This window comes from Delphinapterus leucas, chromosome 13, assembly GCF_059928025.1.
Source record: "Delphinapterus leucas isolate spDelLeu-1000000601 "Yukka" chromosome 13, BTC_Dleu_Yukka2, whole genome shotgun sequence".
Classification (NCBI taxonomy): domain Eukaryota; kingdom Metazoa; phylum Chordata; class Mammalia; order Artiodactyla; family Monodontidae; genus Delphinapterus; species Delphinapterus leucas.
In genome coordinates, this window is record NC_143141.1 from 62776376 (window position 1) to 63353091 (window position 576716).

General features: G+C 38.2%; 4 protein-coding genes, 1 long non-coding RNA gene, 1 other non-coding gene and 3 pseudogenes across 12 annotated transcripts; 6 read left to right on the forward strand and 3 right to left on the reverse strand.

Annotated features, from left to right (window-relative positions):
- Positions 1 to 913: 913 nt before the first annotated feature.
- LOC111174850 (uncharacterized) lies at positions 914 to 73606 on the reverse strand. The gene is made up of 3 exons (XR_002644577.3): positions 73318 to 73606; positions 64545 to 64708; positions 914 to 2122 (listed from the first exon to the last, which is right to left on the reverse strand). It is a non-coding gene; the product is annotated as an uncharacterized LOC111174850 (long non-coding RNA).
- A 92-nt stretch (positions 73607 to 73698) lies between these two features.
- Positions 73699 to 264316, forward strand: MAP4K3 (mitogen-activated protein kinase kinase kinase kinase 3). 3 transcript variants are annotated; one of them, XM_022574007.3, is made up of 34 exons: positions 73699 to 74046; positions 135636 to 135693; positions 165592 to 165682; positions 176452 to 176516; positions 186273 to 186328; positions 186919 to 186966; positions 189894 to 189936; positions 191457 to 191529; positions 202699 to 202830; positions 203028 to 203090; positions 203176 to 203257; positions 203359 to 203469; positions 208027 to 208105; positions 212692 to 212750; positions 214010 to 214072; positions 222234 to 222292; positions 227953 to 227991; positions 228241 to 228294; positions 230772 to 230814; positions 232021 to 232180; positions 233043 to 233155; positions 236177 to 236218; positions 238517 to 238601; positions 239791 to 239870; positions 245200 to 245260; positions 245342 to 245459; positions 247214 to 247272; positions 248271 to 248374; positions 252375 to 252546; positions 254376 to 254444; positions 254523 to 254615; positions 257515 to 257585; positions 260086 to 260141; positions 260811 to 264313. In XM_022574007.3, the coding sequence occupies exons 1-34, from the start codon at positions 73951 to 73953 to the stop codon at positions 260896 to 260898; spliced, it is 2685 nt and encodes an 894-aa protein (XP_022429715.1). In that variant the 5' UTR covers positions 73699 to 73950; the 3' UTR covers positions 260899 to 264313. The 3 variants fall into 3 exon arrangements, with proteins under 3 accessions (XP_022429715.1, XP_022429716.1, XP_089779382.1); XM_022574008.3 differs by lacking the exon at positions 214010 to 214072 and having other exon boundaries at positions 73701 to 74046; positions 260811 to 264312; XM_089923256.1 differs by lacking the exons at positions 73699 to 74046; positions 135636 to 135693; positions 165592 to 165682; ... (2 more) ...; positions 186919 to 186966; positions 189894 to 189936 and adding an exon at positions 199014 to 199162 and having other exon boundaries at positions 260811 to 264316.
- Positions 234959 to 235096, forward strand: LOC115803455 (small nucleolar RNA SNORA67). The gene has a single exon (XR_004024205.1). It is a non-coding gene; the product is annotated as a small nucleolar RNA SNORA67 (small nucleolar RNA).
- A 22270-nt stretch (positions 264317 to 286586) lies between the features above and the next one.
- LOC111174853 (rho-related GTP-binding protein RhoQ pseudogene) lies at positions 286587 to 288045 on the forward strand (annotated as a pseudogene).
- A 9-nt stretch (positions 288046 to 288054) lies between these two features.
- On the forward strand, positions 288055 to 319486 carry CDKL4 (cyclin dependent kinase like 4). Its single transcript, XM_089923257.1, is given in 10 exon segments — positions 288055 to 288663; positions 292073 to 292194; positions 302538 to 302610; positions 308527 to 308617; positions 309727 to 309774; positions 311220 to 311369; positions 312802 to 312884; positions 314591 to 314647; positions 316913 to 317047; positions 319240 to 319486. Coding segments are annotated over 10 exon segments (1029 nt in total). The 5' UTR covers positions 288055 to 288495; the 3' UTR covers positions 319342 to 319486.
- Positions 319487 to 336046: 16560 nt separating this feature from the next.
- Positions 336047 to 337001, forward strand: LOC111174755 (large ribosomal subunit protein eL31 pseudogene; annotated as a pseudogene).
- Positions 337002 to 375154: 38153 nt separating this feature from the next.
- SOS1 (SOS Ras/Rac guanine nucleotide exchange factor 1) lies at positions 375155 to 522220 on the forward strand. Of its 5 annotated transcripts, none has more exons than XM_022574017.3 (23): positions 375155 to 375350; positions 440663 to 440788; positions 450555 to 450686; positions 452714 to 452878; positions 455725 to 455934; positions 458428 to 458571; positions 466619 to 466729; positions 466804 to 466902; positions 483344 to 483471; positions 484256 to 484911; positions 493415 to 493496; positions 494270 to 494392; positions 494906 to 495009; positions 496151 to 496373; positions 497481 to 497600; positions 501720 to 501882; positions 502379 to 502496; positions 511093 to 511265; positions 511474 to 511590; positions 512635 to 512899; positions 518243 to 518287; positions 520009 to 520127; positions 521057 to 522220. In XM_022574017.3, the coding sequence occupies exons 1-23, from the start codon at positions 375264 to 375266 to the stop codon at positions 521546 to 521548; spliced, it is 4002 nt and encodes a 1333-aa protein (XP_022429725.1). In that variant the 5' UTR covers positions 375155 to 375263; the 3' UTR covers positions 521549 to 522220. The 5 variants fall into 5 exon arrangements, with proteins under 5 accessions (XP_022429725.1, XP_089779384.1, XP_022429727.1 ...); XM_089923258.1 differs by having other exon boundaries at positions 455725 to 455826; XM_022574019.3 differs by lacking the exon at positions 518243 to 518287.
- Positions 394295 to 400153, reverse strand: LOC149747772 (ubiquitin-ribosomal protein eS31 fusion protein pseudogene; annotated as a pseudogene).
- A 7719-nt stretch (positions 522221 to 529939) lies between the features above and the next one.
- On the reverse strand, positions 529940 to 569983 carry ARHGEF33 (Rho guanine nucleotide exchange factor 33). The gene is made up of 14 exons (XM_089923261.1): positions 569822 to 569983; positions 569393 to 569514; positions 568363 to 568505; positions 565828 to 565887; positions 564775 to 564999; positions 559657 to 559786; positions 553976 to 554108; positions 552391 to 552474; positions 551200 to 551283; positions 549483 to 549631; positions 548298 to 548462; positions 545024 to 545813; positions 541183 to 541322; positions 529940 to 533720 (listed from the first exon to the last, which is right to left on the reverse strand). Exons 1-14 carry the CDS (start codon positions 569939 to 569941, stop codon positions 533591 to 533593), a joined length of 2475 nt encoding a protein of 824 aa, XP_089779387.1. The 5' UTR covers positions 569942 to 569983; the 3' UTR covers positions 529940 to 533590.
- Positions 569984 to 576716: the final 6733 nt, after the last annotated feature.

A 576716-nucleotide genomic window follows, 5' to 3' on the forward strand; every position in this document is an offset into this window, starting at 1 on the left:
TAAGTAGAATTTGGTACCTTTCTCCTAATTTTTAACCATTCTTAATCACATTTTAATCTAATCCTGATTTTTCTATCCAATTATATTTATTTCACTCACCCTAAATTCCTGTCCCTTGGGTCATGTAAATGGCTCTAACAGGAGTACTTTGGGACTTAAGCATGGCTTGAAATCAAAGCCTTTGTTTTTTTCATCTGGGTCTATATGTTCTCTTCATCATTATAGTTGTCGTCATCATCATAATATGAACAATTTATCCTATTTGGCTGGTACCAACACTTGGAGAGATGGCCTCCCTCTGTCTCCCGTTTCTAGCTTTTCCTGGCTCCTTTTCCATAGGCAGAGGCAAGGGGAGAAAGAGAGAGACTCATATATCTTACACTCCCTGCAAGATTGTCTCTTCCTGGCCACAACAAAAAAGACTTTCTCTTTCTCTGCCTCTCTCTCTCCCCACTCCTTTTCATAAAGATCCCCTAGGTTCTTTTATCTACTGTCTAGTACCACCTTCATATAGTTGATACCACCTACCTCTGATATTAAGCTACTGTCTTGTAATGGAAACTACATTCCATCGCCAAGGATAAATCCAAGCTTATCAGAATATACTTTTTAAAGCATGTTTCATAGTAAACAGCACACAATTGCAGATAGCGGCACAGAGCCACTGGGACTCCAGAACAGGTGTCTGATGCCGGAATGCAGGAGAGCAGTGCCCTTCACTGCTGCTCCCATTTCACCCAGCCTGATGTTGAACTCCCCCCTTCCTTCTTGCTGGAGATTTTCTATAAACCAGATGTCAACAAATATATTGGATTCTTTATACTTTAATCTGTTTAACATTTCGAAAGTGTTGAAAGAGTTGGGCACATTATTCATTTCAACTATAGCTACTTTCTGATTACCTGGGGAAGGGATTAGCAGGATACCTGTTTGAAGCAAGGTATCCCAGAAGCCACCTCACTGGGTTTAAAATCTAACTGGTACACAGCCTTCAGTGGGAAGACTGATGGAGGGCGTTCAGTAAAAATTAAGGGCCTAGGAAACACACAGGCCCCCAGGCCAGAACAAAGCAACTGAATGATGGTTCCACCTGGGAGTCGAGGTGGGAGTTTTTCCTTGCCATGCTCCTGGGGACAAAAGTGAAGTCAAAACTTCCTCGCAGCGGTGACGAATTCCTCATCAGAGGGCCTCCCGCTTTTGCCAAGCTGATTTCGTGAGTGGTAAATGAAGTGGTCCTCAAAGAGAGAGCTCATAGAGGAGGAAACAGGAAAAGCACAACCGAATCCCCAAACATGCCCCGCATAGTGAAACAGGAGGAACTTTCAGAAGTGATGAGAGAGACCAGCCTAACCCCAGCTCTGTCTCAGACACGTTTTCTTTCTTCCTGACTCATCAGGTTTCTTTAGGAAAGCCTGGTGAGAAGGGATTAGGAAGCAGGCGAGGGAGCCAACCTTTTCTGGCAACACAGGGCTTTGTGATTTCAGATTCTGCAAGTCTTCAAGAACAGACTCGGTGTGCTAGCATTCTAGGCTGGAGGCCAGCAACAGTTCAGCTACAATGAAGCACATGAGATGGCTGGTGCTGTCAGCCAGAGACCCAAGGACTTTCCTGGGGCTGCACCTCTCTGGAAGTTTGAAGCTATCGGGACAGGTTTGCCTTCTTGAAAGGTGCAAATGTCACCAGCCAGGAGTGGCAACCTTCTTGAAATGCGCAAACGTCACCAGCCAGGAGTGGCAGATGCCGAGAGGCATCTGAAAACAGATCTCCATCTGGTAATGGGTTAGGCTTCCTGGGACGCAGATTAGAATAGTTTGAAATAAAGCGACGGAAGCACCGGTTTGGCTTTTCACATATTGTTATGGTCTGTGGGTCATTTCCTGCCTTTGGAATTTATTTCCTTTCCAGGTTCAGCAGAACCCAATGAATACAAGAAAGAGATTGGGAGTTTTCTTTGCCTCAGGCCCAGCAGAGGGGTAGCTCTGTATCTGTGAACTTGTACCTCTGAGGTGGGTGCCTCTTCCCATCTGCTCTCACTGAGCCCGGTAGGAGGGAAGCTTTAGGAATGGAACAATAAATGGGGAAGGGAGCCATCTCCAGTTAAGTCAGATGAATCCTCTTGTTCCTAGAAAACAAAAAGGGAAAGAATCGATTGGGAGGGTGCAAAGGATGCTTTATGTGGGGGAGCTCTTTACTATCAGTATCCCGTTCAGGGAGGGACACAGCCCCTCTCGGAAAGAGGCCGACACCAGCTCCATGTAGTTAGGTACTGAGGACAGGTTGCTTCACAACCATGACCTGTTTTGTTTTATTTTACTAACCTTCGTTTCCCACTTTGTCCCCCCAGAGATTTAACGTAGCAACAACTGTCTTCCTGGCAGCATTTTAATGCTCATTCTGGGCACTTTGAAGCTGATGTGAATCCTTACTGCAAAATTTCTCCACAGCTCCCAGTATGCCCTGAACAGCCGCTGTAGTTCTGCAGTGCAGGGACGCCCCAGAGGTCGGGGTGAACCGCGTAACCCAGAGGCCTGTGAGAGCTGGTCAAAACTTAATGCAGAGGCTGCTGCTACTGCCGTCTCTCTTAAGTCTGAAAAGGTTTGTCTCTCTGGAGAGTGATCCACAGTCACAAGTTCCTTCTGAAAAGCCAGCTCATGCAGGCCTTGCTGTCAGGAGGAAGCTCGTGGAGCCTGTTCACATGTCCGCAGCCCACCTCTCTCTAGACTGAGATCAGAGTTCACAGCTTTAGAGGAAGGGCTAATTTTTGCCCCAGTCCTCAGCCTAAGCACTGCTAAATTGGCAGCAAGTGCTCTGTCAATGCAAAGGAAGGGGCAGCTGGTGACCAACATTTATCCTGGTGGCCCCCTCCCCCATTCCCAGAAACAAGAACCAGAACACTCTCCCCTCCCCCACTGCCTTGACAGGAAGCCAGGTTATCACGGTGGCTCAGGAGAGAATCAAAGTGACCTTTCTGAATCACACCTTTCTGTGATCGGGTGTCCACAGAAATGGTCTGTGACCTTCACAGTGATGTTTCCAACACTGAGGAAGTTCCAGGGGAAGTAAGTAAGTGGCTAGGGACAGAGTTGGCTCTATAAATAAGCAGCGTCAGAAACACCTGTACGGTATGATTTGCAAAGCAATGAGAAGTCTGCTGAAGAGCCCCATTCTTCCTCTACAAAAGAGCACTCTGGAGGATTAAGGCATTGTGTTTCCACGTAAAAGTGTAACCTGGGACTGGTTAACTTTCTACGCCTTTGCTTTTAAACTTTAGAGAGTCTTGGTTGCACAGGTCTGGCAGGAGGCCAGGGATCTGCATTTTTTATCAAGCCCACCTGCTGATGCTGGTACAGGTGGTCTGTGGCCCATACTTTGTAAAACTGTGCTGAGAGAATTCTGAATGATTGTCATATTAACATGGACTAACTGGTGATACCTGGATTCCAGGCCAGGCTTTGGCGCTCTGTGTAGGCAAGATAGTTTAATTCTCGGAGACTGAAGGCCTCAGGACCAGACGGTGACCGCTATAAATTTAGTTGGAGGTTGGTTTCTAAATTATGGCTCAAAAGCCTGCAAAGTATGAGGATTGGTCCACAGGGTCAAAGAGGGCAGGACTTCTGCAGCATGTCCTGAACACTCACTGAAGTTCTGTGGTGCACAAAACCCCAGAGGCCCGAGAGGACCCTCTGACCTCAGGGCTGCAGTCCTGATATCCTACATCTTGGGGTACAAGAACTGAAGGAATAGATATATCTCCTTTCCTTGCCCTCAGCCATTTCCAAATGGGAAAAAGGAAAAGGGAGAAAATAGATTTATTCAGTGCTTTATATGCCTTTATATCTTTTAAAGTCTCAAGTAGCCCTAGTATCATTAGTCCCATTTTGAAGATGAGAAAATTGAGGATTAAAGATGTTGCACAACATTGTACTTCAGCTATACTTCAATAAAAAATATATTTAAAAGTAAGATATTGGATAACTTTCGAAAATTCCCAAGGTCACATGACTATTGAATGCTTGAGCTGAAATTTGAACTCCTGTCTATCAAAGTCCAAGTTCCATTTTCTTTTCACAAAACCATTCATAACTAAAAGTTATGCTGTGACTGTTCTGAGGGCCTAGATGTTTTGAGACCCTCAAAATACCCTCGCCCCTCCCTGACCTTCATCCATACCGGTTACCCACTCTATTTCAGAATCTCACCTCATCTTTGATCTTTATTCCGTCCCTGGTCTGCAACCAATCTCTCAGTCCTGCTCATTTCTTATTACCATAAATTCTTTAGCCCCAGGGGTGAAATATCATCACCTCTCCTGGGCCCAGGAGGACTTTTCTGATCCATAATTACTCCAGCCAATGACTTTAAGACCAGTGGGTCCTAGAGAACCCAGGATATCGCCAGAGGTTTCCACGGATTGAGAATCCTCAAATGCTTGAGAGGCATCAGTGTATTTACTGATCTGAGACCCCTCCCCTCAGTCCCAATCCCTGTATTCCCTATGCCCCACCCCCAGATCACTTCTCAAATCAGGGCAGAGATGCAGGAAACCTGGATCAGCTGTTGCCCTTCTATTAGGAGGAAATGCCGCCTCAAACCTCAACTTCCTAGTAACAGTGATTATTCTGGAATGCTGGGCACCCCCTAGTGGGAGTAACAGAGAGAAAAGACAGACTTTTGATGCTGTTCTCAATAACCCATCCACCCCCAGCTTCCTGCCCCTCAGCTGTCTTTGCCTTTGCGCCCATCTCACTGTTCTTGAAATGATTCATTCTTCCCATGATGACTGGGCCTTTTGCCCCATAAAACCCTCCCTGTCTTTACAGACATAATGAACTAAAATTAAGCAGAAGGCAACTCAGGCAGAACAGCAGGAAAAACTTCTTATAGTGAGAGCTCTTAAAACTCTAAAATTCCTTATAAGGCAAACTACGACCTAACTGCACTGGGAAAACAATAGAGAATATCTCGGAAAGATAATTTTGGAAGTGGGGAGGATGAGGGAAAGACTGCTTTCCTGATTTCGAAATATATGTTAGTACACACATTTGACCCCCTCAGCCTGAACTGAAGACTTACATTAATGCCCTGTACTATGTTTAATGCCCTGTGTTATGTCTTACCTCTTCTAAGGCCAAGGGAACACTCAACATTTACCCATTTTGGAATAAACTGATAAAACCCTGTCCTAGCAGAGGGGCAGCCCATCTGTGGACTGGGCGCTATAGACCGCTGTGGGACATTCTGAACATTTGTCACTATCACTCACTCTTTAAAGACCCTGGCCATAGCCCCCCTCCGCCCCATGACAGGGGATGAGCCCTATTACATTATAATCAATAAACCATTTTCTGAGTACCTACAATACACAAGGCTCAGGTAGACCCGATCTTATGCATTTTAAAGATCTGCCCACATCTAGTTTAGTCCTTTGTCCAAAAAAGGGCTTTAACAAAAAAGAGAGAGAGAGAGGGCTTCCCTGGTGGCGCAGTGGTTGAGAGTCTGCCTGCCGATGCAGGGGACACGGGTTCGTGCCCCGGTCCGGGAAGATCCCACATGCCGCGGAGCGGCTGGGCCCGTGAGCCATGGTCGCTGAGCCTGCGCATCTGGAGCCTGTGCTCCGCAGCGGGAGAGGCCACAACAGTGAGAGGCCCACGTACCGCGAAAAAAAAAAAAGAGAGAGAGAGCTAAAGTTTTCAAGTGCATGCATTAAGAATTCTTCTGGGCATATTCACAGTCCACATTTTAGTTAAATACCTCATCATTTGCTCACTGGGCAGGGGTCAGCCAATCTCATCCTGCAGCCCAATGCCTGTCCCTAGGGGATGTTATAATTGCATAGCATCTCACCTCTATGCTTTTGGTTGTTATGGTCTTACTTGTTCCTGGATTTGAGTCATCAACTCATTAGTGCCCATTCAAGTTAACCTTTCCTGATAAGTTCCCTGAAACCTTGCTCATAATGCTAGCAATTCCAGTGCAGAATTATCTCTGCTCTGGCTTCTGCCTCATCTTGAACCAAGTCGATTGGACAGTCTAATCTCCCAACGGCTTACGATGTTGATCTCTTTCAGCTTTTCTTTCAGAGCCATTTGATGATGTTCATCTCTCTGACAACCAAGAACTTTGGAAAAATCTCTCCCCTCGGGCATTTCCATTTTTGTGTCCTTGCAAACTCAGCAGAGGCCTTTCACGAGGAACCTCCGTGGGGGGTTAGAGGACACACTGGACCCCAGTTCACGGGACCTCTGGGAGGCAGAGAAAGGTCAAGGATGCTCCATGGTCAGCCTCTCGGGCCTAAGAGCAGAAGCTGGGACTCCTTCCTGCATAACTTGGGCTTCAGTTAAAGGCATTTTTTAGTCTGGAGACCTTTGACCTCCACTCTGAATGGAACACTCAAAGGATGAAGTAAGGTTCTCTGTTGGCAGGAAAGACACACTGATCTCTGGCCCTGGTGTGTCCACCAACCTGGAAAGACACCCAAACTGTGGTGAGTTAGCTGAGCCACCTAGAGTGCTACTTACTGTCAGAGTCAACCATTCCCCTTCATGTAAGCTGGCCTTGACTTTGGAAGAAAGGGTAGTGATGTGTTTATGTGCTCAGAGGAGAAAACACTATGGAGAGAGAATGAGAATTAAAAGGGATAAACCCAACTAGAGGCTGCTTTGGGTGACTGGCAAAGAAATCATAGAGAAGCTCTGACAGAGATATAGGAACTTCCACTACTTCTGTCTCTATTTTAGAAGAAATAAAAATTAAATCATAAATCTAAAGATGAAGGTGCATTCATCTGGGGAGAGGAACAAACAAGCTGTTACATTTCAAATAGATATTAGGGCTGCAAAAAATGAATACTTTTAACCTGCTAGTAGAAGGGCTTCTTTCCTGAAATTTATCATCGATTAGACACCAACACCAAAGAGAAGGTTACAAAAAATTCTCTTTCATGCAGGTTAAGAAGCATTAATTTGGGCTGTCTGTAGTTAGCTGGATTCCTAGTACTGGATGCTTTCCAAGAAGAAGAGAAAGGTAGGCAACCAGAGCAGTTATGCGAAATTCAGGTGTGCACTTTGTGTGTAAAGGTAAGGAGAGTGTGCTTCAGCTGGCCCAGAGCTGCACCAAACAGAAAGCAATGGTTATGGAGTTTGGGGGGTGCCCAGCGGTGATGGGGTCCCTGGATCAGGCCTTGAGAGACCCAACATTGAGCCCCCATGGCAGTGCTTGTGGGCAGGGGGAGAGGTCTAAGCTGCCTGCCAGTACCTACAGCAAGTTTGATAGATATACATTATCTGCTAATATCCCCAAGGGAAGGGAGTTACGTGCCAGCTGTAAACCTCCCAGGAAAGACAGGTGTGCAGCGCTTAGATGGCATTCAAGGAAACCAGGTGAGGGCTTGAACTCCGGCCAGAGAAGCAGGGTGTGTGACACCTGAGGGAGCTGAGTGGGAGTCATTAGGACTACACTCAGGCAGGGAAGAATGGGGTGTGGTGTGCCCATGAAAGGTGGGTGTGAGCATTCCAGAGCCTCGATAATGTTTATGAAAGAAGCTTTGGTAAATATAGACTGTAAGTCATTCTGACTGTCCTCAAACGTTTTCTCCAGCTGAGCTTCTGGTTCTTTTAAAGCTACAACATAAGGACGTTCTCAATAAAGTTGAAGTTAAGAAACAGCCTCAGGGACTTCCCTGGCGGTCCAGTGGTTAAGACTCCGCTTCCACTGCAGGGGGTGAGGGTTCAATCTCTGGTCAGGCTGCATGGCCAAAAAAAATTAAAAACAAAATGAAAAAAATAGCCACAGATTGGACGAGATGATAGCTATGTTTTGGAATCATAGTAGCTGAAGTTAAAGCAAGCGCTCCAGGTCTTCATCAACTTGACTTTCTTCCCCTCACTTCTAGGAAGGCTGTAAACCACTCTACTTTGTCCTTTTGACCCTTTATTTCCTGGGGTGCGCTGGAGCCAGTGTGTGCCACCTCCCAACCCCGTGTTCAGTTAACCTCATGGCAGCTCACAATCAGCCATGGTGGGAGTATTTATACTATGGAAATTGGCCAACACTACAAATCAGACCTTTATGTTTGTTTCTGGAGAGCCAGTACACCATGTACTGTTGCTAAAAGTCCTTACATGGGAGAAGGGACAGTAAACTGAGGGGGAAGGATGTCCAGGGGTGGGGGGAGGGATGGTGAAGCCCAGAGTGTCCAGAGGGAAGCGGTAGATTGCCAGGATTGGGTCTGCCTGCCTCACAAATACCGCCCCCTGCAACACAAGCCTTGCATCCAATATTTCACCTGCTGTGTGTCTACGACACATGGAGATATTGCTTTCTGTTCACTGGGGCGGAGCAGGGTGAACTTGTTTTGAGGTTTCTGGTGCAGGTATAATAACGTAGGTACAGAATGTTTTTTTCTATTATGGATTTTAAAGTGTTTTCACGGAGATTCAATCCCACTTTTCCTCTTCCAACCTGCCCTGCCTCCTGGCTTCCCCGCCACCCCCTTCCAACAATACGTGCTCTCTCTCCTTCCCCTATATGTGCTTCCCACTGACCTTTGGATGCAACATCTTATCTATTATAAAAATATCCCTGAGCCAGATAATTATTACTCCCTCTAGAAGAGAGTTTTTTATTGTACATGTAAATCACCTGGAGAATCTTGTTAAAAAGCAGATTCGGGGCTTCCCTGGTGGTGCAGTGGTTGAGAGTCCGCCTGCCGATGCAGGGGACACGGGTTCGTGCCCCAGTCCGGGAAGATCCCACGTGCCACGGAGCGGCTGGGCCCGTGAGCCATGGCCACTGAGCCTGCGCGTCCGGAGCCTGTGCTCCGCAACTGGAGAGGCCACAACAGTGAGAGGCCCGTGTACCGCAAAAAAAAAAAAAAAAAAAGCAGATTTGCATTCAGTAGGTCCAGCTTGGCCCTGAGATTCCTCATTTCTAACAAGCTCCCAGGTGATACTGACGCTGCTGGTCAGCAAATCTTTCTCTCAGTAGCAGAGCTGTCAGCTGGACATGTTAATCAACGTGTCTCCAACAGTTGTCTCGCCCTTCTACTGTTTCTACTTTAAGAAGTTCCACCTCCATTTCTGAAAGAGGCAGCGCCTCCCAGGCTATTGGACCAGGAGGAGGATCATAACCCAGCAACCAAATCTATATGCCAGGCGGGTTGGATTCTCATTCAAGAATCTGAGCTAGAATGCTGTCCTAGCCTGGGTTCCCCCACAAAGCAAAGCCTGAGACAGAAGTTGGCACATAGCAATTTATGTGAGAATCCCATAGAATAAGAGGGCAGGATATGGGGAGCAAAAGAAGGAAGGAATAAAAAGCAGTACTAGGATGTATTTGTTCTTGAACTGATCCTGGCAAGGCGCAACAGGCACTCGGTCCCATGGGACGTGCCAGTGGGCCTTCTGCTATGCATCTCATTACTATCTCAAGCATTTATATGGCCTTTCCTTTATGAAATTACTGATTAAATGCTTGGTAACCCTTTACTTTCCAGTTTTCAAATAATTACTTGGCTCCCTAGAATGGTTAGTCACCAATAAATTCTATTTTATATGATTATGAACTCATGGATTGAAATATATTTAATGCACTTCAACCCACTGCAGTTATTATTCTAATGGGTGCTCAAATTATCCCATCTTTGGTCAGTGGAAGCTTATTCCTGTTGGTTCCTGAGTTTTTTGATACAACCCCAGAAGTCTTTTATGGCTTCCTTCTCTTCTGGTATGATAAGATATCCAATAGAACCTTGTGTGATGATGGTAATGCTCTGTATCTGAACTCTATGATGCTTTAGCCACTAGCCACATGTAGCTATTAACTACTTGAAATGTAGTTAATGCAACTGAGGAACTGAATTTTCAACTTCATTTAACCATTGATTGATTTTATTTTAAATAGCCGCATGTGGCCAATTGCCACCATATTGGCCAACACTATTCTATTTTGTAACAAATGAAGAAACTTAGGTACAGAGAAGCAGTGGGATTTGTCTGTGATGTAATTCAATCCCTATCATTAGAATAGTGCAGGGAATGACTGCCTCTAAATAATCTGGGAAACGTTTAAAACACTGATTTCTGAGCCTCACCCTCAGATATTCTGATTCATTATGTATGAGGTGGTGCTCAAGAATCCGTTGTTTTAAAAGTTGTTATTTTAATATTACCATGCGGGGACTTTCCTGGTGGCGCAGTGGTTAAGAATCCGCCTGCCAATGCAGGGGACACGGGTTCGAGCCCTGGAAGATCCCACAAGCCACGGAGCAACTGAGCCTGTGTGCCACAACTACTGAGCCTATGTGCCACAACTACTGAAGCCCTCATGCCTAGAGCCCGTGCTCTGCAACAAGAGAAGCCACGGCAATGAGAAGCCCGCACACCACAACGGAGACCCAACACAGCCAAAAATAAATAAATAATAAATAAATAATTAAAATGTTACCATGTGATTCTGATGAGCAGCTAGGTTCCAGAATGATTATATTAGATTACTGGAATGTAGTATTTATGTTACAGCTATGGTTCATTGAAGATCATTCCAGTGAATCAACTGTACATCTTTAACTCCTTGTGGTAAGTTTCTGAAGTCAGAGGATCCATAACATTCTGCTAGTTATGGGATTAAGAGCTACAGGTGCTTACAGAGGCTTTCCTCTCTCTGGCTTCAGTACAGGTCTCTGGCCTTAGTCTGTTTTCCCTGCTATAACAAACATACCATGGACTGAGTAGCTTATAAACAGTAGAAATTTATTTCTCACAATTCTGGAGGCTGAGAAGTCCAAGATCAAGGCACCGGCTGATTCAGTGTCTGGTGAGAGTCTGCTTCTTATACACCATCTTTTCACTGAGGCCTCTTTTATAAGGGCACTAATCTCATTCGTGAGGGTTCTGCCCTCATGACCTAATCACCTCTCAAAGACCCCCACCTTCTAATACCATCACCTTGTGGGGTAAGAGTTCAACATATGAACTGGGGGAACAGAAACATTCAGATCATAGCATGGCCCACATTCATCCATAATTTTAAAAGACACAAAGCCAAGCCAAGGGTGGACAGCCTTCACCCTCAGACCAGCCTTCCTAACCCACTGCACCTTCTGTGTATGTCGAGAATTGTGAAAGATCTAAGATTTTACCCTGTTTACGCAATAACCAGTTAGCTGCCACAGATTCATGGATGCTGGTAGAAGACCCGAGACTCCTGGGCCAAAGACAAAGGACTTCATTACATTCTACACACAGAGCAACATGAGATTCATGTTCATGTCATTTCCCCTTGCCCTCCTCCAATTCCAAGGGGGTGACAGGGTAGCCCATGTGGATACCACACACACAGTGGGTTTCCAACACAGCTGAAGAACCCCAGTCTTTTATAATGGGCTGCCCAACTTTGAACTTGCCCAACTTTGCCCCAGAGGGAGACACTGTCTTTATTATAAAGTACAGAAAACAAAGCTTCCTTCTGCTCCAGAGGGAAGATATCTTTATCTGCCAAGGCTGTTCAATATAAAAATACCCCTGAAAAGACAGTCTCAACAAAAGGCTGCCAATGCCTTTGCTTGAAGACATGCAGAAACATGAAAGACCCATGGAGAATCGTCTCCCCACAGTGTACACCCCAGGGCTCTATTCTTGGTCCATCTTCAGCACAGTGAACCTGAACCAAGACTAAAGTACCTAGACAGAGACCCTCTATGTTCTCCCAGCTAGGATGATTTTGCATATGGCTCTGTCCCCTAGCAGGAGGTCGTAATGCATAGAAGAGCAGCCTCTAAAGTCACACCATCTGGGTTCGCATCTCAGCTATGCCACTTATTAGCTGTATGTCATTGAGAACTTTATTTAACCTCTCCATGCCTCAATCTCCTCATCTATAAAATGGGAATATAATAACACCTACCTTGAGGTTATTATAACAATTACATGAGATTACCAAATTATTATAAAGATTACATGACATTGTAAAGATTACATGTAAAGTATTTAATACAAGTTTCAGAGCAAGTCCTCTGTAAATATTAGCCATTGCTACTATCACTCTTTTATTATTCATGCATTCTCATGACTTTTCCTACCATGGTAGACCTACTTGCTCATACAGAGCTCCAACACTCACTGGCTTTTTTGGGTTTAGCTAAAATGTCCAATTCTGACCTGTGTCCTCCCACTGCAACCTGAGAGCCAGTGTGACACCCTGTTGGGTTTGCTCTTTTCTAGCATGGGCACACTATGGCCTAATTAGCCAAATACAACCTGCCACCTGTTTTTTTTAATAGTATTTTTGGAACCCAGTCACATCTGGTCATTTACATATTGTCTATGGCTGCTTTAGAGCAACAACAGAGTTGAATAGTAAAGACTAAAATATTTACTATTTGGTCCTTTAAAGAAAAAGTTTGCCAATCCTTGCCCTCTTCTATTCACAGCCTGTAAACCAACCCCACGTAACAATCTTGGGGTTATTGATCACCAAGGGGACCAGGTAAGGGTGGAGAAGAATCACTACCAGCTCTCTTCATTTGAAAAACAACTCCAAAGTACTGTTAGTAGAGAAGGCATCAATTTAACCTTTTAAGAGCAGTGTTTTATATTATCTTTCTCTGAATTGGACTATTTACATACTTCATCATTTGGCTAATATCCATCCAGCAAGCAAAACGTTAATAAACTTTCTTTGTGTAAAGTTATTGGCTTAAAAACAGAAGACTATTTCTAAAGGAAACTTCCTTTGATTAAAGGATTTTATCAAAGAGGACTCTAAAAATAAATTAGCCTTTCAAATAAGAGTAAATATAGAAAGAATTTATCACTTTCATTTTCTCCACAAATACCTTTGACATGTTAATAACCGCCTAATGAAGACAGACATTAGATGAATATTTATGATGGCCATGGTTGATGAATATGATCCATGAACTATGCTTTGAATACTGGATTTCAGAACAAAGTCATAAGATACAGTTAGTCATCATAATTGAATATGCATTGAATGACCACTTTATATTAGGCCCTCAACCCACATAGAACTTTCAACTTCCTTTGTGCAATGCTTTTTCAGGGCAGAGAGACAGAAAGTTACTTGAGAAGTCCAACTCTGACCAAATAACAACATAGATGCTTTTATCATGTTCAGAGGGCAGGCTTCAACAGCCTTCTGAAAGCAGCCCCAAACCCAAAAGTGCAAAAAGCATGAGTGGGGAGGGAGCGTTTGGTAATTAGTGTTTTTTTGTAATGAAAACACTATAATATTTTAGAAATTTTAGAGAAAAACTCCCTTTCTCCCTGTACCCTAGTACATTTGCTTTTTTGTGTGTACATTTTTGTGTACTCCCATTTAGACTTCATCCAAATGCATCCACATGTTCACATACTCTGAGAGTTTATCCCGATAAAAACAATTTTTAAAATGTGTACAGAGGTTTATCCACAACATGTTCATCACAGAGGAATCAATAGCATCATGTATTAGAGCTGCAAGTGGCTCTCAAAACTTGCTATACATTGGCACCACTTGGGAAGTTTGTTTTTTTTTAAATACTAACATTCTGGGCCCCCCTGCCAAACATCCTGATTTAATTAGGCTGAGGTGGGATCAAGGGTTGGGTATTATTTTAAAGCTCCCCCAGGTAATTCTATAATGCACCCAGGCTGAGAGCCATTGACTGAGCCCAGTACCTTAATTTTACAGGTCAAATACTGAGTTCTGGGGGTGTACTTCAAACATGCTGCCTTTCCCCCGGCCTGGATCCCTGGAAACTACAGCAAATAAACAGCCTCTATGAAAAGGAATATACTCAAAGCGTTCCTTGGGTGGGCAGGTTGGATGTACTCCAGGGTTCTGTGAATAAGGATTTAGCCCTTGCAAAGCATAGAACAAAACTTTCTTGAAATATTCAAGATCTATAAATAGAGGGTCTGGTATCATCCCTTAATTAGAGCTGCACCTTTGACCTAGTTAGAATATATTGTCCAAATGTTTGGGATTGTGTTCTCTCAGCCATCCACTCCTCAGCTGAACATTCAACAGAATGATGACCAATATTTAGAATTCTCCTGAGAGCGTAGGCTCCAAAACTGAAGCTTCCGCTCTTCTCTTTTCCATGTGGTTGAAATTTAAAGTGCTTCTGTGTCGTCTCTCCCTTTGGGAATATCCTCTGGAACTGGAGATTAATCATTATGCAAATATTAAATACTTTGAAAGTTCAAGAAAGGAAGGGAATTTGTTTAAGCAATCCTGTTATTGTAGTTTAAATGAGAGATAAACAAACAGCAGTTGTGATTTGACCTGCATTCAAATTCTGTACAGTTTATGTGATTTCAAATTATATTTAATTCTTCTTTGAGATTTATATGTACCCTTGCCAAAACTTCTGGATTCCCATAAATCTCCAGATACATTGTCCCTCACCCAGCCTGTTTGCACTTCCTCCCAGACCTAAAGGCTGTTCTGGGAAAAGACAGATTAAAACATTTCTCTCTTGGAATGTTAGTTTGACTGAGATGTTATTTAGATTTTTAAAATAGCCTAAATGCCTGGGATGATCTGAAAGGAAATGCTGCCGAGTGTAATGTTGCCTAATAAATAGGGCAAGTCATGCTCACTCAGGCACAGCCCAGAGGGAAAAACAGTCTTCACTCTTATCCTGAAGGTCAAAACTCCTTGGGTTCGCTTGTCATATTTTCTCCGTGTCCTCACGGGTTTCTAAACAACAGACTGCTAGTTAATAATTCTTTATATTAAACTTCCCCTGTTCAAATCACTGGGTGGTTTCTCTCTCTTGATCTGACCCATACTGATACCAGGCCCTTGCTAGACACTGAGTTCCCCAAGAGCAAATGAAGTGCTGCAGGGCTGGGACTGGGGTGAGGTAAGCAAGGCACATAGGTTCATGGCCTTGCAGGGTTGTTCAAGTGCAGGGTGGGCACCTGAGGGTGGGCACCTCCTATAATGCTGGGCCCTAGGTCACTTGTTTGCCTCTCCCTAGTCCAGGCCCTGCTTTTTTTCCTTTCCTTTCCTTTTCTATTCTTTTTTTTTTTTTTCCAGAGCTTAGTCTAACATATTCCAGAGGATTCTAGTTAGTACTTGTTATCGACTGAATGTTTGTGTGTCCCCTCCCCAGTACACATATTGAAGCCCTAACCTCCAATGTGATGGTATTTGGAGATGGAGTCTTTGGGAAGTAATTAGGTTTAGATGAGGTCATGAGAGTGGGGCCCTCATTTGGGGATTAATGACCTTATAAGAAGAGGAAGACAGAGAGAGAGCTCTCTCTCCACATGCATTCGCCAAGGAAAGGCCATGTGAGCACAGAGAGAGGCCAGGAAGTGGGTCCTCACCAGGAACTGAATCTATTAGCAACTTGATCTTAGACTTCCCAGTCTCCAAGACTATGAGAAATAAACGTCTATTGTTTCAGCCATCCAGTGATGGTATTTTGCTATGGCAGCCTGAGCTAAGACAGTGCTCAATTAGCATTTAGTGAAAGGCTGAATTACTTTTCCCTTTCAGAATCATTTCTCTAATTCAGCTTAAGAAAACAGTTGAATCTAGAAGCAGTACAGGGTGATGTTCAAAACTTAGACTCCGAAGTCTTGTAGACCCAGGGTAAAACCTACCACAGCCCTGATCCAGTTATTTTCTGTGCCTCAGTTTCTTTAGCTGTAAAGTAGACATAATAATACCTACCTGATGGAGTTGTGGAAAGGATTAAATAAGATTATGCATGTAAAAGACTTAGCTCAATGCCCTCAAATATCAGCTTGCAGTGTTGATAGTAAGCTAAAGTTACTCCCCATCAAATTAACCAAAACTCCCCCTACTCTGAGTCACAAAATGATGAAATTAAAAACCAAAATTCAGTATGTCAGTAAGTAGTCTTTCAGAGAGGGTCTAAAATCACAAAAGTTGAACATTGCCTCTCTGTGCTCCAAGAGCCAAACAAAAGCCAAAGTAAACAAAGTTTAGGAAGGAACGTAAAAAACAGAGCAATGGCATCTGTCGCTTTTCCCATAAGAGGAGAGACTGGTTTAGAGTAAATATTCAGTCAGTTCTTTTTTTTTGTTTCCCTTTCAAAAAGTTGAAACTTTATTCAAATTCAATTCAATGAGGATATTTAGTGCTTCTTCCATGTTCCAGGAATTATGCTAGTTAGTAAAGATTCAAAAATAAGATATCCTTGCTCTCCAGCAGCTGAAGGTCTTGAGGTACAGAGATAAGTGTGTAAACAAAGCAAAGGTTATTTTGAGTGACGGTTACTCTGAGGTGAAGGTCACGGGTTCTGCAGGAGAGAAAGAGGGACCTGGCAAGGTCAGAAAATCGCTCCCAGAGAAGAAAAAGGTAGTATTTGTATTGCTATTGCCCTGCAGAAGTGGAAAGGGAAAAATGGAAGGCATGACTCGCATTTTTCAAGTGACTAGAGGAAGATGGTGTTTTGTCTGCGATGTGACCGACAAGGCTGTAATTTCCAAAATATACATACAGCTCAATAACAAGAAAAAACAAACAACTCAATCAAAAACATGGGCAGAAGACCTAAACAGGCATTTCTCCAAAGAAGACATACAGATGGCCTATAGGCACGTGAAAAGAAGCTCAGCTTCACTAATTATTGGAGAAATGCAAACCAAAACTACCATGAGGTATCACCTCACACCGGTCAGAATGGCCATCATTAAAAAGTCTACAGGGCTTCCCTGGTGGCGCAGTGGTTGAGAGTCCGCCTGCCGATGCCGGGGACACGGGTTCGTGCCCCGGTCTGGGAAGATCCCACATGCCGTGGAGCGGCTGGACCCGTGAGCCATGGCTGCTGAGCCTGCAGAGCCTGTGCTCCGCAACGGGAGAGGCCACAACAGTGAGAAGCCTGCGTACCGCAAAAAAAAAAAAAAGTCTACAAATAATAAATGCTGGAAAGGGTATGGAGAAAAGGGAACCCTCCTACACTGTTGGTGGGAATGTAAATTGGTGCAGCCGCTATGGAAAACAGTATGGATGTTCCTTAAAAAACTAAAAAATAGAGTTACCATATGATCCAGCAATCCCACTTCTGGGCATATCCAGAGAAAGCTCTAATTTGAAAAGATACATGCACCTCAATGTTCATACCAGCAGTAGTAACACTAGCCAAGACAGAGAAGCAACCTAAGTGTCCATCAACGGATGAATGGATAAACAAGATGTGGTATACACATACATAAATATATATATATATGTATATATACACAATGGAATATTACTCAGCCATAAAAAAGAATGAAATAATGCCATTTGCCTCAACATGGATGGATCTAGAGATTATCATACTAAGTGAAGTAGGTCAGGAAGAGAAAAACAAATATCATATGATATCACTTATATGTGGAATCTTAAAAAATGATACAAATGAACTTATTTATAAAACAGAAACAGACTCACAGACATAGAAAACAAGCTTATGGTTACCAAAGCAGAAAGGGGGTGGGGGAGGGATAAATTAGGAGTTTGGGATTAGCAAATACAAACTACTATACAAAACAGACAAACAACAAAGTCCTACTGTATAGTACAGGGAAATATATTCAATATTCTGTAATAAAACATAGTGGAAAAGATATGAAAAAGAATATATATACATACATAACCAAATCACTTTGCTGTATACCAGAAACTAACACAACATTGTAAATCAACTTTACTTCAATTAAAAAGCAATTATCTGAAACCTGTTGTTAGAGTATTTGTTCATTCTGAACTAATGATATTGACAATGATAGCTGCCACTTATTAAGTACTTACAATATACTAGGCATTTTGTATGCCTTAATTCATTTCAATCCTTTCCCAAACCCTGGAAGGTCAGAATTATTATTACCATTTTACAGCTACAGGAACTGAGGCTCTGTGAGATTAGGTAACTCTCAGCCAGAGTAATAGAGCAAAGACCACCACCTTCCCCAGCTCTGCTCTTGGCCTCCTGCTGTTGCCTTTGTCCAATTTCTAATAATCTCTGCTTGTATACAAAATCACACAGGGCCCATAGAGCATTTCTAAACCTAAGCAAACATGGCCTAAATGTCTTCATGAAACACTGGCTATTACATAGGCCAGATTCAACCAGCTTTTATTTACAACTGAAAATTATATTTTAACAGAAAAATAGATGTGCTACCCAAACCCAATCAACTTATTATATCACATCTCTAAAACAGGTCTACCAGGTTATTAATTGCAGCCACAAAGAACAACACAAGAAAATGTTCTTGGATTTATACCATCCTCAGCCCAATAAGTAAGGCTTCCAGCACATAGCCTAACACACTGTTCTGTCTCCTTCCCTTCCTCTGGTACAAGTTGTAGAAATGAAACGGTGAGCTGTGCAGGCAGATCAGGAGAGAACAGCTGGAAAGCAAGGCATCCAAAAACAACAGGATAGAGAATTACAGGCTTATCACCCACAGGCGTGGCTCACAGTCCTCTCCAAACCACCTCTTGAGAGACACAATTGCCAGTTATGGTTTCACCCAGGAACTGGCCTTGGCCCAGAGCCTTTCATTCACTTGGCCAGGGACACTACACACCTAAGAGGTCATTCCCAGCCAATAGATATGCTCTCCATGGTCCGTTTAATCAAGTCCTGTATTGATGTTGGAGATAAGCTCATTAAAAGTAACCAAAGGACAGAATTGGGAACCATGGAAGTAGGATAGGAAGAGTAAGCTACATAAAATGGAAGCCCTTGGAACAATTATATGAAGAGCCCCAGGGAATGATTTTGAGGTGGAGGTTAGAGGGAAACAGGACATGTATATTGTGACATGTCTACTTAGATTCTGGCACTCCAGAAAGAGAATTTATGACATTTGAACACACATTTCCTAGTTTGGGAAGGAATAATAGTGAGATGAGATTACTATATGCTGAGCACTTTGCCCAGTACATAGGAAGCACTCAATAAAAAAGAGGTGCCACCACTATTATCATTAAAAATTTGCTCCTGGGCTTCCCTGGTGGCGCAGTGGTTGAGAGTCCGCCTGCCGATGCAGGGGACACGGGCTCGTGCCCCGGTCCGGGAAGATCCCACATGCCGCGGAGTGGCTGGGCCCGTGGGCCATGGCCGCTGAGCCTGCGCGTCCGGAGCCTGAGCTCCGCAACGGGAGAGGCCACAACAGTGAGAGGCCCGCGTACCGCAAAAAAAAAAAAAATTTGTTCCTTATCATTAAGACCAGTTAAGGATGTTATACAAGATATAGTGCATCTGTGTATATAAGGGGCTGCCAAGGTGGGTATTGTGGTAGGCTTAAAATGGCCCTCCTGAAAGTACCAGGTCCTAATCCCTGGAAACTATAAATGTTACATTATTTGAAAAAATCAGTCTTTGCAGATGAGATTAAGTTAAAGATCTTGAGATGGAAGAGTTTATTTTGGATTACCTGTGTGGGCCCTAAATGCAATCACAAGTGTCCTTATAAGAGAGAGGAAGTTTACACACACACACACACACACACACACACACACACACACACACATGCTGGCAATGTGAAGATAGAGCAGAGAGAAATTTAAAGATGCTGGCCTTGAACTGGCCTTGAATATTGGAGTGATGAAGCCACAAACCAAGGAGTGCTAGCAGCCACAAGAAGCTGGAAAATGCAGGGAATAGGTTCTGTCCTGGAGCCTCTGGAGGGCACACAGTCCTGCCAATACTGTACTTGGCCCAGTGATACCGAGATTGGACTTCTGACCTCCAGAACTGTGAGATAATAAATTTTGATTGTTTTAAGCCACGAGGTTTGTGGTACAGCAGCCACAGAAAACTAATACAGGTATTAACTGGCTTTTCAACGTAGCAAAACTTATCAGTAAACTGTTGTCCAGCATGAGGCCTAGCTAATAGGTATTAATTGGATTATGCAGTTTCAAAGGTATAGACAGTGATGTGCTGATAAACCAGTATTCTGGAGAAAAAAACAAAACAAAACAAAACCCTGATTTTTAGCAGATGCCAACTCCTTTACTATAAATACTCCCACCATGGCCCAATTCCAAAGATTTAACATCTGGCTCACACAATTCTTTAGTACTGAACAATCAGCTCCCACAAACTGGTAGGAGCTGACTTCAGAACCTCCCTGTAGAGGTGCTCCAAACCACTAGCAAAATTGCTCTCAAACTGTACTGAGCATAATTTAATTTCTCCTTGATAATCCTGAAGGGTACTTCATGGTATTGTAGTTCCTGAGAGTCAACATGGGGAACATTAATTACCATCGCACTGTGTACGTGCAGAGTTGCTAATGAACAGATTTGTGGTGGATAGATTAAACATCGAAGGGCTGAGAAGGAAAAGGCAGAACAGAATGTCCCATCGGTTGTTAGCTGTATGGTTTTATTCCTTGGGGAGCTCTGGAAGGAATCCAGCAGAGGCTATCCCCTTCCTTAGGTAAATTTATTGTAGTGTAAATAGTAATAACTGTGACAGAAATCAAAATCATTTTCTTTCAATGGAATAAGGCTTTACAATTTTCAAAGTGAATTGGACTTTCACCTTGAGGAAAATAGAATAGAGGCTTTATCTCCAGAAACAAATGAAGTGTGTAAAATTCAGTCTCTCTCTTCAGCCTCATTCTACTGACTTCTCAGTAGCATTCCAGTTGTACATATCTGGGGCTTGGGAAATTTTCCTAGCTCTTGGGAAGGAAATTAACTAAAACATACAACATCTCTGGCAAGAGGCACAATTTCACACAAAAACTTTCTTGCAATAACTTCACATATTGCTTCCCCCGGTGGAATCACTGTCTCTAGGGAAAGCTTGGGTCTAAAACAACAACTCTGTTTTTAATGAAAGTGAGAGCTGAATGCTAAAACCAGAAGCCTTTATTTCTCAAGGAGAAGTCTCCATCTTAAAAATCACTTTTTACGGATGCCGACACAACAGAGATAAGTTCTTCCAGATTTTTTTCTTTATGTTTTCAGAGCATAAAAACATTTTAAAACTTCTTGAGTGAAAAAATAAGCAAATATGGTTACTACTTCTGCAACTCAACGGTGTTTCTTGTAGATGAAATATTCCAGAGTATTTGCTATTTATTGATACATGAAATTGGAGGTGGCGGGTGGTCACTGGAGAAAGATTGGTGGTTATGTGATTTATTCCTCAGTTAGGTTATGGGAATCAATGCTTTCAAATTTCAAAATTGCTTTATATGGCATATATGTATGCCATATATGATATATATTATATATGTAAATATATTAATATTTATTGTACATATTATATAAATAAATTATATATATTTATGGAAATAAAAGCAATATAGTTATTAGCCATCGTTGCTAGTAAAGGACAATAAAACCATTTCAATATTAAAGGATGAGGTTACCACTTGTGTTTCAATATGGATGTAGTGCATGCCCTTTATGTTCCCATGTGTACAAGGACCAGGATCTGAACCACAGGCTGTACTTCATGGTGTACCCTATTTATAAAAGATTTTCAGAATGCCTTTGTTGATCATCACAGTGATGAGATGGTATTAAGATGTTTGACAAACGCCTACTGCAGGCAACATGTTCATTCCTTATAGGAAGGGGAGGGTCAGAGCTAGGAGGGTGAAGGACCAGATTTATGAAGCTTCAGTCCCTTCACCAAAGAGTGACAGGGAGCCAGTTCAAGCTCTCTGACTGTCCCATAGGCATTGTGGTATAAAAGTAGATAATTTGCTGTGAGCTTAAAATACAAAACCAGTAACCACTCTTAACTTTGCTACTGGATTGACTTATTGTTTTGCTTGTGAAATTATGTATACCTTGCAGAAAATTTTAAGAAAATCTTTGCAGTGTACATCAATTGAGCCCCCAAAATGACTTCCCTCTATTATAACACAAATGTCTGTCTGTAACAATTTTAACTAGCACTTTCCCACATGTGAGTGTGTTCAAAAACCTCTAAAAAGGTTCTAATAATCAGATGTCAAATACAATGAGGTAGGAGGAGGAAGAAGGAGAGTATTGAGAAGTCACAATTCACAGATAATCCAGTAATGCAACCTCTTAAATTAAAATATATAATCTCAACAGCTACTCCAAGAATTCCAAAGCATGTTCTTGCTCTTGGATAAAATCAGTAACAAAAAATGAGATGGTCAAAAGATAACAGCAAAAAGCGATCAGGAGAAATCATGATTTTGTAATATCCCCAAGCCAAAGGAACAATCCCCACAGAGTGAGAGGAGCGGCTTCCCTGGTGGCGCAGTGGTTGAGAGTCCGCCTGCCGATGCAGGGGACACGGGTTCATGCCCCGGTCCGGGAAGATCCCACATGCCACGGAGCGGCTGGGCCCATGAGCCATGGCCGCTGAGCCTGCGCGTCCGGAGCCTGTGCTCCGCAACGGGAGAGACCACAACAGTGAGAGGCCCGCGTACAGCAAAAAAAAAAAAAAAAAGAGTGAGAGGAATGTGGGTTTGTGGATTAAGATATAGACCAAGGTTTGAATCCTGGGTGTCCATTTACAAGCTGTGGAATAACCTTGGGCAATTCATCTAATTCCTCTGAATCTTAATTTCCTCACTTTTTTTTTAACAAAAAAATTTTTTTAATTAATTAATTAATTTTTATTTTTGGCTACCTTGGGTCTTTGTTGCTGTGTGTGGGCTTTTCTCTAGTTGCAGCGAGCAGGGGCTACTCTTCGCTGTGGTTCGTGGGCTTCTCATTGGGTGGCTTCTCTTGTCGCAGAGCACAGGCTCTAGGCGCACGGGTGTCAGTAGTTGTGGCACGTGGGCTCAGTAGTTGTGGCTCAAGGGCTCTAGAGCGCAGGCTCAGTAGCTGTGGTGCACTGGCTTAGTTGCCCTGCAGCATGTGGGATCTTCCCGGACCAGGGCTCGAACCCGTGTCCCCTGCACTGGCAGGTGGATTCTTAACTACTGCACCACCAGGGAAGTCCCCCTCACTTCTTTTTTTTTTTTTTTAACATCTTTATTGGAGTATAATTGCTTTACAGTGGTGTGTTAGTTTCTGCTGTATAACAAAGTGAATCATCTATACATATACATATATCCCCATACCATCTCCTTTTTGCGTCTCCCTCCCACCCTCCCTGTCCCACCCCTCTAGGTGGTCACAAAGCACCAAGCTGATCTCCCTGTGCTATGCAGCTGCTTCCCACTAGCTATCTATTTATTCCCTCACTTCCTAAGTAAGATAATTACACCTACTTCATAAGGTTTTTGAGAAGATGCATAGTAGAAGCTCAGTAATTCTAACTATCACCCAACTGATAGGAAAGTCTGCTGTGTGGTTCTCTCTGAGGCTATGGGTGAGTGGATAAGGATGCCTCTAGCTGATGTGTGTCAGGGGATATAGCTGTTCTGAGAGGCAGGAAGGGTTGGGAGTGTGTGAAGGCTCCCCTGCTCCTATACTTCATTTGTATACTTTTGTCACCACCACAGGAGTCACCTGGCTGTGGTTAAGCCTTCACTGAGATGGTATGCATCATTCCAATTCCCATCTGAACGGAGGAAGGCCCAGAATTATTGACCTGCCTCTCAGCAAAGATTCACCAACTGGCCCCCTCCAGGAATTCATCTGAGGGGCGGGTGTCCCGCGGTGGCAAGAGGCCTTGCAGCTGACAGCATGCATTCTTTGCCCATTCTATGTGTCTTGTACTGAGAGGCAGAACAGCACAGTGATAAGGAGGACAGGTTTTGCTGTCAAACAGACCTATTTTCAAAGCCTACCTCTGCCATGTGCCACCTCTAAGCCACAATCTTCTAAACAGTAAATGATGATCATAATAGCATTTACCTCACAGGGTCATTAGGAAAATTAATGGCCAGCATATATTGAGTGCTGTCTCCATGCAAGTACTATTCTAAGGGCTTTGTTTAATTTAACTCATTTTTCACTTCAACTCTGTGAAGTATTTAGCATCCCCATTTTACAGATGGAGAAACTGAAACACAGTTTCCACTGCTTGCCCAAAGAACCAGAGCCATATTAGTTTGGCTCTGTGACCGTGTTGTTAACTACTCTGCAAGCTGGCCTAAGGAGAGTAAATGCAATACGCACATACAGCACTTAGCAGTGTCTGGCACTTAGAAACCAATCCACATGTGGTGGTAGTGCAGTAAATTTAGCTAACGTGCATCTGATACTTCTTCATGAATTCCTGTTGGGTTGCTACCTGAACCGCTGTTGGTATGTGTTCACAGCATTTGTAGTCTGGCTCATCAGTAGATAAAGCCATGATGCAGATTTTGGGGGGCCATGCTGGCTGCATTTTCCCAAGTCATTGGAACTGTCAGTGAACGGCTGGGCAGACGGATCAATGGGACCTGCAGTAACTGTTATTCATCCCCTGGGTAATTTGGCACTTGATCTCACCAAACCATTGAGAAATTGGTTTTATGGGCAACTAACTTCAGAAATGATGAATCTTGGCAAAAACTATATGGCCATCATTTAGGCTAATAAATTTTTCTATGTGATAATTCCCTATGTGAGTTACAAACTTAGTAACATAATTTGAAAGGAAATTATTTTGTGTTCATGGTTGTGGGAACAGGAGGAGAGTAAGAAGAGAGGGAAAGTTAGAGGTTAGCAGTATAATTCTGCAAATATCCCAAGTGGGGAAAAAAAACCAAATGACAGAAAAAGGAAGATGCAATTGCATTCTTATTGGATATATTTTTATCACCATTTACTCCATGTCTTGTAGCTTTTCTGAAAATCAAGACTATCAAAGGGATCATAAAATGATTCCACTCCGCATCAACTGTGTTTTGTAGAGGAAAGAACGAAGGTTCTCAAGCACTACCACCAGATGGGCTGGCATTTTAATACCAGCCTTCATACTTACCAGCTGCGCAAATCTGGCTGCATTACTTAACCAATGTGAGCAGAAATTCCCTGATAGCTAAAATTCAAATAGTATCCCTCATCCAACAAATTTGCGGCAAGGATTAAAGTGTGTTACAGTTTTGTCACATAGGAAATGCTCAGTAAATGGTAGTTAATGTTGTTATTACTATCTTAGATTGGTTTCTCTTTAAATAAATTTCTGTGACTTAAATGAGGAAGCTCATTCAAGGCATATATCCAGATATTTCTTAAAGGGATTTTTTTTTCATCCAAATTATATGCATCAATATTGTTTACTTGAGTGGAAGAAATTCTAGAGTGGAGAACTGACTTTCTAATGACTAGACAAAATTAGTCAGGTAAATTATCCAATCAGTACAGGAGAAAAAAAAACAGGGTTCAAAGGTTTCTTTCCCCCCTCTGCCTATGGGTTCAGTTTACTGCTGCAACCCTCTAATTTGCTTTAGCTGTGGAGACATGGCCATTCCATTGCCAGTTTTACCCAGAAACTGGAACTATATTTCAAAATAGGACAATTGGATTTAGAAAATTACTTTTATACGAATAGAATTCATTTATAACTAGTTATTCAAATATCCAGTGACGGCATAATAAAAATTTAGGGCCTTCATTTAATTAAATGCTCCGGTTTACTATTCCCTGAAAGTAGTTACACACATTTGGGAACAGCTCTCTTTCACGTATTTAAAATAGCATCTAACATTAAGACAGTAATTTATTAAGAAATAACCTGCTGGGCTTCCCCGATGGCGCAGTGGTTAAGAATCCACCTGCCAATGCTGGGGACATGAGTTCGAGCCCTGGTCCGGGAGGATCCCACATGCCGCGGAGCAACAAAGCCCGTGCGCCACAACTACTGAGCCTGCGCTCTAGAGCCCACGAGCCACAACTACTGAAGCCCGTGCGCCTAGAGCCCGTGCTCCACAACAAGAGAAGCCACCGCAATGAGAAGCCCGCGCACCGCAACGAAGAGTAGCCCCCGCTTGCCGCAACTAGAGAAAGCCCGCGTGCAGCAACAAAGACCCAACGCAGCCAAAAATTAAAAAAAAGTAACCTGCTGATCTGAAAGTGCTGATGTGATTTCAAAATGTATTTAGGATGAATCAAACTCAATGAGGCTTACAGGCATAGATTTGAGGAATAAGAAGCTTATAGGATTTTCATGGCTACCTCAAAATGGCAAATGAAGAAAAATTGCAGAAATCAGGACTACATGTTGTAATCTAAAAGGAACCTTCCTACAGACTGAAACAAATTTGGAAAACAAATGAATGGAAGGTTAAACAATGAAGTCTGAGTAATATTACTTGTTTCCCTGTGATTGAAGCCTAACAGGAACCGTGAGTCAGAATGTAAACACATGCTAGTTATAGTGGACCTCACTAGTTTATACTTTGGTAAACCACAGCTGCCTCAAACTTACCATTGAAAAGGTGTTTTGGGGAAATGAAACTAGCCAGCACTTTTTTTTCATGCATGTGATATATTATTCATAATAAGTACTTCTTATGATAGGAGCAAGCATACTTATAATATTCTAATGATTCTGCAAGATATATTTATAATATATGATCCCCTTCACCTGAAACTAATATAACATTGAGTCAACTATACTTCAATTTAAATATATATATAGAATTCTCTTATATTTCTCATACCTAATTCACAAAATATTCAAGAATTTCCCATTATGTGCTTAATTTTACAGTCTAAATTTTTAGATGCCTTCCTTTTTCTGAGCTGGCAGCTTTACTAATGCACTACTACAAACATACATTGCCAGTGTCTACAGCCAAATGCTAAGTGATTTCTCTGCTTTGTTAGTAATTTTTATCAGCTTTTATATGAAACTTCCTTTCTGTAGGTCTAACTGAAGACGAAAAGATAAAACCTCCTTTTCTATACTTTAAGCTAATTTTCACTAAAGTATCCTGTCATCAGAAACCAACTACTAAGTCTAAAAGACCTTCCATGATTTGGGCTTTTCATTCACTCCTCAGACTGTGTTAACTACCTCCTGTGCACCATGCCCTGGGGATAGAGTAAGACATGAACTCTGCTCTCAAACAACATTCAGCTTATTAACAGAGACATGTAAACAAACCATAGCAAACACAATGTGCAATATATCACATACTAGAGGTAGGTAGAATGGAGGCCCAAAGGAGGAAGTAGTCAATTTTCACAGAAAAAAAAAAGTAAAGAAAATTCTAGAAGGCTTCATGGAGGCATTGACACAAAAGGTAGTCTCTTAAATGTAGATGAAAATCTGTGGCTCTCAGTGGTTGTTCAATTTACTTGCATGTTCAATCTACTTTTTTTAATCAAAAAATGAATTGTTTAAAAAAAAAGCATAGGATTCTACATCTATGTCACCTACTCTCTTATACTGTTTTACTTCCTATTCCTGACATTCTGTTTCTTCCAGCACCTATCTTGACTTCATTTTTTCCTTTTAAGTAACTAATCAGTTTTGCTATCAACATGAAAATTCTTTTAAAAATAGTTATGATACAACCCAGTGATGCCTCACCTAGGTATATAACTCTCACAAGGACATATGTACAAGAATGTTTATTCCTGCATGATTTGTAAGAGGAAGATAACAGAAACAATTCAAAGATAAAATGTGGTCTTTTTATACAATGGAATACCATAAAGCAGTTTAAATGAATAGAAGATGTATATTAATCCATGTGGAGTGAGAACTTGAGAAGAAAGTATAGAATATATTATTTAATAAAATGGAAAACAGGCAAATCAACACTATTTATTGTTTATGGATGCATATATAAAAATTTAAAAAACACACAAAAATTAAAACTGGAGATTCAGGATAGGTGTTACCTCTACAGATGTTAGGAGAGGAATGGGACAGATTAGTTACAGGGGCTTTAACTACATGTGTAAGATTTTATTTTGGAAAGAAGGAAGAGAGAGAAAAAAAAGAAAGGAAGAAAGGGAGGGAGGGAAGAGATGGGGAGGAAGAAAGAGATCTGGAGCAAATATGGCAAAATTTTATTATACGACTGAGTTGGATGGTTGATACATGACGTTCTGTTATATCATTCTCTATAGTTTTCTGTATGTTTGAAATAATCTACAGTAAAATTAAAGATGTGCTAATCTTTATAACATCAATCTTCAGTGTTATTAACCAAATCTAATAGTCAAACAAACATTTTAAAGTAAAAAATTAGCAAACTGAACATACAATTTTCTAGTTCTACTAGTAAAGAAACATACTTGCTTCTAGGGAAGATACTATGTACAGTGTAACTTTCCCACTCCCCTTCTAGAGCATCCTTAAGGAAGACGAAGTGGGTGTCTTGGACATGCTGGTGCTTATCAGCTACTCTGCTGTGAACCAATTTGTGAAAGAGCTCCTGAAAGACCAGTGAAGGATTGACCATTTGCTCAACCCTTATTTACACCTTTTTTTTTCCAAGTCCCCTCAGAATTTTTAAGAAGAGTTTCACAGTTCAGCAGGCCTCCAAATGAAAAAGCTTAATGTTAATTCATTTGCTAATAATCAAATTATTAGTTCGAGAGGCCAAATTAAAGCCTCAATATGGCAAATCAAGGAACCAAGGTCAAATCCATATTGGGTCTCTGACATCAAAATAGGATGAAGATCTGAAGAGTGGCCATTTGTAGGGAAAAGGGCCCATGACTGAGAGGATGGAGATCTAGCTCCTGGGGCTAACTGCCACCCACTAGTAGGGTGGTTTTAGAGTATTTGCTTAACCTCTCTCTGAACCTTCATGTCCTTGTCCCATAAAGTAAACTATTGAATCTGATCATTCTGAAGTTCTTTCTAGGTCTAAAAATCTGTAATGTGGTATCCTAAATCACAGCAAGATATGAGCACTTAGATTAAACCATGGGTAGTAAGAAATTCTCATTAGAGATTTTCACAAGTCTAATAAATGAGGTAGAAATATGTCTCTAGACCTAAGCTTAAGCAAATCTTTTCCCCTTATTCCCCAAAAGAGGAGGTAGAGATGGAGAATATATATGATGTAGAAATTAATATAGTCTCTTTGTAATCTGCAAGAAATCATGGAAAACTAAAGCCAGAAAATGGAAAATGCAAATGCAGCCGTTCCATTAACCTTTCTGAAGCTATTATGTACAAGGGCACTGTTAAGCGCTAAAGGATACAGTCCTAGCCCACAAAAGCTTAAGATTTTGTAGAAGAGGATTTGGATGCTAACTACATTTTTATATGTAATAGAGGCATATAAAAATGTGTTACAGGATCAAATAAGAGCACTTAATCCTGACTAGGGAAATCATGGAAGGCTTCCTGGAGGAAATAAGGTTTAAACTAAATTCTAAAGGATAAATAGGAACTAGCTGAGGGAAGAAGCAAGTAGGAACCCCACATGAAAATGCAGAGAAGGGCAATTCCTTGGAGGTCCAGTGGTTAGGACTCTGCACTCTCAGCGCCGAGGGCCTGAGTTCAATCCCTGGTCAGGGAACTAAAATCCCACAAGCTGCATGACACGGCCAAAAAAAAGAAAATGCAGAGAAGTAATATGAGAGCATTGTAATTTCAGTAAAGAGCAACTAACGTGGTATGGCTATAATTCAGAGCAGGGGAATATGGCAGGAGATGAGCGTGGCAATTTAGGCAAAGGTCAGATCATGAAAGGTACTGATTGCCCAAAAAAAGGACTTTAGGTTTTATCAACAGTAATGAAGAACCACTTAAAACCAAGGATAGGGATCAGATACAAGGTGAATTTTAGCTAAATTTCTCTGAAAGCTCTGTGGGTGATAGATTGGAGGTGTGAGAGACTACAATCAGGGAGACCAGGTGTAAGACACCAATACACTAATCCAGATAACAACTGACAAGAGCCTTGGCTAAGACAAGTGTTCTGATTCTCAAAAGTGTTCTTTAGAAAAGGATAGATTGTGGAAACTATAGATTGGTCAACTACATTTTCCTCTCTAGACAACTGCAAAAAATCACCTGAAGGGTCATTGGGGAGCATTAGAAAATGTGTTGAATGGTTGATCACTAGGAACAACTAACGAATGGTTCACCTAAACCAACCTCCTCTCCTTTTTGATGGGGCTGCCAGATTGAGAGACCAGAGAAGGAGGTATGGACCATGTGCCTTGACTTCTCTGTTTTGATGGCTCGTGTTCATCTTGGACTGTGGACACTAGCCCCATCCGATGCTTTGTTTTCGGCCTTGCCCTTCGTCACAGTAACCTAGATGAAGATTTCTTCGTAAGAATTATTACGACCTTGGTGAGACCCTCGCAACTCAGAGATGGGCATTTAAATCCAAAAAAAGGTCAAACAAAAGGTACTGAGCCTTGCCTAAAAATATTGTCCAATTTCAGAGGCTATGGCAGCCAAATCACCCATGGGCCTTGACACTGTGATTTGTCAAGAATTCAACATAATACTCCAGATGAGAATTGACCAACCTGTCAAAGCCAATTGATTTTGTTTCATATCAGTTATTCTCAGCTTTAATCCTTATGTCAACTTGTACGATTCCCAATGGACAACTGTGGATTCCCCAGATCCTGCCAGGCTCTCTCTTCCATACCAAGTTCTTTCCCACCCTTGGGCTTTTGCACAGCTGTTTCTTGCCTAGAGTGCCCTTTCCAATTGCTTAACTTCTCTGATTTTAGGTCTCAGCTGAAGGCTTTCCTTGACCACCCTACCTAAAGTAGGGTGCCCCTTGGTTTCACCATCTCTCACCCTTGCTTTCCTTCAGGACATTCATGACATCCTGCACTGATTTATTTGTCTGTTAGGTTTGGTTTGGTTTGGTCTTGTCCGTCTCCCAACAAGAATGAGGACAGGGACCAGTTCTGTCTTATTCATCACCGTATCAACAGCATGTAGCATGGTGCCTGGAACATAATAGGTCATCGATTAATATTTATAGAATGAATGCATGAGTGAATCTCTGGCTTCCTTGATTCAGAGTGGGCTCATCTATATAAGACTCCACTTTGCCTCAGCCTCTCCAGTCTGCTTTCTGCCCTGACCAGCCACCAACCTTCTCACCCACAGAGAATCCTATATCGCCCATCACCCCTGCCTGGCTCAGCCCTTCTAGACTTGCTCTCTCCCCTCGGGCTACACAATGAACAGTGTGTTTGTCTTGGAGCTGTTTCTCTTGCTGCCTCGGTGATCAGCTAGAGCCGTTAACCTCAGCTGCTCTTTGCTGCCTCTACTTGTCAAAAAACAAAAACAGCCAAAACCACAGCTGCCTTGGGATCCTACAGCTAACCCTTGAGAACTGCCTCTAATTATCAAATTTACATAAGGCACAAAGTTGACAGTGTGGCTAATACAATGGTGAATCAATATCACAGTGATCTTCACCGGCTGGTTAGTGACATCTCTGGAACATTGTTTTCAAGCTGGGGTCCATCCTTTAAGGGGTAAAGATTGAAAACTTATGTCCAGAAGAGGGTAAGTTTGTAAGCTATTGGAATAAAAATGGAGCTAAACACACAGACTCTGGAGCCAGGCTGAGTTTGAATCCTGGCTCTAGTACTTACTATGTGATATTTGGTAAATTAAATAACCTTATGCCTTGGTTTCAACTGTGAAGTGGGGCTAATAGTAGTGCCCATCTCATAGAATTACGAGGATTAAATGAGTTGATACATGCAAAGCACTTAAAACAGTGTCAGGCACATAGTAAGTACTATTTGAGTGTCAGACATTATTATATGAAGAATGGTTAAGGAACTGGTACAGCATTTGATTCATTATTCCTCAAGACCCTTGCTACTCACAGAGTGTGATCTGAGGACCAACTGCATTGGCTTCACCTGGGAGCTTGTTAGGAATACAGAATCTCAGTCCCTGCCCTTGACCTACTAAATCAGAGAGGACACAACAGAAGCCAAGCTGGGAGCGGGGAGAGACATAGTAGGATGTTGAGTCCATGTAAGAATAAAATTAGTTTTTTCATTCTTCTTACTGCCTCTTCTTCCCCCTCCCCCATCTCTATTTCGGTCTTTTCTTCTTTCTTTTTTCTTTCATTCTCCTTTTTTCTTTTCTTGTATAATATATTTTTAAAAGGGAAAGACACACTCCTCAGATAAAAACAGCAACAAGCTTGGAGGGTGTGTCCCCTACCAAGTGTAGCACCATTGGGCTGCTGCCCCACATCGTCCTAGGCTAAAGGAACCCCGGACTAAAGCAGCCAACAGAGTTATCTTTCTTCACCCACCAGAGAGCAAAGTCAGAGTCAAAAGTGGGCCAAGGGGGGCTGGGGTGGGGGGAGTGGGCCAGGTCTCCTGCTGGGCAGGAGTAATACTGACTCCTCTTACCTCCCTATAGCTCCTGACAGGAAGAACGTCCCCAAAGGCAGAATCCCAGCTTGACCAGCTAACTGTGCTCTGCACCACAGTCTAATGGAATGTCCTCACTCTGGACCCGCCCCATCCACCTGGGAGGAGTAAGAGGAAGCAGCCACAGGCAGAGAAAAAAACCTGGAGGCCCTCACACTGAAGTGGCCAGAGAAAGGGTGTGTTTGAGTCCCCACCATGAGACTCACCCATGGGAACTGGGCCAACCATATAGTCAGGTCTGGCTCAAAATGGCCCATGATGTCTACTAATGAAACCCTACTTTCCTCCTCATGAAGAACTGTGACATGTAAGGGAAACACAAAGAACCTGGTAAACTGACTGCAAAGACATGCCAAGGAAATACGGGAGGAATGGGTTCTTGTTTGGTTCCACTTTGAAAGCAAAATATAGCTTATTTTGAGGTGTCATATTAAGAGAAACTTTGGTTGGAATGGGAATGCCTTGAAAAAGGCAAGACCATTAAAAAGGAAAACAGTTTCACCTCACTGAAGAGATAAAGGAAATATGGTATAACATACAGCTTTTTAATGTCATTTTCTGTGCATTTGGCTTCCTAACTAGTATAAGATACTAGATGTCAGGGGCTGCATCTTTTTCTTTCAGTTTCCCCAAACAGAACCTAATACACTGCATTACATACGGGAGGTGCTCACTAAATGCATTGCCTTTCAGGAGATGCTGATCTCACCAGAACTTAAATCAACTTGACAGTAATGAGATGCTTAATAGCATTAACATGAAGAAAGTACATGGCACTAAAAGACCAGAATCTGTTAAAATCTTCTTCCTGTGTTAACCAGGTATCTACATAGGAAGGCGGCAGGTGGGAATTGTTAGGGAAAAGTGTAAACAGATAAGAACTGAAAATCCTTGTTGCTCCTCTAATTTATTATATGAGTCCTGCTCTTAGTCACTTAACATGTATTATGACTTCAATTTCCTTATGTGAAATAAAGGTGGGAGACAGTAGTTATCAAAGCAAATAAGATTGATGGAGATGGGCATCAAACACATATCGGGGCAAAGAGTCATTTCTGTTGAAATTCCTGGCAGAGAGATGCCTGGTCTCACTCTGGCAGTGTAACAGCTTCGCAGGTTGTCCCACATAAGGCATTTATCCTCAATTACCTGCTGCATTTGAAAAATGAAGAAAATGAAGGTGGTCAGGGAAGCCTGATTGAATGTTTGAAAAAGACTCTAAATACATCCAGGTTCACAGTCAAATCACCCTTCATTACAACTCCTAAGCAGCATTTTAATATAGACGGTCTAACACAGAACTTGGGAGAGTGGGGGAGAAGGGGCTAAGTACTGGCTTTTGGGGGATGGAGCAAGATGTGGAATCAGTTGGTGCCCATTTGGGTTTTTTTAACAACTTTATTGGAGTATAATCGCTTTACAATGTTGTGTAAGTTTCTGCTGTATAACAAAGTCAATCAGCTATATATCCCCATATCCCCTCCCTCTTGTGATTCCCTCCCACCCTCCCTATCCCACCCCTCTAGGTGGTCACAAAGCACCTAGCTGATCTCCCTGTGCTATGTGGCTGCTTCCCACTAGCTATCCATTTTACATTTGGTAGTGTATATATGTCAATGCTACTCTCTCACTTCGTCCCAGCTTACCCCTCTCCCTCCCTGTGTCCTCAAGTCTATTGTCTATGCCTGCATCTTTATTCCTGTCCTGCTCCTAGGTTCTACAGAACCTTTTGTTTTTTTAGATTCCATACATATGTGTTAGCATACGGTATTTATTTTTCTCTTTCCGGCTTACTTCACTCTGTATGACAGACTCTACGTCCAACCACCTCACTACAAATAGTTCAATTTCGTTTCTTTTTATGGCTGAGTAATATTCCATTGCATATATGTGCCACATCTTTATCCATTCATCTGTCAATGGACACTTAGGTTGCTTCCATGTTCTGGCTATTGTAAATAGAGCTGCAGTGAACATTGTAGTACATGACTCTTTTTGAATTATAGTTTCCTCTGGGTATATGCCCAGGAGTGGGATTGCTGGGTCGTATGGTAGTTCTATTTTTAGTTTTTAAGGAGCCTCCATATTGTTCTCCATAGTGGCTGTATCGATTTACATTCCCACCAACAGTGCAAGAGGGTTCCCTTTTCTCCACACCCTCTCCAGCATTTATTGTTTGTAGATTTTTTGATGATGGCCATTCTGACCGGTGTGAGGTGATATATCATTGTAGTTTTGATTTCCATTTCTCTAATGATTAGTGATGTTGAGCATCCTTTCATGTGTTTATTGGCAATCTGTATATCTTCCTTGGAGAAATGTCTATGTAGGTCTTCTGCCCATTTTTGGATCGGGTTGGGTTTTTTTTTGATATTGAGCTGCATGAGCTGTTTGTATATTTTGGAGATTAATCCTTTGTCAGTTGCTTCAGTTACAAATATTTTCTCCCATTCTGAGGGTTGTCTTTTCATCTTGTTTATGTTTTCCTTTGCTGTGCAAAAGCTTTTAAGTTTCATTAGGTTCCATTTGCTTATTTTTGTTTTTATTTCCATTTCTCTAGGAGGTAGGTCAAAAAAGATCTTGCTGTGATTTATGTCAAAGAGTGTTCTTCCTATGTTTTCTTCTAAGAGTTTTATAGTGTCTGGCCTTACATTTAGGTCTCTAATCCGTTTTGAGTTTATTTTTGGGTATGGTGTTACGGAGTGTTCTAATTTCATTCTTTTACATGTGGTTGTCCAGTTTTTGCAGCATCACTTACTGAAGAGACTGTCTTTTCTCCATTGTATACTCTTGCCTCCTGTGTCATAGATTAGTTGACCATAGGTGCATAGTTTTATCTCTGGGCTTTCTATCCTGTTCCATTGATCTATATTTCTGTTTCTGTGCCAGTACCACACAGTCTTGATTGCTGTAACTTTGTAGTATAGTCTGAAGTCAGGGAGCCTGATTCCTCCAGCTCCATTTTTCTTTCTCAGGATTGCTTTGCTATTTGAGGTCTTTAGTGTTTCCATACAAATTGTGAAATTTTCTGTTCTAGTTCTGTGAAAAATGCCATTGGTAGTTTTACAGGTATTGCATTGAATCTGTAGATTGCTTTAGGTAGTAGAGTCATTTTCACAATGTCGATTCTTACAATCCAAGAACATGGTATATTTCTCCATCTATTTGTATCATCTTTAATTTCTTTCATCAGTGTCTTATAGTTTTCTGCATACAGGTCTTTTGTCTCCCTAGGTAGGTTTATTCCTAGGTATTTTATTCTTTTTGTTGCAATGGCAAATGGGAGTGATTCCTTAATTTCTCTTTCAGATTTTTCATCATTAGTGTATAGGAATGTAAGAGACTTCTGTGCATTAATTTTGTATCCTGCTACTTTACCAAATTCATTGATTAGCTCTAGTAGTTTTCTGGTAGCATCTTTAGGATTCCCTATGTATAGTATCATGTCATCTGCAAACAGTGACAGTTTTACTTCTTTTTTTCCGATTTGGATTCCTTTTATTTCTTTTTCTTCTCTGATTGCTGTGGCTAAAACTTCCAAAACTATGTTGAATAATAGTGGTGAGAGTGGGCAACCTTGTCTTTTTCCTGATCTTAGAGGAAATGGTGTCAGTTTTTCGCCATTGAGAACAATGTTGGCCGGGGGTTTGTCATATATGGCCTTTATTATGTTGATGTAGGTTCCCTCTATGCCTATTTTCTGGAAAGTTTTTATCATAAATGGGTGTTGAATTTTGTCAAAAGCTTTTTCTGCATCTATTGAGAGTATTATCCTTCAAATTGTTAATATGGTGTAACACATTGATTGCTTTTGCGTATATTGAAGAATCCTTGCATTCATGGGATAAACCCCACTTGATCATGGTGTATGATCCTTTAATGTGCTGCTGGATTCTGTTTGCTAGTATTTTGTTGAGGATTTTTGCATCTATGTTCATCAGTGGTATTGACCTGTAATTTTCTTTTTTTGTGTGGCAACTTTGTCTGGTTTTGGTATGAAGGTGATGGTGGCCTCATAGAATGAGTTTGGGAGTGTTCCTCCCTCTGCTATATTTTGGAAGAGTTTGAGAAGGATAGGTGTTAGATCTTCTCTAAATGTTTGATAGAATTTGCCTGTGAAGCCATCTGGTCCTGGGTTTTTGTTTGTTGGAAGATTTTTCATCACAGTTTCAATTACAGTGCTTGTGATTGGTCTGTTTATATTTTCTATTTCTTCCTAGTTCATTCTCGGAAGGTTGTGCATTTCTAAGAATTTGTCCATTACTTCCAGGTTGTCCATTTTATTGGCATAGAGTTGCTTGTAGTAATCTCTCATGATCCTTTGTATTTCTGCAGTGTCAGTTGTTACTTCTCCTTTTTCTTTTGTAATTCTACTTATTTGAGTCTTCTCCCTTTTTTTTTGATGAGTCTGGCTAATGGTTTATCAATTTTGTTTATCTTCTCAAAGAACCAGCTTTTAGTTTTATTGATCTTTGCTACTGTTTTCTTTGTTTCTATTTCATTTATTTCTGATCTGATCTTTATGATTTCTTTCCTTCTGCAAACTTTGGGGTTTTTTTGTTCTTCTTTCTCTAATTGCTTTAGGTGTAAGGTTAGGTTGTTTATTTGAGAAGTTTCTTGTTTCTTGAGGTAGGGCTGTATTGCTATAATCTTCCCTCTTAGAACTGCTTTGCTGCATCCCATAGGTTTTGGGTCATCATGTTTTCATTGTCATTTGTTTCTAGGTATTTTTTAATTTCCTCTTTGATTTCTTCGTTATGTAGTAGTATTGTTTAGCCTCCACCTGTTTGTATTTTTTACAGATTTTTTCCTGTAATTGATACCTAGTCTCATAGCATTGTGGTCGAAGAAGATACTTGATAAAATTTCAATTTTCTTAAATTTACCAAGGCTTGATTTGTGACCCAAGATATGACCTACCATGCAGAATGTTCCATGAGCACTTGAGAAGAAAGTGTAATCTGCTGTTTTTGGATGGAATGTCCTATAAATATCAGTTAAATCCATCTTGTTTAATGTGTCATGTAAAGCTTGTGTTGCCTTATTTATTTTCATGTTGTATGATCTGTCCATTGGTGAAAGTGGAGTGTTAAAGTTCCCTACTATTACTGTGTTACTGTTGATTTCCCCTTTTATGGCTGTTAGCATTTGCCTTATGTATTGAGGTGCTCCTATGTTGGGTGCATAAATATTTACAATTGTTATATCTTCTTCTTGGATTGATCCCTTGATCATTATGTGGTGTCCTTCTTTGTCTCTTCTAATAGTCTTTATTTTAAAGTCTATTTTGTGTGATATGAGAATTGCTACTCCAGCTTTCTTTTGATTTCCATTTGCATGGAATATCTTTTTCCATCCCCTCACTTTCAGTCTGTATGTGTCCCTAGGTCTGAAGTGAGTCTCTTGTAGACAGTATATGTATGGGTCTTGTTTTTGTATCCATTCAGCCAGTCTATGTCTTTTGGTTGGAGCATTTAATCCCTTTATAGTTAAGGTAGTTATCGATATGTATGTTCCTATTACCATTTTCCTAATTGTTTTGGGTTTTTTTGGTAGGTCTTTTTCTTCTTTTGTGTTTCCTGCTTAGAGAAGTTCCTTTAGCATTTGTTGTAAAGCTGGTTTGGTGGTGCTGAATTCTCTTAACTTTTGCTTGTCTGTAAAGATTTTAATTTCTCCATCAAATCTGAATGAGATCCTTGCTGGGTAATCTTGGTTGTAGGTTTTTCCCTTTCATCACTTTAAATATGTCCTGCCGCTCCTTTTTGGCTTGCAGAGTTTCTGCTGAAAGACCAGCTGTTAACCTTATGGGGATTCCCTTGTATGTTGTTTGTTGCTTTTCCCTTGCTGCTTTTAATACTTTTTCTCTGTATTTAATTTTTGACAGTTTGATTAATATGTGTCTTGGCATGCTTCTCCTTGGATTTATCCTGTATGGGACTCTCTGTGCTTCCTGGACTTGACTATTTCTTTTCTCATGTTAGGGAAGTTTTCAACTATAATGTCTTCAAATATTGTCTCAGACCCTTTTTTTTTTTGTCTTCTTCTTCTCGGACCCCTAAAATTCATATGTTGGTGCATTTAATGTTGTCCCAGAGGTCTCTGAGGCTGTCCTCAATTCTTTTCACTCTTCTTTCTTTATTCTGCTCTGTGGTAGTTATTTCCACTATTTTATCTTCCACACCACTTATCTGTTCTTCTGCCTCAGTTATTCTGCCATTGATTCCTTCTAGAGAATTTTTAATTTCATTTATTGTGTTGTTCATCATTGTTTGTTTGCTCTTTAGTTCTTCCAGGTCCGTGTTAAACGTTTCTTGTATTTTCTCCATTCTATTTCCAAGATTTTGGATCATCTTTACTGTCATTACTCTGAATTCTTTTTCAGGTAGACTGCCTCTTTCTTCTTCATTTGTTTGGTCTGGTGTGTTTCTTACCTTGCTCCTTCATCTGCTGTGTATTTCTCTGTCTTCTCATTTTGCTTAACTTACTGTGTTTGGGGTCTCCTTTTTGCAGGCTGAAGGTTCATAGTTTTTCTTAGTTTTGGTGTCTGCCCCCAGTGGGTGAGGTTGGTTCAGTGGGTTGTGTAGTCTTCCTGGTGGAGGGGATTGATGCCTGTGTTCTGGTGGGTGGGGCTGGATCTTGTTTTTCTGGTGGTAAGGGTTGCATCTGGCGGTGTGTTTTGGGGTGTCTGTATGATTTTAGGTAGCCTCTCTGCTAATGGGTGGCATTGTGTTCCTGTCTTGCTAGTTGTTTGGCATGGGGCGTCCAGCACTGGAGCTTGCTGGCCATTGGGTGGAGCTGGGTCTTAGTGTTTAGACGGAGATCTCTCGCCAATTGACAATACGTGGGGCCAGGAGGTCTCTGGTGGTACAGTGTCCTGAACTCGGCTCTCCCACCTTGGAGGCTCAGGCCTGACACCAGGGCAGAGCACCAAGACCCTGCCAGCCACACGGCCAGGTATGTGGGGATTTTCTTGCCTTTTTGGAAGTCTGAGGTCCTCTGCTAGCGTTCAGTAGGTGTTCTGTAGGAGTTGTTCCACATGTAGATGTATTTTTGATGTATTTGTGGGGAGGAAGGTGATCTTTATGTCTTACTCCTCCGCCATCTTGCATCCCCCTACAATAGGAGACCACTGACGACGCCAACCTCTGCAAGAGCTAGAGGTGCAGAGGCATTTTTTTCAGAGGGTTCACAGCTTGCTTTTTTTCTTTTCTTTTCCTTTGTGCTTCGTCTAGTTTCACTTGTTCACAGGGTGCTTCATGCAGAGGCCTCACACACCGCACTTTAGATCAGAGTGTCTAGGGAGAAGTGGCTGCACTGTCACCTCAGCTCGGCAGGCCGGGCCATGTTCAGAAGTGCTGCCCCTGACACTGCAACTCAAGATGGCGGTGGAAAGCCATGCGCAGCCTGCCCATTTGTATATGGCATTCAAGGAGCAAATATCCCTCCCTGCCAGGTGAGGGAATGGGATGGGTAGTGGGGAAAAGAAGGGAATCCAAATTGTTCTGATTCACTACACCCTAGAGATACCCAGACAAGGTTGCTATATGTCTTAGTCCATTCAACTTGCTATAACAGAATACCATAGACTGGGTGGATTATAAACAACAGAAATTTATTTCTCACCGTTCTGAAGGTTGGGAAGTCCAAGACAAGGTGCCAGTACATTTCAGTGTCTGGCGAGAGCCCACTTCCTGGTTCACAGATGTTAGTCTTCTCACTGTGTCCTCACTTGGGGTAAGGGGCAAGAGAGCTCTCTGGGGTCTCTTTTATAAGGGCACTAATTCCACCTTCATGACCTAATCACCTCCCAAAGTCTCACCCCCCCAAATACCATCACATTGGGGATTAGGTTCCAACATAAGAATTTTGGGGGGACACAAACACTGAGTCTACTGCAACATACTTGAAAGCGTAAAAGAGGCTTACTTTCTTCCTAGGCTCCTCATTACTAAACCAAACGTCAAAACCAGTAAGTACATTATTTATTGTGTTAAGACTGCATTGTAGTTTAATCTTTGTTCAAAGAGAATGGAACAGACTGATGTTTTAACGTCAGAATGGTAGCAAGAAAATCTGGTGCCAAATATGAGAGTTTATTATAATCAGAAGTGGGATGGGAAGCAAAGAATTAACAGGAACATAAGTAACACATACGCCCCTAAATTTTCAGCTATCTCATGATGAGTATATTTGTTGAAAGCAGTATTTCAGGAGGGCTACACCATATTTCAGGGCTATGTTAAGTAACAGAGTGAAGAGGAAGAGAAAGGAAATAGAATCTTATCAAGAAGGAAATGAGTCAAACAAAAGCAAAAAAAAATCTCTAGAGTACTTTTGAAGTAAATCTATTTAGAAACTTCAGAGTCCCTTAAGCCTTTGGGGAGGAGAACCATGAGTCTAGGAAAACCATTAATCTAGGTCCCTTAAACCTCCGGGGAGGAGAACCATAATCTGGTTTATCATTTACAGTTCGGAAACTTGGCCAAGTTCAGTGAGAACCACAGGATTGTGTGTGTGTGTGTGTGTGTGTGTGTGTGTGTGTGTATACACATATATGTAGTATTACTGGAATATCAACTTGTCATTGAAAACAGCAACAAATTTCAATGGAACAAGAAAAAGATGATGTAAAATCAAATATTACAACATACAGAAATCAACTGATTTCTGAATCAAAATGTTTCTAGCTCCAACTGGAGATTATTACCTGTCCCAAGAATATTATTTAGACAATGAAAGTTGAGCCCAAAGATATAACTCACATTATTGGTAGGGGTTTGTGAAGTGGCTTACAGAAATAAAATTAAATATTCTACCTATAGCGAGAGTAAGTTACACATACTGGATTCTGTTTACCAGGCAATTGTTATTGTCCTAATTTACTGCTTGATTCTTAACTCTTCATTTCAAAAACAATAGCAGCTTATCTAACAAAATTCTATTCATTCCCTCATGCTATAATTGTAGAAATTTTTCACTCTTAAATTCCACTAAATTCCATTAATTATCATTAAATTAGTAGATTAAACTTTGTTGAGACCTTCTTTATTGAAATGTTTTTTCATCCAGTTCTGCCACTTGTTAACTCAAAATTCCATTATCCTTATCTCCACCTCCCCTAATTCTAGTAGTATCTATAGACCCCTAACACTAGGCAAGTGCTACCTCAAGCTAACACATCCCGTATAAAATTCATATAAAGGAAGGGACCTCCCGACCCTCTCTCCCTGTCTTACATTATTTCAAAAATACCACTCAAGGCTCAATGGTACACATTTATTAAGGCCACTAGCAATTTTTTTTTATTATTTTTAAAGAGATCATCGAACATTCGAGTTGATTATACTTGAACTGCAGAATCATGGAGTTATAGGCAACAGCCCTCTCTTTTTACCTCAGAGGTTAAACGACTTGCATCACACAGGTCAGTAAATACAAGGCTTGCACCAGAACTCAGGTCTCGCTCCCAGGTGAGTAATCCTGAGTGTGTGTACTATAAGATAAACACAAGTAACAGCGTCGGGTTCTTTACTGAAGGGAAAATGAGAGTCAGCACTCTAAAATACCATTCAGCTCCATAGGTTTCCAGGCTATTCCAGTTCTGTTCTAAATGAGTAGGAATTTGTAGAGTTTATAAAGAGAGCCAAATTTTCAAATAAGGGAATAAGACAACTGCAGCCACATAGGAGGTATGTGTGAATAAGACAACTGCAGCCACATAGGAGGTATGTGTGCTAAAAAAAGAATATGCCTCTCCTTATCTCAGAAACACTTCATATACATTTTCTTAACTTGAGCAAGTCAAGCTAAATTTGATTAAGCACATTTCTGCATATCACACGAGCCTACCACTAGTACAGAAGACAGTGCAAACCAAAAGAAATGCCACATATTTCATGGTGTGATTCAGCTTCTTTCCAAATGACATGTCCTTTGAAAAGGCATAGATTTGAAATCTGCCTTTTGGAAAATGCTTCTTTTCAATTTTCAAATATAATTGTGATGTAATTGACCTAATCTGCATTTCCAAGCGTCTAGAGCTGAGCTTACCACCAAAACTAAGCATGAGATCTCCTTTTATGGACCAAAATAAAGAACAGTGTATTGAATTATTAGATAAGCTTTTGTTCTTTTCTTCAAATATTTGCATTAATTATTCAGGCCTTGTATGGATGGAGCTTTGAAATATTCAAATTCCTTGAAATATTTCATTATTTAAGGTTCATACTTATTAAATCCTGTAGGATGTACTTTTCCTGCGAAAGTGCACATTCAGTTCAGTTATTATTTCTTCAGTAGAGAGTGTATATGGAGCAGAATCTCAGGTGATAGAGGAGATACAAAGATAAGCAAGACAATCTTTGGAGATTTTACCCACAGGGGGAATGCAAAGCTATAAAATACTTGTAAACCACAAGTTATAGAGTTTATAAAGAGAAAGAGATACCTTCCAGCTAGGGGCTAAAGGACAAACTTCAGAGAGCATCTGGCATGTCAAATGGGCCCTGAAAGACCGACAGGAATTTCACAAGTAGGAGAGCCATTAAATGATGGGGCTGAGATCTCCATTTGACTCATGCCCTCAGTTTCATCTATGAAACCCCTTTTAGATATGATAACCCATGCAGTCATCTTCCCAGCCATGATGCTAGCTCCTCTGGTCTAAACCTTGATTTGGTCCCCCACCAGGCAAACACATTCTGACGAGCCCAGGAGCCCCTTTTTTCTGAGGGCTGCTCCTGCATTCCTTCTCCACAGATACTCCCCCATTCAGCAATTCTGGTCACAAGCAGCCCTAAAGAAGCGGTGCAGAGCAGCAATCACAATCTCATCAGAACCCTTAATACATACTCATTCCTTCTCTCCCTTAAATCCTGCTTAGCGAAAGATGCAATCCAAATAGCTACAAATGCGGCCATGTTACCCCACACCCACTTCCAATGCATCCATGATACCCCAAACAGTAGTCCTTAATTTGGTGTGGAAAGCTTTTCTGTCCAGCTTCATTTATCTCCATTCCCCCTGGCTCACAGTGACTCTTTGTAGACCCCAATACACACACACACACACACACACACACACACACACTCACTAACTCACTCACAGGCACCATGTTATATTTTGGTTTGCTTATGCTTCCTGTTCTATCTGGAATACAAGCCTCTCTTCCCCGGGTTTTCAAAATAGGTTGTCCTACTCATCCTTTAAGTCTCAGCTCAAATGAATTTTTTCTGTTGATAGTGTCTTGCTCTTTCTAATAGAAAAATTTAGCCTTTCTGGACTGAACCCACAGTGTGTGTGATCAATACAACAGTCTTGATGTTTTGTCCATACAATAAAGGATTCTTCCTCCTCATTAGGGGTAAGGTGGCAGGGAAGAAAGGTATGAATATTTATAAGTTAAGTCTTTTCTGGAAGGGAGTTTCCAGAATCATAAACTTTGACACAAACTCATCAAAATTCTGCCACTTTCAACTACCCTGCTTTGTTAGGAAAACACTGAAATGGTCTAAAAGAGGAATGATAGGGGATCACAGCACATGTGCGAACAGTGCAATGGCAAGAAAGAGGAAATTTAAGGCAAGAGGATCAATAGAATGTGTAATTAACTGGCTCTAGAGAAAATAGGAGGAATCAAGGATGGGTATGACTTTGACCCTTAGAAAATAGGAGAAAGATAGTATCTGTGATGGAATTGGGAAGATTCAAAAAGGGAGGAAATTTGATGGAACAGCAAGACATCAAGTGGAACTACAACAGGCAGATGGATAGCTATAGAACTCAGGCAGAAAAAGTCCTGGGGTAAAGATAGGGACTCCATTTTAGAGATTACTGAAGACGTGAGAATGTGTAAGGGTAAAAGAGAGAGTGAAACAAGAGGTCAAAGGCCTTGGGGACATCTACAGTTACAAAATATGGGGAGGAAGTGAAAGCAGTTTAAAAAAAGGAGGAGTCAGGGCTTCCCTGGTGGCGCAGTGGTTAAGAATCCGCCTGCCAATGCAGGGGACATGTGTTCCAGCCCTGGTCCAGGAAGATCCCACGGTCTTTCCTGGTCCAGGAAGATGCCGCGGAGCAACTAAGCCCGTGTGCCACAACTACTGAGCCTGCGTGCCGCAACTACTGAAGCCTGTGCACCTAGAGGCCGAGCTCTGCAACAAGAGAAGCCACTGCAATGAGAGGCCCACGCACCACAACGAGGAGTGGCCCCCACTCGCCGCAACTAGAGAAAGCCTGCGTGTAGCAACGAAGACCCAACAACGAAGACCCAATGCAGCCAAAAATAAAATAAACAAATAAACTTAAAAAAAAAAAAAAAGGAGGAGTCAGAAGAGGTAGTGAACCAGGACAGTGGAGCACTGTATTAGCCAAAGACAGAGACGGGTAAAAGGAAGAGCGATTAACATTGTTGGATGCTGCAGAGGAGTGAAGAAAAATGAGGACTGAAGGAAAAAGCCATTTAATTTGGTGACTGAGTAATCACAGTGGTGACCTCAGAAAGAGCAGTTTCTCAGAGAAAGGTGGGATGGGAGGAAGCTAGATCCCGAACAGTAGAGAGAGCAAATGGGAGTGGACTTACAGTGCTCTGAGGACCACTCTAATACAAAATGATAGTGATAACAGATGAAATATAAAATGGGAGAGATGTCAGACATGTTTACACTCAAAAACACCTCTGCTGCCCAGAAATGGAATGGAAATAATACAGTAAGTGGCCTAGAGCTGTAGACCTGCAGGATTCGGCCAAAAGCCAACAGAGGCATTCAGGAACTGGACTCATGCAGGGTATTAAGGGCTAAACATCTCCCGTGTGAGGCACCTGAAATCAAGGGCCGGACAGGGCTGCCCCCTTGAAAGCAGCTGCCTAGGACTACGGGCTTGAACAAACTGACATACCTAGGGAGGGTGGAAGTGTAAGGCACAGTGTCACAGCCAGAATTTGCCTCTGGAGAAGGGATTGGATCTACAATGCTATAGGATAAGATCAAGGTCTGGCCTGGGAGTCCCAGGAACTAGATGGAGGAACCACAAAACTACTAAACAGGGAAGGTTGAGTTTGGAGGGACACAGGAAGGAAGGGAGGCAGGAAGGAAGGGAGGGAGGGAGGAAACTAATGCTAAGAAAGCAAGCCAAAAGTAGAAGCAACAACATGGAGAAGAATTCACACCAGACAAAAAATGGAGGGGAAGGTTATAAGACCAAAGAAAAGAAATCAGAGATTTAAATATTGAAAATATTGAAAGAGGTTTAAATATGGTAGTGGACAGCTTCTGTTTTCACTCTACCCAGCATCTATTTCCCCTTCTTTTGATAATGGCATTCTAATTTTCCTTAGAGAACCAGTCTTACTTTCTGTCTATACATATATTCTAACACACTGACTGAAATGATTGGTTCAGAGTTGAGCATGTGACCAAATCAAAGAATCAAAACCATCCTAGAATTTCGGCAGGTAGCAACAGGTAAACACTAAAAAGGAAGCTCTGGCTTTTACTGAGAGAATATATGATGTAAGCCATCTTGGCACTACAGGGATATACTGACTAGAAAATGGAGACAAGACAGAGGGAAGTACACTAGAGGGACAGAGAAAGCAAGACCAAGATCTAATGATATTATTTGATAACCTGGATCCAGACACATTGGCTTCTTATTAGTTAAGTGAGCCCAGAGTTTCCCTTTTTTGGTTAAGTTAATTTGAATTAGGTTTCTGTTATTCTAACCTAAAAGAATCCTGACAAAACACATGAAGAGACGTAGTGGTTTCTATTTCCAGATAACATGATCAGTTACCTAGAAACCCAAGAAAATTAGCTGAAAACCTATTAGAACCAATGATGCAACATCAATAAGCAAAAAAAAAAAAAAAGTCAGTATAGGGCTTCCCTGGTGGCGCAGTGGTTGAGAGTCCGCCTGCCGATGCAGGGGACACGGGTTCGTGCCCCGGTCCGGGAGGATCCCACATGCCGTGGAGCGGCTGGGCCCGTGAGCCATGGCTGCTGAGCCTGCGCGTCCAGAGCCTGTGCTCCGCAACGGGAGAGGCCACAACAGTGAGAGGCCCGCATACTGCAAAAAAAAAAAAAAAAAGTCTGTAGACCAATTATTTTAAAAATAGAAAGTGTGATAAGGAGAAAAAAATAGGTTCCATTCACAACAGCGACAAAAACTAGAAAATAGCCATCAAAAAAACTCATAAGATATGTGCCAGAACTACAAGAAAAAGCTATGAAACCTAGATAAAGACCTGAATAGAACTTAATGTTGTCAAGATAATAGTTGTCCCCAAATTATCCATAAATTCAATAGATTTCCAACAGAACAAAAATTGATCAATAGCTCAATGGAAAAAAAGAGAAAGCCCAGAAATGGGCCCATGTTTATAGGAATTTAGTAGGTTATAAAGGTAGTATTTCAAAACAATAAGGGAAGGAATGGACTCTTCAATAAGTGATGTTAAAACAATTGGCTATTATTAGGAAAAAAATTAAGTGACTTTCTTTTTACCTCACATTATTAAAATAAACTCTAGATAGATTTGGGTGAAAAAACAAAGATATCATCAAACTCTTAAAAGAAAATGTATAGAAGACCATGTTTCTGATCTTGGGGGTAGGAAAGATCTCCTGAAACAATATACAAAATGCAAAAGCCATAAAGAAAAGTATTGAAAACGTTAAGAAGCTTCACTTTATCAAAACTTTAAATCTGTTCAACAAAAGAAACCATAAATGAGATTAAAATTCTAGTGATAGACTGGGTGAGATCATGGTAACATACATAGCAAAGGACTTACTCTTACAGATCCTTAAAAAAAAGACCAAAAAAATAGAAAATGGATAAAAAATATGAACAGGCAATTCACAAAAGAGGAAACGTGAATGGCAAACATTTGAAAAGATGCTCAGTCTCACCATTTTAGGGGGAAATGCAAATGAAAGCATGGAGATACCATTTCCCACATTTAACTGGCAATAAGTAAGAAGACTGATATCAAACACTGACAAGCATATTGGAATTGAGGTACTCTCTTAAACCACTGCTGGGAATATAAACTGGGCAAGCCTATTTGGAGAACAAATTGGGCAGTAGCCCTTCCAACTGTAGAGGCATCAATCCTTTCACTCTGCAGTCTCACAACCTTGGTATCTACTCTACAGAAATACTTGCATGGGTGCAAGAAGGAAAGTGGTAAGAGGTTGTTCACTGAAGTACTATCCGTAGTAGTGAAAACCTAGAGCAACCTAAATAATCATCAAAAGAGGAACAGTTAGATAAATAGCGATGCATCTGGCTTATGTAAGAGTATGCAGCAGTCAAAAAGAATTAAAACACACTGACACAGAAAAATCTCCAAGAGGCGTGGTTAAAGCATGGCTAAATTAAAGAAAAAAAAGCAAGTTGGGGAACAACCCACACTGTATGATACCATTCAGGTCAAAGCAAAATTCTCTCTCTTTCTAATTGTGTGTGTGTGTGTGTGTGTGTGTGTGTGTGTATACACACATATGTATATAAATATATAATATACAGATAAATAATACATATATCTAAATATCTGAAAAGATGAAACGATACAGTCCAAAGTGAAATCTGTGTTGGCAGAAAGTAGAAACCTGAAATGGAGGTGAGAGGAGGGGTAGAAAGAAAAATTCTTTATTTACCTGTAGTGTGTGATTTTTTTTTTTTTTTTTCAAGATCCCTTGTAGCTCTGTGAATGTAGGTATTCACTCTGTTTAGGAAAAGACCCTCCCCTTTCTAAAGGCCTGCTCCAGATCAGGCATCTGCGCCTCTGTGCTGCATTCCTGGTGAAGCTGTGACTCAGCCCAGTGTGCCGCAAGCCAGGCCGGGGTGCAGAGATTCTGTGCTTCAGTCCTGGGTCAACATTCACTCAGACCGGCCATGGGCAAATCAGTTTCAGTTCCCTTCTCACCACTAGCTCAATTTGGAAGCAGGTACCTCACAATGTGGTGAGAACAAGGGTGCAAGCAAATCGCCACTCTACAAGCTTCCTCTCCCCATTCTCTCAGTGCCTCTGGCCTTGCCAGTGGCGAGGTGGAGATTTCAGGGAAAATGTCTGGGGACTTTGTGCACTGCTCACAGCAAAAGGGCAAGCTGAGAATACCATGGCTGGAAATTCTTTAGTGCAGCCAAGTGTTCCTCGCCCATTTGGTTGACTACATGCAATTTTTCTTGCACTTTTTTGGTAGTTGTAGGGCAGACAAAATAGCCCTTCACCACGAATAAAGCCCTTGGAGAGATGATTTACAGACCACAAAGACAGACTGAACTGGGAAGGGGGACCCAAATGCTGTGAACAATCTCCTTAGGAGAATGCCATAAATAAAAACCCTACTTAACAGTCGGGGGTGTCCTAAAAGGAGAGGAAGTCAGCATGTATGATAAAACAGCTGTGTAAATTACACAGCTTCCAGGGTACTACCCACCACATCATGCTACTTCCTAAACACTGGATTCCTTTCTCCCTCTCCTCCTCTGCCCCAAAATAATCTAAAGCAATCTTACAATTACTAAACTAGAGGAAAGGCAAACCACTCTGGGAAGGAAAAAATAGCAGCTGCTCTACATATCTTTTTCAGAGTTTGGCTACGATTGTTGAAGTTATCTGTCATTTTCCTTTCTTCGTGGCTGCCTTGACAGCCCTTCAGGATTTCAGCTGGTTCCAAGCACCTCTCAATAAAGATCATTCCAGAGAAGTTTCATATTCCTAAGATTCCTTACATCTCTCTTTCTTTAATTTAGGAAATGAGGCTGAAAAAGATGAAAAACAGCCCAGATTTCACCATTTTCTATGCAAGGTTCTTGCAAAGCAAGCTGTGCCTCCCTTTCCAACAAGGACGGAGAGAGGCAGTTCTGATTGGGAAGTAGGCGGTAAGGCCTTTGGAGCAGCAGTCAGATTATGTGTCTTTGGAAAAGGCCCCAGCAGGCCCAAAGGCTGTTTGAAAACTTTTTGTAAAGGAGGGGAAGAAAAAACAAAACAGCAGACTTTGGTGCACTCAGCCATTCAAAAAGCCTGTGTCTGCACCATGGACTTCATTCATTCACCAAATGTTTATCTTGCACCTATGCGGTGCCAGGCTCTGTTCTAGATGCTGAGAGTAGAGCAGTGAAGACAACCAAGTGTCTGATCACTGTAGGGAGTTTCTGTGTGAGTGGGGATGGGGCTGATCTATGAAGAGAGCTCCAGGAAGCCCTCTCCCCTGTTTCCTCCCAGCTGGGTGCATGCTGGCCCTTCCCTTCTTTGGGTTCTGTAGTCGCTTCCTTCTGCTGAGTCCTTGGTTTATTATTCCCTTCACCTTTCCCCTTGATAATCACTTGTCCCTTTGTAAACATCAAAGCAGGACCAGGGAGCTGATGAAAGTGAGGCCTGTGACTCATAGGAGGATGTTTTTCTCTTTCTCATTTATGCGACTCTCTTCTCAGGAGAACCTTTTTGTTATGAAACTAGCTTGCCTCCTCTTTTTGAGAGGTTCCTCATTTCAGCTCTGATTGTCAAAATCTACTCTCAACTTTCCACTGGTATTACAACTCACCTACCACTCACCGGGGCCCTCGGAGTACCCTGGCAATCATTTCTTATTTCCCTATGCAGCTTTTTTGGTTGTTGTTTTCATCCTTCATTTAGACTATTTCCCCCAAATCTCCATACTTCTCAAGAGTTCCCTACACATAGCCCACCCCAACCTCCCTGCTCACCCAGTAAGCTTCAACAGATGACAGTGCCCATACTTCACAGAGAACATAGAAACCAACAGAAAAGAACTCCCTCCATTTCCAGTCACCTGCTATAGACTGAATGTTTGTGTTCCCCCAAAACTCATATGCTGAAATCTAATCACCAGTGTGATGGTATCTGGAGGTGGAGTCTTCGGGAGGTGATTAGGTCATGAGGATGGAGCTGTCATAACTGGGATTAGCCTCCTAAAAGAGGTCCCAGAGAGCTCTCCTGCCCTTTTCCCCATGTAAGGACACAGTGAGGACCAAGAAGGGGGCTTTCACCAGTCACTGAACGTGCTTGGCACCTTGATCTTGGACTTTCCAACTTCTAGAAAGGTAAGAAATAAAATTCTGTTGTTTGTAATCCACCCAGTCCATGGTATTCTGTTACAGCAGCCTGAAAGGACTAAGACACTGACTATGAAGTCATCTGCACCTGCACACACTTTTTCCACCCCTGCACAAAGAAACGGTATCCTGCCATTTAAGGTGAGCCCCTGCACCAGAGCTTAGGACCACCCCATTTAACTTTCTCAGGGAGAGCACCCCATGAGTTATCCCTTCTTCACCTCGCCCTCCATTCCTTCCCCTCTGCCAGATCTTTTCCTCCAGCCTAACACAAAGCCCCTAGCCTTTGCTTCTATGAACTAAAAGCAGATCCAGAAACCAAGGATGAATATAAATAATAAAAAGAACCAGGACAGGGACTTCCCTGGTGGCGCAGTGGTTAAGAATCCATCTGCCAATGCAGGGGACATGGGTTCGATCCCTGGTCCGGGAAGATCCCACATACTGCAGAGCAACTAAGCCCGTGCACCACAACTACTGAGCCTGTGCTCTAGAGCCCGCGAGCCACAATTACTGAGCCCACGTGCCACAGTTACTGGAGCCCGCTCCACAACAAGAGAAGTCACTGAAATGACAAGTCCACGCACCATAGTGAAGAGTAGCCCCTGCTCACCGCAACTAGAGAAAGCCACACACAGCAATGAAGACCCAATGCAGCCAAAAATTAATTAATTAATTAAAAAAAAAAGAACCAGGACAGGATCTACATAAAGATACTGTTAACTGACTGTTGGATCTTTTGAAATCATCCTTTACTTCTCTCATCTTTTCTCTCGTATTCTACTTTTTGGGATATTTATGAGATCTACCTTCTAACCCTTCCAGTGAAACTTTTATTTTGCCAATCATATTTTCATTCCCAAAACTTCCTCATATTTCTGATCATTCTTTTTATCACATCCTTGCTCTTGTTTTAGGTAGGTAATATCTTCTCAAGTTTCTGAAAGCACTAGAGATTGTTGGTTTTCTGGGGTTTTTTTCGGAACGTGGGCCTCTCACTGCTGTGGTCTCTCCCGTTGCGGAGCACAGGCTCTGGACGCGCAGGCTCACTGGCCATGGCTCACGGGCCCAGCCGCTCCGTGGCATGTGGGATCTTCCCGGACCGGGGCACGAACCCGTGTCCCCTGCAGCAGCAGGCGGACTCTCAACCACTGTGCCACCAGGGAAGCCCTGTTGGGTTTTTAAAAAATAAATTGACTTCTGTTCCCTAAATTATTTCTGTCGGCCTTGTGGGATCCTCATCATTACTAGGCATATACTGATGAGCATACACATCATATTGCTACTCCAGGCCACGCTCCTGAACTCCATTTATCTTTAATTGCCTAATGAAAAACTCTACCTTGACATCCTAAAGGCACCTCAGACTGAACTCATATTTTCCTCCAAATAAATGTTTTTTCTTTCATCTCACTACATGGCACTACCATCCACCGTTACCTGAATGAGAAACCTAGGAGTAATTCTTGACTGGCCCTATTTTTCCTCACCTATATCCAATACATTAATTCCTGGTGATTCTATCTCTTTAATATCACTCAATGGTATCCTAATGTTTTCTGCTTTGTTGAACACACATAGGTGGTGTTAACTCCTGGCATCTCTCCATGCCATTTAAGCACTCTGTCTCAGGGAAGGTGGACTGACCCCTGATTTATCTGGGTGTGTTAGGTCTGAGCCACTCTTCATCCTCTTGGCCGCTAGTTACAGGGGACAGACATTCTAATCTTCCAGGTATAGCATTCTCCAGAGGTGTCACGGGTTGGGTTCACTGGGAAGCAGGTTCTGAGATAGATATTAGTGTGCAGGAGGTAGTGCTTCTGGAATCAATACTTGGGGAAGGAAAGGGAAGGGAAGAAAAAAACAGGAAGGTGAAAAACAGGATAGGATGGGAAGAACAGGAACAGGAAGGGAAGAGAAAGGAGCAAGATTGGGCAAAGGGAGAAGTTTAGCTGAGATTCAGGCTCAATAGAGGCCTCAGCTGACCTTGGGGGAGCTCCAAAGCTCGGATGACCTTCCAAAGTTGTCTCAAATTGGGGGTGGGGGACCAAAGCTTTGTATTGCTCCCTGATCAGTCATTGGATGCCGGCCACCCCAAGGAGACATAACTGGGCTAGTGGGTTTGTTTAGCCAAGTCCCTCCCTAAAAACAGCTGCTGAGGGCAGAAGCAGCACTGCAGGCAGCCAGAGGAATACATCCTGTATTTCTGAAGAGGGATCCAGGTGGCACACCTCAACATTCACCTCAGAGAAGGCTGCCCTCATCTGGGGGTTTACTTAGCATCTCATCTGGCTCTCACACTAAAACCTCTATGGTAGTTTTTTTCAGCAATAAATGGCAGGTTTTGGAGCCCATCTGCCTATATATATATATTTTTAAATAAATTTATTTTTGGCTGCGTTGGGTCTTTGTTGCTGCGTGTGGGCTTTCTCTAGTTGCGACGAGTGGGAGCTACGCTTCGTGGCGGTGCCCGGGCTTCTCATTACAGTTGCTTCTCTTGTTGCGGAGCACGGTCTCTAGGTGTGTGGGCTTCAGCAGTTGTGGAGTGCAGGCTCAGTAGTTGTGGCTCACAGGCTCTAGAGCACAGGCTCAGTAGCTGTGGTGCACAGGCTTAGTTGCTCTGCAGTATGTGGGATCTTCCTGGACCAGGGATCAAACCCGTGTCGCCTGCATTGGCAGGTAGATTCTTAACCACTGAGCCACCAGGGGAGTCTCTACCTGCCTATCTTTTGTTTTATTGCTTCATTTTCTCAGAGACCTAGGCTGAAACAAGGGATGCTATTTAAACCTCAGTATTCTTCCTGCTACTCACTGGGATAAGGCCAGTCTCAACGCCTTCCTAGACTACAGCTGTTTGCCATCTAGCCATCCTATCTCGATTGTTACCCCTCTCCAATTCTTTCTCCACACTTTAGCCAAAGGGAAATTCCAAAAGCACAAATCTGATCAGCTCACCCCTGCTTTCCCTTTGCCTTCAGAGATAAAGTCTAACCTTTTTAATGAGGCTGAGAAGGCCAACAAGATTTAATTTGAGCTCCCTTGTCTGGTTTGATTCTCTTAACACTCCCTTATCCCTCAGCTCTGTATTTGATGCACCAGCAAGAGAAAAGTACTTGCAGTCTCCACCAGCAACCCAATGGTTTCTTGACTCTGTGCCTTTTAAATATTTCCTCAGATTAAAATGTATTGAACTGCTTCCTTGTCCATCTCTCTCATTTGAATATGAGCATCTTAGGAACAGAGACATTTCCTTGTTCTTACACTAGGCACTCAATAAATATTAAATGAAAGCGTGAATATGAAAGCGTGGAAAGGATTTATGGCCTGTTACATGCTTATTTATCAGCAAGGGCCACTGCACATGGGAAAATGTTCAACCTCGCTATTAAAAAGGTGCTCTGAAACAAGGAGATAATTGTATCTTTTTTACTTAGAAATTGGCAGAGCTACTAACAATAATATTTGAGGCTAGCAAGGGGATGGTGAAATGAGCACCCTGATACACTGCGAATATCCGTAAGGCATTCTGGCAATATATGACAAGTCTTAAGATGCTTAAGCCATGTACCCTAATAATTGCACATCTAGAAATCTATCCTGTATAACCAGAGAGAGAAGTAAAATTTATGTGCAGAGGTATTCATCACTGTATGTTTTTCTATTATACTTGCACTCTTAAATTGTCCATATATTCTAAATTGGGTCTGTTACAATTTAAAGATCAGCAAAACGTTAGTAAAATGCTGACAAGGTTAGAGTTGGGAGCCAGCCTACAGGATAGCCTAATGATTCTTGCCTCCTGGTATTCACACGCTGTGTGGTTCCCTCTCACGTTGTTCCAGAAGTAATGTCATCACTTCTGCCGTGCAACTTTCATGATAAGGTTATAAAAGACTCTACAGCATCCAAGTTAGCCTTTCTCTCAGATCACAGGCTCTTGGGGAAGGCCAGCTGCCATGTCTCTCTCTATGGGGAGACACATGTGGCAAGACGTTGAGGCCTCTTTTTTTTTTTTGGCTACACTGTGTAGTTTGTGGGATCTTAGTTCCCTGACCAGGGATTGAACCCGGGCCCCCTGCAGTGGAGTCCTAACCACTGGACCACCAGGGAAGTCCCCATTGTGGCCTCTTGATAAAAACACATAAGTAAACTTGGAAGCAGACCCTCCAGCCTAAGTCAAGCCTTCAGGTGACTGCAGCCCCAGCTGCCACTTGACTGCAAGCTTATGAGAGACCCTGAGCCAGAACCACATGGTTAAGCTCCGCCTGGATTCTTGGTCTAGAGAAGCTATGAGATAACAAATGTGTATGGTTTTAAGCTGCTGAATTTTTTTTTTTTTTTTTTGCGGTATGCAGGCCTCTCACTGTTGTGGCCTCTCCTGTTGCGGAGCACAGGCTCCGGACGCGCAGGCCCAGCGGCCATGGCTCACGGGCCCAGCCGCTCCGCGGCATGTGGTATCTTCCCGGACCGGGGCACGAACCCATGTCCCCTGCATCTGCAGGCGGATTCTTAACCACTGCGCCACCAGGGAAGCCCTAAGCTGCTGAATTTTGAGTAGGATGATCAACTGTCCAGGTTTCACCAGGACTGAGGGGTTTCCTGGGATATGGGACTTTCAGGGCTAAAACCAGGGAGGTCCTGCGCAAACTGGGACAGTTGGTTACACTAGTATTTTTAAATACAACTTTATTCAGATATAATTAACATACCATAAGTCACCTGTTGAAAGTTCAATGGTTTTAGTATATTTGGAGATGTGCAACCATCACCGTAATCCAATTTTAGAACCTTATAAAGAAATCCTGAAAAAAAAAAAGAAATCCTGTACTCTTTAGCTATTATCCCCCAGTCTCCCAACTCCCCCCAGACCTAGGCAAACCAGTAATCTACTTTCTGTTTGTAGACATCCTAGTTTTGAATAATTTATTATACAGCAGTAGATAATTACTATAGGGTTATGGATAATGGGATAAAGGATGCTTGCTTTTGCATTAGTCCCTTACCTTACACTTTACTGAATTTTGCAAATTTTTTACAATAAGCATATTTTCACTTAACATAAGAGAAAAAGTAGTAGTATTCTGATTTACCGAAAATATGATGTATGATTTCATGGAACTGCTGTTTGGGCCCACCCAGTATCCTTCTACTCCCTGTTCTTCTAGTAACAACACTACCCCTCTTCCTTAAAGAAGAGCCTTTCTCCAATTCCAGGTTGTTCTGATTTGGTTGCCAAAGGACAAGGTGGATACTTGACTCAGGCCAGAATAATCAGATTTTCTCTCCCAATAATTTGAATCTTGAGTAGAGGCACAGGGGGAAAGAAGGTATTTAAAACTAGTCATCAGGAGGCAGAATCCTAGAGAATTTGTTGGGGAACTTCTGTTTCTGAAATCTCTGTAACCTTTCTGGTTCCTCTTCTTTCCTCTTGGGTATTCAGTAATTCCTTTGATTCTGTAAGTTACTCCTGTATGACTCTGTAAGTCTCTTTTTTATTTAAGCTAGTTTCTGTTGCTTGCAACAAAAGAACTCTAACTGATCCAAATAATAGAGAAAATATTTCTGTTGCGCTGGGGCGGGGGGGGGGGAGGGTGGCGGTTATCCCCTCACCCCCCAAAAAATATCCATAAATCTATCACTCCAACAGAAAAGTTTTTAATTTTTTCATATTACCCATTGGTTCATTTTCACATAGTTAGAATCATGGTGTACCTATCATCTTATATTTTTCTACCTAACGCTGTACCTGCAAAAACTTATAGTGTTTCTACGAAGTCTATTCATCATTTTAAATGTATGTTATCATCTTGTACTGGTATATAATAATTTATTAAATCTTGATCCACTGGTTGGATATTTGGGTTGATTTTAGCTAGCAGACATATATTTAAAATGAACATTTTCACAGCAAGCTTTGTGCTTCTGTTGAATCATTCCTTTCCTTAGGATAAATTTACAAAATTGAAAAATGGATCTGCTATGGTGTTATCCTTGTTCCTTTCGTGCATTTGATGTGTTGTTTTGTAAAGTGAAAGGTGCTTTTGTACTACAAGTAATTTTCTATTTTGAATGTTTACATTTCCATTTATAAGATATTCTTAGATTGGGCAAATTCAGATAAATAGAATTTACTTAGTTCAAAATCTACATTATGACAGTTATACAAGTATTCATGTGATTGTAACTATTTAAATACACCTTTTATTGAATATAAAATACATAAATAAAAATGGCACAGATCATAAGGGTAGAATCTCAATGAATTTTCACAAAGTGAACACACCCATATATAACCAGTACGAATATCAAAAAGCGCTACTGGCACTCTAGAAGCCCCTTTATGCTCCCACCCAATTATAACCTTCTGTCAGATAACCACAATCCTGATGTCTATTACCATAATTTAATCTCTTCTGTTTTTGAACTTTAAATAAATGCAGCCTTTTGTGTATGGTTTCCTTCACTCAACATTATGTTTATAAGCTTCATCCATGTGTAGCAGTAGTTCATTCATTCTCATTCTGTGTAGTATTGCATTGTGCAGATACACATCATTTATCTACTGTTGAATGGATATCTGGGTTGTTTGCAAATTTTGATTCCTACAAATAGGACTAATATTGTTGGGTCATGGGTTATGCACATATTCAGCTTTCTTAGAAACTGCCAAATAGTTTCCCAAAGTGGTACCAATTTATATTCTCACCAGCTGTGTAGGAGAGTTCCAGCTGCTTCACATCTTCTGGTTCTGTGCTTTTTCACATGTTTGTTGGGCACTTGGATATTCTCTTTTTGAAGTACCTGTTCAAATCTTTGACCAATTTTGGGGGGGGGATCAACTTTATTGAGATATGATTTTCATACAATGAAATTCACCAATTTTAAGAGTACAAGCCTATGAATTTTACAATGTATTCTATAATGTCATCATCATCATGCTCATGATATAGTTCCCTTCTGTCCTTTGAAGTCAGTTTCCTTCCCCACCCCATGACTAGCAACACTGACATGTGTCCTGTCACTATACCTTTGTCTTTACTATAATTTCATATAAATGGAATCATACAGAAAGGAATCTTTTGTGTCTGGCTTCTTTCAATGAGAATAATGTTTTTGAAATTCTATCCATGACATTTTATGTATCAGTAGTTCATCAGGGGTTTTTTTTAAGTGCTAAATAGTATTCCAGTGTATAGATATGCCACAGTTTGTTTATCCATTCACCTGTTGATGGGACGTTTTGTTGTTTCCAGATTTGGGCCATTATGAATAAAGTTGTGATGAACATTCAAGTACATATGTTTGTGAATACACGTTTTCATTTCTCTTAGGTAGATATATCAGAATGCGATTGCTGGGTCCTACGGTAAATATGTGTTTAACTTTATAAAAAAATTATCCAATTTTTCCAAAATGTCCATATCATTTACATTCCTACCAGAAGTATATCAGTGTTACAGTTGCTCCACGTCTTTGCCAACACTTGGTACTGTCAGTGTTGTTAATGTTAACCCTTCTAGTGGGTGTGTACTGGTATCTCATTGTGGTCTTAATTCCATTTCCTCGATGACTGATGATGTTGAGCATCTTTTCACATGCTTATTGCCGTTCATAAAATATTTATTCAAATCTTTTGCCCATGTCATAAACTGAGTTCTTCTACTTTAATTATGAGTTCTTACTGAACTGTAAGCATTCTTTTGTATTCTTGATACAAGTCCTTTATCAGGTATATTTAATAAATATTGTCTTCCAGTATGTGGTTTGAATTTTCATTTTCATAACAGTGACTGTACTTTTCTATAAGTTTGAACTTATTTCAAAATAAAAGACTACCAAAAAGAGAAGAAATTACTAGTTTGCTAAGAGTTTTAAATCATGAATGGATATTGAATTTTATGAAATTCCTTTTCCGTATCTATAACGATGATCATATACATTTTATTTTATTTATTTTTATTTATTATTTTAGATTTTATTTATTTATTTATTTATTTTTGGCTGCGTTGGGTCTTTGTTGCTGTGTGGGCTTTCTCTAGTTGCAGTGAGCAGGGGCTACTCTTTGTTGAGGTGTGCGGGCTTCTCACTGCAGTGGCTTCTCTAGTTGTGGGGCGTGGGCTCTAGGCGTGCAGGCCTCAATAGTTGCAGCACACGGGCTCAGTGGTTGTGGTTTGTAAGCTCTAGAACGCAGGCTCAGTAGTTGTGGTGCATGGGCTTAGTTGCTCCGCAGCACGTGGGATCTTCCCTGACCAAGGATCGAACCCGTGTATCCTGCACTGGCAGACAGATTCTTAACCACTGCACCACCAGTGGAGTCCCTACATTTTATTTTATTAATTTGGTAAATAATAAGACTATCAATGTTAAACCAACCTAGAATGCTTGAAAGAAACACACATTTTATATATTATATATTACTGGATTTGTTTTGCTGATATTTAATTTAGAATTTTTTTCATCTCTGATAAGAGAGAGACTGGTCTATAGTTTTCTTTTCTTATAATGGCCTTAGGTTTGGGGATCAACATTTTATTGGCCTCATAAAATGAACTGGTATTTTTGTATTCTCTGAAAGAGTCTGTGCACTATTGTTGTCCTTTCTTCCTTAAATATTTGGAAGAATTTAATGGTGAAGTCATAAGAATCTGGAGATTTAGTGTGTGAAGATTTTTAATCACTATTCAGTTTCTTTAGTAGATATAGAACTATTCAGGCGTTCTTTCTTTCTTGTTTCTTATTTTTTTGGTGTCACTTTTTATATGTTGGGTTGTCTAGAAATTTCCCATTTCATCTAAATTTTAAAACTTACTGACTTTAAGTTGTCTAAAATAGTTTTACTTCAGGTTTGTGGTATCTGTAGGATCCACAGTGATGTCCCCCTTTTCAAGCCTGATAGAGAATATGTATCCTATTTGGGGTTTTTTGTTTCTGCTTTGTATGTGTGACCAGTCTTGCTAGGGATTGGTCAGTTTTACTATTTCTTTTCATTGACTCTTCTCTACTGTACATTTATTTTCATTAATTTTTTTCTCTTCACTTTACTGTTCCTTTCTTTATACTTTTACTATTCCTTTCTTTATACTTTCTTCAGGTTTAACTGTTCTTTTCTAGGTTTTTGAGATGGATACTTAGGTAATTCTTGTTTAACACTATAAATTTCAGCCTTTAAAATTATAAATTTCTCACTAAAGGCAGTTTTAGCTACACCTTAAAATTTTTGATGTCATATTTTCATAATGATTTGGTTCAAAATATTTTCTAATTTCTACTGTGTTTTTTTTCTTTGACTGATGAATTACTTAGAAATACATTGCTTAGGTTGTATGTGTTGGGGAATTTTGCAGTTGTTGGGTGCAATATTCCATATATATCCATCATGTCAATTTTGTAAGTCATGTTGTTTAAATGTTTTGTCTCCTGTTCTATCAGTTCCTGAGAGACGAGTTAAAAGCTCCTACTGTGATTGTAGATTTGTCTATTTCTCCTTGAAATTTTGACAATTTTTTTTTTTGCTTTATGTATTTTGTACTATATTGCTAGTTGTGTGCAAAATTAGAGTTGTTTTATCTTCTAGATGGGTTAATATTTTTATTATTGTTAAATATCACACTTTGTTTCTAATAATGCTTCTATCTTTAAAGTCTACTTTATATGTTATTTATAGCTATACAAGCTTTCTTTGGGCTAGTGTTTGCATAAAATGTCTTTCTATCCTTTTACTTTTAACTATTCTGTGTCATAATTTTAGATTATTACTCTTGTATCTTTTGTACAAAGCACATATATTTTTAAAACCAGTATGAAAATCTTTGTTCTTTTTTTTTTTTTTTTTGCGGTACACGGGCCTCTCACTGTTGTGGCCTCTCCCGTTGTGCAGCACAGGCTCCGGACGCACAGGCTCAGTGGCCATGGCTCACGGGCCCAGCTGCTCCACGGCATGTGGGATCTTCCCGGACCGGGGCACGAACCCATATCCCCAGCATCAGCAGGCGGACTCTCAACCACTGCGCCACCAGGGAAGCCCAATCTTTGTTCCTTAATAGAATATTGTGCCATTTATATTTATGGTAATTAATGACATATTGGGGTTAATAGTTAACATCTTACTATTTTGGTTTCTATTTATTCCACTTGTTACTTGCTCCTTCTTATCATTTTTCTTGCCTTCCTTTGGCTTAATTGAGTGTTTTCTTTATTATTATTCTGTATTCTCTCTTTTACTATTTATATAATATATTGTTTATACATACTTTTACTATTCTTAATAGTAACCCTAGAGTTTACAACATGTACCCTTGACTTGTTTAAGCTTAGTATAAGTTAATACTTTTACTACTGTTTTTTTTTTGTTTTTTGCGGTACATGGGCCTCTCACTGTTGTGGCCTCTCCCATTGCGGAGCACAGGCTCCGGACGCAGAGGCTCCGCGGCCATGGCTCACGAGCCCAGCTGCTCCGTGGCATGTGGGATCTTCCTGGACCGGGGCACGAACCTGTGTCCCCTGCATCGGCAGGCGGACTCGCAACCACTGCGCCACCAGGGAAGCCCTACTACTGTTTTAAAAATAAATTTATTTATTTATTTTTGGCTGTGTTGGGTCTTCGTTGCTGCATGCGGGCTTTCTATAGTTGCGGCAAGCAGGGGCTACTCTCTGTTGTGGTGTGCGGGCTTCTCATTGTGGTGGCTTCTCTTGTTGAGGAGCATGGGCTCTAGGCACATGGGCTTCAGTAGTTGTGGCTCATGGGCTCTAGAGCGCAGACTCAGTAGTTGTGGCGCAGGGGCTTAGTTGCTCTGCGGCATGTGGGATCTTCCTGGACCAGAGCTCAAACCTGTGTCCCATGCAGTGGCAGGCAGATTCTTAACCACTGCGCTACCGGGGAAGTCCATACTTTTACTACTTCTGAGACAACATATCCTTGCTGGCATCCCCGTGGAGGTCTAAACCATTCTGATATGTTATTTGGAAGTGGACATGGGTCTTCACCATTTATGGAAACTGACTCTTGTCTGGTTCTCTCCTCCTTCTGGGCTCAGGAGATCCAAATTCTCCTGAAGTCAAGCCATTCCCATTTTCTTAGAACCCTTCTCCTTCCAGATAACTGAGTCTTCTGTCGCCCAAATCACCACATTTAGAAAATCACCACATTTTAACCTTCCCTCTAGAGAAGAGAAGGGAAAAGTACTTCTTGTCTTTCCATGGCAAGCCCAGAGACAAGAAAACAAGATGTGATTTCTTTTTTTTTTTTTTTGCGGTACACGGGCCTCTCACTGTTGTGGCCTCTCCCGTTGCGGAGCACAGGCTCTGGACGCGCAGGCTCAGCGGCCGTGGCTCACGGGCCCAGCCGCTCCGCGGCATGTGGGATCTTCCCAGACCGGGGCACGAACCCGTGTCCCCTGCATCGGCAGGCGGACTCTCAACCACTGCGCCACCAGGGAAGCCCAAGATGTGATTTCTTAATCAACTGCCACACCTATTAATATTATTTCGATTTTGTGGCCTTGACTTAGAATGTAACCATAATTAATCACACGATTTCCATGGGAAATCAATTCCAAGTTATAAACACTTTTCTTTTAGGGAACTTTGAGAACCCAATATATTCATTGGATATATTCTCTTTATAACAGCATTTTTCTTGCTTCTCTTTAAGGAAAGGAAAAATTGCAGAGAGCAGTGATAAGATACATCATTAATATAAAAATACTCTGGTCACTGCTTTAAGGCTTTGCTTCAACATTAATGCCCACAAATGAGGTGAACATGAGGGAATATATTATCTCTTACCAAACGGCAAGATATTTTCTTCGCCAGGACACAAATGACATAGAGAGAGAGGTGGTAATAATTTTAAAGATATAACCTCCCTGAGGTACACTGTAGAGTTAAGAATACCATCATAAATACAGATGTAGGTAAGGTTTAATTTAAGGAACTGTATTTTGGGTATTGTAGCACTTAGGCCAAAGAACCATGAGACAGTGGCCTGGTTTAATAAAACATCACAAAGGTCCATTAGGAAAACTCACCAGGGACAAAATGGGGGTAGTTTTGAAATAGACCATAGGAGCTGCTGCTTCTGCTAAAAGTAACCACACTGATTCCTAAATTTATCTCATTCTGTGATAACCGACTTTTCATTCTGAGGAGAGACAATGCAGTCCAGACCTCTTACCATTTCCTATGCTCATCAGCTTTCCTCCTGGGCCTAGTACAGACTCACCTTTCACTCTGAGGTGTTAGGTGAGGTGGTTGCCTCAAATACAAGCACTTTTTACAAGATAGACTAAGGGTAAATTGAACTCAAAGTAAATTTTTTTTTCTCCAAAATCCTTCCCTGATTCCATAGGTGGAAAACCTTTTGTTTTTTAGTTTCATCGGAACACCATTCCCATGTCTGGTCTAATAAATACTGGAATGAAGGCAGAATGATAACAAGGTACATTTGTGTGTGATTATGCAACATATCATGAGAGGAAATATTTTTCAAAATAATTTGTAGGGGCTTCCCTGGTGGTGCAGTGGTTAGGAGCCTGCCTGCCAATGCAGGGGACACAGGTTCGAGCCCTGGTCCAGGAAGATCCCACATGTCGCGGAGCAACTAAGCCCGTGAGCCACAACTACTGAGCCTGCACTCTAGAGTCTGCGAGCCACAACTACTGAGCCTGCAAGCCACAACTACTGAAGCCCATGCACCTAGAGCCCGTGCTCTGCAACAAAAGAAGCCACCGCAGTGAGAAGCCCACACACCACAATGAAGAGTAGTCCCCACTCACTGCAACTAGAGAAAACCCGCGTAGCAACGAAGACCCAGTGCAGCCAAAAATAAATAAATTTACATAAAAAAAATAAATCATTTGTACGTTTGGCCTAGGAGTGTCTGAAAACTGGAAATAACTATAAAACAATTCAATAGTCATAAAATGAATTTTTAAAACCTGCTTTTCCCCATAAGAGATTATCCACATTTAATCATTCAAGAGCTGATTATCCAGAATGTGTAATATACAAATCCATTATTTCTTCTTTTCCCTTCTGCTGCCTGATTTTTGGTCATTTCACAGCTCATTAGTATTCTCTCTCTTGGAAAATAAAGGCAAATGTAGCACAAACTAGTATTTTCAACTTTCTATGTAAAGGTTTTGTAGGAAGGGTTATGGTTTATATATCACTTTTCTTTAATAAGTATCTGGTTAGGCTCTACTGGGCACTGGTGAAGAATTAAAGACATTTAAGACATTGTCTCTTACAATTGGAGAAACAAGGTTTACGTGCAAAGTCAAATATTAATGTAAGACAATATATATTTAAACAACAGTATGAAAGAATCTGGTCATAAATACATAGTGTACAAGAGAGCTTTATAGATCTATCATGGTTTTGAAAAGGGAGAGCAATAGTTTGAACTGACAAGATGGTCACAGAAATTCTCAGTAAGGTAGTGAGACTTGAGCTAGGTATCAAAGAATGGACGGAATTTTAGCATGGGCAAAAGAAAAAAAAAGAAAATTCTGCACAAAGTAAAAAACACAAGAAAATCCCAGAATTCCAGGGTTCAAGGACCACAGATACTTTTAAATGGAATAGTCTAAGCATACAGAGTATAGAAAATAATATAACAACTTCTTTTGTCTTTCCCACCCAGCTTTGTCACATATTTACTTTTTGCCATATTTGCTTTAGACCCACGTCTTTGTTTTTAAATACAGATTTGGCTAAAGGCTTCTACATACTCTATCATTATCCTGCTTTCTCAGCAGAGGTAACAACTATCCTGAATTTGGTAATTTATCATAACCATGAATATTTTAAAATGTTATTACAAACGGAAATATGCAGTATTGTTTGATGTGTTTAAAGTTATGTAAACAGTAGCATACTTTATGTATCTTCTGCCACTTGGTTTTATTCACTCAATATTCTATTAGTTGAGATTTATGCATATTCTAATTCTAGTTCTAGTTCATTTATTTTAACTATAATATTGTATTCCACTGTGTGATCATACACCAATTTACTTATCCATTCTCAGGTTGATGAACATTTAGGTTGTTTCCAATTATTTTCCTGTTATAGACAATGCTTCAATGAACAGTCATTTACATGTCTCTTTATGCACTTGAGGGAGAGTTTCATTTATACATGTAGAAATGGAATTGTTAGATTGTAAGGGCATCTTTAGCTTTGAGAATGAAAAATTGCCTTCCAACGTGGTTGTACCAGTTTATTCTCCTCCCCACAGTATAAGAGATTTCCCATTTCTTCCTTACCTTTGCAACTCTGATGACTACATCATAGGCATGGAACTGGAGAGTACCCCGGAGTCAGTTCTTGCTATAAACTAGCACTCTGTGTCGGTGACGCTCAGCTTTGGATCACACCATGAACCTGCCCAGCCCCAGCTAAGACGGGATATCAAACCTCTGGGAGAGAACTGGAGAAGAGCAAAGAAAGGACTGGTTGAGTGGCTGAGGATTGGGAGCACATTTTATCCATTTTTGCAACCCCAATATCTAATATAACCTGAAACTCAGTAATCAAAGCTCAGTAGATGTTCAACTGACTGAAACTAATTATAAACCCTGATCTGTTTCTGATTTTCACTCCTCTAAGCTTCAATTTCCCCATCTGTAAACTAAGGACGATAATAAATGAAGGAGTCTTTCCAAAGATAAAATGAGACATAAATATGAAAATATTTATAAATGCTAAAAAGTAATGCAAATTAAGTTATAAAAGATTTGAAAGCTGCTTCTGTGTCGTGACTCCTTACATATAACCAGATAATATTTTAGCAGTTCGAAAGTATTGGCAAATTTCTCATTGGCATTCTTCTTTTAACCTTAATTAATCCTGGGATCCCACCTACCTCAGACTCTGCTCAGGATCACATATAAAGATACATTGCAATCTTAAAAAGGTATTCCAATCCTTACTTGCAGCTGTCAAAGAGCACCTATGAGGAACCCATTCATGGTTACAGAGCCACGCTTGAGTTCCATTCTATTCTCTCTAGTCCTAAAACACAAACTCTTTCTCTAGGACCCAGTTTATTGGGCTCTTGGTTATTTTCTCCCTTCTCTCTTTCTTCCAACACCTGAAAGGTTGATTTAGCTCCTTTCTGGCTAAATTATTCCCTTTGTCTTCCTCCTTCCCCACCATCACGTCTCCACTGTCCTTTCCTTAAATTCCACGTCACAAATATATCAAGCAAAGACAGGCTGGAAAACACTGCCTGGGGAAGAATGGATACATATTCATATCTTAATAAATTATCCCACAGCATAAATTCTTGTTATGAAAGGTACATTATTTTCACTTTAAATGTTTAAAAAACAAGGCCCAGAAACATTTTCTATTCCTTTTAAGTGGCCTTCATTAAAAAAAAAAATTGCTCACCATTGCTCTACACTCTCAGACTCTCACTTAGAGATCTCATTATTCTACCGTCTTTATTTGTATGACTTAAATTTACACGTGATGATCTAATTTCCTCTTGCACTTTCTAAATCTGTCACTATCTTTGCAATGGCTTCTCCTTAATGCCCTTTCATCTTCTCAAACATAATATGCCTAAAAGTGAGCTCACATTCATTCCAAATTTAGCCTCCCCCCGAGACTTCCATATTTCCATCATTGGCATTTTAAGAAGCATGTTTCTTGGCCAAGTGTGGTATATCAGAAGAAGAGAATGGGGCCAGAGAGACAAATTAAGAGGCTTGTACCTCGTAGCAAAAACCAGACTGCACTCAGATTTGCAGACATGGTGTTTTGGATTTATTTGGAAGGACCAAAGAGGGCTCTCTTTAGATCAGAGGTAAGCCCTAAATATTGGCATCAGCAGTGTAAGAGTGTTATACTTTCAGGTATTGAAAGTTCATACAAACATTTTCAGATATTGATGCCCACTTAATGGTATTGATGTTGAGACAGAGAGAGAATGCCTGTACAGCTCCACACTTATGCTTGAAAAGGACTATTCACAAATTTCATATAAGAGCTTAGCCATTTGTAAATGAAATACAAAGCAGCAGGGAAATTTTCATGAGTTTCCTTCCTTTTACTCCTTTTACAATGAGAACAATTATTCCATCAACACCTTTAAACTATTTCTGATGGCATCGGGTACTCAGCTGGGAAAGTTTATACTACCAGATGAGTCCTAATTTAAACATAATTTTTAAAAGAAGTATCTTAAGTAACCCAGATGATCAGATTCCAGACTGAAGCTTTGGCTCTAATGCTGAGAAGAGGCCCTGATCCAGTTGGGCTTTGCCATGAGCTCAGACCCAGGATGACCTATTTCCTGGGGCAGAGATCTGGGTCAGTTTAAGAAATGAGTCACCTTCACATCTGCCTTGAGCTATGAGCAGAGGGTAAGGAATAACAAAAAACTCCTGGTACATGTTATTTCAATTACTTAACTGGGGTTTTATTTCTGTTGTTATTTTTGTTTTTGTTTTGTCTGTTTTGATCAAGAAAAACTCCAGTCCAGGTTTAAACCAAATTCACGGATTTTTTTCTCCAAAGAGATGAACTTTTTAGATCTATGAGCAGATTGCTTTCCTAGAGGTTTTGTTGAGGGCAGGGGCTGGACTCCTCCTAAGGGAGTAATAGCAACCAGAATAAAGCTTCTAAAGAACAGGCCAGTAGGATAGCACTCTGGGCAGTAATCTACCCTGGAAACACAGTGTATGTAACTGCATTTGTTCTGGGTCAACTCGATCCAATTTGGCCCAACCGTGGCCTCACTCTGTATTTGGGAACTAGAGGATAGGGCAATACCCTTTAACTGAGGGCACCTAAGGGGACTTTTAGGCTAGATGTTATATGAAAGGGAACCAGGGAAACACTGTGCTCTGACTTATCAGGGGATAAAAGGTGAATATAACTAGGATTTTTATTGGTAGATTATCTCAGCATCTCTTGATCTCTCACCCAGACTGTATTCAGCCTGCCCTTCTTTACAATCCTTTAGTATTTTGCCTATGTTTCACAGAGCCTACACCCATCAAGGATTAGTTGGGTCTAAAAAGATATCAATTCCCTACAGTGCAGGCCCAAGAGCACCCCCTTGAAATTCTGGCTTCTCAAGAAGATAGGAGGTTCTTGTCTATAGAGACAAGGTTCTTGTCTAACTTGTTTGTCTTTGCAAGATCTCACCTGATAGCAACACGGGGTAGGTATACTCTATGCCCTGTTTTGTTGGTGTGTTTTATCTGCTTGGTGATGAGAAGACGCTATTTGATCTGATAAACTGTTAGCAGGAATTTTACAGTAGGATCTATGAGATCAAGTTCTTGTCCCTGGCACTTTATGGCAATGGGTGTTCAAGAACACCTCTGATGATCTGATTCAGAGGGGAGCAAATACATTTTTTGGAGATGTTACTTGATGGAGACTCAGGGGCCAGTTGTAGTTGAGGATTATATAATTATAGATTATAATCTGATCCCCTGGAGTTGGGCAGCACAGTGGCCCTGAGTTTGTTGCCAACTATAAAAAGCTGAATCTAAGTTTGGGCTACGATATAGTGTTGAGATAATAGGTAGTTATAGTTTTCCTGTAGTCAATACTGACAAGACTACACGTGGAATACTGAGCTCAATGCTTAGTGCCAGAGTTTAGAAAGATATTAATACATTACATGTGTCCATATGAGGGGGGTCCAGATGAAATGTATGAATATCATGATGTATGAGAAAGGCTGAAGGGGATCTGGGAGGATATAACTAAGAGGACACACACTAGCAGGAGAGGAACTATGAACATCAATAGTTAGGTCAGCACTGACCTCCGTGATGACAAAGCTAATGATACTTTTTTTTTTTTTTCGGTATGTGGGCCTCTCACTGCTTTGGCCTCTCCCGTTGTGGAGCACAGGCTCCGGACGTGCAGGCCCAGCGGCCATGGCTCACGGGCCCAGCCGCTCCGCGGCATGTGGGATCCTCCTGGACCGGGGCATGAACCTGTGTCCCCCGCATCGGCAGGCGGACTCTCAACCACTGGGCCACCAGGGAAGCCCTAATGATACTTTTATATCTCCCTCCTCAGTCTCTCTTTGGCATTTAACACACTTGCTCATTCTCTTCTTAAAATTCCCTCCTTCTTTGCTTCACTGATATTAATTGTACTAATTCTGTAGATGGTAAAATTGAATTAGAAGTGCAAGAGACTTATCTGTGGAAATACCTGGAAGGATGAAGAAGAATGGCGGAATAAGCGGGACGAGTCTCAGACTGCAGAGCAGCTCTGAGAAAGGCTCAGTGAGGCCACTGAGGAGCTCAGAGCAAAGACTGCTCATTAGACGATACTGCATTACATATTCTCCCATCTTGTCTCCAGTCTTGCCATCTGCCTTCAATTCATTCTCCACCTGCAGCTAGCAGAACGTTTCTAAGGCACAAGTAAGATCATGCCACTCCTGTGCTGATAACCCATCAATAGCCCCCTTGTGTTCTCAAAAATCCAAATTATTTAACACAATTTACATGCCCCTTAATGTACTGGTCCCCATTTACCACTCTAGCCTCATCTGTTATTCACCCCAAACAGAACTACTTTCACTTCTTTGAATGTAAACTTTCTACCCTCAGTATGGAATATACCTTCTTGCCTGGCTAATTCTCTAACTTGTCTTTTAAGTCTCAGCTTAGAGTTTCCTTCCTCTGCGAAGACTTCCATAACCTGCAAAGACTAGATTCGTTGCCCTCTTATGTGATCCCGGAAACTACATAATAAAGGGCAGGTGGAATCTTGGTTGTGCATCTACAGAGGGCAGTGAAATATCACTTGGGTACTAAATATTGGAAATGTAATGAAAGGGACAATGTTTATATATCAGGACTTCTCTCAGGGAATATACTATATTAAATAGAAAGGAATTCTATGATAAATAGTTTGGTGTGGGTGATAGTTTTCCAATGGGACATGATAGGCAAACATTTTCAATCTAGTCACTACCTTCACCCCCCAGCCCAACTCTAGGCATATGGAAATGTTGATGTCAGTATGGCTGGGAGCAGTACTGATGGCGGGGCAGGGATGTTATAATGCTTGGGGACAGTCCCATGCAAGCAAGGACTACCCAAAATGCTAATGAAACCTCCACTGAGAAACACTGTGCTAGGACGTATGCAAGTCTGGAAGCAGAGCTGAATTGCTCAGAATAACAGAGAGGAAGCTGAGAGCTGACACCTGAGGACTTCCATCTCCACCCACTCCCCATGCAGGGTTCCACCTCATCTGTAAATAAATGTCGAGTACATGCTTTCAAAAATATCCATTTACTATCTTAAAAAAATTAAGAAATTCATTTAAAGAAATTAAAAATATATATATAGGTTGAAAAAGAACCAAATTATTAGCCCAAGTGGCATCTAGTATCTTCTTCTTGCTTTGCTTCTCTGCACCTCCGTACTTATCTCACTGTCAAGAAATTATATGAGAACTTGTCTGTAGCCCCAACTTGAGTTCAGGGACCTACTGCATTGCCAGAACCTAATATATGTTTGGCACCTAACAGATGCTCAACAAACATTTCTGAACTATGGCTCTCCAAATTTAAAAATTAGCCCCAAAATTTCAACCCTAATTTTTATTAGTGATAAATGTAAAATTTATCACTTATTTCACATTTCTATTTGAGCACCTCTAATTTAACAGATACAAAACAGAATCATCTATTTTGATCCAGTGTTATAACCCTCCCCCAAATAACCCCAGTTCCTCTTATTATGGCAAATGCTATTACCTTTTAGGGATCTTCCCAATTGTCTGAGCCAGAAACCTGCTTGTCATCCATGTCACTGTCCGCTTCCTCACCATCCAATTATTTCCTAGTTTCCTTCCCTTTTTTCCATCCTAGGCCTCCCTTGCCTTAATTCAAGGTCTCTTATGTTATTGCATTTGCTTCCTAAATCATATCTCCATCCCCATCCTCATAACTGTCAGCCTTTAAAACATTCTAAAATGTACTCAAAATAACAGTAATTAATACTTTGTGGGATTACTGTGGTGCCAGGTACCGCTGACTTTTACAGGTATTTTCTTTTCGACTCTTCATAATAGCCCCAGTTTGAAATAACTTCCCAAGGTTGTTCAGTAAGGAGACAGAGACAAGATCTGAACCCAGGTAGCCAGGCTCAGAACTGTGTTAGGCTAGGTTATATAACCTCCTGGAACTTTCTGCCATATTGTTTCACAGACATGTCTGAGTCTGATTCTCCTTCCCTGGCAGATGTAATGAGTCTTTTCTGAGTGAAGTCTGGCTCAGTATTCCTTTCCCAGAGCTGGTGGTATACTGAAAATGTGAATGGTGGCTATATGGTCAATAAACCAAAGAAGTGGATCCAGTGGGTTATTAGACAAGAGGTCCTGAAGATGAAACTGAAAGCTGGGGTGAAGACCAAGGAATTTTAAAGCCACAGATGCACGAGGGATGGGCTAACAGAAAGGTGGTCTGGATATGGTGGCAACTGCTACTGTCCATCTTAGCCTTACGTGCTCCCTACTGTGTGATGCTTATGTGGCTGGATGCTTTAAGGACCTGGGGCTAAGTGGTCAGCCTGGAGTATACCACCTCCCCCGTTTGTCTGGCAAATTCTGACATAGTTTTCAAAATTTACTTTAGCATCATTCCTACATCTTCCTGTCTACATTTAGGTCCCTCCTTTGTTTTTCTCACACTGTTTTATGAGACTGCAAATTCCTTGAGGTCAGGCACCCTGGTTTTTCTTCTTTGTACTCTACACCACTAGAATCTAATAATCACTGACTCCAATTGAGTAACAGGGAGGCAGATTTTGGCTTAGCATAAGAGAAATTTTTTAAAGTATACTTTAACTACAGACTAGTGGCTAAGAGCTTGGCCTTTGTGTCTTACTACCTCTATTCAAATTTCAGCTTTCTGTATTACCTTGAGTAGCTTAATCTGTCTGTGCCTCAAAAAATGGAGATAATAATATCTATGTCATCAAGTTGTTGTGAGAATTAAATGAGATAATACATGGAAAGTACTTGGCTCAGTTCCTGGCACCCTGTAGGCACTTGGTAATTTTAGATATTTTTTTTATTATTGTTATGATTATTCACTAGCATTATCTTATACTGAACCAGGGTACTTCGGAAGCAGTGAGTTCCCTTTTACTGAAGGTATTCAAGCAGCAGTAAATCCAGGAGAGATGCTGTAGAAGCAGTTTAGGACTTCTAAGGATGCTTCTAATCATAGAAGAGGGAAGTTATTTCTCTGATTCAAAGAAAGTGTGATCATTAGTGTTACTTCTAGTGAAGCTGAGGAGTGTTAGAATAGAAAAACAGACATCAGATTTGGCTGTATGTATGTATTACCCACAGCAAAATATTTTATTCTTTGTTGATTGCAAAAGCCCTTTTATTTATGTTGTAACCCATACGGCAAATCAGGCCCTTACATGCAAATCCATGTCTTTTCAAAAGGACTAGCTTGGCCTTGCCAAAATGGAACAAACAAAACTTTAAAGACTGTTTCAGCCCTACTGAAATGTCTTTTCCCTTTGAAAGAAGTCTATTAGTGATGCAAATGCAAAGTTATCTGCACAGAAGATAATCCTCGCAAACAAAACAGTGAAACCATTAGAACGTTCTTGTGCAGCATTCAATCCTGAGAATTTGGCTTTCCAGCATTAAAAAGGCAGAAAAAGAGAGCAGAACTGGTTCCTATTTGAGATCGTTTATTAGGTCTGCTTATCTGAACCCTGGGCTAATTATCCTCATGTTTGGCTTAAGGAGGCCAAACAATTCTCCAAAAGTGGACAGGCTGAAGGAAGGCTTGCCTCTGGGCAAGTGCCTTAAACAGGCAAAAAACAGGGTCCTTATCCATGGAATAATATTTATAGTCAGGAGTTTAATTCTCAAGATACCAGAGTCTTTTAAGGTCGATCCATCTAGAAGGAACCCAATGATAAGCATTCATAGGGCAGCAGTAATATGCTCCTAGTACTGATGCTTTAAAATAATTAAAAACTAGATAATTGAAAGTCTACTTGTATAGGTGAAGAGATGGTCATTTTCCAACATCTTTTAGTCAACAGATAGGGCAAATAACTTCTTTGAGAATTTAGTAAACATGCAATCTTACTGTAGGCAAAGAGATGGAAAAGATAAAAATGTACGAGGCAGTTAACTGTAAATAGTTCGCTTGACTATTATTTGATTATACTTATTTTATATTTAACAAGTTTGATAAGACCTAGTTTTTCGGGGAGCCACGAGGCCTTAGGGAATATTAACGGTCAGAAGGTGTGGTGCCTAAGGGTACTAGGAAACAGCTTCTGAAGCAAAACTCCAAAGCGGTATTGCCGAAGTGGTCATCACCTACCTACTTGATTAAAGCTTTTGGCAATGCCTACTGGGCAGTTTATTGAAAACAGAAAATTAGGCCTCCATACCCACAGGCTTTCCTGGACAGATAATAAGAGTTGAAGCTGGTGTCCACAAGGTTTGCAATCTGGGTCTGAAGCAGGGTGGGGCTTTGGGTAGTTAAGCTGTAGAGCGTGCGGACCATCACAGGTTGACATTTCAGGTATGGGAATGGATCTCGTCCACGCTCCACTCTTCACCCCCACCCCACCTCTCCTTTGCGAGGTTGCTAGACAGCTTGCTGGTCCCCTCCCCCGTCTTTGATAATCCAGACGCCTCTGGTGAAGGTCAAGCACTGCTTTAGTTCTGGCCTCTGGCTGCCTCCCACGCCCTCCACGCGGAAGGGCTGGCGGCCGTTTGGCGTGTTTTTCCTCCAGAGCTTCCCACGGCCTACCCACTCCACACGCCTCCCTGGCCGCCCTCCTGACCCGTCCTTTTTTGCACCCTGTCAGGTCAACTCAAAGGGCCCGAGTGTCAGGGGTCGCAGCAAGCACAGCTCACTTTTTTCAGGGGATTTCCTCAGGACAACAACCCCTTCCCCGCAATCCCAGAAAGTCTGTGGGACTCGACTGTGTCCTATGTATAGTTGCTTCTAAAAAAAAAAGTTCGGGACACGGGCCGTCTTGCAAATTAAAACTATACTACCTGCTTAGGATGGGGACCTGATGCGGCGACGTCAGACTTTGTCCCTGGGTAACTGAGAAGCGAATAGGAGCTCCTTTCTGCCTGCCCCCCCTCCGCGGTCCCGGGGTGCAGGCGAGCCTTTTCTGGCACGGCACAGCGGCGGTCACGCGCGGGGAAGCCGCGGCCGTTTTGGCCGAATAGGGCCCGGGGACCGGGCCTCGTCAGGCAAGCGCGGGGAGCCGGAGCGCGCAAGGGGAGGGCCGCGCGCGGGGCCAGGGAGCGCTCCCTCCGGGCTCGCAGCTGCGCAGTCGGGCGGGAGCCGGGAAAGGGGAGGAGGGTGGAGGAGCCGGAGTAAGGGGAGGGGGAGGAGCAGCGAAGGCGGAAGCCATGTTGGAGTTTCACCCCGAGCGAGGGGCTGCGAGCGTCCTCGGCTCCGTGTGGGTGTGACCCGGGTTCGGCGCCGCGGCGGGCTGCGGGGGGCGGGGACGGTTAGGCCGGTCGTCGTCGTCCGCGGCGGCGGCCGCAGCGTGGAGCCGGGCGATTGTGACCGCCGGGGGAGCAGGGGGCCCGCCGCGGCTCCCACTCTCCGTGTGGCCCCCTGAGCGCCCCCCCTCCCCTGCCCGGGAGGGAGGCTGGGGGCACCCGGGGCCCGCCATGAACCCCTGCTTCGATCTGTCCCGCCGGAACCCTCAGGAGGACTTCGAGCTGATTCAGCGCATCGGCAGCGGCACCTACGGCGACGTCTACAAGGTGAGGGCGAGGGGCCGCGCGCCGCTGAGGCCGTGGGGCGCTGACCCGCCGCGGGGAGGGCGAGGGGCCCCAGCGAGTCGGGGCGCCCGAGTCCGCGCTGCCTGTCGGCGAAGGACGCTGGCGCCCGGGAGCGGTGGGCGAGGAGGAGCGGCGGGTGCCCAGGGCTCCGCGACCGTGCAGAGAACAAAGGGCCAAACGTTTAATCCCGAGACCCCCGGGTCCTTACCTGAGCCTCCCCCGGACGCGCATTTCCCGGGAAGCGCTGAATGGCGGCGGCAACTCCGCTCCTCACCGCGCGGAGAGGGTCTGCGCGTTTGTTGCATTGGCAGGGTCAGTGCGACGAGCCGGACAGCAGGGGTTTGGCTTATGTCAAACCTGCATGCTCTCACGGACCTGGGATTGTTCGCGGTGGGTTGGCAACTGCTGCCCACCAGGCCCGGCGATAGTCATTTCACTGGGCAGCGTCCATCGACAGCCCCTCAACCTTAAGCCTCCTAGCATCCGCATACCAGTTTCTTTTAATTTTCCAAGTAATGACTTTCTTTTGTAAAAGAGATCTGGTTAGCATGACTTCTTTCTTCCTTCTTCCCCTCCTCCCTTTCTCCCTTTCTTTCTTTTCTTTCTTTCTTTCCCTCCCTTCTTTCCTTCTTTTTTTCTTTCGAAAGAGCAACTTTTTCTCCAACTCGAATTGGACCGTGATGCCTTATTAAACTTGTTTTTGTCAGTGACACATAGGATTCAGCTTTTTAATATATATATACATATAAGTGAATTGAATACTTAGGAAAGGTACTGGTTTGGCAAGGTTAGAATTCAAAGCCCATTAGTAGCATAGCATTCCTGTTGTAGAGGGACCACTTCTAAATGTGGCAGATAAATCATGCTCCTCTGGCCAGCTCAACTCTTGGCCTCACAGAGACTGCCAAGAAGAGCAGGCCTGTGCCAAATGTGGCAGCAGTCTTGATTTGGTTGTGTATCTTCTTACTGGTAACTGAAGTGGAACTCCGCCTGTTTCACATAACACCTGAGGATGCACAAAGAAACTTAACTTTACTTTGGAAAGTTGAGTCTTAACTTTATTTTGCCCACCTTTAAGCAGTAGGTTTTTACTTTTACTTCACTTGTAATGCATATGGTAACTTAGATATTTAATACAGTGCAGCCAGTATTCTGCATTAGTCTTGTTTTGTGGATGATTTGCTTTCCATCATCAGTTATATCACCACTTTTCTCCATAGACAACACAGGTGTCTATGTTGTCACCTATGTGACACACCTACTGTGTATAAGGTACTGTGCATCTATCTAAGCACTTGGGTTGTAGCGCTAAAAGAGAGACATGTTCCCAAGTCTTACTTGTTTATATTTTTTGGACAAGAACAACATTAAACAACCGTTTAAATAATTATTTTATTGAGTTTTCTTTCGTGCTGCCGAGAGGAGAGGAGAGGATTAGGATTAGGGTTAGGAGAGCGTATAACAGGAGGACTTCATCTCCGCTGGGGAGTCAGAGGCAATGGGGAGAGGGAATTATGCCAGATAGAGGAAGCATGATCTGTGCAGGTTTGGAGGCACCAAAGAACAGGGTGAGGATTTGAAAGAAGGCCTATGTGGCCTCAGTAGCCGGAGAGGGAGGATGACCCTAGATCATGCAGGCCTCTTTGGTCTTGTAAGGAGGTGGGACTTCTCTTTAGGACAATAAGGAACCATTGCAGGGTTTTAAGTAGGAGAGTGAAATTAGACTTGGATTTTTACAAGCTTTCAAGCTTTACCTACTGCAGTGTGGGGAGTGGAGATGGGGGGGCAGAGGTAAAGAGCAGTTAGGAGGCCACTGTAAGCATAACCATTACGGTATTGTGCTTGGAATTTGTAGTGATTGTGAAAGTTGAAGTGAGTGAATCCAGGTAGCTTAGAGTTGGTTAAGGGAGTCTGGTTAGGGCTTCCCTGATGGCACAATGGTTAAGAATCCACCTGCCAATGCAGGGGACACAGGTTCAAGCCCTGGTCTGGGAAGATCCCACATGCTGGGGAGCAACTAAGCCCATGTGCCACAACTACTAAGCCTGCGCTCTAGAACCCGTGAGCCACAACTGCTGAGCCCGCGAGCCACAACTCCTGAAGCCCGTGCACCACAACTACTGAAGCCCGCGTGCCTAGAGCCCATGCTCCTCAACAAGAGAAGCCACCGCAATGCAAAGCCTGCGCACCACAACAAAGAGTAGCCCCCGCTCACCACAACTAGAGAAAGCCTGTGCACAGCAACGAAGACCCAACAGAGCCGCAAAATAATAATAATAATAAATAAATAAATTTTTTAAAAAGGGAGTCTGGTTATATTGAGATGAAAAGTTAACTGAAACTTTGCTAATGTGTCAGGCTTAGGTGGCAGTGTAGACAGTAAGTTCTTTTTCAGTTCTTTACAAGAATAATTGGCCATGTATTTACTATATTTAGAAAAAACAGCTGGTAGTTAAGCCACATGATTAAAACGTAAAAAAGTTAAGGCCTGTAATTTCCTAAGGACATCTAAGTGCAGTGCAGGTATAAGTTGATTAATCTTGTCATCTGTTTAAAATAATGATAATGGAAACTAACATTTATAGAGTGCTTATTACTTGCCAGGCACTGCTCGAAGACTTCTCCATGTATTACCTCAATCCTTACAATAGCCCAATGAAAGAGATGCTGTTATTAACTCCATTTTGCATCAGAAGAAAATAAGGCACAGGGAAGTTACAGTAACTTGCCAAAGTTCGTAGGTGGCAAAGCCAAAATGTGAACCAGTTTGCTCTAGCTACTGTGTCCTTAACCAGCATATGGGCAGATAATGTATTATCGAATTTCCAGTGGAGAAACGGAGGCACACACTTAGTTTAGCATGTTAGTTGCAGCCACACTCCGAGTTAGAGTGGATCTTTAGGTAGTAGTTAGAATACCTAACTCCTGCTGTGCAGCCAGGCCTCACTGTTTTTTAGAGTCTTCCAAGTGGACATCAGATAATAGATACTTGATCCCTGCCTGCCAGACTCTTCTAATATCAGGGGCCCAAAGCAGAGAAACTCTGTGTGGTTTTTGGCGTCATATCCCGTTTGCTGAATGACCCAAAGCTTAAACTATTTGTATTTTTGTCTGTATATAGTCATGTTCATGCTATAAAGATAACAGATTTTTTTGTATTTTGCTGTTTTCGATTTTCATTATTTTTACAAATGGTGTTGATTAGAGAGTAGTGCCTTAAAGAATTTTTTTCAAAAGCCGGTATATATAATTTGCTCCTTAATTTGTCAGTATTTAGGTGCTAAAAATGGAATGATCCAATTAAGTAAGTAAGTTAGAGGCCTAATTATTTATAGTCATTCTTAGAAGGTTGGTGTTATAAGGGATTTTTATTTTGAAAACTATATCCTATGCAGTGTAATAATATGCTTATTATATTTAAGGTGGCATGGTTTAGTTAAAAAGTACTGAGCTAGGATGTGGAAGATCTAGAATTTATTAGCTCTTTGGCCTTATAAAATCACTTAGCCTCTCAGAGCTGTTTTGTCGTGAAGATATTATTACCATCATATGCCCTTCTGTTTATGGTGTTGACTTGTTTCACTCAACAAATACGTTTTAATTTTTTTGAGGCCAAAAAAATGCAAATATACATTTCCTCTGCACTGTCTTAAAGTACATGAAAATATAGTTTAAAAAGAAAAGGCTTACATACTTTTAAATGTGCTGTAACTCTGGGCTTTGTCAGATGAAGTATCTGTAGCAGGAGTTACTCAGGGACTTGGGAGTTGACAGCTAGAAAGGGCTCTGGTTGAGCCGCAGGGGGCCCACGAAACCCTTGGAAATTTATAGGCTTAGTGTTGTATGTGTGTGTGTTTTTCTGGAGAGATGGCTTTTGGTATTCATTACATTCTCAAAGAGTTCCATGATCCCAAAAAAGAAGAGAATGAATGATCTATAGGTTTGTCACTTGAAAGCGATTACTTGGAGAAGCTTGGAGAAGTTAGGTCTTTGTATACCGTATCACATTATCAACATTTATCAACATTAGTATGATTTTCACATGCATTATGCTATTTTTTTTCTCAGGCAGTTTTCCAGTTTAATTTGTATTATTCCTACCCTTAGAGTCTTCATTTACGGATGTTTTTCTAGATTTATTGCTAGAGAGACGATACTAAAGCTAGAGGTAGGGTAAGGCAGGGTTGTTTTGAAGTACTGGTCTTCATGTGTTTCTCAGGGAGTATCTCATCTGGTCTTGTGGTGTTAGCTTTGCCCCTGTGAATGACTCCCAGATGCCTCCAGCTTGTGCCTTCTGAGTTCTAGCCCATTATCTCCAGCTGAGAAATGGAGACAAGGTCAAAAGCCCCAGTAGTGTCAGTTTGTTAAGGCTTGAAGCCTTGGAATCATCTTTTACTTCCAGACTGGACTTCATAAGCATATTCCAAACTGTGACCAGGGGGCTTCCTCGGCAGTCCAGTGGTTAGAACTCTGCACTTCCACTGCCGGGGGCACGGGTTCGATCCCTGGTCGGGGAACTAAGAAGATCCTGCATGCTGTGGGATGCAGCCAAACAAGCAAACGAAAAACTGTGACCAGGATGCTCCAGGGAAAGCAGCACTATGAGTGTATCAGAGACCGAGAAGTCCTATGGTAAAGAAACCTGGTAAACTTTGCTTAACCCAGCAAACTCCAAAGTTACTTGATGATGGGATTCTTCTCTGTAATACCGATTGCTTGTGCTTAGAACTGGTGTCTTGCAGAACATGCTTTGGAAATGTTGATATTGATTTTATCTATGCGTGTTTGGAAGCCATTCCCTCTGAAGCAGAGGCTGTAATGTGGCTAAGCTCCAAGGTAGCACTCACATGGTGATCTATGTAGAGAGACTCTGAAAGCTGACAGGAGAAAAATTGAAGGTTGGACAGTGAAATCAGGAAATTAATTTGTATGTTCAAGTATTTAGTGAATTATGTGTTGACTTGTTTGTAACTCTGTGTCTCTCATGGTATTCCGATTAATATCATCAAACACTAATTCTTTCATTATAGTCAGGATTTATAAGAACTTTTCTGGAAAGCTCAGTTCTGAAACCTCACCTCCTATGAGGGACATGAAGACCTTAAGCATTTAGAAAAGAACAGCTGAAGGAAAATAAAACATGTGTATCCGGATTATGCCCATTTTTACTTTCATGGAGGACAAAGTCTAGAGGGACCAGAGGAAGTGGTCCTAACTTCAGAATGATTGAGTATTTAAGGTAAATTAAGGTAGAGTTTTCTTGTATCAGTAGTTATTTTAGGTGGAAAATGACAGTGGAACAGATTGTGGGATAATTTCTGTAGATACAAACAGCTTACCTGACTTTGATATGGATCTGATTCCCTAAAGGAGGTACTTACCTCCAAGATTTGATTTGTATGTATATTTACTTGTGAAACAACATCTAATTATTTTGTATTGAGAGTGAGTAGTTAGTCATTCTCTCATGAGAGTCCATTTAACATTCATCCTACACTGAATAGCTGTAATATGAAAGGAAAGGTCCTAGGGACTGTGTGTGGAGTAGGAAAAATGACAAGACTTTGTACTTTATTTACAGGGACATAAGTTGTAAACCTACTTTTAGCTATCATAGTTTGAGATCAAAACTGTGTTGATTTCCTCTTTTCTAGCACATTAAATCTCTTCCTGGCTGAGAGATTGTCTTGACACTCCATAATCTAGACAACCGACTTCTCTGTAGTACAGCACAGTGATTTTTTTTTAACATCTTTATTGCAGTATAATTGCTTTACAGTGGTGTGTTAGTTTCTGCTTTATAACAAAGTGAATCACGTATACATATACATATATCCCCATATCTCCTCCCTCATGAGTCTCCCTCCCACCCTCCCTATCCCACCGCTCTAAGGTGGTCACAGAGCACGGAGCTGATCTCCCTGTGCTATGCGGCTGCTTCCCAGTAGCTATCTATTTTACATTTGGTAGTATATATTCAGCAGTGTGATTTAAGAGCAGGTTCTGGAGGCAGACTGCCTAGTTTCACCACCCACTAGCCAATTACCTAATCCTTCTCTCTGTGCCTCACTTTCCTCAGTTGTAAAATGGAGATGCTTAGAAAAGTACTTGGGGGACGTCCAGTGGGTAAGACTCTGCACTCCCAATGCAGCGGGCTTGGGTTTGATCCCTGGTCAGAGAACTACATCCTGCACGCGTGCTGCAACTAAGAGTCTGCATGCTGCAACTAAGAAGCCCGCGTGCCACAACTAAGACCTGGCACAGCCAAAATAAATAAATAAATATTTTTTAAAAAGTACTTGGGACAGTGCCTGTCACATAGTACTCAGTAATTGTTAATTGTCGGTAATACTGTTTATTATTATGTATTTCTCCTGCTCCTGTCTTCCTAACCTACTCTGCTCCTCGTGCTGCTGCCTCAGTGGTTTTACACTTGCTGTCTGTGCTCATAACCCCGCCCCCCCAATATCTGTATGGTTTGTTTCTTCATTTCCCTCAGGTCTCAGCTCAAATGTCACCTTTTAATGTGCCTGTTCCTTATCATCCTATAAAAAACAGCTCCTCCCCACTTCTGTCTTTACCAGGGATGGATCCAGATTTTGTAGGCCCTGAACTTTATACAGTAATTTGGGTACCCTCATTGAGAAAACAAATAAATTAGAAAAAAAAGTTTGGTGTGAAAGTAAATAATTATTTGGAGTTAGAAAAGATGTCCCAACAAAATGCTGTAACCTTAGAGTCAGGTCCCTTTCTTCTGAGGCCTCTTTAGGCATTTGATCAAAAATGCTATCATGTAGTGCTTCCACTGGACTTCTCTTCCCCACCAGAAACATTCTACGTGTCCCAGTAACTTTCAGCACTCATAGAGGCCCCGGGGAAGTGAGGAGGCCTGAACTGTAAGTTTTATTAGCTTTATAGAAAATTCAGCTTTGCCTCTTACTCTCCCTAATTTTCACTGTGGCATGTATCACCTTATATTTATTTGTTAATTGCCTTTCTTTTCCCACTAGAGTGTAAGTCCGGGAAGCTGGTGGTTTTGTTTTGTTCATGGCTGTATCCCCAGAACATAGAAAAGTGCCTAACACATATTTAGACTCTCAGTAAATATTTGTGGAATAAATGAATGAACTGGCATGAGAGGAACAAACCATGTGCTGAAGGAGATCATTATTTCTGGTTGGGAGAAATCATAGCAGGTTTTAAAGTGGAGATGACATTGGGCTTGACCTAGATCTCTGGCCATAGTGGGTATAGAATGAATTAAACATTGTGGTTTATTATTAGGCCTAAACTAAATCCGTAGGTTTAATGTATCTTTTGCATAATAAGCAATGTTCATAACTTACACGCATATGAGAATACTCTGTCATTTTAAAGTAAAGACATTTAGTGACTAGTGAATATATATAGCTATTACATACTGGTTTTTGTTTTTTGAAAATATGATTAAATTGGACTTCTAATCAGGAAGAGGACTTTGTTCACCAATACCAAAAGGCCTTAGATTTGAGAGATGAAATCATGTTTGTTTTCCACTTTTGTTTTTTACAGTTTTTTTGGTTCTGGAAGATGCCATGTTTCAGAGTTCCAGTTGCCTTGACCTGAGATTTTAGGTTTGGATTCCTAATGTGACAGTGTATCACCTCCCTTAGTCCTTAAAGTCTATTGGAAAAATCTTAGATTTGACCGTAAATTTAGGTATGTCCAAAGAAGACATTTATTTAGTTTGTTTAAACTCTTCTTAGAAACTTGAGATGGTAAGAACATTCTTTCTGTATAAATCATCCACCTTCTGCTCAAAGAATCTTCTCTTCATTGCCTATAAACTAAAGTACACACCTTTTTTTTTTAAAATTGAAGTATAGTTTCTGTACAATATTATGTAAGTTACAGGTATACAATATAGTGATTCAAAATTTTTAAAGCTTATACTCCATTGGTAGTTTAAGCCTGACATTCAAGGCATTGTCCTTTTTGCTCTCTGGGCCCTTACGATGAGAAAGTTTAGATTGGAGGAGGCAGAGAGAGAGGAGGAAAGCAGAGGAGGGAATAGGGGCTGGGGGTGCTTTCCAGGTGAGCATTTAACCACAGGAGTAAAGGGTTAGAGACTGAAAGGGAGGATTAAGTAACATGGAGACTTGTGTTGGGGAGCATGGAGAAGTAAAATTTGCTAGATAAGGCAGGGCCAATTTATAAAGTTCTTGAAAGCCAGGTAAAATTGTGTAGATAGGAAGTGACAGGATGTTGCGAACACTAAGGCTTTTGTGCAAGAAGTAATAATGTTGAAAGTGCCCAGGATTATTCTGGCAATCGTAATGAGAGTGGATCAGAGAGGAAGGACAGAAATATCTGTAAAATAGAGTCTGTTTCAGAATCCTTTTGTACTCTTAAAAATTATTGAGAACACCAAAGTTGTTTATGTTAATTATATCTATTGCTATTGACTATATTAGCAATTATACCTGAGAAATTTTTTAAAATATTAATTTATTAAAAAGAAAAATAAACCTATTACATGTTAACATAAATGACATTTTCATGAAAAATAACTATTTTCCAAACAAAAATTGAGTGAAGGGAGTGGGATTGTTGTACATTTTGCAAATGTCTTTAATATTTGGTTAAATAGAAGACAGCTGTTTCTCAGATGTGTTTCTTCATTCATCCTATTGGGATATTTTGTTTCGGTTGACATGTGAAGAAAATCTGGTCTCTCACGTGTATTTATTTGGAAAAGGAGAATATTTTAATAGCCTTTTCAGGTAATTGTGGGTATCTTCCTCTTCTACATCTCCACAACTTGACAATTAAAAGTTAGTTGCAGGGCTTCCCTGGTGGCACAGTGGTTGAGAGTCCGCCTGCCGATGCAGGGGACACGGGTTCGTGCCTCGGTCCGGGAAGGTCCCACATGCCACGGAGTGGCTAGGCCCGTGAGCCATGGCTGCTGAGCCTGCACATCCGGAGCCTGTGCTCTGCAATGGGAGAGGCCACAACAGTGAGAGACCCGTGTACTACAAAAAAAAAAAAAAAAAAGTTAGTTGCAGAGAGAAGATGGCGGAAGAGTAAGAGAGAGAAGATGGCCAAAGAGTAAGATGCGAAGATCACCTTCCTCCCCACAGATACATCAGAAATACATCTACACGTGGAACTGCTCCTATAGAACATCCATTGAACGCTGGCAGAAGACCTCAGACCTACCGAAAAGCAAGAAACTCCCCACGTACCTGGGTAGGGCAAAAGAAAAAAGGAAAAACAGAGACAAAAGAATAGGGACGGGACCTGCACCAGTGGGAGGGAGCTGTGAAGGAGGAAAGGTTTCCACACACTAGGAAGCCCCTTCACTGGGGGAGAGATGGGGTGGCGGGGGAGAAGCTTCGGAGCCACGGAGGAGAGCACAGCAACAGGTGTGCGGAGGGCAAAGTGGAGAGATTCCCGCACAGAGGATCAGTGCCGACCAGCACTCACCAGCCCGAGAGTCTTGTCTGCTCACCCGCTGGGGCGGGTGGGAGCGGGGAGTTGAGGCTCAGGCTTTGGTCGGAGCACAGGGAGAGGACTGGGGTTGGCGGCGTGAACACAGCCTGAAGGGGGCTAGTGTGCCACGGCTACCCGGGAGGGAGTCTGGGAAAAAGTCTGGAGCTGCCGAACAGGCAAGAGACTTTTTCTTGCCTCTTTTGTTTCCTGGGGCACGAGGAGAGGGGATTAAGAGTACTGCTTAAAGGAGCTCCAGAGACGGGCGCGAGCCGCAGCTATCAGCGCGGACCCCAGAGACGGGCATGAGACGCTAAGGCTGCTGCTGCCGCCACCAAGAAGCCTCTGTGTAAGCACAGGTCACTGTCCACACCTCCCCTCCCGGGAGCCTGTGCAGCCTGCCATTGCCAGGGTCCCGTGATCCAGGGACAACTTCCCCGGGAGAATGCACGGCGTGCATTCAGGCTGGTGCAACGTCACGACGGCCTCTGAAGCTGCAGGCTCGCCCCGCATCTGTACCCCTCCCTCCCCCCGGCCTGAGTGAGCCAGAGCCGCCAAATCAGCTGCTCCTTTAACCCCGTCCTGTCTGAGCGAAGAACAGACGCCCTCTGGTGACCTACACGCAGAGGCGGGGCCAAATCCAAAGCTGAACCCTGGAAACTGTGTGAACAAAGAAGAGGAAGGGAAATCTCTCCCAGCAGCCTCAGAAGCAGCAGATTAAAGCTCCACAATCAACTTGATGTACCCTGCATCTGTGGAATACCTGAATAGACAACGAATCATCCCAAATTGAGGAGGGGAACCCTGGGAGAAAGGTATATTATTTTTTCCCCTTTTCCTCTCTTTGTGAGTATGTGTATGCTTCTGTGTGAGATTTTGTCTGTATAGCTTTGCTTTCACCATTTGTCTTAGGGTTCTGTCCGTCCGTTTTTTTCTTTCAAAAGTTTTTTTTTAATAATTATTTTTTATTTTAATAACTTTATTTTATCTTACTTTATTTTATTTTATCCTCTATCTTTCTTTCTTTCTTTCTTTCTTTCTTTCTTTCTTTCTTTTTCTTTCTTGCTTTCTTGCTTTCTTTTTTTTTCCTCCCTTTTATTCTGAGCCGTGTGAATGAAAGGCTCTTGGTGCTCCATCCAGGCGTCAGGGCTGTGCCTCTGAGGTGGGAGAGCCAACTTCAGGACACTGGTCCACAAGAGACTTCCCAGCTCCATGTAATATCAAACAGCAAATATCTCCCAGAGCTCTCCATCTCAACAACAAGACCAAGCTCCACTCAGCGACCAGCAGGCTACAGTGCTGGACACCCTATGCCAAATAACTAGCAAGACAGGAACACAGCCCCGTCCATTAGCAGAGAGGCTGCCTAAAATCATAGTAAGTCCACAGACACCCCAAAAAACACCACCAGACGTGGACCTGCCCACCAGAAAGACAAGATCCAGCCTCATCCACCAGAACACAGGCACTAGTCCCCTCCACCAGGAAGCCTACACAACCCACTGAACCAACCTTAGCCACTGGGGACAGACACCAAAAACAACGGGAACTACGAACGTGCTGCCTGCGAAAAGGAGACCCCAAACACAGTAAGATAAGCAAAACGAGAAGACAGAAAAACACACAGCAGACGAAGGAGCAAGATAAAAACCCACCAGACCTAACAAATGAAGAGGAAATAGGCAGTCTACCTGAAAAAGAATTCAGAGTAATGATAGTAAAGATGATCCAAAATCTTGGAAATAGAATAGAGAAAATGCAAGAAACATTTAAAAAGGACCTAGAAGAACTAAAGAGGAAACAAGCAATGATGAACAACACAATAAATGAAATTAAAAATACTCTTGAGCTTCCCTGGTGGCGCAGTGGTTGAGAGTCCGCCTGCTGATGCAGGGGACGGGGGTTCGTGTCCTGGTCCGGGAAGATCCCACATGCCGCAGAGTGGCTGGGCCCGTGAGGCATGGCCGCTGAGCCTGCGTGTCTGGAGCCTGTGCTCCGCGACGGGAGAGGCCACAGCAGTGAGAGGCCTGCACAAAAACAAACAAACAAACAAACAAAAAAACCCCCAAAATACTCTAGAAGGGATCAATAGCAGAATAACTGAGGCAGAAGAACGGATAAGTGACCTGGAAGATAAAATAGTGGAAATACCTACTGCAGAGCAGAATAAAGAAAAAGGAATGAAAAGAACTGAGGACAGTCTCGGAGACCTCTGGGACAACATTAAACGCACTAACATTCGAATTTTAGGGGTCCCAGAAGAAGAAGAGGAAAAGAAAGGGACTGAGAAAATATTTGAAGAGATTATAGTTGAAAACTTCCCTAATATGGGAAAGGAATTAATCAAGTCCAGGGAGCACAGAGAGCCCCATACAGGATAAATCCAAGGAGAAACATGCCAAGACACATATTAAACTATCAAAAATTAAATACAAAGGAAACATATTAAAAGCAGCAAGGGAGGGCTCCCCTGGTGGCGCAGTGGTTGAGAGTCGGCCTGCCGATGCAGAGGATGCAGGTTCATGCCCTGGTCCGGGAAGATCCCACATGCCGTGGAGCGGCTGGGCCCGTGAGCCATGGCCGCTGAGCCTGTGCGTCTGGAGCCTGTGCTCCACAATGGGAGAGGCCACAACAGTGAGAGGCCCGCGTACTGCAAAAAAGAAAAAACAGCAAGGGAAAAACAACAAATAACATACAAGGGAATCCCCATAAGGTTAACAGCTGATATTTCAGCAGAAACTCTGCAAGCCAGAAGGGAGTGGCAGGACATATTTAAAGTGATGAAGGAGAACAACCTACAACCAAGATTACTCTACCCAGCAAGGATCTCATTCAGATTTGATGGAGAAATTAAAACCTTTACCGACACGCAAAGGCTGAGAGAGTTCAGCACCACCAAACCAGCTTTACAACAAATGCTAAAGGAACTTCTCTAGGCAAGAAACACAAGAGAAGGAAAAGACCTACAATAACAAACCCAAAACAATTAAGAAAATGGGAATAGGAACATACATATCAATAATTACCTTAAATGTAAATGGATTAAATGCACCCACCAAAGACACAGACCGGGTGAATGGACACAGAAACAAGACCCATATATATGCTATCTACAAGAGACCCACTTCAGACCTAGGGAAACATACAGACTGAAAGTGAGGGGATGGAAAAAGATATTCCATGGAAATGGAAATCAAAAGAAAGCTGGAATAGCAATTCTCATATCAGACAAAATAGAGTTTAAAATAAAGACTATTAGAAGAGACAAAGAAGGACACTACATAATGATCAAGGGATCAATCTAAGAAGGAGATATAACAACTGTAAATATTTATGCACCCAACATAGGAGCACCTCAATACATAAGGCAAATAGTAACAGCCATAAAAGGGGAAATCAACAGTAACACAATCATAGTAGGGGACTTTAACACCCCACTTTCACCAATGGACAGGTCATCCAAAATGAAAATAAGGAAACACAAGCTTTAAATGATACATTAAACAAGATGGACTTAATTGATATTTATAGGACATTCCATCCAAAAACAACAGAATACACATTTTTCTCCAGTGCGCGTGGAACATTCTCCAGGATAGATTATATCTTGGGTCACAAATCAAGCCTTGGTAAATTTAAGAAAATTGAAATTGTATCAAGTATCTTTTCTGACCACAACGCTATGAGACTAGATATCAATTACAGGAAAAGATCTGTAAAAAATACAAACACATGGAGGCTAAACAATACACTACTTAATAATGAAGTGATCACTGAAGAAATCAAAGAGGAAATAAAAAAATACCTGGAAACAAATGACAATGGAGACACGACGACCCAAAACCTATGGGATGCAGCAAAAGCAGTTCTAAGAGGGAAGTTTATAGCAATACAATCCTACCTTAAGAAACGGGAAACATCTCGAATAAACAACCTAGCCTTGCACCTAAAGCAATTAGAGAAAGAAGAACAAAAAAACCCCAAAGTTAGCAGAAGGAAAGAAATCGTAAAGATCAGATCAGAAATAAATGAGAAAGAAATGAAGGAAACAATAACAAAGATCAATAAAACTAAAAGCTGGTTCTTTGAGAAGATAAACAAAATAGATAAACCATTAGCCAGACTCACCAAGAAAAAAAGGGAGAAGAATCAAATCAATCAAATTAGAAATGAAAAAGGAGAAGTAACAACTGACACTGCAGAAATACAAAAGATCATGAGACATTACTACAGGCAACTCTATGCCAATAAAATGGACAACCTGGAAGAAATGGACAAATTCTTAGAAATGCACAACCTGCCAAGACTGAATCAGGAAGAAATAGAAAATATGAACAGACCGATCACAAGCACTGAAATTGAAACTGTGATTAAAAATCTTCCAACAAACAAAAGCCCAGGACCAGATGGCTTCACAGGCGAATTCTATCAAACATTTAGAGAAGAGCTAACACCTATCCTTCTCAAACTCTTCCAAAATATAGCAGAGGGAGGAACACTCCCAAACTCATTCTACGAGGCCACCATCACCCTGATACCAAAACCAGACAAGGATGTCACAAAGAAAGAAAACGACAGGCCAATATCATTGATGAACATAGATGCAAAAATCCTCAACAAAATACTAGCAAACAGAATCCAAGCGCACATTAAAAGGATCATACACCATGATCAAATGAGGTTTATTCCAGGAATACAAGGATTCTTCAATATATACAAATCAATCAACGTGATACACCATATTAAGAAATTGAAGGAGAAAAACCATATGATCATCTCAGTAGATGCACAGAAAGCTTTCGACAAAATTCAACACCCATTTATGATAAAAAGCCTGCAGAAAATAGGCGTAGAGGGAACTTTCCTCAACATCATAAAGACCATATATGACAAACCCACAGCCAACATTGTCCTCAGTGGTGAAAAACTGAAACTATTTCCACTAAGATCAAGAACAAGACAAGGTTGCCCACTGTTATTCAACATAGTTTTGGAAGTTTTAGGCACAGCAATCAGAGAAGAAAAAGCAATAAAAGGAATCCAAATAGGAAATGAAGAAGTAAAGCTGTCACTGTTTGCAGATGACATGATACTATACATAGAGAATCCTAAAGATGCTACCAGAAAACTACTAGAGCTAATCAATGAATTTGGTAAAGTAGCAGGATGCAAAATTAATGCACAGAAATCTCTGGCATTCCTATACACTAATGATGAAAAATCTGAAAGTGAAATTAAGAAAACACTCCCATTTACCATTGCAACAAAAGGAATAAAATATCTAGGAATAAAGCTACCTAAGGAGACAAAAGACCTGTATGCAGAAAACTATAAGATACTGATGAAAGAAATTAAAGATGATACCAACAGATGGAGAGATATACCATGTTCTTGGATTGGAAGAATCAACACTGTGAAAATGACTCTACTACCCAAAGCAATCTACAGATTCAATACAATCCCTATCAAACTACCACTGGCACTTTTCACAGAACTAGAACAAAAAATTTCACAATTGTATGGAAACACAAAAGACCCCGAATAGCGAAAGCAATCTTGAGAACGAAAAACGGAGCTGGAGGAATCAGGCTCCCTGACTTCAGACTCTACTACAAAGCTACAGTAATCAAGACAGTATGGTACTGGCACAAAAACAGAAATATAGATCAATGGAACAGGATAGAAACCCCAGAGATAATCCCATGCACATATGGTCACCTTATCTTTGATAAAGGAGGCAAGAATATACAGTGGAGAAAAGACAGCCTCTTTAATAAGTGGTGCTGGGAAAACTGGACAGGTACATGTAAAAGTATGAAGTTGGAACACTCCTAACACCATACACAAAAATAAACTCAAAAGGGTTTAAAGACCTAAATGTAAGGCCAGAAACTATCAAACTCTTAGAGGAAAACATAGGAAGAACACTCTTTGATATAAATCAGAGCAAGATCCTCTTTGACCCACCTCCTAGAGAATTGGAAATTAAAACAAAAATAAACAAATGGGACCTAATGAAACTTAAAAGCTTTTGCACAGCAAGGGAAACCATAAACAAGACGAAAAGGCAGCCCTCAGAATGGGAGAAAATATTTGCAAATGAAGCAACTGACAAAGGATTAATCTCCAAAATTTACAAGCAGCTCATGCAGCTCAATAACAAAAAAACAAACAACCCAATCCAAAAATGGGCAGAACACCTAAATAGACATTTCTCCAAGGAAGATATACAGATTGCCAACAAACACATGTAAGAATGCTCAACATCATTAATTATTAGAGAAATGCAAATCAAAACTACAATGAGATATCATCTCACACCGGTCAGAATGGCCATCATCAAAAAATGTAGAAACAATAAATGCTGGAGAGGGTGTGGAGAAAAGGGAACACTCTTGCACTGTTGCTGGGAATGGAAATTGATACAGCCACTATGGAGAACAGTATGGAGGTTCCTTAAAAAACTACAGATAGAACTACCATATGACCCAGCAATGCCACTACTGGGCATATACCCTGAGAAAACCATAATTCAAGAAGAGTCATGTACCAGAATGTTCATTGCAGCTCTATTTACAATAGCCAGGACATGGAAGCAACCTAAGCGTCCATCAACAGATGAATGGATAAAGAAGATATGGCACATATATACAATGGAATATTACTCGGCCATAAAAAGAAATTGAGTTATTTGTAGTGAGGTGGATAGACCTAGAGACTGTCATATAGAGTGAAATAAGTCAGAAAGAGGAAAACAAATACAGTATGCTAACACATATATATTGACTCTTAAAAAAAATGGTTCTGAAGAACTTTGGGGCTGGATAAGAATAAAGATGCAGATGTAGAGAATAGACTTGAGGACACGGGGAGGGGGAAGGTTAAGCTGGGATGAAGTGAGAGAGTGGCATGGACATATATACACTACCAAATGTAAAATAGATAGCTAGTGGGAAGAGCCCGCATAGCACAGGGAGATCAGCTGGGTGGTTTGTGACCACCTAGAGGGGTGGGATACGGAGGGTGGGAGGGAGGGAGACGCAAGAGGGAAGAGATATGGGAACATATGTATATGTATAACTGATTCACTTTGTTATAAAGCAGAAACTAACACACCATTGTAAAGCAATTATACTCCAATAAAGATGTTAAAAAAAAAAGTTAGTTGCAATGTAGAATCCAAGACCTACCATTATGGTAAAACACTTATTATTGGTCTCTGACTTAAAATGGATCATTTTTACCCACGTATGATTTTTTTAACATCATACACTGGTCATTTGGAAAATATGGATTCATGATGTTATCGAGATCTTCCCAACGTTGCCATGTTTCATTACACAATATCATAAATCATCACTCATCTCATCAGAAAAGTCTTAAAGTATTGATGGTAGATACAAGTTTTCCAAGATTCAAATTTCTCTTTGAAAGTGCTAAATGCATCACATGCAGCAAATACTGTTTTTCATTGAACTGACAGGTTCATTTAGTTTATTTTCAAGAGAATGTCAGATACCTAAACATGAATAATCATGGTTTGTCAGCTGTTCTCTCAAGTAACAACAGTGTTCTGTGGAAAAAGTGGCTTGTTCGGTTTGCAACTCAATCACCGGTGCTGTTCTCTGAGATAAACCAGTGTACTTGGTATGCAGAAGTGTTTATGCATTTCATCAAATAGAATATTAAAATGATAAGTATTTAAGGGTCAAGATTTAATAAAATTAACAATGTTTATGCTTCAATAAGGGCATTCTTAAGTGAAACTGGCTTTTTTTTTTTTTCCCAGCGAGTGCATCGCAGTGAAGAATACACTTGACTGCTGTACATTGTGGGTCCGCTGCCTTGATTTGTGCTAAGGCACCAGCAGTTTTACCACCATTGCTTTTGTATTATTAGTACAGATGTCAACATGGTGAAAGGGGGCCAATAGCATTTCAGTATTATTATGAAAATAGTTTTGACTTTTGAGACCCTCAGAAAGGAATCCCAGGGACCTCCACAGTTCTTCTCCACAGAACTGTGCTAGCAGATTATGTGGAGTAAGCTAAGGGTAAGGTAAGTGGTGATGGATCAGACCAGGCAAGCAGTAGTGAAGAACAGAAAGGAAGAACAGATAGGTGAGAAGCATCTTGGAGAGAAATTCGACAAGGCTTTGTGGAGAAATACAGGGAGGGAGAGAGATGATTCAGAGAGGACTTAACAATTTTAAGCCTGATGGAGGAGCACGTAGTTGGTGCTTTGTAAATACTTGTTTAAATCAATTAATAGTGGGAGAATGGCATCAGTTACAAAGACAGTAAAGTTGAGAAGGGGGAGCTCTGTTGGAGATTGGATTTTCTTTTAGAAAATAGGTATCTTTGAGGTTTTTGGGTTTTTTTTTCATTATTTTCTTACTGTGGTTACTCTGAAGAAACAGTAGTAATAATTACTTCCCTTCATTTTTCTGTGGAGAATAACAATTCTTTAACAGTGTCTTTAGGACTAATAGAGGCTGATAAGAGCCAGAACCTTTCTCCCAGGTCTTACTGAGGGATTACCAGGAGGATGTGCAAAACATGTCCTCCTATTGAAGAAAAATGCTACAGATTGGGAGGGTAATTGGTATAGGGGATTAGTGAACGGAACAGTAAAGTATGAGCTAGCTCTTTCTATTCTGGCATAAATTTGAAGAGTGTGTTGTATTCTGATTATAACATGTACATTTTTAAAAGAAAAAATAGACAATCAGAAAACTATAAGAAAACAAAATGATGAGTAGTCTTACTCCCAAGAGGTGGATACTCTTAGTATTTTGATGTTTCTTTGTAGACAGATATTTTAGAACACTTGTATGTTGTTGCATATTTTAAAAATTAAATTATGGCTTACTTAGAGTGAATGCACAGATCTTAAATCTTTCAGTTTGACAAATAACACAGCTGTGCAACCCATGCCTTTATTAAGGTAGAACATTTCCTTAACCTCAGAAAGTTCTTTTATATCCCTTCCCAGTCATGCTGTCCACCCTCTTCCCTCCAGCCATTGCAATCACTGTTCTGATTTCTATCACTATAAAAGCTCTTCTAGGATGTGATATAAATGAATCACAAATGGATTACCTTGGCACCTTTGACAAAAATCAGTTGACAGTACATGTGTAGGTATATTGCACTCTGTCTTGTCCTGTTGAGCTGTTTGGCTATATTTTCAGCAATACCTCAGTCTTGCTTACTGTAGCTTCATAAAAAGAAAGCCTTGAAATCGGGTAGTGAGTCCTACAACTTTATTCTGCTTTTTCAAAATTGTTTTATCTATTCTAGGTCCTTTATTTTTACCATACACATTTTAGAATCAGCATTTCAGTTACATGAAAAAGCCTTCCAAGATTTTACTTTTTATTTTAAAGTAATTCAAAATTCATAGGAAGTTGCAAAAAAAGTACAAAGAGGTCACATGGACCCAACACCCAGCTTCCCCCAGTGGTGATATTTTTGCCGAAATATAGTGCATTATCAAAACCAGGAGATTGATTGACACAATGCAGTTAACTAGACCTTAGTCAGATTTCATCACTTTTTGCATGCACTCATTTTTTTCATGCCTGTGTGCATAATTTTGTGACATTTTATCATGTATATAACCTACTGGGATTTTATTGGGATTATGTGGGATCTGTAGCTCAATTTGTGGAAAATTGAGATCTTAACAGTATTGAGTCCTTTGATCTGTGAATATAGTATCTCTCTCCATTTATTTAGCTCTCCTTTAACTTACTAATGTTTTGCCTTTTTTTCTTTTTAATTTATAAATTTCATCCTTCACCTTTTCTACTAATATTGTAGTAAAAGATAACTATTATGTAATACTTCTTCAAAGTGGTACAGTAATTGTAATGTGAGGCACATTTTCAGTTTTTTTTAAAATCTTCACTGTACTAGTGGTGTCTGACTTCCTTTGATTTAACCTTGAACATTTTTAGCCCTGAGCATATGGACTCTTTTTAAAGTTGGCAAAATGAAAACAGGGGAAATGACTTTAAAAAGCTATCCACTTCACCTATATTATCTAAAGATTAAAACAAAGTCCTTAGAACCTGATTTGTTTTTATGTATGAGATGTATCTGTTTATTGGTGCATATTTTGCAAAATTAATATCTTTTGTGCTTATTAAAGGAAAATAACTTAAAGTTTTCTTCATCCTTAAGTGAAAAATAAACAACATTGTGCTTGATTGTTTAGGAGATCCTAAAGAATTTCGTTCTGATCTTGACGAGCTTATGATCTGATTTGAGGAAACAAAATATGCCTAAATGGAACATCTAAAGAACATTTATAAGGCAGTATTTTAAAAGAGCAATCACGGGCTTCCCTGGTGGCGCAGTGGTTGAGAGTCAGCCTGCCGATGCAGGGGACACGCGTTTGTGCCCCGGTCCGGGAAGATCCCACATGCCGTGGAGTGGCTGGGCCTGTGAGCCGTGGCTGCTGAGCTTGCGTGTCCGGAGTCTGTGCTCTGCAACGGGAGAGGCCACAGCAGTGAGAGGCCTGCGTACTGCAAAAAAAAAAAAAAAAAAAAAAAAGAGCAATCACATGTTTTAAATACTACAGAAATTCAATTCAATTTAAGGGAAAGGTGAGTTGGTGTTAATTTGATAAAGATTTTCTGGAAGAGTGAATCTGATTTGGGATCAAAGAAATAATTGGGTTTTCATTTGTAGAGAACATTTCATTTATAGAGGACCTTTCATTTGTGAGGGAAACCATTCCAAAAGAGTAGATATGGATAAAAATACACCTGTGGGACAGAAGTGGGCAAAGAGATACTAGATATTCTGACTAAAGCAAGGGTCCACATTTTTGAGATGTGATAGATAATGTTTCACATATCCAAGATACAGACAAACAAATGCTTGGAGAACGTGCAACTCATTTGATTTACAGTATAATATTTTCCAGATTCATTAGGGCCACTCTTGTCTTTCTGATCTTCTTGTGTCACTATTTGGATGGTATCAGTAAGTTTTATTTCCCCCCTTTCCCCTCTGTTGGGTTAAAAGTTATACATTTTATTTTTATACTTTTGGTGTCAAATTTCAATATGCATAATAAACTAATACATCTCTCTCTGTCCCCTTTCTGGTCAGTACATGGACTTGGGAATGATTCACTTCAATTACCACCTTCCTATTTTTTGTTGTTGTCTGTTATTTTGGTTCTATATTGCTTTCTTGTCTCCCAGATGAGTGTTTATTATCATTGTTTTATACATACAGTGCTGTTTTACGGTTACCCATATGTGTTTTCAATTTCTTTGCTCACCATTGTTTCTTGGCATCTTGCTCCGTCATTCTGGCTTCAGTTTTCTTCTTCCTAGTGAGCATTATTTGGTAGGGTTCTTCCTCCCTCCCTCCCTCCTTTTGACTGTGTAAAGGTAAACTCAGTCTCTTTTTTTCAAAAATGTCTCTTTTGTCTTAACCTTTAAATCATAATTTAGTGTAGTGTAACTAAGTTGACAGTTATTTTCTATCAGAACTTTGAAGATATTCTGTTGTTGATGCTAAGAAGTCCGTGGTCAATTTAATTGTTCCTTGTAGCTAGCTAATCAGTGTTTTCTTTCTAATTGTCTTTTAAGATTTTTTTTCTTTGACTCTGGTGTCCTTCAGTTTTACATTGATGTTTCTAGATATGGATTTAAATTAAAATATTTGTTGTTTTTCTTTAAAGAGTAACTTGTTTCATCAGTCCTGGAAAATTCTAAGCTGGTGTGTCTTTGCCTATTATTTCTTTCCTATCCCTCTGTTGTTCTTTCTTTAGAACTCCTATTGTATACTTTTCCTTCTATTTCTTCATGTCTCATAATGTCATGATTTTTTCAGCTCTGTATTCTGTCTTGTATTATGGTTCATATCTTCAGTATCTTCAATTGTATCTATGTCTCATCTGCTATTCAAAATATCTGTTGCTTTAAAAAAAATAATTTGAACTCACAGGAAAAATAGAAGAATAATATAAAGAACTCCTATATATCTTTTTCCAAATTCACCAGTGGTTAACACTTTGCCACATTTGCTTTATCATTTTTCTCTTCTCTCTCTCTCTCTCTCTCTATATATATATATATATACACATATACACACACACACACATATTGTTTTTCTCTGAACCATTTGAGAGTAAATTACAGACATCATGCTCCTTTACCCATACACAACTCAATGTATATTTCTCAAAATAAGTATTTTCACTTAAATAAAACCACAGTACAGTTATCAAAGTCAGAGACTTTTCATATTAATATAATAATATTATCTGATCTATAGACCTTATTCAGATTTCTGTCAATGGTCTTAATAATGTCCATAAGAGCATTTTTTTCCTCCTAGTTCAGAAACTAATCCAGGATCATAGATTGCTTTTAGTTTTCAATCTCTTTTCGTCTAGAATAGTTTTTTTAGCCTTTCTTTGTTTTTCTAGACACTGATATTTCTGAAGAGTATGTGTCATTTATTTTGTAGAATGTCCTTCATTTTCAGAGTGTCTGGTGTTTCCTTTTGGTTAAATTCAGGTGACACATTTTGGGCAGAAAAGTATGTAAGTGATGATGTGTTCTCAGTGAATCATATCAGGAGGCACATGATGTTGATTTGTCCCATTATTAATGTTAGTTTTGATCACTTGGTTAACTTGGATCTGCCAAATTTCTTCACTATAAAGTTGCTATTTTTTTCCTTTTTTTTTTTTTTTTTTTTTTTGCGGTACGCTGGCCTCTCACTGCTGCGGCCTCTCCCGTTGCGGAGCACAGGCTCCGGACACACAGGCCCAGCAGCCAAGGCTCACGGGCCCAGCCGCTCCACGGCATGTGGGATCCTCCCAGACCGGGGCACGAACCCACGTCCCCCGCATTGGCAGGCGGACTCTCAACCACTGCGCCACCAGGGAAGCCCTATTTTTTTCCTTTTGTAATTATTATAATAAGTAATTTGTGGGGAGATACTCTGAGACTATATAATATCTCCTTCCTCACCTAACTTACACCCATTAGTTTTAGCATCCATTAATTAGTTTTACTTGAATTATTAACTATGATGGTTGCAAAATAGTGGTTTTCTAACTCCATTAATTTCTTCTATATTTATTGGTTGGCATTCTGTTGTGATGAAGAGCTTTTACTTCTTGATTTATTTATTTTTGGACTTACGGATTCTTATTTTATTCATTGGGTTCCAATTAATCACTGTCACTTGTTTTGATGGTCAAACTATTTAAGCTTTAGTTAGCTGGATTCTATCTTAGCTCAGGCTGCCAAAACAAAATTCTATAGACTGGGTGGCTTAAACAACAGAAATTTACTTTCTCACAGTTCTGGAGACTAGAAGTCTAGGATCAAGGTGTGCCAACACGATTGGTTTCTGATGAGAGCTCTCTTCCTGGTTTATAGCTGGCCCTCATCTGCTTTCTTACTGTGTGCTCATATGGCAGAGAGGGAATGAAGCTCTCTTGTGTCTCTTCTCTTAGGGCACTAATGCCATGTGAGGGTCCCTACCCTCATGACCTCATCTAAACCTAATTATCTCCCCCAGGCCCTGTCTCCAAACACCATCACCTTGGGATTAGGGTTTCAACACATGAATTGGGGAGAGGGGGGACACAGTTCAGTCCATAGCAGATTCAGTTGCTTTTTAAATTTTAATAATTATATTTCAAGAAATTATATTTCTTTTTCAAGTCTGTATTCTTTTTACATAGCTTCTTGTTTTTAGAGTTTTGACCCTTTTTTATAACTTTGATTATTTTAACATACTTATTAACATTCTCTTTCAAATTACGATTCTGTCTTTTCAAATTGGGGGGGGATGTTAATCTTTCTGTGTGTTGGTTTGTTGTGTTTGCTGACTCTCACTTGTGGATTTTTATTTTAATTTTGAATTCATCTGAAATTTCTCTAAGAATCTTTTGTGGCTTAAATTATGGGAGTGTCCTTCCAAAACAGTTTTGCTTTCACTCCTATCAGGAACCTCATGAGTCTCATTGGTCTGGGACTAATCTTTATGTTAAGTGCTTAGTTTGGAATTTCCCACACCTCATGGGTAATGCAGATTTGAACCCCAGACCCAAATGAGTAGCAGGCTCTTGGTTTTGAATTCTTTAAGGGGCTTTGTTTTTTCCTCCCTGCTTTAAGCATCTGTGTACAGAGGTTTTTGTGTGGACATAACTTTTCAGCTCTTGGGTAAATACCAAGGAGTGCAGTTGCTGGATTGTGTGGTGAGACTGTGTTTAGCTTTGTAAAAAACTGCCAAACTTTCTTCCAGAGTGGCTGTACTGTTTTGCATTCCCACCAGCAGTGAATCCTGTTCCTCTTGCTCCACAGCCTTGCCAGCATTTGTGTTGTCTGTCTTTTGGATTTTGGCTATTTTTAATAGGTATGTAGTGATTATCTTGTTGTTTAATTTGCAGTTCCCTAGTGACGTTGATCATCTTTCCGTGTGCTTATTTGTCATCTGTTTATGTCATTTGGTGAGTTGTCTGTTCAGATCTTTTATCCTTTTTAAAATTGGATTGCTTGTCTTCTTATAGTTGAGTTTTAAGGGTTCTTTGTATATTTTAGATACAAGTCCTGTATCAGATACGTGTTTTGCAGTTATTTTCTCCCATCTGTGGCTTGTCTTTTCATTCTCTTAACAGTGTCTTTAGCAGAGCAGAAGTTTTTAATTTAGTGAAGTCCAGCTTATTGATTATTTTCTTCATTGATCGTGCCTTTGGTGTTATCTAAAAACCCATTGCCAAACCCAAACCAAGGTCACCTAGGTATTCTCTTCTAGAACTTTTTTAGTTTTCCATTTGACATTTAGATCTATGATCTATTTGAGTTGATTTTTGTGAGAGGTGTTAAGATATGTGTCTAGATTTTTTTTTTTTTTTTTTTGCATGTGGATATCCAGTTGTTCCAGTACCATTTGTTGAAAAGATCATCCCTTTTCCATCTAATTGCCATTGTTCCTTTGTCAAAGATCACTTGACTGTATTTGTATGGGTCTGTTTCTGGGTTCTTGTGTTAGTTTGCTGGGCTGGCAAAACAAAGTATCACAGACTGGATGGCTTAAACAACAGAAACTTATTTTCTCGTAGTTCCTAGTTCTGGAGGCTAGAAGTCTGAGATCAAGGTGTCAGCAGGGTTAGTTTCTTCTGAGGTCTTTCTCCTTGTATCATAAATGGCTGTCTTCTCCTGGTGTCTTTACATGGTCTTCCCCCTGGAACTGTCTGTGTTCAAACAAGGGTAGTTTGAGAGTATTGAAGAGTGGTAATTTGGAGTCAGGTATAGCATAGAACTAAGGGAAGTAAGGACTGGGTGTCCATTGAGTCTAGTTAGGAGGACTTACTTGCTGTCTTTAGAGTTGTTTTCTGGAGTGGTTAGAATGGTTGGCAAAGTATCCTGTTTACGAGTGATTCAGAAGGTAAGAGGAGGTGGTGACATCTTCTGTAGTCTCTTGTTGAGGAGGTTGATCCTGTTACTTCCTCCTAGTATCATATCATTTATATCTTTCTCTTAGTGTGTTCCCCAGGAGTACTTATTGAGCATCTCTGCTGAGCTCTGTACCATGGCTGATGCAGATGGTGTGAGCCCTCTTCTCAAGGAGGTGGCAGACTAGGTATATGGGCATAGTACTAAGTAATTTAATTACAGCATTAACTTGAAGCATTCTTTGATTTATGTATTGAGTTATGTGATTCTTGATAGACGTTCAGAAGATCAGAAAATGATTACAGTCCATGGCCAAATAGAAAAGGCTTTTTAGAAGAAACAGAATGAAAGCTAGTCTTTAAAATGTGATTTAGATTTAAATTGGTGAAGTGGAACGACGTTGTAGTTGAGGTGAATATTGGAAAATGAAGACCTGCTGGGGGGAGGAATAAGTAAGAAGGGATCATGCAGGAAACAGGTCAGACTGCATCAAATGATTTGTATTGGAGAATAATGGAGAATATTGGATATTAATAACAACAATAATTATAATAATAGCAAATAGTGTTTATGGAGTACTTACTATGTACCAGGCATGCCCCTGTGTAAACAATGCCTAAACAATCCAAGGGTGAATGGTAATGATGTGAATTAGATTAATGACAGGGCAAGTTTTGGGCATAGGTGGCCTGGAGAGATGGGAAACTTGAGTAGAGTAGAGTTAGATTTTGGACAGATCGATTGAGAGAATATATTTAAGTAGAAAGGTGTTGTCCCATTACCCTCCCCATCCCTACCCCCACCCCCTGCAGTGGTAGACTAGCAGATTGGAAGGGACCAGTGGGGACATGTGGTAAAGAAGGAAAGAGTGCACATGAGAACAAGAATTCTTCAGTGATGGGAGCCAAGAGAAGGGACATCTTTTGCCTGGAGTTTTCAAATGAAGAAGAGCTCTCATCTGACTTCCTCCTCACCTTTAATGTCTAAGGAATTCAAAGAATTCAAGATTCGTGGTTTCAGTCTTTCTTTTGAGGTGTCATATTTGAGTGAGTGAGTGAAATATGCCATGAAAGACCTATGCTGTAAGTACACATGTATGTGAAAGTCATGGTCTTTTAGGAAAAGGTTTGGTATTACAAGTTACTGAATATGTTCTAGTTGAAACAGTTAAGAATAATGGAGAGATAGTAAGAGCTTACCCACCATTGTTATCAGAGTTTTCTTTCAACACCTGTGCCTCCTTAAAATCCTTTTTTGGGTTCCGTATTCCTTTCAGTGCCTCAGGAATTGGTGACTTATGATCTCCCACTGTCCTACACAGGAAGACTCACACTTCTCTCCCTCCATGTCATCCTTAGGAGGTGACAGAGTTGATGGAAAGAAGAGAACATTGAAGGTACCAAGTGATAGGAAACCCAGATGGACATGGTCATTATTAAAACTTGCTCATCTTTCCCTTCTCTGCTTCTTGCTGCATCTATCCCCACCCCCTGCTCCTTCACCCTTTCTCCCTTTAATGAAAACTCAAACCCCAAACCTTTAAAGAGGGTTGAGTAGAGACTATAAAGCTTTTTGCAGAAACAGGCCACACACACAGTTATGTTTACTTTTTGTATGTCATTCAGTTTGAACAGTAATAGGCCAGTCAGTCACTGTCATTTCTATTTCATAATCATTATGTTGACATTTTTCTTTGGGGTCTCATGTTACTAGTTAGTGCTGTGATGTTCATTCGCTAACACTACTGGAGTCTGCTAATCGTATAAGATGTTTTGATTTGGAACGTAGACTTTTTTTCTTCAGTAAGCTGTGGTTGCTTGAGGCTTGACAAACTTTTTTCTTTTAAAAACCAAAATTGAAGGTTACTGTTAATTACTGGGCAGAGTTGCTATTTTTACAAAAGGTTTGTATTGTTTGTGTTGAGATTTCCTTAGCTGCTTCTATCACATTATAATATAGTATTTGAATTAAAACTTAAAGAACATTTCTATAACATAACCTATATTGTTTTATAATAAGTGATCATATAAAAGGTGTGAAATTTAAATCTGTTTTATAAGATTTCAGACAAAGTGCTTTAAAAGTATAATTTAACTTATTTTGGTGGGTTTTAGAAAAGTCTGGAAACCAACCTTACTTTATACATCAGTAAAGGGATCTGGGTTTTCTAGCAACATTGTTTGCAGAATATGATCAGCTGTTTTAGGAGACAAATACCTTTTTGTTTATCTGGCCAAGGTTTAAACTTACCTTTTTAAACTCATACCATTTTAAAAATTTAGTTTATTTTTTAATTCTTTGATAATTGAGATTAAAAATACTTATTTTAGAATATTTTTAGATTTATAAAAAGTCACAAAAATAGTAGAGAGTTTCTGTAAACTCCTCACCCAGTCTCCCCATTTGTTACCATTTCACATGACCATGGTATATTTGTCACAACTAAGGAACCAACTTTGGTATGTCACTATTAACTGAACACCACCTTTTATTTGGATTTCACTGTTTTTTCCCTAACTTCTCTTCTCTGTGCCAGGATCCCATTCAGAATAGCACGTTAGATTTTCTCATCATGTTTCACAGACTTTGTTTGTGATGACCTTAACAGTTTCGAGGAGTGCTGTTCAGGTATTCTGTAGTGTGTTTCTCCATTTAGGTTTGTCTAATGTTTTTCTCATGGTTAGACTGGGGTATGAATTTTGGGGAGGATGAAGTATCCACACTATTAATTTGACTTATCCCTGTTGATGTTAACCTTGATCACCTGGCCGTGGTGATGTTTTCTAGGTTTCTCCACTATAAAATTACTTTTTCCCACCTTTCCATGTTGTGCTGTCTGAAAGCAAATCACTAAACACAGCCCCACACTTAGTGGGTGTCGAGTTAAGCTTCATCTTTTTGAGAAAGGGAGTAGCTACATAAATTACTTGGAGCTTTTTTGTATGGAGATCTGTATCTTTGCCCCTCAGTTATTTTATATCAGTATGGATTTATCAATACTTATTTTATATCCTGGGTTATAATCCAATACTCAGATTGCTCAAATTGTTCCAGCTTGGCCATTGAGAGCTCTTTCACATTACCTCCTATATCCCTTTGATATGTCCCCATCATTTTGTTTTGAACACTTCCTTACTCTCTGGCAATATAAGACATCTCAGGCTCATCATGTATATTCCCTGCCCCCAGCCTTATGATCAGCCATTTCTCCAAGGACCCCAGGTTCCTTTTATTGGAGAGTAGTGTAAGAAACCAAGATTTGGGCTCTGGGTGTGCTTGTTCTTGCTGGTGTGTCATTTCTTCTAGGACCTCTCAGTAGATGGATCTAGGAAATATATATATTTATATATAATGTATAGTTAATATATAAAATATGTATTATATAATATATATTTATAACATGTTGTATATATGTATTACTGGTTCGTGTATACATACATATCTATAGTTTTTTCTGTATTTATATAACTGTATCCATTTTAAGCTAAAGGTGAATTTGTACTGATGTCTTTGAATCTAATCCAGTCCCACATGGTTCATTCTAGCCTTCCCCAATGCTATCTGTAGCCTTCTTCTCTAATAGTAAGAAATCTGGCTCCCACCATCCACCATCCACTTATGTTTTTGTTCAATTTTAGTATATCTGTACAGCTTTTGAGGAATTGTCACAACTCTGTTTTACAAGTTTTCAAACCAAACTGTTCTCATACTTTAAGTTGCTCATTTACTCTTTGAAATAATAATTATTATATATCATGTGCTAAGCAGTTTTCTGTGAACTTTTACCGATAATAACCAGTTTTAATCTTAATCTATACTATGATGTGGGATCTTTAATTATCCCTATTTTACAGATGAGAGTAGAGGGACACAGAGAGCTTTAGTGATTTGCCCTAGAGTTCCCAGCTGGTAAGTGGCAGAGCAGCAGTTGAACCCACAGTCTGCCTGTGGAGTCCGTACACTCAGCTACACTGCCAAAATTAGGTGTGTGAAAACACAGAGCTATACATCTGTTGTGTTGGTTTCTACTTTTTAAAAAATAATATTTTTTTTGCCAAGGAAGGAGGATTGGAAGTGATTCAGTGATATCAGGAAAACCCCAAAGTATCTCACTGGACATGAGAGGGGACAGTGGTTAGAAAAGAGTACATTTCCTTAAAAAGGCAACCATGCAGTGGGACTGTATATTTATTAAAGGAGAAGGTTTGTTATCTTCTGGTTAGTTGAAATTGAGTTTCTGAGGAAAGTAGTTTACGCTTTTGAAAATGTTCTGGTGTGAAACATGGACAGCTCCCCCTTCTCCGCCCCAAACCTTCCTCCATTGTTGCCAGAGTATTATTTTTTCCTTCTAGTAGAAGCTTGTGGTTCTCACCCTCTTCAAATATGTCCCTTGCACAGAGGGGAAAGGAGTGGGTCAGAACTGCAGTTACCAAAGGTGTTCAGCTGGCCACTGATCAGGTCAAGAACCCAATCAATTGAAGGGATTTCTTTATTAAAAGATCAGAAGCATTGGGCTTCCCTGGTGGCGCAGTGGTTGAGAGTCTGCCTGCTGATGCAGGGGACACGGGTTCGTGCCCCGGTCCGGGAAGATCCCACACGCCGCGGAGCGGCTGGGCCCGTGAGCCATGGCCGCTGAGCCTGCAGGTCCAGAGCCTGTGCTCCGCAACGGGAGAGGCCACAACAGTGAGTAGGCCCGCGTACCGCAAAAAAAAAAAAAAAAAAAAAAAGACCAGAAGCATCAAATCTGTTCTGTTTCACCAGAGCCTTTCGGTTTCATTGGTCAGCTTATATAGAAAAGCGTAGTTATTCTGGAGCTTTATTTTCAGACACTACCGTCCATCCCCCTCGCCCCCTTCTCCCAACCCCAACTTTTGACTTAAATTTTTTTTAATGGCTTTATTGAGATTAAATTCACATACCATACAACTCACCCCTTTAAAGTGTACAATTCAGTGAGTTGTACAATGATCTGACTTAAATTTGAGTTTTAAAATCAGAGACAAGATAGAGATAGAATTTATTCTTCCGAATTTATATAATATTTTATATAATTCATAATTCTGTTTTTATATTAAGTACTGTTAAGACACACCAAAGGTGACTATTATTGCCTAACTTTGTTAACTTTTAAGGATTGGAGAGACATTAAAAGCCATTAGAAACGATCAGAATGTGGCTTTTTTTAGTCCTCTTTGAAATAATGTACATAATTGCCTTGTTTTCATCATAATTCCATTTTCCTTTCTTTACTGGCTGTCTCCTTTTCTCCCACTCAGTTTTAAAGGGCATTCAATCCTGTAAACGTGTTTCAGCTAAGTCATAATTAAGCTGAAGCTAGATTCTGTTTATTACTTGTCTACCAGTAGGTGCAAAGGGAAGAGATCTGAAAATTTCCATTTCTTTAGGGTGGAACATGCTAAATTTCTCCTGTTGCTTAAGAAGAGTCAGATCAGTTAGCATAGCAAATCTGAAGGAAACTTGAATCATTAATTCTGATGCTTGTTTAGGTGGGCAACATGCTTTTAAAATGACGACCATACATTTGGAACTGTTTGAGAACCGTATCTTTTCATAAAGCACCTTACTTCCTAGAAGGAGTTTGGACTTTACAAGTACCAGCTGTCATTGCACAGAAAAGAGAACCTGATTGTGAACCACACCCAAGTTGTGGGCCATTGCCCCTGGCTCGTAGAATTGCTTATAGACTCTTGAAATTCATAGTTGTTCCCAAAATTGTTGGTGACATTAGTTAGGATTCTCTATGAATTTGGTGGTTTCATTTCAAATAAATGAATTACCATTTATGTAATGAATTACCATTTACATGATATTTGGTTTTCATACAACATTCAAAGTATTAGATTGGTACATACTCCTAAAAGAATTGAGGCACAGTAGGCAGGGTAGGAAGTAGAGATCTGCAAGCAGGTGGCAGTGAAGGTGGGGCATGGGGGCAATTTCTCAAAAACATTACTGACAGATTTTCTTAAGAAAACGTATTCTTCTGAAAAGTTTGCCTAATATTATTGTAAGTAGTGATTTTGAATTACTGCTTGCCTCTCATTTCCCCCAGAATGATATGTAAAAACTATTTAATAGAAGATTTTAATGTAAAATTCTAAAATTCCCATACACTGGGATTTGACAGTAAGATATTAATGTTAAGAGCAGGATTTTCTTTTTCTATTTCTCTTTCTCTTTTTCTTTTTATTTTCTGCATCTGGGCACCACTGATGTTTAGAGAAGATTGATGCCTCTCTTTGCTTCTTGTTTTTGGCTTCTGATGCAGAGGTTGGGGGTTATGTTTCTGGTTTCCAGACTTGTCTGTTTCTATAAAGATTAGCAACACTGCTTGTTGTAAATGTATCAAGACAGAAAGGAACAAAATCATATTTAACTGTGACAGAAAGTTTTAATGCTGACCATGATAGTCGCGTTGTTCGGCTTGCAGATACTCCTCGAGCTTCTCTTCTTTTGGGGTCACCTTGGGAAAGTATAATGGGAAAGTGTGAATAACTGTGTGTGCTGTCAATTTAAAGATGCAGAAACTGATATGAGGGGGAAAGGAATGATGTGCTTTGGGAATGTATCAAGAGTCTTGTACGTGCTCTGTAAGAAGCAGGAGATTAAAGCCCCCGTAAGTGGCAAAGTGATCCAAAGCTGGGCTTTCCCAGGAACTTCTTAGTCAGCATGTATGTGGTGCAGCCTGGACATCTTAATCCAAGAACTCTCCAGGTAGCTCTGGGAAAGACAGTTGCGAGCAGACTCCTTTGTCTGGCGGCACAGTGTGCCTGCCTCTACCTGGTCTTGCCTTTCTTATGAATTTTTCTGATTGTGTTCTCTTCTGTTTAGTCCCTGTTCCTGACACCTGCACATCTACCATGTTTGCTGTTCCATGTGCAGCAAATGGATTCTCACGGTTAATCTCAGCCTTTGTAGTTACTGGCTATGACCCACTTTTGGCTGTTAGTCTTTGGTTTCATGTATTTTGTGGTTGCGCTTGTTTTTATTACCAATACCAGTATCTGACCGCTGACTATCCCCAGTGCGTCCTCCAGGCTGCTCTGGAGTTATCAGATTTCTGCCCTGATCTGGGCCCCATCCTCCAGGTGTGAGGATAATGGTGGAGAGACATTGAAGAGAATCTTGGTTCCGCTCCTAGCTCCCGCAACACTTAGATAAATGATTGTGGTTCAGTTACTTAACTACTCAGGACTATCGTCTTCTCATCTCTTGCTAAGTCCTCTTTAGTGTGTGTTGGAACTTGGTCGTTCCTGTCATTCATTATCTCCTGGTCCGAGGATGTTAGCTTGGCTCTTTCACTGCCACTGTGTGCTCTTTGATGAATTCCTTTATATCCCGGGTAAAACTGAACATCGGGATACAGTTTCTCCTTTTGCTAAGAAAAAAACCATATAATCCTTTGTTGGGTCTCCGTACTGGTAAATTCAGGGAGGTAGACAGGAGTTAGTTATGTGTGATAGACAATGAGAAGATGCAGGAATCTTTGGCCGCGCGGCACCACTTGCGGGATCTTAAGTTCCCTGACCGGGGATCGAACCTGGGCCATGGCACTGACTGCGGTGAATCCTAACCACTAGGCCACCAGGGAACTCCCAAGAAATCTTAAAAATTGTTGAAATAGCAGTTTAGTATCAGACAAGTAGATACCGCTTGGTTAGATGGCCACATAGTTAGGAAGTTAGCCTCTTGAACTGGTGAGTTGGATTTGATTTTAAGCTCTGCTAGTTTTTTAGCTTTGTGACCTTGGACACTTAATTTATCGTCGCTATACCTGGTATCATTTGTTAGATGAAAATGATGAAATAGTACTTACCTCAAAAGGTTATTGTGAGGTTTAAATAAAGCATTTAAATCTTAGTATTTGTTCCTATTACTAATTATGTAAATTTGAGCCTGTATTCATGGGTCTGTTTAGCAAAGCCCTTCTTAGTGTTTCCAGGGGGTTTTTTGGTTTATTTTAGTGTCAGCCTGTCTCAGTCATACTTTCTCTGTATCATCATCCAGGTTTTGTTTGTTTGCTTTTCCTCCTACATAGGACTAATCAGTCTGATTTTTTTTTTGCTTGTTTGTTTATTTCCCACAACTGGAATGTAAGCTTTGTGGGATCAGGGACCTTCTGTGTCCTCTTCATTGTTATGTCTCCAACTTCTGGTGTAGTCCCAGGAACAGTAGAAGCTCAGAGGAAGACATTAATTGCAACAGTTACCTGTTCAGTGTATCGCTGCGGGGAGATGGCAGTGACTGCAGCTAGGAATTGTGGGTATTTCGCCTCCTCTAGAGCTATTTTGTCATCTTCTTTCCAAGTCCCTGACCTTCTGGCCATCAGGTGACTTTGCCTCTGGAAGTATGTTCTCTGACACAATTCTTACCTCATTTGGTACATTAGTGTACCAAGTTTCCCCAAATTTCTTTTCTGGAACATTAGATTCTTAAAGTGATCCTTAATTAAAGGATTAAAGATTCTGTGATCAAATGAATTTGGGAAACGCTGCTATTCCCTTCCTCCACATGGAGATTCACATTATATATTGGCGTATTAAAGACTCTGAAAAGTCCTATGATAGATGTACTTTCAAACTTTGATCAGTTATTTTCCTAAATTAATTGATCCTAAATGTAAACACATTAATTTCTTAATTTTTTAATTTAATGACTATAATATCCCAATTCCACAGAACACACTGGGAAATGCAGGGCTAGCCTACTTCTAAAGGCCTGCTTTACCCTCTCTCAGTTCCTTCCTATGTAAAATTATAAGGCCAGGAAAATTAAAATGAAGTGCCTTAAGGCATTCATTGTTGTCAAGCATTTAAACCTCCTTCTTTAGCCACCATGTGAACATGGTATCCAGTATCGTTAGAATCTGAAGGTGTTATGTCTCATGACTCCCTATCTGCAGACCTCCAGATTTTTTCAGTGCTAGTAGTCCCAGTTGTTCTTTCCCTTAGATTTGTTTTTTCAACTTGAGAAAACTTCTGTGCCCATGTGTAGAACAGACATACCTGACATACCTAGAACAAAGTGAATGATGAGCCCTTGACAGATAAAAGTTCATTGGTTCCATCCACTTTCTCACCAATCTCACATGGTCATCCAGGGGAATGGACTTTCAGAATTTTAACATTATAGTTTTACCATTTAAGAAAGACACTAAGCATATGCTAACAGTAGCTTTGTGTCCCAACACCTAGCACCATACCTGGCATGTATTTGGCTCCCAATAAATATTTAGTAACTGAACTAGACACTGAAATCATACACCACTCTTTCCTCGTTCTCATGTAGTGAAATGGAGACACTGGTTAGAGAGGGAATATGAATTGGTGCACTCAATCTGGAATATGCATCACAAGTTTAAAGTATAATTTAAGAAGGAAAAATGTAAGCAAAACACCTGCATTTATACCAGAAGTAAGGGAGTCAAACTTACTCTCTGTACTGTGCTTTCAAGTTGGATCTCAAATAACAGCCTTTGCTAAAAATAGAGGTCAAGAAGATTTTCTTCTCAGATGTAGATGTCCATTTATTTCCCAGTCCTCTTAGGAAATCCACTCTCAATTTAAGGCATAAAATTATATGGAGTATATCTTGCTTTAAAAAATTACTGTTTAGGGGCTTCCCTGGTGGTGCAGTGGTTAAGAATCTGCCTGCCAATGCAGGGGACATGGGTTAGACCTCTGGTCCGGGAAGATCCCACGTGCTGCGGAGCAACTTAGCCCGTGTGCCACAACTCTCTAGAGCCCGTGAGCCACGACTACTGAGCCCCCGTGCTACAACTACTGAAGCCTGCACGCGTAGAGCCCGTGCTCTGCAATAAGAGAAGCCACTGCAATGAGAAGCCCGTGCACCACAACAAAGAGTAGCCCCTGCTCACCGCAACTAGAGAAAGCCTGCGCACAGCAATGAAGACCCAACGCAGCCAAAAATACATAAATAAAATAAAAATCTTTTAAAAATTACTGTTTAATTACTGTCATATTTAAGAGAATGTTGGCTTCTGTCCATTTTTGTATAACTTTAAGTAAAACAGTATAATGACATAAAAATCTGCTGTTCTTTTAAACACATTTTATTATTTCTAAAAGGTGAATGCCTATGTGAATGATATGACGTGGTCATATTTCATTTGAATGAAAAAATAATATATAAAAGCATTGCCAGAACATCAGTGTCATATATGATATATATATATATATATATATCTTTAATGTCATTATTTCATATAGCCTTTTATATATTTCAAATGGCTATTCTACACTTTGGTTTAATTGCTAGAATAAGAAAGTTTCATTTTTGAGAAGCTAGAAAGAGTTTCAAAAGTTAGAAAAATGTTATTATATTTTATATTATTAAAAGTACTAGTTTATGATATTTACCCAGTCAAAAGTCTTAAAAAAATAATCCTTTAAATATTATTTTCATTACTAAGTAATGAAATTAACGTTTACCTCTTGAAGACAAATTCTGGTTTTCTTCACACATTGTGTGTTTGTTCCAAAATCAAATAATAAGATTTTTGGCTATTATAATTAAATGGCTATAATGGTTTTCAGTAGAGTTTGTTATTACAATATGTGGGCATAGAATCATAGATACGAAGTTTTACAAACACTTCTAAGATTTTTTAATAATACCACATGGCTTTATGATTATATTACTCTTAATTTTCTAGAACTGTGAAATTCTGTTATTAAAATGTGTGCAACTTGTTGCATGAATACAGGGCACTCAGAATTCTTGATTCCAGCTCTTTGTGGTATGTCCTGCCAATCCAGCGAGGGTTCTTCTGCTTCTCTTACCTTAAAGCAGTGGCATGTCCCGGAACTGCAAATGAGCCTTGTTGTTAAGACAGATCAGCAGCCTCTCCTCCAGCTAAAAGAAGCCCCCAGCTTCTTTTACTTACCTTCATTATTGTGAAATTTATCCATGTTGTTGAGTGTGTCAGTATTCCTTTTTATTGCTGAGTATTGTTTCACTGTAGGGATAGAAGACAATTTGTTGGGGCTGCCCTGATGGCGCAGTGGTTAAGAATCCGCCTGCCAATGCAGGGTTCGAGCCCTGGTCCAGGAAGATCCCACATGCCACGGAGCACCTAAGCCTGTGAGCCACAACTACTGAGCCCACATGCCGCAACTACTGAAGCCTGTGCGCCTAGAGCCCATGTTCTGCAACAAGAGAAGCCACCGCAATGGGAAGCCCGTGCACCACAATGAAAAGTAGCCCCCACTCTCCTCAACTAGAGAAAGCCCACGCACAGCAGCGAAGACCCAAACACAGCCCAAAATAAATAAATTAAATAAATAAATTTGAAAAAAAATAGATATTTAAAAAAAATAAGACAGTTTGTTCATTCATGGTTCTTATTCATGCTCTTTTTATTTTATTTTAGAAATATTTGCCAAACTCAAGTTCACTAAGCATATCTCTTATGATTTCTTCCAAAGAATTTTTTGAAATCGTTTTTCAGCTTTGTTGATGTATAGCTTACAAACCATAAAAATTACCCAGGACTGTATGCAGTTGTGCAGCTATCTCTACAGTCTAATTTCGAAGGCTTCCCTCACCCCTGAAGGTTTCTTTATGTGCCTTTGATCTCAGTTCAGTTTGATTATGATGTGCTTTAATGTTTTTCTGCATGTTTCTTGTGCTGGGAGTTAATTAAGGTTTCTTGGATCTGTGGATTTATAGTTTTCATCAAATTTGGGGAAAATTTGACCATTATTAAAAAATTTTTTCTGATGACCTAGGCTGCTTGAAGTTGTACCACAGCTAACTGATACTCTGATCATTTTATTCCAGTCTTTTTTCTCTCTGTATTTCATTTTGCATAGTTTATATTTGCTATTTTTTCGAGTTCATTAATCTTTTTGTCCATGGTGCCTAATCTGCTGTTATTTCTATCCAGTATATGTTTTACCTCAATTATGTTAGTTTTTATCTTTTAGCATGATTTGTATCTCTTTTATATTCCATGTTTGTAGTTAATTTGCTCAATCTTTGCTTTCTTTAACATATGGAATTTAGTTATACTGTTTTATTTCTTTTTGTCCTTTACTATCCTAATAAATTATTATTTATTATCTTATTATTATTATATCATCTTATTATTCTTTATTATCTTATTATTTTCTTGACTCTGTTTTTTTAATCAATTTTCCTTCTCATTTTACGGGCTGTATTTTCCTACTTCTTTATGTGCTTAGTAATTTTTACTGGATTCTAGACATTGTGAATTTTGCCTCAAGTGTGTAAGATGTTTTTGTGTTCTTATTAGTGTTCTTGAGCTTTGTTGTGTATTGCAGTGAAGTTACTTTGGAAGAAGATCCTTTTGAGGTTTGTTTCCAAGCTGAGTTAGGTGGGAACAGCAGCAGCCTGTAGCTTAGGACTAATTTTTCCCAATACTGGAGTAATATCTGAGTACTTTTACCCACTGCCTCTTAAATTATGAGGTTTTCTGCTAGTGGGAACATGAGCTATTCTGCCCCTTAATGAGCTTTGGGAGTTGTTCTTTTTCCTCCTTTCTGGTGGTTCTGTTTTAGGCCTTATGCACTGGGGATCAGTACTGAGCTGAAAACTTAAGATGCAGATGGACTCTCTACAGATCTCTGAAGCGGTCTCTCTGTGTAGTTCTCGGGTACTTGTCCTATGAATTCTAGCTGCCTTGGTTTTCCCATGTTCCCAGCTCCATCTCCTCAACTCAGGGAGACCATCAGACTCCATCTGGATTCCCCCTCCCTGCACTGAGACATGAAAATTATCTCTAGGCTACAAGCTGGGACAGTTGTAGAGCTCTGTAGGGTTTTGTTTTTCTATTTTCAGGAAACACTGTAGTTTACTGTCTGATGTTCATTGTCTAAAAACCATTGTTTAAGATTTTACTTTTTTAGTTTTTTCAGAGGGAAGGGTAAAACTGGTCCTGGCTACTCTGTCTTGGCCAGGTACCATATTTTTGGAAGCTAAAAAACCACTTCATTACTCATTCGTTAAAGGAAGAATTACAATAAAAATTAATAGTAATCTTGTCAGTGAAAAATTGTCAAAACTATGGATAGATAAAGCAGGATAGATAGATAATTTGCAGTTGCTAATTTATTTATTAAAAAACAAGAAAGAACAAAAAAAATAAGCATTCACCCCAGGAATTAGAAAAAGAGCAAAGTCATAGACACTGGAAGACATGTAAACAAAAAGGAGGGACGGAAATTAAATAGAAAAAAAATAAAAAAGAGAGAGAGGGACAACTGATCAGTAAAACCTGAAGCTGGATATTTGAAAAGACATGCAAAAATGACAAGTCTCTGACAAGATCACCTAAGAAATGAAAGAGAAGCATTCACCCCAGGAATTAGGAAAAGAGCAAAGTCATAGACACTGGAAGATATGTAAGCAAAAAGGAGGGACAGAAATTAAATAGAAAAAAAAAAAAAGAGAGGGACAACTGATCAGTAAAACCTAAAGCTGGATATTTGAAAAGACATGTAAAAATGACAAGTTTCTGACAAGATCACCTTGTGAGAAAGAGAAGGCATACATAGTATTTATTGATTGATTATTATTAAGGAAAAAAAGAGGGCATACCTACTAATCTAGCAGATGCTTTAAAACTCATAAGGAAATACTGTGAGCAATTTATGCTGATAAAAGTGAAGGCCTGCTAGATGCATAGATTGTAAAAGTCAAGACAGAGTCCAGGCTGGAGATAATCACAGTATTCCAGAGAAGAGATGATGGTGGCCAGAAGCCTAGGGCACTAGGAGTGGAAATGGAGCAGTATAAAGATTCAGCAGACATTTATAATCCTGTGAGTGGAGAGGTGGAGAGTGTCAGAGAAGAGTTAAGGTGTTGGGTTACAGGATCCTGTCTTGGATATCATCACACCTGAGCAATAGCAGAAGTTGTGGGGGTGTTGAATTTGAGGTATATGGGGGACAAGTGGCATTGTCTAGTTGGTTTATATGGGTCTTGAACTTTGAAGAGGGGTCTGGGTAAATTGTCTGCTTATGTTGCCACCGGATTGGGTTCTTGTTTCTAAACTCACCAGCTTGTTTTTGTTTTTGTGAACATGCCTTTAAAAGTTCCCAGAAATATAAAATACCTTTTTTATCAGATTAAACCCTCCTCCATATAAGTATTATTTACCCAGTTAGATCTTAGATACAAGAACAAAGATCCTACTTAGAGCAGTCTCTTCTAATAAACACTGAAACGTATGCCTGTAACAGGAGCCCTTACATTTTTGGCACAGTTCTATGTATGTACTCAGATTACTCTAAGTGATGTGGCTGTGACTTAGATTCTGATTCTCTGGAAGTCATTGCCAGGCTTATCTGACCCTGATCCTAGGCAGCTGGGGCAGCCTTTACTAGACTATAGTCCTTTCATTTTACCTTTCATTTCACTAATTGGTCCCAAAAATACTTTTTAAATGAGCCACTTTTACTTATGCTAGTGAAGTGCTAAATGTAGACTTTTCTTTCCTCTCTTTCTGGTCCTAAACAAAACTCCCAACCACCCCAAAGATGGAAGCAAGATGGTTTCCATCTTCTTTTTTGTTCTCTTTGGTAGAAGAGACTGACAGATATTGGAAGTAGCCTTTCCTCATGCTTTCATTCCTTCACTGGATTGAAGGCTACAGTTTACCGCCTCCACCCTGCCAGTTGTAGCATCATCCCAGCCTGAACTACACTGAGCTGGTTGTTATTAAAACCTTTATCTACACTGTCACAAGTATTTACTGCCTGTCCCAAGCGTTTGCTCTTACTGCTGACTTCTTGTTGACATGTAAAGAGCAACTGTGTCTCCGACCAGGCGAACAGTGTGCTTTTGGCCACAGAGTGCAACGTGAATTTTCAAAGTGCAAGACGTCCTCTGAATTTAATAGATTGCTTTGAAATTTGCTATGAGCATACAGACAAGTGTGAGCGTGTTTGTGATGCTGATGTTTCACACGGTGATTAGCATTGCTGTCATTTTAGTTATTCCTTTAAATATCACTCAGAAGAAGGGCTTACACAATGGTCCAATAAATTTTTTTGACCAAACATTAACCAAGTTACCAGTTTCTTTTTATCTCTTTATTTCAAATGTAATTGTTAACTTGTAATATTTTGAATAGGGAATATATTTATTTACAGGGTTCAAAATCAAAATGCTATTTAAAAAAATGTATAGGGGCTTCCCTGGTGGCGCAGTGGTTAAGAATCCGCCTGCCAATGCAGGGGACACGGGTTCAAGCCCTGGTCCAGGAAGATCCCAGTGCCACGGAGCAACTAAGCCCGTGTGCCACAACTACTGAGCCCGCGCTCCTAGAGCCCGTGCTCTGCAACAAGAGAAGCCACCGCAATGAGAAGCCCGCGCACTGCAACGAAGAGTAGCCCCCGCTCGCCGCAACTAGATAAAGCCCGCGCGCAGCAACAAAGACCCAACGCAGCCAAAAATAAATAAAATAATTTTAAAAAGACTAAAATATAATAAAAACAAAGCAGTGTTATTAAATTCCAGCCTGTGAAAGCAGAGGCCAAAATCACCTCTTTAAAAAAAAAAAAAGGATATACCCTGAGAAGTCTTGCTCCTATCCCTCCCTATCTACCACTTCTCCCTAGCCCATTACATGTAACTGTTTTTACAAATTTCTATTTATTCTTTCCGACTTCCTTTATGCAAACAGCTAATTCAAATATATATTCTTGTTTTACTCCTCCTTTTACTCAAAAGGTAACATACTGATATTTTTCACTTTGTTGTTTTGTTTTTCATTTTTATACCTTGGAGCTTTCTCCATATTAATACAATAAAATCTTCCTTTTTTTTTTTTTGACTGCATAGTATTCAGTTGTGTATATGCCATAGTTTATTCAACTAGTCCTCTGTTGCTGAGCCCTTGAATGTGTTCGATCTTTTGCTATTACAAACAATTTTGTAGTGAATAACCTTGTTCATGTGTTATTTCATATGTGTGTAGGTGTCTTGTTTAGATTCCTAGAAATGTGTTTGCTAGGTGAAAGGGTAAATGTATCGGTGATTTTGGTAAGTATTATTATAGTCCCTTCATGTAAGGGTTGTACGTTTTGCATTTACACCAGCAGTGCCTGAAGATCCTTGGAGCACCTGATTCTCCACAGCTTGATGAGAGAGTGGTTGGACTTAGATCATATTTTGCCTCTGATAAGAAATGCTGTCTCATTTCTGTTTTCATGAGTTAGGTTAAGGATTTCATGTTTATGTTACCTTATTTGTATTTCTTTTTTAATATAATCTGTCCATTTTTCTATCAGATTGTTTCTCTGTTTCTGAAAACTATATTGGTCTATTTCTGGACTTTCTATTTTGTCCCATTGGTCTGTCCATTCATTTGCCACTTCTACACTGTTTTAACTCTTGAGGCTTTAAAAAATATGCTTTAATATCTATTAGAGTCATTTGCTCATCTTTTTCAGAGTTTTTTTGGTAATTATTGCTTATTCGTTTTTCAGTAATTAGTGCAGTATAATTAGTGAAAACCCGATGGTTGACTGTATGTAATGATTGACAAAGTAAACCAAAGCCAGTATCATCAGTAATGGAAAAAGCTACTTACTACGGCCTGGTTAAAACAATTATGAGTTTAAAATGTGTGTGGAAGAGCGAGGACAGTTGTGTGGTAAAATCTACTTTTTATGTACTTGTTTTAGATTTGTCAACGGCAAGTTATTAGTTTCCACTCTTAATTTCTGCAATATTTTTCACACGTTGAGAGCCCGGTGCAGATGAGTTTATTGCACATTATGATATTAGTACTTTATTATGAGTTGGTGTTATTTCTTGAATGGAAACAATGGCATCAGCTTTTTTTTTTTTTAATGAGTGTCAGAATGCTAGAAAGTTGATTAATTTCAACAGTGTATGGCTGAACTACTAGTATTTTGTCTGCTCTTAATACTAACTCAATTGGACTTCCCTGGTGGTCCAGTGGTTAAGACTCTGTGCTTCCAATGCAGGGGATGCGGGTTCTATCCCTGCTCGGGGAACTAAAATCCCACATGCCATGTGGCGTGGCCAAAAATTTAAAACAAAACAAAACAACAACAAAAAATCCACTGACTCAAATGATAGATTCTGGTTGCTGTCACAGTGGAATCAATGCTTTGTTTTTTGCTTCAGATTATTAAGAATTAGGAAATAAAAATGTTTTTTATTTTTGTGTGTTTGTACTTTAAAGATACAAAATTTCGGTCAAAAAACATGTTTTACACATAATATCAGATCACAGTTGTATCATTAGGGAATCCCTCCCCGACTTCCTTAGTATCTAAATAAGATTCTCTCCCATTTATTCTCACAGCACACATCATGATTTCCAGTCCTGTATATGTTTTTCTTCCATGTTAGACTATCTTCCCCTAAGAGCTCATTGTAAAGAACATCTTGCACAGAGCTTGACACTCTGTTAAGTGAAGCAGTTGATGCATTTTTAAGCTTTCGCTAATGTTTTCCTCAAAAATGAAATCTAGGCACAAGTGACATTCACAAATGAATCTTTAATTTTTATGTCAGGCAATTGAAAGTGTATATGGTGTCTGCATAATGAATATTCATTTTCAAAGAATCTTTTCTGAGTAACATTCTTGGTTATGGGTAGCTTGGTGATTAAAAGCATAGCTTTTTGGAATCAAGACAGCCTGGGTTTAAATTTGTTAACTTATCTGAGTGCTAGTTATGTCATTTATAAAATAGATTTAATAATGGTGACTACCCCATAGGGTCATTGTGGAATAAGTGAGCTTTACACATAAAGCTCTGACACAATGCCTGGCACATAAGTGCTTGGTAAGTGCTTGGTAAGATGCCGTTCTTTAGTGTTTACTGCTGGTATGGTATCATCATGCTCATGATGTTCTGAGCAGTACTACCATAATTCATATGTTGAATCAGGGGCAAAACATTCCCAGGTAGGAAAAGTGTAAAATTACATAAAACGAATATCCTGCTGAGTTAGGATGCTAAAAATATACCATTGGTATGAGTTAATATTTTATTAAAGATATCCCCTCCGCCAAAAAAAAAAAAAACCCTTTTGGGAACAAAAAACCCACCTTGTTCAAGCATCATTAGCTTGTTCTAAGCAGATGTACTTTTTGAAGGTTGTAGGATATTTTATAATCATCAAAGATTGATTATCCTTTTTGAGCTCCTCTGATATTACTAACACACATAAAAGAGGTTACTGGTTTTCATCTGCTTCACACTAGGAATTGTTACTAGAGTGGAAGTTGGCAAAAATCGCTTTAAGAGCCTGGTATCTGCATTGCAAAACTGTTGAAGAGATAGACCATGATCTGAAATGAGTATGTTGACAAACTAACATAATCCTGTCAGTCTCATGAGTTGTTTTTTGCCTTATAATAGTTAATCTTTAAATATGCTTACTTTGCAATGCCAAGATTACTAACTGGAAAATACACGTATATTACTAACTGGAAAATACACGTGGTTTAGCAAAGTTGCATTTCTTCATATAAATCTTTGCCTTTTCAGTTAGAAGCCTTAGGGACATTCTCTCATGTTTTCATGGAAAACCATAAAACTAAAATCTTTGTGCTTTTATTTGGCTCTATGCGTGATATGGTACCACTTAAAGCCTTCAGAGACTGAGAATCTGCCAGTACTCTGAATAATTTCGCTTAAATTGTAGCTGAATTGCATCCTCAGTTTCTTGTGTGCAATTCTTTATGTTGTATGTAGATTGTTGTGGTGCTTTTAAAAGTTATTAGCACAACTTTTTTACACTTCTGCTTTTCTCTTTTTATTCTTAATCACATTTTTAAAAAAAATTTTAAAAATAAAAAATACTGAGAGTCCCTTCCTTTCACCTCCTCCTTCCTGTTACCTATATGTAACCATGGGTTACTGGTATGCATACATTTGTAGAGCTTTTCTATATGTATGTGAACTGTCTGTGTATGTGTATGCTGCATTCTCGTACATGTAGTTTTATTTTTAATACTGTATTATCATGCAACTTGCTCTTCTAATTCAACACCATGTTATGGAAATCTCATTATGTCAGTACATAAGGCTTTACTTCTGTGGTGTTTCATAGTATGAATTTACTATAATTTTATTTGATCATTTTCCTAATAAAGGACATTTAGGTTTTTAGTTTGATTATAAATATTGCTGCAGCAAACATTTATATACATATATCTTTGTACATTTTTTAGAATATTTGTGGAACGATTGTTAGAAGTGAAATTGTCAGGTCAAGGGGTTTGTGTTTTTAAATGGTGATATTAAAAATTGTTCCTTTAAAAATTATTTTTCCAATATATACCCCCATCCTGATTATGTGGGAATGTCCATTTTCCTCATTTTTTCCATCCTTTCATGTCCTTCATTCATGTCCTTCATTCATTTGAATTTTGCCAAACTGATGTACCCAAATAACGTGTTAAAAGTGTTAATTTACATTCTTTGATTTTTACTGAGGTTGATAATTTCTTAATAATATTTATTGTTTAGATTTCATCTATAAATTGCTATTTAGTATCTTCTTTTGTCCATTTTCTACTTAATTATTTTACCATGTAGAATTCTTAATTTGTATGTGGTCAAGTATATTGCTATTTTTCTCTGTGACTTCTGGGTTCATGTTACGTTTGAGAGGCCCTCACTCCCTGATTATCAAAATGCACTCTTTTTCTCTAGTATTTCAGTAATTTTTTTAAAAATTCGTTGGTTCTTCGCTGCTGCGCACGGGCTTTCTCCAGTTGCGGCAAGTGGGGGCTACTCTTTGTTGTGGTGCGTGGGCTTCTCATTGCGGTGGCTTCTCTTTGTTGCAGAGCATGGGCCCCAGGCACGTGGGCTTCAGTAGTTGTGGCGCACGGGCTTAGTAGTTGTGGTGCACGGGCTTAGTTGCTCTGTGGCATGTGGGATCTTCCCGGACCAGGGCTCGAACCCATGTGCCCTGCATTGAGAGGTGGTTTCTTAACCACTGTGGTACCAAGGAAGCCCCTATTTCAATACTTTTGCTTTTTACGGTTAAGTCTTAAAACATCCGAATTTATTTTTGAGTATAACATGAAATAGGAGTTTAACTTTTTTTTTCCCAACTGAATAGACAGTTGTTCTAAAAATGTTTTTCATCAGTGATTTAAATTGCTATCTTTATCATATTGTAAGTTTGTTCCATTGATCTGTTTGCTTATTCCTGTGCCAGAAATACACTTTTCTAAATACTGTATATTTTTAGTATATGTTTTAATACTTGGTAAAGCATTTTATCCTCTTCACTAATCTTTGAAAAATTTTCCTTGGTTAATCACACATTTTCACTTCCAGATGTGTTCAGAGTTTGTGTAATGGGATGTCACGCCCTTAGGCTATTTGTGAATGTAAGACTTTTAGGCTCAGGTACTCTGCACTTATACAGCAAGGCTTTGATCATATTTATTCTCTGACTTGTTTCCCATGTCTGTTATCACTGGCTGTTATTGCCTCTTACCTTTTCTGTTTACCATTCCATTCTCTTTTAGCTGCTTACCAGTACATCCACTCGACTGGGTTCTTTGCTTCTGCTTTTCAGCTTTTGTGTGGAGCATCTAAGCTTCTCTGCATCTCACTGGCCAATCAGCAAACAAACCATCATAGTACATCTAGTTATGATCTTAGGTTTCTTAATTCTCAGCCCTTTCATTATTGTTGACTACTTAGAGCACAGTTCACAAATGCCAAACAAACCTTCTTTAAAAAAAAATCATGCTTTTGGAGCTATTTCATTGCTCAGATTTGCAGGAGGTCTGTTCTAATAACTGAGATATTATTGGATAGTCATTATGGTAGCATGTTTCTGTCATGCACAATTTGAGATAACATACTTGTTTTGCTACCCTTGCCCTAACTTTTCAGCTAAGTCCTTAAATGTTGTAGTAGGAGATAATAGGCCAATGAAATCAGATCAAGTTTGGAATTAACTGGTACGATTAACTACACAGTCTCTACTGTTGGATAACAGCTTCATATAAATTTGTCTTTCCAAACCAGATAATTTTAAAAGATTTAAAAAATTTTATCTAATGATTATTTGGTTTGCACAAATGTTATCTAACTAGACACCTATGAAGCTCCTACTTGATTTTAAGTGCTTTCTTAAAGAAATTGGAATTAACTGTTTTTCCTAAATTCACCTAGTATAGTCCATTTAAAGCATATAGATTTTTCAGTATTTTCCCAGTTTATCCAAATTTTATCCACTGAGTTGAGACAGTGGAAGACAAAACTACTGACTAATCCTCACAACTACAATGAGGTCATTTACCTCACTTATTATCTTCATTTTGCAGATGAGGAAACTGTAAAAGGTTAAAGAACTTGCTCGATGTCATATAGGCTGCTAAATGTGTTATGTATGTATTCATAATAAATGATGGAGCTGGATCCAGCCTCGTAGAACATACCAAGAACCACAATGCTGTATTGCCTTTGTATATATTTGTTTGCAGTTTAATGGATTCAAATTCCATCTGACTCGGGAACGTCCCTTTCCGGACTTTGGGAGGAGGATATATAACTGGCCAAGGGTGTCAGAAACTCATCGTCCAGTTTCCTTACTTTAGCCCTTGCAGACCTGTGTGAGATTATCATGGGAGACCACAAGCTGTCCCGCCAGAATGTGGTACCTGAAAATAATATTCATCAGTACTGGCGAGATCAGTTTCAGTTATTGTCAACAATCTGCGTTTCTAGCCACTGCCATGCCTGTCTCTGTTTGGTCTTGTCTTTGGCCTCATAACTACATTCTCCCTGTCTTAGTCTCTGAACTGGTCTTCTTTTTTCCGTAATCTGCTCTTACATTTCTTTTTCCTGTCCATCTGGCCAAGCTCTTTTTGAGGATATGCTGTCTTCATACTTGGCAGCCTGCGTGAGCTCAGGTCCAGCTTTGTTGGAGAGGAACGGCCCTGCTCCATTATGGTCCTTTCTTGGAGGACTGTCTTAAACACCCTTGGACTGACAGTGCAGCAGAAAACATAGCTATTTATTCCTGAAAATAACTGCTTAAGCAAATAAAATGTGGGTCTTGTTAATTTTGGCTCTGGACAACCACAAACTGGAAAACATGGAATAAAGTAGAATTTTAACCATTTCTGTCCACTCCCATTAAATTACTTTAGTTCAGGCAGTCATTGTTTCAGGCCTGCTCTAACACTGTGTCCTTAGAGATTGTCCTGCCTTCTCTTGGCCCCTCTTTTCAGTTTATCCCCTGAGATCACCAAAGTATAATTGAAGTAAAAGCCTAGCAAGAACAGAAGCAAATAAGATGAGGTTGAAGGGTTCGGGGAACAGAGGAGAAATGCAAAAAAAGTGGTGTATTCATATTGGTCATTCTCCTGTAATAATAGATGGATTTTTAGTGAAAGGAATAATAGTAGAAAAAATTTTATATAATATGATAACAGAAAAAAATGTTTCTAATATCATTGCTAAGAGTGCTTTGTGAAAGTAACATTCATAGATTTCATGAAGCTAAGTTAGTCTATTTGTCTTATAAATATATTTAGGTTTGAAATTTTGTGTCAGGCAAAAAGCATATGTATGTTCTACTAATAGCACTGTTTTTAGTGAAAGATATAAATCTAGCCCTCATATAAAGGCACATTTTCCAGTAATTTGTTCACTCATCCCAGATCTAAACAGAATTTTAAATTTAAATTTAAAAGATGAAGTTGGCTTTTCCATTTTTTTTTTCATGGATAGATTCTGATTATTACAGGCAAAAATGGGGTTCTCAAATGGATAAGTGCTAGGTTTCATGACTGATGTATTTGAAGGATATATTCTTTTGTAAGATAGAAATTATCTTAACATATTTAAAAATAAACAGAAGGCTGCTAGTGAGACAAAGATTTTATTGGGTAGAATATTTTGTGTCTTTTTATAATTAATCTGTACCACCAATTATCTGAATAAATAAATATTCAGTTTATTTGATATAATATTTGCCACCAGTCAGTTTTCATGGTTTTATTTTCTTATTCACTATATTTGTAGGTGAATTCCTCAGTGATTTAATGAAAACACATTTTCTAACAAGCTCACTTATTTTAGCCCAAAGCAAATTAGGAGGTAGGCATGCCCTAAGCAGCACACTGACAGTAAGAAGTAACCGTCGACAACCTGATGACACAGGAGGAAACCAAAACCCTTCAGATTCAACAAGTAGAGCAGTCAGATTTATTTGGAGAAACACATCATAAACCTTGGGTTATGTACACCTTTGAGATACCTGATGGACGCTGTGGACTTTCTTCCCAGAAAGATGCATAAACATGTATCCGGTTACATTCAGTGTCAGGGGATTCTTGGGTTCCCTGAAGCCCATCCTTGGGCCCCACGGTAAGAATCCATGATTTAGTAAATGAGCAAATAGCTTTACATATCTCTGTAGCCTTTAAGAGCATCACTATATGACGGTTTATGGATAATTGACAATACTAAGTTTACAGAAAATGTTAACATTTGTGCCACACTCTTAATAAATATACAATATTTCTTCTTTGAATTAAAAAATATACATTCTCCACTTAACGTTTATCCCATTATCTGGAAAACTCAGTCTTCATTCCTTAGGGGTACTGGTTAGTGAGGTGGTATTCTGTATTTGCATAAAATAAGCTACATTTTAGCATTTTAGTAATTGATGTCCCAGAGCCTTTTGGTGTTAGTGAGATTATGAGCATCTCTTCCCAAGCCAGTGTTCAGAGCTGTCCAGTTGGTACCTTGTGATCGCCATGGTGGGAATGTTTACAGTGCTGAAATATGTACTGCCAGTCAAGGTTTGCTCTGCCTCTATCCCCCACTCTGTTTTTAAACATTTACTACATTCAGTTGATTTCAGTTACTCATTCAGCAAACATTTTTTGAGGGCCTTTTGTGTTCCAAATACTGTTCTAGGTACCAAGGATACGGCAGGGAATAAAAAGCATTTACTTAAGTGAATATAGTTTTCTAAATCTTAGATTCCCAAATAAAGACAGGGAAGTATTGGGAGTTCCTTAATCAGATCATGGAGGGAAATGTGGAGTCAAACAAAAGTAAATGGATGTCCTTGCTGTAGATCTTCAGAATCTTTTAATGTGCTGTTGTTCATTGTTATGCTCTAGGAAGAAAATATAGTATGTACTATTTTCAATACTTACTTAACCAAGGAACTCTTTTTTTTTTTCTTTTCCCAGAACATATCTAACATCTTTTAGAAATATGTTCTGCTGCTCCATGGCAGACACATCCCAGATGTTAGGAATTGATGTATGAAGGGCCTTTTACCCAAGGGGTGTAGATCAGAGTGTGGCCAGGATTTCTGAAGACAGACCTTCTCACCATCTGGTTTATGGGTGGTCCATTTGTAGGTTGTAGACTGAATTATTTTACTGATGGTGTCCTGAACCATTCTATTGTATTTTCATTTCCAGTATTTAAATGAAAAAGCATCTTATATAATGAGAAAGCACTGTTCCACTTATATTGTTATTAATTTTAGAGAAATGCTTTCTCTTCTACTCTGCAGTTTCTGATTTGGGGACACCTAACGGTATGTGTATGTGAACTTCTGCCCCCACCTACTCCCTGCTGCTAGATTTCTCCTCAGCACTGGGTATCGCTTGCTCCAGATCCTCTTCCTTTATGGGGGTCTCTGAAACCCCATTCATCTACCACTTCACCCTCACTAGGCTGCAGTGTTTCTCAGAAGTGTGGTTGATGGACAGTTGCATCACAGTCACCTGTGTGGTTATTAAAATCATAGGTTCCTGGGTCTCACCTCAGAACCTGTTGATTCAGAATCTGTTATATATGGAGCTCAGGAATCTGTGATTTCAAGTACATCTGCAAGTGCTTGTTATTGAATTAATTTCCATGTTGAATTGGAAATCCATTTTTGGCCAGTGTATACAGTATTTCTCAGTTGTAGGTGCTCTTGGCATTTTGGCCAGGACTGCGTCACTGTGTGGCACATTGCAGGCACAGCAGGACATTTAAGGTGCCTACCTATCAAATGCCATTGTCATCCCCAGGTACTGGTACCACCCAGAATGCCTTCACACATTTCCAAAGACTTCTTTTTCTACCATATGGAGGTAGTATCCTCCTTAATTGAGAATCACTGCTATATACTACTTTTACTACTCTAGAAGTTACTCTTAATAATTTTATACATATATCTAACCTAAGACCCCAAATTACTAACTCTGCACTTCCCAAGCAATACGAGGCCCTTAGAACATTTTAACGTCAATCACACCTCATTTACATGCTGTTTTGTTCAATATTTGAATTCCAGCTTTTTAAAAATTACATAAATTAGACATTATTATTATTATTGCCCTGTATAGTCATCAATATTTGTTTATATTGAGCCAAGATTGCCATTTTATTTGATTTTTACTCCTTGCATTTTAGACTTTCCTTCTGAGTTTTTTTTTTTTTAATCTTGAAATATACTTTAGAAGAATGTATTGCATGCTTTTTGGTGGTAAGCTTGGTTTTTGTTTGGCAAATAATATCTTTTTGGGAATGATGTTTTTACCTGGGAATATAATTCTAGATTGACTTAATTTCTCTTAGCACAGTATTGTGATTTTTATTGTTTCTCCGAGAAGTCTAATTTATTGTTCCTTTGTAGATAATCTGACTTCTTTTCTCTGACTGGTTTTAAACATCACCTCTTTATCTTTGGTGTTTTGCAGCTTCATATGATGTGTCTGGATGTAGATTTCTTTTTTATTTATCCTCCTTATGACTTGTGTCTCCTGAATCTGAGGTCTTATGTCTTCTCTCTATTCTGGAAAATTTTCAGCCGCTGTCTCTTGAAATATTGCTTCTCTCCATTTTTTTCTGTTCTTTTCTTCTGAAACTTTAATTAGATGTATGTTCATCTCTCTTTCACGACATGTCTTTATGAGATAAGATGATTTTAAAATGTCTCTTAATCTCTCACATCTTCTGTCTTTGTCTCTTTTTGCTGTTTCAGATCTGTCATTTGGTTTACTAATTCTGTCTTTGTGTCTGCTCCAATTAGGTTTTTTTTTTTTTTTTTTTTTTTTTTGCGGTACGCGGGCCTCTCACTGTTGGGGCCTCTCCCATTGCGGAGCAACAGGCTCCGGACGCGCAGGCTCTGTCAGAGGCCATGGCTCACGGGCCCAGCCGCTCCGCGGCATGTGGGATCCTCCTGGACCGGGGCACGAACCCGCGTCCCCTGCATCGGCAGGCGGACCCTCAACCACTGCGCTACCAGGGAAGCCCCCAATTAGGTTTTTAATCTCAAGAATTATATTTTTTATTTCCAGAAATTCTGTTAGGTTCTTTTTTTCCTATCTTTCAAGTCATTTTTGTTAGCCTCTTGTTTCTGGTCCATGTATTTAATACTTTCCTTTAGTCCTGTAAACTTCTAAAGCATACTTAACTGTAATTTTATATTATGTATCTGTTAATTCCAGAATTTGAACTTCCTGCAAATTTAATTTGTTGTTTATAACTTTTGCTGCTCTTGTAGTTTGTTTCCTTGTGGTTTGATAATTTTGTTTTAATTTCATATTTGGCTAAAGTAATTTAGGAATCTCCTGGGGCATGGATTAAAGGTGCATTTCTCTACAGAAAATTTGCTTCTCTTTCTGTCAGGTGCCTTTCATTACCACCAACCCAGAAACAGCTTAAATTCATTTCTTGGCTTGATGTTCCTGATCCTTGCAAGAAGTGTAAATTTATACTCAACTGAGAATAGGCTGTAATTATGAATTTGAATTTTCAGGGAACTCCCCCCCTCATTCTAGTGATTCAAGCAGTTGTTTTTTTATTCAATCATTTTGTCAATGGACAGACACCCCCTTCCTCCCCTCCGATCACTGAGAGGTGTGGCTTTTCAGGGGCATTGTTGGTTTTATGCAGTGGTCTCAATTCCAGCTTTCACTACATCCAATAAAAATCAAAATTTAAGTCTCTCGATTCTAAGTTTAAGCTAAGGTCATGGCTTTAGCTCTTGCTTACCACTCTGATTTCCTTCATTAAATGCATTCAACAGATACTTTTCGAGCGAATGACTGTTTTCTCTTTGTTTTCTCTTCCTGTGGATTTCTTTACTTGTGTGTCCAGCAGTGCATTTAAAAGAGTACTTGTTCTATCTTATCTGCCATATCTAGGTATTTGTAATGGGAAGGGTTTTCATATCTAGTCTTACGTATTTCCAAAAGCAAAACTTCAGGTGATTTTTATACATACCGGAGTTTAAGCACCTTTGGGTTAGAGATGCTGCTTCTGTCACTTCTGTAGTGGGAAGTGGGAATGTGGTTACATGGTCCCTTATGTTTTCCCAAACTTAATACCACTATTAAGTTTTATCCACATTATTAGTTCATTTGACATTTGTGGTCTGCCAATTATCATTTAAAAGTGTTTTTTTGTTTTTTGTTTTTTGTTTTTTTGCGGTATGTGGGCCTCTCACTGTTGTGGCCTCTCCGGTTGCGGAGCACAGGCTCCGGACGCGCAGGCTCAGCGGCCATGGCTCACGAGCCCAGCCGCTCCGTGGCATGTGGGATCTTCCCGGACCGGGGCACGAACCCGTGTCCCCTGCATCTGCAGGCGGACTCTCAACCACTGCGCCACCAGGGAAGCCCAAGTGCATCTTTTTAAAGTTAATATGGTAGTCTCAATCTGTTTTTTTCTTTTTTGAAATTAGCATCATACAGTCCTAGAAATTTAGATCTCTAATCATCTGCTTTTAAGAAACAAAGAGCCATTCAAGTTAATCCAAGTAAAGAGAGGCTGTTGTGAGGATTCCTGTGATAGGGAACTGGAAAGCTGTCAGGAACTCAAGGCAGCTTTGGAGATATGTTTCTTTCTCATGGTCTCTTATTTTTTTCTGTGCATTTGCTCTGTTCTCTGCTCTTTATTGTCTGTCTCCTCACTGTATCTTTCCTGTTTCTTCAAATCTTTATTTGCCCAAGGTCCTACTTGCTAAGACAGTGGCACAACTTTATGGCATCATTTACACACTGGGTTATATTGCATGGTGGTTCAAACTTCTTAGAGCTGTGATGTCTAATACAGCTGTCACTGGCCACACACTGCTTTTAAAATCAAAATGTGTAGGATCTATGTGCTGAAAATATATAATGTGTAGGATCTATATGCTGATACTGTTTTTATAAAACATTCATGAAAGATATCAGAGAAAACCTAAATAGAGAGTAGTGTTCATGGATTGAAAGATTCTGAATAGTAAAGGTGTCAGCTCTCCACAAATTGATCTATAATTACAATCAGAATCTCAGCAGGGTTTTTAAAAAGTAAATATAGACAAGGCAATTCTAAAATTTCTGTGAAAAGGCAGAGGACCTAGAATAGCTAAAGGAACTTCGAAAAAGAAAAATAAAGTTGGAGGAATCACAATATCTCATTTTTAAGACTTAACTGTAAAGCTCTAGTAATCAGGATTGTGTGTGGTATGGGTAGAGAATAGACACAAGATCAATGGATCAATATAGAATCCAGAAATAGACCCACACAAATATGGCCAATTGATTTTAACAAAGATGAAAGGCAATTCAATGGAAGAAAGATAGTCTTTTCAACAAATAGTATTGGAAGAGTTGGACGTATACATGCAAAAAACAAAAAAAGGAAGGAACATTGACCTAAACTTCACAAAACAAAATTAACTTAAACAAAAATTAACTCAAAATATATCATAAATCTAAATGTAAAACTTCTTCTTTTAGAAGAAAGCATAGGAAAAAATCTTTATGACTTGAGGTTAAGTAAGGTCTTGGACATGATACCAAAAGCATAATTCATAAAAGAAAACAGTTGATAAATTGGACTTCATCAAAGGTAAAAACTTCTGCTCAGTCTGTTAGTTTGCTAGGTCTGCCATAGCAAAATACCACAGACTGGGTGGCGTAAACAATTGAAATTTTATTTTCTCACAGTTCTGGAGACTGGAAGTCCAAGATGAAGGTGTTGTTAGGGTTGGTGTCTCTTGAGGCCTCTCCTTGGGTTGTAGGTGGCTGCCTTCTTGCTGTGTTCTCACATGGCCTTTTCTCTGTGCACACACAACTCTGGTCCCTTCCTCTTACAAGAACACTGGTCCTGTTGGATTAGAGCCCATCCGTATGGCTTCATTTAACCTTAATTACCTCTTTTAAAGGCCATGTCTCCAAATACAGTTACATTCTAAGGTACTGGGGCTTAGGACTTCAACGTCCGGATTTGGGGGGCACACAATTCAGTCCATAATGCTCTGCAAAAGACACTGTTAAGAGAATGAAAAGACAAGATATAGACTGGGAAAAAATATTTGCAAATCATATGCCTGAAAAAGAACTTGTATCTAGAATATATAAAGAACTCTCAAAACTCAAGAATAAGAAAATAAACATCCCAATTAAAACATGGACAAAAGATAGAAGACACTTCACCAAAGGATGGCAAATAAGCACATGAATAGATGTTCAATGTCATTAGCCATTAGGGAAATGCAGACTAACCACCATGAGATACCATCACCTACCTGTTAGAAATGGCTAAAAAGTACAATCCCAACTTCTAGCAAGGAAGTTCTGGAAGAACTGGAGCTCTCATACATTGCTGCTGGAAATGAACAATGGTACAGCCACTCTAGAAAGAACTTGACAGTTTCTTTAAAGATTATACATATACCCACTATATGGCCCAGTCCCTCTCCAAGGTCTTTTTATAATCTGTACACAGATGTTTATAGCAGCTCAATTCACATTTACCTAAAACTGAAAACAGCCAATATGTCCTTCCAATGGTAGTGAATAAACTGTGGTATATCCATACAATGGAATACTGCTTAACAATAAAAAGGAATAAATTAATGATACATGCAGCAACTTGGTGAAAGAAAATAGTCTCAAAAAGTTATATGATGATTTAATTTACATGAAATTCTTGAAAAGACAAAACTGTAGTGGCAAAGAACAAATCAGTAGTTGCCAGAGGTTGGACTGAAGGGAGAATGTAACTTTCAAGGGAGGTTTTGCAGTGCTGGAACTTTTCTGTTTCCAGATGGTTGTTAACTCATTTTATGCAAATCTATGCATGTGTTAAAACTACTAGAACTATATTTTTAAGAGTTGATTGTTTTCCAGTTAAAGCTAAACGAGTCTTGGGGATGTAATGTACAGCATGGTGACTATAGTTAACAATACTGTATTATATATTTGAAAGATGCTAAGAGAATAGATCTTAAAAGTTCTCACCACAAGGAAAAGTTTGTAGCTATGTGTGGTGATGAATGTTAACTAAATTTATTGTGGTAATCATTTAGTAATATACACATATATCAAATCATTATGTTGTACACCTAAAACTAATACAATGTTATATGTCAATTATATCTCAAATTTTTAAATATTTAAATATCTCAAAAAAATTTAAAGCCTTTCCAATTTAAATATTGCGTACACAAATAATTAAATACAGCTCAGTTCTTCAGTTGTATTAGCCACATTTCAGTTGATCAGTAGCTCCACGTGGCACGGGACTACAGTAGTGGACAGCGCAGGTATAGAACATTTCCATTAATGCAGAAGGTTCTACTGGATAGTGCTGTTTTAGAGTGGGGGTCAGCCAGTTTTCTCTGTAAAGGGCCAGATAGTAAATACTTCAGGTTTTGTGGGCCACATGGTCTCTATCTCAGCTGCTCAACTCTACTGTTGTATTGTGAAAGCAGCCATAGACAATACTTAACCAGATGAACATGGATGTGTTTTGGTAAAGCTTCATTTACAAAAACAGGCATGTTTGCTGACCTCTATTTTCGAGAATCTGATTGGCCTATTTCCTTTTTCATGTCAGCTCACGGTTTATTGGTAGAGTGACCTTATAATTTACCATCCAAGTTAAATAAAATTTTAATTATAAATTTGAGAGTGAAAGTGGGCATTGTTAGTAATTCTGCTAGGACAGTTGGCATAACCTGCAATTGTCCTGGGCAAACCAGGAATGTATATCACCCTGGCTATCAGTCTTCCTATGAAGTGGTTGCCTTTGTAGTAGGCTCATACCTAGTCCAAGAAACTGTGGAAAAGCAAACAAAACTATTCCTTCAGCAGGGGCTGTGGGTTAGCCATTTTTCTCTGAAATGAGTATTTATATGGGAGGCACCCTGAGGTTTGGCCCGCCCAGTACACTCAAAATAGCCTGTTTTCTGTCCCTGTGCCTTTGTTCATGCTTTTTTTTCTATGCCCTCTTTCCCATCCCTCTTCTGTGTTTGTTGTAATCCAGCCCATCTCTCAAACCTCTGCTTAGGTGGTATCTCCTTCATAAAGCCATCCCTGTAAACACCCCTTGCAGACTTAAAAGTCGGTACTTATATTTTATAAAATTCACATGGCACAGTGCCTTAGACCAGGTGCCCAGGCCTGGCTGAGCACCAGAAGCAGCACTTCAGTAGCTTTAAATACAGATTCCTGTGTCTCATCCTAAATCTGTTGATTCAGAAATCAGTGGCAGTGTTTTTATTGTTTTGTTTTTAAACTCCTCATTTGATTCTTGTATAACCAGCCAGCTGGTTCAGTATTTGGAATCTGTTAATTTAGAGTTAAATTATTTGATGTAAACATTGACTTTCAGAATTAGAAGGAACCTTCTTAGAAGTAGTCTTTTTTCACTTTCTTATTTTTAAATTGGGGGGAGAAGACACAAGGAAATTACTTGCTCAGATCCCGTCGCTTGTTACTGGCAGAGCCAGCGCTAAACTTTGCAGTTTTTCACTCCCATTTCAGAACCTTTCTTCATATTCACGTTGGACAGCCCCTTCTGAATAGTAAGCTTTGAATACCAGAAGGTGCTTGGTATATCGTAGATGATCAGATTTGTTATTGATAGTTATTTAACTCACTTTATATAACACATAGCACTTTTTTTTTTTTTTGCTGCTTAATGATCCATTCTTGATTATGTTGTTTACTCCCATTCCCACACTCAAGGAATACTTTTCTGATAATTGGAGATAACAGCAGTTTGCATGAAATCATCTCAGAAAAACCTTTTACCAAATTAATGCTAATATGAATGGCTTCTAAAAGGCTGACTGAATCAAACTGAATTTTGGGACAGCTTTGAAATGTAATAGTTTCCAAGAGCTCCTCTAAAACTGAGATCAGCTCTAGATCTGCAGGATTTTTCTCACCAGGTCTAACCTTTCCCATTTGAGAAAGGTTACTGAGGATCTGTGGGAGTGTGTGTGTGTGTGTGGGGGGGTGCCTAAACTTGAATGGGGATCAGGAAAATTCTTGTGGGAAGTGATAATAACCAAAGTTGAGCTTTAAAAGACGTCTAGAAGTTAGGCCAGGGGAGGGAGTTAGGGAGAGCGTTTGTCTAGGCATTAAGTGCCAAAGGGCAAAAAGTGTGGATAGCATTGGAGATGGCCAGTTGTTTAGTTTGGTTAGAGCATAAAGTGCAAATTAAGGAATGACTGGAAATATAGACAGGAGCCAGGTAGTGAATGGTTTTACAGTTAAAATGTTGTATTTCACAATTGGCTATCCACATGCAAAGGAGTGAAATTTGAGCCCTGCCTGACACCATATAAAAAGTCACTCAAAATGGATCAGAGACCTAAATGGAAGACCTAAACTATAAAACTCTTAGAAAAAAACATAGGAAAAAATATCTTTGTGACCTTGGGTTCCAGGCAGTGGTTTTTCAGCTATAATACTCAAAGCACAAGTAACTAAAAATAGGTAAGTCGGGCTTCATCAAAATTTTAAAGTTTTGTGCTTCAAAGAACACCATCAAGAAAACAAAGACAACTCAGAGTGGGATTAAATATTTACAAGTCATGTAATCAATAAGAGGCATATCAAGATTTATAAAGAACTCTTACAAGTCAACAATAAAATTGACAGTTAAAAATGAGCAAAGAATTGGATACACATTTTTCCAAAGAAATTCAAATGACTAACCAGCATATGAAAAGATGCTCAAGATTGTTAGCCGTTAGTGAGTTTTAAGTCAAACCACAGAGAGATAGTACTTCACATACCCTAAGAAAACAAAAGTTAAAAAGCCAGGTAATAATAAATATTGGCATGGATGTAGAGAAATTGGAATCCTCATACATTGCTGGCGATAATATAAAATGGTGCAGCCACTTTGGAAGAAAGTTTGAGAGTTCTTCAAAAAGCTAATCATACAGTTACCGTGTGATTCAGCAATTCCACTATTAGGTCTGTATCCAACAGAATTGAAAACATAGGTCCACACAGTGTTCATAAAAGCGTTGTTCATAATAGCCCCAAATGGAAATAACCCAAATATCCTTCAACTGACAAAAGGATAAACAAATGTGGAATTGCCATGCAATGAAATATTGTTCAGCAACAAAAGGAATAAAGTACTGATATGTGCCGCAACATGGATGAACATGAAAACCTTATGCTCAGTGAAAGAAGCTAGTCACAAGGGACCACATTTTGTATGATCCTATTTATGTGAAATATGCAGAACAGTCAAATCAATAGAGACAGGAAGTAGACCAGTACTAGTTGTCAGGGTCTGGGAGGGGGAGGAGTAGGGGAGCGACTGCTCATGGGTCTGGGGGTTTCCTTCTGGAGCGATGAAAATGTTTCAAATTTAGAGAGGAATAATGGTTACATAATTAGGTGAATATACTAGAAACCGCTGCATTGTACACATTAAAAGGGTGAACTTTATGGTATGTGAATTATATCCCAATAAAGCTGTTATAAAAAGTGCTGTATTTAGTAAGTAATTTAAATTCTCTGATAGGGAATTTGAATTTGTGTCTTTAAAGCAATGGTGTGTACTCCTGAAGAGTTTTAAACTCAAGAACAACGTGATCTGAACATCACTTTCAGAGCATGTGAGAATGGTGGCCAAATCAATGATGTGGCAGAAGGCTGGGTCTAGAAGCTGAGAAATACGTATCCTCAGTTTTCTGCCCTGGACAGATCTGTAAATTTTATGTTACTGATACTGATTTAGAAATTTTTAACTTTATACGTGGTAATATGTTATAATATTTACCTTGCTCTCATTTTTTTTCCTAATCAGTTTCTCTAGGTGATTGGAAAAAGAATAGCAGGTACAGAGTATTAGAGTTAATATTAATTTTTAAATTTTCCTGTGTGTAACTTTGGCTGCTGTGAGTTTAGAGACAGCAAAATATGACTTATTTTAGCCAGAGGACCAAGATTCTTGATGAACCATAATGCTTTAGACATCTTCATTAATAAACGTAAGGATTTTGATGGGGAAAAAGCTCAGAAATTCAGGTTTACTGAGGGTTTTTTGTTATTCTTCTTCCCTTTTTGTGATTTATCTTGTCTGTCAAATAAGTTACATATTGGAGAATTCCAATATTTTAAAACTTTTTATCCTTTAGAAAATTCTAGACTGATTTAAATTTTGAAAAATTGTATTCATAAGTCAAGCCTATAGTAAATAATTGACTTTAGTAAACTAGTTATCACTAGTTTACTGTCATAGTTTTTCTGTTAAATATGTCCTGGTGTAACCATTAATAAATCTATTTTTAGAAGAGTACATTGTGTACTGCAGCCATTTTGGACACTTTGTGTAACTTGTGTTGTCAGTAGAGATCGTGCCCTCTTGTGGTAAGCTGGGAACAGAATTTCAGCTGTAAAAGTAATCACCCTTTTGAGTTCATATTTTTTGCTAGTGAATACTCTGAGTTTATTTTCAATAAACAGAAAACAAAACTATAGCAAGATTTTTAAATGGAGAATTGAGAATTGGAGAGAGTAGTATGTTTTGTCTTATTTTATTTGGAGAAGTGCTAAAAAAAGATGTGGGTTAACGGACAGAGTATCAAGGAGGAGCCTAACAGGGAAAAGATTTCTCAGTGTGGAAAGGCAACGCATTCTGAGAGTGTTTGAGAAGGTTTATGACTAACGTTGATGTGATATCCTGAATATTTTACAGGTACACTCTGCCCCATCCTCCTTAGAAAATGCTCCCAGAATGTCTATTCTGTGTGTGTGTGTGTGTGTGTGTGTGTGTGTGTTTGTGTATGTGTATACCTTCTCATCATAGGGAAGGGAATAAATATGTGGCACTATTTGAATTGTCTGTCTCATATAATGGAAATTAAGTTTAGTTTGAAATAAATGTTGAAATCTGTTTTGAACTGCCTGTAATAAGTTGGCATCCTAAGTGTTTATTAGTCATGGGGATTTTTTTTCAAAAGGAATGAATTTTCCCTGAAAATTTTAATGTTTTCTTAATTTGTATTTTTAATACCTTTGTTCTTCTTTGAGTTTAAAGGTTAAATTTTATATTTCAGCAGTGACTGTGTCCCATATATATCTTCTTAGAAACTGATTTTTTTTGTTTTTTAATGTCCCAGTATTCTTAGAAGGATTCTGATGTTAATGCTGTTATCATCCCTTGTGGGTGATTCACTGATCTTTACCAATCCATTAATAAGAAGTGTTACAACTAAGTATTATTCTCATCACATGAATGAATTTTTCTGTGATCAGGGAATTGCATATATTGGTCTTCATTGGTTGATATGAAAATCAGTTTATTAAGTTTCAGTTCATAGTTTAAAATATTATTTTGAAAATTCTGATTCAGTTATAAAACATTTTAAATTGACAAAAATAACTGCCATTTTTATACAAATTCAAAAGACAATTTCTGCTTATTTATACATAATTACAGCTGTAAACATCAGCAATCTAATATTATGGATTGATTTTTTTAAATATTTTTATTTTTAATATGTGGCTTGTAAAGATATATTTGGTTTGTATTAACTGCACTTATTTCATTGTACTATCAGGTGTGTTTAAACAGATGCAGGGAGGTTGTTTTTACAGTTTAAAAATGGTGCTTGCTTTTCATATTATGAAGTTTTTAAATTTACAAGTTTAAAGCTAGTTAATTCAAGATTTTAACGAACCTTTGAATGAATGGCAGTAGAATGTAATGCTTAAAAAAGCTCAGACTAGCGTTAGACTGCCTGGGTTAGAATCCCAGCACCGTCACTTACTAGGTAGATGGCCTTGGCAAGTTCTTTAACTTCTTGGTGCTTCAGATTCCTCATCTGCAACATGGGAATAGTATTAGTACCTACCTCATAAGATTGTTGTAAGGATTAAACGAATTAATATAAAAACACTTAGAGGGCTTCCCTGGTGGCGCAGTGGTTGAGAGTCCGCCTGCCGATGCAGGGGACACGGGTTCGTGCCCCGGTCCGGGAAGATCCCACATGCCGTGGAGCGGCTGGGCCTGCGCGCCATGGGCCCTGAGCCTGCGCGTCCGGAGCCTGTGCTCCGCAATGGGAGAGGCCACAACAGTGAGAGGCCCGCATACCGCAAAAAAAACCCCAAAACACTTAGAATAGTGCCTGATGTATGTATACTAAGGTCTGTGCTTCTGTTAACAATATTATTATCACCATTATTAAATTTATACGTAGATTAATGTTGAAATTCATTTTGAAGAATATACTGTTTGTTTTGTAAATATAAATCACTTTCGCAATTCTTGCTTTAAAAGACTTTTCTGAATAATTGAAAATAAATAAAAGCTAAAATTACATTTTATGAAGTTTTTATGAAAGCTTTTTTAACAATTATCTTTTCTTCTCTTTTAGGCACGGAATGTTAACACCGGTGAATTGGCAGCAATTAAAGTAATAAAATTGGAACCAGGTAAATTCATTGAAATTTGGTGTTTCTTATTGCTCTCAGCCACTGGATAGCTTTCAGGCTTGTTTTAATGATGTTTGGTCAACCTTCTCTTGTTCCCAACATCTGGCAAATAGGATTAGTGTCTACTCTTTCCTTCACCTCTTTGAGACCTGTAGACATGTTGCCCAGTTCTTCCCTGAAAAATAGCTAATAATCGCGGGAGGGAGGGGAGCTCCTGAGGAGACTTTGTTCCTTCTGGATGCAGTTGAGCTCCCTTGTCACACGTCGTTAGTGGTGTATTTCCAGGTTAACACTGTCCAGTGATGAGGGGCAGTGTGACGCAGTAGAAAGAATGGGACTGAAATTTGCTGGTTGTAGTCCAGCTCTTCGTGTCCCACTGTCTTGCTCTGTGAACTTGGGCAGGTAACTTAAGCTCGGAGTCTCGGTTTCCTCAATAAACCTAGCTCTCACATTTCACAGGTCGTTAAGATTGTAATAGCTACCTTCCACCTTTAGTAGCTTGTCAAGCCCCTAGGACTGCTCCATATTTTTCGTCTGCTTCAACTGTATTCTATCCCTGAATTCCCCCCACTCCCTGCAAACATACCCTTCCCTCTTTTTCTCCCTCCCACCATAAGTAAGTAAGTGTACTAGTGTCTAGACTGAGTTCCACGACGATGATAGTGCCTTTCTGAGGGTGCCTTTCAGTATGGGCACAAATACATCCAGTAATTTTTTTTTTTTTTTAAGTGTAGGCAACTTTTTCTATGAAAGTCGAGATAGTAAAATATTTTAGGCTTTTTGGACCACAGGTAGTCTCTGTATACAGTTCTCTCTCTTCCTCCTTCTCTCTTTTCATCCTCCTAAAATATAAAAACCATTCTTTGCTGAAAAACCATTCTTAGCAAACCAGGCCACCTGCGCTTGTAGTTTGCCCACCCCTGATTTAGATCATCAGTAGACTTTTTAGAAGTGCTATTAAGATGAAGTTTGAAGGATGGGTTGACTGACTGTGATCAAACCACACTCAAATATAATGAATTAAAAAAATACTTTTTAAGTTACAGGTATTTACAGATTTTTTATATTCTAATTATATTCTAGCATCACATGACAAAGCTTTTTCTGTTCTCTGAATCTCCTGTTGTTTAGCGGAAATTTGAAATTGACAAAATCTGAGGTTAAGAAAGAAATTAAAGGTTTGACATTTGAAGCAGGGCCTCCATTTTTAATCATTTAAGAAGTGGCTATGTTATTGATGAAGTAGTCTCTAACTGGTAGCAGTATGTACATACATCATTCCTTCAAATCAGTTTAGTGCCTCCTCTTTCAGGAAGCCTTCCTCCCCTGACCCCTGCCCTGACTAAGATGACTCCTGCAGGAATAGCTCTGGAATACCACTTACCACAGCTGTGCTTCCAGAGTCGTCTTTCTTTGTTCCTAAGTTTTAATCAAATTTATGTCCACAGCACTCAGCTTAGCGTCGGTGCATAGTACACATTCAGGACATCTTAAAATTTCCTTTAAAAAATTAGGAACTTAAAATCTTATTGTTCATCAAGTCATTTGTTTACTGATTAGTGAATTTTTTGTGTTATGTTCATCTTGAACACTGCCTTGTATATATAGATCATTGTAATAAAATAAAACACAATTAAATAAAAAAAGCTTATTCCTATTCTGCCACTCAGAGATAACAAGAGTTACTACCATATATGTTATTAGTTATACACTTAAATTTAGTTTATATTGGATTCCCTACTTGTGTGTTCATAGAAGTCACCTGAATTTTTTTTTTGGCTGCGTGTGTGGCTTGCAGGATCTTAGTTCCCCGACCAGGGATTGAACCCCGGCCCCCTGCAGTGGAACCCGGAGTCGTAACCATTGGACCGCCAAGGAATTCCCCCTGAATTTTTCCGTTTAATTTCTTTATTTTAATTTGTTTATATCCTGTGAGAAATGTTTAACTTGTTGGTGAGCTTGAAGTATATGGCACAGTGGTTAAGTGCACAGACTCCAAAGCCAGACTACTTTGATTCTAGTCTGGCTTGACCACATTGCTTAAGCTTTTTGGATGGACCTCTGTTTCCTCATCCCTAAAATGGGGATAATAATAGTAACTTCCTCTTAAGGTTGTTGTAAGGATTAAGTAAGCTAATATATCTAAAGCACTTTAAGAGTTTCTTTAAAAGTTTCTTAATTTGCCATAATGACATAGCAGTTCCACTCTTGTGTATCTACCCACACAACTTTCACACACAAATGTTCACAACAGTGTTATTCATAATAGACAGAAGCTGGAAACAACCTAACTGCCCATAAACTGGTAAATGAATAGACAAAATGTGTCCATACAGTGGAATACTATTCAGCAATAAAAAGAAACAAACTGTTGATACATGCTGTGACATAAATGAACCTTAAAAACATGTAAAGTGAAAGAAGCCAGATAAAAGAGACTACATATTATATGATTCCATTTATGTGAAATGTTTAGAAAAGGCAAATCTACAGAGTCAGAAAGTGGATTCGTGGGCTGGTGTATGTGGCAGGAGGATTAATAATTAATGGGCATGAGGGATCTTACTGGATAATGAAAATATTGTAAAACTGATTTATAGTGAACTTGGTGAATTTACTAAAAAAAACCATTGAATTATGCACTTGATATGGATGAATTACATGATTTTAAAATATGCCTTAATACAGTTATAAAAAATAACCACAATACCATTGTAGTCTCTTACAATATTAATAATAGCTTCTTAATAACAAATAAGTTTCACACATTGTAATTAGTTGATGTGTCTCAAATTTCTTTTATATCCATAGGTTATGCCTTCATCTCTGTTTGTCTTTTTCTTTGCCTTTTGTTTGTTTGAAGAAACTTGGTTATTTGTCCTGTAGGATTTTCCCTCAGTCGGGGTTTTGCCAGCTGCCCCCCTGTAGGATCATTTAGTGTGTTCTTCTGTGAGTTAGTGGTTAGTTCTAGAAGACTGGTAAGATTCAGGTTTGATTTGGCATGTGGTGGAAGAGGACAGCTTTGTTGGTGGTATTATGTTCTCATTTTTCTAAATTACAATTCTGATATCCAGTCTTTGGCATTTTGAAAAACAAACTAAATCTGAAATAGTCAAGTGTAGTGGGAATGATTTTAAGAATTTGCGTCCAAAGTTGTTTTTTTCTTTTTCCCTCCTTTTCTTTATAACTGATATCCAGTTTGAACGTGAAGCTAGATGAAAACTTCTTTGGACATTTGGACAAAATTGTTTACTTAAGTGTGAATTTGGTCTAAGTATCTCGCTGGGGCTTCTAATCTTATTCCTGTGGCTTTAATTTAGATTTGATTTTCTCAATTGTTCTTTGATTAAGCATCAGTCTATAACATTTTTTAACTTAAGCTGCAAAGACAATGTTTGATCATTGTAATAAAAGTTAAAAAAATACAATTAAACAAGAAGGAGAAGCTAAACATCATTCATCATTCTGCCACCTCTATAAACACTTGACTTTTAGTGATTTTCTCCAGATTTTTTTGTGTATTTATGTACAGGCATACCTAGTTTTATTGGGCTTCACTTTACTGTGCTTCACAAATACTGTGTTTTTTACAAATTGAAGGTTTGTGGTGATCCTGCATTGAGCAAGTCTGTTGGCACCATTTTTCCAGTAGCTTTTGCTCACTTGGTGTCACTGTGTCACATTTTGGCAATTCCCATAATTCAAACATTTTCATTATTAGTATAACTTGTTATGGTCATCTGTGATCAGTGATGTTAATGGCAAAAAGATTACAACTTGCCGAAGGCTCAGATGATGGTTAGCATTTTTTAGCAATAAAGTATTTTTAAATTAAGGTATGTACTTTTTTTTTAGATCTAATGCTATTGCTTAATAGACTACAGTTAGTGTAAACGTAACTTTCATATGTACTGGGAAACCAAGAAATTAGTGTGACTTGCTTTATTGCAGTCTTCTGGAACTAAACCCACAACATCTCTGAGGTATGCCTGTACAAACACCTAACATGTATACTGCACACACAGAGACACACACACTTAGCTACGCAGACCACAAAGGGCCGGGCAGAGTTCAGAGATGGATAAGAATGTACTGAGATCAGCTTGATTTGCATGCTTACTGCTGAACCGGTAAACAGGCATTGCAAAGGATAAGTAAGAGAAGAATACCATGAGTGGGCACAGCTCCCCAGTGCTTCCCCAGGTCCTCAGAGGTGACCCAGACTGGTAGTCCGTGCAGTGAGTGATTTGTCAACCACAAAACACCTGGCTTGCTGCCATTTATGCTATCAGGCTTGCGGAGGGACAGCATCAATACTCAGCGAGTGGTGTAACTCTTCTTAGAAAAGGCAATTATTTGTTGTGACACTGTTCAGTAGTTTTGTGTTCCATTTCTTACTATGTCCTCAGATCTGTAGCTGGCCTGGCCATTGCCTACCAAAGATGCAAACACATGTATATGTACATGAGTGTGTTTTATCCATAAATGGGTTGATTTTTTACATTTTCTTTTCATTTGAAAAGCATTTCATGAATTTTTTCTGTTAGTATTTCTACACCACCATTCTTTAGTTGGCTGCATAGTATTCAGCAGTATAAATTATAGCTGTTTAACCAGTCCCTAATGATTATAACACTTAAGTTTTTACAATTATAAACCATGTACCTCTATTTATTATGTATCATGTACCTATGAGGACATCTTTTGTCCTTGTACATATGATTATTTTGTCATGATAAATTAATTAGCTGGTCAGAGGATATGTACATTTTTAGGAGTTTTGACATATACTAGGGATTATGCCTGACATTTCCAGGGTTTGATTTTTTGTTTTTTGGTTTTTTTCCTATACCTTTGCCCACAAAAGGATATCATTATAATAAAATCTTTACTATTGATCAAAAACTGATGTCTTACTGTTAATTAACATTTCTCTGTCTTCCAGTGATTAGGTATCTTTTTTCCCCATATACTTCTTGGCCTTTTATTTTTATTTTATGAAGAGCTTGTTTGTGTCAGTCATTTAACAAATATTTTTTCATTGTCTGCTACGTGCCAGGCATTGGTCTAGGTGCTGGGCACATAGTGGTAAATAAGGCAGACTCTTACCCTTGAGAAGCTTATATTTTATTTCAAAGTGACAGGAAACACGTAAACAGATAAGATAATTCATGAACTAAAATAAGGTATTGTTGAAAGTGGCCAGAGGCTACTTTAGCCAGTGTGGTTAAGGGAGACCTTCAGAGCAGGTGGCATTTGGGTTGAGACTTGAACGATGAGAAGACAATAGTCATGGGACAGTGTTGGGGGGAGAGCATTCTGGGTGGTCAAGGGCAAGTGCAGTGACTCTGAGACAAGAATGAGTGCTGCAAGGCTGAGGACAGAGAGAAGGCCTGTATGGCTGGATCATTGTGAGCCAGTGGGAGCAGGGTGTGCAAGGGGGCTGGAAAGCTAGTCAGGGACTAGGTTATAGATGGCCCTGGGCACTGTGGTAAGGAGGTTAGATTTTACTTGAAGCTCAGTGGAAAGCTTTTGGAGGATTTTTGGCCTGAGCAACTGGGTGATACTTTAGGTACTGTTTACTGACATGGGGAAGACTTGAAGTGTGGATGGAATCAGTAATCCTCTATTTATTATGTATGTTTTAGGCATCTGCTAGATATCTAGTTGGAGATGTTGAATAGGCAGTTTGACACATGCATCTGGAGCTTTAGGAGAAGTTAGGTTACACATACAGATTTGAGGGTCATCAGCATGTAGGTCGTCCATGAAGCCGTGGAAGTAGATGAGGTTACCTGAAAAGAAAGGAGAGATAGAGAAGGATGGCCCAGGTTGTAACCCTGGGTGATTTCCATACTAGAGGTCTGCTAGAGGAGGAGGTCCCAGCAAAGAAAACTTGAAAACAGGTAACAAATTAGGTAGGAGAAATATCTGCTGAGGGTTTTGTCAGTGAAGCCTTAGAAGAAAGTCTTCCAGGCAGGAGGGAGATTAAACTGTCAGATGATGCTGAGAGATGTGGAGTAAGATGAGGATTGAGAATTGGGCATTGGTTTTGATGACTTTGATAAATCAGATTAGTGGTTAAGGAGAGAATGAGAGGAAAGGAAGTGAAGATAGCAAGAAAGATTCTCCTCTCAAGGCCTTTTGCTGAAAAGATTAGCAGAGAAATGGGGCATTAGCTGGAGTGGGACCTGGAGTTTATGGAAGGTTTTTCTAGAATACATGATACTCAGTTATGTTTTGTGCCAGTACAGTGAGAATAAACCAGTAGAGAAGAAGAAATAGATGTTGCAGAAGCTAATGCAGATAACTCCAGGAATAAAGTCCGAGAAAATGAAAAGAGACAGGATCCAAGGCGTAAGTCTAAGAGCAAGGAGACTTGATTCATTTTAACAGGAGCTAAGGCAGAGGATGAGTATATAAGCAGGTAGGAGGATGGAATTGATAGTGGAAAGATTGGTTATTACCTGATTGTGCCCATTTTCCTTTTGAACTATAGGACACGGTTATCAAAGCTTTATGCTTTGAAAGGCTTGCCAATCCCACTATTTATTTATACGTATGTGTATATTTTATATACACATATAAACTTTTGACTTTCGTTGTACTTTTTTTTTTTTAACATTTAGACCTTAGATCCATGTAGAATTAGTTTGATGTATGATGTGAAGTATAAATCGAACTTAATTTTTTTTTCTCAAATAGTTAAATCTAGCTCTTTGGTATAATTGGTTCTGTTCTGGGCTTTCTGTTTTAATTTAAGGACTTGCCTATTTATTTTGTTGCCAATACCACACTGAAGCTAGCCTTTAAAATAATACTTGTTCCTGAGGTAGGTTGTTGCAAAGAATATTTTTTATAGAACCTGATGAAGATTAACATAATGATTGATAATGACATATTGTTTGGATATCAGAGATAGATACAATAATGTAAGATACTCAATGACATCGGAAAATAAAGGATTCCATAAAGATGAGTTTTCTAAAATCCTCTTTAAATTGCAAAAATTGTTTTAACCATTGTGTTTGTGAATATTTCTCAAATGCATTTCACCTCAAATAACATACTGAGAGTAGTGTAGTTATCGTAATGTAACCAATAGTTACAAGTTGTCCTCAGCAGCTCATGACAAAGAGAAATATTGTGGTGCCTCTCAGAAAAAGGCTCTAAATGACAGTGACTGAACGACAATAACATTTCCCCCTCTCTCCGTGTCACTAGTTGCTTTTTTTTGGCCACGCTGAGCAGCTTGTGGAGTCCTAACCACTGGACTGCCAGGGAATTCCCTAGTTGCTTCTCTTTAGGTCGGTAAACATTTACTGACATACATTAAGATAAATGGTAAGGCACATTTCTTGATTTTGAAATCTCTGCCTCCTCTGTCTCCTGTTTCTGTTGTGTTGTTGGCCAGGAGATTGGACAATCAGATTTGTTAGAATTGCATCTAATGAAAAAGTGAATATGCTGTGAGCTTATCAGAAGAACTTGCCTTTGAACTTTGAGTCATCTCTTTTACCTTCTCAACGTACTTTTTATCCATGCCTGGTTCTCATTTATGTCCTGAAAAGTTAAAGTTACTAAATAAGTGCTTAGTTTGAAACTTAATCGTTTCTACGATGGGTAGTGGAAGTCAAAGAGAGAGCATATAGCGTAGTGGTTAAGAATGTGGACTTTGGACCCAGAGTGCTTTGATTAAAATTGAGCCTCCATCATAGTAAACTGTGTGACCTTGGAAGATTATTAACCTCTCTACCTATTTTTCCTTTCTGCAAAGTAGGGGCAGTAATAGTTCCTACCTCGTAGGGTTGTTGTAAAAATTAAGTAGTTTAATGTATTTGAAGTACTTAAAATAGCTGTAATTTTTATTAATAGGGACTTAAAATTGTTATAAATACATTGATGTGCAATTAAAATGAATAAAATAAGCTATTATGTTTTCTTGTTTTAGAAAACAAATGCAACAACTGATTTCTTATACTGTCTACTGACTTAATCCTCTCTCTTACTATCCACTCCCCCACCTCTCCCCCCAGTACACACGATACACTCTTACACATGCCATAGAGCTGCTAGACATACTGAACGTGCTTTGGGTGTTAGACTTTTCTTTGTGATACTCTGGGGGCTGTGGAATGAGGCAAGCTTATAAAATTATTTCCTTAAACTTACCTTCTTTCAGTTACTACTCATGTACAGTGAAATAAAGTTCAGGAAATTGCCTTTTTTGAACTTAAATATTATGTCTACAGTAGACTATAAAATCCTCGATGGAGGAGGCTTTGTCTCTTAATTATAACCTTGAGACATTGTACAGCTCTATGCACATAAATGTTTGGTAAATATTTTACTGAATGAATATTGTATATGATAAACTAAAACATCCAGAATGATTATTTTTTATGTGAAAACCTTTTTTTATGTTCAAAAAACCCCACAACTTACGAGTTCTGTTCCTAGAGTTCTTATACTTTGTGGAACAAAGCAACTTTCTAACCTTTTGAGCATACCCATCCTACTTGCTGGAGAAAATGGAGAAAAATATTTATTATTTGTAAGACAAAATAAAATCAATCTCCAGGTAAACAAATTAACCCTTTTTATATGTTTAGTTTGGATCTTTGATATATACATATTTAGTCTTAAAAGCCTATAGGTGTCATGTATATAAGTAACATTAATAGGCTCTGAAGTACTGACAGGTCCTTTTAAAATTAAAAACTAGGGGAAACACAGCTATCATATTGAGTTTGCTTTCTATGTCAGAGGAGGTACAGGGGAGAATTTGGCAGCAGAATTCAAACGGGTCCAGAAATCAGTAGAAAATAATGATGATGTGCAGAACTTGGCTTAACAGGAATCCACTTTCTTTTTTAAAATATTTATTTATTTATTTTTGGCTGTGTTGGGTCTTCGTTGTTATGCACGGGCTTTCTCTAGCTGCAGCGAGCAGGGGCTACTCTTCGTTGCGGTGCGCCGGCTTCTCATTGCGGTGGCTTCTCTTGTTGTGGCTCACGGGCTCTAGAGCACAGGCTCAGTAGTTGTGGCGCATGGACTTAGCTGCTCCGCGGCATGTGGGATCTTCCCGGACCAGGGCTCGAACCTGTCCCCTGCATTGGCAGGCAGGTTCTTAACCACTGCACCAGCAGGGAAGTCCCAGGAATCCACTTTCTTATTAGTGTTTTTCCAGATGGTAGAATTATTTTTCTTAAATTCACATATCCACATAGCAACTGCAACAGCAACACTAATGGTGATAAAAGTCACAGCAGCCACTTTTTGGATACTTGCTTAGGACAGTGTGCCAGACCCTGTACTAAGCTCTTCATATGCATTGTTTCACAGTAATCCTCACAGTAACAAACGCTGTGCAGTAGGTATGGTATTATCATCCCCATCTCACAGGATAGAGGCACAGAAAGATTAAGTAATTTGCCTAGGGCTGTATGACAGAGGAGCAAATTTAAATCCAGGTTTATGTCTCCCTAGAGCCTGTGCTATTATGTATGTTGCTTTACAGATGCTTCCTGGAATTTTTAGAATAATTCCCAGTTCTCCGGCAATATTTTTTGAAAGTTTGCCTGTCTACTATAGAGCTCATTATTCATTTATTTTCAATGTTAAATTAAATTTTAAGTTTTTATAGTTTTTTAAAATTTATTTTATTTATTATTTTTGGCTGCATTGGGTCTTCGTTGCTGCACGCGGGCTTTCTCTAGTTGTGGCGAGCGGGGGCTACTCTTCGTTGTGGTGCACGGGCTTCTCATTGCAGTGGCTTCTCTTGTTGTGGAGCACGGGCTCTAGGCGTGCGGGCTTCAGTAGTTGTGGCGCGCGGGCTTCAGTAGTTGTGGCTCACGGGCTCTAGAGCGCAGGCTCAGTAGTTGTGGCGTATGGGCTTAGCTGCTCCACGGCATGTGGGATCTTCCCGGACCAGGGCTCGAACCCGTGTCCCCTGAATTGGCAGGGGGATTCTTAACCACTGTGCCACCAGGGAAGCCCTATAGTTTTTATTTAACATAATTTCAGACTTTAGGGGAAAAGTTGAAAGAATAGTACAAAGAATTTCAATATTTCATCAAGATTTCTCAATATTAATATTTGCTACATTTGCTTTATCTTTTCCTTATCTTATCCACTTAAAGATACCCTCTTCTCCTGAATACTTTAGTGTGTATTTCGTTAGAGCAATGAAATGTCATTCATTGCCTTACATAACAGTACAGTCATCAAAATCAGGAAATTAATGCTGCTACAGGGCTGTTATTTAATCCACAGACCTTATTCAGATTTTGTCAGTTGCCCCAATAATACCTTTTTAGGAAAAAGAAAATCTGGGATAATGTGTTGCATTCAGTTGCCAGGTCTCTTCAGTTTTTTTGTTTGTTTGTTTTTTAATCTGAAAGAGTTCCTGAGCCTTTGTTTTGAATGCTAGGTCTGTTTATTGCTACTGATGCATAGTTTCCACTAGGTTCTCTTAAGGGATAGAGCCAGGAAATAGATGTATGTATGCACACATAAATATGTACATACCCACACACCCCTCCCTTCCCTACCCCCCATCTGTGTTTATCGAAAACTATGACTTCATGCTTATACCTCCAATACCAGTGTAACACCATAAAGTTCATTCTCTCTTTTCTTTCCATATGTGTAACTTCCTTCTCCAACAGAGGGAAACCTGGTTTCCATTATCGGTAGTATATTTACTTACTTGCTTAATCCTTGAACATAAAAGTAATTTCAGAATTGTTAACCTATGCCCCTGAGAACTCAGCTACTAACTGGAGGTCATCGTTTGTTTAGAATATTTATCTCTAGGCTGAGGACGTATAGTGTTCTAAAATCTGGTTCTCCTTGTGTCTCTCCCTTTGAAAATTGCTTATGTTATTCTGTTGAAGTTTGTATGGTGTATTAGTTTCCAGGCTGCCATAACAAAGTAGCACAAACTAGGTGGCTTGAGACAACAGAAATTTATCCTCTAACAGTTATGGAGGCTACAAGTTGGAAATCAAGGCGTCAGCAGAGTTGGTTCTTTCTGAGAACCCTGAAAAATATGTTCCCTGCTTCTCTAGCTTCTGGTGATGGCCAGCAACCCTTGGCATCCCTTGGCTTATAGGTGGTTCCGGTCTCTGCCTCTGTCATCACAGAGCAAACACCCTGTGTCCAAATTTCCCCTTCATATGAGAACGCCAGTCCTAGAGACTACCATAAAGGCCTCATCTTAGCATGGTTACAGCAAGACCCTGTTTCCAAATAGGATCACGTTCACAAGTACTGGAGGTTCAGTTCAGCATATCTTTTGGGGGGACACATTTCAACCCATGATACATGACCAATTTATTTGTTTCTGTTTGTATTCATTTTGGGGATGCCTCCTTCATCTTTGATTTTATTTCTTTTAGAGTATTTTTTTAAGTATGTGCAACTTGAACATGATTCAGGGAAGTGTCATTCTTTTATCTTTTTTTATCCTATTCCCACTCATCCGCTGTGGATAACCACTATTTTTGGTCTCAGATTTATCCTTTCCATGTTTTGTTTTGTTTACCCAAATGAGCAGATACATGAATATTTTCTTATTTTCTCTTCTTTTCTTTTACAAAAGGTAGCATACTATAGCTATCCCTTTGAATTTTGCCCTTTTCACTTAACAGTCTGTCTGGAAAATCATTCCACATTAATTCTCATTCTACATAATACTCCATCATATGAATCAGTCACTGTTCTATGTGTGAGCCTCTAGGTTGGTTCCAATACATTACATTTACAAATAACGCTGCTTGTAAAATTTATGTCATCCATATTGATAAATGCTACAAAATGGTGAACCTCGGAAACGTTATGCTAAATGAAAGAAGCCAAACACAATAGGTCACATACTGTGTATTTCCATTTATGTGAAATATACAGCACAAGTAAATCCCTAGACACAGAAAGCAGATTTGTTGTTGCCAGGGGCTCTGGGGAGAGGGGGATGGGAAGTGACTGCTTAGTGGGTATGGGGTCACCTTTGGAGGTGATAAAATGTTTTGAATTTAATTTAAACAGCCTCTTGTTTTTCTTGCTGATGTTGGTGCTGTTGACATTTAGGCCACTGGATAGTCAGTGCATCTTTAAACACCTCCCACAAAGAACAGACCCTGAAGTTTATCATTTTAATGACAGTGTGTGTAAAGTATACACTGTCTGTTCACACCTCTTTTTGGTTGCCCCATCAGAGTCAATTTACCTCCTCTGTCTTTCACTTTACAGAGTTTTGTTTTTCTGTTACACTGGAGAAAGTTGAAGTCTGATGATGCTGGCGCTAAAGTATCTTGTGGGAAAATGGGGGGCATGGTCCAGGATGGCAGTGGGTCATAAAGGATGTAAGCCAGAAAGATACTTAGGGCCAGATTGTGTACCATGATACCTTCTATTTCATGCCAGAATGTCTAGAGCTGTGGGTCGCTGAAGGTTATTAGAGAGAAGACTAATACTTAGTCTGTGTTTTAAAAGATAACAGGCAGTAATGTGGCGAATGTACTGAAATGTGTCAGTACTGGAAACAGGGAGACCAGTGAAGAGGTATATTGAGAAGGGTATTAGGAAAAGAATGTGTATGTGTGTATAACTGAGTCACTTTGCTGTACAGCAGAGATTGGCACAGCACTGTAAATCAACTCTACTTCAATAAAAATAAATTTTTTTTAAAGAAGGGTATTAGAGTTCAGGTTAACTGCTATAACAAAGAAACCCAAAAATAAAGTGACCTAAACAAGATAGACATTTATTTCTCTCTCACGTAACAGTTCTGAGGTGAGTCCAAGTTGGTAGTTCAGTTCTGTTCCATGAGGTCATTCAGGGATACATGTTCCTTCCATTTTATGCCATCACCCAGTAGAGCACTCATTCATCTGCTTATGTGAGGTTAGGTCACTGGTATGTCCATCTTTAGCTTGCTGGAAGAGAGACAGGTATTTTAAGGCAAGTCGCTTTTCTTTTAAGGAAGTGAGGTTGGAAGTCACATACCAGTCACATACTCATTTTTGTGCTAGAACTTAACTTCCATGGCCACACAAATGCAAGAGAGGCTGGGAAATGTGGTCTTTAGCTAGGCAGCTACATGTCCAGGAAGAAGGAAAGAATGGCCATTGGAGGCACAAATCGTAGTCTACCGCAGGAGGCAATTGGGGTATTATTATGAGGATTTGAACCAGGATAGTTATAATAGGGCTAGAATTGAGATGTGTTTAGGAAGTAGACTGAAGAGAAAGAATATATTTCCATTCATCTGAGACATCTTGATTACGAGATATTTAGAGATTGTGTAGTTGTGTACAGTTGTTAATTTGATCTACAGGTCTGGAGCTCTGGAGAGAGGTCTTGGCTGAAGGGGTGGATTTGGAAATCATTGGTGTTTGGTAGTAGTTGCAGTTGGAGAATTTCAAAAAGAAAGAGGGGGTCACTAGTACCAAATGTTGCTGGTACGTCAGGTAGAATGAGAATTGATAAGAGACCTTTGATTTGGCTCTTAGAATGACATGGACCTTTGCAAGAGTAATTTCAGCAGAGTTGTGGAGTGAAAAATAGATTGTAGTGGGCTGAGGAATGAATGGAAGTCATGAAAAGGAAGCAAAGCGCAGACAGTTTTTTGAAGAAATTTGACTGTGAAAGTGGAGACTGGTTTAATATAGGAGGAGCAAGGTTAAGGGAAGGTTTTTCACTTTAAAAAATTAATTTATTTTATTTTTGGCTGCATTGGGTCTTCATTGCTAAGCGTGGGCTTTCTCTAGTTGCAGGGAGCGGGGGCTACTCTTCGTTGCAGTGCGCAGGCTTCTCATTTCAATGGCTTCTCGTTGTGGAGGAGGGGCTGTAGGCGTGCGGACTTCAGTAGTTGAAGCACTTGGGCTCAGTAGTTGCGGCACGCGGGCCCGAGAGTCCGCGGCCTTCAGTAGTTGTGGCTCGCGGGCTCTAGAGTGCAGGCTAAGTAGTCGTGGCACGGGGGCTTACTTGCTCCACAGTATGTGGGACCTTCCCAGACCAGGGCTCGAACCTGTGTCCCCTGCATTGGCAGGCGGATTCTTAACCACTGCGCTACCAGGGAAGTCCAGGTTTTTCACTTTGAGGTAAGTTTGAGCATGTTTGTAGGCTGAGAGGAAAATGTGAGTGGTGATAGAGAGAATAAAGGTATCAAAGACAATATAAATGATGGAGCAAGGTTCTGAGAGGGCTTGGAAGGAGATAGGATCAGGAGGTACCTCTTTTGAAAAGAAAGAAAGTACCTCTTTTGGGATCACAACTTTGTAGAGGGCCAATAGTGGGCACAAAAAAAGATCAGTTTTAAGATTGAGGAGAAGGTAGCGAAAGAAGATCTTTACATCAGGGTCTCCATTTTCTCAGATGTAGGAAGCTAGGTCCGTAGCTGTGAGTGAAGTTGAGGTGGGTAGGTATGATATCTGAGGAATAATGGACATGACTTTTTATTGTTGTTTTAAGAGCCGTTGTAGGAAATAGAAGAAACTGACTAGTTAACAGTGGTGGGACTGTTGTGCAGTGTTACATACCTAATTGAAGTTAGAAATCAACCATTTTTATTATGTCCATTGACATAGCTATGCTACTATTCAAAAGCTGTTGCTAGAACATCACCTAAAAACAATATGTAATTAATTTTCACCTATTAAAAGATCTTTTCTCTAGAAATTAGAGTTATGGGGAAATTAGTATTAAAAGAATTAGACAAGGTACTACCCCACGGTAGGTACACTTGTCTCTATTTTATTTTATTTTAATTTATATTTATTTATTTATTTTTGGCTGCATTGGGTCTTCGTTGCTGCATGCAGGCTTTCTCTAGTTGCGGCAGGCGGGGGCCACTCCCTGCCGCGATGCGCGGGCCTCTCATTGCGGGGGCCTCTCCTGCTGTGGAGCACGGGCTCAACACACACAGGCTCAGTAGTTGTGGCATGTGGGCTCAGCAGTTGTGGCTCGCGGGCTCCAGAGCTCAGGCTCAGCAGTTGTAGCGCACGGGCCTAGTTGCTCCACTGCATGTGGGAGCCTCCCCGCCCAGGGCTCGAACCCGTGTCTCTATTTTAAAAACTGCTCATTAGTGCATTTCCTGCCCTGTTACATGAATTATCCATCCATGTTACCTTTTCCCCAAAGTCTCAGAGGATAACAAGCATATATTCATAAATTTATCTTCAGCCTTCCTCATAAAGTGGGTAAAAAAACAAACCTGAGAAATGCTAAACAGTTGTTTAATGAGAGATAGAAAAGAGAAAAACAGTACCCAGATATGTCACTTGATGATCTCATCTGCCTGCAGAAAGTCTTCTTGATTCCCAATGTGTAATGCAAACCATTGACTTCTGGCATTTTACTTAAAATGCTGTTAATATAAATTTAATATTTATTGCACTCCCATAATATACCACTATAGAAGCAAGCAGTTTCCATTTAAGACTATTGCTTCTAACAAGGCTTACGTTTTCTTGATGTTTTATGAATTACATTGTAGTCCCAGAGATCTTAACGATAAAATACTAACCTACACTTGTTATCTCATATTTTTTATGATAGCCATTCTGACAGGTGTGAGGTGATAATCTCATTGTGGTTTGATTTCTGTTACCCTGGTGACTAACGATGTTGAGCACCTTTTCATATACCTTTTGGCCATTTGTGTGTCTTCCTCAGAAAAATGTCTATTTAGTTCCTCTGCCCATTTTAAAATCAGATTGTTTGGGGTTTTTTGCCATTAACTTCTGTGAGTTTTTTTTATATATTTTTTGGATATTAACCTCTTATCAGATGTATGATTTTTAGATATTTTCTCTCATTCTGTGGGTTTCATTTTCTTGATGGTCCCCTTTGCTGTACAGAAGATTTTTAGTTTTTTATCATAAAAAAGGCAAGAGATAAGTGTTGGTGAGGATGTGGAGAACAGGAAACCCTTGTGCACTGTTGGTGGGAATGTAAATTGGTGCAGCCACTGTGGAAAACACTATAAAGATTCCTTAGAAATTAAAAACAGAGCTGCCAGGTGATCCAGCAATCCCACTTCTGGGTATATATCCAAAGCATATGAAAGGATATCAAAGAGATATCTGTACTCCTATGCTCATTGTTCACAATAGCCAAGATAAATAAACAACCTAAGTGTCTGTGGATCAATGGATAAAGAAGATATGTATTTATATATACAATGGAATATTATTCAGCCAAGAGAAAGAAGGAAATCCTGCCATTTGCAACAGTATGCATGGACTTTGAGGGCATTATGCTAATTGAAATAAGCTAAAACATTAAATGAGTACATGAACTTCACTGAGGTAAGATATGTTTCTTCAAAACCAGTGTATCTACCCAAATTGGATATCTTTTGTGGAGAAATTGCTGCATAATAAACAAACCAAAAGATAAGTCAGCAAGTAACCTCTTTTCTGAAGAGCATAATGTAAATCAGTTTAATTAGCAAGCTGTTCTTTACACTCTGACATAAAGTGGAGACAGGAAACTCAAATAACAAGAAATTAAGAATCTGACCGTTTATCAGGCTGGAATAGCAGACACAGATAAAACCTCAAACTTAACAGGAAACGGTATTTCTCACAAGAATGATAGAGCTGTAAAGTGTCATAACAAACCCTGTCTTTGAGTGACTATGGCTTGCCTACTCACTGACAAACTTTGCTGTGGAAAATCAGACTATCAGAAACTTCACTTGTGTATAATTATAGCAGCAAGAGTGAAACATCCCATTCTTGCCTGAGAATTTGCCTGGAGAATCTAAGTGTTTTTGACATAGAGTAGCAGTCTTGATTTACAACCAAGACACACAGCTTCAGATAAGGGGTTTCTGGACACGGCATCCACATCTATCTTAACTTCGTAGTTCCTAAGGAAAGAGGACCTTGGTTCACTTTGCAGTCTAGTCCCTTTACACACAGCTCTGCTTTGCTCTAAGCCTATCTAAACACTGCTTCATGTAAATTTCACTTATACTTTACTCTTTCCCAAATCTTTTTTTTTTTGAACTTTATTTTATTTTTATACAGCTGGTGGTTCTTATTAGTTATCTATTTTATACACATCAGTGTATACATGTCAATCCCAATCTCCCAATTCATCCCCCCCCCACCGCTTTCCCCCCTTGCTGTCCATATGTTTGTTTTCTACAACCGTGTCTCTATTTCTGCCTCGCAAACCAGTTCATCTGTACCATTTTTCTAGATTCCACATAGATGCATTAATATATGATATTTGTTTTTCTCTTTCTGACTTACTTCACTCTGTATGACAGTCTCTAGATCCATCCATGTCTCTACAAATGACCCAATTTTGTTCCTTTTTATGGCTGAGTAATATTCCATTGCATATATGTACCACAACTTCTTTATCCATTTGTCTGTTGATGGGCATTTAGGTTGCTTCCATGACCTGGCTATTGTAAATAGTGCTGCAATGAATATTGGAGTGCATGTGTCTTTTTGAATTATAGTTTTCTCTGGGTATTTGCCCAGTAGTGAGATTTCTGGGTCATATGGTAATTCTATTTTTAGTTTTTTAAGGAACATCCACACTGTTGTCCATAGTGGCTGTATCAATTTACATTCCAACCAGCAGTGCAAGAAGGTTCCTTTTCTCCACACCCTATCCAGCATTTGTTGTTTGTAGATTTTCTGATGATGCCCATTCAAACCGATGTGAGGTGATACCTCACTGTAGTTTTGATTTGCATTTCTCTAATAAGTAGTGATGTTGAGCAGCTTTTCATGTGCTTCTCGGCCATCTGTATGTCTTCTTTGGAGAAATGTCTATTTAGGTCTTCTGCCCAATTTTTGATTGGGTTGTTTGGTTTTTGGATATTGAGCTACATAAGCTGTTTATATATTTTGGAGATTAATCCTTTGTCCCTTAGTTTGTTTGCAAATATTTTCTCCCATTCTGAGAGTTGTCTTTTCATCTTGTTTATAGTTTCCTTTGCTGTGCAAAAGCTTTTAAGTTTCATTAGGTTCCATTTGTTTATTTTTGTTTTTATTTCCATTACTCTAGGAGGTGGGTCAAAAAAGATCTTGCTGTTATTCATGTCAAACAGTGTTCTTCCTATGCTTTCCTCTAAGAGTTTTATAGTGTACGGTCTTATATTTAGGTCTTTAATCCATTTTGAGTTTATTTTTGTGTATGGTGTTAGGGAGTGTTCTAATTTCACTCTTTTACATGTAGCTGTCCAGTTTTCCCAGCACCACTTATTGAACAGACTGCCTTTTCTCCATTGTATATCCTTGCCTCCTTTGTCATAGATTAGTTGACCATAGGTTCATGGGTTTATCTCTGGGCTTTCTGTCTTGTTCCACTGATCTATGTTTCTGTTTTTGTGCCAGTACCATACTGTCTTGATTACTGTAGCTTTGTAGTATAGTCTAAAGTCAGGGAGTCTGATTCCTCCTGCTCCATTTTTTTCCCTCAAGACTGCTTTGGCTATTCGGTGTCTTTTGTGTCTCCATACAAACTTTAAGATTTTTTGTTCTAGTTCTGTAAAAAATGCCATTGGTAATTTGATAGGGATTGCATTGAATCTGTAGATTGCCTTGCGTAGTATAGTCATTTTCACAGTATTGATTCTTCTAATCCAAGGACATGGTATATCTCTCCATCTGTTGGTATCATCTTTAATTTCTTTCATCAGTGTCTTACAGTTTTCTGCATACAGGTCTTTTGTCTCCCTAGGTAGGTTTATTCCTAGGTATTTTATTCTTTTTGTTGCAGTAGTAAATGGGAGTGCTTCCTTAACTTCTCTTTCAGATTTTTCATCATTAGTGTATAGGAATGCAAGAGATTTCTGTGCATTAATTTTTTATCCTGCAGCATTATGTGGTTTTTCTCTTTATCAGTTATTTTCATCAGGTGAAATATTTGAAGAGTCACTTTCTTCATTCTCAATCCTTAAAAATACAAATATTGCTATTATAATTAATTTTTCCATGTGTTGAAATATCAAGAAGTCAGTAGGATTATTAAACACTTCCTTTATATTTCTGTGTGGTATTAATTATAGTTTGAATATTTCTCCAAAAACTAAAAATGAGGTGCTGGTTCTGTGGTTTTACAAAAAATATTTTATAACTATATGTTGTAATTACTTAAAGCCAATTTTATCTTTTTATTTTTTTTAATTAATTAATTTATTTATTTGTGCCGGGTTTTAGTTGCAGCTCACCGGCTCCTTAGTTGTAGCATGTGAACTCTTAGTTGCGGCATGCCTGTGGGATCTAGTTCCCTGACCAGGGATCGACCCGGGCACCCTGCTTTGGGAGAATGGAGTCTTATCCACTGCGCCACCACGGAAGTCCCAATTTTATCTTTTTAAAATCAGCCATTGGATTTCATGGTACCTAGTTTAAGATAGTAATTGGATTTCCTGCTATTCTTGTAGCTTGAGATAATAATTGACAGCTTGTTTAAGGGAATCAGCTCTGGGTAGTGAGCTGTGGTTTTACTGAAAAATATTATTTCCATTTATTGTTTCTGTAGTATGAAATGGAGTTTATAAATTATGTATTTCGAATGGTACCACGTATCATATTAAAAGGTAAATTAAAGCTCATCTTATAGTTAAAATACTTTTACATATAGCATAAATGGATATTCCCGTTTCTCTGTGTTTAAAATAGAGGAAGATTTGTGAGTGAGTACCCATAACATGGGCATGAGAAACCTTATTTGTTCCCCATAGTTTTTAAATTTTTTCCTCTGGCCATAGGATAGTGTGTATATGTGTGTGTGTGTGTGTGCATGTGTGTTGAAAAACATAACATTAGATCTACCCTCTTAATAAATGTTTAAGTGTAAAGTGCAGTATTGTTAACAATAAGCTTAATGTTGTACAGAAGATCTCCAACATGATTGAAATTCTAGCCCTACTGAATAGCAGCTCCTCATTCACGCTGCACCCACTACCCTCCGCACCCCCTGCCCACCTCCTAGAAACCACCGTTCTACTTTCTGTTTCCATGAGATTGACTACTTTAGATACCTCATAAGTGGAATCATATAGTACTTATCCTTCTGTGACTGGCTTATTTCACTCAGCATAATATCCTCAAGGTTCATCCATGTTGTTACATATGCCAAGATTTCCTTCTTTTTTATGGTTGAATAATGTTCCATTATATATATAAGTACAAACACCACATTTTCTTTGTCCATTCATGCATCAGTGGACCTCTTGGCCATTGTGAATAATGCTGCAGTGAACATAGGAGTGCAAATATATCTTTGAAATCCTGATTTTAATTCTTTTGGTTAAATACCCAGAAGTGGTATTGCTGGATTATATGATGGTTCTATTTTTAATTTTTTGAGCAGCCTCCATTCTGTTTTCCATTGCAGCTGCATCATTTTACATTTCCACCAAGAGTATACAAGTGGTCCAATTTCTTCACATCCTTCTCAACCCTTGTTATTTTCTATATTTTTTTATAGTGGCCATCCTAAGAGGTGTGAGTTGATACCTCATTGTGGCTTTGCTTTGCATTTCCCTTCTGATTAGTGTTGTTGAACAACTTTTCATATACCTGTGGGCCATTTGTAATGTCTTCTTTGGAGAATTGTCTATTCAAGCCCTTTGATTTTTTAATCAGGGTTTGGTTTTTTGGTGGTGTTTTGTTTGTTTTGGGGTTTTTTTTTTTTTTTTGCTATTGAGTTGTAGGAGTTACTTATATTGTTTGGATATTAACCTCTTATCAGATATATAGTTTGCAAATATTTTCTCTTATTTTTTAGGTTGCCTTTTTGCTCTGCAGCAGCTTTCTAGATTAATGTAATCCCACTTGTCTATTTTTGCTTTTGTTCCTTGTTCTTTTCATATCATATCCAAGAAATTACTGCTAAGACCAGTGTTAGAGATGTTCCCCCCCTATGTTTTCTTTTAGGAGTTTTATTGTTTCTGGTCTTGGGTTTAAGTCTTTAATCCATTTTGAGTTGATGTTTGTGTATGGTGTAAGAGGTGGGTCCAGCTTCACTTTTCTGCATGTGGATATCCATTGTTCCCATCACCAGTTGTGGGAGAGACTATTCTTTCCCCATTCTGTAGTCTTGGCACCTTTGTTGAAAATCCATTAACCATATGTGTGTGGGCTTATTTCTGGGCTCTCCATTCTGTTCCATTGGTCTATATGTCTGTCTTTATGCCAGTACCATAAGGTTTTGATTACTGTAACTTTGTAATATGCTTTGAAATCAAGAAGTGTGAGGCCTCCAGTTTTGTTCTTCTTTCTCAAGATTGTTTTGGATATTCAGGAACCTTTGTGGTGGTTCCGTGTGACTTTTAGGGTTGTTTTCCTATTTCTGTAAAAAATACCATTGAGATTTGTAGAGGGATTACATTGAATCTGTAGATCACTTTGGGTAGCATGGACACTTTAACAATATTAAGTCTTCTAATCCATGAATATGGGGTATCTTTCCATTTATTTATTTGTAAGTTATTTCATCAGGATTTTGTAATTTTAAGTGTACAGGTCTTTCCTAAGTATTTTATTCTTCTCTTATGAGATTGTAATTGAGGTTTTCTTAATTTCCTTTTCTGATTATTCATTGCTTGTGTATATAAACACAACTGATTTTTATATGTTGATTTTGTATCCTGCAACTTTGCTGAATTCATTTATTCTAACAGTTTTCTTGTGGAATTATTAGGATTTTCTACATGTAAGGTCATATCATCTGCAAGCAAGAGATAATTTTACTTCTTCCTTTCCGACTTGGATGATTTTTGTTTCTTTTCCTTGTCTCTCTGGCCACAGGACATTTAACATGATCCACGATAGACAAAGAATCAAAAAGATGAGAATTCTTCTGGGTATATCAATTCTTAAATAAGAGCTACTTATTTTAAAATAATACCTATTACAAAACTGTTCCCTCATGTTTATTTTTCCCAGATGAATTTAATTATATTTTTTTATGTTCAAAAATGATTCAGTTGGTATTTTGATTGGAATTACATTAATTCATGAGACAATTGCCATCTTTACCATAGTAAATTCTTCTGTTCACAAGTGAAGTGTCTTTCCTTTTTTTTTTTCAGGTCTTTTAACTCCCAAAATACTTATAAATAAAGTATTTTATTAAAATGTGGCCTACACATTTTAAAGCTTCTCCTTAGATACATAATTTAATTTGATGTATGTATTCTCATTTGTTAACTTGAGGATTTTTTAAAAAATTGTTTCTGGTCGTTTTTTTCAGTTGATTTTTGTTTGCTTGCTTTCTAGGAACACAATCATATATATTGCAAATAGTGAGAATTTTGTATTTCTACTGTTCATACCACCTTATTTTTTTCACTTGTGGGTTTCAATTGCTTCATACTTCTGGAATAATTCATTAACTCTTTCAGATTAAGTGCCCCTATTATGTGTTGGGAGACAGAGTGAATAAACAAACATATAGTATATTAGATGTGATAAGTGCTGTGGAGAAAAATAAAGCAGAGTATGGGTGTTGTGGAGTTGTTGTGGGTTTCAATTTTATGTAGGGATATCAGAGACGGTCTCATCTTAAAGGCAACAGTTGAGTAGAGCCCTGGAGGAAGTGAGAAAGCAAGGCAGCTGGGAGGAAAAGAACACTGCAGGTAGCTGAATAGAATGTGCAAAGGTTCTGAGTCAGGAGCTGTGTATGATATTCAAGGAAGGGCAAGGAGGCCAGTATGGCTGAAGCAGAGTAAGAGGGAGAAGAGTAGGAGAAACGATGTAGGAGTACAAATAACAAATCATACTGGGTGATAATAATAGAGGTAATAGTTATTAAACATTATGTTTGAGGCCTTGTTCTACGTACTTAACAAGTATTCTTTCATTTAATCCTTACAATAACCTTAAGAGGGAGACACTGTTATCTCCGTTTCATAATGAGGAACCTGAACTCAGAGAGAGAGAATATGAATATGAATGAATTTGCCCAAGATCATACAACCAGAAAGTTGTGAAACCAAGTTTCATAGTTCAATATATTTATTTTTTGGCCGCACCACGCAGCATGAGGCATCTTAGTTCACCGACCAAGGATCTAACCAGGGCCCCCTGTAGTGGAAGCTTGGAGTCCTAACCACTGGACTGCCAGGGAAGTCCCCATAGTTAAATATCCTGATTCCAAAATATATGTCCTTAAACATGACACTGTGCTAGACATGGTGAGTCCAGCAGCAAAGTATAGATTTAATGTTATAGAAATGAGGGAGTTATCCATTTCAGTGAATGACAACTCCATCTTTCCAGTTGCTCAGACCATAAATTTGAAAGTCATATTTAACTCATCTCATTTTCCCATACTCCACCCCCAACCAGACTGAACCGGTTAGCTCTGTCTTCAAAATGGATCCAGTTGCTGATCACATTTTGTCATCATCATTGCTCCCACCCTGGTGCAAGCCACTGCACATCTCCAGGGATTAATACATAATCTTCTAGGGACTTCCTTGGTGGTCCAGTGGTTGGGACTTTGCGCTTCCACTGCAGGGGGCACGGGTTCGATCCCTGGTTGAGGAACTAAGATCCTGCAAGCTGAGCAGTGGGGCCAAAATAATCTTCTAAATGATTTCCCTGCTTCCACCGTTGCTCTACCCAGCAGTCAGAGTGATACTTTTAAATCAGATTAGCATGTCAGGTCTTTGCTGAGAACATTTCAACAGATTCCTGTCTCAGGGTAAAAGCCAAAGTGCTCATATATGATGTGCCCCCTCTTCATCCTCATCTTCTACACTCTCTCCCAGCTCACTCTGCTGCAGTCACAGCAGCCTGCTCACTGTTCCTAGAAAAAACTGAGCAGCTTGAGCCTTTTCAGTGGCTCCCTTCCCTCATTTGTATCTTCAGTCAAATCTCATCTTCCTCACCTGCTCTCTTTAGCCATTCCTACTAAATCCCTATTCCCTCCTGTGCTTCATTTTTCACCTTAGTACTCAACACCTTCTAATGTGCTATACAATTTTACTGATTTATTTTGTCTATTGCCTGTCTACTTACATTAGAATATAAGCTCTGCAAAGTCAGGGATTTTTGTTTGTATTATTTTTTACTGACGCAGTCCCACTGCTGGCACATAATTGTTCAATAACGATCTGTTGAATAAATTTTAAAAAAAGAAAAAGAAAGAAGGGAGTTATTTAAGGTTTGACTTTAAGCTGTTATAGTTATGACTGTGCACATTTTATGTCTCCTGTAAGTTTCTTAAAGTCAAGGAAAGTCTTGTTCATTTCTGGAACTCTACTCATGGTCTCCAGTACGTTCTCTTTTATATCATATTAGCTGCTCAGTGTATGGTGGTTGTTGAATGTCTTCTCAACAGGGAATGTCCTAAGAATAACTATTCATCTTTACCCAAATGAAAGCATTAGATATTTTCACAAATAATATATATACACAAATATACACTCACACACATATTTCTTTACATACTTATATGCTAAAAGGTAAATCAGATCTATAACAAGTTAGCTTCCTTTACACTCTTTAAAAATTATAATTAAAAGTATTTTAAATTCTAATCTGCTCTATTGTTAGTTACCATGTAAATTAACTTTTGATACTGCAAAGAATTATTTCATTATCATGACACTTGTCAAGACACTTCTGGAAAACCATGGCAGCTTCTGAGAGTCATGAACATGTTAAACATTTAGAAGAGTGATATAAAGATGACTAAAGGGACATAAAAAAAACAAAGAATTGAAATAAGAAACAACAAACAAAAGGTAATTGACGGTGACATGTAAACTTGTTTCCTTCATAGGGGAAAGAACTACAGAAACAGAAGATACACAGTTTACAAATAGACCAAGAGTTGGTTTCCTAAAGACTTGTCTGTTGTTTCACCTCCCAATACAGATAATCCCTACATTTCCCCTGTTTGTTTTTCATATAACCTCTACTTCCACTCAGTGTGCAGATACACATCAGTTGCCTTCATTACAATTACTCGGACTTAGATACATAAACTGTTGAAAAGCACAAAATGGTAACGCTACCTCCCAGCCAGTAGTTCTGTTTCAACAGCTTTACCGTATTTATCTAACAACAGTGTTTGTGTAATTATTTGCTTTATTGAATTTTTTGCTTATTTTTTAAAAATGTGAGTGGATAGTTTATTAAGTCAACGTGCTTATGGTAATGATAAGAAGAGTAGGCCTTATAAACTTAATACAGTTGACGCCAGTGAAAATAATTAGGCATACCAAAAAGGCAGTTAGTTGGTTATCAGTTTGATCTAAGATTATGTATTATTTTGTCAAAGAAAAAGTAAATAATTGTATGAAATGTTGGAAATACCGTGATTGTCAGTTTGTATCTAAAAAGGCAAGAGGGCCTCCCCAGTCGCGCAGCGGTTAAGAATCCACCTGCCAATGCAGGGGACATGGGTTTGAGCCCCGGTCCAGGAAGATCCCACATGCCACGGAGCAACTAAGCCCATGCGTCACAACTACTGAGCCTGTGCTCTAGAGCCCATGAGCCACAACTACTGAGCCCGCGAGCCACAAGTGCTGAAGCCCACACGCCTAGAGCCTGTGCTCCACAACAAAAGAAGCCACCCCAATGAGAAGCCCGTGCACCGCAACGAAGAGTAGCCCCTGCTTGCCGCAACTAGAGAAAGCCTGCGTGCAGCAATGAAGACCCAATGCAGCCAAAACTAATAATAAATAAATAAATAAACAAACAAACAAACAAGGCAAGGAAGTCTATGTTTTATTGTAGTTTTCAGGGAGAGACCCACCCCCATAACATTCAAGTGTCCTTTTGCTCTCACATATTTGACTAAATATAGCTTTTTACAGGAAAACATTGTATTAAAAAATAAAGTAAATTGTATAAAAAATAAAAGCAAATAGAAATGCCTATGATCTTGTTCATTATATCTGTGCTCTATTAGAGGGACAGAGTCTCGTGTTTGTTAACCCACTAAAGCATTTGTGAAGCCCCTCCTACGGTTTGGACAACCTTTTTCGTAAATGGATGGTAATTATATCAGTTTAGGATAATGCTAACTACTGTAATAACTAAGCTAGATCATAATATTTTATTTCAAGTTTATGCAATAGTTTAGAGCAGATGTTCAAGTTGTTGGATGACTTTCTTTCTTTGGGTGACTCAGGGACCCAGACTTGCATTTTCTGGGACCTCACAGTGTCATGTAGCCTGCTAATGGGAAAAGAAAGAGTAGGAAAATGACACATTATTTTTGCTCGCGTTCCATTGGCAAGAACTGTTCTCTTTGGCACATCATGTTGACTGGGAAATGTCTTTTGATGGGATAATTGCCTCCCACCAGTAACTTCCACACTATGGAAGGGAGAGCACAGATTATTTGTGAATGGCTAGCCAGCTCTGCCAAAGTGATAATGTTGATAGTAATCATGTATTAGTTTCCTGTGGCTATGTTTAACAAGTTCTACAAACTTGGTGACTTGAAACAGCACAGATTTATTCTCTTAAAGTTCTGGAATTTAGAAGTCCAAAGTGTGTTTCACTGGGTCAAGATCAAAGTCTTAGCAGGGCTGCCTTCCTCTGAATACTCGAAGGGAGAATCCATTTCCTTGCCTTTTCTAGCTTCTAGAGCTGCATTCCTTGCATTCGTTCATTCTTGACCTCTTCCTCCATCCTCAAGGCCAGCAACATAGCATCTTGCTCCTTGCCTTCTTATAGTCGTCTCCCTCTGCCTCTTCTTATAAGGACACTTGTGATTACATTAAGGGCCCACCCAGATAATTCACGATAATCTCCCCATCACAAGATCCTTAACTTAATCATACTTTGCACGCCCCTTTTTGCCATGTATGGTAACATTCACAGGTTTCAGAGGTTAGGACCTGGCCATCTTTGGGGCCATTATTCAGCCTACTACAGATAGTTAACATTTATTGAACACTCAGTATTGTGTCATGTTTATTCTGAGAACTTTTCATGTGTAAGTCTGTATATTTCTGCCTGTCTACTTGATTTATTCATGATCTGCTCTACTTGTAGGCTTGCTTATTTTTCTCAATTAAGTTTTGTTTTTATTTTTGCCATCCTTTGGAAGATGTATTCTTCATTTTAATGTCAAAAATTTTACCGAAAATTCATAATCTCTCAGAATTGGAAAGAATTTTTCAAAATTATCTTGTCTAACCATCCCATTGGGGGGGCTATTAATTTATCCTTTAGAATGTATTTCTCTTGAACTTTGAAGGAAGTCCTTTAACTCTGTTAGGGTCCTTTGGATTAATTAATGTATTAAACTGCTTTCTTTTTTCCTACCCAAATCTACCTTTTTTCAGTTACCTTTAAAAATCAAATTGTGGAATTTTTCTTTGGATTTTTTCCCCACAAAAATACTGAATTTAATTTGGCCATTGTCATAATCACATGGGGATGACTTAATAGGACAAAAAGGATGCACTTTGGATCAACAACATTTCCTGGGAAAGACGTGGTTGAAGGCTTAAAAAGCCATTCATAGATTTTAGTGAAACCACAGGAGTAGCAAACAAACAATTGTATAAAACATGCTAATAACTGGATGAAATTAAACCAAAAGCAGATGCTCCTGATTTAGAGTCATCATGTAGTAGAATTATGTGCTATGATTATGCTATTATTATGATTCATTCAGGTAACAGCTTCATTGATTGCATATTAGGTGCTAGGGATACAGAAATGATGAAGGTATCATTTCTGTCCTAGATGATGTAACATTCCAGTGAGGACATAGACATGAAGACATTGATGCAGTGATGCTTACAGGTATAATAGAAACCACAGCTCAAGGTGGCTTAAACAGTGCAAGGAGTTTATTGGTCATGAACAGGTATATCTGAAAATTACCAGGCAGATGAGGCTTCCTGTAGTAGCTCAATTACACTGGTCATGTGCCTTCCTCCTTCCCCCCTTTTCATGTTTCTTCTCAGTGTTTTCTGCAGATCAGCGTTATTCTAAAGCTGGCTGCCTTGGAGGTTGTGTGACGACTAACAGCTTCAGGGATGCTCCTAGAAAGAGAGCTGCTGTCCTCTAATTATTAAACTAGTCCTAGAGTTCAGGCTGACTGTATCAACTTTGATCTCATGTAACCCAGTCACTGAATTGGGGAAAAGTATAATCGAAAGGCAGGTGAAAAGCAAAATTTAGAACTTTCAAAGTATTTCGTATATCCCTGAAAATTGGAGTTCGTCTCATTATGGCTTTATTGTGTTTATCTTGGATTTTTCTTAATATACTGAATCAGAAATTCTTACTGGTGGGAAGTAAACCCAGAAGGTCCTACCTAGTTCAGTGATTTTCTTTTGAGATTTTGAAGGCATAAAGATTTTCTGTTCTCCCTTTGGAGAACTTTGATTTTGTACTCATTTCATTGCAGAAATTACGAATCTGACATACTGTCTCTCCTCTGCTACTTCTTCCCTTGTCACTGGGGCAGTAAGGTTGGTTTTGATATTGAGTTCACATGGTTCATGGTTAGGCTACTTTCAAGCCTCAGTTACATTTACAGTAGGAAAATGCCAGGCCAGAAGTGTCAAGGGCTTGCCATAACAACCTCATATTTACGATTGAAACTTTAGTTTGGGAAACCTATTTTTGATTTTGCCACTAATATACATTTAATCAGGCTATTCATAGTATATAATGCTTGAAAAACTGAATTAGTAATACAAAGCTGCTTTGATTTCAATGTAAGCACTTCCACGTGTTCTCTTTCTGCTTAGTCTCTGGTTTACCACATTTGCATTCATGGCAGTTCTGTCTCTCTCCATGACAAATGTTCATTCAGGAACCAGGAACATGTGTGACACTGTTACAGGATTGCCAGATCTTATTTTGAAGAATTTGGGCAGGGAGGGAGTAGAAGGAGAGAGATACTTGCTGATAGTCTGACCAGACTTAAATACAATCCCATTCTACATCCCAGCACAGCTGGAGCAAGGCACTCGAATACAGGATAAGCCTGCGGGGGGGGGGGCTTCTGGTAAACCAGTACTGCTAGAGTAAGGCCTCTCAGCTCTACCAAAAGAGCTGTGGAGGTACATTTGATAGTCTCAGTGTATAAGGGTTCCTGCCCTAACTTAAAAAAGAATTGCTTCCTTGTGCAAAATTATATTAAATGTTGGGACTTCCCTAGTGGCGCAGTGGTTAAGAATCCGCCTGCCAATGCAGGGGACACGGGTTCACGGAGCGACTAAGCCCGTGTGCCACAACTACTGAGCCTGCTCTCTAGAGCCCGCGAGCCACAACTACTGAGGCTGCGTGCCACAACTACTGAAGCCCACGTGCCTAGAGCCTATGCTCCGCATCAAGAGAAGCCACCGCAGGAGAAGCCCACACACTGCAACGAAGAGTTGCCCCTGCTTGCCACAACTAGAGAAAGCCCACGCGCAGCAACGAAGACCCAATGCAGCCAAAAATAAATAAATAAATAAAATTATATTGAATGTTATTTGCTAAGAAAGGGAAAACATAATGTATTTCTAGTGAATTATATGATGATTATATCCAAGGCATAATTGTAATAATAGCAAATGCTTATCTAGTGCTTACTGTGTGTCAGATACTGTTCTAAGCATTTTACATACATTAGCCCACTTAAGCCTCACAATAGCCATATAAGATAGATTATTATTAGTTTTATCCCTATTTCACAGAGGAAGAAATTGGCACAGAGGTCAAGTAACTTGCCCAAGTTCACACAGCTTAAGGGACAGAGTTGGGATTTGAATCCATCATAGTCTGGGGCCAGAGTTCATACTTTTTAATCATTGTACTTTTCTTTCTGTCAAGATAGGACTGAAATTGTCATTAAAAATAATATCAATAATATTTTTTATGTTTTGAAAGAAATCGACATTTTGAAATTTACCTACTAAATATTCAACTTGCTTATTTTTTATTCTAGGAGAAGACTTTGCAGTTGTGCAGCAAGAAATTATTATGATGAAAGACTGTAAGCACCCAAATATTGTTGCTTATTTTGGAAGCTATCTCAGGTACATTGTTTGTTTCCCTTATGAAAAGCAGTAATGATTTCCATCACCTAATACATTTAACAAAATAAAGTTAGCTCTAATACCAAGTTTTGTAGTTTTCTTCATGCTTTGAAAATAAGATATCTTCATATGAATGGAATTTTTATTTATGACCTCTTTATGTTAATTCTGTAACCCATACCATAGTCCGTGATTTGTCTGTTATGCTCTTGGGAATTCTGGGTGTAGTTTCAGTGAGGAAGCTGGCAAGTAAAAACTGACTTTTATGGTTAGTCTTCCTGTGGTAGACCAGAGATCTAAATACGCCATCCTGTTGCCCCTTTCTTCTAGTCTTGGGTGAATTTACAAAGTATATCTGTTGTTTTTATTAGAACCTTTAGAACCTTTTGTTTTCTTTTGTGCTTCTAGCCTCAAAGTATTGCATCATCCCTTCCCTTCATTTTATCCAGAGGACTAGGAATTATAATTATTTTACTAACTTATTTTCCCAGGTCCTAAAGTGAACTTAGAAGGACTGAATTTGCCGCCCCTTGTTTTGGTTTGGCAGGACCAAGCCAGGTTCCGAACCCAGGTCATATTCCATAGGGGATGACCTCAAGGCCAGATCTTGCGTTTCCATTCACTTCTGTATGCAGTTGAGTTGAGCACTGTGACCTAGTTGTTTCCAAGATTCCTTCCAAAGGGGAAGGATTAGAGAATGTTTTCTTAGGTATTTAAAAAACTCTTCTGTTTGGTTCCCGTATACTGTAGGGTAAGAATAAGGATGTATCTTATTACAGCTCCCATTCTGTCTGTGAGCCAAGTACAAAACACTTCTTTTCTGATGCAGGCACAGCATATGGAAAAGACGGGGCACTTCTGCCCTCTCTTCCTTCCAGCTTGTGAAAGGCCAGGCGGACCAGCTCTTCTTGATTCTGACCGCTCTTGGATAGCTTTGATTGCCCACCTTCATCGAGGTCAAAGGGTGGGTTTAATGGGACTTTAGTTCACATAGGGACAGGTGCTACCCCGAGGTCAGTGGCTGTTAAACATTTTGAATGGGTTCTTTAACAGCCAGTTTAAAACTGTTTTAATGGTGGGTGGTTCAGACAACAACCTAACAACAGTTTCTGCATCAGTTTTTATCTTATGGACAGACCCAGCACAGGCAGTTACTCCATCAGCTCAAAGAAGTCTCTTACAATCATTTAAGCTCATGATACAAATAACTGATTTCTGCCAACACATGTAAATTGTCACTTCAAAACAATTTGTTTCACTGTTATTGGTCCTAACAAAATGATCCTACTTAGACTCATTTGGAAGAAGCATTACAAAGTTTTCTTCCCCCAAGAGCAAACAGATCTTTTTTTAAGAGTTCTTGTGTTTCCCCAGGGACATTGAACTGAGAATTTCTCAAACATGGTCTGAGTCTTCCAGAAATGTGGGACCATCCAAAGCCTAACCTGTTATTCCAGGAGAGCCCCACCCACTTACATGGCAGCCTTGGTGTGGTGAAATGAGCATGATCTTTTTGCCACAGAGACAGTAGTATAGTTGGTAGTTTAGAGCTTGAGTTCTGGAGTCAGGTTGGTTGGGTTGGTTGAGTCCTGACTCCATCACTTACTAACTTTGTGACTTATGGCAAATTACTTAACCACTCTGTGCCTCCATTTCCTCATCTATAAAATAAGGATAATAATAATAATAGATACATGATGTGATAACTACAAGGGTAATTGGTAAATATAAGTAAAGTGTTAAGAACAATGGTTAGAGCATAATAAATGCTCAATAAATGTTAACTTGTATTGCTACTACTATTGCTATGATTACTATTACTGTTAACTGTTTTTTAAATACCATCAGGTTAGTGCCTAATTTGATCTTTTCAACAACGCTCTTAGGAATATTACTCTATGGTAAATATTATTTCCATTTTACAAATAAGGTGTTTGAGAGTTTCACATTGAGTATTTAGTTCACAGTCTCATTTCAAGTTATTGACAGAGGAGGGTCCGAGTTCTTTCTGTGGTATTGTGCTTATGGATCACAATGACTTTTGACTTGGCCTTTCTACTTCCTTGCCAAAAAAGCTGACCAAATAAACTTCCAGTACTTCACACCCACCCACCCCACCCCTCAAAATTCAAAAAGTAACATTAAGCTAAACTGGACATTTGACTTTCTGGGTTACTTAGGCAAGAGCCTTCCCACACAGGTTAGGCAGCAAAACGTTTGATCTTGTTACCGGAATACAGAATTCCTTTTGGGTTTGTATTCATTTTTGTTGAGACTTGGGGCAAAATAGCACAACTCTGTAGTGACACACTCTTTAACCTTAACCATGAGACATGCTACAAGAGAGCCAATTTGAGGTTATGCCTAACAAAAATTGTACTTACTTTTAGATATCAGGAACCATGTATTCTGACTGTATTTTGAATATCCTTTTTTTTTTAAAGTAAACCTTTTAAATTGAAGCATAGTATACATACAGAACAGTGTGCAAGTTTCTGTCTTGTGTGTAACTCAATGGATTTTTTTTAGAGGATACTTTTATTTTAATCTAAGTATAAGGATACAGAGAGCAAAACTGCCCAGAAACCGTAGTGAAACAGACAAAATTAGAGTCATTCTTTTTTTTTTTTTAATAAAGCGTGTTCATTTGGAGTTGTATGATCTGAGATAGGAAAACTGATTTAAATATATAATTTTATTCTGTAATGTGTAGTTGATGAAAGTGATACGAAAGCAATTGGTAGTATAATGTGGAACAGCGATTAATCCTCTCTTTCTTTAGCTCTTTTGTTCTATAGAAATTCTTCTCTTCTTCACTAATTAAAGTCTAGACTCAGGCAAATTTGGACTATGGGATAATGACTAGCCTTGTGGGGTGTTAGAGCTAGAAGGGACCAAGAGGTCTTGTCACTTAGCCCACTTTTTTTTTTTTGCTGATAGAAGAGAGACTGCTGGATAAATGACTTCTTTAGGTTATCCAGCTACTCATTGTTGGTGCTGGGATTTAAACCTGGCTCTGCAGGTACCTAGCCAGCAGTCTTTTTGGTGTACATATTACTTAGTCCGGAAATGGCAGATTTAGTCTCAGAGGGAACATGGTTTCTTGGCTTCTTTCTCATTACTGAATGATTTTTCAGAAGGCAATGAGCTTGTTTGTTTGAACTTGATACAAACCCCCTAAAATATATACTGTTCTTATTGACTTCTTCCTTCTATCTTGTTGCCATTATAGCCTATTATAACAAATTTGGACAAAAAAATTGAGTAAACTGAAGTAACGTGGTTTGACCATTAATAAATTTCTCCTCCAGGAAATCAGACTTAACCCTATGAATTTACTGAATAGATGACCAGCAAATAATTAAGTTCAGAAGCGTATTTTATAACAGGGTTATAGTGAGCTTTGCTCACTTCCCAAAGGAATATTGAGACTGAGCTCCTGTAAGACAGAAGCCTGATACTCTTGATGGGGCCGTCCTTACTTGCTCTTCAGCATCATTAAAAGCCTGTGTTTATTGAGTGCCTAATTACACATACTGTACAACAAGAACTGGATAGAGAAAACTTTTCTCTGAAAGTTTAGAATTTAAAGTAAATAGTCCTGGTGTGGTATATATTTTTATCTGTGTATTTCTGTGTGTATATTTACAAAACAACAGATTTAAATCACCATAGACCTATTCTTTATTCTCAGTAGAGCTAAACGATTGCTTCTTTTAAGCAAAGAATGATCTTAACTTCAGATTCTTCTAAGCATTCCTTCGCCCAGCATATCCTTTAAGAATAAATTAAGAAAATTGGAACATTCCTTTCTAGTCTGAACTCATAATGCTCAGCTTTGACTAACAGCAAATGATCCTCAAAAGATGAGCTGTCAGAAGGTCAGATCCATGCACTGAAAACACTTTTATTTAGATCAGATATTTTAAACCTTTGAAATCCAGAGTAGTAGTTTAGATGAACATGATTTAACTCATAGTAATAATATATTTATGAATCATCACCACTTACAAAGTGTGTTTACATTATTTCTTAGGATGTCTAGAGTGCTGTATTGATTTCTGGAGATGTTAAGATAGATAAAACAGTCCTTGCCTTTTAAGGAGCTTACTATTGAATAGAAAAAATAGACATGAGCAAATAATTGCAATGCTAGGTGCAGTAATCATTTTGACGTACGATATAAAGTGATAAAGATGTGGTAGAATATCTGATTTTGTCAAAGGGAATCAGAGAGAGCTCTTTGAATGATGTTATTCCCAAATACTGGGTGTTAGAGGATTAGTATGCATTTACTGTGGTGTGTGTATGTATGTAGAAAATTGTAATTTCTGACAAAGGAAATGGATGCATGAAAAAATCATGAAGTGTTCAGGAGATAGCTAATAATCTCATATTAGAGTTTAAGGGGAAAGGGTGTAGTTCAGCAGGTTAAGACTGTGGAGATTTAGGCAAAAAACAAACCTTTTATGACTTAATTAGGACCTATATGTATTGAGCATACTTGTAAGGTTTTAACACAGAGGTAGTATATTCTGTGGGGGGATGGACTTGGGGTGTAGGGTATTGAGACAAGGAGTCAGTTAATTTTATATGGTACATTTATTACAGTAATCCAAGAGAGAGATGGTAGTCCCTTGAGTTATATAGAAACTGGAAGAAATTTTTTTTCTAGAGCCAGAGACAGGACTTGCCAGGACTTGTAGTCCCTTGAGTTACATAGAAACTGGAAGAAATTTTTTTTCTAGAGCCAGAGACAGGACTTGCCAGGGAAACCACAGAATCTTAACTGAAAATGCGTTTTTGAATGCTCACACTATGAAAATAAAAATTACAGTTAAGTCACTTTAATTTATACCCAGCTACTGTCTTTTTTTAAAAACAGAAACTTAATCTTGGAATATGTTAGATTTACATAAAAGTTGCAAAGATAGTACAAAGAGTTCTCGCAGCTTTCCCTGGTGTTAACATCTTACATAACCCTGGGACATTTGTCAAAACTAAGAAATTAACACTGGTACAATAATATTAGCTAAACTAAGATACTGCATTTGGATTTTACCAGTTTTTCACTAATGGTCCTCTTTAAGAAATTTGGTGGAACTACCTTATGAGATACTTCTTTATACCAGTATTGCTGGGGTATTTCTACGGAACATTTGTTCAGAGGGATGCTGATATGTGAAAAAATGGGTCTATGGAAAAACTAATTGGGGGATGTAGCGAACTAAACAAAATTAGAGAAGTTGTATTTCTTCTTTCTCTTCTTCATTTTCCCTCTCCCCTCTGCTCTGTTATCTTTTCCCCTTCTTCCTCTTCTCCATTCTCCCCTTCCCAACATTCCATCCTCTTTCTTCCCCTCTTTCTAATCTTCCTCCTCCTTTTCCCACCTTTTCTTCCCTCTCCACACCTCCTCCTTCCCTTTCTCCTTCTATTCTGTGCCCCACTCCCACCCCACAGGATTTCTCAGAGACCTTAAAATACCAGTGGCGTTGTTAATTTCCAGGAGAAGAGAAGACTAGTATATGACATTTCCAAAACTGATTTAACTGTGCAGTGGTTTCTTTTGGGGAACATACTTCACATAGGACTGCTCTCCAGTGACCCGTTCTTTGTCAAATATTATGCCAAACTGGGAGTGTTAAGTACAATTATAGAGAAATAGGTCACCTTGTATCCTCTGAATACATAGCTACCCCTCATTGTTAAAGGGGAAGAAGGTGGATGGGTTACGTATAACTTTTTGGAATGCGGTCGTTTTTGCCTATTTGTTTAAAAATGAACCAAAACATTTTAAATTCAGCATACATTAGCATGAGCTATCCTAAACTAAAACATCTAGCAGTTATTAAACTTTTCCTTTTTCACATTGACAGTTGAGGTTACAGTTGAAGTATTTTGCTGAATGTGATGGAGTAGCCATTGGCAAGTGCTTTGGTCAACAAGATAACCTACAGTAAAGTACAGGGTACTGCAGTGTGGGGCACGGCTAGGCATCCTGTCCCGGGGGAATGACTGGTCTGCTAGTTTCTAGCAGACATTTGAGAGCTGTTTATCCTTGGTGATCATGCTCATATTTTATTTTTCTTTTTAAATCATGTTATATTTGGGCAAAATATATAAATAATTATACTTAGTTCAGTGTGGGAAGATTAAAAGGTGTGTTTTAGAAATGATAACCTCTTTAATTTAATGAAATAGTTATTAGAATGTTAGTTCCTATATGCTCTAGTAAACATTGAACTAGAAGATGAAAATAGTGAACTTTTCCCCCCTCTACTTATTTTTTCTATTCCTTGTCAGATAGAAAGATAATTTTACAGAATAAGAAAGAAGAATTTTAAGGATTTGTTGAGCCAGAGAATTAATAGTGATATATTGTATATTTACCTCAGTGATTAATTTTATTTTAGTTCAGATACCCAGGGACAAAGATTTTGTAATTTATTGGCCTGCATCAAATGGACTGATCTGATTCAAGTCCTTTCCCGTTAGGCAGATGGCTTGGTGAGTGACCAAAAGCAAATGCAGATTTACCATCACAGGAGAGACATTCTTAGAACAGATGGAAGTCATTTTTCTAATAGACTCTGAATATTCAGGCGTTTTTGGTAATAGAATAGAATGTTGCAAAGGTAAAGTGTTTTAGGCATCTTAAAAGATAAAGTATTAAATATATAATTATGATTTTTTTTTCTCAGTCTGTAAGTTGGAAAGTCATTTTACATAGAGTGAACAGAAAATTGTGTTTTTAAGCAAGGTGGGAAAGGGGGTAGACCAGCTTCAAGTAGAGGATGGTATAATATTGAAATATGTAAGAAAGCAGAGAACTCATTTCCTGCATCCATTTTCTTTACAAGGAGAATTGTTTTCAAACTGGAAAGGGTAGGAAAATAATGCTTAATAAAAGCATTATTAAGAAGGAATTGAAGTACAGATAGGTGAGTAGATAATTATAGAGCACCAGACACTTTAAATGAATGTAAGCCTTTTAGATTTATATAAATTATATCTCATTACTATACTGAAAATATAGCAGACATGATTGTCATCCACTGTCGGTGAGTGTCTTGACAAATAGGAGGGGTGTCAAAAGATTAGTGATCAGCATTGACCAATTTGCAAAGGAAAGGAAACGGTGATTTCTAGAAAATACAGACCGTTAAACTTGATGTCAGTCATCTGTCCCCAGCAAACATCTAGGATAAATTATTAATCACATAATTAGTGAGCGCTTATAGGAAGGAAGTGGTGATTAGCATTACTTTAGTAAGAAGTTATGTCAAATCAATACCATCTCTCTTCTATTTTTTTCTTAAAAAAAAGAAAAAGGCAAGTTTACTTAATTTACACCTTCACTGAGTTCCAGGAGCAGTTTAAGGTGCCTCACATAAATAAAACACAACAAGACAAAATATAACAAAAGGAGTAGAAAACAGCTTACGTTTATTGGGCGTATAGTCCAGGTCCTTTACTAAGCAGTTTACTTATCCTGAGCAGACCCCAAAACAATTCAGCCAGTTTCTGTGAGATGTGAGAAGTCCCTGCTGCCTGTTGCTTAAGCCCTTGAGGCAGGAATTTTATATGAAAGTTTCATGTGCAGCAGATGTGAAAATATTTTAGAGCAGTAGTTCTCAAGCACTTTGGTCTTAGAACCCCTTTTATTTTACACTCTTAAAAATGATTGAGTACCCCCAAAGAGCTTTGGTTTGTATGGGTTATATCTATTGATATTTACTATATTAGATATTAAAATTGAGAAACATTTGAAACAAGAATACATAAGCACATATTCCAGTAGCTGTCAGAGGGATGACATCATCATCACACTTCCTGCTCCTGCAGTGTCTGGAAAACTCCACTGTATTTTCAAGACAGAGTGCAAAGGGCAAATAGTTTTTAGTGTTGTTATGAAAATGAGTTTGACTTTGCTGACCCCCTGAAAGGATCTCCAGGACTCTCAGAGGCCCCCAGACCGCACTTTGAGAATCACTGTTCTAGAGGAAGGACTCAGTCTAGAGAGATCAGGCTATGAAATCCTGCATTACACATATTAAATTGGAGTCTAAGCATCATTTCAAAGAATATTGGTTTTATACCTCAGTTTTATACCTCAGTTTAAGCAGAGGCACAGAGAGGTGCCAAATGGTCATTCTGAGCAGTCTACATAGTTAGAGTGCCATTCATGTCACCAGTGGAAAAATTACTCCTAATGTTCCTTAAGCTCATTAGTAAACTCAGTAGTGCAGGTCCACATAGTTTATACGCAAAGCTCTTGCTCCTGATAAGGGGCTTTCTAACCAACGACTTCTGGAGCGTGGGGTAGGAGGGGTGTATTTACACTTAGAAATAGTGTCACAATAGTGTCTCCAATTATTTTAAGTAAAATAATTGGAGAGCTAATAAGATGCATGTGAAAACTTCTTTTTTTTTTTTCTTTTAAGGATGAAATTTAACAAATAAGGACAAGGTCCTGTGCATAGTTTCAGTGAACCAGATATACAAATAGGGAGCTAGAAAGGAAACTCATCTGACCACTTCTATGTAAAAAAAGATCTAGAGGTTTTAGTTAACTTCAAACTGCAAACCAGCAGTTGAATGCAGTTGCTAGGAAGCTGAAGTTAATAAGAAATAGAAGTGTTCATATAAAGGACATAATTGTTCGATTCTCAGGGGGATTTAGATTTCTCCCTGTGTAACAGTCACCAGTCATAAATGCCTTCATCGTTTTGGATGAGACCATGCATCTGCCAGCCCCAGGCATCCATTCTGTGAGTTATTCAAACCAGGCCACTGGGCAACTAGGTCATACTTTACCATCAGCAGTCATGACTCAGTTTCACTGGTATGTGGACCACCTGTGAATTTGAGGTCCTGATTGCTTTCTCTGGGCTTCACTGTCTTCAGCTTTGCCTCTAGAATCATGGTACTTTTTACTCTGTACTCTTTTAAGTTTGCTGACCTTCACACTGACAGGTTGTGTTCCCTTGATATATGGTGCATGGTCCATCACACCCAACCAAGTCAGCTCACCTCTCAGGTCTGCTTAATCACACCACCACTGCCATATGTGGTCCAATCCTGATAACAGCTCCACTTGTTAATGCACTGTTCATGCAGTATTCAGACTAGTACTTGATTCTGGGTGCCGCATTTTAAGAGACATTGACGAACTAGAGACTATCCAGATGAAAGTAACTAAACTGAGGAGTATACAAACCAACCACTGTTTTACAGTATGACCTCAGCCTATTCTAGCTTCACTTCCTGCCATTCTCTCTTCAGGTAGCCTGAGTTCAACTCACACTAAATCACCCACAGTCTCTAAAATGTGGCATCAAATTTTCATTCTTTTGCACAGGCCCTTTCCCTGTCTCTTAGTGGTGAATTCCTACTTTAACTTCAAGACCCAACTCAAATGTTATTTCCTCCCTTAAAATTTCCATTGACTCTCCTAATTATTTTTACCTCTGGGTTCTCACAGAACTTTATACATGCCTGAATTGTGCACTAATCAAACTATAATACAGTCCAAGGGTCAGCAAACCTTTTCTGTAAATGACCATATAGTAAATATTTTAGGCTTTGTGGACTTCGTATGTTTCTCTCTGTCACAGTTGCTCACCTCTGCTGTTTTAGTACAGAAACAGCCATAGATAATATGTAAATGAATGAGTGTGACTGTATTCCAATATAACTTTACATGGACACTAAAATTTGAATTTCACAGAATTGTCACATGTCAAGAAATAATATTCTTCTTTTGAACCCCCCCCTAACTGTTTAAAAATATGAAAACCGTTCATAGTCCCTGGGCTATACAAAATCAGGCGGCAGGCTAGATTTGGCCCACTGGCCATAATTTGCTGACCCTGGGTCTAATCGATTTGTTTATTATTTCAATTACTCATGCATTCATTCATTTATGAAATAAGTATTCATTTACTGGTATCCTTCTAGGCACTGTGAATGCAGTGGTAAGAGACACCAACATATTATTAAGGCAGAATCTTTCTTCTGTGTTAGACTGAGCTTGCTGAGTTCAGAGACTTTCTATTCCATCTCTGCCCCCCCAAGAATAGTACATTTCCTGTTACATTTTGAGATGAAGTAATGAATGATTCAACAAAGGAATAAGCGATTATGGCTTTGCTAATTATTTCTCCTGTGACTATGTGGTTATGCTGTCTTATACTGTGAATGTGAAAGAGAAATGCTACTAAAGACAAGTGAGTGATAAATTTTTAACAAAGGTTATTTTGGAAAGATCTTTGTTGAGTCTAGATATGAGGGTAAAGTTTACATTTTGTCTGTTTTGTCAATGAGAAGAGCTGTCAAAGTGATACACTTTGAGATGTATTGGCTTGATACACTTTGAGATGTATTGGCTATTCTCTGATGAATCTTCTTTATATAATTTTTGGTATGAACCTTTTAATTAACATTTAACTTTTATAATGCAGTCATAGGGTAGATGGATAAACTGTGAGGGAGGGGGCTTTTTAACTAAAGGGACATTTTCTCTCATTTGGATGTGCCAAATGACATCTTTACATCCTACAAATCGTGTATTTTAAGGATTAAAACCTTGGGTTGAGTTACAGCAACACATTATGTTAAGTAATTCGTTTACTCATAGATATTAGCTTTTCTCTTAGCACATTGCATTTATGTGGTTTTTCAAGGTATTGGCATACGACCTTAAAATACTTGTTACTTCAAATAACTTTAATCATGAAAATGTGATAATGCTTATTTTCTTTTTATAGGCGAGATAAACTTTGGATTTGCATGGAGTTTTGTGGAGGTGGTTCTTTACAGGATATTTATCATGGTAAGACCAAAGTATATGTGAAAGAGATTAAGTAGAATTTCTTAAAATATAGTTATTTACTATGTTAAACAATGTTGTTTTGAGGAAAGTGTGTTTTATCATTATGCTATTTGGATACATAAGGAAATTTAAGATATATACAGACGAAAGGAGCATTCACTTTATAAGTTGAGAAATTGCACGCAGTTGAATTATTTGCTAATTCTAAAGAAGGCATATTATATATAGTTAGTTCAGTTGGAATAGGAAACAGGAAAGGATAGATTTTCTGGAACTGTTTTAGAAGGCTTAATGAAGAAAGTGGGCTTTAAATTGGTCTTTAAAAGATAGGTAAACCATGGATACAAACCATGGATACAAAGAAGAGACACACGTGTACTCCAGGAGTTGAAACAGCAGCACAGTGATGTGAAGGTGTGACATGTTAGATCCATCTCACTGGTCTGTCTGGGGTGTATTTGGAGAGTGTGGTCAGATCTAGAGAGCCTTGAAAGCCAGAAGGAGGGACTTCCCTGGTGGTCCAGTGGTTAAGACTCCACACTTCCACTGCAAGGGGCACAGGTTGGATCCATGGTTGGGGAACTAGGATACTGCATGCCGTGCCACATGGCCAAAAGAAAGCCAGAAGGAAAAACATGGGGACATATCTGCTTCATGAAAACTTATTTCTGAGACTTCCCTGGTGGCACAGTGGTTAAGAATCCACCTGCCATTGCAGGGGACTTGGGTTTGAGCCCTGGTCTGGGAAGATCCCACATACTGCAGAGCACCTAAGCCCAGGTGCCACAACTACTGAGCCCACGTACCACAACTACTGAAGCCCACGTGCCTAGAGCCCATGCTCTGCAACAAGGTAAGCCACCGCACTGAGAAGCCCGTGCACTGCAACAAAGAGTAAGCCCCACTCGCCACAAGTAGAGAAAGCCCACACACAGCAACAAAGACCCAAAACAGGCAAAAAATAAATAAATAAAACAATTTTTCAAATGTATTATTAAAAAAAAAAAAAGTGAAGGGCAGACAGCAGAAGCAAGAAGAACTACAGTCCTGCAGCCTGCAGAACGAAAACCACAATCACAGAAAGACAGACAAAATTAAAAGGCAGAGGACTATGTCCCAGATGAAGGAACAATATAAAACCCCAGAAAAACAATTAATTGAAGTGGAGATAGGCAACCTTCCAGAAAAAGAATTCAGAATAATGACAGTGAAGATGATCCCGGACCTCAGAAAAAGAATGAAGGCAAAGATCAAGAAGATGCAAGAAATGTTTGACAAACCCTAGAAGAATTAAAGAACAAACAGACAGAAATGAACAATAAAAAAACTGAAATGAAAAACACACTAGAAGAAATCAATAGGAGAATAACTCAGGCAGAAGAATGGATAAGTGACCTGGAAGACAGAATGGTGGAAATCAACCACGGAACAGAATAAAGAAAAAAGAATGATAAGAAATGAAGACAGCCTAAGAGACCTCTGAGACAACATTAAATGCACCAACAATCACATTATGGGGTCCCAGAAGGAGAAGAGAGAGAGAAAGGACCCGAGAAAATATTTCAAAAGGTTACAGTCAGAAACTTCTCTAACTTGGGAAAGGAAATAGCCACCCAAGCCCAGGAAGCACAGAGAGTCCCAGACAGGATAAGCCCAAGGAGAAACACACAGAGACACATTGTAATCAAATTGACAAAAATTAAAGACAAAAATTATTAAAAGCAACAAGGGAAAAACGACAAATAACATACAAGGGAACTTCCATAAGGTTAACAGCTGATTTCTCAGCAGAAACTCTACAAGCCAGGAGGGAGTGGCACAATATATTTAAAGTGATAAAAGTGAAGAACCTACAAGCAAGAATACTCTACCCAGCAAGGTTCTCATTCAGATTTGACAGAGAAATCAGAAGCTTTACAAACAAGAAAAAGCTAAGATTTTCAGCACCACCAAACCAGCTCTACACAAAATCCTAAAGGAACTTCTCTAAGTGGGAAACACAAGAGAAGAAAAGGACCTACAAAAAGAAAACAATTAAGAAAAAGGTAATAGGAACATACATATTGATAATTACCTTAAATGTGAATGGATTAAATGTTCCAACCAAAAGACACAGGCTCGCTGAGTGGATATAAAAACAAGACCTGTATATATGCTGTCTAAAAGAGACCCACTAAAGACTTAGGGACACATACAGACTGAAAGTGAGGGGATGGAAAAACATATTCCATGCAAGTGGAAATCAAAAGAAAGCTAGAGTAGCAATACTCATATCTGATAAAATAGACTTTAAAATAGAGAATGTTACAAGAGACAAGGAAGGACACTCCATAATGATCAAGGGATCAATCCAAGGAGGAGATACAACAATTATAAATATATGTGCACCCAACATAGGAGCACCTCAATACATAAGGCAAATGCTAACAGCTATAAAAGAGGAAATTGACAGTAACACAGTCATAGTGGAGGACTTAGACTTAACACCTCACTTACACCAATGGACAGATCATCCAGACAGAAAATTAATAAGGAAACACAAGCTTTAAATGACACAGTAGACCAGATTTAATTGATATTTATAGGACATTCCATCCCAAAACAGCAGATTACACTTTCTTCTCAAGTGCCCATGGAACATTCTCCAGGATAGAGCACATCTTAGGTCACAGATCCAGCCTCGGTAAATTTAAGAAAATTGAAATCGTATCAAGCATCTTTTCCGACCACAGCACTATGAGATTAAAAATCAATTACAGGAGAAAAAAAAAAGTAAAAAACACAAACACATGGAGGTTAAACAATACACTACTAAATAACCAGGAGATCACTGAAGAAATCAAAGAGGAAATCAAAAAATACCTAGAGACAAATGACAATGAAAACATGACAATCCAAAACCTATGGGATGAAGCAAAAGCAGTTCTAGGAGGGAAGTTTATAGCAGTACAATCCACCTCAAGAAAAAAAAAAATCTCAAACAGTCTAACCTTACACCTAAAGGAACTAGAGAAAGAAGAACAAACAAAACCCAAAGTTAGTAGAAGGAAAGAAATCATAAAGATCAGAGTAGAAATAAATGAAATAGAAACAAAGAAAACAGTAGCAAAGATCAATGAAACTAAAACCTGGTTCTTTGAGAAGATAATCAAACTTGATAAACCTTTTAGCCAGACTCATCAAGAAAAAGAGGGAGAGGCCTCAAATCAATAAAATTAGAAATGAAAAAGGAGAAGTTACAACAGACCCCGCAGAAATACAAAGCATCATTAAGAGACTACTACAAGCAACTCTATGCCAATAAAATGGACAACCTGGAAGAAAGGGACAAATTCTTAGAAAAGCACAACCTTCCAAGACTGAACCAGGAAGAAATAGAAAATATAAACAGACCAATCTCAAGCACTGAAATTGAAACTGTGATTAAAAATCTTCCAAGAAACAAAAGTCCAGGACCAGATGGCTTCAGAGGCGGATTCTTTCAAACATTTAGAGAAGAGCTAACACCCATCCTTCTCAAACTCTTTCAAAATATTGCAGAGGAAGGAACACTCCCAAACTCATTCTACAAGGCCACCATCACTCTGATACCAAAACCAGACAAAGATACTACAAATAAAGAAAACTACAGACCAGTATCACTGATGAATATAGATGCAAAAATCCTCAACAAAGTACTAGCAGACAAAATCCAACAACACATTAAAAGGATCATACACCATGATCAAGTGGGATTTATCCCAGGGATGCAAGGTTTCTTCAATATACACAAACCAATCAATGTGATACACCACATTAACAAATTGAAGAATAAAAATCACCTGATCATCTCAATAGATGCAGAAAAAGCTTTTGACAAAATTTAACACACATTTATGATTAAAACTCTCCAGAGGGCTTCCCTGGTGGTGCAGTGGTTAAGAATCTGCCTGCCAATGCAGGGGATACGGGTTTGACCCCTGGTCCGAGAAGATCCCACATGCCACGGAGCAACTAAGCCTGTGTGCCACAACTACTGAGCCTGCGCTCTAGAGCCTGTGAGCCACAAGTACTGAAGCCCACGTACCACAACTACTGAAGCCCACGCACCTAGAGCCTGTGCTCCACAACAAGAGAAGCCACCACAATGAGAAGCCCGTGCACCACAACAAAGAGTAGCCCTGGCTCGCCACAACTAGAGAAAGCCCGCGTGCAGCAATGAAGACCCAGTGCAGCCAAAAACAAATAAATAAGTAAATTTATTAAAAAAAAAAAAAAACTCTCCAGAAAGTGGGCATAGAGGAAACCTACCTCAACATAAAAAAGGCCATATATGACTGACCCATGGCAACCATCATTCTCAATGGTGAAAAGCTGAAAGCATTTACTCTAAAATCAGGAACAAGACAAGGATGTCCACTCTCACCAGTCTTATTCAACATAGTTTTAGAAGCCCTAGCCACAGTAATCAGAAGAAAAAGAGATAAAAGGGATTTGACTTGGAAAAGAAGTAAAACTGTCACTGTTTGCAGATGACATGGTACTATACATAGAAAAGGCTAAAGATGACACCAGAAAACTACTAGAGCTAATCAATGAATTTGGTAAAGCTAAAGGATACAAAATTAATGCACAGAAATCTCTTGCATTCCTATACACTAACAATGAAAGATCAGAAAGAGAAATTAAGGAAACAATCCCATTCACCATTGCAGCAAAAAGAATAAAATACCTAGGAATAAACCTACCTAAGGAGGTAAAAGACCTGTACTCAGAAAACTGTAAGACACTGATGAAAGAAGTCAAAGATGACACAAACAGATGGAGAGATATACCATGTTCTTGGATTGGAAGAATCAATATTGTGAAAATGACTATACTACCCATAGCAGTCTACAGATTCAGTGCAATCCCTATCAAATTACCAATGGCATTTTTTTTGGAACTAGAACAAAAAATCTTAAAATTTGTATGGAGACACAAAAGACCCCAAATAGCCAAAGCAATCTTGAGAAAAAAAAAAACAGAGCTGGGGCTTCCCCGGTGACGCAGTGGTTGAGAGTCCGCCTGCCAATGCAGGGGATGCAGGTTCGTGTCCCGGTCTGGGAAGATCCCACATGCCGCGGAGCGGCTAGGCCCGTGAGCCATGGCCGCAGAGCCTGCGCGTCCGGAGCCTGTGCTCTGCAACGGGAGAGGCCACAAAAAAAAAAAAAAAAAGACAGAGCTGGAGGAATCAGACTCCCTGACTTCAGACTATACTACAAAGCTACAGTAATCAAGACAGTATGGTACTGGCACAAAAACAGAAATATAGATCAGTGAAACAGGATAGAAAGCCCAGAGATGAACCCACACACCTATGGTCAACTAATCTATGACAAAGGAGGCAAGAAAAAAAAAAAGTTATTTTCTGAGAATATTTTTTTTTTAGGTGTGTGGCTATTCTTCATATTTGAGAAAATTTTCCTTTTTATTAATGACATTTTGATTTCAAAGGTTTAGTGAAAATTGATAAATATTTGTCATCATTTTGCATTGCAGAACATACACGGTATTTCTGGAAGCTTGTTAAACATTCAAAAAGCTATTTTCCCCTTTTTTTGTCTTCGTTTGGACTAATTTCTCTACTATTGTTTCCACACTTACTGATTTAATTTCCTTCTTCCTAAAGTTTGTTTCAGCTAGGCCTGTAGTGGTAAACTCTCAGTCTTTGATCCTCATTCTTAAATGATAGTTTAAGTGGACATAGGCACATTTTCTTGGTTGACAGGTATTTTTGTTAGCATTTCGAAGATGCTGGACTGTTGTCTTCTAGTTTCTGTAGTTCTTGGTACTTTCTGCTGACTTGATCCTTTACAGGTAATCTTCCTTTCTTTGTAATTGCTTTTAAGATTTTTCTCTTTACTTCTGGTGCTTCTAGTATCTAAATGTAGATTTACTTTTCCTGCTTGGGACTTGAAGTGCTTACATACAAGGTTTTAGTTCTTTTATCGAGTCTAACAATGATCAATTATTATCCCTTCAAATATTTTCTCCTTCAGGTTCTCTGATCTCTCCTTCTAGAATTTCAGTTCAATGTACATTAGCTCTCCATGTCTCTTAAAGTGAGCTTCATTTTTCCACTTTTTAATCCCTCAGAGCACTGAGGGTACTCATAACCATCTTCCGGTTCACTGATCGTACACCTAATTTGGTGACCATATTTTTCATTTCTAGAAATTGTTTGGTTCTATTTCACATCTCTTTCCATTTTTTGTCTTATTCTTTCCTTGTAATTTTTCATCCCTTCTTTTGTATCTTTAGTTTATTTAAGCATACGTATTTTTTAGTCTTAGATTGTCTGGTAATCCCATCAGACATACATGATTGGTCTTAGGTGTCTGATTCTGCTTTCTTCATTAAAAAGCAAGAAAGCCAATTTAGTTACAGAGATAGGTTGTCATGATTGTTATTCCATTTCATCCCTCTGATGGAAGTAACATAGTAATATGAATCTGTTAGTACTGATTTGTTTATACAGCAACTGGGTCAGTGGAAGAAATAATTTCGTATTAACTTGGATGCTCTCAAACATGCATGCTGAGAATATACAGGTTTATATGCAGCCCCAAACCCTGTCTTTCTCTGTATGCACACCTTTGATTGCACCCAGGTTTCCACCAGATAACCTCCTCATGGCAATGTATACTCCTCTTTGGCTGTAGTATACACTGCTGTCTACTTGCATCACCATATAAAACATTTACCTCCATTTCTCTCTGTGTGTGTCTCTTTCCTCCTCTCCTCTCTCTCTTTCATCATGTTGTCATTCTATGGGGAGTAGAATAAATATCCTGGATTACCTTATTTGGTGAAAGACAAGTTCTACTTTTCTAATTACCACAGTGCTTGTGGGTTTTTGTTTGTTTCTTTGCTGGTGTATACAAACCAAATTTGATCCATCATGCAAAATTTTTTTTATTAAAGCCTCCTTTTAAAAATTATTTCCACTTATTTATAAAGTACCATTAAGCCAAATTTTATATTTTCTCTTAAGTCCTTAATTCCATCATTTACTCCAAATGATTGTTTTAAATTTAACTCTCCTGAAAGGAGAACTATATTAGTTATCTATTGCTGCATAACAATGATCTTAAAATTTGTCATCTTAAAACAAACATTTATTATCTCAGTTACTAAGGGTCAAGAATTCAAGAATGGCTTAATTGGGTGATTTCCCTTGCAGGACAGGGCAAAACATGCATAAGACATTGGGTCCATGCCAAAAATCCTTGAAATTTGGTCCTGTCCAGAATGTCCATGAGCATATTTGGTTCATGCCACATGGTTTTGGACAGGACCAGATATCAAGGATCTTTTGGCATGGACCCAATGTCTTATGGACATTTTGGGCAGGACCAAATATGAACAAATATCAAGAGCCTTTTGGTGTGGGCCAAAAGTCTTAGGGAGGTTTGGGTCAGGACCAAATGTCTGCGAACTGGATGATTCTAGCTCATGGTCACTCATGAGGGTGCAATCAAGCTCTTGGCTGGAACTGTAGTCATCTGAAGGCTTGACTAAGGTTGGAGGATTTGCTTTCAAGATGATTCACTTACATGGCTATTGGCAGGAGGTCTCAATTCCTTGCCACAAGGATCTCGCTATAGGACAGCTTGAGTGTCTTCACAGGATGGCAGCTGGCTTCTCCCAGAGGAAATGATGCCAGAGAGCAAGGAGGAAGCCATAAAACCTTTTATGATGTAGTCTCAGAATTTGCATTCTGTTACTACTACCACAATTTGTTCTTTAGAAGCAAGTCATTTCTGTCCAGCCCACACTCAGGAAGGGAATTAAGTTCCAGCTCTTGAGGGGGATGTATTAGAGAATTCATGGACATATTTTGACCACGAGGGTGAGGGCAGCAGGGCAACTTTTGACTTTACATTTTTTCATGAGTTCCTTCTCCTCTCCTTTTGTTTACTTTTTCTTTGAGAACTAACATTAGAACCTTTTATTGTTCCAACATAATAGATTTTTTGTCTCTATTTTTCACTGAACATTTTTCTTTCTGTTTAATATTGTCCTTTAACAACTTTATGCATTCTGTTATATCATTTATGGTGAATTTTTTTTCTCATTTGTTTCATAATTTTGAGATCATCTTCAGGGGGAATTCCGTATGGCTTTTGAGAGTGTGTCCTTCCGACAGTGTTGGATTTTTTTTCCCCTGGGACCCCAGTGACCTCATTGTTTTCTATATATATTTGAACCCTAAACCTGAGTGAAGAAGAGGGCTTTTAAATTCTAAGAGGAAACATTTTTTTCTCCTGTCCAGATCCCAGGCCGTGACACACAAATACCTAGTCATCTCCTGCTGCTAGTCTACTATTTTAATGAGGCTGTAGCCCTTTAAGGATTCTGGTTTTATGTGGGTGTTTGTTTTAACTCTTCTTCTGCAGAGCTATAACCTTTTCTTCTGTGCCCATGTAGGGGATAAAACTAAAGCCCTAGCTTACGAAGGTTGGCCTTCCCCTAAGAGACAACTAGACTATTTGTCATTTTTACCATTCTGTTTCTCATTTTCGTTTTTGCGTCTGGCTTCTGGACAAGTCTCTTACTGTTTATGAGCTTAGCTAGGCATTTAAAAGATTATTTAAAAATTTTTTTCCTGGTGTTACTTTCAGGGTTTTCAGGTTATCTTATTTGCTGTATTGTGGGAACACACATCTCAAGAAGGTCTATCTTACTGGATGAGAGTAGGCTTACAAGCCACGGAAGTTAGTTACTATAAGGTTTATCCTCATTTAAACTTAGTCTTGTCCCCAAAAGAATCTAAGTGAAATAGATTTCTCTCTTCCACAATAGTAAAATACAAGGACTCTGAACTACGCATTTTTACAAAGCTGTTAAGTTTAGGTAAATGGGAGATCACTGTCTAGCACGTGATTTCATGGTTGGAATTTGATTCAGTTTCTAGAATAGTTTTTCCTGCCTAACTTACTTCTTTATTCTAAAGTGATTTAATAGCGAGAAAGAGAAAACTATTTAAATGCTTTTCATAGTCGAAAGATGTACACAGAGGAAATATTCAAATATTACATGATTAAGCTATGTATATTGATATGGAAAGATGATAAGTGAAAAGGCAAGTTTCAGAATTGTATGTATAATATGATTCCATTTATGTTTATGTGTTTGTGCACTACATACCTGTACTATATAAAACATCTATGCATTAAGTCATCTGGTAGACTATAGGCCAAACTATTGGTATTGTTTATTATTGAGTAATACTGGTTTGGATAAGGAAAAGACCTGTCTCTGTTGATTGGAATTTTTTATATTGAACATGTATTAATTTTATATCTATAAAGCTAATTATTTTAGGGGAAAAGTATTGATTTTTAACCTAGTCAGTGTTACATGTCAGTTTTTTAAAAAAGCTTTAATAAAAACTAGCTAAACGTCTTGGCCATGCTTTCTTTCTTTTACCATTTAAGAGGTAATATGATCAGGTGTAAACATGAAAATGTAATTAATTTCAGTGACTATTTCAATGTTTTATTCATTCCACAAACACTTACTGAGTAGCTTTTCCATGCCAGGCACTGTTCTAAACACTGGGGATACAATGAGCAAATCAGATTTTTTAAAATTCCTGCCCTCATGAAGCTTACTTTTTAGTAGAATTTAAGTATATTAAGTCTATTGCTTAGTGGAACTTGTAATCTTTATCTCTTATTGAAAAACATACTTTGACTAATTTTATTAACATTAATTTTTTTCCTCTTATAGTAACGGGACCTCTGTCAGAACTGCAAATTGCATATGTTAGCAGAGAAACACTACAGGTAAATTCAATGTTAATTAAAAAGTAATGTTCTTTATTAAATTAAATGTTTAATTATTGTGCATTACCTGTTAAGCAGAGTAAGGATTTAAATATTCTAGTTTGGTAAACTCTTGAATTTAATACATTTCAAAGTTGTGTAGTAAACTCAAATTATATTTGCAAATAAACACGTTAAAGATTCAGTATCATAATGTACCTCCTAAAATTTAAGCACTATGGATTTGTTATTTATTTTTATATTCCTCTTAATACCAAAGAAAAGCTTGAAAATTAAGCATTCTTATGGGATTGAAACTCATTCTGATACAAATTGGATATTTACTTTAAAAAAGTTATTTCAAACTATTTGCAGAGTTTAGTGAAAATTATTTCTCTTAGGAAAATTAGTGGTTCAAACTGAGCTCCGCCTCTCATTTTCTCGATTCTTTTATCTTTTCGGATACTCTGGTAAAATAAAATGATTATCACTAGTGCTTTCTGTAATGAGTAAATAAATAAGACAGAATACTACTCATTGATGACTTTAAATCCCAAAGGATGTTCTGTAGTAAAGTCTTGTTAATTTTTCTTTTTTTTTTGAAACTCCAGGGATTATACTATCTTCACAGTAAAGGAAAAATGCACAGGGATATAAAGGTATATATCATATGTTTACCTAATGGCCCTCTCTTCATTTTTAAATATTCTGACCCCAAACTGTTGAGCAAAATTGTATCAGTTATTCTATTTGATGAATTTGTTATCTTAATATGTTACTATAATAAAATTGAGTGATACTTTGAAGGGTTTATTAATTTTTTTAAAGCAGCTCTGTTAAGATACAGTTCACATACAATAAAATTCACCCTTTTAAAGTGTACAATTGTGAATTCATGTTTTAATAACACATTTTAGCTTATTTGTAGTTATTTATTTATAAAATGCAAATTAGGTCCATAGCTTCCATTAAGTTACAGTCTTTAGGAAGTTTCATGCTTTGAATATTGTAGTAAACTTTGGCGATCTTAAGGAACTGTCATTAATAATGTATAAAAATGGATAAACTAAGCCTTGACCTTTTCTGCTGGTCTTTAACTGGCAGAGGAGAGCAGGTACACGGGGCATGCTGTGGTAAACCACCCCTATCCTGGGACCCTGAGGTTATTTCCAAAGATACTGCCGTCTTCCCAGCCTGGATATTTTCTCTGTTCGTTTATTTTTTCTTTTCTTTTCTTCTTCCTCATTCATCTTACCTCCTGCTTTTTCTTTCCCCCTTTTGTTTTCTCTAACATAAAGGTTCTAACCCTTTTTTGCAGGGGATGTGGGTGTGGGAATCACGTGCTCTTTGAGTCTGATGAAAGCCATGGACTCTCCTCCAAAAATGCTCTTATGCACATGCCTTCAAATTTTGCATGAAATTTCAGTGGACTCTCAGATCACCTGCTGAGATCCTCTACCCTAAGTATTTTTCATAAACCACTTAAAAGACATAAGCAAAGAGCCTTGGATTCAAAGGTGGGAGAGATCCTAAGAAGATAAGTGTATCAAGAAAGATTCTGTGTCATTGGCACTTAAATGATCTGGAAGGATTGATAGATTTTTGTCAGAAAGTTGGAATGCCTTCTAAGCAGAAGGAACAGTGTGAGCAAAGATACAGAGGTCAGAAAGTGTGGGGTCATTTTAGGGGGTATAAAGGCTGCACCATATAACTGAAGAGAAGAGAATGTAGGAGAGTGATAAGAGATGGTGTTGGCCAGGAGGTTTGGTGCTCCACTATGCAAGAACTTGTGCGCTGGACTTCAGAGTTTGGGCCTAATTGGATAGATTCTAGCCATCACCACTATTTCTACCCTGTCTAAGCCACCATTATATTACATCTCACCTGGACTTCTGGAATAGCCTTCTAACTGGTCTCCCTGCTCCCATTCTTGAGTTCTCTACCTCACACCAAAGTGACCTTTGTAAATCAGATCTTGTCACTCTCCTGCTTATAAACCACGGTTGGCTTCCCACCATACTCAGTACAGTATTCAGATGTTTTTACCGTGGCCATTAAGGTTATGCATGATCTGGCACCTGCTTTCCTCTCCGACCTCATCTCATACTCTTCTTCGTTTTACTCATTCTGTTCTAGGCACACTAAACTTGGAGTTCCTGGAATATGTTGAGTTCATTCTGGTTCCAGGACTTTGTATTTGCTGTTACCTCTTTCTGGAATGTTCTTCTAGATTTTGGCATGACTCTGCACCCTCTCTTCAACTAGATCTCTGCTTAAATATCCCTGCCTTAGGGAGGCCTTCCCTTCCTGCTTTATCTTCAGAGTGCTTATCTCTACCTGGCTTTGAATCATTTATTGGTTCATTCATTCGTGTAGATTTAAACTCCTTGAGAGCTGGAACTTTTTCATTACTATAACCCCAGAGCTTGAAGTAGCATCTGGTTGCTAGTAGTCTCTCAGGGAGAGAGGGATGAATGGACACCTAGATGGATGGATGGAAGAATGCATCATAAGTGCAGATGACATGATATAAACCGTAATTTAGAAAAATTAATCTGGAGCTGGGGAAAGACCAAACTGAAGACTCTGGCAGAAGTCTAGATAGCTAGGGCCTAATTCAAGTTGAAATCCCTACTCTAGTTTCTTTTTCCTTTTTCTCATTTCTCCCGTTACTCCTTAGAGTTGCAGTAATATCAAGGGGTGCAGGTTTGGGTTATTTCTTCCTCTTTTGGGGGCTGGAAGGGGTTTCCTAGTATTTGTTACCCCGAACTTATACTTACAAAATTGACTGCATCCTGAACCATAGCGGATTACTTTTGCTTCCTCATTTAAAAGTTGCCCAAAGGTGGGACAGTGGTGGGGAGCCTGTAGTACCTGTGAGAGGCAGTATTTCTACCTCCTCCAAAAGCTCTCAGTTTTTTGAAGATGAAGTCATTATTATCACCTTCTTCTTTGAGCTTAGGTCAAGAAGCAAAAGTGGGTAAAAATGCTGCTAGGTCATGCAAACAGGTGACATTTTAGGGACTGTGCCTAGTTGTTTATGTACTGAGTGGCCCCAAACTCTGGGCAGAGACACATTAGGATGGACAGCCCCACAGACTAAATAGTAAGGTTCAGTCTTACACATTAGCATTGGTTCAACTTGATGTTAAGTACCTAGAAAGGGAGATGTGTTTTGGTGGATTTGGACAGGAAATGGCAATGAAGTTTAACATGTAATTCAAGGAACTGAATAATGCCATTGTAAGGTAACAGTTTAGTATAGTGACAGCGCTTAATCAGTAAGAAAATAGCATTCAGATTAAAACTAATATGTCACTTTCATAATAACATTTATATTATTTTAATAGCAGCTTTTTGCAAGGCAGAACATTATGTAGGGATAGTCAAATTGCCTAAAAAGTGGACAGTAAATTTTCCTATGAATGTAATGGTTTAACGTTTTAATTGGGCCTACTATAAATCATCAGTATTTCTAGGTTTAAGCCTGCCACTTGTGATTATTTTAAATATATATATTTAATCTTTTATATGTGCTTTCTGATAAAATGTTTCCTACTTTAACTAAAATGTTCTCACTTTGAAGGGAGCTAACATCCTGTTAACGGATAATGGTCATGTGAAATTAGGTAAGTAAATTTTAATTTCGTCACTTGCACAAATTTATTCCAAAACATAGTAAGTTTATGTTTTCCTCTCTAGGACTAGGTTTCCCCTCCCTCAGCAGCATCTATATATCTTTAGGTGGAAATCTCACTGCGGGACATGACATATGTAATCTCTCTGTGTCTATTTCTTCTTCTCTTAAGTGGGGATAAAGTCTATCCTTCACATGGGACAGATTCATTATAAAGATATAGTGAAATAATATCCCTTAAAAATTCTTTCACCTCTAACCCTAGGAGTGGGACTTCTAGTTAGAAATCTATACGAGATTACCATGTGACCAAAAAATAAGGCAAACAAACAAAAGCCAAAAACTCAATAATGCAAAAAATCCTACCTGCTTACACAAGCTTTTAAAATGAAACACTGTATTAGTTATATAAGAATGTAATTTAGATGCTGAATCGTGCTTTGTTTGAAACTGTAACTTTTATTTTGTAACTTTTGATTGTCAAGTTATTAAAATAGTTCAATACCTAAATAATAACTTAATCTGAAAGTTTAAGACAGGAAACATGTACAGTATAGTAACTTTATAAACAAAGTTATGTCTGTTAGATATTAAATGATTTAATAACAAATATGAAACAATTATTTTGAACTACATATCACTATAAAATCAAAATTCAAGCAAATATTTATCTTCTAAAAATATGGTTAAACTATTTTGACCTATAGCCTATAATAGGGACTAATCAGATTTAAAAGTATCATAATTTACATATAATAAAATTTTCCTAAGCTACCTCTAAGTATGAGAAAAGCAGTTATCTAACTGTTGATGGCTTAGTGAACAGTTTCCATCTGCAATTTAAAATTTGTGTCAATAATATGTGCCTTACTCAAAGGCATCCTATATATAATATGTCTTAGTTTATAAAGATTTATAAATCATCATTAAAAAAACTAGAAAATATTAGAACTCAATATACTTAAAAAATAGCAACATAAAAATAAACTGACATAAAAATAAATTTCTTGATAGTGATTGTTATTGGTATTAGAATATATTGCTAAGGTAAGATTTTGGGGAATATTCTGTTTGTCTTTCCACGGTAGATAGATTTACCAATAGAGATTTTGTTTTTTTTAATGTCAGTTGTTATGTATATGGCAGGAAGTGAATGGAATGTATTCCTACTTAAGGTCCCGTCCAGTGATTTTCCTTGAATTTCAGGTCCTGGGAATTAGAAATTATAACATTAAATCTGGCAGGTTAGATTCTCTCAGTTATCTCTTCCTCATCAAAATTATTTGATCTTGACTTTTGTTGTCATTTGATTCATGTGGGGATGTATGGGAATCCATTTGGCTCTCATACGCACTATTGTGTGATATTTTAATGCTAGTCCATTAGAGTTACAAATTTTAATGTGATGTTTGAGAATATCTCATTTCTGTGAAATTAATTTAATGGAAATAATTATATGTTACTTTTAAATAATTTTATTTTATTTTCTAAACGTGTCTCTTTTTTTAATAGCTGATTTTGGAGTGTCTGCTCAGATAACAGCTACAATTGCCAAACGGAAGTCTTTCATTGGTACACCATATTGGTAATTGTATTTTAATTGATAATTTAACTTTTTGTTTTTCTATCATTATTGTATGCAGTGTTTATTAAAAAATAGACTGAATGGTCAAAATTATTAGGACTAAAACAGATTAAGGAAGTCAGCAACAGGCTAAGTAATTTAGGCATATATACTTTTGGATGAATTACAATACATAGCCATAGAATATTCTACCATACTATTTTTTATTATGTGGAAAGGGCTTTAAAGATTGATATGCTTTTAGAAACCTTGATATAGTTCCAGTTTTGCCAAAAAAAACCCCAACTCTTGGTCCTACACATATTACATGTATTTTCACAGATTAGTCTGTATTCTGACGAATTTTTCAACATTATCTTATTCACAGTATTCCCTAGCTCAAAACTTTTTGACATATCTTGGTTGCACACAAGATCAAGTACATATTTCTTGGCATTTGGAGTCTTCCGGTGTCTGGCCTCTGTCTGCCTCATTAACTTTATTTTTTTTAATTAATTTATTTTATTTATTTATTTTTGGCTGTGTTGGGTCTTCGTTGCTGCGCACGGGCTTTCTCTAGTTGCTGCGAGTGGGGGCTGCTCTTCTTTTTGGTCCATGGGCTTCTCATTGCGGTGGCTTCTCTTGTTGCAGAGCACAGGCTCTAGGCACGGGCTTCAGTAGTTGTGGCGCGCGGGCTTAGTTGCTTCGCGTCATGTGGGATCCTCCCAGACCTAGGGATCGAACCCGTGTCCCCTGCATTGGCAGGCGGATTCTTAACCACTGCACCACCAGGCAAGTTCCTGCCTCATTAACTTTAAGTTCTAGTAGTTGCCTCCACAGACCTTCCTCTCTAGCCATGTTTTTGTCTGCTGGGTGTTCTTGATCATTCTATACAAACTATCTTATTCATTCATTTATTTGTTCAATAAATGTTTTTACCACTTACTGTGTGCCAGATATGCTGTTAGTCATTGTGCATATAGTGGTGGATAGGTATAGAGCTTTTTAGCGCACATGATTCCCTTGAAGTAAGGGCACTCTGGAAATCTTAACATTCTTCAGCTTAAGTGCTACCATTCCTCCCCCAGTGCCCTCCTGATCTGCCTCCTCAGCAGAGGAGTGGGATAGCAGTGGGATAGCACTAATCTGGATGACTTCTTTTCATGTTTAAGATATGATGTATACCATTTTTGATATTTGTCTTTTTATCAAATAGGTACATACTTTAAAAGTCAAATAGTGCTAAAGAGACTGATAAATTCTTCTAGTTTTGTCTTCTGCCATCTGTAGCATTATTATTATTTATAGGCTTTGTGTTACAATAGGTGAAGATTTTATTAATAGTTCTCTTCATTCATCATTCAGCCTTCTTATCTTTTCAGTGTACTTGCTGAGTCAATTATTATACTACTATTACACTTACTGTCTTTAAAATTTTTTCTTATATATAATAATTCTTTTATTTGCTTAGTTTGTATTTTTTATCCTTGGCCAAGACTTCCATACCTCCCCATATTCTGCAGTCTGAAAGATGCCTGTATATAATTTTCCAAGCCATAAATAGTCCTGATTTGGGGAGGGTTTTTTTGCTTTGTTTTAATTTGTTTTGTTTTGTTTTTATTAAAGTTAAGTCTTCCTGGGGTCCTCCTCTCTCCTATTCCAATCTGAAATGTTTATTTTCTAGGATTTTTCCATAGCTTCGCCTTGGGAATTCATTTCCTGGAATCCAAGTCTTCTTCCTCCTTCATAAATTTCGCCCTCTCTCACGTTTTGATAAATTCCTGAGAAATTTGAGGGGTAAAAATTTTTGAGACTCTGCATGTCTAGCCTCACACACACACGATTGATAATTTGGATGAATATGGCATTCTAGGTTGGAATTTTTGAAGCATTGCTCTAGTGTCTTTTCTCTGATGTTGATGGGAACTGTGGTGCCATTATGACACATGACTTTTATTTTTAACATCTTTATTTGAGTATAATTGCTTTACAATGTTCTATTAGTTTCTGCTGTATAACAAAGTGAATCAGCTATATGTTTACATGTATCCCCATATCCCCTCCCTCTTGCATCTCCCTCCCACCCCTCTAGGTGGTCACAAAGGACCGAGCTGATCTCCCTGTGCTATGCAGCTGCTTCCCACTAGCTATCTGTTTTACATTTGGAAGTGTACACATGTCAGTGGTACTCTCTCACTTTGTCCCAGCTTACCCTTCCCCCTCCCCGTGTCCTCAAGTCCATTCTCTATGTCTGCGTCTTTATTCCTATCCTGCCCCTAGGTTCATCAGAACCATTTTGTTTTTTTAGATTCCATATATATGTGTTAGCATATGGTATTTGTTTTTCTCTTTCTGACTTACTTCACTCTGTATGACAGACTCTAGGTCCATGCACCTCACTACAAATAGTTCAATTTCGTTTCTTTTTATGGCTGAGTAATATTCCATTGTATATATGTGTCACATCTTCTTTATCCATTCATCTGTCGATGGACATTTAGGTTGCTTCCATGTCCTGGCTATTGTAAATAGTGCTACAGTGAACATTGTGATACATGTCTCTTTTTGAATTATGGTTTTCTCAGGGTATATGCCCAGTAGTGGCATTGCTAGGTCGTATGGTAGTTCTATTTTAGTTTTTTAAGGAACCTCCATACTGTTTTCCATATCAGTGGCTGTATCAATTTCCATTCCCACCAACAGTCCAAGAGGATTCCCTTTTCTCCACACCCTCTCCAGCATTTATTGTTTGTAGATTTTTTGATGATGGCCATTCTGACAGGTGTGAGGTGATACCTCATTGTAGTTTTGATTTCCATTTCTCTAATGATTAGTGATGTTGAGCATCCTTTCATGTGTTTGTTGGCAATCTGTATATCTTCTTTGGAGAAATGTCTATTTAGGTCTTCTGCCCATTTTTGGATTGGGTTGTTTGTTGTTTTGACATTGAGCTTCATGAGCTGCTTGTGTATTTTGGAGATTAATCCTTTGTCAGTTGCTTCATTTGCAAATATTTTCTCCCATTCTGTGGGTTGTCTTTTCGTCTTTTTTATGGTTTCCTTTGCTATGCAAAAGCTTTTAAGTTTCATTAGGTTCTGTTTGTTTATTTTTATTTCCATTTCTCCAAGAGGTAGGTCAGAAAGGATCTTGCTGTAATTTATGTCATAGAATGTTCTGCCTATGTTTTCCTCTAAGAGTTTTATAGTGTCCAGTCTTACATTTAGATCTTTCATCCATTTTGAGTTTATTTTTGTGTACAGTGTTAGGGAGTGTTCTAATATCATTCTTTTACATGTAGCTGTCCAGTTTTCCCAGCACCACTTATTGAAGTGGCTGTCTTTTCTCCATTGTATACCCTTGCCTCCTGTGTCATAGATTAGTTGACCATAGGTGTGTGGGTTTATCTCTGGGCTTTCTATCCTGTTCCATTGATGTATATTTCTGTTTTTGTGCCAGTACCATACTGTCTTGATTACTGTAGCTTTGTAGTATAGTCTGAAGTTAGGGAGCCTGATTCCTCCAGCTCCATTTTTCTTTCTCAAGATTACTTTGGCTATTCGGGGCCTTTTGTGTTTCCGTACAAATTGTGAAATTTTTTGTTCTAGTTCTGTGAAAAATGCCATTAGTAGTTTGATAGGGATTGATTTGAATCTGTAGATTGCTTTGAATAGTAGAGTCATTTTCACAATATTGATTCTTACAATCCAAAAACATGGTATAATCTCTCCATCTGTTTGTATCATCTTTAATTTCTTTCATCAGTGTCTTATAGCTTTCTGCATACAGGTCTTTTGTCTCCTTAGGGAAGGTTTATTCCTAGGTATTTGATTCTTTTTGTTGCAATGGTAAATGAGAGTGTTTCCTTAATTCCTGTTTCAGATTTTTCATCAATAGTATATAGAAATGCAAGAGATTTCTGTGTATTAATTGTGTATCCTGCTACTTTACCAAATTCATGGACTAGCTCTGGTAGTTTTCTGGTAGCATCTTTAGGATTCTCTACATATAGTATCATGTCATCTGCAAACAGTGACAGTTTTACTTCTTCTTTTCCGATTTGGATTCCTTTTATTTCTTTTTCTTCTCTGATTGCTGTGGCTAAAACTTCCAAAACTATGTTGAATAATAGTGGTGAGAGTGGGCAACCTTGTCTTCTTCCTGATCTTAGTGGAAATGGTTTCAGTTTTTCAGCATTGAGAATGATGTTGGCTGTGGGTTTGTCATATATGGCCTTTATTATGATGAGGTAAGTTCCCTCTGTGTCTACTTTCTGGAGAGTTTTTATCATAAATGTGTGTTGAATTTTGTCAAAAGCTTTTTCTGCATCTGTTGAGATGATCATATGGTTTTTCTCCTTCAATTTGTTAATATGGTGTATCACATTGATTTATTTGCATATATTGAAGAATCCTTGCATTCATGGGAGAAACCCCACTTGATCGTGGCGTATGATCATTTTAATGTGTTGTTGGATTCTGTTTGCTAATATTTTGTTGAGGATTTTTGCATCTATGTTCATCAGTGATATTGGCCTGTAGTTTTCTTTTTTTGTGATATCTTTGTCTGGTTTTGATATTAGGGTGATGGTGGCCTCGTAGAATGAGTTTGTGAGTGTTCTACCCTCTGCTATATTTTGGAAGAGTTTGAGAAGAATAGGTATTAGCTCTTCTTTAAATGTTTGATAGAATTCGCCTGTGAAGCCATCTGGTCCTGAACTATTGTTTGTTGAAGATTTTTCATCAAAGTCTCAATTTCAGTGCTTGTGATTGGTCTGTTTATATTTTCTATTTCTTCCTGGTTGTCTTGGAAGGTTGTGCTTTTCTAAAAATTTGTCCACTGTTTCCAGGTTGTCCATTTTATTGGCATAGAATTGCTTGTAGTAGTCCCTTATGATGCTTTGTATTTCTGCAGGGTCTGTTATTACTTCTCCTTTTTCATTTCTAATTCTGTTGATTTGAGTCTTCTCCCTTTTTTTGTTGATGAGTCTGGCTAATGGTTTATCAAGCTTGATTATCTTCTCAAAAACCAGCTTTTGTTTTTATTGATCTTTGGTATCGTTGCCTTCATTTCTTTTTCATTTATTTCTGGTCTTATCTTTATGATTTCTTTCCTTCTGCTAACTTTGGAGTTTTTTTGTTCTTTCTCTAATTGCTTTAGGTGTAAGGTTAGGTTGTTTATTTGAGATTTTTCTTGTTTCTTGAGGTAGGATTGTATTGCTATAAACTTCCCTCTTAGAACTGCTTTTCTGCATTCCATAAGTTTTGGGTCATCGTGTTTTCATTGTCATTTGTTTCTAGGTATTTTTTGATTCACTCCTTTTCTTCCTCAGTGATCTCTTGGTTATTTAGTAGCATATTGTTTAGCCTCCATGTTTTTGTATTTTTTACAGTTTTTTTCGTGTTATTTCTATCTAGTCTCTTAGCATTGTGGTCGGAAAAGATACTTGATATGATTTCAATTTTCTTAAATTTACCGAGGCTTGATTTGTGACCCAAGATATGATCTATCCTGCAGAATGTTCCATGAGCACTTGAGAAGAAAGTATATTCTGTTGTTTTTGGATGGATAGTCCTATAAATATCAATTAAGTCCATCTTGTTTAATGTGTCATTTAAAGCTTGTTTTCCTTATTTATTTTCATTTTGGATGATCTGTCCATGGTGAAAGTGTGGTGTTAAAGTCCCCTACTATGATTGTGTTACTGTTGATTTCCCCTTTTCTGGCTGTTAACGTTTTCCTTATGTATTGAGGTGCTCCTATGTTGGGTGCATAAATATTTACAATTGTTAAATCTTCTTCTTGGATTGATCCCTTGGTCATTATGGAGTGTCCTTCTTTGTCTCTTGTAATAGTCTTTATTTTAAAGTCTATTTTGTCTGATATGAGAACTGCTGCTCCAGCTTTCTTTTGATTTCCATTTGCATGGAATATTTTTTTCCATCCCCTCACTTTCAGTCTGTATGTGTCCCTAGGTCTGAGGTGAGTCTCTTGTAGACAGCATATATATGAGTTTTGTTTTTGTATCCATTCAGCCAGTCTGTGTCTTTTGGTTGGAGCATTTAATCCATTTACATTTAAGGAAATTATCGATATATATGCTCCTATTACCATTTTCTTAATTGTTTGGGGTTGTTTTTGTAGGTCTTTTCCTTCTCTTGTGTTTCCTCCCTAGAGAAGTTCCTTTAGCATTTGTTGTAGAGCTGGTTTGGTGGTGCTGAATTCTCTTAACTTTTGCTTGTTTGTAAAGGTTTTAATTTCTCTGTTAAATCTGAATGAGATCCTTGCTTGGTAGAGTAATTTTGGTTGTAGGTTTTTCCCTTTCATCACTTTAAATATGTCCTGCTACTCCCTTCTGGCTTGCAGAGTTTCTGCTGAAAGATCAGCAGTTAACCTTAAGGGAATTCCCTTGTATGTTATTTGTTGCTTTTCCCTTGCTGCTTTTAATACTTTTTCTTTGTATTTAATTTTTGATAGTTTGATTAATATATGTCTTGCCATGTTTCTCCATGGATTTATCCTGTAATGGACTCTCTGTGCTTCCTGGACTTGATTTACTACTTCCTTTCCCATATTAGCGGAGTTTTCAACTATAATCTCTTCAAATATTTTCTCAGTCCCTTTCTTTTTTCTCTTCTTCTTCTGGGACCCCTATAATTCGAATGTTGGTGCATTTAATGTTGTCCCAGAGGTCTCTGAGACTGTCTTCAATTCTTTTCATTCTTTTTTCTTTATTCTGCTCTGTGCTAGTTATTTCCATATTTTATCTTCCAGGTCCCTTATCTGTTCTTCTGCCTCAATTATCCCGCTATTGATTCCTTCTAGAGAATTTTAATCTCATTTATTGTGTTGTTCATCACTGTTTCTTTGCTCTTTAGTTCTTCTAGATCCATGTTAAACGTTTCTTGTATTTTCTGCATTCTATTTCCAAGATTTTGGATCATCTTTACTATCATTACTCTGAATTCTTTTTCAGGTAGACTGCCTGTTTCCTCTTCACTTGTTTGGTCTGGTGGGTTCTTACCTTTCTCCTTCATCTGTTGCATATTTCTCTGTCTTCTCATTTTGCTTAACTTAATGTGTTTGGGGTCTCCTTTTTGCAGGCTGTGGGTTTGTAGTTACGTTTTTTTTGGTGTCTGCTTCCAGTGGGTAAGGTTGGTTCAGTGGTTTGTGTAGGCTTCCTGGTGGAGGGGACTGGTGCCTGTGTTCTGGTGGATGAGGCTGGATCTTGTCTTTCTGGTGGGCAGGACCACGTCTGGTGGTGTGTTTTGGGGTGTCTGTGAGCTTATTATTATTTTAGGCAGCCTTTCTGCTAGTAGGTGGGGTTGTGTTCCTGTCTTGCTAGTGGTTTGGCATAGGGTGTCCAGCATTGGAGCTTGCAGGTTGTTGAGTGGACCTGGGTCTTAGCATTGAAACAGAGATCTCTGAGAGCTCTCGCTGATTGATATTATGTGGGACCGGGAGGTCTCTGGTGGTCCAATGTCCTGAACTTGGCTCTCCTACCTCAGATGCTTAGGCTTGACACCCAGCTGGAGCAGCAAGACCCTGTCAGCCACACAGCCAAGAGGGCTCCGCTCACATCACCTTACTTTTCCCTCTTGCCACTGGACTATGTGTGGACCACCGCCCCATCCTCATCACAGAGGGATGCTTTCATGTAGGTAGATGTGGAAGGTATGCGTCACACACTGGTGGAGAGGTGGGGGGGCTGGGCAGCTGATGGGCTCCAAAAATGGCTGAAACTGTCGACACATAATACTTGAATGTAACCCCTCCCTACTAGAATCTTTTTGATGGTTTGGTATTACATGGTAGTGTACTTCAGAATATTTTTGTTTGTTCTTTTGTCATTTTTACTTTTTTTTTTTTTTTTTTTCCCCGTACGCGGGCCTCTCACTGCTGTGGCCTCTCCCTTTGCGGAGCACAGGCTCCGGACGCGCAGGCTCAGCAGCCATGGCTCACAGGCCCAGCCGCTCTGCGGCATGTGGGATCTTCCCAGACCGGGGCACGAACCCATGTCCGCTGCATCGGCAGGCGGACTCTCAACCACTGCGCCACCAGGGAAGCCCTGTCATTTTTACTTTTATTCATTGTACTTGGCATTTGTGCTTTTCAATCAGGATTTGTGTCTTTCAGTTCTGGGAAGTATTCTTGCATTACTTCTTTGATAATTTCTTTGCTTTACTTTTTCCTGCTCTCTCTTTCTGAAACTCATTAGTTATATCTTGGACCACTTGGATTAATCCATTAATTTTCTGTCACTTATTAAAAGTCATTTTTGTTCTTATTTCTATAAGATTTCCAAAGCTTTTGAGACTCATGCTTTCATGATGGAGGCTTCCCTCAAATGTCTAGTAACCCTTCTCTTCTGGCTTACATTGAAGAGCAAGGCACTTAAAGCTGATTTGTAGCCGTGTGTGCATGGGATGTAGCATGTAAACCCAGTTTTTAGTGTCCCGGAAATGAGTAAGTGAAGGAAGCTGAGGAACTCATTGTTATACACAGACTTCTACTGCTCCCAGCCCCTGCTCTTCTTTGTTCCTGATATGTCTGAGTCTGAAGCCCCTCGTCCAGTTTCTGTTGGTCTTTATCCAGTAGGAATGGGGAAGGAGTAATTGCTGGGCCTTAATAGATGAGAAGAGGAATCTGGTGGACTAACTATTCATTATTTAGACTTGACATTTGCAAATATACCTGTTTTCAACCTCAGGCTTAACTCTGCTTTTGTAAGTTTGTAACCCTAATTTGTCAGCCTTTCTGGGATTCTTAGGGGCTAAGAATCAGCTAGTTGGAACCTAGTCATCAGTAAAGTAGTAACTGACGTACATTAAATTTTACATATTTCTGGGGTTCTTGGCTTGCTAGTTGGTCTTGTCCTCTACACACACTTAGTTTTGTCCTTCCTCCTATTTGCCACATCATTTACTATTATTTCCAGTCCAAATATGTCTTCTGGATTTTTCGAAGATGATGTGTTTATATTTCTCTTTTTTGTTCTTATTGTTCGGGGTTGATTTCTGAGAGGAATAAGAGCTTAAAGAGCTATCTGTTATTATTTTTAGGTACTCTGTCTCCTCAGTTTGATTTTAAACATCTGGAGGAACTCTCATTGAATCTCCAGGGTCTAGCATGATTCTCTACACATGCTTAGTAAATGTTTGTTGATGATAACTGATCTCCAACTGAAGCTTCAGAGATAAAAAACTAATGTCATTCTTCTAATGATAGAGTAGGTAGTATCTTGGGAGCATGTGAAATTGTGAATTAGGCAAAATAATGTTTTGGAACACTCCGACTCTTCAACTCTCTCTAGTATCATGTCTTTCCCACCTAAACTCTAGAGATATAGGATAGAATGGAATCTCTCATTCATTGTGACTAAGGTTGGCAGTTATTCAGTTAATCAAAAAAGTCTGTGGAATTGGCAAATCTCAAAATTAATACACTACACATGTACCTTAAACATTTTATTTCAATTTAAGGCATGTGAGTGTACTTTTCTTTTTTTGCCAATCATTTGATATAGGACCAAGGCCTTTTCTTTGCGTGGATATCTAGTTAGATGTAAATCATCCACATTTCCTGGTTTGTGTTTCTCTAAAATGCAGTCACATACAAAGCATGTGACTTTTCCAGTCAGGTTTATTGAGGTATAAATTTAGACTTATTAGGTGTACAGTTCTGTGAACTTTGAGACACTCTGTGGTAGTGAAAAATGCCACCACAATCCGTGTAAAACATAGGTTCCCATCACCCAGGAAAGTTTCCTTTTGTGCCCTTCTCGTAAATTCTTTTGGCCCGTCTCTAGCCTCTGGCAACACCTGATCTGATTTCTGTCTCTACAGTTTTGCCTTTTCCCCCAGTGTCATACAGATGGAATTATGCAGTTTGTAGCCTTCCTAATCTTTTACAGCTATCATTTTCTTAACCTCATTTGCCAGATTTTTTTGTTATTTTTGTCTTTGGAAACTTGTCTTTAACAAGTTTTTCTAAAGCATACACTTTAATTTTCATAACAGCTTACTCTTTTTACCTTCACAATAAATTCGTTTTTATTATATTTAGATTATGTATTTATAATAACAAACATAACAAATAAACAGGTTCAGAGATGACTCAGTTGATTGCGGTAAGCATGCAACTTAACTGGCAGGAGTACAAGTGCACTGGGTGGAATCTTTCACTCATATTTTTGTAGAGGAAGGGAGAACATCAGCTGCTGTGGCCAGCTAGTTAAGAATATGTCACCAGTGTACTTCCATCCTCTACTGGGGCATTTCCACAGCTGGCTGGAATCTAGCTATCAATAAAGATTAAAAACATTTTAAGACCAAGCATTTAGAAAGTTAGAGGGATTTTTTTTTTTTTTTTTTGGTTAACTTACTGACATATTTGACTTTCCTGAAATCATACCAGGAAAACAAACATACTTGTAAGGCTGCCTGTTTAGCTCACACTTTTGATATGTAAGAGTTCAAATGTTTATCTCAAGTAGTTCTTTTCAAAACTACTGCTTAGGATTTGAAATTTTTTATATTTGAAAATCAACATAATTATTTAATAAAATACAAATTTATAGAGGTATAATTAGAATAAGACTACAGTAAAGTTGAAAGAAACAAGAAAAATACTGAGTTCAGGTAACTTTCATCTGAATAAATATATATTTTTAAAAGCCCTCATTTTTATAACTTTTCACCAACCAATTAAGTTTATAGTAAATGTGAGTTAGGTACTAAATGAAGATTCTTGGTGCCCCAATAAATAGTATTGGTCAAGTGAAAACAGTCGGAGGCCAGATTGCAGTTTATTGACGTAAGAAGGAAGAGCTAAAAATGATAAGTTACTTATTACATGTTATGTCTCTGTAGAATTCTGCATGTACAGAGGAAGAGAGATTGGGATGTGGACAGATTGGTACATGTCGCTCTGTTATAGTTGTAAATTTTTATAAACCTTTATCATAAATAGCCTAACAAAGTAACAAAGGAGAAATCAGTAGGGGCTTGGGATGGAGAGTCTTATGAGATGTCGAGATCTTGGGAAATATGAGCCATTTAAGTACTACATACTTATTTTTCAGATGTCAGGGCCTAAATAGGGCTCAGCTTACATAGTGATGGTGTGCCTCTGATGGGAATAAGAAGGAAAATGCAATAAATAGATTTTTCTTTTCTGGACTATTTCCTTCAGGATGGCTCCAGAAGTCGCAGCCGTTGAGAGGAAAGGCGGGTACAATCAGCTTTGTGATCTCTGGGCAGTGGGGATCACTGCCATAGAACTTGCTGAGCTGCAGCCTCCTATGTTTGACTTACACCCAATGAGGTCAGTGTGTCATAGTTAAAGAATCCTGTGCTTAAATTAAGGTCGCCTCCCCCACTCCCAGTATTATTTATTATGTCATGAACAAGTAATATTCTTAGTCTTGCTTTACCTTATTTGGGAATTATAGTAATAGAATTAATATTATATATTAAAATATGCAATCTTAAAATGCTGTGTAATGGTTGTTGATTTTTCAGAGCATTATTTCTAATGACAAAAAGCAATTTTCAGCCTCCTAAACTAAAGGATAAAATGAAGTGGTAAGTATTTTTGTGTTATTTACTTTTATAGTCATGAGCAAAAAAATAATTGAAATTTTAAAATCTGATTTTCAAAATTTCTTAGGTCAAATAGTTTTCATCATTTTGTGAAAATGGCACTTACCAAAAATCCAAAAAAAAGACCTACTGCTGAAAAGCTACTACAGGTATTATTTTTGCCCTGAAATATATCTTTTTTCAAAATATAAAATGTCACTCAAACAGACTTCTAATAAGTGTTCTGTACTATGTTATTTTATTTTTATAGCACCCGTTTGTCACACAGCCTTTGACACGGTCTTTGGCAATCGAACTGTTGGATAAAGTGAATAATCCAGATCATTCCACTTACCATGATTTTGATGATGATGATCCTGAGGTAGGAACTGTTTTTACCAAGTAGTATATAACATACATGTATAAATGTATGTACATCTGAAAACTCAGTTCTTTTAAGTTCTGGATCTAGTTTAAATCAACTCTTGAGGGAAGAATTAACTCCTTGACTTTGGAAGTCATGAGCTGGATTTTTCCTGTTGACTACTTATAGAGACTGTTTTCTGAAAATGGCAAAGGCAGAATCATCTAATCTACTTCTTGAAATTACTGTAGTTTTTTTAAAGTAGTCATTTTAGATGAAGTTGCAAATAAATAATCCATTGTAAAAGAGAATGAAAATGGGAAGCACCTACACAAGATGTTAGAATATACATAAAATTTCTGTTCCATTTTCTTCTCAAAAAGAATCCTTGTACAATACTTCATGAGTTATTAGTGGTTAGTAGAAAGTATAGGATTGACTTTGTTAGTGACTGTTACCCTAATTGTCTGCCGTAGACGTGTTTAAAAATGAGCCAGTGTAGTTACAGAATTAAATAACCCTAGTATCATGGGAGCATTGGTATGAATGGAAGCTTCACTTCGGCTGGCATATGTAACATTCCTAACTCAGCTAATAATTGTGGCACCTAAGATAAACTCAGTATATGTGACATGTCAGAATTCTGTTATTGGGTCTGTAACTGAGCTGGATAGCCTTGAACTTGACTGGCTTTTGGAAGGTTCTTAAAATGGTGTAAATTCCATTGATGATACTGAAGGAATGATAGCTCTCAGTGGTCAGAAAGGTGGTCTCAGATTGTCTTAGGTAAGAGAGAACCTTTCTATCAATTCATCATTGTTCTAGCTTGTCATCTTTATACAACTATAAATAAGCTACTGTCCCTTTGTTTAAAGGTCTGGAAAAGCATTTGAAAACAAAAAACTTAAGAATTGTAAAGTATTATTGACTTTATACTAGGGAGAAATTGGGTTTTGTTGTTTTGCTTTATAAATTCTTCTATAATTTAATATACAGGTGTTCCTTCATTTGCATGGTAGTAAAGGACTGTACAAATGACCAAGTAAGGTGAAATCCTGCAAAGCGATCTTTTTTTTTTTTTTCAAAGGATCCAACAGCATTTTTTTGCATGTAAATTTATTTATTTATTTATTTATGGCCGCATTGGGTCTTTGTTGCTGAGCGGGGCTTTCTCTAGTTGCGGTGAGCAGGGGCTACTCTTCTTTACAGTGCGCGGGCTTCTCATTGTGGTGGCTTCTCTTGTGGTGGAGCATGGGCGCTAGGCGTGAGGGCTTCAGTAGTTGTGGCATGTGGTCTCAATAGTTGTGGCTCTCGGGCTTTAGAGCGCAGGCTCAGTAGCTGTGGTGCACGGGCTTAGTTGCTCCGCAGCATGTGGGATCTTCCTGGACCAGGGCTCGAACCCGTGTCCCCTGCATTGGCAGGCGGACTCTCAACCACTGCGCCACCAGGGACGTCCCCTGCAAAGCGATCTTAATACTCAAGGAGAAAAATTATAATTGTTTTGTGACCTTAAAAAATTTGTGTTAGAAGATTAAAAACTCTCTTATTGTCAGTTTTAAATGTATAGGGGAATGAAAAAAATAGTAAAACTAATATTTTATTTAGTACATTGTAAAGTATTAGAACCTGTGAGAATTGTTTCTTTTCTTTGTTTTAAAAAAAAAAACATTTCCATGGATTGTTTCATTATCAAGTAGTCTGTTTATTGAGTAGATTGCATAGTGTTTGCCTTCTTCTTGTCATATAACTTTATGACACAGAACAAGTATCTTCTTTATGCTTTGGTGAATGTCAGATTCCTTTCTAAGTTCAGATCAGCTTCCAGTATTTTATCCTTTGAACTTTCAATGCATGAAATAATCTCAGTATTCCTGTGATGTGAAATTTTTTGCTAGCACCCCTTCTTTTGGGGCACCTTCATCCTTTTTATCAGAACGTCTTTCTTCACTTGTGTCAGGTTCAGCCTCACTAAGTTACCCTGGCTGTGTGTCCACAGTCTCTTGAACAGTGGCAGCATCAGCATTCTCACAGTCAGCTATTTTCTCCTGTAACTTCATTTATGTTTGATTCAAACTTCATTTCCAACATTATCCAGAGTTATCACTTTCTGTTTCTTTGCAGCAGTTTTATCTTTGTTGGCTAATTTCTTCTTTCAGTTACCAATTTTTGTAAAAATGTCACATGAGTATATTATCACTGAGAGACAAGGAGGCAACACAACTACACACTTTGCTGTCTGTGCATGAACTGAATAACAGATGCTCAGTGACCAGTCACAGACAGACTTTGAAAGTAGTGACGTGATTAGTTACGGATCATGATGTGCATCTGTTATTCACATAGTGATCTGTGGACTGACAAGCAGTCAGTGAAGTTTCTGTTTTATGCAATTATAATTAATATACTGAATGTTGATAAGATTAATATACTGAATAATATACAATTGTTATATAATATTATACAACTAATAAACTGGTGACTGAAATTTGAACCATGTTATAGAGGACTAGTGTAATTTAACTATATTCTACTAACTGAAATTTGTGCATATCAAGACTACAGGACGAGGACTGCCTGTACTCTTTCAGTGCACCAGATGCTGCATTGTTGTCCCTTACTTCATCCTGTTTACTTGTTGTGCTGAATTATAAAGTCCTTTAAAATGTGTTTAAAGAGGAGAAATAATAAACCAAATATAGAAGCAACCTGTGGAATAAAGATTCTTCTGAAATTTTCTCATATAGCAGAGAAAGAAATTTCTCCCTATCAAGACTATGTTATTAGTATTATAATTGTTGGATAGGGAGGAGGGTAACTTTTCTTCCCACCATAGTTTAAGATCATACTTTCCCCAGAGAAATCTATAGTAATTTATACATATATAATACTACAATATATGTTATACATAATATGTAGTATCTGAGTCCTATTATTTGCAAATGATTTGTAATTATAATTGCTAAGTACTGTGTTGTCACTCAGAATTTGAATGTGTCTAACTAGCATTTCAGTACTTGCTGTGATACTATATAATATTGTGTGGAAATTGAATTCCCTTGAAAATATTTAGCATGTGTACTAGTTCTACTTTAGTCTTTAGTTGTTTTAGTTTAGTATACATTATTCACAGTGGAAGAAAGTTGACTTTTCATGTAGGGCTCCCATGTAGTTTCTATTTTAGAAGTACTACGCATTGAAGTAATTGTGATTAATAGCATTTTCTTCTCCTGTATGTTAACCCATGTACTGGGTACAGCATTATAAGATTTAGTAATTTTATAATTGCACTGTTGAAGCTGAGAAAGTAAAACTGTTCTCATAGAAAGCATAGATTTCATCCAAGTTCACTGATAACAGCAGTATGTGTGACTAATCTAACATGATACCTATTTTTGCTTGTTTGTTTTTGCTCCAAATATTGTGATCAAAAGTCCAGGGTTTTTCTTGTTCTGTGGCTAACTAGCTGAATGTCCTCATCTATAAAATGAAGACTAATACTTGTTTCACAAGTTTATTTTGAGGACAGAATGAGCTAAGGTATATGAAAGCACTTTGTAAACTACAAATCACTGTGTACATGTAAAGTTTAAATACTTAATTTTTTAAATTATTTTTGCTACTGTTTTACTACATTGGTGTTTTAATATTTGGGTCTTAGATTCATATATTTTTATTTCCTGAGAGGTGCCCACACTGAGAATAGTTAACTCGGGTCCTGTTTTTTATTTGCCTTATAGAGTCTTAAGAATTTGAGCTCGAATGTTTATGAATTACATTTTCCAAAAGATATGTGTAAGTGTATCTCCTTCAAAGGTAGTAAAACTTCAAAGATAGTGTTTCACACACAGAAGAAAAAACCTATTTGGTACATGAAATAGATGCTGGCATCACCTCTTAAAGTGAAGCCTTAGAGTGTATAGAATGGAGTTGCAGAAGCTTTTCAAATAGGGCCTTTTTTACTCCATAAGGTTGGAGGAATGTCCATGAATTAATAGTAAGAAGAGCTCATCCCCACTTCACCTACCCCCCAGGATATTTCTCTCTGAAAGTGACAGTACACATAGAGAGATTTTAATAAAATAAAAGGAAAGAAAATAGAGTGCTGCTTCTATAAGAAAAAGCATTAAGGTGGGGAAAATGTTGTGTTTACTAGGTAAGAAGACCGTAAATCATTAATGCCTTTAGCATTATTTCATTTCATTTATCTCATCCTTCTTGATATAAGAAGTTGAGGCAGATTTTTTTTTCAATTACAATTTTCTCCTCTGCAACAGGGAAAGCTAGCTGCAGCTTTTGAACAGCTATTGTGTTGTTGAAATATTCAATTTTGAATATTTATTTATATTCAACTCATAGAACATTTATTGGGAACCTGCTGTGGATAACATATATCCCTAATCTTAAGCTCCCAGTTTGAGGAGTAAGAATCTTTCAGTTTCTGGTTGCCATTTTTTGAACAAATATTAACAAAGTTGTATTTTGTTCCCATTTTTATATGAAGAGAAGTATTTCTTTCATATTTAGGTAATTCTGTGGACCAGACTGTGGCTTGTCATTGACTTTGTTCTTTCCTAGCCTCTTGTTGCTGTCCCACATAGAATTCACTCAACAAGTAGAAATGTGAGAGAAGAAAAAACACGCTCGGAGATAAACTGTAAGTGTATCCTGTACACAGTTTATAATTTAACAATAAAAAATAAGATTTCAAGTTTTAATTTAGTTGCCGTTATTTTTGCTTCATTTTCTTCCAAGTAGTTTTTCTTATTAGATGCTTTGAAAGGTAGAGTGTAATTAAGGCAGTAAGAATTTCATTTTCCTTACTCCTGAGGACTTTCTGGTGGTGTCTGGGGGCGTGTATTTATGTTGTTTGGGAAGAGGAATAAAATTCCTAGAATAGGCAGGATAGAAGTAATCAAGGCAGTGCTCCCTAAACTTCCATGTGGATAGAACTTGCCTAGACAGCTTGCTAAAATGCGGTCTCTCATTCAGTAGATCTGGGGTGAGACCTGAGGTTCTTTACTTCTGACAAGCTCCCAGGTTAGATAGAAGCTGATGGTCCAGGAGAGCCAGGAGAGGGAGAGGTCTGCACATGTAAAAGCTAAGTAAGGTTAAGTAGGGACAGGCACTATCACCATTTAATAGAAAACAAAAAAGAAATGCAGAGATGAATAGATCTGCCTGTGGGATGGAGTCGTACACCCGGTTAACAGCAAGCCCTAGATCTCTCGGCTTCCAGCCCAGTGATCTTTCGCAAACACGGCTCCACTTCTGAAACCACGTCAGCACGCCTGTGTGGCTTTTACACTGCAAGTCCTTTGTGAACCTTCCTTTGGAATTTTGGCTGGACCGTACGCTGTGTGTTAAGTTCTTGGCAGAGTTTGTTGCTGGTGCTACCTGGAAATGCTCTTAAAAGAAGGAAATTCTTGAAAGAAAGCACCATCTACTTTACAAAAAGCCCAGGACTGGGATTTGTACTTTGCCTGCAGTTAGTTGTGTGACCATATAAACTTAACCTTTATACCTCCCTCTAAAGCCATGTGATTTAAATTTGCTAATTTTTCCCCAAAAGTATTTTTCTGAAAATGACAACCTTAGCATGTGAGCATTTCCCATTTTTTTTTTTTTTTTTGCGGTACGCGGGCCTCTCACTGTTGTGGCCTCTCCCGTTGTGGAGCACAGGCTCCGGACGCGCAGGCCCAGCGGCCATGGCTCACGGGCCCAGCCGCTCCGCGGCATGTGGGATCCTTCCGGACCGGGGTACGGACCCGTGTCCCCTGCATCGGCAGGCGGACTCTCAACCACTGCGCCACCAGGGAAGCCCTCCCATTATTTTTTAATGTACAAAAAGTAATTACAATACATCTTTGTCATTTCTTTAATAATACAAAAGGTGATTAGAGCTGCCTTTGCAGTTAGAAAACCTTATGTGTTCAGTACTACTGAAAATCTAAAGTACTTTCTATCTTGTTATCCAATTCTGTTTTTAAATTGTATTGTCAGGCCCTTTACTGCAAAGTGCAGTTTCCTGTTAGTCATTCTTTACTAGTTTATATCAGGGATTCTCAGCTCCTAACTGCACATGTGTGTACATGCTATTTGAAACTATAGATGCCTTCACCCTAGTTTTTCTGAGACTCTGATATGCCCTCCTTTTTTTTTTTTTTTTTTGCCCTCCTTTTGATGGACATCTTCTCTTGTCCTGTGTTTGCCAGTAAGAAAGGTGCCGTATCCCTGTAGTATGTTGAGGTAGCAACAGGATTAAAACCACCACTTCTTATAATTTGTGGGTTTGATGTTTGAGGCTTTAAAATCTTATGCAGTGTTGTAGTATCTGCTTTCTTAGGATGTTTTATGATTTTATGTGAGATGTGATATATAGAATAATCAGTCATGCTATTGACGATAAAGGCAGGCTTTAGAGAAAATAATTTATTTTAGTATTTGTATAGATTTGTTGCCCTTGATAATGTTTTATGTTTACAATTACATGGTATCTCTCCATGCAACCAGGGTTTTCTCTTTATTAAACTAAATGGTGTTTGGGCAACATATATGTAAAAATTGGCTCACTTGCAGAAAGTCTGTAGCTCTTTCCCTTTTAGGAAGTCCCCTCTGCCTTCAGTTAAATATGATAAGCAGAGACTTGCTTTAAGAAGAAATAATTCTGGGGCTCTTCTTGTCTGCCATAGTAGGATCAGTTTTGACCCCTAATGGCTAGTGATGGGTCGGCAAGTGATCATGTCGGAGCTATTTCAAAGAAGCTAAGAAGGAGTTTTCATCTGGATAGTAAAATATAAATTTATGGTGTGTCGCTTGACATACGTTCAAGGAGATGGTAGCAGAAACAGAGATCAAGACCAGTAGACAATTACAGATACGTAGGAATTTTCGACATTATTAAGAACATCATAAATAGCACTGTAGCCTGGGATGATTGCCCAGCAGTTATTTGAAGAGTAGTTGCAATGTCCTGTGGCAGAAACTTATCATAACTTTAGGGAATTTGGAGAGAACAGAAGAGTGATACCAGTGTAAGGCATGTAGAATGAATCTCCGTAGGGACTTCGCTGTATGGGCTCCTGTCTCTGGAAAAGTGTTCCCACAGAGTACAGGGGTATTGAATACCTTCTACAGTTGGGGTTCTGTCCTTGCTATGAAAATTAGCCTAGGGACTTCCCTGGTGGCACAGTAGTTAAGAATCCACCTGCCAATGCAGGGGACAGGGGTTCAAGCCCTGGTCCGGGAAGATCCCACATGCCACAGAGCAGCTAAACCCATGCGCCACAACTACTGAGCCTGTGCTCTAGAGCCCGCGAGCCACAACTACTGAGCCTGCATGCCCCAACTACTGAAGCCCACAAGCCTAGAGCCCGTGCTCCACAACAAGAGAAGCTGCCACAATGAGAGGCCCGTGCACTGCAATGAAGAGTAGACCCTGCTCGCCGCAACTAGAGAAAGCCCGCGTGCAGCAACAAAGACTCAACACAGCCAAAAAATAATAATAATAAAAATGAAAGTCTAAGACAGCATCCCTGCACCCCCGTACTTAATGATTATGCAGTCTGGTGGAAACAGGCATGTTCACATGTGATGATAGCACAAGGCAGATAATGCATGAAACTGTCCTCATGTAATTTTATTACAGATTTAATTTTGCCATTTGATGACAAGTTTAGGTGAGAGTTGTTCAATAGGGCCTCTATCAACATGATATATGTATATATATATGTGTGTGTGTGTGTGTGTATATATATATATAATATGTTTTAATACCTTAATAAAATCTATTTTGTAATCTTTGATATGTGATCATATGTGAACAGGTATGAAGAACCCATTATTGAACAGCCTATACTTATCTCTAAGGGCCAGAATTTGATATCTAGTGCATAACAGCTATAAAACATATACATACTTCTTCACACACAACTGGAGATCTTGTAGGGCTGTGTTTCTCAACCTTTTTTACTTGTGCCTCCTATTGCTAAATATTCAAATCTCATGATCTCCTTTATTTGGCATTAACATTCACAGTAAACCATACATACTAAGCTAAAATCAAAACAGTTATAAAACGATTGTACTTTGAAATCTCACTCGCTTCCCTGCCTTGATTGAGAATTGCTGTTTTGGCTGAGCTCTTACTGGTTGATCGGTGATATTATTTGTGACTGTCTGTTTTTCTTATTTTTAATGTTTTATATTTGTGCCTCTGCTCTTATCTCAGTGGTCTTGAATGCTGTACCCAGGTTATAAAAGCAGATAATGACAATGATAATGAGATACAGAAATTAAAGGTAAAGGTAGTGAAACATTCATTAAATTAGAATAGCAGGGGGAAGGGTGAATGTAGTACGGTCAATTTATGTTGGCTTTAGTATTTAGTTTATACTTTAGCTGCAGAAGTGTAGTTATTTTTGTATAACAAATTACCCCAAAATTTAGCAGCTTAAAACAATAAACATTTATTATCTCACACATATTCTAAGGGTCAGGAGTCCAGGACAGCCTAGCTGGGTGGTTCTGCCTCAGGGTCTGTCATGACAATCAGGGTGTCAGCTGGGGCTGCAGTCTGCCAAGGGCTTAACTGAGGTGGAAGATTTGCTTCCAAGGTTACTCACGGAGCTGTTAGCCCAAGGCTTCAGTTCCTGGCAGTGTAGCCTCTCCTTAGGGCTGCTCACAGCGTGACTTCCTCCAGAGCAAGTGATCCAGTAGAGAGAGCCCAAGACAGAAGCCTTATCTCTGAAGTTATATGGCATCATTCTGCCGTTTTTCGTCTGGTCACATAGACCACCCCAGGGAAGTGGGAAGGAAGTACACAAGTTTATGAACACCAGGAGGCAGGACTCATTAGAGACCACCTTGCAGGCTGGCTTCCAGAAATAGCTCTGCCTGAATTGCTGTCTGTATACCGAAGTACTGAGTTAAGATTGTCTCTATTTTATGCTGGGTCACAGTGAAGTAGCACCTTAGATCCTGACTGTAACGTACACGTAATTTTGTTAATCATCTTTTTTTTTTACTACAGAAAAGGCCTAGGATTATTAGATTAAGCTTTAACAGCTTAGACTTTCTTGGGTTTTTTCCAGCTAACAGATTCTTTATTTAAATCTTTGGATTGTAATCAGTCTATGGTAGATGGTAAAATTAAATAGGTTTTGCTATGGGAGTAACTTTTAAAATTATTATATCATTAAAAATATGGAAACAGATGAAGGCTTTACTTTTTTTCTCTTTTAGTTGGCCAAGTAAAGTTTGATCCACCCTTAAGGAAGGAGACAGAACCACATCATGAACTTGTAAGTAGTGTAGTCTTGGAATCTTAACACTGAAAGTAAATGTTTTAATTAGTCTTTGTGATATGTTGGTACTGACTACAAAAGCTAGTTATTAATATTTTCAAAGCATTTGGGGAAATAAAAAGGTAACTAATTCTAAAATTTGGAATAAATAAATCTGTGTTGCTGAGATTGAATATTTTCAAAATTATTTTAGGAGAAACTTACTAGTTTTACCATTCTTTGATTAAATGTTTTTAATGCTAGCCCTTTTTTTTTTTTTTTTTGCTTTGCAGTTTTTGAGGGACTTTTTACATATATATTTATTAGGATAAATGCCACAATTTTAAACTACAGTGTTGGTCCAGTAATAGCATATCTTCTAATTATATTTATGGGCAGTTTCTTGTGTAAACCACCTTTTCTAAACATCAGGACAGAATCCAATCTCTTTGGAGCAACTGAGACTCAGGAGAGACTAGGTGTACAGAGCAGATTAAATTTATCATTTACTTAAAGATTGCTAAAACATTCTTTTCATGATTCTCTTTTGTTAATTTTTTATATACCCCTTTCCAGATATATGATAAAATATTAGGTGCAGTCTCAGAAGCAAAATGCTGTACAAACATTTGAGATGTTAATATTCTATGGAAGAATAAAAAATGAGACTTAAAAAACAAACAAAATTAATCCTAATGAAATTACTTAACCAAAGCTCCAGATTATATGTTTCATTTTTTTCCCTTTTCTGCTTAATAATGAGAAGAAAGTAACTGTTAATGAACGCTCAGAATTGAAGTGGGAACTTTCTTCTTAAATTTAATGCTTATTTTAACCCACTTGACTAAAGGCATACAAAGGGAGTCTTTAGCCTTTTAACTTAAAGAGTTGCTCTAATTCAGTATACAGGAATGCTAAAGAAAAATTCTTAAAATGATCGTGTTATAATACTTAAGCCTGACCTTTATGTAGAAGATGGAGAAGGTTTAGAAGAAAACATAATCATGATGTTTATAAATGCCAATTGTTATTTTCTGCTTCTCTTTTTAACTTACCATTGCATGTATTTAAATTCTGTACTAATTTAGTAACTGTATTATAGAGCAGAGTTGTTGCACTGTTGCTTTTTTAGAAGCTCCTTAATCTGATATGACTTTGCATTTACCTTAATAAAGTTATGTTAGCAGGACTTACTTCACTTGTGAGTTTCCCATTGTGAATTTGTGGCTTTTAGTCTAAGTGTTAATAACTTGGGTTTCTTGGTCTCTGCTAAACAGCCCGACAGTGATGATTTTTTGGACAGTTCAGAAGAAATATACTACACTGCAAGATCTAATCTGGTATTTCTCATCTTCTGATTTTCTTTGTCAGCGTTGTTTTAGTCTTAATTGCTTTCAGGGTTTTTTAATCAAACATTTTGTCCAGTTTTAATGAACCGGTTTAAGCATTGTTTTATAAGTTCCTGCCAGTTAGCAACCTACCATATAGAAAGGATGATAGCAATTTTTTCTACACATTAAATAAACATATTTACTTGAATATATTATAACGTTACAACAAAAAGTTAAAGTTTTTTCTTTTTTATAAGAACATTTTTTTTCTCACTCAGATATGGATTTTTTTCTTTAGAAATTACATTTCCTTATAAAAATGTCCAGTTTGAATAATGTGACTTCTTTTAGTGAACTAGAAACCATCCATATATATACATATCCATATATTACAAAAATAAAATACATATAATTTAAAAAAATAATTTATCCCTGATTAACAATGAAATCAGTCTCAGATAAAATTTAACTTTGTAGCATTATGAAGTATCCAGTTTTCTCAGGCCAAAATTTGGGTTATAAAAACTCCCTGAAGTTATAAATATTAAGGCTATCTTACCATTAGGTAAGAAAAGATGGGCAATTAACCCTAGTAAATATTAAATAGTACTTTTAATAGTTGCTATTAAATAGTTTTTTCTAGTTCTGTAGCTGGCCAGGGCCCCAAGTTGCCTCCATGTTTACTCCTAGATTCCACTTTTCTGCCTTTTCAATTGAATTTTCCTACTCTTTCCTCCCTTTCTGCCTTAATAACATACCTCTTTCAATTCTGGTTAGTTGAAATGATTCTTTATATAAATTCCTATATCTATGCCCAGTAACATTTGTAGAACATAAAAGAGATTTTAGACATAATTTCTCTTTTAGGAAAGTTGCAGTCTTGGATCAGTGGAAAATATTTGTGTATATAAACTGTTAGCCATGCAACAAAATGTACAGTGCATTGCCAAAATTTTTTCTGGTGGTGACTATTGATGAGGAAAGGCTAACATATAATAGGTACTATGGAAGTCAAAGAAGGAGGAAAGCTTTTGGGTTGATATGGTTCATCTGCCTTCTGGGAGGGACTAAAAGACTGATTCCAGTATTATATAGGAACCATTATATATTTTCCAGGAAAATAATGGACAGTTGACTACTAAGTGTCATGGGATTTAACGTGGGAACAGTCGTTGGCACAGTTCTGAGAGACGGCAGATAAAGAGCTGAAATTATGGAATGGTCACACTACTGCTAGAATTATGGGATTAGCTCAGAAAAGGAAGATTGAAGTCATCAAAGAGGAAATGATAGATGAAACCATGAGATTGCATGTGTTCCCCAGTTAGGTCTGAAGAAAGAAAGTACAGAAAATTGGTCACCACAGGGGTGATGCCTGTTTTGCAGTCAAAGGTAGAACCAACGCTGGAGGTGGGAAGAAGCAGTTGGAACACTAGAAGAGTCAGCAAACGGCCCAGAGAGGCCAGAAAGCGTGAGGCCAGAATTAACCATGTGAGGGGACAAGTGAGGTGCAGTGCCTGAAGACAGCACTGCCAGTGATTTCTGGACTGAAAATTTCTTCAGAATTAGGCATATGTAGGCTAGAATGACAATAGTGACATTTGTTGTGGAAATAAAAGACCACAGAATCAAAAGTTTAAATTGACTGTTTTAGGTATTAATATTCTCCAGGAAAATACAACACCAAAACCAGAAATATACTACTTTTAGAGTTACAAATATTCTTTTCTCTACCCTGTGTGTAACTAGCCTAGTAACTTGAGTGAGTTATCATGGCTCTGTTCCCTAGAACTACCTCCCACACCCCTTACATAATCAGTAGTTTCTTATGATAGAGGGAGCAGCTAACAAGGGAGTCTTGTGACAGAGAAGGGCTTTAGGGACAATTAACTTGTGGATAGTTCTGGCAGAAGAGGGATGAATGAAATATTTGTCAGATCCTACTATTTATAAAATCAACCTTAAAAAGCCCACTTTTAATGATAAAAGCTAACACTTACCTAGAAGTTTTTTTAAACCAGGTTTTATATTCTAAACACTTTAAATATGTTAAATTTTAATCCTTGTTTTACAAATAAGGGGATTTAAAGTGCATAGAAGCTGAAATCGACTTTAACCACCCAACTAAATAATAGTGGAGCTGGGGTTTGACCTAAGCACCCTGGCTCAACAATTCCACCTAAACCACTATTGCCTCTACCCAACAATGGCAATATTTTTTTTCCCCACTAATACTGGTCTTGTGCTCATGCTGTCTCTCTTTTTAATCAACATATATGTTCCATAGTTATTTTTTTATTGTAGTAAAGTATGCATAACATAAAATTTACCATTGTAACCATTTTAAGTGTATAATCCAGTGGCATTAGGTACATTCATATTGTTGTGCAACCATCACCACTGTTGATCTCCAGAACGTTTTCATCTTCTCATGCTGCAACTCCTTACCCATTATACAGTAACTCCCATTCTGCCATTTATTTTCTGTCTCTGAATTTTTCTGTACTCTAGGTACCTCACGTAAGTGGAATCATACATTATTTGTCGTTTTGTGACAAATAATGTAAGTGACTGGCTCACTTCACTTGGCATAATGTCATAACATCTTCAAGATTCATACATGTTGTAGCATGTGTCAAAATTTCTTAAGCCTGAATAATATTTCATTATATTTATAACCACATTGAATGTTTATCCATTCATCCATCAACGGACACTATTGAGAATAATGCATCTGTGAACCTGGATATACAAGTATCTGTCAAGTTTCTGCTTTTAGTTCTTTTGGGTATATAACTAGAAGGGGAATTGCTGGATCATATGATAATTCTATGCTTGATTTTGGGGGGAATTACCATACTGTTTTCCATAGCTGCTGCATCATTTTACAGTTCCCACCAGCAATGCACAAGGGTTCCAATTTCTCCACATCCTCTTTGACGCTTGTTATTTTCTGGTGTGTGTGTATGTGTATATTATTGAAGTATAGTTGATTTACAATATTCCATTAGTTTCAGATGTATAGCATAGTGATTCAGGGGTTCTTTTTAAGATTATGTTCCATTATAGGTTATTATAAGATACTGGGTATAATTCCCTGTGCTATATAGCAAATCCTTTTTGCTTATCTATTTTATGTGCAGTAGTTTGTTATTCCCATACTCCTAACTTTTCTCTCCCCCTTCCCTCTCCCTTTTGGTAAGCATAAGTTTATTTTCTGTGTTTGTGAGCCTGTTTCTGTTTTGTAAATAGATTCATTTGTATTATTTTTTAGATTCTACATATAAGTGATGTCATATGATATTTGTCTTTGTCTGATTTATTTCACTAAGCATAACATTCTCTAGGCCCATCCACGTTGCTGGAAATGGCAATGTTACATTCTTTTTATGGTTGAGTAATATTCCACTGTATGTATATACCACATCTTCTGTTGATGGGCACCTGGGTTGCTCCCATGTCTTGGCTATTGTAAATAGTGCTTCTATGAACATTGAAGTGCATGTGTCTTTTCAAATTAGTGTTTTTGTTTTTTGATGTGAAGTGTCCATAATTATTTCAGTCTCCTACTTTCATAGTTCTAAAACCTTAGCACTGTGAACAGGATTTCAACTCTTAAATACTTACTGCTGGCCACTAGAAACCTGATGGACCCAAAATGTCTGGCTGTCATCTTTGTAGACAATTGGCACCAAGATGACAGCCCTAAATCTTTTGGGACCAAAAAGAAACATTTACCCTCTTAAAGACCTTGCTGCCTAAAACTTCCATGTCATCAATGCTTTCTGATTGTTTTAAGTGCTAAGGGTATTCATCTTATGATTTTTGTAAATGAATTTAGAATCATTACTATAGTAAAGGTTTTTTTTTTTTAATCAGGCAATCATAATATATGAAACCAGAGTTACAGAGCTTGAATTTTAACATTGTTAGTGAGTAGAAAGGTCTTTAAATTTTGAAAGATGCCTGAGTTTAAAAAGCGAAGAAAAAAACTCAGCAAAATTCCATAATAATAAGAGTTTTGCCCATAACCATAAGAATGGATATAGCCGGTCTACAAGATGCTGTCTTTACGTTAAAAGGTATTACACATCTGTTCAGCTGCTGCTAATTTTTTCTAATTTTCCTAGTTCTACTAGGCATTTTGGCCCATATACCAGTGAAGAATATATTGAAAGGTAAGAACAGTTGACCCTTAAACAACAAGGGGATTAAGGACACCAGCAGTTGAAAATCCGAGTATAACTTTATAGTTGGCCTTCCTGTCACTCTGCATCTTCGGATTCAACCAACAGCAGATCACGTGATACTGTAGTATGTATTTATTGAAAAAATCAGCATATAAGTGGACTCATACAGTTTAAACCCATGTTGTTCCAGGGTCAACTGTATATGTAAAACACTATGTTAATTGCTGTGGAGGAACATAAGTAGTGACATAATCATTGCTCTGAAGAAACTTACAGTATTCCTGAAAAAGTAAGAATAAAATATTTAGGTTATAATTAAAAACATGTCCAAAAGATATACCCAGTTTATCATTATCAGTAACCATAACAGAAGTACTACAAGATTACCCCTGAATTAGGTCAGAATTGAATAAAGTCTATAAATAAAGTTAAATTTATTCTGGAAAAGAAACATCAACTTCGTTAATTTTAAATCTGTTAAACTATTACTTACTATAAAATTTATGTTGTATGGTCACTTTTATTACTTATTATATATGAAGCAATTTCTAGGGAAAACTCACCTTCATAATTGCACAATTACAGGACATTTTCTAGAGTATCAAAACTAACCTGCTTCAACTGTACTTCAGTAAAATTAAAAAAAAAAAAAAAAAACTAACCTGCTGATATTCATTTCCAGCCTTGCTATACAAAAGTCATGTTTATTCACTTTGAGTCCCCTTGAGTCTTCTGCTTTTATTAGTCAGAACACTGCTTGTTCAGTTAGTATTCTGACCCTACTTGCTTTTCTTTTTAAGAAATAAGAATTATCGAGGGTTTAGTCCCTTTTTACTTCTGTAAATTATCTACCACATTAAAAGGTGTCTCCTAACACCTTACTCGTGTGCCATATTTTCTCATTTTTTTGATGAGAAATAAACATTCTGTTATTCTCTTTTTTCTTGGTTAAAACATATTGTTAAAGTGTTTTTGTAGCCAACTGTAACAATTCTTTTGACTTCCTGCTGTTTTCTCATCAGGTATAGATAGACTTTGTAATCTCCAGATGGGTTTTAAAAAAAACAATAATAAGATTTTCTTGGTCATGTATTTTTCTTTTCCAGTGTTCCACGCCACATCCTCTGTTCTTTTTCAGCTCTTGCTGGGACCATGTCTTCTTAGAGGCTCTATCCGAGTTCAGAAGTACTCCTCTATTCATTAAAACACTGAAGTTAGGACTTTCTGACCCCAAAAGATATTTTAATTGGGCTTAGGTTGACCATCTTAAATTTTTTGCTGAGTGTTCAATTTGAATCTGCACTGGGCTATTGCATGTTTTCATCCATGTTGTTACTGCTTTGACTTTGTGTAGTTAAACACTGTCATTCATTAATAAGTTGATGCCTGATTTATGCTACTAAATTTTTTATGTCTATCCTGGCATGTTCAAATGTATTCTTATTTAGCTTATAAAGAATGGCCATGTTTTACCATCATTTTATAGGGTTATTTTGAGTGTTTTTCCAAGCATAACTTTGGTAGCATTTTTCTATTACAGAATAGCGTCCAAGTCCCTTTGGAAAGCATTTTAGATCAGTCTTTCTTAGACTACCCTAAAGATACGTAAATGACTACAAACTTTGCCCAAGTTTCCCTTTTCTTCCTTTCCTTTTTATTTATTCTCATTTTTCTTGTCTGATTTGCTGTCTGAATTCCTGCCATATAATAAGTGCTTAGTAAATAATAGTTGAATTAAATGAGATTAACTACTTATTAGAAGGCCTTAGTGCAATCCTTTTCCTTGATGACATGCCTAGCACATGGGTTTTGTTTTGTTTTTTTTCCTATGGATGCTAAAACATAACTTGATTTACGGAGAAGGAATTAATAAAGAATGAAACCCTTTCAATTTTAGCTTTCCTGGTAGGGCTTAACACATGCCACATTTAATCATCAGACCTGGATCTGTCAGCAACTTCTCCCCATCCTGAATGTTATTCTGTATGTGAATTTACAGTCCATTTTCTATTAAAATATTTCATTAGTTATTTCAGATTCTTCTCTTACCTTCCTAAATATATCAGTTGATTTTTTAAAAATTATTATCATCAACCTGGTAATTGTCATGTAGCAGATGAGCTAGCTATTCTTAGGACATATCTATATTTATATAACACAAGCCATGGCCACTCTGCACAAATTACGCTTTTGAAAGCTGTCATTTGATTAAAGGCTTAACAGATTATATTGGCTAAAGAGGTTGCTGGTCCCGTAGAAGGGCCCAGTTATGCATAGCTAAAGAAAATGAAGTTGAATTGAGAAAGGTATTCATTGAGATTAGTACTTTTCTTTACTAAATACCAAAGCTTAAAGTCTCCTATATAAAGTCATGACCACTTAAATAGTGCAGCATAATAATTGTGTGGCAGTCTTATGATAATAGCAATTTCATCCTATTAAGATCTATCATTACAAATTAAAGAGAACAGGTATCCGAATTTCATTAGAATTTTATGTGATACCAGTGTGACAGTTCACTAATCTTTTTTGTTTATGATGTGTTATCTCTTCTGTCACTGGTAAGAACATATATTATTATGCATGGAAGAACACAATTATTGCAGAAGACAAAATTTGAGCCTTGTCTAAACCAGGCTTTTGGCTTTTAACTTTTCACTTAAATGTGATGTATTGCTTAGAAGTCTCGTATTTCTACGCTTAGTATTTGTGTGATCTGTAATTATCTATGTATATCTTAATGAGGCTGAAGTGTTAGTTATCTGTTTACAGTAAAATAAACAAATGGCATTTGAACACGCATTTTCTTAGGGCCTAATTAGTGTGTGCTAGGTACGATGCTAGACCCTAGGCTGTAGGGAAAAAAGATGGATTTAACAATTTTCCTTTGTTTGAGGAGCTTATAGCCTGGCTACTATTTTTATAAACTTGTAAATAAGTTAATTAAAAGTCAGTGTAAACGCTAGAGGAGAACTATGTGTTAAATGCCATGGAGTCGCGAAGAAGGTTACACCTATCTTCCTGGACAGCCTTGGAAGGCTGCTCCAAGAAGGTAACTTTTGCATTAAGTCCTCATTGTGCATCTGGCAGTATCTTGTAAAACTAGATAGCACTTTAAGTACACTATATTCTAATGAAAATAAAATTCATTTAAAATGTTAAATATTCCCCCATAATCATTAAAACGGTGCTTGAAATACAGTGGGAGAAAACGAAACTGTACTTTCCGTGGTTGTTGGAAATCATTTTTTTTCCTCAAGAAGGCATTTCAGTTGAGCACATAGATTGTTAGTTCCTTTAAATTTCAGTTCTTAACTCTACAACCTGCAGTGTTCAGTGGAAATGTTTAAATAGTTGAAGAACTGCCTTAATAATATTCGTTTGAAGTTTTGCTACTTAACTCTTTAAAAAAATATTTAAAGTCCTTAAATTTAGTTTATAATCTTGTGCAATTTCACATGTATAATTCACTTTGAAAGACCACCTTCTTTTTAACCTTTAAAAAATTATTACCTGCATGAAGCAGTAATAGAAATATGTGAATGTGTATATATACATAATTATTGCAGATTTTATATACAAAGTCAAACCAAGATTTTTGTTGCTTGTTCTCTTCTGTAATCATTTTTGCTTCATTATAGCTTGAGCATAAATACTTTTTTCAGCTTTTTTCATTCCAAAAACTGATTTTTACAAATGTTAATTACAGTAGCAATAACCATAAATGAAACTTGCATATGGTGTTCAAACAAGTTCCCAGGAAAATTTTGGTAACTTAAATAATAAAATATATAAATTAAGACTACAAACTTCTGAAATCTTTTATTGCTGGAAGTCCTACCTTGCTTTCTTTTTAAGAACATATAGCAATACAGATTTATTTGAAGTCTGGGGTTTCTCTTTTAAAGACAATATGCGTTAGTGTATCATGATTTGTGATACACTACTATTTTGCTGAATATTTTATTCTGTACTATTAGGATCTACAACTAGAATATGGACAAGGACACCAAAGTAGTTACTTTTTAGGTGCAAACAAGTAAGTAAAATTCTTTTAAAATTAAATTTAAATTTAAGAATACTTAAATTGCCTTAAAATATGTTATATATTAATTGTATTTTAAATATTTACAGTAGTAAATTGTACTAGTCTGGTAGATATATTTTATAATATGCTTTTAACTTTTCTTTATTACTACCTTGCTAATCATCTACTCAATAATTGTCATAATGGGGAGAGTCACCTTAAATTTTTTGTATCAAGCTACTTTGTAGACCTTACCTGTTAGAGAAAATAAGTACATTCCAACTAAAGATGAGTATATGTTTCAGCAATCTATTTCTTTTATTTGCAAAGTTGACCTGTTTATTACTTACAAAACTTGCTTTGGTACATCTCCCAGATGTGTTGGCCTATGAAAACAGATGGAAATATTCACACTCTTTAAAAATCTTTGTCTTAACTTTTTAGCTGTTAAGAGTCTTTTAAAAAGTAGATAGCCGTTAAAATATGTCTAAAGGTTTAAAAGTTATTTATTTTATGCAAGAAATAAATCCAACAGTTGTTTAAGGTCTGCAGTATACCAGGCACTGTCTAGGTGGTGCAGCACGGTGGTGAAAACGCAGCTTACAAGGTGTAACAATTTAAGATGTTCATAGGCCTGAATTAGCAAGATATGGGGACAGGATTCAGCTCTTCCACGTAGAGTCTCATTTCCTGAGTTCATGGATGAACTATCATTATAAAAGCTAATTTATAGGGAAATATTTAAATTGCCAAAATCTCCCAGCTGTGTAGATATTATTTCAATAATCAGAACTACTTAAAATTTCCAAATATAATTTCAGTGACATTAGAGGGTTGAGACATATTATATACCCATATTTTAATTAAAATACGTTAATATCTTAAGCAGGTGACTAAGAGACAAGCAACTCAGATTTAGAGATAATAATGCAAAATCATGTTTCTTTTTTTATAAACGAAATGTTTAAATACTCTTTTCTTAACCCAGAAACGGCTTTGAATGACAAGCTAGAGAAATGCATTAGTTTTGATTTTGCTGAGCTTCAGTTAAATAACATGAAGTTTTTGTTTTTGTTTTAAACCTTATGTTTCCTAAAATGGAAAATAAGTCTAAAATTTCCCTGGTTGAAAAATGAAATTTTATCAAAATAGTAACATTTGCTGTTTATAGTTTGTCTTGATTTGTTGATGGGCAACAAAGGAAAGTTTGTCTCATAATGGGTTAGCAAATAAATTCTGACGTGTTTTTGTGTTATTTTGTCTAAATTTCAGGTCACTAGTTTTAAGGATCTTGTTAGCAAATTTTGATGTATTTTTAAGAGATTGTATAATTTTGAAAAATATTTCACTTACTTTGGTTTATTTTAAATATATTTTTATATTATATACTTGCAAAAATACCCCCAAAATGGCCTATCATTAAATGCTTTTCTAGATTCCTTAGTCCCCATTGTCTGATTTTTTGATTGTTAGACATTTTCATATTATATAGTTACTTTGGCTAGGTAAATGTTAATAATTTCCCCAACCTTCATTTTTTGATTAATTGGATCCCTGCTTAAGGAACTTTATTCTATATAACGAATCACTGGCAAGGTAGGTTGCCCCAAAGTTTGCCCTTTGGCTGTGTTTCGTGTACAGGTATATACATACATGTGACATGAGCATGGATGTAGCACTTCTCTTACTGTACTGCTATGTCTGCTTTATTCTTGTGACTAGGCAGTGTTTTAAAACTCACAGGATTTCCTGCTTTCTCCATAGGTGATCAGGCAGACAGATTTCCATTTATGGGTTTCTGCCTATTCCAGACCACGCAGGAACTAAGTTTGTTTGTTTTTTTAATAGAATGCGTATGTGTTTTGACTTACTGGGTTGTTTTCTTTTGAATTGTTATTATTGGGGTCAACTTTTCTGACTATTTAAACCAACAAAATACTATTTTTAAAAGAAAACTCTAAATTATTTCTGATTTTGTTTTTAATGTAGAGCAAAAGTTCTAAAAATAAATTCTCTTCTAAAGACTTAAATAATAATGAAAAGAAATTCCTGGCATAATTAAGTATATTAGTAGTAAATGCCAGATCCAGAGTCAGAACTGTCTCTTGCTATAAACTGTGTAACTTGGAGAAATTTACCTCAGTTTTCTCTAATAAATGGGGATTATAATAGTACCTGCCTCATAGTATGCTGAGGGTGAAATGGAATAATCATTGTAAAGCATTTAGCACATTTAGGGTTTAATACACATTAGTTGCCCTTATTTGTAGTGTTTACTCAGTAAATGTTGATTGTAAGAGCAAGTGAATATGAGAGAATAAAATTGCTTTTTGGTTTTAAAGAAATAGGGAGGTTTTTTGGTTTGTTCTCAAATCTAATCAGGGCAGTACTTACAGATTGTTTTGAGTCAGTTAGGCAATTTTGAATGGTTCTAGTAACCAGCAGCTAATTCAAAGATGCCAAATACTTTGGTGGTGGTTTTTGACTTCTCTCCCTATCAGTTTCTTCACTTTATCAGTTAAATCTATGATCTATGTTTGCATGTTTTTCCATTTTTAACCTCTTCATCCAGATTTTCTGGTCATTTTCAGTTGACTTAGTAGTTCAATATGAGGGCATCATTTTTGTTTTGTTTTATTCGTTACTTTCTCAGAATTCCATAATAGAGGAATCCAAGTAGACCAGTGAATAGTGACATTATTTATTATGTCACATCCAGTATTGGTGATTAAATCACTACCACATTTTTCTCCAATGCTCTCAAGATACGGTATAAATGAACCTTTATGCAAATTAGCCATATTTCTTTTTCTCTTTTATAAAGGCTGAAAAGCAAATCATATTTTCTACTTTTCATTAAGACTTCATGAATTCTGTAACTTTATTAACAAAATAACACATAGTAGGAAATTTACAAGTAAATGAATTAAAAAATATACGTATGAGTCCCTAGCCTTAGGATATCTGCTTTTTCATGTTCTCTTATTCTTACAGAACATATACTCCCAGTAAGATAATGTTTTAAAAACTGGAATGCCATATAAGTCCAATTAAATATGGTAAACTGAAAATAAACTACATTTAAATTCCCCTCTTAATTATTTTCAAATGCTAATATTCTCTATTGGAAAAAGAAATGGCTCAAAAAATATTGTCACATGCTTAAGAAAAAGTTTGTTTTCACATCTTCTAAGATGATGTGAAAGCCCACTGTACAGTTCAGAGATATTACATTTAATTTGGTAAAATAATTTAAAGCAGTGCTTCCGAAATTTTTAGTCTCAGGATCCCTTTATGGTCTTAAAAATTATTAAGGATTCCAATGAGCTTTTGTTTATATCACTTATAAATATCAATATTTATAGTACTGGAAATTTAAACTGAAAACTTTTCAAAATATTTATTTATTTCAAATAGTAATATACTCATTCCATGTTATCATAAAAAAAATTTTGTGTGTATTAAAAAATTCCTCATCTTTAAGAAGCAATTCAGGGACTTCCCTGGTGATCCAGTGGTTAAGACTTCACCTTCCAATGCAGGGGGTGTGGGTTCGATCCCTGGTCAGGAGCTAAGGTCTCACATGCCTCGTTGCCAAAAAACCAAAACATAAAACAGAAGCAGTATTGTAACAAATTCAATGAAGACTTTAAAAATGGTCCACATCAAAAAAAGTCTTTAAAAAAAAAAAAGAACCAATTCAAATGCCACCTCTTAATGGTACCCTCTTTGCAACACCACTTTGTTCCTCTCATGAGACTTAGAAGCAGCTTTATATATGTCAGTATAATACAGCAAACATTTTGTTGAGGACCACAAATAACATTTTTTATGAAGAATAGCTGTTTTTTTCCTGAAACAAAATAATATTAGTAAGAAAGGTGGCATTGTTTCATATTCTTTGCAGATCTCCTTAACGTCTGGCTTAATAGAAGACAGCTGGATTCTCATATCTGTTACTAATCTATTATGATATCATACATCTCATAGTCTCCAGAAAACTCCAGAGTTTCATTCTCAATGAAATAGTAAGAGTGAAAAAAGAAAGAAAAAGAGTGAATTAAGAGTAAAAAAAAAAGTGCTTTAGATTATGAAAATAGTTTTTTTACCTTGCAGACCTCTTACCGGAGCCTAAAGGACCCCCAGGATCCCCAGACCGTGCTTTGAGAATTGCTGGTTTAGAGAAATGTTGCTTAGTTGATAATAATAAAGAAAACACTAATTGAGTACTTACTGTGCTCTGAAATACTATTCAAAGAAATAATTAATTGTATCTGCAGATAAACATTTTGACATAGGTACTATTGTAATTCCCATTTTGCTTAGGAAAATCAGAGTAACTTATCGAAGGCCACATAGCTTACAGTGGCAGAGGCAGGATTCAGATTCAGGCTGTCTTTGCTTCACAACCTGTCATCATTTTGCTATACTGCCTCTAGGTAGAAGTCCTATCTTCTTAGAGCTAGTCCTTGAAGAGCTTTGTGAATAGGTAATACATTTGACTGAAGTACCTTAATTTTTTTATCTGCAAAATAGGATTTGCAATTAGTTTATGGTTTTCCTATGTCATTTACAAGTCCAGATTTAAAACTTTGTCACTTTTTAATACTTAAATTGTTATTAAACTATCCTAATTAAAACATTTGATGGCTAAAGTCTATTCTATTAATTATTTATACCAGCTAACCAAACCTTTCAGTTTCTCTGGTTTTATGCTTTGATAATTCTGAGGGCAGTTTTTTCCACTATATATAGGAAGGGCAAATGATTAGAAGGTACTACCTTACAACTTTTGAGGAGAGTAAATTTTCTGCTGAATCACTTTTACCACAGTAATCTGTCAGTAACCGTATTTCTATCTCGTTAGCTTTAAGAAGGCTATTGAGTTTCTGATGCTTGAAGAGTATAATATAGGAGGTATGTTGCATGAACTTGCAGTGAAAAGAAGTAAGGGAACTTCAGGAATGCTGTGAGTTCTCTCTTACACTCCTGAATATCAAAGTTTTATAAATTGCTCCTAATGATAAAATCCTCGCACCTGGTCTGATACAGGCTTAGTCTCCCAAAAGTGTAAATGTGTTTGCCAGTACACCACTGGAGAACAGATACTTCAGGTAAGTGAGTGTCTTTTGTGAAAGCAAAGTGCTACTACATTCATGTATTCACATCACATGCATGCATGCTTTTGCAGAGATCCAACACGTTGAGTTTCATTTTGTAGGATTGCCTGAGAGCATGATGTTTTTTTAAAGTGTGTCACCTTTCTTACATTAAGAAAAAGAAAATATAATTTCAGGTGTCAGGTAAAATATTCCAGGTAAAATTTAAATCCTGGAAACCCCTGACTGTGACCCTGCAATTATTGTTTTGTCAGTCCCCGTTGTGACATTTCATGGTGGGTTGTCCTTTGTCTGAATTGGTATTTTTCAATAAACACTTGGATTTATTTTGTTCATTTAAAATACATGTATAAAGACATTAGCAACAGAAAATAGATACCTCATTAAATATAACCTGATGTTTTATGGTATAGCGATGGTCGTTACAGCAAGGTTTTAGTGAATAGTAAAAAAGTGTTTTAAATTTATAGATAAGGTTAAAGTGATGAAAAATTGTACTTAGTATTTCTTTGCTTTATTCACATTATTTTTAATTTTTATTTTTCTCCTAAGGAGTCTTCTGAAGTCTGTTGAAGAAGAATTACATCAGCGGTAACTTTAATTTTTAATTAAACTTGAAATACTTTGTTACAGATGAGTAAAGTCTCTTTACCCCCTTCTCTATCATGTAGCCTAAGATTGTGTTGTTGTTGTTGTTTTAATATCCTGAATCCTGTAAAGACATAGAAATAAAATTCTGTCCTACAGTAGCCCTTCCTGCATTTTCTAAAGTTTCTTCTTAAGCTGTTTTGGTGGTAAAGTCCATTTGGTAACAGCGGAGTTATCCTTCTTTATCCTTAGAGGGCACGTGGCACATTTAGAAGATGATGAAGGGGATGATGATGAATCTAAACAGTAAGTTCTGTTTCCATTTTTGGTAAAAGAAAAAGTGTCATTTGACCTGATTTAGTAAATCTGGCAGCTTAATATTGAAGTAATTTTAATATCATTAATAATATAGTATCATGGGTTGTACCACAGTTTCTTTCCTTTTCTCTGTTCTAATTGTATTAGTCGGTTCGGGCATCCTTAACAAAATACCATAGACTGGTATTTATTTCTCATGGTCTAGAGGCTGGGCTGCTGGACAGTTTAGTTCCTGGTGAGAGCTCTCTTCCAGGCTTGCAGGTGGCTGCCTTCTCAGTATGTCCTCAGATGGACTTTGCTCAGTGTGTGCATGCAAAGAGAGAAATCTCTCTCCCTCTTTTTATAAGGCCACCAGTCCTATCTGATTAGGACCTCATTCTTATGACCTCAGTTAACCTTAATTACCTCCCAGAAGCACTATCTCCAAATACAATCACATTTCACTGTAAGCAGTCAGAAAGAACCAAGCCTCTCCTTCAGCACTTTGCTTAGAAATCTCCTCAGCTAACTATCCGATTTCATCCCTTGCAGATTTTCCTTCCACAAAACACTAGAACATGAACACAATTCATCCAAGTTCTCTGCCACTTTATAACAATGATTACCTTTCCTCCAGTTTCCAATAACTCGTTCATCATTTCCATCTTGAGACCTCACCAGAATGGCCTTTAATGTCCATTAAAGGACATTCTGTTAATGACTATTTGTGTATTCTCTAAGAAGATGGAAGCTTTCTCACCGGCTCTCCTCTTTTCTCATTGACCTCTTGCTCTTAACGTCTATACTTCTAGCATGTACCCCCAAACTCTTCCAGCCTTTACCTATTACCCAGTTCCATAACTGCTTCCACATTTTTATGTATTTATTACAATAGCACCCCACTTCTTAGTACCAAAATATGTCTTAGCTCAGGCTGCCATAACAAAATATCATGGACTGAGTGGCTTGAACAACAGAGATTTGTCACAGTTCTGGAGGCTGGGATGTCCAAGATAAGGTGCCCGCAGATTTAGTTCCTGGTGAGGGCCCTCATCCTGGCTTGTAGACAGCTGGCTTCTTGCTGTGTCTTCACATGGCCTTTTCTCAGTCTGTGCACAGAGAGACAGAGAGAGATCGAGATCGAGATCTCTTCCTCTTCCTATAAAGCCACCAATTCTGTTGGATTAGCTCCCCACCCATATGATCTCATTTAACCTCAGTTACCTCCTAGAAGCCCTGTGTCCAAATACAAGCACATTGGAGGTTAGGGTTTCAACCTACAAATTTTGAGTAGACACAATTCAGTCCATAGTGCGAGTTGATAAAAAAAAGAACTTTGAAAAAAATTTACAAAGACAGTAAACATATCCTGTAGTTTAATGTTATAAATTAGTCAGTAATAGCTGTAATTATTACTACAGCTACAAAGAGTCTTACTATATAGTTGATTAAATTTCATCTGATATGTTTCAAATAAATAATTTGGATATAAATGTATTTTTGAGGGGAGAATATTTTCACTTACGTAATTATTAATATTTAGTCCTTTTAGTTTTGGGGGTTTTGTTGTTTGTTTTTTGTTTGTTTTTAAAGAAAGATGCAGTTTCATGGTAGAGTGACAGAAACACCTGAGAAGCAGCTGGGGCATTGATTTTCCTTTCTACCTCACCACTCTGTGACCTTGAATCAGGTCACTTAACCTCTCTGGGCCTCAGTCTCCTCATCTGAGAGTATATGCTCCATAATCTTTTAATTTTTAGTACTTCTAAAACTCCAGTTCTGAGTTGTAATGAATCTTAGCTTCAACCAAATAAATTCTGCCAGTAATTTCATAGAGTACGTATATAGCTTTTGATGAGCTTCATCAGAGATATTCCATATCTAACAGTAGTAAAAATGAAGCTTACATTGTAATATATTTTTATATCATTTTGCTATTTTTCCTTAAACCAACTGTTGCTTGTGTTTTTCTATTATTTACCTTTCAATTGATATAAATTGGAATTGTGGCTATCTTTTCCAGTTTTAATTACTAAAATAATATTTGAAAACAAGAAAGCATATCTAGGGCTTCCCTGGTGGCACAGTGGTTGAGAGTCCGCCTGCGGATGCAGGGGACACGGGTTCGTGCCCCGGTCCGGGAAGATCCCACATGCCACGGAGCAGCTGGGCCCATGAGCCATGGCCGCTGAGCCTGTGCGTCCAGAGCCTGTGCTCCGCAATGGGAGAGGCCACAACAGTGAGAGGCCTGCGTACCGCAAAAAAAAAAAAAGGAAAGCATATCTACTCAGTTACTTTTGGAATAATACTTCATTTAGCATAACTTGAACATTTCACAAAGTATTTTGAAAATCGCTCATAACCTTAGAAAAAGAAACTTGTTTATACAAAATTTTCTTCCATATCTTTAAAAATATAATCATATTTTAGTAATGATTTGTTTGTAAAATGACGAGTTCTGATTCTAAGTGTTTATGTTTTTATAGTTCAACCATGAAAGCAAAAGTTCCACCTCCTTTGCCACCAAAGGTAAGCAGATTTGTTTCTCAGTTTGAATTGTGTATGTGTGTCTGCCACTTTAATACTGTATTAATACTTACTCTGTGGCTTATTTAAACTTGGGATCCACAAAGAAAAGTCATGAAGAAGTTGCTAACCATGATATAAGTAGACAATTGTGATTGTTTTTGTCTTTTTTAAATCATCCAACTTGTCATTTGGTGTTTATTCTAAATAATAAGTTCCAGAAATTTGTACATGAAAATGATTAAATTAATGGATTAGTATTTCACTTGGGTTAGAAAACTCATACTTTTAATAAGATTTTTTTCTTCAAAATCTATAATCTACTAGTAACTGATTAAGTTCATATGCATAGCAAATTCTAATTATAAAATGAACTGTTTATAAAATGAGTTGTAAGGTTTGAAATCAATTATAAATTGATTTATAAATGAGAATTGGAGTCTGACCAGTCTAGATATCCAATGTATTACTATATTTTGTTTTTATTTTACTTTTAAGAAAATCATGATTCACACAGGTAAATAGGACTGTTCTTGCTTGTTCAGTTTTACGTTAGCAGAAATACAGAGATCTGAATTTCAAAGAGATAAGTGCTGAGCAGTCTTCCTAATAAGGGACACATTATAAGAATTTATAAATTCTCCAAACCTTCAGCTGACTGAAGGTTTTTCCATTGTCTGCACAGAGTTCCCCAGGTATCCCATATTGCTGAATTAGTATTCTCTCATTTGATAAAATTTTAATTGGCATCTTCTTCTGCCCCCTGTCTGAAAGATTAAGCATTAACATAAAAGATAATGAGTCACCTTAAAGAGACAGTTTAGATTAGCCTTGTAAGGAGCTGAACTTTGATTAGCCTGAATGTTTAAAATAAAAGGAGACTCATTTAAATTGGGGATCGTAAAGACCAGAATATTTTTATTTGGCAAGTCTAAGTGGGTAGGCTTGTGAGGAATTAATAGAAACAGGTCTTTTTTTTTTCCTGAGAAAATATTTTAGGTGTACATTTTTAGGATATATATTAAGATTACCTGAACCAGATAGCTGAATAATCCAATAAGAGTTGAAACTCAACTAGTAAACACAGTTTGCAAGCCTCTGATATATGATAATATTTACTTCAGGGCAGATATTCAGTATTTTTCATGTTTAATAAAACACGAATAATTTCATGTTTAATCATTGGTCTCCTTTTCTGTATTATTTCAGCCTAAGTCCATATTCATACCACAGGAAACTCATTCTACTGAGGATGATAATCAAGGAACAATCAAGAGATGTCCCACGTCAGAGAGCCCAGCAAAGCCCTCCCAAGTTCCACCTAGGCCACCACCTCCCAGGTTACCTCCACAGAAGCCTGTTGCTTTAGGTAATGGGGGAAGGGAAGGTGAAATAAGAACGTTGCCAGGTTTTCATAATGTGTGAAAAAAATGGAGGGACTCCTTTTAAGAGATTATTTGAAATTCCTTTGTGGAAGGGAGAAGGAAGGCAATGGCTCTAGAGATGTTTTCTGCTTTTTGCCTCATAGTTTGAAGTGTTTTTATGACAGGATTACCTATGACCCAGTCTGGGATATTTTGCCTTTTCTTTCTCATTTCATATCTAGCCTTCCCTCTTTTGGAGAATCGTTTGCACCCAATTCGTTATATATCTAGAGTGTGGCAACAAAAGAAATTAAACTCTGAACAAACAAGGAAAATGTGTTTGGTCCTAGGCTACTTCTGTTTTAGAAAAAGAAGAGGATACCTTGCTTGACTCCTTTATTTTATTTCATTTAACCATTTTTAGAAAAATGATTGTCAGTATTTGCTAGGTATTTGCCTCCAAAGTAATACTAGAAGGTACTGTTTTAATACTGTAAAGTGTCTTGTGTGTTATGCAAAAGAAGCAATTAAGAAAAGAGCAACTAATGTTTCTTGGATAACAGACTATAAATTGCCCCTTTCCTGAAAGTAGTTATGTATTCAGTATTTTCTTTTTAACACAAATATATGTACTTAGATACAGCCTGAATTTTAATTTGCATATGTGAAAGAAATAGAGATAAAAGTAGAAGAACATATATATAAAAGACTTTTTACAGTAGTAAATATTCTGATAGGGTAATCCCAAATGAAGGCTGAAACTGTCTCAGAGATAACATTTTTTGTTTCCTACTTGATAATTTCCTGAATGAAAATTTTCATAAAAATTAATCCTTTTCTAATATATTTAAATATATCTTACTGAAGGAAATGGAGTGAGCTCCTTCCAGTTAAATGGTGAACGAGACGGTTCATTATATCAACAACAGAATGACCACAGAGGCACAAACCTTGCGAGGAAAGAAAAGAAAGATGTACCAGTAGGTATTTATATTCATAAGCTCTACTTATATGTGTTTCCTTTTTCACTATTAAATTAGTTTTGCAGTTATAATTGATGGAACTCTAGCAATTATATATTTTAAATTTGTATGTTTATATTTTAATATATGAATTATAATGATAATAGATTGTTTAAATCTTGAAAAAAATGACTTCGCTATGGTAAACATGAATGAAAGCTTTCTACTCTTCAGATTATTTAGGCCAATTTGTTATATTGCATATTATAAAATGTGACCTCTGCATACAGCTAAACACTTAGTATTCTTGTGATTGTTGAGAAAAAATATTATTCTTGTTGATTAGAATGATTCTTATACATTGCTTTTACAGTCTAATGAACTTACTGAAGGAAGGACATGGACAGATAAGGAAAGCCGTAGCTTCTACCTCAGGACAAATTTCTGTTACATAATTTGTGATATTACTACTCTTACTCAAAGAAAATAGCTAACAAGGAAGAAAAATTAAGATTATTTTCTAGTAGATATAAGATATCACTTTAGGAAAGGTGAAGTTAGCCTTACCAGCTATTCCTGTTACAAATGTTAGATAAAACACTATGACATAACTACTAAAACATAAATAGAATTTATCAGGGAGATTAAAAATTGTTAACATTTGTAAAGAATTTACTCTTAATCATCAGGCAACATTTGTCCCTCATCATAGAACTTAAAACAAAAAAAAAATCCTTAAAATTCCCAATTCAGCGGTTGCCAACAAGATCACAAGACAGTATTTTGGGGGAAGTCTTTGTGTATAATGACATTGGTTATTTTTCTAGAAATTTACAGGACATATGGTTATGTGCATACAGCTATACTTTGTGCACTAAGCACATTGCTAGAGGCTTTTGTTCTGTATCTGTTCAACTGTTTCATAAGATTTCACTATAGATATGACATACCATTTTTTCTAATTCAGTTAAAGCACTTGACTGGGGTTATGCATTGTAATTTGTGAAACTTAAGACATTTTTAACAAAAGTGAAATGTCCTGTAGGAATAATAGGATTTATGAAGTCTGTCCAACTGAGTAGTGCCTTTTTGCTTTCATCAGTTTAAATTTTAGCAGCCCTGCTAATGTAGTAGTATAAAAATGCAGCCTAATGATTTTGCAACACAGTATAATAACCTTTGAGAGATGAATACGCTTTTTAATTTATGCACTTTTAATTCACTTTTTCTATTACCTTATTTTATCAGGATAAGGAACTAGTAATTAAACTAACAGTCTCAATAATTCTGAAATAAATATGTCATGACTGTATCAGGATAAACAGTATCCCTGGTATATTGAAACATGATTACAGTTTGTGCAGCTTCTTGAAATTATTTACAGCCAATTCTGTCAGTACTTAAGTTAAATCTGACAGAACATTCAAAGCTCCCTAATTAAAAATGATGTTTTGCTAAAATAGATGATATGTGATAAAAAATAAGTACATAAATCATTTGCAAAATGGAAAAAAATTATCAGAAATGGATGGCAGTATTAGCTGTACATCCTCATAAACATATCTACAAAGTAAAATTTCATAGTCTTAATTTTAAAAATGTCTAAAAGTTACTCATGTAAGTAGTACTACACAGAATATTTCATTTGTATCATGTATATGAAATCAATTAACAGTAGCTTTTTAATTTTGGTCTCATTTAAACAATTCTGATTTATATGAGATTGAGAAAAAATTATAATGTCATTCCTTAAAACGCTGTTAAGATTAACCTCAAAAGAAACCTAGACTTTCATTAAATTTACGTTTAAATTATAATCTCTTCCAAGGAGATTCCTTCTCCAGGGATAAATCATATACCCCAGGAATGTAGCCCCTTGGAGAAATTTCTGGTACTGTTGAGAATATTGTAATAGATGAGCGATGTGCTATTTTTCCTCTCCTTAAATTATCAGTATACTATGAACAATGATTCATGCATTTGAGTCCATCAAAATTTAAAACTTCACTTGACAAAACACTCTGTAAACAAGGTTAACATAATGTGCAGACTAGGAGAAAACATTTGTAATATATATATAACAGATAAAGTATTTAAGTCTAGATATATAAGGAGCTCCAACAGATAGATAAGAAAAAGGTAACTCAGTTAAAAAAAAAGGGGGGGGCGGGGCGGGGGGGGAAGAATTCACAGAAGAGGAAAAACTATTTTTTAAAAAGATTCTCAACCTTCCTAGCAATCAGAGGCATGCAAGTTAATGAGAAACACAGGAGAAAACACTTTTTACTCCTGTAAAAACTGTTATCAGTTTGAGAACATTAAGTGTCTGTGAGACCATAAGGAACCAGGACTCTCGTACATTGCTGGTGGGAGCGATATGAAGTGGGCACTTGGAAAGGCAGTTTGGCAGTCAGTATCCACTAAAATGTAAAGGTACAGACCCCATATTCCAGAAGTTTCACTTCTCACAACATATCCTTAAAAGAAAACATTCACACATGTAGTAAGGTATGTACAAGGGTGATCATTTCCACATTGTTGTTATAGTAAAAATTTGAAAATAATTTTAAATATCCAATAACAATTAGGGAATTGCTAAATAAAGTATGTTATATTCATACTGTGCTGCAGTTAAAGCAAATGAGTCACTGTACTTATGCTGTCCCAGTGTTAAGGCAAAGAACAAGTTGATAAACAGTGAATAACTGTTTATGTTCTAAAACACACACAAAAACAGTATTTCTGTGGGGACATGTATATAAATATGTGCAAAAAGGTCTGGAAGGATACACAAATACATGAGTACATATAATTGCCTAGAGAAAAGTTTGGAAGGATACACAATAAACCATTTTGGGGGGGCAGGTACTAGGAATAAGTGGAGTGTGAAAGGATTATAGGGGACTTCAGTATTATCTATAATGTTTTGTTTGACCAAGAGAATGTATTCATGTGTTTTATTCTGATACATGTGTTTGAAATACAGTACTGATATACCAAACAACAAGAAGTATAATCATGCATGTGTTCTTTTTCTAGAAGCCTATTAGTAATGGCCTACCCCCAACACCTAAAGTGCACGTAAGTATAAATACCAAATAGGTTAAGTTTTCAAACTAAATACAATGACAAATAATTGCTTGAATGTGTACCTTTGGTTGGATTTTTTTTGCCTGTTTGAAAGAATCCATTATTATTGAAAAAAACTAAAAGATTGCTAATTTACATATTAATTGATTATATCTGAAAAGTAACTTTTCAAAAGAAAATTACGATAAATTATACATTTTAAAAAGCTGCTTTATTCAAAAATTATTAATATTTTCTTTGCACATATTTTTGAAGGAATGTGAAAAATGCACAGTTATCAAAAACATAGAATTTTAGAACTAGAGGGAACATTGAAGGAGCATCTGGCCCAAACTCTATTTTTTGCCCATGAATAAAACTGAGACCCAAAGATCTTAGTCACCAAGATCACAAAAGAGCACCCAACTCTAACCAGACCTAGAACTAGAACGTAAATGTCCTATGTTATAGTCCTTGTAGGTTTTTTATATCTATATATACTATGCTATCCTTTTTAAGATTAAAATGATATTAACTCAATGTAATTTTAGGTTAGTATGGATAGAACTACATTTTCGCTGATACAAATCTCTAATCTAAAACCTTATGTAATACTAGTTTAGACAATGTCCATAATTTTTCTGGTTTTTAACCTCTCAACTCTACTATTTAGCCTTTTTACTTTTTAACTCTACTTTTTAATTAGTATAAAGATCTAAATAATCATACCTCATTTTACAAAAAGAAGTTTTGAGTGTAAAGGCCTCCTGAGGCTAGAGATTTATGTATACAATAGGGATGAGATTTCCTGTTGGGCTACAAGATGAAATTCCTTTATCAGGTATACAGTTGACAGGCAAGAGCTGATAACTATGGACCAACTATACAAACTAGCTTTAGGTTGGGACTGGTTTGATTGTTTTGTACCTCATTTGGATTTTTAAGGGGTTTAGCAATACCTTAATATGTGAATTTTGGTACCTATCTTAAAGGATAATTATCAGGGTTAGTTAAGTGATATAATTTCTGCCCTACACCATAAAAACATTTTTTAGAGGTCTCCTACCACCTGGTGGTATTGCCAGGCTATCGTTCTTTTTTGGGAACTAAAATCTTAAAAATACTGGTTGCGGGGCTTCCCTGGTGGCGCAGTGGTTGAGAATCTGCCTGCTAACGCAGGGGACACGGGTTCAAGCTCTGGTCTGGAAGGATCCCACATGTCGTGGAGCAACTAGGCCTGTGAGGCACAACTACTGAGCCTGTGCGTCTGGAGCCTGTGCTCCACAACAAGAGGCCGAGATAGTGAGAGGCCCGCGCACCGCGATGAAGAGTGGCCCCCGCTTGCCACAACTAGAGAAAGCCCTCGCACAGAAACGAAGACCCAACACAGCAAAAATAAATTAATTAATTAATAAACTCCTACCCCCAACATCTTCAAAAAAAAAAAAATACTGGTTGGTAGGTTTCTGTGAGTAAAAAGGAAATCTTAAGATTTAATATTTTGATTATTTTGTGTTAATATTTTTAATCCACTGTAGTCAACAGTAAATGCTCACAGTATTATCTCCCTGTTGGTAAAGAAAACATTCCTGCTCTAAGATGATGCACGATGCTGTCCTTACCACATATTTCTGTATTCTTTTTTCCTTAAGTTTTTGTTTGTAAAAGTAATTAAATGGGTAAGCTTTCTTGTATTTTTTTATTCTAACCAGAACAATAATTTCAAAATTAACATCTTACTCTTTGAATATCAAAAAACGTTCAAATGAGTGATATTGTTTTTCACTATAAGGTATTGATTATCTGAAAGGTTTGTAAATAAGCTTGATAAATAAATATTAACATCAAAAACTAAAGCTTTTTGTTGAATCCTTCCAGGGAAAATAATCAGATTGCTCAACTTTTTTTAAAAGTACATCTCTGTTTTGAGATTAAAGTCCGTATATGAATTTCAAATCAACCATACCTTTTCCACTTTGTAATTAAATTCAGTGCTTAGTGCTATTTTTAGGCTCATGAAACCAAGTAAGAAAATTTTCACCTTTGTAGAGATTATCATTTCCTTCTTACCAGAGAATATTGTATTACTCTTAATGTGGGACATGTAAGTAATTCTTCTGTAAGCAGTTATTGTGCAGAATTAGTTGCTATTACTGCTTTGTTTATTTGAGAAGATAGGAAGAATAAAATGATTCTTCTAAGTAAAATCTTATATCATCTGACAGTTGTGCCTGAAACCTTTGTGATACCACTGTAAGGCAAATGACTAGTACTCGTTAGGTTTATTTGGTTATTTTTTGTTTTTTCCAGATGGGTGCATGTTTTTCAAAGGTTTTTAATGGATGTCCCTTGAAAATTCACTGTGCAACATCATGGATAAACCCAGACACAAGAGGTAGTACTATATATTTTTATCTGTTATCTTTCTGATTGTTTAGTGTTTTCATGAGACCAGGAAAGCACTCAGTTTTAATCACTTTCTGCATACCTTTCTGAAGAAAATTTTGTTACAATTGAAAAAGAAATGTTTTTAAGGTAAATATGTTTCTCTATGTTATTAGCAGTGTTTGAGGTGACACATGGTATTAAAATTTCACTGTGTAGTCACCATATCGATACACTGAAACCATATACTCTGTGCCATCTGCCTTTATAAAGATACACATAGAGATATGTACAAACGTATGGTCTCTCCTTCTCTCTCTCTTTCTCTCTCTCTCTCTCTCACTCACACACACACACACACAGAGGTATTCTTACTAAATCTTTCAAAACTCCAAGCTGTAGGTACTTTTATTTCACAGGTGAAGAAAATGACATTCAGAGAGGTTCATTGTTTCACAGCCAATCGGTAGTAGAGCTGCAGTTTGATCCCCATTCAGTCCTGTCTGACCACAAAGCTTATGCCTTTAATCTCCCAGTACTAATCCTAAATACTGTGCATTATAGCAATGTTCTTGGCATTCTAAGTTGTTCTCAGGATACTTCAGTTTAGCCTGGAGAAGTTCTTCACCTGCTGTTTTATATTATCATAAAAACTGATCAAACAGAACCATGGCCAAACTTCTAATATCTTCTAGAAGATATTGAGTACCCTAGCAAGCGTCCCAGTTTTAGTTAACTTTTTAAATAGGCTGTAGTCAGATCTTGGTTTTTCTGATGTCATGTTTATAATAATAGCCCATCTGCAAAAATACTTCACGTCTGTATCAGCTGGTCTTGATTTGCATTCTGTATGTCAGTTGCACGTGATCCCCTCCAAGAGGGAATTTAGAAAAGTTGCTGCAGATTCTCTGCCAGTCCTCAGCACCCTCTGATGAGTGAGGAGTCCTAGCATGCCATTCTTCAAAACCTCTTTTCATAAAATTTTCTTCACTGCTTTGAGGCTAATATTTGCATATAACTCAATTCCTTGAGCTAGAGTTTCTAACTACTTATTTGCATTAAAATAAAAAATACTGCTTACAGACCACAGTAATTCTTTTTTCTTATGTTAATACATATATACTTAATTTTAGATTATATAAATTCTTTTAAAGAGTATTTTATATATCAAAATCAGTGGATTACTTTTGTCATTTCAGATCAGTACTTGATATTTGGTGCTGAAGAAGGGATTTATACCTTGAATCTCAATGAACTTCATGAAACATCAATGGAACAGGTATGTTATTTTGTATTTTTCCCTTTTTTTTAAATTCTTAAGTTATTGTACACAGACACTAAACAAGAAATGTTTCAGTGCTATGATTTGTTGCCTCTTTTGTTCGTAAAACCTTCCTAGAGCATTTTCTATTTACCAGGTGCTAAAGACACACAAGATTAGTCCTCACCTTTAAATAGCTCATGATCTAATAGATGAAACAAACATGTAAACCAATAACTGCAACACACTTCGAGTTAGATGTCACACTAGGAGTGAGTACAAAGTATAAGCCACAGAGGTGGGTATCACTAGCACCTCCTGTGGGGAGATGAGAAGGAGAGAGACTTTCAAGATGGACCATAAATGATGAGTAGAAGGTTAGAGGATAAACATGAAAGAGCATGGCAAGCATGGGGAACTATGAATGGATAATTCGATTGGAGTATAGAATGGGTGTAGAATAGTAACAATAAATGAAGGTGGATGGGTAGGTGGGTGCCAAACCCCAGAGCTTTGTGTAACATGCTGATGATCAGATCTGTGTTTTAGAAATATCTGTTTGCATTGTGGTGAGAGGTGAGACTAGAGATTATGGTTAAACGGTAAAGAAGTGTTTAGTCAGAGCAGAAGTGGAGAGGACAGAGGGGGAAAAATGGGGTTTGGAATTGTATGGGGACATTTTTGATTGTCACAGTGACTTAGAGGAAGCTTTTGGCATTTAGTACCCAGAGACCAGAACTGCTAAACAACCTGTGCACAAAAATGATGATAATGATGATGGTATTAATAGCCAATACCTGTATAAATCTTATTACGTGCCAGGTACTGTTTTTAAATGCTATTAATCTTCACAGTGACTCTTAGAAGTAGATACCATTATTATTCTCATTTCAGATGAGAAATCTGAGGCTCAGAAAGTAGCTTTTCAGAGATCCCACAGCTGTTAAGTGGCTGAATTGGGATATGGACCCAGGCGAGCTGGCTCCAGAGTCCATGTCCTTAAATACTTCACCATACTGCTTCTCCCACTTGTATCACTTCTACAGAGAAACACAGGACTTAGAGAATTAAAGAGCTAGAATTGGCCAGACTGAATGACCAGTTCAACAAGGAGGTTAAGAAGTCTAGGTTGGGGCTTCCCTGGTGGCACAGTGGCTGAGAGTCCGCCTGCTGATGCAGGGGACGCGGGTTCGTGCCCCGGTCCGGGAGGATCCCGCATGCCGCGGAGCGGCTGGGCCTGTGGGCCATGGCCACTGAGCCTGCGCGTCCCAAGCCTGTGCTCCACAGCGGGAGAGGCCACAACAGTGAGAGGCCCGCGTACCGCAAAAAAAAAAAAAAAAAAAGAATGGAAGAAATCTAGGTTGACTTCAGTTTTCCAACTTGAGTGACTGGATGAGTGACAGTACAACTTGGCAGGATGTGGTATACAGAAGAAGAGGTCAGTTTGAAGGGAATAATGATGCATTCATTTTGGTCATGTTGAGTTTTGGGTGCCTATGAGATGTATGACTAATTCTCCATTATTAATATAAATTGATTACAAATAAAATAGAAAAATCCATAAGTAATGATAATTTCTTCAAAACTAAACATTTCCATCTTTTCTCATCACAACATTTTTTTTTTTTTTTTTTTTTTTTGCGGTTTGCGGGCCTCTCACTGTTGTGGCCTCTCCCGTTGCGGAGCACAGGCTCCGGACGCACAGGCTCAGCGGCCATGGCTCACGGGCGCAGCCGCTCTGCGACATGTGGGATCTTCCTGGACCAGGGCATGAACCCGCGTCCCCTGCGTCGGCAGGCGGACTCTCAACCACTGCGCCACCAGGGAAGCCCATCACAACGTTTTTTAAACAGATTTTCTAACAAGATCCTTAACTGATATACTTACTCTAAATCTTAATCTGGAAGGAGGTATACAGTGAAGTGGCTGAAAAACACATATGAACTAGGGAGAAAAGAAAAGGATCTTGTTATTTATAATAATTAGTAAATAACAGTCAAAAGTGGTAAATTTTTTTGGATATAATAAGATACCTAAAAATCATAGTACTGGTAACAATATTAATTGTAAGTAACAAGACCAATGTCATGTTTACATGGGGTAAGCATTTATTAACCTAATTTAAGGGGCTGTTAAGTGAAGGTCCCTTCAACCCCCCCCATTCCCACTCTGCAGTAACTCCCCTTCTTAGGTGCTTTAGCATTTGAAATTACATTATTACGGTAATATTTTCTGAGCTAAACACGCCCATCAAGGTGAATGTTTTCCCTCCCAGAGGAAGCCTATAAGAGTAGAGAACACGTATGTGTGAGATCTTAAGTTTTTCCATCTTCCTGTGAAATTGATTATTAGGCTGGTTTTCTCTGTACTCTAAGGAAAGAAACTGGGTGGCATGAGTCTGCTAGATAGGGGAAGATGCTGAAAGGTGAGAAAATGACACAGAACAGGGTCTTGATTTACAAATCTCTTTCTGCTGTTATTATTTATAGCTAGCATTTATGGAGTGCTCAATGTACGCCAGTCTTCTAAGCATCTTACACCTACAAGGAACATCGTGTTCACTCACCACAGCAACAGTGTTGGGATAGGAGCTCCATTTTACAAATAAGAACACTGAGACACAGAAATAAGTCAGTTATCCAAGGTCACAGAGTCAATGAGAAAGCAGCTGTCTAAATCTAGGCAAAATGCAGAATCTACTCTTCCTTTTTTTTTTTTAAATAAATTTGTTTATTTTATTTATTTTGGGCTGTGTTGGGTCTTTGTTGCTGCACGTGGACTTTCTTTCGTTGCAGCGAGCGGGGGCTACTCTTCGTTGCGTTGCGCGGGCTTCGCATTGCGGTGGCTTCTCTTGTTGTGGAGCACGGGCTCTAGGTATGCAGGCTTCAGTAGTTGTGGCGCCTGGGCTCAGTAGTTGTGGCTCGTGGGCTCTAGAGCGCAGACTCCGTAGTTGTGGCTCACAGGTTTAGCTGCTCCGCGGCATGTGGGATCTTCTCGGACCAGGGCTCGAACCCGTGTCCTCTGCGTTGGCAGGTGGATTCTTAACCACTGTGCCACCAGGGAAGTCCCCAGAACCTACTCTTCTTAAGCACTATATAGCTTTACTAAACTGATTATTTCATCCAGAGCCTATTTTGCTAAGAGAAGTAGGCATTAGAAATCTAGAAAAGCTTTAGAGTTTTATTAAACATGGCTAAAAATGAAAATCCGAAGTGAAAATCCAACACTTAATAAAACTTTGCATAAATACTCTTCCATTGTCCCTATGTTGATATTACCAAAGGAATTTGTGTCTTACCCTGGTACTTTATATATGCTTGTATTAAATAAACTCACTTATATTTACAAATATATAGTCCCATGATAAATTTGTTTGGTTTGGTACTTGTAGTACTTTGTAAATATGTATTTTTATGGAAATAAACTCACTTCAACACTGAATTAAATAAAAATCAGTTTCTTGCTCCTTTGGTAACATGTACTGGTATGTGACTCGGAATTAGTCATTGCCCTTTTTTTTAATCTGCCTAATTTTCTCAATATAGCCAATGAATTCTCAATTCTTCTGTGAAACTTTTATGAGAGCATAAAGCAGGAAATGTTGTTTATGTTCTTGCAGTCTGAGGCACGGTTATAGGCAAGTTTTCTAAAATTAAAAACCACTTGGCGGGAGGACTTCCCTGGTGGCGCAGTGGATAAGACTCCACAATCCCAATGCAGGGGACCCAGGTTCGATCCCTGGTCAGGGAATTAGATCCCACATGCATGCCTCAACTAAGAGTTCACATGCCACAACTAAGGAGTTGGTGAGCTGCAAGTAAGGAGCTCAGCTGCTGCAACTAAGGAGCCCACATGCCACAACTAAGGAGCCTGCCTGCCACAACTAAGACCCGGCACAACTAAATAAATACATACATACATAAATATTTTTTTTAAAAAACCCACATAGCAGAACTTCCCTGGCAGTCCAGTGGTTAGGGCTCTGCGCTTCCAATTCAATCCCATTGAATTGCGCTTCCAATTCAATGGGATTGAATCCATTGAACCCAGAGGGCATGGGTTCAATCCCTGGTGGGGGAACTAAGATTTCACAAGCCACGCAGGACAGCCCAAAAAAAAAAAAAACATAGCAGTGCCACATTTTACTTGCTTGGAGACATTAGGTGTTTCATGTGGGTACATTTTGCAAATAAATGAAACAGGTTTTATTAAAAATAGATTTTACTTTGTTTCTCACCCTTTTATTATTCTGTTTTAATTATTCAGGACCATCATTGTGACTTTTAAAGCCTTTTTTAACGTAATGTCCTTAGAGGCCTTGATATGTTTCATCATTAGTCTCTTCCTTCTTTCTGTTCCCTACCCTCATCCCAGTCTGTTTTGGAGTAACCTAGTAGGAATTGGCAGGGCAAACCCAGCAACCAAACTTGTTAAATCACAATGCTTAATTACATTCATCAGTGGTTCTCAAACTTCAATATGCAACAGAATCACCTGGAGAGCTGATTAAACCGTAGATTGCTGGACCCACCTTTAGAGCTTCTACTTCAGTAGCTCTGAGATGAGGTCCAAGAATTTGCATTTCTCATTTCTAACAATGCCGGGTGATGCTGATGGTGCTGGTGCAATGACCACTTTGAGAACCACTGATATGCGTATGAAATATGTTAATGAGAGCAGTTGTTTTTTTTCCTTCAAAATATATGTTTCATGAAATCCCTTTCTTTACCCAAAATACTAATCACCTTAAAGCTTACAAAGAGGTGTCTCCCAGTTCTTAAGTGCTAGATTTCAGTAATGAATTCCATATATATGTCCTTTATGATTTATAAGTTTTCATCATATTCTCTCTTGGCCTTTTTTTCCTCCATACCTACTATTTCCACATCCTGTGTTTCACCACACCGTGATCCTTTTTTCTCTTCTGCTCCAAAAGCCATGCATGTCCATATGCCTAGATAAGACCATTTTTTGGAAGTACACAGGAGAGTCTTAATTATTTAAAACCCCAGAACCAAAATAAAGGAATAGACATTGTTTGAAAATGTCCTTTTCCCTGTGTAGTTTGGGATTATGTAGTCCTAACCATAAGGAGAGTGGAGCTAATCATGTCATGTTGGAACTTAAATAATGAAATTACACTGCTAATTTATTTTTCTTCCATATAAATATGTTATGTGTAGCATCTTGTTTTACTTGCCTTATAAAATGAGTTTCTATTAAAAATAAGTTTCTTTTTTAAGAACTGGCCTAATGATATGATAGCTACATGGTTAATATGTACATATTTACACTGCTATTATCTATTATCCTTTGAAACTTTGTGCTTTTTTTTTTTTTAAATCAGCTATTCCCCCGAAGGTGTACATGGTTGTATGTAATGAACAATTGCTTACTATCAATATCTGGTAAGTCTTTCAGTTTTTAAATACCTTACAGTTGCTCCTATTTATGTTATCAGCTTTTATGACATATATTTTTCTCTGCAGGTAAAGCTTCTCAGCTTTATTCCCATAATTTACCAGGGCTTTTTGATTATGCGAGACAAATGCAAAAGTTACCCGTTTCTATTCCAGCACACAAACTCCCCGACAGAATACTGCCAAGGTAACTGTACATTTAACTATGTTTTCATCCTTAGAGATAATATGTTAATTCATTCTAAAAAATAGATATACTACAGAAATTGAAAAAGCACGGGTTTGTAGAAATCACGTGCAATGAAAAACTGTAAGAAGTAATGTATTTTTACAAGTGTTTATCACATTCTTCTAAAATTTTCTGCTTTATACTTTCTACTTATATCAAGCATTTTCTTTCTGAGTTTTTGTTTTTCTACAAGGTTAAAACTATTTTTTTCATGTAATTTGCTGGTAATTTTATGTCACATATAGTGTTTTTGACTTATTTGTGTCAGTCTGAATAAAATGAATTTTCTCCAAGTAGTTTCTAAACTTAGAAAATTTAAGTGAGTTGTTAAATGAAGATTTTTTTAGAAGATAATTACTACTTAGAAATCGAGATTTTTGCTTTTCTACTTTCAGGGATTTTTAGTTATGTTCTTTCTTCTTTTTGGTTATTATTATATTGGGCCTCATTTGTTGAGTAAAAATCTTTTGAGTTTGGTATAAATTGTATTTTACAAAAACTTTATAATGTAACCATTCTTCCTTTACAATATTAGTTGTAAAGCAACTAATGTAGAACCTTAACTTTTAAGTACCTTGAAAATCTATTGTTGTTAATTGCTAAGTTTACAGTATAGCTAACATTTGCCCCTTCGTGCACAAAAACTTTTAAAAAATTAACTTTTGGATGAAAATCATTTTAAAATACACTGCAAGCTTTTCTGTCTTTAAAATAGATTACACTGAGTTTAACTGGATCTTTTCATGGTGACTTAGTTATGATTATGAACTTGATTTATGACACTTGTATTATAATATCTGTAGTTGGACTTCGGGATATTGCTCCTATGACTAGTCAGGAAGTTTCTTTCCTCCTGTACAGTTTATGTGCCCCTCTTTTTCTCCCAGCGGCCACTTTGTGCTGTTATCTTTCTGCCCACTTAAAGTATGACTCCATTCAGCTTTCTAACTTGATAATCCTAAATTCCTGTCGGCATGGAAACTGACCTCCAAGCTTTAAAAGTAAAGAGCCCCCAAAGAATGTAAGGCACATAAATGTTAATGCATTAACTTTTTGATATCGTTTTGTCAGAATAGAGAGCTATTCTTATATCAGTTTGTGGCTCATCTTTTTACTTTCTCAGTGGTGTCTTTTGGTAAACCAAAGTTAATAATGTATTAAACAAATTCATTCAACAAATTGAATGCCACTCATAGTTTGAGGTGCTAAGGATACAGCAGTGAAAGAAATAGCAATTTAAGTTTATCAGTATTTTCCTGTATGATTTATTTTTGCATTTTTAAAAGAAATCCCAGGACTTCTGTGGTGGTCCAGTGGTTAAGACTTTGCCTTCCAATGCAAGGGGTGTGGGTTCCATTCCCCGTCAGGGAGCACATGCCTTGCAGCCAAAAACATAAAACATAAAACAGAAGCAATATTGTAACAAATTCAATAAAAAGACTTAAAAAAAAAAAAAGAAATCCCAAGGTCATATTCTAAAATGTAAATATTTTATAGTTTTGTTTTTCATATTTAAATCCTTAATCCATTTGGAATTGATTGGGGGAGTTGAGAAAGATATCCAATTTATCCTTATTTTTAATAGATGATCTGTTATGTCAGGACCAGTTTTTAAACAACTCATCTTTTCTCCACTGAACTGTAACAGTACTATATTTTCATATACTAACTTTGCCTACATGTATTATATATTCATTTCCATTTCCATTTAGGAAATTTGCTGTATCAGCAAAAATCCCTGAAACCAAGTGGTGTCAGAAGTGTTGTGTTGGTAAGTAAACTGTCCAAAATCATGTAGCTCTCCTGCTTTGCAGAGTGGGTAAGAAGATGCTGTGAGGCACATTTTTAAATCTAGCATAAAACAGTACTACTTTAGGACGTTCTGCCAGTAATAGTTTATTTTTCCCTTTTAAATAAAATAAATGTATTGGTCATTCTATGTTCATATAGTACCTTGCACATGTAGTTGTTTTGCAGATAATTTATTGACTAGATAAATGGAGAATGACTTTATTACAGTACTTGATCACATCCTGTTCTCTAAGGAGCCTGTTACTGATCATTCACCATTTTGCTTTGTAATGGCTTATGAGACTACATTTATTCACTCAGCATACTTATTATTTATTCTCATACCTTTAATAGATGAAACGTTATGCTTGTGATGTGAAGGTTATAGTCTCCCTGATCACACACCACTAGCCGAAAGTCCTCCCCAACGCCCGTAACAACTAGCTGGTTGATTTGCATCTAGGGAAAACCAAAAACAGTTTCCTTTCCTCCCTTAAAAAACTCTGAGGCAATTCAGTTTTATTATTTGTAAACCTGTATCTTGAGATTTGATTAATGTCTTCATGTAGTGCGGCCCAAAGCATTACTGCCTCTGAACATGACTACCAAAAAGCACCCTGAATCACCTGCCCCTACATGTGCTGCAGCTATCAATTTGGGAAGTTCTCCCCAAACCTACTTAGACCCTTTTTTCAGGATCTTGTTAATCTCTCTGCTACCACAAGACCTCAAGTTCTTCTTCCCGCCCCCAGGCCCCATAACAACCAGCATTTTCACTTGGGAATACAAATAAAAATCCTGCAAGTGATAAGGGAGTTTCCTGCTACTACCTGAAACAGCATTTCTTTTTCACTCTGCAGTCTAATTAAGAAATTGAACTGGCAGTCAACTTTTGTTTGTTTTCGAAGTATGCAACTGTTACTGTAAGGACTTTTTTATATTATAAGAAAACTTACATATACTTTTTTGCCTTGACAGTGAGAAATCCTTACACAGGCCACAAATACCTATGTGGGGCACTTCAAACTAGCATTGTTCTATTAGAATGGGTTGAACCAATGCAGAAATTTATGTTAATTAAGGTAAGCATGAATGTCAACCTAAGTCATTTTTAGTATAAAAGCTTGTCAGTTTTCCTGTTCTTTCAGAAACTTTTTTTTTCCAGTTAATTCTCAAGATTTAATGTAATAATTTTGGATTATATGGCAGAGTGATGAAAATCTGCCCAATTATAAAAAACTCAGTTGGCCTGATAGAAATTTTGAAAGAGACTAGATAAATAGTTCAGGGATATGGCAATGGGAGCTGGAAATACTGGATCACATACACAGTCTGATGTCAAGAACAGGAGGTACTAAGAGAGCAGTGAAATATTGTTTGAATATGTTATCTGGTTGACCTGTTCTATCACAGCAGAGGGACAACCTGCGGGTTGGCATTTGGCCTTAAAAAGTTAAGGGATAACCATAATGAAGGGGAAATTATTTGTTTTGGATATATGCCTATGTATTAATTTTCCCAGTCCTTCCCATGGATGGTGTTTTGTGCCTTAGTTTCTCTAGAACCTTTAAAGAAAAAAAAATTTTTTTTGGCCACTCTGTGCTGCATGTGGGATTTTAGTTCCGTGACCAGGGATCTAACCCACGCCCCCTGCAATGGAAGCGCAGAGTCTTACCACTGGACCACTAGGGAGGTCCCTTTAATGTATATTTTTTAAAACATTTAATATTATTTAGCTATAACTTAAATTTAGAGGAAAAACTAACTTAAAACGTATGAAGTGCTGGCTCAGTCACCCCAAGGAAATACCAAATGAAATTTTTAAGCTATTTTCTTCACTATTTTATATAGATTAAGTAGTCTTATTTCATGAGCATTTGATATCTCCATAGAAGTTGGGATCGGAATATAATTGGAGTGCATTCCTCCTCAATTATATAATATAGAGTTAGGATGTTTAAAGTATTGGCTTCTGTTATGTAAAATTTTATGAGTGACTGGGGAATCTAGTTTTAATTTTCACATCATTATTTATTAACCTCAAAATTAACTAGGGCTAAAGAAATGAAAAAAAGAGTTTCAAGAATTTACAACCCATTGAGGTAATATTTCCACAAATAAATTCACTGAAACAAAAATTCTTTAAACCAAAAACTGAAAGGGAAAATAGCCTTATAAATTATCCAAAGCAGAGCTTCTGAACCCAGCCCATTTCTGGCCACATGGTTTTGTTCTCAGTTCCTCTTTGTTCTTGCCTGTTTGACAAAAAGCATGGCGTATCCTAGATGGAGTGGTAAAGTGTATGTAGTTATTTTTCTACAGCCCTTTCCTTCCCTGTCTTCCTCCTTAGTCTCTTTTAGTATGTCCTTCCTATTCCTTTCATTCCTAACCTCGATCAGAATGAAAACAGTTTCATTACATCAGTTGTTCATGGATACTAATAGTCTGATTAAACCTTAGTATGAATGAATTTTATGTGTTACCTGATATGTTAAACTATTTATCCTAATACGTAATGAAAGACCCTTTTCTCTGTTAAAGGAATTTTATGTATTAAGAGCATGCAAGAGAGAAAATATACTTTGAAGACATGGGAAGCTTAAAAATTATCCATCCATGTTTTCTCTTTTCCGGATAGATGGTACCAGGGAGCCTGCCCCTGACTGATGAGGCCTGTTGCCAGTATTCTAGGATGTTAGACTTACAGTACAGTTCTACTTGCAGGCCTCCTTCACGACTTCTTGCTCTTCCCACTTTACTTAAACTCCCTGAGCTACACGCCCCTATTTATTTCCCTTCATCTTAACCCAGTTCTTTCTCTGTGTCTCTTCTTCGAGATTTCTATATGTATATTTTGTTTCTATGTTTGGCATTATCTCAATTAGTATTTTTGATGTTTTCTATACTACAACTCTTACCAGATATGTTCAAAAACATTCTTATGCTTTCCATATACTTCCTCCTCATGAGATTTCTGAGTAAGTTTTTGCTTCTGTAGACTACATTTTCAATATAAATAAAAGTTATAAATTGAAGCAGACATTCATGTACTTATTACGAATCAGGCAGAGTGTTGTTTAACTAGAGAGATAAAGAGTAAGACGTAGTCACTGCCCTCAAGGACCATCACCAGTAGCGACTGGATTTTAAACTGTTATATGGGAATCCTCTTCTGTTAATGACTTATACATATTGTTTAGTTATTGTTCGAAGCTAAGTAGAAGTATTCACAATGTGTTGGTTTTCATATTTACTGAGGAAAAAATACGGAAGCATTTGTTTTCTTCCTGTCTTACTGCTCTTTCCACATTTCAAAGAGAATTTTTTTAAATGTTTTACCTTATTAAAAATAAGACAGATTTTATCCATAGCATATCCCCAGGTGGGAATGCTCCCAGAGAGGGTGTTTGGAGAGTGTTCGTGAAGGAGTGTCTAGACCTCTGGGATGGGGGCACTTGGGCATTCACGGGGAAGGAAGAATGTGGGAACAACAGGTGTGCACAGAGCTTCACGTTCCAGCCATGAGGACCACACTGCATCTTCTGACACTTTAAGACTAGTAGTTATGGGAGCCCCATTTCACCTGTTTATTTCCTCTATCATTTATTTTCTTTAGAATTTACAGTGAGTTACCAGCGTAAAAAATAAATCAGTTTCAGTAGTTTTTAGAGATACTAACAATAGCCATTTGGGAAGTATAATGGAAACACGGCCCATTTATAAGAGCAACAAAAATATAAAATATATTAAGAGTAGACTTAATAAAATATGTGTTAAGACCAATATATTTTTTAAAAACCCTTTTATCGTGAAGAAGAACGTTGCTAGCACCTCAGACCTCCCCATGGCACCCCCTACAAAACAGCTGCCTTGTTTGCATGTAAGCATGCACTTCTAAACATTAGCATTAATTTTACCTGATATTTCAGCTGTATACAAGTAGAATCATAAAGTATACATTCATTTGGGTCTCACTTCTGTGCAACATTATATTTGTGTAGTTGTTGGATATAGCCATAGTTTGTTCGTTTTCACTGTGGTCTAATTTCCCATTGTGTGAATGTGTCATCATTTTATCCATTCTACCATTGATAGGCATTTGGGTTACTTCCAGTTTTTGTTATTCTGAGCAATGCAGTTTGTGCATATTTTTGCATGTCTCCTGTGGGTGCATGTAGTCATGTTCTCTAGAGTGTATAACTAAGAGTGTTATTGCTGGGTTCTAAGAGATGTGTATCTCGGCATTAATAGGTATTGTAATTAACCATTGTGGTCACACCAGTTTATACTCCCACCATCAGCGTTAGGAGCATTTGTTTGCTCTTCTCTGAGTAACCCTTATTATTGTCGTTCTTCTGGCAGGTGTGTATGGTTATCTTGGTTTTATTCCCTGATTACTAATGAAGTTAATGTTTTCCTCTATTTTTCCAAACTTTCAGAGTGTGAATTTAGTCTCTTTGTGGCAAAATAAAAATAATTTTAAACTTATGTAAAAGTAAAGTGGGTTGCATTTTAACTAAGTTAATTTATTAAATAGAATCACTTGAAATACAGGGCTAAATTTCTCTTATTTGCGGTTGTTTTTTTTTTCTGTCCACACTTCTAAGGGGAATGTCTCTTGCTCATTAGCATTTCAGTTTTCTCATCCATGTTTGCTCAGCTGGTTAAGAAGGCAGAGGAGTAGTACTGAAGCAGCCTGGGATTAGGAGAGAGGAGGCCATGCCACACAGGGTGGGGGGCAGGGGGGACCCTGGGCCAGCCACCCAGTTGCTGGGTCTTAGTTTCCAACTCTGAAAAAAGAGGGTTGGACAGGTGATTTGTAAGTCTGTTTCACCCCAATATGCTAAAAATGTGTGGTTTTTAACTTAAAAATTTTTTACAGTGCTTAACCTAAATTCTTTATACAGATACTTTCTAATTTAGATTTTCTGCATACCCTGAGTTTCTGTGCGAAGAAGCAATCTTTATAGTAGAAAGTACTATTTTATATATTCTCATAAAACTAAAAATTCTTATTAGTGTTCTCATGAAATTTTTTTTGCTTTTGTTTTCCTTTGTTTAATATATTTTGGTTTTTTCTAGCACATAGATTTTCCTATACCGTGTCCACTTAGAATGTTTGAAATGCTGGTCGTTCCTGAACAGGAGTACCCTTTAGTTTGTGTTGGTGTCAGTAAAGGGAGAGACTTCAACCAGGTGGTTCGATTTGAAACAGTCAATCCAAATTCTACCTCTTCATGGTTTACAGAATCAGGTTTGTGAGTTTTAATGAATTATTAAGTAATAAATTTACTATATCTTTCATTAGGCAAAGGTTATTTTTAAAGATCTTGCAAAGGCCCTTTGTTCAGAGTCTTTGGCAACTAAGGGAAATGTTAAAGAACCAATTTGCCAATAAATATTGATTAGTCAGGAGTTTGTTGGAAGCCTGAAAGAGTGTTCACAAAAGGAAAAGAATTGAGACAGTTTTTTTGGCATTGAAAAAAAATGATCACAGACGTTCACAAAAGTCTAAAGACAGTTTCATGGCTTGCTGAATCCCAGGGGACTTGAAACAGCTTTCCTTTGAGGACACATTACTGAAGGAAAACATGGCCAGCCCTTGACAACATTATTGTGGCTTCTCTTTGGTGCCCCTAAGTTCTCTGTTAAATTCTCTCTTTAGAGGCCCATCTTCCCTTTGAGACACGGGGTGAACTCCTGCTTTCTAATCTCTTCCTCCCTATTTAACAAGAAGGGATTGTTGGTTGATTAATATTTTATTTAGTGAATTTCAGTTGTCTTAGTTCTCCCAAACATTTTAATTTTAAATCCTTTTCTACTAATTGTTGAATGAAGGGCCTCATTTCCTGACAAAAGAATTTTGTCCCTTCCTTCCCAGGAACTTTTGATTACTTCTCTTACCATAGTGAAATCCCTTTATTAGAAGTTAAACATGACAAATATAATTCATCTCTGGTTTTGAGATGATGAGACAGAGTAAGAGACAGAAAGTATGTTTAGGATTTTGTATCAGCTGAAATTATAAGCTAGTGGCTTCCTAAACTCTGCTGCACATTAGAATCCACCTGAGAAGCTTTTAACACTCTTGATACCTCAAGTCACACACACCCTCGATTAAATAAGAATATCTGGGGCCAGCAGCTGGGTGTCAGCAGATCTCCAAATGATTCCAGTGTTCGGGAACTAATTGTTATAAGCAATTTGTAAATCTCATTTTCCTGGCTTTCTATCCAGTAATGCTAGACTGGCTTCTTCTTGACTAATTTTCACCAAGTGTGTAAGAGTCACTAAGGTCTCGTTGACCTGATGTACAGGAGGCCTATTCCATATCCTTCCAACCCTGGTTAGTTACAGAAGTACCAGGTCTAAAATACGTGTGAAGGTCTGAAATACAGCCATCCATGGATTTATTAAGATTCTAAATACTGTAGGAAGTAGAAAACAGGCAAGCTAGACTTTGGATCAGACCCACTCTCCAGAAACAAAGGCCTATAGTTTAGCAGTTTCAGTTTTGATGTTCATACAAAGCTTGGGATATCCTACTTTTTGCTTCCTGGAAAACTATGTCATTTAAACATTTTCAGTTTGTGAAAAGTTTCTTAAATCATTATTATAAAAATAGGGCCTCTATGCATTTTTATGGTGCTTCATACTTCTCAAAATACTTCAGTTTTCTTCTTAACTCATTTGGACCTGAAGTTATTTGTTTGACTCTCTGATTCATTCATTCAACAAATATTGAGAAGTATGTACACAGCACAGCCCCTGGCCTTCTAAGCTTAAAATCAGAAATTAATCATTGCCATAATATAGAAGATTAGACTCCTAATTTCACATATGAATAAAATAGTGGCATCACCAATAGTAATGACAATAGCTAACCCTCCATTAAGCACTCACTTAGTTTAGCTCTTGCATCAAATTTTGAATCCAAGCCGCCTGGCTTAACCACTACGTATGTATAGTTAAAAATATATATCCATTTCAAATTCCGTGATGTTCAGAATTCTTCTTTTTCTAATGTCTCTGCTTTAAATATTACTGTTTTCTGTAAGTTTTATCGAGTTTTTTGTGTTGTAGATACCCCACAGACAAGTGTTACTCATGTAACCCAGCTGGAGAGAGATACCATTCTTGTATGCTTGGACTGTAAGTTTTTATTTATGAATATCTTATCTTAATGAGTTTTTTTTATCTTAGTTTCTGAGTGACTTTTTTTCTTTCTAGGTTGTATAAAAATAGTAAATCTGCAAGGAAGATTAAAATCTAGCAGAAAACTATCATCAGAACTCACCTTTGATTTCCAGATTGAATCAATAGGTAAGCCAGAGTTTTGTGTTTCTTGTTTGATTGCATTATGAACTGCTTAAAATAATTTGTCTAATAATTATTTGAAATTATAAAAATATATTACTAAGGGCTCATTCTTTTAAATTGTAGGATGTAATGAATATGAGGTGAATATCAGTCTTTGCTTTTACGTATTCTCTAAAATAGTTTAACAACCGTGACATAATCTGTAAATAATGTTATTTTCCCTACAGATTTGGCATTTTCAAAATAAATAATTCAATATCATTATTCATAACCTAGTTGTGAATTTCCATTTTCTCCAGACTCCTGCACAGTTCCCCTATAAGTACTTTAAAATTTAGTACTCAGTATAGTCTATTGTATTTTTGCTGTTGTAGCTCCTGATCAGAGAGATCCATAAGTATGTGGAATTTCCTTCTTGCCGTTTTTACATTTTGCTTGATGAGTTTTTTCTGAAAACGGATTTCTTACACAATCAGTATTCTAAAATGATTACATTCAGGAAAAGTAAGGTGAAATGATCATACACAGTTTTTCTGGTGTCCTTTATCAGTAAAGATACTTGCATGTATATGCATTGGCGGACGGTAGGGCCGAGGGCAGATAGTTCATTTGTCTTATTCTTGGTCCTACTTTTATTCTTTCTCCCAGTTAGAATGCCTCTCTCCCAACAAGCAAACACTGATGATAATAACAAGTCAGTTTTGACGGACATCTGCTCAGGGTGTTCAAATGGAATCCATATTTAAAATCACATAGCTAGCTCAATAAAGAAGACAAAGAACAGAAACTCAAACTAGTATGCACTCCTGAGTGGTAAAGAAGACTAGCAGTGTCCCACAGGAGATGGGGAACCAGAGCCAGGCTTGTGGTTTGAGGTGCCTACTAATCAAGACTCTCCCCACATAAGGCCTCGTGGTTTTATAGGGGATTTTTATCCACCATTGAAAGAAGGAATCGTTCCTGTGCTCTACAGACAGCTTCAGATTGTAGACAAAGAAGGAATGCAGAATAAATCAGTGTTTAACACTATTGATACTAAAATCAGTTAAATTATACAGAAAACAAAATTACCCAATCTCATGAAAATAGATTTTGGAAAATCTGTATAAAATACTAGCACATAGAATTCCATATCATCAAATAGTAGACTTTACCTCAGAAAAGCAAAGATGGTTCAACACCAGAAAATTTATTTATGTAATATAGCACATTAAAGATTAAAAGCAAAAAGTTATGTAACTCTTCAGTAGATGCACAAAAAGCATTCAGTAAAATCTGTCATGCATGATTTTTTTTAAAAAAAACAACTTTTTAGAAATTAGGAGTAGAAGGAAATGTCCTTCATCTAGCAAAGCCTATTAAAAGTATTGTGTTTAATGGTTAAACTAATTCCCATTAAGTTGGAGAATGAGATAAGGATGTTTGCTATCATCACATTTCAACATAGTCTCATTGGACTATGAAAAGGGAACTATGAGGATTAGAAAGATATAAGTAAAAAGTCCTTTTTTTGCTGATGGTATGAATATCTACTAGAATATACAACTCTAAACTGTTAGAACCAATAAGAAAATTCAGAGTTGCTAGATATGAGTAACACAGATGGATAGCTTTCTGATATGCCAGTAAGACATGTAATCAAACATATTTAAGACCATCATCTAGGAAATTCCAAATTATTGTTTAAAAGTATAAAAGAAGATTTAAACAAATGAACTACACCGCTTCCATGGATAGAAACACTGAATATGGGAAAGATGTCAGTTCTTCACAAATTAATCCACACATTCAGTGCATTTGCAATAAAAATCCCAGTAAGGTATTTTCTGCCACTTGATAAGCTGATCTTAAAATTCATATGGAAAAGCTAAAGGCCAAGAACAGTAAAATACATTTTGATGAATACTTGCCCTACTTGATATTGAAACTTACTATAAATCCATAGTGATTAAGACAGTGTGGGATCAACACAGGGATAAATAGAAGAGGCTCAGAAATAGACCTACGTGTAATTGGAAATTTACATCATATGTCAGTGGGGAAGTGAGGTCCTGTTCAACAAATGATGCTAGTACAATTGGTTATCTGCAGGAAACAAAATCAGACTTTTTGCTCACTGAATACACACAAAAATATATGTTAAATATGTAAATACAAAAAGCAAAACTAGAATTTTTAGAAGGCACATATGCCTGTATCCCAGTAATTCTATTTCTAGGTGTCTACCCCAGAGAAAATTTTGTACATGTATTTAAGAAGAGGTACAAGAATGTTTATTGCAGCATTTTTGTAACAAAAAAATTAGAAACATCATTTGGTTCATCATACTAAATGTATGAAAGTTGGAAACATCCAATATAAAGTTTACACTGATAATGTGAACTTACTGTGTTGTAATAGTAAAAACGTGCATGAGAACAACAAATACCAAGTACATAACAGTGGTTATCCCAGGGAGGAAGGAAAGGTTAGAATACAACTAGAGTAGGAGTTTATAGGGATGCTGGCTGTATTCATTTTTATTTAAAACAAAAAGCAAATATGGCAAAATGTTAGCATTTGAGAGTTAAATGGTGGATACATGTGTTTTTAGGCTATTCTCATATTTTTCTATATGTTTGAAATATTTTATCAAAACAAAAATTTCTATAGCAAAAAATACTTTCAGTGAATTTTCTTTTTCTTATCAAAAAGATGAGTAAGGTCTGTATAGTATTTATGCTATATAGTATATACTGTGTAGTTCTAGGCAGTATGGTAAAGATGCCATTATAAATATGGAATGACTAACACTAGTTATTAATTGAAATATTGTTATGCAAGGTAGAAAGAGGGATGAAATAATGCTTATCAGTTGAACTCTTGTACTATTAACAGTAACTGAGCTGTTCTTGCCTGCTAGTTTGCCTGCAGGACAGTGTGCTAGCTTTCTGGAAACATGGAATGCAAGGTAGAAGTTTTAGATCTAATGAGGTAAGTAATCTTTTAAAAAATTATGTCCATTAAATAGTCATGAAGCATTATCAAATTCTACATCACACAATACTCTTTAACTTTGGAAAATTCCTGATTGATGCAAGGAATACTTGATTTGCTAATTTTATTGATATTTTCTGTATTCAATCTAGTGATAAAATTAATGGCGCATACTTTATAGCAACCTCTCTCTGTCCATTCAGTCAAACAGTTTGAGTGAATATTTTATGTGCTTCCAGATAATCACCCTTATATTCAGAACAAGAACTTCCTAAATACTGCTAACAGTGAGCCAACTCTGATTTTCTTTCAACTTTCCCAGGCTGTCACCTGGAACAAGAGTACTGATGGAGGCTCTCTCTGTCTTGAAGCACCTTTTCTACTTTGTATTTCAGAAATAATGACCAATGCAGACGATAAGTAAAGGGTTCCACATTTCTCTTGAAGCCACCTTGCCTATTTCTGGTATTCTTATCTCCTTAGTCCTTCCTCCCTTAATTTAACTCCAGGAATAATTGAACTCCAAGTCATATGACGTGTTTAATTCAGTTCATCATTTATGCCAGAAAGTGCTGGGGTTATAAGCATGAACAAGACTTGGTACTTGCCCCCTAGAATATTACAGGCAAGTAAAATCATCCTAAGTTCTTTCAATAACCCCAAGCCAGTCTCATTAGTAACTTTTACTTGAGCGTTGGCGGGAAGGGAAAACATTAGGTGCCTCAAGCAAGAAAATAGTTCATTTGTGTTTTAAACTGTCGGTAGTTAAGATCAGCATTTCTTCTAACCAGTAAACAGTATAGCAGAATGATCATGAGCGTGGGTTCCTGAGGAGACACCCGGGTTCAGTCTCAACTCTCCTGTTCAGTAACTGTGTGACCTTGACATATCACTTAACTTCTCTTTGCCTGTATTTTTTCATCTGTGAATTGAGGATAACAGCATAGTACTTATTTCATAGGGTTGCTAAGATTAAACAAAAGGAAGTATGTGATGTGCTTGGCACAATGCCTGGCCTATGGTAAGTATTCAAGAAAGGTGGATGCCAGTATGTTTCTTTTTTTAAGATTTTTTTTTGTTTTAATGTGGACCACTTTTAAAGTCTTTATTGAATTTGCTACAACATTGCTTCTGTTTTATGTTTCGGTTTTTTTGGCCACAAGGCATGTGAGATCTTAGCTCCCCAACCAGGGATCGAACCTGTACCCCCTGCATTGGAAGGCGAAGTCTTTAACCACTGGACCGCCAGGGAAGTCCCCTGCCAGTGTGTTTCTAGGATTAATTCCCGCAAGAGGGCTCACCTCTCAGGAAGATTTTTTTTTTTTTAATCACCTGAGGGAATGGAGCCTGGAGATAAGAATAGTCAACAGCTAATAAACACCAGGCAGAGAAGGAAAGCCATCATAGGATACAAGAGAATGGTTTAAAAAAGATAGTTTGCTCAAACAATCACCTGAGGGGCTTTTTCACACTACATAAGCAGCCCTTACTAAATACAACCTCTCCAAAAATGCTATGTCCTTCAAGTAGGCAAATCCCAAAATACTGAATACTTTGAAGATCATGCTGATGAACCGTTACTACTGAAGTGAGCATGTTGTATCCTTCAGGTGTGCTAAGTTACAAAAGAAGTCAAGAATCACTGACTGCTGTTTCCAGAATAATTTCAGTTTCAAAATCAAATTGTTTTTTCAGCCTACCAAATTTTGGGGAGAAGCTACTGCCATTATAATTGGGAATGTTTTGCTTTCAGTAAGCAATAAACAATGGGTTTCTCTTTCTCCTGTAGCCTTAGTCTTAACTCCCCAACTGGGAATGGTCACACTGAGGACTTCTTTAAGGACATATGCCATTAGAAAATATTATTTCAGGAGACTTGGAAAGAAATGGGAAAGAGAATTGTTATCTACTGAGCATTTCCTTAGCTAGGCATTATACCCATTAATACTTACAAGAATACTGCAAGATACCACTGCAAAGTAAACACTGTCTGTCCCATTTTGCAGAAGGTAAAACCGTTTCCAACAAATTACATACCTTGTGCAATTGTCACAGCTAGTAAGTGGGAGAACTGGGATTTAAGCTGGAATCGTGAGTTTGTCCCATCATACCACACTGCAGCCTTTCAAGTGCAAGGACCAGACCTAAGTGGCTTACTACTGCAAGAGCCTTGCTACCAGCATTAAGGTGACTGACAGGAGGTTTCTGATAAATAAAACGGACTAGGTGCTTTGCTTTTAACTTTTTCCGTTGCAGTCTGTATGCCAGCAAATGGTTTACTACTCTCATGTTTTATGATTAATTCAAAATTAGCCAAATTTTTCCTGGAGTAACAAATGGATGCACTTATGTGCTGATTTAACAAGTTAACAGTCACACAGGGATCTATTTCCATCTTAGGACTTATGCTTCTCTTCTATAGAGTTATAAATTAAATGTCCATATAAAACTTTGTGCCTTTCATTTCAGATATTAAATTGATATTTTAATTGAACAGGTAACACAAGAAATTTCAGATAGCACGAGAATTTTCAGACTGCTTGGATCTGACAGGTATGAAAAGGAGTTGTATTAAATACATAGTTCTAAACATGTTTTATAAATCCAACATGAAACTCGTTTCTTTTTTGAGAGAATTGAAATTTCTACAGTAATATATTCAACATTATATTTTTCATAATATAAGAATTCACAGGTCAGAAAGTTATGAAACCTTTGAGAATGTGCCTGATCTTCCAGTTACCAAGAATGTATAGATCTGTCAGTACTACTTTTGCATTAAACGTAATATCTAAAGTATGATTTACAGGACAAGAGGAGATACCATATGCTAGCAAACAGAAAAGTTTTCAGTTTTAGTACCAATAGGATTTGGAGTTCTATTCTGATTTACTTTCTGATTCTTGAACTACAGATTGTTTTCAGAATTCATGATAAGAATTAAGTTCCCCCAACTTATTCCTAGTATAGGTTTTACCCCTCTGACTCTTAGGACAGCACTGGCTTAGAGGTGGGAGGTGGTGGGCAACAAAGGTGTACTTCCCAGAGCTGGAACTGACTCTTCAATCATAGTGATTTGCAAATGGTTTCGGCCTACATAGCAGATAAGGAGCATTTATTAGAGGCATACAATGAAGAAGCAGTGGAAGAATTTTCTGCTAACGTTAGTTTTCAAGAATAACTTTGTTTTTTTGTATGTTTTTTGTTTGTTTGTTATTTTAGGGTCGTGGTTTTGGAAAGTAGGCCAACCGATAACCCCACGGCAAATAGCAATTTATACATCCTCGCGGGTCATGAAAACAGTTACTGAGAAATGCTGTGCTTCGACAGTTAGCTCTCGAGAGAAAGAACACTACCACTGCAACATTAACGGATGCTCGAAGCTGTACAAAAGCTGCAGTTACCTGGCTTCAGTTGCTTGTAATTTATTGTGGCATGAGACAAGATGGGGAAATGTTTTGTTTTAAGTGGTATGGATATATTTAGCATATTGAAACCACACAAGTGCTTAATTCACTGTTATGTAATCTTTGTACATATAGGCAGTATTTTTCTGTGAAACTTCATATTGCTGAAGACATACACTAAGAATTTCTGTAGATAATGTATTTTATGAGATGTACAAGTTAAGTGTCTTATCTGTACAGATGTAAATGTTGATGAAAATGCAATTGGGATTAATATTTTAAGAATCCTTTAGTATATTCTTGGGTGCGGCTATATTACAAAATGGGATGCTGGCAATGAAACCGTACATTTAACACTATTGTATTTTTATTATATGTAATTTAGTAATATGAAGATAAATCTTGTAACTTTTAAAATTGCAATGGAGGCTGTAATCATTTTATAATCTTGTTTTTAATTTTAATGCAAGTACACTGGTGTGTTTATATTTGCACAAAGTATTGATATGTGATGTATTAAGTCACAAAAGTAAGCTGTGACATCGTCAATATGCATTTGGCTCCCCAGCATCTTTTTAAAATGTATTTGGATTGTTTTCTATGTGAAACAAACCAATTAACCCCCTGTTGTAGTAACTGGTCTTTTTATATTTCAGCAGAATCCTGTAAGATTGCTTGTCTGTGCTTAAAAACAATACCTTCGAAAAAATTTTTGAATCACAGAATAGCGGTACCGTGACATAGCACTGCAGTTGTCTGAATTACAGTATGCACAAAGTATAAGTTAGCATTATCAAAGAGTCCACACTAAACATTTCTTATCATCACTTTGAAGAACTATAACATTCCATAGAGCGAAGTGGTTCAAATTTCTAGTGGGATTTTTACTTTTGTTGGCCTTATTTTATGATCATTTTCATGTTTCTTTTGATTTAGAGTATTAACACTTGGCCAAAATAATTTAGTTACTACCTCATATAAACAGTATAATGGTTACTACACATCACAGGAACTTAGTTTTGGTTAAAGTCATTTTTGATTGCTTTTTTCCAGTGGAATATGTATATACCAAGTTTTAGAAAAATGCACACTTTGGCTCTTTTTTGCTATATGTTCTTTATATTTTAATGTGAATATATACACAAAGAACAAACTAAATTGTGATTTATGTTCTTCATTTATTTTAATTGACAGTGCTTTTAAATATGTTCCTGATTGTACATAGTGTAAAATAAACATGTTTTTTAACATGCTGTTGTATAGTAGCTTGTCATCTGGCTTAATCTGTATATAGTGAGACTAAAACATATTAAGTAGAAAAAGTTTTTTTAATTATTCTAAAATCCTTAGGTAACCATTCTGATCCTTCAGATCTTGATTTTTTATTTGGTCTGTCTCCTCAATTTCATAAAGGGGTAATATTCCCACATTTGTGAAAAGGGCATCTTTTGTAGAATCTTCAATTTCCTGATCAGGAAAATTGGTGAAACATTCATAATCTTTTGGTTAGAGCGGGGCTCGGCAGACTGCACTTCTCAGCCCAATCCTGCGTAATGCCTATTTTTATAAATGAATTTTATTGGAACGCATTCGTTTGCATGTTGTCTATATGCTTTTGCAAAAAATACAGTTTTCCCCAAAAAACTGTATTACCCACAGAGCCTAAAACATTTACCATCTGACCCTTTATAGAAAGAGTTTGCTGACTCCTGGGTTAGAGAAAGGAAGGGAGAATGCAGTTCTGGAGGCAAGGGGGGGAAGATTATATGTGGGAAGAACTGGGTTGGGGATCACGAGGTGACATTTCTACTCTTGTTAATGCTCCTGCCTGTTGTTAGGACCTTGGATAATTAACTCCAGAACAGTTTCCTTATCTAAAAATGTGACTTCTAAATCATACAGTTGTTAATAATCATAGCAGTTGTGTACATTTATCACTCTGCTCAAATACATTCTGACTAATCTTAGCATTAATAACTGAATAATGACTGTTTTAAAAACACATCTTTATCAGTATAACATTATCATCAGTTTATTGAAAAACAGACTCATGGAAAAGATTTTCAAGAAATCAGTATTCTGTCCTGGGCATTTATTGACAAGGTTGTTGATCCTTTTTCTAGGCCACTGTTTCTTCTAATTTCCAAGTCCTATAAGTTATATAAAGGGTCACATCTCAAAAAAAATAGACTTTCACGTTTAACTGTCAAGCATTTCAAAATATTTCCAGAAGATAATGTATACAACTGGTTGTGTGTTATCTATACAGACCCCCGGAATCAGTCTTTGAGAGAGAGGCCCAGTAATCTATGTTTCTATGAAGTTGTACAAATGATTTTGATGTGCAGCTCTTCATGAGAACCACTGGCCCGACACTGAATTTAAATCAGTGTTTCTGAGTGTGGTCCAAGTATCACTCGCCTTAGAATAATCTCTGATGACACTTAAGAATGCGATAAGAATGTACCCACTAACTTCTGATTGAGGATCTTTATTCACTCAAAAGGAAGAGAGCCACTGACTGAAATGTTGGGAAAGATCTGTTTCATCTTCATTGAAGTTTAAAGCTGTCTGTCTTGTTAGCTAGTTTCTTAGACATTGGTGTTAAGAATGAGATCAATTGTTTCTGGGCCTTATTGGCATCATTAATCTTGCTAGTATGTCCCCAATTTCAGTAGAGACCAGGAAATAAAGGATAGGTATCCCTTTTTACCATTACTAGAAGAAGGATAAAAGTGTGCTATACAAAATGTAATAATAAGTGCCCAATGCATGTGTTTGTGCTGTTCCACATGCTTTACATAGATTCTCCCACTGAAGTCCCAGAACAGTCCAATGAGGTAGGTAGGTATTGTTAACACCATTTTACAGATGAAGAAACTAAGGCACAGAAAGATTAAAAAACTTGCCCAAGAATATAGCCGGGAAGTAGTAGAGCTAGGATTTGAACCTGGGCACTCAGTTCAAAGTGTATACTCTTAACTACTGTGCTAAACTATGTACTACACAGAATATATGCAGTATATTCACCACCCTCTAAAATACACTCTAGCATTTCTCCCCTGAAATTAGACTTATTTTCTCCGGGAATTGGATTTCAAATTCTGATTTTCACTGTCTCTTTGCAGCAAGAGAAATTAACTCTCTGTCTTAATTTTTCACTTTATCAAAAAGGATTTTCCTTATTCAAAGTGTTTTGTGTAAGAATAAAAGGATTTGCATATAATTAATTTTACAATTAAAGCTTATGAAATATGTCTAGTCAAAACTCATTACAAAGACTTTCTTTTAGTTTGTTCTTATGAGATAATTATTTAACTAACATACATTGATCATTTACAGTAGATCCAAGCTCTTTACTGGCAGTGCGGAAAAGATGGAAAATCATCATTCCCAGTATTCCAGGAGCACACTTGGATGAATAAAGATAAATTTAAAGAACAATGCAAAAGGCTGTGCCTAATTCTGGTTTGGGAAAAGGAAAGCCTTTGTGCAGAACGTTGTATATAAGCCAGGTTGTTGATAGATGAAGAGGAGTGTATCAAGTGCAGAAAAAATCAGGGTAGGGAGCTGTAGGCTAGACTAAGGCATATGCAAAAATGCCGCTTGTTCAAGGAATACTGACGTTAAATGCGGCTGAGCTTAGAGTGTGTGGAGCAGAGTAACAAGGCACGAAGCTAGAAAATAGGGATGGGCCTGATTGTGAAGAGCTTTCTAATGAGAAGAGTAGCTCTAATAGTCAACAGTTATGGAAACTGCAGAGATCAAATACCATGAAGATGAAAATAGCTGTTGGCAAAAAAATAAATAAGGGGGAGGGACTTCCCTGGCGGTCCAGTGGTTAAGACTCAGTGCTTCCAATGCAGGGGATGCAGGTTCGATCCCTGGTGGAGGAACTAGGATCCCACATGCTGCGTGGTGCGGTCAAAAATAGAAAGAAAAAAAAAAAACAGCCGTTGGGTTTGTACCTAAGGTTATGGTGATCTCTTGTATCCTTACTGAGAAAGTTACCTAAATAACATGATGAGGGCAAAAATGATAGAGAAATAAGTTGATGTTAAGTTTACCTGGGAGTATGTTTGGTCTTGAAGGAGGTAAAGGTTTTTGTTTTTATCTCTGTTTTTTGTTTCTAAAGATGGGCAGAGATTAGAACATATTTCTAAGCAAATGAAGGAAATGGAAAATGGAAGATAGATGCCAAAAAGGGAGAAGCGTTACCTCTGAGGGAAGAAGGGAAGTATCGACATCCTAAATCTGGGCATGATGGAGAGCATTTTACTGATGCTAAACGAAGTGTGTATGTGCTCATTAACAACAGAGATAGTGTTTCCAAGTTCCTCTTGGAAACAAGAAGGGTAGACTTCGGCAAAAATTATCTATTCCATTGTTAATACCTATACCTCCATATAGCATTCGTCACATTACTTGTTTGCTTGACTTGATTCCCCACTGGGTGGCAAACATGTCTCTCACTCTGAATCAGCCCCACGTTAACTAGTACGATGCTTGCTGAATTATGAAAATGGCAGCAGTGGACCACAGGTAATACATAAAACTGCTTGTTACCAAAAAGCCTACAGAAGTCTGCTGGAAAGTTATTTGGACACTAAGGCGGAACCGAAGAGTAAAGATTAATAATAAGAGGATCTGGCTACCCGAAGGTCTCTGCCCAGGCAGGAAAACGAACTTCTGTAACTTCAACGTTTGTATTTGCTTAATTTTAGTGCTCCCGAGGCCTTGGATAGGAACAGGACTTGGTATAATCACAGTGTTATGGAAAAGTAGTTAAAACGTTTCCCGAGTGCCTCCTTCAGGGCAGCTTAAAAGGGTTCTCGGGGCTTCCCTGGTGGCACAGTGGTTGAGAGTCCGCCTGCCGATGCAGGGGACACTTGTTCGTGCCCCGGTCCGGGAAGTTCCCACATGCCGCGGAGCGACTGGGTCCGTGAGCCATGGCCGCTGAGCCTGCGCGTCCCGAGCCTGTGCTCCGCAACGGGAGAGGCCACGACAGTGAGAGGCCCGCGTACCGCACAAAAAAAAAAAAAAAAGAAAGGAAAAAGGGTTCTCGGAGGAGAAACTGCTGCTGCGTTCACACTCTGCTGTTAAGGGCTTGCCCAAAAGTGACCTACCGAGATGCTGAACCCAGGCCGCGGGCTACCCCTGCGGCGGGCGCCGGGGAAACCGGCTACGGAAGCCGCCCTGCCCCGAGCGGCCTGAGCGTCCGGTTGCCAGGGAGACATCGCGGCGGTGGCGCACGGGAGTCGCTGCGCCGGGGGGCGCTTCCTGCGCACTGCGTCCCGCGCTGGAGTCGGGCTGAAGGGGCTGCTCGAGACTGTGTCGCCGTCGCCTTGTCCGCGCCGTAAGTGCGGCGGCCGGCGGGCGGGGTCCGGCTGTGAGGAGGGTCGGCGCCGGGGGTGATGGAGAGAGAAGTGGAGTCTGGATGGAGGCTCCCAGAGAAGGGAAAGTTCCCTGAGAGAAGGGGAGCGGGGCAGCCTTGCAGTTCGGCGGCCTCTGGAGGGACAGGCAGGGGTGGGGGGAGGGGCTAGAGGTGACAGTGACTCCCGCTGGCCGCATGACCCACCCGATGCGGGCCCCTGGGGAGCGGAGCGGCTGCGCTTTGGGAGACCCCTGTGTGGCCGAGAAGCTGCACTGCCATTAAATGTAGAGTCAAGACTAGTTTAGAGGCCTGGAAATCAAGTGGCTTATGCCAGACGTCCAGATCTGTTATGTGTTCACATGACATGTGAGGCTTTTAAACAAAATTAGTTTCTTGGATTATGTAAATTATATGGGCTTTGGTTTTCTGGGGATGCTTTTAGTTAATCCTATTGTACTATCACTAGGACAAGTTTATAAACACGTGTGTGTACTTTTGAAGTTCTGGGATTCAGTATTATGTTTATAAAACAGATGCAGAATGGTTTTATAACCCATTTTCCTGGTCAATTTTATTAAATATAATTGCATGTTTGGTTGTGCTGGAAACAATAATAACAACATAGCAGACTGACTTGTAGCCTGTAGAATCTGTAACTGGTCTGGCCTGGTCTTGAAAAGGTCTCCTTACCCCCCCCCCCCATTCCTAACGCCACTATTTACACAAGTTTCCTCTAAACTTTTAGATTAGGAAATTAATGTGTTTTTTCACCCCATTTCCTCTCCGTTTCTTAGTTTTGTTTTTTTCTCTCAGCGTGTTCTTTAAAGGCTGGCTAGAGCCCTCATGACCTGCTTTTGTGATACAATTGTGGAAAATAATCTGCCTTCAAGTGTTTTCTCGGTTTCTATGTGCATCCTTTTGCAAATCCTCAAGACTAAGGAAGTTAAATAGAAAATTTTCAAAGAATTTAATAATCCACTCAATTATCTATTTTATCTATCTTCCTATAGTCACCAATCGGCCCAAGTCTATACCTGCTTTTGCCTTTGTACACAGAACTTCGTTAACTTAATACTCAAATATTTGGTAACTTCTGAAGTCGGGAAGCCCTGTAGCCAAGAGGTACATAGGTTCAGACTGAAGGTGACTAATGATTAGGAAAAATATATATATATTTTTTAACATTTTCATCTATTCCCTGCAAGTAGCTATCTCACTGTTTCATCTCGATTTCCTGACCAGGTACTATTTTAACAATCAAAATGTATTACTGCCTTTGCTTAAAGAAGAAAGACATATTTAGTGGAAAGGTTAGAGAATAAAATTATGGTAGGATTACAACAGACAGGTTGAGCACCTACTATGTACCAGACAGTGGGCAAACAAGGCACATCAGGTGTAATAAATAATGTGTAAGAAAGGAGTGGGGGAACTTAACTCAGTATGTGTGGAGAGAAAGAGCTTGCCTTTGGGGATTGGGGAGGGCTAAGCAGAAAAGACACTTGAGTTGAACTGCAAAAGATGAAGAGGATTTCGAGGTCAAACCTTCCAAGCAGCGGTTGGTATACGTAGAGACTTAGAGACTTGAAAGTGTTTGGGGAAGAATCAGAGAAGCACTGAGGGAAAGGTCCATTGGGACCAGGGTGGAAAGGACTGTAAATATCATACTACAGTTTGAACTTTATTCTGTGGCAGTAGAGGCCATAGCCATTTTTGAGGAAGGACGATATCTGATTATACTGATGACTGAGAAAGATGTTTTTGTTTTAATTGAAATATGCAGAAAAAGAAGTGATTTGAGGGGCTTCCCTGGTGGCGCAGTGGTTGAGAGTCCGCCTGCCGATGCAGGGGACACGGGTTCGTGCCCCGGTCCAGGAGGATCCCACATGCCGCAGAGCGGCTGGGCCCGTGAGCCATGGCCGCTGAGCCTGGGCGTCCCGAGCCTGTGCTCTGCAACGGGAGAGGCCACAACAGTGAGAGGCCCGCGTACCGAAAAAAAAAAAAAAAAAAAGAAAAAGAAAAAAGGGTTCTCGGAGGAGAAACTGCTGCTGCGTTCACACTCTGCCGTTAAGGGCTTGCCCAAAAGTGACCCACCGAGATGCTGAACCCAGGCCGCGGGCTTCCCCTGCGGCGGGCACCTTCCCCTGCTTTGTCTAATTGCTTATTTAGGCGAAACCTAAATATTGACTGTGGATCAGATATCAAATTTCCTGATTTTGGTCATCTTTACTGTGGTTATGTAAGTGTCCTAGTTCTTAGGAAATATACACTGAACTATTTAAGGATAAAGGGACATGATGTCTGCACCTTACCCTCAAATGGTACAGAAAAATTAATATGCATATATATGTGTGTATATATATATATATATATATATATATATATATCCAGAGAGAGATAGAAAGGAAACGAGCAAAATGTAAACAATTAATGAATGTAAATGTATGGGAGTTAATTGTACTATGCTTGCAGTTTTGAAATTATTATATCAAAAGAGAGCTATTTTAAAAACCTACAGATAGTGCGACTAAAGTGTTGAATCACTTTTTTTTTTTTTTTTTTTTTTTTGCTGTACGCGGGCCTCTCACTGTATTTTACGTTTGGTAGTGTATATATATCCATGCCACTCTCTCACTTTGTCACAGCTTATCCTTCCCCCTCCCCATGTCCTCAAGTCCATTCTCTAGAAGGTCTGTGTCTTTATTCCTGTCTGACCCCTAGGTTCTTCATGACATTTTTTTTTCTTAGATTCCATATATATGTGTTAGCATACGGTATTTGTCTTTCTCTTTCTGACTTACTTCATTCTGTATGACAGACTCTAGGTCCATCCACCTCACTACAAATAATTTCAGTTCTTTTTATGGCTGAGTAATATTCCATTGTATATATGTGCCACATGTTCTTTATCCATTCATCCGATGATGGACACTTAGATTGTTTCCATCTCCTGGCTATTGTAAATAGAGGTGCAGTGAACATTTTGGTACATGACTCTTTTGAAATTATGGTTTTCTCAGGGTATATGCCCAGTAGTGGGATTGCTGGGTCATATGGTAGTTCTATTTATAGTTTTTTAAGGGACCTCAATACTGTTCTCCATAGTGGCTGTAACAATTCACATTCCCACCAGCAGTGCAAGAGTGTTCCTTTTCTCCATACCCTCTCCAGCATTTATTGTTTCTAGATTTTTTGATGATGGCCATTCTGACCAGTGTGAGATGATATCTCATTGTGGCTTTGATTTGCATTTCTCTAATGATTAATGATGTTGAGCATTCTTTCATGTGTTTGTTGGCATTCTGTATATCTTCTTTGGAGAAATGTCTATTTAGGTGTTCTGCCCGTTTTTGGATTGGGTTGTTTGTTTTTTTGTTATTGAGCTGCATGAGCTGCTTGTAAATTTTGGAGGTTAATCCTTTGTCAGTTGCTTCATTTGCAAATATTTTCTCCCATTCTGAGGGTTGTCTTTTGGTCTTGTTTATGGTTTCCCTTGCTGTGCAAAAGCTTTGAAGTTTCATTAGGTCCCATTTGTTTATTTTTGGTTTTATTTCCATTTCTCTAAGAGGTGGGTCAAAAAGGATCTTGCTGTGATTTATGTCATAGAGTGTTCTGCCTATGTTTTCCTTTAAGAGTTTGATAGTTTCTGGCCTTACATTTAGGTCTTTAATCCATTTTGAGCTTATTTTTGTGTATGGTGTTAGGGAGTGATCTAATCTCATACTTTTACATGTACCTGTCCAGTTTTCCCAACACCACTTATTGAAGAGGCTGTCCTTTCTCCACTGTACATTCCTGCCTCCTTTATCAAAGATAAGGTGGCCATATGTGCATGGGTTTATCTCTGGGCTTTCTATCCTGTTCCATTGATCTATATTTCTGTTTTTGTGCCACTACCATACTGTCTTGATTACTGTAGCCTTGTAGTATGTTCTGACGTCAGGGAGCCTGATTCCTCCAGCTCCGTTTTTCATTCTCAAGATTGCTTTGGCTATTCGGGGTCTTTTGTGTTTCCATACAAATTGTGAAAGTTTTTGTTCTAGTTCTGTGAAAAATGCCATTAGTAGTTTGATAGGGATTGATTTGAATCTGTAGATTGCTTTGAATAGTACAGTCATTTTCACAATGTTGATGCTTCCAATCCAAGAACATGGTATATCTCTCCATCTATATGTATCATCTTTAATTTCTTTCATCAGTGTCTTATACTTTTCTGCATACAGGTCTTTTGTCTCCTTAGGTAGGTTTATTCCTAGATATTTTATTCTTTTTGTTGCAGTGGTAAATGGGAGTGTTTTCTTGATTTCACTTTCAGATTTATCATCATTAGTGTATAGGAATGCCAGAGATTTCTGTGCATTAATTTAGCAGGATAGTAGTATCCTGTTACTTTACCAAATTCATTGATTAGCTCTAGTAGTTTTCTGGTAGCATCTTTAGGATTCTCTATGTATAGTGTCATGTCATCTACAAACAGTGACAGCTTTACTTCTTTTCCAATTTGGATTCCTTTTATTTCCTTTTCTTCTCTGATTGCTGTGGGTAAAACTTCCAAAACTATGTTGAATAAGAGTGGTGAGAGTGGGCAACCTTGTCTTGTTCCTGATCTTAGTGGAAATGCTTTCAGTTTTTCACCATTGAGGACGATGTTGGCTGTGGGTTTGTCATATATTGCCTTTATTATGTCGAGGTAAGTTCCCTCTATGCCTACTTTCTGCAGGGTTTTTATCATCAATGGGTGTTGAATTTTGTCGAAAGCTTTCTCTGCATCTATTGAGATGATCATGTGGTTTTTCTCCTTCAATTTGTTAATATAGTGTATCACGTTCATTGATTTGCGTATATTGAAGAATCCTTGCATTCCTGGAATAAACCCCACTTGATCATGGTGTATGATCCTTTTAATGTGCGCTTGGATTCTGTTTGCTAGTATTTTGTTGAGGATTTTTGCATCTATGTTCATCAATGATATTGGCCTGTCGTTTTCTTTCTTTGTGACATCCTTGTCTGGTTTTGGTATCAGGGTGATGGTGGCCTCGTAGAATGAGTTTGGGAGTGTTCCTCCCTCTGCTATATTTTGGAAGAGTTTGAGAAGGATAGGTGTTAGCTCTTCTCTAAATGTTTGATAGAATTCGCCTGTGAAGCCATCTGGTCCTGGGCTTTTGTTTGTTGGAAGATTTTTAATCACAGTTTCAATTTCAGTGCTTGTGATCGGTCTGTTCATATTTTCTATTTCTTCCTGATTCAGTCTTGGCAGGTTGTGCATTTCTAAGAATTTGTCCATTTCTTCCAGGTTGTCCATTTTATTGGCATAGAGTTGCCTGTAGTAATGTCTCATGATCTTTTGTATTTCTGCAGTGTCAGTTGTTACTTCTCCTTTTTCATTTCTAATTTGATTGATTTGATTCTTCTCCCTTTTTTTCTTGATGAGTCTGGCTAATGGTTTATCTATTTTGTTTATCTTCTCAAAGAACCAGCTTTTAGTTTTATTGATCTTTGTTATTGTTTCCTTCATTTCTTTCTCATTTATTTCTGATCTGATCTTTACGATTTCTTTCCTTCTGCTAACTTTGGGGTTTTTTTGTTCTTCTTTCTCTAATTGCTTTAGGTGCAAGGCTAGGTTGTTTATTCGAGATGTTTCCCGTTTCTTAAGGTAGGATTGTATTGCTATAAACTTCCCTCTTAGAACTGCTTTTGCTGCATCCCATAGGTTTTGGGTCGTCGTGTCTCCATTGTCATTTGTTTCTAGGTAGTTTTTGATTTCCTCTTTGATTTCTTCAGTGATCACTTCGTTATTAAGTAGTGTATTGTTTAGCCTCCATGTGTTTGTATTTTTTACAGATCTTTTCCTGTAATTGATATCTAGTCTCATAGCGTTGTGGTCGGAAAAGATACTTGATACAATTTCAATTTCCTTAAATTTACTAAGGCTTGATTTGTGACCCAAGATATGATCTATCCTGGAGAATGTTCCATGAGCACTTGAGAAAAATGTGTATTCTGTTGTTTTTGGATGGGATGTCCTATAAATATCAATTAAGTCCATCTTGTTTAATGTATCATTTAAAACTTGTGTTTCCTTATTTATTTTCAATTTGGATGATCTGTCCATTGGTGAAAGTGGGGTGTTAAAGTCCCCTACTATGAATGTGTTACTGTCGATTTCCCCTTTTATGGCTGTTAGTATTTGCCTTGTGTATTGAGGTGCTCCTATGTTGGGTGCATTAATATTTACAATTGTTATATCTTCTTCTTGGGTCTATCCCTTGATCATTATGTAGTGTCCTTCTTTGTCTCTTGTAATAGTCTTTATTTTAAAGTCTATTTTGTCTGATATGAGAATTGCTACTCCAGCTTTCTTTTGGTTTCCATTTGTATGGAATATCTTTTTCCATCCCCTTACTTTCAGTCTGTATGTGTCTCTAGGTCTGAAGTGGGTCTCTTGTAGACAGCATATATATGGGTCTTGTTTTTGTATCCATTCAGTCAGTCTGTGTCTTTTGGTTGGAGCATTTAATCCATTTACATTTAAGGTAATTATCGATATGTATGTTCCTATTCCCATTTTCTTAATTGTTTTGGGTTTGTTATTGTAGGTCTTTTCCTTCTCTTGTGTTTCTTGCCTAGAGAAGTTTGTTTAGCATTTGTTGTAAAGCTGGTTTGGTGGTGCTGAACTCTCTCAGCTTTTGCTTGTCTGTAAAGGTTTTAATTTCTCCATTGAATCTGAGTGAGATCCTTGCTGGGTAGAGTAATCTTGGTTGTAGGTTTTTCTCCTTCATCACTTTAAATATGTCCTGCCAGTCCCTTCTGGCTTGCAGAGTTTCTGCTGAAAGATCAGCTGTTAACCTTATGGGGATTCCCTTGTGTGTTATTTGTTGTTTTTCCCTTACTGCTTTTAATATGTTTTCTTTGTATTTAATTTTTGACAGTTTGATTAATATGTGTCTTGGCGTGTTTCTCCTTGGATTTATCCTGTATGGGACACTCTGTGCTTCCTGGACTTGATTAACTATTTCCTCTCCCATATTAGGGAAGTTTTCAACTATGATCTCTTCAAATATTTTCTCAGTCCCTTTCTTTTTCTCTTCTTCTTCTGGAACCCCTATAATTTGAATGTTGGTGCGTTTAATGTTGTCCCAGAGGTCTCTGAGACTGTCTCCATTCTTTTTTCTTTATTCTGCTCTGCAGTAGTTATTTCCACTATTTTATCTTCCACGTCACTTATCCTTTCTTCTGCCTCAGTTATTCTGCTATTGATCCCATCTAGAGTATTTTTAATTTCATTTATTTTGTTGTTCATCATTGCTTGTTTCATCTTTAGTTCTTCTAGGTCCTTGTTAAATGTTTCTTGCATTTTCTCTATTCTATTTCCAAGATTTTGGATCATCTTTACTATCATTATTCTGAGTTCTTTTTCAGGTAGACTGCCTATTTCCTCTTCATTTGTTAGGTCTGGTGGGTTTTTATCTTGCTCCTTCATCTGCTGTGTGTTTTTCTGTCTTCTCGTTTTGCTTATCTTACTGTGTTTGGGGTCTCCTTTTTGCAGGCTGCAGGTTCGTAGTTCCCGTTGTTTTTGGTGTCTGTCCCCAGTGGCTACAGTTGGTTCAGTGGGTTGTGTAGGCTTCCTGGTGGAGGGGACTAGTGCCTGTGTTCTGGTGGATGAGGCTGGATCTTGTCTTTCTGGTGGGCAGGCCCACGTCTGGTGGTGTGTTTTGGGGTGTCTGTGGACTTATTATGATTTTAGGCAGCCTCTCTGCTAATGGGTGGGGTTGTGTTCCTGTCTTGCTAGTTTTTTGGCATAGGATGTCCAGCCCTGTAGCTTGCTGGTCATAGAGTGAAGCTGGGTCCTGGTGTTGAGATGGAGATCTCTGGGGGATTTTCTCCATTTGATATTGTGTGGAGCTGGGAGGTCTCTTGTGGACTAGTGTTCTGAAGTTGGCTCTCCCACCTCAGAGGCAGAGCACTGACTCCTGGCTGCAGCACCAAGAGCCTTTCATCCACACGGCTCAGAATAAAAGGGAGAAGAAAGAAAGAAAGAGAGAGAGAGAGAGAGAGGGAGGGAGGGAGGGAGGGAGGAAGGAAGAGAAAGAAAGAAAGAAAGAAAGGAAGAAAAGGAAGGAAGAAAGAAAGAAGATAAAATAAAGTAAGATAAAATAAAGTTATTAGAATAAAAATAATTATTAAGAAAAAAAATTTTTTAGAGTAAAAAACAAACAAAAAAAACGGACGGATAGAACCCTAGGACAAATGGTGAAAGCAAAGCTATACAGACAAAATCTCACACAGAAACATACACTCACAAAAAGAGGAAAAGGGGAAAAAATCATAAATCTTGCTCTCAAAGTCCACCTCCTCAATTTGGGATGATTCGTTGTCTGCTCAGGTATTCCACAGATGCAGGGTACATCAAGTTGATTCTGGAGCTTTAATCCGCTGCTTCTGAGGCTGTTGGGAGCGATTTCCCTTTCTCTTCTTTGTTCTCATAGCTCCCAGGGCTCAGCTTTGGATTTGGCCCCGCCTCTGCGTGTAGGTAGCCTGAGGGCGTCTGTTCTTCGCCCAGACAGGACGGGGTTAAAGGAGCAGCAGACTCGAGGGCTCTGGCTCACTCAGGCCGGGGCGAGGGAGGGGTGCGGATGCAGGGCGAACCTGCGGCGGCAGAGGCCTGCGTGACGTTGCACCAGCCTGAGGCGCGCCGTGTGTTCTCCCGGGGAAGTTGTCCCTGGATCCCAGGACCCTGGCAGTGGCGGGCTGCATAGGCTCCCTGGAAGGGAGGTGTGGATAGTGACCTGTGCTCACTCACAGGCTTCTTGGTGGCGGCAGCAGCAGCCTTAGCATCTCATGTCCGTCTCTGGGGTCCGCGCTTTTAACCGCGGCTCGCGCCCGTCTCTGGAGCTCCTTTAAGCAGCGCTCTTAATCCCCTCTCCTCGTGCACCAGGAAACAAAGAGGGAAGAAAAAGTCTCTCGCCTCTTCGGCAGGTCCAGACTTTTACCCAGACTCCCTCCCTGCTAGCCGTGGTGCACTAACCCCCTGCAGGCTGTGTTCACGCCGCCAACGCCAGTCCTCTCCCTGCGCTCCGACCGAAGCCCGAGCCTCAGCTCCCAGCCCTGCCCGCCCCGACGGGTGAGCAGGCAAGCCTCTCGGGCAGGTGAGTGCTGGTCGGCACCGATCCTCTGTGCGGGAATCTCTCCGCTTTGCCCTCCGCACCCCTGTTGCTGTGCTCTCCTCCTGGGCTCCGAAGCTTCCCCCCTCCGCCACCCGCAGCCTCCGCCCGTGAAGGGGCTTCCTAGTGTGTGGAAACCTTTACTCCTTCACAGCTCCCTCCCACTGGTGCAGGTCCCGTCCCTATTCTTTTGTCTCTGTTTATTCTTTTTTCTTTTGCCCTACCCAGGTACTGGGGAGTTTCTTGCCTTTGAGGAGGCCTGAGGGCTTCTGCCAGCGTTCAGTAGGTGTTCTATAGAAGCAGTTCCACGTGTAGATGTATTTCTGGTGTATCTGTGGGGAGGAAGGTGATCTCTGCGTCTTACTCTTCCGCCATCTTCCCCCCTCCTCCACTTAACTTTTAAGACATTGCCAAATTGTTTTGCAATGGAACTGGTCCATTTTACATTCCCACCATTAATGTAAGAGTTCCAGTTTGTACATATCCTTATCAATAATTGATATTGTCAATTTTGTGGATTTTAGCCATTCTAGTGGGTATGTAGTGGTTTCTTATTGTGGTTTTACTTATTTATTTATTTATTTATTGGCCACGCCACATGGCCTGTGGAATTTTAGTTCCCCAACCAGGGATCGAACCTGCACCCCCTGCAGTGGAAGTGCAGAGTCTTAACCACTGGACCGCCAGGGAAGTCCCCTTACTGTAGTTTTAACTTATATTTTCCTTGGCTAATAGCATTCTTTCATGTGCTTATTAGACATTTGTGCATCTTCTTTGCTGAAATGTTTATTCAGATCTTTTGCCCATTTTTAAATTGGATTGTTTGACTTCCTACTGAGTTGTATGAGTGCTTTATGTATTCTGGATACAAATCTTTTATCAGATATATGATTTGCTAATATATTTTATTCCATCTGTGGCTTGTCTTCATTCTCTTAATGGAACTTTTTTTTTTTTGAAAAGCAAAACATTTTAATTTTGATGAATTCTGCTTTATCAGCTTTTTCCTTTATGGATCATGCTTTTGTTGTCATATCTTAGATATCTTTGCTTAATGAGATTACAAAGATTTTTTTCCCGTGTTTTTTCCTAGAAGTTGTATAGATTTAGCTCTTACATTTGGGTCTGTGACCCATTTTGAGTTAATTTTGGTATATTGTGTGAAGTAGCTATCTAAGATTTTGGGGTTTTATTTTATTTTTTTATTATCCCAATTGTCCTAACATTGTTTGATGAAAAAAAATATTCTTTCCTCGTTGAACTGCCTTGACATCTTTGTCAAAATCAATTGATCATTGATCAAAGCGTTTATTTCTTGACTCTGTTTTGTTCCATTGATGTATATGTCTATCCTTAAGCCAATACCATACTCTTGATTTACCATAACTTTATAATAAGTTCATTTCAGTGGCTTCTCTTGTTGCGGAGCATGTGCTGTAGGCATGCAGGCTTCAGTAGCTGTGGCACGCAGGCTCGGTAGTTGTGGCACATGGGCTTAGTTTCTCTGCGGCATGTGAGATCTTCCTGGACAAGGGATCGAACCCATGTCCCCTGCACTGACAGGTGGATTCTTTTTTTTTTTTTTTTTTTTTTTTTGCGGTATGCGGGCCTCTCACTGTTGTCGCCTCTCCCGCTGTGGAGCACAGGCTCTGGACGCGCAGGCCCAGCGGCCATGGCCCACGGGCCCAGCCGCTCCGTGGCATGTGGGATCCTCCCGGACCGGGGCACAAACCCGTGTCCCCTGCATCAGCAGGCAGACTCCCAACCACTGTGCCACCAGGGAAGCCCTGCCAGGTGGATTCTTAACCACTGCGCCACCAAGGAAGTCCCTATAATAAAATTTGAAGTCACGTAATGTAAGTCTTCCAAATTTGTTCTTATCCCAAGTTGTTTTGGCTCTTCTGGTTCCCGTGTATTTTCATATAAATCTTAGATTAATCTTGTCGATTTCTACCCAAAAAGAAGCCTATTTTTTATATAGGGATTGAATTTAATCTATAGATGAATTTATGGAGAACTGACACCTTATTGAGTTTTCCAATCCATGACCATGGCATTTCTCTCCTTTTATTTAGATCTAATGCAATTACTCTCAGTGAGGTTTTAATTTTCAGTGGACAGGTCTTGTACTTCACTTGTTAAATTTATCTATAAATATTTTATTCTTTTGATGTTATTGTGAGTGGAATTGTTTTTTTAATTTTATTTTCAAATTGTTTGTTGCCAATATAAAAATGTAATTTTTTATTGTATACTGATATTATATCCTACTACATTGCAAATTGGTTCATTAGTTATAGTAGCTTCTGGTAGATTCAGTAGGATTTTTTATATACAGTAGCATGCCATTTCCAAATAATGGCAGTTTTTCTTTCCATTTCCAATCTATATACTTTTAATTTCTTTTACTTGACTTACTGCACTGGTGAGAACTTTCAAAACAATGTTAAATAGAATTGGTGAAAGCTGACATCTTTTTCCTCAGTCTTAGGGGGAAAGCATTCAGTTTTTCACCATTAAGCATGATGTTAACTGTAGGTTTTTCACAGATGCCCTGTAGGAAGTTCCCTTCTCTTACAATTTGTTGAGATTTTTATTGTGAATGGTTGTTGGATTTTTGTCATATCTACTGAGATGATCATATCCTTTGTATTTTATTCTATTAATATGGTGTTTTACATTATTGATTTTCAGATATTAACCATTCTTACATTCCTGAGACAAATCCCTCATAGTCATGGCATATATCCATGTTATATGTTTCTACTAATTATTTTGTTGAGGATTCTTGTGTCTATGAGAATAATGATCTGTAGTTTTCTTGTGATTTCTTTTTCTGACTTTGTATCAGGGTAATATTGGCCTTATAGAAGCAGTTGGGAAATGGTCCCTCTTCTATTTTTTAGAACAGTTTGTGAAGGATTGGTATTAATTCTTCTTTGAATGTTTAGTAGAATTTATCTATGAAGCCATCTGAGCCTGGGCTTTTCTTTGTGGGTAGATTTTTAATTACCAATTCAGTTTCTTTATTTTTTATGGGTGTAATCAGATTTTCTATTTTTCCTTGAGTTACTTTAGTATTTTGTGTCTTTTTAGGCATTTGTTCAACCAAGTTGTGTACTGTGGTTGCATAAAGTTGTTCATAATATTCTCTGTTAATCTTTTTATCTTCTGTAGGGTGGTTCTGATTTTAGTAATTTTTCTTTCTTTTTTCTTAGTCCATCTAGATAAAGGTCCATTAATTTTGTTGATCTTTTTAAAGAACTAAATTTTTGTTTTATTGATTTTTTGCTATTGTTTTTCTGATGAAGAGTCAGTAAGCATATTGCTGTTCCCTTGTATGTGAATGATTCTCCCACTATTTCTGAGATATTCTCTTTGTCTTTGGTTTTCAGCAGTTTGACTATGATGTATCTAGGTACGGATCTCTTTGTGTTTATCCTATTTGGGGATTTATTAAGCTTTTGAATCTGTAGTGTTTTCCATTAAATTTAAAAAAGTTTTGGCCATTATTTCTTCAAATATATTTTTCTGCTGCTTTCTCTCACTCCTCTTTTTCTAAGAATCTCATTACTATTGATTTTTTAAAATTTTTTATTTATTTTATTTTTGGCTGCATTGGGTCTTCATTGCTGCGTGCGGGCTTTCTCTAATTGCGGCAAGCAGGGGCTACTCTTCGTTGCAGTGCGCGGGCTTCTCATTGTGGTGGCTTCTCTTGTTGCGGAGCACGGGCTCTAGGCATGCGGGCTTCAGTGGTTGTGACTCACGGGCTCTAGAGCACAGGCTCAGCAGTTGTGGCACACAGGCTTAGTTGCTCCACAGCATGTAGGATCTTCCTGGACCAGGGCTCAAACCCGTGTCCCCTGCATTGGCAGGTGGATTCTTAACCATTGTGCCACCAGGGAAGTCCCTCATTACTATGGAGTTTTGTCCCACAGGTCTCTGAGGCTCTGCTCATCTTCAGTCTTTTATCTGTCTTTCATATTGGTCATTTTCTGTTAATCTATTTTCAGATTTACTGATTCTGTCTTCTGCCATCTCAAATCTGCTGTTGAATCCATATATTGAATTTTTCATTTCTATTGTATTTTTTGACTCTAAAATTTCCATTTGGTTCTTTTTTATACTTTTCATTCTTCTGTTGAGATTCCCTATTTATTGAGTCATTGTTGTCAGATTTTCCTTTATTTAAATCATAATTTGTGTAAATTATTTGATCATATTTATAATAGCTACTTTTGAAGTCTTTGTCAGCAAAATCCAACACCTGGATCCCCTCAGAATTCATTTTTATTGACTTTTTTTCTGAGTATTGGTCACACTTTCCTTTTTCTTAGCATGTCTCGTAATTTTTTTTTATTGAAAACTAGACATTTTGGATAAATATTATCCAGAAATTCTGGATTCTGATTTTTCTCCCCTGAGTATTTTTTTTTAATGGGTTGAGTTTTGTTTTTGCAAACTGCCTGTATTCCAGAATCTATCTCCTCCCAAGTGTATGGCTGCTAATATTTCTGTTCAGTTTTTTATTTTTTAGCCTGGCTTTCTAGAAGTCCCCACTGTCTGCATAGCTTAGTGGTCACCAATAATTTTGGCAGTGGTGGTACTCAAACACCTCCAGCCATAAGTCTTTCATCTCTTCTAATGGATCAGCGTGTGGGTTGGAGAGTGCATTCAGAATTCAGTCATCCTCAAACCTGCCCAGCTTTAACTTTTCTCAAAGCTTTCTCAGGTCTTCCCTATGTATGCCCAGAGTTTCCCAGTTAGCCAGAGATGTGTGGAAAGTTAAATAGCCCTTCTATGGTTCTTTCATTTTTAGGATCTTCCCATAAATTTCTGGCTATTCTACACCTCACCCCAACTAGAACCACATTTTCAGGCTTGAAAAACTGGTTTCTTTGCCATTTGATTCATACTGAGTATTTAAGCATTTCACTGACATTGTTGTCACAGGTTTTCAGCATCTGAGCCATATCAAACACATCCACTCAGGAGAGAGGCTGCTGGCTCATGGCCAGTCCACACTGGTAATACTACTACATTCATTGAGCCAAGGTAGAGGGGTAGATGACGGATGGCAGCAGCCTCAGGCAAGAAGCCACTGACTCCCACTGTTCTTAAGTGGGGTTCTAGCAGCTATCATAACTAAATACTTCTCCATTTGCTTATTGCTTTTGCTCGATTTCCAGATCCTTAAAATTGTTGTTTTTATTTTTGTTTTTGTTTTTTGGAGAGTTTTGCTTGGTCTTATACATGTGTTTTAGGAAGAAGATTTGCCAATCTCTTTACCCCACCATAGTCAAAGTCTGACCCCTTGTGCTTTTTCGTGGGATTTTTTTTTTTTAAGTAACTTTATTTCCTATACTGAAACCAGTCTAAATTCTCAATCCCTAATTGGGCAAATTTTGGTAACCTCTATATTTCTAGGAAATTATCCATTTCATCCAAGTTTTCAAATTCATTTGCATAGATGCCTGCAAAATTGTCTCACGATTTTTTAAAAGTTCTTCTGTTTTGATGGTTATTCCCTCTTGTCATTTCTTATTTGCATATTGTTGTTGTTTCTCCTTTTTTCCTTCATTAAGTTAGTTAAGATTTGTCTATTTTAAGTTTTTCAAGGAATCAGGATTTGGGTTTATTAATTAGATCTACTATTTTTTGTATTCTCTGCTTTATTAATTTCTGTTTCAATTTATTGTTTCCTTTCTTGTGCTTTATTTTGGTTTATTTTGTGTAGTTCCTTTTCTATATTTTTAAATTTTGAAGTTAATTTGTTAATTTTTAGTCTTTTATTCTATATGTTCGTTTTGATCTCTGGCTTTTCTTCTCCTTACTGCTTTATGTCAGGGTGCCTCAGCCATGACATTATTGACATTTTGGATCAGATAATTCTGTATCATGGGGGTCTGTCCTGTGCCTTGAGGAATGTTTAGCAGCGTTCCTGGCCTCTATATACTCATAACAATCAGAATGTCTTCAGATGCTGAAAAATTCCCCTGGAGGCCAAAACCACTAGTTGAGAACCACTACTTTAAATGTGTCTCATTGATTTTGATATGTTATATTTTCTTTATCATTTTTTAAAATTTTATTAGTTTAGTTTGTGTTTCCCTCTTTACTCAAGAGGTGTTTAATAGAGGCTTTTTAGTTTCTAGGTAGATCTTTTTTTATTTATGTTTTTAAATTTTGTTCCAATTTCTAGTTTGATATTTTATGATCAGAATGTTATTTATAATATTTCTACTTTTTGAAACTTCCTGATGCTTTCTTTGTGACCTAATGTATAATTAGTTTTTGTGACTGTTCCATGTGTGCTTGAGAAGAAGGTATATTCCAGATTATCAGAATGTAGAATTCAGTGTATATTTCTCCTAAAGATTTACTTTACTGGTTACATTGTTTAGGTCTTCTACATAGTTAAATATTTTTGTTCACTTGACTTGTCTTTTACTGGGTGATGTGTTTAAGTCTCTCATTATTAATTTGTTTCTATACATTTCCTTGCATGTCCTACAGTTTCTGCTTTATAACAGTAATTGCTGTTATTGGGGGCTATTATATCTACATTGTGAATTTTTTCTCTTAGCATTAAAAACTGCCCCCTTTTGTCATATTTAATACTTTCTTAGCTTTAATTTTACTTTGACACCAGGATCACAAACTCCTTTCTTATTGTTTCCATTTGTCCTGTATACCTTTGCCTGTCTTTTTATTTTTAACCTTTCTGAATCACTTTATTTTAGGTGTGTCTCTTGCATACACCTGCTTTGTGAGCCAAATTGAAAATCTTTCTCATTTAATAAATGACTGAAGCCCATTCATATTTATTGATACAACTTATTGTGGTCTCTATTCTGCTGTATTGTTTTATGTTATAATTATTATGTACAGAATGTTAAATTTCCTGTGTTTCTTTATGTGTTATGTTGGATTTTTATTTTTTTAATTTCTTTTAGTATTTAGGAAAGTTTGTATTTTTGTTTAGGTAGTTGCCTTTAGACTAATACGTTTGTTTTTTTTTTTTTTTTTGCTGCGCCGTGCGGCTTGTAGGATCTTAGTTCCCCAACCAGGGATCGAACCCACGCCCTGTGCATTGGCAGCGTGGCATCTTAACCACTGGACCACCAGGGAAGTCCCTGAGTTTCCAATTTAAAGTGGCTCTTCCTATCTCCAAATGATTGTTAGAGGATATTTAAATCAGATATTGTGTTAGTTTTCTTATGCTTCATGGCTAGGTTTCTTTGGAATGATTTTTTTTTGGCCATGCTGTGCAGCTTGCGGGATCTCACTTCCCTGACCAGGGATTGCACCAGGGCCGCAGCAGTGAAAGCTCTGCAATCCTAACCACTAGGACCGCCAAGGAAATCCCTCAACCTATTTTTTTACTCCCTTATCAATCACTATTCCAGGGAACTCCCTGGAATGATTTTTGTCAGCTGAGATATTTAGTTCTCATTTCTGTCCTGTTCTAATAATAGCTTTGTATGGAGATTGCTTTCCTCTATTTTATTTCTTGGGCAGGTTTTGGCTTGCAGTAATTGACAGCCATCCTAGTTCAAGGGAACCTACTCTGTCACTGTACCAAAGTGCACTTTCTTTAATGGATAGTGCTTTTTTTTTCTTAGTGGTGAGAGGAAGATTTGCATTTCCTTCAGTTTGGGGATTCTCTTTTGTCTTGCAGGATTGCAAATTTATCCTCTTGTTTCTTTTTCCCTTCACTTCTCTAGTCTCCAACAGAGACTTATGCCTCACCCTTCCCACTTACTCTTCTCTTCACCAGGAGTAGTGCACCCTGACTGATGCCTCCTGGATACCCTGTACTTTTAAGTCACGTCCCTATAGTGAATGCTCAGATCCACCAGGACATTCTCAGTACTTTTGCACTTGTAATGTATTTTTCTCTTCTGAGGAGTGATTCTAAGTCTATCTTAGGCCCTTCTTTTTCTCTTCTCTCTTCTTCTTTTTTTAAATTTATTTTATTTTTATTTTTGGCTGTGTTGGGTCTTCGTTGCTGCGCGCGGGCTCTCTCCAGTTGCACTGAGCAGGGGCTACTCTTTGTTGTGGTGCACGGGCTTCTCATTGCAGTGGCTTCTCTTTTTGAGGAGCACGGGCTCTAGGTGCATGGGCTTCAGTAGTTGCGGCATGTGGGCTCAGTAGTTATGGCTTGCGGGCTCTAGAGCACAGGCTCAGTAGCTGTGGTGCATGGGCTTAGTTGCTCTGTGGCATGTGGGATCTTCCCAGACCAGGGCTCGAACCCATGTCCCCTGCATTGGCAGGCGGATTCTTAACCACTGTGCCACGAGGGAAGTCCTCTTCTCTCTTCTTTATAGTTTTTCCAGATCCCATCCCACTCCTGTCTTTGCTCTCTGCAAGGGCTTATAATGGCAGCTCAAGAGATATCTCTTCCAGAATTGGGGGTTTACTTTTCTATTTAAGTTTGTAGATTCCTCTGTCTTCTTGTAATGTTGAAGGCATTGGGTTTATGGGGTTTTTTTGTTCTGGTTGACTTCTGTAGCTTTGTGAAAGGTACATGGAGAGAGATTCGATTTAAGCAGCTGTCGCTGTCCTTGAGTGCCTCAAAGTTTTCACCGTATGTATCTTGACGGGCCATTTAGGTGTAATGCGGAGCAGGTTTGTGAACTTTGGGTAAAGGCAGAGGATAAGAAAGAAGGCATTTGGTTTAGAGTGTACTGATTTTGAGGTGGTTCTGTCCATTCGTGTAGAGATGTTCATCAAACAGTGAGATATTTGGTCTGGACCTCTTTTAAGAGTTCAGGAATTACCGCTTCTATAAACGCTGGTGGTGTCCTAGTACACTGGAATTAAAGCCATAAATTCCTTTGTGGAATTCCTGCCTTGTTGTAACTCCTGCCTGTGTATTTAGTTTCATCTTCCATGAACATATAAGGGCTTTAGAAAACAGATAATATTGAGATGTTACCAGATAAAGTACTATTTTCTGGTGCTCTATTTTATTGTATTCAGGAGTATGGTTGATGTGACAGAGATCTAAATATTAGCCTGAGCAATCAGTCATTATTGAACCTGTTGAAAGAAAAGGAAAATCATAGATCAGTAGATCAGATCACCTACTTGAGGAAAGAAAATAACACGAAGACTAAAACTTCATAATTAAGTTTTTGACATATTCAAAATTTCCCTCAGTAACCGTAGTACCTATCAAGTGGGTTAAATTCATAAATCTACAAAGTTTATGCCAATAACTTTCTAAGGCAAATGCCTAGTTTCTTCTGTCCTCTTCCCAGTCACCTATTACTAGGCTACAGAAAGACAAATGTATGCATGCTTATATCTAAATACCTTTAAGATAATAATACCTATTTTAAACTACAGTGTAATTAATAGTTTTCAGAATATAATCTGTGATGGATTTTCCATGTGTTACTTGAGTGTGTATGCTTAAGTTTTTTTCCTTTTATAAGAGAGAATAGAATCTACAAGAACAACAAAGAAATAGCATTTGTATAATAGTGCAGTAAGTAGTCCTTTACCTCTTTTCCCAGTTGTCTGTTTTTATGGTTGCAAGTGAGAGTAGATGGTTTCTTTCTCCACTGAGATAATCTGTAGGTGGAAAAGACTGAATAATAGTGAAGTAAAAAAAAAGTGTACTCATTTGAAACATGAGAATTTTTTAAAGTGGTCAGCTCTTTCACTTGACATTTCATTACTCCTAATACCTGGATAAAACGGTCTTCAAATTGTGCATTCCTTTGAATTCACTGAAAGGCAGTATAGTGTACTGATTCAAATTGTGATCTCTGGAACCCGACTGCCTGGGTTCTCATTCCATGCTAGCTTCACTGTGCCTGTTTTCTCATCTGTATAATTGAATAAAAATAACACCTACTTCGTGAAATATTTGTGCAGATTATTTGTAATTTGCGTAGAACAATGCTATTTAATTGCTACCTATTATTATTAGTATTAGATTATATCAACAAGATTCTGAGGTGGGATTTTTTGAGACTATTTAGAATTTATGTATTTTTAATTGCTAGATGGATATATTTAATTATGTTGGCCTTATTTGTTATTTAGCATGTAAACCAGTTACCACAAAACTTATGAATGCAAGACAGAAAACGCAAACCTAGTATTTCCATAGAAATCACTATGGATATATATGAAAACATCCATGATGAATTAGAGGACGGTGTCCTTATTTTTGTGCTTTATTAGTATTTTCTTTAGGATCTAAGAATTTAAGGATCCGTTCCTTCATACATATAAAAGCTAAGGGCAATAAATGATGCTCTAAAAAGATTTTGTTTTTGTTTTTAATGGCTGCTTTGTTCAACAGCCCTCTTTCTTCTGTCCACCAGGTGGCAGTAGAGCACTTTGTACCATGTCCTGTTCGCTACTCTTCCTAGTCTCTGCAGTATTGACATGGGTTAGAAGCGAAAAGATAAACACCGTACACCAGAGTATGCAGTGTTCCTTCAGCTGGGTTTTACAGCATCATATTTTAATCATCTTCTTGAAGATAATGGCAACAATAGATTGGATAAGTTTCCTGTCCATGAATTCTTTTAGTTCAACCGAAGTACACACAGACTCATTGTAAGAAACATATGTGGAATCTTTGCAGTAGCTGGAATGACTGCGTAGGACTGAACTAAATTAACAAAATAATGTCCAGAAATTTTTTTCCCCACAAGGCTTCAAAAATTGGAGGCAACAGTCGTGCTTTTCCCTCCCCCAATGAATCTTTAGTAAAAGACAAAAGAGTCGCTTATGATCCAGCGGATCCTCCTGGGGAGGCCGGGCCGGGGAGAGGGCGCGGGCGCCGAGCGGCGGGGGCAGCGGGCGGGCGCGGCGACCGGGGCCCGGGCGGGGATCCGGGCAGCGACCGAGGCGGCGGCAGCGCCCCGGGCCCGCCGCCCCTCCCCTCGGGCGGGGGGAACCGCTGCATGGGGCCGGGGGGTCGGCCCTGCTGCGGTGAGCCGCGGCGGCGCCGGACCCCCCAGGCGGGCTGGGGCTGAGCCCGGGGCCGGGGCAGGGGCTCCGGGGGGACCACGCCCGGAGGCCGGCCGGCCGCAGCATGGCTCACGGGCCCGGCGCGCTGATGCTCAAGTGCGTGGTGGTCGGCGACGGGGCGGTGGGCAAGAGGTGCCTACTCATGAGCTCTGACAAGGACGCCTTCCTGGAGGAGTACGTGCCCACCGTCTTCGACCACTGCGCAGTCGGCGACACCGTAGGGGGCAAGCAGTACCTCCAGGGACTCTATGACACAGCCGGGCAGGAAGACTATGATGGGCTGAGGCCTTTATCTTATCCAATGACTGATGTCTTCCTTATAGGCTTGCTTCTCTGTGGTAAATCGAGCCTCATGTCAAAATGTGAAAGAGGAGTGGGTACCAGAACTTAAGGAATACGCACCAAATGTACCCTTTTTATTCATAGGAACTCAGATTATCTGCAAGATGACCCCAAAACTTTAGCAAGACTGAATGATATGAAGGAAAAATCTATATGTGTGGAACAAGGACAGAAACTAACAAAAGAGATAGGAGCGTGCTGCTCTGTGGAATGTTCAGCTTTAACTCGGAAGGGATTGAAGACTGTTTTTGATGAGGCTATCATAGCCATTTTAACTCCAAAGAAACACACAGTAAAAAAAAGAATAGGATCAAGATGTATAAACTGTTGTTTAATTACGTGAGAAACGTCTTCACTGGCCAAGTAAACTGTCCATTTCTCTCAGAAAGCATATGAAATGCTAAAGCTATACCCAGACCTCTTATAAATAATGAAGCAGTTTAAAACTTGAAAGGAAAAAAAAGAAAAAAAAAAACCAGCCCTGTCCTCAGAATTCTATAAAGTTGATTAAGAATGTTTCTTAAAGGTCCAAGAAGCAACAAACAGCATCTGAAGCCACAATCTATTATAAATACTTTATTTCAACTAGAAGGTACAATCTCAGGGGCTTCATAGTTTAAAAAGCTACGATCACATCATGTTGTAACTACATAAAAAACAGTGCTGTTAAGTGGAACTGCCTGGCTTAGACCATATACATGTCTGCACAGTCTTTATGGAATCTGCACAAAGAAATATCTTCTCCCTTTGCTCCAATACATTGTTCTTGTATGTAAGTTTCTTTCTATTCCAGTATATCCAGAGTGGTGAAGTAACAAGGCCAGCCACGTAGCCAAAGGTTGCTCCAAGCGTGCAGGAGATGGGCCATTCCTGAGCAGAGAATGTATGAGATCGAAAAGAACAAATATTTTATTATTACTTGAGCACAAGTGTAACCAAAATATTTCTATACTAAAGCTTAATGTGCTTTCTCAAAGAATGCCAAAAGTGTAACAAGGTCATATCTGCATTTATCATGAACACTAAAAATGTACACATTTTAGTTAATGTGCATTCAACTGTAACAAGGTTTCTGGCGATTGTAGATTTAGTTTGATGCTCCCCAAACTGCATGAGATACATGCTGAAATTACAAACTAAAACTTTGGGTCAGACTTTGCCATTAAAAAAAAAAAAAAGGGCTTCCCTGGTGGCTCAGTGGTTGAGAGTCCGCCTGCCAATGCAGGGGACACGGGTTCGTGCCCCTGTCCGGGAAGATCCCACATGCCGCGGAGCGGCTGGACCCGTGAGCCATGGCCGCTGAGCCTGCGCGTCCGGAGCCTGTGCTCCACAACGGGAGAGGCCACAACAGTGAGAGGCCCGCGTACCACACACACAAAAAAAAAAAAAGACAAAAGAGTCATTCGATTATGAAGAGAAGCACGAGTATAGATGTCCAGATATTTTTAAGTGTATTTAAAATTAAGTAAAAATAAACCTTTGTCATCCTGGGCAAGTTAGTTTTACATAGTAAACTGTGAGAGCGCTGTCCTTGGTAACGTGGTTAAACTGAGTCATTTTATTTTCCAGGTGCAACACTGTACTGCAAGTCAATCAATACAGTGATTTAAGTTGCTTCAACTCCAATGGAAAAGTATGAGAAATTAGCTAAGATTGGAGAGGGGTCTTATGGGGTTGTATTCAAATGCAGAAACAAAACCTCTGGACAAGTGGTAGCTATTAAAAAATTTGTGGAATCCGAAGATGGTCCTGTGGTTAAGAAAATAGCTCTAAGGGAAATACGCATGTTGAAGGTAGGTTAACTTCCTCTGTACATCTGTAATATCACTGTACTGGGTGAAATGGGTATGCCAAAATTACAAAGAATTTTAAAGTGATTTTTTTTCCCCCATTGGACTGCAATTTCTTTGTATCAGCAATATATAAATTGATCATCACTTTGGACTTTGGCCGCTCTGATGTTTAAGTGATATTATGAGCACAGCTATAGACTGTTAAAATTGAAGTCCTGTTCTGGTTGGTAAATATTCACTGTCCTAAGTCCCCTCATCCCAGTGTTTATCCTCCCCTTCAGCCCTGGCCCTCCCCACCACAACCCCAGCCCCGACGCCTGCCCAAGTCCTTCTCCCCATAAACCAGCAACTAAAAGAGCATCCTGTGGCACAGAGGGGCCCATAGGGCCGTGCCAGGGCCCCTGTAGGCATCCGTATGGATTGGTCCCCGCCTGCGTGCCACTGGTTCCTAGACATATTGAATATCACCCCCAGCTACGTATACACATTTTACACAAAGGTTTTGTTTTAAGTTGTTTTTACTCTGATAGGATTTGATACGTAAGATTCACAAGTTCTCAATGTAAATTTTTTCCTATCCTAAAAATCGTACAATTTTAGAGCGATAAGAAATCTTAGAGATGCTTCTCATTCAGCACGCTTATTTTATCGGGAAGGAAACGGAGGCAGAGGGCAGTGCTTCTCAAACATAAACGTGAATCAGAATCCCCTGGGGACCTTGTTGAAATGCAGATTCTGAGTCGAGGTCTGGGGTCGCCCTGAGATTCTGTGCTTCTAACAAACTCCCCGATGGCAGAGATGCTGCTTGTCTGTGGACCACACCTTGCACAACAAAACTGTGATCTCCTCAAGAACACACAGCCACAGCCGACCTTTACTTTTTTTCTTTTTACGAATTTATTTTTTTATTTATTATTTTTTTTTGGCTGCATTGGGTCTTCGTTGCTGCACGCAGCTTTCTCTAGTTGCGGAGAGCGGGGGCTAATCCTTGTTGCGGTGCACGGGCTTCTCATTGCGGTGGCTCCTCTTGTTGCAGAGCTCAGGCTCTAGCCACGCGGGCTTCAGTAGTTGTGGCACACGGGCTCAGTAGTTGTGGCTCGAGGGCTCTAGAGCACAGGCTCAGTAGTTGTGGCACACGGACTTAGTTGCTCCGCTGCATGTGGGGTCTTCCCGGACCAGGGCTCGAACCCGTGTCCCCTGCATTGGCAGGTGGATTCTTAACCACTGCGCCACCAGGGAAGCCCCTGACCTTTACTTCTGACGTGCATCATCTGTTTTAGGAAAACCCCAGAAATCCAGTTTTTAAAGGGAGATAATTATTACATTATCTGCTCTTTTCAAGTATTATTTGTAGCAGCTTTCCTCAACTAAAAAGTTTTAGTGTTTTGTTTATAATTTGATATGCACGGAGTTTTCCAGAGCACATCCATCATGATTTTAAAAACAGTTCCCTGTTCCTTGTAGCCAGAAGAGAGCACTGGTCAGACAGCCAGCTCATCACAGAGCTAAGCTACAAGGTGTGTCTGAACCTGGCAATGGGCTGTTTTCTACTAGAAGATGCTTTTTATCCACCCCCTCCCACCAAGTCTTCCAGTAAAGTTAATGCTCAGGTAGCACCTCCCGGGTTACAAGTGCCCAATTTGAGGGTGCACTTGAAGGTAAAAAATAGCCAGATTCCCACTCACTTTGGTCTCCGGTGATGGCTCTCAGAAGGTACAGCTTTCCTGCCTTTGGTGTGTTCCACCCATGCGTGCCCTGAGGAGATCCCTTCCGTGATAAATCTACCTTACTTTCCTCACATACTCCTGTTATTTAAATTCTCTTTGATTTTCCCCTCCTTATTACCTGTTTTACCTTAGACAAGTCATTGTTTTTCTGGGCTAAGTTAATTTGGTTTGCAAAGAAGGTATAAATTGCCGATCTGCCCAAAGACAGGAGACTTGACAAGGTTAAACCTTGCCTTCACATCCAGCTGTAGCATCTGTGAATCCCTGGCTCTCCTGGAAGAGATTATTTCACCCCCATTCTAAAGTTTTTGCCTCAGTACAAAGCAACTGGCTTATCTGTGTTACCTGTTTCCTCCACTGTTTGCCTTTCTGCTCTTTTAGGCAGTGGAACACGTAGAAAACAAATTGATTTGGTGCTCTGGGCATATCGTTAATGTATAACGGATTCCTTTTCCATATAATCAGGCATATAATCACAGGGTGATTTTTTTTTTGTTCTGTTTTTTTGGTCAAGTTGTGCTTACAGATAAGGGAGAGGATACTGTATGAGGTTCCATACTTAAGACTGTCTACTGGGCCTGCAAAATATTTATTGAGCTTCTACTGTATACAAAAAACTGCATTCTCTCTCTTTATATAGCTTTCTGAGTAAATGGTACCAAGGGTTTGGAAAGTAGATTTGTCTACTATACTGGGAAAACAAGAGGAAGATGAGTTATAAGTAGGAGTGATCAGATGTCCTGGTTTATAGCTTTTCTCCCAGTGTTCAGTTTGGTTGGCACCCCTTTTTGTCTGGCTAGCGTCTTCTTTAAAAAGCATACTGGTTCGTATGTGAAATTATACAGTCACCTTACCTATAGGCAGGGTGGCCACATGTGCCGATTTGCCTGGGACAGTCCTGGTTTACATTAGTTACCCTGGTTGGATGATAAATTATGTAGTTACTTTAGTGATAGATTATTTTACTTAATCAGGGTTTTTCCTTTGGTTTACGACATTAAACAGAGGCTGCCTTGTGAAATGCTTCAGTTTGGGAATTGAATTTAACAGATTAAACATAAGCATAAGACAGAACAAGAGACTCAAAGAACAGAGCTGAAAATAAGATAAATAAATTTAAAACACAGACTAACTGTAGAGACTCCTAGAATATGGAGTTTAATGAGATTTGAGGGTTGAAATCTAGTATTTCTGAGAGCCAACACTAAAGTCCAGGCTGGGTTTAAATCCAGCTGACATTTACATTAAATCTATGCCAATATGATTGGGTATAGATGGGTATTGATGCTTTTTATAGTCTTTTACTCAATAATTCCATTACCATTCTATATTAAGGTCATTTTATGACTTGTGTATTTAGAATTTCCACTAAATGCATAAAGAATTTTTTATTTTAGTGCTTAGATTTTAAGTTGTACTTTATTTGCTGTCTCCAGAGAGATCCAAGCAGCTTAGTTATCCTTTATTATGGGGTATATTAGGTAAATTCTTAAATTTCTTCCAACTTTAAGATTCTATGATACTAAGAGTAGTTTCTCTTGTGAGTAACTGTAGTAAAATTCTCTGCAGGAGATGCAGAGAGAATGATGAACAAGGCCTTTTCCTCTTAAAATTGTAAGGGGTCTGGGAGAAACGATTACAGGAAACACATCACCAAACTTTGTATTTCAATTCCTTTGCAGCAATTAAAACACCCAAATCTTGTGAACCTCACTGAGGTGTTCAGGAGAAAAAGGAAAATGCATTTAGTTTTTGAATACTGTGATCATACACTTTTAAATGAGCTGGAAAGAAACCCAAACGGGTAAGTAATCCAGAAACTGAAATTCTGTGTGGCCGGTTCCCAGTTTCATTATGTGTGGGATTAACTATGGCAAATTTCACATCTGAGCCCCTTTCTACCCAGATGTATCTGCTGGCTCTCCCTCTCCAGTCTCAATTTAGGATGTATTCAAAGGGCAAATGACTATTAACCTAGAGTAAATATAATATATAGTATTTAATAGACAAATCTACTGCAAATATAAATCACAATGTATTTCAAGGCTAAATTATATGTTAGATTATCTGAATTCAAGGAATGAAGCACAGTTCAATATTAGGAAATGTATTCATATAATTCACTAATAGGTTAAAGGAGAAAAAGTACATAAGTTTGATAAAATTGTAAAAAGCAGTTGATAAATTCAACATCCTTTCCTGGTTACTAAAACAAAAAACCTTAGCAAACTAGGATTAAAATACTCTTTACACACACACACACACACACACACACACACACATGCATGCACACACACAAAAATTCTTCAAATAAATAGCTAATTTTATATTCAATGATAAAATACTGAAGAAACTGTCACTAAAGTGAGAAACAAGACATAAGAGCTCAAGCCAATGTAATGTACTAAGAAAAACAAATAGGATATATAATTTTGGAAAATGAGATAAAATTGCCATTATTTGCATGATATTATTATTCAACAAAATCTAACAGAATTACCTAGCGTTACTAAAACTAATGGAATTCAGTATAGTGACCACAGCACTCCAAATTCCACACACAAAAATTAACAGCTTTTGTATCAATCAGTGCTTTAGAAAATCTAGTGGAGAAGGATCCCATTCAAATATCAACACAAAAAAGTTTAGGAATAAAGGTAAAAAAGAATTGTTCAGACTCTACCTAAAGACAGTTACAAAACTGAGATACGTAAGGGATTTTGTTTAAATGAACATATATTTCTGGATGGAAATGTTCATTATTATATAGATTCTGCCTCCCTGATTTATTTATTTATTGCACAAAAATCGAATCAGAATGCCAACTGGTTTTTCTTAACTTGAAAAACTTAGACTAAACCAAGAAAAAAATCTTTTTAAATATTTATTTATTTATTTATTTGGCTGTGCCGGTCTTACTTGCGGCACACGTGGTCTTCATGGACTCATGTGGGATCTTCATTGCGGCGTGCATGCGGGATCTAGTTCCCTGACCAGTGTTCGAACCCAGGCCCCTTGCATTGGGAGCATGGAGTCTTAGCCACTGGACCACCAGAGAAGTCCCATAAACCAAGAAATTTTTTAAAAAGAATAAAGGGAACTCCAACTGCCAAATATACATCATATTCATTTTAGAGATTCCCTTTGACAAAAAGTACCATAAACAAAACTAAAAAAGAAGTGACAAATTAGGTAAATTATTTGCCAGATGAAGAATTAATATAATTTCATATCTACATATGTAGATTTTGCAAATCATATTTCTAAAAAGATTAACACCCAGTTACAATATATATTCATTCAAAAAAAATTTTAGTGAACTCCTACTCTGTTCCAGGCTGTTGTCCCAATAAAATGCACGTATTTTATTTTTTAAATAAAAATTAATTTTTAAAACAGTTAAAATGATGAATTAATTCATAGTTCAGCTTTATTATGAGCTAAATAGGATTTTGTATTTTGGCTTTAGAGGACAGATGTGTTCAGCCATCATATAAATTAATTTATAAGTTAAGATACATTTTCATAAAATTAGAAATGTATGATTAATGTCATGTATTGTTCAAGGCCCTGAAAATAAAACCTACAATACATATAATCCATGTACCAGTTTAATTGAACTGAACATCTTTCTTTTCCTTCTGTGTACCCTAAGCCTTCCTGCCTATAGGACTTAGCTCATGCTCTTCCTTTAACCTAGAATATTCTAACCTTTTCCACTTTCCCTATCTCTCTCATAATCTTTAAAATGTGAAATCCTAGATATTCTTACCATCTCTGAGATTTCTCTATCTGGGTGGAATTGCTTCCCTCCTTTGAATACCCATGGAATTTTATTTTCATCCCTGTTATGGTACTTGGCACTTACTACCTTACATGTTTTTATGTGCATACTCTCTCTCTTCCCAGACTATAAGTTTTTTGAGTGCAGAATTCATATCTAATTCATCTTAATAGCTTCTTTAGTGTGCAGCATTCTGTTATTCACTCACTTCAGAAATATTTTACTGAACACTTCTGCTGGTGCAGAGAACAGAAAGAGGTAATGGCACAATCCTGTCCTCAAGAAGCTTAAAATCTAATGAAGAGACAGATACTCAAAGTAGCAATTACAAATGACAGTGTAGACTGGGTTACCATTGGTGCTCAGGATACAAGAGAGGAGCATCTCCAACATCTGTTGGTCCTGGGGTATCAGGAAGTTTCTGCAGAGAAGGAACCATTTGGGCTGAGACTTTGAAAAAGGGAAGAGTTGGCCAGGTGGACAATCTTGGTGGAATGCCCAGATGTGAGAAAGGACAAGGCATATTCAAGCAACTCTTTTGTTCTGTATGTATTTAGCAACCACAAGGACCTCTGAACTACCCTACTTTCCACTCTAGTGGAAAGTGTATTTGGTGTATTTAGTGTGTTTTACTAGTGTATATAGCAGTTCCAGTGTATCCAAAGTGCTTTGGGTCAGCCCTGAGACTTGGATCTACATAGAGGAATGCAAATATGAACAATGCAGAATAAGCCACTCTTTCTCTGAAATGCTGGGTACTTCCAGATAGCAATGATTAATTAAAAACATTCGTCTGCTTTCACTCCCATCTTAAAATCTACTTAAATAACAGCCAAGAGAGTATAAACCCAGTGAATAGTAAACAGAGGTAAACAACCAGACAGCATACATACCAAGCCTATTCAACCATTGTTTATTAGGGTAAATTCACAGTTTGAAGAAATAACTGGTGTGTAGATATGAGATGATCAAGGTAGTGGAAGTGTGGGATGAGACCTGTGGGATGGTGAGATAGTCATGAGACTTGAGGACTAAATTGTATCATAAAGAAGAACTAATTTAACACTGAAGTAAGATGGTGAAAGTGTACTGCTTCCCCTGCCAAGTGAAAGCTTCTGGTGTCCTCTACTTGGATAGAGGGAAAAGCATTTGTTAGATCATGGCTGCATACTGAGTACTGAGACTGTGTTGGATTTGCTCCAGTCAAGAAACTACATGTACTTAAACAACTGCAACTGGTATCATCTGATTAAATTTAAAATAATCTATTCCCATTCTCTAAGATCCTTCTCTGTTCAAAATAGGTACAATAGGAGGGAATTCCCTGGCAGTCCAGTGGTTAGGACTCAGCGCTTTCACTGCCGAGGGCACGGGTTCAGTCCCTGGTTGGGAAGCTAAGATCCTGTAAGCCACACAGCATGGCCAAAAAAAAAACCAAATAGGTACAATAAGTAAGCTAATTGGTAATGTGATAGGAATTACCACCCTACCAACAGGAAGGATTTCCCTTTACTATCATTGCACTATACAAAATGGGCTAATCCTGCCTTCAAGAAGCTTAAAATCTAATGAAGATATTTAAAGGAACAATTATAAATGACTGTCAGTGTGTGAAAACTACCATATGGGTTTATAAAACTACAGCTATCCACTTCTGGCTGGCGACAGCACATCATGTACATCTGTAAATCATGTTTCAATTTCTTTTTTAAAAAAAATTCAGCTTTGCTGAGGTGTAATTGACATATAAAAGGCTTAATTTCCTTCTCAATTAACTGATCATAGATAATTACCCATACGACTATGGGTGTGGATTGGTGGAGGATGGCAGTGAATCATGAGCATTAAGAAATGCATTAGTTAGAAGAACACCAGCATCGTGTCCCAGATATGAAGCAGGGAGAGTCTTCCTTTGAAATGGCTTCCTGATTTCCTGGGGATGATTGGCGCCCTGGATGGCAGAGGCCAAGAAGGAGTGCTTCACTTCCAGAAGTTACTGTAATAGGCAACAGAGCCAGAGTGGTGAACAGAATGGTTTGGTCTGACCATGGGTTCTCCCACACAAAGGAGATGGGCAGGTCACTAAGGTTCTATTTCTTCTACATAAACTAGTAACTAGAGGCCTGGCTTGAGTCACCATAATAGCCAGTTTGCAGACCCAGGGCCTCATGAATAAAGGGGAGCCAGCAGCTCTCCTTGGGGAATAGCCCTGCAATAACATCATATGTATGTATTTAATTCTTCCTCTTAGCCTACCCCAGGATGGTCTGTGGCCATTTACCAGGATAGTTGTGTACTGGGAAAAGAGAGCTACCCAGTCTTTCAGGAATTTCTGGTCAGTGCTCTGCAGTAAAGCCAATCACCAGTGACTTTGAAAGCCACTGTGGTTCACCAGTTTGTGTGTGGGGGGGGTGGTGGTGGTGGTGATGGGCAGCTTAGTGAGAGTCAGGTGGCAAATGAAATTTTGACTTGAATCCATCTCCTGGCAGTCCTAGAAAGTCCAGGAATCCATCCTTGGGGTTATTTCCCCATTTCCTAACTGGATAGTGGAAATAGGTACACTAGCAAATGGAACAAGAGCCACTTGGCTCTGATCCAAGGAATGAAGGCTGCTATGGTGGGAGGGGCCTAGTAGAAGCGTCTGGCATGCTGTTTCTTTACCAAAATAGAAAACTGAAAGCAATACTGCAGATTTGGGGACGAATGTAGATTAGTGCTACCATTAGATACTTTGGAGAGACATAGAAGAGCACGTTGCCTGTGACAAATCCTCTCTAACACTCCTGTCTCCTCAAAACTTTGGATTTCTTCCTCCTCATTTTACCAATGAATTTCTGGCATTGCAACTTCATTTGGCACAGGCAACCATTTAGTCCAGGTTCCAATCAACCAATGCAGCAATCACCAAATGCAGCGATCAACCAGTGCAGCAATCAAACCAGTGCAGCAGTCAACTAGACTCACCCCTAGCTGCCCCAGGGAGTTTACTGAAACCAGGCTCGCTAATAAATGAGCCCATGCTGTTATAATCCGCCCAAGCCTGCAATCTTGTTTCCTCCTCTCTGGTCCTACACTTAGGAAATCCATTTCCACATACATTCTACAGTATAAATTAGCATAATTGTATAGTTCTTTTTGCTGTGTAAATCTTCTCTCCCTCTCTTTGACTTTGTAATAGCCCCCTTGGGACATGCTGGGATCTGACTTCAGTCAAGGTTTGGAGACCTTGACGGGTAGCAGGGAAAGGAGCCTTGAGGAGAATTGGCAGCCACCCCACATGCAACACAGCTGCCTCAAGTGAGATCATTAGGGGGGTCCTCAACAAGGCAAAAGCAGCCTCATCACACAAGCTCGGGGGCTACTTCACATGAGAAGAGACCTTTGGCAGGAAGTTGGGATGCTCTTAGTTCTATGAATACTCCCAAAGTGCCACATTTCAATTCTCAAAGTATATCTCTCAGTTAATTAACTGAGAAATTAATTAACCTCACATAAATTCAACCTGTGTTGTCATTTAGCACCCTGCAGGACTATTCTCGGCGTCTGATTTTTCAGTCATCTCAGGGTAATTCCAATGGTCAATGGAGTGAGTCTTAAAAATACAAAAAATAAGGGCAACCATTGAAACTTCTGGTTTCCTAACTGTGCCTTGAACCAAAATATCAAAGCCCTAAAGCTGTCCTTTTGTTTTTTCTTTAATTTTTCCAGTGAAGTGAGAAACAGCCAGCCCAGCCCGCTTTTCTTTTATTACTTTCCCATATGTTCCCATATTGTTCAATGACATTCAGTCCAGCAAAGCCCTGCCCTGAATAGGCACTTCATTCCAGATGACCACAGGTGATTATGTAAATAATTGGTTCATCACTGGGTGCCCATTTACCAGTGTTCCAGCCACTAATGGTAATTAGATCCCCCTGCCTTCAGACCCAGCTAAGTCAGATAGCCTACATGCCCAAGGCCTTGACTTTGTTTCCCATACCCACTTCTGGTATCATATTCTGAACTAATCAGGATTCAACTACAGAATTCACTCTAGGTAGTTAAAGCAAAAAGGGATTGATTACAGGGTGTTAGTTTATACAGTTTCTGAGAGTGCCAGCGAAGGAAGCTTAGTTGAGGACCTATTAGGTACCAGTTACTGTTCTAGGCCCCGGAGCTACAATAATGGACAAGGTAAAGCCCTTGCAGAGTTACAAGCCTTTGGAGAACAATAAAGCACACTGAGGGATTAGAGAATGCCTGATGAGGGGCGTAGGTGGAACAATAAAAACAAAGCTTTGGAGGTCTGTTCAGGGAATAGCAGAGGCTAACTGGGCCAGAGTGGAGGTCGGTGGGAATGTGATAGGAGATGGGGGTGGGGAGAGTTAATAGAAGTGAAATCATTAAGAGGCTGGTAGGCCACAGTAAAGGTTGGATTTTATTCTAGGATAACAAAGGTTTACAGAGAAGGACTCAATTCATCTTGGGTACTGATAATGAAATCAAGTTTTCCATGTCAAGTTATATAACAAACTAAAACAAAGATAATGAGCTCTGATGTCAGTGCCAGGAGATTCCCCTGAATGGCTAAGAGAGCAGCCTCTGAGTGACCCAGTCTGAATTCCCTGACCCTGTCATCCTTATTAACCCCTACAGGCTTGAACCAGAATGTCTAGTTTTTGCTTTCAGGCCTTCACTATTCCAGTATTTGTTTGTGCGCTCACCAAAGTATACTATTTAAACACAGAGTATCAGTTGGTTTCTACAGAAAGTTTTATTTCACTCCAAAATGCCTTGAAAAATGCTGAGTGTGGCTGAATAATGTTGCAATGCTCTACCTTTCTGCAATGAACACTGTGTGAATCTGTATTCTCTTTGATAACTATCTCCTCTTCCTAAGATCAGCGGTATTTGTTTGTAGTTGTTATTTTGTATAAATGTTGTTTTGCCTAAAATGGAATCTGCCTTCTTGGAATCTGAGATCATGGAAGGATTCTGTTTTGAACAGAAGCCATGACTCTTCCTGTGAGGTGCCCTTAAATACCCCTCTTTCACAACAATAGCTGGGGAGTTTCTTAGGACATTGCTTCATGCCTAATTCGGTGTTACTAATACTAGTAACCAGGGTTCTGCCAGTCTCTGAACCCTTGGCCCTACCTGGATTCCCAGTTCCAGTACTGGATCCTGGTGCCTAGAGTCTGTGGACCAGCACAAGTATTCTGTTTCTACATGCATAGGGCCATGTGTTACTCCTGACAGTTCCTCTCAGGATTTTTTTTTTTTTTTGGCTGCGATGGGTCTTCATTGCTACGCGCGGTCTTTCTCTAGTTGCGGCACGCGGGCTTCTCATTGCGGTGGCTTCTCTTGTTGCAGAGCACGGGCTCTAGGCGCGTGGGCTTCATAGTTGCAGTGCGCGGGCTCTAGGGCGCATGGGCTTGGTAGTGGTGGCTCGCGGGCTGTAGGGCGCAGGCTCAGTAGTTGTGGCGCACGGGCTTAGTTGCTCCACGGCATGTGGGATCCTCCTGGACCAGGGCTCAAACCCGTGTCCCCTGCATTGGCAGGCGGATTCCTAACCACTGTGCCACCAGGGAAGCCCTCCTCCCAAGACTGAGATCCACTCCCTTCCCTCCACCTCTACCAGCCTCATCTAAACCACTAGATCTCACCTGGATTATTAAATTAGCCTCCGAATTAACCTCCCTTTATCCACTCTGCCCCAGAAATCCATTCTCTATATATGTCACTTGCCTTCTTGAGTCCTTTCAATGACTTCCCTTTGAACTTAGAGTAAAGTGCAAATTCCTGACCCAGATTGAGAAGGTCCTCGGGGGTCTGGCCCCCACCAGCCTCAGCAGCTTCACTCACGCTTTAGCCACACTGGCCGCCACAGTCCCAGCTCTTTCTCACCTCAGGGCCTCTCCCCATCCTCTTCAGGCTCTTTGTGTCTTTGCACTGGGTGTCAGCCCCATCTACTCACCTCGTCTGACCCCAGACCCTCATATCCTGAACCTATGTTTTAATACCCAGGCTCTTAAGGGATAGACTTCTCAATAAAGTTGTGAGGTATTATTCCAGGAAAAGTGAAAGCACAAATAACTTGCCCAAGGTTATAAAACTAGGAAGCAGCACGGCTGGGGTTTGAACTCTGTGCACAAATGGCTGTACTATTCCTTCTGCCTCATTAAAAAAATATAAATAATGTAGTCTCAGGCTTGGCTCTTAGGTAAAGGAGGGAGAGGATAAAGTTATACCAGAATTCAGTATAGGAAATAAAAACCACTCTAGACATTTTAAGTGGAAAGGGACTTAATACTGAGAATTAGGTGCTTTCACAATACTGAGAAGAGCTAGAGTCAAAAGGCTGCCACCAGATCACTGATGCCAAGGGCTTGACACCGTCACTGTGATCTGAGATGGGGAAACTGCTCTGAGCAAAATACCTCCATTCAGTGGTTGCTATTTCTTGGTGTTTACCCAGACCTAACATGTCTTGTCACTGGTGCCATACCTGCGTCACACACAGGCCAGCCCACTGTTCTGCAAGACCAGCTCCATCTGCACGATAATGAGTTCAGTTTTTAAAAAGTGATCTAAACACATGATTTAAATATCCAAATATGATAAAATATTAAAACTGAGTGATGCGAGTGTTTGGAATATTAGGTAATTTTACATTTTTTAATCAAAAAATCCTTACAGTAGAACATTTAGTGAAAAAAAAAATCTTGTGGTTTCAGATTTTTGAAAATATGCCAACAACAACATCATCTACGCGAAGAGGGCTGAAAAGCAAACAACACACTGAGAAAAATATTTACAGCATCTATGTAGACTCTGACATACATTGAGTCTTCATAAATCAATTTAAAGAAGAGTAACTAGACCAATCGAAAAGCAATAAAGGGCATGAACAGAAAATACACAAAAGGAGAGAAGTTTAATGTTCAATAATGTGAAAATTAAAATCATTAGTAATTAATGAAATGAAATTAATGAAAACCAAAGTGAGATATCTTTTTATTTTAACCACAGCTTGGCAAACATAACACTGGCAAAACGGAATGTTGGCAAGACAATGAGGAGATAGGGACTCAAATGCACAGATGCTTGGTGGGCGTGTAAATATGTACAACCTTGCTTAGTGAGGGTAGTTTGGCCGTATGTAACTGTGAAGTCATCATCCTGGGACAGTGATGTGAGCAATGGAAAGACATCAACAGAAAAGTTAAAGGGAATGTAATTGCTGCAATTTATAGAAATGGTTACACAAATACACTAAGTACTCCCAGACAGAATACAAGTTGCCCAGATCCCCAATTCCCCGATGGAAAACACTCCCCAATATTTTCCACAGAGTGAGGAATCTTCAGGGGCAAGAAGCTCCCAGCTTCCCATTCTCAAGGGCCCTTTATTCTCCCCAGCCTCCCCTGGCTGTGTACCTGCCTGCTTACCAGGCATAGGTAACTGTTATAAAACAACCCTGGCACATGCTTGAGTGTTTACCACCAACATGAATTGGATGAATTGAAGGTCAACCTTCAAGAATGTCTTTTTTCCTGCAAAACCAAGTCTCAGGTCTACCTGAAGTTCATACTTGCAGGATCAAAATGTAACATGTGCCTACCATAGGTCCCAGAAATCCCACTTCTAGAACTTACCTTAAAAAGATAACTCCACAACTTCCATAGATGGATGAGTAGATATTCACTGAAGCATTGCTTCTAGAAATGAAAATCGTGTCAGGCCTAATTGCTCATCAATGGGGACTAACTAAGTAAATTATGATACATCCATATAATGAAATCCTTGGCCACTGAAATATATGTATACATATTAGTATCTGTACCTCAATGCATAGGATGTTTCTGAAAGAGGCAGGGGAAGTTGCAGAGGATGAAATGATTGGGAAGGCAGGTATGAGAGAACTCTTCATGGATATTCTTTTAACTTTAAAAATATTGAACCATATGAATGTATTTATTTAATATTAAAAGGTAACTGCAGAGAGAGACAGAGAGAGGGAGAGAAACAGAGATTCCTAAAGGGACAGTCACTATAAGTTACAGCAATTATTTTGAGCTAGCAAGATTTGAGTCAACACTTTTTATTTCTTTACTTTTCTATATTGTTTGAATTTTCATGATAAGCATGGATCATTTTTACAGATGTAAAAATTTCAAATTACACAGCAAAAATTATATAACCAAAAGAAAAAGTAGTAAAGCAATTTTCGTTAAAACATTAAAAAAAAAAAATTTCCCAGACTCCCTTTGCGCTGCATCCTTTGGCCATGACAAGCCCCTCCCATTCCATTTCTATTCCCAGTTCTGCTGCTGAAACCCTATCATAGGAGTTTTCATTTCCTTTTTTGTTTTTTCCCCCAGAGTTGCTGATGGAATGATCAAAAGTATGTTATGACAAACACTTCAAGCTCTTAACTTCTGTCATAGACATAACGTAAGTAACATTTTCTAATGTATTTGCTGATTTCTTCATGATGACTCTTCTACTTAGCTCAGGGGTCTATTTGAAGAGCTAATGACAGAGGGAAAATAAGGACCAAAAGAGCCAAACAAAAGAAAGTTACAGAATATGAGGAAAAGTAATGCATTATTCATGGCCCTTTTCCAATTTCTGTAAGAATCGAATTACTCATTCCCTATAAATTAAAAGGTTGTATAAACTCAATGTTTCTTTTTGCCGCAATACTGATTCCTATAATTATTTTTAAATTGGATTAAAATAAGTTTTCAGGATATCAGAGGTGTAACCCTCCATGGCACTTGATTTTGTTTTGTTTTTAATGTCTCTTAAGTCTTTTATTCTATAGCAGTCCCCCTTCCCCTACCTTTTTTTTCCCATCATTAATTTTTTACAGCCATGGGTATTAAACTTAAGCATACATCAAAATCACCAGGAGGTCTTGTTAAGACACATTTTGCTAGGCCCATTCCCAGAGTTTCTGATTCAGTAGGTCTGGGATAGGACCTGAGAATTGGCATTTCTAACAGTTTCCCAGTTGATACTGAAGCTGCTGGTCCTAGAGCCACACTTTGACTACTCCTGTGTTATAGAAATCATTTTGGCCGATTGCTTCCTATGTGTTACTTAACTTGTTCTTTCACCTGTATTTGCTATAACTTGGTGTTTATATCCAAAGGTTTGATCATACTCAGGTTCAGTTTTTTAGACAGGAATGCTTCACATATAGTGCTGTACACTTATTGCATCAGCATCACGAGGCATATATTATGTCTGGTTGTCTTTCCCACTTTTGATTGTCTTAAAATAGATTAGTGGGTTCAGGAGGTGTTCATTTGATCCCCTCCATTATCACTTTCCCTGTCAATCTTTTTTTTTTTTTTTTTTCCTGGTACGTGGGCCTCTCACTGTTGTGGCCTCTCCCGTTGCGGAGCACAGGCTCCGGACGCGCAGGCTCAGCGGCCATGGCTCACGGGCCCAGCCGCTCCGCGGCATGTGGGATCTTCCCGGACCGGGGCACGAACCCGTGTCCCCTGCATCGGCAGGCGGACTCTCAACCATTGCGCCACCAGGGAAGCCCCCTTGTCAATCTTTTATTTCGTTTTAGCATTCATAGATAATTATTACCTCTCTCCAGGATTTCATTAGGGTTAAAAGGTGGTGATTTTCTAATTCTATTATTCCTTCTGCATTTGTTAATTGGAATTCTATGGAGAAGAATTTACCATCATGGACTCTGGCTACTGTAAAGTACAGTAAGATAAATATGTGATTATTCCCTTTGTTTGTCAATACTCAAGAGTGATGAGCCAGTGTGTTAGCAGCCTCCAAGAGTGAACAATGAAGGGTTTTGGGGAGGTGTAGGGTATCGTTGTAAACGAATGGATTTTATGTATTTGATGTGTTTCATTCCTTTGCAATAATTGTTCTCTCTGATGTTCAAATCTTAGGCCAGTGGGAGCTTCTTTAAGTAGGCTCTTGGGTGCTTTTGCTATAATGATAGTTTTTAAAAAATAACTCTAGACCTTTTGCGTTGGTGCCTACACGGAGGCAGTGTTGTGGCAAGGATACAGACTACCATATGGTCAATTTTGATGCCAGCAGAATATCTATCGTAGTAGTCTAGGGTTGCTGAAAAAGAGTACAGGATCATGGAACTACATTTCAATACTTAGGGAAAGCTTCCTTTAGCTTTAAGAAAGGCAGTGACATTTTTTTTGTTTGTTTGTTTTGTTAGGATAAGTCAGAAGCTTTTATTTTCTATTGATAGAGTATAGAGGGATATTGTCCACAAGATACATAAACCTGTTTTTCATGATGCAAATTGTACTTTCAAATAATTACTAAAGATGATGCTGAATTGAATCCACATCTCTGTTGCTTTTCACCATGCTCTGAGAGGTATTCAAGTTCACCTTTGTTGCTAGAGTTTTATGGGTAATTAAAATGATGGTTTAAAAATTCGTTTTACCATAAGTGTTGTACATTATCCCTATATAATCAGACATTTTCCTGTGTACTGATTATAAGCTTGAATACAGTGTCTGTGGCTGATTTATCTTTGTATCGCTTTAGCCTAGCATGGATCTTTTTATATAAAAGGTGCTCAGGAAACATTTATTGAATAACTGGATGAAGGAATGAATGAATGAGTGGGTCAATCAATCAACTTACCTACCTGATTACTACTTACTATTTCCAGTGGACCCAAACATTATTGTAGCTCAATACAACTGCCACCATTTCTTTCTCTGCTTGGAACAACACATTCTGTACCTTAAACTTTGAAATATTGAAAATCTCCAGTTTATAATCTATGGCCTTTATTAAAAATGGATAATTTTTCAGACAAAATTTCTTCCTCCAACGTGGAAATTACTTCTGAACTCTGGTTATCCCATTTTCTTATGCTGTGGTAAGCTTTTATGTATCTTTTTTTTTTAACAAATCTATTGTCTAAAATGCACACAAAGGAAAAAAAATCTAAATCATATGTAAGTTGTTACAATACTACATCTAAAACCTTTATACACTCCTTATTTTAAAGGAGCCCTCATGATACTCTCAAAGAATAGAAAAGGCAGTCTGACCCAAATGGTGTTGCTAAAGATTCCCAGCTTTCAACCTGTGGTGACCATGACTACCTTTTTATCTCCAGAGTGGTGATCCTACCAAGAAAGGAAGGTTACGGTAGTAAGGGATTAAGGCCTTGCTACTCAAAGTGTGGTTTGTAGAGATCACCTGAGAGCTCATTAGAAATGCAGGTTCTCAGGCCCATTCAGATCTGACTCAGAATTTGTATTTTAACAAGATCTCCAGGTGATTCATGTGCACATTAAATTTTGAGAAGCACTGGACTTATGAAAATACCTACTCATTTTGTTCTTTTTTTACCCTATAATATGGCTAGATTGAGATAACTAAAGTGACCATTTAGCATCATTGTCAACTCATGAATTTTTATATATTTGACGTATCGATTAGAGAAAAACAACTTCATATCTGGGAATTCCCTGGAGGTCCAGTGGTTAGGACTCTGCGCTTTCACTGCCGTAGGCCTGGGTTTGATCCTTGGTTAGGGAACTAAGATCCTGCAAGCCACACGGAACAGCCAAAAAAAAAAGAACTTCATGTCAAAATGACAAAATTACAGTGACTTCCAAAATACGAGTATGTCTGGCTGTAACATCCATCATCATCTTGTTGATATCAATGACTTAGTTGTCAGGGAGGAGATTCCTTTCCTCTCTCATTATGAGTATCCATCCGTAAGGCTCAAAGAACAACCTTCTCAGATGTCCATTCAGGCTATATAAAGAAGCGACTTCTAGTAGGGAAGCTTCCGGAGATGATTCCTAAAATTAAGGGTCAGGTTTAAAATACCATGAATACCTCTTCTTGCTGGCTTTTGAGATTGTAAAAATGAGATTGCACATCAGCTGCAATAACCCAGTTTAAGCAATGTTTGCTAAAAGCTGTGTATGATACCCAAGTTTATCAAAGTTTTGTGGTTACACTGACTTGCAAGTTATTGCTCTTAGGTGGAAAATAAGCTGATTGCGAGAGGCATTACAGAGTTTGCACTGAGTGCAGCTTTGCAGTGGAGAAAGTGAATGTTGTATGTCTAAGCATCTTCTGTTCTCCATACTCTGCTTCTTACTGTTCCAGTGATTTTGTCTCTTTTTCTTTCTTCTATTATATAATACTCCATCTAGCCTTCTTTTTTTTTTTTTTTTTTTGCGGTACGCGGGTCTCTCACTGTTGTGGCCTCTCCCGTTGTGGAGCACAGGCTCCGGACGCGCAGGCTCAGCGGCCATGGCTCATGGGCCCAGCCGCTCTGCGGCATGTGGGATCTTCCCGGACAGGGGCATGAACCCGTTTCCCCTGCATCGGCAGGCAGACTCTCAACCATTGCGCCACCAGGGAAGCCCTATCCTTCTTTATTTGTAGCTTCTCTTACCTGCATTACACTAAAAATTTTTTCAGATTCTTTGGGACATAATCAATACTTCATTTGCCTTTGTATGTTTTGGTTGGAAAATAAGTAGCTGTAAATTTCACATGGATTTGCATATTTAAATAGGCCAATAGACAGGTATCAATGTAAGTCCATTTACTTAGTAATGACACATATAGTACAGAAATTTTAGAATCTGATGCAAACTCACCTGAGGGATATAACCTATTCTTATTAAATCACTAATTATTATAGGTGAATATGATGCAAAGTGTTAATCCAGTTTTCATAAATGTGTTGCTTTAAAAGGTAGGATGAAAACTATGCTGGCTTATATTATAACAATGTATTTTTAAAATTAATATCTAGGGCCTTAGGACTTTTAAGAGGCCTTAAAAAGTTTCTTCTAACTGCTGGTTGTACAAATTATGAGACAGTTGACAGTAATTGAGACAATACAAACAAGCTTCTAGTACCAGTGCCGTTTTTGTGACCCAAAATGAATTTAGGGTTCAACATTTTCTCTTTTTAGATAGCTATTATAGAAGCAAAAAAAAATTATTTCAAAATTGTCAATTTGACAGGAATACTTCAAGAGACTGACAGCACAACAGAGAAGTGAGGCAGAAAGAGCTGATTGTTGTGGCACTTAATCCGGAGACCGTCGGTAGCCACCTGCAATCACAGGATTGTTGCAAGGATGAACTAATTCATGTAGAAGTGCTCTGAAAAGTTCAGAGCTCTGCATGAGGGCTGAGTTGTACAAGAAGAGCAACATCATTTTTATCTACGTGCTTCTTTGGAGGAAGGATAACCTGGAAAGCTAAAGTTCTGAAGAATAGGGCCTGAGTTGTTTTCTCCTGGGGCATCCACAGCATGGAATAGCCATTTCTGGACTAATAGTGAGTGGGGCTCACTCAGCCCACCTTCACCCACACCCCCAGCTTAGCCCTCTCACATCCAGGAAGGAGCACCTGCTTCACTCAGGGTCCTGGGGTGTTGCAGCAAGCTGTAAGCTCTCCACACATAGAGGACTCGGAGGGGAGAATGCCTCCCGCTGGTGACCCGCTCTCCCAGGGGCAACTCCAACAGCATCCTGTGGTCACGTTTCAAGAAAGCTGTTAATGGTTGCAGATTAGTTGGGGATACTCATCCCCTCAGGCCGAATATTTGGTATCTCTTGTTAATAGGTGACCGTTACATCCCAGCTTGCCCAGGACAGTTGTGGGCTGTTGTCCTCGCGTAGTAATTAATAGAGCTCCCTTTCACACATCCTTAATAGAGCTGGATGATAAATAAGATGGTCACTCTAATGAATTTTGTTTTTGCTGTCATTCAAACGTTTTTCCAGTTTCTCCAATCTGCAGTATTTGTGCAACCTGCATTGTGATTCTTGGGATGCAGCCGTTCTTATTAGAAGCACTCTGAGTGTTACCTCGTTCAGGGTTACCTCATACTTGATTTACAAGGTTGTGTTAATTACTGCTGTACAACAGAGTGACTCCATTATACATATATATATTCTTTTTTTATATCCTTTTCCATTATGGTTTATCATAGGATATTAAATATAGTTCTCTGTGCTATACAGTAGGACCTTGTTGTCTCATTCAGGGTTTTACCTCTTACTGTTTAAATAGGGCTCAGTAAAAAGTGGAAAAAATAATTATATGATACTGCCTTCTCAAAAATATTTTTTTCAGTTTTCCTATCCAATAATTATTTTAATTTCTTTCCTAATATAGCAACTTTTTTTTCTTTTGGTATAAGATTTACAAATAAAAAAATGGCAATTTAAGTTTTTAGAAAAATGAAGGAAAACCATATTTGTGTTTATCTCACAGGCTTTGTTTATCATTTAAACTAATAGTTAAATGTTCGTTATGCTTCGTTGTCTTGATGACTCAGGGAAATAATTAAATATTTTCTTACAGTGTATTCACAGAGATGTAAAACCTGAAAATATTCTAATAACTAAGCAAGGAATAATCAAGATCTGTGACTTTGGGTTTGCACGAATTCTGAGTAAGTAGCAATTTTTTACTAACTTATCCAATTCAGATGATTATGAAATGATACAGTTAAAATTCTTACTTTAGATACTGAATGTATGCTGATTGTTATATTGTTATTATTCAAAAAGGGAAATTTCACTGTAACCTTTTAGTCAGTACATCAGTTCACACTTCACCTCCATCCAATCAACTACAATTTATTGGATGTCACATTTATGTACTTTGCCCCATAGGAAAGGAAAAGAACTACAAGATGCATTTCTGGTCTTCATGCACTTATAATCTGAAGTAAAAGAAAGAAAAGAATAATACAAGATGACTGGCAATAAAGTACTAAAGCGAAAGGGCAGATGGTTCCCTGGAGAGAGATATTAACGTGGTCTAGAGTGGTTGGGAAAAACTTCCTGGAGCTGATGACACGAGGAGAGTAAACAGAAAATGACAGAGAGGATTCAGAGACAGTGCTGAGAAAAAGGAAGTCATCCGAGAGAGGGAGGAACCAAGGGAAAGGGGGACAAATAATGTCTCCTTGAATCTAGAGCTGTGCAGCAGGCAAAAAACATGCATTAACAACAGACACACTGCACGGGGGGCATACACGTAATCAGTATCCTGATAGGACCCAAACACAGGTGACTTGACAATGCATTGGGAGGCTGGTTTATACTTGAAGTTACACTGTAGAAATTCTCCCTACCCCCTCGCCCCGGTCCTCTCTTTTTAGGATTATATAGATGTTAACTAGCTAAGGTACCTTTGGAAGTTGAATTTTTTTTAATTGAAGTATATAGTTGATTTACAATATTATGTTAGTTTCAGGTGTACAGTATAGGGATTCACTATTTTTGCAGATTATACTCCATTGTAGGTTATTACAAGATAACGGGTGTAATTCCCTGTACTGTACAGTATATTGCTTATCTATTTTATACATAGTATGGGGAAGGTGAATTTACTATCTGAGTACTGTTTACTCGATTAGTGCCTCACTGCATGAACTGTTAGGAGTATCGTGGCTTCTGAGAATTACTAAAGCTGATCTGAATGCCTGACTGCTCTTGGGAGTAGCTCCTCTCTTGGGAGAATGTGACCCACCTGATTTGACTGATGCATTTGCAGTTCCAGGAGATGCCTACACTGATTATGTCGCTACAAGATGGTACCAAGCTCCTGAACTTCTTTTTTTTTTTTTTTTTAACATCTTTATTGGGGTATAATTGCTTTACAATGGTATGTTAGTTCCTGCTCTATAACAAAGTGAATCAGTTATACATATACATATGTTCCCATATCTCTTCCCTCTTGCATCTCCCTCCCTCTCACCCTCCCTATCCCACCCCTCCAGGCGGTCACAAAGCACCGAGCTGATCTCCCTGTGCTATGCGGCTGCTTCCCACTAGCTATCTACCTTACGTTTGTTAGCGTATATATGTCCATGCCTCTCTCTCGCTTTGTCACAGCTCACCCTTCCCCCTCCCCATATCCTCAAGTCCGTTCTCCAGTAGATCTGTGTCTTTATTCCTGTCTTACCCCTAGGTTCTTCATGACATTTTTTTTCTTAAATTCCATATATATGTGTTAGCATACGGTATTTGTCTTTCTCCTTCTGACTTACTTCACTCTGTATGACAGACTCTAGGTCTATCCACCTCATTACAAATAGCTCAATTTCGTTTCTTTTTATGGCTGAGTACTATTCCATTGTATATATGTGCCACATCTTCTTTATCCATTCATCCGATGATGGGCACTTAGGTTGTTTCCATCTCCAGGCTATTGTAAATAGAGCGGCAATGAACATTTTGGTACATGACTCTTTTTGAATTTTGGTTTTCTCAGGGTATATGTCCAGTAGTGGGATTGCTGGGTCATATGGTAGTTCTATTTGTAGTTTTTTAAGGAACCTCCATACTGTTCTCCATAGTGGCTGAACCAATTCACATTCCCACAAGCAGTGCAAGAGTGTTCCCTTTTCTCCACACCCTCGCCAGCATTTATTGTTTCTAGATTTTTTGATGATGGCCATTCTGACTGGTGTGAGATGATATCTCATTGTAGTTTTGATTTGCATTTCTCTAATGATTAATGATGTTGAGCATTCTTTCATGTGTTTGTTGGCAGTCTGTATATCTTCTTTGGAGAAATGTCTATTTAGGTATTCTGCCCATTTTTGGATTGGGTTGTTTGTTTTTTTGTTATTGAGCTGCTTGTAAATTTTGGAAATTAATCCTTTGTCAGTTGCTTCATTTGCAAATATTTTCTCCCATTCTGAGGGTTGTCTTTTGGTCTTGTTTATGGTTTCCTTTGCTGTGCAAAAGCTTTGAAGTTTCATTAGGTTCCATTTGTTTATTTTTGTTTTTATTTCCATTTCTCTAAGAGGTGGGTCAAAAAGGATCTTGCTGTGATTTATGTCATAGAGTGTTCTGCCTATGTTTTCCTCTAAGAGTTTGATAGTTTCTGGCCTTACATTTAGGTCTTTAATCCATTTTGAGCTTATTTTTGTGTATGGTGTTAGGGAGTGATCTAATCTCATACTTTTACTTGTACCTGTCCAGTTTTCCCAGCACCACTTATTGAAAAGGCTGTTCTTTCTCCACTGTACATTCCTGCCTCTCCTGAACTTCTTGTGGTAGATACCCACTATGGTTCTTCAGTCGACGTATGGGCTACCAGTTGCGTTTTTGCAGAGCTCCTGACAGGCCAGCCACTGTGGCCTGGAAAATCAGATGTGGACCAACTGTATCTGATAATCAGAACACTGGGTATACGCTGCATTTTATGGCTTACAGAGTTGCTAAAGTGTTATAGTAGTGGTATGTCACTGTAATGAACAATAAGACCTTTCTTTCTTCTCCAAAGTGCTACTCAGGATGGCTGTTCTGGGTTGTAGCCAAAGCCCAACCCTTTTCTTAATGTGTAGAGCCATAACTTCTGTCAGTGAGGAGTTTTCAGATGCCTTTCCAAGTCAAGTCAATTAGCCGTGGAATAAACTATACATTTACTTACCTTATCAGCCTAAGATAGGGCTAAGGATATGAGTCAGCTGCATAGAGCTTACTCGAAAGATATTTACTCAAATGCACTTTCTATCCTCTGTAAAAGAGGAATTTTCCCCTTTCCTCTAGCACAGGGGTCAGCAAACTTTTTCTATAAAGGGCCAAATGGTAAATATTTTAGGTTTTGCAGGCTATACAGCCTCTGTTGCCACTCTTCAAATCTGCTTCTTTATACTTAAGAATTTACAAATTACTTTCACACACACCATCTCTTTCAGTCTTAAGAAAAGCCCATTAAGGACATTATAACATTTTTCATTGTGCCTGGTTTTACCAATAAGGAAACTGAGGCTCTGGGAGCTTCCATGAGTGGCCTAAAGTCCTACAACTAGTTAAGTGCAGAATAAGAATGGACTCAAATGCTCTCTTTCATGAGCTTTCATCACGATGCAGCGTCCTCAGCACTTGTCTACTTCCACCTGGTTGGAAGAGAACATAACCCAAAAGATCAGCTGCAGCTTTACGCCAGCAGCATGGATGCAAACAAAGTGATGGGTGTTTATTAATCCCTTCCCATAGGCTTTCCTGGCAGCATGGCTGCTGGGCAAGGGAACTACTGCTGTCTGGTCTGATGCAATTCCCTGTGTGGTCCCAACACATTCTGCTGGAGAATTCCGCAGCAGGAAAAGTGTGGGGTAGAGCATCACTACAGGCCACACCTTAAGCTTATGCTGTTTAATTGATTTCCTACAAGGTTGTGGAAATTTACATTAGGCAGATGTTAGACTGAGTCTGAATCCTGGGTCTGTCACCTAATGACCGTGTGACTTTAGACAGCTGATCAAACCTCTGAGCCTCATTCTCTGACTGGGACAGTATAAATGAAAAATAGCAACGATTGTGAGATGGTTATGAGATTAAATGGGATCATATGTGTAAAGCCCTCCAGACCACTTGCTTACCTCCTCTTTTGGTGGCAGCTGAATGGCAGACCAAACCATGTGTGGCAAAGAGAGTTCCTTGGGAGCATTGACCTTACCTGAGAAGGTATGTTTTTGCAATGACCCATTCCACCCAAATCTGGAGGGAATGATCAGGCTCAGTATTTCTTTCACATCTGGACCTCAGAAGTTAACCATTTAAGCATTATGTTAATTTTAGTAAATCTTTCATGAGTTATGTGGTTTGTATTTAACAGGAAAACTAACCCCAAGACATCAATCTGTCTTTAAAAGTAACCAATTTTTCCATGGCATCAGTATTCCTGAACCAGAAGATATGGTAAATTGCTCGATTCTGGTGTTTTGTTATTTGTGTTGCTACTTTCTTTAAAGGGGTACTTGTTTCTTCTTTAATGTTTGTGCTTTGGGCTCCTGTTTTCCTTACGACACACTGACACAGGTTAAAAAAACTATGTAAAAACTACATAAAATGAACCAGGAGAATGCTTTAAAAGTTTACTTGCCCTATGTATTCAAAGATTAATTCAATTTTAAATTTGGAAGTGAAAGTATGCTTAGTTCCTTCATAAATACCGTGATCCTTTTATTTTTTTTTATTATTATTTTTTTTGTGTGTGTGGTACGCGGGCTTCTCACTGTTGTGGCCGCTCCCGTTGCGGAGCACAGGCTCCGGACACACAGGCTCAGTGGCCATGGCTCACAGGCCCAGCCGCTCCGCGGCATGTGGGATCTTCCCAGACCGGGGCACGAACCCGTGTCCCCTGCATCGGCAGGCGGACTCTCAACCACTGCACCACCAGGGAAGCCCCCGTGATACTTTTAATCAAAACACTCTGGTACCTTGCCCTGAAATAATTATTTTCTCATAAACAGTACTTATCATAGTTGTCTCTATTTTGAAAAAAAAATGCATTCTCTATTTTCTTCAGCTTCTGAAACAAAGCTCAAATCAATAGAAACTATTTTTTCACAACATATATTTCCACATGGAAGGTCATTCCACAAAATGATCCTCGTTGTATCCAAATCAAAACTGCAAACCACAATGATCACCTCTACACTCTTTCTGTGGTCTTTGCCTTTTTGTGGGAACCTACCAATGACTACTTGACCCTCTTACTCTCTGTAGTCATTGATTTCCTGTCTGTGTTACCTAAGTTTGGGCTATGATCTTTAAAACTCTGTATGATCTAGATTCTGCCTGTAGAATGAAAGGACTGTCAGGGGAAGCCTGTGCCACGCTCCAGCTGTGCTGGAGGTGGGGAGAGTCTGCAAAGCCAGGTCATGATTTATGGCACCTGTGAACCATCAGATTCAGGTGGTCCCAACTTCTCTAAACACCCTGTTCATCTTAAATTTATTTCGTATAATACCTTGATTTATGTACTGGATTTCTTTTTTAGTATATTTGTTAAGGCTTTTAACAAATACAATAAGAGGTTAAAAGTTGAATTACAAGTCTAGAGGTTGAATTACAAAAGATTATTTATATAACATGTTTGATTTAAAGACTAAAATACAACAAATTCACATGTACCTGCTGCCTAGTTAAGGAAGGAGAATATTGCCATTGACTTGGAAGCTTCTCGCTCCCCATGTACTCTTCCTCAATCCCATTCTCTTCCCCCCTTACTATTCTGAATTTTGTGTTCATCATTCTGTTGCTTTCCATAGTGCTCTTAATTATGCAGCTCAGTGTATTTTCATTAATGCTCAAAGCATTTCTGTAAGTAGATCAGGCATCCCTATAAGTAGGTATTAGGGTACTGTTGTAGGATTTCAGAAGGGGACATTTAGCACGAGCATTTACCAAACACTAATTGCAAAACACTGAAGTTAATAGCTTCAATTTTTCCCATTACACTATACAGTAGTGTAAAATTATGTAAAAATATGAATTTAAAAAATCTTCAAAATCTAACCTACTAGGGGGTCTTTCTCCAAAGTATTCTTAATGCTAATATATTTAAAATATCCATTACTTTGTTGTTAGGTAACATTGAAATGCTTTACTTTTTTTTTTAGGAAACTCTTGAAGAAAAGTTCTCAGATGTGCATCCTGTGGCTTTGAATTTCATGAAGGTACCTAAGCATCAATTATAACCATTATTGACTGCAAGTCATAATGATTTAAGCTGGTAACTCTAGGAGGGGTGGACAGTAGGGCAAATAATGCCAAGGTAAAAATGTAGTCATTGAAATAGTTAAGGAACTGTAAAATAATTACAGTTAAAGGAACATCAGTGGTTTAAACAGTAATCTTTCTAACATATCCATTAAAATTAGTAGAAGATGAAAGAGTATAATTAAGGTCTGCCATGATGAAGACCACCATACTTCTGCATTCATTATGAAATTTGACTGTTAAGTCAGTATATTCAAGACTATGGAAATTTATGAGGATAAATTTGATCTTCCTTAAATTTGAAGATCAAGAATTGTGCTGTAGGGCTTCCCTGGTGGCGCAGTGGTTGAGAGTCCGCCTGCCGATGCAGGGGACACGGGTTCATGCCCCGGTCCGGGAGGATCCCACGTGCTGCGGAGCAGCTGGGCCTGTGAGCCATGGCCGCTGAGCCTGCGCGTCCGGAGCCTGTGCTCCGCAGCGGGAGAGGCCACAACAGTGAGAGGCCCGTGTACCGCAAAAAAAAAAACAACAAAAAAAAACGAATTGTGCTGTAGAGGGAAGAGATGTGGGGATATATGTATATGTATAGCTGATTCACTTTGCTATAAAGCAGAAACTAACACACCATTGTAAAGCAATTATACTCCAATAAAGATGTTAAAAATAAATAAAATAAAAATTTTAAAAATAAAAAGAACTGTGCTGTCCAATATGGTAGCCACTAGTTACATGTTACTATTGAGCACTTGAAATGTGGCTGATTAGAATTGAGCTGTACTATATTTTTATGAAAATTACTTTAAAAAAGAATATAAAATGTTTCATTAATAGTTTTGAAAATATTACATGTTGAACTGATAACATTTTGGATACACTGGATTAACTAAAATTTTAAATTGCTTTTTAAAAAAATCAGTAGAAGATCAGGCAAAATCAGAACCATGCAGACACCAAATATAGCCCCTGTACCAGGGCCAAAAGAGATAGTCAAACAAAGGACAAATTCTAATAAAAAGCAGAAGAAACTCATCTATGACCAGTATGCCATTCATGCTTGACCAACTGAGGCCATGCTAGAAAGTGTGCCTCTTCCATTCACTGTGGACGCTGAAAGCCTTTAGTGGTATAGGGATGGAGATACTAGTATGAGTATCTATCTTTAACAACCAATTAAGTTATATTTATAGCAGTGACTTCCATACCACTGATCAGAATGACTACTCATCAGAATGAGCTTTTTAAAAATATACATTCCAATAAATAACCTCAGATTTACAGAAGCAGAATCTCTATGAATAGGACCTTGGAATTTGTATCGTTAAGCCTCCCCGTAGGTGATTATGATAAGCAGCCCAGTTTGAAACTCTTCTGATCTAGAAAGTAGAGCCATCTGGATGACCTAGAGTCAACTTTGTAGACCAGCCTTTGTGCTAGCGCTGGTCACTACCCAGGTGCTATCCAGGGTGCTGGATTCCTTCAGTATGAGTCCCCCTGAGACTCAGAGGCCGACACCTCTGAGCTCTCAGACTGCCCTTACCACTGCTCCACTGGACCTCACCTGCCTTCTACCTGTCTCACTGCTCTGACTTGCCCTAACCCAGCACTCTGCAGGCCCTGTCCTGGAAGTCTAATTCTCCAACCTTGTTCTGGACAGGTTGTTCTGACCCGCCTGCAATTTAGCAAACCCCCTGAGGGGTTGGTGGAGGGTAGGTCAAGCCCTGTAAGCCCAATCCATTCTCAGGTGGCTTCTCAAACTTGAACAGGTATTAGATTCACCCTGAAGGCTTGTTAAACACAGATTCCTGGGCCCCACCCCCAGTGCTTTTGATTCATTAGGCCTGGGGTTGGACCAAAGAATTTGTATTTCTAGCAAGTTCCCAGGTGATGCTGATGTAGCTGGCCTAGGGACCACATTTTGTGGAGCCCTACAAACTATTTGCTTTGACAAGTGATAAAGAAATGTCATTGGTGAAGCGCACCTGACCTACATTTACCCCCTTTGAGACATTGAATGTTCATCAAATCTACCCTCAAAAGACTTTGAAAGGGCAAAAGAAGAGCAATTCCAGTTATTAACAAGTTCCAAGTACTGGATAATATACAAACTTGAAGATTTTCTAAACTCGTATTTGCTCTACCAAGTTATTATTCAGAGTTTTTGGGCACAGTAACAAAACAGGGTCCTCTTTTAATATCTTCTTTGCTCTTCCCGTCTTCCATAGGAGTATCTGAGGATGAATCCAGATGACAGGTTAACTTGTGCCCAACTCCTGGAGAGCCCCTACTTTGATTCTTTTCAAGAGGACCAAATTAAAAGAAAAGCATGTAATGAAGGAAGAAACAGAAGATGTCAGCAGGTACCTCCATTCAAAAGTTAAAGTGCTGTAAAAATGATTCTTTATTTTCCTTCTCTACCTTTCAAAGTGAGACTAGGCGGGCACCAAGATCTTCTCTTTGCACTGGTTTAGTTGTATTTGTTTGTCTAATAAATATTGGTGATTGATGTCATAAAACCATAAAACTATGAAAATATACAGATTGTCACAAAATCTTATTCCAAATACACTTAAGTTATTGCACAATTCTTTTCTTACACTGATTCGATATCCCCCCTGCCAGGTCATGTACCCAAAACACAACAGTTTCAAACAAGTAAGCCCCAATTACAGCAGAACTGAGTTTGACCAGCATTATGGAAGAATCCCGGTACCTTCTGTAGCCTCCAGATGCCCAGTAAAGGAAACTTGACTCTTCTGTCTTTTCACCCGTGGCAGGCACCTTAGTCTGCCTTTCCTAGGCTTTTCCTGGTAGCCAAGGACAAGCTCTGGACAGATACAAAGAGCTGAAACTCAGATATCTGAGAACCAAATCCTGTCCTAAAATGTTCCAATATTGTAGAATAATACAGTGAATATAAAGACAAACACTGATTCTGTAGCTTATTAGGCAACTACCATTTACTTGCAAAACTCTGAAGTTAAAACATAAACTCCATGAAAGTAGGTTTCTTTGAGGTTGGATTTTTTTCTCCTCACCTGTATCCCCAGCACCTAAAACAATATCTGTTACATCAAAGGTACTTAATAAATATTATCCAAATAAATAAGTAGGTGAACATTGCTTATTAATAAGCCAAGATGGTAATTTTTCAGAAACTGACAATTGTCACATTTTGCGTTTGCTTAATCCTCCACCTCTGATCTACTTTTTTGTTCATTTATCTTCTCATTAGCATCTTTACCATAAAGGAAGAAAGTGGTCTCTTTCAATAGTTAAAATAGAAGTTTGTTGGGAGAAAAAGATGTATCCAAAATCTTTATCCAAAATAAAAATCCAAATTTGTATTACATAGATCATTTTACCTTTAACTGTTCAAGTTACATGTTTGCAAGTTAAGCCCGATAGAGTTTACTTAAATAACCAAAAAATTAGGGTTTTTTCAAATGAGTCTGAGGCAGCAATTTGAAATACAGTGTGAATTTTGTGTAAAAACACTGTCCCCTCAAAAACATCTCACCAACTTCCCCAGCTTTGTCCTGGGAGGGTGGATGGCGGCCCTGATCCATCCTGCATCTTGGTCCCTAATCCACTTTCCACCACGCTCACCTCCAGGTGGGTGAGGACGCTGCTCTCCCTTTAAGTCTCCAGTTCACAGCTGTGCTACCCTTTAATACTTTGTGGCCCAGCTGATACAGATCAGGGACTTTACAGAAGGCCTTCCCAAAGACCCAAGACACAGAAGGAAAAGAAACACCAAGAGCAGCATGCACCTAGAGAATGTCATTTACAAAGACGATGTCACGTTCTCCGTGCTTAGCCATCTGCATCCTGTCCATCTCTATGTGCTAGCCCCACCAGAGCCCTCACCACGAGACCATGCCTAGCCGCCTCCCTCCTCCAGGTGAAGTCCATAGAGAGCAAGGCCAAGAGAAAGACAGGGATGTCTTTCAAGTTCTGGTTTTCTTTCTGAGGACACACCTCTTTCCTAGACATTTTACCGTATCAGAAAATAAACTAAAAATTCATAAAGATCTTTTCATATAGTGTGGTTTCACTTTGTAACTTCAAATTTCTACCTAGATCTTAGTTTCTGTATCTCTGAGTGGATAACCAGCAATTTCCCAAAGACTAAATATTGTTTAAAGTTGATAGTAAAGAGGTTTTAAATCGTTGCTGTTCTGCCAGTATCCTAAAATTAATATCCAAAATTAAAAATTTGAGATGGGTAGAATGTAGACTCTTAGAATTATTGTTTAATAGCTGGTGGACATCTATCTTTTAAACCCTGACTAGATACTCATAAATGAGTTTATTGAAATAAATCATAGTACATCTCTGAGCATCCTAGAATAAATCATAGAAACAAATTTTCAAGTATCAGAGAATCACAATTTTTGGAAAAAGTAACCCTGTTTAATTTTTAAAATTGATGTCTTTTGACATCTTTGCACCATGTGTATCCTTTTTGTTTTATCACCTTTAAATCAAACTGTACCAATAGGAATTATTTTCAATTTACTTTCCTATTTTTGTCTTGTTCTGCTATTAGAATCAACTGTTGCATCTCATACCAGGAAGCCACATCTCCCCCACACCTGATGGAAGAAAACAAGTCTTCCAGTTAAAATTCGATCATCTTCCAAACATTTAGTTCTTTCAAGTGGAAAGTAATTTAATAGGTACACATTTTTGTACCAGAGGAATAGGGATTCTCAATGTTTCAAATGCAAATGAGCCATATGAAAATTAAGATGCTTTCTAGAATTGTTTTGCTCTGATCATTACTGATTCCTCTGCCCATGCTTTTTACATGCCAACTTTATCTTTTAGAACATTTTCTTTAAATGTTACAAAGTCTGAACCTGCACATATGGAGGAGACATTTTCAATTTCATCAGAGCAGCCCCTCTTGAAGCAATGTGTATCGAGAATTTGTGAGCTTATACTTTGATTTATGAAAAAGATTTACATTTATCATCTTGCTTCAGCTGACCACATACTGTCTTAGAGCAGTATCACATAGCTTGCCTAGCTGTTGTTTGTGTAAGGAATAGCATTATGTTTCTGCATTTTAATTCACTCTTATTGTAACCAGGTCTGTTGAGTAATGCTGGTGTTTTATTTTGTGTTTTTTTATTGGTGTAGTAAGGGAACCTTGAAATGTCATCTAGGTTTATCCCTTAATTCCAGGGCAGACTCTACTTTCTCTGTCTCGTAAGACATTGACAATTCTATTTTTAAAGCTAGCTAGAGAACATGCCATACATTTACATAGAAAATAGTGGATGAACTGCAAGGAATTACCATCCTTGTGACATCATGCCCTAGGATAATTGACTGCTGACTCTATTGCTCTCCTTTGGTGCATCACGGTTCCTTATCCTTTTCTCCTCCTGACTAAATCATCTCAGTACCTAAACCTGTCCTCCTGTGTGTATTTTCTGCATTGTCAACACTCTCTTCCAAACATTTGCATCCATAATCTCTATAAACTTGTGCAGCCCTACACTCGGGCATCATGTTCAGGTCAAGTTTGTAAACACGAGAGCAGGAAGATTATCATTCAATTAACTTCATTTTGTGTCTCTTATCCAAAAAGACAAAGACAAACAAAACACCTCAATAAGTGAGCTGAGGGCTTCCTTGGTGGCACAGTGGTTGAGAGTCCGCCTGCCGATGCAGGGGACGCGGGTTTGTGCCCCGGTCCGGGAAGATCCCACATGCCGCAGAGCGGCTGGGCCCGTGAGCCATGGCCGCTGGGCCTGCGCGTCCGGAGCCTGTGCTCTGCAACGGGAGAGGCCACAACAGTGAGAGGCCTGCGTACCGCAAAAACTAAAAATAAAAAAAATAAGTGAGCTGAATTTATATTGGAATATTTTCCCAAGTAAACTTGACACATACACACACATACATACATACATATATGTAAATATATGTTTATAATTATATTTTGAAGCATCATAGTAAGATGCCTTTTATCCTGGACATCTAAAAATGATACAGACTGTTTGAAAGTACTTTTAGTTTGCTAGCAAGGAACTCATGTAAAATAATAGCATGAGGCTGTCTATCATCACTGTCTGGCATAAAGGCACAAAATAGTGATGTCTTTATCAATAAATATTAAGATTATTTCATTAAATTTTTTCTGCTCCTGGGTTTGGCATGCTTACCTGAACATTGTCAGATTTTGTGAATTATGCATAATTCCAGAAATTCCTTGTATTTGGCACCAAGGCACCAAGCATAAATTGTTATTAAGAAAACACAGTTCCACCTTACGTTCATCTCTAAAAGTCTGTTGCACATATAAATATGGCTCTGTAAACTTCCAGAGAATCTCATTCAGTTACTTGGGTGCATCTCTTTTTTTTTTTTTTTTTGCGGTACACGGGCCTCTCACTGTTGTGGCCTCTCCCGTTGCGGAGCACAGGCTCCATACGCACAGGCTCAGCGGCCATGGCTCACGGGCCCAGCTGCTCCGCGGCATGTGGGATCTTCCCAGACCAAGACACGAACCCGTTGTCCCCTGCATCGGCAGGCGGACTCTCAACCACTGCGCCACTAGGGAAGCTGCATCTCTTTATTAAGGAATTATGGCATCTAAACAATAGTTTCTTGCTCACTGGAAGGATATTTTAAGTGGGCTTATTTAGCCATTTAACGTACTCAGTGTGAATATAAGCTGCTAGGATCTTCTTTATTTTCATCTTTTTATCAGAATGTGCCTCTTCAGATTTGTATGTTTCTTGCATTCTTAATAAGATGATACCAAAGGTGCAAGGACAATGAGAAATAAAAAAATAAAAGACAACATTGATTAAAGATTTATTTTTAGCTTTCATAGTGCTTTTATCATTGAAGCCTTCTTATTGCCAAACCACGCATGCTGCCCCAGCTCTCCTAAATGTATATACACATGTAGACTATATATATATATATATATATATATAGGGTTGGCCAAAAGTTTGTTTGGGTTTTTCCATAACATCTTATGAGAAAACCAGAAGGAACTTTTTGGCCAACCCAGTAAAATATATATATATATACACACACACATACACAAACGTATATGCAGGTATTAAGAAGACAGCACAAGACTCCATTATCCATTTTATAACTGTGCTTCAAACAACAGTGGAGTTTTGGACAGGGGTTGGTAGGGTGACTGTCTTCCCTTAATTTTTGCTTACATTTAAGACTCAATTCAAACTAGCATTTCTCTCAATTTTTTTCCTTAGACAAATCCATCGTTTAGGTATCACTGAGGAGAGGAGAGGGGAAAGCATCTAATGCTTAGAAAAATGTTCCGGTGCTGTCATATTAGCTTGAAGAAAAGGAATCTTCTGATGACATTTGCATACTTATGTCTCCCTGGGTGGCCCAGGCCCCGGAGCACTACAGCTGCCTGTATCACTCAGGGGCACATGTCTCAAAGTGAGACTCTTTTCAAAGCGCGTATTTCTCACCTCCGTACTTGACAAATTCCCTCGCATTTCTCAGCCACATGGAAGACAGTTGCACTTGTGCCCAAATTAAGTAATGACTTTTGTAAAAGTTATCCTCAGCAAATAGGCTTGCCCCAGGCTCTGTGCAGGGGCTCATGCGATTCTATAACCATGCGTTTCCTTTTACAGTCTTGCACAGTTTCTGGCTTACCTGGGACTTGTCTCACCCGTGCCAGCTTCCAGGCTTTTTAATTTATTTATAGAGCTCTTTCCTGGTGCTGTCCAAATGCTACACTGTCATGGTGAGTGACGCCACCTAAGTACTCCTTTTCTCCACCTCAGTGAGACCTCTTGGCTCCCTGGTTTCCTCAGACTTCCCACACACGTGTATCTGGGAATCTCTAAGCTGCTTGCTTGCTTTCTCTTTCTTTCTTTCTTTCTTTCTTCCTTCCTTCCTTCCTTCCTTCCTTCCTGCCTGCCTTCCTTCCTGCCTTCCTTCCCTCCCTCCCTCCCTTCTTTCTTTCTTTTTCCCTTTTCTTTCTTTCTTTCTTTCTTTCTTTCTTTCTTTCTTTCTTTCTTTCTTTCTTTCCTCCTTCCTTCCTTTCTTTCCTCCTTCCTTCCTTTCCTCCCTCCCTCCCTCCCTCCCTTCTTTCTTTCTTTTTTCCTTTCTTTCTTTCTTTCACAGAGCACTTTACAGAGAATTAAAAGTGCAGACCTTACTTATTCTTAGTACTCCTGCTTCTTCTGGGGTGGGGGGGAAGGAAGTGTGCCGTAGAAAGGACATTTGATTCAGCTTGTGTCAGCCCCATAGGCCTATTTGCTCAGACTCTGTCTTTGGTCTCTGTTTCAGTCCCGGTGATACCTGAATGTGATTGTTCTGACTTGCTGCAATCACGAAGCCCTTGAGGGGTCACTTTTTGAAGATTGTTTTAACTAGACTGAATCATTAAAAAGCGGTGTTCAAGAGGCAACTGTTGAATGCTTTGGATTAGGGAGATGATTGAGTAAAGGGTACCAGCAAAGCTCCCAAACAGGGAATGAAGAGGGGATCAGGGAGATTGTCCTTCTTCTCAGGTAGCTCTCTCACTGTTCTTTAGTGCTCTTGCAGGTTCCCCAAAATACAAGACGTAAGAAAATGAATATGTTACTTTTAATAAGATGAAAACATTTTCAATTCCGAAGATGTTGTATGGTCCTTTAGCATACTTGCCACAGAATTGCAATTTTTCAAAAAGACACTTTCTTAGTCATTTGTCACCACCAGGATTTCCAATCCTGGTTTTGGAACAACCTGAACAGCACAGAGTTCTCCGAAAGAAAAAAAATCTTTTTTTTTAATTGAAACATACTACCAGAAGAGGAATGATCCTAAAATTCTACAAACAGTAAAATCTTGAAAAAATTGGGGCTTCCCTGGTGGCGCAGTGGTTGAGAGTCCACCTGCTGATGCAGGGGACACGGGTTCGTGCCCCGGTCTGGGAAGATCCCACATGCCGCGGAGCGGCTGGGCCCGTGAGCCATGGCCGCTGAGCCTGCGCGTCCGGAGCCTGTGCTCCCCAACGGGAGAGGCCACAACAGTGAGAGGCCTGCATACCCCCCCCAAAAAAAAATATTGAAAAAATTGAAGTGTCAGTATCCAGTATTAGCTAAATCACAAATATGCCAATTTCTAATGCACATAGTTAAGACAAAGATAAAATGCTGCTCACAAGTTAAAGTGATATTCTGGGTATGTGTGTGTATTTGTTTTCTACTGGAATCGACAACAACTTCATTCTTGTTTTAACGGAAGTCTGAAAGTCTTTAAGAGTGGTAGTTTAGAGAATAATAGAAATATCATTTGGTCTGCGAGTGGCCACTGGGTTCTAGGCCTGTCTTGCAGCTCTCTGTGTAGCCTTGTCACAACATGTAACTTTATTTTGCCTTCATTTTCTCATTTGTAAAATAAGAGAGTGGATAAACGAGGTGATTTTTTAGGCTCCCCTTCAGCTCTAAACTTCTGTGATTCTCTATAGCACATGGTGTTTGCGTCCTGGACATATCTCCCACTAGACGAGGCTTTCTAGGGATTGTTTAACAATATCAAGATAAATTTTGCTGTTTATGATCTAGCCAGGAGCAAGGAGATTCTCTCTCTCTCTCTCTCTCTCTCTCTCCCTCTCCCTCTCACCTGCTTTCTTTCATACTCACACAAACACACACACAACACCCCCTGCTAGTTCTATCAAGTCAATAGCAGTTTATAGACAACCACGTAACAGAAGTTAAATGTTATAAACGAAAGTGGATTTTAAAGCTAATTATCACTGGATTTTAATTAATGTAAATCAAACAGGTATGCTTTCAAAATGCAGACTAATATGTAATCACTCTTTGCTGTTTTAATCTAACTCTAATTAGCTTGGAAATGACATATGCTGTGAAATACTAATTTAAGATAACCATTAAGGCAAAGAACATTCCGTACATTTCTAACTTCAGTAAAACTTTTAGTAGTTTCAGTAAGTGATAACTTAATGGAATTGTACAAATAGATCTGAATTATATCTTTTATATATTTCAACAACAGGGACGCAGGCTCAGTCAAACTTATACTTAACTTATTGTTTAAAGCTTATAATCAAGCCAAGAATTGGTTATCCTATTTAACAGGAATATAAATGACTTCTATTTATAAAGTTAAAATTCTTCTTTTCTGTTGTGAACACTAGTCACTGACTGTATCTCTAAGTATTGTTATATTGAGGATGTTGTATGTCTACTTAAGATTTTAGAGCATATTTGTATAAAAACATGTCCATTTCAAATCACATGAAATTATAACTATATTTCAATTAGCACTGATAATTAGCATAATGGCAATTTATACTCCTAGAAACAATCCACTACAAAGCAGTTTTAGCTGTATTATGTTACATATACATAATACTTTTAGAATTTTTCTTAAGATATTTGGAAAACCTAAGGATGGGATTAACTACTTAGGTGACTTTATGTTTGAATATATAACTTAACCTGAATATGTTCTTTAGCTTATTTTAATAAAAGTTAGAACTATTTCTGTCTCCTAATTTCTGTTCAACTCAGCTATTAGTCCATTGTCTATTACTTCGCATTCAAGTGAGAAAAACTGTCATCTTCATATATAAATCCCAGAATTTGTTATTTAATTTCCTATCAGTTGGAATTTCTGAACAGCTGATGTGGCAGATTATTCCTTTTTTTGCCTGGGGCTGGGAATTTTACAAATGGAAAAACTAGCAAAATCTTACAAATGGAAAAACTAGCAAAATCTTTCCCAGTCTGACTGGCTAGATGGTTATCTCTGAGAACATCTTTACAACTTTACTTTGAGGCTGTAAGATTCTTTTTCTTTCAGTTCAGATATTTCTCTGGCCCTTTACAATACTTAAACTACAAGATATGAAATGTTCTTGTATCTTCAAGCCCAAGCTATCACAACAGTTTCTGTTGTAGGTTTAAAAAGACAAAAAGGCTTAAGACCAAACTTAGACTAATGATCAAATGAGAGAAAAACAATTGGTAAAATGATGAATGAGGTCACTATTTAAATATGCTTCAATTCTTTCATTTTCTTTTGAACTAACCTTTCTGCTTTCATTATTTTTAATGGCACTTATGTAGAAAGAGTGCGGCCAGTTATTTCCAGCAGTAACTGCAACAATTTCAACCCACGTCAGTTTTACCGTGACACTTTGCCAGTCCTCTTATCAAGAGGTGAAGTCTCCCTCCCTCTCCTCGTCTTGCGACCTCTGCCTTCCTTAGATGCCCTGTGCCATTTCTGGGCCTAGCCCTTGAAAGCCCTGGCAGCTTCTGCCTTCTCTCTCTGGGGAAGCCAGCGTCCATGCTGTAAAAATGTTTGGGCTAGATACTACTAAGTAATAAGATACCACGTGGAGAAGAGGCTGCTGGAGGAGCACCAAGGGGCCAATCATGTGAGTAAAGCCTTCCTGGAACTTCCAACTCTAGTGTAGCCACCAGCTGAATGTCACCAAATGAGTGTCCCTAACCAGCATCAGGTAGAACAGGATAACTGCCCAGCTGAGCCCAGTCAACCTACACAACTATTAAAAATAATAAGAGTGGTTTTAAACCACTACTTTTCAGGTTGGATTTGTTATGCAGCAATAGATACCTGAAGAGTATGTTTTTAAATTGTATACCATTGCAGTGGAGAAACATGCTCTCAAATTTTGTGCAAACTTTAAGGCATAAGGTCTGATGTTATTTTTTTTAATTTTAATGAAGTATATTTGATTTACAATGTTGTGTTAATTTCTGCTGTACAGCAAAGTGATTCACTAATATATATTCTTTTTCTTTTTTTAATTTTATTTTATTATTTGGCTGCATCGAGCCTTAGTTGTGGCACACGGGATCTTCATTGCAGCTTGTGGGATCTTGCATTGCGGCGCACGGGATCTTTCATTGCAGCGTGCGGGATCTTTCATTGTGGCGCGCAGGCTTCTCCCTAGTTGTGGCGTGGTCTCCAGAGCACACAGGCTTAGTTACCCCACGGCAAGTGGGATCTTAGTTTCCCAAGCAGGGATCGAACCCGCACCCCCTGTATTGGAAGGGGGATTCTTAACCACTGGACCACCAGGGAAGTCCCCTATACCACATCTTCTTTACCCATTCGTCTGTCAATGGACATTTAGGTTGTTTCCACGTCTTGGCTATTGTAAATAGTGCTGCCATGAACATAGAGGTGCATGTACCTTTTCAAATTATGGTTTTGGGGTCTGATGTTATTTAACCTAGAATTAAGTACATACTCTAGGGACTCTGAAAATCATTCTTCCCTGTTACCTGTTGGCCTCTACCTTTGAATCTCATTTATCTTAGTCAAGGCTGCTGTACTTCCAAGGTGGAAATCATCTTCTCATAAAGCAGGTATAACCACCCCATGTGGGAAATCTAAAGCACCATAATGAAGAAATGGTCCAGACATTGTAGTCTACAAAATTCTTGCTAGAAATCTGCTTGATTTCTTCACAGTGATTTAAGAGGAAATTTCCTTCTTTTTGCATGAAAAATATTCACATCCATGTTAGACAACTGGATGGATGCCAGAATACTCATTTTCTACCTTTTGCCACCCACCCCCCCCAAAAAAAATAACCACTCAGTCAGTTTGGGTCCTGATGGGTGTTTTTGAAGCAGTGCACTTCACTCGTCTTCCCACTCACTAGACATCACCTAGATCATCTTCTGGCTCTTAGGGGAAAGACTAATCACACTGAAAGAGCTTCTCCTCATAACCAAAGATCTCTAGCACTTTTGACTATTCAAGATAGCTGGTGCCATTGTCTTTCCACATTTCCCCTCTTTCTCTTTTAACTGCAAAGACATCCAACGAGAGGTGATTATGGCTTTGCCACTTACAGGTCATGACCTTTGATAATCAGTGTCTTCAACTCTAAAATGAGAATTTTAACACCTGAAGTTGTTAAGAGTATTAACTGAAACAATTATGTTAATATACTTTGTAACATAAAGAGCTATGTAAATACCAATTATTATTTTTAATACCTTCTAGAACTTTTGAATACATTTACTTCTACAGTTAATATGTGATCCCTTGAAATAAATCTATAGAGTTTTTTAAAATACAGTAGTTGCCATGTTCCCTCCCAAAGAAGTGTGAGAACTCATCCTATTCAACGGCTCCTGTCTTCCATTTGGTGGCTCTTGCATTTCCAACATGAAAGGATCTTACCTTCCAGCAAACAAAAATGTCAAGTTTTTCTTTGTATACAATTTAGTTTATTGGCACTATTTAAAATGTCTGCTTATTGCCTAGCAAACACTACCAAGTACTAGGAAGAAACAGAAGTAAAGCCCTCAGTGGACTATGTAGCCACCAAGAAGAATGAGCTTAATGGGATTTAACCAGAAAGGCACAAATTAAAATCTCACCAGAAAACCTAAAGACACCAACACCAGCATCATGAAATAATCTGACCACAACTCCAAGAGATGTCCTAAAGAGTTGGAATCATCAGAGATAGGAGAGTTGGCTGAGGAGGTACAACTAAATTTTGAAGAAAAAGCATTTTAGGTATGGGAATACACAAAACAAATTTAATATTGTGTTTTGTTAAACAGCCCAGGATGATTAGTTATAGGAAACTCAACTAGAGAAAAAGCAAGAGATCCAGGCTAGAGACACGAGTCTTAATTTAATCTCTGTATTCTGGCAACTGAAGTTGTATAAACAATTTTTATTCCTGAGGCAGTGGGGAAGTGCCGTGAATGAGAAGGAAAGTCAGGCTTAATCTTTGAGAAATACTAAAACTGAGAAGAAAAAGGACAGGAGAGAGAATTGTCGGAGGCACCAGGCAGAGGAAGAATCAGTATTCGTCACTGGTCCAGCAGCAGTCCCCATCTGAAGATCTCCTTTCCACCATTCCTCCCGTCCTCTTTCCTTATTATCCTCCTCTCTAGCCGCACAGCTACTTTTCTTGGATTTGAATCCCTATCCTATGTCTTCAGTTTCTTCCTTTACCAAATTCCCATCACTCCACTCTACTCTGGCAAAGACAGGCTCCATTATCCAATTAACTTCCTCCTGGATTTGCTAATCTACTACTACCAGTACCTGTAATTTTCAGGTCAGAGAAAAACATCTTGAATTTAATTTTCTCTAATATAAGAACCCCCTGTAAAACACCAGCACTATCTTATATAAACTAAATTTGGAAGTAATCTTAGATTGAATTCAAATAGATCTATAAGATATATTTGTTTTAAAGACTGACATCTCATTGGATGTCATACACTCTCTTATTTCTTCAATGTAATCCCCTTTGGGGGAAAAAAAAAAAACCCTCACCAAAATTGACTCCATCAATGTTCCCTCTAAATCATGGGTTTTTAGCCATGAGCTGGCTTCAAGGGATCTATTGGAAGTCCCCTCCTCCGTTCCCAAATCCAGATTGCGAGTGTAACCGAGGGCTATTATTGCCCCAAACTCCAGAGAGCTTTGCTGGGTTAATACCTGGACAGCTCACAGTACCTCTAATCTAGGGCAAAGGACCTCTTCCCCTTTGCCCTGCTACTTACCAGCTTGCCTTTCCCTGCATCTCGAGCTCTTTATGTCTTGAAATAGGGCAAAACCATGACTAATTCCACCTTACAGGCTGACTGGCCTAGAAGAGATAAAAATCCCTTCCTCATTCTGCCTTAAATAGTTAACATTTAGAAATGCATCTGGGTTCCAAAATAACCCCGCTGAGAAGCTATTAGGGAGATAAAGTACCAGTTAGAATTTTTGTGTGAATTTGTTTAAAGGAATAGCTTTCACAAGATCTGTTTGTCATCAGAATGTTGAGAAAATAGAGGTGTGGGCTAAGGTAGGTGGGACTGTTGGGTGGCTGGAAGGCAACATGAGGGCAAGGGGTCTTTCTTTAGGGATTGGGAGTGAAGGGCAACACAAGGGGTGAGAAATGGAGGTGGAAATATGCCTGCAACAAACCGTGTCCACTTTGAAACTTTATCAGTGCCATCTCTGGCCATCATTTCTTACAAAGAACATGCATCAAAGCAGCAGGGGGAGGTGGACATACCTTCGGTTCTAGAGCCAGATCTGCTACTAACTACATTGTTTTGAAGTGTTCCCTTCTCTCTCTGGCTGTAATAAGGAGTAGTCAAGCTCAGCGTTTTTAAGGATCCCTCCGGCTATGATATTTTGTGAAGTGACATGGACAAAAGGCTGTCATCTATCTCTTGTCTTTTTCCTGTGTCCTCTTCCACTCTCCTTTTCTCAAGTCTGTGGACAGAGTAATGGCCTAGCTAAGGATCACACTCTTATCTGCTTCACAAAGAAGGAACTCATCCTGTGTCCTTCCACGTTCCTGATCTACTCTGGGGTCTCCTTTCTCCCTTCTGTCTGCTGCGGAGAGCTAGCTCCTTATAGGCAAATGCAAAGTCCTGGGGGTGCACTTGCTTTGCAAGAGCCCGGCTTCCATTTTGTAAGCAAACCAAAGATATCTGAGGTATTAGATGGTTTATGTTATTCAGCACTGAGCTTGGGTTTTGTTTTGTTGCTGCTGTTGTTTTGTTTTGTTTCGCCTTGGAAAGCACTTTAAACTCCTTGTTGCCATAGATGATGGCACACCATAAATAGACGAGCTGGACGCCACTCTGAACTGGAAGAATATCATTCTTGCCCATAAGTGCACAACATGCCCTTTGACCAATAACATCGACAAAGAAGACTACACATGGCTGAGAGAATAGCTGTTAAGCACAAGTGAAATTGAAACTTCAATTTTCAAATTGCACAATTCCTAAGGATTAAAGTAAATCCTTGGCCAGGATCCCAAGAAGACTCCATCTAGCAGCATTGCCAGGGGATTTTCCGGCACTCTCAGTATGTAAAATCCCAGAACATGATTTACAGTACTTTTATTTTACCTCAACTTGCTAACCACATTACCTTATCTTGCACAAATTTACAACGTGTTTTTTTGTTGGTTTTTTTTTTTAATTTTTCAGAATTTTTAAACCCATAAGGGAGTGGTAACAACCAATGCAGTTGAATATTTTAAGAAATTTGACAGGATCAAAGCTAGAGAGAAGCATTAAATAATGATAGAAATCTCAAGCCTTATGTAGTATAAAGGAAAGAAATATTTTAAATCAATATTCAGAATATAATGCAGCGATCATATGTTGATATACAAATCATTGACGAATTATGGGGGCAAATTATGGCTTTTTCGATTCATCCTTAATTTCACCAATTTATGCATTTACACATATGTATTATTACTTCTTTTCTGTTGGCTTTTATGTTCTTGATAGATTAACTGGTCCAAGGGAATTAAATTACAGTCAGCTCTTATCGGATGTCAGGCATCGTACTGGAGGCTTTATATCAATATAAATACTCCCTAATATACTCTACCAAACACCGTAGGAAGTAGGTATTGTTAGCCACATTTTACAAGTAAGAAATCTCAGGTTCAAAGACGTAGCCAGAAAGTAGCAGAGCCAGAAGGTAGCGATCTAAAAACTTCAGAAAACTTCCACCAAACTTTTCACTTATTTTTGCATTTAAAGGTTGTAAGTATTTAAAGATCTGAAGCTAACCCTAACTCTAACCCTAACCCTAACCCTAACCCTTGTTTTGGGGCATTTTCAATTTTTGCTGAATTCTTATATCCTGATATTTGTAATTTCCCTAAGGCCAACCTTAACTAAAATAACTATGTAAAAACACTGTGTCCTTACCTAAATAGCTAGTCCCAAACTATAACAGGGTGTTTGGTCTCTTTGCCAGTAGATCTCATCACATTTGTAAACGAAGGCATCTGCGTATTCTTCTTCTGTATATGCAGGGTCTAGCTCTAACCAAAGTGATGGTACTGAAATTATCATGAAACGTGAGCAGTCTGAACACTACATAAAAAGGTATAATTTAAAACAGTCCTTCGTGAGATTACACCAATCTTCTGATTTTTACAGATAAGGAAGCCAGAACCTTGAAAAAGGTAAAGGACCCAAAGAAATGTCAAACATAGATTAAATAGGTGGTCAAAACTTTGTTTTATTTAACTACTTGTGTCTCTTCATTGCCTTATTTGATCATGGATTTGAGACAGTTTCTGTTTATAATAATTATAAAATAAAATGAGAGAATAATCTCCTAAAGCAAGAATGATGAAATGTTCTAAAATTAGAAAGTGGTGATGGTTGCACAGGCTATGAAAATACTGAATGACACCGAATTGTGTACCTAAAGAGTAAATTTTATGGTATATGAATCGTATATCGATAAAACTTACTTTTTTCAAAAGAGCAAGACTTTATTTCTTTTAGTAGGTTAGAGGATAAAACAAAGGATGGGTGACTTTTTAATTTTTATTTATTTTTATTATTTACAGTCTCTCTTCTCTATTCCATATTAGAATATCACCAGTGAATTGGCCCGTCATATTAGCTTAATGAATCAAGAACATTGATCTATTGCCACTAATTCTCAATTGTGGAGTATTAGGCCAGGTTTCAAAGTTTCTACTGGGGTTGAGAAATTGTTTTTGAACAAGACTCTGGAATATATTTCCAAAGAGAATGCATTTTTCCCATGAGAAATCTCTGAGTAAATTAAAAGCCATAAGCTAAGGGGTCTTGTTGATTTCTATTAAGAAATAGAAAGTTAAATCTGTTGCCCTTATTATACAGGCATACATTTGTATACAAGCATAGCATACATTTCAAACAAAATCTTTTAAGATTAGTACACAGAAATTGATCTAGGAATCCTTCAAAATTTTTTTTGAATATTTTTTAACATCTTTATTGGAGTATAATTGCTTTACCATGGTGTGTTAGTTTCTGCTTTATAACAAAGTGAATCAGCTCTACATATACATATATCCCCATATCTCCTCCCTCTTGCGTCTCCCTGTCCTTCTTCAAATTTATCATAGAATATAACGAGCTCAGAGAAAGACTTGAAAACAGAGATATTCATCCTAGCATTATCATTATTCGTAGTAACAAAAAAGCTAAAACAAATCTAAATGTCCAACAACAGGAGAATTTTAGGGTATAGTGGAATATTGTACAGTCCTTTAAAATGGGGTTATGTATTTTAAAATCTATATTAATTTTCTGATTACAGAGATAATAACAATATACATATTATTTTAAAAATTTAAACCGCCAAACATTTCCACACAACTCCTCCTCTTAAGACATAAACAAAATTGAATGCTTGGTGAATATTTTATATGACCATCCTATAATACTGCTTTGCAACTTGCTTTGTTCACTTCATAATGAATCTTTGCACATCACTTTCTGCACATCTCCCTCACTAGCTTGTTTTTGTTTTTGTTTTAACATTGTTAAAAATTATTCAAGACTCAGGGAGATGTTCATGATATAATGTTAAGCGAAAGAAGAAGCAGACTATAAAACATTAAATATGGTATGGTCCTAAATCGGGTAGGAGGGGGAGTGGCAAAGATTATACACAAATTCATATAAAGACTGAAAGAAATACAACAAATTGTTAATTATGGTTAATTCTAAGTGCTAGAATTGTGAGCAACTTTATTTTCTTCTATCTAATATTTTATATTTTCCAAATTATCTATGATGAGCATGTTAAAAATAGCACTGGCTTTTTCTGTTTCCAAAAATAATTTTGGTTTCTTGTAGGCAATCTGGAAAATGCAGATAAACCCAAATAAGAAAATAAGTCACTCACAATCCAACTGCCCTGAGATAATAATTGTTGTCTTTTAGATACATTTTTTTAAATTGGGCTCTACAATGTTGTGTTAAATTTATGCTATACAACAAAGTGAATCAGCTATATGTATACATATATCCCCTCCCTCTTGGACCTCCCTCACACCCCCCATCTTACCCATCTAGGTCATCACAGAGCACCAAGCTGAGCTCCCTGTGCTATACAGCAGGTTCCCACCAGCTATCTGTTTTACACATTAAGTAGTGTATATATGTCAATCCCAATCTCCCAATTAATCCACCCCCCGCAAACAACTTTGTGTGTGTTTGTATTTTACAAAGGTAAAATTACGCTGGCCATAATTTTTGTAACTGACCTTTGTCCCTTTGTCACTTAAATGTAGTGTGAACGTTTAAAAAATTTCACTAAACGATCTTCTACAAAATGTTCTTTTGGCTACACAGGACCATAATTTATACATAGGATTCAGTTATTACCATTTTTGCTTTTATAATTGATGTAGTGAACACTTGTATGAATAGATCTTTGTGCATATATACTGTACAATATTTTCACCTGGATAAATAGCTAGAAATGGAATTGCTGAGTCAGATGGTCTGCAAAATTTTAATGCTTCTGATACTTATTGCCAAGACATTCTTCAGAAAAGATTTAGCAAGTTTTCCTCCCAACAGTGGAATGAAAAAGTGGTCATTTTCCACACCTTCAGCACTGTCAGGTGTTAGTAATCTGGAAACTGACTTTTATTATTTTTTCTCTTAGTAGGAAAATGATACATTTTTTTTACAGAAAACTTAGAATGTACAAATAAGCGAAGAAAATAAAAATCATAAGGATATCATCAACCACTGATTCTTCCTCTGTCTATATATATGTGTGTATATGCACATATGCATATGTACTTTTTTTTTTTTTTTTTTTTTTTTTTGCGGTACGCGGACCTCTCACTGTTGTGGCCTCTCCCGTTGCGGAGCACAGGCTCCGGACGCGCAGGCTCAGCGGCCGTGGCTCACGGGCCCAGCCGCTCCGCGGCATGTGGGATCTTCCCGGACCGGGGCACGAACCCGTGTCCCCTGCATCGGCAGGCGGACTCTCAACCACTGCGCCACCAGGGAAGCCCCATATTTACTTCTTAATAAAAGTAAATCATGTAATAAATGGCAGCTAATACTTATTAAGCATTAACTATTAGACTCTGTGCTATGTGTTCAAAGTGAATTATCTCATTGACTCCTTATGCCTTTATATAAGAGTACTTTTAGTAGTTAATATGTCTATATTTTAAAAAGGAAATCTGAGTAGAGGGATTAAGAAACTTGCCTTAGGTTATATGGTTAATATGTGGCAGAGCTGAGATTAAACTTTCAGTTTTTTTAAAGATTCCTTGTTCTTATGTCCATTAGGAACCCCTAGAAGGTTTCATATTCCCTGTCATGGGGGATGGCCAACTTTGCTAAAAGCATAAGTACTGACCTAACCCTTTTACTGAAATAAGAGTATATATTATTTTGAGTTTAAAAGATGCTTGTGTATAAATGAGTGGATGAACAAAAAAACAAATAGGGAGGGAGGGACGTAGATACTGTTCCCTCCAAGAGATGGAGCTCAGTTCCCCTCCCCTTGAGTGTGGGTTGCACTTAGTGACTCTGTTCCAAAGAATAGAGCATGAAAAGGGAACATATAGTGACTTCAGAGTAGAGGGACCTGGCAGAGCCCATCTACCCGTGTGATCCATGTTTACATCACCAGGGATCAGTCGTCATGGTGATGACATGGACCCCCTGATCTGGTGCGAAGAGAAGGGTCCTTCCCCTCTGGTATTCTTCCCGCAACCCCAGTAGAGTCATGAGAAAAAAACATCAGAGAAACCCAAACTGAGGGACAGTCTACAAAATACCTGACCTATACTCCTCAGAACTGTCATGGTCGTGAGAGACAAAAACTAAGAAATTGTCTCAGATCAGAGGAGGCCAAGGAGATATGGCAACCAAATGCAATGTGGGATACCAGACAGGATACTGGAACAGAAAAAGGACATGTGTGGAAAAACTAGTGAAATCCAAATAAAACCTGGAATTTAGTTTAGAGTAATGTACCAATGTTGGTTTCTGAGTTTTCACAAGTGTAATATGATAATGTAAGTGTTAACATTAGGGGAAACATCAGCCATATCTCTGCAACTCTTCGTAAATCTAGAATTATTCCAAAATAAAAAATTTTTTTTTAAAGAAAAGGATGCTTGTTTCAATACAAACACCACTTGTGCGTAGCAGAAATAAGGTTCCAGCTCTGGCAGGCTGTTCAAACTATCAGGGTCTGAACCAGTCTCCTCTCTTTCTTTTTTTTTAAAAAATTATTATTATTATTACTATTTTGGCTGCAGCATGCAGCATGTGGGATCTTAGTTCCCTACCAGGGATCGAGCCCATGCCCCCTGCAGTGGAAGCATGGAGTCTTAACCACTGGACCTCCACAGAAGTCCCAGTCTCCTCTTTTTCTGTTCTTGCTTCCCAGTTAAGGATCCAGTGTCCAGCCAGAGTGTGACCAAAAGGAAAAACTCAGATGAGGCAGGGCAGGCTGATCTCTAGGGCTTGCTCCCAGGGACACAACTAGTTTTCCTGTTAGGGTTGTTTTTTTTTTAAATATTTAAGAATTTATTTATTTATTTGGCTGTGCTGGGTCTTAGTTGCGGCATGCGGGATCTTTAGTTGCAGCATGAAGGATCTAGTTCCCTGACCAGGGATCAAACCTGGGCCCCCTGCATTGGGAGCTCAGAGTCTTAGCCACTGGACAGCCAGGGAAGTCCCAGGCTTGTTTTTTTTAGTTTCTGCAGAACTGAAAGGCCTCTGGTCACTCTTATTGATTAGTCCATTTCTCTGATATATTTCTAACTCAATTATTAGTGAGCAATAGGAGGTGGTGGTGAGGTCCACTCCTGTGTTGACTTCAAGCAGCAGGGGTTGGGGTACTCCTACTTCAGTGCTGGCTGACATCACAAATGAGCATGGAAAAGAAAACTGTGTTAAGATTATCAAGCAGTTCCAACCTGGTCTCAGCAAAATGGCTCCCACAAAGAAGGGTGGAGAGGATAAGAAGGGTTGTTCTGCCATTAACAAGGTGGTGACCAGAGAATACACCATCAATGTTCACAGGTACATCATGGGGTGGGCTTCAAGAAGAGTGCCCCTCAGGCACTCCAAGAGATTAGGAAATTGCCTCGAAAGAGGTGGGAAATCCAGGTGTGCACATTGACACCAGGCTCAGCAAAGCTGTCTGGACCAAAGGAATAAGAAATGTTCCATACGGTGTCTGTGTTTGGTTGTCCAGAAAATGTAATGAGGATGAAGATGCACCAAACAAGCTCTATACGGTGGTTACCTGTGTACCTGCCACCACTTTCAAAAACCTACAGACAACGTGGATGAGAACCAATTGCTGCTTGTCAAAATCATAAAACTGGGAAAAAAAGAGAGAGAGATCACCAAGTACCCAGAGGACAATATAACCCTGTTTGTTATCTTTAGCTGGACTACCTCTCCAATATTTCTTTAGATCATGAACCAGGGCTGTTTCCCTGGTTACAAAGGCCAACTCAGTAGGACAAAGGGCACAATGGTTGTGTTATTCCAGGAATTTGCAATGGCAAACGCCAAGCTTTCATGTGAATATGTGTATGCGTCCTGAGCATTCGGAAGAGGCTATTTGTAGACTTGCAGGTTACTACAGCTCTCAACCACTTTGTAAACTGCTGCCTTATCTTTTCCCCTTAATAAATCATGAACATCTATTCATGTTATTAAATGTTCTTCTACAAATCTTCCACAAATGCGATCTTCTCAAAACGACTAAATGAATTAAGAGGTGCACATCAAAGGAATACTCTGTGTGTTTGAAAGAATGAGGTAGTTCTCCATGTGCTAATATTGAACAATCATATGCAAGAATTAAGTATAGGGCTTCCCTGGTGGCACAGTGGTTGAGAGTCCTCCTGCCGATGCAGGGGACATGGGTTCGTGCCGCGGTCCGGGAGGATCCCACGTGCCGCGGAGCGGCTGGGCCCGGGGCCCGTGAGCCGTGGCCGCTGAGCCTGCGCGTCCGGAGCCTGTGCCCCGCGGCGGGAGAGGCCGCAACAGTGAGAGGCCCGCGTACCGCAAAAAAAAAAAAAAAAAAAGAATTAAGTATAAAAAGCCAAGGACAGAGCAGTGTGGATAGTAAGCTACCATAAAAGAAAAAATGTATATGCATATATATTATTATATGTAATGTATGTATGGAAGACTGTCTCTGGAAGGATTGAAAGGGAAACTGATATCAGTTGCCTTCAAGAAGGAAACTCAGTGGCTAGAAGACATGGGTGGAAAAAGGTTAATTTTTTTTTTTTTACTGTATAGCCTTTTATATCTTTTTTAAAAATTTTGTAAGACACTCATGAATTATTTAAAGGACTAATTTTTTAAAATTACAACGTTATAGTTAGTGCCTGCCTAGTACATACATTAGGTTATTTCCAATTATCACTGTTATATATTAACACTTCATGCCACACACCTTAGTAGCTAAATCTTTGCCTATATTCTAATTTCCTTCCAATAAATTACTGTAAGTGAACTCGCTGAATCCAAAGGTGGGAACAGTTTTAGGCTTTTGGATATGTTTTGCTAAACTCTCCAGAAATGAATGAACTTACATATTTTATTTCGCTACACCCTCACACTAACAAGAAAAAGGTTCTGTTTCTTTTTACTTTGATAGGATAAAATATAATACAGATGTGTATATTTATTTATTCCATTATATTTTATACTATATATATATATACACACACACACACATATGTATAATTATATGGTTTGTTTTGCTTCGTAAGGAGCGCATGGACGGTAAGATTTAAGTGCTTTCATATATGAGTACATCTTCATAGTTTTTATCAATTATAGATTCTAGAGTCAGAATAATTTCCTCTCACAACTATGAAGACAGGGCTCCATTACCTTGCTGGTCTTAAGTCTGACACTGTCTGACTTGGACCCTTTGTAAGTTACCAGATTTCTTTCTTCCCCTCTGGAAGCTTTTAGAGTTTGGGCTTCCTATTAATTGGCTTTCACTAGATTAGGCTGCGTGACAACCTCAAAATCTTAGTAGCTGACAACACCAAATTTTTATTTCCTGCTCATGTTACTGGTCCGTGGCTGCAGTGTGGCTGCTGCAGCTCTTCTCCAGGTGGTGGATTGAGAATGGGCTCATGTGTCTTCTCGTTCAGGGATCGAGGCTAAAGGAGTGGCTCCCATAGGGGCTATGCCCTTGTTATGGCTGAGGGCCCAGGAACAAAACGCCTGGGGGAAACGCAGTGCCTCTAGAATCTTCTGCTCAGAAATGGTACAGGTCACGTGTGCTCACCATGTGATGCTTAAGGCAGATCTCTGAGCCAAGCAAATCACAGGAAAGGGGGTGGTGAATAAGCCTTCTCCTTGGAATTCTCAACTTTCTTCTAGGAAGTGTCCAGACATAAGTTCAGCTCCTTAAGTTTTGCAAAACTTTGACTCATCTAAAGCAATTTGTGGGTAATAGTCTTTACTAAGCATTGGAAGAAAATGAGAAGGCAGAGGTGGGGTATTTATAGCAGTGGCACAAAAAAGAAGTTCAAATTTGAATCTGGACATTCACGGGCATAAAACTCCTTTGACTCCCCTCCCGCAGGGGTCTTTTTTCTCCCACCTCACCCCATGCAGCAACTGTACATCTTGCTCTCCCCTCTGTCCTCCTATCTCTCCTCCTCACCCCCGCCCTCTCTTCGGTTCTTGGAATTTGGGGATTGATATTCTGGAACTTGAGCAGGAAGCAGGTGACCTGACAGAGGAAGATTAAATGTGTCTGTCTCAGTTATCTTTTGCTGCCTAACAAACCACCCCAAAACTTAGCGGCTGAAAACAGCCCTTTTATTATCTCTCCCAATTCTGTGGGTAAGCTGGAGCCCAGCAGGATGGTGATTTCCGCTGGTCTCAAGTGGGGTTCTGATGCTGCTGCAGTCAGATAGCTGTGGGGCTGGAACCTCCAAATGGCTCCACTCACATGTCTGGCTGGGAGGCTGGGCCCAGGTGGGCCTCTCTCTCTACCCCTGTAACACCAGGCCCTTTCTCTCTCCTGGTGATCTCTCCACAGAACGCCTCCAGCAGGGCAGCAGGCCTTCTACACGTTTCTCAGGCCTCCAAAATATGCAAGAGCAGAAGCTACCAGGCCTGCCTAAAGCCTAGGCCCAGAACAGGTAGGCTGTCACTTCTGCCACTTTCTGCTGGTTAAAGTGAGTCCCAGGGCCAGCCCAGGTTCAGGGTGGCAGGGAAAGCACAGAAGCATGGCTGGGGGCCACCTGTGGAGAAGAACACCACAACGCCTGAACACAGCAGCTAATAGGATTCATGCCCTTGTTAAGTGTACTTATAAAGTAGTAATAAAAGTTAATAGCATCTGGCATTCTTAAATATTAAAGTATTGATATTAAGCTGAATATTATTACTTTGTTTCTGTTTGTTGACTGAAGATTTTGATCCCTTTTATCCCTCATTTCCACCATCCTTCCCTTCCAAATAGATACAACACGATTTAGTTCCTCTGCTGGATACCTTCATACCTTTAATTGATTTTTTTAATCAATCAACTACACTCATTTCATAAGGTGAGAGATGTTTATTGCAACATCATCTCGCCTCTCTCTACCTAACTTCTGTCTGCTGTAATTTGTAACGTTGAGGTTGATAACATTTACCGTGTTCTGCAATCAGACTTGTTTTCCATGCCTCTCTGTAGACTGATTCTAAAAGTTCAAAAACAGTAGGCAGTCAGGGCAGGTCTTGGGGACCACTGCCAGAACTCGTACTTGGACTTTGAATGGGATGAGGAATCCTTCGAGTCCTCTTCTGCTGTGTCCTCAGCCCTGACTCTGCTGGCCACCTGCAGTCAATGTTTTCTAAATGAAAGAAAGGAGGGGAAGGAAAGATGGGGGGGAAAGGGGGGGATCTGTGGCAATTTTAATCCACCACACCTGCTGCGGAGAGGGTGGGAGTTCAAGGTGGGGCGATCTGACCAGGAGTACCATGGAGGACCATACCATACTGCTCACTGTACATCTGAATAGAATGGTATGACTACTTTTCCTTTTTCCCTAAGTGTTGCATGCAAAAAAAAAAAAAAAGTTTTACTTTCATTTGATTAATATGCTAAGTATGCATAGAATTCTGTATTAGAAATACCTTCCCCCATAATTTTATAGGCATTGTTTCATAGTATTCTAGCATCCAATCATGCTGACAAATTGATCAATTTGATTTTCACTTCTCTACAGATTACCTGTTTTTGCTTTTGTTTGTGAGTCTGTTTCCTCTGTTTTCTCAAAGTTTTTAGTGCTCCTCTCTTTACATTTAGTCTTCAGAATTTTTACAATGCTGAATCTAGGTGCAGACTTGTATCCTCCCCTCCTCCCCTCCTCCCTACCTCCCTCCCTCCCTCCCTTCCTTCCTTGTTCTTTCATGTCTTTCCATATGTGGGCAAAGCGTGTTGATTGACAGGTTTCCTTGAAGGCGAGCAGCTGAGGAACAGGCTGGAGTTCCTAAATGCCGACATGCGGGGCTTTGTTCCATTGCATTAGAGGGACCCCCTGTGCTTTGTGTCAGGGTTGGGTGGGAGTGATAAACGCTTGTTGCCAGGTGTTTCTGCGAGGCTTCAGGGAGGCAGGTGGGTGGGGCTGGCTGCCCCACGTGCAGACGGGAATGAATACCAGTCTCTCCCGTTCCCCATCTTACTGCCTCTTTGTACCTGGCATTTCCAAGCCACTTTGCCTAGGTTCTTCAAGGCGTATCCGCTTTCTCCAGAGCTGTATCCCTTCGTCCATACTCCACGTTGTAACTCTTTCCACATTTCATCATTTAGCCTCTCCTTATACGTTAGCCATCTTCTGTAGACCTGTTGAAATCTCTCATCTGCTGTGGCTTCCCCTCCAGTTCTCTTTGTTATTTCAGGTTTCTTTGAAGCTACTCAAGCAGAAAGCCTGAAGTCTATCAGTTTCTCTGCTTCGAAAGCACAGTGTCATATAAAAGATAAAAGGGGGAAAATATCCACTATTCAAGAAACCTTTTTCTTCCTCTCCCTGTGTTCCTTTCTTGATCCCTCAAATAGCATCTATGATCTTTTGAGAGAGTGGAGGACGAGCCTCCACCTTTTCTTCCACCTTAGCTCGCCCACTCTTTCTAAAGAGGAGTAATCGTCTGATGGGTGAGGTCAAGAAAAGGGTCTTGCAGCTGGACCCCTTCTCGTCTTTCTAGGGTCAGCCTGTCCTCAGCAGACCTGAATTCTCTCTCTTTAGCCTATTGTGTCAATGAGTCCAATGTTAGCGGAGAGCAGTGAAACAGCCCTGGGGTTTCCCTCCTGAGGCGTTTTCTCCATCTAGAAAAGAAAGTGATATCTTTACCCATTTCTGATGGCATTACCCTTCAATTTTATTAAACCTGTATTAAAATATTATTAAATATTTTTTATCCATTCAGAACTTAAGTGCAGAGTGCTTACAAGGAGTGTATTAGAATGATGGATGGATTTCTTGGTTTGGGGTGGGCTTGAGCCAAAAGAAGTGTGATAACTTACAAAAAACAGAACACAAGAGTTATGCAGAGTTATCTCCAAGTGGTTCTGGGTATATTTTATTATCCACAAAATGGAAATAAATATTTTCCGAATTCAGAAAAGGCAAAATGTCAAAACACAGTGTAACAAGGTAACTTGATGTGAGATTGAACCTCAGAATGTTTTGAACTCTTAGGGGAGAGAGACTGAAAAAGAATAGACAGAACTTGGTTTAGGCTAACAAGGGCTCTTGGTGCCTAGGTGTAATTTATGACTAAATAACTCAGACATTGAGAAATATGCTGACATCACATGTATTTGCCATTGGCTTTTGCTCTCTGTTTGGGGGGAAGAAGATTTCCCATAGAGGAAATTGATATTCCACTATTGACCATCTTTACATCAGATAAAGAAAGGCCCAAAGTGCTTTCATTATAGGGTGGAGCCGTAGAAGGGGTAAAGCAGGCCAGCAATGAAGCAAAGCAAAGTGGGCCTGGCATGGGCACTGCAGACTTATCTGCTAGGCTGCTGCCTCAGAGCAATTTCCTTCCTTTGTCCCCAGATTGTCCGTAATGTTTCATTAAAGATTGTAGCCTGGTATTGATGTACAGTGAAAAATTAGAGAACTTTCATATAGATGTGATGGAGCAGCTAAGGAAAGAACAGTCAAGGGATAATAGCCAAAGTAACTGTATTGGAGTAAAAACCTAACATCTGTAAAGAGAGACTCCAAAATCCAGTGTTTCAAACTACATTTAAGTTGACCTCTCTGTCACATAACAGTCCAAGGTGTCAGTTCCAGATTAGCGGACATCTCTGCTCCACACAGGCACTCAGGGACCCGTGTTGATGGGGGCTCTGCCATCCTTTACATGTAGCTTTCAAGGTCAGTCTAGTCATCACCAATTAAGCCAAAAGGAATGGTGAGGAGGAAAAGTCCAGTGCCAGGAATTTCCTCCTAAGTAAGGGAGATGGAACTTCCCCACATCACCCTTACTCTTGTTCTATTGGTTGGAGCTTCGTCAGCACACCTAGGAGGAAGGGAGGCTGGGCAGTGTGCTCTCTGGGCAGACATGTCCAGGCTGCATCTCTTTTCTGTGGAAAAGAGGGTACTTAGATCTTGATGGGCAACCAGCTTGCTCTGCTACTGTGGTCACAGCAGAGACCAGATGATGCCTGTGGAGTAATGAGCTCAGCAAGGGGGCTGTGATGCCAAAGGGGCAGGGTGGTTGCTTGAAGATTTGACTAGAGCAGAAGACGACAAGAGAAACCTATTCAGGGACTTGCCTGAGGCAGTAAGAGCTGGGAAACACTTTAAAGGGGGTTAATTTCATGCAACGAAGTTGGTAGGGATTCATCATCCTCATTGGAATGACAAATGATTTTTTTTCCCTTTGCTTTTATTGAGAGGCAATGTGAGAGAGTGGAAGGAACAAGGGGCTTGGGATCAGAGGCTGGGCTTAAACCTTAGCTCTACCTGCCACTTAGCAACTTCGAGGTTCGAAGTAGCTCATTTTCAGTTTTCTCATCTGCCAACTGATAAGACCCTCCTCCTTAGCTTGCAAGATTGTTGGGAGAGTCAAGTGAAACAGGATTTTAAAGTCCTTTGTAAACAATAAAATATCATGCAAATATAAAAGGGCTTATAATAGTAATAAACTTAGTTGGTTCATCCTGCTATGAAATAACATAATGCAAGAATCTAAGCATCAAAAACCTCAAAACCCATAGACCTTTGGCAAACTCTACTCCGCAAGTGAGTGTCCTGGGTTGAATTTAGTAGTTAGTAGTTTTCATGCTGCCTCAGACCCATTTTGGAATGAGGCAAGGTTTATATAAAAATATTAACCAAGGATCATAAATCTGAAGGAACTGAGACATAAGCCTTTTTGCTTCCCATTTTTTGCCATTTGGATATGTGGCCAGAAGGTACCCAATATCTAGCAGCATTGTCTTGGGCCTACCAGAGTCTTCCTTTCGCAGGTCTTGGGTAAGGAAGGAACTTTAGAAGTGATAACTTCACCGTTCATCTTCAGCTTCTAGTGGTCATCTCTAAGAAACAGAACCTCTCTGTATATTCAATTAAAAAAGGCAAAAGAAAGAAGGCTCCCAAATAAACCCCAAACCAAAATGCCAACCATAAAGAGTGAAAGAAAGAGATCAAACATTTTTCTTGAGGGGAGTTTTCCTCAAGGGAATCTAACATCTTGAACCTATCCCCTCAAGGACTCAAATCCTTATCAGAGGCAGCCATCTGTAAACTGTGAGAAAGGCCATTTGCGTCTGTCTCTAGACCTTTTGCACACAGTCAGGTTCGCACTCATAAGGCACCAGGGACCCATGGCATTTTGCTTTCCCATTTACCCTAATGAAACCCTGTTCCCAGGAAAGGAGCCGAAGCAGTCATTCTTCTTGGGATGTCACTGATTAGTAAAGCATATATTTTACTTCTTTTTTAATGTTTAACAAGGCAAAACTTTAAGCCGAAGGAACAGATCTCTACTTGTGAGATTTCAGGCATCCGTCAGCTGAGTGCTTATGTGTCCATTTCCCAAAAGTCTCAAAAAAACTTGTTATAAATTTGTATCTTTACCAATTTGTTAAATGAAAAATGATATCCTATATTTTTTGAAAATATTTATTTATTTTGGCTGTGCCGGGTCTTAGTCGCGGCACTCAGGATCTTCACTGCGGCATGCAGACTTCTTAGTTGTGGCATGCATGCAGGATCTAGTTCCCCGTCCAGGGATCGAACTTGGACCCCCTGCATTGGGAGTGTGGAGTCTTACCCGCTGGACCACCAGGGAAGTCCCGATATCGTATGTTTTTAATGTGTATTTCCTTTAATTATGAGCTTTTCATATATGTTATTGCCACTTGTGTGTCTTCCTTTGAATGTTGCTCATTCCTGTCCTTTGGTAGCTGGGTGGGAAGAGTACAGGGCAGGGAGCCAAAACACCAGGGAGTCAGCCCCAAACCACACACCTCAGACCTCGGTTTCTTCAGCTGTAAAATGTGGAAGACTGTCCAGGTGACCATGATGTTCTTGAAGAGCTCTAAAATGCACAACTTACCACACAATGACCAGTTTCTATAATTTTTGCTTAACAATAATCAATCTCATAGACAAACGTAAAACCAGAGCCAAAATCTTCTATTGCCTTTCCAGGTTTAATAAACAAATAGGGATGATTCACCTGTAGTCTGTATTTGCATCAACCAAGCCAATTTGCATCAGCCACTCAGGCCTACACCTCTTTTGGCTATTTTCAAGGTGAGCTTTTACCTGAGGCCTTTATTTGTTTGAGTTATGTTTATAGAAATTAGCTTAATAATTGCCTTTCTTAGGACTTCCCTGGTGGCGCAGTGGTTAGGAATCCGCCTGCCAATACAGGGGACACGGGTTCGATCCCTGGTCTGGGAAGATCCCACATGCCACGGAGCAACTAAGCCCGTGCGCCACAACTACTGAGCCTGTGCTCTAGAGCACACGAGCCACAACTACTGAGCCTGCATGCCACAACTACTGAAGCCCGTGTGCCTAGAGCCCGTGCTCTGCAACAAGAGGAGCCACCGCAATAAGCCCACGCAGCGCAACAAAGAGGAGTCCCCACTTGCTCCACAACTAGAGAAAGCCCGTGCTCAGCAAAGACCCAAAGCAGCCGAAAATTAAATAAATAAATAAATTCATTTTTTAATTGCTTTTTCTTAGACATTATCTACTACATTTTCCTTAACCGTGAGAATAAGGCTACACTAGATTGTATCTGTGTTGTTTAAATACTATATACAACCTTAACAGGCACAATGTGGTTCAGATCATGAATTGTTAAAATAAAACAAGTACCTGCCACTCACCTGATTCAATCCAGACACATTAATAGAAATAAGTGGTGGCTAAAATACCACAATTCTGGTTAAAAACATAATTACCTAAAATCCTACTTTTTTTTCTTTTCCATTGTGGTTTATTACAGGATATTGAATATAGTTCCCTGTGCTATATACAGTAGGACCTTGTTGTTTATCCATCCTATATATAATAGTTTGCATCTGCTAGTCAGTCCCAAACTCCCAATCCATCTCTCCCCTGCCTACCTCCTCCTTGGCAACCACAAGTCTGTTCTCTATGTTTCTGTTTCGTAGATATGTTCATTTGTGTCATATTTTAGATTCCACATATAAGCAATATCATATTTGTCTTTCTCTTCCTGACTTACTTCGCTCAGTATGATAATCTCTAGGTCCATTCCTGTAGCTGCAAATGACATTATTTCATTCTTTTTTACAGTTGAGTAATATTCCATTTTATATATATATATATATATATATATATATATATATATATGCCACACATCTTCTTTATTCATTCATCTGTCAATGGACATTTAGGTTGTTCCCATGTGGCTATTGTAAATAGTGCTGCTATGAACATAAGTGTGCATGTACCTTTCCAAATTATAGTTTTGTCCAGATATATGCCCAAGCGTAGGATTGCTGGATCATAAGGCAACTGTAGTTTTTTGAGGAACCTCCATGCTGTTTTCCATAGTGGCTGCACCAATTTACATTCCCACCAACAGTGTAGGAGGATTCCCTCTAAAATCCTACTTTGGAGACAGGCAAATAGAAGTTACTGCACCTACATTGAGATTTTCCTAGTGTAGATTCTACCTGGTAAAGAAGTAGAGATGAAATTCTAGATGCAAAGGTCCAAAAACTCTAGACTTTTTCCAATAAACCCACACATACGTAGGCACATACTATTCTCGACAGATTTTTTGCTTCCTGATTTTTGTTGTTTCTTTTGAAAGATTGCTGGAAACATATATTACACTTGCCTGTTTTCCACAGCCTAGTCCAGAATATAACAGCCAGAGTTAGGAATGACATTAAAAATAAGGAAGTTAAATGATAATTAAAGCTCTCCAGAGCTGTGCTGTCCAATAAAGTAGCCATAATGTGAGCCCTTGAGATGTGGCTGGTTCTAACTGAAAGGTACATAAGTGTAAAATATGCTCTGGATTTCAAATACGGTATGAAAAAAGAGAATGTAAAATATCTCATGAATAATTTTTTATCAATTGCATGTTAAAATAATATTTTGGATATATTGGGTTAAAAAAGTTTTAGCATGTACTCCTAATATACATATATACCAACTTTTAATAACACACATATAAACACCAAGCTAAATCATGTGCATTAGAAAATATTTATTTTAGTTATTATTGGTACAAAAATTTTGCTCTTATGAAAAATATCATTATTAGTGATAACAATATAATTAATAAGAGCAATATAACTGAATATGCCACAATTTTTTTTTTTTTTTTTTTTTGCAGTACGCGGGCCTCTCACTGTTGTGGCCTCTCCCGTTGCAGAGCACAGGCTCCGGACGCGCAGGCTCAGTGGCCATGGCTCACGGGCCTAGGCGCTCCACGGCATGTGGAATCTTCCCGGACTGGGGCACAAACCCGCGTCCCCTGCATCGGCAGGCGGACTCTCAACCATTGCGCCACCAGGGAAGCCCGTAATTTTTTTTTTTAATTTATTTTATTATTTATTTTTGGCTGCGTTGGGTCTTTGTTGCTGTGCATGGGCTTTCTCTAGTTGCGGTGAGCTGGGGGCTACTCTTCGTTGTGGTGCGTGGGCTTCTCGTTGCAGTGGTTTCACTTGTTGCAGAGCACTGGCTCTAGGAGCACGGGCTTCAGTAGTTGTGGCACATGGGCTCATTAGTTGTGGCTCGTGGGCTCTAGAGCACAGGCTCAGTAGTTGTGGCGCACGGGCTTAGTTGCTCTGCGGCCTGTGGGATCTTCCCGGACCAGGGCTCGAACCTGTGTCCCCTGCATCGGCAGGCAGACTCTCAAATACCATGCCACCAGGGAAGCGCACAATTGTAATTTTTGATTTAGCACTTTGCAATGAAACAGTCAGAGGTCTGGTTCTGTGTTCAGTTTTTTAAAGTTTACTTAAATTCTGTCAAAGCTAAAAAAATACTTCAAAACAATATGTATAAATATATTATTGGCTAAGTTTACTAAATCATAATACTTATTTTTCAACCCTATATAATAATTATATAAATGTTTTATTGAAATTTGGTTAAGAAAGTTTTCCATTTTCCCTGAGGTCAATCAGTTATTCTTAGAAATTAATTGGATATTGTCAAATTCTTATTTTTCACAAGTAAGTTAAAAAACCTATTGAAACTCTTCCTTTTTAAGATTTTTAAACATGTTAGAAAATTATGTTTCCAATTTTTCCATGTGTGTACATATGCAGGTTTTAATTTAAAGGTATAATATTGTTTGAGGTATTTAAAAAGCCATAAAATGACTGGGACCCACTTAAATGAGGTACCTAGAATAGACAAATTAATACAGAAGGTAGAATAGTGGTTACCAGAGGCTGGGGGAGAGGGGAATAGGGAGTTATTATTTAATGGGTACAGAGTTTCAGCTTGGGATGTTGAACAAGTTCTGGAAATAGAGAGTGGTGATGGTTGCACCACACTGTGAATGTACTTAATGCCACTGAATTGCACGCTTAAAAATGCTTAAATGGTAAATTTTATCTTTTACCACAATAAAAAACAAAAAAGGAACAAACTACTGATACGTGAACAACACAAACAAGAGACTTGTCATCTCAATGACATTATACATTATGTTGAGCAAAAGAATCCAGACACAGAAAGGAAAGTACATATTGCACGATTCCATTTACATAGGTTCAGAACAAGTCTATCTATCTAACCTATGGTAATAGAAATCCTAACAGTGGTTACTTGGAGTTAGGCTGGGGTGAGTAAGATTGATTGGAAAGAGGCACAAAGGAACTTTCCAGAGGGATGAAAATGCTCTATACCTTAATTGGGTTTACACGGGTGTCAACTTAAAAAAAACACACAACCAAAAAGTTGAGAGTTATGTTTTATTTGGGGACATTACTGAGGACTATATAGCCGGAGAATCAGCCTCTCAGATAGTTCTGAGGAACTGTTCCAAAGAGGTAAGGGAGGAGCCGGGCTATATAGGAGTTTTTGCTGGAAAAAACAAAAGGAATGTGTAGTAGTCCAACATCAAAAGATTACCGCTAATCACAAAAAACAGACATCTCAAGTTAATGATTTTAGTGTTTTTCTATGTATAGAAAGATGCAAGAGTCTGGGCTGTCAATTATTCCTTTGATATGCATCTCAACTACCTAGAGCCATGTTCAGTTTATCTCCATCCTGAAATCCCCTCAGGATTCTGACTGGGGGGGTTGGGGGTGCCTGCAGTGGCTGATGGCTTGATGGAGGGCATAATTCATTGTTTACCTGAATGGCAGGCAACAGTCTTTGTTTACTGAAATGACAGACAGCATTACTCGTCCACACAGGTGTATGCAATTGTCAAAACTCATGGAACTGCGCATCTAGTATTCATGATTTGCGTTCTATGAAACAATATGATGAAATAAAATAAAACCAAATTAAAATGTTTTAAACTGAAAATTTAAAAAATTTTTTAAATAGGGGCTTCCCTCGTGGCGCAGTGGTTGAGAGTCCGCCTGCCGATGAAGGGGACACGGGTTCGTGCCCCGGTCCGGGAAGATCTCACATGCCGCGGAGCAGCTGGGCCTGTGAGCCGTGGCCGCTGAGCCTGCGCGTCCGGAGCCTGTGCTCTGCAACGGGAGAGGCCACAACAGTGAGAGGCCCAAGCACCGCAAAAAAAAAAAAAAAAAAAAATTTAAAAAATAGAGTTGTGAGACATTACAAAATAAAATGGTACTGAAACAGGAGGGAAGGGGGCAGGGCACAACCTTTAAAAGAATGACATTGCCCAAGGACATGACATAAACTGATTAGAACCAAATAGGTCCAAGATGGCAGACAAGTCGACTTAAGCCTCAGGATACATTCATTGTAACACACCAGCATGATAAATGACACACCCACCGGCACCATGACAGTTCCAGGGCCGACCATAAACGTCAAAAAGTGGGCAGTGGCCCAATTCCTGAAAATCCCCACCCCTTCCGCAAAATAACTGGAATACTCCTCTTACTCATTAGCCTATGAAATTACCCACCTCTATAAAAACTGACATCCCCATACCCTGGAGCCGCTCTCTCCTTCTGAGATGGCCCACACTGTGTCCGTGGAGTGTGTTTCTCTCTAAATGAATCCACTTCCTACCTATCACTTTGTCCCTCACTGACTTCTTTCTGTGATGAGACATCAAGAACCTGAGCTTCATTAAGCCCTGAGACCATGTGTGTGATCTCAGTTAAAAGACCATGGGTTCATGTTCCAATCTGGGTTTTGGCCAGGCTCAAGTCCTGGCCTGTGGGTTCAAGCCCCAGTCTGAGATGAATGGTTTCAGTACAATAAAATACTGCTTCAAGAATTTAGGTTTTTTTAAGTAGCTAGAGCTCATCTCAGTGCTCAGGGGATGTCAACATGAAAAATCCACAGATCTCAAGAACTTAAAATATTTTCCATTGTGCTTTGTTTTTGTTTGTTTGCTTTAGGTATTGAGATGACTTAACATTCATCAGGAAAAAACTGAAGTAGTAGAGAATGTTAATCTCAACTCCAAAGTACAGTATTCCCCCATTATCCACGGTTTTGCTTTCTGAGGTTTGTCCCCAGAGGTCAACAGTGATCTGAAAATATGAAATGGAAAATCCCAGAAATAAACAATTCATAGGTTTTAAATTGTCGGCTATTCTGAGTAGTGGGACGAAATCTCGTGCCCACCTGCTCCATCCCATCCAGGACATGAATCATCCCTTTGTCCAGTCTATCCCTGCCTGTTAGTAGCCATCTTGGTTATCAGATTGGCTGTGTTGGTATCACAGTGCTTGAGTTCAAGTCACCCTTATTTTACTTAATAATGGCCTCAAAGCACAAGAGTAGTGATGCTGGCAATTTGGATATACCATAGAGAAGCTGTGGAGTGCTTTCTTTAAGTGAAAAGATGAAAGTTCTCCAAATAATAAGGAAAGAAAAAAAAAACTTATCCTGGTGTTTCTAAGATCTGCAGTAAGAACTAATCTTCTATCCGTGAAATTGTGAAAAAAGAAAAGGAAAAAGGAATTCGTGCTAGTTTTGCTGTCACACCTCAGACTTGCAAAAGTTATGGCCACAGTGCATGGTAAGTGCTTAGTTAAGAAGGAAAAGGCATTAAATTTGTACAATAAGATATTTTGAGAGAGAGACCACATTCACCTAACTTTTATTACAATGTATTATTATAATTGTTCTTTTATTATTACTTATTGTTGTTCCTCTCTTACTGTGCCTAATTTATAAATTAAACTTTATCATAGGTGTGTATGTATAGGCAAAAACATAGTCTATTTAGGGTTCGGTACTACCGCAGTTTCAGGCGTCCATTGGGGGTCTTGGAACATATCCCCCACAGTTAAGGGGGGACTGCTGTATTGCTTTCCCAAGTTATCTCCCTTATGGTCCATGGATTCTTGAGAATTTTCTAATTTTAGAAAAATACTCCCTTACACACTAGTTTTACTCTGTGGCATTCTATTTAGTGGAGTTTTAATTTCAAGAAAAAGAAATTTAGTCAGAAAAATATTCTGCTTGGGTTTCTCCTGAAAAAGGCCTAAAGGATAGATTATTATCAATGCAAACTAAAATGTAAATCCCAAGCAAACCTTCTGGGAACCACACCCAACTTCCTGGGTAGCAGGGCAGAGCCTGAGGAAATGGGGCAGCCAGGACTGCAGGGGGTAGGAAAAGAGAAGGGGGAAGGGGATCGCATTTGTTGAACCCTTTTCCAGGACATACAGTATTTTAGGAACTTTACTGTAATTGTGTTATTTAAAGAATATAGACAAGAGTATGGAAAAGGGATTCAAAAAGAGGTTAAAAAAAAAAATTCCTTGGCTATCTTTACCTACCAAGTAGAGTCATATCTTAGCAGAAGCCAACAATGACAGATTCCAGGAAGGACTGGGTGGAAGTGGCTGCCAAGAAGAGTCACCTGCTAGGAACTCTAGCACCTCCTCACCATGCCCCACCCTCACCCCTCCAAACAGGGGGCTGAGCTTTTGCAAGACTTGTCTAAACAGCCAATAAAAGAAAATGTGTATTTAATTTTGGAGAAAAGGCCTGCTGTTTTACACGATTATTTTTAATTAGCTATTTTCTGGAGGTTGATTAAATTTGGAAGTAATTGAATCTTGGGAACTATTGAAGAACCTCAGATTGTAAACCCAGGGCTGCCTCGGGAATCTGGGATGCATTGTCACCCTGTGACCAATTGCCAGTCGTGAAAACAAGCATCTTTTGTCTACAGAAGAGATGGTGGTCATGCAAATTTTTCTAGTTCTTCTCTGCTTAGAAAGAGAATCCCATCTGGCTGACTTCTCTTTTTTCTCCAGTTCTCCTGTATGAAATACGCGAAACACAAATGCCTGAGCCACCAGAGCAGCAGATTACGTCGCCTGTATATTGAAGATAAAATTGAAACATGGCAAAAATTTAAAACCTGCCCTTGGGAGAAGCATGTAAAAGATACTTTATTTGCATAATGATATAAAAATTTTAATAAGTCCAGGATAGAAATAATTATGGAGAAGAGAAGAAAATTATCAATTTGAAAAATTCAGTCATAAGTAAACTATAAGAGAAATAGTTGAAGAATCTAGAATATTTAAAACTGGGATGTGAACTCATTTTTAATTTTTAAAAGTTAAGATTTTTTTTATATTATATATCTAATCCAATTTTCAAAGCATTTTCATGCCTAATAATTTTCATATTATCCAGACTTATTTTATAGATGAAGAAACTGAAGCTCAGAACAGTTTTGCCCAAGGTTATACCTGAGTTGTAGTTGGAACCTACATGCAGGTCTTGACATTCAAAATCCCTGGGCCCTTGTCACAGTATCCCACTGCTTCTGTTGTCTTCCTAAAAATATTATGAAACTAAATAATAAGTTAATCATAGAGCAAGCTCTTTAGTTAATTATAACAGCAACAAAAATCCCATTTACACGGGCAGAGGAACTGAATAGACATTTTCCCAAAGAAGACATACAAATATCCAACAAGTACAAGATGAGATGCTGAACATCAGTAATCATCGGGGAAATGCAAAACAAAAACCACAGTGAGCTATCACCTCACACCTGTTAGAGTGGCTATCATCAAAAAGACAAGAAGTAAGTGCTGGTGAGGATGTGGGGAAAATGGAACTTTTGTGCACTGTTCATGGGAATGTAAATTGGTGCAGCCATTATGACAGACTGTGAAAGTTCTTCAAAAAATTAAAAACAGAACTACCACATGATCCGGCAGTTCCACATCTGGGTATATATTTGAAAGAAATGAAAACAGGATATCAAAAAGATATTTGTGCTCCCATGTTTATTGCATCATTGTTCACAATAGCCAAGGTATGAAAACAACCTAAGTGTCTATCAATGGCTGAATGGATAAAGAAGATGTGGTATATACACAAATGAAATATTATTCAGCCATGAGAAAGAAGGAAATCCTGCCATTTGTGACAACATGTAAAGACCCTGAAGGAATTATGCTAAGTGACATAAGTCAGAGAAAGACAAATACTATATGATATCATTATATTTGGAATCGAAAAATGCTGAACTCGTACAAACAGAGTAGAATGGTAGTTATGAGGGACTGGGAGTGGGCGAATTGGGGAGATGTTGGTCAAAGGGTACAAGCTTGCAGTTAGAAGATATGTTCTGAAGATCTGATGTACAGCATTATGATTATAGTCAACAATACTGTGTTATATACTTCAAAGCTGCTAAGAGACTACACCTTAAATGTTCTTACCACAAACAAGAAATAATTATGTGACCTGATGGAGATGTTAGCTAACACTATATTGCAATATTAAGTATATCTAATCATATTGCAATGTATCAGACGAACATGTTGTATACCGTACATTTATACAATGTTATTTGTCAATTATATCTCAATAAAAAAAGAAGAAGAATGCCAGCTAATAAATGTTCAATAGATGATGGAAATTTACCATATTGCAACCCCAGTGTTATAATTCATCCAAGCAGGGATTATCTAAATCAGTTCTCAAATGTCACTGTGCTGCAGAATCACCTAGACACTTGTTAAAACACAGATTACTGGATGCCATCCCCAGAATTTAGAAGGTCTCGGGTGGGGCCCAAGAACTGGTTTTTCTATCAAGCTCTCAAGTGATGCTGGTTCCAGAAATATACTTTGAGAACTACTGATGTAAACGATTGGGGAATGGGTTGTTGAGAAACAGGTTATTCACACAAACAAGGGTTATTTAAAACAGAAAACACTTAAAAGGAAAAAAAAAAGAAATGAATCAGAGTGGGAGAAATTACCAACATCTTTTTCTGACTAAATTCAGATACTGTTCACGTTATCTGATCCTGGAATCTCGAGATCTGAAGAGGGCAGGCCTTCCCTAAAAAGCCAGGCAAGATCACATCTAAACTTTAAGAGCTTTTTAGGACCAAGGATTCTATTTCTATTTCCACTATTAACAGACTTATTTGACCTTGGGCAAGAACTTGGCTTTTCTTTAGGCTCTATCTAGTTTAGTTACAAAATTAGGATCTTGAACTAAGTGTTTTCCGTGGGCTTAATGGCAGAGTGTTACAAAGCCTGAAGAAATTAGGCTGGAAAAAATGACTGCATCCTGCAGCTCTGAAATCAGAAAATAGCAATAGAGAGACACCATCTCTAGTAAAAATTATTTTTATAACATTGCATCAGGGATTTCTTTTTCTAAGAAAGATGCTTATCTTAGCATCTTAGCAATATAGATTTTAAAGGAATGTGAACAAGAAATATTGTTAGACAAGTTTTAAAAATCAATGTTGCTGCAGCCAGTCCGCGTTATATAGGGGGTTAGAAATCACTTTGCAGAAATCAATAAGTAAATAAATAAATTGCCACTTTCTTGCTAGATGTAAAACCATAAACCACTCTTGTAAAGTTTTGTGCAGTAGTGAGGTAGCTTAAGCGAGACCTGATCAGGAAACAAATATGTTTCTTTGCTACCAACTCTCTGTAAAAAGCAGCTCATTTATAATCATTGCAGTTTAGACAGGTCCCAGGTTTATCTCCTTTATAGACTCTCCATTCCAGTCTTGAGGCCATTCTGAGGAATAAATGGAGTTGGAGCTACGATGGGCATCATTTGAAGGGTCCTCAAAGACCATCTTCTCTTGACCACAACAAGGAAAACACCGCAAGGACCACCAGAAATACACAGTGACGCACAGTTCCCATCCCTGAAGTGTAGTGCCGAGCGTGTAGACAGCTGGAACTACTGAGACTTGGTAAGGCTGACTATCTCAGATTTGCTGTGCTCATTGTGGACTGCATGTGAATCACAACTTCTGTATAAGAAGGTTATAGCTATTAAGTGTTGATGTGAAACTTGAAAGCAGCTCTGCTGGATTCCTATCAGAAATCCTGCAGAAAGTCAGCCACCTGGGTTCTGATCTGCTGTAAAAGATGAAGATTTAGTTGACCTTAATAAACCTGTCCTGTGTCCCATCCATGAGGAATGCTTGTAGTGGGCTGTGGCTGTTTCAGACTTCCTGGAACACGCTGCTCTCAAAAGAGCTGATGTGTTCAGATAATCTGTGTAGGGCTATGATTTATCATTTAAACTTTCAGTTGTATTCTGAGGTAACCACAAATTAAATTCAACCAAACTCGGGTCCACCAAGTGGGAAAAGGGGTGGAGGAGGGAATAATCTTGTTTCTTTTAGTAATTTTTTATTTGGGTTGTGGTTTTTTTCTGTGTTCCATATTAAGGCCTTTTTTTTTTTTTTTTTTTTTTTTGCTTTGACTTGGAATAACTTCTCAGAGCATATTGCTTGGTTAAGTAACTTGAAATAGACATTAGAATTGCAAAGTGTCTCATGAATTTGCCAATCCCTAGATCCTAGAGTGGAACCAAATAGCCTTAATGTAAAGGGCAGTGAATGCATGGGGCTCTACTTAGGAACTCCTAAAGCCTCCTCTAAATCAGGTCTAAATTGTGTAGAAAACTGCGGTGGAAAGAGTATGGTTTCTGCTCAGGCCAAGGGATTCACTGACCTGTCCTTACAAAGTCAAAGCAATGTGAGCAGAACCTCAACTAAAACCCACTTACGTTTCATGGATCTTGCATGATCTTCGACAAGAATTCCAGATACACTTGTGCCCAAATGTTTAAGGTATTAGACATTCTGTAGACGCAGTGATTGACTAGCGTAGCTCTCTAACCAACCCTCTGGTGTGTCTTTATGTTGTTCATTTGGAGAGTCAGGGGCAAAAGAAACAGATGTAGCACTTCTGTTTTTAATAATTACGCCTTAAACGATCCAGTAATTTTTAGTCCTGAAAAGGCACATGAGGAAGCTATCCAGAATTACTGAAAAGTCTTTCCATTATAATGAGAGAGTCTGGTAGTTTCCTAGTTTTGTATCTTTGGTTCAACAAAAATATTTCAAAGTGGCATGGGACCACTTCATGCAGAGTCTGGGTTTCTCTATAATAAATTCTTTGCCAAACGTAGGAGTTGCAGGCTTGCTCCTGGCAAGAGTGAAGCAAACGGGTGAGTCGAACTATCCTGATGTGGGAACATTTTCCTCTAGGAGTTCAGTCTTGATAAAAGTGTCAGTGCAGGAATCACACTTCTTGGGAGGGTTACAGTATCACCTGACAGGACCTGCCAACCATATCTGGGCAACAGTGTTGGCATTATTTGAAGTGGCAGGCAGGATGCCTACATCCTGATGTGTTTGTGTGAGTAACTGAGCCAGCCAAGGAGAGGTCTGATGATTGAGAAACAAGGGATTCTTGGTTAAACAGAAGACTTCATTTGGGAACCAAAAATCTTAATAAATAATCTTTTGGACCTTGAGCCACATATTTCCCCTGAAAAGTATGCATTTTTTTTCTGCAAAATTTTCTTGGGGGTTATGTTATTGAGGGATGAACTGAGATGAATATGTGGAACTGTTATTTCATGGCATACTGTCCTAGAAATCTGAAGACCTGCAGGAGATTTAAAAATTCCAACCCTTGTTATAACTTTTTAAAAGACTGAAATTATCAAAATGCACATGAATCAAGTTTTAATATACTATATAATGGGTGGATGAGGCTGTCCATTGTACCATTTTTTTCTTTGAATTCTCAGGCATGGTTTGGCAGTGCAAGAACTCTGTAACATTTACAAATTCAATAAAAAGTAAATATATGGGAAAAAAATACCATCATCTCTCTAACTCCTAGCTTTTTACAGGAATTTCATCAATAAAGATACTTTCAGCCAGGAAAGGGCAGCTCATCTTGATGAACATGCAATGGGGGAATGGTGGTTCCCAAAGGAAAACTTTCACCGGAAGAAGCTGGGAAAGAGACTGGACAGGCAAAAGTAAGATTGCACGGTTCAGTGAAATTAGAGTCTCTGAGGAAACAGGAGTTTGGAGTTAGGCCGTAAGGCACTTGGGAAGTAAGACTTGGGTAAGGAATAGGGAGGTAGATCGTGGAGAAAGCCAGAGTGGAGTGAAGTTGTGGGCAGCTTGAAAGCAGAGCCTGTCTGTAGGATGACCCAGAGAAACTGGGCTTGCTTTCATTTTTCCTTATGTTGCAAGTGGATTATAAATATCACTTTCAGAAAAGCTGATAAGGCCGAAATGATGCAGTTCTGGGAAACACTTTTGTGAATTTTTACCACATGTTCCATGAATTTTTACCACAAACAATTTCATGAATTTTTACTTCCACCTTCCGCTACTTCACACTCTTCTACCCCAGCAAGATACCCTTTTGTCACCCTCTGTCATAGCCATATGTTATAGAGCTGGGAAAGGAGGGCAAAGCAAAGCCCTCAACTGTAGACCGTCTTCTCGGTCTGCAGTATCCTTAGCTTTCATCTCTAAGGGGCCTTGGAATTTCCAAAGTCTAGTTGGGCTGCTGCCTTTGAAATAAAAGCTCGGACCAGATGTGCCCGATTGAGAGCCCAGGGGGAGAAGTGTGTCTAGTTTTTGGCTCACCTGCATTCCATGATAATTATATTACATCAGAAACACATAATTAAAGACATTCCAGAGTGCACTGACACATACACATTTATTTCTTTGACTTTAAGAGAATGTCCTAATATTTCAAAATCGAAAAGATTTGTAAAATTGTAGAAGATAGCATTTTTTTTCTCCTTCTGATGGTGTTATACCATGCTAAATTGACTTAGCACGGCTCTCATTTTTGTGAGACTCAGTGCTGGTCTCATTTTTTAGAGCATATAAGGTGCCCCAGTACAGAGTGGTACCTGCATAGATCACAAACATGGAAATGTGGTTTTGGTTTCATGAACTTAGGCCAAGGATCCATTTTTCTAGTACTGAGTTTTAAAGGTAGGAGTTGAATTGTGACTAATGATCCTATTTACCGCCTACAAACAAAATGCTGAAGAACAAGAATGGGATTGAGCAAGGGGACCTCTTCAAGTCAGAGCCTGCCGGCAGCCCAGCTGGACCTGACAACAGCCTTTCACACCAGTGTCCTTCGAAAGATTAAAGAATTAAGCTATTGGAACTTTCCTTTCTTGAACAGTCTCATTTTTCAAAAAGATAAATCTGAAACAGCAGTGTACACCCAGTCCTTGGCATGAGGAAACCGGGACGGAGTGAAACAAGTATTGACCTTGGAGTCAGCTGACCACTTTGCACTGGGTGATGGAGAGGAGTGCACTCACACTAGCTAAGCCTCAGTTTTCTCCTCAGAAAAGTGGGGATACTAACACCCACTTCATAAGCTAAAATATAAGTAAGAAAGCTAGGAGGTTGGAAATGCTCTAAAAGTGTTAGTTTCCTTTTGCCTTAGCCAAACCAGTTCTTCAAGAGTGGAAGCTCAGGGTGCTAGAGCATGGTCTGAGCATTCAGAATGAAGGAGAAGGATATAGCAGAATGAGGGAGCTCCAGGTTGATGGTTTTGATTTTCTTAATAAAAGTCAAAATTAAGAGCAAAAGGGAAGTGGAAATGGGTGAGGGAAATAAGGTATAAGAAAAGAGGGAAAGGTGTAAGTTAGGTGTTCTGAAGATTGATGTATAGAGTTTACAAGAGATTTGGTAGACTTCCCAGTGACAGTGAGTGCCCTTTGGAGGCCTGTGATCCTGAAATTAAGGTGACGCCTGCTATACAATTGTGTGGTTCTGTAGCACAGCTCAAGTGCACATGTGCAGACACAAACTAGTGGATGTTTGGGGTTATCTGAAGCCAGACTTTTTGCAAGGCAAGTATGGTAAAAGGAGAGAGGCAAGACAATGCAGAGTATTTTCAAGGGAGTAATCATAGTGGTAATCATGGAATTTAAGCTAAATAAGGAGAGAAGAAAAGACAGTAGGAGACTTCCCTGAAAATGCAATGGAGCAGTATGGATATTTATTCCACTTCTGGTATGAATTATGTTGCCTTTACCCTTAGAAGGCCAATTTTATTTTAAAATAATAATTTTTTTAAATATCCCTCACATTAGCAAACTAAATCCGGAAGTTTATTAACAGAATAATACAACATGAGCAAGAACCGTTTATTCTAGGAATATGTGAGTACTTAAATATTACATCAACAAATGAAAGAAAAGTAACCAAATGACCACATCATTAGATATGGTACCAGTTATCTATTGCTGTGTAACAAACCACCCCAAACTTTGTAGCATGAAACCATTTTGTTACACTCATGGATTCTAAGGGTCAATAATCAGGACAGAGCACAGCAGGGACCATTTATCTCTGCTCCACAATGTCCAGGGCCTGACTGGGGAGGCTCAAAGCCTGAGATGACTTGATGACTGAGGGACAGAATCATCTGGAGGTGTCCTTACTTGTTTGGCACTTGATGCTGGCTATTGGCTGGGACCTCAGCTGGGCTGTCAGGTGGAAAATTTATACATGCCTCTCTGGGTACTTTCTCCATGGGTTAATCTGAGCTTTCTCATAGGATGGCTGATGGGTTCCAAAAGTAAGCATCCCAAGAGAAGAATATAGAAGCATGGAATTTTTATGATCCAGTTTCAAAAGTAACATAGTATCACTTCTGCCATACTCTATTTGTCCAGGCAATCACAAAGATCTTTCCAGGTTCAAGGAGAGATGATATAAACCCCACAACTCAATGGAAAAAGTGTCAAGCACGTGGGATGGGAGATAATGTGTGACATCTTAAAAAACATAATCTGCTACAGGTATTAAAAAATTGTTTCCTCAAGTTCAGCATCCCTTGCCTTTCTACAGCTCTTATCAAAGGAAATAGAAGGATGGTTCTATATCCAAAATAATTGAAAGAAGGGTCTCAAAAAAGATATTTCCACACCCTTGTTCATAGTAGCATTATTCAGGATAGCCAACAGTTAGAAGGAACCCAAGTGTCCACTGACAGATGAATAAACAAATGCGGTATATACATACAAAGGAATACTATTCAGCTTTAAAAAGGAAGGAACTTCTGACACACGCTACAATACGGATGAACCTTGAATTCATTGTGCTACGTGAAATAAGCCAGTCACAAAAAGACAAATACTGTATGATTCCACTTCTATAACGTAGCTAGAGAAGTCAACCTCATAGAAACAGAAAGGAGAATGATGGTTGCCAGGGGCTGAGGGAAAGGGGAAATGCGGAGCAGTTATTTAATGGGTACAGAGTTTCTGTTTTGCAAAATGAAGAGTTGTGGAGATTGATTTCACAATAATGTGAAGATACTTAGCACTACTGAACTGTACACTTAAAAACGGTAAATTTTATGTACATGTATTTTATCACAATTTTAAAAAAAAGAACTAGAAGGGGACTTTCTGGCTATGCTAAAGAATACTGTGGGAGATATTGCACACTGGTACGCTCTAGGATGAGTGCACAGATGGAAGATAAACAACTGTTTCCCAGGCTGTCTTGTGGTGAGGGCTCAAGATGTGATTTGGGTCCCATCAAACAGAAGCACTCATGTGAGGCTTTGGTTCGGAACTGAGTCCTCTGTGGAGAAAGGCGGTGTGCAGAGCGTCTGCTTTGTTGATGTTGACTGCAGCAGAGGTGGCAAGGTTCTGGAGCCAGCTGCTATAGCAGCAGCTTTTTAATTTGGCACATGACTTCTTGATTCAGCAGCTTTCAATATTGGTGGTGGAAGCATTCCCAATTTTGGTCAAAGCAGAGTGGTTATGGGGTCCAGGAGTTGCCTGGATCCTGTTCCTCCCACCTTTATGAAAAGCCTGGAGGCAAAATCATCATGGTTTGCATATAAAATGATTGTAAACAGAATCAAAGACACTGAGTTAAAAAGAAAAGTATTGGAACTAATGAAAGAGTTTAAATAAGGTAGCCAGATTGAAGTCAACTATATTAAAAGGAAAAAAAAGCTTTTCTTTAACTCAACAATAATCAAGTAGAAATGTAATTTTAAAATCCCATTCCAAATGGCAATAAAAGTTAACAAGAACAAGGAATAGACGTACAAGAAATGCGCTAGATCTGTTCAGGACATGGGTTCCATTTTGGTCCTTTTTTCTCTGTTTCACCTTCAGAATATGTTCCACATTCTCCTAACTAAAATTAATAAACAACTAAAGGAATATTATAACAAAATACTTCATGAGGACTGTTCCCCCTGAAGTCTCAGTCATAAGAAAACCTATTTTTCCATGATCAGCTGAGCAAATTAAAATTCAATTCTTCTTTAGTTGTTATTGTTGTTTCCTATTCCTAGGTTTTATTGCTTTAACTTCTACGTTAGAGTTAAGAAAACAAAAACTATACACACCGTAAATCAAGGCTAACTTTTTCATGTTTAGACAAGGGAGGTTAAGAGGAAAACAGTTCTGAAGCAGCAGTGCTTCTGCCTCAGGGAGAGAAAGTTTTAATATAATCCTTATGAACCTGTGGTCCTGGCATTCTCTTCATAAGTCATGCATGTATAAGTAATTTTCAAAGATTTAGGGAAATCAACCATTGCACAAAGGATGATGGGATGTGTTATTTTGTTTTTGTGTTTTTTTTCCTCTCTCTTTTTTCAGAGTTGCTCGTAGTTTATTGGACAAAAAAATGAAGAGATTTTTCTCGTTATTTCTTCTCTGTCAGAAGCAGTCAAAGAAGAAGGACAGATCTGAGGAAGTTTGGAAACTTTAGCTATATTTTTCAAAAACTCTGTTTAAGGAACAAAATTAGGGTAAACTGCAAGCTCTTAGAGATTCAGATTTCTGCACATATTATGAGAAAGAAATCAGTTTTGAAAATTATCGATGCATTTCTAAAATCAATGAATTTCAACAGCTTATATGGATGCATCATGATTTAAAATATCAGTTGATGTCCTGCAAAACAACTTCATATACAAATGTATCAGTTGGGTCTGCTGGGAAGCAGAAACTGAGATGATGTTAAGAGTGCAGGAGGCTTATTGAGAAGTAACATCTGTGAAAGGAAAAAGAAGGAAGCTGGACTGGGCAGAGACGCCATCATACCACAATACAGATCTGCCAACAACTCAGCCATTGCAATGGGGAGCTCCAGAGCAAAGATTGCCCATTAGAGGAGTTCTGCCTTGGGTGGAAATTGCCAGTCTTTTGTTCCACTATCTTGCTGAGTCATTGATTGGGGCCACCTCAAGCAGAGTAAGACCTTGGCCTAAAAGCTGAAGGAGACTTGAAGGAGTTAACTGCTAGATGCTGTCAGCTAACTGCACAGTCCTTAAAGATAGGCAAGGAGTCCTTTCCTTTTTTTTTTTTTTTTTTTTTTTTGGCCACACCATGGGGCATGTGAGATCTTAGTTCCCTGACCAGAGGTTGAACCTGCACCCCCTGGAGTGGAAGCACAGAGCTTTAACCACTGGACCACCAGGGAAGTCCAAAGGAGTCCTTTCTTGAAGGGACATCTGAGCTACACAACATCTCCATGTCTGCCACAACAAGTTAGCATCAGTGTTACATACAAAACAAATTATGTGCTGCATCCTTACAATTTTTTTTTTTTTTTTTTTGCGGTACGCGGGCCTCTCACTGTTGTGGCGTCTCCCGTTGCGGAGCACAGGCTCTGGACGCGCAGGCTCAGCGGCCATGGCTCACGGGCCCAGCCGCTCCGCGGCATGTGGGATCTTCCCGGACCGGGGCACGAACCCGTGTCCCCTGCATCGGCAGGCGGACTCTCAACCACTGCACCACCAGGGAAGCCCCAATTTTTTATTTTTAAAAAATGATATGGATGTAAAACCTATAAACAACATCAGTTTTTAAGAAATGCCAACTGACCAATTGACCTGATTTATTCTAACATTTGCTTTATATACATTCTTGGAAGAAAACAGGGCTTTTGTAGGTCATGTGTGTTTAATAAAATCTAGGGTAACTCCACTAGTATGGCAGATCATTAAGCTCTCAGTGGGGTAACAACCCTGATATACAAAGAATTGACAGCAGATTTATTTGTGCAATAAATTTATCTGTTGTAATTAAACTACATGCTTTACAAAATGAACATGGAATAAGACAATAGTATTTTAAAAATCACTTGTCTTATATAGTTCATAAGGCACTACCACCTCAAGGCATGAGGTATGACTTCAGAGAAACTCAAAACATTGATTCATAGTCCTTATAGATATTAATATAATAGGAATAATCACTATTAGGTAACTAACTAAAATTTTCTCCTTTGTCTTATTATTACTATACCACTCCTAATGAGCACCCCTAAAGACATTAAGAACATTAAATAATTAGCCCTCTAGTTTGTCAATATTTATCAAAATTGCAAAATACTTTCCCATTGGCCCAGCAGTTCTTCTTCAGGGAATTTATCCTCAGATATACTTGAAAACAAGCAAAATAATTTTACTTATTCCATCACTGTTTATAATCAAAGGTTAGGGAAAAAAACCCAGATGTCCCTCAGAAGAAAATTAATAAAATAAATTATTGTATATCCATTTAATAGAATTATATACTATAAAAACATGAGAGTGTTCTCATGTATGGATTTGGAGACATTTTTAAGATAAATCATTAAGTGTAGAAAAAAGATGCAAAAAAGTGTTTGCTACAATTTGTTAATAAAATGGGAATATAAGAGTGTATATTTTTAGACATAATAAATGAGTTTAGCAATGTTGCAAGATATAAGATAAATTTTTAAAAATCAGTTGTATTTCTATATACTACCAATAAACAATCTGACAATAATATAAGAAAACAACCATTTACAATAGGATCACAGAGAATAAAATATTTAGGAATACATTTAACAAAAGAAGTACAAAACTTGTACTGCGAAAACTGCGAAACATTACTAAAAGAAATTTAAAATTGTACAAATGGAAAGACAGCCCATGTTCATGAATCAGGAGAGTCAATATATTTTTTAAATTAATTATATATTTATTTAGGCTGTGCTGGGTCTTAGTTGCGACACACAGGATCTTCGTTGCAGCATCAGGTCTTAGTTGAGGCATGCATGTGGAATCTAGTTCCCCGACCAGGGATCGAATCCGGGCCCCCTGCATTGGGAGCATGGAGTCTTACCCACTGGACCACCAGGGAAGTCCCTCAATAGTAAGATGGCAATACTTGCCAAATTGATCTATAGATTCAATGCAATCTCTATCAATATCCAAGCTCTCTTTTTTGCAGAAATTGACAAGCTGATCATAAAATTCATATAGAATTACAAGGGACCCAGAATAGCCAAAACAATCTTGAAAAAGAACAAAGTTGAAGGACTCACACTTCCTTATTTCAAAACTTACTACAAAGTACAGTAATCAAGACACGGTAGCACTGGCATAAGCTTAGATAAATAGATTGATGGAGTAGAATTCAGAGTCCAAAAATGAACCCTGACATTTATGTCAATTAATTTTCAGTAATGCCATCAAGACAGTTCAATGGGAAAAGAATAGTCTTTTCAGCGAATGGTGGTGGGGAAACCAGATATCCATCTGCAAAAGGATGAAACTGGACCCCTTCTTCACACCATACACAAAAATTTACTCAAAATGGATCATAAACCTAAATCTAAGAGCTGAAGCTATAAGACTCAGGAGAAATTATAGGGATAAATCTTCACGACCTTGGGTTAGGCAAAGCCCTTTTAGCTATTTCACCAAAAATCACAAGCAGCAACAACAAAAATAGATAAATTAGTCTTAATCAAATTAAAAGCTTTTGTTCTTCAAAGGACACATCAATAAAGTAAAAAGACAAACCATGGAACAGGAGAAAATATTTGCAAATCATGTATCTGATAAGAGACTTGTATCCAGAATATATAGAGAACACAACTCAAAAAAAAAAAAAAGACAAATAATCCAATTAAAGAATAAGCAGCGGCTCTGAATAGACATCTCTCCAAAGAAGGTATACAAAAGGTGAATAAGTACATGAAAAGACACTCAACATCATTAGCCATCAGGGAAATGGAAATCAAAAGAAAAATGACATACCACTTCATATCTACTAGGATGCTTAGAGTAAAAAAGATATACAATAATAAGGTGCTGGTGAGGATATGGAGAAATTGTAATCTTCATACATTACTGGTTGAAATGTAAAATGATGTAACCACTTTGAAAAACAGTCTGGCAGTTCTTCAAAAGATTAAACATAGGGGTACCATATGCCCCAGCAATTCTATTCCTAGATACAAACCCAGGAGAAATGAAAACATATGTTTGTACAAAAACTTGTACACGAATGTTTGTAATAACATTACAACCAAAAAGTATAGTATAACTAAAAAGTATAGCCAAAAGGGGAAATAACCCAAATGTACATCAACTGATGAATGGATAAATAAAATGTGGTATAGCCATACCATGGAATGTTATTCAATACTAAAAAGAAATGAAATACTGATATATGCTGTAACATGAAGGAACCTTGATATTATGCTAAGTAAAAGAAGCCAATCGCAAAAGACCACACTTTGTATGATTACATTTATTTGAACTCTATGGAATGGGCAAATCTATGGAGGCTGAAAGTAGGTTATTGGTTGCCTGGAGCTGTGGGAGTTTGGAGAGAAATGGGGAATGACCACTAGTGGATATGAAGTTTCTCTTGAGGTGATAAAAATATTCCAGAATTGATTGTGGTAATGGCTGAATAAATTTGTGTATATATAAAAAAAGCATCGATTTGAATGCTTTCAATTGTGAATTGTATAGTATGTGAATTATATCTCAATAAAGCTGTTTTTAAAAATAACATGTTTGTACAAGTTAGTACTATTACGAAGAGTGAAAATAACTTTATATTGGAGAAACTTGGTTGACCCCACCTTAACCAAGTAATCAAAATTAGCATCACTACTGACGGGATAAACTGTCATCATGTCCCCCGTGATGTGATGCACTCAGGATACCATACATTTGCTATTCGTATCCAACATACCAAAACCTGAATCTTATCATTGGAGAATTTCAGACAAACCCAAATTGAGGGACATTATAAGAAAAAATGGCCTGTCATCTTAAGAAATGGCAATACCATGAAAGACGAAGAAAGTCTGAGGAACTGTTCCAGATTAGAGGAAACTAAAGAGACACAAAAACTAAATGCAGTATATGATCCTGCACTGGATCCTAGACCAGAAAAAACAATCTCCGTAAAGAACATTGTAGGGACAATTAGTGAGATTTCAATAAGGTCTGTAGATCGGACAATAGTATTGTATCCATGTTAGCTTTCTGAATTTAATAATTGTATTCCAGTTAGGTAAATATAAGCCCTTGTTTTTAGGAAATGCACACTGACTCACTGAAATGCTTGGGGTAGAGGGGGATGATGTGTGCAAATTGGTCTCAAATGATTCTGAAGAAATATTAGACACACACATTTATGTATGTGTGTATATACGTATGTGCGTGTGTATATATGTATGTGCATATGTATGTATGTATGCATGAAGAGACAAGGACAGAGACAGAGACAGAGACAGAGAGGAAATGATATAGCAAATGGGGTAAAATATTAAAAATTGGTAAGTCTGCATGAAAGTTATATGGGAAACTTTGTCCTTTTTTTTTTTTTAATAAATTTATTTATTTATTTTTGGCTGTGTTGGGTCTTCGTTGCTGCGCGTGGGCTTTCTCTAGTTGCGGCAAGTGGGGGCTACTGTTCAGTGTGGTGCACGGGCTTCTCCTTGCGGTGGCTTCTCTTATTGTGGAGCACGGGCTCTAGGCGTGTGGGCTTCAGTAGTTGTGGAGCGCGGGCTCAGTAGTTGTGGTGCACGGGTTTAGTTGCTCCGTGTCATGTGGGATATTCCCGGACCAGGGCTCGAACCCATGTCCCCTGCATTGGCAGGGGGATTTCTAACCACTGTGCCACCAGGGAAGTCCCTCTGTCCTGTTTTTGAAACTTTTCTGTTAAAATATTATATTTGTGTTTGCAGCAACAAACTCTGGAGGAATATATAAGAAACTAACAAAAAATGGTTACCTGCTAGGGAATTGGAGGGAAGCACTATAGCTGATGGGCAGGGTGAAAAAGACACTTCATGAATCACGTGGATGTATTACTTATTTGAATTTTTAAATGCCAAGTTATTTTTTAAAATTAACGTTTGAATATCTTTGAATTACATACCATGGTTACTCATATTCAGATATTGAACTCCTTATACAGTGGGTGCTTACCTGATGAGGTTACTTCCTCTGGACTCACATTATACAAGTTGTTTTAATAGATATTAAGTAACTTGCTTAAGGCAACAAAGAGCAATAAAGGACTTGAGTTGGTTGACCTGAGTTGAAACCAAAATGTAGCCCTTATTCTCACTCTTCAGTTGCCTTTCCAACCCTTAGTATCTGAGACTGAGAATCTTTGGAGATGTTAGCCTTTTGCTGCTGCGGAGAGGAGGAGAAAAGAGAAACTGGCAGTCAGTACAGATGCTTCATGTGATTTGTCTTTAAACTACTGCCTACTTGTGTCTACTTCTAGCCTCTTCCAACTCTGATCTATAACTAAGAGCAGGCAGATTTTATTTCTTAAGTGCATTACTGAGATTGTCACAGTCAGTTCAGAATTGGCTATGAAGCCACTGTGCTCTCTCTCTATTGGCCCATTGTAGCCATCACCCCCCTCCTCTGTGTGTAGTGTGTGTTTGTAGCATATTATGCATACAACAAAGAGTGTATGTGTTTAAATTTTAAAATACTAAGATGAACAGTTGTGTACCTACTACTCAGGTTAGTAATAGACCATTACCAGTATCTCATTAGAACCTTGTATAAAACCTCCCCAGTTGCGAACACTTTCTACACTATTTTTTTCCTACAATTTACAGTATATCTTAAAGATCTCTCCATATGCATACAACCTTCACAACCACCATTATGAATTCAGTATTATTTTAATGTTTTGTTATAATTTGACTGCTTATGTATGTATCCGTAAAAATATTAGTTTTCTAATGTTGCATAACCCATTACCCCAAAACTTAGGGGCTTAAAACAACACACATTTATTATCTCATAGTTTCTGAGAGTTAAAGATTTTGAAATGGATCATCTGAGTACTTCTGGCTCAGAATCCCTAAAAAAGTTGCAGTCAAAATATTAACCAGATTTCAATTATCTGAAGCCTTTACTGGAGCTGAGGGATCTATTTCCAAGACTGTCAGTGAGGGCTTCCCCTAGAGGGTTGCTTGGGTGTCCTCAGAAAATGGCAGTGATTTCTCCCAGAACGAGAGATGAGAGAGAGAGACAGTAAAGTGACCATGTCTTTTAAGACTTAGGCTCAGAAGCCACATACATAACTTCTGCAAAATCCTATTTTTGCAGGTGAGTATTGCCTAGGATTGTCTATTCAACATGGGAGTGTTATCTATACTGGGGAAGGAATACCAGGAAGTAAGGCTCATAGGGCCATCTTAGAGGTTGGGTATCACAATAAATAACATACAACTCAGTTCTACTTTTTTTTTTTTTTTTGCACCTTATATAGTGAATCATATAGTGTGTAGTTTCCTGTGTGTCTTGCTTAGTGGTTTTTTTGTTTGTTTTCTCTTTCTTCCTTTGGAGGTTCACAGGCACATTTATATATTATCAGTGTTATTTTTAAAGTGTTTACCTATGTTGATGTGTATCTTAGGTCTTTTGGGCTGTTATAACAAAATACCATAGACTGAGTACCTTATAAACAATAGAAATTTATTTTTCACAGTTTTTGAGGCTGGGAAGTCCAAGATCAAGACACCTTCAGATTCAGTGTCTGGTGAAAGCCTACTTCCTGGTTCATAGATAACAGTCTTCTCTCTTGTCCTTACATGGTGGAAGCGGAGAGGCTCTCTCTGCAGTCTCTTTAATATTGGTACTAACCTCATTCATGAGGGCTCCACCTGCATGTCCTTACCACTTCCCCAAAACCCAATCTCCACATACCTTCACACTGGAGATTGGGATTCAACATATGAATTTTGGGGGGAACGTAAACATAAACTGTGATTCATTCATTTTTGCTGCTCTATAGTATTCCATAATTTATTTACCCATTCTACTATTTATGCTATAACAAACAATGCAGTGAGGAATTTTCTTTGGGATATATATGCTATGGGAATACATCTATGCCAGTTTGTATAGGACATGCCCATATTCATATTTCAAGAAAAGAAATAGTTATCTAAAGTGGTTTTAATCATTTATATTCCCATGGCAGTGGATGAGAATTTTAATAGCTTTACATCCTTGCCAAAGCTTAGCATTGTTCAACTTCTAAGTTTTTGCTAATTCAATGGGCAATAAATAATATCTCATTGTGTTTTTAACTTGCTTTTCCCTGATTACTAGTGAGGTGAACATCTAACCATCATTATCTCCTTTAAAGTAAACCACCTGGGGACTTCCTTGGTGGCACAGTGGTTAAGAATCCACCTGCCAATGCAGGGGACATGGGTTCGTAGCCCTGGTCCAGGAAGATCCCATCCCACATGCCGTGGAGCAACTAAGCCCGAGCGCCACAACTATTGAGCCTGTGCTCTAGAGCTTGTGAGACACAACTACTGAAGCCCGTGTGCCTAGAGCCTGTGCTCCGCAACAAGAGAAGCCACCGCAATTAGAAGCCCCTGCACAGGAACAAAGAGTAGCCCCCGCTCGCCGCAACTAGAGAAAGCCTGTGTGCAGCAACGAAGACCCAATGCAGCCAAAAATAAATAAATAATTAATTAATTTAAAAAAAAAAAGTAAACCACTTGTCCTGGATACTAATTCTTTTTCGGTTGAGCTGCAACTACTTTCTCCTACTTAATGGCTTGTGCTTTCACTTTTTGTATGCCTTATTTTGATTTACAGAGGTTCTTAGTTTTAATAAAATCAAATTTATCAATCTTTCCCTTTATGGTTTGTGTTTTTTTGTGTATTATTTGAGAAATCTTTTCCTACTTTGAGCTCATAAAGATATTCTCTTTTTTTCTTCCTTTTTTCTTTTTTTTCTTTTGCGGTACGCGGGCCTCTCACTGCTGTGGCCTCTCCCATTGCGGAGCACAGGCTCCGGACGCGCAGGCTCAGCGGCCATGGCTCACGGGCCCAGCCACTCCGCGGCATGTGGGATCTTCCCGGACCGGGGCACGAACCCGTGCCCCCTGCATTGGCAGGCAGACTCTCAACCACTGTGCCACCAGGGAAGCTTCATAAAGATATTCTTTATTTTTCTTTCACAATTTTATAATTTTGTTTTTTACACTTAAGTCTTTTATCCACATGCGGTTGTTTTGTGTCAGGTGTGAGTTAGGGATGTAATTTCACTTTTCTATATGTATTTATCAACTGTGCATATTTCATTTATTGAGCACTATACCCTTTCTTCACTCATCTGCAATGCTTGCTGTGTCATGAATTGTTTCTGTGTATTTGGTCCTCCACAACAAGAGAAGCCACCGCAATGAGATGGGTCCACTGGTATGTTTGTCTGTTCCTTTTCTGATACCACGTTGTTTTAATTACTCTAGCTGTGTAATGTCTTCATATCTGGTAAGTCAAGTTCCCCTACCTTGCTCTTTAACAGAAGAACTTTTTTTTTTTAATTCCATATACATTTTAGAACCAGTTTATCAAGTTCCATGACAAACTTGGGAATTCAATGAAAGTTGAATTGGATTGGGGTGCAATCAGTTTGAGGAGCCATTACCACTTGAATCAACTGGAAAAAGACTTTTGCCAAAAACTGGACTCTGCCGGGATCCTGAAAAAAAAAAATTCCAGGAATAGTCCTAAATATCTTGGAGAGCTTTTGATCATGTCTTCTAATTGTACCTACCTTGCTCCCCACCAAATTTGCCCGAGAGAGAGAGAGAGAGAGAGAGAGAAGGGAGGATCAAAGTATTAACTAAAGGTGATAAAGGATGGCTATCCAGTGGTTTTATCAGCCACTGCTTTCTCTGGTGTATTTTTCTGGGGACATAATTGGAGAAATGGAATTGAAAGTGGGGATTGGGAAGAAAGACAGGGTGAGGGGAAGCATTGAGAGGATATGCTGCTGGCAGAGAAGACCTTAACTTTATTGATGGCTGAAACCGCTGTTTCTTATGCCTATTGGACTCTAAAGTTTAAGGGGAGGAATCCTAAATGCGGGCTGAAAAAGACTTCAGAAAGAAGGCGGCATATGTGCTGGCGGCGACAGCGTGGATAAGAGTTTCACGGTGAGCGTGTATATGGGAGGTGGGGTGAAGCTGTGGTGGGATTGGAGGAAGATGATGAAGGGCATTCTAGGCAGATGGAACAGAATAGGCAAGAAACAAGAGACAGAAATAATGGGTTTATAGGAGGCAATAGTAGTTCATTTTGAGTGAGTGATATAGCTGGAAAGATAAGTAGTGGCCCCATTGTGCAAGGCCATGAATACAAAGCTAAGGACTTTGGACTTTATTCTGGTATGACAGTGGAGACTCGAACGGGAGAGTAACTGCATCTGAAGTTTGCTTCAGGAAGATCGTTGCGGCTGCACCCAGGCAGGGAACCCTGTTACTGCGTCCGGTTGCGGCGCGAGGCAAAGCGCTTAGTGCTGCACTCCCACCTGCAGGGGGCGCGCCGCCAGCCCAAAAGTCCTCCCGCCTCCTTTCCCGCTGCCCGTGTTCTGACTCGACGCGCTCAGAACTCGGCTAGCCTGCCTGGACGCGCCCCCGTGCGTCACGTCCGCTCAGGCTCCTGGCTCTTTAGAGTCGAAGGTGGGGCGCGAAAGGAACCTCTGCGCCTGCGCCGCGGCGCCACAATCAGCGGTTGCAGCTGACGGGCTCACGGGGCTTTCATGTCTCCACTAGCAAGTTTCTGAGTCGCCACGGTCGTCTTCTCTCGCAGCACGCCCATAGATTTTGATTTGGCTCAAGAGATACAAGCGAACGATGTAGAGGGACTCGATTGCTCCCTGACCTTAGCGACGCCGAACCCAACACCACTCCCCTTAGGTCTCTCAGCTGCGAAGAGCCGAGTCTCTTCTCTGCAGTTTCCCTCCAGCTGCTTGCTGTCAGTCTGCAGCTAAAACGTCCATACTAGTGAAAACCTACCCCGGCCGCTAAGCATGCCCAGCCGGGCTTTAATACATGTTTCTAGGGCTTGTTTACCTCTGCAGTCAAATCAGAGACTCGGAGTTGAAGGGGACCTTGGAGGTCATCAAGTCCCACCTCTTAACCCTCCCCGTCGTCCCGAGAGAGCGAATGTACGGTTTTTACTTGCACACTCCAGAAGATCACCCGTTTCTTAGGACAACTCTGATTACGTAGTCTTCCTGAAAGTTTCCGCCATTCAACTTTTATACCTTCAACAGTATTTATTGAGAACCTACTATGTGCCAAGTGCTGTAGTTCCTGGGGATAAAATGATGAGCTAGAGTGAACACATAAGATTGTTGATCTTGGAGTTTACATTCCAGATGGTGGGAGCGGCGGGGGGTGGGGGAGACCAACAACGAAAAATAATTAAAGGCCGTGATTTATGCTTGCGAAGAAAGAAGCCAAAGCTTATGGGAGAAAAGTATAGGTGGAAACTACTTAGCGTGATCACCGAAGGCCTCTTGGAGGCGGTGACGTTTATAACCAGCCAAATGAACAGGAGCAGAATGAGTTACAGGCTGAGAGAAGAGCAAAGCCCTTGAGGCAGGAAAGAGGATGGTGTTTTCTAGGAATAGACAGAAGGCCAGTGTGACTGGAATGTGGTGAGCCAACGTTGAGAATGGTGAGAAAAAGTTGAGAATGTAAACAGTAGCCAGATGCATGTTTTGTGGGTCATGGTAGGAAGTTTGAAAAGTATTCTAAGAGCGGTAGGAAGCCCAGGAATAATTTGGGGCAGAGGCTTGATCTTAATTCAATCGTTTAGAATCACACAAAACCCTATCACATATATATTTTTTTCATATCATTACTTTAGAGATTTGAAAATGGCTGTCATATTTTCCTCTGAGACCCCTTCTCCTGCCCCCAACCCCTCTCAAGCTATGGTTACTTTACCTCTTTTTACCCAGAGGATTTATGGATGATTTTCAAAATGTCATTCTGAACACTTTGAAAGTGTGGAGAACTTTTAAATGTAAATCACATGTGTACATCTTTAAAGGAAAGGAACCAAGACTTTTATGAGATTCTTAAAGAGGTTCCCGTAGAGATTAAGAACCGCTGCTTAAACATTTCTCATCTATGTGATTCTGGTTATTGTTCTCTGAAATAGCAGGGTACAGTATCAATTTCAACTCAGGCTGGTTCTTTAAACTGTGATGTAAAAACAATAGGATTGCTCCGAGGATTAAATGAGATTATGCTCAAAAAGTGGTAATGGTAAACCATGAGGCGCCAGCCACCCAGTGCTACTGTTAAAAGCAAACACCTGCATCCCTGGGATGCAGGAACAATTTACAGATAATGCTCCTTTAGCATTCCACAAACATACACTAAGTGCCTATTCTGTGTAGAGCCCCTAACCCTGGTGGAAAAGATCTACCTTCCAGGAGTTTGTTATCTAGTTGAAAGAGCCTTGTAGAGATACAAAACATGTTAAGGTAAATGCCCGGAGAGGGGACTGAGTAAAGTGTTCCTGGGATCTGCAGGAGAGGTGTCAATTTCCACTGGAGGTAAGTGGTTATTGGAGTTCATATTTGAAACGGGTTTCAAAGATGAACATATTGCATTTAAAAACACACACAAAATCAACATTACACGTACACATTTTATTCTTAGTGATGTGGAAAGACCGTTTGGAGACATTGCGATCACTTCTATTATGCCGTAGGTTTCGTGAGAAAGGCACCTATCTTTTGTCCAGCCTGTTTACTATACATTGCATGCTCTGGGCAGTCCTTATCTTCACGCTCGGGAACAAAGTACACAGACACACACCCCTTTCCGAAACGAAAGGCCCAGGGACTCCGAGAGAGGGGTGGTATCCTTCTCGGCCCAACCACACAATGGGGGCCGCTTCACCGTAGCTCGCACCCCACCCCGCAGGCCCCACTCGGCCAGGGGTTCGACCGCTCGGGGCCCTGTCGCTCCTCCCCCTGCAGCCCTCGGGGGCGCAGCCACAGCCCGGCGGGGAGCCCTCCCTCGCTCTCTCGCGCTTCCCTCCTCCTTGGCTGGGGAGCCGGAAAACCCGGAGCGAACCGGCCCTGCCCGGCGACGCATGCTCAGTAGCAGGCAGGTTCAGTTCGCTAGTAGGAAGCTCTAGCGCTACACCGGCGTCGGCGGCGGCCGCGGCGGCACCTCAGGCAGCCGGATTCCCCAACAACGACCTCGGGCCTTTCCCCTCCCCCGCTACACCCCGCGCCCAGCTCCGCCCCGCCCCGGGTCGCTCGCGTTTCGGGGTCCCTGCCGCGCGGGCACCGCGGCCGGAGTGTCGGTCCACACGCCCTCCCCCAGCCGCCGGCTCCGCCGCGGGGCCAGGCCGGGCCCGGGAGCGCAGCCCCGGCGGGCGGGCGGGCGGCGACCGCGGCGGAGGGCAACCCGGGGCGGCGCCAGCGGGCCGGGGAGGAGTGGGGGCCCGGCCCCGGGGCGGTGGTGCGGGATGCCACCGCCGCCGCCTCCGGGCTGCGTTCGCTCTTCGCGGCTGGTGTCCGTGTCGGGTGGGTGGCCGGGCGCAGGCTTCGCCACCCAGCTCCCTCTCCGGGGCTAGCCCGGCCGCTCGGCGCCCCGAGGGGGCCGGGCCGTCCGGTGGGGCCGCGGCCCTGTTCCGCGCTAAGAGCTCGCCCTCTCGCGGCTCCCCGGCCCGGCCGCCGCCGCCCCTCTCCCAACCCGGAGGCGCCCCGGGGGCACCATGCAGGCGCAGCAGCTGCCGTACGAGTTTTTCAGCGAGGAGAACGCGCCCAAGTGGCGGGGGCTGCTGGTGCCTGCGCTGAAAAAGGTGAGGAGCGCGCTTCCCGGCTGCAGCCCCTGCGAGGGCGCCGGGCCGGGGCTGGGGAAGGGCTGGGAGGCGGGGCGCGCGCGGAGCCGTCTTTCTTCCCGGTCTCACCGCCTCCCAGAAAGGACGGCGCACACCGAGAGGTTCTTTCACACCCGCTGGCTCTCCGTGTTGACATTAACCCGGTGTGGTGTGTGGGAAGGCCGCAGGGAGCCTGGGAGAGTTTGTCGAAGAATCCAACCGCTGAGAGCTTACTGCCCCTGCCCCTGGTTCAGAGACGAGAGTTGGAGGAGCCTCCGTTTTCAGTGGAGGTCAAAGCAGGCCACTTTTCCGCCTTCTCGGTCCTCTCCCCGAGCTGCTGTCAGCCTCCGGTTTTAGGTGTCCAGTCTGCTCGTCCAAGTGGGCTCCAGAATGCTCTGGCCATAATGCTTGCTCTAAGTAATTGCAGAGCTCGCCTGCCAGGAGGAACAGGGCCTGCTTTGCTCGCCCTCTGTAATCACTCTTCATTCCCCTGAATTCCCCGACTTCTCCGATTCACAGGGGCGGGTGCACATGCCACTGGCCTTCCTTCCTTCCTTCCTTGCTTTCCTTCCTTCCCTTTCTTTCTTTCTCTCTCTTTTTCTCTCCCTCCCCGCCCCCCCCTTGTCTCTCTTTCTCTCTCAAAATCTTGGTACTGTCATTCGGTTTGTTGATTAGAAATTTTAACATTTCTGTGTTTCTTTGAGTTTGCCACATTGTTATCTAAAGTTATATACCCCGTGATCTGTACTTTTACACGTTTTAGTATGATTAGGAAGTGTTGTTACATTTTCAGAGCTTCTGAAGCAACGTTGTGACTTAATACACTAAAACATCAGCAACTGATCTCTGAATGAATATTAAAAACTATCAGATTATTTTGTTTTCCTTTTACCTCTTATAAATATAGGGATAGCTTTACTCTTTTAATAGTGTTTCTAAATCCCCATTTCTTGTTGCTCGAAGAATGTTTCATGTTATCTGATTTTAAAATATTTTTATTCCTCACTGAGAGTTGAGATTATAGTGTACCTTTTCTTTTAAATTTATACTTTAAAAAACTGTGTTTTAAGAGGTATCTGATATTTCTCAAAGGACAGCAACTTTTACTTTCCCTTTTGCGATGTTCTCCCTCTCCCCCTCTTGGTAGCTCACAATGGAACCTATTTGGCTTGTTAGTAGAAATTGCTCATGTATTTCAAATATAAGTTACTGACTTTTTTGCTCAGGTATCTGACTAGTCACAGATATCTCTGTGATAATTGTTTTCTAAAAAAACCAAATCTTTGCCATATGCCTTACCTGCTTTATTCATTAGAAATCCTGTCAGGCTCTCTGTTTACTTTTGCTTTACCTGCAAGCTTGCCATCTTAGGTTGTAATAGAAGGGGAGTAGAAGTCTCAGTGATGCTAGAGGCAGGTATCCTGACCAGGGTGGGGAAGAGACAAAAATTATTGACAATATATAAAAGAACTAATAAAGCACTATCAGTTTGGGGCTGTTTTGCTTGGAAGCAAGCAGCTCCTATCCCATGGGAGTCACCATGAAACCCTGTCAGTTGAGGCTCCTATGAGGTAGTGAAAAGAGCACTGGAGGATTTAGCAGACCAGGTCTAACTCTGCCACACTGGTGGCCCATGCTGAAATCTGTCCACAAAAGCATTTGTTTTGGCTGGCATAGTGTTGTTTTATTTTTAATGTAATCACATGCCAGTATTTTCAAGTGGGAGATATTACATAAAATCTGAATTTTGAGCTTTTCTTGGAGAATAGGAAGATCTCTCCACATTGGGCCAGCATTCAAGCAAGGCAGTAAGCTGCTGGAGCTGAGTAAATGGCTGCCCTCTTTAAACAAGGCATCTGTCTAAGATTTTCCACAGTCCCCACTCCTCTTTGCTTATTTATATAAACCCGGTTTGACTTTAAGCAGAGATACCCTTGCTTGACAGTAGAAGTGATGGGAGAAGGTGGAAGTGTACACAGTCTCGCTGATGTGTGAGATTCTCCCAATTCTTATATAAAATATGCACTAAAGATGATTTTAAGCCACCAAAGACAGGTTGAAAATATATTTGGTAGCTCAAAACCTGCATTTTCATCTGCTTGTTAGACATTTCCTGTGGATATCTCCATATCTTCTTTTCGACTTATTGTACTGTTTGCAGATGCATCAGCTTGTGTTATCTAACCTGAGGCTCTTTGAACATCCAGGTTTTCTTCACCTGGACGGCCTTTTGCCTGGCCTAACACCACTCATCCTCTGGACTCTCTAGACCTCAGATCTTTTCTCAGATCCTCAGGCCTGAGTTGGATAGTCTTTCTTTCAATCTAAATATTCTTTTAGCACCCTAGCCTAGCACTTAACAATTAATTTTAAGTTCCTATTTTTTTCCTGTTTAAGTTCCCCACCCCAACTAGATTGGATGGTCTTTGGGAACAGGGATGATATTTTACCCTCGTTTTATCCTCCATGTATACAGTGCCTGACGCCTGGTTGGCACTTAAATTTGAATGAAAGGGTAGGGAAAACCCAAACAAAACGATCAGCTCCCTCCCTTTCACCTATTAAAAAAGAATTCTTCTTGATTTATTAGCTGTATTATTTTATTTGGCTGGTTCAAAACTTTGGAGTCATCTCTGATGACTTATTACTGCCCACACCCAGTCAGAGCCTGTAGCTTCATTCCCCTTGACATGTTCTTTTAATCTATTCCCTCTACTCCCACTGCTCTTGAGTCCCCTTTCCCAGACTACTGCTGTAGCCTCTTTACTGAGTTCACTGCCCCTCACCTCTCCTTTATCTATTTTTCAAATTTCAGAAGTTATGGGACACTTCTGAATGTGTCACACTCTTGTTCAGAACCGTTGATGTCTTTTGAGGGCATAGAATGAAGTGTATATTCTTTGGAATAAACTTGATGGTGATCTGTGGTCTGGCTTCATCCTGTTTTTCTGAATGGATTGCTTACCATAGTCTTTCATATACTTTATGCTTCAGCCAGACTGGACTACTACTTTTCCTGAAAATCCCCAGAAGGTCTCAATATATCTGTTAGTCTAAGTCCTACCTTATCTATTGCATAAGCATATTGTGCCTACTGCAGACCAAGTATTGCTGTCAGCACTAAGGATTAAAAGGTAATTGACATCATCCAGAAATGACTAAGTTCGAACATGATGGGAAGTGGCAGAAGATGAGTTTGGAGAGGAAACTGATTTATAGAGAATTTTTTGTATGTTAAGCTAAGGAGTATGAATTTTATCTTGAGGGGATAGATGGCATTGAGGAATTTTAAATAGGGGAGTAACATAAAATTTCAATTTTAGAAAATCCACTTTGGCCATAGAATAGAAAATGGATTGGAGAATAATGAGACCCAAGGTAAGGAGAAAAGTTAGAAGAAGGCTAGGGTTAATAGTCCAGCCAAGAGATGATAAGCATTTGAATTAGGATGGAAGTGTGGAGATGGATTTTACTTGAGAGATGTTTAAAATGCAGAATTGACAGGATCTAGTAACTCACTGATTGATTGGGGGAAATGGTAAGAGTAGGAGGATTCTTAAGTTTCTGGTTTGAGTGCCTTTAGTCAGGATAGAGAATGTAGGAGGAGAACCTGCTGGGGTGGAAAGAGTGGCATTATAAGATGAGTTTTGAACTTGTTGATTTAAAAGTCATTTTGGGTTATCCAGGTGGACTTGTCAAACTGACAACTGGTTGGTATCTGGTGAAACAGATTTGGGACTTGCAGGTGTGTGAGTAGAGCCATGAGAATAGACAAAGCTTATATCCTATGAAAGACTTACACATGAATGTTCATGGCAGTTCTGTTCAGCAGAAAATTGGAAACAACCCAAATGTCCATCAGCAGGTGAATTAATAAACAAATTGTGATATAGTCACACATTGGAATACTTCTCAGCAGTAAAAAGGAATGAACTATTGATATACAAGACAACATTGCTGAATCTCAAAATAATCTGAATGAAAGAAGCCGAAGAAACTGCCCCCTGCCCCCTCAAAAAAACCACAGTTTATACTATGAATTTCTAGAAAATGCATCCACAGTGATGAAAAGCAAGTCAGTAGTTATTTTGGGGGGAGGCTTTTATGCTCATTTGTCTTGATTGTACCAGTAGTTTCAGGAGAGTATACATATATTAAAATTTAACGGATTTTACAGCTCAGATATCTGCAATTCATTGTATGTTAATTGTACCTCAAAGAAGGTGTTAAAGTAGGTGAGGCCACCCACTGAAAATGATTAGAGATAAGAATGAAATAAGGCTGGCATCAGAACTGGGGAAATAGAATGGACAATAGGGTGTAGGGGAAGAGCAGAGGGAAAGGCATGAGTAAAGGAGATAAAGAAGGAAAGAGTCAGGTAGAAAGAATGGGACCCTAGTGTCTGAGAAGCTGAGAATGGAAGGCGTTTCAAGAAAAGTGTCATTAACTGTATCAGGCTATAGAAAAGTCAAATAAGGGGCCTGAAAAATGTTAGTTAGATTTGACAGCTTAGGGGTCACTTATGTCCAAGCAGTTTCGGTGTGAGAGTAGAAGATGGAAGAGCATGGAGAAAGAATAGCAAGAACAGATGAATTTCTTCAGATTTTTTTTTCCCCCTAGAAGCTTGGAAATGAAGGGAAAAGAGATACTTCTGTGACAAGAAGGGGTTCAGTTTGGGGAAGACACTTGTTTTTTATTTGAAGGTGATGGAAACTTGTTTATGTTAGGAGGCTTTGGGGAAGGAGCTGATAGAGAATGCTAGTGAAGATACTGAACAAGATGAGCTCAGGAACACAGCAGTGGGATTTGCCTTGAATTATTTGCCAGGTACTATTTTAAGTGCCTTGCATGTGTTTTCTTATTCTCACAGTATACTGTTATTGTCTCTATTTTATAAGAGAGAAAACTGAGGTTTGGAAAGTATAACTTGGTTGCAGAGTCTGCATTTTTAAGCAGTATTGATGATGATCCGCTACCTCTGGCAGGAGTGATGACATCCTTTCTTCTGAGGTGGGAGGAGGTGAGATAAAATGGGTTTGTAGGTTCGGGAGCAGGTAGTTCATGCTCGGTAGCCACTATGTTCATGATGGAATGAAAGGCAAGATCCTTTACATAGAGTGAGGAAAGAGAAATGAGTAAGGAGTTTAAGAAGCATAATCCAGTTTTGGAATTGCTGCTGTGGAGTCTGGAGAAGGAGCCAACCAGTGAATTAGAAAGGAATTGCTCAGCAGTGCTGAGTGTGGAAGTTATAAATTTGGAGTAGCATTCATTGGTCTAGTGGTTGTGAGATTTTCCTCGGGCAGCACTCATCAGTTTAGGTAAATGGGTAGAGAAGGGTAGTTGGTTGCAGGTGGCTGCAGTAGAGACGAAGAGAATAGAGATATTTCAGATGATTGGAAGTGAAGCTATAAGAGACATAATGGAGGTGTAAATGAGAGCTCCATGGATTAGAAATCTCAATGAGTTAGAAAAGGGTAATGGGAGCAGGTAAGGAATTATTTTACAGTTTACACCTGGATTTTATAATTTACATTTTACTGTTCGCTTTATCACATGCCTATCCATCTCTCTATTCATCCACCAATACAACTTACGTTTTGACGGATTTCAAAGTAAGTTGTGGACATCGGTACACTTTACCCCTAAATACTTCAGCATGTATGTCATTAACTTAGAGTTCAGTATTTGCAGTGCTTTTTGTTTTTTAGGTAAAATTTACGTATAATGGAATACACAAATGTTAATTGTACCATTTAATGAATTTTGGCAAATCAGTACAACCTAAGCCTCTACCAAGATATCGAAGATCCCTCATGTGCCTTCTCAGTCAGTTCCTGCCCCCAACCTCCAGAAGCAACTGCTCTTCTGATCTTCTATCATCCTACCATAGGTTAATATTATCTGTTCTAGGATATCATATAAATAGAATTGTACAGTATATATTTTTGGAAAGGCTTTTGAGATTGTGTTTATGAAGAATTCATTCCCTTTTTCTATCATATGAACATGTCAAAAGTTTATCAAGTGGATGTATACCAGGGACGTTTCCAGTTTGGGGCCATTATGAATAAAGCTGCCATGAATGTTCTTATACAGGTTGTGTTGTAGAAATGTTTTCATTTCTCTAGGGTAAATATCAGGAGAAATGGCTCATAGAGTAAGTGTCCGCTAGTTTTATAAGAAACTCCCAGACCTTTTCTCAAAGTGGTTGTACCATTTTTTGTTCCCACCAACAATGTATGCGAGTTCCAGTTGCTCTACATCCTTGCCAGTACTCAGTGTTATTAGTCTTTAATTGTAGTCGTTGTGGTGGGTGTGTAGTGGTATCTCATTGTGTTTTTTTTTTTTTTTGCGGTACGCGGGCCTCTCACTGTTGTGGCCTCTCCCGTTGCGGACGGAGCACAGGCTCCAGACGCGCAGGCTCAGTAGTTGTGGCTCACGGGCCTAGCCGCTCCGCGGCATGTGGGATCTTCCCGGACCGGGGCACGAACCCGTGTCCCCTGCATCAGCAGGCAGATTCTCAACCACTGCGCCACCAGGGAAGCCCTCATTGTGGTTTTAATTTGCTATATCCTGATGACTAATGATATTGAGCACTCTTTCTTGTTCTTGTAGGTTATTTGTATATCTTCTTTTGGGCAGTGTCTGTGTAAATCTGCTGCCCATTTAAAAAATTGAGCTGTTTTTCTTTACAGTATTGAGTTGTGGGAGTTCTTTGTATACCCTGGTTAACTGTCCTTTATCAGATATATGTTTCATGAATATTTTCTTCTAGCCTGTGGCTTGTCTATTCATTTTCCTAATGGTGTTTTTTGATGAACCCGAGTTTTTAATATTGATGGAGTCAAATTTATCAGGTTTTTTTTCTTTTAAGGTTATTGTGCCCTGTCCCAGAACCCCTTGCCTGCCACCAAGTCATGAAGACATGGTCCTAATGCTATTTTCTAAAAGCTTTATAGTTTTAGCTTTTACATAATCTGTGGTCCATTTCAAATTAATTGTGTATGATATGAGGTAAGAATTGAGATTCATTTTTTTATGCTTGTATCTAGTTATTTTAGAACTATTTGTCAAAGAGACTTTCCTTTCCCTGTTGTTGTTTTTGTGAAAATTAATGAATATACATTATATATTAATGTAAGTGTATATTTAAATATGTAATATATATATTAAAAATATATATATTTTTAGACTCTCCATTCTATTCCATTGATGTTTTGTTTATCTTTACCCGAATACCACACTGTTGATTACTGTAGATTTACAGTAAGTCTTAAAGTTAGGTAGTGTAAGTCCTCCTTCTTTTAAAATATTATTTTATTGTTTCTAGGTTTTGCATTTCAATATAAATTTTGAACCATTCTGTCAATTTCTACCAAAAAATCTTGGTGAGATTTTAATTGTAATTGCATTGAATCTGTAGATAACTAGGGAGGATTGACATCTTAACAATAGCAAATCTTTGGATTCATGAATGTAGTATAGGTCTCCATTTATTTAGACTTTTAATTTGCCAGGTACTATTTAAATTTCTCTCAGAAACACTTTAAGTGTAGAAGTCTTACATGTCTTTGGTTATGTTTAATCTGAAATATTTTGCTTTTTGATGCTATCATAAATTGTTTTAAAATTTTATTTTCCAGTTGTTTGCTACAAGTATATAAACAATAGGTGAAAATTTGGAGAGCAATAAAGAGAAGTTGCAGGGTAACACATGTTCCCAGGCCTAGAGAGAATTTAGTCCAAATGGGAGATGAAGGAGAGAGGCTTCTAAGGGGAAAGAGAGAGGGAATTTCAGAAATCTTATATTGTTATCATTTGGAAGTCCTTAAATATAAGTCGAGTCCTTCAGTGTGCCGAAAATGCATGAAAAAGAAAGGCATTATGAAACTCAAAAAAGTTGTTTAATAAAGATGATATATCTGAATAAAAAACAAAAGCATGTAGCTAACTTTTGTATATTGATTTGTATCCTTTGACCTTGCTCGTAGTTGTTTTGTAGATTTTATAGAATTTTCTACATAATTATGTCATATGCAAATAGAGTCTTATATTTATTTTTTTTTCTTATTTTACTGACTAGGACTTCCATTACAGTGTTGAATCAAAGTAGGGAGAGTGCTCATCCTGCCTTGTTCTCATTCTTAAGGGAAAAGCATGTCTTAATTCACCATTAAGGATGATGTTAGTTTTCATTGATGCTCTTTATCAGATTCAGGATTTCCCCTTCCACTTGTAGTTTTCTGAGAGTTTTGGGGTTTTCTAAAATCACAAATGGATATTGAAGTTTGTCAAATGATTTTTCTGTGTCTCTTAAAATAATCATAAGGTTTTTCTCCTTTATTCTGTCAGTATTATGGTAAATCATATTAATTGATTTTGAATGTTAACCTACATTTCCTGGATAAGCCATAGCAGGTAGTATTTTATTGATTTCCTGCTTTGTGTCAGTATTCTAGGCACTATGCTTGGTACTTCACATACTTATCTCTGTTCTACCCATTGACTTCTCAAGGTGGTGATTTTTACAGCTGAGTTTTACAGATGAGGAAATGGATCCTCAGGCAAATTGCTCAAGATCTTGTGACTAATGAGTAGAATCAAGATTTGAACTTATGTCTGTTTAGCTTCAGAGACAACTCTTTCCACTGTACTGTGTTTCTTCCTTTGAGTAGGCAGTATAATACAGACAATGGTGTTCTAATTGTCCTGCACCTTAGGTTTTAGGGAAGCAGTGTCTTAGGAGGGAAGGAGGCTGAATGAAGAGGGTTTTGAAACTCCTTGAGTTAGGCTGAGAAGCTTAACTCTTCTACATATTGGGGCTCTGTGTAGAATTGCATTTGACAAAAGGATTCTGCTGTATAAAAAAGTAATAATTTTAAAGGTGGTAGTTAATGAAAAGACAGCATAGACCATAAAGGAAGGGGCTGAGAAGTAATGGTCTTGGGATGGCAATAGGAAGCTAGGAGACTATCCTTGTATGTTTATATTTGGGAGTGAAGGAAGTGACATTTTAGTGGAAGTCGGAGTTAGCCAGGTGAGGATGAGGAGGAAGTGTGTTCCAAGGGTTTGTGGTCCAAAGAGTCTTTGGAGTCCAAGAGGAGCTCAGCATCTTAGGAATTCTGAGTAGCTGGAGTCTGGGGCGTGGGGCCAGGTCTTGTGAACCAAATTGTTTCATTTTATCTTGTGAGCAGTGAGGAACCACTGAAAGGTTTTAAGCAGGATATTGATAATTAGATATGAATTTTGAAGGATCACTGTCTGCTCTGTGGAGCCTGGATTAAATGGCAGCAGAACTGTAGGCAGGAAGGTAGGTTAGGGGACTTTTGCAGCAATTCATGGAAGGGATGATGGTGGTCTTGACTAGGGCAGTAGCTGTGGGGATAAAGAAAAGTGGACATATTTTATTTTTATTTATTTATTTTTGGCTGCATTGGGTCTTCGTTGCTGCGCGTGGGCTTTCTTTAGTTGTGGCGAGCGGGGGCTATTCTTCGTTGCAGTGCACGGGCTTCTCATTGCGGTGGCTTCTCTTGTTGCGGAGCGCGGACTCTAGGCTCACGGGCTTCAGTAGTTGTGGTTTGCGGGCTCTAGAGCGTAGGCTCAGTAGTTGTGGCTCACGGGCTTAGTTGCTCCGCGGACTGTGGGATCTTCCCCGACCAGGGCTCGAACCTGTGTCCCCTGCACTGGCAGGTGGATTCTTAACCACTGCACCACCAGGGAAGTAGTGGACAGAGTTTAGATTTAGAGGTAGATTGGTAGTTGAATGACAGGGTAGTGAGAGGAGTCAAAGCTGATTCCCAGGATTCTGGCATAGGAGTCTAAGTGGTAATGGTGATGAAAGGGGGGATACTGGGAGAGGAACACCTTTGGAGGGGAACTAGGAAACCATCAGTGCTCTGGGAATGAGAAGTTGTGAGAGAATTGTGATAGGAGGAATTTACACATTGTGGGTAGTCAAGCGTGCAAGCATGGAAGGGATCTTTGTTGGATTGTCCTTATTAATTACAGGCAGGTACAACCTGAAGGCCCTGATGATGTCTTTCAGTGTACATTTCAAATACCATCTCTACAAAGGCTTTCTACTACAATTCCATCCCCTAAATAGAATGAATCTCTTAATTTCTTTAGTACTTTATACTTCAATTTTAGTACTTAATGATAACCTGCCCTTTAAAGTTTGTTTGTATCTGTGGCTTCTCTCCTCCACTATATTGGGAGCTATTTGAGAGCACGATAGGATCCTGCTCACCTTTGTATTCCCTGTAATGCTTAGCATATTTCTCATGTATAGCAGGTGCTCAGTACATATGTTGAATTGTATGAAGTTCTGATCTTGTCCCCTCAAGAATATACTTACTAAGGAGTTAGTTGAGATCTTTACCAGTCAAAAGGCATTGGAATTGTCATGTTTGGTGTATCCTATTTTAGCAAATAGGGAAACAAATAATTCATTTGAAATGGCAAAATAGAAAAAAACAGTCTAATGCTGCAAGGGAGAAGCAGATGCCAAGATGGGATTAAGCATGCAAGAAATTTATTAGGAGAAGTGCTTGTGAGAGAAAATGAGGACAGAGGCAAGGAGAGTTGTCAGACTGATGTAAGTCTGACTCCAAGTGAAGGAGAGAGGTAAGGAAGGAAGTCTGGGTGAAAGTGTCGTAGTTCTAAGGAAGTTCACGAAGACCTCAGAAGTCCTTGAGCCAAAGTTGCCTATCACAAAAATTCCTCATCTCCCAGGACTAGGGCTGCCTTAGTATGCCTATGGTGCTCTTTGCCTGGCAGCAGCCAGTTGAGAAGTGTGGCCTCCATGCACAGTGATGGATTTCAGAGTGCAGCAGCTGGGGCCCACAGTCAAGTATTTCCCCTGGAGTCAGAGATCTGAGAGGCTCATTCTCATAGCCAGCCAGGGTCATGTCTGTGGCTATAAATTGCCTGATTTGGGAGAATTTAGTTACAGTATTCCCTCAGTTAAAGTGGTAATTTGTTCCCCCCAAACCCCTTATGCTTTAAGAAAAAAATACCTTAGGATGAGTTCTAAAAGTCAAAACTTAATTGTCATTGATATTAATAGTACACAGTTTGCTTTAGTAGTTATCAAATAAAGTTTGCGTTTCATATTCAAGTTTATTTCATAATTAAACCTTTAATGTACCAAACCACAAACAAAGCAGTAAAGATGAAAGAAAACAATGCAAACGATACCTGTATTATTACTGTATGAACTAGTGAGCCAGGAGCACTTCAGGCACTTCAGCAGTACCTTGAGTAGTCCAGCCGTCCAGTTATGAAGATGAGTGCTTGTTGACTTTCCTTTCTAGACTGAGCTGCCTCAGGCAGACAAACACAAATCAGTAAAAGAAATTACTCATAAAGTCAGATTCTGGAAATCTCCCATTGGAGTTGGGGAAGGGAGCATACACTGGAGAAAAGAAGTAATTTAAAGTTTTGGTTTTATGGACCCTGAACTACTCATATTATTTTTAAAGTAGGTATTTTAAAATTGTAATGGGAAGATGATTTTGAAAAGAGTTTTCAAAATTTTCCTGCTGATTTTGACTGGTTTGGTTTTATTCACCAAATTTGTTGAGTATTTATTGTATGGCAAACATTATGGACAATTAAAAAATGAAACATAATTGTTGCTTTTATGAAACTTGTATATGGTGGTAAAAGGAAAATCTGTAATCTTCCCATATATGTTAAAACACTCCAATCCTAGTGTACAGAAAGTTTGGTTCAGGGTTAAAAATAAAAATTAAAAAAATAGATAATAAATAAGCCTTGGAATTAAAAAAAAGTTGAGTTTTAAATTAGAGACTTTTTGTAATAAGCTAACTTAAATTCCAGTTATTCTTTTATAATTCCTGAAACAAACTTTTCCCTTTCTATATAGACAAGTCCCATTTTCTATTTTACTTACAATCCATTTGCAGGTAAATTGATTTCTGTGTATGGCTCAGTAGTTTGTAATGGAATGCACTTACTGATAATTGCATTCACAGCTGTTTTGTTTAAGGACTTTGATAGGATTCTGATTTCTGTCCATATGTTTAATAACTTTTTCTCTTATTTATTGTAAAAAAACATATATATATAACAAAATTAATCATTTTAACCATTTCTAAGTGTAAATTCAGTGCCAAAAACTGCATGCATAAGGTTGTGCAACCATCACCACTATCTATTTCCAAAACTTTTCATCACCTCAAACAGAAACTCTGTACATATTAAGCAATAACTCCTAACTTCCCCCTCCCCCAGCCCCTGGTAACCTCTAATCTACTTTCTGATTTTATGAATTTGCCTATTCCAGATATTTCATGTAAGTGGAATCATACAATATTTGTCCTTTTGTGTATGATTTATTTTAGTTAGCATAATGTCTCATCCATATTGTATCAGAATTTAATTCCTTTTTAAGGCTGAATAATATTTCATTGCGTGTGTATACCACATTTTGTTTATTCATTCCTCTGTTCATGGACACTTGGGTTGTTTCTACCTTTTGGCTATTGTGAGTAATGCTACAGTGAACATTGGTATACAAGTATTTGTTTTGAGTTCCCGTTTTCAATTCTTTTGGGTATATACCTGGAAGTGGAATTGCTGGGTCACTTGGTAATGCTATGTTTAACTTTTTGAGGCACTGTCATACTGCTTTCCACAGCAGTCACATGATTTTACATTCCTACCAGCAATGTACAAAGGTTCCAGTTTCTCCACGTCTTCACTTATATGTTATTTTCTGTTTTTTTTTGTTTTTAATTGCCATCCTAGTCGATGTGAAATGATACCTCATTGTGTTTGGGTTTGTATTTCCCTAATGACTAATAATGTTGAGCATCTTTTCATGTTCTTAACGGCTGTTTGTATATCTTCCATGGAGAAATGTCTGTTCAAGTCCATTGCCCAGTTTAAAAATTAGGTTGTTTGTGTTTTTGTTGTTAAATGTTGGGACATCATTGTATATTCTTGATATTAGACCCTTATCGGCTATATGATTTGTAAATATTTTCTCCCATTAAAACACAACCAAAAAGCTGTCTTTTCAGTTTCTTGATAATGTCCTTTGCACAAAAGTTTTAAATTTTGATGAAATTCAGTTTATCTATTTTTTCTTTCATTGTTTGTGCTTTTGGTGTCATATCTGAGAATCCATTGCAAAATCCAAGATCATGAAGATTTACCCCTAAGTTTTCTTCTAAGAAATTTACGTTTTAGCTCTTATATTTAGGTCATTGATCCTTTTGGGGTTAAATTTTGTATTTGGTGTGAGTTAGGTGGAACTCACACCGAATACATGTGGAAATCTGTGGAAAATTCATTTCCACAGATGTGGAAATGAATTCATCCTTTTGCATATAGAAATCTGGTTGTTCCAACACCATTTGTGGAAGAGATTGATCTTTCCCCACTGAATAGACTTGGCATCATTGTCAAAAATCAATTGACCGTAGATGTATAGATTTATTTCTGGACTCTCTATTCTATTGCATTGGTCTATGAGTCTATCTTTATGGCAGTACCACACTGTTTTGTTTACTGTAGCATAGCATAGTAAGTTTTGAAATTAAGAAGTGGAGTCCTACAACTTCGTTTTTCCTTTTTATGATTGTTTTGGCTATTCAGCAATTCCATATGAATTTGAGAATTGGCATTTCCATTTCTGCAAAAAAGGCTATTGGAGTTTGATAGAAGTTGCATTGAATCTGTCGATTATTTTGGTTAGTATTGGCATCTTAATATAAAGTCTTCCTACCCATGAACACAGGATGTCTCTCCATTTATTTAGGTCTTCTTTAATTTTCTTCAGCAATATATTGTAGTTTTCAGGGTAAGATACTTCCACCTCTTTGGGTAAATCATTCCTAGATATTTTATTCTTTTAGATGCTGTTCTTTTAGTTGCTAAATGGAATTGCACTCCTAATTTCCTTTTCAGATTGTACCTTGTAGGTGTAAAACACAACAGCTTTTTGTGTGTTGATTTTTGTTCTGCAACTTTGCTAAATTAATTTACTAGCTCTGGTAACTTTCTTATGGATTCTTCGGGACTTTTCTACATATAGGATGATGTCATCTGCAAATAAAAATAGTTTTACTTCTTCCTTTCCATTTGGATGCCTTTTATTTCTTTTTCTTGTTTGATTGCTCTGGCTAGAACATCTAGTACAGTTTTGAATAGCAGTGGTAAAGTGGGCATCCTAGTCTTATTCCTGATCTTGGGGTGAAAGCTTTCAGTTTAGCTGTGGGTTTTTCATAGATGCCCTTTGTCATGTTGAGGAAGTTCCCATCTATTTCTAGTTTTAGGAGTGTTTTTATCATGAAAGGATGTTGGGTTTTGTCAAATGCCTTTTCTGACTTAATTGAGTGATCATGTGTGTTTTCCTTTATCCTATTAATGTCTATTATATTGATTTTTTTTTTAAATGTTGAATTGCTTCTGCATTCTTGGGATAAATCCCAGTTGGTCAAGGTGCTGTTTTAATATGCTGTTGGATTCAATTTGCTAGTATTCTGTTAAGAAATTTTGCATCTATACTCATAAAGCATATCGGTCTGTAATTTTCTCATGATGTCTTTATCTGCCTTTAGTATTAAGGTAATGCTGGCTTCACAGAATGAGTTAAGAACTGTTCCTTCTTCTTCTGTTTTTTTGGAATTCTTCACATGTTGGGTAAAATTCACTAGTGCTGCTGTCTGGTCCTGCATCTTTCCTTGTTGGAAGGTTTTGATTACTGAGTCAGGTTTTGATTACTGATTTCTTGTTATATGTTGAGATTTTAAATTTCTTCTTGAGTCAGTTTAGGTTAATTTGTGTATTTCTAGGAATTTGTCCATTTATTCTATATTATCTAGTTTTTCAGTGTGTAATTGTTCATAGTATTTTCTTACAATCTGTTTTATTTCTGTGAGGGCAGTGGTAATAATTTCCCCACTTTCATTTCTGATTTTAGTTATTTTTGTCTTTTCTTTTTCTTAGATGGTCTATAAAAGGTTTGTCAATTTTGCTGGTTTTTTTCAAAGAAGCAGCTTTTGGTTTCATTGATTCTGTCTGTTGTTTTTCTGTTCTCTGTTTCATTTATCTCTAATTTTTATTATTTCCTGGCTTTGAGTTTAATTTCTTTTCTAGTACCCCGATATGTAAAGTTAGGTTGTTGATATCTTTTTTCTTTTTTAACGTAGACATTTATAGTCATAAATATCCATCCAAGTGCTGCTTTTGCTGTATCCTTTAAGTTTTGGTATGTTGTGTTTTCCCTAAGTATTTTCTAATTTCCCTTAGGATTTCTTCTTTGAACCTTTGGATGTTTAAGAATGTGTTGTTTAACTTCTACATATTTGTGAGTTTTCCAGTTTTCCCGCAGTTGTTGATTTCTATCTTTATTCTTAGTCAGAAAAGGTTCTGTCTGATTTCAGTCTTTTTAAATTTATTGAGTCTTTGTTTTGTGGCCTAACATATGGCTTATCCTGGAGAATGTTCCATACGTACCTGAGAAGAATGTGTATTCTACTGTTACTGGGTAAAGTGTTCTCTATATGTCTGTTAGGATTATAGTGTTCAAGTCCTCTACTTCCTTATTGACCTTCTATCTAGATGTTCTGTTATTGAAATTGGTGTATTGAACTAATATTTCTCTCTTCAATTTGGTCAATGTTTACTTCATATCTTTTGGGGGTCTGTTGTTTGTGCGTATATGTTTATTTGTTTTTAAAAGATTTTATTGAAGTATAGTTGATTTATAATGTCGTGTTAGTTTCAGGTGTACAGCACAGTGGTTCAGTTGTGTGTGTGTGTGTGTGTGTGTGTATGTATTCTTTTTCAGATTCTTTTCCCTTATAGGTTGTTACAAGATATTGACTGTAGTTCTGGGTGCTATACAGTAGGTACTTGTTGGTTATCTATTTTATATATAGTGGTGTGTATATGTTAACATATATGTTTACAATTGTTTTATCTTCTTGATGAATTGACCCTTTTTTCAAAATAAAATGTCCTTCTTTGTCTCTTGTAACAGTTTTTGATCTAATGCCTATTTCGTCTGATATTAGAATAACCACACTAATACTCTTTTGTTTTCTGTTTTCATGGAATGTCTTTTTCCATCCTCTCACTTTGAAACTATTTATACTTTTGTGTATAAAGTGAGTCTCTATAGGCAGCATATAGTTGGATCATGTTTTTTAATCCATCCTGCCAATCTCTGGCTTTGATTGGAAAGTTTAACCCAATTAAATTTAAAGTTAATGGCTGATAAGGAAGGACCTCTGCCATCATTTTGCTTTTTTGTTGTGAAATTTTATACCTTTTTTGTGGCTCGCTTCTTCCATTACATACTGCCTTCTTTTTTTTTTTCTAATTAGTTTATCGTAGTGAACCATTCTTATTTCCTTCTCATTTCCTTTTGTGTGTATTTTTAAAAAATATTTATTTATTTGGCCACTCTGAGTCGTAGTTACGGCATGCGGGATCTTTAGTTGTGGCATGTTGGTTCTTAGTTATGGCATGGGGGATCTAGTTCCCTGACCAGAGATAGAACCTGGCAGAGTCTTAACTACTGGACCACCAGGGACATTGCTTGTGTGTATTTTTTAGATATTTTCTTTGTGGTGAATTACGTTTAATGTCCTAAATTTATAACAGTTTAGTTTGCATTGATGTGAACTTAACTTCAGTAACATACAGCTCAGTCTTACCCCCTTATGTTGCTGTCGCCACAAATTACATCTTTATACATTGTGTATCCAGTATCATGGACTCATAGTTATTTTTTATGCATTTGTCTTTGAAATCCTATAGGAAATACAGCAAAGTTAGAAACCAAATATACAGTAATACTTGTTTTTATATTTGCCAGTGTATTTACCTTTACTAGAGACCTTTATTTCATCATATGACTTTGAGTTGCTGTTTAGTGTCCTTTCATTTCAGCTTGAAGGACTATCTTTAGCACTTCTTGTAGGGCAGGTCTGATGGTAGTGAACACCCTCAGCTTTTGCTTATCTGGCAACATCTTAATTTGTACCTCATTTTTTTTTTTTTTTTGCGGTACGTGGGCCTCTCACCGCCATGGCCTCTCCCGTTGCGGAGCACAGGCTTCGGACGCGCAGGCTCAGTGGCCATGGCTCACGGGCCCAGCCCACCCTGCGGCATGTGGGATCTTCCCGGACCGGGGCACAAATCCGTGTCTCCCGCATCGGCAGGCAGACTCTCAACCACTGCGCCACTAGGGAAGCCCTGTACCTCATTTTGAAGGACAGTTTTGCCAGATATAGAATTCTTGGTTGACATTTTTTTTCTTTCCACACTTAAATATACCATCCTACTGTATTTGGGCCTCCACGGTTTCTGATAAGAAATAAGCTGCTGATCTTATTGAGGACCCCTCGTACATGAAGAGTTGCTTCTCCTGCTGCTTTTAGGGTTTTGTTTTTGACAGTTGGATTATAATGTGCCTTGGTGTGTGTTTCTTGGAATTTATCCTACTTAGATTTTATTGAACTTTTTGAATTTGTAGATTAATGTATTTCATCAGATTTGGGGTGTTTTCAGCCATTCAGCCTCAAATGTTATTTCTGTCCCTTTCTCTCTTCTCCTTCTGGGACTCCCATAATGCATGTTCTGGTCTACTTGTTATACCACAGGTCCCTTAGGTTTTGTTTACTATTTTTTAAAAAAGCATTTTGAGCATATTTAAGTCAGTTGTTTGAAAGTTTTTGCCTAGTTAGTCTGATGTCTGGGCTTCCTAAGCCATTTCTCTCAGTTAATTTTGTTCCTTTGAACATGCCATACTTTCCTGTTTTTTTGTATGCTATGTGATTTTTTTCTTTTTTTAAAACTGGGCATTTGAATACTATAATATGGTAACTATTGAAATCAGATTCTTCCCTTTCGCCAGGGCTTGCTGTTTTATTGTTTGTTTTTATTTGGTTTTGTTTTTGATTGTAGAAGGTTATCAATATGTTTGTTTAATGACTTTCATAAGTGATTGTTTTTTTTCAAACACAGTATTCCTTGGTGTGTATAATCACTGAAGTCTCTGTTACTTAGCCTGTGTTTCCATAGTATTTTGACAGAGATTTCTTTGAGCTCCAGGAGCTAAAAAAATCAACCAACCAAACAACAACAGAAACCTCTCCCAGTCTGTACAGATTGGCTCTGTGCTGGTGCACTCTTGTAACACCTTGTGAATTGCCAGTGGGACATAGCACTAATAATTAGAGTAAAATTCAGATCTATACCCTGAGATTTGTCCATTGTGCTATGTAAGATAAAGTTTTCTGGTTTTCACAAGAAAATAATTTGTATTTGGTTTAAATTAGTTGTGTCCTAGTGTTTGGTTTTTAAAACTCTTAGTTCTTGACTTAACAAGCAGAAGGTACTTTCAGAACCCTTGTTACTCTGTTCCACTGGAGAACCCAATTAAATTCAAGAAATATTTGAGGAGCTTCTGTATGCAAAATCTTGTGATTGGCTTCATAGGGTAGTAAAAGGATAAACAAGATTTTGCATCGAAGTATTTATAATATAGTGAATGATAAGATAGTTCCAAATATAGATATCATTTAAAGAACTAATATAGTATCTTCAAAAAAATAATGCAGCACAAATGTGTAAATCTTTTTAATCATTGGATAAATGGTTGAATTAACTGTGTTCTAGATATATACGCATACATAACATAACTTTGAGGAGCTAAGGCTAGGCTAAGAAGTACTCCTGAATAGATACAGGCTACTTCATTATTTCTTAAACATCTTCGTTTTTTAAAGTAGTAGTCTGTGAAATTCTATCAATTGTACTTTCATTTAAATTAACAAATATACTTTTTTATAAAATCACAAATACAGTTGACCCTTGAAACAACACAGGTTTGAACTGTATGGGTACACTTATACATGGATATTTTTTAGTAGTAAATGCTACAGTACAACACTTGGTGGTTAGTTGAATCTGCAGATGCGGTGGAACCGTGGATATGGAAGGCCTGCTCTTAAGCTACGTGTGGATTAAACCCCAAGTTGAATGGCCAACTGTACCTTTAGGAAAATTTAAGCTACATGTTGTTTACATTAGTTTATTTAGAGTGCCTTTCTCAATATCTGTAACTGAAATCACACCTGTTCATGAGAGATTGAGAGTCTTAGTGGGTGGAAAGGGAGACAGTGGGTTATTTAAGCACATTCAGTGTATTTTGGAGGGTGGCAAGGCTTTGGGCGTTTAGGACAGCATTGGCAGGTGGATTCTTAACCACTGCACTACCAGGGAAGTCCCACTACAGTGTTCTTAATTGTATTGCTACTTTACATTTTTACGCTAACATGTTTGCTATTGAACTCATCAAAATTTAATAATCCATAGTAGCCAATTCTTGAAAATACAATTAATTTATAAACTCATCTTAGTCCTTGGTAATTTTTTCAAATGTTTTTCATATTTACATTTTTATATAGTTAATATACTTTTCAATATTGAGCATGACAAATATAAAAAGTATCCTATTTCATTTTTTAAATTAAAAACCATAATGCTTTATAAAAGTTATTTTAACTTATAGAACACAATCACAAAATTCAAAGCTTAAAAGATTATACAGTGAAAATCTTCCATCTCACTCCTCTGCTCCACTGTTCTTGCATTCTACGCAGGGGCAACCAATTTACAAGTTTCTTGGGTAGAGATTTTTCCATGATAAGCTTGTGTATGTGTATATATGTGTGTGTGTGTGTTTTTGGTACACCTTTTTTTAGTACCTTTGTTTTTTTCCCCCCTTTCAGTATATTTTGGAGAGCATAGCAGTTAAGATTATCACCTTTATTCTTTTCTATGGCTACATACTATTATTTAGTTGTACTATAATTTAACTAGTCTCTTTTTTTTTTAATTAGGTCATGTCTTTTATTAACTAGTGTACAATTACTTGTCTTCTGGTTTGTTTAAACAATAGGTAAGACAACATTTGCCACAATACTGTGTGTCAAAGTGGTTCACCATAAAAACTCCAGCACCACGTTCATCTGAAGGGCACTCCCGATGAAGGTGACTGGTTTTGCCATTCTCCTCCACCTTATAGTATTTTAGGACAGCCAGCTTAACCTTCTTTCTCTTATGCTTGTTCTTCTTGAGAGTGGTGTAAGACTTCTTCCTTTTCTTAGCACCACCATGAAGTCTCAACATTAAGATGAAGAGTGGACTCCTTTTGAATGTTGTAGTCAAAGTACGTCCATCTTCCACTTGCTTGCCAGCAAAGATCAGTCTTTGCTGGTCAGGAGGAATTCCTTCCTTATCCTGGATCTTGGCCTTTACATTTTCTGTTGTATCTGAGGGTTCAACTTCAAGAGTGATGGTCATCCCTGGAAGGTCTTCATGAAAATCTGCACCTTGGCGGCAGTTCTGCCGCAGATGGCAGATCCAAAAGCTAACTAGTCCCTTATTGAGAAACATTGAGGTTACTTTCTGTCTTTTTGTATTATAAACACTTGTAGCAAAAACTTGTATATATGTCCTATCACATATGAGTGAAATGTTTCTTCTTGTCTCTTGCCCATTTTCTAATTGTTTGCTCTTTTACTGTTGAGCTTTGAGAGGTCTTTATATATTTTGGATACTAATACTTTGTTGGGCCTGTGGCTTGGAAATGTTTTGTCCCACTACTTACCTTGTCTTTTTATCCACTTTCCAGGGGCTTTCTCAGAGCAAAAGATTTAAATTTTGGTGAAGTCCAATTTATCAGTATTTTACTTGTTAAAAAATATTTATTTATTTATTTATTTTGACTGCACTGGGTCTTAGTTGTGGCACACGGGATCTTTGTTGCGGCATGCAGGACCATTTTAGTTGCAGCATGTGGGCTCCTTAGTTGTGGCATGCGGACTCTTAGTTGCAGCATGCACGCGGGATCTAGTTCCCCAACCAGGGGTCAAACCTGGGCCGCCTGCATTGGGAGCGTGGAATCTTACCCACTAGACCACGAGGGAAGTCCCTATCAGTATTTTTCTTTTATGGGTTGGTGTCAAGTCTTAAGTACTCTTTGAATATCCATGGATCCTGAAATTTTTTTCGTGTATTTTTTCCTAAAAGCTTTGTAGTATTACATTTTACATTTAAGTCCATGATACATTTTGTGTTATTTTTGCATAAGGTATGAGACTTAAGTTGAAGTGCATTTTTTTGCCTATTGATGTCCATTTGCTCCAGCACCATTTGTTGGAAAGGCAGTCCCTCCTTCATTGAATTGCTTTTGTACTTTTGTCAAAAATTGGGCATATTTTTATGGGTCTATTTCTAGGTTCTCTGTTCCATGTGTTTCTCTCTATCTGCCAATGCTACACAGTTTTTATTACTATAGCTGTAAAATAGGTCTTGAAATTGGGTAGGATGGTTCCTTTCATTTTATTCTTTTCCCAAATTAGAATTTTAGTAATTCTAGTTACTTTCCCTTTTCATATAAATTTTAGAATAATCTTGTCAATATCTACACAAAATCTTTCTTGGGATATTGGTAGGAGTTGTGTTAAACCCATGTATTAATATGAGGGAGTGGGAGAATTGACATCCTTACTATGTTAAGTCTCCCATTCCATGAACATTGAATGTCTCTTCATTTATATTTAGATTGGTTTCCTTCATCAATATTTTGCCATTTTTAGCATACAAATCTTGTGCTTGTTTTGTTAGATTTGTACCTAATATTTTGGGTTTGTGAGGTTTTTTTTATTATAATATTTTATTTTGTATGTCCATGTGTTCATTGCAAATAGAGTTGATTTTTTTACATGTTTATCTTGTATCTTATGACCTTACTGAATTCACTTGTTTGTTCTAGGTTTTTATTTTTTTGCTTTTGTAGATTCTTTGCAGTTTCTACACAATCATGTAGCTGACAAATAGGGATGGTTTTATTTTTTCCTTTCAAATTTGTGTTTTTTATATCCTTTTCTTGTTTTATTGCACTGGCAAGAACTTTCAGCACTATGTTCAATGAGTATGTTGAGAGTGGACATTATGTCTTTTTCCCCAGTTTTAAGGGGAAAGTATTCAGTCTTTCACTCTTAAGTGTATGTTAAGTATACGTTTCTGTAGATGCTCTTTATCAAGTTGAAGAAGTTCCCTCTTATTCCTCTTTATCTGAGAGGTTTTTTTTCCTGCATGAATGGGTACTGAGTTTTGTCAAATACTCTTTTTTTATTTACCTCAATTGAGATGAATTATGTGGTTTTTTTCTTTAGCTTTTTAATGTGGTGGATTACATTGGTTGGTTTTAGAATATTGGTCTAGACCTGCATCCCTGGAATAAACTCTGCTTGGTCATAGTGTATGATTCTTTTTGTATATTGCCAAATTTGATTTGCTAATATTTTGTTAAGGATCTGTAATTATGAAGGATGTTGGTCTGTAGTTTTCCTTTTTTGTTCTGTGTTTATCTGTTTTTTGTGTTTTTTTTAAATCAGGGTAATACTAGCTTAATAAAATGAATTTGAAAGTATTCCCTTCAATTCTATTTTCTAGAAGAGATTGTGGAAAATTGGTGTTCATTCTTTAAAAGTTTGCTATAATTTTCAGTGAAACCATCTGGACCTGGAGAGGTTTTTGGATGTTTTGAAATTACCAATTCAATTTATTTAATAGGTATAGGACTCTCCAAATTATTATTATTATTTTTGCGGTACGCGGGGCTCTCACTGTTGTGGCCTCTCCCATTGCGGAGCACAGGCTCCAGACGCGCAGGGTCAGCGGCCATGGCTCATGGGCCTAGCCACTCCGTGGCATGTGGGATCTTCCCGGACCGGGGCACGAACCCGTGTCCCCTGCATCGGCAGGCGGACTCTCAGCCACTGCGCCACCAGGGAAGCCCTATCCAAATTATTTACTTCATATTGGGTAAGTTGTGGTAGTTTTTTGTTTTGTTTCATTTTGTGAGAAATTGGTTCATTTCTTCTAAATCATCATTATATGTTGGTGATGAGTTGTTAGGATTAGAAAGGCTCCCCTAGACACCCGAACAGTATAAGGATGAAACATTCTTCATGGTTTTATGATGAAAATTATAATCTTTTAGCTTTATAGCTCTCTGAAGAAAATGTTCAATCAAAAGATTAAATCATACAAAGCATTTAACATTTTTAAACAGTTGCCTAATAACAAACTTTTAAAAGAGATTATTCATAGCACTAAATTATGTTTGTCAAATATTTGAATAGTGTTTCCTTACTGTCCTTTCGTAGTTGCAGGGTGTGTAGAGATGTTCATGTTTCATTCCTGACTTATTCCTTATGTTGGTAATTTGTGTCTTCACTTTTTTCCTTTGTCAATCTTGCTAGATGTTTGTTGATTTTTTTAAAAATTAATTTTTATAGGAGTAGAGTTGCTTTACAATGTTGTGTTAGCTTTTGCTGTATAGCAAACTGAATCAGTTATACGTATACATATATCCACTCTTTTTTAGATTTCCTTCCCATTTAGGTCACCACAGATCATTGAGTGGAGTTCCCTGTGCTATACGGTAGGTTCTCATTAGTTATCTGTTTTATACATAGTAGTGTATATATGTCAGTCCCAATCTCCCAGTTCATCCCACCTCCCCCTTTCCCCCATGGTAACCCTAAGTTTGTTCTCTACATCTGTGACTCTATTTCTGCTTTGTAGATAAGTTCATCTGTACCACTTTTCTAGATTCCACATATAAGCTATTTTATACAATATTTGTTTTTCTCTTTCTGACTTACTTCACTTTGTATGACAATTTCTAGGTCCATCCACATCTCTGCAAATGGCGCTATTTTGTTCCTTTTTATGGCTGAGTAATATTCCATGGTATATATAACCACATCTTCTTTATCCATTCTTCTATCAATGGTCATTTAGGTTGCTTCTATGTTCTGGCTGTTATAACTAGTGCTGCAGTGAACATTGGGGTGCATGCATCCTTTTGGTTGGTTGTCAGTTTTTGATCTCTTAAAAGAACCAACCGTTTCACTGATTTTTCTCTGTTTTTCTGTTTTCAGTTTTATTGATTTCTACTGTATCTTTATTATTTCCTTCCTTTCTCTTGCTTTGCTTCTAGTTTGCTCTTCTGTTTTTGAGATTCTTGAGGTGGAAACTTAGGTTCTTGACTTGTGGCTTTTCCTTTTGATTTGAGGCTTTTCTTTTTTTTAATTTCTTTCTCAGCACTGTTTTACCCATGTCTCACAAATTTTGCTATGCTGTATTTTCATTTTCCTTTAGTTCTATTATATGTATTTTTAAATTTCCCCTGATAATTCCTCTTTGATCCATAGATTGTTTATATAAAGTGTGTTGTTTAGAGAGCTGAGTGGCGGCCGTGGATACTCTGGGCGCCTGCTGTGCGTGTGTGTGGCCACCTGGTGTACACAGGCTCTGGCAGCAGCCACGGGCTGGCCAGACTGAGGCAATTTTCTGGATGACAAACAATGGCTCAGCACGGTGTCTCAGTACAACCAGGAGGCTGGACAGTGGATCCAATTCTGAGATGCCTGTTGTCAGGCCTGAGCTCCTGTGGTGGGAGTGCCAAGTCCAAACCACTGGACTAACAGAGAACCTCAGACTCCAGGGAATATTAATCCGTGTGAGCTCTCCCGGAGGTCCTCATCTTGGCACCAAGACCTGGCTCCACCCAACTGCCTGCCACCTCCAGTGCTGGATGCCTCAGACCAAACAACCAGCAAGACAGGAGCACAGCCCCACCCATCAAGAAAAATGAGATGACAAAAAAATATGGTACAGACAAAGGAGCAAGGTAAAAACTTACAAGACCAAATAAATGAGAAAATAAGCAACCTATCTGAAAAAGAATTCAGAGTAATGATAGTAAAGGTGATCTTAAATCTAGGAAATGGAATGGAGGCATGGATCAAGAAAATACAAGAAATGTTTAACAAGGACGTAGAAGAACTGAAGAACAAACAAACAGTGATAAACAGCACAGTAATTGAAATGAAAAATACACTAGAAGGACTCAGTAGAACAACTGAAGCAGAAAAATAAGTGAGCTGGAAGATAGAATGGTGGAAATAACTGCTGAGGAGCAGAATAAAGAAAAAAGAATGAAAAGAAATGAGCACAGTCTCAGAGACCTCTGGGACAACATTAAATGCACCAACATTCAAATTATAGGAGTCCCAGAAGAAGAAGAGAAAGAGAAAGGGTCTGAGAAAATATTTGAAGAGGTTATAGTCGAAAACTTCCCTAACATGGAAAAGGAAATAGCCAAGTCCAGGAAGCACAGAGTTCCATACAGGATAAACCCAAAGAGAAACATGCCGAGACACATATTAATCAAACTAACAAAAGTTAAATTCAAAGAAAAAAATATTAAAAGCAGCAAGGTGAAAAGCAACAAATAACATACAAGGGAATCCCCATAAGGTTGTCAGCTGATTTTTCAGCAGAAACAATGCAGGCCAGATGGGAGTGGCAGGATATATTAAAAGTAATGAAAGGGAAAAACTTAAAACCAAGATTAGTCTACTCAGTAAGGATCTCACTCAGGTTCGATGGAGAAATCAAAAGCTTTACAGACAAGCAAAAGCTAAGAGAATTCAGCACCTCCAAACCAGCTTTACCACAAATGCTAACAGAACTTCTCTAGGAGGGAATCACAAGAGAAGAAAAAGACCCACACACAAAAAAATCCAAAACAATTAAGAAAATGGTAATAGGAACATACATATCAATAATTACCTTGAATGTAAATGGATTAAATGTTCCAACCAAAAGACACAGACTGGCTGAATGGATACAAAAATAAGACCTGTATGTGCACTGTCTACAATAGACCTAGGGACACATAACAGACTGAAAGTGAGGGGATGGAAAAAGATATTTCATGCAAATGGAAATCAGAAGAAAGCTGGAGTAACAATACTCATATCAGTTAAAATAGACTTTAAAATAAAGACTGTTAAGCTGTGACAAAGTGAGAGAGTGGCATGGACATATATACACTACCAAACGTAAAATAGATAGCTAGTGGGAAGCAGCTGCATAGCACAGGGAGATCAGCTCGGTGCTTTTTGACCACCTAGAGGTGTGGGATAGGGAGGGTGGGAGGGAGGGAGACGCAAGAGGGGAGAGATATGGGAACATATGTAAATGTATAACTGATTCACTTTGTTATAAAGCAGAAACTAACACACCATTGAAAAGCAATTATACTCCAATAAAGATGTTTAAAATAATAAAATAAGATAAAGACTGTTACAAGAGACAAGGAAGGACACTACATAATGATCAAGGGATCAATCCAAGAAGAAGGTATATAACAACTGTAAATATTTATGCACCCAACATAGGAGCACCTCAATACATAAGGCGAATGTTAACCTAAAAGGGGACATTGACAGTAACACAATAATAGTGGGGGTTTTTAACAGCCCACTTACACCAATGGACAGATCATCCAGACAGAAAATAAATAAGGAAACACAAGCTTTAAATGGCACAATAGACCTGATAGACTTAGTTGATGCTTAAAGAACATTCCACCCGAAAGTGGCAGAATACACTTTCTTCTCAACTGCACACCAGACATTCTCCAGGATAGATCACATCTTGGGTCACAAATCAAGCCTCGGTAAATTTAAGAAAATTGAAATCATATCAAGCATCTTTCTGACCACAATGCTATGAGATTAGAAATCAATTACAGGAAACAAAACTATAAAAAACACAAACACATGGAGGCTAAACAATACACTACTAAGTAACCAAGAGGTCACTGAAGAAATCAAAAAGGAGGTCAGAAAATACATAGAAACAAACTACAACAAAAACACGACAGCCCAACACCTATGAGACACAGCGAAAGCAGCTCTAAGAGGGCAGTTTATAGCAATTCAATCTCACCTCAAGAAACAAAAATCTCAAACAATCTAACCTTACACCTAAAGCAACTAGTGAAAGAAGAAGAAGAGGAGGAGGAGGAAGAAAAAGAAGAAAAACTCCAATGTTAGTAGAAGGAAAGAAAGATTAGAGCAGAAATAAAATAGAAATGAGGAAGACAGTAACAAAGATCAATAAAACTAAAAGCTTGTTCTCTGAGAAGATAAACAAAACTGATAAGCCTTTAGCCAGACTGATCAAGGAAAAAAGGGAGAGGTTTCAAATCAATCAAATTAGAAATGAAAAAGGTAAAATTTCAACTGACACTGAAGAAATACAAAGGATCATAAGAGACTACTATAAGCAACTATATGCCAATAAAATGGACAACCTGGAAGAAATGGACACATTCTTAGAAAGGTACAACCTTCCAAGACTGAACCAGGAAGAAATGGAAAATATAAACAGACCAATCACAAGTAATGAAATTGAAACTGTAACTAAAAATCTTCCAGCAGGGGCTTCCCTCATGGCACAGTGGTTAAGAATCCACCTGTCAATGCAGGGGACACGGGTTCCATGTCTGGTATGGGAAGGTCCCACATGCTGTGGAGCAACTAAGCCTGGGCAGCACAACTACTGAGCCTGCACTCTAGAGCCCAAGAGCCACAACTACTGAAGCCTGTGTTCCTAGAGCCTGTGCTCTGCAAGAAGAGAAGCTACCACAATGAGAAGCCCACGCACCACAACAAAGAGTAGCCCCTGCTTGCCACAACTAGAGAAAGCCCGCACGCAGCAATGAAGACCCAACGCAGCCAAAAATAAGTAAGTAAATTAAAACAAAAAATCTTCCAACAAAGAGAAGTCCAGGACCAGATGGCTTCACAGGCAAATATTATTAAACATTTAGAGAAGAGCTGACACCTATCTTACTCAGGCTCTTCCAAAAAATTGCAGAGGGAGGAACACTCCCAAACTCATTCTACAAACCACTATCACCCTGATACCAAAACCAGACAAAGATATCACAAATAAAGAAAATTACAGGCCAGTATCACTGATGAACATAGACGTAAAAATCCTCAACAATATGCTAGGAAACAGAATCCAACAACATATTAAAAGGATCATACACCATGATCAAGTGGGATTTATCCCAGGGATGCAAGGATTCTTCAATATATGCAAATCAATGTGATACACCATATTAAGAAATTAAAGAATAAAACCATATGATCATCTCAATAGATGCAGAGAAAGCTTTTGACAAAATTCAACACCCATAAGTGTGCATAGAGGGAACCTACCTCAACATAATAAAGGCCATATATGACAAACTCACAGCCAACATCATTCTCAGTGGTGAAAAACTGAAACCATTTCCACTAAGATCAGGAACAAGACAAGGTTGCCCACTCTTGCCACTCTTATTCAACATAGTTTTGGAAGTCCTAGCCATGGCAATCAGAGAAGGTAAAGAAATAAAAGGAATCCAAATTGGAAAAGAAGAAGTAAAACTCTCACTGTTTGCAGATGACATGATACTATGCATAGAAACTCCTAAAGATGCCACCAGAAAACTACTAGAGCTGATGAGTGAATTTGGTGAAGTTGCAGGATACAAAATTAGTGCACAGAAATCTCTTGTATTCCTATACACTAATGATGAGGGACTTCCCTGGTGGTCCAGTGGCTAAGACTCCGTGCTCTCAAGACAGGGGGCACTGGTTCAATCCCTGGTCAGGGAACTAGATCCCACATGCTGCAACTAAGAGTTTGCATGCTGCCACTAAAGATCCCGTGTGCTGCAACAAAGATCCCGCATACCACAACTAGGATGCGATGCAGCCAAATCAATCAATCAATATTTTTAAATTAAATAAATAAAAGATAAAGTTTGCCTATACACTAACAACAAAAGTTCGGAAGGAGAAATTAAGGAAACAATCCCATTTACTATTTCAACAAAAAGGATAAAATACCTAGGAATAAACCTAGCTAAGGAGACAGAAGACCTGTATGCAGAAAACTATAAGACACTGATGAAAGAAATCAAAGATGACACAAACAGATGGAGAGATACACCATGTTCTTGGATTGGAAGAATCAATATTGTGAAAATGACTGTACTTCCCAAAGCAATCTACAGAGTCACTGCAATCCCTATCAAACTACCAATGGTATTTTTCACAGAACTTGAACAGAAAATTTTACAATTTGTATGGAAACACAAAAGACCCTGAATAGCCAAAGCAATCTTGAGAAAGAAAAATGGAGCTGGAAGAGTCAGGCTTCCCAACTTCAGACTACACTACAAAGCTACAGTAATCAAGACAGTATGGTACTGGCACAAAAACAGAATATAGATCAATGGTACAGGATAGAAAGCCCAACGATAAACCCATGTGCTTATGGTCACCTAATCTATGACAAAGGAGGCAAGAATATATAATGGAGAAAAGACAGTCTCTTCTATAAGTGGTGCTGGGAAAACTGGACAGCTACATGTAAAAGAATGAAATTAGAACACTCCCTAACACCATACACAAAAGTAAACTCAAAATGGATTAAAGACCTAAATGTAAGACCGGACACTACAAAAGCTTTAGAGGAAAACATAGGAAAAACACTCTTAGTTACAAATCACAGCAAGATCTTTCTTGAACCACCTCCTGGAGTAATTAAACTAAAAACAAAATAAACAAATGGGACCTAATTAAACTTAAAAGCTTCTGCATAGCAAAGGAAACCATAAACAAGATGAAAAGACAACCCTCAGAATGGCAGAAAATATTTGCAAATGAAGCAATTGATAAGGGCTTAATCTCCAAAATATACAAAACAGCTCATGCAACTCAATATCAAAACAACAAACAACCCAATCCAAAAATGCGTGGAAGACCTAAATAAACATTTCTCCAAAGAAGACATACAGATGGCCAAGAGGCACATGAAAAGATGCTCAACATCACTAATTATTAGAGAAATGCAAATCAAAACTACAATGAGGTATCACCTCATACTAGTCAGAATGGCCATCATCAAACATCTACAAAGGATAAGGGTTGGAGAGGGTTTAGAGAAAAGGAACCCTCTTGCACTGTTGGTGGGAATGTAAATTGATACAGCCACTATGGAGAATGGTATGGAGGTTCCTTAAAAAACTAAAATAGAACTACCATATGACCCAGCAATCCCACTCCTGGGTGTATACCCTGAGAAAACCATAGTGCAAAAAAGACACATGGATCCCAGCGTTTATTGTAGCACTATTTACAATAGCCAGGACGTGGAAGCAACTTAAATGTCCATCAACAGAGGAATGGATAAAGAAGGTGTGGTACACATATACAATGTAATGTTACTCAGCCATAAAAAGGAATGAAGTTGGGTCATTTGTAGAGATGTGGATGGACCTAGAGTCTGTCATACAGAGTGAAGTTAGTCAACAAGAGAAGAACTAATATCATATATTAACGCATATATGTGGAATCTAGAATAATGGTACAGATAAACCTATTTGCAGGGCAGGAATAGAGAGGCAGATGTAGAGAACGGACATGTGGACACAAGGGGAAGGGGAGGGTGGGATGAACTGGGAGATTAGGATTGACATATATACACTACCTTGTGTAAAATAGTGGGAACCTGCTGTATACCACAGGGACTTCACCTCGGTGCTCTGTGATGACCTAGATGGGTGGGTTGGGGGAGGTGCGTGGGAGAGGTCCAAGAGGGTGGGGATATATGTATACCTATAACTGATTAACTTTGTTGTACAGCAGAAACTAACACAACATTGTAAAGCAAGTATACTGAAATGAAATGAAATGGGTTATTTAGTTTCCAAGTGTTTCGAGATTTTCCTGTTAACATTCTGTTATTGATTTCTAGTTTGTTTCTATTGTGGTCAGAGAACATATTCTTTCTGATTTCAGTTCTTTTAAATTTGTTCAGATTTCTTTTGTAGTCCAAAATATATCTTATTTTGTGTTGCTTGGGCACTTGATAAGAATGTGTTTTCCTCTGTTGTTGTATGGAGTGTTTTACGAATGTTGAATAATTCTTGTTGGCTGATGGTGTTGTTGAGTTCTTTCAAATTCTTGGTGATTTTCTATCTAGTTGTACTAATTGTTCAGATAAGGGTGTTGAATTGTTCAGCTGTAACTGTTGATTTGTCTCTATATTCTGCTTTCAGTTCTATCAGTTTTTGCTTCACATTTTAGAGATGTGTTGTTTGGTGGATACACATTTGGGAATGCTATGTCTTCTTTTTTTTTTTTCCATAAAGTAAAGCCTTACTTCTTTTTTTGTTTGTTTTTACTTTATTTATTTATTTATTTATTTATTTATGGCTGCATTGGGTCTTGGTTGCTGCACATGGGCTTTCTCTAGTTGAGGTGAGCGGGGGCTACTCTTTGTTGCGGTGCGCGGGCTTCTCATTGCAGTGGCTTCTCTTGTTGCGGAGCATGGGCTCTAGGCATGTGGGCTTCAGTAGTTGTGACTCACGGGCTCAGTAGGTGTTACTTGTGAGCTCAGTAGTTGTGGCTCACGGGCTCTAGAGTGCAGGCTCAGTAGCCGTGGCGCACGGGCTTAGTTGCTCCGCAGCATGTGGGATCTTCCTGGACCAGGGCTTGAATCTGTGTCCCCTGTATTGGCAGGCAGGTTCTTAACCACTGTGCCACCAGGGAGGCCTATGGGAATGCTGTGTCTTCTTGATAGGTTGGCCTTTTCATCACTGTGTAATGTCCCTTTCTGTCCAATAAATTTCCTTGGTTTTGAAGTCTACTTTATCTGGTATTAATATTGCCACTTCTGCTTTCCTTTGATTAATGCTTGCATGATATATATCTTTTTCTGTTCCTTTACTTTTATCCTATTTATATCACTATATTTGAAGGGACTATCATGTAGATGGTACATGGTTAGGTCATGTTTTTTAATCCACACTGTAATCTCTGCTTTTAATTGCTATGACCATTTTCATGCAGCGTAATTATTGCTGTGTTATGGCTTAGCCTGTGGGGGTTTTTTTCTATTTTTTATTTAATGGAAGTATAGTTGATTTACAGTGTTGTGTCAATCTCTGTTGTACAGCAAAGCAACTCAGTTATACACATATATACATTATTTTTTTATATTTTTTTCTGTTATGGTGTATCACAGGATATTGAATATAGTTCCCTGTGCTATACATTAGGACCTTGTTGTTTATCCATTCTAAATATGATAGTTTGCATTTGCCAACCCCAAATTCCCAGTTCATCCCTCTTCTTCCCCCCACCCTTGGCAACCACAAGTCTGTTCTCTTACGTCTATGAGTCTGTTTCTGTTTTGTAGATAGGTTCATTTGTGCCATATTTTAGATTCCACATATAAGTGATATCATATGGTATTTGCCTTTCTGTTTCTGACTTACTTCACTGAGTATGATAATCTCTAAGTTGCATCTGTGTTGCAAATAGCATTATTTCCTTCTTTTTTTATGGCTGAGTAATATTCCATTGTATGTATGTACCACATCTTTTTTATCCAGTCGTGTCGGTGGACATTTAGGTTGTTCCCATGTTTTTAGCCTGCCATTTTAGATGCTATTTCCTGTTTGTTCAGCTTTTCATTTCTGTTTTCTTTTTCCTGCCTTACTGTGGGTTACTTGAACATTTGTTAGAATTCCATTTTGATTCCTTTATTGTGTTTTTGAGTATTTATTTGTATCACTTTTTGTGTGGCTGCTCTGAGTATTACATGATGTGTACAGTCAACCCCTGAACAAGGCAGGGGTTAATTTGTGCATAACTTATTGTTGGCCCCCAGTATCTGCTGTTGCTTCGAGTCTCCAGGTTCAATCAGCCATGGACCGTGAAGTATTTACTATTGAAAGATATCCCCCTATAACCATGGAGAACCATGCAGATCAAATCCACATTGTTCAAGGGTAAACTGTGCATAACTCATTACAGCTTATTGGTATCATTTTATCAGTTTGATTGAAGCATAGAGAAACTTTATCTCCCTCCCTTTATGCGATTCTCTTTATAGGATGATTGCCTTAGTATAGAACCACATAAGACAGTGTTATAATTTTGCTTCAACAATCAAACATAATTAGAAAAGTGAAGAAGAGAAGGAAAGCCTGTTGGATTTACCTATATATTTTCTTATGTTGTTCTTCCTTCCTGGTGTTCTGAAATTCCTTCCTTTGGTTGTTTGCCTTCTGTTTAGATAACTTTTTTTAGCCATTCTTTTAGGGTAGGTCTGCTGGCAACAAATTTTCTTAATTTTGTTTCATTTGAGAATGTTTTGATTTCCTCTTCATTCCAGAACAGTATTTTCACTGGGTATAGGATTCTGGGTTGATAGCTCTTTTCATTTAGCACCTAAAAAATATTATTTGACTTCCTTCTGACCTCCCTGGTTTTAGATGAGAAATCTTCTGTTATTTTAATTGTTTTTCTAATGTAGGTAAGGTGGTGTTTTCCTCCAGCTGCATTCAAGCCAGTCTATTTAGGAAATCTACTCTTGCATGGTGTGCATGATTTTTTTTGTGTGAAAAAAAATTTTTTTCCCAGCTGAAGTTGTATTATGTTGCTCTAAAATAGAAATGACTTAGAAAGTTTAGTAAAATTATTTCATAAAGTACTACTTTTTAGGTGGTAATGATAGTTTTACTTAATTTTTCATAGCAGCTATAGCTACATAAACTAACTCTTAAAAAGAAGGTCTCCAGTGAAGTAAAAAAAAATTACATTTATCTATTACCCACCCCACCCCTTTCTAAGCCAGGGTACTTTATATTTTCAGATTCTATTAGCAAAGGTAATTTTTCATTCCACTGACCCTATTTGAAATTTGGAATCAAATATTTCAGTCTTTAATATATGTACTGTAAAACTACCAAGGCTTGAAAGTAGTGAAATCTCTTTATGACTATATTTAAGTTATCTGTGTTATATTAGCATTTTACCTGAGGTAGTTTAAAACTTTGCCCTGTGGGAAAAGTGTAAGTAACCATTTCTGGTTCTTATTTTCAGATCTATATAATAAACCAATTCTAGTTTGCTTTTGCTTTCTTGGATTTTTGTCTTCTATTCAGTATTTAGGTTGAACAATTATGAAGTTGGTAAAAACATAACTTAATGCTCTTATTTATACCTTATTAACAGTTGTATGTGGAGTGAATTCTACCTTTTAGAATGATTAAAGTGTTAAAGGACTCAACTTTTTACAGAATTTACTTGTTGTTCTACCATTAAGTAACTCTTAATTTTTTCACGTAGTCACCACTGTGGAACAAAAATATCATGCATAAATGAAAACATTTCTTCTGTGGTTTCTTTTTTAGAGTTTGAGTATGTGATGCCTTTTAGCAATTCATAGTACTAAGCTGTTTTAGTCTGGATACTTTGGTTACAGCAAAAATACAAGTTTAAAAATAAAGTATTTTAAAATACAAGTATTTTTTTAAAATAAAAGTTTTAAATGGTTTACATTTAATAGCCGATATGTTGGTAACTATGGGCATCTTCATATTGGTTTTATAACCTTCTTAAAAATAAAAAAAGAACTTAAAAGATTGAGATCTTCCTGTGACTCACTTTGTGGGATCTTGTTCCCTTTTAAATAGTAATAATCGTTCAGTATTCAAATTCAGATTAAAATAATACAGATGCATTTGAAATAAAAGTGAAAATCTCTTCCTCTTCTTTCCCTTCCTCTATCCCACCAGGCTTACTCCCCAGAATCTACATAGCCTAATCTTTTATACTTTAAAATCCTTGTTCTTTCCTCTCAGTAATGAGCTCTTCTCCCTTTTAAAAAATAGAAGCAAACAACAACAAAAAACAAACAAGATCTTAAAGAAAAATTCAGTATATTACAGATCACAAAGAAAGTTTTTCTTTTTTTCAGAGGCAGTGTGTAGAATTATGCCTCACCTTTACCTGGTGGTACTTGGAGAATCCCTGGGGAAGCACTCAGTTCTGTGCTCATAATTTGAAAACTCCTGCTCCCTTTGTGCTTCTGGTAATTAAAAGCAAGATATTAGTTGAACATTTTATGAAGGAGACATACTTCTGGTTTTTAAAAACATGTATTTAAAAAGTAGCCTTATATTTCTAATGTAAATGTTGCTTTGTCAGAAGTGTCAATATTTGGAACAAACTTTGGTAATTAATTTTTAAATAAGATATAATTCCAACCAGGCTTAGTTAGGATGGGTGTCCAGAATGCTGTCAGAATTCATATAATGCTACATATAAAGTTATTTTCTATATTATCTAATCAGTTGTTTTAGGTATACTGCTGAAACTACTCCTATAATGAAAATATATGTTTTTCTTTAAATTTTCTTGATTCTTTTCATTCTTTCTTTTCTTTCTCTCTTTTTTTGGGTAAGAGCTTTACTGAGATATAATTTGTATATTATACAGTCCACCATTTAGAGTATATAATTCAGTGGTTTTTAGTATATTCACAGAGTTGTACAACCATCACTACATTCAATTATTACTCCTTTTCATCACCTCAAAAAGAAACACTGTATCCTTCAGCTGTCACACACACACACACACACACACACACACACACACCCCGCCCCCGCCAGCCCCAGGCAGCCATTAAGCTACTTTCTGTCTCTATAAATTTGCCTAGTCTGGACATTTCATATAAATGGAATCATATAATACGTGTGTTCTGTGACTGGCTTCTTTCACTTAGCAGAATGTTTTAGGCTTGTCCATGTTGTAGTATGTATCAGTATTTCATTCCTTTTTATAGCCAAATAATAGTCCATTGTATGGATATACTATGGATATATTTTATTTATCTATCCATCAATAGATGGACATTTGACTTATTTACATCTTTTGGCTGTTAAGAATAATGTTGCTATAAACATTTGTTTAAAAGTTTTTGTGTGGATGTAATATTTTCAGTTCTCAGAGTGGAATTGCTGGGGCATGTGGTAAACTTCATGTTTACCTGTTTGAGGAGCTGCTATACTGTTTCCTAAGTGGCTGTACCAGTTTGTACTCCCACCAGCAGTGTGTAAGGGGTCTGATTCCTCTCCAGTCTCACTAACACTTAATTATCTTTTTGATTCTAGCCATCCTAGTGGGTATGAAGTGATATGTCATTGTGGTTTTTATATGCATTTTCCTATCAAATAATAATGTTAGACATCTTTCGTGTGCATATTGGTCATTTGTATATCTTCTTTGGAGAAATATATATTCAGATTCTTTTCCCATTTAATTGGGTTCTATGTCTTTCTTGTTGATTTGTGAGTGTTCTTTGTATATTCTGAATACAAGTTCCTTATCAGATATATGAATTGCAAAATATTCTTCCCATTATGTGAAACAGAGCAGTTTTATAACATTGTGATTAATACAGAAAAATTAATTTAAAGCTTATATAAATATTTAATTTTCAGTAAGTGAAAATGTTTAGCACTTGAGCTGTTCTAATCATGGGTTCATCATTAATGTTTCAGGAGTTTACTTCAAGCTTGTGCCTTAGGTCAGTTGTTCTCAAACTTTATTAAGCATTAGAATCTCTTAGGGGGTTTGTTTTAGTACTTTGCTGGGACCCACTCCCAGAATTTTCTAGATTCAAGAAGGTCTTGTGTAGGATCCAAGGTTTTACATTTCTTAACAAGTGATGCTGATGCTCTTGGTTCCTGAACCTCTGCTTTAATGATCTCTATGAACCATCATAAAATATTAGAGAAATGCTGATAAGTAGCAATTTCTACTTGTCTGCTAGATAAAATTTAGATTTACCCTCCGTATTTGCACATATAATTTGTATATATCTGCATATACATAGTTTCTTACACTATTTAACTATGGTTAATTATTTAACCATGAGTAGTGGCTGAATTATTTAGTTTCTTTCAAAATTCCTGCATACATAAAGTATACTTTTCTTCCTAGGGTTGTCTCCCTACAGATCCTCACAAATTTCCTTGAACTTAAGAAAATATCTAATAATCAAAGAATGTTAGTACTTAAAGGAATTTTAATCATCCAATTAATCCCTTCTCTCCTTGCCTCAGGTAGAGATTAATTAACTCACTTGATCCAGGATTACATAGCTAATTAATGGTGTGTATAGGTAGTTCTTAGTGAATTTATTTCCAATAATTCTTTTTTGTTTGAAGAAAAGTACAAATTTATATCAGCTCATATATTTTTAGTGATTTTCAAATACAGATCTCCTTGGTAACATTTCTTTAGATATTGATAATAAAAAGCTTAATATTTTTGAAATGACTTAAAACTTGAATCTGTGCTAAATGGTATTTTATTGCTTTACTATATACCAAAAAAACCCATGAATTTAGCCTGACAGGTAATTAGGTTTTAAAAGGTATTTTATAGGTTTTTTTTTTTTTTTTTTGCGCGGTACGCAGGCCTCTCCCGTTGCGGAGCACAGGCTCCGGATGCGCAGGCTCAGCGGCCATGGCTCACGGGCCCAGCTGCTCCGCGACATGTGGGATCTTCCCGGACTGGGGCACGAACCCATGTCCCCTGCATTGGTAGGCGGACTCTCAACCACTGCACCACCAGGGAAGCCCCTATAGGTGTTTTTGTTTTTTCTTTTTCTCCCAGCTTTATTAAGGTATAACTGACAAAAACTGTATATATTTAAGGTGTACAATGTGATGTTTTAATATACATTTACATTGTAAGTGATTACCACAGTCAAGCTAATTAACATATCCACCAACTCACATAATCATCCTTTTTTGGGTTGTGAGAACATTTAAGATGTACTCTCTTAGCAAATTTCAAGAATACAATATAGTATTATTGACTATAGTCACTGTGCTGTATGTTAAATCTCCAGAACTTATTCATCCTTCATTACTGAAATTTTGTACCCTTTGTATAAGGGGTACATTTCCCCTTATAAGTGTCTTTTCTCTTCTGATTTTAAACAAAGGAAGCATATGAGGAGGAAGATAGATGTTAAAAAATGTGTGCTAATGAAATGTGGGACAGATTTCCATGAGTAAACTCATGTAAAACAGTACAGTGAGCAGGTTAATTATTTCTTGGAGACATGTTACACCTATTAGAAAATTCAGAGGAGTGATGAGAAAAGGACATGTAATAGAAAAAGTATAAAGCTGCCTGCCCTATGCCCTCTCCCCCCTCTCCTCTCAGCACCCCCCTGTCCCAAAAATCTCCCTGGCCAAGTCTGCTTAAGGGAAAAGACAGTCTTGCTTTCACCAGTCTAGGTTATAGGCTAGTAAATACTCACTTTAATAATTACAGAAATACTAAAATCTTTTTTTCATTTAGCCCTTCACCTTAATAGTTAAGTTTGGGGGGGTTGCCCCCAAATTAGTTAATCTGCATTGTTTCTTTTTTTTGAGTTTTTAAAAAATTTAATTAATTAATTTATTTATTTTTGGCTGTGTTTGGTCTTCGTTGCTGCGTGCAGGCTTTCTCTAGTTGTGGAGAGCGGGGGCTACTCTTCGTTGCGGTCCGTGGGCTTTTCATTGCAGCGGCTTCTCTTGTTGTAGAGCACAGGCTCTAGGCACGCGGACTTCAGTAGCTGTGGCACGCAGGCTCAATAGTTGTGGCTCATGGGCTCTAGAGCACAGGCTCAGTAGTTGTGGCACGTGGGCTTAGTTGCTCTGTGGCATGTGAAATCTTCCTGGACCAGGGCTCGAACCAGTGTCTCCTGCATTGGCAGGCAGATCCTTAACCACTGCACCACCAGGGAAGTCCCTGCATTCTTTATTTCATAGGAGTTTGAGTAGCCAAATAGGCAGCTTCATATAAACATCTAGTTTTTTTAGACACCAACTGTAAAATGCATAGAAAACACTACTAAACAGTAAAAATAGATTGTGAAAGCACTGCTGATGGAAAGCACTGCTGACAGCTCCTGCATAGACTTCTACACAGCCAGTAGCCTATTCCAACCATGCTGTAATGTTGCTAAAATAATTTTTCTGCTTCCCTGATAAAACTCTTAATGACTTCTGTCTTCTTTGAACAGTGACACAGCCCTGTCCTATGTTAATCTCAGATTATATGGAACTGGAATAATTTTTGTCTTGGAAGCAAATATTCAAATATTCTTGGTGCGTTTTTCACCTTTTAAATTTTGCCTAGAGTAGGGAACTTACTAAAGTAGGAAATGTACTTCTACCCCAGATTCAAGAATAGAGAGTTATTTCACTGTTTCAGATACAGACTTTTGAATGTAGCCTGCAGAACTCAGCTACTTGAGAGCCACATACTGCCTGGCTGTTAGTTCTCCTTATAATCTAGGAAACATGCCTCGTCCTAGCCCTTCCTAACTGAGCTAAGACTTTTCTGCTTGCCTAATCATAGTGTCTCTTTCTCCAGGAAGCCTTTTCAGATTAACTCTGCTCATCCACCAGTCCTCAAGTAGTTTCTCAAGAATCCTTAGACACTCTCATGGATCTGAGAGTTGTTTATGGGATTTAACCAATTCTGTAGTTCTCTATAGGTATAGATACTAATACTGTACATTTAGTGTCTACTGGTGGGTGAAGTTGAAAATGATCATTTTGAAACAATGACAGAACCTTTCTGAAACTTTTTAAAGTAGCACATTTGAGCAGTGGTTTAAAATAAAGATTTTTTTGAAACTGTGTTTTGTGTGATTCTAGGAAGTACCTTAGGGGGACCTTCATGGTAACTGAGGGGATGGATGAACTAGAGGTAGGAGACACCACCCTCTCTTTAACCAGGGCAGCTTTACTTTTATTTGTGTTATATATTGTGGTTCGGTGGAGATTTCTTTTGGGAGCTCCCCTCTCCCTGCTAAAAGTTTTGAAAATCACTGGACTAGTAGGTTTATGATGTGGGGTTTTGGAGGGGAAACAAGGATGATGTGTGTGGCTGACTGAATTACTTGTAAATAGATTTTCTGTAGTTAGCCTGACGAAAAGTCCTCCGAAGTTATTAATGGTGATTGGGGAATGCTACTCCAGGACATCTTTGATTAATAGATCAATAGTTCTCAAGTTTTTGATCTCATGACCCCTTTACACTCTTAAATAATTATTGAGGCTCTCAAAGAGCAACTTGTATATGAGTTATACCCATGAATTTATATTTTTTAAAATAAAACATTTAAATTTATTTTAAAATAGTAAACTCGGGCTTCCCTGGGGGTGTAGTGGTTAAGAATCCGCCTGCCAATGCAGGGGACACGGGTTCAAGCCCTGGTCCGGGAGGATTCCCCATGCCGCAGAGCAACTAGGCCCGTGCGCCACAACTACTGAGCCTGCGCTCTAGAGTCCTCAAGCCACAACTACTGAGCCCACGTGCTGCAACTGCTGAAGCCCGTGTGCCTAGAGCCCATGCTTTGCAAATGGGAGGGGCCACCGCAATGAGAAGCCTGCACAGCGCAACAAAGAGTAGCCCCTGCTCGCCATAACTAGAGAAAAGCCCGTGCACAGCAACGAAGACCCAACGCAGCCAAATAAATAGATTAATTAATTAATTTTTAAAAATAGTAAACTCATTACATATTAACAACAATAAAATTTTTATTAAAATAACTATGTTTTCCAAACAAAAAAATTCAGTGTCATTGTTTTACATTTTTGCAAATCTCTTTACCATCTGGCTTAATAGAAGAAACACAGAGGGACTTCCCTGGTGGTCCAGTGGTTAAGACTCTGCACTTCCACTGCACGGGGCACAGGTTCGATCCCTGATCCGGGAGCTAAGATCCCGCATGCTACATGGCTCAGCCAAAAATAAAAATAAATTTAAAAAAAAGAAACACAGATTCTCATATCTCCCTCTGCATCCAGTCTGTTGTGATATGCTGTTTTAGTTGAACTACATGAAGAAAATATAGCCTCATGCATATAAATAGTTGGGAAGGGAAAAGGTTTTTCAGATGTTATGAATGTTTTTCTTTGACATCAGACCCCGTTAAGTTGTAGTTTCTTATTTGCAATGTGGAATCTGAAACCATAGCAATGGACTTTTTGTTTCCTGAACTTAGAGTAGCAATGTACTCTTGTAGAAAGGCTCTAAAGGCCTCATTGGGTGCTCATCGTTGCTGCTCTATCACCCTCAAAGTCCTTAAGTGATCTGGCCTCCTACTATCTCTTTGATCTCATCTCCAAACCCTCCGTTGACTCTGCTTTAGTCTCACTGCACTCTGTGCTGTTTGTTTCTCTAAACAGTATCCTGTGTTGGCTTTTGTGCTGCTGTTCCCTCTGACTTCTTAGCACATAAATTAGATATTGTGTTAAATGATCTTAATTTAGTAAAAACCTACTGGCAAAACATATTTCTGGTTTTGAATGTGAAAATAGGAATCTCTGAGTTGAATTACTTATACTTGCCTTGACATTGGCATTGCAGTCAGAAACATTTACTCACCACCTTTGTGTCATACTCTGACTTGGTCCTGTGTTGGTGGAAATGAAAGTGGTGACAAGTCATTTTGATTACTAATACTTTGCTATAGAGTACATAAATGTGCCTCCCCTTTGCAAAACACTAAAGATTGTCTTTACTATTATAGTTTACTAGAACCTAACCACATAGGCAATCAGTCATTTTAGGGAAATATAACAGAAATAGAAAGTCACTATTCTATATGTTTAGGGCAGATTTGATTTAAATCTAGGTGATTGAAACAATTAAACCTACTGGTCAGGAACATTCAACATTTTTCTTCAAAAGTACATTTTTATTGCTTGATATACTTAATATTCTTCACTTAAAAGGTATTGTAGACTACACATTTTCAGGAAGTTACATTTCTATATATTTGATGCTTCACTGAATTCACCAATTTATTGAGTGGTAGTCCAAGGAAAAAGGGGTTAAAAAGATGTATCTCTTACAGAATTGCTATGGTGTTATATAGTATGATTAGGAGCCCCAAGTAAACAAAGACAAATTCTCACTAACTTTTTAGGAAAAGTCCTCTCTCTGATTTAACAGGTTAAAGATGTATATTTGAGGATTTTTTTTTCTGTTATGTGTTACGAGTTCAGTGGATACTGAAATATTTAATTATATAACTTTATTCTGGATATATTTTTAATACTTTAAAAATTCAATTTTAAGGAAATAATTATTGTTATACCTTAACGGTTAGACATTTTGTTTAATATTGTACTTAAAACCTACAAAAGTCAGATGTCAGCATGAAAAAGAAACACATCTACCTTCCTTATCTAGTTTATTTCCAGATTTTCACCTGTTTCCCATTAGTGTACAGTTGGAGTTCTTAGTTGCAAATAAAAGGACTTGGTTTTAAAAAGAAATTTGTTGGAAGGTGCTGCTTAGAGGGTCATGGAAGGGGAGAGTAGCCCTGATAGAGAAACTGGCAGGAGCCAAGGGAGCTCTGTTCAGGGCCTCAGGGTTCATGGCAGCAGGCTTTGAAGTGGAAAAGACGTGCTAGATCTCTGCTTCTGCTGCGACTGACCCCTAGTCAGTCTTTCCTTCCTTGGGTTACCTGCTTATGTTTTAGGGAAGAGTGTCTGTGCCCATCCCCTGGCTATGCTAGAAATGGAAGAGGTAGTGTTTAGCCCTTTTGGCTTCTATGTTGGGAAGTGGTCACCAGAAATTCCTCTTTTGCCAACATTGCACAGAGAGGGAGAGGTAATTCCTCAAAAGAAAGTCAGAGTCCTGTTAGGAAGATGCCCAGAAACGACAGATATTCACTACAGTTAGTTGAAGGGAGAACTATCATTATAAATCCACAGAAGAAACAAGTTAGTTAAAACTGTATTGCAGCCTCAATTGAAAGAAAAAAATAGATTGCAGTTTAATAACACTTTTCGTACAGAAGTACAGAAATACCTGGATTAGTAGTACAGAAGCACCTGCGTTAGTAATTTCTGAAATAAATATACTTAAGTCATCACTTAACTGATACAGTATTCTTGAAAGTCCGTGTGTGTTGTGTGTGTGTTGTGTGTGTGTGTTGTGTATGTGATACAAATTATAATGAAAGGACTTCATTAGCACTTCACCGATAGTGATGTTACTTACAATTTTATGGGCACATTCACACACACATAATAATAATCCCTTAAAGTTATATAGCATATTTGCATTCATTATTTAATATTTGTTGTAACATTATATTGTAGGTATTGGCCCCAATTTATGGAGTAGGAAGACTGAAAAGTTATATGTCTTGTCCAGAGTCATACTGCTGTTAAGTTAGAGTCAAGATTTTAATCCAGAAAAAAAAGATTTTAATCCAGGTCCTACTTACTCACACATATTAAGAATGGCCTGGATAACCCTTAATTATCGTACAATAAAATCATGCCTATCTTGCAAGATGGTTGAAGATTAGAGATAAAGTACAGGAAGTTTCCTGTTATTGTAAGAGTTAACAAATATTTAACATTTAGTTAAATGTTCATTTTTAAAATGCATTTTTAAAAAAATTAAAGTATTTCTATAGTAATTGATTTTTGGGGATCTTTGGTTAATTTGTAGAGTCACTTTTTTGGAGTCACATTTTACAAAGGAAGTAATATTGCCTCATAAGAATTCTGAAATTATAACATAGCACTTTGATTTAGAAGTAAATTGTCATTTTCATTTTAAACTTTAATTGGGAAATTTGAGTGGTTATGTATGAAGTTTTTCTTGAATGCCTAGTTTGAAGAGACTTTTTTACAACTAATTAAGAGCTTCCAAGTGGATTTAAATTTGTCTTGATTTTGAAGAGATTCTGTTTGAAATTTCTAATCTTTTCTGTTGAAGCATACTTTGATTAATTTTTTAAAAATTTATTTCAAGTTCTAAAATATCCCATGCTCTTGAATTGGAAGAATTAATATTGGTAAAATGGCCATACTACCCAAAGCAATCTACAGATTTAATGCGATCTCTATCAAATTACCCATGACATCTTTCACAGAACTAGAACAAATGATACTAAAATTTGTATGGAAACATAAAAGACCCAGAATTGCCAAAGCAATTCTGAGTAAAAAGAACAAAGTAGGAGGCATAACCCTCCCAGACTTCAGATAATACTACAAAGCTATAGTAATCAAAACAATTGTGGTATTGGCACAAAAACAGATATATGGATCAATGGAACAGAATAGAGAGCCCAGAAATAAACCCACACACCTACGGTCAATTAATCTTCCACAAAGGAGGCAAGAATATACAATGGGGAAAAGACAGTCTCTTCAGCAAGTGGTGTTGGGAAAGTTGGACAGCCACATGTCATGAAGTTAGAATACACCCTCACACCATACACAAAAGTAAACTCAAAATGGCTTAAAGACTTAAAATACGAGACATGACACTATAAAACTCCTAGAAGAGAGCATAGGCAAAACATTCTCTGACATAAATCGTAGCAATATTTTCTTAGGTCAGTCTCTCAAGGCAATAGAAATAAAAGCAAAAATAAACAAATGGGATCAAATCAAATGTGTAAGTTTTTGCACAGCAAAGGAAACTATAAACAAAACAAAAAGACAACCTACGGGAGAAAATATTTGCAAATGATGCAGCTAACAAGGGATTAATTTCCAAAATATGCAAACAACTCAGTAACAGAAAAAAATAAAACATAATAAAAAAATGGGCAGGGCTTCCCTGGTGGTGCAGTGGTTGAGAGTCCGCCTGCCGATGCAGGGGACACAGGTTCGTGCCCTGGTCCAGAAAGATCCCACATGCTGCGGAGCAGCTGGGCCTGTGAGCCATGGCCGCTGAGCCCGCGCGTCTGGAGCCTGTGCTCCGCAACGGGAGAGGCCACAACAGTGAGAGGCCCGCCTACCACAAAAAAAAAAAAAAAAAAAATGGGCAGAAGACCTAAATAGATATTTCTCCAAAGAAGACATACAAATGGCCAATAGGCACATGAAAAGATGCTCAACGTCACTAATTATTAGAGAAATGCAACTTAAAAGTACTGCGAGGTACCTACCTCCTCATACCCATCAGGATGGCCATCATTAAAAAGTCTACAAATAGACTTTGGTTGCCGGGGAGAGTGGGGGTCAGGGTAGGATTGAATTGGGAGTTTGGGACTAGCAGATGCAAACTATTACATATAGAACAGATAAACAACAAGGTCCTATTGTATAGCAGAGGGATATATATTCAATATCCTGTAATAAACCATAATGGAAAATATATGTATAACTGAATCACTTTGCTGTACACCAGAAACCAACACAACATTGTAAATCAACTACAATTTTAAAAATTTATTTCAAGCTTTAAGTATATAATGTACCTTTCTTGCCTTAAAAAGATGTGATTTCTTTGTCAGTAGATATGTAAGGTGTAAATATATGAATTTGCTATTTTTAAAAGTTGAGATTTAAGTACAGTGTGAATGCATGTTGTGAAAACACAAGGAATATTGTAAGAGAATATATATAAATGGTAGAGAGGAAAAGGTCTGCTGGGTTAGGTTGGAGTGTTGAACGAAGTGTTGGAGATTTTATTTTTATCCAAGAAAATTTGTAGTGGGGCACGGAATCCAGGTACGTGTGGTAGGCTGTGAAGAGGTGGGGAAAGGTGTACTTTAGATCAGTGGTTCTCAACCAGTGGTGATTTTGCCCCCCAAGGTAACATTTGGCAATGTCTAGAGACATTTTTATTTGTCACAACTTGGGTGGGTGGGTTGCTGCTAATGCCATCTAGTGGTTAGTGTCCAAGTTATGCTGCTGAACTTGGTACACAGGTCAGCCCCCATGAAAGAGAATTAGTTGGCTTAAGATGTCAGGAGTGCTGAGGTTGAAAACTCCTGCTTTAGATCCAGATGGTGGATCCAAAATGAAGGAATAGAGCTGATAAAGTCATCTTAAATTAGAAAAGGCAAAAAAGGATGCTTAGTCTTTGATTTTTTTTTTTTTTAAATATAAGTTGGCTGTTTAAGTTCACTTCAAGTTTTTTCCCCCCTCTGTTTTCTCATATGCAGCTTTAATCTGGTGCTGCAGTGACCACATTCAAAATGTCCAGTGACTGGTATTGGTAATCTGACTGGTGAGAGTAGGCACCCTACTGTGTCAGGTGTTAACCTTTCAGCTAGTGGAGAGTGAGGAGATTCCAAAATTTCAGGTTAAGGGCCCGAATGGCAGGAAGTGTCTGTTGAGAGAGAAGGGATATTTGCAGTCTTTGGGCAACAGCTCAGCATTAGACCTGGTGGTTAGTTTCCAGGCCAGTGCTGCAAAAGCACATTTAACTCTCATATAGAAGAAAATCTGAATATTTACAGAATAGGAAAATGGTAGAAAATAATACTAGTAATTAAATTAGAAGTTTAAATAAGGATAGTTTTCTTTTTTTCAGCTTAACATTGGTAGTACTTCAGAAAATTGATTTAATCATTGAAGGATATAGAAGCAGATACTTTGTATTCAGAGTCTGAAGGGAACTTTCTGATGCTTACAAGGAGTTTTTAGAGACTAATGGCAATGGTTTTGTAGTAAGTCTAATTCACATTAAACTTGGATTTCTTTTAATTTCTTAAAAATTTGAATTGACTTTAATTATAAATATATTTAGTGGTTTTTGTTTCTTAATCATTCATTTATTCATTCAACCAACCAACAAAATGACAAGAGGTATTCTAGATACCACAGAGATAGAAAGTGATGAGACAAAGTCACTATTTACATGAACCTTAAATTCTGGTAGGAGAAAGCAAACAAATAAATGGACAAAGAACTATTGTGGTTTCAGAAAAGAGTAAGTGTAATAAACAAAATGAAGCAGGTTGGGATAAAGAGGGTCTGAGAGGTAAGAAGGGAAGGTGTTCTTTTAAATGTAGTGGTCAAGGAAGGCCTCTGGAGGAGGCGACATTTGAGAAGAAACAAGAATGTTCAGAAGGAGCCAGCCATGCAAAAATCTGGTGAAGGAGCATCTTAAAAGAGGGGTTAGCTAAAGACCTCGAAGCAGGACAAACTTGGTATGTGTAAGAAAGATCAGGACAACCAGTATGACTAGAGTGTTACATTTGTGAGGAAGAATTATAAGAGATAAGATGGGAAAAGTAGAAAGGGACTACTTCATCTAGAAACTTACATGCTTAATGATGGTTAAACCATTAGAAAATTTTAAGCAAAGGACAAAGTCAAATTTAGGTTTTAAAAAAAAGAGATGATTCTGGGCACTCTGAAGGAAAAAAGATTATTGATGGGCAAGAATGAACCAAAGTGACCAGTTTGGAGGCAAGAGGTGATGGTCATGTGGACTAGTAGTTTAGGTGGTAAGAAGGTGTCAGAATTGGGGTATATTTTGGGTAAAACAAATAGATTTGTTGAATGTGTAGGGAAGAATGAAAAGAGGAATCAAGGTTGACTGCTGTATTTTTGGCCCATGCTGACTGAATGGAGGTGCCATTTACTGAGATGAGAAACATGTGAGGAGGAGTAGTTTGAGGGTGGAGTCAGACCTAAGAATTCAGTTTGGGTTGTGGTAAGTTTGAGGAAATTATTAGACGTTCAAGTGGAGATGTATAGAGTGTAGATATCCCAGATCAGGGGAAAGGTTAAGTCTGGGGATAAAAATGGGGGAATTTTGAGTGAATAGTTGGTAAAGCCATGGACTGGGTCACTTAGAGTACACTGGATGAAGAAGAGAAAAGTGCCAAGGATTGAGCTTTGGAGGACTCCAGCATTTCAGAGATGGAGAGAAGACTAAGAGTGTCCATTGAAATGGACCATTAGGAGAGCATGGTGCCTTGGAAGTCAAATGAAGAAGGGGTTTCAACTGTGGTCAACTATGTCATGCTGCCAAGAGGTCAAGTGAGATGAGGTCAGGGATTTAGCCCTGGCCACTTTGCAGAATGGCAGTCCTTGGTGACCCTGATAGACCGAAGTGGAGAAGAGCCTAGGGGGTGGGTAGAGAAAATTACTATGGAGACTTGAGGAGTATATCTCTGAAAGGCAACAGAAAATGAGTGGAAGGCTAGGGTACCTGAGGGCAAGGAAAGCTTTTTTTGTTGTTCTGAGCATTTTTGTATACCAGTGGGAATGATCTAGTTGTGATTAAGTTCAGTTTTGTTGTTCATGAATGAAGTTAGGATTTTGTGAAGTAGAAGAGAATTGGAAAGGAACTAACGGACTTATGGAGCAGCGGTCCCCAACCTTTTTGGCACCAGAGACTGGTTTCATGGAAGACAGTTTTTCCACAGACCAGGGGGGTGGGGGCGGTTTCAGGATGTTTCAAGTGCATTACATTTATTGTGCACTTTATTTCTATTATTACATTGTAATATACAATGAAATAATTATACAACTCACCATAATGCAGAATCAGTGGGAGCCGTGAGCTTGTTTTCATTTGCCATTCACTGATAGGGTTTTGATGAGAGTCTGCAAGCAGTTGATTTATTATGGTCTCTGTGCAGTCAAACCTCTCTGCTAATGATAATCTGTATTTGCAGCCGCTCCCCTCAGATCCACCTAGATCATCACGCATTAGATTCTCATAAGGAGTGTATAACCTAGAACCCTCGCATGCGCAGTTCACAGTAGGGTTCGTGCTCCTATGAGGATCTGATGCCGCTGCTGATCTGACAGGAGGCAGAGCTCAGGCAGTAATGTGAGCGAAGGGGAGCGGCTGTAAATACGGATGAAGCTTCGCTTGCTCACCTGCTGCTCACCTCCTGCTGTGCAGCCTGGTTCCTAACAGATTAGTACTGGTCCGTGGCTCAGGGGTTGGGGACTCGTGTTATAGAGGATTATTTGTACCTATGGGAAAGTTGGAATTCCTAATTTGGTGTTATAGATGAAACATCAAGGGAGTTGAATACATTGTATATATAATTTTACTCATTCAAAGTGTTGTACTTGAGCTCCTGCTGAAGTACCAGAAACTACAATATAAAGGTAAGAAATCGTCCCTCCCCTCAAGGAGCTAAAAATTTAGCAAAATAGACAGATGTATGTATCCTTGTGCAAAGTACAGTCCTTAGACCAGCAGCATTGATAGAACTACCAAATGCCCACCCTAGACCTACTAAATCATAATCTGTATTTTAAACAAGATATTTAGGGGACATATATGCATGTTAAAGTCTGAGAAGCACTGTTCTACACAAACTAAACATAATGTAATAAGAACTATAGATTCTTATAAATAAAATACAGTATCAACTCAATTACTACCCTCATCTCTCCAGAAGAAGAAAAATGGTCATGGAGAAGAAAAATTAAATCAGACATTTTCGTGGATTGGCATATTAAAAGGTGCTCAGTGGGGCTTCCCTGGTGGCGCAGTGGTTGAGAGTCCGCCTGCCGATGCAGGGGACACGGGTTCGTGCCCCGGTCTGGGAGGATCCCACGTGCCGCGGAGCAGCTGGGCCCGTGAGCCATGGCCGCTGAGCCTGCGCGTCCGGAGCCTGTGCTCCGCGACGGGAGAGGCCACAACAGTGAGAGTCCCACGTACAGCAAAAAAAAAAAAAAAAAAAAGGTGTTCAGTGGAGTTTGTTGAACTGAACTGACACCAGGCACTGCTTTTTTGGAATATGCAAATGTAGTAGTCTACATTGAGTGTTTATGCACAGAATTTTTGTAAATAGATTGTTTCAATAAAAAGAATGAAACTCAGATCACAGAGAAAATGGGGAAAATGAAAGCCAAGATTACATAAGTTGTTTGCAGTTTATTGAATATTCGCTAGCGCCAGGCACATGGGAAGTGCTAAGATGTAAAGATAAGGGAGACAGTCACTGCCCTCTAGTAGGAAACTCATGGATATTTATTTTATTCTTTGGGTTATAATACAATACTATTTTGTTGTTGTTTTGCGGTACGCGGGCCTCTCACTGTTGTGGCCTCTCCCGTTGCAGAGCACAGGCTCCGGTCGCGCAGGCTCAGTGGCCATGGCTCACGGGCCCAGCTGCTCCGCGGCATGTGGGATCTTCCCAGACCAGGGCACGAACCCGTGTCCCCTGCATCGGCAGGCGGACTCTCAACCACTGCGCCACCAGGGAAGCCCCAATACTATTTCTTAATTAAAGTATAGTTGATTATGTTAGTTTATACTTACAATATTAGGCATATAACATAGTGATTCTATATTTTTATAAATTATATTCATTTAAAGTTATTATAAAATATTAGCTATATTCCCTGTGGTGCACATTGTATCCTTGTATCTTATTTATTTTCTACATAGTAGTTTGTACCTCTTAATTTCCTACCCCTATCTTGCTTCTGCCCCCAGTATAGTACTATTGTTACTTATTTTATTGCTTAGTTGTTCCAGCTTTGGCCATTAGGAGCTCTTTCAAGTTGGCTTCTGTTGAAAACTGCTTTCTGATTTAACTTTTTCCTCAGTTCTTCCCTTTTTTGAGGGATGCCTAATATAGAATCAGTGTTTTATGAAAAGTGGGGTCTTCTGATTAGCCACCGATATCAGAATCATCAAGGGTGTTTAAAAAAAACAAAACCACATTTAACATCACTAATCATTAGGGAAATGAAATTGAGTACTACAATGAGATACCACTTCACACCCATTAGGATAGCTATTATCAAAAAATCAGAAAACAATGTGTTGGCAGGATTTGGAGAAATTGGAACCCTCTTGCATTACTTATGGGAATGTAAAATGGTACAGCTGCTGCGGAAAACATTATGGTGGTTCCTCAAAAAACTAAACATAGAATTACCATATATTCCAGCAATTCTACTTCTAGGTGCAAGCATACCTTGGTTCTAGATCATTGCAATAAAGCAAATATTGCAGTAAAGCTAGTCACATGAATTTTTTGGTTTCCCAGTGCTTATAAAAGTTATGTTTCTATTACACTGTGTTCTGTTAAGTATGCAATAGCATTGTGTCTTTAAAAATGTACATATATTAATTAAAAAATAATGCTATTGGGAAAATGGTGTTAATAGACTTGCTCCACACAGGGTTGCCACAGACCTTCAATCTGTTAAAAAAACAAAAAACAAAAAAACACAGTATCTGCTAAGCATGATAAAATGAGGTATGCCTGTGTATACCCCAAAGAGTTGAAAGCAGGGACTTAAACAGACATTTGTACACCAGTGTTCATAGCAGCACTATTCACAATAGCCAAAGGTAGAAACAACCCAAATAGTCATTGCTGGATGAATAAATGGATAAACATAATGTGCTATGTACATACAATGGAATATTATTCAGCCTTAAAAAGGAATGAAAATTAATGTAACCTCTCACATCGCTAGGCTAAAGAAGGAAAAAAAATCACATGGTGATTTAAGTAGAGGCAAAAAAAAGTATTTGACAAAATCCAACTCTCATTCATGATAAAAACTTAGTAAACTAGGGATACAGGGGAACTTCCTCAACTAGATAAAGAATAGGTACAAAAAAAGCTACGGGCTTCCCTGGTGGCGCAGTGGTTGAGAGTCCGCCTGCCGATGCAGGGGACACGGGTTTGTGCCCCGGTCCAGGAAGATCCCACATGCCGCGGAGTGGCTAGGCCCGTGTGTCACAACTACTGAGCCTGCGCGTCTGGAGCCTGTGCTCCCCAACGGGAGAGGCCGCGACAGTGAGAGGCCCGTGCACCGCGATGAAGAGTGGCCCCCACTCGCCACAACTGGAGAAAGCCCTCACACAGAAACAAAGACCCAACACAGCCATAAATAAATAAATAAACTTATATTTTTTAAAAAGAATGAAATCTGATATATGTTGCAATGTGGATGAACCTTGAAAAGATTTTGTGAAGCAAAAGAAGCCAGGCACAAAAGGATAAATGTTGTATAATTCCAATCATATGAGGCACCTACAACAGTCAAATTCATAGAGACAAGTGGTTACCAGCGACTGAGGAGAGGAAGGAATGGGGAATTATTGTTTAATGGGTACAGAATTCCATTCTGGGATGATGAAAAAGTTCTGGAGATGGATAGTGGTAATGGTTGCAGAACAGTGAATGTGCTTAATGCCATTAAATTGTGTACTTAAGAATGGTTAAATGGTAAATTCTGTGTGTATTTTACCACAATTTAAAAAAAGCAAAACACTTAAGGTAATTGTTAAGCATGGTTTCGGTTAGAGCCGCTGATATATGGGATTATATAATGCAAAGTGGGATAAACTGGATTTTGTTGGTACTATATCTAAAGAGAAATTTGTCAAATTGATGAGTTCAAGTACGTACAATCTTCATCCGTTTTTAATGTTCAGCTGCTATAATTTGTACCTCACTGCATGTGGTAATGTGAATAGTGACTACTTACAATTATTTAGCATTCTATCATTTAAAGTACTTTCAGTTATATGACTTCATTTGATCAAGTGTCTCTGGAGATGGGTAATGATATTGCCTTTTTCAGATGAGAAACTTGAGATTTAGGAGATACGATTTACCTAAGACAACAAATACATACATACATACAGGTAAAGTCAGACCTCCAAGATAGATCTTCTGACAGCAACTCTCATTATTTGCCCCATTGGCAGTCTCCAAGAAAATAGGAGGTCTTGTTTAAGTTATTAGAAAGATCCCATGGATTTAATTGTTTTGTGAACTGAAAAAATGAAGTTTTTAAATGAATCATAAGACTTAATACTTTATTTTGTAGACTATCATTTGACAGCTCTATTGTTCTTGCCATATTGTTTAATATTTACAAAATCAAGATACACTGATTCTATATAAGGAAGTATTTTTATGAAGCATAAACATGTGATACTTTATAATAAATACTAATTAATGCTAGTTATCAGGAAATCTGAAGCATATCTGTTATTGTCTGGAGCTGTTTTCTTCTCTTGCATTGAACTAATCTCTGTACCCAACCATTTGTGTATACTATGCTTTTCATTATTCTTTTAGAGCTTCCCTGTGAAGAACATATTCATCACATTGGAGCCCAAGAGTCAGTAGGTTCCCTTTTTTGCCAGGGACATTTGGCCATGCTCTAGAATAGTAGAAAGATGTAGGGAAAAGCCACTTCTGATATTCTAGTTTAATACTCATACCCCCATAGCCTTCCTAGCTATCATCGTGGAATTGGTGTGGTAAGGGAACTGTGGGCTACAGTTTTCAAAGCATTAAAAAAATGCTTCTGGGGGCTTCCCTGGTTGCGCAGTGGTTGAGAGTCTGCCTGCGGATGCAGGGGACGTGGGTTTGTGCCCTGGTCCGGGAAGATCCCACATACCGTGGAGCGGCTGGGCCCGTGAGCCATGGCCACTGAGCCTGTGCGTCCAGAGCCTGTGCTCCACAACGGGAGAGGCCACAACAGTGAGAGGCCTGCGTACCACAGAAAAAATAAAAATAAAAATAAATAAATAAATGCCTCTGATTTCTGCTGGATAGTATGGGATCTGTAGGAGGAAAAAAAGTTTTATTGTTTTTTCGTGACATTTTTGTTTTAACAGTGATCTGATATCTACTTCTTGCTATTTTCATAGGAGCACAATGTGATAAACTTATTAAAAATAAAATTCCAGGCTTGTTTACCCATATATTAAACTGATTGTTTGCTAGTTTCATATCTCAAAGATATCTCAAGCATAATGAAGTCCAGATCATCCAGATCATCATATAATCATCTCAACAGATGGAGGGAAAGTGTTTGACAAAATTCACCCTCCATTTATGATAAAAACTCTCAACAAAATTGGTATAGAAGGAGTGTATCTCAATATAATAAAGTCTACATATGACAAGCCCAGAGCTTACATCATACTCAACAGGGAAAAGCTAAAAGCTTTTTCCTTAAGATCAGGAACAAGACAAGGGTGTTCACTTTTGCCGCTGGTATTGGCACTGGAAGTCCAAAGCAGTGAGATAAGAAAAATAAATAAAAGGCATCCAATTTGGAAAGGAAGAAGTAAAACTCACTATTTGTGGATGGCATGATTTTATATTTAGAAAATCCTAAAGACTCCACCAAAAAAAAAAACTGTTAGAACTAATAAATCAATAAAGTTGAAAGGTACAAAATCAATATACAAAAATCTATTGCATTTTTATACACTAACAGTGAACTATCAGAGAAATTAATAGAGTAATCCCATTTACTGTTGCATCAGAAAGAATAAAATAGCTAGGAATAAATTTAACCAAGGAGGTGAAAGGACCTGCACACTGACAATTATAAGACATTGACAAAAGAAATTGAAGAAGACGCATGTAAATGGAAAAACATCCTGTGCTCATAGATTGGAACAATTTTTAACATATTGTTAAAATATCTATATTACCCAAAGGAATCTATAGATTCGTTGCAATCCCTATCAATTCCAGTGGCATTTTTCACAGAAATAGGGCAAACAATCCTAAAATTTTTATGGAAGGAACCACAAAAGATCTCAGATAGCCAAAGCAGTCATGAGAAAGAGCAAAGCTGGAGACATCACGCTCCCTGGTTTCAGAATGATATTACAAAGCTATCATAATCAAGACAGTATGGTATCAACATAAAAGCCATGTAGATCAATGGAACAGAATAGAGAGTTCAGAAATAAACCCACATATAGATGGTATATTAATTTGCAACAAAGGCGGCAAGAATATGCAATGGGCAAAGGACAGTCTCTTTAATAAATAGTGATTGGAAAACTGGACTACTAACTTATACACAAAATTTAACTCAAAATGGATTAAAGACTTGAATTTAAGACCAGAAACCATAAAACTCCTAGAAGAAAACATAGGCAGTAAGTTCCTTGACATTGCTCTTGGAGATATATTTTTGGATCTGACTCCAAAGGCAATGGCAACAAAAGCAAAAATTAAAAAATGAGCTACATCAGCATACCCAACCCCCAGGCCATGGACCGGTATCAGTCTGTGGCCTGTTAGGAACCAGGCCGCACAGCAGGAGGTGAGCAGCGGGCGAGTGAGTGAAGCTTCATCTGTATTTACAGCCGTTCCTCATTGCTCGCATTACCACCTGAGCTCTGCCTCCTGTCAGCATTACGGTGAGTTGTATAATTATTTCATTACATATTACAATATAATAATAATAGAAATAAAGTGCACAATGAATACAATGTGCTTGAATGTACCACTCCAGCATCCCCGGTCCATGGAAAAATTGTCTTCCACATAACTGGCCCCTGGTGCCAAAAAGTTTGGGGACCGCTGAGCTACATCACACTGAAAAGCATATGCACAGGAAACCATTAATAAAAAGCAACCTACTGGATGGTAGAAGATATTTGCAAATCATATACCCGATAAGGACTTAATATACAACATATGTAAGGAACTCATACAACTCAATAACAAATAAAACAACCAATCTTATTAAAAAGTGGGTAGAGGGTCTGAATAGACATTTTTCCAAAGAAGATACACAGATGACCAACCATGCATATTAAAAGTGCTCAGCATCACTAATCATCAGCGAAATGCAAATCAGAACCACAGTGTGACCCACCTTATACCTGTAAGAATGTAATCAAAAGGACAAGAAATAACAAGTGTTGGTGAGGATATAGAGAACAGGGAACCTTTGTGCACTGTTGGTGGAAATGTAAATTGGTGCAGCCACTATGGAAAACAGTATGGAGGTTCCTCAAAAAATTAAAAATAGAACTACCATATCATTCAGCAATTCCACTTCTGGGTATTTATCTGAAGAAAATGAGAACGCTAATTTGAAAAGATTCATGCACGCTTATGTTCACTGCAACCAAGATATGGAAACAACGAAGGGTCTATCAGTGAATGAGTGGATAAATAAGATGTAGGATGTGTGTGTGTATCCACACACACAATGGAATACAATAGCCAAGATATGGAAACAACTGAAGTGTCTATCAGTGAATGAGCGGATAAATAAGATGTGGGGCGTGTGTGTGTATACACACAATGGAATACTAATCAGCCATAAAATGAATGAAATTTTGCCATTTGCAGCAACGTGGATGGACGTTGAGGGTTTTATGCCAAGTGAAATAAGTCAGAGAAAGACAATTACCATATGATTTTACTTATATGTGGAATTTTAAAAAGAAAACAAATGGACAAACAAAATAAAACGGAACTCATAGATACAGAGAATGAATCTGTGGTTGCCAGAGGGGAGGGGGGTTGAGGGGTGGGCAAAATGGGTGAAGGGGATCAAAAGGTACAAACTTCCAGTTACGAAATAAAGTCACAGGGATGTGATGTACAGCATGGTGGCTATAGTCAGTAATGTTGCGTTACAAATTTGAAAGTTGCTAAGCAAAATTTTAAAAGTTCTTATTACAAGAAAAAAGGTTTATAACTTTGTATGTGACATATGGTAACTAGCCTTATTGTGGTGATAATTTCACAATGTATACAAGTGTTGAATCAATATGTTGCACACCTGAAACTAATATAATGTATGTTGATTATACTTTTAAAAAGAAGATATCAAGCATAATGAACTAAACTGTTAATCTCCTTGTCCTCCCATTTACTAAAAAATCTGCTTCTTACAGTTTTCCTCATCTTAGTAAATGCATCTGCATCTGGTGCATCTGGCCAGTGATCTGGGCCCTTCATAACCCTCTCTAATTTCATTTCCTTCACTCTCCCCTTCATGTCTGTACACGCTGTTCCATTTGCCTAGAATATCATTCCTCTCACTTCACCAATCCACTTTTTACCTAAATTCTACTCACCCTTCAGGTATCAGCTTTAATCTTCATTTCCAGAACCACCCGGTTAATTTAGGCCCCTTTTGTAGCTTCATGACATCCTTTAATAAGAATAACAGTAATAGCTGCAGCTAACATTTAGTAAACCTTGACTGTGTACTGGTACATAATATTGTCAGAAGGATTAAGTAATTTTTTAGAGTTACACCCTGATAATTTGAAGAACTGAGTTTGAATTTAGACAGTTTACCCCACACTTAACCTCTTCACTGCTCTGCCTCTTACTGTGTAGTTACTTTTGTGATTACTTGTCTTGTTCCCCTCTTGTACTTCTAAGCTCTGTGAAGGCAGGGGCTATGTCTATCTTATATTCCTAGTATCTAGTTGAACATATGCATAAGTGCATTGTCGTATTTGAGATGTAGCCTCATTTACTCAGAAAGTTTGAAAATGGATAAAATTTACAAGAATGTCACCTGGAATTCACAGATGACATTGACCATTTTACCTTCTAGAAATGAAAGTATAAATGTGTAGAAATCTATTTAGTTCATCTTGTAAATCAATTTACTGTTAGTGATTATACATCAAGGAACCCGATCTATTTGGAGAAGATTGAATTTGAAAAAAAATTTCCCCCTGCCTTTGATTCACTAGATTTTAGAATCTAATTGCTTAGAGGTTATGGGCAGTCAATTGGTGAGTTTTATTAGATATTTTAGTCACAAACTGCCATCTGTTGCTATTTTGGGGAAAACTGTCAAAGAATAGACAATAGACACACATGTGTTATGACTTGGTATTCCAGCTTTAAAGAAGCCTCTTACGGCTTCCCTGGTGGCGCAGTGGTTGAGAGTCCACCTGCCGATGCAGGGGACACGGGTTCGTGTCCCGGTCCGGGAAGATCCCACATGCCGTGGAGCGGCTGGGCCCGTGAGCCATGGCCGCTGAACCTGCGCGTCCGGAGCCTGTGCTCTGCAACGGGAGAGGCCACGACAGTGAGAGGCCCGCATACCGCAAAAAAAAAAAAAAAAGCCTCTTAGATGGAGATCAAAACTTAAAGTAGAATAGAATGAGTGGGAGCACTAGGGTAAAAAAGATGGGAATATTATAAAGAGCTCCTGCCTGTGTCAGGACATCACTGATAAGGGATTTCTCTTACTTTTGGAAGATTCTTGGGTATGAAGATTAAGAAAATGCTTTGAAGAAGAACTAAAACTCCATCAGAGATTCTTTTCTTGAGTCAGTTCTTTGTTTTATTGATGGGAAATCTGTTATCACACAAAGTAATAAAAAATTGTCTAGGAAGGCCATACTCATTGTTTTTAAAGCAAAATAAATGAAAGGTGATGTAAACTTGGCACTTGACACGTGTTTGGAATTTGATGTGCATAGTTATTTTCTGTGGGAAAGGACTTTGAATGTTGTCTTTCCCATCGCTGATGTACACACAGCAGAAAAGCAATCATGAAATTTTTTATTTAAATGAAAAAATTTTAATCTACATTTTATATTTACATAAAGTGTTACAAAAGTGCATAAATATGACACTTATTTTCAATACAGGTTTTTTTGGGTTTTTTTTTTTGAGAGGGAGGGGGTAGTTTGTTCATTCTTCCCCCTTTTTTCTTCCCTTTCATCCACATTCCTGCCCTGCCAGGTCCTTCTAACCCATATTAATAACCTAGGTTATATTATTCCATATTTTCCTCCATGTTGTCATGTTCATGTACAGATGTATATAATACATTATACATACATACAAGTGTGTATGTGTTTGTATTGTGTGTTTGTGGTTTTTTGAGTGTTCCTGTACTTTAAAGTTTTCTATCTTACTCAAGAATACCTTATGGAAATCTGTTACATGGCAAAGCTCTGATTTATTCTTTTTAACAGCTACAAAGTTGTATTAGTTGAGCAGGGCTACCATAACAAAGTACCACACACTGGGTGGCTTAAACAACAGAAATTTATTTTATTACAATTCTAGAGGCTAGAAGTCCAAGGTGCTGCCAGGGTGGATTTCTTCTGAGGCCTCTCTTCTTGGCTTATGGATAGCTATCTTCTCCCTGTGTCTTCTCCACAACCCCCAAAATAAAATATAATAAAACTCTAAAAATCACTTCATAAAAAACAATTTCAACTTTGTTTCCTTAGATATAGTACAAGAACCTTAAACTAAGGTGTTAAACTTGAATTTCTTACCTTTCTGAAAAATATTACCCTCTTCTAGTATTTCCTATCCTAGTGAAATTAGTGGTTCTCCCTCATTGCTGTTCTCACTACCCCCAAAATAATTATCCAAACTTACCTCCTCACCTCTTTTACATCTCCCACTGCTTCTACATCGTTTCAGGCCTTCATTGTATCTTTTTACACAGCCTGCAGCATCCTTCCAACTAGTTTTGCTTTCTTCACTTTCATCTTTGTTTTAACCCATCCTTTATACTGACACCAGAGAGATTCTTCAGCAAATAGATCTAATTATGTCAATGTCTGTTTGAAACCCTTCTATCACTTTCTCCTGCCCTGATCACTTCTCAACTTCTTAGCATGACACACAAGCCTGCCCTTTCCAGTCTTAGCTTTTCCCAGGTGCAGTCTTTGATCCAACTCTTACAGTTTCCCCAATACATCATTTTATCTTGGCCTCTATGCCTCTTTATATGTTACCTCTTTTAGTAAAAGCCCTACTTCCTTATCTGCTTCCCTGTTGCACCTTATTCATCCTTTTTAATCCAGTTCAAGTGTGTTTTACTTGTGAAGACTTCTGATACTCCTCAGGCACCATCAGCAAGGATCATTCTTTTTTTGGTTGTCATTGTACCGTAAATATAACTCCATTGTAACCTCATAACGCTGTGTTAAGTCACTTGTTGACATGTCTAGCTCCTCTGTGAGCTGAACTCTTTGAGGGCAGATGTCATGTTCTCATTCATCTTCGTGTCCCCAGCAATGAGAGGAAATCGGGGGAAAAAAAAATGTTACGTACATGGGCCTAAAGGCTAATTAACAAGCCCTAAGAAATGCGAAAATATTTTCAGTCAATTTTGTTTTTGGAAAAAATTTGTTCTCTGATTTGTTTTATTATTGTTGCTTTTAATTTTTTTTTTAAACAAAGGCTTTTTTGCTTTGATTTTTAAATAAACCTCAAAATGAGGAGAAATAAGAACCTAAAACATCATACATTGACTAATTGTAACAATGAGAAATTGATTTAACAGTCCAAATCTTTATTATTTGCTATGGTAAAGGTTTTGAGCATACCAGTTTTATTTCAAATTCTGTTATGTGTTTAAATAAAAGTAGCAGATCTGGGCTCAAGATGTGACAAAGTACAATCCAGAAGTTTTCTAATTCTTCAGAGAGCCATTAGCTAGAAAAGGCTATGAAAGATTCATCAGAATTCAACTTAGTGTTTTCTAGCAGTTTACCCAAGGGGTTCCTGAATACAGTTAGGGGACTCATGGGTCAAACAGCTAGGAATTGTTATAGATCTAATCCCTTTGCTATTCCAGATTCCATAAATCTGACAATAATAGCCACAAAGTTGCTTCTGAATTTGTTAGAAATTACTAGAGACAAAATGAACTGTCAAGACAGAAGCCGGCAGTCCTTAAGAAATGTTTAAAATTCAGTGGGTGGCATCTTTAACTGAATATGATGATTATTCCTTAATCGAATATGATAATTATACCACAAAAGAATTACAGTCATGATCATATAAAATTCTTATTCATGGCTATCATTCATTTTTTAGTGAAGTTTTTGCATTTACTTTACTTAAATTACCTAAGTGCATTTAAAGAAGCATATGAAGTTTTCTATGTCAGTAAACCTAAGTATAAAATATAATGTTTTTGAAAACTGCATGTAAAGGAAAACCCCCATCAACTTTAAACCCAAGTCTAAGTGCATATTATAATTGCTCTCATACACACACCCTTAGTGAATGTTAGTTGTAGATAGCTTCTAAAGGCTGTCATAAAATTTGGCAGTGTAACCTATTCTGTACAGTCTTGAATAATCTGGATCATTTGATCTATTAAATATCTTTGAGTACCATTTAGATGGAATGGAACACTTTAGGTGTAACACTATCTTATAGAAGAGAAGCGGTTTTTTATCCTATATGTATAAGGAAATGGAATGCTACTTCTGTCTGCTCATTAAAGAAATCTCTTAACAGCATCTTCCTTGAAAGAATAAAGAGCAAAGTCTGTATTTCAGGAATTGGTGTTCTGCTTGTCTTTAAGCATTTACCATTGTACATGTTTTTCAGTCAGAGATTTTGAAGTATTGTTTTTAGAGAATTAAAATAATTTATTAGTCTCATATGAATGAACCTTATGATTCTAATTTGACAAATTTAAGATGTGATAAAGGTTAATCTCCAGAAATTTAGGTGAACAGTTGGCATCATGCATTATTTTCTATTTAAGCCTAATTCTTTGTTTGATTTATTTACCTAATAGGTTTTATTTGGCTATTAGTAACCATCAACGAATAAAACTGTTAGAATTTGAATTTCTAAAATTTCATGTATCATACAAGGTGTCAAGCTTAACATTTTAACTATAAGTGATAAGCAGTATCACGGTTTTTGGTTTGTTTTTTTAAACCATAGCATTTCACCACTGTATTTATATACAGTTCATTTGATTCTACGTAATAAACATTGATTTTAGTTCTGACTGCCTTTATATGTTGAATGGTTTCTGCCATAAGGATTTATTCTCCTGAAATCAACCAGACTTCTAGCATTACCACCACCCCTTTTAACTCTTAATTCTTAGAAAGAGATATTTTCTTCCTTTCTCCCCTATAACACAGAGGCTTTGAGTATTCCCTGAATGTCAGGGGTTTAGAGTGAAAAGCAAAGAGAAAATGATTCTATAAGTAGATAAACAAGGCCTTGCGTAATGGGAGCATCAATAGAGGAAACAGACAAGGGAACATGTAATTATAAGTCAGTAGGACAAAGCCAATAACAAAAATGTGATACCTAGTACAAGGATTAGCACAGAGCAGAGTATAAGACCCATAGAGCAGGAGCTGTTTTTTATTAATCTCTATATATCCAGTATTTAATAGGTTCAATAAATCAGTTAAATGAATGAGATTAATTCTGCCTTAGAAAGAGACAACAAGCAAGAAAGTCTACCCAAATGACACGAGATCTGGGGTTTGAAAGTCAGATAGATAGGTGAAATGGTAAGAGAATGAATGATAGCCATGGAGAACAGTGTGAGTGAAAACTGCATGCCATGTTCCACAAACTGTGAATAGTATGAATTGCTTCAGCATAAAGTGTAAATTGAAGAGCAGTTAAAGATGGAGCTATATTAGTGAAGAATTATACAGTTTCTATGGGTTTCTTTGAAAAACAGAGAACATTTAAAAAATATAATCTGATCAATTTACATTTTCTTGAACACTTTATAAAATGTGTTTTGAGGTACCTAAACCACTTCCTCAAAAGGCTTGATATTTTTTAAAGTTAATTAGAATTATTATTGATTAAATATTTTCATCTTTTTTTATATATAAATATCTTTATTTTTTGGCTATGCTGGGTTTTCGTTGCTGGGCGTGGGCTTCCTCTAGTTGTGGCGAGCGGGGGCCGCTCTTCGCTGTGGTGTGCAGGCTTCTCATTGTGGTGGCTTCTCTTGTGGTGGAGCACGGGCTCTAGGCGCATGGGCTTCAGTAGTTGTGGCACACAGGCTCAGTAGTTGTGGCTCGCCTGCTCTAGAGCGTAAGCTCAGTAGTTGTGATGCATGGGCTTAGTTGCTCCACGGCATGTGGGATCTTCCTGGACCAGGGCTCCAACCCGTGTCCCCTGCATTGGCAGGGAGATTCTTAACCACTGCGCCACCAGGGAAGTCCCTAAATATTTTCATCTTAATATTTGTTATCTCTAGCAATTTAGCTTTATGTCACATTTTTAGTATATTTACAATTTTATGTAATACATGGGATCGTTTGTGTAATCAATGATCATTTTACCCATTTTGAATAATTTTACCTTTTCAGATGATAAGATTTATAGTGCTACATTTACATTTATGACATGCTGATGTTTCTTAAAGTATGACCGCATACTTCAAGCCAAGCTTTAGGGACTTCCCTGGCGATCCAGTGGTTAAGACTCCACACTTCCACTGCAGGAGGTGTGGGCTCGATCCCTGGTTGGGGAACTAAGATCTCATATGCTGCGTGGTGCAGCCAAAAGAAAAAAAAGCAAAGTTTTATATAGAAGCCCACTATATAAATAGATACAGTTCATGGACATTCTACTCCTTATGCTGAAGGAGCTACTAGGACTCCTCCAAGTTGACACTCAGGGGTTTAGTGGAAAGAGCTTTGGCCTAAATACCAGGAGGCCCAGGTTCAGCATTACTAGTTAGTTACAGGATTGTGGGTGTCTCCTTTTTATTATCTGCTAAATAAAGGGACTGAGCGAAATGACTTCTAAAGTCTCTTTTACTTATAAAATTATGTTGTTTTATAAATCTGTAGCTATATTTTATGTGATGCTGGAGCCTTGAATGGGAATGTAACCCCAATTATAGCTACATTTTCCGGGACTACATCTTGGTGAAACCAGGGGCTGTCTGTACTGTTTTTCATTTGTGAGATATAGTTTCTCTTGTTCAACATTTATAATAAGTTCCTCCCTACTTCTCCCCCCCCCCAATCCATGTATAGTTGAGATTTTGGTAGGATAGGTGGAGATATCTAGCAAGTATTTTGGTATATGGGTCTAAAAGTCAGGAGAAAAGTCAGGACTACAGATAGATTTGGAGTCATCCATGCAGGTGATAAAAATGTGGAAGTAAATGAGATAAGTTGGGAGAGAGAACAGAAGAAGGGAGCAGACAGACAAGGAGGGACTCCACATTTGAGGGGTGAAGGAAGATATGGAACTCTATAAGGAAAAAGAAACAAAGAAATAAGAGAAGCAGAATAGATTGTGTCACTGATAATAAGAAAAGAGAGTTTAAAAAAGTCGAGAGCCCTCCACCAAAAAAAAAAAAAAAACCACCATGAAGTGTTAGGATTCACTTTTCAAGGAAGATAAGTCAACCATGAAGTTAAAAGGTATCTAAGAAAACAGTTTAAGCCAATGAGGGCATGCAATTCAATGTATAAAAATAAAACTGTTCTCAAAAGTTCCAGGGGTTTTTTTGTTTCATTTTTAAAAGTTCTTTTTAATCATGCTTAGTGTTGAAGAGGAGTCTGTTTACAAACAAGTTTCGTTACCTACACAGATTAGTCAGAATGTGATGGCCTGGTGAATAGAAAGCTGAGAAACATGAATTCTGGGTTCTAGTCCATACTCCATCCATTATTTTAACTGCACAACCATTCAGTCATCTAATAGGGTGAGAGATTTGTAAGCAGATCAGTTACAATCAGGTTGGTAATAGCTATACCAAAAATGACAAAAAGTACTTAGGCAGATGATTTAAGCCTTTTGGGGCTCAGTTTCTTCACCTGTAAAATAATAGTAAATTGTTTTAAACGTCATAATTAATGTAGCACCCCTCACACAGTTCTGAATTGTCATAATGTTATTTGCCTCTAAAATATTTTTCTTTAAAAAGTATTATAAGTGCATATATATGTTTATATGCATGTCTATGTACTTTTAATATATATTTTAAAATTCATTATATGGTATACTTTATAATAAAATTTCTCCATACATTGAGGCTGTCAAACCCTCAGCTAATGAGGTGTATGTAGTAGGACAGACCATACTAAATGCTCTTGGCTAGTGAGTACTGTGTACTTTCATCCAATGAGAGCTCTGAGAGCTCTACCATCCTTTAGAGAGTTGAGCATATTTTGAAACATGTATTGTTTGTGTCCTGAAACTGATTTTTCTGCCGTTTTCTAAAGTAGGGAACAGTTTTGACCCATAGTGAGTGGCAAAGGGAAGCAAGTAAAGACTATCATGCTGGTTATTAAAATGTAAAATTTTACAAAAACCGGTGGCCTAAGATGCCTCCAAAGAAATGGTCGAGGAAAATGAAGGTAAAGATTATTGGGCATTTATGAATGAGTGACCATCAAGTTATCTTCCTGAAGCATAGACAGTCTCACATTGTCAAAAGTACCCATTTTGTGTCCTTTGATGTACGGTGACTTTGTGTTCAACAGACATTTATCAAGCTTGTATTATGTGCCATGTACAGCGCTAGATGCTGGGGTTACTTTGATGAATAAGATATATCCCTCTTGGATTTTATCATTGGGTAGGAAAGATAGAGTTAAACAAGGGACCCATAGGAGGTCAATTTTTCCCAAGCACTGTGTTGACTAAGTGTTCTGACTACCACTGGTTCTTGGCAAAAACCATATAAACTGCATCTTTTATCCCCAGCTCAGCCTCTCCCTCCCTCTCTATATTCCCACACTCCAGGATAACCATGGTTTAAGAAAAAAAATGGAAATTATGCAATTAAGTATCTGAATCTCTAGAAAAATGTTAATAAGCATGTATGGTGCACGTGGCTGGGAAAAAGGTTAAGAATTCCAGACTTGGGTCATAACATTCAAATCTGTATTTGCAAGCCAGACCATGTTCTTGAATACAAACCCACACTTAAAAAAACAAAATTATGGGCTTCCCTGGTGGCGCAGTGGTTGAGAGTACGCCTGCCGATGCAGGGGACACGGGTTCGTGCCCCGGTCAGGGAAGATCCCACATGCCGCAGAGCGGCTGGGCCCGTGAGCCATGGCCGCTGAGCCTGCGCGTCCGGAGCCTGTGCTCCGCAACGGGAGAGGCCACAACAGTGAGAGGCCCGCGTACCGCAAAAAAAAACCCAAAAAACAAAATTATTTGTTTCGTTTGTCTAATTAGATGAAACAAGCCTACATTTTAATTACTTTGCTTTTTGTTTATAGGTTCAGGGGCAAGTTCATCCTACTCTTGAGTCTAGTGATGATGCTCTTCAGTATGTTGAAGAATTAATTTTGCAGTTATTAAATATGCTATGCCAAGCTCAGCCGCGAAGTGCTTCAGATGTAGAGGTATGATAAATTTTGCCTTGTGTCTAATATGTGTGTTTATTGTAATGTCAGTGAAGGGGGAAAGAGTTTGCTTTTCAGTTCCACAGAATATATATATGGTATTTTAAAATAATGACTGGATTTCTTTTAACTTTGTATTGAGTATATGATAGCTTGTATATGTTTTTGCTGTCAAACTATTCCATTATTTGCTTTTAATCTAAAATGAACTTTTATTGGCCTCTAAACACTGCTTCTTGATGCTAGAATGACAAATATACGTTTAAGAGTAGAATTTGTCAAGTGTTTTTATTTGTTTGTTTTTTAAAGCCAGCTATCATTTCAAAAACATTTCAATTAATCCTTTGATCTTCAGTTGCTAGGTGTATTTTAGATAGAAGTGAACCACTTTCCACCAATTGGAAGGGAGGGAAACATCTAAAAATCTAGGAAGGAAGTTCTGTAATCTTCTACAAAGATGACATGGCTCCTGTCTTCTTAGGGCTTATAGATTAGTGGAGATACAGGTAGGTATATGGGCGGTAATGTAATGTGATGTACTATGAGAAAAGGGTATGTGGGAAACGAAAAAATGGGTAAACTAATAACACAGGCTTTGGGGCTTAAGGTTAGCTTCTCAGAAGAAGGGCCATCTAAATGGAGTTCTTGAGGAGTCAAGATTGAGAGGAGAAGAAAGGAGGCTTGAGTACCAACTATAGAAAACGGAAGATAGAGCTGGAAATACAAAAGGAGTTTTCTGGCAATGATGAAGGATCATTTGACTTTAAAGACCTTGAATGTATAGTATACAAATCTTTGCATTTCTGTGACATTTCTTTTGCAGTACTCATTTGGGCACAAAAAGGATGGTTGAGTTGAATGGCATTTCACCATGGATATATAATGGCAGAACAGTAGGGCAAGAGAATTGTGGAAATTGGTAGCAGCAGTGCTTTACAACCCTTTTCAGGACACAACACACTAGAATGTAATCATGATTTTGCAATACACAGTGACTGGGGAGGAGGTGTGTCTCTGTCTACCCCAGGCCCTGCTCTGTTCCCCTGAGGGGTGAGGGATTGATATATAGGTATATTCAGTAGGAAGCTCAGCTGAAAAGAGCATCAGAGAATCAAATTGGATAAGGAAAAAAGTGAAATTTACAAACAGCTGATACTTGAGTGCTTGCTATAGTATCATACACTGGTTTAAACACTTCTATGTTTATGTTTCATTTAAAGTTTTTAATAACCCCATGAAGATGTTGCTGTCTTTTCCTTTAATAAGATATAAGGTCCAGAATATAAGGTCTTGTTCACTACCAAATCCCCAGCACCTAGAATATTGTCTGGCACTAAGAAGGCACTCAGAAAGTATATGTTGAATGAATTAATGTGGAAACTGAAGCAAAGAGAGGTTAAATAAGTTGCCCATGGTTACAGCTAGTAAGTAGTGAAGCCAAGACTCTAACCCAGAAAGCCTAAGCTTTCTGGGCATAAATTCTACTAAACTATTCTGCCAGGTAGGAGAGGGGAAGGCAGATTGGCAAAACATGGAGGGAAGAGTATTGGATTTCCCAATAAGATCAGAGAGCTGATAACACTAGAATACCTGAGTGATAGAAATAGAAGAATAGATTGAGATCAGAGACAGAGTTGTTAGAATTTAGGATTTCTAAAGTAACATAGTTACAAAAGCAGGATGTGGCCATGTGGTGGTAGCTGGACTAGACATGAAGGTCCCTATAAGGAAGTGTTCAAGGAGTTAAGAGGTCAGAGTATTTTATATGTCCTTAATTTAAACAATAAGTCACACAGGATGATGGCAGGACTTTACATGAGAGTGGAAGAGTGATATTCCAGAATCAGCTTGGGGAGTGGAAAAGATGCTAAATCCACCTTCATGTGGGTTTTGGGACAAGGGCATTTCCTGCTCTAGAAGTCTTTAGGGGAGATCCAGATTTCAACTGAGGCAAAGAAATATTAAGCAACACTAAGTTACAGAGGTTGTGGATGTAGAAAAGATTGTGTACTATGGAATAGTAATTCACTTTGATTTTTAAAGTAATTCAAAGTAGGTTTATACATTTTTATCCCATTTTCCATTGAATTATAAGTAAAATACCTTTTATTCATAATTTCCTTTAGGCACTTATTAACATTGGATTTTCAGAGTAGATCTTGAATAGAAATGGTTGCCTGACTCTCCTTGTTAACAACTCCGTTTGATCTTTTGGACCCTGATTAGGTTCTCCCACAGTGTTCATAAAATGTAGCATCCAATCCTATACCTAGTATATTAGAATGGGGTTACAGGTCGCATCATCATTCTGATGTTGGTATATTCCAGGTATTTGCTAGTTTGAAAACACTACAAACTCAAATTCAGCTCTTTCCAAATAATGTTGTGCTGTACCTATGTTTATCTAATTTTCTCCTTTTCATTAATATAAAAACTAACAGTTTTCCAGTATTGAAGGAGATCTCCATGAATTCTCAAAAATTACTAATGAGTCTCTCAATCTTCCACTTGCACAGATTTAATCATTATGTAGGTACTCACGATTCTAGATAATAAGGGATATTTCATGGCTTTTTAATACTCAGAAAACTTCTGAGATATTGAAGGTATTTACCCTCTGCCCTGTTGTGTTATTTTTAAGCAAGTAACTTGGACATTTAAAATAGATGTAGCCATGGATATTCCAGTGAGCTGATGTTGTGGTTGGGAATGGACTTTTTGAAAGAGAATATATGACAGTAATAGAGTTAGCAATCAGTTGTGTAATAGGCTTTGTAATTTCAAAGTACTGTTATAGACATTTCTATGCCCTTCCAACAACCCTGTGGAGTAGTTATTGTTCTCCTTGTTTTATATATTAGACAGTTAACCCGCAGAATGGTAGAACGGATTTTTTAAAAAGATGGAAATCTAGTTCTTTTCCAATCAATAGTCAAATACCCTTCTTTGTGTGGAAGGGTATTTATTTAAGAATATGGAGATTGGAGATATTTAGATGAATATAATAGTGTCTTTAGATTCTTTTATCAGGAAATAATTTTCTTTAATTTCTTTAATGCATTTATGGAGCTTTCTTTTAAAATAATAAGGGCCATGACTTTAGCAAGCCCTTCAAATAAATTTTGAGGTAAGGGATAATTCATAAAAAAAATTAATTTGAAGGCCGTATAAAAATGTGCTTTAAGAAATAGAGCAGTCTGATTTAGTGGAATATGTGAATTTTACTTCTGAAGAATACATTTTGATTAAAGTATAAGCATAATTCAAAGTAGGGTGGCAATTCTTGCTTAATATTCGGCCCCTAGGGGATTTGTTTCAATGAAAAACTAAAAGTGATTTTTAGTTGCCCTATAGTTTTAGGAAAATAGATACTTCAGAAGTGCTTGAAAACTAATGGGTTACATACGTATCTATAATCTTGCTTATGCTAATTTAAAAGTTTTGATAAATTGTGCTACAGATTATCACAGACTATGAACTATCGTAGTTCAAATGAATGGGATTTTGTTTTGTTGATGTAGCTAATGTTCACTAATCCATGGCACCAATATTTGAGTATCCACTATTTGTCAGGCAGTGTTCCAGATGAATAAGGTAGTATATATAAACTCCCTGGGAATGCAGAGAAGGGGTATATATTATTTGGTCCTGTCTTTTTAAAATTATGTTTTAAAAGATAGTGTATAAAAATTGCTCCAATCTGGTTTGCTCTCCCTCTCCTCATTTTGTATATTTAGTCGTTTTAAAAGTAGAAGTAAAACCAGTAGTATTTTTTCTGATATATCCCTGATAAAGTATATATTTATTTATTTAAAAATTTTTATTTTATTGAAGTATAATTGAGTTACAATATTGTGTTAATTTCTGCTGTACAGCAGTGATTCAATCATACATATATTGTTTTTCATATTCTTTTCCATTATGGTTTATTATGGTATATTGAATATAATAGTTCCCTGTGCTATACGGTGGCCCTTGTTGTTTATACATAAGTATATTCTTTTTTTAAAAAATTTATTTATTTATTTATTTTTGGCTGCGTTGGGTCTTCAGTGCTGCTGGTGGGCTTTCTCTAGTTGCGGTGAGCGGGGGCTACTCTTCGTTGTGGTGTGCGGGCTTGTCATTGCAGTGGCTTCCCTTGTTGCAGAGCATGGGCTCTAGGCGTGCAGGCTCAGTTGTAGCACTCGGGCTCAGTAGTTGTGGCTCGTGGGCTTTAGAACACAGACTCAGTAGTTGTGGCACGCGGGCTTAGTTGCTCTGTGGCATGTGGGATCTAACCAGGCCAGGGCTCGAACCCATGTCCCCTGCACTGGCAGGCAGATTCCTAATCACTGTGCCTCCAGGGAAGTCCCCCATAAGTATATTCTTTTAAATTTCTTAAGTCTTGTTCTTTCATAATTGTACTTGTTTTTATTTCACTCTGGTTGACTAGACTGATTTCCATTTGTAATATCTTTTTTTCCTGTTTCCCTTTCTTGCCTGTGTGTCCTGTATTTAAGCAACTTTAATTTCTTAGGACACTGATAGATTTTTCCTCTCATTTAACTCAGGCTTTCTTGGACTCTTTTTTTTTTAAATATATATATATATGTATATATTTATATAATATATATATATATACTCCTTCAGATTCTTTTCCCTTATAGGTTATTGCATAATACTGAGTATAGTTCCCTGTGCTATACAGTAGATCCTTGTTGGTTATCTATTTTTTTTTAACATCTTTATTAGAGTATAAGTGCTTTACAGTGGTGTGTTAGTTTCTGCTTTATAACAAAGTGAATCAGCTATATATATATACATATATCCCCATATCTCTTCCCTCTTGCATCTTGGTTATCTGTTTTATACACAGTAGTTTGTATGTTTATCCTGGCCTATTAATTTATCCCCACTCCCACCTCCTTTCCCCTTTGGTAACCATAAGTTTGTTTTCTGTGGCTGTGAGTCTCTTTCTGTTTTGGAAATAAGTTCATTTATGTCTTTTTTTCTTTCTTTTAGATCCCACATATAAGCGATATCATATAATTGTAATTGTCTTTCTCACTTAGTAGGATAATCTCTAGGTCCATCCATATTGCTGCAAATGGAATAATTTCATTCTTTTTTATGGCTGAGTAATATTCCATTGTATATATATATCACATCTTCTTTATCCATTCATTTGTTGATGGACAATTAGGTTGATTCCATGTCTTGGCTATTGTAAATAGTGCTGCAGTGAACATTGGGGTGCATGTATCTTTTTGAATTAAGGTTTTCTCTGGATATATCCCCAGGAGAGAGATTGCAGGATCATGTGGTAGCTCTATTTTTAGTTTTTTGAGGAACTTCCATACTGTTCTCCATAGTGGCTGCACCAATTTACATTCCCACCAACAGTGTAGGAAGGTTCCTTTTTTCCATACCTTCTTCAGCATTTATTATTTGTAGACTTTTTGATGATGGCCATTCTAACCGGTGTGAGGTGGTACCTCATTGTAGTTTTGATTTGCATTTCTCTAATAATTAGCGATGTTGAGTGTCTTTTCATGTGCCTTTTGCTCATCTGTATGTCTTCTTTGGAATAATGTCTATTTAGGTCTTCTGCCCTTTTTTTGATTGGGTTGTTTGTTTTTTTGATATTGAGCTGTATGAGCTGTTTGTATATTTTGTAAATTAATCCCTTGAGAGTCTCATCATTTGCAAATGTTTTCTCTCCCATTCTATACATTGTCTTTTCATTTTGTTTATGGTTTCCTTTGCTGTACAAAAGCTTTTTAAGTTTTATTAGTCCCATTTGTTTATTTTTGTTTTCATTTCCATTACTCTAGGAGGGGGATCCAAAGAGAGATTGCTGCGATTTATGTCAGAGAGTGTCTTGTCTATGTTTTCCTCTAGGAGTTTTATAGTATCCAATCTTAAATTTAGGTCTTTAATCCATTTTGAGTTTATTTTTGTGTATGGTATTAGAAAGCGTTCTAGTTTTATTCTTTTACATGTAGCTGTCCAGTTTTCCCAGCGCCACTTATTGAAGAGACTGTTGTTTCTCCATTGTATATTTCTGCCTCCTTTGTCATAGATTAATTGACTATAGGTAAGTGGGTTTATTTCTGGGCTGTCTTCTTCCATTGATCTATATTTCTGTTTTTGTGTGTGTACCATACTGTTGTGATGACTGTAGCTTTGTAGTGTAGTCTGAAGTCAGGGAGCCTGATTCCTCCAGATTTGTTTTTCTTAAGATTGCTTTGGCTATTCAGGGTGTTTTGTGTTTCCATACAAATTTTAAAAAAATCTTGTTATAGTGCTTTGAAAAATGCCATTGGTAATTTGATAGGGATTGCATTGAATGCTGTAGATTGCCTTGGGTAGTATGGTCATTTTGACAGTATTGATTCATCCAGCCCAAGAACACAGTATATCTTTCCATCTGTTTGTGTCTTCTTTGATTTCTTTCATCAGTGTCTTATAATTTTTGAAGTACAGGTCTTTTGCCTCCTTAGGTAGGTTTATTCCTAGGTATTTTATTCTTTTTGATGTGATGGTAAATGGAATTGTTTCCTTAATTTCTCTTTCTGATCTTTCATTGTTAGTGTATAGAAATGCAACAGATTTCTGCATATTAATTTTGCATCCTGCAACTTTCCTGAATTCATTGGTGAGCTCTAGTTGTTTTCTGTTAGTGTCTTTAGGATTTTCTATGTAGAGCGTGATGTCATCTGCAAACAGTGACAGTTTTAGTTCTTTTATTCCAATTTGGATCCCTTTTATTTCTCTTTCCTTTTATCTTAGACTTTTTTCCCTGTGAGCTGAATCCTTAAATTTTAAACGTTTGCTTTTCCTTTCCCATTCATTTTTTCTTTAACTTTCTTTTCCTTCACATCCTAAAGAATCTTTGTAATTTCTAATAAGTTTGCCATTCACATTTTGATTTCCCAAGTGATTTCACAATATTTTCTACCTTTCTAGACAGAAAAAAAAAATTCTTCTACACATTCTAAGCCTTTATTACTATTAATAGCACTTCAAAAGTACCTCCAGGTCTGAATATTTACACTGAAGTGCATGTGTAGGAATTTTTATAGATCCTAGAATGTTTCTATTGGAATTGATCATCAAGATTATCTATTTAGACACCTTTATTATGTAAAGGAAAAGACAAGGTTCTGCTAATAAGAGACAGAGCTGAATTGCAAACCTAGCTCTCTATCTTTTATTTTTCCCAAAGCCACTAAATATCAATCAAGGTGGAATTTCTCAATTTAAAACAAAACTATTAATCTTGAAAGTGGCATCTTGAAAGAGTATCTTGAAAGAGTAATAGACTTTATTTAATTCATGAATCTTTCATTGATCATTTCTCCTTGGGCTTCTTTACCTTAAATTATATAAGATAATTGTAAAAATAAATTTTATTTTGCTCTAAAATTGTAATTAAATTTGCCACTACAAGATACAAAGTATTTCTTTCAGTCTGGCCTTTCCACATTCAAGGCATCTATTTTGACCCTATTAATCTTTCCCATGACCTTTGGTATTACCTCATAAATATACAGTCCAGTAATACACTAATAAGTAAGTTTAAAATGTTTTCTTCATCATTATAATTTTCCCTTTCTTGCCTTCTCTTTTAGCATTCCTGACTTTCCTTCCCCTTCTTTCTCAAAACAATAGATAAACTCGGAATTAGGTTGATAAAATTGAGATGGGCAAGGATTGCTGTTCTGTTTTCTTTCTCTTCTACCTCAACCCCTGCCTACAGTTTGCCTTGTAATTCTACTGATGATTTTTCTTCAAAGATGTATGTTAAATGTATTTAGAATTATTAGATTGAGTTCAGCTTCTGTTCTATTCTGCTGCTTTCTATCACCACTACACAGCAGTGCTTTTTAGATTCTAGGTCATCACCCCTTATGCCCAACTAACATTTTTATAAATGAATAGGAAAAATCAGTACATTGCCTATAGTAAAAGAAGGTTTTGTTTTATGAAACTTTGTTCCAGTGTACTATGTATGTGATATATAAGGATGTAATGTAAAATGTATTAAGATTTCTTACTGTGCATTGAGGTCCCCCCCACCAAAAAAATGTTAGCCATAGGGCTATACTATTATAAGGTCTGTAATCATGGTTATACCTATTTATTCAGTTAACCACGGGTTAAACCCATCAGTATGAAATTTTTAATTGGGAATCATGGTAAAGTTAGTCCTAAATCTCTTGTCATTTTTGGATTATCAAGTCTATAGTATTGACTTGGAAAAAAGGAAAAGAATTCTTGTTTTGGACATTCTTTTCCACCCTTTTCCTCCTTCCTTTATTAGTCCTTTTTCACCTGCCGAGCTCCCCCAGTATTTTGGACCTTTGTATTGCCTTTATTATATGAGGGTATAGCATCCTAGCAAATAGCTTTTCAACTAGACATTTGAAAATGTCTGTAAACTCCATTTTTAACTACAATAATTTCTGTGATTAGATTTAAAATGATCACTTCTTTTTTTTTTTTTTTTTTTTTTTTTTGTGGTACGCGGGCCTGTCACTGCTGTGGCCTCTCCCGTTGCGGAGCACAGGCTCCGGACGCGCAGGCCCAGCAGCCATGGCCCACGGCCCAGCCGCTCTGCGGCATGTGGGATCCTCCTGGACCGGGGCACGAACCCGTGTCCCCTGCATTGGCAGACGGACTCCCAACCACTGCGCCACCAGGGAAGCCCTAAAATGATCACTTCTTATATTTAGAAGCTGACTTATCCTTGAACATAGATGAAGAGAAAATTTCTTAAATTTGAATGGGTTAAACTATTTTCAGTTTATAAATTTGTTATTAACATGTCCTGGAATCAATGTTTCCTTTCCCTCCACAGAATATCACATAGCAATCTCTTTTTCATTTTCCATCTTAGTAGCAATTGACAAAACTTTTAATTTACACTTACAATCAGGAGTGATGTTAAACAGCTTTTATATATTACTAACTAAATACGGAGCAATTTAAAATACATGTTAAAATTGTGTAATAGCGACCTCTACTGGTTTTAATTATGGTATACTGAAAGTGGATTTTAAAAACTTCAGAGCATGAAAGTAGTACCTTTTGTTTGAAGTGAATTATATTAGTTTATTAAAGTCGGGAAATTCAGCTTTTACACGAGTTCTTTCACTTTCAATGGAAATTCTAACTGGATAACTGCTGGATTAAAATGAAATATCTTGATAAAAATTAATAACCTGTGGAAGATTCAAACTCTAATGATAAGCTACAGTGTATTAAAGTTGCTGTTACTAATGTAAACCCTTGATTTCCATGATTTATAAATAGTTTTGAAGTCAATTACCTTTGCATGATGGATAAAGGAAAAAATTCTTAGAAGTTTCAAGTAGAAAATGCTATTTTAGTTTGTAATTGGTGTTGAAATAAAGGACAAATGAGAACTGGATTTAGATATTTTCTTTTTAAGCTTAGGTCTTGTTCCTTGAAATTTTATATAAGTAATGTTTTAAATAGCATCTACTCATTCTTGCCATTAGCTTTACCACAGTGAAGTTGAAATTCAGAATGTGATTTTTCCCCTACTTAATAGAAGGAACATTTAGTCTCTTTATTGCGTAATTAAGAAACTAGTACATTGGCAGTTATGGTTTTCTCTTAGCTTAGGTATGTTTGTAGTATAAATTATACTACATGTGAAAGCCTGCTTTTGGTATTCTTTGACTTTAAAAGTAAATTGTAAGTGAAGAGCACTATTTAATATATTTGTTGCTTAGTTGTTATTTTCCTGTTTTCCAAGGAACGTGTTCAAAAAAGTTTCCCTCATCCAATTGATAAGTGGGCAATAGCTGATGCCCAGTCGGCTATTGAAAAGAGGAAGCGAAGAAACCCTTTATCTCTCCCAGTAGAAAAAATTCATCCTTTGTTAAAGGTAAAGCTGAAATACTGCCTTCTTGCCTTTTAAAAGCAAAATAAAACCCATGATTTTCAAACACAAAGAGTATGTTTTACGGATAATAGAGTCAACTGAAGAGTGACATTCTCTCGTTTTAATTTTTCCAGGAATTTATGTCATGGGGAGGGATGATATAATAGGAAACTATAAGTTGGACAACATGACTTAAAGTAATTTCATACTAACAGTAATAATCAAGCAAATTGAAAGCACTAAGAAAAGTTATAATTGTGGATTTTGTTCATCTCAGATGTTAATAGAACCTCAAAGAGAACTTGTAAAACTCCTTTTTTTGTTGGCTAGACCTAAGTGTCCCTATAAATCCTTCACATAGTTAGATGTGTAGGGACCTCTGTGAGACTGCCATAGGGCTATGTGTAATCTCTGAACAAAAATTCCATAAAGATCACCTATACTATTTAGTCCTATTTGTCATTTATATTAGTCAGTCAGTTGAGTCTCTCCAGAACTAATAGAAAAAATAACTGCTGGGAACTCTAATAATGTGATTTCTTTTTTATTTAATACAATGAACAAACTATTGATTAACTCTCACATCAAAAATATAGGTATGATAATAATTAAAACCTTAATAATACTTCTCTGATATCAATAATTTTATGTGTACTATAATACAAGTAAAATGCTAATGCTTGCATACGTTATCTGTAGGTTTTATTATTCAACAGAGTTAATTATTATCATCCCCACTTTGTAGATGAGATAACTGAGGCAGAAGGTGATTAAGCAACTTTTAGTTCACAGGACTCTAAGTGAATAGCATTAGGAAATCCACGTCAGTTTGATCTTGTACAAGATTTAAGGCTGAACACTTGGGTGATTAAGACTATCAAAAGGTTACGTTTTGTCCTTTGTTGTTTGAATAGAAATATCTACCTATATCTTACTAACTGGTCTAAGGAAGTAAGTTCAAGTTATAGAAAATTACTAAGCTGTTAGTCATTGCACTTCTTTATAATTCTCTTTTCATGATTTTTATAGCCATACTTTGAATTATATTCTAAGAGAATTAACAAATTAAGGTGTGTGCATGCTGTATTAATGATTCTAAATGTTGCATTTTAGGGTCTAATTGTGGGTATCATTTCAATTTATTAATATATCCATATCACTATAAACAGTTAATAGTTTTTACATATTCTTAAAGGTAAATGCAGCCTGTTCCCAACTTAGAAGTAAACTTCTTTTTTTTTTAAGTATAGTTGATCTACAATGTTATATTAGTTTTAGGTGAACAACATAGTGATTCAATATTTTTATAGATTATACTCCATTTAAAGTTGTTATAAAATATATAAGTAAACTTATTATTTTGAAGTTTTTTTTTCTTAATTGGATTGTTTAGAAAATAGAATTTATTTTCCTATAGGAATTGGTCAGCCCCACAAAAGCCCATACTCTCTTTGAAGTCTAATAATAGGACTATTTAATGTGCCCTTAATAACCACTGTTGTTCAGCAAGACATAGCATGAATTTTTTTCCATAGAAACAGCCCAGATACCAGGAATGAATGTACCACTAGGGTTTTTAGGAAGCCCAGGTTCCTTTGGAAAGAAGGATAGAGGTATAAGGATGGTAGATATTCCCAGATACCAATAATATATTAACTCTTGTTCTGCATAAAGGAAAAAACCCTCATTTGTCATTGTTAATTCCAGGTATTCTGAATTAGGTAACAATGAGCATTTTTCCCCTCCCCCAAACTTGGGCTTCCCTTCCTAGTTTAGGGATTATCTATTTACTTATCTGTACTTCTTAAGTATTTTACATGATCATAGGTAATTTTGCCTTACCTTTTCTTAGTTTACATTTTCAAATAGCAATATGTATATTATTCATAGATGAACTACTTAAAATTAAATGCTGTTGATAATCACACGCCTCAGTGAAAGTTAAGCTAAACTGTATACACTTTTTAAAAACTCATTGTGTCAAATTTGTAGTAAATAATTTTAAACATGCTTTTCTTTTAATTTTTCAGGAGGTCCTAGGTTATAAAATTGACCACCAGGTTTCTGTTTACATAGTAGCAGTATTAGAATACATTTCTGCAGACATTTTAAAGCTGGTGGGGAATTATGTGCGAAATATACGGCATTATGAAATTACAAAACAAGATATTAAAGTGGCAATGTGTGCTGATAAGGTAGGATACTGATCTATATGTTTTGTTCTTAAATTTTTATTCATGACTTACTGAGTGCTAACATACTACTTAGACAGAATAAAATTGTATATTGTTTGTTAGGGCATACTTTTAGTAATCTAATGGCAAGAACTCCAGATATCACTTTATGTAAATAAAGTATTATATATATAGTATTTAAATGTGTTTAAGTATGTCATGTAGCTTTTCTTTTATGTGTTGCTGCATGTAGGGTTAATAACAGTAATAATCTCTTATTAGTGAATTTCTTAAATTTTTATTTGCATTGGAAGACTTAGAAGATTATGGATTTACTTGAAAAGAATATTCAAAAATGTAAAAATACTGGGTTGGCCAGAAGGTTCATTCGTAAGATGGCTCTCTAATAGCGCTTAGTTGTCTTTAACTTCATTTGAAACAGTTTTGTTAGATTGTATTGTGACAGCTGTCATTTCAGTATGCATTTAAAAAAGACTTATCAAAATTGGTGAATTTTTGTGTAGCCATTTTAATATTGAAGATGTAAGAAAAAAAGCAACATTTTTGGCATATCATGCTGTATTATTTCAAGAAAGGTAAAAATGCAACTGAAACACAAAAAAAGATTTGTGCAGTGTATGGAGAAGGTGCTGTGACTGATCAAACGTGTCAAAAGTGGTTTGGGATATTTCGAGCTAGAGATTTCTCTCTGGATGATGCTCCACGGTCAGGTAGACCATTTGAAGTTGATAGCGAGCATATGGAGACATTAAATGAGAACAGTCAATGTTATACCACGCGGGAGATAGCCGACATACTCAAAATATCCAAATCAAGCATTGAAAATCATTTGCACCAGCTTGGTTATGTTAATCGCTTTGATGTTTGGGTTCCACATAAGTTAAGTGAAAAAAATCCTTCTTGACCGTATTTCCACCTGCAATTCTCTGCTGAAACGTAATTAAAACATTCCATTTTTAAAACAAATTGTGACGGGCGATGAAAAGTGGATACTGTACAACAGTGTGGAACGGAAGAGATCATGGGGCAAGTGGGACAAGATCCCACCAACCACACCAAAGGCCGGTCTTCATCCAGAGAAGGTGATGTTGTGTATATGGTGGGATTGGAAGGGAGTCCTCTATTATGAGCTCTTCCGGAATACCAAACGATTAATTCCAATAAGTACTGCTCCCAACTAGACCAACTGAAAGCAGCACTCGATGAAAAGCATCCAGAATTAGTCAACAGAAAATGCATACTCTTCCATCAGAATACCGCAAGACCGCATGTTTCTTTGATGACCAGGCAAAAACTGTTACAGCTTGGCTGGGAAGTTCTGATTCATCCGCCATATTCACCAGACATTGCTCCTTCGAATTTCCATTTATTTCAGTATTTACAAAATTCTCTTAATGGAAAAAATTTCAATTCCCTGGATGACTGTAAAAGACACCTGGAACAGTTCTCTGCTCAAAAAGCTAAAAAGTTTTGGGAAGGTGGAATTATGAAGTTGCCTGAAAAATGGCAGAAGGTAGTGGAACAAAATGGGTGAATACGTTGTTCAATAAATTTCTTGGTGAAAATGTATCTTTTATTTTTACTTAAAAACGAAGGAACTTTTTGGCCAACCCAAAACTAAACTCTTGAGAGTTTAATTTCATTGCCTAGCTTGCTTTCTTTTTTTTTTTTCCTAGCTTTCTTTAGATACTACTTGTATGATTTTACTATGATTATGTTAAGAGCAAACATTTATTGAAAGTTAAGCATATATGCGATTTATCTCATTTAGTCCTTATGATATCCCTCTAAGGTAGATGCTCTTATCTACATTTTATGAAAGGGAAACTGAAGTTCAGAGAGATAAAGAAATTGGTCTAGAATTTTCTGAGAAGTTTCAAAGCCTAGACGTGAACTCCAGATCTGAGTCTAAGTCATTGCGCTGTACTGCCTCAGTAATTTTATTTTATAAAAATGAGTTTTCAGAAAAGAAAATATTTTCTGATGAAGCGTCTCACTCCCTTTTTTCCAACTATTATTGATTCGGAATATTCTTTCTGATTGCTGAATCCACTTAAATATATTTTAGTATATTTGTTCTTTCAGAATGTAAAAATCACCTCATCTGAAGGATTTCAAATGTTTTTATTTTTTAATGAATGAGTATTTGATTTTAAAATGGTTATTTTTCAATGAATATAAAATATTTGATACTTTTAAGTGAATTGATAAAATATTTTTGAGTATGTAGTATGTGCTCACACAGAGAAGAGATGCAAGAGAAATATAGAACGAGACTGTAGATTTGATGAAAGGGTACTTATATTTGTGAAACAAGCAGAAAGTAATACAAGATAAAATATTTTATTATGTTATAGGGATAATGATGTCGAAGTTCACAGGAGGGAAAAGATAAGGTTTAGCAAGAGTAGTAATAGTAGACTTCTTGGAAGAAAACAGGACTTATTTTGATCAATCACCAACAAACGTAGGAATTATTCAAATATGAATTATGTGAGGCCCTGGAATGAAGTGGTGATGTCAAGGTTATGAAACAGAGGAAACTAAGAGAGAAATCCAAGACAAGGTTTGGAAACAAATTAGAAGTAATACACGGTTAACAAGACAGACAGACAGACAGATACTTGTATTGACAGAGAACTTGAAAGAGGCAGTTTGTGATACCTGATGCAGAATTTTTGTCTTAGAGAAGCTGTGGAGGGGGAAATGACATTATATCCGAGAAGAGGTAATTGTGTGTCTGCTTATTATCATTTAAGAACTGTATTCAAATAATAGCTTAGGGTGCTTCACTTCAAGTTGAACTACAGATTCATATTTTATTATACTTTTTTCTATCTCTGTAGGTATTGATGGATATGTTTCATCAAGATGTAGAAGATATAAATATATTATCTTTAACTGATGAAGAGCCTTCCACCTCAGGAGAGCAAACTTATTATGATTTGGTAAAAGCATTTATGGCAGAAATTCGACAATACATAAGGGAACTTAATTTAATTATAAAAGTTTTTAGAGAGCCCTTTGTCTCCAATTCAAAATTGTTTTCAGCTAATGTAAGTATCATTAAATAAATGTATATCATTGCATGTGTTGTTAATTTTACATGACCACTCAAATCTGAATTTGTATAGTTCATGATTGCTAATTGGTCCACTTTTTTAAAGTAGTGGGATTTAATTCATCATGACTGTGATCAAAAATAAACTTTTTGATAAATTGAACATCAGAAGTTAAAAGACAAAATCTAAACTAGACTGATTGTGTAAGTACAAATGAATTCACAGACTCTTCATGTACTCCAAAGAATAAAACCTCTTGTTTAGGTGGAAGATTTCTATGTTTAATTTGACTCATTTGCATCATTGAACCAACACTTCATCAGGGCTGCCTATATTTTTGATGCCATACTTGGCAATGGGGATTCAAAGATGAATAAAAAACAGTTCTTCTGTCAAGTTTAGTCCAGTCAAGACAGAAATGTAAACTTTAAATTAAATTGCAATACAATGTGGTAATTACCATAAACAGAAGTATGACAACAGTATTTTGGGGAGCACAAAGGAAGGTGCCAATAACTGAAAATTAGAGAAGGGACTGCTGATCTTATAGTAGTAATTAGACCAACCTTATTGGGTCCTGGAGAAATGCTAAATGGGAACAGTTGAGATTGTCTAAGGGAGTTGCATTCTAGTAATTTCTAGAACTGTAGCTACAGAGTCACAGGTGACTGATGGAGAAGTGGTGCTCACAACAGAGGCTGAGACTGGTATTCACTCACTGTTATGGCAATGAGCAGACATTAAAAAATAAAGGAGTAGATTTTGAGTTGCACAAATCTGTAAATATAGTAAAAAAACATTGAATTGTTCACTTTAGGATGAATTGCATGGTATGTAAATTATATTTTAATAAAGTTGTTTAAAAACAAAGTGGTAAAGAATAGGCAAAGATTTCTTAGGACACAAAAATCAAGAACCATAATATTAAAAATTAATGAATTAGACTTCATTAAAATGAAAAAAACTTTTGCTCTTTGAAAAGCATTGTCAGAAAAATTAAAATGTAAGCCACAGGTTGTAGGAACCTGTTTGAATTACATATATCTAACAAAGGGTTTGTATTCAGAATATATAAAGAACTTTTGCAGTTCTCAATAATAAGAAAAACAGCCTGATATTTTAGGTGGGCAAAAAATTTGAACACTTTATAAAAGAAGGTATGCCAATGACCAAAAAGCACATCAAAAGATGCTCAACATTAATAGTCATAAGGAAAATGCAAATTAAGACCATAATGAGGCACTACTACACACTCATTAGAAAAGCTAAAATTAAAAAGACTGACAATACTGAATGTTGAAAAGAATGTGGAGCAACTGCTTTTGGGAATGTAAAATTCCCACATTGCTTCTGAGAATGTAATCTGGTATAAATATTTAGGAAAAGAATTTGGTAATTTCATATAATATTAACCATAAGCTAGCCATACAACCTGGCAATTCCACTACAAAATCACAGTTGGGTAAAACATCCATTCAAAGTTCAAAATAGACCAGTGGATTTTAATGTGCAAAATTTATATAGTTTCAGATTCTACGTTGCAACTAACCTTTAAGAAGCTACCATTTATTGACTTGTATAATATCATAAAAAGATATTCACTCCATATATATGAAATTTCCAGAATAGGCAAATCCATAGAGATAGAAAGTGGATTAGTAGTTGCCAGAGACTGGGGATGGGTGTGTCGGGGAAGAATGGAGAGGGCTACTACTGGATACAGCCTTTCTTTTTGAGGTGATGAAGATGTTCTAGAATTTGATGGTAGTGACGATTGAACAGGCTGTGAATATGTGAAAGTACACTTTAAAAGGGTGGATTTTATGGTACGTGACATAGTGAAGAAACTATGCAGAAAAAGAAAAGGGCATCCACAGTTATTTGAATAGACTCCTCCCTTTTCCAACTACGTGTCTTTGTAAAGCTAGATTTTCTTCATATGCTTTAACCAAAGCAACATATCACAACAGATTGAATGCAGAAATATACATGAAAAGCCAGCTATCTTCTATTAAACTAGGTGTTAGAGATTTGCAAAAATGTAAAACAGTGCCATTCTCCTCACTAAGATTTTTAGTTGTTCTAGAAAAATATAGTTACTTTTCATAAAAGAACTCTTTATTGTTATTTTTAAATGAATTAAATGTTTTATAATTTTCTTGGTTTTAATTTCTAATGTAGTAAATGTTGATAGTAAATAATTTCTAATATAGTAAGCAAAAGCCCTTTGGAGTTTTCAGTAATTTTTAAGAATGTGAAGGAGTCCTGAGGACAAAAAGTTTGAGAACCAGTGACCTAGAGAAATGTGTTTTGCAAACTGTACTTCATTGCCAAAGGAATTCTTTGTCTTTTACTTATATTTGTAAGTTGTTAAAATTTCTCACTGTATCTGCCATGTTAAATTTCATGATTATAAAATGACTTATTGGCTCAAAATTTGTTTTATTATACCACCTAACTGAATTCATGTGTTTTTCATCCCAACAGGATGTAGAAAATATATTTAGTCGTATAGTGGATATACATGAACTTAGTGTAAAGTTACTGGGCCATATAGAAGATACTGTAGAAATGACAGATGAAGGCAGTCCCCATCCATTAGTAGGAAGTTGCTTTGAAGACTTAGCAGAGGTAAGTAATTATACACCAAAAAAGTCTGCATCTAGAAGGCCCGACATTTGAATTAAAATTGGAATCTGAATTCTTGTTTCCAGCTAACATATACATTAACTGCTGACTACTCAACTATATTGCCTCTTCCTCAAAGGGTCATTGTCAACATTTGTTTCCATTATCTCACGAAACTTAGAAAAAGTAGTTTCTCATCATTATAAAAAACAGATCCCACAGCTGACACTTAATTGGCTATCTTATCAATGAAGAGGCCACAGAACTTGGACCTGAGGTCAAACTACTTGTGTTCCAGTCTAAAATCTGCTACTTAGTAGTTGTATGTGTCCGTGGGCAATTTACTTCACATCTCTAAACCTCTCTATCTATATTTGTAAAAGAAAGATAATAATAGGACTCAGGATTTTTTGAAAGTTAAATAAAATAACTTTCCTGAAATATTTAGCTAACCAGCTTCATACAGCTACTTAATATATGGTAACTGTGCATAATTATTTAGAATAAGAGGGATGAAGTGAATAGGGAAATCAAGTCCAGGACCTAGATGATTTAGATATCATAGGGGGAGAAAAATGGTAACCTTCTCCTTGATATGTCAAGGGCTAAAATACTGAGTTAGCCCTTATAAGTTAGCATTGATAGTCATTCTGAAATTTCTAGCTCTTTGTGCTCATTCTGAAATCAACTATATCTTTTGGGTTTTTTTTGTTTTTTTTGTTTTTTTTTTGCGGTACGCGGGCCTCTCACTGTTGTGGCCTCTCCCGTTGCGGAGCACAGGCTCCGGACGCGCAGGCTCAGCGGCCATGGCTCACGGGCCCAGCCGCTCCGCGGCATGTGGGATCTTCTCGGACCGGGACACGAACCCGTGTCCCCTGCATTGGCAGGCGGACTCTCAACCACTGCGCCACCAGGGGAGCCCTGAATATTTTTTTTATAAATTTGTTTATCTTATTTATTTTTGGCTGCTTTGGGTCTTCATTGCTGTGCGCAGGCTTTCCTCTAGTTGTGGAGAGCGGGAGCTACTCTTCGTTGCGGTGCACAGGCTTCTCATTGTGGTGGCTTCTCTTGTTGCGGAGCCGGGCTCTAGGTGCGTGGGCTTCAGTAGTTGTGGCACATGGGCTCAGTAGTTGTGGCTTGCAGGCTCTAGAGCACAGGCTCAGTAGTTGTGGTGCACAGGCTTAGTTGTTCTGCGGCATGTAGGATATTCCCGGACCAGGGCTCGAACCCGTGTCTCCTGCATTGGCAGGCAGATTCTTAACTGCTGTGCTCCCAGGGAAGCCCAAGCTACTGAATATTTTAAAAAGCAAACTGTTTTCTTTTTTTAATTTAAAAGGGAAGGTAAACTAAACTTCTCAGCACATAAAATGGGCTTGTATTCAGAAGATAAGAAAAACTAAACAACTGTAAACTCTCTTTAAAATTTAGAAAAATTTATAGATAATAACAAACTTTATTTGATTTTAAAACATTTAGGAAAATCACCAAAAGAATAGAAATACTACCTATATCTTACAATGTACAAGAACTGTAGGAACACTTTTTAATCTTTTCCACTGATCATAGGAAAGAATAATGAAGTAAAGAAAAAGTAAAGTAACCTCATTTAAAATGGCATAGTACAGTTGGCCTTCTGTATCAGCAGATGTGGAACCCAGAGATACAGAGGGCTGACTGTAATATGATGCAAATAAACCCAACTGCATTATACTACTGTTAGTAACTCAGTATATGTAAACTGATGAAACTCGCCTATTTAAAGAAAGTACTTATTTTTTATTTTTAAAAGTCCATTTCTTGCAGCTTGTAGAGACACACCCAAAACAGAACCACAGAAATATTTAAAATAAAGGGATTGGGCTTCCCTGGTGGCGCAGTGGTTGAGAGTCCGCCTGCCAATGCAGAGGATACGGGTTCGTGCCCTGGTCCGGGAAGATCCCACATGCCACGGAGCGGCTATGCCCATGAGCCATGGCCACTGAGCCTGCACGTCTGGAGCCTGTGCTCTGCAACGGGAGAGGCCACAACGGTGAGAGGCCCACATACCGCAAAAAATAAAATAAAGTAAAGGGATTGAAAAGTCAACATATGAAAACAAATAAAGGGAAGCTAGTATATAAATATCAATTGATATAATAAGGAAAAGTAAGCTTGGTGGGGAGGGCATTAGAGAGGAACACTACTTAAATAGGAAAAGGGACAACGTCATGAAGATACAACAATCATGAATGTATGTGTACCTGATTATAAAGCCTCAAAATATAAGAAATAGAAACTGACAGAATTACGAGAAATGGAAAAAAATTTACTATTATGATAGGAAATTGTAGCACATCTCTATCACAAACAGAAAAAAGATTAAGGCTATGGAAGTTAAAATAAGAAAATGAACAGGTTTGATTATGTATATATGGATGATTTTAGATTCATTTCAAGATACCAGTTATATTTACAAAAAGTGGTTACAGTATTAGATAAAAAAGGAAGTCTCAAATATTACATAATAGCATATAAACCATCTTTTTTGACTATGAAATTAAATTAGAAATCACAATAAAAAGTTTTTAAAATACTAGGAAATCTTAAAAATGAATTTCTAAATATCTCATGGATTAAAGAGGCAGTGACAATGAAAATTACAAAATACTTGAAATTGAGCAAAAATGAAAGTACTATATACAAAACCCTGTAAGATGCAACTAAAGCAATGCATAAAGAAAAACTTACAGTTTTAGACATATATTTTAAAAAGTAGATATAACTAAAAATAAATGAGTAAAGGTTTCAATCCAAGAAACAGGAAAGATAATGTAAATTTGAGAGTTGATAATAATAGAAACAACATAAAGGAAGTAATAGAAGAACAGAATTAATGAACTAGAAAGCACACAACAGATAGAACAAAACCTCTAATAATGTTGATCAAGGGAGAAAAAAGGAAAAGCATAAATATTAAGAAGAAAAAGTTATAACTACAGATTGCAACTTTTAAAATCATTCAGGAATGCTGAGATCCATTTGAAAATTTTTGAGAACTGGGATGGAGTGGTTAACTTTTTAAAAAATATAAAATAGGAAAATTGACTTAAGAAATAGATATCCTAAAAAAAAAAAAGAAATAGATATCCTAATTAACTTAAAAACCATTAAAAATTGAATAATCAAATCTATGTTTCAACAAATGACATGAGGCATACACTAAGTATTAGGAGTTTTACCAGTCTTCAAGAACAGTTAACCTTACTCTTTTGAAAGTTGTCCACTGCTCCATTCAGTTTAGAAATAGTACCATAAGGTATTCAGAAGTAAACCCAATAAACATATGCAAGATTTTTGTTAAGAAAACCACAAAATAGATTCGTAAGGAAGATAAAAAATAGGGACACAAAGGGCAACTCAATTTTTTAGGATTATATATCAATACATATAATATCAAAACTGGATAAGAGTAATACAAGAAAGAAATATGAACCACTCTCACATACTGACACAACTGGCAAAGAAAAGTAATCAGTTTATAATCTAAATAAAAACTGTGGCCAGTATGATATATCTTAGGAAGTTTACTCTTAAGTGGTTTGAAATTTTTTTAAAGTTAATGTAATATTTCACATTAACATTAAAATCTCAACAAATAAGAAAAAGCATAGAAAAACATTCATTCAGGAATTTCTTTAAAATGTTGAGCAAAGTAGGAATAGAAGGGACCTTTCTTAATCTAATAAAGGATATCTATCAAAAACCTATAAAAGATCTATTTAATGACTAAGCTGTAGGAGAACGCCACTCACTACTTCTTTTCAGCACTCTAATAGAGATACTAGCCAAAAGACAGAAAAAGAATAGAAAAGACAAAATTGTCCTATTTGTAGTCAACATAATTGTCTACACAGCAAATCCAAGAAAATATATATAGTGTTGTAACTATTAGGCAAGTTCAGTATAGTTGCTAGATAAAAGACCAACATAAAAATTGCTAGCATTACTATACTCAGTTCCAACCAAGTGAATGTATAATATTAAAGGAAAAAGGCTCCATTCTCTCTAGTAACAAAACTATAAGGTATTCAGAAATAAACCCAATAAACATATATATGCAAGACTTTTGTTAAGAAAATCATAAAATAATGATATTCATAAGGAAAATCTGAATAAATGGAAATACCATGTTCATGGAAAGACTCAATATTGTATTGATGCAGTTGTCCCCGAATAATCTATAAATCAGCAAGCTGATCGTAAAATTCATGTGGAAGAATGAAGGGACAAAAATAACAATTTTGAGGAAGAACAAGTTGAGGGAACTTGTCCTATCAGATTTTAAAATTTATTACAAAGCCACAGTAAATACGATTTATTACAAAGCCACATTATTAGTTGTAGATATAGACAATTACTGGAACAGAATAGAGCACCCTGAAAAAGAATACACATACACATGATATGTGACCGAGATTACATTTTAATCAGTAGAGAAATAACAAACTAATTAATGATGCTGGGTCAAAACTGGTTTTCCATGTGGAAAGAAAATATTCCTTCCTTAGCTCACATCATACAGGAAAAACTCTCAGTAGTTTAAATAAAATCTAAAAATGAAAAGCAAAACTTTAGAAGCTCAGAAGAAAATACAGGAGAACATATTTATCACTTTGAAGTAGGAAGGGTTTCTTAAAGAACACATAGAAAGTACAAACCATAAAAGAAGAGATTAAAATTTTTAAACTTTTGTTCACACACAAAAAACCATAAAGTTACGAGAAGCACAAAAGAATGAAATTGAACTCCTTACCTCACACCATATATAAACCTAAGTTCCAAATGGATCAGAGACTTAATATAAGAACTAAAATTATCAAACTCTTAGGAAAAGCATGGCTAAGTCTTCATGACCTTGACTTTGCAAAGGATTCTTAAATATTACACCAAAAGCATGAGTGAGAAAAGAAAAAAATACGTAATTTAGACTTAAAATGTAAAACTTTCGTGCTTCAAAGAGTACCATCAAAAGTGAAAGGACAGCACACAGAATGGGAGAAGATATTTGCAAATCATATGTCTGATAATATCTGATATATTCAGTGTATGTAAAGAACTCTTACAAAAAAGACAACTCAGTTTTTAAATGGTCACAGGATTTGAATAGGAATTTCTCCAAAGAATATATAAAAATGTCCAACAAGCACATGAAAAGATGTTTAGCATCATTAGTCATAAGTAAAATGCAAATCAAAACCATTATGAAATACCACTTCACACTCACTAAGATGGCTAGAATTAAATTTTTAAAATGAAAGGAAAATACCAAGTGTTGGAGAGGATGTGGAGAAATTAGAACCTTCGAACTTTGCTGGTGAGAATGTAAATAAAATGGTACAATTGCTATGGAAAACAGTTCTTCAAAAAATTGAAGAATTACTGTATGATCCAGCAATTCCAAAAGGTTGCATACTGTGTGATTCCTTTTATAGGACTTTCTTGAAATGAAAAAACTATTGAGATGCAGAATAGATCAGTGGTTGCTGGGGGCTAAAGAGGCTATGATGGGAAGGAGGAAGGTGTGGCTATAAAAGGGTGGCAACAAGAGCCATCCTTGTGGTGATGGAAATATTTTATACTTTACTACATCAATGTCAATGGCCAGGTTGTGATATTGCACTATATTGTACTATTCTAAGAGGTTGCCACTGGGGAAAACTGGGTAGTGTGCAGACAGACAGAATCTTTCCGTATTATTTCTTACAACTACATGTGAATCTAAATTATCTCAGAGTAAAAAATTTACCTAAAAAAAGATATATTTATACAGTGGAATATTATACAGAGTTTGAAATAAATGAACTGTAAGGAACTGTATGAATCATATTGGATAAATCATTAAAACAACTGAATATAAAAACCAAATTGCAGAAGAATTTATTGTTACTATGTACATTACAATATTTATATAAAATTTGAAAACATTGCCTTGTTTCTTGATACATATGTAATTATGATATAAAAATATACTTGGAAATAATCAAATTCAGGATAGTGATTTCCTCTGGGGATTAGCAGGAGAGGAAATTACCTTCTGAAAGGGAGCTCAGGAGGATCAATTACATCTCTACTGTTTTATTTCTTTAAAAAAAAGAAAGGTGAAGTGTTATAAAATGTTGAGCTCTTTTTGAGCTAGATGGTGAATATGGTTGTTAAACTGTTTTCTGTACTTTTCTGTATGTTTAGAATAGTCTGTATTTTTAACTGTTAATACACAGTTGTGTGTATCAATAATTAAATTTTTAAATGAATCTTATAAGTATTGCATTTAACCAGTAAACTGATCATAATATCATCTATTAATTTATACGAGGATGCTTAGAAGTGCTTGCCATTCTATAAATTTATCCTCAATAATAAAACTATGTGATAAGAGCTTGGATTTCCAGTTAGTTGTCAGTTTTTTTCTCTCTTGAAATTAGCTATTTTAGAATAATACTAGATACCATTTATTCACCGCTTAATATGTGCATACGCTATTGCAAGCACTTTGTGTGTATCTCATTTAATTCCTAAAACAACTCCTTGAAGTATATATCATCTACATTTTCCAGTGAGGAAACTTGGCTTAGAGAGAGTAAATGTTGATAGTTTGTCAGAGGTCACACAGCTAGTAAGTAGTACAATCAGAAGTGGAACCTGAGTGTCTCTGATGCTAGAGTCATGCTTTTAAGCCACTACACTGTCTGTATAGTCTTTACTTTATATGTGTAATTGTCATAAAAATTCTATAATAGAGTTTATTGAAAGGGGAGGAGGACAAACATTATCTGCTCTATATAAGTTCATGAATTCAAGAGACCCAAGATAAAAGCATCCAATCACATTTTTATTCCTCTCTCGCATCCAGTCTATTCATAACCTGACTCCCTCCTGCTGTTATTGTTGAAAACCTACTATCCATTCCTGTAAGATCTGCAATGGACTGCAATTTCCATTGTTATATTATTACAGAAATTTTCAGTTGAGAAGACAGTTGAAGGAATTGAAATGGCTCAAGGAATTTAGGATGACTTGGAACTTTATATCCCATATTGCATTTCACAGAGAACAGAACTGGGGTCTTCTGATTTCTGATCTTGTGTTGTTATTATTGAATCTTTCCTTAAAGAAAACAGTCTGAGAAACAACATAAAGGGTAATTTAAAAATAAACATTTGTTCTGTCATTCACTCCTAACTTCATTCTTCTGCAGTCCTCCACTAGATGTCCTCTTCCTCTTTCTAGAATTACCCTTCATAGAAATGAGCTCTTGCTAGAATCTATAATACCATCTTCATAATAGTTTGGGCTTTTTGGCTTTTTATTTTTACCTGGAATAGAGCACAGGATGGCGGAGAGTAGAAATCCTACCTCCTGATAAAATCACAGTACCTACTCTTTTTTTCCTCAGGAATCAGCAAAACCAGTAGATTCTAACCTTTAGAATTGTTTAGTTTATTAATCATTGGTGATGGTAAAATTTTTGGGCAATTTGGATTAAATTTTTATTTAATTGTTTTGTGAAAAATGTGCCAATGAATTTTAGATGATATAAACAATTACCTCTGGCTTGCAGAATGTGTAAGTAAGTCTATGAACAAGAAATAACCACGAGGAAATAAATGTCTGGCACCAATATTCTAAATGTTTATACTTTACCTGGTTGTGGATATCTATGTTCTTTATTATTCAGGCTACACTTCGTTTTCCAGATCTAAAAATCCCCCCATTCTTTTGACTATGTTTGTTGATAATACTCTACTAGAACCCTTTCATGAGAGGTGTCATAACATATAAGAATCCCATTACTCATCAGAAAGAATGGATTTACTTTCTTAATTGAGAATATTAGGTTTATTCTGTTAAAATTAATAGCAATGTAATTTTGTTTAGAGGCTTTAAAAGACATATATAATTGTGCAGGCATAGGTGTGCCCATAATTTAATCTTTTTGTGTTTATGGTGGTAGGTCATTTATACTTTACCTTGGAGAAAGATTATTTATGTTTTGCCTTCTTTATTTTCTAAGGAACTGGCATTTGATCCATATGAATCATATGCTCGAGATATTTTACGACCTGGTTTTCATGATCGTTTCCTTAGTCAGTTATCAAAGCCTGGAGCGGCACTCTATTTGCAGGTATAGTAGTTTTTAGATCAAGATATATGATGTCTGAAAAGTAAACTTAAAAATTAAATCACTTTGTTTTCTAGTCAATAGGCGAAGGTTTCAAAGAAGCTGTTCAATATGTTTTACCCAGGCTACTTCTAGCCCCTGTTTACCACTGTCTACATTACTTTGAACTTCTGAAGGTAAGAAAACTTTCTTCTACTTTTAAAATATTCAAGTGTGTTACAGTTTTTTACCAGTTCATTTGTGTGTGAATCATTATGTGAGCGCTCATGAACATGTCTGTATCTATTTTCTTTCTAGTTAAGAAGCAAATGTAAATGAATCTACAGAAGAGTGGCATATTTTCTCCGGTTTCAATAGGGAATTTTAAAGCAATCATCAGATATTTTTATCTTGTGCCCTTACTTTTTGTTTACATGGTCGAATGTTTGGAAACAACCTTGTATTTATGCATCCAAGTCTCCGTTTTGGGACCTCAGCAGATTCAGGGACTTAGATGAGGAACCAGTGTGGGGATAATGCCAAAGTAATGGAGAAGATTAATCACCTAATTTTCGTAGCTTAAGTTTGCAACTGTGTCTGTAGAACTGCTTACTGTTACTTTAGAAGCAGTGAACTATAGTAATCCTAGTAAAAAATTCCCATTTGATTAAAATACTCAATTTAAAAAGCACCAAAAAGAAAAGGTTGTGCTTTTTCTCCCTCTTGTCCTATTATGCACTGAAATTAACTAGGGAAAAGGGAACCTTAGTCTGTATAAATTATAATTCAATAGTGTAGCTCCAGGTGATTTACTTTTAAATATCTTATGTATCTAATGATGTCTGCTTTGGATTATGGATAATATGTCCTAAAAAAAATCAAAATTTTTTCAAAAATTTTAAATAATGAATGAGATAATAAAGATATTCTATTTAATGAACTAACCCCATAAATACAAAATAAGACATGCATTAATACTATTATGATTTCTTTAGTTTTTAAAAGAATGTTTTATTAAAGAAAAATTCTATTATCATGATTTTGTTATGAAGCATGTATTATTAGAAATCAGATTTATAGTTTGCAGGAGTACATGAAGGCTCTCTATAATGAATCAATGAATGAATAGAAAGCCTGAATTTAGTAAACTGGAGGAACTCAGATTCTTACATTTTCCTTCCATTTTCCCAGGTCTCTCTACATTGTAGTAATTTGGAGTTCAGTTAGATTTGTTAAGTAGGAATGTTTGAAGTAGGAAAGGACTAAGGAAGTTAAAGGACTTGATCACCAGGCAGAATTATGGAGCTCTTAGCTCTCTGTTCTAGGCTGCAAACAGAATACCATTTATGGTCTTCGGTAATATAGGATGATTATTTTAAGAGGATAATCAAGAGGAAGCATTTGGTGTGTAAAATCATTCTTTATAAAAATTCATTATGACAAATCATAACCTCAGAATGGGACATTTGCAAACAAGTTTATTATATAGATCCCTTCCTCATAATGGAATCTGTAATAATGAGATTTTTACCTGAGACTACAATGAAATTCTGATGGATTAAAGGCCATATGAAACCTTGAAGCAGTCATTAATTAATAAGTAAGAACAAGAAGCTTTGATGAAGTTTCAGAAGGCTATAAAACCTAACCATCTTAATAGTGTAAGAGAAATTAATTATTTACTCCCCCAAGTATAGGCAATTAAAGTTTTAAATATTATAAGTTATGGTAATAAAACTTTTTTAAATTAAATTAATTTATTTATTTTTGGGTGTGTTAGGTCTTCATTGCTGTGTGCAGGCTTTCTCTAGTTGTGGCGAGTGGGGGCTACTCTTCGTTGCCGTGTGCAGGCTTCTCATTGCGGTGGCTCCTCTTGTTCAGAGCTCTAGGCGCGTGGGCTTCAGTAGTTGCAGCACGTGGGCTCAGTAGTTGTGTCTCATAGGCTCTAGAGCGCAGGCTCAGTAGTTGTGGCGCTTGAGCTTAGCTGCTCCACGGCATGTGGGACCTTCCCGGACCAGGGCTCGAACCCATGTCCCCTGCATTGGCAGGCGGATTCTTAACTACTGCACCACCAGCAGAGTCGCCCAAATTTTTATTTTATAATTGCGTCAATCAGCAATTTAAAAGATTTCTACTGGTAAGCACATGTATTCCTAGTTCATATTACTGCCTAAATTTCATTGCAAAATTAAACAGTATATTGAGCAGGAAACTTTGCCCAATTAATTCTACAAATTGTCATCCCTCCTTTTTATTCTGCATTCCCTCAGGACTAATGTACTGTTTGTATTTATTATCTTTAATTTGTATTTGTTGGTATGTTGCTTAAATAGTTTTATTGAGCAGTATTTCAAAGTGTATTCTATACAATGCTAGTCCCATAAGATACTCTAAATTAAAAGTTTGGGGGAAGGAATTCCCTGGCGGTCCAGTGGTTAGGACTCCATGCTCTCACTGCCGAGGGCCTGGCTTCAGTCCCTGGCCAGGGAACTAAGATCCCACAAGCCATGCAGTGCAGCCAAAAAGAAAAATATGTTTGGGAGAAATGTTCAGTGGTCAGATACGTTTGGGGAACACTGTATCCTTAATTATACTCCTAGAAATTTTCAGTGTACATTAGAATATTAAAGTCTTTGTGAAAGTGTGAAATAAAGCAATCTAAAGCAATTAATTCCCAAATTAATTAGACCATGGAACCCTTTGAAACTGTAATGTATTTCTGGAGGTTACTTTGGGAACCTATCATAGAATTCCTCCATCAGAAGAACTGAAAGACCTTCTAACACTTAATGGTCTAAGATTTTTTCCAGTAACGTGATTCTCACTAACTAAATTTTTTTCCTCTGGGTATTGTCATAACTTCAAGTGCCAGTGTGGACTAGGTGATTCTGGACTCAACAGTGATTAAATAAAATCATCTCAGTGGGAAGCAGCAAAATGCTAAGACGTCGATAACAATTGGAAACTAACCATAATTTATCTATGGTATGGAGTGGCTTTTGAAAGACTAGATAGGACTCTGATTTTTTTTTCTGACTCTAGCCTGGTAGCCTACTAGCTGAGTAGCCTGTAACAAGTCACCTCACCTTTTGAGCTCTGGTTTTCTTATCTGTGAAATGCTCTTATCTCACTGGGTTTTTCTGTCAACCAAGAGAACGTATGTAAAAGTACTTCATATGCAGTAAAAAATATAAATACTGAGTATTGTCATTACTAGAAAATGTTCTTCTTGTCTTGCAGATATCTTAAACTAACATTTTACTACCTTCATCTTTCACCACTTCCCCACTTCTCCTGCCTGCCCAAATTTGTATTCCATTTCTTTGTTGATCAGCTCAGATCCCTTCACCAGAAGCCTCAGTACCATCTTTGATTCTTCTCAGTCCCTTATTAGCAGAACATCATGATTTGATTCCAGAAATGATTCTGGAATCCAGTCTATTCTCCTATTCCACTGACACTGCCTTAGTCCAGACCCTCAGTATGTCTTTCCTGGGTTACTGTAGCAGTTTCCTATATGGTCTTTGTGTCTCATGGAACTCCCAGTTTGAAAAGTGCAGTTGGTACCCTGTGAAGTGGGACACAAAGTCTAAATTCTTTAGCCTCTCTCCAGCCTCACCTTTCAATACTTGATGTTACTTTCCTTATGCTTTAGCAATAAAAAATTTCCGAGCAGCTCTGGATATGTCAAATCTGTTCAGGATTCCATATCTTTCTTTTTTTCTATTTTCCTGGAATTTTGCTTCTATTTCTACCTTCCCGTTTCATCTGAAAAATTCCTGCTTGTCAAAGAGTTTGTTCAAATGTTGGTTCTCCATCAAGTTTCCCTTGGTTTCCTAGGCTGATCCTTTGACTAAGCTCCTTTATTCTCTTCGTACCTCTTTATAGAACATGTCCCATTTTTACTGTCTACCTTGTCATTAGACTGTATACTCCATAAAGAATGGAACTGAGCCCTATGTATATTTGAATTCTCATGCCTCGTAGTGTTTGGCACTTAGACATTCCATAAATGCTTGTTAAAAAGTGAATAGCAAAAGTAAAGTAAGTTTTCCTTGCAATTCCTATAAATGTTTTATATTTGTAGGAATAGTTTAACTGTAAACATAATAACATATATGTATATAATTACATATATATTGCATATATATACATAATATGTATATAATTACATTTATTTTGGAAACTTAGAATGCCTTCAACTTTACAAATTCAGAAAATAAAAGTTTAGTTATTAATAGTATGACTTTAATGCCACTGAAACTGGAAAAAAGAAATACTTCTCCCCCTTCCCCTGCCCCCCACCAGCAAGTTAGTTTGCAGTCAAGTCTTTGGAACCTTTGATTAATTTTTTTCACATTAAAGTTAATTTTTATGAAGTTAAAAAAAAACAAAAAAACTTCCTTTGTGTCCTTTTGAAAACCTCATTGTTCCAGTAATTTGATTTTTCTATGTGAAGTTTAATTTGCTTTATTAAACCAATTTAGAGTTGTTTCTTGGGGCTAAGTAAATATGTTGGCCAGTATTTTGAAGGTTACCAAATCAGTACATTGTTCAGTTCATCAAAAATGTTAACTGTTTCTTTGTTCTTAGATATATTATTTTATCCTCTTACGGTATACTCAGACAAATGTTAGAAAAAAATCATCCAGGTTGATTTTGAGCCAATCAGTTCCCTAGAAAATTACCTGTTCTCTTTCCAATATGCTGGGTACATATAACCTAGGGGAAAGTAAGTCTCCCTCAATTTAAAAAATCAGGTTCAAATCTATATTGTTATTTGTGCATTAGTGTGTTAGTTTCCGAGGGCTGCTAGAGCAAAGCACCACAGACTGAGTGGCTTAAAAACAACAGAAATTTATTCTTTCACAGTTCTGGAGACAAAAAGTCCAAAATTAGGGTGTTGGCAGGACCATACTCTTTATAAAAAAGCCTCTAGGGAAGAATTCTTACTGCCTTTTCTTGGCCTCTGGTGTATCCCAGCAATCCTTGGCATCCCTTGGCTTATAAATGCCTTCACTTCAATCTTTGCCTCCATCTTCATATCACTTTCTTCATATCTTCATATTCTTCTCTGTTACCTCCGCATCCAAATCTCTTTCCTTTCTCGTAAAATGCCAAGTCAGTGGATGTAGGACCCACCCTAATCCAATGTGACCTCATCTCAACTTGATTATATCTGCAAAGACCCAATGTTCTTTTTTTTTGAATTTATTTAATTTATTTTTGGCTGCGTTGGATCTTTGTTGCTGCGCACGGGCTTTCTCCAGTTGCGGCGAGTGGGGGCTACTCTTTGTTGTGGTGCGTGGACTTCTCATTGCGGTGGCTTCTCTTGTTGCGGAGCATGGGCTCTAGGCACATGGGCTTCAGTAGTTGTGGCTCGCGGGCTCAGTAGTTGTGGCTCATGGGCTCTAGAGCACAGGCTCAGTAGTTGTGGTGCATGGGCTTAGTTGCTCCACGGCATGTGGGATCCTCCCGGACTAGGGCTCAAACCCGTGTCCCCTGCATTGGCAGGCAGACTCTTAACCACTGCGCCACCAGGGAAACCCAAGACCCAATTTTCAAATAAGATTATGTTCACAGGTACCATGTGTAGAACTTTTTGGGGGAACACAATTCAACCCATTACAGTTAGTTTTTGGTATACTATAAAAATTAAATTCATTTTTGTTTTTCTGATTCTCCAGTGTACATTGGCTTTCTTAAACCCATAAAAATATATTTTTTGCATGGGCCAATTAATCATTTCCTCCTGATCTTAGATTTTAACATTTAATTTCAGTCCAGCAAAAATCTAGTGAAAAGCCAACAACTGCAGTATTTTTCAAATAGATGGATTATAAGCAGCTAATAACTCATGGGAATTCAAAATTACTAACCATCTTCTGAATAAGACTAAATGTACATAACTGAGGTTGGGGTTATCATGTATGCTTTCCCTTAAATGAAAAAATAATAGAAAATTTAACACTTAAAACCTCCATACCTGTCTTAGGTTTCATTGATAATAAAAAGTACAAGATTAGGAAAATAATTGAGAGAAACATGTCCAGGTTTAATTTTAACACATCACAACAACCCTCAGTTTTTAGGTAAGATTATTAAATTAAGAACCAATGGAATAGTAAATATTTTAGTGGATGTTAATTCGTTATAACATTGCAGTGCTTGTCTTGATCACATGCTTTACTTTAGAAAATAAGAGACACTAAAGACTTTAATCTGAATGTTCACATGGTTAGACACTTGCTATATGTTAAAATTTAACATTAAAATTTCTAGTATTCCTAGATTTTTGTGTACTGACTGACTCGAAGAATAGTCCTTAACATTTCCCCTTAGCATCATAAATATTGCCAAAATTGTAGCCTCAAATGCTTATGTACAGAACTGTGGGAAAGGGTTACAGATAAGAACTTAGAACTGAATGGTGCAGTGAGTGGGAAACTTAGGCTCAAGAACTGAGAAATGTTAAAAGTAGGAGACATTTTTCCTCCCAGAGTAGTTTTTTTTTTTCAGTATATAAAACAAATTGGAAAAGGCAAACATAAATTGTGCTACATCATTCACTTTAAACACCCACTAATGGCCTTCACATAGTGCACCAGAAACTCTTGTAAAGAAATATGCTCTGCAGACCCCTACTACAGGTATCTTGTATGCATTTGTTAATGGCTTTGGTTTGTTGCTTTTTCAGTTTGGGAGCTGGACAAGTATCAAACATCTTCTACTCTAGATAATGTTTTATCTACTTTTTTCATGTTCTGCATCTGGTTTAATTGCTCTATGCTTCAGACCATTTTTTTATACTGCCCATGAGCTGATGCTTAATACCAGCAATAAGAGGAGATTTAGAAAACATAGCTTCTCTCTGAGTATCATAAAAATAAGTCCAGAAGAGGTCTGTCTAGCTTCCATTCCTTTGAACTAGCTTTCTAAATTTAGAAATTCTTTTCCAGAAACCATAGGCTCAAAGCAGTGAGCTAAGTAGTATCATATCTGACCACAGATGTTGAATGCCTAAAGTTAAACATAGAATAGTATAATTCAGGAGCCATTATAAACAAATAGCTGCCTAATATATTACTCCAGCGTTAAAATTTTAAATCAACTAAACTGCTTTAAGGAACATTCATAGTTTTGGTGATTTTTTTTCTCTGATAAGAAAAGAGAGATGGTTTTGAAAGGTATTTTATTCCATAAATGAGATTATCCTAACATTTTTTTAGGGTTGATTTCCTGTTTAAAGTTTCAAACTCTTGTCACCTTTCAGATTTTAACTTGCTTTTACATTACTGCATTTTCTGCCATTTTTCTCTCATTTCCTCTTTCTGGAACTCCAATTACATGTATGTAGAACTACTTTATGTTGTCCCACAGATCTCTGAGACTGTTCATTTTTCTTAAATCTTTGTTCTTCAGAGTGGTAATTTCTATTGATCTGTCAATAGAATTGTTAGTTACTATACTTACTCTAGAATTTCCATTTAGATTTTGTTTTATAGTTTCCAGAGACTCCCTATCTGTCCACTCAATAAGACCATGTTTTCCTTTGATTTTTTGAATATGATCACAAAAGCTACTTTGAAGTCTTTCCTAAACCCGCATCTGGGCCGCTTGGAGTCAGTTTCTATTAACTGGGTTTTTTTCCTCGAATATGGGTCACATTTTCCCAGTTTTTTTGCTAGTTAACAACTCTGGATTCTGTTGTGTTGAGGATTTCTGTGGTTCCCTTTGTGGGTTTTGGTTTTCGTTTTGTTGTGGATTGTTGGGTTTTTATTCTAGTAGTAGACAGTTAACTTTTCTGGACTCAACTGCAAATTTGTCTCTTCTGTGTTGTGCAGCAGCTAATATCTCTGTATCACTTTTTAGGATTTCCATACGCTGCTTTTTTAGCTTGACTCTTTACTGTCTTCCTTACACATGTATGATTTGACAGACTAAATGGGCAGAGATAGTGTTCAAATTTGGGGACTCAGTATCTGGTTCCCTTACACCTGGAGACTCCCCCTTAATTTCCAGCCACTCTGCCAGCCTCAGACTCTATTCCCTGGCACCTTAAACCAGTAAGTCTTCAGCTTTCTGCTCTCTGAGCTATGTACAGTTGGGGAATAAACTCAGTTTAAGAAAAGCAGAACCTATCCATTATAGCTCTGTCTTTCAATAGTAGATTCCTCTTTGGTCTCTGCCTACTTTTTTGCTAGACTCCCTGGGGTCTTTTCATGCATGCAGAGTTTAGGAGTCAACCAGGCATTTAGGTAGAGTTTATTCTTAGATTTTGTGTCTCAACCCTTCTGCAATTCATTCACTTCCAGATTTCCCCCTTCAGTTTCCTTTTAAATTCTGCTCTCTTTCATCTCTAGTGTGTGAAGCTCCTCTTCTCCTCTCCTTCTTCCTCACTGTCATCATGGGAGGTTGGAGAAAGCCCTAATCCCACAAGTGTACAGTTTCTAGTTGCAGCTTTTCAAGAGCAATAGTATTTCTGGCTTATGCTTTCTTTCAGATTTTTTCCAGTGCCTGTAAATATTTTTAATCTCTTGTTTAGATTGAATAATTGTTATCTACAGAGGGTTTTCAAGACTTCTTCACTTCACCACCATTACTGGAAGTTCTTGTATTTTTATAGCTCTTCTTTTATTTTTTTTTTTTTATTTTAGCGGTACTCGGGCCTCTCACTGCCGTGGCCCCTCCCGTTGCGGAGCACAGGCTCCGGACACGCAGGCCCAGCGGCCATGGCCCACGGGCCCAGCCGCTCCAAGGCATGTGGGATCCTCCCGGACCGGGGCACGAACCCGTGTCCCCTGCATCGGCAGGCGGACTCCCAACCACTGCGCCACCAGGGAAGCCCTATAGCTCTTCTTCAGTATTTGTTATGGCTTTGCTGTCTGTAACAATAGGAAGGGGGTACAGTGAAGGGCTGCAACTCATATTCCACAAGTAGGCAAGAGAGCTGCTAATGTTAGAAAATGTATTCTAATAGATTTAAAGATATGAGTAGCTGGATCCTGTTTAAAATACAGTTTGAATATTGGGCATGTTTTAAAATTGGTTGCATTGATTTTTTTTAATTGCTTTATTTGTTCTTAGATCATCCTTTATCTTTTTCCTCACCTAGATGACATGCTTGAGCTTAAAATATTCCCATACAGAAACAGTACACAAATTTAATCCAATTAGCAGGAACTCTAAAAACGTTTTACAATTATCTAGGATTGTTACAATCTGAAAACATAATAGTGATACTTAGAAACATATTTCCCTGTTTTACTTTTTTTGCTGTTGTGTTATGACTTCTTCATCAAATAAACATTGTGGTATTCAATTTTTTTTCCCCTTTTTTAGCTGGAAATTCACCAAACTCTCTCCTTTTCTTTAAAAAGCTAAAAATAAAAATAAATTTGGCCTTACTATAAAAAAGTGATTCTAAGTCACAATGAAGGGAGCTTGGTAACGTTATTCACCAGCATTTTGGCCTTCCAGTTATAGCGCAGTTTCCTTCTTCTTTTTTTAAGGTGTAAGATCTTTTCTTTCATTAAGTGCTTCTCTATTTTAAAAAGTTTTCAGGGACTTCCCTGGTGGTCCAGTGGTTAAGACTTTGCCTTCCACTGCAGGGGGTGCAGTTTCGATCCCCGGTCAGGGAGCTAAGATCCCACATGCCTCGCCTCGCAGCCAAAAGAACAAAACAAAACAGAAGCAATACTATAACAAATTCAATAAAGACTTTAAAAAATGGTCCATATTTTAAAAAATCTTTAAAAAATAAAAGTTTTCAGAATTTCTAATACTCTAATATTTAACTGGTAATAGATAATAGTAAATAATACTTTTATCATTATCTGTCTCTATCATTGTTTTTTTTCATAAATGTATTTATTTATTATTTTATTTTTGGCTGCATTGGGTCTTCGTTGCCGTGTGTGGGCTTTCTCTATTTGCGGCGAGCGGGGGCTACTCTTCATTGAGGTGCGCAGGCTTCTCACTGCGGTGGCTTCTCTTGTTGCGGAGCACGGGCTGTAGGCGCACAGGCTTCAGTAGTTGTGGCACGCAGGCTCAGTAGTTGTGGCTTGTGGGGTCTTCCCAGACCAGGGCTCGAACCCATGTCCCCTGCATTGGCAGGCAGATTCTTAACCACTGCACCACCAGGGAAGCCCCTGTCTCTATCATTCTTTTAATCATATATACTGAAAAACTTTTTCATAGACAGTTTTAATTCCTATTACATATATTTAAATGTTTATATTAATTGCAATTTTCCACCTGTCTGGATAGCAAAGAAAGACAAAAGAGATTAAATCCAATTTAGCAAAATCTTAAAAACTGCCAAATATGGATGAAGTATATGAGTATTCATCATTTTATTCTCTCTACTTTTAAGTATTTTGTCAATTTTTATAATAAAAATTATAAATACCCATTTTAATTAATTTAAGAAACCCCAAATAAAACTATATAAAATAACTATAAACTTCAGCTAGTATTAAAAAAAATTTTTTTTAATTACAAACTTTAAACTCACTGAATCAACAGTATTTTTTGTTTTCCCTTCTCTTGGTCAAATCTTTTTAAAATTAATATTTGAAATCTCAATAGATAAAGTATGATGCCATTTACTTTTTAAAACCATAAAATCTTGTCATACGATTTCTTTGGTAATTGCACATTTCAGACTAGAAATTGAACTTACCATCAGTCTGATTGCTAAAGCCATTAAAAGCCCATTTTAAGAGAGAAGATAGGTACAGTATACAGAAAGTTGAAGAGCAGATATTTAGCTAAAAGCATTAAATTATTTTTTTTTAAAAACAGCTTTATTGAGATATAATTTACATGCCACAGTGTTCTCTATTAAAATATACTTTTTTTGTTTGTTTGTTTGTTTTCAAATTATTTCCGCTCCCAAGTACCTGTAGGGGAGAAAGTTTTTTCCTCAACCCTCTTAGAGTCTCTGGCTGGGTCTGAAAAGGAGACTGACAAAGATTAACAGGAGAAAAGCATACAGATTTATTTAATGTAAGTTTTACATGACACAGGAACCTTGGCATATTGAGTATTTTAAACTGAAGGAACTTGACAAAACAGAACCAGGGAGGTCACTGACCTTCTCCTTCCCTCCTGCTGTTTTCTCAAACTCCTTCAACTTAAAATATTCAGTATGCCAAGGTGCCAAATTGGGGAGTAGTGTGTCCTGAACCTTATCAGACCCTTCTCCTCCCCCACTCCCGTCCTATCATTTACTCATGAAGTTTATCTAGAAAAGCAGTGACCCCTTTGCTATCAGGTAAGAAACCTGTCACACCCAAGGTTACTTTTAGCAGCATGAAGAAAATCAGGAATTTTGCTGGTCTCAATAAGATTAAAGAGATTCAATGAAGAGAGGGGTATGAAAAAGGAAATGGGGAAATGTAGACTGTTTATTGTCCAACTATCTTTTGAACTACTCTGCTTCTTTTTTGTATAAACAAACCAAGTTCACTTTCTTGAAAACTCCTTATCTTTCCCAGCAAAACTATTCTTTCTGCACTCATTCACTCAGTGAAGTGGTCCTACTATCCATCTGGTTACTCAGAATAGAAACCTGGAAGTCCTCAACTCTTCTCTGTCATTCTCCACATCACATCCACATCGTCACCAAGTAAGTCCTTTTCATTCGTGAAAAGGATCTTCTTTTGGATTCATCTTCTGTTCATTTCCGCTCGGTACTCTATGAGGGCCATGATCATCTAATCTCCCTTCAGTCTTGCCTTTCCCATCCTCACCCCCCACATTTGCTGTTTCCTGGGTAACGAAACCAAAGCCATTTTTCTAAAATGCAAATTTGATCACATTAGTCATTAGCTTAAAACCCTTAATGGCTCCGCATTGACCCAGGTTACTGTTCAAGTTTCTAATAAGGCTTGCAGCCCTGACTTAGTCCCTGTTGACTTCTCCAACAGCTTAACTCCTCACCTCTCCCCACCCCCATCCTTCCCAGCCACCAGGTTCTACTCTCCCGCCAGTTTCTCTCAGCCTTGATCCTGAGTAACTCTTTGATTACACATGCTGTTTCTTCTTCCTAATACATTTTTTGTACCTCTGTTTCCCCATAGCTAAACCATTCTTATCCTTCGAACCTTATAGTCATTTCCTTCTGGAAGCCTTCCTTGCTATCATCTCTCCCTTTATTAAGTCAGGGGCCCTTGCTGTGTATTTCCAGAGTGCCCTGTATTTTCCCCATTATAGCACTTTGTCATTCATCTTCTCTTTTACACTCTAAGCTCTAACAGCAGTGACCAGATTTGGCTTGCTCACTGTCATATTTTCATTACTTATAAATAATGGATGGTTAATTAAATGTTTGTTAAATTAATTCTGATTGGAACTTCACTGGCTTCCCCTGTAGATCTGCCCTTTTGAGTTTCATTCAGCTACTATTAATATTCTAAATAGTTTCTAAAAGTGTACAAAAGACCATTTAATTATCTCAATAAAACTTGTGACTTTCCTCAAAAACTTAGAGAATTTTGCTTTTATTTCCTAATAGTGAACTGTAAGTCAGGTTATAATTTATATTTTAAGATTTCACTTTTATATTTTCAACCATTGGCTAATTTAATAAAGATATTGTTTCATTTAAGTTACAATTATGGATTATTTATAGTGTTATACTATTTATTTCATGTATTATATACCACCTTGGTAATGGTCATCTCCTTGCTTGTCTTGGGGGGAAAATAAGGGTTAAGTAAAAGAAGATCGAATTCTGTTAATATCATTAACATCACATACTGGCTGAAATTTTATACATTTTAGGAGAATTATCTGCATATATGAAATCACTTTAACTCAAAAAATAACATTTGGGGGAAAGGAAGGAACTAGTTATGAAATTTACTTCATGATTCCTATCTTTGCTTGTGTTCTCACATTTTGTGATGAACTCATATATGTACACAATATTTAAGATAAAGATAAATCTTTATTTTTATGTTCCAAATCTTAGACAATTATAGTGTATATTTCTTAAAAAAATTTTTTTTTATTGAAGTCAGTTGATTTACAATATTGTGTAACTTTCAGGTGTTCAGCACAGCAATTTAGTTACACTATGTTTCTTGATTATATATTTTGTCATCCTTGTGCATTGCAGTTTACCTATTTGAATGGAATAGGTTTTATTTGGTGAATATTTTCTAAACAAGTATTTCAAGTCATTTCAGTTCTTTGGGTAGTATATTGAAAAGGACTGAGAGTTGGGAATCCTGGGTTCTGGTCCTGCCTGCCTCCATCGTCAAGTATAGCAGTTCCTTTATTCTATAGTATTTCTTGTTGGAGAAAACTAATTTCTAGAAATAAAAACATATGGATTCAAGTTTGTTTTTAAAGAGAGGAGCCATTATATGTTTGTGAATTAGTTGAACTTATATAAATTGCATCAGGTACAACACTTTATTTTTTTATGAGTAAACCAATCTTGAGTTTTATTTGTCTCCTATCTTTTTCCAGTTTAAAGCTTCTTAAATTTAATACTATTTATCTCTCAGGGTTTCCTTTGGGCATGCGATATACCATATTGACTACTGCCCCTTCTACTTATTTCGAAAGGACCCCCCCCCAAAAAAAACAAAAAATTACTGGTAAAAGTGGCTCCTTTCTTTTGAAAATGTGAATTTTATCATCTCTATAGGTCGTATGATTTACCATTGTGCTTTAGAATATGATGCTCTGGGTAAGTATACGGCAATGTAATATCAGGGCTTGATAATTTTTTAAACTATTTAGTAAACAGCATTTGTAAAATTAAATTGTTGCTGTTACATAGTGTTATTAAATAGGCACCCATGAAAAGCATGGTATTGAATATCACTTCGGTAACAAGAGGATGCTGCTTTGTGGAGTCTCATTTACATACTAATTGCCATTGCTTTGTTTCTGTAGCAACAATAAGCCACCCCTTTGATGGTGGTTAGCTTGAATTATTCTGCACCAATGCCCTGTTTAAATCAGCTATGTTAAGTAAAAGAAGCAAAGAATGCTTATAAGGAAGGTCATTTATTACATTGAAATTTGTTTTAGATGCTTGACTAATGCTGTGAAGGTAAATATTACATTTAAAAATTATTTCATCAGTAAAGTTTTATGGTTTTTAAAACAGACTTTGGGGTTTGTGCTTTTAAAATATATTAAAAATATTTTTGAGATACCAGTATATTCTGTATGTAAAATGCTATAGTTAATGATAGATAAATGACCCAGAAACTTGAAACATCTTTAGAATAGAAAATCAAATGCATGTCTAAATGGATTTGTTACTTTCAGAGTTCTTTTTATGTGTTAGAATTGTGTTTTGTATGACTTTAGGTATATTTGCCTGAATTAATAATATTAAAAATATCAAAGGATAGAATGTAAAGGACTCAATAATATTCTGTTGTTAGTGTCAACTCTTTTTTTTTTTTGCTTTGTATCATATTGACTTAAATATTGAGTGATTAAATTCTGAAACAACTCAGTGAAGTAGTTTACTCTTTAGTGGTACTTTTATTAAACCATCTAGAATTTTGCCCTTTCTTACTGAATATTGCTTTCAGTGTTAGATTGTCTGCTGCCTTTGAAGCCTAAACTTGATAAAGTTTATGGTAATATTTTATTTGTCTCCAAAAATTCTGCCATATGAGAGGTAAATAGTTTAGAGTCATAGAGATGGAAGATACTTTTAGAGATTACCCAGAGTCCAGCCTTCAGCCTACCATTAACATCCGTTAACTAAAAACCTAGTATCTTTCTTTATGAACACTTGGCCATTGGCTTTCTTTAATCTGGCTGGCCATGGTGAAGAGAAATACTATGAGTAAAAGGTATTTGCATATTTTTTGTAAGGTAGCTATTTTTAAGTCTCTTATCCTTCAGCAACTGTCTCCCTCCCCCAACCCTTTTTTGTTGGAAATTATGTGAATAGATTTTTGTTTTATTTAATACAAATGAGACTGAATATTTTTCTAAAGAGTACAGATTATGCCTCAGTGAGTTTTAAATAATGGATATAAGAAATCTGAATAATAAAACCTGATTGTTAAATAGATATTACAATATATTTATTACTTCGGGAGTATTTGAACATTAAGATATTTTAAGCAAATTATTTTTATAAAAATTGTCTGGAGCATTGAGTAAGAATATGTTTACTTTTCATAGGTCATCAGTACACACATGTGTGTGCGTGTATGTGTGCGTGTGTGTGTGTGTATAACCTGTATCAGTTGAAGCAAAAAAGGAATTTATCATTAATCTTTAAGAGATACCTCTCCAAGAACAAAGTTCTTAAAGTACTAATGGATAATGAAGCTCTTTGAAAAGTAAACCTTTGTAAATTACTATTTTTTATGGTTTTATTTCTCAAGTCTTTTTCCTTTATGACCGAGAGTAAGTGTTCTTAAACGTTGCATGAAAGCTCTATTAATAAACGTCATTTCTTAACTTTTCCTTTTTGGTGGCCACAAAGAGATTTATAAGGTTACTGAATTATTGTTACTTACTGTCACTCATACCTCAGTTAACTGCTTGCTTGAATTACTGCCACCTAGTTGCATTGATGATTAGTAGTTATTGATGACTCAATTCTTATTAAGTACAGACTTTCTGTCTGGCACATGTGGCATCTTTAGCCACTAATTGAAAATGTGCTTGAGTTTCACTAACATGTATATTCCTAGTTTTACTCAAAATCTTAACATGTGAATACTGACAAAGTTCTTCATGATACCAATGTTAATTCTGTAGTAGAACTACAAAGGAAAGCAACTTGCACCTATATTGTATGTTACCATTTACAAAGTGCTTTCATTTTTAATAACAACCCCACAAAATAGGCAAAAAGTGCTTTCATTTTTAATAACAATCCCATAAAATAGGCAAAGCAGGCGTTTTATAAGCCTCATTTGACAGATAGGAAAAGGGGGGCTCATAAGTCAAGTAATTTGCCCCAAGGTCACACAGAAAGTAGAGTCAAATTTTGATCTTAGGTTTTGTGTCTTCAACTTCCTCTCCACTATATTGCATCCTTCTCTGTCTATTTATCTTCCTCGGCATTCCATTGCTTACAACCGTAATGTGGGAATCAGAAATCTAAGACCAAATTACACACTTCAAAAAAAATCTCATCTGTGTGTCTACTGTGGTGCCAAGACCTATGATAGTAAAAAGATAATTTATGTCCCTCATTTCCTTTCAGTAATATTTATCTGAGAAGCTGCACATTACTGCCTGTCAGAAGGTGTGATATCTGTTAACACTGTTTCTACATTTTTTGTTTTTTTTAATGTAGAAAACTTGGTTGCATGTTGATATGGATAGTAATACAAAGGAAGAAAAAGACTTCTAAAAAGAATAATAGGGGCTTCCCTGGCGGTCCAGTGGTTAAGTCTCCACACTCCCAATGCAGGGGGCCCGGGTTTGATCCCTGGTCGGGGGACTAAGATCCCGCATGCACGCCTGGCACAGCCAAATAAATAAAATATATTTTATGACAGGTTTAAAATTTTTATTTATTGTGGTAGAAAGGGTTAATCAATGTTATCTTTATCCTTAAATAAAAATGGGATTATTATTTTTTGGGGCCAGAACTGTTCTGCTAATTCAGATTTGTCACTTTTTACTTTGCAGCAGTTAGAAGAAAAGAGTGAAGATCAAGAAGACAAGGAATGTTTGAAACAAGCAATAACAGCTTTGCTTAATGTTCAGAGTGGTATGGAAAAAATATGCTCTAAAAGTCTTGCAAAACGAAGACTGAGGTGAATATTTTCACTTTTTTTATAATCCTCCTTTTCACCCTGAATATTGTGGTATAAATTCAGGGATCCCAGTTCCCTCCTCAAGTAAACAATGAAGAAAATACTTTTAGTGACAAGCTTGGTCTTTCAGAGGAAGTGACATCAAAGCCAAGAGAATTTGTTATTGTTTGAAAAACCTTTCATATTTGTGCATTTTCCTTGCATACTCCCAGACAAGACCTCCTGAGAGTCAACTGGTAAGCTAAAGGAGAGATAGAGCAAAATGTATTGGGTAGATTTATGTCAACATCATTGTTCTGTCAAAGTAAAATTAGTAGTGTCTTTTATTTTAGGGATTATGTAACTCAAGGCATTAATTCAGATAATATGCTTCCAGTTTCCTAATTATAATATATATGTGGTTTTTAACTTTAGGTATTATCTACTTAAGCACTTCTAGATAAATTTTTTAATCTTTTTTTTTTCACTATATTGGGCTACTTTTTAATACTTGTCATTCTAAATATTTCATAGCCATGGTAGAAATAATCATTCTGTAGCTAAATTTATAGGGTAGAATTTTGTCAATAGTCAGTTGTTCTTTTTAGAGCACTAAAAAAATGTCTCCACTGTGTTGCTTTAGTTTCCAAAACTGTGCAATTTTGTAACACTAATATATTTGGAGAAATAGTGAAAACCTTCTCAGTGCAACTTTTTAAAATATACTTTTGCACTGTCATTTATTTACATGAATTGTAGATTTCCTGTCATCTTTGTACTAACCATGTTTTTTCCTTTATCCTAGTGAATCTGCATGTCGGTTTTATAGTCAGCAAATGAAGGGGAAACAACTAGCAATCAAGAAAATGAACGAGATTCAGAAGAATATTGATGGTTGGGAGGGAAAAGACATTGGACAGTGTTGCAATGAGTTTATAATGGAAGGAACTCTTACACGTGTAGGAGCCAAACATGAGAGACACATATTTCTCTTTGATGGCTTAATGATTTGCTGTAAATCAAATCATGGGCAGCCAAGACTTCCTGGTGCTAGCAATGCAGAGTATCGTCTTAAAGAAAAGTTTTTTATGAGAAAGGTACAAATTAATGACAAAGATGACACCAATGAGTACAAGCATGCTTTTGAGATAATTTTAAAAGATGAAAATAGCGTCATATTTTCTGCCAAGTCAGCTGAAGAGAAAAACAATTGGATGGCAGCATTGATATCTTTACAGTACCGGAGTACACTGGAAAGGATGCTTGATGTGACAATGCTACAGGAAGAAAAGGAGGAGCAGATGAGGCTCCCTAGTGCTGATGTTTATAGATTTGCAGAGCCTGACTCTGAAGAAAATATCATATTTGAAGAAAACGTGCAGCCCAAAGCTGGAATTCCAATTATCAAAGCAGGAACTGTTATTAAACTTATAGAGAGGCTCACATACCATATGTACGCAGGTAAGAAGTATGAACTTGCCTGTCACTTTTATTCTCCTGCTTCAAGCTGATTTTTCTTTGCTGCACAGGTCATTATGCCTAAAATAGAAAGCAAACTGACAGCAAAAGACCTCCGCATTATCAGAGTTGATTTTCCTTTGACTAAAAATACTGTCACTTTATATTTCTTTGAAATTTTATAATCTTTCTACTACATTTACATATGTTACTTTTAACTTTGCAACCAGAGTTATAAATAAAGTTACTGGGCTAAATTTACCCAGTTAGACAGTGGCAGAAACAAGACTAAAAGTAGTGATAAATCAATCATCATTAGGGTCTAAAAATCTTTTTACTCCTTTACCTCTTTTTTTTCTTTCTTTTTCATTACTGAGATTATAAAATCAGTAAAAATTCTAATTGATATCCATTACCAAAATTGTGCTGGTAGTACATTATATATACAGCATTGCTTTTTCTTAATTTCCATTCCTAAAATTTATTAAATTTAGCAATCCTGGGAGTCATTTAAGTTTTCAGTATTTTTTGCTTTTTACAACTGATGTTATTTAGAGAACAGTTTCACCTTAGCAGCGCAATTTTTAGAGACAAACATAGGTGTTTGGAGGATTCCTAGGGGGTTGAGACATGTTTGTCTTTAAATGGGCTGCATCAAATATTGTGTTTGAGAGTAACGAACAAATATAATGATCGATTTTTTTAAAGTAATTTTATTTCTTCTAATAAAGTAACATGATAATCCAGTGTTCTTCAACTTCCCTACATAGTAGGAAGTTTGACGATTGTAAAATACTGTGGAAAGAGCACTCACTGTTAGATTCACACCTTCACTCTATCACAGTTCCTTAAGGTTTTAGAACCTTAGTTTTCATCTCAAAAATCAACATCACAACAGCTGTCTTAGAATATTGTTGGAAAGAATAAATGAAATCTGTGAAAGCTCTTTATAAATATAAACTTATTTTCAAAGAATGCTTTTATTACAAAGACATAAAATCAAACACAACTCTTATAAGTGCTATTCTTAAATAGTTGAATGTGTAAGTTAACTTCCATCCCCAAACTTTTTGCTTAAATATATTTCTATCTCTAGGATATGTGTGTTTCTGGGGAAATTTCTCCAGTTTTGAAAGTCCTTCAAATGGGTTCTCAGTTTTCTCTGGAAGCTATTCTGGCACCAGTTGAATCTGGTAGTTCTTTTACTAGTCTTTTCCATAGTGAAATTATAGTGTTTTCCATAGGCTAATTTTAAAAGCAGTTTGGGCCCTTTAAGTGTATACCATTTGGTAGTAGCAGGCAGTAACTGAAACATGTTGAATATAATGAAAGAAGACTTTGGGATTCCAATTTTACTATTGATTTTTCACCTAGAAACTTCTGTAGTCAGTATATTCATTTTACTGACCCCAAAATAAAAAACAAATCAAAGCACAGAAAATTTAAATAAGCTGCCGAGGATTCTACATGAAAAATAGATTATTCTGTCATCTTTTTTTACATATGAAACTTATTTTGAGAGGTACAATTTTCCGTAATTAATATGACCTATTTATTTAGCTGATGATCATCAGCTTCTTTAAGATCTAGAATACAGCTTAAAAAAATGTTTTTACTCATTACCTGAAATTTGTAGTTGCAAAATTGTTATTTCTTTGCTACTTCTGCAGGAATTTTTAAGGTTATAAAGGTTCAGGTTATTCTTCTTGCCACATTATTCTGATTTTTGTGTCTTGGAAGATTCATAGAACTTTTTATCGTAAACATTCTAAACTATTCATCGTTTTAAGTACCTTTGTTTTGGGTTCTTAGACTATTTAGAGTAGAATTAATCCTTAGATTCTTATCTGTGTGAGGCAGAAGTTGTTTTTTTTTTTCTTTCTGTAGAGCAATACAAGTGGCAGGTGCTAAAGAAGACTTACTGGTGTTTACTATCACAAGTCAGTGGTATTTGATTTGGAAAATATTTTCAAATTTCAAAATTTTTAATATAATTGTTTCTTTAAAGCTCCTATTGTTAATGATAAAAATTTTCTTTACTGCTTGCTTTATTTCACAGAACTGACTTATGATTATTAATAAGCAGTTATAGAACTACAATTAAATATTTTTTTTCAGGGGACTGTGCCTTTTATTTTTTGAATGAGGAAACTTCAAAACAAGCAAAACTAGAACAAGCATAGCTTGATAGTTTTTCTTTAGTCTTGGCAGTCTTTTCTCCTTAACGTACACAATGCTAGCTAAGTCTGTAGACACAGTACTTTTGCTATGGTGTTTTATTAGTTACTTTTGATAGTTGCTCTCATTTACATTAATTTTTAGCTTTTGAATAGAATAACTTAAATGGTTTTATTTCTAGTTAATATAAAACACTTAATTTATAGAACTTTGCAAAGTTAGGTGTATTCAAATTTAAATTGACAAGATTTTTTACTTTTTTAAAATGTTAAAGTTTTTTTAAAAATTCCTTTCATTAATTTCTTGAGGAATAAAAAGCCACTGTTGGGTTCAGAAGTGTTGTAGCTAAGTTTTTTGACATTTTTCTTTCCTATCTTATTTTGAAGCTTAATTGAATATTTTAATTTATGTCATAAATATATTACTAGTGTAACTAAAACCTGTAAGCAGCTTTCATGAATTGTGATTTACCGTACACACGGTACGGCTAATAATTAATAAGTATTAATTATTAGCTTATTTGACTTCTGTAAGGTCTGTGACTAAATGTATTACTGGCAATATAGAATGTATTTTTAATAGACCATGTATGAACTTGTAAAACATGAAAGCAGCTAGTTTTTAAGGTCTTTTCCAGCTCAGATGGACTCTTGGTCCTCACTACAATGATAATAGATCAGCTATTTGTTTAAAGAACTGTTGGTCTGCTCTATTTAATTTTGGTTCAGTTGGTTGATAGGTATTTTATCAGAGAATATACAGTGCAAGTTGTGGCTTACACTGAAACAAAAACTAAAATTTAACTTGCATATTTTTATTACATTGTATAGAATTATAATAAAAGACATTGGCTGTAATAAATGAGAAAAATCCAATAACTAATAAGCACTACTTTCAGACATTATCATAAAAAACAGAAAACTTGTTTAACCTTACTTAATTCAGACTTCATTGTGGCTTCAACCAGCTTGATCACTCAAGTGTTTTAACAGTAATGTATGAAACAGAGCTATAGATCTTAGATGATCAATCCTTCACTTTATAGACCAAAACCCAAGGCCCCTGAAGTTTGTGATTTGCCAGAAATCATACCAGTTAATTGCAGAAAGAGGACTAGAAATTAGGTTTCTTGACTCTTGAAATAGAGTATACTTGATACCATGTTACACTGACTCATGAATTTTTTCATTTTTAGAATATAATTTTTATTATGTATATTGAATAGTAAAAATAAAGAGAATTACTTGCTTAGTTTGAATTGCCAGTAATATAAACAGTTTGTTCACTTCTGGGCAAACACAGGTCTACTATGAAGATATAGTCAGAGTACTGTTATTTTTCTTACTGAAATAGGTAATAAATTCTGACTATAGATAACTTCTATTTTAATGCATAGATTTTAGTTTATATTTAGATGGTCATTATAATTTTAGTTTTTAACAAAATCCAGTCAGTCTATTGGTGGTGTTTGCTCTGTAAATGTAGGTGAATTAGAAGGTGCTTAACTGTTGCTCAGAAGAATTGCAACAGGGTTTTATGTGGGATCTAATTTATAGTGCCTCAGGTCCGGTGTTTCTAGACATACAATAATTAGTTAACTACATCAGAACTTCAGAATTCATCTGAAATGGTATGGGGGGAAATTGTCTAGTCAAGTGGATCATTCTGCATCTGGTAAGGATGTGAAGAGACTTTTACCTACCGTAGGAAAGCACAAAGCAATATACATAAAAAGCAGAAGATGAAAGTAGGAATTTCACTTCTGTTACAGAGTTATAGGAAATAATTTAGTACAAATTAATTATTGAGACTTTAAAACAACATGGGTGAAGAAATATGGTATGTCTGGTTTTGATAGTCTCTCAGAGAAATGAGATGACTTTGTGGTAGGGGTCTTTCAGAACTGACATTACATGGAAATAAAAGCTTTTCATACTGAATTGTGGGGAAAAGGTGTTTCCCATGCATGGTGAATTTCTCTTTTAAAGAAAATTTAAGCCAGTTGATATTTTTCTTTAAAGTATTTACTGCTATTTTATGCCCTCATATAGAAAATTTGCAAAAAACTGCGTTAGATTTCTTTGGAGTTTGTGTCCTGTATAAGCTCAGTTCGGGTGTTCTAACTTTTAAAAAAATCTTTTGAACAAATTTTTGATCTATAGGGCAGTGCTGTTCTATTTTTAAACTCTCTGATTTTTTTTTTTTTAAGTGTGTGTGCGTCAGCATAGCGTCTGTTTCCTTTTTTAAGGAATTCAAGAGTGATTGTTTATAAATCCTTGTTGAGGAGCTTATTGTTTCTTGTAGCGTTTTAAATGGCTGTATTAAAGGGAGAATTATCACATGAACAGACATCCTGATTAACGGTGTTTCACTATGGTGGTTGGGGGAGGGGTATTTACATAAATAACTCTCTATGTAACAAATATTTCATAAATTTATTGACCTTGCCAATAAAAATGTGTTAAAAAAGGATTAAATTTATCACCTCGAATCTAGTATGCTGTATTCTGAACATTAATGTAAATATACTCTGATTTCCTAAGATTTGGAAGAATTGTACAATAAAATATTATCAAAGAAAATAGCTTTAGAATGAGGGAGACAGGCAGCTAGAAGGCCAGCAGAAAATAGAAAACACGGCTTATATTTGAAATAGCCTGGGCCGAGACCGGGGACTTGATGGTAGAGTTGGCAGGTACTTGTACACACAGAGAGGTTGGGTAGACGGAGGCGGAGCAGCTAGTGAACATGGTGGACATCTGAGTCCAGGGCTTTGAGAGTAGAAAAGAGTGTTACCTAAAATGGTGAAGAAGAAAAACCACAGAGGATGTTTTTGCCATTTCTCGTATTGAAATCCATTAGGGGTTGTGTTTGAGAAAGAGGTTTGTGGAATTATATCCACTAGCGATAAACAGAAAGAGGAGAATATCGAAATAGTTGATTTTCAATTTCTCCACAAATATTTGTGCTTATGTTTTAAAACCAAATCAGCCTGGCTTTTGTATTTTTAACGCATTTGCCTTCCATCTGTCTCTGAAACATCACTTTATAATACAGGTGGATAACAGAGGCAGTGTAAAACTTAGCTATTATCATTGTCTGATAAATGTAAGTAGGTACTTTGTTTTCCTATAAAATTATATAACCTGTCCTTATTGATGGATACTTTTAAGATATCTAAGTATTTTAGTCCTTTGTATCATCAATAAGATAAAGGTTTCCAGTGATTAGTGTGACATATGTGTCACTGTCACTGAAATGGAGAAATCAATAGAAATAAAAATAGCTTCTGGAATATGGAATTTTGTGCAAAATTTCAAATATAGATGTTATGTCCTCTCTTAATATAAGTTTTTCATTCATTAGCAATTTCCCACTGCTTTAGAAACTAGAAACAGAGCCTAAATTAATACAAGCCTGGGAATATATGCAGCCTTTAGATGTTTTTTGAAAGTACTTAAACTCTTGCCAATTTTTCTTGGTTTATTTTTAGCTTCTGCTGGTTTTTTCTGTTGGCAAGACTGCTCTAATTTCTAATCAAGCTAAAAACAACTTAAACTTGAGTCACTTTAGAAGTTAATACAACAGTGATGATTGTGGGAGTGTTTATTGCACCGCCAGCTTCAGAAACTCCTCTTCTGAATAGTGTACAGGAAGGTACAGCTGCTACTTCCTAAAATCTGGAAGAAGGCTTAACAAGAATTACAGAATCACAATTAGACTGCTAATTTCTCAATGACTTTAGTGCCTTTAACCAAGATTAGCAGTTTACAGCTTCATTCTGAATCATTTATGTGAATTTCTACAGTGATTATGTAACTCATGGATTCATTCTTTATATTTAGCTCTCACAGCTTTGGAAACCTTAACAGATCCTTTTATCCAGGGAGGTCAGGTGATATGGCAGAAAAAAAGCAGTAAATCAGAAATCACACGATCTAGATTCTGGTTCCATCTCTTTCACTCTATTGTGTGACTTTAGATAACTCTTAGTTACTTCTGTCATATGTAGAAAGGGAAAAACAGCAGCCGCCCTGCTCACTTCACAGAAATCATATGGAATGAATTATGTGAATGCTCTTTGAATTCATTATGTAACAGACATCAGGAATTGATGTGATCCCTTTTGACTGATGTGGCACTGAGGCACATCATGACTTTCCCAGCATTGTCATCAGTTAGTAAAGCACTGAAATGGCCAGAAGTTTTGGTATAAGATGAAAAGGCTGTTTTAAAATAGCCAGTTTTCTTAAAACATACTTTAATTCACTTAGAACTTGCTTTTATTGTTTTTCAACTTAAAAGTATCTTTGATATCCCACAACTTTTTAGCCTGACTTAGGTGGCATTTGAGAAGAAATGGATCTGGATATTGATTTTAGACTTTTAGACTAAAATAAACTTTTCTTTTAAAAAAGGGAGAGGTTACCCTTAATTTTGGAACACAGCTCAGGGATATTTGGAGCACTCTGTACTAAGGGTCTGGCCTCTCCAACAGTGACAGCTCAGCATCTCTACAGTGGCCACTGCTTTTGCTTCCTAAGTACATGATGTTTTGAGTAGCCTCACCTTTACATATAGATTTGCAGAACAGGAAGAAGATTCTTGAAAGGGAGGATTGTGATGAAACCGATATAAATCTCTGTTTTAAAATCTTGTACAGCCTTCTGTTTTAAAATCTTTTCTTCTGGTTGAGACATTAGTCTTTAACGTTTGAGGAACTCTGTAACTGAAGACAAACAATAAAATACCAACAAAGAGGAAATTACTAAAGGATTGTATCTATTTAAATCACTTTTATCAGTAACCCACTCTAGCCTCAGAAGGTATGAAGCTAAAGGAGAAGAGGGCCATTTAAAACCAATATATTTTTATTATGTAAATTTTTCTTTAACTTAAAAATTTATTATAATCTTAAATTCAAGGTTGTCTGATATTTAAATCAATTCATTATCTTGATGACCACATATACCAATAGATTGGAAATAGATTTCTATTTTATGATAAATCCATGAATTTGATTTTGGCCGGGGGGGAAGTTAACATAGTTATTTTATTTTAAGGCTCAATTTAGGGTGATTCTTAATCAGACAGAATCAGACTAAATAGAGATTTTCCATGCAAATGAATTTGATTCTGGCTAAATCCTATGCTAATAACAGACATTGTTTTTCTTATAAAGAATCCATAGTGTGTAGCCTAACAAAAATAAAGGTAGTTGCTACTCTCAATAAATTTATCATTAAATTATAGCTTACCATTCCTTAGTGATATGAAGCAGGAAAAGGATACTCCCAATAAAAACACTCAAGTTAATGAATTCTCCCCTCCTCCTTTTTAAAGACTCTTACAACTAAATGTGGACCTTGATGAAATTTGAGTTACAGTGAGTGGTGAGTGTTTTTTTTATTCCCCATTATGGGAAGATGTCTCCGCCACCCCCAACTCCCTTTATGCAGATGATAGCCCAGGTCTCTTGTGCTGATGACAGCAGCCTTTCTCCACAACTCTGGGAGAATATTGTCAAGGAGAGACTCAAGTAGGCAGGCCTGGAGAGGTGATCACACTCAGTCAGCTTCCTGCTTTACTTCATGAAGTATGAATGAAAAGCAAATCCTTTCATGGAAGGAGTTGACTCCCCCGCTCTTGTGATTGAACTCTCATTGCGTCTACTTGCAATGAAAGTAATTAAAAGTTGTGAATAGAGCCAAATCAACATATTCTTACACATTTAATAGTTTTAGTAACTTATAGGTATTTATAAGCATCTTTTAGCAGTTTTAATTAAGACTTTTAGCACATAAAACAATTTAGAAACTATTTAACTTAATCTACAACATTATGAGATCCAATTTCCAGTTTTATGCTCTATTAACATGATTTAAAGAAATCCAGATAACTAATCCAGATAAACTAGTCTGAAGAGCAGGAAAAGTAATGGGTTATTGCTGTGGCCTTTCTGTTTACAAGGGAGATAAACCAACTGGTGATGTTCTGAGATCCATGTAGCACATGGAAGCTTGCTTTTATGCTCTGCCTTTCTTCCCTTTGTATTCCTGTGGCCAATAATGAGTTTAATATCAGCTAGTCAGAGTGTGCAGAGGTCAAGAAATAAGTTGATGTAAAATTTTAGTATCAATGATTTTGCCACTAATTTAGGAAGAAACTAAAGTTAGCAGTTGATTTCAAAGTCCAAAGCATTCTGTGTGGTCAAAACATTTTGAGACTTTTAAAATTGACTATTTAATCTCTTTTGAAAATGTAAATAATAGTTTTAATCATTCTGAATAAAAGATTTTAATAAGATATTTTTCCTTTTTCTTCATAGATCCCAATTTTGTTCGGACATTTCTTACAACATATAGATCCTTTTGTAAACCTCAAGAACTACTGAGTCTTATAATAGAAAGGTCTGTCAATTTAAAATGTTTAAATTCTTTGTTCTTTTTTTTAATGAGATTGAGCTAAGATATGGAAATATATTGAATGAGCTTTAAGTTGTCGTTCATGAATACTTTAAGAAGAAAATCTCTTGGATGACTATTTATTTTATAATATGTTAGCTTTGATTATTTAAATACAAAAATAGGCAGACTTTTACATGGAAACTCAGTATGTGAAATTTCAAATTTACAGAATTAATCAAGTTAAAGACTATAAAAATGTAGAATTTAGGTTCTGGAAATTCAAATTTTAATGATTTAAATGTTCTAAACAGAATTTTTCAAATACACCACATGTTGAGGAAAATAGAGTGAACAAGTACTGTAATCAAGAAAAGTGTTTCATGTACCCAAAGAGCAGTCAGCTTTTCAGAACTTACCCTTAAAAAGGTTTATGTTGGCTGATTTAGAGTAATTACACAAGCCAAAAATGAATATCATTCCCTTAACTTTATAATCACACTTATTTTTAGACTTTGCATGTGTTCTTTATTATGTTTCTAGTTGGTTTTATTTATATTGGCAAGTATTAATTTCTTCTTAAAAAATTAAATTAAAAAAAAATTAAATTATTAGTCTTTACATTATAGAATCCTCACTTGTTTTCACTGATGTGTATATCCTTAGTATTTTTTCCAGTGCTCTCTTGATTGTGCTGACTAGTGAAAAGATTTGTAGTTTTCTGTTTGCATAATTTGATATCATTGATCTTTTCATTAGTTTGTTCTGTTTTATGTTAGGTTTGAAATTCCAGAGCCTGAGCCAACAGAAGCTGATCGCATAGCTATAGAGAATGGAGATCAGCCCTTGAGTGCAGAACTAAAAAGGTTTAGAAAAGAATATATACAGCCTGTACAACTGCGGTAAGCATTGAATAAATAACTGAAGTAAATAAGCTTTTGTTGAATTTTTGTTTCAGAGTTAAATAAGGATGTTTCCCAAGCAAGGAGGAAGTAACATGTAAAATGAATGAAGTAAAGAGGAATTATCAGAAATTACTGTATAAGTCTTAATTAACATAGAATTTTGAAAGTGGTAAGCCACTTATAAGATTAAAGTTGACCCTTGAACAACGTGGGGGTTAAGGACACTGACCCTTGGCACAGTAGAAAATCCACAGTCAGCCCTCTGAATCTGTGGTTCTGCATCCACAGATTGAACCACCTGCCTAGGGTGTAGTACTGTGGTATAGATTTAGTGGGAAAAAAAAAATCCAAGTATAAGTGGAGCCGTGCAGTTCAAACCCTGTTATTCAAGGGTCAGCTGTATTTAATTTGGTAAGAGTTACTCTGTTTTCATTTATACCACTCATTGTGATAAATGTTTATGTCCGAGTTCCCGTGTAATTCGATTCTTCTTCTGTGTTAATGCCATAGAGTATTAAATGTATGTCGGCACTGGGTAGAGCACCACTTCTACGATTTTGAAAGAGATGCAGATCTTTTGCAGCGAATGGAGGAATTTATTGGAACAGTAAGAGGTATTTTTTTTTAAGTGCCTTAGTTTTATGTGTAATAAAAGTACCAATATGGTGACTACCAACTGACATCACTACTGCTCAGTGTAGTTAAGAGGTATTTGTAATAATGCCAGCATAACCAACTGGAAAAGTTAAAAATTTTTGCCAGTTTTGACCTACAAATTGTTTAATAATCATACTGTTGATCCAATGAATTTTCATTTAGTAAATCAACTTACTGATATTTTGGAATTGGATAGAAAAAGTCTCAGTTTATGCTGTCTTAACACATCTGAAAATATGTGTCCCAAAGGACAATTAGGAACTGTTGTGCCATTATAACACCACGATGGAGGTTGACTGGGACACAATTAGGTGAATAGTGCATAACATATCAGAGAGGCAGTAGAGCATACTGAACCTGAGAGCTGAGAAACAAGAGTTCTCTTCCAAACACTGCCACTCATTAGATAAATGACTCTGGCAAAATCATTTTGATTCTTTAGAGTTCAGTTTCCTTTTCAGTAACATGAGGAGCTAGGCTTGATGATCTCCAGTTCCCCTTCTAGTTTTAAAGATACTTTGATTGTATAGGTCTAAGGATGTCCTAGACAAACTTGTTTCTATTTCCATCATACACTTTAAATGAGAATCAAAAAATAAAGGGTTAAATAATAGTACTTTCATGCATAGTACAGAACGAAGCCACATCAAAAGCTCACGCAAAATGAAGGAGCCCTCTGCACTGTTTGGTTTATAAAATGCAAAGTTTGTTAGATTAACAGCTAATGTTTTATGTTCTATCATTATAAATCTTATTTGTGCAAGATATATCTTTTTTGGATAGGATTATAAAATAATATTTTGAACTGAAGTTTAGAACAATAGAGGTGAAAAGTTTCTACAAATAAATTACTTTCTCTTATTTAAAAAGGATATGAAAGAATATATACCAAACTATTAACAGTGGTTATCCACTTGAAGAAAACTGAGATTGGGATAGGGAAACGGTAAAAGGGAACTTCATTTTTTAATTCTGATCATTTGAACTTTTTATAGCAAAGATATATTCAGGTATCACTTAACGATTTTAAACTATTTTTTAAAAATAAAATATTGACTAAAATGTTTAAACATTATTTTTAATGTAATGTTATTTCAGGTAAAGCAATGAAAAAGTGGGTTGAATCCATCACTAAAATAATCCAAAGGAAAAAAATTGCAAGAGACAATGGACCAGGTCATAATATTACATTTCAGAGTTCACCCCCTACAGTTGAGTGGCATATAAGCAGACCTGGGCACATAGAGACTTTTGACCTGCTCACCTTACACCCAATAGAAATTGCTCGACAGCTCACTTTACTTGAATCAGATCTATATCGGTATGTAATTTGATGTTCAAGCTGAAAAATCCTTTCAAATGAGTTAACTTTTAAAATGAAATGCTGATTCCTGCCATGTAGGATTGTTATAAGACATAAATGAGATAGTACATGAAGTGTCTTGTAATAAGGCCTGATGTATGGAAGGCTCCTCTTTCACTCCCTCCTCCTCTTTGCTCTATCTGGATTTACAGCCTCTTTCTGCAGTCACCCCTAGTTGGTAAAGTTAAGTTCAGATCCTGGCTTTACCAATTGTTGGCTTGGTATCCTTGGGCAACTTTAACCTTCTGGTGTAACTTCTTTCCCTCTGCTGCTTAGTTTCCTCAAGAGTAAAATGGGGCTAATGATGGTACCTACTCCTGGAGCTGTTGTGCAAGGTTTAAAATAGTCCATATATTTACAGCATGTAGCACATTGCCCAGCACAGAGTAAGGGCTCAATGAGTTAGCTACTGCCATTGTCATTGAGAACTTAAGTCATTGCCATTTAGCCTTTTATAGTTTTCCTACATTGATATAATTACTATCTCAAAAAAATGTCTGTTTCTAGTTTTAAATTTGGACTATTTAGATTTCAAACTATTTAATTTTGTAAAAACTAAATGAAAAAAGGAACTAAATTTATAGATCTCCCACCAAAAATCATCACTGTTCCCAAAATCAGTGTTAGAATGTATTTTATTTCTTTCCCAGTACCCTTCCCAGGAGGGTTTTTTTCCCCCTCCTTTAGGAGGGGAAAAAAAAAAAAAGATTTATGAATGCAGTGATTACTATACCCTCATTGGACTGATTATTATAACATTATCATTTATTTAAAAGTATTATCCCAAACTACTTTCTCACCCTAATTTGTTAGATAATATTTATAAGTGCTGGGAAAGATACTATGAAGAAATCCCAACCTTGCCCAAAGCAAAATGCTACTATAAAGCAGTAAAAATAAAAGTACACAGGTACATGCATACAAAGTTTTTTTAAATCTATAGAAAACGATGCAAAATTATAATGTTTTTGTTCTTGTTTTCATAAACCTTTTATCTCATTTACTTAATAAAACTGTATACTAGAGGGAAAAGTATCACATAGAATTATGTCTTGATGATTTTAGAGCTGTACAGCCATCAGAATTAGTTGGAAGTGTGTGGACAAAGGAAGACAAAGAAATTAATTCTCCTAATCTTCTGAAAATGATCCGGCATACCACTAATCTCACTCTGTGGTTTGAGAAGTAAGTATTACTGATCTTCTTACATTTCATAGCAGTTATGTTATAAATTTCACTGCAATTCTATTTGTCTCATGTCTTTTTTGTTGTTCCTCTGTTCCTCCTTTTTTTTTGCACTGAGTGAATAATTTTCTAATGCAGCATTTTAAGTTACTTTATTAATGATTGTTTTTAGGTTTGCCACATACATCATAACAGAATTAGCTTCAGATTTATACCAGAATTCTAGTGATATGTAGAAATGTTACTCCTCTGTGGCTCTATTCACTCCCTCCCTTTTGTGGTATTGTAATATATATTACATATAATTAACGATGTAGATCTAACAATACATTGTTATAATTATTGCTTTACTACCATTTGCCATTATTTTCTTAGCCTGTTACAGCTTTGCTCTCACCCACTCTTTGTGTAGTTATTGGCAATGTATTTCACATACATTACATTTCTCTATGTTATAGGCCCAACAATACATTACATACACATTATTTTATACAATTGCTTTTTAAATCAGTTAAGAAAAGCAATAAGGAAAAAAATAGGCATTTATAGTCTTTTTTATAATCATATAATTACCTTTACCAGTGCTGTTTGTGTGGATTCATATTACCATCTGGGGTCACTTGCTTTCAGCTTGAAGAACTTGCGGTACAATTTCTTGTATGGTGGGTCTGCTAGCAACAAATTCTCTTAGTTTTTGTTTATATGGGAAGGTCTTTATTTTGCCTTCATTTTTTAAACAATACCTCTGTCTTTAAGTTTAACTATTTTTTTCTTCTGTCAGTTCAAATGGACTATTGAGTCCCTCTAGTAAAATTTTTATTTTAACTATTGTACTTTTCAAATCCAGAGTTTCCATTTGGCTTCTTTTATAATTCCTGTGTCTTTTAGGATACTCCCTATTGGTGCACATTGTAATCATACCCCCCTTTTACTTTTTAAATATACTTTCCTTTAGTTCTGTGAACAAATTCAGAATGGCTACTTTGAAATCTTTTTTTGTTAAATCTGACATATCACGTCTGTCTTGCAGGCAGTTTACTGTTGCCTGTGTTTTCCCCCAGTGAAGCCTGACATTTTAGAGGTCAGAGGGGTAGGGAGCCCTGTGTTCTTGGCTGTCTGGGCTAACTGCCCCCCACCCTACCAACCCCGCGAGGTTCTCTGAGGAATGAGGGTAGAGGAAGTCTTGGTTCAGATACTACAAACTCTTGCCTCTCTTACTGAATTGTTGTACATTTTCCTGAATAGATGTTTCTCTGTCTTTTTTTTAATTATTTGTTTGTTCGTTTATTTATTTATTTTTGGCTGCATTGGGTCTTCATTGCTGCACGCAGACTTTCTCTAGCTGCAGCGAATGGGGGCTACTCTTCATTGCGGTGGCTTCTCTTGTTGTGGAACATGGGCTCTAGGCACGCAAGCTTCATTAGTTGTGGCACGTGGGCTCAGTAGTTGTGGCTCACGGGCTCTAGAGCACAGGCTCAGTAGCTGTGGTGCACGGGCTTAGTTGCTCTGCGGCATGTGGGATCTTCCCGGACCAGGGATCGAACCCATGTTCCCTGCATTGGCAGGCGGATTCTTAACCGCTGCACCACCAGAGAAGTCCGAGTAGATGTTTCTTTATTTGCCATTTGCTCTTAGGGCCATTTCCAGAGACTGCTAGAACTTTATATATATAATTATATATATAATTTTCACCAGTTTCCCTGAGGAGTAAGTAAACAGAACTTCTTACACTGTCATGTCAAAAGTCCAGAATCTCAATACAATTTAATAATTGGAGCCACATATTAGAGTTTTATGTATTGGCCATATTTTTTATGATCTTGACCCATATTTTATAAGGGTGATATGAAGTTGCCACAGATCATATTGGCATTATCAGAACACAATACCAGTGACATAAAGGAATGACTGGAATATGAGCTAGAGTGTGGATAAAGACCAGAAAGCAATTCCTAATGAGAAATAAGTCATCTGAAAGTTAGGACTTCCTTCTATTTATGTTATTACTTCTTAGCCTCTAAAAAGTAAAACTTTGGAATTTGCCCGCTAACTGTTGCTTCCTGATTTCTTCTTTATCAAGTCAAATAACTACACTTCAGTTGCAGAAGCGCTTTGCCATCATAATAATTAAAAGTTATGTCTATAAAGAGGAAACATAACTCATAAGACATACAGACCATTTTCATTTCTGTCCTATTTTTTAATAGATTACTGAGAAGGCGGCCATTTCCTGACCTTTTTCCTTTCTCTTTTTGCTTTTTTTAATTGTGGTAAGATTTTTTTCAGTGTACAAATACAGTATTATTATCTATAGGCATCATGTGCAGCAGATCTCTAGAATTTATTTATCTTGTGTAAATAAGTGCTAATCAACACGAACATTTATACATGTTGATTAGCAACTCCGCATTTCCCCCTCCCCCAGCCCCTGGCAACCATCATTTTGTTCTTTGCTTCTATGAGTCTATTTTAGATACCTCATATATGTAGAATCATGCAGTATTTGTCTTTCTATGACTGGCTTATTTCACTTAGCATAATGTCCTCAGTGTTCATCCATGTTGTCACATATTGCAAGATTTCCTTCTTTTTTGACTGAATAATATTCCATGATACATATATTTCTCATTTTCTTTATCCTTTCATTTGTAGATGGACATTTAGGTTGTTTCCACATTTGGCTATTGTGAATAGTGCTGCAATGAACATGGGAGTGCTAATATCTCTTTGAGATTACAGTACTTTTGGATAAATACCTAGAAGTAGGATTGCTGATCGTATGATAGTTCATTTTTAATTTTTTTTGAGGAGCCTCCATACTGTTTTCCATAGTGGCTACATCATTTTCCATTCTCACCATTAACATTGTACAAGGGTTCCAGTTTCTGCCTTTTCAGTGGAAGAGGTTCTTGTTCATTTGCCACAGTGGTTTTTTAGCCATAGATGTGCATTAGAATTGAAGTCACTTCCGGATAAATCATCCCAGACTTACCTGGTTTTTATAAAAGCTCCACGGGTGATCTCATTGTGTACACCTAGTTAATATCAACTGAGTTTAAAAAAAAAATGTAAACATATTATACTTGTATCATACCTTTTAAAATGTCTAGATAATTAGTTAGCTGGTATATGATTTGTAGACATCTGACACTTTAATGCATAAACATGTTTAATTTGATAAGGCAGATTTATTTTGATAGTTTTGCAGTGTTTTTTTTTTTCAGTGTTAGCCTCACCAGAGAATAGTGTAATCCACAACTTTACATTTTTGTTAATGTTTAATATTGATTTATATTTATTTTTTCCATATGTGTATTTTATTTTTTCTTAGATTGAGTTGTTTACCATCACATTATTGAAAACCAAGTTTAAAATATTTTCTTTACTGATAAGTGATTAGTAAATAAAAATTTTTCTCAAATACTAGAAATAGAGAGTAAATGCTCACTGAGGAATTCTTTTTTGAGCATAGCTTACTTTTAGCTATTTACTTGGATATATATGTACTTTCCAAGGATTCTTGGTATTTAAATGTAAAGAGCTTTTGTTTTCATTGACTTTTTTATTCTTTCTAAGTAATTAAAAATTTTTTATTCTGAATGGTGGTAAAATACTTTCATTCACTTTTTAACATTATAGTGCTTATCTAAAGAGCTGTTCTTAGAAATGTAGGTAATTATTTCTGTATGTCAAAGAAAGAAATTAAGCATTAATCACTAAAATCTTACAATTAGATGAAGAATAAGAGGCAGAGAATTCTTAAATTTGAGAATAATTTCCCTAGAACACACCCACATCCTAAAGACCAGCATACATTCAACAAGATGATAGACTGATCAGAGAACTCCAATACTGAGAGAGAATGCACCAAATATAATAGGAAGAATGACTGACCGGTTGACTGTATCAGTCTGGAAAACAGTGACAAGCAGCATGCCTGACTGAAGGCATTGCCTTCTCTTCCATTCACCTACTATTTACCTGCCATTCTGAATACGTATTCTCTACTGTTACACTATAGCTGCCCTCCATTCCATTTTGTTTGCTAAATTCTTTAAATCATATCTTCGTTGGGAAAACTCCAAATTTTTTAATTCACTTTTTGTCTTTGATTCCCAGATGTATTGTAGAAACTGAAAACTTAGAAGAAAGAGTAGCTGTGGTGAGTCGAATAATTGAGATTCTGCAAGTCTTTCAAGAGCTGAACAACTTCAATGGTGTCCTTGAGGTTGTCAGTGCTATGAACTCATCACCTGTATACAGACTAGACCACACGTTTGAGGTAGGTTTGCTTATCTAAAGGTGTTTTTTCCATTCCCTGTTCCTAGGAATCAGGATGTTAACAATTATGACCTTTAATTTTTACATGCCTCATCTATCTTTTCAGTAACAGCTGAAATGATGGAATTACCTAAATTTTGTATTGAATTGGTTGCTCTTTGTAAATTAGGCAGTCTCATTAAAATGTATTCACAGGTCCTAGCCTAAGTTAGAAGAATAAAAAGATTTCAACACCTTATTTGTAATATAATGTACAACTAAATGCTCACATACTTGTTTGAGGAATGGCAAGATAAGATAGATTTCTCACACACACACACTTTTTCTTTACGTTTGTACTAGGGTCTATGAAGATAGTCTCTTTGAAGCAGTATTATTCTTAGAATCAAACTGATACTGTTGTGTTTGGGCTTTACTCTAAGCCTGGCATTTTTTGGCAAAACCTGTGATTCCCTTTGTAAACTTATATTCCCTAAACATTATTTTTTTTATTGTAGCAAATACCAAGTCGCCAAAAGAAAATTTTAGAAGAAGCTCATGAACTAAGTGAAGATCACTATAAGAAATATTTGGCAAAACTCAGGTCTATTAATCCACCATGTGTGCCTTTCTTTGGTGAGCATTTCTTCTTAAATCTTTATCATGTTTCTGGATAAAACAACAGTTATTTCATTAAATGACTGAGTAAACACATGTCTAATATACCAGCAGAAAGTACTTAACAAATATTTAGCACCTGAATCCCCTTAGAATTTTTCTCTATGAGGACCTTTTTAAGATGAAGCCAAATATGTACATTCCACTTTTTATTTCCATATTGTGCAGCCATTCAATATTGTATAGTGCTTACTTCTGTTTTAATATTCATAGAAATCTTTTTATTGACTTTTAGTAAACCAAACACTCCACACAAGAGGCATGGCCATATTTACCCATACTTGATAATCATGCTGCTTATAAACAGCCTCACATGGCTAAAAACCATAGTGCATGTGCCTTTGGGCCCACACCTTCTACACATCAAAATTTTACCTATTCTTTTTTCCTTCCTTTTTGCACCAGAGTAAGGTAGTGCCTTTTCTTTCTTTTAAGACTGAAACCTACCATCTGAATCTTCTCCCTTTCTGTAGGTTCCTCTATCTTATTCCATCATTTATTTCCTGTATTTTATTTATTTAACGTCTTTATTGGAGTATAATTGCTTTACAGTGGTGTGTTAGTTTCTGCTTTATAACAAAGTGAATCAGCTCTACATACACATATATCCCCATATTCCCTCCCTCTTGCGTCTCCCTCCCTCCCACCCTCCCTATCCCACCCCTCTAAGTGGTCACAGAGCACCGAGCTGATCTCCCTGTGCTATGTGGCTGCTTCCCACTAGCTATCTGGGTAGTATTTGGTAGTATATATAAGTCCATGCCACCCTCTCACTTCGTCCCAGCTTATTTCCTGTTATTTTATATCTTCAGTATCTCTTTCACACTGGTTTGTTTTCTCTGCTAGTATATATGCTCTCATGATTCTTCCTCTAAATACTTAAAAAAATTATGACCTCAATTACACATCTGGTGTTTAGTCTTTTTAGTATGTGGTGTATTTTCTTCTAGCCTTTTCCTCATCCCTATTTATATATTTTCTATATAGCTTTAAGTTATACTGCATGTAACATTGTTATGTCCTGATATTTTTTCAATTGACATTTTGGTTCAGGCTTTATAACCAACCAGTTTTGTACATATACATATTGTATATAGTTGTAATTGTGTGACAGGTACACATTGTTCACTTTTTTCACTTACCATATCCTAGATATATTGTTGTGTTTTATTAGTCTTCATAATTACCATTTCTAATGGCTACAAGATATTCTTTAAAGTTGGTATGACAGTTTATTTAACTGTTACCCTATGACCTGACGCATATGTTGTTTCCAGCTTTTTTGCTTTCCTAAATAATGTTATAATGAATATCTTCATATTTATACCTTTTTTATGTATTTGACAATATTTTCTTGAGCTAGCTAGCCAATCTAACTAGATAATTTATATCTAGCTGGATATTTCTTGAGCTAGATATTTTACCAGTCTGCCTTTTAGTTGTTATTCTTTGAAATACAGTATTTTTAAAATTCTATAATCTGTCCATTTTTCCCATTATGATTTCTGTTGTTTCTGACTGTAGAAAGTTCTTCCAGTCTAGTAACTTAACATTCAGTCATATTTTCTCCTAGCTTTATGATTTGACTTTTAAAATTATATTTAACTCTTCAATCAAATTGAAGTGTCTTTTAGATATCATATGAAATATTCAAATTTGTTTCTCCACCAGATTGTTTATATGTTGACCCATGTTTATTGAATAAGTCTTCTTCATCCCCATTTATATATGGTACCTCCTTCTTTAAAAGTATTGTTTCCCATTAACTTCATTTTATTTTATTTTATTTTAATTTTATTGGAGTACAGTTGATTTACAATGTTATATTAGTTACAGGTGTACAGCAAAGTGATTCAGTTATACCTATACATATATTAATTCTTTTTTAGATTCTTTTCTCATATAGGTTATCACAGAATATTGAGTAGAGTTCCCTATGCTATACAGTAGGTCCTTATTGATTATCTGTCATATATAGTAGTGTGTGTGTGTTTATCTCAAGCTTCTGATTTATCCCTCCCCCCAACATTTCCCCTTTGGTAACCATAAGTTTGTTTGCGATTTCTGTAAATCTGTTTCTGTTTTGTAAATAAGTTCATTTGTATCTTTTTTTAAATTAGATTCCACATGTGAGTGATATCATATATTTGTCTTTCTCTGTCTAACTTCACTTAGTATGATAATCTCTAGGTTCATCCCATTAACTTCTTATGCTAGTGCCCCAGTCTTAATGATTGGCACTTTATAATCAGTGATTCTCAACCAGGGCAATTTTTGTCCCCCAAGGAACATTCAGCAATGTCTAGAGGCATTTTTTGTTGTTCGAGTTGGGGAGTGCTAGAGGCCTCTAGTCAGTAGGGGACAGGAATATTGCTAACAGCCTGCAGTGCACAGGACAGCCCGCACAACAAAGAAATACCCAGTTTAAGAGGTCAGTAGTGCCAAGGGTAAGAAATCCTGCTTTAGGGACTTCCCTGGCGGTCTAGTGGTTAGGACTCGGCACTTTCACGGCCGTGGGCCGGGGTTCGATCCCTGGTCGGGGAGCTAAGATCTCACAAGCCACATAGCTCAGCCACAAAAAAGAAAGAAAGAAAGAGAGAGAGAGAGAGAGAAATCCTGCTTTATATTTATAATATTTTCATGTATAATAAGATTGGTTTGTTGATGTTTCTTCAGTATTTTCTTTGCCAATTTTGTCTCTTTATTTTTCCAAATGAACTGGGGAGGGGGAGTGATTCCCCAAAATACAGTTGGAATGATCTATCAATTAATTTGGAAAGAACATTTATGATAATTAGCTTTTTCCTAGGTATTTTTGATCGTGAATGGTATTCATTTTTTAATAGTCAATTTCCCTTAATTCCAAGAATTATTAATTTCCTGGGATTTTCTAGATATTTAATCATGTCTACCGATAACAATAGTGTCTCTTCTTTTGATTTTATTTCTGTGTTAGGCCTTACAGCATTAGTCACAACTTCCCAAACAAAGGTTAAACAGTGGGCTTCCCTGGTGGCGCAGTGGTTGCGAGTCCGCCTGCCGATGCAGGGGACAACGGGTTCGTGCCCCAGTCTGGGAAGATCCCACATGCCACGGAGCGGCTGGGCCCGTGAGCCATGGCCGCTGAACCTGTGTGTCCGGAGCGTGTGCTCCGCAACGGGAGAGGCCACAACAGTGAGAGGCCCGCGTACCGCAAAAAAAAAAAAAAAAAAAAAAAAAAAAAGGTTAAACAGTAATAAAAAGAAGAAGTTCTGTTTTCATCTCTGTTTCAGCAGGGATAGGTATAATTTTGCTATTTGCTTGATTCCATGCTATTTATTATGTTAAGACAATTTCTTTGCATAGTTATCTTCTGTGTTTTTGTTGGCAGTATACATTTACCTTTATAGTTTGCTGTCTTAGAGCAAAATGATTTTTCTTATTTAGCAAATTAAAATTATAGGTTTGCTAATATTGAACCTTTCTGTTAACCGACATTAAGTCTTTTATATTCATGGTGGATTAGTCTTTTAAATATACAAATGAATTCTATTCATTATCATTTTATTCAGGATTTTTGCATCCATCTTTATAAGTGAGATTGGTTTGTGGTTTTTCTTCTTGTCCTATATTTATCAGCTTTTGTTATTATGGTTATATTTACCTTGTAACATGAGTTAAGCAGCTTTCCATCTTATTCTATTCCAGAATATCATGAAATGATCTAGCCTTTAAACTTTGAAATATTCCAACAGAAAAACCATCTGGGCCTAGAATCTTTTGTAGTATGTAATTCTATAATAACATTTTCATTTCTTCCTTAATTTTTTTTCTATTTCAGTTTTGTTTGCTACACAGTTGTCTCATTTCAGTATTCTAAAAGTACTAGCATTCACTCTATAAAAATGCTACTTTTAAAATTGCTCTTATTTGCAATATGTTTTTCTGTTTCTATTTTTACTTGTTTGTTTTACTGTGTTTTTCTTCCAAACAATAAAAGTTGAAACAGTTATTCTCTCTGATTTTATAGTTTTTATGTCATGTATTACTTTTTATCATTGTTAATTTATTCCGTTTTCTGAGGATTTTTTCCCCCTAAATTCTTGATAAAACTGTTGAGTTCATTTCTCTTTCTGATAAAACATTGAAGTCTATGCATTTACTTTTAAGTGTAGTAACTATGGTGCCAGTTCATACAAGGGAGCCTGGGAAGGACCTCAGTCTGATGTTCATTTCATTCAACCTGTCAACAAATATTTCTTGAGTACCACTAAGTATCAGGGGCTATGTCAGGTGCTTAGAAAAAAGCGAAATATCTTAGTCACTCAGTACACTCACTGAACTTATAGTCATGCTACTCATGATATCCTATGGCCCCTGTTACACAGAGGTGAAATGAAACCACAGGGCCTGTTCACTGGACTCATGTTTGGCCCCTGCTACTCCATTATATCACCTGATTGGTGGACATTTATTCATACAAACAAACTGTATTCTCTTTCAGATCTCTATGAACTAACGTAATTGATTTTTGTTAACATGTTGTTAAGAGAAAAAAGGAAATTTCAGACCTGTATTTAGAGTAGTATTCCATTGTGTTTTAAAGTGAGCCATATGATTTAGTGAGTGATTGCAAACATGTAGGTGGTTTAATAGGTGCAGACAGCCTGCCTGCCAGCCTTCCTACCCATTTCTGCATATCTTCCTGATTATTAAGTCTCTGGTCTGTTCTGCTGCTCTAGGAGATTTTTGCTATTTCCAAGCTAAAGGTTAGCCAGGTAGCCTTTCATGGTTCTGACCCAGTAGGTAGGTATTATTGCTGCTGCTTAGTTCCATTTCATCTATATGGTCAATTGTAGAAACTTCTTCTAGATTCTTATCCTTAATTCTGGATACTGGATTTTTTTCCCATCTATAGGAGGCTCAGGGGTAGTATCTGACACTTCTACTTTCTCTATCATCTTAGCAGAATTCTTACTCAGATTTTTTTGCTGGCACTGCACTATTTACAGAATAATAAAAGTCAGAAAATTTCTCCTTCCAAGGCTATGCCGGGCTACTGGTCTATTTCCCAATTTTTCTCCATACACTACAAGGTTCTACTCATAGGTAGAATGAATATGTATAGGCAAACTAACATTTCCTCTCAGGTAAAAGGATGTAGATTTCTACCTCAACCAAGTCTCACCTCTCTGCACAAAACTCCAAGCCTGTAACATCAGCTTTGCTCTTTTCCTTTCACACTGCTCTAATTTTGTGTTCTCCTTCTGTTTCTTGTCAGTTTGTTCCATCTCCACTCTTGCTCTCCTGCCATTTTAGAATTGACTGTATGTCTCTTGTATCCCGGTCTAGTCTGCAAATGCTTTCTTTTCTATTCTGAAATAGTGTGCTGCTTTTATTCATTCAGAAATATCTGTCGAATGCCTGTATGTGTCAGGCCCAGGGCTAGGTGTTGAGAATAGAGAGACAAGTAAAACATAGTGTTATCCTCAATAAGCTCCCTTGAAAGAGCAGAAAAATATAGTGCTATGTAGTAAATATAACACTGTATTGTAGAAACGTGTAAATCAAAGTATGAACAGAGTGCTCTGTGAACCCTGAGCAGCCACTTTTCCCGAAAAGCTTGGGAAGGGTGTCAGCAAAGAGGTGAAACCTCATCCCTCTTCATCATTTGTCATAATGCTCTGCTTTTCCTCTCCCTAGAACAGCTGTCCCTAGAGCAGGGTATGTAAAATGACCTTTTTTAAAAAAATTAAACTTTAACAGTTTATAATATTCACATCTATGTACATATTTGCACTACATTTTTTATTATACATATACACAGAGAGAGAGAGAGAGTGCATGCTTAAACATTTTTTTACTAATGTAGTTTATGATCAACAAAGTTTGAACAGCACCTCTTTAATTATTTGTTCTCCTTTTAACTAGCCGTTAATTTGTCATAAAATAATCCCAGATTCTATCCTGAGCTCTCCCAAAATGCTACTTGTAAGCATTTTCACAACTTCTTTCAAGTATACTTTTAACACCTACAATATCCCACAATTTATTATCCCCATGTTCCCCAGGTCAGTCATTACACCACCACCCAGTCAGTCCCTCAGGCACAAAGGTGAGAGTCTTCCTTCCCGCTGTGCCTACCCTCTGCCCAAACCACTTAATCAGTTCTTGTGGCATTTACCTCTTAGATATTTATGCACTCCACTCTATGCCTGTGGGCCCTAAGGTAGCCCTCATCATCTCACCAAGATGACTTTTACTCTGTTAACTGAGCTTCCTGCTTCTAGTCTTAACTCCTTCTAACCCATCTAGCGTCACAGTACAACCAGAATAATCATTCTAGAATGTAAAGATGCTGATAGTCTCCTAATTACCTACTGGATACAAGCTAAGCTCTTTTAAAAAGGCTCTTTGTGACCCTGTACGGGTGCTACTACCCACAAACTCTTCATAGTTGGGCCATCAATTTGTGGCCAATATGGAAGGTTAATTTTGGCTCCCATTGAATATGTGTACTGTCACGGACGTTTGTCAGACTGAACATTGAACTAAGTGGGTCATGCAACTTAGTGTAGAGGAGAATATAACCGACTGCAAGTAAAAAAGCCAGTGACAGGCAGATGTGGAAAATAAAAGAGCCTGTGCTTACTAGAACACATGGTCAATTTGTCTTATGAATATATAATCAAGAGTAGCCTAGGTGCTGAGAAATAGCCAAGTAATTAATACACTGAATAACTGGATGCTTTCTAGAACCAAACAGGCATTGATGTCTATCATGTTTCATTATTGCTAACTGTTCACTATTGATTTTGAGTTATTTAATCTTGCCAAGAACGTAGCCAAATATTCTCGTCTCTAAAAGTTTGCGTCGGGAATTCCCTGGCGGTCCAGTGGTTGGGACTTGGCACTCTCACCGCCGAGGGCCTGGGTTTGATCCCTGGTCGGGGAACTGAAATCCCACAAACAGTGCAGTGCAGCCAAAAAAAACCAAACGTTTGCCTCTACCACAAAACCATTTAGAACCACTAATCTGTGATTAGAACTGAAGTGCCTGTTGCTTTGTTCATCCCTCTCCTCATCCAGTGACTAACCTGCAGTGATGGAGAAGGGATTAGAACTACTGATTCCTTGCCTCTGCCTATCCTCATTTCCTGCCACTCTTCCTCCACCCCACAGACCAAACCCCTAAAGGCTAGCCATTTCTGAGTATGCCTCCAAGCTTCACAAAAACCAGTGCCTTCAAACACGTGGCTGCTTTGCTTAGAATGCCCCTCTATCTTATTCTGCTTATTAAACTTCTATTCATTTTTTGAGACTTACTTTAAGCATATTTTAATCTGTGATGCTTCTGCTACTCCCAACAGCTCAAGGCAGAGTTAGGCACATCGTGTTTGTGCTCTCATAGCATCTTATGCATTAGTACTAATTAATATAGCACTTACCAAATGGTACTGTAGTAGCCCACATTCAACACTCTGAACTCCTTGAAGTCAGGAACTGTGTGTCTTGTTCATCTTTGTATCTGCAGTTCCTAATGCAGTGCTTGGCGTACAGCAGAGACTCAGCAAATGTGTACTGAGCAAATGAACTCAGATATTCACACTTTTTTTTTCCCCAAAGCATCATAGTCAGTACTTAAGAGGAAAAGGCAGAAATAGGATAGGGCAAGAATAGCAACAACAGTATCAACAATCCCAACCACAGCTAATTAAGCATCTACTTTTGTCAGGCCCCATTCTAAGCCTGTACATAAATTTACTCATTTATTTCTCACAGCAACCCTGCTGTCCTCATTTTAGAGATGAGCAAACCAAGGATAAGCAACTTGCACAAGATCACAAGAGGAGAAGGCCTCAGAGCTGGCTCCAGAACCTTTATGCTAGAACAGAAAGGAACTAAAATGCCTGCTATTTTGTTCATTCTCCTCCTCATCCAGTGCACAAACTGCAGTGGTGGGGAAACAGGAGCTCCCTTACCAGGCTGACATAATTCTAGAAGTACTGAAGACCAGAATATACATAAATCACATGCGGTCCTGTGTTTGATAGGCTTGCACATCCGCCCACATTTTCACGAGTCAGCCTATCCAAACAGTACTACCTCTGAATTACAAAGCCTAACGACCTCTTGGGGGCCTCAGGAGCTGAGTAAGCAGAAAATATGATCCTCTAAATTTGACGTTTTCCTGTTTTGCCAAAAATATGTGTTAATAGTGATGGGTTATTCTTAAAGTTCCTTTAACAAAACCATGACTTAATGTTAAATAACATATGGGTGTGGGGGGTGGGAAATTGGTTATTGCTCCTGAAAATCTATTAATTTTGTTAAACTTGGTCTCCCTTTTTCCTGGGTATTCATAGAACTTAAGCCACAGAAGAATTTGATACTTATAAAAATCTTTCTTTGATATTTACTTAGCTTGTTGTTTTTCATAGAATGGAAATTTGTGCCTTAATTCTTTGGTTATGACGGTTGAGATGGTACAGTGTAATATACCTATAATTACTGAGAAAGAAAAAAACTAGCCTTTTCCATTTTTATCCTTGAAATAATTTATTATCTCTTCTAGGAATTTATCTAACTAATATCTTGAAAACAGAAGAAGGCAACCCTGAGGTCCTAAAAAGGCATGGAAAAGAGCTTATAAACTTTAGCAAAAGGAGGAAAGTAGCAGAAATAACAGGCGAGATCCAGCAGTACCAAAATCAGCCTTATTGTTTACGAGTAGAATCAGATATCAAAGTAAGTTGAATTATTTGAGGACACATATTTCTGATTAAGTTTATAACCACCTGATAAGAGGCAGGTTTATTGCGGAGAAAAAGGAAAATAAAACTTAAATAATTCCAATTTTCTTACGTTAAATGTTTTCTTAAATTATTTTCATGAACTTTAAACTGAATTTAAATTATTTAATATTAATAATTGTTTTTCTTGGCATCTATTTTAGAGGTTCTTTGAAAACTTGAATCCAATGGGAAATAGTATGGAAAAAGAATTTACAGATTATCTTTTCAACAAATCCCTAGAAATAGAACCACGAAACCCTAAGCCTCTCCCAAGATTTGTAAGCATTCATACATTTATATTTCTTTTACATTTATATATTTTTTACAGTTGTCATCTATATCTGGTGGTTTATAGTTTTCTATAAAGGCATTTAGAGATGACGTGCACATGTAATGGATAAAAATAGTGAATAAATGCTTAATAAATATGCTCAGGATTATTCCACTTAGTTCCAGGTAAATGGGCACTAATATTAATGTGAATAAATCCTAATATGATAGATGAAGAAGTTGGGCAAATATGGCCAACTTAACAAAAAATGTTATTCGGTATTTATGTTAAGGGCAGGAAATCTGATAATTTATACTAATTCACTTTTAATAAATATATGTACTTATATAAGTACTTTTTATGAGAACTTTTAACCTTGAATCATTAGCCATAAAAATAACAGGCTTGGCTAAAGATACTTTTTTGGGGGTGAAATAAAGTTTCCATTCTTTCTTATTACTAGTAACTGCCTGGCCAAGTTTATGTACAGTATCATCATCTCACTGTTCTGAATATAATCTCTCTTATTCATAAGAAAGTCAAGAATCAAGAAGTAAACATAAATGGCTTCTAAGTAACCAAGATAAATCTCATAATGTCTGTGAACCAAAGCTTATGAAATTACATCACAAGAAAATTTCTCAAGGCCTAAAACAGTTTTTTAAAAGATGGATTAAAAACAGCAAATTGGAAATAGCTATATAGTCTGCTCCAATGAGACACACTGATATCATTGCGAAATGATCACTCTGTAAGAAAAAAAATGCCATAAAACTAACATAAACAGATGAAAACTCAAGCAGTTTAATGCATTTGTAAATAGCTCAAATGATCCTGATGGCATCCCTAATAATTTAGATAGCCAAGGCTTTATGGAAATGGGGTGTTAACTCTTCAACTTGGACACTTTGATTTGAATCATTATGTCACTTCTTTATTAGTGCTTTGTGGTTTTCCTAGATACTAATCGAATTTTACCAAGCATTTATAGAAGAACCTTCTTTTCCATTATGGTGTTGTAAGTGTTGTGTTTCTTTTGATATGTCTACAGCCAAAAAAATATAGCTATCCCCTAAAATCTCCTGGTGTTCGTCCATCAAACCCAAGACCAGGTACTATGAGACATCCCACACCTCTGCAGCAAGAGCCAAGGAAAATTAGTTATAGTAGGATCCCTGAAAGTGAAACAGAAAGTACAGCATCTGCACCAAATTCTCCAAGAACACCGTTAACACCTCCTCCTGCTTCTGGTGCTTCTAGTACCACAGATGTTTGCAGCGTATTTGATTCTGATCATTCAAGCCCTTTTCACTCAAGTAGGTGCTCAAGTTTTAAGTGCTTTAAGTAATTGTTAGTGTTATATGTGCTAGAGGTAAAAAGGAATCTGTATATATATATTTTTTGTAAATTTGTAGGTAAATCAAATACCATTTCAAAAGCTATTATTATAGAAATATAAAATAAATTCTAAACTCCAGCAGTTTATCTGTTAGAACAACCCTCTTTAAATGTATTATACTTTACAGATAGGCCTGATGATGAAATTGGTAATTGAAAGCTCATTCGAGCATTTGTTTTCAATTGGTGAATTTAAAATGCATCTCTAACTTCTGGAGGAAACAAAGATAACTCCTAAAATCTGCATGGAATGTCAATCTGATTGCTGCCTCCAAAATTATATTTGAATACTGCTCAGTACCTGGTTCCTTTCCAACCAAACTCTGTAGTTTCTAATTTTGCAATGTATCAAAATCAAACTCCTACTTAACCCTTTTTCAGTCTACACCATCCAGCAGGTGGTATATAGCACCGGCTAATACACTCCTATGCTTTCAAGCCCAGCCATACAAATCTCACCGCCTGCATACTGTTGCTCATCCCTTTCCTAGTTTTAAATCAGTGCTGTCCAATAGAAATATAATGTGAACCACATGTGTAACTTTAAATGATCTTTAGCCACGTTTTAAAAAAGCAAAAAGAATTAGGTGAAATTAATTTTAGTAATATATTTTATTTAACCCAGCATATGCAGAATGTTGTCATTTCAATATGAAATCAGTATAAAAATTTACTGAGAGACTTTACAATCTCTTTTTTGGTTCTAAATCTTCAAAATGCAGTATACGTTTTACACTTATAGCACATCTCAATTTGGACTAGCCACATTCAAATGCTTAATAACCACATGTGGCTAATGGGTGCCAAACTGTACAGCCCAGCCCTAGCCCTTTGAAGAGGCTACCTTTTATATCTAGAGCACCATGCTTCCATTAATTTTTTAATCAATTTCATGTGGAGCTTTAAATCTCTACTAAGAACCCACAACCTTTTTTCATTTGCTCATTATCAAATCAGAGTTTGAATTCAGTCGGCTTTAACCCTCTCACAACCATTTCCACATGCTCTTCCCATTGGCTGTCCTAGCTCAGTGTACAGTTCAAGTTCTGCCCTAATATTTGATGTTATAGAATCCAATAGTGAGAGGCAGCATGACATTATTATTCGGGAGGAGGTTGAGAAGCACTGACGTAGGAGTTAGGAATCCTAGTTTGTCATCCCAGTCTGCTAGTGAGCTTTCTGATTTTCGATAAAATACTTTTTCTGTGCCTTCTGGGGATTAAACTAGATTTTTAAGATTTCTTCCAACTCAGAGAATCTAACTTAAAAAAAATTATTTTTTGGAGGTATATTATTTTGAGATTTGGTCCAGAATCCCGTTTATTTATTCCCGCGTTGTATATATATTTGTAGTTACCCAGCAGTTTGTCTTATCATTTTATCACCTAAAGTGTATTTGTTTTAAGAATTGCCACACCTTGGCCTTGTTTGGCTACTGAGGATTATGAAGTCATGTTATGCACACAGTAGGCTATCAGATATTTTTTATAAGTTCAAATAAACACCAGGTTAAAAAAAATTCCCATTTATTTTCCCCAATTCGCCAACCTCCTAAATTAAGTAATAAAGTAAAAGCAGCACTTTTCACAGTATACCTGACTTAAAATCCTTGTTTATTATGACCCATTTAACTGTTTGAAGGGTGTTTTTCCAAGAGCAGTTGGCTGTGATCTATATTATAAAGATTCCCATGAGTGAATTATTGAAATCACATGAAGGCCATCAATTGCAAATTCTGTTTCTCTTAGTTTAAGTAGCTAAAAATGGAAGATGTAGAAAAACAGGAGATAAGTCTACTACATTCCCTACTAGTGCTAAATCTTTAAATTATTAGTCAAACAGGGAAAAGGGAATCATTTTGGAATGCAGCGCTCTGGATCAGTGCTTTGTCATATGTGACAGTGGAAGAATATTAACTAAAAATAGCTAGACAAGTGGAGAAACCTTAGGCTTTGTAATCTTAGCCTTGAAGATTTTTTCCGTTTCTCTTCCTTTGTGAAAAAGCAAGCCCCTATTACTACTCCCTCTGTTCTTAGTAAAAATTGAAAATAACTGATTTTGAAATTAAGTAAGCCAGTATAATATAAAACCATCTGTATGCTCAGTTAGTCCCTTACTTAAAGTTCTTTAGTGGTCTATGTATATTAAAGGTCCTCATCTGCTTTTGACCCCACTCTGCTTAACAGATCTGCTAGTGTTATGGGGTGGGGGGGGGCGGGGTAGATCACCAGCACGTCCAGCCTGGTACTCACTGTGTTGCCACTAGAGTGAATACCTACTTCCTTGCTTCCCTCAGGGCCTGGCAGGAAAGAGCTGCTGTACCTACATTCTTAAGTCATCTGAACATATTCCACTCCATACAATGAGGCAAAAAGTTCCATTGCTTACGTTTTTTAAAAGGCAGAGTTTGACTAGAATTTTTGATCAGTTATAATAGTTCTTTTTTTGCTTCTTATAGTTTTTTTTCCAAAAATAACTTACTTTAAAAACAAAGATTAATTTTTTCAGCCAGTATCTGTTGCATATCTCATTTCTTGCTAAGCAGTGACACACCTTCTCTGTTAGGGCTTGCAATCTTACTGAGATGTTTAAAAAAATAATCATAGTACAAAGAATCACAGTTACATGCTTAACCATTGTTAAGTGCTTGATTCTGTTTGTACCATGATTTTTTTCATCTCTCAGTAAGATAGGCTTCACCAGAGAAGATGTATAAGTGCTAATTTATTAGCAAAATGCTAAATGAGTGGCAAAGACATTAATGCTGTAGAAGTTTACACAAAGATGACCACAGAGTAGGCAAGAATGGTCACGGAAAGCTTTGTGGTGAAGACAGAGAGGGAAGGAAACTGGCCACCTACCTACTGCTGCTACATACATCCTCACGTTCAGAACCCTGCTCCACACCTTACCCTGACCAGGTCCACCTCTGAGGTGATGATGACAGTGGCCGGGAAAAGGGGAGAGACCACCCAGCTTTGCATCTCTGACTATAGCATGGAGGGAGGAGGATGAAGTGCTCTTGGTACCTTCCTGTTTGAAGGTTGCCTGGTCATAAAAGGAAGCCATAGGTCTGGCCTGGTCTGTGGGCTGCAGATGAGCTTTAGCCCCATCCCTTAGTAGGGAAAGCTTTAACAAGAAAAAATGTATTCCAAGCATTTGAAGCTGGAATGCAAGGCTTTTCTTCATAGAAGATTATTATAAGTGATTAGTTTCTGATTTCATACACTTGCATTTAACAGGCTATTGTGAGTTTAAGAAGTTATTCATGATTTATATAATTTTTTTCTATAGGAAAATGCTTATTCCTATTCCAAGAATGACTCAATTATAAATTGGAGATTATCTTTAACAGTGGTTTCAACCCTGGTTGGACATTACAGTCCCCTGGGGAGCTTTAAAAAATACCTATATGTCCAGCCCACACTTGAGTTACACTGGCATTGGCACGTGGGCATCAGTATTTTTTAAAAGCTCCCTAGCAGGGTCTAATGTGCAGCCACGATGGAGAACCACTGATCTTTTGTCTGGGGTTTGTATTTAACAAATTGATACTACTTTTTGATTAATTGGTTTTCACTCCTAAGTCATTATCAATAAATTTGTTCAGTACCTAGCTGACAAGAATTCCTAGTATATATTTCTTGATATATATACTGTTTAATTCTGAGAGTTTTTAAATAGCATTTTCCAGGCAGTAAGACCAAGCAATTAGTTTGAAGTGACAAATCAGAAAAGTGCCCCAAGTTTACACATGAATCTAAGCCTGTGCTATATATAAATATGATCAAAGCCAAGTCTGCATCTGCGTGCACAAGTGTGTATGCATAGGTGTAATCATTCTTTCTAAAAGCCGGCAGTTGGTAACTGTCATGAGCTTTGTCTTTTGATTTTATTCCTGTATTGTACTAAGTATACGACCATGTTCTTGAGGCTTATCTCCAGAAGGCATATTTATTTCCTTTCCAAGAAAACTGGAAAATACATAAGTAGTAAACACTAAAGCAGATTACCCCCTTTAACCCCTATTATGTTAGTGAAGAGAATCTGATTTTTAGTAAACAGAATCTTTGACACAGTAGCAGAATTATTTAATATCAAAGTGTAAAAATGAATTTTAATCTTTTGAGAGCTAACTTATTAGAATTAGCTGGATTGCTACCCTTAGTAACCAGAGCCTCCAAATAAATATCAGTACATATGGAAAGGAGGTAATAGGATAGATTATTTGAAATTGGAGCTGTCTGGGAAATAAGAACACTGTATCTGTATAAGCAATCAAATTAATAATTCCGCCCACTGAACCTAGGACGTTAAATTATCCTCATTCTGAGCAAAGAAGCTAGAAAAACAACAGCCCTAATTATTTGAGTTATTGCCTATTGTGCAAAAATGAGAGAAACCTGAAGTTTTAAAAATCAGCTCAGTCTAGTGCTATAGGTATTGCTTTAGTCTCTTGGATATTATCTGTTCAATATGTTGGTAATATGAGGCAGTGTAACCTAAACACCTATATCGATTTAGAAGCAGTATAGATCTTCTAGCCTTTGTCTCAGTTTTTCTACTTTAATGCTCTTGGGGCTAGTGTTGTTGAAATTAGACATTCAAAAATTATCAGAGTTTCCTATATAAAATCTGTCTAAGCACCAAAACTGTTTAATGATTTTTTTTAAGTGTTTAAAAATATAGAAGGAAAAAAAGCTATATCACTTTGAAGCTTGTTTGTAATATCCAAAGCTGTGGTTATTTTGTGATGAACATATGCCCCAAGAACATTTCCAAAACTTTATAATAATTATAGTAGTAAGAAATTTCCTTTTATGTTTTAATATTTGTAACATAAATTTATTATTTACTACTTACTTTCACAAGTTTGGTTTTTCAAAATAATCCTTAGTAAATGACATATTTCTGTAGGTCCAGCTGAATTCTTTGCTCACATTGGGTTTATACATTTTTTGAAAGTCTTCCTCTAATATACAGGATATTGTATATAGTTTTCTCATGAATGCTTTTCATTTAATTATTATGGCATCAAGTAGTGAATCTAAAAGGAATCTGGAAAATTCCCAATATTAATGCAGTTTAGTTCTTTATCTTTCTCAAAAGTAAGTAGTAATGAGCTTTTGCTAAACTGTTCTACCATTCTTTAAAACTAGAATGACAAAAATAACATTTCTATCATAAATAAATTTTTACAGATGAGTTTGAATATATCAGTGAAAGAAAAAATATATACTTTTTCTTGTTTCCTTTCACAGGCAGCGATACCGTCTTTATCCAAGTTACACTGCCCCATGGCCCAAGTTAGTATATTTGGTTTAAGACTCATAATTTTCGCTTTGGCTTTAAAGATTAAACCAAATGTAACCTTTCCTGCTAAAACTCGTCTTGGGTCTGGCAGTATTGGTACCTTGCTTTGCAGCATCTTAGAAGTGAGGCCTTCACTTGTGCTATCTTTTGACCATAAATGATTTGCTTAAACTTACATATTTTTCATGCTTTTTGTAAAATCTTTTTTTCTCTTTTGAAAGAACATTATTATATGGGTGGCTTCCACATTTAACCACTTCTCATTTCCAACTCTGGAGTTCTAAACATATTTTAATGCTCAACTTTTAAAAAAAAAAGCAAGAGCATGCATGCGCATATGAGAATGTTGGCAGCTACGTGCAGTGTCTAAGTCACTTAGCCTGGGAACAGCACAGATTGTAAGCAAATGACTATTATTTGACTTTAGAACAGCTATCTTATCATTGTACCTATCTGTATTATATAATCTAAATATTCATCACTGATAAGCAAAATAAAGTTCCAATGTAGGTATTTGCTTTTAATTTTAAAGTAAACTAACAATTCACCAAACTGTTTCATAAATTTTAAGCTAATAGATTGTTTTTTGTTGTTCTTCATACAAATGATTTCAGAATGTGTACAATGGAAAATATTCTTAAAGCTAAATTAACTTACATAGTCTCTTAAGAAAAAAGGTAGGTGATCAAAATGTTGTTCATTTAAATAATATCAATACACAAATTACTCTTTTTAAGTTCTATATTGTTATAACATTTAATTGGCAAAATAAAAACTGTCAATGTTTAAAGGAGAAAAAGAACCTGCCAAATATAATTTTGAACGACCATTTAAGTGTTTTTTCATAATCTTTTTCATTGTGCTGATAAACTAGTTAACAAATTACATAAATGTTTTTCAAAGTGTAATTATTTATATGCTTATATTAAGTCCTTGTCATTATAAATGTCTGTAAGATATGTTACAGTTAGAGGCTTTACTTACCTTTTTGGTGCCAGTTTATCAACCTACTCCTAAATCAGGTTCACCAGATTCTAGTGTAATTTCTGTTTTTATTATCAGCACACTGCCTCAGTCATCTTAAATATCTCCATCACAATGAAAATTTTTGGATTAGAGTATGATGAACCTGACTTTGCTTCCCTGCCAAGGAGAACAATATCTAAGCACACTGAGGAGAGACCCCTCCCCGAGGCACTAGATTCTCTCCCTGGCATCCTTTGAGGGGATTGCTGGGAGAGACATTGGAGAGAGAGGTTAAGATCAGAAACTATCCCCAAGGACTATCCAGTGAAGGCAAGAAAATTCTGTACTAATAAAGTCAGAGGAAAAAATGAGCCCATCAAAAAAGCTTAACAGAAATTACCATTCCAAAGGTTTTTAATAGTGCTGTCTCTTCCAGAAATCTGAGACTCAGATCCAAATAAAAAATTCCAGTAATAGATTAACAGTGGGAATGTTATTTTGTTCAAGAAACATAATAACAGAATATCTTAGGCAGCTTTTTTTCTGAAAATTCTGCTAAGAAATTTCTGCATGCTTTTACAGCAGTTTGCTTTAATAAAGGAAATACTATTGGTTGTTGATTTATTGAACTGCTTTTGATACTTCTGTACATTTCTTTTAATAAATATAAGCAGTTTCCAAGTCTTTTCAGGATTGATAGATGAAATAAAATTCCTGTGAACTTTTCAAAAAATTTAACATCCTACAGGATCTGCTTCAGTATCATCTATAAGTTTAACCAAGAGCACTGATGAAGTGCCTGTCCCCCCTCCTGTTCCTCCACGAAGACGACCAGAATCTGCCCCAGCGGAATCTTCGCCATCTAAGGTAAAGTAGAAAACCTTGTTATCTGGAAACTGGAATCATTACAGTTACATTATAATCAATTGCTTGTGTCTGGTTTAGTTCTAACTGAATTAGGTTAATACTCAGAGTATTTGGGCTTAATAGAGTTTAAACAAGGATTAAGTATGGATTTACGATGCAGTAATGTTTATTTCCTTTCTTCTGAAAGCAGTTTTTTGGTAGGTTTTCAAAACCCTTGTAAATCTAAATTATGGGTACTGTCAAGAAAAAAGTTTAACCTTAACCTATAATGTAAGAGTAATGCAGTCTCAAGCAGTTCTTTAAAAGATACGAGAGAAGGAAAGAGGTCTGAAGCTTTATATGAAAGCACATTTTAAATGAAATGGTATCTTAGTGCTAAATATTACCTATCTGAACCCTTAATAGGTGAATGTGGCATGCTTAAATAAGTGGGATTTTCATGAAAATTCTGGGTCAAAAGAGACCTTAAAGGCTCATAATAGCTATTTTTTCTACCTCTTGGAATTTCTTTCTTTGCCAGTTGTTAACATGATTCAGTGTTCTCAGTGTCCAGAGAGCAGAGCACCTGGGCAAGTCAAGACACTCTTTGCAGAATATCATGAAATGTTAATATAGTAAGTTTAAAATTGTAAAGTTGACAGGTAATTTATGTTAAATGGAAATGATCTTATATTAGATTCAATAATAGGTAAGCAGTAGCAAATAACAAAATTTTGAGAAAAATAAAAACTTAACACTGAGGGAAAAATAATTTTAATGAATGAACTGCCGTAACCTCCAATTTTTAAAACATGGCAAAACGACCTGATCCACATCTAGGGTTCTTCCAATAGCATATTTGAAAACCCCAGCTTAATTTTTAATATATTCATGGTGCTACATAAATTAAATTATTAATAAATGTCTTTTTTTTCCCCCGTTTATGTTAGATCATGTCTAAGCATTTGGACAGCCCCCCAGCAATTCCTCCTAGGCAACCCACATCAAAAGCCTATTCACCACGATATTCAGTATCAGACCGGACCTCTATATCAGATCCTCCTGAAAGCCCTCCCTTATTACCTCCACGAGAACCCGTGAGGACACCTGATGTTTTCTCAAGCTCACCACTACATCTCCAACCTCCCCCTTTGGGCAAAAAAAGTGACCATAGTAATGCCTTCTTCCCAAACAGCCCTTCCCCCTTTACACCACCTCCTCCTCAAACACCTTCTCCTCACGGCACAAGAAGGCATCTGCCATCACCACCATTGACACAAGAAGTGGACCTTCATTCCATTGCTGGGCCGCCTGTTCCTCCACGACAAAGCACTTCTCAACATATCCCTAAACTCCCTCCAAAAACTTACAAAAGGGAGCATACACACCCATCCATGCACAGAGATGGACCACCACTGTTGGAGAATGCTCATTCTTCCTGAGTTCCTCTATACCAGGATGTACATTTTCCTGGCCCCAAATCCATTGCTGGCGATGGATGCACTGAACGTGCCAGCACTGAGGAGTTAAAATGAGAACTCCAAACACTAACGACTCTACTTCAAGATGCAGTATAAGACAATGAATTTTAACCTAGATGTAATTATAAAGTGAAAATGGTGTTCGTTTAGAATATGGAAAGACCGATCTAGAGGAAGTGGACAACTGATTGCACCTGAAAATCAAGTAAAGGGAACTTTCTCCAGCCAGTAGGCAGGAGTCCTCTTTTTGTGAAGTGATCTTTATCATTAAAGGGATGAAAAACACAGTCTAGTGTCCAGCAGGCCCACATGATGACAGTTTTTGTAATTCAAAATATTATGCACTTTTTAAAAAGAAATCTTAAACAGGGATCTTCAAATCCTCCTTTGTTTTCCTTTGCTTTTGTTTGTCCTACTTTAGAATATTTTCTTAAAAATCATTCAGAGGACTGTGAGGAAAGGCTGTGGTACCTGACCTTGTTGGAATCAAGGCCCAGCACTGTACTACAGTCCTGTTTACAGATTATTACAGTGAATTGAATGGGTACCAAGGCTTCACCAAAGAGGTACTTTTTTTTTTTTTTTTAAGAATAATTATACCGATTTTAAGAGCATTCCCCTACCCACCCTCCCTACACAAACAAAATGTGGTGGTGTTGCCTTCAAACAAGAGAAGTTTTGTGTCATTAACAATGACAGAAGAACTTTTAAAACAATGTAACTGTCAAGTATATGATTTACATTTAGGAGACTGTTAATCTATGCTAGATTGTCATTTTCCCCCCTTTTCCCACAAAAGTTTGCTGGTAATCCATGTCATGGCTTGTAGCTGTCCCTCTAACCATACTATGGAAATGCAGTCACCCAGTGTGAAAGGAGTACTTGCTGGGCATCGCTGACACCGTTCATGTTTTACTAATAGTTGAGTGATCAGCATATCTAGAATTACCTTGCATTGCCTAAATCATGTGTATATAGTGAATGTTATATAATATACCTGGCAGGTCTGTTTTAATTTAATTGAATAAAGATACAAATACTTTGTTTGGCTGGCATATATTAAATTATTATATGAGAAAATGGTTGATTCTTATTTCTTTCAGTTGAAACACACAAACACTAAGCATAAAAGCACGTATTGTGGTACGCCTTGGTTTCTAGTTCTGGATGTATGTATTCATCTTAAAGAATGATCTAAAGTTGCAGTTTGGCATGTAGGAAAATATTTGGTTAGAATAGGATGGGTATCTTTTAAGCGGAGCTTTGTAAGGTTTTTAATTTCCTAGGTAACATGTATAAAGTCTGTTAAAGTTTATATTAAACATTCTACCTTGCTTGAGGTCTTTGCTCTTTCGGAACTATTCGTAATAGAACATCTACCTACATCATTAATATCATAATATGGATTATTCATTAAGCCTATGTACTGATCTTCTGAGTCTAACAAATACTGTGATTGAAATGCATGCAACTTATTGAAGAGAAAAAGTGTTATTAATCTCCACTATAGTATCTGTGAAGTGTGCAGTATTCCATCCTTAGAGAGTCATCAGTTTATCAGTATATGCATGTGTCCTCTGAATAATGAAGCAACATTTCAGCAATTCTGTTAACGATGCCATTAGAGACATTTTTAGAAGTGCTGCATCATGGTGGAAACCTAGTACTTTAATAATTTTCTGTGATATTTATTAGAGCATTAAATGTACATCACAGTAGTACAATATATAGTCCTTTAAGACCAGAGTGTTGGTTGCATCATCATTTAGCAGTCCATCCTGTCATATACTTTATTTATTTGTTAGAGTTGAATCATTTTTTTCTAATATTTGTACCATTCCTATTATGGTAGCCACTTTTCTCTTTGTAAAATGTCTCCTTTTAAAAGTCTCCCCCCAAATTAATTTCAAATCTCCTCTTGTATGCAGAGTGTCCATAAGACCATTCATTCAACAAGTATTTATCTAAGCCTACTTACTAGTGCTGCTACAATTAATCATAATACACATTCCAGAATTTCCATGACTTTTTATTAGACCAGCCACATCGTCCCTAGGATTTCCCTTTATATGTCTTACGCACACTTCTCTTTTTAATTACCCCACCCCCACTCCAAATGAGAACCTGAGAAAAGTCCCATTGGAGCCCATTCAGTATCTCTCTGGCCAGTGTGTTAGCCTTCAACAAGGTAATGACCTCTTTTCAACCTGCCTGATTGTATAAAGAAAAAAAACTCAGATTTGAAGTTCTAATCATACTTCTTCCAAAGGGAAGCACTCTTCTACCCTCGTGGTTCTAGGCGACCGCTTCACTGTGCATCAGCTTTACATGCATTGTGGACAGAGGATATTTTTATTCTGAAGTGTAAAATTTGGGTAAAAATATTTTCTGCAGTGGTAACTGATTAGAAAAATTCCAGTTGGATGCCCTTCAATGGAGTTGAGAAAACTGTATCCTTGCCTTCTTCACATGTGAAACATTAACTAGCTGGCAAACTTATTCTTTGTAGTAACTAAAATTTCCAGGGACAGGAAGTGGCTGAGAAGACAAATGCATCACCACAAAATTCTGCTTTTGAATTCAGGACATTACAAGACAGTCAGTGCAGCGTGACTTTTCCTAAATCACCTTCCAAAATATGGAACGTTTCTTTTAGAAATGTAAGTGCTCTTAGATGTTTCATTTTCTTTGGATCACAAAATGAAGAAAATATTTCACGGTTGAATTTACCTAAATGGGCTGATAACCAATATAATAGAAAGGGAGGCTTTTCACATCTAAGTACTTTTAAAAACAGGAAAAGATAAGTATATGTTTCTAAATTTATTGAAAGACAGGTTAATTACTCTTCCCAGATCTCCAAATGTGTTTTAAGACTACAAATTATGAGGAAATGTACAAAGGTCAAAAGTTTGCTTAATTAAAGGTTGTTGGGTATCAAATTATGTGTTTAGCAGGTTACTGTGCTCTAACAACTCAAGAATGTTTTAATGTATCTGAATTTAGCAAGGAGCATGCCACGCTAATTATACTCCAATTAACAGAACAGTGTAGTGAACTAGTACTATTTCAGTTGGAGGCTATATTATGGTTCTAAATTCCTTAATGTGTTTTTTCTGTACATCAGAAATTAGGCAAACCAAAAATTAGTTGGTATCTATGATCACAATCTTGTCTTAATTCTCAAATTTAGCTCACATTAGTCATGTACCTCATCATTTGTCTTTTCATGACAGCTTAAATTCAGAGTTTTAAGTGGCTCAGCAAAACAGATAATGGAAATGGGGGGAGGTGTCTCAATTTATTAGTGTTATACATATTGAGGAAAACCTTTTTTTTTCCCTCCAGATTCAGAAAGAAAAATTTAACCATTTATTTCTCGGTATTCTGCTGCTCTAGGTAGGTTCACTTATTCTTTTAACCTATATTGTATGACTGTCGTACAAGTGTAGGTCCTGTTGTGTTGCACATAAATCTTTACCAGTAAAATAAGCATCACAGGGTTAATACCAGTTTGTCTGAAAGAATTATGCAGTAAAATTATTTATAAGGGAAAGTGATGACTTAAGTTTATTTATTCAGTATTTTTCTTTTGAAACATCTCATTACTTTTAAAATCATTTCAAAATTCCTTATACATGAGCCAATGAAATATTTTGAGCGCTAGTTAAGAAAAGCATGAAGTCTATGATAAATCTAAACAAAAGCACTTGTAACTTGTTTTGTAAATTTCATGCCTTATTTTCCATTTTTGACACCATAAAGTGCATTTTCTGTCAACTGTGAGCAAACTTCCCTTTTGCCTTTAATGAAAATAGTGCATTAAGTAGCCAATTGCTGCAAAATTATAAAGCAAATTAGCTAAAGGTGGATCACATTGGACTACCACTCAAACAAGATGCATAGTGGATGGAAGTCACATGTGGTGTGGCTTTATAGGGAGAGTGCACCTGTGCCAGATGCATGCCACTTTCCGTAGCTGCCAAATGTGCCTTTAATTAAGAACATCTCTGATTTTTTTCTTCAGATCAAGTCAGCATTTGGGGGCGGGATCAGGGCAGGGGACTTTGGGGTGCAAATATCTGGTGAAACCCACCAGAGAAGAAGCCTTTGTTTGTCAAAGTGACACGAATAACTTCAGTTGAAACGTGTTTATGTATATATATGTGTATTTGCCTTTGTTTAGTAGCACGGTTATTTGCTAAAATAATTGTCCAAAAAATTGCTCTGTCAGTCTTACTCTGATGTAAAAACAAAGTTTGGTCTATACATCTAATATGGCCTTTGTACCTAACCATGTTCGTAGGTAATCTTTGTACTCTGTGTGCAGCAGTATTTGGTTTGCATTTAAAGTGAAAATAACGGCTGTTATTTTTCTGGCATTACTAAGATAAACCGAAAAATAATAAAAAAAAAAATGCCTTACATAGCCCACAAGTGTATTATTTTTGCATGTATTTATTTTAGAAGGCAGTATTTTAATGTCATTAGTGATTCTCATTTTAGCTCATACTTTCCATAGAAATAGTTTGCTCTTAATCATGGTCTTGCTTTGGAGGCGCTTTTTCCTGTATCACAGTATTATAAAAGAAGTTGAACACTTCCTTCTGTATCAAGCTCTATGATTGTAGTGAGTGGGAGGCCCTTGGGATGAAAATTAGTACTTTAGTGACCTTGGGTGTCACCTGGATGAAGCTGCAGGGGAGGGCTGAGGCATTTGTATTCCATAAAAGAAGTTTTAAGATACCACAGTTCCTCAAAAGGCAGGTTTTGCTGAGACCTGCTGGAACATGGCAGCCTGACATTCAGCAGTTCTTTCTAGGCTTGGCATAAAAAGATACAGCTTACAGTTGTACACTGTAAAGAAATATGCAAATATGAGGTCATTCATGGTGAACTACAGAACGTGAAAACTAATGAATCCTTAAGAGATCTAATACCCTTATTTTAAAATTGAAGTAAGTGACATGACTTAGCCAACATCATGTGACAGTCAGTGATTGAGACCACTGACTCAACTTTGATTCCTGGTATTTGGAGGACTGCTTTCAGGAATAGTCAAAATTCATTGTTTTGGTTTTTTTTTTCCACCCCTGGTTTAAAGACACAAAATCATCAGTTTGTACAAATTCCATTTGTAGGCCACTGTGAAATCCAAGTATGTATTATTGAGTATATTCTAGATAATCAATTTAAAAGCTATAGGAAAATAACAATATTGATTAGTCAGACCTGATTCCAAATTTGCTCTTAAAACATCACTTCTTTTCAATTTTAACCAGGTGGTTTGTTTTTTTACTTATTTTAGTCACTAGCTCATCACAGATTCAGGGCACTTAAGACTCTAGGGTTCAGCCACCAGCAGAGCCTACCTTTTTGCAGATAGATGCATGTAGCAAGGAGGGCTTTGATAGAGTACAATTCCCAAAAAGCAGTTTATAGCCATTCTACTATTTTAGGTCTCTTGATTCTTATTGGAGGCAAGAAGAAAACTACAGCCCATTTTTAGAAGCTGGTTTCTGTACCTTCATGACTAATCTAGAAAAGGAAAAATTGTGGTGGTGGAGTACAACAAGCAGGTGCTTTGGAATCAAATCCCTGTTCACATTCTGGTTCCGTGACTTACTAGATGTGTGACTTTGGAGAAGTTATTTAAATAATCTGAGTCTGTGTTTCTTCATCAATATTTGAGGTCAATAGATCTACTCTTTGGGACTGTTGTGAGGTGTAAAGGGTAGTATGTATAAAACCCAATGCCTTTCACAGAGTGAGTACTTAATAGTAACAAAAGATATGAGGGATATATTTTCAGAGTTTGCCTGCTTTTATATATCTTTTAAGAGGTTGATGGTTCATCCGGAAGTTCCCATAATTTGATTCTTTACCATACAGCTTCCTTTGATGTTTACACTTAAATTGGTTTTGAGTGACCTTAGTTATAAGCATTTGTTAAGGGCCCATCTGACTATTCAAGAAATATTTATTGTTTCAAGTACAGTTTTGATGTTAGGAATATAGCAATGAACAAAACAGACAAAAATCCGTATCGTGGGATTAATAATCTAGTGAGGAAATGTAGACAATAAGCAATAAGAACAAATAGATATATGTTAGAATGTTGTAACTGCTATGAACAAAAAAGCAGGCAGGACAAGGTGACTGGGAATGTAGGGGCAGGGGAAGTGAAACCTAACCAGGATGGTGAGAGTCAGCCTCATGGAGAAGGGGACATACGAGTAAAGACTTGAAGGAGGTGCAGGAATGAGACATGCAAGTATCTAGGAAAAGAATATGTGAAGTCACAGGGAACAGTCAATTCAAAAGCCCAGAGGCAGGAGCGTATACTTAATATATCTGAGGAATAGCGAAGCTACTGGTCTGGAGAGGAATGACTGAGTGAGCAGGCGGTGCCGTCAGAGGTTTAATGGGTCCAGATCACTTCTAATGACTTTAGCTTCTGTTTGAGAGAAATAGAGCCCTTAGAGGGTTTGAGCAGAGAAGTGACATGATCTGATTTACATTTTAACCTGATCACTCTGGCTGCAGTGTTCAGAATAATTAGGGGTTAAGAGTGGGACTAGGGAAGCTGGTCCAATAGAAGGCAGATTGGCCAGGGTGACAGCAGAGGAGGTGGTGAGAAGAGGTCACTGATAGACTGGATGTTGGGTTTAACAGAATTGTCAAGGATAACTTCCAGATTAGCGGCCTGAGCAACTGGAAGGACAGAGTTACCATTAATGGAGGTGGGGAAGATTTGGTTGAAGCAAGCTTGGACATGATAAGTTCAATAAATATATAAGACACCTGAGAGGTGCCAAGGAGGCAGCTGGAGATGTGAGTCTGGAGTTTGGGAGAGAGTTAGGGGTTCAAGATACAAAATTGGGAGTCACTTTCATAAAGATCATATTTTAAAGCCAGCAGTCCAGATAAGATCACCAAAGAAATGAGTACAGCCTGGGAAAAAAAGAGATCTAAGCAAAGAGCCCTGGGGCTTTGTAACCTTAAAAGGAGGAGAGAGCCGCCTCACTCCCGAACAAGTAGACCAGGAAGGAATGAAGGAGAAAACGAGCAGCCTGTTGCATCCTTGAGGCCTAGTGAAGAAATTACTGCTATTTCCGAAGAAGGAAGTGATCAGTGCCTCAAATGCTATTTGATGGGGGAGTAAAACAACTAAGAATGGACCATTCATTTAGCAAGGGTGAAAATCACCGATGCCCTTGACAAGAGTAGTCAGGGGAGTGCTGTGGGTGGAGTGAGTTTAATGAGGAATGGGAGGAGAGACGCGGAGCAGTTTGGTCTTTCAGGTTTTACATAAAAGGAAGCCGTGAACTGAGACAGAGTTAGAACCTTCAAGAGAAGGTTTCTTTTGCTTAAAATGAAAGAAATAAGAGCCTGTTTGTATGCTGAAGGGTTTGCACCAGTTGAAAAGGAAAATGTGATGATGAGAAGAGGGGATGCAATCTAGTGTGAAGTGGAAACAACACACTTAGAAACACAGATGGGATCCACAGCAGTCCTTTCCGTTAGATCCCACAATCTTCAGATGAACAGGTTTATGTACATGAGGAGGAAACACAACACATTCATTCTTCTTGCTAAGAATTAGAGCACTGAATGCTGCTATCTCTGGAGGCAATGAGGCAAGAAGAAGGAATAAAAACATCTCTATAGATATTTAATAAGTTTGATAACATTAAAGATTGTACACTAAGCTCTTTGGAAGCAACAATAAATTTTGGAAAATAAGTTATTTGGTTTAGGTACAAAAATATTGACTATTTTGAATGTCTGACAATTTTCCAAAACAATATTTTCTGCACTGCTTACAGCACATCCTTATGTTCTTGTGTTTAAAACTTAGTGTCACACATCAATTTCTAATTTTTTCCCTTAAAATATAGAGGTGTCTCTCCATCAATTTTCTCAACCTTTTTTAAACCTGTTTCCCTTTTTGAAAAACTCTCTCTCACCCGTCTTTCTGTCAGCCTCTCCCTACCATGTGAGATCCACTGGCCTCTCTGCATAGATATTCGGATGCTCACAGGCTGAGTGGGGCATGCACATCTTTAACTTAAATCAGCTCTCAGGATATGAGAGTCCCAAGTGTCCCCAGAGCACTACTGTTTTAGGCTCAGGAAGAAAGTTATTTATGGTGATATCTCAAGAGAAAGTCTAGTCTGAAAACTAGACTTAATCTTATTATACAACTTAATGTTAAGACATTCATTTTATCATGTTTCTAAGTGCATGCAATTGATTATGTAGAATATACAGTCAATTTTACCACTTTATTATAAAAAACACTGATCATGTATATATGTATATTTTTAATCAAAATCTTACTATATATAATAGTAAAGGTCACAGATGGTAAATTAAATAATTCAAAAAGAATCATTTGGGTTTTCATGAACTATCAGTTTTCTGTAACCCAAGGTAAGTATAATCCTTTATTCTGTCCTAAAATTCAATCTATGTTTAGAATCTGAGTGCTGTGGTTTATATACTAAATCATTCAATTTACTGGTCTAAGAAGTAGTGGCTTTAAAATTTCAGTGGGCCGGGCTTCCCTGGTGGGGCAGTGGTTGAGAGTCCGCCTGCCGATGCAGGGGACGTGGGTTCGTGCCCCGGTCCGGGAAGATTCCACATGCCGCAGAGCAGCTAGACCCGTGAGCCATGGCCGCTGAGCCTGCGCGTCCGGAGCCTGTGCTCCGCAACGGGAGAGGCCACAACAGTGAGAGGCCCGCGTACCGCAAAAAAAAAAAAAAAAATTTCAGTGGGCCAAAGAATCACCTGAGCGCATTTAAAATGCCCCACTCTGAAATATTCCAGTAGAGTGGGACTGAAATAGTACCCAGGAATCTGCATTTTTACAAGTGCCCTCATAGGGAAGATAGTATATTAGTACAGACTTGAAGGAGGTGAGAGAATATGACAGACACGAGGTGCTATAGAAACACTGTTCAAAGGGTTTTCCCTGAGCAAGAAAGAGGCTTTATAATTTCAAGCAAACTATGTCATATGATGAAATACCCCACCACATGGAACCCCAGAGTGTTCGTCCGTAAATCCCCAGCTCTCCAAGGTCCCAGTTCTGGCATCAGAAAAGCAGGACAATCCTTGCTTGGGGTTCCATACAGACCCCACAGGAACACAGAAGGGACCTGTGGCCACTGCCAGCCTGTGCAGAAATAGCCCCTTCATCTTTTGATGGAATGCTTCTCTCTGCTTATTCACTCAAACACTTCCAGGAGCTGTCTGTGCTCTCCTTCTCTGGAAGGACTGGAGGCAACAGATTTTATCAATTGCCAAAAGCTCTTTCCCACCCTGACTTCATCCCTAATGCAACATTACATTAAATATCATTACATATCCTATCTCCTCTGTCAATTTACAGTACTACCTAGAAAGATTATGAAATGGGTCAGTACAGCACAGAAAAGAGTAGCAAACTTTTTTATTTTTAATGGAGAGATGTTTTCTAATGCTAGATGCTATGACAGTGGCAGTGGTGCCTTTACCGGCTTCTGAAGACAACTGTATTTTATTTCCTTTGCGATTGATAGTTTTCTTTAAAAAAAAGAAAAATGAAAGGCAGGAAAGTAAAGTGACAACCCTGAAACTCTTTGGCAAATTATGAGTAGAAATTAATTTCTGTGGCCTCTATATTTTAGAGCACCAACATTAACGTTGGCATCAACCACTTACTAAGCACCTAGAATTCTAGAGGTGGAAAGAATTTCAAAAGATATGGTACAGCTCCTGCCCTTGCAGAGACTTACATTGTTGTTGGGAAGACAAGACACACAGATCAAAAGATAGACAAGTTACACCACTAGAGGCCACGGAAACACGAGGAGGCTTAAACTGGGTCTTGAACATTAGCAGAGAGGAAGGAGGCCAGAGTAAAGACATGAAGCCAGAGTGAGCCTGAGCAAGGTGCGTGGCTTGCCAGGAAACAGTTAACAGCCCAGCTTAGCTGAGGTACAGTAGTTCAGTAGCACTGCAAAGAGGGAGCTGGTAGCCAGAGAGAAAACCTGGAGCTGCACTGGAGAGAGAGAGCCTTGAATGTCAAGTCAAAGAGTTTGGAATTTGACTACAGACAAATAAGAACAGTCAAAGAGTTTCACACAAAGCAATATTTGGGAATATTCACATGTTAAGAGATGTGTGGGATTGATGGGGGCAGTTAGAAAGCTACCAGAAAAAAATCCAGATATCAGATGATAGAGACCCAGAGAGTAGCAGCATTAATTATTACTAGTTTTATAGGCTACTTTCCTAAAATATTACTAAATTGAGTTGTGCTACAGATGTAGCATCAAGATTTTTCAAAGGGTGTTATCAAAATGAAACTTTGGGATGTATGTATGTGAATATTTTTGAAACCATCCCAGTAATTGATCATTTTTATGATAAACAATATGAAGGGGAAAGAAATTTTGTTTTTTACATTTTATTTAAGAGGTTATATCTCCTGTTTCACTTTTCATGTCCAGTCAATTTCACACTATGCTTTTAAGCACTGTCCCCCAAAACATCTTTGGCCTGATAATAGAGAGAAATCTAATTTCAGAGGAGTTCATTAATTTGAAAAGCTTGGCTTCAAATATTATTGGAAACTCCAAAAAGTTGGCAGTGATCCTGTAACTGTTCCAGACTCCTACTGTTCCAAATGCTAATAGATGGGTTCCTAATTAGTCATCAGACAAGGAGAAGAAAACTTGTAACACAAGTGAAACTTCCCCTATTTTATCAAACAGTAGTCACTAGAGGAACAGCCTCTGGAGAAGTCAGCTGGAGCACCAAGATTCTGAATGAATAGTAACCTATGCCCCTAATTAGACCTGCTGAGAAATAGAGACAGATTGTTTCAACCTAATTTTTTTCTGTTATGATTCTGATGTTTGGGGCATGTCAAGGATGTGGGCCATCTTGGGCATACCTTGGGCATCTTGGAAAGAGAGTACATTTTATGACCCCATAGCCAGGCAAGGCTCATTGCAATGATTTCTCTGCCTGCACTGTAAGACCTTTCTTTACAACTTACTTCTGGAAAATAGAATAAGGTAACGCTAGCGCTAACTTTTCATTCCGACTTGGTGTTTGTAGCAACCACTGTGTATAAGCCATTGAAGTACTGATGTTGGTGACAAAATCAGTGCTTTTTCCCAGTCCATATGGTCATGAGTGTGTGTGACACTCAGGATCACTGGTGGATCTTTGAATCCTCAGTACTCAATAAAACACCGACTCTGGGTTCGTTCCCATCTGCAGCACAACCTACGTGAGGGAAAATGTTTCTTTGGCCTCCCAGTTTCTAGAAAAATCACTGTTCCCTGCACTGATTTTCATAACCATAGAACAAGAGGAATACTACTCTTAAGGTTCTTTTCCTATTTGGAGATCAATATGTCTTTAAGCTTTGAACCTTCTGTGTCATGGTTTAAGCACAGATTTTCCACAACTCATATTTGCAACATGTAAAATACAATTCTATCAACTGATCCTTTGCCTTAAGGGATGTTAGGTGTTTGCCTTGGGGTTTTTGAAAGACATATGGCAAGACAGAACTGGCCCCTAACATAGTGTATATTAGTCTGAGAACACGGGGATGAATTAATACACTAAATGCCTAGGAAGCATAAAATTCACATCCATGTTAAATATGAACATGCTCAATATTATACTGGGGGAATGACCTCAAGGTGGAAGTTTCTGTTCTTACAAACGTTTATTTTCCTCCAAATTTATTGTGTTTTTCTGTAATGCTGTGAAAAGTCTTCATTTCCCTTTTCCCAGGTGTTGTTCAAAAAGCAAGCTCTCAACCACAGACTAATCTTCATCTTTTCAATGTCTTGTATGTTGATATAGTTTCATATGTAAGTATTTATATTAGTTTTCCTCAGGGATTTATACATCAATATATATATATTCCTACACAGATATATACAAGCTTTTTATCCTCATCTTACCACTTGACAATAAAACTTTAAGTATGTTTTACACAGCTGTTCCTTGGTCAAGGTCATTTGCAAGAGCAAGTCGGTTTCTGAAGAAATCTTGTTTGGTGGGTGAAGGATCCATTGAGGGGTTCTCATTAGTTTTTTCCCTGTATTCTGATCCACTGGACCTAAAATCTCAGCACACAGATAAAGTACAGGTTGATTTGGTTTTAATTGTTTTCAAATATTTTATCTATCCAAATTGTTTTGCAATTGTAAAACAGTTGCCTCCTAGATCTGGAATAATTTTTAACTTCCCCTGAATTTCATGACTCGGGACATGTGTAACTAAGATTTGCAGTGAACATAAAGAATTTACCTTTCTAATGCTTTATGGGGACAGTTGTGACAGTTGTGTATGTCAGTGTAAGAAACTGTGTAATAACATTGTAAAAGGGGAATAAAGGCTTAGAAAATTCAATAAATCCTATTTTGATTCGATCAAGTAACTACTCCACAAATTAGCAAGGCCCTTAAATTTTAAGGGATGGAATTCATTGTTCTCAACCAAGGTTATCAAGGGCCTTTACTTAATTTGGGCATTACATTACAAACTCTTGCTTTTGCTTGTTTTCATTTTAAAATGAAAAATTTATTGAAGCCAACCACACATATATGCTACATTTGGTAGAATGCAGAAATTAGTACAGTAATCAGATTAGGGAGATTCTGTTATCTCAACCACCACATAGGAGACCAAGCCCAATCAAGAGGCAACAACTCAAAACAGTCCAATTGAGTCCCCAGTCGAGGGTGTATTCTTCCTTTCTCTTGGTTAAGCCAGTTGGGTAATCCATTCCAGCTCTGCACCTTCTCCAGTTTGTTCATGTCAGAAGTCCCTAGAGGGAGGAGGCTTTCTGGAAATAACCTCTGATAAACTAGGCTGGGGCCCTTTGGCTAGCTTAAACCCTGAGCTAAAATGAGTAAAACTAGCCCAGTGACTCAAGAAGCAATATCAAAAGACCTCATGCAAGGTGTATGACAGTGACATTTGACATGAAGTTCTTTGTCCAAAGCTCCTGCACAACTGAGCACGTTCTCCATATGCCAAGGCAGAGTCAGGCATGCTTCCACTATCCACAAAAGAAAGATAAGTTCTTTCACTATCACTGATACGCTTTGAGTGTCCTCATTGTTGCTATTAGATAAGTTAATTATGACTATCATTTACTGAATTAATGGGGCAGAGTTCAAACTCCTTTACATTATTCAAGGAAAGAAGTTGGAGCCACACAAAGGCTAAAACCCTGATGTCTGGAAGCCTGATGACTGATTAGATTTTTTTACTTTTTGCCCTGATATTTGGTATCACAGATGAAACCCTAGCTGCCTACCACACTCTCTACATCTGGTCAGTAAGGAGCACTTTTCCATTTATCCCAGTGCATATTCTCTATCCAACCCGAGTACATCTGGGTATTCATTCAATAAGATGATAGCCGAGTGGGGTGAAAGTCCTCTTCCTTTTCAGCGCAGAAGACCCCCTGGAACTCTCCCTTGAGACCACCTCCACAGGTCCCACCCTGAAGCTCCAGGCCTTCTCTCAGAACTCCCAGCTACCTCCAGTTCAGATTTTCCCTGGTTAGTACACTGCACCCAAAATGTTAGGAAGATAGATTTTTGACCACGTCCTTCTTTCCCCATATCTTCTGTTATCCAGAAGACTAAGAACGCCTAAAGTTTGGGGGGCAGGAAGTAGGAAGCAAGATTTGAATCTGGCTGGTGTTTCTTAATTGTTTTCCCACATGACAGTTTCTCATCAGAAAGTCATTGCTCAAAACTTAAAATCTTGACCTTCCGTTTCCCCTCTTAGCTATGTCTGATCTCTCCAAAACCCAACATGTCATACTTTGATGGTTCCAACATGCAACTGTTTCATGTTTACCTGGAAATGGGAAAGCTTTGATGTCACCACCAGCCCCAAGGACCACAGAAATCTTCACCAGTTGCGTTCCCATTTCTGAAACAAATGCCAAAATCGCCCTGTCTAGTTTTCAAGGTCCACAAACTCAGCTTAGTTTTTTCTTTAACTGCTCTTCTCACAAACCACCTTCTCTATGTCTGCAGGTGTGTGAATGGCTCCACAGTTCTTGATATTAACTAACAATTAACTAATGGCTAACTTGTTAATCATTTTCAAAATCCAGCATTCTACTGTAGCTATGACTAAAAGCTCATTTTTATCCTTTTAAAGATATTTTTAACTGGTTTCTTTCTAATGAAATATGGCCACCTCAACTCATGGACTCCTCCAAAGGTGTGGCTCTCAAGTAATGCATACCTAAATTACTGAGACATAAGCTGCAGAATCTAGGAGAAAGAGCTAGTATATTTGCTTTTATCCCCTTTCTCGATAAAACAGAAATGGCTTTTGAGTTCCTGGGGCCATTTTGGCTGAGTGCAGGGCAGAACTGGGAACACGTAAAGGGCCAGGCAGGCAGACGCTTGCTGGGTAAGGGTAGGATGGCACCTAGTACATTCCGACACAGCCATCCAAATAATTGACGGGAAAGAACGGACCTGTCGCTAACTTTCCTTCCACTCAACTGACAGGGATGAAGAAAAATCACAAGTTGGGTGGGTCATACAAGTAGCAGTTTGCTATGGTAAGCCTTAATGTTTGTTTGGAGCGGGGGAAGGGAGGAGGGCTGGAATTAGTGCTGCAGGACCCTCTGACTTAAGAAGGGTTGGTTTTCTGATGGAAAGACTCCGCCTTGAAATCTTTAGGAACATGCAGATGGAGAAGTAAGGGAGCTGGGGAACACCCATCCTGTCGGCCAAATCAGTTGGCCCAGGTAATCAACAGGGTGACAAATGAATGTTCATTTAATGTATATCTGTAGAGGGGTTACTATGTTCTAGGTACTAAACCTTGTAGCTAGGTTGCTCTTACATTTGGATCGTAAGCTCCTAATGACAGTACCTAGAACACTGAAGATCCTTAACTTAGTGACGGATTTCCAGTGACCTACTGAGTAACATCTGTAATCAGGTTTAAGTAAATGTTATCCTTTCAGCCATCTCCTTCAGTTTTCAAGTTATATAAGGAAGTGAAATGGTAAATGAGAGAGAACCCCAAAGTGGGTAAGAATGGAGAAAGAACTTGAGATAGGCTCTAAGGAGGTAGAGAAGAAGGTGAGGGTAAAGTTATCAATTGATTCTTTAGTAGTCCTTTGTATTGCATGGTCTGTTCCATAGCCAAGGCTGAGTAGATGCAAAGACAGCTGACAGGACACGAAGTGGATTCACTGACAATCACATGGGGCCCTGCAGAAGTGCTCTCTCTGCAGTGTGTGGTTAAGAAAATAAGAGATTCTGATGCGACTGGTAGAGGGAGGGTGCTGACTGGGAAGGAGACACTCTGAGGCATGTGAGTTACAAAGTGCTAAAGAGGAAGAAATGGGTGAGGAAACAGAATTAATCATTTGGAAGCCATATTCTTTGTCTTCCACTCCCCCCAGAGTTGAGGATAAAAAGAGAAAGCATCTACATTCCCTGCCCCTAAGCTGTTTTACGTAACCCTTTTTCCCCCATGCACACCCCCAACCAAGACTACTTATTAGCTTAAGTGCAAGATTTATATATAAAGATGAAGTAGCATCTGTCTCAGGCTTCAGGACAGTCTAGATTTAAGTTCTTGAAAGCCTCCAGATAGATCCTTGCAGAATGGAATAGTCTGCCTACCGTCCTGCTCAAAGGCAGGGGGACAAGGATTCAGTCCAGCATCAGTCTATCACATTAGGTCTGTTCCTGTCTTCTAAGAATCGTCATTGAAAATTTTTTAAATCATTTAACATTTTCCAACTTTAAGATATGCAGTCTTTATTCTGACCAATTCTGGGCAGCTCTCAGGGACACATGACCTGGCATCTACCCAGGACAAATGTGCCCGAGATAGAAACAATCAGAGCGTCATCCTTTTCCCCAAATATCTTGGGCATTTTTCAGGATTTTTTTTGTTTTATGATGTCAGCTTGACTCTCCCTTTTGAATTCTTGTGGGTAGGAGCATTCGGCCCTCCCAGCCTCAGAGGGAAGAGAACCCTTTCTCAGGTTTTCTGTTGCATCTGGCTCCATGCCTAGCTTCGTCCCGAAGCAGCATTCTGGGTGGGTGGGCCCACCAGCCAAACAAGCCCCTATGGATACAAAACGTGTGTCAGCGCAGACGGGAGTGAGCCTCCAGAGGGCCGTGGGAGAGGCAGGCAGCGAGCCCCTGATGTGACACACATGGCTTTTCTGGCGCTGGCCCCTTTTGGGCCTCTGAAGCCAGCCTCTGACGTGACTCCAGTACCCGGGATGAACCACGTCTTGAAGTCCCAGAGCTTGCCGCCAGCCTGACCTCCCGACACATGGGAGGAGAATGGGCTGATTCTCCTTCTTTCTGGTTCCTCCCTGTACCTGTCGGCATGCCTGGCTTCAGGGTGCAAGTTCCTACTAACAGCTGGGACCAACCAAGCCACTCACAATTCCTAGACAAGCATCTCGCACAGCCCGTGCATATAATAAAGGATGTTCCATTAATGAGAAAAATCGAGGGTTCTCATCTGAGTTAAGAGCCACTGACCTTTCTGTGCTACACTGGGGCCTCCCTGCCCTTCGTCTCTACTTCAGCATAATGGAACAAACTTTCCATGGTTCTTGGATGAAAATACTCAGGAAAAGCTACTAGAGCTGCTCCTTTATCCCATACCAGGTCCCCAAAGTGCCCACCGCAGCACCCTGGACACGAGGCGATAAGCAAGCATCACATGATGGTGCTCACAGTTCTACACAAGATGTAAAAAGCCAGGAAAGCCTGCCAGAGGGAGCAGCCATCTGTGTGGCGCCACCTTTACTTCCATCCGTGTAACACTTCAAATTTGAAATACAAAGGCAGTACCAGGATGGGTGGCAGCAGTTGGATTGATGCAGGAGGCACTCATCTATGAAAAAGGATAAGAGGACTAAGGGGATCCATCTGGCCCTCTAAAAAGGATCCCAAAAAGCTGCAAGAGGGCTGAAAGCAGTTAACCAACATGAAAATTTGGAGAGTCCACAGCAAGTGCTCAGCACTGAACCAAGGGCTGGGGGAGGCTATAGAAAGACAAAATCTGGTCTTCTACATGGTGAGTCTTTACAATTAGAGGTCCCAGGCCACATTAATTTCTTGTTTCAGGTGTTAAAAAGAGGTGATCACCCAGACTGATCTACAACAAAGTCAAACTACAGATAAAGCAAATCTCAGGACTAGAAAGCACTCAAGTGGCAATGATCTCCCACCCAGTGTGGCAATCCCTTTCACAGCATCCCTGACCAGGGTCATCTAGCTTCTCCTTAAGAGAACCCACTCCCTCATGAGGCAGCCAGCTCCAGTTCCAGGCAGCTGCATTTTTAGAAAGTTCTTCCTCTTACCCATTGCTCCTAGATACAGAGAGGACAAGCCCACTGGATACAGAGAGGACAAGCCCACTCCCTCTGCCTCAGGTAACTGGCAGAGTGTTTTCTTGCATCTCTGAAAAACGGGAATTTGTAAAGGAGCCGTGGAGGATCCATTACTCATTGCTTTCTAACAGACAGCACCCAGTCACTATAAATGGCACTGGGCAAAAAGTGGCTGTTTTCCTGGGAAGTACTGTGGCTTAAAAATAAGTAAAAATAAAAAGATAGGCTCAGGGCTTCCCTGGTGGCACAGTGGTTAAGAATCCACCTGCCAATGCAGGGGACACGGGTTCGAGCCCTGGTCCGGGAAGATCCCACATGCCGTGGAGCAACTAAGCCCATGTGCCACAACTACTGAGGCTGTGCTCTAGAGCCTGCGAGCCACAACTACTGAGCCCGTGCGCCATAACTACTGAAGCCCATGCACCTAGAGCCCGTGCTCCACAGCAAGAGAAACCACCGCAATGAGAAGCCCGCGCACCACAACCAAGAAGAGCCCCCGCTCACCGCAACTAGAGAGAGAGTCTGTGGGCAGCAATAAAGACCCAACGCAGCCAAAAATAAATAAATAGATAGATAAAATAAAATAAAATAAAAAGATAGGCTCAAGCAGTGTCCTTAGGAGTTTGGAGCCCTCAGAAGATTTCAGAAGCCTAAATCCCAGGGTCAGGCTGGAGAGCTGTCTGCCTCCAGTTCTCTCCACCCTGTCAAACCTGTCAGTAGGGGGCTCTCCCTCCCAATGCAGGCGGCCCAGGTTCGATCCCTGGTCAGGGAACCAGAACCCACGTGCACACTGCAACTAAAGACCCGGAGCAGCCAAAATAAATAAATATTTTTTAAAAAAACAACTTGACAATAGGTACTGGGTCAGGAAAGATCTAAATCTATGATCCTAGAGAGAGGGGAACAATTCTCAGCTCATTACCCCCAGAATAAAGCGGATCTAGCAATAGTCATGCACGCACGGGGCTACTTTAGCAAAACTGTAAGGGGACTCATGGAGTGGGGCTGTCTCACTGCAGTAGTTTCTCCCCCTTTCCTTCTTCCAGTCACAACAGGTGGGCCCAACAATCAGAGACCTACTAATCTCAGTACTGCCCTCCCTATCAGAGAGGAATTAGACAAACCATCAAAAAAAAGTCCTCACTCCAGGCCTGCCCCCCAATTCTTCCATCAAGACCATTACCTAAATCAGGAGAAAGTGATTTCCCTGTGCTTCGTCACTTAGCAGCAGCTCTGTAAAGTCAGCCATAGTGTCTTTAACTTTTCCATCCACTAAAATGGGAAGATTTACTGTTTAAAACTCACTTCAAGAACCTCCTCTTCCAAGAGAAACTAAGTAGCAGGCGAAATCTCTCTAAGGGAGAGGGAACAGGCCTGAGGACCAGTGGAGAGAGAGACAGCCGTCTTCCAGGCACGCGATGGCTGGACTGGAGACCGCCCCCACCATCAAATGCTAACGCTCAGCTCTTTCTTCTTACATTTCATGCTGGGGTTTGGCCATGGTCTCCCAGTCTGCGAGACAGTGCTAATAAGTGCTGACCGAAATGACAGGTGGGTGATTCCACACAGCAAGGACCAAGAATCTTAGAAGGATCACAGGAGGGAGAGGCCTTGTTTTTGCCTCCTATGGAGTATGGAAACTCCATTAAAGTGATTTTTTTAACTAGGACCCAAGCCAAATCCATTCAATCATTTCTGCTAGGGAAAACACTGGCAGAAGTCCCCAAAAATATGCACTAGCAACCAGGATGACTATAGGACCCTACAGGCAGAAGTGCTGTGATGCCTTAGAAAACTTTGCACAGGCGGGGAGATCCTGCTGGCGCACCCATTACACCCAACTCCAATGGTGGATCCCACTCCTCCCAGCCAAAGGGGATTTCCTAGGGAACCTCCTCTGCTCACTCCTCTCAGAACACACGACTTTGGGAACAAGGAAGTAGGGCTAAAAGACAGAAGCAGCAGAGGACAGAGCTGAGTTTGCTTTTACTCTATGAGATCACAATGAGAAACATCTTCACCTGGCAGGAATCGTGGCTACTGGGTGCAGGCACTGAGCTTGAAGCAGTTGTGTGAAACCAGGCTACTTGATACTTACTACTGTTAAAACCTCAAGACTTAGCCCACAGGGAAATGAGTTACAATGCTGTCTTGTCTAAGGGCTACTCACTTCTTTTTAAAGAGCTTGCGGAAGGAGCTGCGAAAGCCCCCTTTCTGGTCTTGCCTGGGGTTTTGATCGCTGAAAGACGTTTGTTCACTTTCTCTTTCTTCCTTTGGACAGAATCTCGTGGCGTCTTCTAAATGCATCTCCTGAAAACATAAAAGAGGGGTGTATTTTTACTCTTTTCAAAAGTTAATATTGATCCTGACTATGGGACAATTTTTTTAACTTGTCACTTTCCTCTCCCACTCCAAAAGGCTAATGGCGGGCACCCTATTCCAACCAAAGCAAACCTAGGCTAATTAAGAAACCAGTAGTTGAAAAGAGGATAATTTTCTGCTGAGTGTAGAAGTATTTTCTACATATCAAGGCAAATAGTCTAGAGTAGGGTTATGATATAACAATAATTAAAGATCAGGAAATAAAGGAAGATTAACTTCTTCTGGCAACAATATTGTCCTGCTGGAAAACCAACAGTAGTCCCCTCATATCCCTGGCTATGTTTCTCTTTGTACAAAATAAAAAAGTTTCTTGATTTTAATACTAGTTTAAATTCGTGTTCCTAATTCTCCACTTTAGACATTAATGATGGAAGGAGTTTTTGAGAGGTCAGATCTATTTAGAAATTAACGTCAACTCGTATTTCCAACCTGCACGCATGCCTTTTACAATTCTTAATCCATGCTATTTACAGTGTAAAGTTAAAATAAATTAAAAAGCAAGGCTCTATCTTTTGTGAACTCTCTAGTTTCTTTTTAAAAAGCAACCTAAAATAGCTACTTAACTTTGAACCAAAAAGAGAAGCCAAGAAGTCAAAGCAAAAACCACCGTGAAACGTTCATGAATTGGATCAGTGAATGCTTGCTGATAGAGAGCAAACAGTGGGGACAAATTTTTTTCAGGAAACATATGGGTTTGACTTTGAGACCTTAACTCAGGGTTGTAGTAGCAGATCTAGAGAGTCTCTGAGATTCTATGAAGATTCATAACTAAACCACGGAGATCAACACCTTAATGGCTTAGTGTAGCGTTTCTGAAAGTGTGGTCCTGGGGCTACAGGATCAACTGGGGCCTTTATTTAAATGTAGACTCCTGAGCCCCAAGCCAGACTATCTGAACCAGAATCTCTGAAGTTAGGCCTAGAAAATCTTTTTGCACACTTAGATTTTGAAAACCAGCAGTTTAAGGTATGTGCCAGCCCACCTGCACCTAATGTTTATATGAATCACCTGGGAATCTTGATAAAATGCAGATTCTGATTCAGTTGGTCACGGGTGGAGCCCAAATCCTGCATTTATAACAAGCTCCCAAGTAATACATTTACTACTAGCCCAAGGACCATATTTTCAGAAGTGGGCTTTTAGGGACTTTTTAGGACTAAATCTATCAATAGTTTTAGGAAAATCTTTCTGTGGAATCATCTTGATAATATCTTGCATTTGTATAGCATTCCATACTTTACGAAGCATATTCACAAACTTTATCTTATTTGGCCTTATCCTCGCACAACCCTGTGAGGTAGGTATAGATTGTCTTATTTCACAGATGAGAAAACTGGAGGCACAGAGCAGCCAAATGACTTGTCCAAAAGCACACAGCTATCTGGCAGCAGAGTCAGGACTAGATCTGGGATCTCCTGACACCCAGTCAGGTGCTCTTTCCACTAAAACATAGTGTCTTCTTTCTTGACTCTTAGAGACAGAACACTAAAGACTAGGGTTTGGTTGGCTCTGAGGGCAGGGGTGGAAGATACACAGAGTACATTTGAGGAGTTGGAACCCTAGGAACTTTGCACATCTCGGCAGGAAAGAGCTGATATCTTTAAAGATGGGGCTTTTGAAGGGTTAATCTTTTGCAACTAAAACCCCATCTCGCTCTGATTAATGGTTTTTGTCTAGCAATTGTTGAGCTTCCAATTTTTCACACATCAGCTAGGGAAAAAAAGACATTTTTATGAACATATGAAATAAAAGCATTCTTTGCAGCTTAGACTATACTAGTTATAAGGTTTTGTATGTATATCTCTGCCCATCCCAAGTCTCTTTGAATTGGCACTATTATTTCCTTTCTACTTCCCTTGTTAATGAACTTTTAAACTTTGACACACACCTAACTTTGATTTGTCTAAGAAATTTTACCTAACAGAATTTTATAAAGTTTAGAGTTGAAAATCAGAGGCAGAAGGAAATCTGAGAATCCTGGGGAAACTCAGCAACCTTAGCTGGGCACACTAAGGCATTTCTGCCCTCTCAGGAAGCAGACACAGACTTTGATTTCTGGAGTCCAGGTGGGCGGCAAGCTCCAAGGCTCTTCATGTTCCTCTGGCCTAATGTCCACCACTCCCACCTGGGACAATATTTACAAGGAAAACTCACCCTGCCGTTTTTGTAAAAGGCCCATGAGCCTTTTTTCATATTTCCCTACCCCTCTCTTCACTTAGCCAACTTTTAAGCAGCTTTTAAAATTGAATTCAGACGTTCAAACTATCTAGGAGACGTCTCTGACCATCATCACCTTAGGAGGGTTTAAATACCCTCCCATGTGCTTCCACTGTTTATTATAATTCTGTGTTTATGCGTCTCCTTCCTGGGCTAAGCCAGTGGCCTTGGAGGGCAGAGACTGGATGCCGTTTATTTTTGAACCCTCAGCACTTCACACAGAGCCTGGTGCGAGGCAGGTGCTCAGTGTTTGCTGAAAAACGAATGAATGAAAGGAGTCAATGATCTTCGATCTCTTCCCATTCACTTGGAAATAGAAACAGGTGGAATGCAGGGCCCTCATTCCTGGGAGAAACCCTTTCTCACCTAGGCAAAGGATCCCTAGTGCTGGATGTAAGGGATACGTCGTGCAGGTAAAGGCAGTGCTGGACTGTCATTTTCAAGATGTATCAATCAATACAGAGTTGCCCTGTAAACCCTAACCACCACTTCTAAAATGTTTAACAGGAAGGATGGGGGCACAGGTCAAAGCTACACTGTTTACTCCGTTTAATCAGAAATTGCCTTTGTTCCAATCACGTGCAGAGAAATTATTTGCTCAGGAACTATTAGTCCTTTCATGGATGTGTATTTAAACACCTCTTTAAATCTCCCAAGGCTTGCAGACTCCAAGGTTAGACATCAAAATACCAAACATCGATATAGAGGCCAAAGAAGGTGTTTGTGAGTCAATGCTTCCTTGACTATTTTGTGTTGTCCTCGTCCCACTGGAGTCTGCCAAGTAAGGTGACACCCTTTTCCAGGCAAAAGGAAAGCAAGCGGTAATGAACTTTGCAGTCAATTTTGCAGGGAGTCCTCAGTGAGAGAGGGCAGCTTGCCTCCTCCCTAGCTACAAACAAGGGTGCAGGTCGGGGAGTACAGTGGGCTGGCACACAGGGCTCGATATTTTGAACGTGTAAACAAGGGGTGCGCCTAACAGGCAAAGGAAGAAACAGGCCTGGGACTTGCGTGCAGTGCCCTGCAAGTGAAGTGCAGCTGGGAGGTGCCACAGCTTAAGCAGCAAGGCAGGGAACACCTCTAACTCTTTCACTTGGGGTGGGGGGAGGCGTTTTAATCAGGTCTACTAGGAGTCCTAGTCTTTCGGTCGTCCTACATATATAGGTAAGGCATGCTCCTGTGTCCTAGCACTGCAGAGTGGGCACTAACGCTCTCCTCCGAGGGCCACTGATAGTCAAGCCTTTAACCCGGGCTCTCCCTCAACATCCTCGCCCGGCCCGGCCTGGCCTCTGCGCCCCCGCCTGGCCAGCCTGCTTCCCCTCCACGCTAGGTGAGCCCAGGCTGCACCCTGGAGATCTAGGCCCGGGGCTGCCAGCGATGTGGGTTTGGGGTCGGTTTTACTTTACCCTCCTTACTTCCAAATAGGTCTGCTTTTCGCTTTGGGACCTCTGTTGGGGAAAGAAGGTTCTGGGCGCGCCACGGGCGGAGGAGGCCGAGCCGTGCGGCTGCGCAGCGCGCTCGGCCTTGAGCGGCGCGCGGCCGCCGCTGCTGCTGCGCGTGCTGTAGAGGCGCGGGGCCACGCCCTCGGGGGGCGGCGCGCGCGGGAACTCCTTGAGCGAGCGGCTCAGCGGCTTGGCCTTGCCGTGCGCATGCGCCGCCGCCTCCAGCTTGTAGGCGCTGCTGCTGCCCGCCGGAGACGTCGCGCTCTTGGGCAGGGGCTGCAGCGGGTGCTCGGGCCGTTCGGCCTCCACGGCGAAGCTGACGGGCCGCAGGAAGCAGATGTCCAGGCTGGACTCGGAAGAGGCGGGCGAGCAGTTCTCGAAGAGGGCCGGCGCCTGGAAGGGCTCCTCGTCGTAGGGCGCGGGCAGCGCGAAGATCTCGCCGCCGTACTCGAACTCGTCGTAGGCCGCGGGCACGTAGCCGCGGGCGTCGGGCAGGAGCTCGGCCGGGGCGCGCAGGGAGCGCTCCACGTTGCCCAGCTGCTCGGCCGGAGAGGGCTCGAAGTCCATCTCCGGGATGGCCTGCAGGGGCCCAGCGAGCGCCTTCACGTCCTGCTCGGCGGCACAGAACTGCCCCGGCGCCAGGAGGCTCTCAGGCCTCTCGTGCTTTCTGCCCTCTATCTCCCAGTCACTGGGCTTTCCGGGCTGCATGCTCTCCATCAAGCTTTGCTGTTGTTGGCTTTTCTTCACTGGGGGCATCAAATGTCTTTAAAGGGGAAAGAGAATACAAAACAAGTGTGCTTACGGTTTGTTAGTGCACGCCTCTCACCGAGCAGCGCAAGGCCGGGACCAACACACTGCCTGCCGGATACCGCTTAGGTGCAAACTGCCGACTCCCTCCTCTCCGTCCCTCCCAGCCGCCTACGTGTGTTACCTACCAAGCGCCACAGGCTTCTCAGATTAAGGAGTCCCCACGAGCCCTGGTCCCCCAAGTGGGAGAGTGAAAATGACCATCCGTGAAGGGGATGCCGGAAGTACCCGTCTGATCCCAGAGGCACTGCGCAGAGATGGCTGGTAGGCCAAGGATGCTCATCATTCCCCATGTGGAATCTCCGACCTTTCCCACCACTTGTCAAGGCCCCAAGGCACCTCTTTTCTCTCTTCTCTCCCTTTCTTGCCCTAGCAGAGTCATGTAAAATCATGGAAACAACTTGTGTTCAACTCGTGGATCTTAATGCTTAAGAATTAATTCCCAGATGAAGTAAGTGGAGTACAATCTTGATAACCGTTGAATCTGAATGTTGGTGTGTGGGGTTTAGTGTCCATTTTACTTTTCTGTATGTTTGAAATTTTCATAATAAACTAAAAATTCCTTGTGGCTATAAAGCATGCTATATAAGTCGTCTCAAACTTCCACCCAAAAAAACGTTACTGAAATGAAAAGGCTGTCACTTTGAATATGCCCAATTTCATGGAGGGTTTTTTTGTTTAATCATGGATAAAGAATAACATTGGGTGCTTGGATAGAATACCCATCAGATTGGATGTGGTTTGCCAGTTCTGCTGGAATTAATTGCCAGACAGATGTGAGTGGACTACTACACACTGACCCAAACTGGTTGTGCTAGTTTATTTATTCATACTTAGTTCTACCACAAAAATGCATAAAGAATGCAGTTGTAAATGCTAACACTGAGTATCTTTCTCTGGTGGTCTTAAGATGAAAATTAGGTCTCACATTGACAGAGGTGAAAAAAATAGTAAAATGAAATATTGACTTGAATTCTCTTTTAACTTGGAAGACTCTTGTTGGGTTTTTTTCTGGTTACGTTTCTAGCACAGAGTGCAACGGCAGCCATCTTCTTCAGTCTGGATATAATCTCTAGGGATTTCTTTTTTTGGCTGTATTTGTCTCACTTCAAAGTAGAGAGTTCTGTCACTGTTTTAAGAGCTGAAGTGATCCACAAACTAAAATTCCACTTCCTGTCTCCCACTCCCCACTCAGGAAAGGTACTTTTTTCTGTAAGGAGTTCTCTCCTTATAGGACTTACAGGATTTTCTCTATAGTAAGAAAATCATCCTGGGCTCTATTTATAGAAAAGTGAATGTCTCATAGGTTTTCAGAATGATTATAAAATTTCTCCCTTCTGCCTCCACATTTGCACTTCCATCTCTCACTGACAAGTGTTCTCAATTTTAAGAGATAAGGGCAGAAAGCAAACAGGATTTATTTTGTGTTATTGATCAGTTGCTCCTTCCAGTGACTGTAATTAGCATTCTAAAAACTGTAGGGATTAAACATTGAAGTAATCTCAACTGCCTACCTCTCACTTCATTGTAGTTTTAGAAAAGTAGCTTCTTGCATGATTTCTAAATTTTCCTTAAGATAATAAAACCCAAAGCAGAAATTATAGTCTAAGGAACTAGTTTCATGAGAATTGACTATATTTGGTAAATTGGGGGTTTGGAATTTTGAGTTTTGGTGTCCCTTATTCTTCCAGAAGTCCCAGTTTCAAAGGTGGCCAAGTTGACATCCTTCAGAGGTAAAATGAGTTCCAGATATGTAAATAGCCTAATCCTTACCCTAAAGATCATCAAGAAGTTGGCTGAATGAGCATCCAGCTTAGTGTGCGAGAGGGTTGTGTGCAGCGACTTTAAAAGACTGTCAAATCCATCCACTGCCCAGAACAGCTTTCAGAGAAGCTGTCATAAGTGAAGAACAGAGATCATGAAGTCCCTTTCAGAAGAAGCTTCAAGGAGAATTGGGAAGGGCTAAACAACCTTCTTTCTGTATCACCTCTGACCTATTTCTCATCCTCAGAGCCCAGACTTCCTCTGACCCCTGACTGGGAAACCTTTTTCTCCACTACATCTTTTGTAGACATTAAGTGGGTTCCCACCTTTCTGAGGGGCTGTAAAATGCCTTCCTGTCATCTTACAGCACTCCCTTCCACTCTGTCATTGTCCAAACCCAGAGAGACTCATGCTGTAGGTGGAGGGTGGCTATGTGTGATAAAATTGTTGCGAGTAACCTCCAGCCTCTAGGCCTGCTCTTTAACATAAGTACCGTCCTCTGGGATCCAAACTTTGGGTCAGCTGCTTGCCTGCCACCTATGGGCCTGATGGGGCAAGAGGGAGGAAGGAGTCCTGTAGGTCATACTCCTAATACAGGCTGGCCTGCTACCCCCACACAGACCACCTGGGAGGCGAGGGCATTGTCATTAACCTTTCCACAGCAACAGGTGCTTACGTGACAGCAGGGCCAGAACTGGGAGCAGGAGAGTAGGGTTGCAGCATCTCTTCGGAGTGGATCCCACTGTCACGGACAGCCTCGGGGCCTGCAGTGGGAGAAGCATCTTGCCCGGCATTTGCACACTGGGAAGCCAGCCCTTTGTACAGCTTCGCCATGGATGACCTAATGGAATGGAGGTAATTATTCTCAGGGTCTACAATGGGAAATCAGCTCTCTGAATACACACATTATACCAAGAAAGGCAGACTATTTCTCAGATGAAGCTCAGCTGTGAAGTTCTTGGTCCCTCCAGGGCTCTCTACAAACCAGGTTGCTTACATAATAGAGTGCAAGCTGGATGCTGGGTAGGAGTAGGGATGCTGATTAATTGGCTGAATTGAGTTGGGGGTAAGGGGAGTATAAGGAGAAGTCATCCATTAGAGGAGCCCTGGCTTGGGACATAGCATGTTTCACTGGTATAAAGCACGCACAGAAATGATTCTGTTTTCCTCATTGGTTTGGGATGAGGTTGAAGGAATTCCAGGTTATTAGGAAGCTTTGTTATGAGTTGCTTCTGTTCCTTCATAAGCCCAGATTTTCCTTAATCAGTCCTTCCTGTTTCCTCTTAGTGTGAAATCCTTTCAACCACCACCCCCTCCCTTATTTGTTTTATTTTTATCCATAGCACTTAAACCATCTAACTTATTTATTAACTGGCTACCCAGGTCTAGAAAGTAAGCTCCACGTGGCAAAGATTTTTGTCTGTTTTGTTCTTTGCAGTATATTCAGTTTGCTGAACAGTGCCTGATATTCAATACGTGCTCAGTAAATATTTCTTGAATTAATGAAAGAAATCACATTCTGGCCTTTAAACTGCAACTTTAAACCTGGCAAGTTTAGTGAAACAGCTATTTTTGAGGTGGTTAGCAACATGAGATAATAGAAGGTCTGCATAAGCATTAGAGTAAAAGTGCTTATTTTTCTAAATTAATTTCCACCAGGTAGTAAGGACCTCCCTCCTGTAGCCAACCTGGTCACCTCTCTTCCCTCCCCTGCTCTCTCTTCTCTTCCGCCTCCATCACTGCATTTCAGCCGCTTTACATTCAGCGTGGTTACTTGTGACAGACACGCACATTGACCGTCTGTATCCCCGTTCTCAGAACCCTTTGATCAACCCTCTAGACTGCACCATCAGAACCTTACTTCTTGAGTTTTTTCCGTTTCTGAATAAGCAAATCCTCATTGCACTGAAACAGCAGGGTGTAGTGTGAGATAAATACTCGCAGGCGTTGAACACACACAAGAAGTAGGTAATAGTCAGGGTGTTCCTGCTCTGTGAACTTCAGGACGTTCTGGATGGAGGAAAAAAGGAAGCAGCATTGCATAGTTAGAATGAAGAGTTGTTTCGTCTCTTCTGTACCTTGCCTTGATCTGTTGTGAGAGTTTGTAGCCATTTAATCAAAATGATGCAAATGGCCAATTTAATTACAAACTGAAAAGTCAAACTTGCTGTTCTCTTTGTCCATCACACCAAGGGAAAATAATAGTCACTATTGCTCCTGTTCGAGTTGAATTTGAACATAATTCCATCTGAAAAATTAGAAGGATCTACTAATTAGATCTCTGAAGTAATGGAGCCATTCTAACAATTACTGTCTATAGGCAATGCCTTATAACCCAAAGGAGTCAGACCAATGGTGAGAAGGTCAGACATCAAGGCTGGAAGTGAGGGGATGTTTATGATCAAGCCCGGGCTAGTGGCCCCTCCTGTTACATTGCCTGCTGTGCTATAGTGGAATGTGCATGCTGGTTGGATTTGGGAAAGCTAACAGTTATTGAGCGCTTCCTATTGCCAAGCACTAAGTCCTTTACATTATTTTCTCATTTAATTTTTACCATAACCCAGTTAGATATATGCCATTGTTACTCCAATTAACAAATAAGGAAATCAAGGCACAGTGAAGTTAAGTAATCTTCACTGGGTCACACATCTAATGTGTAGCAGAGTCAGGATTTGAACTCAAGTCAGACAGCAGAATCTGGGCTCTTATTTACTTACAACCTGCTTGCAAGACCTGGGTTTCAGGCCTATATTTTTTCACTGACCAGGTGTCTTAACTTGGGCAAGTTACTTCTTTGGGTCGCCATTTCCTTATCTAAAAAAATGTTAATAATGCTACCTATTTCATGGGATTGTTGAAAAGATTAAATTAGATAATTACTGTGAGAGAATGATTTTAAGATCTAAAGCCACATACAATTGAAAGTCTTTTTAATATTAATACTGGGCTACTTCTACCTGAGACAAATCCCAAGCATTTCTGAGATGCTTTCACTGAATTACTTAAGAAGATCAGTCAGCAATTAAACCAGAACAGGTGGGTGGTGGGAAGAAGAGGGGCTGGTGGGGTGTTGATGAGTCTCTTAATTCTACTGCCTCCAAGATGCTACAAACCCTGCGGGAAAATGGTGTGAAGAAGTCAGCTCATCAGCTTCTCCATGCTTCTCCTGTGACACAAGACATAAGCACAATGTATTGTAGACTCTTGGACGCAAGCCAAAAGGAAGTAGTAGTCAGGGGTGCATTTAGATGGCTGTAGAACCAAGGTGGAAGGGACTGAATACGCATCCAGGGTCTGGCAGGAGCTGCCATAGAAAGATCCTGGATCAGCATAGGTGTGAATTGCTGGTCAATAAAGGTAGAACTTCATTTTTGGCGTCACGAGCCAAATATTTTTAGAGAATGAGATTTTAGCTCATACCACAAGGTGGAGATGGGGTGAGCATAACAATCTAAATCATTTAAACACTTCTTAGAAATATTAATGATTCCTTGACCCTTCACAGTGTCTTTCATTGGAAGCCAAAAACACCTGTTTAGCATGAAAATCAGTTTAGTGGCTTGGCCAGCCATACCTACCTGCAGATGTATCAGATACTCAGGGATGCGCTGAACTATGTGAAAAAACAGTGTATAGATGTCAGACTTAATCTCTTCATCACCCTGAATGAAAGAAAGTTGGAGTCAGTCTTCAGCGTCCCCCCAGCTCTGGCTGTCAAACCCCAGAGTCAGTTCCCCCAGAGTAAGAAGGGTTTACTCTCTTCTCTGAAGAGAATTTTCTTCATCTAGAGTGTCAGGCAGCATTGATCTGTTGGGGGACATGCTCAAGGGGACAACTCGTCTCTAACAGGGAGCATGTCATATACTTCTTTAGAATCCACCCAAGTTTCCCAACGACTCCCTCCTCTTCCCCACCCTCCAACACCATCTTAGCACAGTGGGCATTCAGTAAATTATATATGAGTTGACTAAATTCATTAAGGTTCTTCAGCCAGTAATCTTTACAGTGGTTTACGAATAGGCACTAAGGGTGGATTGGAGCCTCATGAGAATGGGGAAGGGAGTATGATTAGAAACTGGTCAGCTGGCCTGGCAGCAGGAAACATGCTGGACTTTTTCCATGTCCCTTCCCCTCCTTTCCCTTACTCAAATATTTGCTGAGTGCTAACACGTGGTTGGTATTGTACTGGGTTGGGAGCAGTAGGGGGTTGAAGTAGAAAGTTAATGGAGCCTCTCACCTCTTGTGAAACTTGATTAACTCTTAGCTTTAGAGCTCCTGATATGGTTCTTTTCTATTGACCTAAAATAACTAGAATTGTCTTATATTTATATGTGCTTATTGAGCACCTAATATATCATTGCAGAAGCGATACTTAAAGCAACATGACTAAAGCCATTTTATAATCTTATAAACTGACAGATACAGGATAACATGAATTTAATATTCAGTTCATATTGTCTGAGCCTGTAAAACCCCAAACCCCTCAAGGCTGCAAAGCTGCAGTCTGAAGATCTCTGCTTAGAATAGCTGTTTACTTTGTCTGTATTTCCAATGGAATGGAACAGAGGGTCAGTAAGGAACAGCAAAGACCAAAGCAATGGCACTGATCCTTGAGCGGGCTCCTTTAACCCCAGGGAGGAATGTCAGTGGCTCTGTTCAAGCCATTCCCCAGCCTGGAGAACAAGCTCAGCGTGCATGTGCTGTAGTTTCTGGGCAGATGAGCAACATCATATAGTTACACATGTAACCAAAGGACAGTGCACACATACCTCCTTCAGAACAACCACGTGAACCAAAGAGATGCATTCTGGCAGGTCCCTCAGGTAAGCAACATAATAATCCAAAAAATTATTCTTGAAAACAAACAGAAAAAGGCATGGTAAGAACCTGGAGACAGGAATGATAACAACTAATATGTTTACAGTCATGCATATTAAATGGAGTACTTTGCAGAGATGATTTTAATCATTCATTTAATGTGTGTAGTAAATTTTTTTTAATTCACCTTAAAAATCTTTGGTTTTAAGGAAAATATTCCTGTGGATTTGGAAAACAAAACTCAGTATCCCTGCTTTAACGAGAGAAAGTGAAATGATAAACCAAACCGGAGGGAAGGGGCCATGTAAGTTGAAAAATATTTTTAAAAGCTGTTCAGTGATAAAAATGCATATTTTGTTTTTTAATTACTTTCATTAATGATGAAATGCTTCAATCATCTACATCTAAATGAGGAACTTTGTCAAACTCACCTCATAGTTTCTAGACCAGGGATTCTCAACTTTTTCCACTAATTGCATATTCACCTATGGAATATCCCCTCAGGAAAACAGTTCTCACCTTTCAAAGTTATACTCCCATAGATATAACAATTTTCAGCTCAAGAAAGCATACTGAATACAAATGAGTAAAAGTGATATTAGAGGGATAGTATTACATCCACTCTATACAAGTAAATAATTTGTAAATTTTGTATTATTAATCACAGCTGAGAATCATCGATATGCAGAGGTTAACTGCAGGCAAAATCTGCCTTGCAGACCAGTTTTAATTAGCCCACACAATATTTTTAAAATAAGAAAATTTCGTACAAAATTCTGGATTTCCAGCTTCTCTTAAAATATCAGAAGTTCTGGTAACTCTAGTCCTTTTTTCCTGCATAACAACTGGATAAAGCTGAGTAGCTATTCTTTGTTGAAAGCATATGTGCTCCACTTATGCTCACTTCCCCACAGTCCACATTGTTTTACATTCAGCTCACTTCTCCTCACTAATGTCATTGTCTGGCCCTATAGGCATTTGAGTTTGCAACTTGTGGCCTAAATCATACTTTCTTTGAACAACATTATAGAGATTTCAAACCTTTCTCCAGGGAAGTGAAAACAAAAAACATTCCAGACAAATAGCTGCCCATCACATTTTTAAAAATCTCTAGGAAATGAAGTTGTGCGTGAAAGTATATACATATATACAGACTCTCATATATTTATGTTATATGTATGTATGGATATATATGTGCGTGTATATATACTTATACACAAATACACACACATACATACACGTGCATATTCAATGGGGGCAGTTATAGTACAGTGGAAAGTGATGATCTGGAAGTTAAAAGACTTGGGTTCTAGCCACAGATCTACAAATATCTAGATAGCTGGGTGATTTCAGCCAAGGCTTTTAATTTCTCTGAACTTTATTTCATTATCTGTAGAATGAGGTGGTTAGACTAGATCTCAGGAGTTCCTCTAACTCTGAAATTCACTGGTTCTAGATTCTCTATTAAGAGAAACAGACAAGGGAGACACAGACACATATAATTCAAGTTTATAAAGGATTAAGAAAAAAACTTACCTCATCATTTGTTAACTTAAGGAATAAATCTCCAAGGACCCCTTGGCGTGGCCACTTCAAGACCCTTTCCTGCAGAGCATGAAGCAAATCCAGGTGCTGCTGGACAAGGTACCGTAAAGAGCCAGGGAAGAGGCTTGGAACAGAATAGACACACAAACCAGGTGTAGAGAAGAAAAGGCTCTACAAGAATACATGGAGCAGGTCCCATTTTCCCAGCCATTCAAAATATGTTGAGTCACAGGTCTGCCTTTAGTATTCAAAAAAAAGTCTGTCATCGTCAACCTCACAGCAGATATCCTCAGACTATAGAAAGACCCTTTTACTGATGGCTCCTATACGAATGTATTGAACTAGTAAAGGGCACATCACTCGAATGGCCTTTTTAAAGCTTAACTGGTACACTCTTATTTATGTGACAGTGGAAATTTTAAGGGAAATCTTTTTCAACGTTTTAAAGTTATTCCCACTTGATGTGCAAATTGTCTCTTCTAATTAATGTTGCCGATGAGGACTCTAAGGTGCACTTGGTCGTTCTTAGCTACTGGGTAGGAGACTGTACTTAGGTAAGGAGGAATTTTGTTTAAAGCTGGCAACTGAAAGCTCAGGGGATGAGGGCATAAAAGTGTTCCTTTTCCCCTTTCCTTCAGTTTCTAAGAAGAATCTGGGCAAGGATGGAGTCTTGCCAGGGAAGGCTACAAACTAGGCCTGGCCTGCTACTCCCAGGAGTTTTGCTGAGCCCCCTTCCTTCTCTCACCTCCCCCCAGCCATCTCAGGGTGCCTCATTTTTTTCAGAGGAAATGAAGGAAAGAAGAGAGAAGTTAGAGGAGGATGGGGGGAGAGGAAAGACAAAGAGAATCATAGGAGGAAGAAGAAGGGGGATTGGATGGAGAAGGGAGGGAGCAGAGGCCTTTAGGAGCGAGGAAGGAAGAAACAGAAAGAGTGAAGTCTTACTGGGCTACAGCAAGGATTTCAGCTCCAGCTTGGTAACTTAGGGAGATTGAAAATAGGTTACCCTGTGCTTTTAAGACCACAGGGTTTTGGGGAGGGTTTGTTTGTTTGGTTGGTTTTTTGTTTGTTTTTTCTTTTATGTAAGAAGTAGATTTATTAATATCCTTTGTAAAGAGGTTGCAGGAAAATTGGGGTGCAAGAGAATGGTCATGTCCCAGGTCTCGGGCGGGTCCCTGGGACAGGCTGCCAAGTAAGCGTCCTTGGCTTCGCGCAGCAGAGAATTCAAGGGCTAGCCGTAGTAAAGTGAAAGCAGAGATACACATTCCATAGGCAGAATGCAGTCCGTCTCAAAAGGGGAGAGCGGCCAAGACCACAAGTTTAACAAAGAAGAAAGTGATGGCCTGCTTGTTGCTGAGAACCAAACTTATTTGGATATTTCCCCAGAGTCTACTGAGAGTAAATTAGTGGACAGTTGGGGTGCTTTGCCAACAGCAAACAAGCAGACCTTTGCTGAGAACAGAAGGAAGGACGCCAGTTTGAAAGGAGGTGTTTTCAACCCATCTCCAGGCAAAGGAGACTCCCCCGTGATCGTAGCTCAGAGAAGACACACAAATGCTGGAATGGGATACCCAGCCTCCTGTGAAAAGATACAAGGATTCCTCCCACCCCCATCTGACCAGCCCCTGTGCCTCCACACACGCAGAGCCAGCTGATCCATAAGTGTGGGAGGAGAGGCCTGTGCTAGGCTGGTGCAGTGGGCTCAGAAGATCTAAGTAATCCCTGTCCAGACCAAAGGGAATTTGGAGGAGTGGCTGGGAGACAGTCTTGACTGGGAGAAGACTGTAAATCTGATGGAGGAAAGCACAACTGATCAAACTGAAAGAGTGAAACACTGCACCAGCAAAAGATCTAGATGTGAAAGATTTCTCCCCACCCAGAGGCTGACAGTGACTTTGGGTAATATTCCTGGTGTGACACTGAGAGATGTTAGGGCACCGTGGTGAGATATGACTTTGTGATGGGTTGTCACTGTAGGTTATATAATATGTCTTGGGTTATCTCTTTTCTTTTTCTCTCCTTCCTTCCTTTCCTGTCCTGTCCTGTCCTTTCTTTTTCTTTCCTTTCTAGAAAGCTGCCTTCTGCTACACTGTGACCAGTGTACTTGCAGAGTTGACAGCTGGTAACTTGGTTGGAGTCCAGATGTCTCCTGGACTGTCCACTGGGCTAACAGAGTAAGGTTTCAGGATGAGGGTCAGAAAAGGCTAAGGCTCCCATCAAGCATCATGGAAGCATGTAAGTTACATGAAGAGCAATGGTTTACAGTGGGTTCTGTACCAAATATTGAAAACAGGCTTTAAATTTTTTTTTAATTTAATAAGGTTAATATTTGAAATCAGGGAAGAGTGTGGACGAGGTAAGCCAGGAAGTGGAGAGCAGAGGGAGAAAGAAGCAAGAAGCATAGACACACTTAATCTATTTCACTATTTTGCCTGGAGCCAGACCTGACTCCCAGAAGCAAGTTTTTCATTAAGACAAAAGTATTACGTGCTCAACTTATTTTCTATTCCTTACCAGGGGTGAGATTATGGCAACATGAGTAATTTATTCTTTCTAAAGCCTTCAAAGTAATTTCGACTCCCGCAATACAGTACTCAAGCAACGAGAAGAATAAACTAAAAGCAATCAATGAAAATCCAGTTATAGTTTCAAATTAATAACTTAGCTCTTAAGTCAAAACAGCTCTTGAGCTTCAGCTGCAAGGTGAGGCATCGATAATTAAAATATGTGCCACCTGGTGGTGATCTGAAGCACACAGCTCGCTGAGCTCTTGGTAGATGTGGCCCTGGAGTTTAGCTTCTAAGGCTAACTGGCAATCCTGTGGAGCTGACTTTGTCCCTCCTGATAAGGGGTCAGACAGAACTGTTTGAGCCTGAGGTTGTGGCTCTGTGTGCGTGAATCATACCGGAAAAAGCCAAGAGCTCCAACTTCTGTGATCCTCCTACAAATGGACAAGCAGCCTGCACGTCCCCCTCAGGCTTCAGCGGGCAGCCTTTGCCCCTGTAGCGTCAGGCCCTTTTAGCCAGGGGCAGGGCTGGCTTGAAACAGCCTGAGGAGACTCCTGAGTGCTTCACGTTTTTCTGCGGAAAACCTGAAGTTTTATTTTATAGGCTTGAGAAGACGTGGCAACCTCAGGTTTGAGTGTCAGGTATGTAGTTGTAGTGGGTGTTGTTTTCACCCCGAGGTGACTTTTCAGTGAGGGTAGAAGATGCAAAAGGCTTGCAGTTTGTGATGGGAAAAATAGTAAATGTTAATAACTTAATTTTCATCTTTGCATGGGAGGAACAATGCCAGTAGGGAAGAGGAATAATCTCCTTCTGTTTTGTATTTCATTCAGCTGGTCTGTTTAAATAAAGTACAGCTGGAGGCTTCAGAAAGCTTAAAAAAAAAGAAACATAGTGAGTAAAGGAGGAGGATGAAGATCTAACCCCAGGTAGGAGAAGGGCAACATTGCAAACCTCAGAACCGGAGATTAGCACTAAGAATACTAAATTGAAGCTTTTCTCTTCTTGGGCTATGAAAACAAAAAAGAGGTTGCTTAGCCAATAACTAACATGAATAGCATTATCATGGATACGAGAAATAGCCATTTTCTTACTTTCATTGAGGATGGCATGTTAATTTTTTTTAATCTCAGGATTTTGGGGAAAGGCCCACTTCTTCCTCAGTAATGGGTCATGAGAAGTAGAAGTGAGGGCAAATAGAAAAGAGCTTCCGTTAGCTAAGAATATATCCCTACCTGACAAGTCAGCTGAGATCTGAAGTAAGAACTTATGGGCGGTTAAGAGAGAAGCGTAAGTTGTGAAATAGGAAGAGACGAGGTCGGCTTCTGGCTGAGGCACTTGGCGTATTGCTGTTAGTCAAGGTGGTATCTTTGCAATCACATGGTCCTGAGGGAAGCAGTGTGGTGTCGGAAGAGCAGGAGACACAGGGTCAGACAGGCCTGGGCTTCAGTTCTGGCACCTGTTGGTTTTGTGGCTTTAAACCTCTAGACCTGAGTTTCTTCATCTATAAGGTAGGATTCACAGGGTTCTTGTGAAGATTTCATGAAGTTAATATAAATGAAGTGCCAAGCATGGGGCCTGGTTACTGTATTCCAGAGCAAACAATCCTCTCTCTCTCCTTGCTCCATCCCCACATTTTCAGAGACTGGAAAGAGATGCTGCTGGCTTAGAATCTTAGATGTGGAGGCAAAGCCCATCAAAAGGTATACTGGGTTTTAGATTGGTTTTAATGTAAACTGAGCAAGTCTTTGGCAACAGCAAGGTAGCTAGAGGCCGGAGAGACTTCTCGGAGGGCTGAAGGGGCAATCTGGGAGGGTAGGACAAGCTCGATTGGGGTGAAGGAGGGGGAATCAAGTGGCCAGAAGGGAAAGGAAGGACCAGCAAGAATCTAGGTGGCCGCTGAGAGAAAGTAAAACCCAATCCAGAGCCTCTCTTGTTCACAGCTTTAAGTGTCACATTACCCTTTCTGCTCCTTGCTGCTTTCTGTTTTGTTTACTTCATAATTCTTTTTTTTAACAATGAATATTCCTTTTTTTAAAGAAATTTGTTCCTTTTTATTTATTTTTTATATTTTGGCCACACCGTGCGGCATGTGGGACCTTAGTTCCCCAACTAGGGATCGAATCCGCGCCCCCTGCATTGGAAGCACAGAGTCTTAACCACTGGACCGCCAGGGAGGTCCCAGTGAAACAATTCTTGAAAATTGTTAAGCCACTGGTGGATTTGTCAGGGAATATTTTCTTACCTCAATCACCCAGATAGGGGGAGCATTGCGTTTTGGTGACTGGGTGTACTGCTGGCAGCTGCAAAGCCAAGTAAGATTGGGGGTGGAGGGAGGTGATAAGAATCAGGAAAACATAGTTAGGGCATCCCACAGTTTATGAGCCACCAGTGTATATTACCCGACAGAATGCTTAAAGTCGCGATGCTGTATTTGTCTCCAGTAGTCTATCACCCAGACTTTTCATTTATTTGGATTGGCCTTTTCCTCAGCTGATCTGGATTATTACATCTTTATTACATTAGTCTTTTCCCACCAAATCATAGTTTCTCTTTCCTGCTTTCTCTCAACAGAGAGGCAAGCAGAGCAAATCTGAAGTTTGGAAACAGATATAGATGGAGGAGTGTTGTACCCTTGGGGCTAGCAAGCTGTTGTAACCCATCACAGGCCCTCTGGAAGCACTGCGCCACAACACAGGTGCACACACACACGACTCACACATCATCCAGGATCACGTGAACAAATAATGAAAAAGGTCCAAGTTCATAGCTTTATCAGCCCTGTATCATTTATCTAATGGCCACTTCAAACCTCCATTGCATCCATTCCCTGTACTTTCATAAGTGATTCCAGGGGGTCTTCCAGGATCCCAGTGGAACATGCAGATGGCAACAGACAGGAATGCCTCCCTCACTGTAGCATTTATTCCTCTTTTAGGTTCTTAACAGACAGGCCAGGGACACCGAAAGCCCCAGAGACTACACTCATTTTCATATCTGCTCAGAATCTAAATTTGAGACTTGCCAAGGGTTACCTGCTGTCACTGATATTCTCTTTTCAAAGACTATTTCTGGAACTCTTTACAGGTCCCAGAATTCCCAAAGTGGAAACAATAAACAACTTACCTTAAATTTTAATCTGAAAAGCAAAGGCAATGAATACAGGGATACCTTCTCTCTTTGGAATTCCTCTTTCCATCTGACCCCTGGAATGTTGCCTTGATCTTCAGGATCAGAGAGATGTTAATGACATATTTTCTTTCTGATTCAAGCAGTTCCAAAGCCACAGTCTGTCTTTTAGCTTTAAAAACAAACCAAGGAGGGAATTTTAGTTAACCACTCTTCCCTGAAACATCATTAAATGTTAGAAAGCAATCGAGAGATATTGAAAGCAATATAAAGAGAAACCAAGTTTTTGGAAGATGTAAAACAGAATGGATGCATGTTTATTAATTCAGCAGAGTAAAGGGCACAAAAGCCTTTACTTTGGTGTTTTCATCTGAGGATGGGAAATCGGCTGAGAAGCAGAAAGCCTCAAGGATTGGAGGCACCAAGGCACCACAGAACGTACAAATAAGGGGCAATGCTGTAAACAGAAATAGTCCACATAAAGTGCAATTGATCCTCCAGCTCCACATCCCCATGCCAGATGGCTTCCTCATTTCCACCCGATGGGAAATGAGAACAATTAAACTAGAGAAGCCTGAGTCTCTGGTATCTGAGCTAACATTAGACATAGTGGAGGGCAGAGTTGAGATGCTTAAATGAAAACAAAGGGACTCAGGGAAGGCTTGCATAGGGAACAGTCAGACTCCTCTCAGCCTCTTGCGCTGCAGGTCCCAGAATGCCAGCAGCCAGACTTACACTGTCCAGGCAGGAGAGGGGAGAACCTTCCACTGGAGAAACTGAACTGCCCAAGTGAAAAAGATCTACAAACACTGACATAAAGAGGTCACCTATCAAAAAGGTAATTTGCCACCTGTTTAGCAGATAATGAAGCCCACTTATTGATAAGCTTAACCAACACAGAATTTTCAGGTTTTTTTAAATTTAGGGCCTTTTTCTTGGATATAAATAATTAGCTAAGAATCCTCAGACATTTAATCAATCTTACATCATAAAAGAAAGAGAAGGAAAAAGTATATACACATATTTTTAAAAGGAGGAGGGGGACTTCCCTGGTGGTCCAATGGTTAAGACTCTGTGCTCCCAATTCCTGGGGCCCGGGTTTGATCCCTGGTCAGGGAACTAGTTCCCGCATGCCACAACTAAGAGCCCACGTGCTGCAACTAAAGATCACGCATGCCACAACTAAAAAATCTCGCCAGCCACAACAAAGATCCCATGTGCTGCAACTAAGAGCTGGAACAGCGAAATAACAACAAAAAAAATTTTTAAAGGGACTTCCCTGGTGGTGCAGTGGTTAAGAATCTGCCTGCCAGTGCAGGGGACACGTGTCAAATCCCTGGTCCAGGAAGATCCCACATGCCATGGAGCAACTAAGTCTGTGCACTGCAACTACTGAGCCTGCGTTCTAGAGCCCTTGAGCCACAACTACTGAGCCCACGTGCCACAACTACTGCAGCCCTCGCACCTAGAGCTGGTGCTCCACAACAAGAGAAGCCACCGCCATGAGAAGCCTGTGCACCGCAAAGAAGAGTAGCCCCCGCTCACCACAACCAGAGAAAGCCCATGTGCAGCAACAAAGACCCAATGCAACTAAGAATAAATAATAAATAAATAAATGAATGTGTGCTTTAAAAAAAAAAAAAAGGAGGAACCGTGAATAAACAGAGACAATGCAGGAAACAAAAGAAACCTTTTTAAAAAAAATCTTATGGTTAATATCCTCAAAGAGTTACCAAAAAAGTTCTAGCCATTTAATAATGACAGTACCCTATTTTTTAGAAAAGAACAATCCAAAAAAAGAAGAAACTTTTTGGCATTTTTTAAAACAGATAAAAGAGTAGAAGATAAATTCAAGGAAATCTGTCCACCCACCTCTGCTCTCCTCCCACCCAAGAAAGAGACATACTGAAAAAGATGGTAACAGAGAAAATCAATCTAGGAGATCCAGCATCAAATTAGTAGAAGTTTCAGAGGAAAGAAAGAAAATGAATGAGAAGATATTATCAAATTAAGAATAGAAAGAAAAAAAAATACCAGGACATGTATTTCCAGAAGAAAGGGCCCATTGCACTCAGTATAATTAATGAAAAAGACTCATATTATTGTAAGGTGTACCACATCACTGTGAAACTTTAGCACACCAAAGATAAAGAGAAGATCCTAAAAGTTACCAGAGAGAAAAATCAGGTAATATGCAAAGGACTGGGGATTAGAATGGTATTCAACTTTTCATTAGCAACATTAGAAGTTAGAAGACAATGGAACAATTGCTTCAAAATGGTAATGGAAGATGATTTTATATTCAGCTAAATAAACTATCAACGAATTACATGGATGCTACCAGACTTTGTGTTCCATCAAAACAAGGAGTAAACCAAGAAACCAAGAAGGAGATGCAAAAAACTCCACAAAACCCCAAATAGGAATCTAACGTAGGAGAAATTTGAAGGAAATTCCCAGGAAGACTGAGAAGTCACAGGAGCGCAGCAGTGCAATGAGCCAGCGTGGAGTAGGATGACAGAGGTCTCTAGGGCAAACGTTTTTGTAAAAAAATGTAAATGATAGATTTTCTGTTACACTGCTAAGAAAAATTAAAGAAGACCTATATAAAAGGAGATATATACCACATTCCTCAACTGGAACATCAGTACTGTCAAGAGGTCAATTCTCTACTAATCGGAATAAAAAGAATATAGAGTCTAGAATTAGACCCACCCGTATATGATCACTTGACTTTCCCTATTCAGTTCAATGTGGAAAGGAAGGTATTTTCAATAAATGGAGCAGAAGCAGCTGAATAGCCATATGGGAAAAAAATGAACCTACACTCACACCACACGTCAAAATTTATTCAAGATAAGTCACAGACCTACATGTGAAAGCTAAAACTGTAAAGAGTTTATAAGAAAACATACTAGAATATCTTTGTAACCTTAGAATAGGCAAAAAATTTCTTGGAAAGACGCATAAGTCACAAGCTATTTTAAAAGTTTAATATTGATAAATTGAACGTCATTAAAATTAAAAACATCTGTTATCGAAAGACTTGAGAAAGGGAAAAGGTAAGCCAGAGAATGGTCTCAACATGTCTGTCTGACAGAGAACTCATATTCAAAATATATTAAGAAATCCTACTAATAGAGAATAAAAAGATAACCCAGTTTAAAAGTTGGATAAAGGACTTAAATAGTACTTCATAAAAGAAATTATACAAATAGCCAATAAGCATATGAAAAGATGCTCAACATCATTAGTCCTCAGGTAAGTGCAAGTTAAAATTACAATATGGGGACTTCCCTGGTGGCGCAGTGGTTAAGAATCCACCTGCTAATGCAGGGGACACGGGTTCGAGCCCTGGTCTGGGAAGATCCCACATGCCACGGAGCAACTAAGCTCATGTGCCACAACTACTAAGCCTGCGCTCTAGAGCCCACGAGCCACAACTACTGAGCCCGCATGCTTCAACTACTGAAGCCTGCGCACATAGAGCCCGTGCTTGGCAACAAGAGAAGCCACCGCAATGAGAAGCCTGCGCACCGCAACGAAGAGTAGCCCCCGCTCGCTGCAACCAGAGAAAGCCCATGTGCAGCAATTAAGAGTCAGTGCAGTCAAAAAAAACTACAATATGATACCAGGACACATCCACAAGCATGGTTCAAATTTAAAGGCTGGTCATACTGAATATTGAGAAGGATGTGAAGCAACTGGAACTTTCATTCATTGCTGCTAAGAGTATAAAATGTTCCAACCATTTTGGTAAACTGCTTGACAATTCCTTTTAAACTTAAACATAATCCTATTCTATAATCTAGATATTCCACTCCTGTGTATACACCCAAGAGAAATGAGGGCATACACTAAAAAAAAAAAAAAAAAAAAGCCTGTACAGGAATATTCATGGCAGCTTGCTTTATAATAGCCCTAAACTGGAAACAATCCATATGTCCAGTATCAGGAGAATGGAAAAATTATGGTAAATTTATTCAATATGATTAATAAAGAGGAATAAACTATTGAATGAATTACACACAACACATTATGTTGAGAGAAAGAGGCCAGACACAAGACTATATATTGTAATATTCCATTTATATGGAGTCAAGAACAGACACAACTAATTTATGGTGACAGAAGTCAGAGTAGTTGTTCTGTGGGTGGATATTGCCTGGAAAGGTGCATGTGAGAACATTCTGGTGGTAATATTTCTATTATTAGAAATATTAATATATTTATTATACAGGTCTGTATATCATGACCTGGGTAGTGATCAGAAGGGGGACAGTGAGCTTAAGCTTAAGCTTTGTGAATTTTACTCCATGTAAATTAACCATCAATAAAGTACTGATAGAAAAATAGAAGCGTGAACTCTTTTTAAAACATGGAAGCAAGCATCAGAAAAAACTGTCAAAAGAATTTAAAGTGGTTGTTATTGGTCTTCATAATAAACCTTTTAGTATTATTTAATTTTTCATGTATTTTATAATTAAAAAAATTTTTAATTACCTCCCACAAAACAGAGGGATATGCCATTGTCTGACATATATCAATAGTAAGTGCTCAGTGATGATTTATGATTTGAAGGAAAGGAAAGAGGGAAAAAAGGAGGAAGGGAGAACAGACCTTATTGCAGTGTTTGGTGTTTTGGTGGTAGACTCCTGATACAAGATTCGTATATTGAACATTCCCTATCACTGAATAAATAGATCACAAAATTCTGCCCTCTTCTCCACTAACCTTATGCCATTTTTACAAAGCACTACATTACTAAATGTCATGAATACCCAGAATCAAGGTGGTGGTCCCAGTTGGCCAAGTGACCTCAGGTGAGTCCCTTCACCTCCAAAGACTTTAGTTTGTTCATCTCAAAAGTAAACCAGAGGCTGGCTGGTCTCATAGGTCCACCGCATCTAAATTGCCCCTTGGGGGCTTCCCTGGTGGCGCAGTGGTTGAGAGTCCGCCTGCCGATGCAGGGGACATGGGTTCGTGCCCCAGTCAGGGAAGATCCCACATGCCGCGGAGCGGCTAGGCCCGTGAGCCATGGCCGCTGGCCCTGCGCGTCCCAAGCCTGTGCTCCGCAACGGGAGAGGCCACAACAGTGAGAGACCCGCGTACCGCAAAAAAAAAAATATAATAAAAAATAAATTGCCCCTTGGGACTTACCAGCTAAAGAGGTTTCACATAAAATGTTTTCCAAGGAGCTGTGTCTGCCCTGGCCAGCTTCCTTGAGTTTATCTGGGTGGTCTTTCGTGACATATTCTTCACCCCATTCTTTACTATCCTTTGGCTGCCTCCACACACCAGGTGGAAGATGGCCCTTGTGTTGGATATCAGCCGAGAGGCAAGTCTTAAGGTTTTCTTCTGCTTCTGGAGTTGTTGGGTTCATTCCTGAAAAATAACGTCTGCCATCAAGTTCTGATCGTTTAAAGATTATATTTGTTACGAACTCTTAAATATTATGCCTCTGCTTGGGTACAAGTATCCCTTGAGGATTAAATATATCAATTAAGGATTAAAAGCCTCCACAGTTGCAAAGCATCACCTTTCTCTGTTTGTGGTCTATGTTCTCACTCTTTGTACACAGTCTCTACTGAATGAGGACTTTTAAAAAATAAATTTATAAAATAATGTAACTAACTTATAATAGTATGTATTGACTCCTCATACCTGCTGCCTCTCAGGTGAGCACACCAGGGAAGAAAATACAGAAAGAGGAGGAAGAAGGGTGCCGAACACAATGCCTTATTTTGGAATTTGTCTCTCTTGGCCCTAACGATGGTAAGTTTCCCAAAGGCAGGAGGAAGGGAGGGAGGGAAGATGAAATAATTTATAAAATTCTGGTGAATTATCTCTTAAATAAACAACTTTTAAATTACATAAACTATAAGGTATGTGGTCCACAGAACACTTATGTCATGCTACCTACACCTGTGAGTTCTCAGCAAGTGTAAATTCATTGGTAACTAAAATGAGCCCGAAGGAACCAAGAATACTGGTTTTGTCTTAAACTTCTCTGCCCCTTCTCTCTCTTTGGGTTTCACTGAGTCACCAACCTAGTCCAGCACACGTCTTGGAATCTTAGTAACCATAGTGCTTTACCTCGCTTGGGTTCTTTCATGCCTGGTTTGGGACTTAGGGAGTAGAAACAGGGAAGGTAGAAGAAGGGAAAGGGGGGAATTGCTAGAAGAAAAGAGAACTCAGAGAAGAGCCACTCACCAGGACCCATCATACCCTTCACATTGCTATCTCCTACATGCATGGATCTGGCCTCTTGAGCTGCAGAAGAAGGAAAGCTTTCAGTCAGTATTCATTTCACTATCATAGACTGGCACCTGCTATGAGCTAGGGACTGGGATAGATTCACAGAGCTTACCTTTGACTGGGGGAGCCAGAGCAGTTAAAAAAGAAAAAAGAGAATTACAATATAGTATGACAAGTACTATTTTCCCATTTGTAAAAAGATATAATAAGTGATACTTAACTCATAGATAACCCTAAGAATTAAATCAGATAACATTTCTAAACTGTACACAGCAAGAGTTAATTATTGTGTAACTATGGTGATGAGGATGGTAATGCTGAGCAGAGCCAGAACGATGCTTTTAAAATGTAAGGCAGACCCTGTCAAGCCTCTGCTTAGCCCTCCAACAGCTTCCCATTTCAGTGTGAAGGCCAAAGATCTTAGATTGATCTTAAGGCCCTGAAATACCTGCCCCCCTCCCCTGCCTGATATTTTTCTTTCTTTTTAAAAAAAACAAACCCACATCTCCTATTGTCTCCCTGTTCATTCTGCTTTAGCCCCACTGGTCTTCTTGCTATTGCTTGGGCACATCAGTTATGTTCCTACCAGGACCTTGGGGCTGTTCCCTTCCCTCTACCCGATATCCATAAACTAACTTTCTCACTTCCTTCAGGCCTTTACCTGGCACCCTCTCTAAAATTACACCTCTGTTTCCTTATTTGTCATCACATCTAACATACTACGTATTTTATTTGTCTTGTTCATTGTCTGCTTCCTTCAGAACAAGAACTCCAAGAGGGAAGGACTTTTTGTTGTTTTGTTCATTATGAAGTCCCACCACCTAAATCAGCGCCTGGGGTGGATGGATGGATAGAAGGAAGGGTAGTGGGACGGCTACACCTTGACTGCAACCTCATGAGAGACCTTGAGCCAGAGGCACCCAGCTAAGCTGTGCACAGATTCCTAACTCAGAAAAACTGACATAATGAATGTTTGCTATTTTAAGTTACTGAATTTGGGGTCAGTAGATAACAATGGCACCATTTTGTAATTAACAGTGGGTAAGCCAACCCTTTCTAAAAGTTTGGTCCTTTGACCCTGAGTTTAAACATAACCTACCACCAATCGTATCCAGAATGTCTTACTACAGCACATTATCCCCAAATTTCTGTAGTAACTCAGTAGAATAAACTATATTATATAAGCCATACCCATATAACAAGTAAGAAAGGAGAATTTGCCACCAAACAGCGAGTTTAAATCCACCTGGGCACTTTGCAAATATAACTTTTAATCTTTTATCTTGTGAACATGGTCGGCTGCCCCAGGCTTGACATTGATCTGACCTCTACCTTCCAAGTCCATTCTATATTCTGCCCTAACAAGATCATCCTTTTATGTCATGCTGTCTATGACACGGAGCAAAGAAAGTAGGACGACCTGTGATGAACCCACTCCCCAGATGGATCAAATGAGTTTTCCCAGGCTGTACCTATTGAGTCTCTAAAATAAACTACTCAAATGGGTAAAAACTAAAAATAAAAAAGCAAATCTGTACTTTGAAGTTAATACCTATTAAAAGCCCCTTGATTAGGAGTTTGAAATTCAGTTATCCAAAGCACATTTATTGTCTTTGAATATATGAGCCACATTGCTTCTTAAGCCATAAGGGTAGGAAACCACCAGTGCTGCCCTTGAGGAGCTTACAATTGATCTAGAAGTCACTGAGCCTCTTTTGGAGACTTTCGACATGAGACCAGAATAAGAGGAAAATTCATCCAATGTTAATATCTACATTCATGCTCCTTCGTATAAGGTGCTTGCTAGACATTGTTGAGGATACAAAGATGTAGCAAACATGTAATCGAACATGGTTAACGACATCGCTTGGAAAGCCAGTCTCTTCAGTACTGCCACATGCAATTATTTTCTAACATCTGTTCCATCATCCCAGATCAGGGATGTGCCTGTGGCTGTTTCAGCCCACAAACAACACCAGATCAGTTTTCCAGACAAAGGGGAGTACAGAGTTAGATTGTTGCTGACATCACTGCCTGCCAGTTAGAGCAGATATGAATTTCTCATATCCGTGAAAACTTGGCTGAAAAAAAAAAGGAGAACACACAATTTTATGTCTATGCAGACAGACAAGGATTGAAAATAATGTAGAAAAGAAAACAATTTATTAGAGTGAATAATTTTTAAAATTTTTTCTCCTATGGCTGGTATAGTATTATTGTGCAGTAAGTTATTTCCAATCCATTTGAAACTTAGAATACCCAGATTAGTATTTTCCCCCAAAAGAAAATCTTTTAAAATTGGGCAGACTCTCCCCATCTCTTAGATCCCCTGGATTCTTCTACATTCCAGTTACAAAAGGAAAAATTCTGAGCAATACACCATTTTCCTCTAATAAGGATGGATGATGTAAGCCTATTCTCAACGTTACTTAAGCCCTAGGAACCAAGGAAGAACTACTTGGCTAATTCAGTATGATGTGTGAACTGTACCTTTTTCATAGGCCTGAGAAGGCAAAAGGTTTGTAAAGTCTTCACTTGGAAGAACAGGTTCAGGGATGTTGATGGAACGGAAAGGACTTCCTTGTGCTTGAGCAGGTCCGGCCTGTGAGCCATGTTCTTCTTTTTGAGTTTTCCTAAGGAAGGAAAACAAAGGCTCTTAATACATGATGGGGGAAGAAGAGAGCAAGTTCAGAATAGGTCAAGAAAACTTCTGAACCCTATAAAATTGCTGTTTTTATAAATTAAAAACAGTTAAATACTAGCAGTTCGCATGACTCATTACCAAAGCTGGAGAAAAAAAATCAAACGTCTACAAATCACATTCTAATTGTCATATCCATATTCATATTTTTCTGTTACTGGCTTCCCTGTGGTCAAGCTCTTCACAGAGTTTACAGTGGTGTCAGTTTGCTTGGGATGATTTACATTCTCTTCACAAACCAACACAAAGGTAGCAGGAAGGAGCAGGTCCTCAACTGAAAACAATGAACCATTCTCCAGGGTCACACAAATATTATTTCTATTTTAAATCTGATAATATTAAAACATATAACAATGAAGATTATGTCTGTTTATTGGTGAAGCTTTACTTGATTCAACCTGGTTGAGATATTGTTTAACATAAATTTATTTTCAATGGTCAAAGTCAAATAATAGTATTAGAGAAATTTCAGAAAACTAATAAAGAAAGAAAATCACTGGTGACCCCACTATCTTAACACAGTCGTAATTTAAATATATCTTTCTAGTTGTTATTTTACATGTTTTTACAGTTGGCATTAAATTCTACATGGCACTTTACATCCTTTTCATTTAACTTCCTATTGTATTAAGTGCGTTTTCTATTACCATTCATTTTTAGTATTAACCAACTTTTATGCTGCATAGCCTCCATCACATGCTGGCCCATGGAGCCCAGTGGCCAGCTGTACACCAAGACTGGGGAAGGTGTCCCTGGTGCCTTTGTACAAGCCGCTGCTTACGGGTTTGCCTTTGGTCAATTTTTTGGTCAGACACTCACTTGGCTTTAACTTTTCGAGATTCTCTTCGCTTCTCCTGTTGAAGCTGTTCAATTTTCTGTTGCATTTCTTCTTGTTTGGAAGTGATGGCCTGGATCATTGACATGGCATTGCTCAGCTCTTCCTAAAAAATAAGAATTGATATGTATTTAACCTGGTATATGAAGTATATCTAGTACACAGTAAGCTTTTAATACATACTTGTTGAATCAATGAATGAGAGATAACAATTTTACTTCTATTGTAGCTTCTAATTTTAACACAGAGATCCAAGAAAGTAAAAACATGATATAGATATTTTTCCATGAAAATTAGTGAATGGGTCAGAGGAATACTCTTGTATTTGGTTGCTAGGCAAAAAGGCAAGTTTTCTACTTCTGTTACTAAGACCAGGAATCTCTCTTCAGCAGGGAAATAGAAGAGGGGCCCACCTTAAAATAGTTCAATGAATTCTTCATCTCAGTAACTTTTTCTTCCATGGAACATCTGCAGCTCTTAACCTTCTCTTCCAAAGCATATTCTCCATGTTGAATTCTTGACAGTTCTTGCATTGCTTCTGTGAAGCCAGTTTTGAGTTCAGAGGCTAGAGCCTGCAACTAAATAATACACAAAGAGTGAATTCAGTTTGCTATAAGTTATTATAAATGGTATCACTGACACCTCGGACGTTTCTCTTGTTTGAGAAATCAGGCTCTTGAACATGTGCAGAACTCATTTACTAGAAGACTAAAGTTTGGACAACTTAAGGAAACCTTGGCCCCATTCATCTAGGAAAAAGAGGATCTTCTTTATATCACACATGCTGAAGTTTGATAGTGACAAGAAAGCAAGCAATTTTAATTAAGTTGGCAAGTGCTTCTGCAAGCTACTATTTATTCTCACACTTTTGATTAAAAAGAGATTTACTTGAAAAGCAACATATGCGTGTGAAAGACAGCGTTGATCTGTAACTCTTCAAATTCCATGAAAGAAGGGATGTTGAAGAAATTCAGATATTTTTTCCTTAAAAAGTGAAATGATAAAAAGAGTAATAATTAAGCATATCTGAATATTTCTTTGAAAGGGAATAAGTTTTTTTTTTTTAAATATTCTTGGATGATATCATGGAAAAGGAGATAATGGTATTTCCAGTGGCAGGAAATAGCTACAATAGTAGAAGTTCAGCACATTGATAGTGATGTGAATCGTCTTCAGCCATCAAGCCCAGTTGTGTAGGAATGCACACTGGATTTTTATTGTCAACTTCCAACCATGAAAAGGGTGTCAATTTTGGAGTCAGATAGGGTATAAATCCTAGCATTCTCCTACAAGTACTAAAACCTCAGCCAAGTTGGTCAACCTCTTTGTAGCAGTTTCCTCATTCATAAAATAGCTGTGATAACATTTCACTAGGCTGTCTTGAGAATTAAATGAGTAAATGTAGGTAAGGTACCTGCCACAGCATATGCTTGATACATAAAATGTGTTCAAGAAATTTTAATTCTTTTCCCCCTTTAAGTAGCAAATCAGAAAGTTAAGCACAAACAGAAATGTAGAGAAAATGGAGCACTTCTAAAGTTCAGTTTTATTTATTTATTTTTATTTATTATTTTTTTGTGTGTGTGGTACGCGGGCCTCTCACTGTTGTGGCCTCTCCCGTTGCAGAGCACAGGCTCCAGATGCGCAGGCTCAGCGGCCATGGCTCACGGGCCCAGCTGCTCCGCGGCATGTGGGATCTTCCCAGACCGGGGCATGAACCCGTGTCCCCTGCATCGGCAGGCAGACTCTCAACCACTGCGCCACCAGGGAAGCCCCAGTTTTATTTATTGAATAAATGAAAAAAACATTTTCAACAGACAGAAAGTTAAGATAATAATAACAATAAGATAATAATAACATTACTTTCATGATATTTATGATCTTACACTCTGCTAAGCAGAGGAATGCTTAGCTCCAGATTGCTTTTTACAACAGAACTTTTTAGAAGGTTTATTCTACAATTAAAAGTATCCACCAAGTATGCTTATTTTAAAGGGATGGAAATTAAAGTCCAGGTACCTTAACAAAATTTCTTCAAATGTGTATATCTAAACACTTTTACAACCTGATTATCCAAATGGTTCCAACTTGCAGTGGCATCTCCAATTATAAAAAGACTTACTCTCCTACACTGTATTTTCAAAATATAGGGTTTTGTGGTTCACTGTGCTTCACAAAGTTTTCTTTCGAGGGCTAGGAGGAGGGGGAAATATGAGGAACCAAAGACGTCATTCTGAGGGAAAAAGCACGCCCTGTCAAGTGTTTGGAGCTGAAAGATTGGGAAACAACGTGAGCAATCTGTTTTTCATTCCAGTCATTTTTAATTTTAATTAATCTCTGTGATGGATTTCGGCATATGTCCTAATTCAGTTGTCATGATGGATTAAATCACCAGATCAACTACATTTGATCTGGTAATTTTCATTATATAAATTCATCTTCTGTGAGCAAAATGAAATCGATGGCCATATAAAATCAAAGCAAAACCTAGGCAAGTTTTAAAATTGAAGGAAGGAAGCCTGACATTCATTCACATTTCCTGCTTGAAAAAAAAAAAAAGGGAACCACTTTCCAACAGAAATAGGTTTCATTTTCACTGCTCCCTTAGGTGGATGTGTGGAGTTTTCCCTAGGAGGCAAAAGGAAGCAGCAGGGCCCTGGGGAAAGGATTTTCCTCACCTGTAGAACCCCAGTTCTCAAAAAATTAAGAATTATCAATACATTTCACTAACAGCCAGGTTGTATAGGGACTTTGGGAATTCTGAAACCATTTAGAGCTATGAGCCCATTTCCTTTCCATGTATTACTTTGAGCTCCCTAGATACCTGCCACTGAAGTAACACTACTGCTTTATAAACAGCTTCACAACCACTGATCAGCCAGGGAGCGGATGCCGTAGTGAATACAATCACACACCTGAGACAACAGGTCATTTTTAAGGTGCTTGGGGCTCTTAAAATCTTTAGCTGCTACAGACTGGTTTTCTGGTACCAACTAGCCATTCATTTGTGAATAAAAAAATACTCTGAAGACATGGACTTGTCTTTTTTCTGCTCTCTCTGCAGCTTTCTTATTTGACAGCCCGCAGCCCACCCCCAGGATTAGAAATGGGTGTCTACCTTGTTCTCCAGCGAGTTGAACACGTTCCTCATCTCGTTGATTTTTTCATGAAGCTGCTCTAGAGAGGTTATGATCCCTCCATCCTGCCGCTGGAGGCGGGCTCCCACTGGAGGCAGGTGCAGGGAAGACTTGTACTTCGAAGCCTACGGTCCACAGAGGGCATCTTAGGCTCAAATAAATAGGGGAGGGGAGTCCGAATTCTTCCTATTTCATGCTCTTAATTTCTGTCTCTCAATTTCTTTTACTTTCTTGGCTTCTTAACTCTTCTCAAGATGAATTTTAGTCAATGTCTTCCCACTTTTTTTTCCACCAAAGATCCCTCAAACTAAATTTTCATGAATTATGTAAGTTGTTCCAACTTGTTTTTTACACAGACTTCTCTCTCCTTCCTTTCTGTCCCATTATTAAGGTCAGAAGGCTGCTATGAAGCAAATTCAGGGACTGGGCCTGTGCCTTGAGAACTCTGCAAAGTCATAGATGTCAAGATTTGAGAAATCTCCACAAGATATGCCAAAATCCTGCAACACCTGTCTAAAGGCTCTACAGGAGCAAAAGCCCAGGTATTTTGAAGTAACACATGATGGCAAGGATGGCAAGGTAACTGCTTTGGCTTCCCCCTAAATTGCGGCTGCTACAGAAGGAAGAGGTTCTTTCTGCCAGCTGCCACTTCCTAATTGTAGGCCTCTGTTAATCCAATGCAACAAACTAATCCATTGCAATTAACTTGCAACAAATTAATCCATTGCAGTGATTTAAAACACAAAGTAGGTGAGTCATTTGATCAGTCAAGAGTAAATTTCCCAAATCTACTCGTCTACACTCCCTGCAGAGGTTGATCCTTAAAGTCATTCTCACAGGGCACTATTGAGGCTTCTGTGAAGCCCATTGGGCTGGAAATTTATCTTATCCATCCTTGGATGCACCACAGGTCTAGCAGAGTTAACCTCTCTGGAGCTAGGAGGACATTCCTCAATGCTAAAAAGAGACTGAGGCTCAAAGAGGGCTTACAAATCCTAGAAAATGTTCAGTGGCAGTTTTGATGATGAAACCTATTACTGCAGGACTGGTTCCCATAGTTTTTCAGTTAGAGTTTCTTTGGGTATATAACTCATTTTCTTAAATTATTTTCATTACAGGGAAAAATAAAGAAGAAAAAAGAGAGTCACCCCAAATCGCATTAATATAACCATTAACATTTGGGCATATTTCCTTGTAATTTGTGCTGTGAATATAAATGCGGATATTTATATTGTTGAAATCACACTAAAGATATATTTTGATGCTGCCCTCCCCTTTTTTTTCTTTTGGCTAACATTCTTATAAGCCCTTTCCCTTAGCCTTCAAATTTTTATCTAAGTAGGTATTTTTAATGGCTATATAATATTCCATCCTACAGATGCGCCAGAGTTTACCTACCCATTCACCCTTGTTGGAAATTTTTGTTGTTTGTAATTTTTTTTTTTTTTTGTGATACGTGGGCCTCTCACTGTTGTGGCCTCTCCCATTGTGGAGCACAGGCTCCGGTTGCGCAGGCTCAGCGGCCATGGCTCACAGGCCCAGCCACTCTGCAGCATGTGGGATCTTCCCGGACCAGGGCACGAATCCGTGTCCCTTGCATCGGCAGGCGGACTCTCAACCACTGAGCCACCAGGGAAGCCCCTAGAATGCTTTTTATTTAAAGATTTGTATGTATTTCAGGTTATTTCCTTAGGATAAATTCCTAAATATGAAATTACTGTGAGTCAAATGATGTTAGGTTGTATTGACCCAAAGGGCAATCTACCGTATTAGAAGGAGACAACATATTTAATTAATTAATAATTATACAAAATATATTTGACCAGAGGGTTTGAAAAGTTATAACAATATGGTTGTATATTCTTAGAAACATGCTGTATGATGTGCAATGTCCTAAATTAGCGTATTCGGAGAAACATGTCTCAGACAAGATGTATGAAACAGGTAGTATAATTGGTGGAAGCTGAAGAGTCTACACTGCTAAGGCTACAAGTGAGGCAAAAACACAGCTGGAGTTCAAATCATTAGTGTGAGGGTTGAGCTAGAAGTAAATTGCGCAATTGCCACATCTGTTGCCTTAATTGGGGACACCCGACGCCCACTTCTTATGTTAATGGAATCATAATTTTAGAATACATATTCAAAATGAAGTAATCAAGGCTGAAGCAAGACAGTGTGACTCTGGAGAAGATATTGGGGTGGACTTTGAGAGGGTCATGTGCAGTGGACCAAGGACAGGAAGGAAAGGGGACAGACTTGCATTCAAATAAAAGGAAGTATACTAAGCTAAGGAGCAGTCAGCGTGTCCCCACTGATTCACCTGGTCCACAGTAATTCTACCTGGAATGAACTGGGAGATGGTAGTACTCATTCTCCTGTTCCCTTCTGTGACCCGATTTAGGTCATGGTACCTTACTGTTACCAAGGAGGTCACGTCCATTGAACGAACAGGGAACCAATTTGGGGTACAAACATTTTAACACTTTTTCTGCATTTTAACTATTAATTTTCATAAAAGGTTCCACCAATTTACACACACACTCATCAGATATAAATACTATTAATTACTGTATTTTTTAATTTGCTAATTAGGTAGTCAAAAACTAATACTCCTTTTTTTAATCATTGTTTCTTTGAGCTTCAACCTTTTCTTCCATGTATTAGCCATCTGTAATCTTACTTTGGGAAATTACGTTCTTTGCCCGTATTCTACCGGGGTTTCAGAAGTTTCCTTTTTATTAATTCTATGAATTATTTATACATCATTAAACCTCTGTAATATTTTGGTAGGAATTTTTCCAATTTTGTTATTTGTCTCTGAATTTGTTGAAAATATTTTTACATTGGGAAAATTTTTAATTGTGATGTGATGAACGCTCTACCTTTCCCTTGTGATTTCGTCCAGTGCTTTTTTACTTAAAAAGACATTTCACATCCAGAGACAAAATAAATATTCACTAATTCTAAACTTTTATGGTTTTTAAAAATATTTAATCCTTTCATCCACTTTTGAGTTTATTTTGATTAGAGTATGAATTGAGAATCACTTCTTTCTTTTGCAAAGAACCAGACAATTTTCCAAATACCATTTGGCACCAGCCTACATGACTGCATCAGACCTCTTGGCTCAAAGCGATATATACATCTCACGATATTCACTCATTCATTCAACTAATATTTATTGAATATGTGTTGTGTTCCAGGCACTATACTTTATTCTGAGAGTTCCACAGAGAGCAAAATGTACTAATCCCTGCCCTTGGAGCTTACATTCTAGAGAAGGAGACAGACAGTTAAAAAATAAATAAGCAAGTTAATATTTACTATAATGTCAGGTAGGGATGGGGGAGTCTATTGAGAAAATAAAATAAGGAGATAGAAAATGGCTGAAATGTCATATGTTGCTTCAACTTTCGATGTCACAGGTTTTTTTTGTTTTTTAATATTTATTTATTTTGGCTGCGCCGGGTCTTAGTTGCGGCATGCTGACTTCTTCGTTGCAGCATGCATGTGGGATCTAGTTCCCTGATCAGGGACCGAACCCAGGCCTCCCACATTGGGAGCGCAGTCTTACCCACTGGACCACCAGGAATTCCCGACACTTCAACTTTCATATTTTGCACTCCCTTTTTAGTATAGATTGTATCTATTATAGTTAATTTCTCCCTGCATCCCTCCTTCCTCTTCCTCTTCTTCTTTCTTTACTTCTCCTTCATCTTCTTTTGGTTAAATGTTGCTTGGAGTAAACAGACTGGGGCTTAGGAGACATTCTTTTAAAACAAGGATGGGGTTGTAATCACAGCATCACAGAGGTCATATAGGCCAACTTCACTTCTACTGCTTCACTTGTTCCTCTGTGAACAGATGTACTTGGATTTGTGATGCAATAAGAGAATGAGGCCACCCCCACTGCAGCTATATTTAGCCAACATTCAGGGAGTGACCTACATTAAATCTATAATAGACTTTAAATCATACCTGAGTTTAAAGAGATAGTCACACTCATTCAAATGCCATACAAAGGTCAGATGTTAACAGAGGGGAGGTGGGTGGGGAAGGCTTTTGGAGGTCTTGGACAAGTAAAGCATCAAATCAGCACTGAGTGAAGACTCACTCTGGTTTCCAGACCTTTGTTCAGGCTAGTCCCTCTGCCTGAAATACCCTCCCACAT

What these genes read in the sequence shown, in the direction of transcription:
- ARHGEF33 (XM_089923261.1), bottom strand. Translation starts at nt 569,941, where the DNA reads ATGCAAGAACTGTCAAGAATTCAACATGGAGAATATGCTTTGGAAGAG. An exon ending in AGGAATTCCAAAGAGAGAAG is followed by an intron (nt 554,109 to 559,656) that starts GTATCCCTGTAT and finishes TTCTGTTCCAAG; the next exon opens with CCTCTTCCCTGGCTCTTTAC. An exon ending in CGCAAGCTCTTTAAAAAGAA is followed by an intron (nt 533,721 to 541,182) that starts GTGAGTAGCCCT and finishes CTGAGATTTTAG; the next exon opens with GTCCAGTGGATCAGAATACA.
- SOS1 (XM_022574017.3), top strand. Translation starts at nt 375,264, where the DNA reads ATGCAGGCGCAGCAGCTGCCGTACGAGTTTTTCAGCGAGGAGAACGCG. An exon ending in TGGTGCCTGCGCTGAAAAAG is followed by an intron (nt 375,351 to 440,662) that starts GTGAGGAGCGCG and finishes TTTTGTTTATAG; the next exon opens with GTTCAGGGGCAAGTTCATCC. An exon ending in ACCATGTGTGCCTTTCTTTG is followed by an intron (nt 502,497 to 511,092) that starts GTGAGCATTTCT and finishes TATCTCTTCTAG; the next exon opens with GAATTTATCTAACTAATATC.
- MAP4K3 (XM_022574007.3), top strand. Translation starts at nt 73,951, where the DNA reads ATGAACCCCTGCTTCGATCTGTCCCGCCGGAACCCTCAGGAGGACTTC. An exon ending in AGTAATAAAATTGGAACCAG is followed by an intron (nt 135,694 to 165,591) that starts GTAAATTCATTG and finishes TTTTTATTCTAG; the next exon opens with GAGAAGACTTTGCAGTTGTG. An exon ending in TTAGCAGAGAAACACTACAG is followed by an intron (nt 186,329 to 186,918) that starts GTAAATTCAATG and finishes TTGAAACTCCAG; the next exon opens with GGATTATACTATCTTCACAG.